Genomic DNA, 576,716 nt, shown 5'->3' with positions numbered 1-576,716 from the left:
CTCTCTGAAGTAATAACGAGTTACTTTTGGCCTACGGAAAGAAACATCTGTTACGAACAACTACACTTAAACCATGTATTGTCAAATGGCAAAATAAACCAGCTTACAAAATGAACAGTTCTCTTGCTAGATGGGTAACTATGTATTCCTTTAATGCACAGCATGTTTGTTCTGCATTTGCTGACAGGTATCGCCCACGACTTTCTCCCAAAAATGTCAATGGAACAGCTCATATTAGCAGTCCTTATGCATCATACTAAGTGCTGCGGTACTAGCATCTATTTAACCCTTGCTGATCATTTTGTCAATTGCACTATTTTCTGTAGGCTACACTAAGAAAATTTATGTCAAATCACTTAACTAAATCACTTAAAAAAAAAAATTAAAAAACCACATGGTATAATATCTGATCTTACCTGCTGTAACTCAATACTCAATAGATCTCCAGTGCTGGAATGCTTTCTGTGACCAGACAAATCTGTAACTATGAATCTGTCCCTTTAAGAGATAGAAGGCAAAACTAGGAATTAAGAACAAGTTCTCTAAATCAAAGGCCGCATAACCTTCATTAGTCTATTAATGTTAGATTTTTGGATAGAAACTATGTGTCCAAGTTAATGTGCTCTTCATCGGGGCTCACAAACTATCCCCAGGCATCATATGAAGAAAACATCCTTATTTTACATATGGGTAAGATGTAGCACAAAACTTGAAAATACTCAAGATGGCAGATTTTGACATGACAGCTTGGCAGTACATGACTCCAATTATTTGATCAGGTCTCTCAAGGGGTACGTTGCTAGTAATTGGGTATTATTAGCTGCATTAAGTATTAAAGACTACACAAATTTTAACCTAGTTTTTCCTAGGCTTTATGCTGAATAGGAAAAAAAACAACTTTAAATTTAAGAACGTCTATTAATAGTTCTAGATTCCCCCCCACCCCACACTCAGGATTTTGAAGAACAAAAAACCCCACACCTTTCTGTATAACGTGCTGATGTAGTAGAATCTGAGCCATAGGCGCTCCATCTTGAGTCAACAGCATTGACATAAGGGACATAATCTGTAACAAATTAAGATACCATTCATTATCTTCTCTGTTCTTAAAGTGGGATATACAGGTATTTTAGCTCTTTGCACCTTCATTGCTGTAGTAAGTATGCCAGGATGAAGTGCTCATGATGTACGCTATATCGCCTTACAAAGCCTGTACTTGTACCTGATACACTGATGGGCTTCGTAGCACTTCCTTGGGAAGCAGTGGCCTGAATAGGATCTGTTGTGTGATAACCCGTGCGGGATGACCTGGAGATTGCACCCCACTTGGAGATGATCGGTCCATCGCTAAACGGGATTATAGGATCTTCTTCCTTTGCCCTTCTCTGAGTTTCAAATAAATGCACTCTTCTTTTAACGTCCCCGCTGTCCAAATCCTACATAGTTAGGAGACAGAAGATACATGGACTCATTTGAGGTTATTCAGATTCTTCAGCTGGCCAGTAACTTTCTGATTATTGTTGCTGAATACAATGCTGAAAGTCTGTCCAACTAGAAAGCCAAGATGGGCCTCAATGATTTCACTATTGCCCTTTAATGGCAAACTGACCGTGAGAAAGCTATTGCCAGTGCTAAAAGAAATAATTTTGCTTTTCCAAGCTTGTGTTTCCAGGCAGAAAAAGTTCCAGTATGCTTTAAGGTCCTTCAGTGCCCTTTCCTGTTCTTGAAGGAGGCAGTATCAAAGCAGGCTTGGGATGAGTTTTGGTTACACCTGTTTAAAGGTAGTCTGCTGCACTACATACAGAAAGTCTCCAAAAAGCATGAGCGCTTACGCCTCCAGAGGTAAGCTGTATTCCATGATTCATACTGCACATTTTTGGTTCCCTAAAGTCTTTCGGTTAGCTTTTTTTTTTCCTCTCATGGAAACTGAGTGATAAATAAACAAGTTGTAATTTATTTTCACAGATTTGTTGGCATTAAACTGTTTATCAGAGGAGAATGTGCCTTCCAACCAAGGAAGAGGTGTAGTCTAGGAAAATAGTTCATGTGGGTAAAAAACAGACAAGATTAAATTAATGCTGATTATTCTGGGTCCACAGTATTTCAACTTTACTCTGTGCGTGTATATTGCTCTTGAGATTAACTTCAAAGTAAAGATATTCTGAAACAATGAAAACGTAACAAATCTTAGAATCATGAAGAGGTCAGTGATTAATTCATACAGGACGGACTACTGCGCTAAGCCAAACAGGAAATGTGTTTCTGCGATGGAAACACCTGCTCTGAACCAGTTACAGTGACCCTGTATTAACCAGTCAAGCCTGCCACTGCAACGTATTCTGAGACTATTTTTGATGCCTCAGAAATGGTAAGGATGTATGTGTACACATACATATTTCTAAAAAGAACTCTGAAGAAAGATAAACAAATAGTCAAGAATTTTTATCCCATTCTAATAATCAGAGAACACATTTAAAATTAATGAATTCTTATCAGTTTACAGAGCATCTACTCAAAATATTTTGGCTACAAGTTTGAGTTACAGAGATCTGTTACCAAAATAGTTGTTTCAGACATCTGAGAATTTTATTCACGGCACTACATTCTGTCACTGAAGTAAATACATTGTTTACAAAACTGGGAAAAGATATTCCAAGCAACTTCAAATGGGCAGAACTACTTTAAAATACTAAGAATAGAAGCTATCAACTTTAAAAAAAGGCTTGTTTAACCAAACAGAAGACACTTCAGCACGTAAGTATCATTACACTAACGAGATAACATGCAGAAAAGCCCTACCATTAACACAGCATTTGAATTGGCAATCACATCCTTGGGCTCTGAGTCGATAGCATTTATACAAGAGCCAATAGTGCCACAAGACCAGGGTGAATAGTGAGAGAGATGGTCTTCCTCAAATTTAGTTCCACTCAAATCACTGACACTCTCCGAGAACTACAGAAAAGGGAATAAATACGCAGTGAATAATAAAATCAGGGAATTCAGTCTTAAAATAAGAAAAGACATTTACTGCTATTTAATTAAATTATGTCAAAAGTCAATCAAGGAGTTCTAGCTGTATTCAAGACTCGACCTGGGGACAACATAACCTGTTCTGTCAAATTTTAAACCAGTGCTGCTGACAGCTGTTTTGCCACTACAAATAACTGCCTGGTCTGCCAAGGCGAGAGACTGAAATCAGTGTCACTATGTTAGCGGCAGGTTTCTTCAGGCAAATACCTACAGTAATTAAATTGAGAGGAAGCCATGCATTTTCCTTTAACATATAAGCCAGTGGCAGAAAAAGGTATGACTTAGAACCCTCCAACCTGGATGAAAAGGAATAAATTCTCATCTACCTTCAATGTACCCATAACAGACTTCAGATACACCTACCTTACAAGACCTTTTCTGAATAATCAGAGTCTAACATCTCAAATATCATAAATGAAACTGTCAAATCACAGCAAAGAGCGCTTGCCACAGTGGTTCTCAAACTAGTTTCTTTGAAAGCATTTAATTTACACATATAGAAAATAAATATAACATTTTTTTTCTATTCAAAAGCACACTATTCCTATTTGTTGTGTATTTCCATTCTTGTTTACAGCCTTATCACATATGTACACAATGTTCTACTGATGTCTTTTGCCTGCTTTAAGAGATATATTTTCTCTGGCACTCAACAAGCATTTGCAGCTTGATTCAGTCTACTCATCACGTCATAATACCATTTGGAGTATAAGAGGGAAGGTCCTTCTTAATGGCAAACAACTGTTGTTCCCTACACAAAAACCTGGAGGTTCACAAAGCCAGTTCAATAACATCACATTTCCTTTAGCGATGGTAAACTGGATCACTTCACTTCTTGATCGTTTTTCAGCAATCACGTTAGCATCACCTTGTAATCAAACTGAATGTATTCATTGTTAGGTATTACTTTCCTTCTGCTAGAAGATTAATTTTATGAACAATAAATGGTGGGTAGAAAATCTTTACTAGAACTATTAAATGGCACCTTACAGGAACAGGAAGGGAAAATAAAGAATTTCTTTGGCTTCCCACCTCTGTGCTGAAATCTACACTGAAGAGAGGAGAAGGTGGTGTTGGAGATGGTGTTGCCATAGGAAGGGCTGACGATACCAGAGGAGTTTTCTGCGTGTGGTACTGTGCCCATTGCTCTGGCTTCCGTCTTAATTGCTCATCATAACCAGTCTTCAAATGACCACAAGGCTCCTAGCAATAATAAATGTAAGACTGTGTATCCTCTCATATTCTAATCAGAAGGTAAATACTTGCAGGGGACACACTTGGACCCCGGATTCCCTTGGGGTCTGTGACCTTCCAGGGGGAGAACCTGGCCCATGTATGGTAACTCAAATCTTAAATACATAATTAATTCAAGCAACGTGCATGGGAATTAAAGAGGCAGAGGGGCTCTGGTCCTAATCCAGATTAGAGTGGTCTATTTTATGAGTCCATTTGATTAAGGTTAAAAACAAAACAAGAACTTTGTCCAGGTTGCATGTCTTGATCACTGTAACCCCAAACAAACAGAAGAGGTCTATGCTAATTATTTACCAGCTTTTCAGTAATGACCTTCAGAACCAAGACTACATCCTTCCCTTTCTGGCTCTCACTTACCCTTGGTAAAGGCACAGTCCTCTGCTCGTTCGGAGGTTGACAAGCCACAGAGTAATACCCATCCAAAGAGCTGTATCTCTCACGTAATGATGTCTGATAGACAGATGAGTGCATCACATCCATGGGAGGTAAAGAATTGCTCCTAATAATATCATCTCGTGGGTACATCTGTGGGCGCCAGATGCGCCTGCTGTCATAAACTGGAGCATACATTCCAGAAGGGACAGGAGGAACTGGTCCATACGGCTGCGGAGGAGGAGGTTGGTAAGGAGAATTCAGTCGATCTCGAGGGGGAAATGTACTGTAATGATCGGCATATGGCACGGAAGCAGGTGGGAGGGAGGATTCTGGAACGTTATTGGACCTCACAAAGCGAGGAACACAAGGAGGCACACCAGCTGGTACTGTTGGAGGTGGTGGATAATATCCTTAAAAATTGGAAAAAGGCATATTTAATGTAACCACAAATGACCCAGAACTTTACACCTAAAACAATAAACAGTGTTGATAAATACCTTTAGAGACTGAGGAGTCACACCTTACAAACCTGTTACTGACCCTGTCAAATTTCTGTGCAATACAATTTCACATATGACAACCATATTTGCAGATGCAGTGCTGACCTTTTACTACCTTGACTAATTTGAAAAATGGAGTTTCCCCGAAATCGCTCCTATGAACTAGGTATAACTATGTCACGGAAAAGAGCATCTTAAGCACTTCTTTATCTAGGAAGTTAAAATAGTTCTCTCTAAAATAAAAAGTTATACTGCTAAAAAAAAGAGTAATTCCAAAGGTCCATAAATAACCATTTCACACTTGGCTTATTCTTCTTTCTTTGGAGAGGATTATCTGAACACCTCTACCTTTTGTTCTGAGAGCTTGTGAATGACCTGATGCTGTAACACCTAATGTTTGCTTGAATATAAACATGTACACTGCAACCTAAAAAGATGACTGAAACCTTTCAAAAACGTTTGAGCAAGCACAAAGAAGTCTCACAGTAGAAGCACACTATGCCTCTGGGTCTGAATCCTGCCTATGGATACCCTCATGGATAGGGCATGAGGTGAGCAAGCCTAAATAAATGCAAGTAAACCCTAACAAAGGCAAAAGTAGATGAGAGACCTTGAGGTTCAAGTTCTTCTGGATGCTGAGGTATAAGCTGCATAACATACAGCACACAAACACAAGAACCACCAACACAGGGAGGAATCTACAGGTCCCTCCCATACTCAGCAATGAATCAAATTAGTATTCCATTAAGTTACAATTAAGCTGATATTAAAAAAAAAAGTATATATATCCACAAAACTGAAAGAAGAGTTATTTTGCAGCATTCAGGCTTAACTAGAGAAAAGTTTAGAGCCATTTTTGATTCAGCGCTCATCTCACTCACCTGTCTGCGGGTACTGTGGAACTTCATATGACAGCTGAGTCCTGGGATCTTGGAAATATTGAACATTATCAGAGTGTGGAGGGTAGACGGGTACTCTGGGAACAAATGGGCTGGATTTTGGAGGCACAGAATTAACTTCTGTTCCAATATTAGGAGGACCAGCTGAGGTAGCTGCTGCCTGGCTTACAGGAGTCTTGGGTGGAGAACCAATTTTACTGAAAAGGATTACCAAGAAATCATTAAGCAGATCTTTACTTAGTTCATTTAGCCATCTCTTTGTGTACACTCCCATGTAACGTGGAAATCTGGGTCTCTATGTAATTTCCTCTGGATTTTTCTTTTTCATACCCCAAACTGATGCTATTATGACATCTCAAGCTTCCTCCTAAGAGGACTCAAAAGTGGATATAAATGTTTTGGTATGTACCCAGAAGCTTACATACCACTTGTAAGTGTATTCTGGTAAAGACAAAGGCTTTGAAAAGTTGTTTAGGGGCACAGTGCTTCCCAGAGAAATATCTAAAAATTTTTAAGGGAAAGCTTCAAAACTAGTTTTCCAGGATTATTAAGGGACTATGCACTACGTGCACCGTTCTTCAGGAAACTACAATTTCTGAGTACAAGTTTTTTTTTTTTATTTTTATGTAATAACCCAACAGTAAGAAAGATATCAGGCTGAAAACAACTGAATAAAAGATAAAGGGAGAGATTTACTATTTTATCTATTTTACATGGGAGCATTCAACAGCTGAAACAACCAATGATGGCAGTCTCTGACAACTTGAATCCATGGACTTTGTGCAACGATAGCTGTACTGCGGTGCAAGATCTTACACAACTCTGCAGTCAGTGAGCAGCAGCAACCACTGCAAGCCAGGACCAGAATTCAGTATCTATTGTTTGTCATCCACAAACTCCATGACAATCTAAAAGCAAAATGTTGTGCTTAGTTATCTTTATGAAAAAAAAAGTTACTTACTTTTCAGGTAGTGATTCTGTAGGGGATCCAGAAACATTCTGGCCATTGGCTCCAGTCTTCCCTCCCTTCTTGGTGTTCTCCAAAGCTCTCAAGGAGGTGTCCGCACAGCGAGGGATCAATTGGGGAACACCACTTTCTAGATTAGCTATTCCATTAGTACTTGGCACCATCTTCCCTGCTGCTTCAGGGCTTCCTATGACAGAAATTACGTTTCCTGTTGTGGTTGAGACGGTGCTATTTACGCCAACTTTATTTAGAAGGGGGAATGTTCTCACTGTTGCACTGATTTTTTTGTTCCTCAAGCGGTATCTATAACAAACACACATTCAAATACACAACAGGGAGATTATTTAAAAAGTGGTTATTGTGCAGTTTAATATATTTGTAAAACTAGCAAAACAAAGGGATTGAGAGGAACGTGCTACCCAAAAATTACAGGACTTTGAACTGGTGCCTATTTTAAACAATCTGTAAATAGAACATCAGTGTCTTCCTTGTAACCAAAGATCATATCTCCTCTCAGAAATACACTTCTGTGGTTCTTTGAAAATGGATTTGGGTGAAAACAGCTTCAAGAATGCATAGGTTACATACTATTAAATAACTCCCTTTATTACTTAATCAAAATGTAATTAACATTCTGTCTCTCTGTAGGAGATACAACCGACCCCTGACAGGCACTGATCCCAGACTCAGTTTCAGGAAAGGAAATTTTACTTCATATAGGTTAAAATAAAAAATAAAACTGGAACTAGTTTACAAATATTGCTTTATACTACCTTCAATCTCATATAAAGAGTTATCACTTCAAGAGATTCACAAATCCTTCCAAATGGATAACTGTACAGAATAAACTGTTTTCAAAATTCTATGGAGATTGCATGGACTTAAATTGAAAAGATTAAAAAAAAAAAAGTCTCCCACACTCACTTTTCAAGCTCTTCCTGAGAATGAGCAAATGTACAGTTTGTTCCTCTTGGACATCCCCCTTGCTGTCGAAGGTCTCGGCACATACTTGTTTTATATTTGCTATTTGGTTGTGGCTTAAAAGAAAACAACCACAAAACATTCCACTTAAAATCTAATACACGTCTACATAGAAATAGGCTTAAAATACACACACACACACACATCCATGATATGCTTTTACATTTTGCATCTTTAATCAGAAAACTAAGGAAATTTCTCGTTGATAGGCTAAGTATTATGCCATTGTATGGATGTCACTACAGCAAGCTCTGCTGCATTCCATATTCAGAAATATTAAGTTCTCAAAACCTGAATCCAGTAAATAACAGTACCACCAGTTATTCCACAGAAAAGGTCATAAATATTTCAAATCAATAGTAATTTTTCAAAGTCACATCATTCAGTAAATGTACGTTAAGATATATAATGCAAGAATTGAATATAGTTACCTGAGGAGTTTCATGGCCTTTTCTACTGTAGTTCTGAATGAAATCCACCAGCCCATGTACAACAGTCTTTACAGCGACCATTGCATTTTCCAGCTGCTCCCACGTTGGAGATGCTGCATCTAAAATTATCAAAAGCAAGCTTGTCATTTTGTCAATAATTCAAGTAGTACCATAAACAAGAGGCATCTCTTCTAGGACTTCAAACACCAAGTACTAGGACAGAGCTCAGAGAGCCCTGACGAGTTGATGATATACCACGGTAATTGATAGGAATTTTGAAACCAGGAATGGAGGTTATTGCCTTAACAATTCACTTTGCTAGATACGAAAAATACCAGGAAATGTTTTAAAAGCTTGATTTACCTACCTGGATTTGGATCTATGTTTGCCAGCAGCTCTAAGTGAGGCCTCAGCCTGTTTAAGTTTGCAGGATCCCCTGTGCGCTGCAAGACAATTGTCAATTCTTGCACACTCTTTGCAAAAGATTCTGGAGATTGGAGCTGAAAACAAAGTGAGCATTAGTGTGCTTCATCTTACAACTGTAAACTACTAATCTTAAAAAGATTTCCATTAAAGTGGTTCCTAAACGCAATGCACAGTGTCTTCAGATGGCATATAGACAGTATCAGTGAAGAGAAATTTAATTTCTCAGCTCAGAATCTGCCCTATGAAGCTTCATCATAAGACACACAAAAGGGAGTTAGACTTAAAACTACTGGAAAATAAAATGTCTTCATATGAAGAACACACTACAGCAGTAAGAAAACCTTCATTCCAGTTTTACATAGTATTTAAAATTTAAATTTAGTATAACTAAAGACAAAGAGTTAACTCAAGTGGTTCTTAGACTTTTATTATAACATTTAATAGTCAAATCTAATCCTACAAAGATACCAAAATCATCCCTTTGACAAACCTTGTCAATAATGGATTGCATGTGTGATTTATGTGCCAAGTCACCATAAAGAAGGGAAGACCATTGTTCTGGTGATATTCGAAGTCCTGCTTCCATGGCAATGTGAACAATTTGGGCATCATGTTCTCTCCGCAAAGCCTCATAACTGCGAAACTCTTCTTTAAGTTGCATCAGAGAAGAATCTTCATCCCTTTTAGTGACCTAATAAATAGTAACAGTTAAATACTCCTCCTTTAACAAAAAAAAATTCCAAGTCAATCAGAAAAAGACAGTTACACAGCACAAATCACAGAAGTATTGCTTTTCTATATTTAGCATATACTTAATTTCGTTCCATGTATTGATCCACTTCGCTAGCTGTGCACAGGCAGAACAGCCAGCTCTTCGGGTTTTTTTTTTACAGGATCACAAACTATACCAACTCCGCTACTTCCAACTAGGAAAGTAATCAGTTTTGCTTAAGACGCAGAAAATGTAGTTAGATATTTAATAGTTCTACTAGGAGTTTTTGCTACCCAATATTAAAGGATGACTTAAAGAAACAGTAAAATGTCTAGAAGTGACTTAAATAACAAAGGGGGAAAAATTTAAGATACTGACATTTAAAGAACATAATATTTAATGAGAGTCCGTTATAAATGCTAAGTAAAACTCTTAGGCTACATAAGACATTTGTCTTAAAGGAGAGTAAGAGGTCTCACTATTTCTATGTTTTGTTTAGTGATATTGTGATAATCACATGTGTCCCCCTCTCATGCCCAGTGTTGGAGCTAGGGAAGTTCTCAGGACTACAGTATTCCAAAATTTTTCTTTAGAATGCTGGAATTGGATTCTAGTCTTGGAGAGCACCCAGGCCAGCCTAGCACATCTGGCCATGGCCTACTCTCATGAATCTAAGTAAAGTCAAAAGGGATTTTATTAAAACATTTCACTTCTTCCTGAAGCAGGCTAGGAGCGCCTACAGAGTCAGGTTTCATGCCTGTTTCCGGGGAGATAATTTCCAGATGACGGGCAGCAGTTAATAATGAGGACAGCAATTTTGGAATCTATTCTGGCTAATTCTACATGTGACCATTTGTTCCTTTTCCAGGGAATTTTAAATATCAAGCAACTACTTCGTGCCAGTTCTAGATAAAAATCTTAGAGTCTACATTATTTAAATGTGTAGAAACTGAATTTATATAACATTTTACAGGTGAAATATACTAATCCTAGGTCGAGTTCTCTGGAGCTGCACTAGTTCACAGTAAGAAACTTCAAACATTGGTATTTTACCTTAAAGCATGATGCTCTATACAGTAGCTGCACAACATGACCAATGCTTGTTTTAGAGGCCTGAGGAAATCTTGGTTCTAGCCTTTGTACAACAAAAAGTACCAGAACTTTTCTTGAGAGTGCAGAGCCATCTTCCAGTGCCAGTAACACAAGTTTCAGTGCCTCCTCTTGCATAGCTTTAACATACAAAAATAAAAGATAGGAAGTGAAATATATTGCCAGAAAACAGCAAGGCTATAATATAATAACAGCATAAGTAGGAGCACCTGAATCATCTTGAACATAGTTCCTTATTACTTTTTATTTCATTAATCGTAGGAAGAATCTTGCTAAACAGTTTAGAAGTAGTATTTAGAAGCACTCTAAGCATAGCAAACTTAAAGAGCTAAGACTAATTTTCAGTAATAAACACATCAGTAGTGCAGTTTTTATACGCTTCTCCACTGTAGAGTCTTCTAGCCTTTGTCATTTTGGATATCTCATCAACATTAGACTGCAAAACTGTATAAAATAAATACGGGAACAGTACAGCAATGCTGTTATCAATTACTGGAATCAAGAGGGGGCTACTTCCAGTTTAAACATGATTTTCTTCTAACTTCTGTGCTTGCTTTAGCAACATTCTTAACTGAGAATTTGCTGTTTCTATCAAAGATATAAACAGGATCATTACTAGTTTTTAAACTGAAGTATGCTGCAGATGAAATTATGCTGATTGTATTTACAGCTGAAGTACGAACAAGACAGCATTTGCAGTTTCCTGTCTAACCCTAATCACAGGCAGCAGTACAACCAGCCCGTGTTAGTTACGCTGCATTACAAACTGTGCGGAAAGCATGCTTGTTTACTCTTCTTTGCCAGGACTTTTGAAATACTTCCTCACAATTTTGAAAACCAGTTAATAAGAGGGAAAAAGAAAGACCAAACCTCTAGAACAGTAGATTTTAGTTACTTGTCATCTATTTTTTTTCTACACCTTTCTTTCTGGCAAGGAGTTGAAAACCATAAGTAATTACATCTTCAGTCAAACAGAAGAGATTTCCAAAGAATGTTTTTGTGTCCAGAAAAAGTACGGCTAAGCATACTCTGTTGCAGATTCTACAGGTACTTTACCTGGTCCTAGAAACTGGCATCCTCGTGCCCTGACAGCAGCCCAAAGATTGGCAGAAAGCTGCTGAGGATTTTGGTGCTGCAAGATCAGTTCAGTAACGGTTCTCTCTCCCAGTGATCGAGCTGCTCTCATAGCTCTAACTCGACCCTCTTCCTCCACCAGCTGACAATTCACCAGCGTCACGAGCTTCCTTTGCATTGGACGGCTCAGCGCACTCTGATTCAAGCTTGCAACACCTTCAAAGAGAATGAGAAGAGGCAAACTATTGCTTCTAATCAGAAAAATTTACCTGAATAAGATAAACAAAAATGTCAAATAGCATCTGTCTTACTCTAGGACCTGGATACTCGTCACAGGTATCTTCCCTTTTTTTCAGCAACTCTGTGTAATTCATTATCAAAAAGAATTCTAAAGTCTTAAATTGATATCAAGTCCATCCTTTGAGGAAAGTTCAGCTTTAGTTCAAAGGTAGCCCCAAGGAAATATTATTAAACAAAAAAGAATATTTTGTCAACTTAAAATTAAAAAAAAAAAATCAAGTGTCACAGATGTGAATAAGCTTTTAAAGACATAAGGGAAAGTTTATAACAAAAATTAGAGGATTGTCCCATTGATGCCTCAAATCAGTGCTGAAACTCAATGCCATTAAAAGTAAGCTACCTCAAAATTCCACCATTCAGTAGAGACTCACCTTTTCCTCCACTTAATGGCTTTAAGTAGAGTGCCAAATCCTCAACACATTTCTTTGCTACTTCATAATGCTTGTTCTCTCCTACATTACTCAACTTTACAGTCTGATGATCAGGTACCTAAGAAAATGCAAGGGGGAGGAAGGGGGAGAAGAATTACACACACCCGGCTGACCGATCCGACATGCCTACGACGGCACCAACATCACTACTACTAATTACATAACACTGCAGATGTACACTGCTTTTTAGAGAAGCAAAAGACAGGACCCACCCAAGGGATGTAGAATGTAATAAGGAATAACAAAAACGACTCAAGATGAGGATCAGGGTGATGAAAGATTATATTTTTGTTAGTACTCAACACATTAAGAAGAAAAGTAGGATAGAAAACAATAGCCAAGGTCTAATGAGAAGGTACTTAAAAGATGAATGAAGAACACAAGATTTGGGAGGATGATTAGTGTACAAGATCAGCATGATTTACTACAGAGACAGGGAAAGTTATAAGACAAAATTAACTGGCAAGAAAATAAGAAAAAAATCAAATGCAAAGTAAAAAAATAATTTAAGCATAATTTGGGCGTGCGGAAATCTTCAAAGGGAAGAACTAGTGAACAACTTGGTGGAAAAAAAACTCAAAAGCAGAATAACAAGGTCAAACAAAATAGAGGGTGTATTAGTCACAATACATCCAATTGTTTGAAAGACACTTCAAGAAGTTAGAGACCAGGAAAAAGGATGTCATAGGATCAAGGCAGTGATTTGACAAAAATAAAAAAAAAACCAGGAAGGAACACGTGAATTTGAGAAACAAAACCACTTTGACACAGATAATGTCATTACCAATAGCTGTGTCAAGGCCTGTGATATGACATTAAAAAACAAAGTAAAAAGTATCATCTCACTGCATCACCCAGGTGTCACAGTGAGGGTAATACCAAAAAGCACACGAATCAGCATAAGGTGAACAGACTTATTTAGTCTCCATAAAGCGCAATACTGATTATATAATCGCTGTTTTGCCATCGCTACGAGACAGCACAGGGAACATTCCTGGCCCGGCTACCAGTGCCTGACAACGCAACTGAAAAGCCATCATCATGCATATTTTAAAAAATTTATACACACATACTTGGTGTGAAACTTGGTTAAACAGCTAGCATTTTGAACATGTGACATGTAGAAATAAGATTCTTTGCAAACATAAAATGAATGAGTGCAATCTGCAGGTTCACTCTTCTAATGAGAATTCTGACAGATAATTGTCTGTTTCTTAATTGGTCTTTTTTCTCCACTCACAGTTCAAGAGCCTTTTTAAACCAGAATTCAGTTTACAACTAGAATATGTTTTTATTTTATGACAAGAGGACGGTCCTGAAAATGGTGTGGTTGCTTTTAGAGTATGCATGTACTTCTAAATATTACAAAGTTAAAGCCTTACTATTTTTTAGACTAAAACGAGGGGAAAAGATCAGCACATGTATTGCAACTGGCATGTAAATGGTAATAACACAAAGTGGCAAAACACAGAGCTTCTTAAATCATACCTGGGCTCCAACTAACTGGAGGAGTGCAAAGTTTACAGGAAGCACATCGATGTCTGTATTGATGGCAGTCTGGTCGAAAGGACATGCCTTGCGATGAAGCTTGTTCAGGCAGGTCTTACAGACAGTGTGAGAGCAACCTAAGCTGATGGGTTTGTGCACATTCTCATCAAACTCGTTGTAGCAGATTGGGCAGGACAGAAATTCTGTCCACTGAGCTGCCTGCACAGGCATTGTGGAAGCTGGACACTTGTTTAGCAGGCTAGCAGACCATTATTTCACTGTACTATGTTTTGGCAGCTGTAAGTGAATAACAGAGTATTTAAAACATGCTTTCTGTAATTTAGAACTATTTTTAATTAAAAACCCCCACCATTTCAATATTTTACAGAATAAAATCAAATCCTTATTGTGAAGTACTCAAAAACCCCAACTTTGTGTTAGTCTAGTAATTGTACCAAAAAAGGCTCATGAACTGAATTAAGGCAGGCTACCATAAGTTGAAGTAAAATCTATTCACAAAAACTGCCATTAAATTTCTTCTCACAGGATTAAATACACCTTTAGCGTAGGAAGAGGAAAACATTCACTGGCACAGAGAATGTAAAGGCATGAATCACAGTAACCATCTTTCACACCATCTCATCTAACCTCAAGTTCTCAAAACCCTGAAAGCACTCCCTGGTTGGAGAACAAGCCTGAAGTGGGGAGAAGACAGGTTTATTTTTCCTTTTTTTTTTTCTTTTTTTTTTCCAAAGGGGGAGTTAAAATATTCTTTCCATTTGAACTGAAGTAGAACAATGCCTTCCTTCTGCAGACCTTATTCAGACTTAATGACACACCAAACTAAACAACTTTGCTTTTTTTTTTTAAAGACTCATTTTCTTTCTGTAAAAGACAATCAATTAACCAGTCAATTAATAAAAGTTAAGAATCATAAGAAAACATTAAAAGAATGAGAGATTACTTTTTAGTTTTATGATTTTCTTGTGTTACTTCCCCTGTTTCTCCCAAAAACCCATCGGAGCACTCAAGGGCAGAGATTGCTATACTCAATTTTGCTTTTCAGATCTCTACCTTACACAAAAACGCAACTCCACTTCCATGAACTCACATCAAGATGATCTCTGATGTGCTGAAAATCCAGGTATTTAGGACAAAACTTATGATAAGGCAAGCAATAACTTCTGTTGGCTTGCTATTAAGTCTTCTCTCTCGGAAAACCTCACTCTGTGCAGGAGTACCACGCAAATTGTTTACATAAATGTATTCCAAAGAAAAGACGGATTTACAGAAATTGTTCTGAAAGACATTCCATCTTATATAATTAATGTTATTGAAAAAGATAACAGGCCTAAGAAGTTCATCGAAACTGTTTACACTGACGCTTTCGTCACGAAGATTTAAATCCACAGCTTCACCTAAGAGCTGAACAGCCTCACCCTTTGCTGCAATGTGCAACGATGTTGACTTTCAATGCAACCCAGATACCAGTTAGTGCACTTCAGGGCTACAAACAAGCTTCTCCTAGCAGCTTGTTAGAAATGCAAATACACAAATGTTTTAATTACATCTTAACATTATTTTTTTTTTCTTCCTCTGATGACGGAAAAAAAGGTAATTGTTTTGAGGAAGCCGAGATCTCCCCTCCGCGTTTGAATTCAGTAAGTCTTTATTGCAGTTCCATTGTTGGCTGTGTTACAACTTAATTAATGCTAAAGTATCGCACCATTGAAATAATTACGAGAACACCAAATAGACTCTATCTGTGGATGTATTTTATGTTAATTATGACCATCTGTTTAGAAATTCTATTTAGTACTATGAACATTCAGTGCCCTTTAAGTAACAGGATACTTGTACAAGATGTCCTTATTTCAGGGAGCTTTTCAATATTAGGCAGCGATTCTTCCCCCAGATGAATTCCCATAGTAAGCGTAAAATACAACAAAGTGAAAGTTGAACCTGTCCCTTCGAAACCAAACTGCTGAGGTAAGAGTTTCAACATAAGCCAAAATATTCACATGCATTGGACAAAACAGATTTTCATCCCACTTCTAGGAAAGCACAATCAAAGCTCCTGCAAGAATGAAAAAATTTGCAATCTTCTTTAATCTACTAATGCTACGTACACTTTTTAACCAAGGAAATTCAAAAGCAAAACCAGACAATGAGCCAACATGCCTAGAAAGACTTTTAATGCCTCTATAAAGAATCCCACCATTTCCTTAGCACCTCTCCTTCAGCTTGCCTATCAAAACAGCAGGACAGGAGATGCTCAGAATGGGAGTGCCAAGCCTCGCAGTAAACACTTTCCCTAAAGTTCTTGCCGGCATTACCAGAAATGTGAAGCTACCAACACCAACACTACTGCTGACCTAGGAACGCTCTGGGTGTTTTTTCGCTTGTCTGAACACACGACACAGGTAACAGCACGAACGAGACGGCTCTGGGAAGTGTACTACTATCATGACTCACACAGGGAAAAGTTTAAGGAAAGGCTAGCACACACACTAATACGCTGTTGGTCACTGACAATCTCCTAATAAACGGTCTCTATTTCCACACTGCTCATTAATTACCTCAACCGCAACCTCTGCTCTGAGACAGTACCCACATTCAGTTTCCACAGATACTTCAGAGACTTGCAAGAAACAGCCACCTCTCTGTTTACAAGCTGTTAAAATATACTTGTTTGCTTTCCTGACCAGCACAGAAATAAAACACAATAGATTCTCAAAGCGTGCACCATCGATTTTTAAAGATCTATCTCTGCATATTTAACCATCATAAATGACAGATTCTATTAAGCATGTGTTGACCTTCAGATTTCTTGACAGGAAAAAGTCTAATTAAATCAGCAAACAGCTGGGGAAAGCTCTCAACTCCTAAAACTTCAAGCAGCCATACACAGAGGAAGCCTCCATACCCTATTAAGCATGCCAGCTATCCTGCCATTCTTGCACTCCAGTGTGTTAAGAAAACAATCTCACATCTCCTAATTATCATGTCAACTTCTACAAAAAGCATAAGCCAAATGCTTAATAGATTCTTGCTCCTTGTCAGAAACAATGTATTTCAAGGATGTCCTCTTGAAGAACAAATTGCTCCAGCGCTCTAAACTGAGCAAACACAAGGATAAGAGCATTAAAAAAGGCAGCAAACTAGGAATCAGCTTGGGTTTGTTTTTAACAGACAGTATACTCCGCTAGTACAACTACCCTTGGTCTATCTGCTCGTTCTGGCAGACATGCTATCTATCTCTACACACACAGGGCTTCTCTTCCCCACCAAAGTGGAAGCACACTGCAAATAAAAGAAAATCCCAAAGAAATGGCTGATACAGACACCGGCCAAATATACAAGGTAAAGAGTTTGAAAAGACACGGTAGTTTTTACTTAAAAGATGCTTACGTAGTATAGTTACAATACATTTCATAGTATTACTATTAGAAGCAATACTTCAGATGACAAACTGAAAAACGCACAAGCCTAAATTCAGAAATTACGTCATAAAAAACTACTGCAGTTGAGTTAATTTTCTGTTTCTAATACAGTAACATTTTCCTACTGCACTAATGGTTGCAACGGAGCGGAGTAACAATGATAAATGACTGATTTTCTCATGCTAATTTTAGCCCAGAATATTTGATGAGATTGGAAGGGGTGGCGGGTGAGGCTGAAGCCCCCGATGCTTTTTCAAACAGCTATACCATATACAAACGATGGAAGTTGTAAAATTTAGATGTTCTTAATTTTACATTAATTTATAGCTACCTAATCCCATGACATTCTTTACAACTAATCCAAGTCATTGTACTTGCCCAACAATCTTTGGACATGATAAATATCACTTAATCCTGATTTCCTAAAGAAACCAAGCTTAGATGATTATGCTTTCTCTGTTAGTCTGTTCCTCTCCCAAACTAACCTCAGGATCCCTGGACCTTTTTTGAGTAAACCTGACAGAGATGCGTCACGTCTGAAACGCATATACATTGCATGAATACTGGTATCTGCAAAAAGGTCCAAATCTGCATGCTTCTCAGGAAAGGCTACAGCACCAGGCTCAGCAGTTTACCCGTCTGTTCTGCCGACTTTTCTGATCTATTAGCATCTACGCACCAGCCAACCAGAAGCCAGCCCAAAAATATCACATTTTGTTCAGATATAATAAAAGGCTACTTGGAAGGCAGGGACGTGCTACAAATCTGCAGGAATTCCAACAAACCTTTAAAGACAGAGGGCTTGATCTCTGAAGAGTAACGTTGAACATGTGGTGCTTGGCCTGCCAAGTTCAGTACCAGTACTCGTTAAGCGAGGCAAGGAGAGGTTTCAGAACCCCACGGCAGGATACTGAGCCAGCACGTTGAGCTGAACGCTTCCTGGACTAGCTAATCAGAAATTCTGATGACAATGCTTTATCTTAAAGTCTACCTTTATCCAGGGCTTAGAAGCCTAACACCAGAAGGAGATAGCAACTTCTCCACACCAGAAGTTAATGTCCTCAGGAGTCCACCAACTTAACATAAAAATAGAGAAAGGGATATTCTTTAGCTAGTGGTGCTGGTCCTGCCTTGCATTTTAATTCAGTGACTAGATTTCTCACACTAAGACACGCAAATTCAATTACTTTTAACCCATGTTTTCATCTTACAAAGAAGCATCCAAACACAGACATTTAGAGATGGGGCAATTTCAGTCCCTTCCCTTAAAGCTACTCCTCCTCACACATAAAAGACCTGAATATTCATCAAAGACAACCGCAGCCTCATCTTCAGTTGTCTGAGTAGATGACTTAGATTTTGCTTCATTTTTAAAGATCATTTGTGCATTTTTACTAATCAGCCATTGGATCAAATCTAGGTGTAGTTCTTTGAGCAAGAAACAAAAAAATTCAGTGTCTCCTCGCCAGCTACATGCCCCAATTCCTAGGCAGCATGGTGAGCATGGATGTCAACCTAAGAAAACTTTTTTATCTTCAAAGTCAAACAGGTTCAACATGAGGTAGGAAGCAATCCCCTTCAAAGCTGCACATTGCCCGGAGTCAGACCATTTACCAAAATGAGAGATAATCAAGTCTCATCCCTTTTCAAAGGCAGGTTTGAAGGCTTGAACTCGGTTCCTCCATAGCCTAGGCAAATGCCTAGGACGAAAAGAGAAGCAGCCGTATCACCAACAGCAACATTTCTGAAGAGAAGTGGCAGTCTTGCAGCTCCACGTTAGGTCTGCTCCACTCAGGCCTACTTGATCAGGTCCCTTGTGGGACTGGGGCAAAGGAAAGGCTAATAAGCACAGCTTGTGCGAGAATGTGACATGGAATAATTCTGTCAGTGCTGAATAAAGGAAAGCCTTCTCTACAGATGAAGGAAAATCCTGAAAAACTTGGGGGATTATATGGCATTTTCATAATTTAAGGTAGTCCAATTACCATTCCACTGAGGATTTAAGTCTAAATGTTAGAATTCAACTGATTTTTTAATCACTAAATTAAAGAGTCCTTCATATTGACTTGCTCTTAATATTGACTGCAGAGATCATGGTATTTTCTAAGCAATCTCTATTATAATTTCCCACTTACACAGATTAATCGTCTGTTTGCACTACAAGGAGGTAGCTTTTCCCAGTCCTTCTTCCTAAGTTCCTATGTAGTTCTGAAAGCATCCTGACTGGGTCAAAAACTTAGTGCCCACGTAATCAAATTATCAGTATTAAGTTATCCTCTGAAGGGGCTAGAATCTTTTATTCATTTCTCTTCAACAGCCATCATCTACAGATCTAAAAAACTAGCTTCATTAAAGGCTTAGAAAAGGGCCATCCCCATAAGAGCTTTGCATCATTCAGCTATGACGGCTTGAAATTAAAATAAATCCTCTTTACAGGGCAGACTTGCTTATTCTCTTTATATCACAGGCAAATTCTATATATAAAGCAGAGTTTCTTAATGACCGTTAAAGACAGTATTTCAATGCAGTTCTTTCACTGAACGTTAATGCTACTGGGAGTATCCACAAGAGTATTTAAATTCCAGAAAAGTTATCATCAAGAGAAAACTTGGTGACACACTAGAACATATATCTCTGTCCAGACTAGGTTTTGCCAAAGCACCCATGGGATGCTTCACTCTTAAAAAAATTAAAGTTAGATCCTCTCTCCCTCCCTAAAACATGTGGCTGAAGAGTAATTCCCTGCGAACAGTGCTGCAATTCACTAACACATATTTACGCTCATGGTCGCGCACTGACTGCCAAAGCTCTCTCAGTTCAGAGGTAAATCCCCCCGCAAGCCACCCCAGAGTCAGTGTACCCTCAACACTTCACACCTGCTCTTTCCTGTTTAAGCACTGCTAGCAGAAATTCTGTTACCAGACTTTAAAAGTTTCCTATATACTTATGTAATACCGCTGTGGGGTTTTTTTGTTTCGTAGGTGTCACTGAAAGGAGAGTTTGTCCTTGCCACAAGCTTGATACCAATTCAGTTCCTGTAACAGTATTGACTTCTCAGGACTAACTGAAGGGCAAATAAATGAAAAAATTTCTTTGCCACCAAAATCAGCTGAACTTGAACTGAATGCAGAGAAAGGAAATCTATTTCTGAGCAGATCTATTTTGACACAATTACTTGAGGAAGAGATATACTGAAGAGTTCCTTACTCTTCATTAATATTTTCAGAGAAAAAGGACTTTCATGTATGGCTTAACTCCCTATGCCTTTTTGTGTTTTGGTTTGGTGTTTTTTTGTGTGGTTTTTTTTTTTTTTTAAAAAAAAACATCTCCACGCTTCAACTATGCATTTTACAAAAGATAAATTCCGTATTCTAACATTTTAAAAATAATTTTAATGAACCACCAATTCCATTCTGAGACATAGGCGAGAAAACAGATGGTTCCACTGGTGTTGGAAAGCCTTTTTAAAGTTTGTACAGAATAGCTTAACATGCCTACGGATATAGGTTTTTTTCCTTTTCTCAGGATTGTCCAGTTAGTAAGGAGAGAGCACTTCTATTCATCCCATTAAAGGGTATACAAAATCTTACCAAACAAAACGTACTGTACGCCTAAAAAAATGCTACTAGCTATCACCCGCTGCATACTGTGAATTTTCTACCTATTGGATATTAACAAAGCCTTAAATAAAAGGGATCAATACTAAAGACTAGGACTTAAGTTTGAGACATCTCAAGCACTGACACTCAAATTGCTGGAATTTAATATTTTTGAGAGAAATGGCCATGACCTCAAACAAGACAGGAACCCAAGTTAATAAGAAACCTTTTTTTTTGTGGAAAGCTTTGCTTACGTTGCAGAAATGAGAAAAAGTTCACTAATAAGGCACACAGGTCTCAGGAAATCGATTAACTACAACACTTAAGAAATCGGTGCTTCATAGAATAGTAGTTGCACTAGCTGCAGAATCTTCAATTTCTAGAATTTCCACAGATATTTAGCACAGACCAAAGGTCAAACAGCAGCAACTTGGTTCAGAAGATTTACAATTGTACTTGTTGGTTCTCATTCAAAACGAGAAAGTATTTTCCGGCACAGCTACAAATTCACGCCTTTGTAATCAGAAGGGCTGTTTTTAATTTTGGTTTCAACGTTATGGTATAGCTATAGTGGGCATGAAAAAAAACTATCACAAGCGTAACTTCAGGAATTACAGTTAAACTCAACCAAAATCCCAGGTTTGCACTTCGAGTAAACAGACCTACATTAGAAATTTCCCCAGACGCCGGCCTAAACCCTGTCATTATTTTTTCTCATTAAAGATACATGCCGTTCCACTTTGAACCCTGGCCGTAACCGAACACTCACCGCTCTCCAATCACACTGCTGCCCTCTCCTACGCTTTGTGCTGACTTCTACGCTCAGCTTAAAATCCTCAGCACACCTCGAGCATCAGCAGAACCAAGACCCGCTTTTCCTGCTCAGTTGTTTTGGTTTTTTTTTTTTGCTTAAGACACTTGAAACGTGACACAATGGGTGCAGTTCTGGGGCCTATTTTTCCACCATGACCCTTCTCCACCACCACCCTACAGCACAGCTCCCCGGGAGCGGGGACACTCATGGTACCGGTGCAATTCTCGTCCGTACGCAGGACACCGCGGAACGGGCTGCTCGCTGCCCGGCCCTCCCGAAGGGGCTGCCGGCGCGGTAACCGGCGGCCTCACCGCCTTTCGCCCGCCGGTGCCAGCGCGGAGCAGCCCCGGCCGCTCCCCCGGGCCGCTGTCAGCAGCCGCCGGCCCCGCCGCGCACCTGTGCCCCGGCCCCGGCTCTCGCCGTCATTCCGGAGCCGCCGCCAAATGGCTGCCCCACCTTCCCCCGGCCGGCCCAGCGGCCTAGCGGCGAGGGGGGGGCGCCGGCAGCCCCCTCCCCCGCGCCGCGGCGGCGGCCGGTGCCCAGCGGTGCGGGGGCGCTGACAGGCCGCGGCTCGGCGGGCGAGGCCCAGCCCCGCTCCCTGCCCGGATTCCGCAGCGCCGGGACCCCGGGAGGCGGGGTGGTGGTGGGGGCGGGGGGGGGGGGGGGGCCGGGCGGAGCCCCGCCGGGTCACCGCGTCCCCCGCGCCGGCCGCTCGCCGCCCAGCCCGCTCCTACCTGCGAGGCGGGGGCGGCGGGGCCGGGAGCAGGCGGCGGCCCCGACCTCTCACACGCCATGGGGCGGGCAGCGCGGCGCGGCCCGGCGGAGGCAGCGGCGGGGGCCTCGGCGGCGCCTCCTCATCGCGCTGACAGCCGGGAGCGCCGCCCCGCCCCCTCTCGCGAGACCCGCCCGCCGCCGCGCGAGAGCCCAGCGGCCGCGCCGCGCCCGCCACCGCCCCGCACGTGACCACCGCGGGGCATCGCGGGACCCGGCTTGGGGAGCCACCATCGAGACGGCGGCCCAGACGCGCCGCCGCCGAGGGGAGGCGGCACAGCCATAGAGACGGCGTGGCAGAGCGGCAGGCGCCGCCGCCGGCGCCCCCTGGCGGCCCCTGGCCACTCAGCGCCTGGTCTTCAAACCTGGTGTTGATTCTTTATCTATCTTCCTTCTACATGTTAACGAATAACCCTATCACTGCTGTCGCTCAGAAGGATGAGGGGATTGGAGGCCGTCTCTGGCGCATGTCGCTTGTTGCGGTGCTGCCCGCCGTGGCCTCCCAGGCTGTGTGAGGCCTAGCCGCCACACGGAGGCCGTAGGCCCGGCCAGGCCGCGTCGGCCGGCGTGGGGAGCGTCCGGGGTCCCGCTTCGCCGCAGGCCACCCCTGAGAAAAGCCCGGGAGCAACATCTCATTTCTCTGGTCGCTCACAAAGATCAAAATGGTTTTATTAACCAAGGCTGAGACAGTGTAGAGTTGATAATTCGGAGGAGAAAGCATTCCTCTGAGGAGTAGGTGCTGCTGAAAAACCCTTCTGAAGGACAGAGAAAACGTGTTACTAAACGACTGCCACTTCAACACCGTATCTTGTTTACAGCCACTCACCACAGCAAGCCAAAATACTAAACACTAAGGTACGCGCGGATTTATTTAACTGTCATTAGAAGAAAGCATATCTATTTCTGAACCAAGGTCTTGTTTGCATTTCATTTATTGTGTTAATGACAGGGCAAGCGGTTACATGTATGGACAGGGAAGAGGAAACACCTTTAATGTGAACATGTGCACAAAATCAGGTTTTGTTCACAAAGCTTACCAAGACACTCGAGCCGCAGAACAGAACACGCTGTTGGCCTGTCACACCACACGACTCCCTCTCACGTTTACAAGCAGCACAACAGCAAACCAAAACAACTCGCAATCCTGCTCCCACCGAAGATGCACTTCATAAGATCAGCTTGTTTCCCCTTTGACACACAGGGAAATACCCATGCATACACCTATAAAAATGTCAAACCAAAAACAAGGAATGACCTCTTGAAGTGTTATCGATGATAATCATACACCTGCCAAAAATGCATATTAACTGAACAAATTTAACCACAGCTGAACCAAATCTGTCCCAGAAATGCACAAAACATTTATTTACTGAACTACAGTAACAGCAGCCCAATGTCAAAAGGATGGGGGAAGAGCAGTAAACTTTTTCCTAGTTTTATGACCCCTTCCAAGGATGAATTAGTTTATTTTAAGTAACCAAGTCTGTAGACACAAATGAAAAGCTACATACAAACCTGTACATATACCCAAGTTAACATCTGTAAATACGGCAAGGGCAAGTTCAGGTATTAGCACGCTTTTGAAAAATCAGACTTCAGTTTTATGCAACTAAGAATCCAAGATTAGTGGTGTTTTGTGAAAAACAGGCAAACAATACAAATCACAAGGTTGGGAAGACTGTAAACAGTGACAGACGAATGAATGCAAACACAAGACAACGCTATAAAATGCCTTTTTTTTTTTTCCAAAACGTCAGGCAGTTGCACCAAAAATGACTCCCAAACCTTGTAACTAGAGTAATTGTCATGACAATTACTACAGTTTAAAATCACCAAAATAAGGCAAATTATCAACTTTTCATATGAACTAATAGCAGAGACTGTGAAAGGTTGGGCCTTACGGTTAAAGTACCGGACAAACCAGGTGATTTTAATCTACAGCTACACTAGCTGCTCACTCGGGGGCTGTCATCCCATCGTTATTCACAGGGACACCCTGGTATGCAGACGTGGCACACGCGCTCTCCCAATGATCCTTCACAAGTCAGCTGTCTATGGAAAGTGAGGCATTTTTATGAATTTTTGGAGGAATACTGCACGAGGGGCACGCTTAGCTTCAGAACCCGCTACCTGCGTGTTTAGACTGCAGGGTTTGTGAGAAAGACATAGACAATAAGGCCAAGCATGAACTGGGACGTACAAATATTGCTGCAATCCAACTAAGACATACTTTAAGTGGTAATAATATCAGACGGAGAGCTTAAAAATCTCCTCATGAAACTTCAACTGAAGTTTCCAAGAGATGAAGACAGTAATAATGCTGGCACAGCTGACGGTGCCTATGGCAGATAACAGCAGGGAACTGCACGGTAGATACTGTACACACCTAACCCCTCACATCGCCGATAAAAAAAACGCCAAGCAATGGCTGGTGCACTCACAGACGCAGGGAAGGGAAGCAAGTGAAACCTGTTAACCGGATTTTAAAAACACGCAGGTCACGGAGCGCACGGGCCAGACTTCCGGACTCAGAGCAAGAACTTTGTAACAGCACTTCTGAAACCTGAAGGAACGTGTACCGTCGTGATACAGACAAGATAAAGAACTACTGCTCTTTGCTACCTGAAGAGAATCTAATGTAAGTACCATTACCTCGTGTTAACCACTGAATTGACTCTTTATTCATGTCATCGTTAAGTGGAAGAAACAGATACCAGTCCAGGACAGGTACAGGATAAAGATTCTGCGTTTGATGCTTGTGATGAAACTGAAACGACCTTTGACAAAGTACAAACACACCTATCCAAACACACACAGTTACTGTTTTACCCTATCACAGAATTAGAGTATGAGAAGACCTCTACGTCTAAGCCGCTCCTAGTAAGATATAAAGGATTGTTTTTCCAAATTAACGTAAAAACTGCTATTCCCTAACAGCACACAGCTTAGTTTTTCATATTAGTGTACACGTCTAAGACTCCTGAAAAATGAAGGCAAATGTTACAACTCAACAAATGGGACCAACTGAACTGGAATTGGTCAAATTCGGGTGCAAAACACTGGTGTGACGGAAAACGACGATGAGAAGAAAGAAGTTTAGAAAAATTCATAACTCATTCATAAAACTGAACGCAAGTCCTTCTAATGAGACTATCCAGTTAAAAATTAACTGCAAGGCAATACTGTTTGTTTCTCTCTCTTTTACCAATTCTCTAATTCCAAGAAGCAATCTGAAAGCTTCCTTGATATTTTTTGTTGTGTGTTCCTTCTTAAATATCATAGAGTTTAATATGAACACATGCCTTCTTTCTGTTGAAAGACCTAGCAAAGTCTGGGCAAGTAAGGAGATGATTTCGCCATAAATGGTACCTGAACTCGGTGGGAATGACTGACCTGCTGAATAAATACAAACGTCCCCTTGTCACTACAGATCAGGAACGTCACGGCTCAGGCTTCAGCTTATTGCAATATCAGTAACAGTCTGAAAATCAGCAGCGCCTGCCCTTGAAACAGGGGAGTGCAAAAATAATTGGCAGGGGGAAAAAAAAAAAATCAGAATGCGTTTGGGATGGCAGGAGAGAAGCATGAAATTCTTTCCTGATTTTGCGGTCTTCTTTCAACTAATAAACACCTTTTTTGCACTTACAGCAACAGTAACCTTAATGCAGCAGGCAAGTTTGCTGCTGGCAAGGCCTGTCTTTGATCACTAGTCACATCTTTGTGCTTCTCTCCATTACGTGGGGCTGTATCTAGAATTTCACTAGGCAGGAGCTTTTTTGTGGAGCCTGGCTCCACACCCACCCATCTGTTAATCATAGTCTATTTTAACTTTTGTAATAGTGTTCGGGTTTGGTTTTTCGCTGCTACTCCTCCCATGAACAGAAGTTAAATGCTTTTTAAGAGCAGACTTGTGTTTGAAGTCCATGTCGCAGCAATGACACTTGTAGGGCCTGTCGCCGCTGTGTATGTTCAGGTGATCCTGGAGCGTACTTTTGGCAGTGAAGGTCTTCAGGCACACCATGCACTGGAAGGGACGGATGCCCATGTGCCCCCGGATGTGTCTGTTGAGGTTCTTTTTTTGCGTAAATGTTTTGCCACATTGCAAACACAAGAAGAGTTTGTGCATTTTCAGATGTCTGAGATAGTTCTCAAGATGCAGAAATCCCCTCGGACATTTTGGGCACTGGTGCCGCCATGAACTGCCAGAATCGTCCAGGCTCTGGAACCCATTCATCAGACCAGAAGTTCCTTCTAGATTGTCACTGATAAAAGCCTGAAAGTGATTTCCTGACATTTCGGTATTTCTGCTTTCAACTGTAGAATTTATCAAGGAGTGCTGGGTTTCCGGAAAATACAAGTTTGTTTTGGAGGATGTGCAAGGCTGAGGAAAATGATCATTTTCTACATTCGCTACGCTCATAGAATCCATTCTGAAGATACAGATTTCATCATCCTTGTATCCGATTTCAACTGTTGATATTTCTGGGCTTTTTGCCTCCTTTCTTTCCGAGACCAAGCTCTGCACTGCAGGCTGCGAGACGTCCCCCTTCTCCTGTTTCACCGGGTACTCTACGTTCACTGGGCTGTCTTCAGAGATCTCGATTATTTCACAATCTTTATCCAAAACCTCATCCCTGTTTCTCAGTTCAGCGTCTGAGGAATGGCACCTCTCTGCAGCCTGATTCCTGTTCTCCATGGAAGCGTCGATTTCCAAGTATTTCGACAAAGCTTCGGTGCACTTCTCCACAATGTGAACCATCTGGAGATAACTCGCGGCAGTGAGGTATTTCAGCAGCTCCTTCTTTTTCACTTCCAGAGCCCCCGTGTAGCACGACAGCAGCAGCTTCCTGCCCACCTCGGCGCTCTGCAGGATGGTGATCCGCACCTGCCTGGACTGGTTGAGCAGAAACTGATCCCTCATGAAGGTGGAGCAGGCGGCGAAGATCACCTTGTGCCCCTGGAACTCCGTGTCGTTGATGTAAATGGAGACGTCGCAGAAGAGGTTCTGCTGCCGCAGGAGGTTCATCTTCTGCAGCACGGCATCCCCTTGCTGCTCGAACTGGAAGTGCAGCACCTCCGAGTCCGCAGCCATGGCGTCGCTCCTGCGGGACCGGCACCGGCGGAGAGAGTCACGCCGAGCCCAGCCCACCCCCGCCGGCAGGGCCCAGCCGCGGCCTCGCCCCTCGCCCCCCCCCCCACCCCCCCGCGCCCGCGGAGCCGCCCTCCCTCCGCCCCACTCACCGGCCGCGGCCCACCCGGTCCCCGCAGCCGGTGCGCGCTCCGCCGCCGGTGCCGCAACGCCCCGGAAGCGCTTCCCCCGCCGCCCCGCCCTTCTCCGGCAGCGGCGCCGGAAGCGACCCCAGCGCGACCGGCCCCTTCCCGCCCCCGCCCCGTCCCCGGGCGCCGTTACCGCGGCAGGAAATGAGAGGCGGCGGCAGGCAGAGTTAGCAGCACGTTTATTAGAAGAGTCGGCACCGCCGCAGCGGCTGCCGCCGGGGGACCGCCGCGCCGAGCGTCCGGTAGAGGTAGCAACGTCTCGGCCCGGGGCCGCCGCCCGCATAAGGCATCTCCGGGAGCGGCTGCCCGGGGGGGGGGCTCCTCCCGGCCCCGCCGCCACCAGCGGGAGCGCGCCGGGCTCCCCCTGGCCCCTAACGCCGCCGGCCCGGCCCCAGCGCGGCGGGGAGGCGGCCCCGCCAGCCGCTGCCCCGCCTGCTTTGGTAATAACACGTAGGATTAGAGTTCCGCCCGGTCACTGAAGAGGTAGCTAATGCTCAGCCCGCCGGCTGTGGGATCGCGAAGGAAAAACGTCCATTCTGCCTTCTCAACCCTCACCCAGTCAGGAGGGACGACTATGTTCCTGTGTTTTTAAAAATCAAGATTTAACGTGACTTTAGAACGCTCTAGACGGTTTGCATCACGTTTTGATTCTCCCTCCTCGCCTTTACTCCTCCCAATGACTCCAGAACCAAAATCAGCCCCACACAATTAAGTTATTTCAACAAAAGTTCAGCGGCAGCTATCTAAGTTTTGCCAAAAAGCTAGGGGAGAAAAAGGCTGACACTTCAATTTTATCAGTTACTAACTTGCAAAACATGTCTTCTAAAAGAAAAAATAAATTAAGGAAAGACTCATCCCTGATCTATACAGGAGGCTGCGCAGCTGCACCATACGCTGCAGAAACACATGCTACGCAAGCTACCACTGCTCAGCAAAGTGGTGAGCCTAAACCTCTGGTAAACCTAAGAACTCTAACATTTTCTTCTCCTATATATAAAAAAAAAATAAATAAAATGCCAACATAAAAAAAAAATTCCTAATATATTCAAGGAGTTATTAAAATATTTTTGTAATAGACTTCAGTTATTTTTAGGATATGCAGGAAGTTGTACAGCACATTAAGTTGTCAGAGTATCCACCTACCAGCAAATAGTATTCTACACATTAACACACAGATTACGATAACTGCCATCGTCCTCATCTGAATATGCAGCATCAGTAGCAACAACCAATGGATTTAGTCTTTCACTAAACGGAACAATGAAGACAACATTTTACATACATGGACAATTAAGTTCCTCTTATTCTATAATCGAGCTGCCTCTGTGTATTCCATTTACAATAATTCTCGCTCCATATTCAGAGAAGAAACATTAGCCAGACTTCTCTTTTCTAATACCTCTTCTATACTCTTCACTTGTCTGTTCCATACAGGGGCAAATCTCAGATGAGCTCTACCACCAGTGCACTTTGCACCACGCCATCAGAATATTGCCCTCTTAGATCCCCAGTGTTTCTGGAGTTACGCAGCCGTCTCCTGCAAAAATCTTTTGGTCTGCACCCTTTTGCCAGGCTAAAAGCACAGACATAGGAAGAAGTCACTTTTCATCCAACAGATGTGTCCATTTTCGTTGAAGAACTGGTCTTCTGCATTTCTGCTTTTTCCTATTTATGTCTGCCATGGTCTCACCAAATGACCACAAGCAGCCTTTTACCTGAACGGCCAGCAGTCACAGCCTTCTCAGATGTTGACATCACAGCACAGAGTGGACTGAAAACCTAAATATCTTGACCAAATCATTTTTTTTGTTTCTTAGGAAACCCCTTGTCTCTTTATACCAGCTTCAGGTCACCCATGGCTACTCCAACAAGCTGTATTCTCTTTGCAGTAACATTACAGCTTCGTAATTCCACAAAAAGAAAATCAAAAACCTTCCCAGACAGACAAAGCCTTCGATACTGTCCATTTTGCTGCCACTTTTTCTAGCATTTGTATAGTTTTATGCCTTTCTCTGGCAGAAGACCATTTCCTTTATCGTGTCCATATTCACATCTGGTTAGACTGTTCACTCGTCCCTTACAGCACGTTGACCTGGCTCTGCAAGCTGTTATTCTCCATGTCTATCTTCATTTTGACGTTAGCACTATTTCCATATAGTGAACAATGTATTCTCAAAATGTTTGAACAATACAGAAGATTCTGCCTGAAGAAAGAATGCAAGAGTCAGATGCAACTGTCAGAATCTGTTTTAGCTCAAAACAATTCTGAAAGCGGGTGGCTTTAAGAGGAAACAGAGTTTTTCTTCCCGTGCAAACCTATTTTCTGCCCGAGGAACCTGAACAATAATTTTCAAAAGTTCCAAATAGTTAAGATTTTAGGCCTATAAATATTTGCTACAACTTGAAAGATGTAATGCCCTGACTCCACTTCCATTGCTTACTTCATAGCTGTCCATGCAATAGTTCATGTCACAGTCAAGTACAGCAGTTTAAGAACTCAATTGCAAAAACTGATTCACAGAATCACCTTGCTTTTCTACTTGAAAGTACGTGGACTTCTGAAAACGTTCTGTAACATTAACGCTTTTTATCATCCATCAGTGTAATGTCTGTATAAGGAAATCCTGGCTTCTAGACACACATATCAAGAACAACTTTTGATAATTACATACAAAACATTTTTTTTCCTCTAACACACCTTTGGTCATACCTGTTTAGCATTTTTAACCATACAATAGCAGCCTTTCACCCCCACTCCCTCATCCAAACACAAAAACAGTACTGCTTTTAGGTAGGAAGCATAATCTCAGCCTCACGGCAAACCTTGTGGAAAAGAGCTGCATCGGAAGAAATACTTATTCCAAACACAAACAGCAGTTCTCTACCGAGGATCAGCCATTTGATTATTAGTCTATGCTACACTTCAACGTAATAAGAGTGCTGTTCTACTGGGAATGGTGTTCCTCGCATAAATTAGTTTCTTTCAGCCTGATTGGGATGCGGATAATTCCATGGCACTTTGAGAAGCAACACACTGTAATCCCAGAATCCCAATTAACATGCCATTCCCGCTACATTTGATGTTTAAGGCGGTATACAAGAGGTATTGCTGAGTACAGTCAACAGCTGATATATTAACCTATGAAAATTGTGCTACCTGTACCTCATCCTAGGCTCTGCAAAACACTAATGGTCATGAACTATGCAGGTCACTTAAAAAAAAAAAAAAAAAAGTATTCTTTGAATGTCCAAGAAATCAAAAAACTGTATGTTGTTAATGTTCTTATGGCAGGTGTTTTTGTTTCTTTTTTCAAGTTAAGTGACACGTGGCCCTTATTAAATATCAAGAAGAGATACACAAGAACTAAGGAGGAAAAAAAAAAAGCATGGAGCTGTTACACATTGCAGCTTTTAAAACAGGTTATTTTCACAGTGTCAAAAACTATTTCTTCACTCCAGCCTTTGCTCTAAAACCAACTATTGTGGCTTATGTGACACAAAATTTGTGGAAGATGGATGGTAATTTTTAGGTTTGAAGTGTTTAGCTTGTCTCAGTACACACACTGGTAAGTGCCCTTTAAAAATCCTAGGTATGACAGCATAAGAAATAGGTCATACTTGCACTCCAGGCACCGGCCTCTCACATTCCAGAGCTGCAATTTATTCTTATTTTGAACAGTTCTACGCAATGATCAGCTAACCCTGCCAAATTATTTAGGGTTTTATCTTTTCATAATGCATGTCGAGGTCAAAAACCCTGAGAGCTTTTAAGATAGCGTTGATTGGCAGAAGTTTCTTGAAATAGTTTAGAAAGGGAAAAAAAGTGACACATAAATACTTCATTTCAACTGTCAGGGTCTAGGGGTAAGACCAGAGAAAGAGAATTTTAAGAGGTAAGTTTAAATTTAACTATATGGAGTGCTGTCAGTTATCCAGTGCTTAAAAAAAAAAAAAAAAAAAAATCGGGTTATCTCACAGACTTGTCCTCTTTGCTCTTTCCTCCATCTGCCCAGACACAGAGAGGCCTCTAACTGTACAGCAGATGGTTACTTGCAGCCCACAGCAACAGTCTTTCAAAAGGTGTTAGTCTTGAGTCTCCTAATCAGAGAGAAATGAAACAATTAACCCCATGATCCACAGTAGAGACACAGACAGAAACCTGAAGGAAGATTGCTATTCACAGAAAATATCAAGTAAGATTAAGAACGATGGCTGAAGACCTGCCAGGTTTTGCCATCCAACCTGCCATCCATCCGTAGCCTTTCTGGGCACACCACTAGTTTAGGTAAGAGCCCAAACCAACTGCTTGCTCCTCTCAGTCACGATCCCTGCAAAGGGCCGGTTTTAATTGCTTAATTGACGCAAGTACTATCATTTCTTAAACTGAGCACAGCCTGAGGCAGCTTCCCTGCGTCCAGTACCTGGCTCGCATCAGCTTGCTGACAGACCTTACTGTCTGTAGCAGCGCTACATGTGAATGAATCGAAGTCCACTGTTATGTCTTGAACGTTTCTTTCATTGGCATTGTCAAAGCTATTTTTACCATGTAGCTGTTTAAGATGTTTCCTCAGAACGGGTTTATGCGCAAAAACCATGTCACAGTAGTTACACTTATGGGGCTTGTCCCCACTGTGCAGGTTGAGATGGTCCTGTAAGGAACATTTCTGAGAGAATGTTTTCCCACAGATCTTACATTGGAACGGTTTGATGCCTGCGTGCACTCTCATGTGCCGGTGGAGATTGCCCTTCTGAGTGAACGTCTTGCCACAGAGTAGACACATAAACAGTTTATGCATCTTTAAGTGATTAGCATAGTTTTCCAGATGCCGAAATACTCTTGTGCACTTTGGACACTGATGGTGCCACTGCAGGCCTTTGTCTATACCTCGGTTGTTAGGCCCAAACATATCTTTAGAGGCCAGAATGATGTTATCACTGCCAGCATATGAAAGGGCATAGTTGTGGAGGTGGTTTTGCTCTATTTCACTTGCTCTGTTTTCAACAGTGGAGTTGATAAGAAAGTGTTGAGGCTCTGAGGAATGCAGTGCACTTTGTTCAGAAGAAATAAACTGGTTCTGATCCTTCTTGTTCCTAACGTCTGTTACCTCCCCAATGGACTCCACCTTGATGATCTGAATATCACTATCCTCCATGTCCATACTGTCTTCTGAAGGCTCAATACAAGGTGAATCTTGCTGGAGAGAGTCGTCGTCTCCTTGATGTTCCTTCAGCTCAGAGGAGTCACTTTGCTGTTCGCACTCCTTACTCTCCAACGGCTGCTTCGGTTTTATAAACTTCCAGAGGGCCTGCGTACATCGCTCAACGATGTGGCTCATCTGCAGAAAGCTTGCGGCAGTCAAGTAGTTTACCAGTTCCATTTCAGGAAACTCCAGAATGCCACTGTAACAGGACAGAAGCAGCTGCCTCCCCACTTCCGAACTCTGCAGTATAGAGATTTTTACATCTCTGGAGTCATTTAGTAGGAACTGATCTCTTAAAAAGGGAGAGCCAGCAGCAAAGACAATTTTGTGCCCATGAACTTCAACATCATCTATATGGACCACGACGTCACAAAATTTGTTTTCTTCCCTCAGTTTGTTCATTTTCTGCAACATCGAATCCCCATAGTTGTCAAACTTGAAGTGAAGAATATCTGATCTTTCTGACATTTTGGCACACCTAAGGAAAAGCAGCAAGACAAAAAAAAAAACAAGTGAGAACCTTTTTGTTTTCTAAAATGCAAGTCAGTAGGGTCTAAAGTAATAATATAAAGTGTGTGTTTAATCAGATGTTATATTTTATTGTAGATAAATACTAAAGTCCATTACAGGTTAAAAGTAAAAACCAATCAAGTTTGCACCTTGCCTTACAATATCTTTTAGCTTTTTTTTTTTAATTTAATGCAGCTTGAATATGAAGTAAAGCTGATAGAACAGAAATTCTCCTGAAGCAGCATCCTAAAGAGTTAAGATGTTTTCCACACTACTCATCTGGAATTTAAAGGGAAATCATGGAAGTATTTTTAGCAGCCTTAGCTCTTGTTAAGCTTTGCTTCCACATTAAACCTCCACAGAGATTTTGTCTTTACCAAATAACAATTATATTCCTTTAGCTTTTGGTTCTTGATTTCCTTTAATGTCTAAACAGCTTTCGTAACAACTGAATTCAAGGCGAGACAGAACCTGGCACTTGCCAGACCTCCAAACATCCCTCTTAACCTTCTGCATCTCTCACATACTGCTCAGAAGAGTTACAGTCCAAGAACAATGGCCACAGTTCCGCTAGGACACCCCACAATTTGCAGGACTATTGACATAGGACACGTTGTCTCATTAGCAGTAACTAATTTTGACAAGCTGGTCTTTTAGCAGAAAGGACTACGCAAGGTTTGCAACATCTGCAGCACTGGGTTTAACGCATCGTTTTTAATTGTCTTTTAAGGTTTTTTTTTGGCGGTGGTTGGTCTGCTGTATATTTTTGTTTGTTTGTTTTTAAAAAAACAAACACAGAAAAAAAATCTTCTGAATGGCACATCATTACATAAATCATGCCTTCAAGGCTCCCTGGGAACATAGGAAGTCTTGTTTCTTCTTGTCTTCTTTGGAAAAATCACTCCTCTAGGACATCTGGTCTTGTCTGATAATATTTGGAATGAAGAACAGTGGATCTTCCATAAAACAAGGATCAATCTTTAGTCTTTCAACAGTTCTTGTAAGAATTTATAAGACTACACTGATTCTTGATGAAACACTGCTCATGCAATCCTGCCAGAGAACTGGGATTGCAGGAAGTGAAGAAATCACAGGAGACTAAATGATGCAAGATTTGGTGAGATAAAAATAACAAAACAAAGCAAATCTTACAACTCACAACGATTACAAATACCACATAAAGCTTGGAAGGAAGCTTTGAAGTTTACAGATAAAAGCAGATACTGCTCTCCTGGGGCAGGAAATATCAGCTGAGCATACACAACGGGAGCGGAGTCGTGCCTAGTGTAAATGAATGAATACGCCAGGACAAGGGTTCAGAGAAGAACATGTTTAGAAGTGTCTGCTGATAATCAGAGTTGTTTCAGTTTGCAGATCAGACAACATTCAGAGATGTGACCTCCTCACTACTCTAGCCCATCAACCGTATCTTCCATTGTATGGCATGCGAAAATTACAGAAGTAATTCAAAAGCCTTCAGAAACAAGGGACCACAAGGTTCAGAAAGGGAGGAAGCATCATTCTGCAGTCCAGCCAGTTCTGTTGAATGTACAGAAAGCAGAGCTGCCAGTCTCCTAGCCATCCTGCCTTCAGTGCTGCCCGACTCATCCCAATTTCTAGGGCAAAAAGTTTCATTTCATGAGGCAATAGCCTTCGGCAAATACAAACAGCAACAGACCATCAGGAAGTATCTTCAGTGAATTTCAGGCATTATCAAACTGTTTCTTTTTGTGTTTTCTCTTGGAAGTGATGAAGGAAGTCAACTTGCGAGCCTGCTTTTTCCACCTTGGGATATTACAATCTAAAGGCAGCTAAAATGCCCGAGCCAAGGGAACACAACTATTGCAGCCACTCAGCGTTCCTCTGGCAGATTACAAGAATCATATCATGAGAGACTGAAAACACAAAAGAAAGCCATCAGATGAACCTCCAGCCCTCTTTCTCGGGAGGGTGGCAGACCAAACCCAGCTTCTGGCCAGCCACGACCCTCCGGGCCAAGCGAGGAGGGCAGGGCTCTTCCCTCTGGAAGCAGCTGCTTCCTCGGTTTCTACCGACTGCAGACGGCCACCGGCTCCTGCACCGGGAAAATGACGTTCCGGGATGGCTCAGCCGAGACCCTGCGCTGCTTTCAAAACAATGCCCAAGCGCGAAGCCCTTTGCCGAAGCGGGGGAGGCCGCCTTCGGCTCCCGCCCCGGCCCCGCCGCCCCGCTCCCCGCCCGCGGAAGGGAGGGAAGGCGCAGGTACCTGTACCGCCGGGCCGCGTCCCCCCGCTGCCACCCGCGGCCGCTCCCACCGCGGCCTCCGGCTACGGACCTAGAGAGGGGAGGAGAGCCGCCGTCAGCCGCCGCCCGGGCCTGCGGCCGCGCCGCCCCAGCGCTGGGCCGGGCCCGGCCTCCAGCCGCGCCCCCCGGGCGGCCCCGCGCCCCGCCGCGCCCCCGGCCGGGCCGAGCCGCCCGCCGAACACGGCCCGTGGTGGCGGCGGCGGGGTGGGCGGGAGCGGGAGCCACGGCCCGCTCGGAACCCCGCTCCGGGGCCGCCGCCCGCGCCCCGCCAGCCCGCCGGGACCTACAGCCGCCGCCGCAGCCGCCCAGGACGGCGACTCGGAACCGCATTGTTCGGCCGCCGGAAGCGCTCGCGCGCCCTCCGCCCCGCACCCGGAAGCGCCCGGAGGGGCGCCCGCCCCCTCCGCCCGGTCACGTGGTTGGGCGGCAGCGGCGGCCCAGGCCCGGCACCGGGAGGCGGCGGCGGCGGCGGCCGGGGTAGGTGGGGCTCGCGCTGCCGGCGGGGTCTCGTCCGCCCCGTCCCTCCGCCCTCTGGCCGCCCTGGGCCGCTCCTGCGGAGTCTGTTCGGTGCGTGCGGGCGCTGCTCCCGCTCCGCTGCCGCTCCGGGGCTTCACCGGTGCTCCCCGCCCCTGACCGGCGAGAGGCGTGCGGGAGCTGCGGGCCCCCACGCGCCCCGTTACCGGCATCCCCCGCCCCCTGCGCCCCCGGGCCGTGTCTGCCTCCCGGTGCGGTGCCCTCCCAGCCCCTCTCCCCTCCGTCCCGCGGGGCCGCGGCCTCGGCGCGGAGCCGGCCGGCAGCAGGCGCAGGTGGCGGCGGAGCGGGGCCGTGAGGCCGCCCTGCCTCGCACAGGGCCGGGCGCTGCCGCGTCCCCGGGCCGAGTCCCGGGGCAGGGGGAGGCCGCCTGGCTGGGCCCGTCCTCGGCAGCCCCGCTGGCTCCGGGTGGGGGGCCGAGGTGGACCCGCCTGGCTTCTCGAGCCCTTTGCGGTCTCGAAACCGGTCGGTGTTCGCGGGGCCCCCCGAGCGCGGAGCGCAGCCGCCGGGTTCCGCTCCCGCGGCGGGGCCGCCCTGCCCCGGGCTGCGCGGGGCTCCCTGGGGACCGACGCTGATTTACCGGCCGCTTTCCCTCGCCGTGGCCGGGCTGTGGGGGTTGTTGCCTGTTGCTTCCAGGTGGATCCTAAAATGTGGCACTTCATCGCGCCAGACATCGTTCTTTGGTTTGTGTACCATAACCTCAGCGTTTCTCTGTGGTGTTTTTTTTTTTTTTCCCATCCTGTTGGCAAAGACATGTTTGTTTCATTTAAAACATCCCCAAGAGACAATTTTTAGGGGCTGATTGTGTCAGTTAGAGAGGAAAATTAAGTATTAACAAACAGGCTGTGCTGAGTTGGTTTAAAAGCACACATCAGCAAAAATTAAGTGAAAATTGAACTGATAGAAGTAGACTTTGCGGTTTTTGTCTGTGTAGTTTTGCCTGTTCAAGATATTTTGGGAGAGAGTAGGAGAAGGAGAAGAATGCTCAGAAAGGGTTTGGAGAGAGGGAGAAGGTCATGTTCATTTCTTACATACAGGCTGGAGATCAAGCACTGCTTACCCGTGTTGTTACACGGCTACGGCTTGATCTCTGTTCCCGGTTTTCTGCTTACAGGTTTTGTTACAGCTTCATGGGATTTCTGAGCTTTTTGGCTACTTTATTGGAAAATGCTTGACTACATGGACTTCCCCATTGCTGATTAAATTACAGAAACACTGTATTCTTTTTTGAAGGCCTCTACTTAACGTTAAAAGGTCAAGGACCTGAGCAAACTCCGTTTTGTGTACACAGCAAACAAATTAACAAATGGAGCTGGCGTAGGGATTTCCTTTTGTTTTCCAAATCCAAGTGCAGGCAGCTTTTAGTAGCATGCACTGAATGGAACTCTTCGGTTCTTTCACAGCATATTTTTGAAGTGCTGTGTTTGTCTGGTAAGCGTAACTGTTTGAATCCTAATGAGAGAGGAACCCCAGAAGTATATAGAGCATCCTCTTCAGAGCTTGCTTAGCCTCTGGCTGCACCACCTGTATCCCAGCCTCCAGCCTGTCTTGTGTCCTGCGTGTTCGGCTCTCCTGCGCGGGCAGCGCATAAATGTGCCTGATGCTGGTGGTGCGTCAGCCGCTGAGCGTGGATGAGCCACCCGTTCGTAGTTAATTCATTCCAACGACATTCTTGTGATGGGCTAGCTAAGGCAGTGTCAGCATTTCTTTTATAGACCATGGTTTCCCAGGACCTGCTGCGTGTTTCTGGGCTTGGAGAATTTGCTTATTACAAGAGCCTAAAATTAGAGTTTTGTCCTCTGAGCAGGTAGTGCAAATTAAGATTAAAAGCAAAATTATGTTGGCGATAACTATGAATCTGTTAAGGATTGTTAACAAAGACTGCATTAGCTTAACTCTTGTGTTTTGTCTGATTCCTGATTTTGCACACAATGTCTAATGGTTCACTCAGCTTCCTGAGGTCTGCGCTCCTCAGCTCTTGAGAAGAGGAGGAGGGGTGAAATCTGAGGCAGCATTATCTCCAGATAATGATATCTTTTTTCCTGTCTGGCTCTTGAGGTTAGTGGGAACATCTGTGCGTATCAGTGTGTTTTAAAATGAACAGAAAAGTTAGTGTTGTAGTTGCTAGTTTTTATTAATTACTCTCTTTAGTCATCCTATATCTTTATTTCCACAGACTTTCCTGCTTAATTTTGAGTGCAAAATACTTCTCGTTGCATTGGAGAGTGTGTTGCACAGGGAAGGTGGGTAGAGATCAAACATGATACATGAGATCAAACGTGATACATGAGAAGAAAAAGATTGCTAGTGATTGATCTTTCTTGTGTGTTGGGTTTGTTTTTTCCCCAAACCTGCGGTAAAATACAGGCGGTGTGTATGTGCTCAGAGTGAAACCGCAGTTCCTTTCCCACGTGCCTGTCATGCGACATCCCTTCTGCTCTTACATTTCTTGTGCTGCCCAGACTGAAACACCTGGCGTGACTGCCTGTAGTGACAGCATTGTGCTGTAGCATTTTCCAGGCTTTCTTTAGGACTCGCTGTGTATTTGTGAAATAATAAGTGTATGCTGTGTGAATTGTGAAGGTAAAAAAACATCACAGATGCCAAAGACTGTAAAGAGCCGAGAGTCCTAAAGGATGCTGGCTTATTTGTCATAGCACAGCTTTGCAAAGTACACTGTAGAGCTTTGAGCTCTGCTACAAATTCCATTTTTCACCCACACTAAGATGCTAATGATGAAAACTAGGAAAGTAGAACTTTGTATGATTAAATTGAACTGTACTGGATGTTATTGTTAAGGTGTGCATAAAGCCAGAGGAGTAGAAACAGAAAATACGTTATTTTCAGTAAATCAGTTTGCGTTGAATCAGTCCTCTCAGTGTCTTGGCTGCGTGCTACCTGCTTGTTTTTCAGGCTTGTTAACATTATACTTAGTGTTTTTATATTTCAGGGGATAGATTATATAAGTTTATTTTACATGCCAAGCTTTCTGACTTTGCTGTTCAAGGTAGCTTCTTGAATTATACTACTCTTCAGTATTTTAGTTGGTATTGCTGTATTGTTCTCTACCTGGTGCATTCTTTGTCAGATATACAGTGACTTTGTGGAATCGCAGTAGGAACTGCAGCTGAAGTACAAAAGCTGAGAAAGGTATGAATGGGGGGAAAAAAAAAATCTCTTTTCTTCTCTAGTTTGCACACCTGTTCTCATGCTTAATCGCTTTTCTGCTCTGAAAACCCCAAACTTAAGTATATTTTGTATTGTATTCCCCTCTAAATTCAGTGCTAAGGGTGCTACATCTGCTGTTGGCTTAAAAGTAGCTGCTGTTTTAAAAAGTTCAAGGAGTTCACAGCTGAAACATTGATTTTTCTGCTCATCCTCTTGCTTTTTGTGTGGCTGTGGATGTTCTAAACGCTGGGAAATGGGCGCCCCTTGGAAATGGGGTGAGAACAGTTGTAGGTATGAGTACCTTGCCTCACTTGTTGCACGTCTCAAGGTGGCATTCAAGCCGCAGCCTCTTACAGTAACGTGAAATGGAATGTTTTCTTTTTTTATATACTGTTTGCTTTACGCTCTTTTAAATTCATTCTGGCAGTACTTACAAGGAAATTTTGATCAGAAGTTGCAGGTGGGGTGCCAGATACTTGGGAGAGGATAGGAAAGTAAAGGATAAATATTTTATAAAGCTATATAACTAGTCTTGAACTTTGATAGGTTTGTTTTCCAGTTGTTTGAGATTTTAGCATGGTGAGCGGTGTCTTTGCTGTTCCTTTGCACATTCTTTTCATTAGAGAGTAAGGTAGGTGGCTACTGGTGTTTGATTGCTTTGAAGATGAAGTAGAACATTTTTAAAAAAGATAGTTTGATTCTTGGGCTCGCATTGTAGCATTATATAACAACAGCATTGAAGGTGAATTGCATTGAGAATTATGATTTTAAATAAAGTTGAAAGTAGTGACTGAAGAGCCAGCCCTGGTGATTTTCCCATTTTGCAGCTTTTTCTAATGGTCTTTTTTGTGAGCAGAGGCCAGGATACCCATTTAATTACACAAGTGAGCAAAGAAATAAGTTGGTAACAATTTACCTCTTAATATGCGATTTACCTAGACACTCCACCTCCTGTAAAGGCGCAAAGACCCCTTCAGGCAAGGCCTACGTTATTGTGGTGTAGTTTTGTGTCAGGAACTAACCTGTGCTGAATTCAAAAGCTTATATTTCATTTATGTTGAAACAAACCAAAGTCTCTTTCCTTCTAAGTTATGAGATGTTGGCTGCTTCTGAGAAACGTTAAAACTTGAGATCTGTGCTTGGCTGAGCTCTTTTCTCCTATCTCTCTGAAGTGTGAGAAGAGAAAGCTCCAGTTCTTAGACAAGTTGCAGGTATTGCTAAAGAGCACTGTCACCGCTCTTTGTTGTTCTTGCTTTTTGATTCCAGAGGAGTCATAAGCCGGCTGTACTTAATTGCTCTGCTGGTCTTTGATGTGTGCCCTTCTAGGCTGGCCCATATTTTAATGAGCTCATAGGCTTTCTGTTGTTGATTCTGCTGTTGTGAGTTTTCTGATTCAGGTAAAATGATCCGTGCCGTAATCTGCATGGAACAAAATGATAGCAAGGAAGAGAAAATAAAATGCATACAAAGCAAAGTATGGGAATGTGGAAATCTTGGTTAACTTTGGGCAATATTTTAGCATTTTTAGTATTTTAAGACTGTGCTGCTATTTGAGCATTAATTGGATGAACCGCTGTGGCCGTTTGCAGCACAGCTGGGCAATTAAGCCTTGCTTGCTGATAGATCGCTAGTAAATGAAAGCTTCTTACAGTAGTCTGCTACACTATCCACTTTTCTGTGCTCTCTTATCTTGTGCAATTTCAGTAAGACTTCTGCTCAATGTAAAGTTGTCAAAGTTGGGCTAATCGTGACCTCCTGCGGTTGCGGTTCTGGATTGTGAAACTGCTGTAGGGTCACGCTAAGCCAGCTGTGCTCCGGGATCAAGTGTGTGTCTGTTTACACCACAACACTAAAAAAAGGAATACGCATAAGCACAGCTTACTTTTTCTTTGATCGAAGTTAATATTGGTGAAAAGTGTCATAGCATCACAGAAGGGTTTGAGTGGGAAGGTGCCATTAAAGCCCCCCCAGTCCAACCCCCCTGCCAGGAGCAGGGACATCTCCAACCAGATCAGGTCGCTCACAGCCCCGGCCAACCTGGCCTGGGATGTTTCCAGGGATGGGGCATCCACCGCTTCTCTGGGCAGCCTGGGCCAGTGCTCCACCAGCCTCAGCGTAAAAAATTCTGTGTTTCAATATATTTGATTTAGTAATTTTCAGATGGTCTGTGTATTATGTAGATGGTGCAATAAGGAACTTCTGTAGAAATATTTTAATATGAATTATTTAAACACAAGCATTTTTAAAGCAGAGAACTACCTACCTTTAAGGTACCTGCGAGTAGTACCAGATAGACGCATACAGTGGGTAAAGCTTTTGAAGAATCTAAATTTCTCAGCCAGTAATTCTCATTGCAAGTCAGTGGATCTTACAGTGTTTGTGAAAAGGATATCTAAATACCTTACATGCTTTTGAAAACAAACCCCAGTAATCGTAGACGTGTTGTTATTCCTAAACATCCCACATCTATTCTTCCTCTTACGTGCTGCTTCAGTTGTCCAGTGAAACATGTTTCAGGACCATGAAGCGACTCGGTTGGGAAAGTAATCAGGTTAAAAATAACCCAGAGGAAGTAAAATTTGTTGTCCTCCTGGCAGATTTTCAAGTCATACTGGTGGCTGTGGAGAGAAGGGTATTGATAGAAATAAAAGCAGGCTTTGCTATTTGCAGTGCGTTGTTCTTGTTTCAGAGAAGAATGCGATGAGCTGAGCTCGTGGATATGCCAGGCTTCACTGTTGTTCGGCTGTTCTGTTGGAGGCCAGGTTGGGACAGCGCTCCACCAAATGGAAGGCAGAAGTGAAGGCTGAAAAAGCGCTTGGGTTTGGTCATGCTTGGCAGTATGTAAAGACCCAAGCCGTTGTGATAAGGGTATATTTGGGTTTCTGGGAAATTTAATCACCCATTTTTATCACAGCAGCCTGTTTTGAGCCACAGATTCTGAGAATCTGTGCTGTAAAGTTCAAGGTGTGCAGCTGAACTTCACCTTTTGTTCCTTTCTTCAAATGCTTCTCGGTGCCAGTTCCATCTTTTTAAAATCCTCTGTTGGCTCTGTTTCTCAGTACTGATCCAGCCTACACTGTTCTTCCTGCTTCTTGGAAGTCTTGTCTTTTATTGTTCCTTACAGTACAGAAGATTCAGCATAGATTCTTAAAATGCTCTGTGTCCCAAGGTTTTAGAGCGTCTTTACCGCAAAATACCAAGAGTAAGATCTAACTCTTGTTCTGGGGGGAAGAGTATGTGGCAGCAGCATACAGTGAGCTCTAATAGCTACAAAAGTATTTTTTGTGTGAATATAGGTGAAGGCAGACGTTATCTGAAGAAAGTAAGTGGATTATAGTTCTGCCCTTAGGAGTCCTTTGTCAGCAGGCGCAGTGTGTGTTCCAAGGGCCTGTTTTGTGCTGTGTGTAGAAAACTATGTCTCACATAATCATGAAATACTGCAGAAAGATTTATTAACTTTGCTTTTGTGAGCTGTGGAAACCAACGCTGTAATAGGAGCGCGCTTCTTAGCAAAATCAAAGCAGGACCATGGGTGTACGCTGACAGAAGAGCTGTAACTTGGTTATACTGTCAGATGGGTTACTTTTTATAACTAGTCAGCAGGTTTCTGAAAAGAAACATTTAAGCATTTTAGCATGAAGTTTTATGTAAGTTTTTATGATTTTTGTTTTTCAGGAGTTTATAAAATATTTAATCTCATTCATGAATCGAACTTCCTTTTTAAGTCATGGATGACAAGGCTTCTGTTGGAAAAATCAGTGTCTCCTCAGACTCGGTATCCACTCTTAACAGTGAAGATTTTGTCTTGGTTTCCAGGCAAGGGGATGAAACACCATCTACAAATAATGGTAGTGATGATGAAAAAACAGGACTGAAGGTAAGAATCAATAACCTGAGTTTGTTCCCTGTTCTTCTAAACCACACTAACCATAGAGAGCTTAAAGAGGGACTTCTTTATTGTGGAAAACTTGACAGAAGGGAGAACTTAATCAAGGAGCAATTTTGCCAGTAATTTCTGCATTACTTTTGCTGATGTTAGAGGTGATAATTAGGTTCTGAGTAAGAGCTCTCTCCATCACTACCTGTGGGTTTTTTTCCCACTTTGCAGAATCTTTCATGAAGCGCTTAGGATGAAACAGACTGACTGTCAAGAACTTGGAACTGTGATTTTATCACAGCTTTCAGATGGAAAGTGATATTAACGTACACCTGATTTGGCCATACCTGTTAATTCAAACATATATTAAAGTTTTCCCCAATGCGAAATGTTCTCTTTAAGAAATGTCGAAGTGTAGTTATAACTAACAACTTGGCATGGATCTGAGAATACAAGCCTGCGTGATAGGCTTGTGTGAATGGGAAGGGCGTTGACATCTTCTCACTTTTAAAAGTGCTGTTCTGAAAAGAGACCATTGTCACTCTCTCTCTCTCTTCTTTTTTTTTTTTTTTTTTTTTTTTTAATAGTTAAAGAAAATCTTTCCTCCCAGTTTGTGTTTCAGCAGTCTTTAAGCAATGTGACATAAATGAGGTGGTCACTCCAAATTCTGTTATTTTAATATGTTGAAAACCGCATCTTTCCTAGAGTGAGTTAAATTATTGTGTTCTCTGGGGAGATGGAAAGATATCTCACCATCATGAGGGACTGGAGTCTACAGTCACATCTGTGTCTTCAGAATGTCTTTAAAGGTCATAAGAAATTGCATGTTCTGCCTATTGGACTGGATGTTCCTCTTTTCCTTAGCAGCAGTTGTAACAAAAGCTTTATTGAAAGTTTCTTGATACTCTTGCTCATCTTGCTTTTACCTCCCAACTGATTTGGTTGTTTTTCTTGCATTCCTTTTAGTCCTGGACAAGACATTAGTCCTGGACAACAGGTATTTTAGTGGCTATTTTCTTTTACATAGGACTTCAAGCTAATTCTGTTAGTTAAGAGTCTCAGGATCTTACTTCTGCTTAATCCGGCAAAAACGGTCACTTATATTTTATTGCTATTGCAGAAGATTGCCACTTCACATCACAGGATAGTCTAAAAAAACCTGAAATTTTCTTCAACAATTAGCCTGGCGATCTGTGAAACCTGCTGAAAGACTAACCTCACGCTTGTCTTTCTAGATGCTGTAAATACTAGCAGCTCTAAGTACTTCAGAATTCAGAATAGTCTCCGTAGTGGTGCTTACCTGGAGAATGCTTGTGTGGCAGTGTATGTCATTAGCTCCCAAAGTTGCAATGCCTCATTTGAGACCCCAGTAGACAGACATGGTCAACCAGATTTTGAATTCCATCCTCTTACTACCAAAGAAAGCTTGGAACATGAAATGCTGTAGTCCACAACACTTCTTGCTCTGCATGGGAGCTGTTTGTATTGCTGGTCCAACGATTGCCTTGTTGTGGCCGTGCCGCAGTGTTTGTATGACATGCTATGCCTTGTTTAGTACAGTCAAAGAAATTGCAGAGGCTGGTATGTAAAGTCTTCTCCATAAAGCTTGCACTTATTTCAGAGAAGAATATCCATAATAAATTTCAAACGGACTCCTGAAATTTAATTCTTAACTTTTCCTCGTATGTTTACTTCCAAAGTGGTTTGTAACACGCTGGTACATGTATGCTGTTTCTCTCGATGAGGAAAGAACAACGTTAATGCTGCTGCCTCCTGATAATCAGCAATTGTAAAATAAAGTTATGCTGTTCCCTGATTTGGCACTGAATGCCACCGAGCTTTGCAGGTCTTAAAGATAAGCTTCTTTATGAATTTGGTGCCAAGACTGAGCACAATCCTTGAACACAGTGATTCACCTTGAGCCTTTCAGTATTCCGGCGTTTGAGAGTGTGCAGTTTGGTTACTGGCTGCAATCTGAATGATTAATGGAAGCAATTATACCTTAGATAAGCAGTCAGTGTGCGGTCTAAATTCTCCCATGCAGGGATCATTAACCTCCTTCCTTCTGCTTAGGGAGGTGAAAACTTTTAACAGAGGAAATGGGAAGGCTTTTTAGCTGTTCTTAGGGACAGAAATTGTCTTTTGGTGGTGTTCTTCAAGAAAAGAGAGCTACTAGCGTAGAATATGGCTTTGTTCTTGGTACCTTTATTTATTCAGCTTGCAAATACTCATACGGTATCCAGTTTTATTGTGTTATTAAACTGTTTATCTGTGTGCGTGGATAAGTGGGGCTGTGAAGGTTGTTGGAGATATCTTACAAGTACTGTCACAGTGATATCTGAAAGTGTTTAAGCAGTATATGGAAAAATAACAGTTCAGTGCAAGAACTGAGGTTTTGTATTTCACAGAAACACATGAGATGAGTTTTTTCAGGGAGAAGCAATTGCTTTGCTGTTCATAGCGGAGTTACTTCGTTTGTGTATGTCAAAAGCCATTTGCTTTGATGTGCCCACAAAGAAAAGCAGAAAATCAGTTTGGGTTCGTATTTGAGCAGATGCCTTTTTCTGATGTTCTGTTTAGGAATTTGAGGATCTTACATTTGCTAAGCACGGTCTGAGGATGGTGCTGGAAGTTCAGGCTGGTGTTTGCCGAGTGTGATAGGCTGTGAAATTTGTACATCAGCCGAAGGCTCTTACTTCAAAGTTGCTGTGCTATAGTTTTAAGTAATAGCACTGTGGATTTTATTAATGCGCATTTTTCTTTTTGTTCTTTCTCAAGTCCAGACAGATAAATATTTCTTCTGAATACCATCAGGAACCATATTTTTCTTCAGTTGGTCATAATTCATAAACGCATTTTTGCTTTTTGTCTATGCTGAAGTAAATGGTTCAAACAATTTAAAAGGGGGTTGTCAGTGATTGTTTTCCAGCAATATAATTTGCTGGCTGTCTCTGCTTTCCAGTATTGTTTCTATGTCTGCTTTTGCCCACTGCCAGTGGGACTGAGCTGGATTTACGAAAGCCTTCCTTCTGGAGCACGCTGTAGAACAGGAGTTCTTGAACTACACGGTGTAACAAGACCTCTCGCAGCAGAGGCCAGCAGCACATGCGTCAGCAGAAGGGAGTAAACTGCAGTTCTAATAAATCCCTCGTGTTGCTGTAAAGGAAGTTTTAAAGGAGGCTACATCCTATTTAAAGGTTAAGTAAAATTAGCTTCCAGTTTTGTGAGAAATGAAGAAAACAATCACTAGGGTAAATGGTTTCTTTCCCCTATCTCAAGCAAACCTACATGAAGCATTTATTAGGTCTGCCTTCTTTATTCCCTTCTGCCCGTAGTTGTGCTGCACTCTGTCACGCTGCCTCTTTCTGGGTTTTTTGGGGTTATTTGGTTTTTGTTTTTTTTTTTCTGAGTTGCAGCAAAGTTTCAAACATGCTTACATCTTAGTCTGCACCGTGCCCACTATGTGGTGAATTTTTATGGTTGCACAGGAGACGTTGGTTGACATGAAGTTAGTCTTAGTTTGTGTTTTAACTTCAAACTTTAACTTCAAGTTTCATGGAAGAGAAGTCCTGTAAACTAGTTACTTTAGGTTTTTTAGTATATAAGCTTTAGTGGGGCTGGCAGGACATCGTAATTGATTTTTTTTGTAGCAAAACATATAAACCGCATACCGTACAGTAACATGGTGCATCTTCCGTCATCATCATCATCTTTCTGACGAACGTCTGCAAAGACCTGAGTAATAAACTTGATACTTACGGGAATGATGGCTTTGATGACCACATGCTTGTGCAAGATTTTTCATTGCTTCCATGATGGATCATGCAAATGAATACTGAAATTATTGGGAGGAAAATGCAAATCTGTGGACTGCTGTGACTACTTACAGGTTACTTCTGTGGATGTAAAGCTGAGAAAGGCAGTTACTCTGTCCTACTCCTGGTGAATGATCCCAAATAGCACATGGGTGTATTTTACTCCATACTAAAAATTACTTTCTGTTTGAAGATGAGTTTCGAGAGCATAAACATCTCACAGATTTTTTTTTTTTGGTTGTTTTTTATATTCTGTAGCAAAACAACCACTAGGTTAGTACTTCTTTTATGTCTCTTCTGCCACTAGGATTTTGCGTGCTTGCTATTTATTTTATTACCTGTGAATTTTACCTTTTGCCTACTTTCTTCTGAAGAACAGGGATCTGGGACTTTTCTTCTCTTAAACTAATTGTATTCTGCTCTCTTCCAGGTCTGAAGTTTCTGTTCTTTGTTAATATTCTTATTAAATAGTTATTTTTCACCAGTATATTTCTGTAGTAGTGTATTTCACAGTAGTATATTAAATAGTTATTTTTCTCCAGAAAACTAATATGCAGTTTACATCTTTAATGCAAGATAAATAGAGGCTGCAGATACAGATCATTATTTGGAGGGTGTGGGTCTGACTGTGAAAGAGAAGACAGTAAATAAACTTCACGTCTTCCTTTTCCCTCTGAAATGAGAAGTCTGTCCTGGGCGATGCAATGGAAGTGACCATATGTCAGAGTTCTGACTTGTCCGAGAAACCTCTAATTTCACTGTAATTATTCCTGAGACACGCTCGGTGGAAATGCACGAACAAATATTTAAGTGACATCTGATTGATGTTTTGCTCATAGTATATTTAATTCCTCTTCCTTGTGCATGGAGGTGTTCTTTTATCTGTTCCAGTGTTGTTTCAGCAATCTTAACCAGACTTCAGGTTTGGTTATTTACTGTTAAAATGGGAGAACCTTAGCATTGTTTCAAGTATTTTCAAGATAATTTAGTTTTCTACTATGAGATGCTAGTTTTGAGGCAGATGGAATTTTCTTCAGTACTGAGATTGTGTTATGGGCAGATTTCTGTCTGCTCTGTATTCTTCCACCTGTTTTTAACCAATTTCTTTCTTTAGTATCTTATTTGAAAGATTTTTTTAAAAAGAAAATGTTCTTTAATAAGATTTCATTTACACTCTTTTTAAGAACTTGGAGTAGTTGCATAATTTGGATTTTATTAGCTTGCATGTAGCATCTTAAGTCAGTAAACTTACAGAGCCACAAGGATATAGAAATGCGTATCTGCTCACAGGGTTGAGTTTTGGTGCAACAATAATAACCAGCAGCAGCTGAAGTGTTAAAATCAGATACCTTTCTCTGACTACTGTCTGGTAAAATACTTCCATAAACTCAATTTCTGTGCTTAATTTTTAAACTGTGTAAAGCATCAGTCACTTCCCTGGACAAAGAGTTTCCTTAGATACAGTATGTGAGAGCTTCCTGAAATTCATGTCTTCAGTCTCTTTCTAACTTAGGACCTAATTTTGCACAGTTTAGGTTGCTTCATGCTTTCATGTTGACTTCAATGAGTGCAAAGTCAGACTGTAGATGAGTGTTAGGAAATAAAACAACACTACCTCTTCTCAGCATGATGGCATAATCCTGTTCCAGATTCTTCTCTTCCTGTGGAACCTTGCTATCTTACCCATGAACCACTGATCATATTTGGTTATATTTGATCCTTTCTGGTACTCTTTTGAGAATTATTATAAACCACTGTACTGTGGACATCTGTAAGTTTCTTCTGCAATAAGCTAGTCTTTGTAGCTGGTGATTAAAGACTAGTTTTAGAGTAATCTCCTCACGTTTTCCAGTACTAGAAAATTCCTGCTTTGAGCTCCTTTTGTTGGTTTGTTAAAGCAGGGAGGATAAAATCTGTACTGGTGAGCATTTGCACATTGCAGTTTGTGTTTACGATTGTAACTAGGTTAAATTTATTAACTGGGACTTTGATTGACAGAAAAAGCCATATGAATGACCCTAGGGTTTTTTTTTTTTCTTGTGTTCCAACTCTGTTTGTGGCTCTTAGATTGTGGGGAATGGAAGCGAACAGCAGCTGCAGAGGGAACTTGAAGACGTGCTGATGGACCCACCCATGGAAGATCAGTCAAGTGACCGGGACCATGGAGAAGAAGTTAGGACTGATGGAGATGGGGAAGAACCTGTTGTCCTTGAAGCTTCAGCATCCTCTACCATTAATCCAGTGTCGGTGGCAGGACTCCAGAAACCAGGAATGAGTTTGCCAGTGAAACCATCCCAGGGAGGTTAGAAAAAAAAAAAAAGGAATTCCTGGTGGTATCTTATGAACTAGCTTTATGTGGGGAAAGGAAAAATCTAGGTACAGGTGTGTCCACCTACCTGTCCCCATTTCTCCCATTAGAATAACCTAGTACAGTAAATGCCAGGTTACATGATGCCAGTTAGCATATGCTCAACTATCCTCTGTTCTGCAAACACTTGCTGTACTAGCCTTGAGATGTGTGCAGAAATATTACGCTTACTTGCCTGGCTGTACAAAATATTAGTCTATTGAACTTGCCTATGCATCTTATTGCTGTAGTGAAAATCGGTGCACTCTTAAATTGAAAATAAGCCCTCTGAGTGAACTAGTTGTAGAGCTGAGATCGCTGAGTTGCTCTCTGCCATCAGTAACTCCTTCAGGCAGGATTTTCCTACAGTATTTTGGCCTGACCTGACTTTCTGTAATGTGTTTCTTGGCCGCATTTGTCGTTAAGTTAGTGATGAGTCAATCTCTGATAGTTTACTTACATAACCCTTGTCTTGCTTCTTACGTTCAACTTTGTGTCTCACCCTAGACTGTGAGGATTTGAGCCCTTTTACGCCAATCACAGATGAGGACAGCGTGGTGTTTAGCAAGCTCACCTACTTAGGCTGTGCCTCTGTGAATGCTCCCCGGAGTGAAGTGGAAGCCCTCAGAATGATGTCCATCTTACGAAGCCAGTGCCAGATTTCTTTAGATGTGACTCTGTCAGTGCCTAATGTCTCTGAAGGAACAGTGAGGTATGAAGCTCACTCAGGTGTACTCTGTGGCTTTGTGTGTTTAATCATATTTCCTTTTAGCAGAGGAAACAAGCTGCCAGTTTACGTGGCAGGAGACATGAGCAACTTGGGATTTAAAACTTGGCTTCTAAAGAGATCTGAGAAAAGTCATGCTTTTAATTTGTTTACCAAAGACATTTTATGTCCAAAGCTCAGTATGAAATATTATGAAGATCCAAGGTGTCTTGAAAGCCATAGTGGGAGTGATTATTGATGAAAACTTTGGAAATAGCATGGAAAGTATTTAGTTTGTAGGGCTGGAAAAGGGCTGATGCACAAGGCTTAACAGGGGTGAGGCTTACCGGCTGCTGTGTATTAGTGTAGCTTTCTGAAGGTTATGAAAGCTGTGCGGAGATTGTTGGTGGAAATGTCTGTTGCATTGTACTTTTTAATGCTGTTCAATTTAAATGTAGTTATTCTGGTCAAGCTTTGTAATAAATGACAGTCAGGAGCTGGTTTCTTTGTGATGTAGTTTCTCCAGTAGCTATGAAATTGTTAAAGCTTGCAAGTTAATATCTGTCTGAAATAATTCTTCTAAAGCTGCAAGCTTTGTTGTTTTGGTTTTTTTTTCTTCTCTCTCTTTTAACAGACTCTTAGATCCTCAGACAAACACAGAAATAGCAAATTATCCAATCTATAAAATCCTTTTCTGTGTACGAGGACATGATGGAACCCCTGAAAGTGATTGCTTTGCTTTCACTGAAAGCCACTACAATGCAGAACTTTTCAGGATTCATGTCTTCCGATGTGAAATCCAAGAGGCTGTAAGTTGAATCTTTTTGTCAAATGATAATTATGTACATCTAAACATTAGTACTGATGTGGAATTGAAGTATTTCCGGTATCCCTGGAAACATTCAAGGTCAGGTTGGACAGGGCTCTGACCAACCTGATCTGCTTGGAGATGTCCCTGGTCCTTGCAGGGGGCTTGGACTCAGTGGCCTTTAAAGGTCACTTCCAGCCCAAACCATTCTATAATTCTATAATTGTATTTCAGGCACTTTAGAAACAATATAATTCATTTTTTTTCTACCTGAAGCTAATTATAGAAACCTCAGATATGAAATAAGAATGCATCTTTTATAGTTTATTCTTTTAAGAAGTGTAAAAAACCAGTTAATTAGGTGCTAAAACAGAATTATTTTTATACAGTTACTTCTCATTCTGTTATTTAGTGAAAATTCAGGTAGATTTCAACTGCTTCATTCTGTATGTCTGTAGCTTTCTGATGTTTCTTTGGTGCCATCTAAATGCAGGTGAGCCGAATACTGTACAGCTTTGCCACTGCCTTCCGTCGTTCTGCCAAACAAACTCCACTCTCAGCCATTGCCACCCCACAGACGCCAGACAGTGATATTTTCACCTTCTCTGTGTCACTGGAAATCAAAGAAGATGATGGGAAAGGTTATTTCAGGTACAGATTCTTCATTCCTGTGCATACAGTATCTAGTTCTGTTGTCGGAAAGTGAGCGCCTAGGGAGTGGCGGTCTGAGCTGGTTAGCTGGTTACTCAGTTAGCTTTTTGAAAGTTTCCTATTCTAGTTTAAATGAGTCCCAAACAGAAGCATTTTTGAGAGCTAAAACAGTGATGACCCTCTGGACTATTTAATCTTGATTGTTGAACTGAACCTGGTGCTACCTGTGAAGTGCTTTTTTTATTTTGCATTTTTCTGTGTAATTGGTTTTCAGTTGTGTTCAGCTGAATTGCTGCTGAAGCTGAAAATGCATCACTGTGACTGTGCTCTAATATCTAGGGTTGTGCATGGTTTTGGCCAGATTTTCACAGGTGCTGAGGCTGTGTGAATACTGCAGGAGGCATAAGGGTGCATATTTTTAATAAAGTCTCATGAAAGAAGGCAGAGATAATGAGAAACTCTGAAAAATTCAATTTTTGCAATCATTTTGCTGATCCCAAAAGATAAGTTACTCTCCAGAGAAGTATTCAGCCAAATGTATTTGTCGCAGGACAGATTTACTTTTAGTATCTAGTACAGGACTATTACTGCTTCATCAGCTGAGAGCTTGATGATCAGTATCTCAGACTTTGCTATCACATTGCTATTCCGGAAGTAAATAAAGGTGTAATTGTCCATAATGTGGTTTTTGTCTCCAGAGACCTGGCTCCATACACAACCTGGTGTCAGAAAACAAGCATGCAATAATGAATTTGTGATCAGCAAGTGTCTAGAATTTAATGCAATAACGTTATCTAAAAGCTTTTCTTAAATAGTTGTTTATGTAAAGTCATAGGAAAGATGTTTGTGTAGAGGCAGAAGGTTCAAATATATAGAAACATAAAGACCACTTTGCATTTTAACTTAGGTCATTAGGTTTGCTTTTGCTCCATAAATGGGATAAATTCAATTCAATCTTTCTTAAATATGTTGAACAGAGACAATTCTCTAGGGAAGTTTGAGAGCAGAATCTAATAGAACAAATCATATATGCTGGACTTTTTTCTCTTTACGTGATAGTGCTTTGGTAGTTACTGGAGTTGCATAATTCAAGCTGAAATCTTCCAGTGCTGGCCAGGAAAGGTGAATTTCTTGAATGACATTGCCTATGTAGACATGCTGTTATTTTTATCCTAGTAAAAACTCAACTTTCCTTTTTACGCCCTTCTGATTGTGACTGCTAGTTACATCATGCATTTTAAGAATACAAAGGATAAATCCTTCATCTGTACCCATTTTGCTGTGTTTTCTTAGGACTGATCTCTATATTAGTTATTGAAAGCAGAAAAGAAGGCAGAATTCAAATTTGTTATCAGAGATCAATATTACTTCTCTTTGGTTTTGCTATTGTCTGTTTCATTAAATACCCACCTGTTCTGATCTGTAAAGTGGTGTTTCTTTCTCAGTATCGAAAAAGCTTTGTGAACAAAGCTTACCAGTTTCTAACTGGTTCTGTTTTCTGAGTTCTCAAAATGTAATTTAATTTTTCTGGTGGTTTTTTTTTGTTTTGTTTTTTTTTTTCTCCCCTGAACCTGGTGTTACTAGGATGTGGTAGTGTAGGGTGAGAGTACTGGAGCAGCTTTTCACATTGTATTGGCTAATGCTGTTTTCATGTTAAGTCTGATGGTGAACAGTTTTGATTTCTAGAAAGACCTCTTTTAGTTTATGCTGAAGTTTTGGGTTTGTTTTTTTTTTTTTTCCTGCTTAGCCTATACACAGTGCCCTTAGATGTTATATGTAACCATTTATAGTGTTCTGTAGTTGCTGAAGTGTCTTTGTTTCAGTAAAGCGTGTCTGCCAAATACTCTGACTTGTAGAGCACCTTGGCTCCTAGCCACAGCTTCAGAGATGTTTCTCTTCTTGGATTTACATCCAGCTCAAGTTTTATTTATTAAATAAATAAATCAATCCCATTTAATAATCCAGTATTTATTCAGCACTCCAAAGGACTGCTCAAGTGTTGAAACTGAAAAAGGATTTAGCTCAGGGCTTGAGCCTGAAAAGTGCTGATTATTTTTGGGCTTGGATGCAGCAGCCACTGCGGTGCACGGCAGGTGGAAGCATGGCTGAGGCGCATGTGCTGGCTGTAAGTAGGTAAATCCACCGTCCTGGCCCCGGAGGCAGAACTCCTGCTGACAGTTAAAGGCAGTCTGCCATTCCCTGGCCTGAGTAAGCACCTGCTGTCAGAAAATAAACCCAAATTTTATTGGAGGCGTTAAACTATGGGCAATACTCCACAGTGCGTTTTGGAACTCCTTTCACCTCCCCGTGAAAGAAAGCAATAACACAATTTCTTATAAGTAATTGCTTAACAGATAATACTCGTGTGCTATATGGGGAATCAGTATTTAGAAACTTTCCTGAAATGCTGCTGGAAGTCTCACAACACTAAACTGCACAGTTTTCAAAATAAAAATTGTGTTTTTATACTAAGTGTCCTTGTTTTTCACCTAATGATGATGAAATAACACCTAATTATGTTGCCGTTTCTGTCATGTTACTGGTTGCACAGTGTGCAAGGAAGAAAGGTCTTGAGTGCTTTTGTGTGAGAAGCTGGCTTCACCAACTCTCTCATGATGTTTTTGATACATGCAAGGAATATAGATAAATAACGCTCTGGGTTTGTTTGGTTTTTTTTTTTTCCTTTCCTGGTAAATAACAGTGCAGTTCCCAAAGACAAGGACAGGCAATGCTTCAAACTCCGCCAAGGAATTGATAAGAAGATAGTGATTTACGTCCAGCAGACAACTAATAAAGAACTTGCTATTGAGAGGTAATTTCATCAACTTAAAAAAATCTCTTCATCTCTTTGATGTTTTGTGTTCTTTCCTCTGGGGCAGCAGATTAGTAGATGTTCTATGAATACTCTGTTGATGTAATTTAACACCGCACCTCTCCCAAGTGGGATTGTGCAGAAAATCAGATTGGTTTGTTCAGCGCCTGTGTGGCAGGGGGCAGTGGAATCTTTCACAGATCTGGTTGTGGAATCAGTGGTTGCATCTCCTCTAAATACTGATTTCAATAACTTGTTTTAAGAACATGCTACTTTTATTTTAAGCAGCCAGTTTGTGTTAAATGCTGAGGCTGTAATCAGTCACTGCGTTATTTCAACTATTTGATTTCTTTTAATCTCTGGTACATCTGAGAGTATTGTTGTATGTATGCTTTGAATCTGCCACAGCCTGGAATTCTAGAATACGACGCATCTGTGTAGGGAAGAGGAGAGAGTTCAGACTTTAAATCTTTCCCTGCTTAGGAATAAATAGCAATTTTTGACTACTGACAGAGTTTAGCACTGCTTATACTGCGCAGAGAAGACAGCTTCTGCCAGCCTTTGCAGGCTGAAATAAAATGCAGGGTAGTGTGGTAAACCAGAGGATGAAGTGGAATATACCTGTGTGGGCCAAAAGTCTTTGCAAAATGAAACAATAAAAGACGAGTCTTTGCACTTCATCTGGAATTTCCTGATTCTTGTCTGTATCAAAGGGTAAATTCTATGCAAATATGTCTCAAAAAAAAAAAAAAAGGGAAGAAGAATGCAGGCCGAGCTGTCTTGCGGAATAGAGAAGCCTTGTTAGCAGTGTCTGTTTTACACTGTTCTTGCAAACAAAGATAATTGAACAACTTTCCAGGCTACTGTAGGCAGGGTAAAATCACGTTGTAAATATGCTTATGAAATCGTACTCGACATTTTTAATACCAGCTTGACATTGTTTTGCTTGACAGGCTTGATGCTGCTTTCAAATGTCAAGGTTTGTTGACATTTGTTGTTGGATTCATGGGCTGCTTGTGATGTATGACGGGGAATATTTAGATAAGGAATGTTAATGGTTTGTTTATGAATAAGTCTAATTTTTGCAGTTTAATTTTTTGCCTGGCTTTGCAGATGTTTTGGCCTTCTCCTTAGCCGTGGGAAAGATGTTCGGAGTGGTGACATGCACCTTTTAGATCTGGTAAGGATCTTTTATTAACAAAATTCAGTAATCATTTTTATTGTGATTGTGTGTGGTCTCAGGATAGAAAAGATTTAGATGCTTACGCACACTTGATGGGCATTGATGCTGTAGCTTCTGCTAGTGAGGGTGAGGCTCTGGGCAGCGGGGTTGGATCCCTGTCTCTGGTGCAGAGCTAGAATATGACACCGTGCTTGGTCAGGGGAGTTGCCCTGTTTTGCAGTCATGGCTGTTCTCGTTTAGGGGCCTGGAAGAAGAAACATGGAACCTTATTTTTGGCAGTCCTGAATACTAAAGAGCTGTGCTGTGAACATCAGAAGTTACTTAGCACTGTAAAAATCGAGGCTGAAGCAGTTTCAAATCTAACACTGAGAATTAGTGGGCACTTTATTTTTATGACTCACTTTTCCATCTAAAATGATGATAGAGATCATCTGACTTCACAAGTGTGTTATGAAAACAAACTTGTTAGTGCTTATAAAGTACATACTTGTTATAGTAGTGAGTGCCCAAAATGGTACAATACTACGTGAATAATTTTGCTTTTTACCAGGCTTTGGATTGCCCAGAAAATAGGTTTGGTGGGAAGACAGACACACTGAAAACTACAGCTAAAATATTGACTTGGTTCCTAATAGCTGAATAACATGTAATTTTTATGCTGAATGAAGATGGATCTCAAGATGTTTTAGAGCAAAATCTATTTTATAAAATAGCTACTTAAGACAAAATAAAACACTACCGGTGTATTAAAACATCACAGTGAAGCAGACGATAAGTTTACGTGAAACATCTGCCAAGTTTACAAGATCAGCGGCTTGTAAGAGAGTGTTCTGATTTAATTTGCTTTCTTGTATTAGAGGCAATGAACTACATCCCCTCAGTTCATGATTAAAGTCTTATATGTTTAAAAGCTTTACCCCTCAGGCAGCTGTCACTCAGAGACTGAATGTTGCAAATGAGGCTGTAATGACTGGATTGCCTTGGATTTTCCAGAATGACTTAAAAGAAGTTTGAAAAAGTGTTTCTTTTTGTTTGTTTGTTTGTTTTTTCCCTGGATTTTTAAGGTTTTTTCTTTTTTTTTTTTTCTTTTTGTGTTTTTTTTTTGGTTGTTTGTTTCAAACAGCAGCAACAACAAAAAAAAGCAAAGCCTTTGCAACTTGGAGTCCTGTCTTTCCAAGTAACTTGGCTACGATCTCACCTGCGCTTGTGTGAGCTGAAAGCTGCTGTCAAATGGCCACCGCCAAAATGAGCTATTGGTCTTCAGATCTCACTGGACAGATGTTCATACCACATACATATATAACGATTAGAATTAATTGGCCTTTATGTGTTACCAGCAAGGAGACCAAAGACTGCATGGGAACTCAACTCTGTTCTTCAGAGATGATCTCTCTTGCAGGACTGTCACATGAACTTCAGATGCTTGCCCTTGTCTTGCCAGTGCAGTAGCTGTTTTATGGGGCTGATGCTGCATAATACAGATATTTATTTAATTTAAATAAAAATACATAAACTTACCTTGTTTCCAGGAGTCCATGGGTAAAAGTTCTGATGGGAAATCATATGTGATCACTGGGAGCTGGAATCAAAAATCTCCACACTTCCAATTTGTAAATGAAGAAACACCCAAAGGTATGAAAATGTTGCCAGATGTTATCCCTAGCCAGGGCAAATTACTTACATAGTGAGCATCGGATCACTTCTCTTTTGTTTAAGATGAATCCTGCAAAAATACTTTCTTCTTAGTGTGGGATAAATTCTCGGAAATTAGGATGACATAAAAATCTAAACAAACTAGAAGGCTAGAAAAAATCTCTGGTGTTCAGTGATAATACCTTGTAAGAAGAGCTATTGCAGTAGGAGGCTGCATAGGTGTAGGGATGGGAAGCAGATGCTTTGCGCACCATTAGAGCTTCTTAAGTATCCCCTTGAGAACTGAGCTTCTTAAGAATCCTCTTGAGAGCTACACTAAATGACTAATGCAGGTTTCGTCTTTGCTTAGTTTCTGTGGTCAGTGCAGATTTTCCTGAATCCCAAGTTTTTAATTAAGAAAGAAAAAGCATTCCTGTACCTATGAGAATGAAAATAAAACACCCCAACTGTGATCTGAAAATAGCTAATGCTGCATTGCTCTTCTGAGTCCTGAAACAGATCTGTCATTACTTCTTTTAAGATGTCAGCTGAATTACCATTTTTTCAATCTGTTGTCACAGTTGCATGCCAAAGGTTGGGGAAGTTAATGGAAATTGACTGGGCAAAGTCATAAAAGTCAGCTGCTGGGTACAGCTGGGTACAATCTGCTGCTAGATTGAATGCCATCCTACCTAAAGGACACAATTTATCATTCCGTACAGGAAGAGATCTCATAGGTCACTGAGTCCCGTTGCCTCCTTTCGGAGCATCATACTGTATAGTCAATTTTCTGAAACTCGCAGCTGAGATCTTAAATGCTGTCTTTAGTATGGTGGGACATAAGTCTTGCCTAAGTAACTTCTAAAAACAAAAAACAACTAAAATGTAATTAGGCCAGATGGCAAGAGATCTGTACTGTGGAGTTAAGTATACGGATCTTTTATGATGTTTAATGAAGATCTTTGATACATTTCAGTGGGATTTGCAAAAGAAAATGTTTTATTCTCTTTAACAAGATAATTTTCTTGGCTTAAAGACTTAAATTTCCTTACTCTCTAGTGAATAGTGCACAGTCATCTTATTTTCCTGTTTTGAAATTTCTATGGTTTTGAGATGTTAAATTAGGGGGAAAATTGAATTATGCAAAAAAGTTTCTTTGTTCTTCTTACTAGGAAAGAGGCTGTGGAATATTTTGTTTGAAATACTTCTTTTAATACTGCCACTTTGTTTTTTTCTCTCTAGATAAAGTATTGTTCATGACTACTGCTGTGGATTTGGTGATAACTGAGGTTCAGGAGCCTGTTCGATTCATTCTGGAGACTAAAGTCAGAGTTTGCTCACCTAATGAGAGATTGTTCTGGCCCTTCAGCAAACGTAGCTCTACTGAAAATTTTTTCCTAAAATTGAAACAGGTAATACTTAAAAAATTAAATAAATAAATTCTACAGCTAATTTGGGATTTGACAAGGTTGTTTTTCAAATGTAATTGTGGTAGGGTCAATTATATTGTTTCGAGACTTGAGAGTTAAGTTTATGGTATAATGCTGAATAAATACACGTTTATTGGAGGTAAAGATGAATTCTAGTTATTAGTGCCTGTTGGCAGATCAGAATTTCACTATGGCTGTTTCTCCCTATGGTTCGTACAACCTTTACTAATAGACTGTTCCTATTTCAACATTTTATTCCTGAATCAAAGAGGTACAATAAATGCTCTTCAGTTTTCAAAAGCTATCCTTCATTATGCTAATTGTTGCTGGCTATCTAAAGTTCCCATAAAAAGCTGAATGTCCTCGTTTCAAAGCAAATTTTCATAGCTTTGATGAGGCTGAGAAGTTACATAGAGGCTTATGGATTTTCCAGCCAAACTACAGAAATAAAAGGAACAGAGGATTTATCTGCAAACTGGGGCTGCGCTGAGAGTTGCTTGCGTAAGGGTACAGTAGGGTAAGTATGTCAAATTAAGGGTTAAGAGAAAAAAAGGCTTTAATGTAATCCTGGTGATGTGTGATCTGATAGATCTCTAAATTGATTTTATCATACAAATCCAACACTTTGGGTTTTTTCAGATGAGCAAACATCTAGCTGAAATTAGAAAATAAATTATTTTTTGAGAGAAACCATTTTCCGCCTTGTACGTGGTTGGAAGCAGAGGTATCACACACACACCAAGTTTCCCCTGGGGGAAAAAAAATCCAAGCAACCACAAAAAAATCCCTGGAACTTGTTAAAAACTTTTACTGTTTTTTCCAACTTACATTTTTACCGTATCTACTAAAAAGGAAAGGATTATTTCTGTCCAGGATATTCATAATTACAGTACAAGGCAGTAACTTTGTCTGAAAATAAGGCTGGAAAGTTGAAGGTCCAAGTTGCTAACGAGATGATGTACTCAAAGTAGCTGCCATTCTCCTGCTTTAGAAATTATTGTTCTGAAATACAAGTCCTGTTAAAAGAAATGGAAATAATATGGAAGCAAATAACATTGTGGATGTGAGTGCTTTCTCAAGGTTTAATAATTCTGGGCGCAGCCCAAAAAAGCGAGGTTGGAGTCCTGATTTCTTGATAAGTGTTCTTTTTTATGGAGAGATTTTGAATTAAGAGGCTTTTCTTATAGATTTTGGGGTTTTGTTTTTTTTTTTTTTTTACTTGTCTTAAAGTGCTAGCAAATAATGGCATCTTAGTAGTAACAAAGATGAGGTTCACTAAGGATTCTTTTTTTTTGTGTTATGTCCTATTTTTTATATAAAACATGAATAAACATTTTGGAAAATTGCCTTCAAAATTTCCTTCAGGATTCAAGGTGAAAAAATTCTTCATGGATGACATCAGTCTTTTTATTTACAATATTTTTGAGGTGGAGCATGGAAATGTTGAACAGTTAAGGCTGTTGGGCTATAAATACTCTACAGCCTCCAAAAGGTGCCTTTTCTGTTTGGCAGCGTAAAGGAAGCTTATCTTACTTAGCTAATTCTGTATCTTTTGTCTTACCAAATTCACAAGCATTGTGACTTATCTTAGCTAACTCTCTTTTTTTCCATAGGCACTGTCAGGTTATCCAGCTTCCAGTGTTTACTAATAGAAGATTATCAAAATTCATAGTGGAAGCAACAAATATAGAATGCACTGCCTGATAAGCCTGGAAGGGAAACCTGTTTCTATGGAGTCGTGATTAGTCTATTAAAAATACAGCTGTGTGGAGTTGGCTTATCTTACTTTGGCAGTGTTTCTTTATTCGGAAATGGTGAAAGCAGAGAGATTTTATTTGCTCAGATTACATTTAGTGATTTAGTCATTTTTAGTTTTGATGCATTTCTCTTCCTTTTTAATACTCCAAAGGATAAAATTGAGTACTGGGAGCTTAGTGTAGAGTATAATTATAAATCTTATTTCCCTTTTTTCTTCACCTTTCATTTTCTACTGTCTATTTTTATTCTTCTATTAAAAAAGGTTCTAAATCCTTAGACTGTATTAAAATTTTAGAACCACTTCACAAAGAAAAGTCTTAGTTTAAAGGGAAGGAAGTTATCAAAGAATTGAAAATTAAGGAGAAAACAGGGCTACATAATAGACTTTGGGACTCAGCAACTTGTGTTCCCGCAGCAATGTATACACAGACATAGGGCTTGGAAGCATCGCTGAAGACAGTTGCCACGGTGGGAAAATAAATATGAACAATTTTAATTAAAACTCTCCTTTTGCCACCATCAGTATCCCCAGAAAGTTAAAGAAATTAGACATAATTTTAAAGGGTTTGCTTTGAATTTTCCAGTAATCTTTAAATAAAGGCAGAGTTGGTTCATATTAAGGAGCCTTCCTCTCTTAGACCTTGTGTTGGGCAGGTGCATTTACAGCTTTGAAAATCTATGCGCTTGTGTCCAGCCTGTTTGTGGCTGGAAAGCTGAGCTACCTGTGCGTGGCAGAGCCAAATGACCCCTCAGCTCTCTCTGTAGCAGACGTTCCTGCCTGTTCAGTGCAGTATGCTGATGGCTTTTCTAGGGCATTTGGGATAAAAACACTTGCAGGCCTGCACGAGGCGTTAAGTGTGCTTCAAGGATTGAATGCTCCTCACTGTAGAATGCGATGAAAATGGTTTCTCAGCTCTTCTATTCCAGAAGGAGAAGGCAGAGCTTTATGAAGTAATCTGGGTATTTCTATAGCTTTTCTCAGTAAAATGAAACTTCTTGTTTCCTAGATAAAGCAAAAGGACAGAAAGAATAACTCGGACACGCTATATGAAGTTGTGTGCCTCGAAAGTGAATCAGAAAGGGAGAGAAGAAAAACTACAGCTAGCCCCTCTCTTCGTCTGCCCCAGTCTGGGTCACAGGGCTCGATGATTCCTTCTCCTCCAGAGGATGATGAAGAGGAAGGTACGAAGTGGATTGTGTGTTTTGTATACTTCGAAAGAAAGGGCAGTCGGAGAATAACATAGTTATGAAACATGTCAAATCCTTTCCTGTCAGAATCTGGCCTGCTGCTGTTTGTTTTCTTGATTTAATGCTGTGAGTATTTGATAACCAGTACCCCTGCATTCCTGGCTCAGCCTCTCCCTTGTGTGAGACTTGTGTCTGTGCTTTTCTCAGCCCAGGCCTCATGAAGCCTCCAGTGAGATATATTTGGAACAATGTGAAAGGAGGTTACTAAAAATTTGGGATTATCATGTAGCTTCTGCCCCTCCCCGAGCAGCTGCGAACAGATTTGAGAGTAAAAATGAGAAGCTGATATTATTTGGAAATATAAGCAAGCAGCATGTTTTAGTGAAGAGATGAGTACAGACATCTGTGATACATAAAACTGTACCAGGACCTGCCTGGCTTGAAACTGAATGCATTTTCAAGATCTTTTTTTCTGCTTTTTAAAAATTCTCCTAAACCAAAATACGGACTAGTTCTGACTATATAAACATCTGGTCCTACAGCTCTGTGCTGAAATGTAGATGATTGAGTTTCTGCTTTTTCACTTTTTCTGCTGGCCTTCTGTGTGGTCTTGGGTGAATTGTTTCACTTTTGTGCTTTAATTTCCCTTTTAGGGGCAGGGCAAGGAGGGAAAGGTTGGTTTGAAAATCAACTCCTTTGCAAAGTGTTTTTTATTAGCAATCTGTAACAGCTACACTGAACCACAGCAGTGTTCTTTTCTAGACCAGGAACACGTATTTATTTTGTTTACAATTGATATGATGGCAGCATTGCAAGAGTTTGCTGACAAGTTCAAGTGTCAATTGAGAAAGCATAAATTTAATGAAAAAGAATGTATTTCCCTAATAATGCAAAACCAGTGTTGACTACTGTATCAATGAAATGCCGTTTTTGTATATAATACTTGCTGTGAGTGTTTAAAAGTATCTGGGAGTACATCAGTCAGTATTGGTTTCAAAAAGTTACTGTGATTATACTAATCCTTGCCCTCCACCACATTTTTTTAATGCATTTCATTCAAAAAGCTGTTTAATTTAAGCCAAGCAAGTTATCAAAAAGTACTAGCTTTCAAAGTGAAAGTACAAAATGGTTAAAGTAAAATACCTCGTGGACTTTCATGGATCTGTGACAACATGGCAAGTCTGCAGCTGCTCAGTGGAACCGAATTGATTTTATTGTCTTTTATATATTTTATATTGCAGCTTTTCACATATGGAAAGTTGTGCTGTTTGAGAATTTCTGTAGTCTTCCAAAAGTTTCAGGTAGAATAATGGAACTACTGATGTGAGAAGGGACCTCCCACTCAGTGTGATTCCAGCCAGATAGATTGAAGGTCTGGTCCTGTTGTGTTTTAACCATCTCCAATGACAAAGTTTCTGTACCGTCTCTGGGCCCTTTTATCAGTTTGCCCATGCTCATGGTCAAATTTTTTTCCTGATTTTTAACCAGAATTTCACGTGTTGTTGCTTGTCTTCTGTCTCTTGTCACATCACTGTGTACCTACGAGAAGAGTCTAATTCTGCCTTCTTTGTGTTGAGCAAGCACTGCATCCACAGATGAAGAGTAGTTCTTGCCGCACGCTAGTACATTAGGAGAGCAACATTTATCTCTGTAGAGGTATAGTAATGGCGGTTGATCTCATAGCATCTCCTCTGTTCTCTTGGCAGACAATGATGAACCACTCTTAAGTGGTTCTGGAGATGTTTCCAAAGAGTGTGCAGAAAAAATTCTTGAGACGTGGGGAGAGCTGCTGTCCAAATGGTAAGTGGCAAAATCACATTCTGAATATTCTCAATCTGTTTGCTCCTTCTGCTCAGAGTTTGTTATTTCCAGAAGCCAGTTGACATGAGTAGTATGGATTTACTCCTCTTTTCATCCCCACAGCACCCCTTATTCTCTGGCTTTGTATTTTCTAATTTCTTCAGAAGGTGTTTTAAGTATTTTCATTTTCAAGTGCATGCTTAAATACTGTACAGAAATTCACTTACGCTTATTTTTAGGTGGTTCTCTCTTAAAAGAAATATTGTACTTATCTGTGAGTTTCACTGGGATTTTGTTAAAGAAAACCCTAAACTAAGTAATATAAAGAAAATGCAGCTCTTCCTTTGTCTTTATTTTGCATAGATTACTTCCATTCCTCTTGGTAATTCTGATGTAGCTCACAGCCAATTTTTCTGCAGCTGTCATATGTTAGTAACTGTAGCTTAAGAATATGAGAGATTTGTACTTGGATAGCGAAGATGCTTTTCTTCCCTTATCTAAAGGAAGATGGCTCCAGAGCCTGCCAAGAAGGAAGTACATGAGCTCTTCTGTTTTTTTCCTAGAAAATGCCAATTTACAAGAAGAGTGTTTCTTGACAGTGAAGCTGCTAATGCAACACCTGTCCTCCTTTCATGAAGGATCTTTTATTCGTCTTGAAGTAGCCTGAGCGCTTCTAAGAAAGTGATGCTGATTATTGTGAAAGTCAGGTTGTTTTTTTTGTTGGGTTCCCCCCCCCACACAAAGGGAGATGACAGGCACAACATCAGATTGAGCTCAGATCTGCTACATTTTGACTCTGGCTTTAGTTGTTGCCTTCTGCTTCCTAGTGTACTGAGGAGCAGGGCAAAGATCTGAATAGAAGACGTAGATCTAAGGAGCAGGACAGCAGAGATTAGAATAAGTCAGGCGCTTTAGATGATGTGTGACCTCTTAGCCAGGACTCTCTTTAAATAGAGAGAGTTATAGCAATTTAGCATTATTTCTTAGTTTCTGCAATTACTTCATACTTATTTGAAGAAGTACTTCCAGGTTGGTTTTGCACTAATACATTGTGCCAATTTGGTAGGAAAGCAGACATCAGAAGTGGACACGTTCTTAAGAACGGGAAGGCTGTGGTAAAATGATATATGATCCCCTTTCCCTCCCTCTCCTAGACGTGTAGAAACATCTTTAACAGATGAGCTCAGTGCATCTGCTGCTGTGAGAAAGTTTCTTTCAACTTGAGTTTTTTGTAATTCTTCCAAGGGCTCAAGGATAATTAAGCCACCTGACTCCCATTGAAAATGTTTTGGCAGCTCTAAGAGGATATGAAGTGCTTCTGTGCTAATGCTGGCAACGACTTTAATATGTGTTAAAGGGCTTTCCTTCTTAACTAAAAACGAGTATTTGGAAGTAATGATCCTTGAGCTTTTAACGTAAGAGGATTCAAAATTATAAAAATCAAGAGTTCAGGTAGTTTCATGCTAGTTTTTTAGACTCCTGTAATTAGATTTGTATAGTAATTAAATGTGCATTGCTATTTTTTGCTTTCTAAATAATATTTGGCTCATATTTCATAACTGCTGACTCACACAATTTTCTCATTTTGAAATAGTTTGGAAGAATCTAGTAGTGTGTGGCCTTTAGTCTACAGCCTTACAGTTCATGGCTGTGTTCATTGGAATTACTGTTGTGCTTACTCTGATCCGAGGTTAAGGCAAAGTAGTTTTATCGGCCTTTAGAAAGAATTTGAATATTTTATATATAATAAGTATTTTATATGAATATTTTTATATATTTATTATAAAGATATAATATTCTATAAATAAAAATATGGTATATAACTGTAGCTATGAACATATATAAACATAAAGGTAACTATTATATAAATATTATTTTTCTTATAGTTGATTTTGTTCAGAGAAAGCAAAGTGCAGGAGGACGTTACGGTACTAGGTTCTGCGCAGTATGTACTGATTTCAGTGTCCAGCATGGCTCATCTCCAGATTACTGTGTTTCTCCACTGTAGACTGGAGAAAAACAACAAGGAGTCCCAGTCTGTGTGAAATTGCCATCCCCGTATCTGTTAGACTGCAACAAACATTAAATACCAGTTTATTGTTAAGACGATAATGCGATCGATATGACCCAAGTTCAGGTTTTTCCCTGGCTTTGTCTGTCAGTTCTCTTAATCATTTTACCTAGAACTTTGAGTTTTAGTAACTGCAGAAAAACTGCAATTTCTTTGATTTCAGGCTTCTATCTTTTGGAGATTTTATGTATAAGCTACGAATGGACTGTTCAGCCAAACTTTCTGTAACTGCATAAATTACATGTGGGTTTAGTTTTTACAACTTGCAGTGCTATAATTTATGAGCTGTCACCAGTCTCACTTGAAAAAAACATTTAGATGGGACTAGCTTTTTCAGTGGAAGCTGCTTCGATGCATGGATGTAGTTAGATAACGATGTGAGATTTTTTTTTTTAATGGCTCTATTTGCCTGCCTTCTCTCCCTCCCTTACCTAGAAAGTGACCTGCCTGCGCGGGCGTAGAAGTCTAGAGCGCAGTGTATGCTTCAGCAGACTGGTTCTTGTTCTGATGTACTTCAAGCTTGGAATCTTACGCAGTGTGGTATCTGTCCTCCTAGTCTGGCTTTTGCTGGAGTATTTTGATTTAGTGAGTTTTTAATATCTTTATATTAAATTTAATGGGAATCAAGGAAACAGTTTAGAAAGTGCTGTTCCAAATTCACTCACTCTGGCAATATATGGACTGTCCTGAAGTTCCCGTCATTTGACATGTGTGATGTTACACAGCAGTTGTTGCTTATGCACTCCTTTATTTGTGTTTGGATGATAGTAACAATGCCTTCACCCACACCCAGGCACCTCAATTTGAGCGTGAGGCCAAAGACGCTGTCAGCGCTGGTGAGAAGTGGTGTCCCTGAGGCCCTGAGAGGAGAAGTGTGGCAGCTGCTGGCAGGGTGTCATAACAACGATCACCTGGTGGAGAAGTACCGAATTCTCATCACAAAGGTAGAATGCTTTTTTTCATCTTTTTTCACCCCCATATCTTAAGGAATTGAAATACAGAGACTTCCAAACGTGTACCCGCTTGCTTGAAGGTTCGTGAGTGTATCTGAATATAGTGTATCAATTTGTGAGTATAAGTCAATCCTCCCCCCAGCAAAAAACCCCAACATGCAGTGCTAGTTGTGGCGTTATCTCTCCTTACAGTGCTCTCTTTTTAATAGTCCTGCTTCTGTTTCACTCCAATGACTTCTGAGTTAGTTTGTCAAAAATTAGTATTCTATTAATTGCTTTCATAATTGACAGAAATTCAGGGAGCTCATTTCCTTTGCTTGTTTGGCTTTCTTGAATGAAAGCTGAATTTTGCTCTATTGTCTTAACATTTAGGCTAAAAACCCAACGCTAGTTGAAATAGCAGCCTTTTTTTTGAAAGAAAATCCAGAACACTTTGGACATTTTTGCGCTAGACAGCAGTTTTTTAACTTCTCATCTTGAATGCTGATCTCCGTAGCATAGGAAAAGAAAATAAGAGTTGTATATACAGGCATCATTTGGTGTTACTCAAAGTTCTAGAGTAACAAATGGGTCACAATATGAAGTGTCACTTCCTTACGCAGAAAACCGATGCGTTAATTTGGATTTGACCATTGTCTGCACAGATACACTGTATTGTACTGCTTTCATCAAACATGCAAGTCTAGAAGGACTGTATCAGGAATTATTAATGCTGCAACTTTAGTACAAATATAACAAATTAATTATTCACCAGTTAAAAAAGCAAAACAACTGAATCAGCTTTTGCGTATCTCTGTTCTGATGGTACAGATTCACAAGGAGCAATTAAAGACCTTATTCTGAGGGCAAGAGGGCTTCTGAAATTAAACTGAGTTTCTGCTGGAATCATACAGGAAGGATCCTACGTGATTTGAATGAATCACGTATAGATTAGCTAAAAATGTTCTGCCTTAAGTACTTTCACACACTTATTGAACGTAGAAGTAACTTGATCTGAATTCCTTAATATTGGTACATGCATTGTAGAGCTATAACTTGGATTTTATGGTGAATAAATCATACAAATAATGTGGCGGTTGAGTGCTCTGGCAAGGAGTCTATCACAGTTACTCCTGTTGTGTTATTTTAATTGCCTAGTGAGTAGTTGACAGTGCCTCTGTTTCGATGTTTTGGTATCAGAATGGAAAAGATGATCTCTTTGTGGCACAGTTGGTGACACGAACTGCTACTATCTTTGTGAGCTAGAAAGGAATAGTGTGACATTTCATTTTTAAATCTGTGAAACCTTTCCACTCATTTACATTTGGCAGAGACAAAGGAAATAACCTGGATCTAATGTGTTGGAAGCATCCCTAGCGTCCAAGTAAAAGGGAGAGTAGGCTGATCCAGCATGGTGTTCTGCAGCAGAAGGGCTGGCTGGGCCTGCACTGGTCATTCAGCATGGAAACTAATTAAGGAATTAAATGGTGAAAGAAAATGAGAACTGAATGCCCGTTTTCAGGCTCTGCTGTAGTCCTGTGAGGTCTGTGGTGTACTACCAGCATGCTACAATCACCAGCTCAAGCAAATGAAAATGAAGTCTCTTTAATGCGGAAGTGCCATATTAGACCACTGAGGCTGTTTGCCTTGTTGTGGCTTACGTGAAAATTGCATGAGAATGGGCCTGACTGTGTCTGTAGAGGGGACAAAGGTTGGTGCTCTGAGAGCAAAAGTGTCTGTTGGTTCACAGTGGAACTGTGATTTCTTCAACCTGCAGGCAGTGGAAGAAGCGTAAGATTTCAAAAAAGGTTATCGGTGGCTGTGTGGAACTACTAAAGATGAGAATAGGCAAAGAATGCAAAGAATCTTTGGGAGGCTGATGGGAACGTGAATTCAAGACGCAAGAAGATAACGCGTGCAGGCCCGTCACATGTAGTATGTGCTAACATAATGCTGGGTTGCGCTTTGGCTTTCATTTTTATTTTCATGCCTTTCATAGATTATTTGACAATTTTGTAGTTCTAAAGTGACTAATTCTTACTGGTCTGAAAATAGCAGCTCAGTTGCAGTCAATATGCAGCAGTAAATGTGTCTGGGGAAAAAAAATAATTATGTGAAGGCAAGGGTCCCTCATAATATATTGCTTTACCATCCTCGTAATGCTTTGCCGTGTTTTGCGTGTCACTAATACAAATTCTTCTCTGGCAAGCGTGCAATTATTTGCATCACCATGCATTGGAAACGGTTTATCAGAGAATAACTGCTGTGGCGTGGTGCAGAAGCAGGAGGAGTTGATGTAAAACCTTTGCTCTTCAGTGCAAGTAGGAGATGCACTAAGCCTGTCTGAGTACTCCTGATCCGGTGCCCCTTCTCTCTTAATGCTGACCTCTGTTCCTGTAGCTGCATTTGATTTCTGTCAGGCTTTTCATGACCGCGTGCGGCAGCACAGTCCCAAATTAATAAGGATCTGTGTTGACAGCTGCTTCAAAAGCTTCTGGCCTCTTTCAGGGTTGTTTGTTTTTTGGTTTTTTTTGTTTTTTTTTTTCCCTCTTGTGCACAAGGTGTTGGATGCAGGCGCCCCAGTGTTTCTTTTGGTATTTGCTTTCCTGTGCAGTTCTGTCCCCTGGTGCTCAACGGATCTGTGGTTTTTGCTTTCTTTTGCAAACCAACTGCTGCAAGGATAGTTTCTTCCTGGTGATGTGTGGCTACTGAATGGTTGAAAAGGAAATGTCTTGTGTCCTACCACTGAAGGCTGTGTCCCAAAGTGTCTTCTTGACTCTGACTTGTGCATTAAAGGTGGCACTGAAACCATGCCTCAAGGTGTGCGCCTTGCGTTCTAGTCACGATGACAGTATTTAATTTGCTCCTTATTTCTTTGATAAACATTAGCTGAGATTTTGTACTCTGCGCTTTGTTATTGCAGTAGCATCTAAGTTTCACCATTGTGGTGCTTCCACAAATTCCTTTTGAGAATTTGCACACCATCTGTGTGCAATAATAAAGCTTTTAGCAGCTCCAGATTGCTGTGCTTGTGGTGGGGAGCGTGGATGAAAGCCAGCCCAATGAATTAAGGTCATGTCTCTACTGGGGACAGAAAGAGAACTCTAGGTAAAACGATCTAGACAATCCCTTTGAGAGGCATCTGTTCCTGGTAGGACTTTGGCAATCATGGTTACGGCTGTTAATCTTCAGGCTTCCCGCCACTGAAAGGCAGGAGAAGAGACATGGGGACTTGCTCCAGGTATTAATGGACAACTGCAGGAAAAATACTTCATGTTTTTGAGAGTCATAGGTGGATGGGAAGTATTGTTGAGTAGAAACTGGTAAAGCAAGTCACACAGGTTAAAAAAAAAAACCAAAACACCAACCAAAAAACCCAAACCAAACAAACAAAAAACCCACATGACGGAAAGCAAAATAGAGAGGAGCCACTTTTCAGAAAGGTTTTTAAACAGGATTAATACAGCTACTGAATCTCAGATCAGTAGCAATCTCTCAGTGGAGAAGTACTTCACAATACTAAAATTTTAAGAACCTGACATTTACAATATTGAGGAGAAAATAAAAGCTTTTGGATATAGGTCTGTGTGGGAGGAAATAATGTCGAAAGGAAAAAAACATGAGCTGTTGCACCAGATAAATACGCTATATTAAGGAAATTACGACATGAGAGGGACATCTTGTGGCACAAATAAATAAATAAATAATCCAGTGGCAGGAGGAGTACCCTGGAATGTTACTCTGGGGTCACCCTTTCTGGTAGAAATTCTAGGCCTGGTAAGAGATGAACTCATTACAGTTTTTCTTATAGCAAGACTCTTCCTACCCACTTTCTCATCTTCCCACTTTTTTTGTTTTCGTGAGCAGAGGATTGCAGTACGCAGAAGTTCTGCCTAATATACTCCTCTGTCTTGTGCAAATGATACTAGTTTTAGTGAAGAAATAGATTAAAATGTCACTACCATTATTTGACTGAATGTCTTGCCTCATCAGTGGCATGCAGTGTAACAGTACTGAAGCTGTGGGTGGTTAACACTTACTTTCCACTTGCATCACAACCAAATTTCCATATGTTCTTATAAATGAAGGAGAATACATTTAATTTTCAGAGTACAAAGGGTCATCATTGTGTATGATCAACTGAAATGAAACCCAACATACATCTGTGAATCACGGCATAAGAAGTGTGATGTAGCCTTGCTGTCAGTGTGCCTGAACCTCTAGATCCCTTGTTTGATTACTTTTGATCACGTGGTGGTGATAAAAGTTTAATTATCTTTTATAAGCAGTACTTTTCCCAAGAGTTCTCTTTGTAACTTTGAACGATTTCTTTAATACCTTTCAGTAGCCTTAGATGAGGTCGTGTTGTATCACTGAATAGAGTGGCAGAAGTCTCTACAACACACAAATATTTTCAGTCTCTCACAGACTTCAGCCACCTGAACCACACGGTTTTATGTCTTCTCGAAGTGGTTCTTCTTGGTAGGCTGGTTGTGCGCTTGACCGGAGAACTGTGGTAGCAGGCGGGTGGATCTCCAGCCCAGTTATCTTCCAGTTGCAGTTTACACCCTTTGGCCACTTTGGTCTGGCTTCTGGTGAGATATTGCTGGTTTGGGCCGGGGTGTTTTAACTAAGCAGGATAAGCTGGTGTGAACTTTGAAGAGAGTTACTGCTCTGAGCTTTGGAGAAACAATAGAATGTCAGTTAAAGGAAAAAACCAGATCTCTCTCCTACAGAAACACCTCTCAGCTGTATAGGCGTTCAGCTTGTGCTTGTAATAAAAATCTAAACATTGAGGACTTTTTGGTGGTACATCGTTTGTTTTGAAATTTCAGCGACCAGATGTTGTTTTGTCAGTCTCATGATTTCCAATACTACCTTGTTTTTATATATCTGAGATATATTTAAAGTTCAGTGTATGTTATTTTCTTAAGGATGTTTATAATGTGTCTATTCATGCCTAAGGATCCAGAAATACTATTTGAATCGATTGGTATGTAAATAATTCTCTGCTTTGGAAAGATAGGAGATCATTTCTCCAGCAGTAATTCAATCATGGCTTGTTTTTTGTATAACCACAATACCCTTACCTAAATTGAATTCAAAGTTTATGTCTCCTAGCTACAGTTCTAGTACTTCAGTTGGCACGAGTCAAAACACCGTAAATGTTTCGACAACAACAAAAATGAAGGACAATAGTAAAGGGATCTTTTGGGGCGTAAAGACAGGATAGAAAATCCAAGTTGTTGTTTTCAGGATTTTGCACAAGACTAAGTAAAAATCTGCCAAGTCATGCTGTTGTCCAGCACAGATTTTTGACAAAAAAAAAGAATTGTAAAATATGCATCGCAAAATGTTTTTTTTTCTACTTACAGGTCACCTAAAATCCCAAGCATTGCAGTATGATTGCTTTGAGATCTATCCCTTTGGCTGCAATTCATTTTCCATTAGGTATTCCACAGAATGACAAGCATTTAGCTTGAGTTAACCAAAACCTTGGGTTTGTCGGTAAGAGTTGAATTCAGTGTGTGGACTTACACTCCTATGGATGCCAGTTGCATGCTTTCAATTTTGACAAAAAGACTTTAAGAGCCTCACTCCAGTCTCTTACTGGTTTGATCGGTTCAAAGACGAATTCCCACAGTGATAGACCTGTCCTAAGCTGTGGCAGTGGAGCAGTCTGGTATCTGGGTTGGAGAATGAGCTTCCACCTACCATGGGAACGTGTTTTCCAGCATGTCACGCAAGTAGAATGCACTTGACAGACAAGAAGATTTGAGTATCCTGTGGTGACATCTTAACCTTGTACACATCAAAGAGGTTTTTCTGGTTAAATATGCGTGATGGTATTAGATTATGGTGTGAATACAAGCTGAAGTGCTGTGTTGTGAATTGCTTGCGTGTTTTGCTCTCTGGGATGTCACTGAGTCTTCTAGTTTGTCTGGTTTGGTGTAGGTTGTCTCGGGGAGGGTCAGGGGCAGTGATGCCTTTGGGGTTTGTGTATGCAGGAGGTGTTTACCTCCCTGGAGCAACATTTGGGTTATTGGTGGCAGTTCTCAGCTGTGCCCTTGGTTTCAGGTATCTCCTAAGCAATACAACCAACATTGAGCAAAGACACGCTTATTCCAGAGCAAGCATTTCCCCAAAAGGGCTCGGATGGAAAAGCCTTGAATTACGACTGAACGATTGAGTTCACGTCCTTGCTTTGGACCGTTGTCGTTTGCCGTGCTGAGAGGTGGAGCAGGGGGGTGCGGTGGGTGTGCGTCTGTCTGCAGGACCAGGGCGTGGGTGTCCGTCTGTCTGCAGGACCAGGGCGTGGGTGTCCGTCTGCAGGACCAGGGCGTGGGTGTCCGTCTGCAGGACCAGGGCGTGGGTGTCCGTCTGCAGGACCAGGGCGTGGGTGTCCGTCTGCAGGACCAAGGCGTGGGTGTCCGTCTGCAGGACCAAGGCGTGGGTGTCCGTCTGCAGGACCAAGGCGTGGGTGTCCGTCTGCAGGACCAAGGCGTGGGTGTCCGTCTGCAGGACCAAGGCGTGGGTGTCCGTCTGCAGGACCAAGGCGTGGGTGTCCGTCTGCAGGACCAAGGCGTGGGTGTCCGTCTGCAGGACCAAGGCGTGGGTGTCCGTCTGCAGGACCAAGGCGTGGGTGTCCGTCTGCAGGACCAAGGCGTGGGTGTCCGTCTGCAGGACCAAGGCGTGGGTGTCCGTCTGCAGGACCAAGGCGTGGGTGTCCGTCTGCAGGACCAAGGCGTGGGTGTCCGTCTGCAGGACCAAGGCGTGGGTGTCCGTCTGCAGGATCAAGGCGTGGGTGTCCGTCTGTAGGACCAAGGCGTGGGTGTCTGTCTGCAGGACCAAGGCGTGGGTGTCTGTCTGTAGGACCAAGGCGTGGGTGTCTGTCTGCAGGACCAAGGCGTGGGTGTCCGTCTGCAGGACCAAGGCGTGGGTGTCTGTCTGCAGGACCAAGGCGTGGGTGTCCGTCTGCAGGACCAAGGCGTGGGTGTCCGTCTGCAGGACCAAGGCGTGGGTGTCTGTCTGCAGGACCAAGGCGTGGGTGTCTGTCTGTAGGACCAAGGTGTGGGTGTCTGTCTGCAGGAGCAAGGTGTGGGTGTCTGTCTGCAGGAGCAAGGTGTGGGTGTCCGTCTGCAGGACCGGGGCGTGCGAGGGAAGCGCCTCCCGCCGCCGCTGTCCAGTGCGGAGCGCGGGGAGGCTGCGGGGTCGCGCCGGGTGAGGCACCGCCCGCCACCGGCCACTCGCGAAATGGCCTTGCCGAGCGCCTTTTGAGTGGAAACCCGCATTCCCCAGCGGAAACCCGCATTCTCGACGCTCCTTGTCCCCCCTCTACCCCAGGGGCCGGGGGGCTGCGGCCCCGGGTCCCCGCCGGCGCCGCGCCCTCCTCCGCGCTCCTGCCCGCCTCCCTCCCCTTCCTCCCCGCCGTCCCCTCCCCCCGGCTCCGCATCGCCGCGGCCGGAGCACACGCCGCCCGTACCGGCGCTCGGCCCCAGGATGCTCCCGGGCTTTTGTTCCCCCTGCGGCAGGTAGGAGCCGGGGCGGCCGGGCAGGGCTGCGGGCCGGGCGGGGGGCGGCGGCGGCGGCGGGGACCGGGGCGGCGCGGGCCGGGAAAGGCGGCGAACAAAAGCGTCGTGCAAAATGGAGCCAGGAGAGAAGGGCTGGACCCCTTCCCCGCCGCGCGTCCCTTCGCCTTGGATGGTCGGCGGCTGGAATTTCGGGGAGGCTGCTTGCGCCCGGAAAGCCTTCCCCCTCCTCCCCCGCTGCCCTCCGGCCGGAGCCCCGCGCCCCTCGGGCCGAGGGCGTGGGGAAGGCACCGGGCGGGGGGGCAGGAGGCGAAGCCGAGCCTGGCAGGGAGCGGGGGCAGGCGGCGGGGAAGCGCGCTAGCGGGGCGTGGGGAGGCAGCGGCGGTGATGGAGGCGGCGGGGAGCGCGGGGGCAGCGGCGGCTCTGTAAAACACTTTCCCCTTCTCTTCTGTCAGCCTCCGGGAGGACTCCCGTCCTGGCTCGGCGGAGGTTCCTTCTCCCTCTTCCCCCAGCCCCTCATCCCTCCCCGGCGAGGCAGCCCACCCGGGAGGGTTTTAATATCAGCCCTCTCCCGTGTGCGTGCGTGAAGTTGCTGACATGACTGCTGCTGGGTCCCGGTGCACCGGTAGCGGCGGGGAGCCGGATTTAAAGGGGAATTGTGCTGCAGACAATGCACAGCGGCAGCATCTGGAGCAGCCCCGGGGACTGGAGCTCCGGTTTTGACATTGCTACACGCACCGCACCAGCCGCAATGGCAGCAGCTGCTCGGAGTGGCTGCAGGCAGCAGGCAGGAGCATGAAGTAGCGAGATCACTGCAGTGCTCAAGATGAACTCCTCTTTGGTTGGCAACCAGAGTGGCCGGCCGTTCTGTCTCCTGGCCATCAGCTATTTGGAGACCATCAATTTTTGCCTCCTGGAAGTGGTCATTATTGTGTTCCTCATGGTGCTGATTATTTCGGGCAACATTATTGTGATATTTGTCTTTCACTGTGCACCTCTGCTGAACCACCACACCACCAGCTACTTCATCCAGACTATGGCGTATGCTGACCTCCTGGTGGGCGTGAGCTGTCTGGTGCCTTCTTTGTCTCTGCTGCACTACCCTATTGTTTTAAGTGAGTCCCTGGTCTGCCAAATCTTTGGTTACGTGGTGTCAGTGCTGAAGAGCGTCTCCATGGCCTCTTTGGCATGCATTAGTATTGACAGATATATTGCCATCACGAAGCCGCTGACTTATAACACGCTGGTTACCCCGTGGAGACTGCGAATCTGCATCCTGATCATTTGGCTGTACTCCTGCCTGGTCTTCTTACCCTCCTTTCACTGGGGAAAACCTGGATATCACGGGGATGTGTTTCAGTGGTGTGCCAATTCCTGGGACACCGATCCCTATTTTACCCTCTTCATTGTGGTGATGCTCTATGCCCCGGCTGCTTTCATCGTCTGCTTCACTTACTTCAACATCTTCCGCATCTGCCAGCAGCACACCAAGGAGATCAACGAGAGGCGAGTGCGCTTCAGCTCTCAGGATGGGGAGGCTGGGGAGGCACAGCCCTGCCCGGACAAGCGCTACGCCATGGTTCTTTTCCGCATCACCAGTGTCTTCTACATCCTCTGGTTGCCCTACATAATCTATTTTCTGCTGGAGAGCTCCAATGTCTATAGTAACCGCATTGCATCCTTCTTGACCACTTGGCTTGCCATTAGTAACAGTTTCTGCAACTGTGTCATTTACAGTCTCTCCAACAGTGTCTTTCAGAAGGGACTTAAGCGTCTCTCGGGGGCTATTTGTACCTCTTGCACTAGACAGAGGGTAGCTAAGGACTCCTCTACCTCTAGGAGCAAAAGATCTTCCAATGGATGTCATGTCTGAGACGCCTGTCAGATGGACTGGGAAGTGCAGGGACAATTCTGTAAATTGCAAAATAAGTTAAATACGATTTTAAGATATGTCCAGATTTGCAAAAAGGTTTCTGAGAAATGCTGCTGACATAGAAGAATCAGGAGCACGTATCATTGTGATTTCACTTTAAAAAATTACTGCTGTGGAGGAGGCTGTGGAGTTTCACCTCCGTATTCGTTTTTAAGAATAAAGCTGTATCTTGACACTTACCTCTCCAGCTGGTGTGACTGAATGGAGTGGGTGTCTGAGAGCTTTGGCAAAATGTAGTCTTTCTTACAGCTTTACTAGGTTCTTTCGAGATTCGTGCTTCACATGTAAATGATAGATCTGAAGTGGAAATGTCACAGTATATGGTATATTACAGGGATTTTTTAATATATGCCAAAGTATATTGACACAGTGTTCCAGCGTCATAACAGAAGGGGCCAAACAATTTGTTTTTTCAGTGCTACCTAGACAGGACTTCTAGAACGGTAGTGAACATTTCAGTGTGACCTTAAACTCTTAGTGAGCCATGAGTGCAGCGACGTGATCTGAACAGTCGTGCGCTTAGGAAGACTGATCTGGCTTCCATGCCCGCTTTCTCTGGTAGGATGCATGTGTGCGATCGGAGTATGGCATCTGCATTTTCCTGTTTGTTGTGAAGTAAGAAGAAAAACTTGGATCAGACAGAATTTAGCAGTTAAATAAAATGTATTTTGATAAGCTAAGAGAAAATACATGTCGCTTTATGGTACCAGAGTTGTGGCAGCCACTCGAAGATGATGCCAACATGTGAAAATTATTCTCCAAACAGCAGGGAAATGCCACGGTTTTCTATGTGGAAATTTTCTCAAGAACAACTTTAAAAATAACATGTCCCTTTTTTTTTTTTAATCTAAATTCTTTTGATATTTTACATACTAGAACTTAAGGGGAAAGGAAAGAAAACAATTGTCTTCTAAACAGCTACGGGAACTATGTTGTAAATTTAACTGTAGTATTTGAGTTATTCATAAGTGCACAGAGCTAAATCAGAGACATTTTTCTTTAGCCTTCCTGGGATTAAAGATGGTTCTAATATAGCAGGAGCTAAATCCTGTTGGCAAACGCATATCTAACTGGTCAAACAAAGTCAGTGTCTGAGAAACAAAATCTCATTGACCACAGCTTTTTCAAGCTAGCTTAGATGAGATATTTTTGAGTACTGCAGTGCTGTTAAGAAGGCAGTACGCCCCTCAAATTGATTCGTTTTCCTAAAGAATATCTTTATGGTTTTGCTGATGCCATACTGGAAAATGAAAGTGAACCAAGTATTTCTGTACTAATGGATTGCAGTCTGCATCGTCTTTTCTCGCCCTATCCTGGTGCAGGGGTGTCCCCCCGCCACACCTCTGGTCTGAGAGCAGGTTACATACCGTGACCTTCCGCAGGTCCCTTCCTTTGTTGTGCTTCCAGTCGATGCACTGGACCGCTGTGAGCCTGCGGGATTCTGTGAGCTTCCGAGTCACGGTTGGTGTGTACTGTTAGTCATAGTGGGAATGAAAAAATATTAGGGAAAAGTAATTTGATTTTTTTTAGAATTGGGTAATTCTCTTGGCCAAAGGGAAGATGGTATTTTTGTTAAATGGCTTCAGGTCTACTGTTGTTATAGGTCAAGATAATCCTCTTCTTAGTCCTGTATCATCTGTCCCGCAAGCATACGCATACCCTCCTCTCTGGTCTGCTGCGAGCCCCCGCCTCTCATCTTCCGTGCTTTGCCCTGGAGGGTGACGGTTTGCGTCTTGGTCCTGTCACATAAACGACTGCTACAGACCATCCCACTTGCTGCCCATCCACATTTACTCCAGAACAGTCTTGTGAGGCTGCCAGTGAGGAAACGCCGAAGAAGAGTGAGAGCAGCAAGATGACGCAGTGCTGGCATGGCTTGCGCTTGTCAGCGCTCATTACTGATAGACGCGAGTTCCTCTTACGCATGTGTGCGTGTACCTGTTCCTGGGGAGGATGAGGCAGAACCCCCTACTATTGCTGACGAGTTTTGGGTTGACAGCCCCGTTGCAAAGAGCGTTTATGTCCTATCTTGGTCTGCTTTCAGCATATTTCATCTCTAGTCCAAACCTCTCAAGATAAACTTCCTCCTTAGTTCATCTGAAATTTTAAGAGCAAAGGTGGTCTAAGCCCTGGTGCCTTCACGACAGCTTTTGTTGTTCTCTCGCAGTCAGACGGTGTCCAGGGCCAGGGCTTGGGCTGAGATCCTCGCGCGGGCACAGCGGAGGTGGTTTGTTCTGCAGAGCTCTTGCAGGCTGAATTTTGGTTAGAGACACAGCCAGCCACGGGGGCAGCGGCGTGTGAGGGTGTGAGTCATTTATAAATGGTATAATAAGCTCACAGCACATCAGCTGGCTAATTGTTCTCCAGCGTTTTGTAGGTATTATGGCAAAGGTGGGCTTTGGGGAACAATTTAAGGGCTTTAGTCACTAATATCAAAGCGTGTGTATGTGGTATTTTTGGAACAGCCTCTCAGGTAAACTCCCGATAGCTTTTCTCTGACTCTTCACCTTCTCTAACATTTCCAAGTCTTTGAAGTGATGCAATCTATCATTGAAATACCATTTTATTAAATTTAATAGAAGAAAAGAATATGCTAGCGCCTAAAACCCTAAAAATGGCAGTTTCAGGTTTAAGTAGAAGCTAGAGAGCAAAGACTGTTGCTTTTTTTTTTTTTTTTTTTTTCCCATGGCCTGAATAGAGGGTTTAAATAGCAGCACTGTATGCTAGTTTTTGAGAATATGGAACATTTTTAAAAGTGGTAAGGGGTCTAAATGGTGGCATAGAGATCTAACTGAGGATGGAGCAGTTGCCGCTTCAGCTGCGAGCCTGGAGTTGTACTCGGTGTGGTTGCTGTTACAGATGCAGATGCACGCCTGCAGCTGTTGCTGCGTTGCAGCTGAGGTTCAGATATTACATTCCCAACAGCCAGGCTCCTGGTCAGTTGCCTTACTCCTGTCAAAGTCTCCATCAGCTCCGATGGTTTCCGGGAGAGGTAGAAGTCGGAATCTGGAAGTCTCCAAGAGATGAGGATGGAGAGGAATTGGAGCCAGTGGATGCATTCAGGTTTCATCCAGTGCTTTACAGACACGTCTAAATGTTGCCTCAGTAACTTAGTTTTAGTGTCAAATACTTCTGGTTTTGTCTGTGTTAATTTATTGTTTTTTTAAAAAAAAAATTACTTTTTTTTTTTTCTCTAAGTTAATTTAATGTTGATCTAGGTCTGTGATTAGATGTTTTAAATATTCATAACGTTTGAGTCTGTTGTCTTCAGTGAAATTGCGTGGGGGTGAATCTTGTTCACTGTGCCAACTGTGGAAGAAATAATTTTAAAATACATTATCTTGTTTGCTCAGCAGTCCACTTAACAACCTTTGTCATACAGTTAGCATGAGGCACAGCAGCCCTTTCCTCGCAGTCTGTGCTATGAATTGTTAGGCAGCAGACTTTCCCGTTGGATCACTTACACCGCTGTACATATGAAACTAATCCTTTCCTGGCTATATTTGTATCCGCGTGCGCCTGGTGCTTCAGAAATTGGTATCAAGAGCATTACACGGATAAACGCCACGCTGAGGAGAATACAGACATCAAATTACATCTTCATAGAAATTGTATGTTGTGATATGATTGAATGAACTAATTTTGAAGTTCCATCTCAGACTATAAATTAATTTTTTTTTTTATTAGGGTTTTCTGCCTCACTTTTACATTAAGCTACGAGAAGGTTCAATTTGCAGGATGCAATTCAGTGGCATTTTTTTTACTACCATGGGAAGGATTTCTATATGCACAGTTTCTCGGAAGGTGATAATTTGCTTTATCTAGAACTCTTGATTTTTTTTTTTTTTTTTTAAGTTTACTGGAAGTTCAAGTTGTGATTATATTGTCATTTTCCATATAGACTGGGAGAATATCTGTGAAATATTTTTTTTTTATACTCTCCAATCAAATAACAATGTTTTTTAACTCAACGGGTATCTTTTGTTTGAAACAAAAGTTTTTATGTTATCTGCTGTTAGGTTTGGGTTTTTTTAATTAAATGTTACTAGTTTCTACAGGCTTTGTTTGCTGTTAGGAGTTTTGTACTTGTTTTTAAACTTCTCATCGCTCAGAATTTTGTTTCTACTGGTTGGAATTCTGACATGCCTCAGTGTCAGAGTGCCAAGGGGCAATCTTGAATATTTGTCACCAATCTTTGACAGGAAGGAAGCGGTACAGAGTACCGAGGCACAGAGTATCTCGAGTAGCACGAGGTTGCACAAAGAGTCTGTCGTAGGGTAGAATCAAATGAGAATTTCCAAATTTCGGTCTCACGATGCTTCTCTACGGCATGGTTCCTTTTCTCTCGTGTAAAGGTTTTACCTGTAAGAAGTCCTAAATTTCAGCAGTTTGTTCTGAACAAGACACTTCCAAGGCATTTGTGTGGTGGGAGATGGAAACATTCAGTATGCAAATTTGATAAGCAGATTTTTTTTCCATTGTGGTGTTACTAGCTTGCTGTGCTGGTAGCAGGTGTATTGAACCTTCATGAGTCAGGAAGCCTGAAACGTGTCAGTCTGATCCCAGTCCACATCAGAGTTTGAAGTTGACAGAGCTTCTAGTTCAGGTCGGTGCTTTAAAAACCTTATTTCTTAGGAACGAGCGTATAGGCATAGAAGTCTGCCTTTCGACATTACAAACAAAAGGCCCATTTAAAATTTTTCCAATTACTTGATTAATCTATTGTAGGTAATCCTAATTTAATAAGAGGAGGTGGAGGTTTTTGGAGGACTTCTGTTGTACTTTAAATACATTTTTAGTTTTGGCTATTTGGAGCACCTGTTCTAACATATGCCTGACCTGGCCCTTATTTTGTTGTTTCGTTTAGAAACCTTTTTCTTCCCTTCTATGACTTTACAGGATACAACGACACATCCTTCCTGTGGTTTCATTCAAGATAAACTTGAATTTTACCTCACTACCAGGTAAAGTTGAAGTTGGCAAGGCACATGTTCGTAACTGCTGAGATGCAATCCGTGGGTTTTATGCTGAGATGAACGAAGAGAAGCTGTCTTCCCTTCTGCAACTCAAAGGGATGGACACTTTGCCAGTGCTGGGGTGTTCTGTTGAGGCTTCCAGGAGGGGAGAGGCTGGGGCGTAACGGTGGTGGAGAAATGCCCAGGCCAGGTCCATTTGCTCTCCTGGTGATGCTCTGCATCCCACCCCCCCCCGTCTCAGCCTGCCTGTTTCTTTCACTCTGATTTCAGCTCTTCTCTTTCCATTCCTGTTGCTGGAATTCAGAGCTACAGAGAGCATGGTTAGCATAGGGCTTTTTTTATATTTTGTATTCTTTATACTGTGAATATTGTTGTTTGTCTGTGGCTGTGATCTCAGTCACTACATGAGATCTGTCACTTCGGGACCCCTAAGACTTCATAATTGTACGGGCTTCAGATCCCTTTGGCTGAGGTCACGTTAGACCTTGGGATAAGTTGCAGCTGGGCCATCAGGTTTTACAGACTGTTTCCAACAAAGTAAACAGCCCCTCCTTTTTAGGATGATGGGAGAATCCCCCCTCATGAAAACAACCCATTTTGCACTAGAAAACAAATGTTCTCCTGACTTCTAGAGGCCGATGTCTTAAAGCTTCTCAGCTGTTACTTCCCTTACTGCCTGTGTTGCAGAGGTGCCACTTGGAAAGACGTTTTCTGCAGATAAGCAAAAGCAGACAATTAAATACTAAAATTATGTATGTAAAATGTATTTGGAAGAGGAGAGCTCTTCAAAATTAAAATTTAGTACGTGTAAAACTGGATGCAGTTGTATTTGGAGAAAGAAACAGAAAGTTGCGGCCAGTGGAAACAAAAGAAAGGAGACCCGCTGGCCAGCGGTGCCTGCGCTGGTGGTAGGATGTGAACTGCAGTCCTGTCAAAAACGGAGTGTTTAATTTGGGTCATATCCTTTCCAATACTTTTTTTTTTTTTTTAAAGATGGAGTTTAACCGTCTTGTTTTTGCATTGCTGCACTCCAAAGGCAACTCGTGTGAGCCTCGGGGCTCAGCACCCGCAGCAAATGGGTTCCCTTCAGACCTGGAGTGGTGATCCAGCCGCTCCAGTTCCGTTCAGGTAAAACGGGATGATACCAGTCTGTGTCGTGGTTGACCGTCCGATGTGTTCCAGCAATAGGGAAATAACCCGATGCGATATAGTTTGTTTAGTCAGGGTTTTTTTTTCCTCAAACAAATTTTTCTAGACGGGTGAAAAGTTTTGCTTGCGCAGGCAGCTTTGCTGATGGCTCTCCACTCAGTATTGACTGCTGTCACCTTTCAGTTTTTATTCCCATTGCGGAGTTTGAAACAAGCCGCAGTCTGTTCTGCTCTACATTTAGTGTTGGTTGCAAACTGAAGTGTTTGCAGGTTCCACCCTTATCATATTTGCATCTCTTGAGCTTTAGCACTTAATGAAAATGTTAACGTGCGTTATGTTCCCGTGTCCTGACCCAGGCTGCTTGTTTACAGCCTCTGGTGGACTTCAGCGATCTGTCCAGTCAAAACTGATTCTCTAGCTAGTGAATTTGCGGTTACTTAAATTGAGAAACAGAAGTTGTTAAAGTCAGCTTTAACGTGCGTGTTTGGGCGTGAAGATGTTGGGGGGTTGTGTTGCGGTCCCTGAGCTGATCGAAGGAGGTGCCGGCTCTGATCTGGGGAAGAGACCAGGAGGGGGTGGCACTGTGGGACTGTTACCTGTACGCAGGCTGATAACCAGCAGCTTTATTTGCTGAGACGTTTTTAGAAATGCTGAGGGGATGCACATTGCATTAGGTTATATTCAGAGTCTGGATTTATATAGACAAACGCGTTTTGAAGTTAGCAGTTGTCCGTCGTGCGGAGGAGTGCTGCTCCTGGCAGCTCCTTTGCGTGCGGGGTGCCAGAGGTGCACCCGGAGGGAGCCCTTGGGTGGCTGGGGAGAGGGGAGGGAGTCCCAGCGTCTGTTCAACTCCTTTCTCTGTATGAATTTGTAAGATGAGGATAGTAATTCTGTAATTCAAAGCTTTGGCTTTTCTCTGATGGTCATTAGTGGAGATCCTTTAATGAAAAAGTTAAATAAATTCAAGTAACTCCTTGTGAAGATGAACTCAAATCTTGCTGTGCATATGCGAATCCTTCTTACATGTTACAAAGATCACGCGATAGGAGCGATCAAATGCTTAATAAACCAAGTCATTACTTTTATGGTAAATTGAAAAAAGTTCTTCTGGGATTTCAACTGTAAATGAATCCTCGAAAATCAATAATTAGATTAGTAAAGGATGACGTTTTAATATGCTGGCAGGAATATAGAGGGATTTGTCAGGGGAAGCAAAAACAGACTTTGCACTAAAGTGGCTTAGATGTATTTATAGTGCTAGTGGTTGTGTGTGTGTGTGAAATCTTTGGACTATTTTAATATAATGTAAGGCTTTGAGCTTTAGCTAACTGAAGTTGCTCGTTTTACGAAGTTACATTAGTACCACACTGTGAAGTATTTTTAAATATTAGCGTTACTGAGTATTAAAAGTATTTCATAAGAACATTTTTTAAAAACATTTTCTGTAGATACTGTCAAAAGAATTGCTGTTTAGTGTACAAAGAAATCAAACCCTGAGGGCTGTAAGGTACCTGTAGGTTTCTGATCACCTCTGTTTTTGAGGGGTTAGGTATTTCTTGAGGATAAATTGTTGTCATTAAAACCTACTAAAAATAATGGTGCAGTTAATCCTTTCAGATGGCAGGAAGCAGCATTACCTCCAGCCATGCTTTTGAACTGTCTGAAAGGATTTGCAATCACGTATATTGTCTTCAGACTTGTGTCTTTAGAGATGCTGTACAGCACAGTGTTTTGCCAGTTCCTATGCCGATGAATTTCTCTCCCTGTGTAACCTTTGAAATCTCGTTTCGGTTGTAATTCTCGCATGTAAACACGACATTCAATTTTGTATTTCTCTACTGAATGCGACAGGATGGAAATGAGTTTGCAGTTGCTAATGATGAGCTTTTTTACTGTTCTTAATCCTCGTGGGTATGTCTTTTCTTCAGGGATTTCAAAATTGTATTAGTACCTTTTTTAATTGTTTTATTTTTCACATACTGTTTACAATTAAACTGCAAGCATGGGAGGCTGTGCGTGCATGTGCTTCTAGGTTGCTTTGCTGAATGAAATACAGTGGAGCAACCTTATTTTGAAGGAGGCTCGCTTTTCCTTGTGTCCCACATGTCTCCTCGCGCCTTCACCGTGACTGACTGGCACAGCAGAAGCCACTGGTGAGGTTATTTCAGTGCGTTCTGGGGAGATGTGACATTTGTCAGAGGGTTTGGTTTGGGAGAGTCCGGCTCCTTACCCAACCAGTGTTACAGCTGGTAGTTTTTTCTTGTGTTGGTGAAACGGCCAAGAATAGGCCAGATAACACGTGAAGGGGGGGGTGTGTGTGTGCGTGTGTGTAAGAACTCCGTGCACCGGCCAATGCTGGAAATTGTTTCATGTTAAAAGATGAGAAAGAGGAGTGAGTGTGAAACGCCTGCTATGGAGAACTGGGGGAAAAAACCCACGGCAGCAGATTAGCAAAGCAAACAGGTGAGTTAGAGCAGCCCGACCCCTAAGACTCCAACGCTGCGTTTAATTCTGAGCCGGCGGCGAGCGGCAGGGCGTCGGCGTGGGCTCCTCGCCGCTCCTCCTCTCTGCCTGGGTTTGCTCTGCTCCGTGCTCTGCTGGGGAGGGGGAGATGCTGACGGTGGGGTGCGATATGCAAGGCAGCTGAGGAAGAGTTATTGTGGCTCCAGAATCACAGATTTTGTGCCAACTCAGAATTTTTATTAAAATACAGGGGAGAGGTGTACTTCTGCCCCGTGGTTTTAATAGACATTTCTGTAGCTGATTTTTCAACTAGGACTAATCATAAGAAAAACTACAGTTGAGCCAAAAATGACAAATGTTACTGATTTAAAGTAATACTTGCATATTTTAAATATTAAATGGAACTAGGTAAATCGGAAGCATGTAAATATCTGATTCTAAATCTTTGCATAATTATTTCCAAGAGGTAATTTTGCTATGAGCTATTAAAACTCAAAGAAATGTGTTATTCCCTTTGAGATTATCTGTACCCCAGCTGTGTCACGCATCTCTTGGCTTGTTTCCTTTTTGCTGTAGATGTACATGCATATATCTCTCTATATGTGTGCTGCATGACTGCGCAATTGCTGCCACGTTAAATCAGTTGTTTTAAAAGACAGATATATGTATTTTACGTATATATGTGTGTATGTCTATATATGTATTTTAAAACAAGCAGTTGAACGTGGCAGTAATTGCGCAGTCGCACAGTTTAGGGCTTTGTAAAATATGTAATTTTAAGAATGTCGGTGTGGTTCTTAGCAAATTTTATAAACACTTTTTTGAATCTTATCAGCACTTCCCATCCTAAGAGAAACTGCACATTTTTCAGTGATTGTTCCACTGGTTACATTTTTGTCTGCCATTTGTTCTGGATTGATGTAATCTTGATACTTCTAAAATTTCAAGGGCTGTTGACGCATTTCACATAAGCGTAGGATTGCCTGCTCTCCAAATATATGGATCACGCATCAACAGTACTACGTAGCCTTACTGTTTTGCCTGAAAGCCTAGCTAATTTATTTAATATTCTCTCTTTAAAGAGAGGTCTCTGGAAGGGGTAGCATATTTTAGGATGCTCCTTCTCTTTAAAGGGAAACTCCTAATTGAATAGCAGTACTTGTTGATCAGTGATATTATTGTAGCCAAAGGATGCATGGGTGGTTTAATAGGAAGTTTTTGCTTCAAGTTTCTTGATGAAATGTAGTGTTCTACAGAGCTGTGTGAAGAGTGTAGTTTTTTATTCTGAAATGCACTTGTACACTTTATTTGAAAGGTCTGAATGGATCATAAATACATTTAAGAAATAAATGATACGTCACATGTTTTCACGGCTTGGATGACTTTGTGTAACTGTGCTGATAAAGGTGTGTTCGTTTGGGAGCGGGTGGGGTTTTTCCCCTCTTATCTTGGTTACTGTAAATAGTCTGGATTGTACGCAATCGCCGAGAGCCGGAAAAACCTCCAGTGTGCGTTTTGTGTTTATGCTCTATCCATACATGATGTAGGGCACTGTAGGCAAACTCCTCTCTATAATTTTCCTGTGGGAAACTTGAGCCCTAAAAGGAAACAAACACAGCAAAAGGGCTGGATATCACAAGGGATTCACTTTTATTTTTAGAATTGCACTATATTGCCATATTTGGACTGAAAGTATGCTGTATCAATGCACTATTGTATCAAATTGCAACTGTCGAACCATTCCGAATTTGTCTACATTATTCACGTTTTTTCCACAAACACTTTGTTTGTGAATGTTCTCGGTAAGAGCTGACTCCAGGTAACACTTACATTCTGTGGGCAGCGTTCCTTGTGAGAAGTTAGCGAGTACATTGCTTCGAAAGCGGGGTTTGCAAGGTTTCCTTAAGGTCTCAGTAACAGGTGTAATTCTTACCAAAACCTTCTCGCAGTGATTTGGTCGAAGACAAATGCAGGAAATGCGCTCTGTGTCGAAATAGCTGTAAATACTTCTTATTAAAAGTAATCTGGGCAATGCCATCAACCTGCAAAACGGACCTGGTGACGTGGTATCCTACTGACATTGAAAATATCTATCGAGACACCTTTTAATATTTTCAGATGTACTTAAAATGTACAGATCTGCTCAAAATAACCTCTCCCCATTGTGTACTATTACTTTTGTTGCTGCCCCTGAAAGTTGCAGAGAGCTTTGCCTTTTTCTGCTTGTTGCAACTGCTGAAAGCTGTCAGCTGGCGTCGTGCTCTCGAATGGCTTGTGTGTGCCCTGCAGCAACGCGCCGTGTGCTGGTCTGACCCTGGGCACAACAGGTAAAATTCCTCTGATCACCTGAGTCTCTAGTCCCTTCTCGCAGTCATCTCTGACGGTGTGACAGAATCCTTGCGAAGTCAGTGGGGCTTTCCTAAGAAATAACTGCAAGGTGAGAATCGATCCCATTGCGGCCAGAGCGGGAATCCAGCTGAGTTGGGTTTTTGTGGAGGGTGTGTCGGATAACTCGCCCCAGTGAGCAACCTTCCATATTTTGAATCATTCTGGGAGTGGGAGCAGGGGGGAATCTCAAGTTTGGACCTCCCCATTGTTCCATTTTTACGTTGGTTTTGAAGTCAACCTAGGTGAAGGTTTTGTTTCATGCCCCAGTCAGATTTCTCCAGCAGCCTGGTGCGACAGGAGTTGATCTCTGGGTGCTAAGTCATTTGCAGCAGGCAACTTCCTCTGCTTCTCTGGAGATTTCTTATTCCAGGTTTTGTTTTTTTTTTTCATCACAGATCTGGTCCCTTCAGCAATTCTTTGCTGCTGCTTGTTCATCCTCTTGGGTTTATGTAGGGGATTAGAAAGAATAAACTTGAGCTGCTGAAAACCACAAGCAGATCAGCTCTATGAAGAGGTGCTAGGAACTCCATCTCTTCCATGTCTTAATTGTGGCTTAAGCTACAGAAAAAGCTTCTAAAGTAACACAGGCTCAGTCTGGAGACGTTGATGGAGGTTGTAACTGCATGATAGGGTTTGCAGATCCTGGGATGGGCCCCGGAAGATCACAAAAGTACAAGGAAAATGTCGTTTAACTATGTCCCATTCAGGAGGCGTAAACCACTCTGCTTTTATAGACAAGTTGATGCAATAGATGAGATTTTATTTGCTGGACTTCATCCTGGTTTCCATAATTACTCACATAGTTTCTTTTTAAGTCAACTGTAGAGGAAGGTTTCAGGATAGCTCCCCTAATATTTTAAGGTGCATAAAGGAGGGGGAGGAAGGGTATGTTCTTAGTCTGAGCACCTACATTTTCCTGCTTCCCTTCGGAGCAGTGAACTGTTGTGAGAATTTTAATCTCCACTACAGTTGCCTGAGTTCTCATGGCTGTTTTCCATTCTGTTTTCTTTATTACTTTCTTTTTCTTCCTGTCATTCTTAGCTTTCTATTTTTCAATCCCAGTTTGTGAAGGGTGTGGGTTCAGAAGGGTTTCCTTCAGTTCCCAGTCCCCTGAAAGCATGAGAAATTGCCCATTGAGCCAATTCTCACAGCAAGGTATAAAAATAGGAGTAAAGAAAAGGTTACACAATGCTTGGATTGCAGCAGTTTGTACTAATGGGGAGATTTCAAAGCCCATTTTTTAAACATTTTTTAAACCTTATCATTTCCGTTAATTTTTCTCTCCCCGAGCTATGTTTCAGCTGCAGGAACTAGCGTTACAGATTGCTTGAAGAATTGTCCTGAAACATAGGAGTCAAGTGCTGAACGAGTCACGCAAAGCCAGAGGGAGACCACTAATTAGCTCCCTTTAGCCATAAGGAGTGATTTGTTTGAGAAGCCTATCCTAAGAGTTTCCAACCAGATGCTTTGGTCTCTGCTATTAAATAAGTGGATTACAAGGCCAGTGGATGTCAGGTTATGTGGCCACTGCAGCAGAACGCAGGTAACGCTCAGGAAACCCACTTGTTCAGTACCACACGTGGCTGTTAGCAGTGAACAGTACCTGTGCTCCTGCGAAGCAGAGTATTCCACTGTAATTCCGTCTTGCAAACTTTAAAGAAACTGGAAGTTATCGCTAAGACTGTATCCACATGCTTTGAAGCTTTCAGAATTCTTTCTGAGCGTTGTCTTTCTCTACTTGCAAACCTAGCTGAAGCTAACAGCCACCACGTGTCTTTGTGGATTTAGAAGGCTTATATGAAATTTATTTAACATTGGATTTTGTTTGTTTCTGATTTCCTTATAATGAGGCAGACCTCTCTGGCATGTTAATTATTATCAAATTGAAATGCTGAACTGTACTTTTGATTTAATTTCAAAAACAATCCAGTAACTTGATGCTAAAAGCAGCATAATGCTTTCCCAATGAAATGTCTGTATTAAGCTGCAGAGAGGAACATTAACCTTGGATTAAAATCAGGAGAGAAAATCAAGCACATTGTGGTAATTTTGTTCTTGTTGTTTGCAAAGTTGTTTTGTGAAGGAAAAGACCAACTAAAAGCTGTATTTAATGATCTTCACACTGGTTACATGTATTTTTTTGCTATCTATTTTACTTTTAACCTTTTTTCCATTTGTCTAACAGAAACATGGGTGATTTGGATATAGTAAAACTTTTTAAAAATACAGCCTCTCTTCTGTTTTGCTTCCACAGAGCATCTCGTATGTTTGCAGTGTTAACCTGGGCACTGCTACATGGCAACCTCACACGTGAAGAGGACTGGCTTTTCCACTTGTGTGTTCGGTTCCCAGGGAAGCTACCTAAGAGGGGAACATTTGACTCTTTCATTAGCAGTGGTTGCTTAATGGTTATTGTGGCGTCTTTTCAGATGGTTCCCACTACCAGGGAGCTCCTGCTCTCATTAGCTGCCCAGGAAAGTCATCTTCTAAATAGCAGAAAGAGGGACCAATCGTAGGCAGAAAGAAACACCTGCAGACAAAGAGAGGGCTTTTGTTTCTGTTTGATTTTGGCAATGTTGGCAACAGCAATGATTGCAGCAGTCAGCTAGGTAACAGCTGGTCATCACTGCCTCAGAAGGTCAAGACATTATGGTGAAGCATCTCCATACAAAATCTGAAATCTGATTAATCAGAAATCACAAAATAGGGCATAAAATTGTAGAAATAGTTCTGAAATTGTAGAGGTCAGTTCAGATGTTTTAATTCAACATGGTGAGCACAATTTCTGATTCAAAAGGCACACTGAAATTGCCTGCCACATGGTGGGTAACTTAAGTTTTAAAGAGCGCTGGAGTGAGTGGTTTCTGTTGTATGCCACTCATGGAATAACTTGGCTTGGAAGGGACTTCTGGAGCTCGTCTGGTCCAACCCTCTGCTCAAAGCAGGTCTGAGTAGATCACGTTGCTCACAGCTCTGCTGAGTTGATTCTTGAACATCTGTGATGATGGAGACTTTACAGCCTCTTCCGACAACCCTTTTCCATCCGCATGGAGGAAGCTGCTTAATCTTCCAATTAACTTAAACGTTCCTTGCAAAGTAAAGCTTTTGGGAACTGCATCAAATCTTCTATTTTATGATTGCCCGGTTAGTAGGTTTTTTTTCAGTTGTGTCACTGTTTGGTGTGTGTTTTTAAAATATATCTTTCTTATTTTAGTTTTTGGTATTAAAGGAGTATGTAGGAAAGGTATGAGCAGTTTCCATTGCCTTCCCCAATAAGCAAATTTCTTAATTTGCTAATGGGAAGGGGTAGTTCTTTCTGTTTTCAGAGGACACTTTTCCTTGCAGTGCTATGAGCTCTGGCTTAAATGACTACACTAGAAATAGTTTCAAACTGAACTGAGTGAGATGTTCTGACCCATCTCACTCAGTGACACATCTAATATTGGCAGAGACCTGAGAAGACCTCAGTGTGGGAATGGCACTTGCTTTTTTTTCCCATTCGGAACGTGAATCTGTTGCAGGGGGCAAATTAAGTTAAGCTGGACACTGTTCATAAATGCTTCTCCTTTCTGTGATTATGCGTTTCTCATGATGTGCCTGACACAAACATCTTCCTTCCATATTCTGGAAACCTTTTTTCAGGATACTTCTCCAAGGTAGGACCAGGATTCCTTCTAAGCCATCCTCAGCAATACTGACATCGAATGGGATATTTGAGACCCGTATTGCCAGCTCATTTCGTGGAGATCGTCTGGTGTTCAAATCACTGGGATAAAAGTTGAGAGGAAAAGGCCCTAAGTTTCCCTTTTACTGTTTACTGTATTCAATTGTTAGGCTTTGTCAAATTCCTTTCATCTCTGCCGGGAGTTTTCACTGCCTTTTGTGTAGGACTCGCCCTTGATGCAGACTTGCTTGGTGTTTCTTCCAATTGGTCTTTGCAGGCCATTGTTCACATTTACTGGCTTTCTTAATTGTATGTTATTTGTTATTGTCCAGCTTTCCAAATGTCTAAGGCATCTGAAACTGATTGCATCACAGCAATGCAGAGAACAAAGTTCTCTCCGTTTTCCTCATGCTGAAGTGCCCAGCTCGTACAGGCAACTGCCCCTGCGTTACGTTATGCTTTACTATTCAACGCTGTCTGTCCTGGGCTCGTATGCAGTTTTCTACTCTTCTATTGTCTGGTTCTGTGGAGGGGATGAGGAGTGGTTTCTCCAGCCGAAACTGAGGGACAGAATTTTGGACAGCAGCATGCAGCTGCTTACAATTGACTGTTACTCTCCGGTTGTGAGATGGAAGAAATGTGACTGGGCAGTATTTGCGTTCAGAAGTCTCCAAGGGAAGGCTGCTGTTGGCATTGCAATGTCCTGGAACGCTTTTGTGTGTGTTTTTTTTCTGCCACTCACTGACTGTTCCCAGATGTGCTTAGGTAACCAAGTCTATCAAGATTGTGATCTGGAGCTGCCAGCCTGCAGGCAGCCTGTTCTGGTTGAGTAGACTGTGTTTTGTTATATTTAGAACAGTGTGCAGAACACAATGCCAATCTCCTAACTCTCAGTCCTAGCATATTGTCATTTATATTCTTCTGATGTGGTTTAATTTACCTTTTATTTTTTTTTTTCCCGAATAGGAGTCTCCACAAGACAGTGCTATCACCCGAGACATCAATCGAACGTTCCCTGCTCATGATTATTTTAAAGATACTGGGGGAGATGGCCAAGACTCCCTGTACAAAATATGCAAGGTATTCTTCAAATTCTTCTTGACTGGTTTTGGTAACTTGTTTTTAGTAACATTAACAGATGTAGCTTATCTGAGAAGAATGTGTGTGTGTCACAGGTAACCGTGTCATGGAGACAGGCTCTGGCACTAGACTCAGTCTGACTCTTCGTTGTAGACGTTTAGCTGGTTATCGTGCCATTCAGATAGGAAACCTACAGTAATAAGCCCTTCTAGATTCCTGAACACTAAGGAGTTTGGTAGAGCAACTTTGCATGATTCCAGACATGTCAGCCTGCATCAAGCTGGACAGAATATGCTGTGATGGAGATGAGGGCTAATTCCATACTGCCCGAGAACACCTGTCAATATTGTCTGCGGTGTGCTGGCAAAGTTAGGGACAAATGCCGGAAATCATGCTGATGCTGCTTCTTGAAAAGAAACGTTCTGCTGTTGGGTGTGCCCTTTTCTGTGTAATGTACACCATCCATGGTTGTTGTCGTACATAGCTGTCTTGAAAACTGGAGATAACTATGTACCTCCCATAAATGTTGAAGCCAGAGGCATGCACTAAAGGAGCTTATTAGAAGGAAGAAATTAGCAAAAATGGACAACTACTTGTTGTATTCAATTATTTCAACTGAAGTGTTTGAGGCTTCCAGCAGATTTTATTTTGTGTTCCTCCTGTTTCTCCCTCTTCCTAAAGTCCCCGTAGCACCCGTTCAGAGGTAAAAGCACTCCGATAAGTGGTTTAATAGGCTGCCGCAGTCTTGGTGCATCACTGTAACTGGCCACTGCCACGGTGTGTCACAGTCTGATTTTCATACTGGTTATCCCCTCATCGGAGTGGCAACTGATGCAGCCCGTGAAAATTTGATGGAGTGATCTCTTTTCAATGCAGTGTTTTGTTCTCTTTGTGTTTGTAGCTCAAGACAGATACGCTGTAAAGCCTTGATTCTTTTTTTAGGCCTACTCTGTCTATGATGAAGAGATTGGCTACTGCCAAGGCCAGTCGTTTCTTGCTGCTGTGCTGCTTCTACATGTAAGTGGTGATTTTTTTCCTCCCATGTGTTTTAAGCTTAAGAAGAAATATTGCCCCACTTGCTTAGAACAAACTCCTGAGCTAGTAGGGCTGCAGGCCACATACCCACTTAAATGTTGGTCAGTAATGTGATTTTAGACAGAGAAGAGTACACTGGTTAAAACTTACGGTGGTATTTGTAACAACTCTTTGTCTACAGTCTGCGTTCATTTTGCTGTATTTTTGTTAAGACAACACAGTAAATGTTTCTGTTAAAGGGTTCTGAGGTCAGATTTAAGCTTTTTAGAAGACACTTCTATTGGAATCAGTCAGAAATGTGGATGGTGATTGCCGTATGTCACACAGAAGTGTGTTTATGACATGGATGGCATGGCAGTTCATTAGGTCTCAGTGCTTTGAACAATGTGGGCTGTTGCGTTGTAGGCCTTTGTGCTTCTTGGTTAGAGAGGTTAGTGAAGGATACAATGATATTTTAATTTTTTAAAAGGTACTGAATTATGCCTTTTTAAACTTAATTGTTGTTGGTAGAAGTGATCTCATCAGAGCAGTGTCATTTAATTGCTTGTGTGTTCGGCAGCTAGAGAGATCTATCATTATTGTATATCAAAGGCAAGAGTTTTAGATTCACCCACACTTGGGAAATAAGAGAGGATTGGAAATCTGTACAAACTATTTATAGACTGTTCTTTTTTAAAGTAATGTCTGCTTTTTATCAGTGTTTCTATTGCAAGCATGCGTAGTTGAAATTGAACAGAGTTCCTAAGCCCAGTAGTGTTTTGAGATTTCTTTTCCCCAGCTGCTTTTTAGTGATTGTTGCCACCAGAGAGAACCAAGTATGAAGACTTCTCTCAGTTTTCAGTGAAGGAGGAAGTCTGCTCTTCAGGGGAGTACTTTCCCTAATGTTGTAAAGTCAGTGGAGGATATGGAAGAGATTGTGAACTCCATTCTTTTGTAACAAAAGCCAAATGACTAATGATAGCAACCTTTTATTTCTTTGTAATCTGAAATATTTACTTGATGAGCAATGAATTCTTTATTACTACATTGAATCAGATCAAGAAGGGTGATACTTTCTGATAGAACTAAATGCTTTTATGGAAACGTGATGTCTTTTAGCTTTTTCACTTCCGTATGCCCATTTTTTAAAAAATACCCATTGCATTAGAGAGACTCACTATCAAGAATGAGCCCTGCGTTATTCCAGAGTTCTCTCTTTAACAATAGCTGTTGCTTCTGGGAATAACGCATGCGTTTTAAAAAGCTAAATTTCACATAAGTTTCTTTTTATTTGATTTTCTTTGAAGTCATCCTTTGGAGTGTGGCTGCTAGGAAAAATAAATATTAAAAAGAAATGTGGCAGAAAAGGAAATTAAGTTTCTGTGGGTCCTTCACTACCAGTTTGGAATATCTCAGCAAAGTTTCCAGTTTTAACAAACTCCATCTGCAGGTTAATATTAGAATACTTGAGATGGATGTTCTGTCCTCTACAGGAACAAGTGATTGACCTGAAGTCAGACTTTACTGTGGAAATATGAAGACTGAATTTTGATGTCAGGGAACAGTTTGAACGCTGATAAGCCATGATGAGTGTTTCTTCAGGTTTTGGCAGGAAAGGGATATTGAACTTTCCAAAAAAAATCCTGAGTTGTGATACGTGGAACTGTTGTTAGCAGTTACTGGTCTCTCTCATCCATGCCATTTAATAAATAGACATCAAATGTAACAATATCATTTAAAAAGATACATATACTGTTAAGAAAAAGGGAAATATATCCTGTTTAACATCCTTTATTAACACTGCTTCTGTCTTAGTTACGTAGGAGATAAGGGGTTAGGCTGTTCAGAATCTGTAGGATTCTGCTTCTGACAAGATTTGGAACAAAGACACCAAGAAACTGCTTTGGTCTTGAGGTCTGAAAGACGTATTTTTTAGTCAAGCGATTGAGAGGTGGTTTATTCCACAGAATAAGAATGAAATGCCATTTGCAACACTAGGCCTCATTTTGTGTGGTAATATTCCTGTTTACTTTTAAACTGCATAGGGGCAGATGAAAAAGCAGTGACAACTTGGCCTTTGTAAGGGGCAGGAGAAGGGAGATAAGGGCAAACGGAACCAACATGAAAGGTTTAAATGCTCTGTGATAAATACACTTTCCTCTCTCACAGATGCCTGAGGAGCAAGCTTTCAGTGTTCTGGTCAAAATCATGTTTGATTATGGACTCAGGGAACTTTTCAAACAAAACTTTGAAGATTTGCACTGCAAGTTCTATCAGCTGGAGCGCCTCATGCAGGTAGGCGTTCAGACTTCGTGAAGTGAATGGATGAGAGCCTGCAATTCAAAACTAGCCGTTTACCTTCCATGTGAATAGTGTTTGTGACCTCTTAGTAAGGATGAAGAGTGAGGACTATCCATACTGGAGGTTATTTAAGAACAGAGAATGTTGACTCGAGACCAGTCTGATGCCTCTGGCAGCATGCAGTAAGGTTGAGGGCAGACGGTTGGAGTGGCTCTCGCGTGGCCTGGAATACCAGCGGCTGCAGAGCTCACTGCAGGCACACCGCAGAGGGGCTTTGCAGTGTCAGCACATCTGCTGGTTGGGTTTCTTGCGAAGGCGAGAGCTTGGAGATTGCACTCATTGTGCATGTGATACAGTATCCTTCTGAGCATCCGTGCCCTGGCAAGCCTTCGGCACCCTTAGAAGGTCCTTTAGCGTGGCAGGCGTGGGTGGATGCAGCAGCCTGCCTTGCTGCACAGATTGTCACCCTACCCTTCTTATTTCTGTTACTCTGCGATTCGAGCTACAGTTCCAAAAGAGTATAAATTAACTTCCAGTATGTACGTGCTTTTTTTTCTTATTCTTAGGAATACATTCCGGATCTGTATAACCACTTTCTGGACATTAGCCTTGAAGCGCACATGTATGCTTCCCAGTGGTTCCTTACTCTGTTCACTGCAAAATTCCCTCTCTACATGGTCTTCCATATTATTGACTTACTCTTATGTGAGGTAGGTGTTACAACGGGGCACTTGTACTGCTACCAGTACAGATTCTGACAGTTTCTCACTGGCTTGATTCCTGTCCTTGTTACTCTCTGTTCTTTCAGAGCTAGGCATGTGATAATTATTTTTATGTAGAAGTGTTATGTTTCTGCAATGAAATAGAGTTCTCAGCTTTTAAAAAATATAAATTAGGAGTCAACATCTATATAAAAGAATATAATCTGTGATTTCTTATAACTGTTGAATTGATGTGAGATTCTGTACAGTGCTCATGAGATGAGAGTTAATTTACAAATATGCGGATGCATCTGTTGTTAAATTCTATTATATGCAATAACTTTTTTTTTTTCTAAAATATTATTGCACAAAAGCCATTGTGTATAAAATTGCCCGGCTTACTCTCGTGCTGGTAATCTAACAAGCCTGGAGTTCTTTCTCCTGGAAACTTGAAGTCTCTTTATACTTCACAACGTATATTTAGAGAGCAAAATTCTTTACATTGAGATTTTGTACGTAATGATGTTTAGAACAGTGTATTTGGTAGTATGCTGGTAAGTAGTGTAGTTTGAGTCAGCGCTTATTAACGTAAGTAAACAAATCACATTTGTACTGAAGCATGCTTATGTTATTTAATGATTTGCTTTTTCACTCGCTGGTTGACGTTATGCATCCATTCTTCATTGGATCCTCCGTTGTTACTGTGATGCGGCACTTTGTCTGCATTTCCTTTACTGGTTACTGAAGGTTTCAGCATTCAGAAATCTCCTGGTCACTGTTCTTACCCTTTTTCTGCATCTGTCTGCTGCTTGCTTTGTCCATGTGCCAGTGTAATAGAAAGCAACAGATGGTGTCGAGAAAATCAGTTTAATTTGTTTAGAAACACATTTTCAATTCATAAATAGTAAATGTGTTCATAGTGAAGTTTTGAGGGTTTTTTAGCATTTTAAAGTAACAGTGAAAGAACAATTCAGTGGGAAAAAGAAAGACAGACCCTTGAAATAAGATGAGCAATATGTCTTGATTATCAAAGGTACCCCTTAAGGTGTATGCTACTACTGCCTATAGAGACTGTATTTAATTGGGCAGTATCAATAAAACTCTTCTAACAGTAGTGGCAAAATAGATGATGTGGGACTCCGTCCTTAAGTGAGTCACTTTCTTTTTCATTACATGAATTATCCCAATTTTTTAATACCAGAACTTAATATACTGATGTATATATTACTGCATTTCAATCCAGTGTTTTCAGAAGTTGCTATATGAAAATTAAATTATCTTGAGCTCACCCACTATTCATTAAAAAAATAAAATAAAGTACACAACAGTGCCTTCATCATTTCAGAGTTTGAAACAACTAAGGAGATAGCAAAAAAAAATGTTTCAACACAGGTTTTACTATCTATGCTGGCTGTCCAGTGAAGATACTTCCCAAATTGTTTGCAAAGTCATTCTCTGGGCCTTTGAGTTAATATAGCACCTGGCTACACTTACATCCTGTTCTTCTTTTCACAGAAACTAGACAAACAACAAAACCCACCAAATAAATTAATATCCAGGCTTGTAAATACTGAGAAATTAATTTATTTTCTCATTATTTTTCTCTCCAGGGAATAAGTGTTATCTTTAATGTTGCACTGGGATTATTAAAAGTGAGTATCCAACATTGCTTTGTGTTTTATGCATTGTCATGCACAATATAAAAATTAAGATGCCTGTTACAAAAACATTATGGATTTTTTTTTAAAAGCTAACAACTTTGTGTATTGCGTGTGCTGTTGTCTGGCATGGCAGCACAGCACAGGGCTTTTGAGGGTGGGGTGGTGGGAAAATAGAAGGTTGCAGAAATAGAAGCAAACGCCATTTACAGAAGGTTAAAAAGTAGTTATGTTCTTGGTGCTTTTCAAAACTGTTGGTTGCACTATTATGTCTGGGAGTTCAGTAATTGTACAAAATCTGCTTTGCAGTTACCGGGTTTTCTTTCCTTGTCTCTAGACTACCAAGGATGATTTGTTACTGACCGACTTTGAAGGGGCTTTAAAATTCTTCCGTGTACAGCTGCCCAAGAGATACCGTTCAGAAGAAAATGCAAAAAAGCTGATGGAATTGGCATGCAATATGAAGGTAAAGATGTGGTGATAGCAACTGCAAGCATATCTTTAAGGAGTACAATTTCTGTCTCCATGTGTAACTTTGCAGCTCGCTCGTCCAAATGCAAATACATTGCAGATGCTTTGCAGTGAAACTCAGTAAAGCCCCAGGATTCTCAGAGGGATACGGGCCCACCTGGAGAACTCAAAACCAGAGTGGCTTTCAGAAAGCAATATTCAGTGCTACTAAAAATCAGATTACTTAAAAAAAAAAAAAAAAAAAAAAAGCCTCATGACACTAATATACTAATATAAAATAATTCCAGACATCTCTCCAGTTCTTTGATGAAATCTTGTTGTAGTAGTAGCTGCGAACAGGATAGTACCTTTCCTCGAAAGGTAGCGGGGAGGTTTCATTTAAAACAGACTAAATAATGCAGAAACAGAAAGTCATCTTTCAGACAGAATATGGCTATTTTTAATTGTGGGTGCCTGTGATGTTTATGTACTGTAGTAGGGAGCTTATTGAAAATGCATTGACTGATTTACAGATCTTCCAGGGCGATGAAGGAATATGGTTTGGCATTTTAAATTTTTTACAAGTCAAGTTAGGGAAATGAACTTGAGTTTTATGTGTTCCCTGTGTGAGGTTTTGATTTGTCACTTGGGGGATGTATGTCGCTTTTTCAGTTAATTTAAGTTAATTTCCCGTTCAAGACTATTTCACTTGTACTCTAGGTAGCTGACAATAACAGATTAACCTCTTCTGAGCTTTGCAGTCTAAAGAGGATCTACTTTATATGAAATTAAACAAAGTGCTGACTGAGTTGTATGTTGTCTAGTGCTGCTGCAGTTAGCTGAAGTTTTTTAATAATGCCAAAAAGCACTATTTTTCATGAGCAGCCCACGTGGGAGGTTTACAGTATTGGCTTCCTCCTTGGCTTTTCCTTTGGGTACTGGAAACGAGTGCTAAGACACTCTGGAAGTAGAGCTCTGACATGTACTGTACGCTGTTTGGTGTGCAGATGTTTCTGAACATGAATCCTTCCTAAGTACCTACTGCTTTCTGCGAGAGTGTTTTGAGGCCAGCAAGCTAAGCTAGACTGGCTTTTTAACGTGGTCATCGCAGCTGTTTGACTTCTCCCAGAAATCATTGATCAACTGTTCATACAGTTGATGTTTAGGAAATATTGATGATAATTAGATTTCTGACTTATATAACAGAAACCACACATCACAGTAAAACGTCATCTCTGAGCCTTATAGGAGCCTTCTTTTGAACAGAATAGAAACATAGAAAGTAGAGTTCGGTGTGTACTGTGGACTGGGGAGATGCTGTCTCATAAATCAATCTCAGTAATTCCTGTTTTATTAACAGAATTTATCCAGAGAGCTCTGTGAGCTCTCCTGTATGTTTGAACTACTGAGGTAAACAGTGGAGGGGTTTTTTTTTCACTTGATTCTGGGTGGTTTGTTTTGGTTTGTTTTTTGGGGTTTTTTTTTGTTTTGTTTTGTTTTTTGTTTTATTTCAATAGCCCACTAGGCTCTATTTCTTAAATGTAACTATATTAAATAAAAGATCTAGCCTTTGACATTAGCCTTCAGTTATATATAGCAAAATTGCGTTACCTGACAGCTGAAAGTCAATTGCTTTTCTAATCAGTAAATACTGTAACTAAAGCTTTATATGGTGCTTGGCAATAAGCCCTTAAAGTGAAAAAAGAAAAAAAAAGACATTACTGTTAGGAAGTTACTGACTCCTCTTCCCAGCTAGAATGATTGAGTTCTAAAATGGAATTTTGATAATTTATTTAGTGTATTTTGTGATTGATTCTTTACAGTGTCACGTAGATTAATTTTTGGTGAAATACACTGGCATGGTTCAAAGTATCCTTTTTCCTTAAGATTCACTAGAGGAATTCTTTGTAGCATCAGTGCGTAAGTACACAACACCCCTAGTACATCAGCATTCAAGGCATCCTGTACTGCTGTACTGGCAGCAGTAGACATAGCAGTATTCTGCATAGAGTTCAAGCATATCTTATATGAAATTAGTGTAAAAATTATTGAATTGGCAACAATCAAGTAAGCTATTTTGGCTCTCCAATCGTTTAACATTAGCCACAGATCAAACGTTGCACGTGCATCTGGTTAAGAACCCGTGTGATGGGCGCGTTTGCTTTTCATGTTTCCAAGTAACAATTTGTTCCTCTTCCCACTCTGCCGAAATTGCCTGCGTGCCCAGCGCTGTGTGAAGTAGTTAAAGCAAACAGCCTGCTCTGGTACACGGCAAGGTTGTCCTCTGCTTCCTTGAGTGCTGTGTATTTTCGGGGGGATTAAATGGAAGTTATGGAGAAAGTACAGACTGCACCACTGGGCTCTGCACAGATGCTGAACACTTCTGAATCACGTCCCTGTGTGTTGCCCCTGATGGAAGTGTTGCACATAATTGCTTTCTTTGACCTAAAATGTAAGTCCTTTGCTGTCAGTAGAAATTTTCTGCTCTGTATCTGGAAGTGTGTTTGAGCAGAAAAGGGCCTGATGTCAAAATAAATCATTTATAGGAAGGGAGAAGTAGCCTGACTAAGGCATTGTGATTGCAACAGCATTCTGCTGGAAAGGAGGTCAGTAAATGATCAACTTGAGACAACAGCGGAGTCTTAAAGTCACTCTTCAATATTGCAGTCAAAATAGAGTTGCTGCTGCTTCCTGTGCCCCTGAAAAACTGTGATGGGATTTCAGTGTTTGTTTCTGCCTTCTGTCACCATGCAAACCCAAAGGCCTTGCTGACTTCCCTAGGGCACGGTTTTCCCTTTGGCTCCCTTGTCCAGAATGGGTGACAATAGCAAATCTTCTCAGGATCGCCCCATTATTGGTATCTAGAGGCAAAACTGGTGTAATGCACTTGGAAAAGCAGAAGATGAAGATACAGTGGTGTGACTTCTTTCCTTTCCTCCCTCATGGCTGGATGCCTCACTTCTCAAGATCTAACTTTTCCATAGCTTGAGATTGGGTTTCTGAAACGCAGCCACTTGGGCAGTGTTTCAGCAGGGCCCGAGCGGTGAAATCATCAACTGAAGTTACTGGCTTCGTTGTCAGGGAAGGGTTAATACTCTGCGTGTTTGTCTGGAGCGCTTGGTAAGAATAACTTCTGCAGTGTGATGTGGCTGGACTGGCTCCAGTTAAATGGACTGGCATCTCCAAAAACCTGTCAGCTGAAGCACAGGGAAACGTTTCTGTGCAGCCCTCACTAGAGGGAGCCTGGCCACCGGTTTTCTACAGTTCGTGTCGAGTAAGGTTGTTAATGATAGAACCGAAGATAAGAGAAACTAAACCTGTTTTCCATTCTGCCTGTCATTTATGCATGTAAAATGTGTTTAAGGTGTTTTTCAGACAAGGCTTTTTTAAAGAGGAAAACATAGCCATAGCTTTATAATTTATTTGGTTTATTGAAATAACAATAAAGGTTCAGCAGCAACTTTTGATACTGGAGATTTACTTTAGATGCATGCTAACTTGCATGTGAAACGCTCACAGTGGTCTTGGCATGGTCTGTGTTGCTAAACCATCGTAGCGTATGGCACAGCGAAGGGGTGACACTGGGAAAGATGCTGGTCCGGATCTGTTACGGGTTCTTTCATGTCCTCTGTCCCTGTGGGACTGGAACACTCTGCCCAAAGTACTGAATTCAACACCACCTTTCTCTCCCTTCTCACAGAAGGAGAAACTGGGACCCTGAGAGAGTCACTTTCCTAGTGTTGTGTGTCTGTCAGAGCCGAGTTCAGAATTCCAGCCTTCCGAATCCTGGAGCAGCAGGGGACAGAGCATACATGCTTCTGGGTTGTTGCTGCTTGCTGAGACACCCAGGCAGCTCTGGGACTGGGCTGTTTCCTACTGAGCTTGAGTGACACTAGCAGAAATGTCAGCTGAGCCTGTGCTTGCCCTTTCAGCATTTGCAGTCTCATGTAAAGTAAACCAAATACTCCTGCATGATGGTAAATGTTACAGCTGAAAAAGCGGCTAAAGAAACCTCAGCATCATGCTAGTTCAAAAATCAAACACATCTTGTGGGTTGTGGGGCAATCTGTTATGCTAAGCCACTGTAGCATTTGGAGCATCAAATAGCTACGCAGCACCAAGGAGAACTCAGGCAGGATGCTCCTGTGGATGCCTTTCAAAAACTTCGATGTTCTACAAAAACATAAGAGGAAGGGGTGCTTCTGTTATTGTATTGAATGGAATAGATTTTTTTACCATCTCAAAGAGTTTGATAATCAAAACTGAGTGAAGATATTAACTGTGTTTTGTAGAAGGCAGGAGTTGCCTAAAGCTTGTACCATAACCCTTTGTGTTCTTTTATTGATGTTCTGGGCAGGAACTAATGGGCTGCTTTAATTTAGATTAGCCAGAAGAAGCTGAAGAAATATGAAAAGGAATATCACACCATGAGAGAGCAGCAGGCTCAACAGGAGGATCCTATAGAAAGATTTGAGGTAACACTTACCTGCTCCAGTCTGATTAACGCGCAGTACCGGCAGGAATCCCTACTTTGACTCCTTCTTCTTTGAGCTGTTTTCTTTATTTTGTGACCAGGTGGGATGCAACAGGGGAATTGGCTACATGAACATGAAGTAAATCTCTATATATTGGCTGTGTTAATCAGGATGGGGTTGTTGTGAGCCCTCCTTCACAATGAGAGAAAGAATAGTATGAGTTGATATTTGGGCTTACACAGCTGTTTCCCTAGAGCCTGTTTCTAGCACTTGTGTAACAGGCTGATTGCACCAAAAGCCATGAACAGAATGAGCATGCCTAATTGGTTATAACTCTGCCTTCCATTTATTATAATCCTGCCTTCACTTCTCTCCCTAATTTCAAATTATGTATGTTACAGTAAGTATGTAATTTTAGAAAGACTTTATCAAATAAATATTATACAGGACTAAATTTTATGTGTAAAATTATGTATGCTTATATGTAACAGAATAACAGATGCACACATACAGATGCATACATAAATTTATGCATTTTAAGCTGAAGAAATTTATGTAAACTTTTAAAAAATATCTGTCTGGGAGTTGTAACAGGAGGGAGAAAATAGAGTGGTTTTCCCAGGATCCTCCTGTCTCATCTGTTTCAGCATGCAAATTCTATTTTGAGCCAAGAAAATCAGTACTTGTAGGAACCTCCTGACAAGGTATTGATGGCAGAACGATACCCCTGCTATTGCAGTCCTCAAAAACATTTCTATAGCTCAACAAGTGATGGCTGAGCAGAGTTACTTATACATGGTTTCTTCTCAAGGCTAATCTTTCATTTATTTTATATTTACAGTATTGCTAGCCATTTTTGTCCTCATTGAATTTCATGCAGGTAGAGTTGTCTTTGCATGCTTAAGGTGTAAAGTAGGCATTTGTGCTGAGGCACAGTAAGCATTGTGTTTACAGATAAACACCTGGGGACACCTTTGTCTTGATTTCTTTTGTTTTGTTTCCCACAGCGTGAGAACCGGCGCCTACAGGAAGCAAATATGAGGCTTGAGCAAGAAAATGATGATCTTGCACACGAACTGGTGACCAGCAAGATTGCTCTACGAAAAGATTTAGACAATGTAAGACACATATTTGTGCTTTCTCATGGAGACAAGGTGCTAGGGCTAATTCCTCATTACTCCTTTCATGGCAGAGGAGACACACAGAGTATTTTTTATTTGGGTGGGATAGGATGCTTTCCTCCGTGTCGTTACTGCAGAGTGATGATATGTAGGCCTTTGTCAGAGGTCCACGGGAAAAAGGGCTACTGGTGACTGAAATACTAATTACTCTGAAAAGCATTTAGAGTAATTTGAGGGAGAGGAGAGGTTCTGAGCCTGTACTTGAGTAGTTGCTTTCTTCTCTACGCAAGTCTTTGAATTGCCACAGACATAATAACATGGGTGCTGTATTCTGTTTTCCTTCCACTGGTGTTCTTATGAATAAGATTTCACAGCAGACAGGCTTTTGCAAAGTGCCTAAAGAACTTGAAAGTCTGAGTCTGTCTGGCTCTCGGTGGAATCAGATTCTCAGGTACCTTAGGCAACTCTGAAAATGTTCTTGTGGTTTCCGTTTGGCTTGTTGAAATCTGCCCATGTGCACCCATCATGCTGGCTTGTTTCTGCATCAGTAGAGTTCTCAGGAGGAAACTTTGGGTTTGCTTTGTGTTATGGGATTATTTTTTTTTAAGCTTACTGTCCCATTCCCTTACATACTCATGGGGGTTTTGTACGTTTTTTTTTGTTTTGTTTTTTTTTTTTTTACAGAACATGCAGAGGCAGAAAGACGCTGGTGTTTGTAGTGCATGTGGTAGGCTAGAATGCATTTAGTTTGTTCGGGGAGATGAGGGGAAGAGTTCACGTGCTCATGTTTTGCCATTCCTGTTCTGTCCCAAGATAAGTGCATTTCTGAAATCTCAAAGGAAAATTACTTTTGAAAATTGTACAGTGCAGGAGTTGACAGGCTTTAAAATGTTTCAGCATATCTGCTTCAGAGAATTTAAGGTTTCCCACGGTCTCCTGGAAAATTGCTGTTGGAAAAATATTCATAGTAAATGTTGATGCTAATGGGTGAATGTTGCTCTTAATGAGGTTTGGTTTATGACTTTCAGGTTTATTACATCTACTGCTCTTTAGTGTTAAAATCTGTGAATGATAGAAGTACATTCTAGAAACCGAGTTTTCAAAGCGCGTTGGCATGTTCACTTCCTGTTACCTGTGCCGTTCCCTTCATTAAAGATCGCTCACAGAAGGCTGTGCAGGCTGCCCAGCAGCTGCGCTCAGGGGGTGGACTTCAGCAAAAAACGGACTGAGGCAGCTTTTTGTATCGGCTATTAACTGTTGTTTGTGGCTTTCTGAGCCTGTGTGAGACAGTTATGCTCTTACACTGATTCATTTAAACGGAGAGCTGGGAGAGGAACAAAATTAAGCAAAATCTTTGAGCTACCTCAGTGGATATATACCAGTCCTGCCTTCAAAGATGGTAAATGATGTTGGCAGCATTTGGGTTATCCCCCAGGAGGAGACAGCTAGGTTTGATCCTACTTTAGGACCCTGATTAATTCTTCTAATTGGGTCCTGAAATTATAAGTTTCATTCTACTAGCCAGATGCCCTGAAAGAAAGCACCAAAGGACACGGTGAACACACCTTTTCTTATGCCTTCATGGCATGTCTGACATCTTGCAGCCCCCAAGATCAAAGCGAAGCATTTGGAAATACAATAATTTCCTTAATATCCTTTGCACTAGACCTGAAAATAGAATTCATTTTTCTACTGTTGCTGGACTCCCACATCCCAGTTTTCTTTAACTTTAAACCAGCTTAAAAACCGTGTAAAATGAAAAGATGTTCTCTTTGCCTTTGCCATCTGTTTTAAAGGATCAGCAGGACTTTGAGGGACTAAAATTCACTTTTTGATTTTCTTCCTTTGAAGAGAATTGGTAGAGCTACTTTCTGAAGATTTTACATATCAGTTGAGTTATTGATCTATTTTTATGTAGAATTCATACACCTATTGGGAAGTACTGTGTTGCTGTGTATAAGACCGGAAAAGGTGTCTTAACTTTGCAGAGAGAGGTTTTTAGTGGTTTATAAAGAGCCTGAGATTTTTTAGTGATACATCTTTATTCTTAAAAAACTGCAGTAAAAAAGGATAGCATGTTTCTGGTGGGACATCTTTCTTTAAGGAGGAAAGGAGAGAGAGGTCTGACCCTTATGTTTGCTTTGGCAGCTGAGTTTTTTCTTGCAGTATTTTCTGGGTGACATAATAAAGATGATATCACATCCATTGATAGGTGTCACAAAATTCTGGGGTTTTTAAAAATGTTCTAGAGGCGTTTTTCATTAATTCTGTTTTCATTGCAAGGTTCAATGTCTGCAAACTGAACTTAGGTCTAAGCTCGTTATAGTTTTCATTGATCTTGCACATTGTGAGCTGTTCTGTGCCTTTTGTCTTCAAAATGTATTGGTCAACTTCCAGTCTGGATGAGAAAACAAAACTCATTCCAGTCTTTGGAGCAATCCCTACTCCAGTTTTGCTAAAACGAGTCACTGAATTCAAGGAGTTTTGGAGTGATGTAATGCTATACTTCGTTAATTTTGATCTGTTGCTGCCTTGCCATTTTAATTTTTATTAAAATGATTTTCAGAATAAAGTTTTATTGTTATTAATAACAGTGAACAGACCCTTATTAACCGGAGTGAAAAGACTGCTACCTTGGCTGTGCTCTGCTGGAGCCTGTGCCCGTGGCTGCCCAGCAGCAGCGGCACAGCAAGCAAGCTGCTCTTCAGTGCTCTGCTCCACTCTGTGTTTCAGGCGGAGGAAAAGGCAGATGCTTTGAATAAGGAACTGCTAATGACCAAGCAGAAGCTGATTGATGCAGAAGAAGAAAAGAGGCGCCTAGAAGAAGAATCAGCTCAGGTTAGGAGCATTTCTGTCATTTTCGCATTTCTGTGTGGTACAGAAATATGGGAGGGGGGAAAAGTGACAAGTGTGGGAAGGGCTTAATGTTCTAAGTCATGTTTGTCCCTCTTCTGTAGTGTGAAGGATGTCAGCAAAGCAGAATTCATCGCTTTCCTGCCAGGTGCTTTATAGGGTAGTGAATTTTTAACTTGAGATCACGAAGGCACAGACTGTGCCAGAGTTTGCTGCACAGAAAGGCAGTATAGGACTTCAGCTGTCAGCACTTTTTTTTAATACTGTCTTCTCTTAGCTAGTCAATTTTTGTAACAACGATGGCCACCAAAGTCCCAGCTTTTCCTTGGATGGAGTCTGCATGGAGCTGAGCTCAACCATTGTTCCCTGTTGTGGTGTGTACATATACGTATACCTGTGTGAAAGCAGTGAGGTTAAGGAGAAGGAGGAAATACCACCTGTTTATTTTTCAGACTGTATAAATATATAAACCCTTTACTTTTTTTTTTTTCCTCCTCTACAGCTGAAGGAAATGTGTCGTAGGGAACTAGATAAGGCAGAGTCAGAGATCAAAAAGAACAGCTCTATTATTGGTGACTACAAACAGGTAAGTACAACTTGATGATGTGGTTTACTATCAAAATGCAAGACTTTCTCAGGTGTTTCAGGAGATTTATGGAAATAAGTGTCATCTGTGCCATATATTTGAGGAGATATTTTGGCTATTTTAAATGAGAAGCTTGTGGTTGGTTTTGCATTTTCTTTTGCTGAGATCCTGATGCTTGGTGGTCAGTTCTTTTTGCCCCCGATGTAGGCATTTGTAGGTCATCAGTCACCACAGCCTCAGTTACGGCCTAACGTTCAGATGAGCTCTTGTGTATCAAAGGTTCGTCTCATTCCAAAAAAAATGTTCTCTCCCAGCTTCCCTTCTTCGGGCAAATGGTAACTGCACTTAAGAAATAAGAGATGCCTTTTTCCTTTTAAAGATTTTGCTTTGGAATTCAAGCCCCTGATCATAAGGTATCAAGGGAACACATTCATGTATCTTTTCAGTGGGCCCCTAACCTTCAAAACATTCTTAACTCTGCATCACACAGGTCGCGAGGAATGAACTGGTTTGGTTTTTTTTTGGTTTTGTGTTTGGTTTGGTGTTTTTGTTTTGTTTTGTTTTGTTTTTGTTGGTTTTTTTGTTGTGGGTTTTTTTTTTTTTTTTCACTACTCTGTCTGTCTTGCCTGGTTCTTTTCTCCCAAAGGCAACAAAAAGTGCCACACTATTCCTAACCTTTTCTGGCTCCTTTAGCAAGGCCAAACGGCTCATAATTTATGCTGAAACTGCACCTTTTCCTTTGGGCATAGAAGAATATGTAGAGAACGAGAATATGTTCAATGAGACAACTTAATTGTAGCATCCCAGTTTTCCTGGCTTTCTCGGAGCCCTCAGACTATTCATGTTAATATTCCTGTAGCATATATTTGTGCCTTAGCATTCATTTGGGAGGAAATTTACATTTGTAACTGGTCTGGTAACATAATTTTGCTTGTCAGATTTGTTCCCAGCTGAGTGAGCGACTGGAGAAGCAACAAACAGCAAATAAAGCTGAAATTGAGAAAATACGGGTAAGAGTCCAGATAGATCTAGAGTCTACAATGTTTAAATCATAAGAGAAAGCACACAATTTATTCATTACTGAAATAGTGCTGAAAGAGAGTTCCTTAGTGACTTACAGTTTTGGAAAGAAGATTGTAACGGGGAGATCTTGGAGAAGAGACGAATAACTGTCACCTCTCTCCTGTGCTGTATGGTTACATACTAATGTTGATGCTGGGCAATAATAACTGTTAATTTTTTGAGGGATATTTTTTTCTGTAGGCAGTTTCTCTGACTGTCTTTTACAGTAAAGTAACATGTAGACAGTACGTAACCCATTATTGTGGCAATATCATTTTATGAAAAATACAGCAGTGTTTTCCAGAGCCCGTAAATCTGGGGGTGGTCGGGGTTCCTGCTTGGCTGTGCTTCTCTAGAAGTTCCTGAGTTTGCAAGTCATTAGTGGTCCCTCTCGTGTTGTGCTGCTCTTCTAGAGCAGAGGCAGGAAAGGGCTTTGATCATATCAGCAGCACTTCAGTGCAAGCATTCACAATCAAGTATTTACTTTAGCAAAAAGTGGATGACTGTGAGCATTGCCGGGAGTTCTTCAATAAAGAAGGCCGTGTGAAGGTTGCTAGCTCTGCCAAGGACGGTTCAGATGAGGACACAGATGAGGAGAAGGAAACACTGAAAAACCAGCTGAGGGAAATGGAGCTTGAGCTGGCCCAGACCAAGCTGCAGCTTGTGGAGGCGGAATGTAAAATACAGGTAATGCTCTGGAGGTTCATTTTGTAGTCTATATGGTGTGTCTGCATTCCTAGAAAAATGTGTGTTGTGGAGGGATTGGAACAGATCCTATTGGTTGAAACTGTAACCTGCTATTTCCTGCACGGGTTATTTAACCAAACATTGGGTCTGAAACTTAGTGTCTGCAGACAAAATAATTGAAATTGCATGAATGGTATTTACCAGCTACTACAACTTCCAGACATCTGCCTGGCCGCAGCGCAGTACTTGCTGGCTGATCTTCTGCAACTTCTTGGAAGAAATCCAAGCTCTGACAAAGTACTGAATCATGCATTTCTTTATCGCACAATCAATGTTAAATTGAGAAGTAACATGTGACAAATGTTAGACATGTTTCTTAAAATATGATTGGAACGCACTCCAGGTATTTGAGGTATTTGTGTAAAATATGACAACATTGTTCTTTTAGCCTAAAACTGGTATGTCAGTTCACAGAAACGTAAAAATTAGTTTGTAGAAAGTCCACTTCCTGTGGGAGTAGCTCCTTCTCAGATGGGAAAGAATTAAAGGCTTTGGATGTACTAAAGAAAGCTGAATGTTTCACTAAGGGCAATGACACAAGTCTTGTTTTGCTTTTCAAAGCTTTTTTTTTTTCTTCATCAGCTTGTTGTGCTACTTTTAGTTTATGTAAGACTTGTTTAACTTCTAAAGCGGCCAAGAGACTGTAGATGTCCTAGAGCCTTTTAAGTTTAACTCCTACAACCTTGTGCAGTGGCTACATAACAAATTAGTGAAATTACTCTTCTGTTTGCAGGATTTGGAGCACCATTTGGGTCTGGCATTGAATGAAGTACAAGCTGCAAAGAAAACATGGTTCAACAGAACAATAAGCTCTATAAAAACAGTGACTGGAGTCCAAGGAAAAGAGACTTGTTGAAAAGCAGTTCTGTCAAACACACCTTCTTAACACAACACCTTTTGTTGCCTTCCTTGGCCAGATGTTTAATTCTGTGACATGAGAGGACCAGAATGTAAATAAAATAGAAACACAGCATGTCAGGATTTCAATAGGTCAGTGACAAAGAGGATGGAAATGCAAGAAAGGTTTTATTGCTAGACGTGGGCTCTTCATACTACTGATATTTAACAGGTGATGTAGCTAGATTGAAGCTCTTCAGAGAAACACTCCATTCTGCGGTCTGGCTGGAGGCTTTTCACAGAGTAGGTACGAGAACTTACCAAACCCTAATTGTTAAGTTTACATATGATAGGTTTTTTTACAGTTATAACCTTTTTTAATATTTTATTTGAAAGGAAAAGTGTCACTAACAAAGTTAAAAAAAAAAGATAAAAATAAGTAAAAAAGGAAAAAAAAAAAAGAAAAAACAAACAACAAAAAAGGCAACTTTAGCAAGAACTACATCAGTGCCAGAAAGCAGTCCCCAGAGGTAGGATATGGAGAGTAGGAGGTGACATGTTTTGCTTTATGAATGGGGATGATTTCAGCATTCCTGTCGAGCAACCCCACTTTGTTTTAGTAGCTGCAGCATCCATCTCTCTGTGTTTGGCATTTCTTTCTGTTACTAATCAATTCTATGCAACTCTGGGCTTTTTTGGCATGGGCTGCCAAACAAATTCACAACCTGAGGCTGGGAGTCTTGTCTAAGTGCTAGACAAGAATAATCAGAATTCTTGGCAAATTTCCGTTTCACTTCTGTGTCATATTGTTTGATCCACATATCAACAGCGTTAAAATCCCCAACACCAGGACTGCTGATAAGTGCTAATTATGTGGATTGTCTGACATTTGAGTCTGTCTGTTCGTTTTTTGGTCAGGTTTTTGTTTTGGTTTTGTTTGTTTGTTTTTACCCGGCTGTAGCAGGCCTTCTGTGAAGCTCTGAGAAAGCTTCCAGGATTTAGTTTTGCACATAGGTATGAATGGGACGAAGAAACAATAAACTGAGATATATACAAGGCAAAAATCACTGCGTGAGTGTAGCTGCGAGCATCTTTAGCTATCCAGCTGGCTTCCCTGGTAACGCGTTCAGAGGTGGTGTAGGCCATTTTTCACGCTCGATGCAGTTGCACTAATAGGTGCTAAACGTGCTTGGGTTTCTTATTCATTGGATTGTCTTGAGTTCTCACCAGAAAGCTGTAGAATGGAGTTTTGCACCTTGTAATTTTTTTTTAATTTATAATGGTTTGTGTTATGCTGAAGTATCTATTGCATCAGTGGATAAATTTTGTGTGCAGTGTGAGTATAAGCTGGTAACAATAAGAGGCACTGGTTTGTATATAAAGATATTTGGTTTATTTTGTATTTCTACCTTTTTCTTGTTTACTGTACTAATGCTAGCTAATGTACTCTGTAACTACGGAATAGAACATGCTATGTCCAAGCTTTTTTCCTTAACTGCATACATTATCTCTATTGTTTAATACCAAAAAAACCCCTGTAACTCCATCAATATTAGATGCGTGGACATTGTGGTAGCATAGTTGCAGTGTGTATACTTTATGAATTGAAATATAAACTAGTAAAATTGTATATCTATTTTGTTGTTTCATTTCATTTGAACAGGAAACTAATTAAATATTTTGCAATATAAAACTAATTCTTCTCTTGAAGTAGAAGCGGTAGCATATGCAAGCTTCTCTAAGACCAAAACCATAGTCATGTTGCAAAGAGCTTTGCTAAAAAAGACTGCATATTCTGAGTGTTGCCAACACTGCTTTATGTAATAAAATCTGGGGTTTGCTTTGAAAAAAAAGAAACTGCAAAAATGACCTTCTGCAGCTCGAGGCTTGTGACTCAGTACTTCTCAAACATGTCAAATTTAGAACATTTTTTTTCCATGGCCTTCCAAATTCTGCTTGGATCTGCAAAAGAAATGTAGCTAGCTCTGCTTATCATCATCAGTAACAAATTCTGTGGGGTCAAGTGTTGTTCATGTCATCTTCACTTGGATTTTCCAGTTGTAGCTGAACATAGGGTTTAGCTGTGCAACTGGATGACTGCACTAATTGGGTCACAGCGCAGCGCGGGCTCCCCTAGCTGTGTGTGTTCTGCAGAGATAACAAGGAGAAAAAATGTATTTTTGTCACCAAAATGACTAAAGGTGACTCTGAAAGCAGCCCTGCTCTAGGAGGCCGTTATCACGCTGTCACTTTTCTAACCATACTTTTGCTGTAAGAGAATGGCGTTATAAGGTTGTGCATAGTCTTTGCTGCTTTGTCTTTCACAGAGGTGCGTCCCTTGGTAACTTCAGCTCTGCAGTTTCTCAATAATTACAACTTTTGGAGAAAGTTTGAATGTAAATATGTGAAGGGGGAGCAGGGAGGAAGAAGAAACAACTCAACTCCAAAGCATTTCATCCACTTATCTTCCCCAGAGGGACTGGGAAATAGTGTAGCTTGCTCTTCCCTCCAAAAATTAAATATATAAACGAAAGGGGAAAATGGCTTTATTGTTCAGATCTCTTCCACCGTCTAAATAAACGTTACTTTAAAATTACATGCAGCATATACTCCCTGTTTTAGTATGGACATGTAACATGCATAATAAGAAACTAATTTCTTCACAGCGTTTTATAAGAAACATTTTATAGCCACTTTCCAGTCACTATGGATTATTCTAAATATCTACCCGAAGGATTTTGATGCTCGAAAATAAATATTACCAATGTATTTCACATCTGACTCCATTTAAAATATCTACAGCTAATTAAGAAAAATGGATCCTGTGCTGAGACGCGTATCTTCCGAAGCGCACTTACTTTGGATACGCAAGGAAGCAGGTCATTTTTAAGATGAGGAAGATGAATTTGCAGATGTTCAAGACTGAATAAGCAAGGTGAAAAAAAAAAAAAAAAAGACATTGAGTCAGAGCTGCTATAAGCACAAGTATTTTACAGACCTGTAAGTAAAAAGGAATGAGTGTATTTGGTAGCATTCTTGGCACTAATAAGATGGTTATTTGCTGGTTGTCAATCACCTTTCCATTCACGTACACCTCTTGGCTGGTTTTCTGCACTGAACTCGAGGTAAGTGCCGCTCTGCTGATGCAGGGTTTTAGGTCCTGCGTGCTCCAGGCTCCAGTTTCCTAATTGCGTGTTTGTGCTGCATCATTAAGTTCCCATGGTCTCGTGGTATGGTAGCTCTAGTGTTACGATCTCATTTTTGTTGCAGAACTTCTTGGCTGCTCAGGGTCTGCAGCTGGAAGTGGATATTCAAGATCTATCAGAAAGTTTTACCTTTAAGCATTGCTGGTAAGCCTTCTTGAAATTTATATAACCATCTCCCTGACTTTTTTTAGCTGCCCTTCTTATCCGTGGCAGTAATATAAAGTTCCTGTTATCAAGAGGAGGATTTCACTCCATCTGTTCAACAGCTTGGCTTGCGTTCATCCAGCCTAACTTTAGACACTTCAGAGGTGCCTAACGTAAGAGCTTAATCTGGCGAGGTTTTTCAGCCCTCAGCGGGACAGGGGACGGTGCTGTGGGGTGAGCGGCTTGCCCCAGCCATGTGCCCGGTGCCCTGATTGAACAAGGAAGCTGACGTGAGCCAACTAAGTAAACAAGTCCCTAAATTAAAAAAGAAAAAAAAAAAAAAAAAAAGAAAATGTGGCATCTGCATGCATTGCTTTCTGCTTTAAATTTTCCTCTTTTTTTTCCCCCACACTTTTTTTCAATTGTGTGGTATTATTGCTTCTGTATTACCAAAGACAATCAAGAACTCTGCATACAAAAGCTTCAAAATTTTGCTAGAATTTAACTGCTGCACGTCATAGTGACTTTGAGGAATAAGGATTTATTTTACTGCATTTTCTGCTAATGAAATAGGACAAAGTGTAATCCTGTACTGAAGGCTTTTTCTTAGGATAATCTGGCCACACAGCTGCAGTCCAGTGACAGGGATGGCAGGAGAGCGTGGCCTGTGAGCAACGCGTGATGGCCCCGTTAAGAAGCCATGTTTGTTTTCTGATGCATGTGTAACAGTGAAAGTCAAGCATGTGCTCACGAGAGGAGTGGAACTGAGGTGACTTTGAAGTTTAAGAGGAGGGCCAGTGCGGAGCACCCCCAATTCCTCAGGCCCCTGTTTGTACGGCTGCAAAGAGCAGAACCCCGCCGAGCGCGCTCCCCCTACCCAGGCAAACCGGGCCTGGCGCTCATGGCGCCCTTCTTCCTGAAGAGCGGCGGGCAGCGCCCCCGGGCCCCTGAGCGAGCTCTGATAGGCTGGCGCGCTGATTGGCAGCAGGAGCAGCCCTTGAGAGACGGCGGCTCGTGGGAGAGCTCGTGGGGGAGCTCGAGGCGTCGGACGTCAGCCACGGCGGGCGCTCTGGGGCGCCATCTTGTTGCTGGAAGCTTCGGAGGAGGTGAGGCACCGCGCCACACCGCTGGACGCTGCGCCGAGGGAAAGGGGCCGTGGAGCAGGGCAGCGGAGAGAGGAAAGGCCAGGTCTGCAGGGGCAAGAAGGAGAAACTGAGTCTGGGCACGCTGTGCCCGAGCAGCGTGCCCAGAGCTGCTGAGCCACCCCTGATCCTGAGGCCTTGAGGGGAGCAGAGACCTTTCAGCAAGGTGGTTCTCTCCTTCCCCACACTGCGCTTGTAGTGTCTGTGGGGGATCCTCTCTGAGGGCTACTCTCCTTGAGCTTTCCCCAGCATCGGCACTGCCGTGTGCTGGTGTTTGGAGAGCACTAGGGCAGGTGAAGACAGCCGAGGTTTGGAAGACAATGGTAATCGCTGGAGATTGATAATACTTTGGGGACACCTGTGCTGAACTGGGTAGTGCATTAATTGTAGTTGTGGAGAAAGTGTTACGTTTTATCTTAATCTGCATGGGATTTAAGTTGCCTTGTTGGGGTGGTTTTTTTTTTTTTTGCCCTCTGCAGACAATGCTATAGACCCCTCTGAAGAAGGAGGGTAGGTTATCTTTTGGTGTAGCATCAGCACCTGCTATTCTTGGGTGGTAATTTTCACACCAGCTTGTCACAGTCATAGGTTTGTTCCTTTCTTTCACCAACTCTTCTGAGAGGTGAATTGAGCTGTGCTGAAGTGGAAAGCTTTGAAATAGGATGTGAGAAGTAATAAAGTACTGTGCGCTTGAGCCATTTGATCTATAATACGATGAGTGGCTGCCTTGTACTGTTTTCCCCATGGAAACCCTGTGCAACAAGAAGCCAATCAAATCACTAAACTGCTGAGCAGGTTAAGGCAGTTCCTGGTTTCCTCCTCCCTGTTACAGGCTCTGCTGAACGTTGGTTGTATTCTGTTGCTAGAAGTACGGAAAGCTCTAATAAGGAAAAAAAATACTTTTGTAAATCCTAGAACCACTGAGGTAATGGCTTGTGTAGATGTGTAAAAGGAAACTTTCTGTGCAGTACTAATGTGTGTAGAAAAAAAATGATAGTTACATACATATACATTTACACACGTAATGCATACGAATGTATAGGGCAAAAACTATTGTAAATAGAACTTTTCTGATTTCTATTTCTGAAGTAATGGAAAGAGAACATGATTTCTTTGATCTCTCTCTCAGGACTGCAGAAGCAGTTTGCTAAACAGTTCTGTGAAATATCTTTTATTTTTAATTGATTAATTATATTACAGGGTTTGGCCGAAGTTGGCATAGATTATATTGCCACAGATGGCACTGTAAAAGTCCTGGACCCTGCAAGACTTCCAAAGAGCAATGTTAAACAGCAAGGTTCTCAACATAAGTCCTCTTTGAATGATCTTTTAATGTTAAATTAAATATTCTCCATACTTTTAGGGAGATAAAATCTATTTTGATAAAATTCAGCAATTAAGTAGTTCAAGCAATAAACTAGTAAAGACAGAATCTGTCAGGATGCCAAACAGCCAGAGGTGCAGATTTCGGGATATTTCTTGTTGTACTATCTTATCCTTACCACATGTATTATTGAGTCTGCTTGGTATGTCTCATTAATTCTGCATATGGCAGAGAAGGGGTAAAGAAAGAAAACACTTGCAGGTGCTTTCTTGCAGGTGCATTTCTCATGCTGTACTTTTCGTTTATTTGGTTTTTTTTTTTTTGCTTTAGGTCGTTCATATCTGTGCTGAGTTTCTGCTTGTCTAATGATTAACTCTACAAGTTCTGAAGTTTCAATTTTCCTAGAAAGCACACTCTCTGACAAATATTTGCATCTTACAGTGTGGTAGAACTGATAGAATGGTGAGACTGCAGTCCTTCTCTCCCATCTGCACATTCCTTCTGGCTTCCTGGTGGCAACTCACCCAGGCGTAGTGCAGGCGTGAGAGAGGAGGCAGAACTACAGCCAGCCTGGTGGCCATTTGCTGTGGAGTCAGATCCTCTGTTCGCAGCAGCAGGGACAGAGCAGTTACGTTTAAATGGACGCTTAGGCTCTTCTCAATCCAGTGGGGTTAACTCCAGCATCTTAGAATGATTCTGCAGTAAAGGCATGCTGTAGCACTATCCTTATGACTCCTCTGTTTGCTATGGGTGACTCTGCTGTTTTAATGCTGCTTTTCACTTTTTGTGGTAACTGTACTTGATGTTCTGTAGGTAGGTGGTGTAAGAAAGATGATAGCAACCGTTCTTTCGGAGATACGCTTGCTGATTGAGCTTTTTTTTTTAAGAGAAGGGTGTGCCATGGGCTCTGACCTAGAAGGTACGCTGAACTAGATGGAGATGACACATAATGCACCACTCTGAACCAAATGTGTGCTCCAGATATGCTTGCAGTTTATTTAGTGTTTACAATTTTCCCTTGCTTCGAGATGGAAGAAAGAGGCATGTATTCGAGCGTTCTGGATAGATGCCGTCTTCCAGGTGCAGTGCCGACATCAGAGGTGTTTGCCCTCGGATGCCAGCTGCTGCGGTTACGCTGGTTTTCCAGCAAAGCAGTTGTTAGAGTTTTATAATTTTCTTCTTACAAAATGAGCACTGATTAGTTCAGACCAGCAACAAAACTGCTTAAACCGACCCAGCTGATTTTGCCTGGTACAGGCTGGGAGTGCTGTCAGAAACAGCACAGCTACGAAGTCCGTGGCCGTGATTGTGGCTGGGAGGACGACAGTGACACAGCTGCCAGAGGCAGGGGCCTGTTGCTTTGTCACAGTTGGATCTGGGAGACACATTTATTAAGAGCTTTCAGCATGCTGATCCGTGTCACTAAACTTTATAGACTGTTGCTTATTTGAATTAATTTGAGAGAACTATTCAAATCATTAAGCCTGGAGTTTTCCAAGAAATCTAATGGTATTAGGTGACCAGCATTAGCAAAAACCTCAGTGTGAACCCTCATTTCCTTCTAGGAAATAAAAAATCTACAATCTGAGCCTGGCATAGTTACAGGACTATAACATTCCGTATTATTCTTTCATGAGTCTGTTCTGACAGTTGTGTTACGTCCTTGTACGAAAAGGATTTGCTAGGAGGAAGTGTAGTAAAATTGAAGTGTGCTGGAAGTAAGTCTGTGTGATATATTTCTAATACATCTTGAACTTGGCTTAGAGTACTGGTCAGTCTGTTTTTTCTCTTGCTTTACTAATATCAGTTGAGATATGAGGTGTAGCAAACTTTATAGCAAAAGTTTATTACATAACAGTGAAAGGTTTTAAGAATATGAAAAACTTTAAATTCACCTTAATTAAAGTGTTAGGGCAAAAGTATCTTTTAATTGGCTTTAGTGACTTGAATTGCAGCTGGAGGTGATGTGACCTTAGTTGTTCACTTGCTACATCATGATCTCCTTACAGGCCTTTGGTGTGCAGCTTGACTCTGTACATGACTGTCTCTGGAGGTGATAACTGTTCAGAGTACAGGTTGTTTTATAGAAGTGAGCACAGCGTGGTGTTGCAGAGGTTCGCCTTGTATGGAAAAATAATGATTTTTAGGAAGGTTCTGCAGCATTTCAGATGGAGTCACAGCCACTCTGGCCTCTCAGACTCCAGAAGGTGCAGAAGTGATGAGACTCGCAGGCTGCCAGATCCGAGCAGAAGCCCTCGTCATGCAGAGTGTACAGTTAATGTATACGATAAATACATCAAAGCTGCGTGTTTAAGCTCCCTGCTGTGAGCATCTGTTAATGCTTAGAGTTGTCTGTGTGATCCAGGGTAAAGGGTAGCCGTAGAGCCACATTTGTAAATGAATTTTCAGAGGTGACACTAGAATGACTCCTGATGGGGTTTTCTAATCTGGCCAGTTTATTGCAGGCAGGGAAAAGAAAACTGCTGTGCAGATTTCATTCAGTTTCTGTGCCTGAGAAAAACTAGCAGAATACTTGCTGAGATGAGACTAGGAGCTGTGCCCCTATCAGCTTTCATGATGTGAGAAGGGTTTTTATCAGTTCTTTTAAGAATACTGTAGAAAACCAGTGTGGTTTTGGCTGACAAGAAAAGAGGGAAGTGACTTAATGTCTTCTGTGCCCTGAAGGCTTGTGCTAGTTTAAAGAAGTGGTTTCATGGTAATTTAATACTGGTGCATCAGAGTGAATGGATGGGAAAGAGGAGGAGGATGAAGGGTTGTTGCTTACAGAGTTGTGTATATCTGAGCTCTCCACCTACTCAGAGCATGGTAGGACTGCTGCATAATCCTACTGAGATTCACTTGTGGAACAAGATCTCACCTAGCATGGAGGGGAAAGGATAGTGTTTCTACGAGATGATGACTCTGCTTCTCCCTGAGGTGTGTTTTGCATGGTACAGTGTAAACCCCAGTGTGCTGGAGAGGCTATAGAAGCCGCTGCCAGACTTCTGTGAATTATGGATGAGATGTCTGCTGCTAGCACAGACATGAACAGCAAACTGTAGAGCTCCTGGGTGCCTTCAGTCTCAGCATTACAGTAACAGACTTTTTAGAACCCACTAGCAGCTCAGCAGCCTGCCCTGATCTCTTAATGTCTGTAGAAGTTACAAGTGCTGCCCATTTCCATGGTTAGGACGGAGTGAGGAGGCTAGTAATAAATTGTATAACTAATTGGAAAGTTCTAAATTTTGTCCAAGTCTTCATTCACTTGTTCTCAGTGAGAATAATGTAATGTACTTTAGTTTATTCGTCATCTTTCACGTGAACACTGTTGCATTTTTCTAATCTGGGTATGTACTAGCCTGGCCTTAGTGATTTGTTTGGGTTTTTTTTTTAATTTTGTTATTTTTGCTGCAAGGGAAGGTGTTGTCTTTTGCTTCAGCTGTGTAGTTTTTAATTTGTTCCAGTATTAAAAAATAAGCCAGTTCATTGTCCCAAACAACCTTGAATAGTCTGTGTGCCCTTTGTACATAGCGAGCAAGGTGAGAGATGGAGTATAAAAATATCCTGAGATAGCTGCTCAGACAGGCAGCCCAGTCTTGGTGGACCAGTTCTGTAGGGCTTCTATCAGATGCTGTAAACAGATAGCTCCTTTAAGGAGCTCTGTGTTTTTTACCCTCAGCTGTATGCAGAACAAAATTTGCAGAACAAAGGATTGGAATAATGACAAAGAATCCATGATACTGCCCTTGCTGCACCTACAAGCCAGAACTGTGAGGGACAAACGCTTTTTCGTAACTGTGGCGTCACTGGAATGGTTTCTTGATTCTGTGCCTTCCACCTCCAAGTACAAAGCTGCTGGGTAGGAACAATCAGACCCCTCAGCCAGGCAGGGTGCAGGCAGGGCTTCTGCCTTCACTATTGCCAGGGTGAAATGCAGTTGACAGGAATGAGGTCTGCCAGTTGAGGTTGAGGCTTGCAAACTGGCTCTTGGCTTTCTCTACAAGAGCACCTTTCTTCTCAGACTGCATAGAATTGGAGCCCTCAAAGTCAGTTTGGAGCAGTTTCTTGGCTTAATTTTCTGGGGATTTAAGCCTTTAATCTTAGCCAGCGTGAGGAAGATTTTTGGATAACTGTATTAGTAGAAGATGGTGAAAGTTCTCATTACCCTTCCTCCAGTCACTGGAATTTGGTCTCATCTTCATCTTTCAGGTTTGTTTATTCACAGCCTAAACTGAGGCACCCACAGATCTCTGCAGTTCCCAAGCTGCAGACACAAATTACATGTCTTCAGGATGTAACAGCATCTTTCTCAAAACCACTTTCATTAAAACCAAGATAACTGACCTGTAATGTGCAACTCAAACCCCTGTCCACGTGCTTGCTTTGTGCTCTATGCAAAAATCCTGTTATCTCAAGACCTGCACTGTCGGTCATATAGGAGTTCGTGTGCAACTGCTTTGCAGGGCAACAGAATTTGATATACTGTGCTATAGTTTGTCATCTTGCCCTGTTTCCACCTTCCCTCTTCTGCTGGGAGGTGAAATCTCTGTGAGTAAATGATAACCAGCAGAGGGCTGAGTCTGCTTTTATTGCAAGCAGGAAGTCCCATCCTTGGTGTATGTCAGCACCTAAGCAAAGGGTACTGGAGGGAAGTGTTATTTGTGCTAGGGTATGTGACCGTTTTTTGAGATCAAAAGGCCTTTTTAGGTTTTTGCCCCATGTTCATGCCTGGAGCAGAAAAGAGTCCTTTTGTATTACTGTACAGGCTTTTTACAGCTTTATAAATAAGTGTGCTGGAATATATAGCCCAGACTGAAGATCGTTTCAAGGCCCTGAAAGCATTAGTAACTCCAGTTTCTTTTCAGTTGAGTGTACCAAAGATTGGGCTGACAAAAGTGAAGTATAATTTGCAGCTTAGCAAATAGGAAAGAGAAGAACTCTTTCTAGCTGACTTGCTGGAACTCAGTCCTGTAGCAACCAAAGTCAGAATTATGTTGTGAGCAGAAAGAAGGGTGCTGTTCATGAAGAGCTAGTCCTCTCTTTTTTGGGGCCAGGTTTATAGATGCAGCAGTTCTTTGCACATGGAAGTGACAGGCTGCATGGACATCAGTCAATAATTTTTTCCTGGTTCCTCTGTAGTCAAATACACTTTTTCAAGGTGATGTTGATTACAGCAAGATAGACTGGGTGTCCTGCTTGTTAAAGGTCCCTTCTGCTTGGATCCTTCGGTGCTGTGCCAGCAAGGGATGGGTTAGAGCAGTCAAGAAACATTGGGGAGGGCCTGAAAATTATGAAGGAGCTTTCTGTTGCAGATTTCACTGCATGCATTCATCTGCAGGTTGATAGTGAGAGACATTGCAGTATGCTGAGAAAAAGTAGACAGACTTGGGTATTGTTTGTGGTTTGGAGGGGAGGGGGGGTAAAAGTAATGAGCGCAAGGGGCCACAAATGGCAGCTTCCCTGTTCTCCCAGGCAAGACACTGCGTAACTGCCTGGGCAAGCTTAAGTGAGCTACAGCAGAACAGGAATAAAACTAAGTAGGATATGTCAGGCAGTTTCAGAGGGAAGAAAGAAGGACCTTTATCAAGCTCCTTTATCAGCCTAGACTCAGTATTGTCATACTCCTCGCATGCACCACTCCCTTACCTACCCCTTGGTTCGTTCCTGGGAAGCCACAGAATGTCAGCCAGCTCCTGGAGTGGGCCCAGCTCACTTCACAGCTGTCACTGACCAGCGATTGCCAGGCTGCTGCTGAAGATGGTAATCCTGAGGGAGCTTGCTGAATGATCTCTTAATAAGCTAGCTAACATTAAGCATGTTCATAGGTATGGTATGCAGATATAGAGGGGGAACCTGACCTCAGTTTCAGCCAGGTGTTAATGATGTTTTCTTAACTGACTCTGTTCAGTTCTTTAGGGCTCTTACTTGCTAAATATTTCATGTAGCTCTGAATTTTAAGTAAGTAAGTGATGCGTGGTTTAGTTGGTTTTGGTACAGGGGTCCCTCAATAGCTCTTATGTGCATAACTGACTTGTTTGCCACACAACAGCACTCGCTGGCTGCGCGCTGTTTTGCTGAGTGCAAAAGTCTTGCATCAGGTCTTAGTCCAGTTGTCATAAATGCTAAGCTGTGAGGTTCAATAAGTCTCATTTTATTAAGAGTAATCTCAAATTCCGTCAGCTCACAACAGTGTTTAATCCTTCCTTAAGGTTGATCTTCTCTGAATTTGATTAATGACCTCTGGACTTACTTGAAATGGACTTACTCTTGAAATGCTGAATTAGAGACCAGAACAAACACTTCTAAGAAAAGGTAAGAGCATATGATAAAATGACTTCTCTGTCTTCCCTCCTAGAGTAAAACTGTGTTCTGTACCTCTAGGCAAGCAGACATACTTGTACATTCCAGTGAGTCTTACCATGAGTTGCAGCCTCAAGCAAACAACAACAGCCACAGAATTCTCATGGTATCCTCAGCTCCTGCCCTCAATGGCTCTGGCCAAGGAAATTGCTTGGATTTGTTTCAGACCTCAGAGGACAAACTGGGACCACAGGAATTTAATGTTTAGGAAATACAGTGAAATGAGAGGGGTGGCAGAGAAGAAAAGTTTTGTGTGAACCTTACTTGTTCTTATATATGTAATTTATCTTTTGAGCAAATAGGAATCTAGTTCTCCTAATCAGCTAAATACTAGGAAACGCCCAGTTTTCATTCTGAAGGAAAACTTGCCTTCCTGGCTAGTCTCATCACAGCCTTCCCTGGGCTTTTCTGTGACTGCTTCCATTGGCTTACCCCTAATGGTATTTATTTGTGTGCAGCAGCCCTTGCACAATTTCAGTTCTGTATGCTCTATTCACTGCCACTTTTGTGAAGGAGTGCATTCTGCTTGTTGCAGCATAGATGTGGTTTTTGTTTACACGTGAAAGTCACGACTGTGCTAATAATCATCTCTGATAAAAATTGCAGCCTTAAGAAGTGCTGTCTCCCCTTTCTGCTGAGGCTATGGCCTGACTAAAGTAGAACGGACTTCTGTGGTTTGTCTTCCCAGGCTTCAAAAAACCTTGAAGTCAGCTGCCTCACTGTAAACAAAAAAAAAAAACCAAACCTCAAACCAATCATAAGGCCATAATTCCTGTTGACAGAGATAAGCCTTTATTGTGTGCTATTGGAAGCAAATGGGACATGGTTATGGTTTTATGTACAGAGAAGTCTGTAGCACTGGTTTACAATCAGTGGCAGATGAACCAAGATTACAGTGCAGATCCAAGTGTTGTGTACAGTTAGTAACAGTGGCTGGCATACAAACCACAACACAGAAGCCAAATGAAGCCGAGTGTACAGGGTACAGCATCATGTGAGGAAGCACCTTAATGTACAAAGAGCATTCCATTTACTTTACATTTGCAGGCTTTTTTGGCTAGTGAGTAGATACAGCTCAATTTAAAATTCAGTGTGCAGTTATTTTTCTTCCCACTCAACTGCTACCAAATTAAGACAATTTGTATGTTCAGATTACATTTTAATGCTATAAATAGCTAAGGTTGTTGCCAAATTACTTTATTTGAAGTTGCTTTATTTACAGTATAGTCAGGAATAGTTTAATCATCATTGTTCTCTGCAGATTACCAACTGAGAGAAATCTTAAATATTTTGAAAATAGTCTAATTAGACCACAATAATCTCTTATACTTCACTTGGAAGTTTAATTCTGGGTAACTTCTTTTGAGAGAGAGGTTTATTGGGAAGAAAGATGGACTTGTCCACCATATTATGCATTTGTGGAATTTGTTCATCGTATTTAAGGTTCAGATAGTTCAAAGGTCATATTTCTTTTTATTCAATGCCATATCCAGTCGTAGTGTAAAAATAAACACTGTGTCCTCTGTGGATAAATAAATCCATCTGTTGGCTGCAGGTCAGACCCCTAGTGGTGAAAGAGATTTAGAAAAATAGACTTTTTCTTTAATGTTTACTGTGCTGACCCACAAAGGAAAAGTGAAATTCATTCAAGTCTAGAAACAGAAGTACAGTACAAGTGATTTATAGAATTGCATTCCGTCCCTCTACAAACTTGCTGAGCATGAAACACTGCCCCAAAGCACTGCCTGTCTTTTCTTTCTCTTGTAGAAGTAATTGTCATCAGAAAAGTCACACACTGCACTGCCAGATTTCCTGTCTGCCTTCTAGTGTGCAGACTCTCATCAGGGTTCTGCCTCCTGAGGATTCTTTGCCTAAGAATTCTTTAGATGGATGGGTGATGGTAGTTTGGGTTATACAAGGGCAACGTTTTAGCCCAAATTAGCAGCAATAGTTTTAATTGATTTGTCTGATGGTGATTTTTGGTGAGTGGAAACACAACCATTTAAGAAAAACCCCCAAAACTTGGAAACACCAGCCATTCCTCAAAATCTCCACTTCCGAGACTGCTTCCCATAGATGTCCTTCTCATTAAGGGGCTGGTACATTTGACAGGACAGGTTTCATGCTCAACTTTGTCACTAAGAACTGGACAGGATTTTAAAAAGCATACAGCCCACTGGGATTTGTTCTGCTGTAGTAGTCCAGTGCTTTTGACAGTCCTCCACAGCAGTGTTGCTCTCTTAGAAGTGCACGTCCCAGAACGGCTCTGGGATAGCTGGAGGACGGGTGACATTCTGGAGTGGAAGTAGTAGTTAAGCACCAGTTGCCGGCCCCTGCAGAGGCTTGAGAGAACAGAATTGCTTCGTAGAGAGCTTGGCAACCTAAAAAGCTTAGTCAGTTTGACCAATAAATATTGACTTAGGGTTAGGATCAGAAATAAGACACTACACTTTGGAACTGGAAGACAGAGTCAACTTCCTCCCCTTTTCTGTCCAAAAGGAGACTAGCTTTAAAACATCTGTCCTTAAGGACCTTAGTGATGTCTGATGTGTAGCTCACTAAGCGTGTATGAATGTATTTCCCTTTTTCAGGGAAGAATAAATATATGACTGGACAACAAAGCTTTGAGGCTTTTTTCAGTGGTGGTTTTTGTTTGTTGTTTTTTTTTTTTTTTTTTTTTTAAACATCTCTTCTGTGTCGTGTTGTCCCTGAAGGCGTATTTACCCACTCTTAAATTATGCAGCATTGCCCAGAGAATGGCTCTGTAGTTGAATATGCTCTCTGCAGTACAGCCTCCATTTTCTTCCTGTACATGTGTATTTCCAGGCAATAGATGTTATTAGAAAACTACACTTGACTTTATCCTGTTATTTTAAGCAGGTAAGCAGTGATACTAGTTTGAAAACACAAAAAATAATCTGTACAGCAAATTAGAATTTTCATAATTAAATTCATATAATCACTAACTTTTCAAAAGCTGTACTGCTCTGAATGCTGTTCTTCAGCCCACCATTATTCTGCTTTGAGCAGTATCACTTTGTGTCTGCTTATAAACAGTTCTGTGTGGAAATCATGAAAGAAGAATACTCTCTCTCCTACACTGACTACATTTTACTTTGTTAGATAACATGATGCCCTTACAGAACTACAAGTTCTGTTGGGAGTGCACCAATACACACATTTCCATATGCATAGATCATTAAATTGTAACAGTGCCAGTAGTAAAGCAAAACCTGCCAGGATGTTCTGTTCATCTTAATTAAGCTTGATTTATATGTGGCTGTTGACTTAAGATGCAGTTAGTGTCCACTGCTGAGATGACACAGTACCCTGAGTAACTTTTGTATTGATTACGCTTACACAAGCTTGTGCTTTTCTAACACCACAGAAATGAGCACAAAGAAAATAAGTACATGAGGTTGTTTCCATGGACCACTCTTAATCAGCTTACTCGTGGCAGCTTTGAAGTATGAACTTAAAACTTACCTTCTGCTCTACATCCTTTAAAACAGATGAGTGCTATAATTAACGCCCCTCTAGCTTAAAAAAAAAACAGAAGTGGATAGAATGTCAAAATAGGCTTTTTTGGTAAGATGAACCTATTTTGTCATGACCAATACACCAGTATTGGTTACCTCAAATATGTACATCAAACATGTAGTCGTGGAAGCAGTATCTGCTTTCCCTTGTTGCCATGCTGTTCTGTGTAAAAACAAGTTGTCTTAGAATACTGTGGGCACTGTAGAAATAAGTTACCAGCATTCCTTTAGGGGAAATTGCTGTCATTCCTTTCCCTGCGAAAATTCGGTTGCATGCTATATACAGTGCCTGGAGCAGTCTCCCTATTTTGGATAGGGCTGCATCAGGAAACAGAATTTGTTCACTGGATTTCTCCTGTTCCTCCTCTGGAAAACCTTCCATTGTACTTGTTTACTGAACTGAAAAAAAAAAAAATTCATCTGTAGCAATGTCACTAGCCACTTTTAGCCTGCTATATGGATAGCTAAAACCTCAATCTAATTTCTTATATTATATTTCTTATATTATAATTATTGAAAAAATAATACCGTCTCCCCCTGCTCTTAGTATACTAAGGCTGCTGGTTTACCACAGTAGACATAAACCTCCTGGTTTTGCCACAGGCTCTATTAATAGACTTGGAAAAGACAATGCAACTTTCCCTCCAACATCCTATCGATGATGCTCAACCTTTAAGACTGGAGAAGGGCATTCTAGCTTCATTTTTTTTTCTTTTCTCTCTCTCTCCTGCCTCAGTCCATTCTACCAGGACAAGATGCATTCAGCAAGCGTACGTTCAAGTAGAAGCTGCACTACACCTGGCAAACTGCAAAGCAGCATAAGGCACCTGGAGCTTCTAGGTAAGAGGCAGGAATGAGGCTTAAGTCCATGTGCTATTTTGGAACTAAAAATTACCTGCAACTCTTACTCATTCTAGCTCCCCTGTACCAATGAATGAAGGATAGCCAATTACATTCCATTAATGCCTTTTAGAAGTAGTGTAATTTGTTCTAGTAGAGATAACAGTCCAGAGGTTTTCCCAAACATGCGCTTCTGGCAACAGTTTCTGTAGACTAGGCTTGATGGGTTCTTTTAAAGTACACTTACCTGTTAAACTACCTGTGGTACAGTATATAAGACCTTATATTGTACAGAGTTAAGGCACCAAATTCAAGATAAAACTAATCCAAGATAAGAAATTTGCTTTAGAACTGCACATCTCTACATACCACTTTTGGACATTCAGCTCCTCTTAAACATCAAGATAAACATGTTGTCTTATTGTTGCACGCAGCCTCAGGAACTGGAGAAAAAAACACTTCACTGAATTTAAATCTTATACTATGCTGCACTTTTATCTTACAAAACTTGCACAGCTACTTTTAGTAAGGCATTGCATTGCCTATATAGTATCAGGCAGGCCTAGCAGAAAAAGCACCCTTTCTCCTAGAAGACTCTGGACTAGAGGAACAAGCATGTGTGTCCTATTCATGCTTTGTGTCATCTTAAACATGAGTTACAAACAAACAACTGAATCGGCCCCATTCCTGTAAGCAGAATGGCACAAGGGAAGATGTTTCAGGAGCACTAGAAAACCTGGACATAAATAGGTATGGATTTAGATGACATAAATAAAGCTAAGGAGACATAACTTCTGGGGCTAAGTAATAAAACAGCTTTGTGACGACAATTCTCTTAAAGTCAAATGCTTAATTACTAGCTTAAGTGGTTAACGCTCAGAAGAAGGGTGAAATCTGCTGCCACAATCCACAGGCATAGGAGTTCAGTGTCAAGTTTCTCCAGTGAACTGTTCTAAAATTACTATAACAGAATTTCCACTTTACAGTAAGGATCAGATTCACAGCAAACTAGATATGGTAAAACAGAAGAATGAAACCCATCAGTTGTTAGACAAGCTGTCTATATATATACTATAGATAGCTGATGCAACTACACTATCCCTTTGCTTTGCTTTAAACAAGTCAATAAAGTGTCTCATTTGTCAATAGATTTATTCAGCAGGAAGCCCGAGAGGATTGGTGTCCTGAACACTCAAGCCAGCATTTAAGACAGTACAGCCGTTCTTAGCAGAACTCCTCAGTGAGCCCAGCAGAGAGCTCATTTTCATTCTTTTGATGCCAGAGAGGAGAGGTCTTAGCTGCACAACTGAAAACAACAATCTGAACTTCATATTTACATATAGCATCATGTATCCAAAAGAATCCACTGCAGCAGTTCTTGTGCTGTTTGCCAGAGCCACCGGAAATAGTAGCTGTTTTTGTAAGCTGCTTCTGTGACTTGAAACTCATCTGAAGCTGGGACATATTTTTCCCTTGATTAAGTAACAAGCAACTGTCTACAGAGAATTTAGCTAAAGGCAAGAAGTTTTAATACCAAATGATCGTATCTTAGCCTACAAAGCAAAAGAGGCAGAGGGAAACTTGCAATTTTGTCTGCGTAAATGAAATACTATATTGTCTGCTTGCTCTTCATTTATACAGTTCTGGAAAGACCTTCAGGAATCCCGCCTGTAGACTGTGATGATCTACGGGCTCTCAGAAGTACAGATACAGAATTACAAATGAAGCAAGGGACACTGTTTCTTTCAGGGGGTTGGTGACTGAAAAGACAGGGACTGCCAGCCTCGTTGTCCAAGGATATTGCTGGGACTGGATCAGGAATGGTACGTTAAAGCTGCTCACATTTATTGCTATCTTGGAGTTTTAGAATAAGTGCCAAGAGATTGATGTCTCCTAGTTTAACAGCGAACAAACAGGATCTTCTTTTCCTAGAGCACTTGAAAAATCATCATGCTACTCTTCCTTCATTTTCTACTTCCCAGTAACACAAGGAACTTGTGGTCAGGGAAATTTTTCTCAATAGTTCAATGAAAGCAAAAAGCCTAAAATAATTTTAGATTTGTGCACTTCTTCCCAATTAAGTTCTTTTGGTGGCTAGAGGGCATAGTCTTTTATTGAGTAAGACACTGTAAATCGTTTTTTCTGACCAGAAGGCAAATGTTCTCAAAGAAAAAATCTTAGTCTCCAGAGATACTAGAGTAGTTTTCACAGATCTTTGTAAATGAGTAGAAATAGTCCCCTGGCACACAAATAAGTTGAAATATTTTTAGGAAAACCTGTTTCTCTGAAGTTCTTCATAAGCTGATTAAAAGTTTTTAAGAGTCTAGAAACTTCTCTGTAGCAATTCCATAATTTGCAATAATAAGTTACTTACTGGGATGCCAGAAGGTGATCAGAAAAGGCAGGGAAGGAGGACAGAATTCACAGAAGCAAAGGTGTTTAACTGCAGTGACAGTCACAGCAGCAGGGTTTATAGCACATTAAGCAGGAGCCATGACAATTGCTGAATCATCTAATTAACTCACATTGGCTACATGACAGCAAATTAGATAGATTAGGAACCAGCTACCCAGGCACTAAATTGCCTTTGTGAGGGTTGGATTGTGCACTGTGTCCAACAGAAATTGCTTGGGCAAGAGAGGCGGCGTGTTACACATTCCCTTCATGAGGACAGGCTGGCCTCCCTCCGTCCAAGTGGCACGATGCCTGGGAATAAGGTCACCATGTTCCAGCTCCTGAACGTGTGCTTAAGGGAGACGGGGAGCACTGGCAGAGAGAGGACGTGATGGCAGGGAGCATCACGTACCATGCTTTCAGCTAGCCAAGCCCTCCAAACCAATCCGGTTGTCTTAAAACCTTCGCTAGATAGAACATGCCTGGAGAAATCTCTTACGACTGGCAAAGTAGGATTGAAGCCCTACTTTATTAAATACCTTACATCTTCAGAATTCACAGTTGCATATCTGGGAAAACATTCCAGTTGCCACTCACCCATCAGGAGGGGAGACGCTGAGGTATGGGTAGCAGTACACCGTACTTGGGGGTTTCCACCTGTAAAGGCTGCTGTTTAAAACTCAAGTTCTTTGACCATTGCAGCTGGTGAAATGGAGGTGCCAGCTCCTTGCAGGGCTTTGCACTTTTGGAGAGGAGCTACCCACCGATTTATACCATATGTATGATAACACCAGGTCTCCTGAAGTCACTTGCTGACAAGATTTGTAAACAACTTCTATCTAGCTTTCAGCTGTTTCAAAACAAAGGGAAACACTGCTTCTAGAATCATGTATGAGCTCAAAGCAAGGTCGTATCAATGCTGCTCTTACACCAGTGCTACAGCTGTGCAAGAAGTCAACTGGGATTAAATTCTCTGAAGGGGAGAGGGGCCAGAGAGAACCGCTGTCCTGCACAGGCACTTCAGATACCAGTCAGACAATGCTGTCTGTATAACCAGGCTGGGTATCCATACATTTCTCCCTCACGTGGTCCCATGAAACTGAAACCAGTAGAAAGGGTGAGTACCTGCCTGATTATGGGTCTGTATGCAAGAGCAGATGAAGAGAAACAAATGCTGTTGTAACATTGGAACAATCTGTGTTTTTGTCCCCATTCTGTAAATAGCTTCACTTTCCTTGGTGTTAACTGAGCAGACCACTGAAGCTCACAGTTGTTCTTCCAAAGTCAGTGGTAATGCCAGCCACATCCAATACAAGGGTAATACATTAAACAGATCTATTCTTTATCGTAAAGCTCTAGCTTTTTTTAATTCTTTAAGTGCCAGACACCATCTCCCACAATACACACACTATCTTCTGGTTAGCTAAAACTAGAGTTAAGGTGGGTAGTGTACAGGCACAGAGTTTCCCTGGTATCCTATTTATATATGTACTAATTGCAAGGAACTTGTTCAGTATTCTCTTCCACGAACCAGAAAGTCAAACTGTAAAATAACATTTCTGCTTCACTGAAAAGGTACTACAATAGAGCCAATAATAGTAGCAGCTGCACAAGGCATATGGAACCAGGTTTACATATTTGGCTGTGGCTGTATCAGAAATATAAAGCTCAGTAGCCATAAAAGACCTCTGATCTCACAGAAAAAGCACTTTAGACCATGCTCCTGTGAGGATGCTTTTAAAAGGAAACCTGCAAGTATCTGCAAAAGAAAGGAGTTTCTAGTTCTGCCTTAGCAAAACAGTGCTTGTTGCAACATTGATCAAGCAGATGCTACCTAAATTACTAATCAGATAATAGTCTGGTATTTCAGTTAGGTTAAAACCTACTGTTAGAATTTAACTGCTCGCTCAAATACCCATGCATGAAGCACTTAAGGAGCCTACAACTGTGACACTTCAATACACAGGAATGTTTTGTGCAAGTTCCACTGTCAGTGAGACAGGTTCCTAGGCAATCTTGCACCTTTGGATCTTACCACTGATTCCAAGTGGCTGCAAACCCCAGATTTAGGAGTCTTAAGTACACCATGTATTTCACACGTCAGCAAATGGTGTCTCTTCTACTGAGAAGGGGTGCAGCAAAGGCAAGGGGACAAATTCCAGACACAAGTACTTCTATTACGAAGCACAACGTATTAGAGAAATTTAGTGTCTTTTCAGTGAAAAAGAGAAGATCCAACAAAGTGAGAATTTTTAAAAAAGCAGAAGAGTGGAATGCTTAGGATTGTAAGAGTTAAAAGGGCAATGACAGAAAAATATGGAAATTCAGTCAAAGCAGTTCTGATGGAAACCGATACAAATGGATTAAGCTGCCAAGTACAGGCCACAAAGAAACAGATCAAATAAGAGCCAGCAAGACATTATTAATCAGTCCTTGAACTGGACAGTGCTTGTCAGACTGACATCAGTTAAGCCTAGGAAAGGAATACTCAGGAGAACTTCATTATAATGCACCTTAACGTTGCCTTGACGCATATAAAATACTGTCTTCCGAAGGAAACAGAGCAGCCTGCTGCTCCGCTGTCAGGACTGCTTAGCCTGACAGGCTGAAAGATTGAATTGAATTTTAAGTGAGCTTCAGACCAAGCCCCAGGTTTGCACCTTGAAGATAACAGCAGATGAAAATCTGCACCACCGAATGGGAAGGACATTCTGATGGCTCATCAATTGCACCTGCAAATGTAATCAAATGGTTATGTGCTTTCACGGGCAAGTCACTGGTACAGTTCCTTACGTTCTTTTCCCCAGGTGCAAATATATAGGCCACTTGCAAGATTGGGTTTCTGCCAACAGTAGCAAAGCTAACAATACTGAACAGCTATTTTTCTATATCAGCCTATGAATTCTATCCAGACATACCCTGAGTTATGGATAACCTACACATGCAGTTATTTACTGAATTTGATGTTTTCAATATTGAAATGAAACATATTTTATTTTTGCTGTTATATTTTGATGCAAAACAACAAGCTTTGGACTTGATGATACTACTACATATTCCATACCAAGTGTTTCCCTGTTTAGCATCAGTATAAACTGTGTTCAGTCAGAGGATTTTAATGCTTTTATCTCTGAATTGAGAGCCTAAAATGTACATCAACTCCCCCCTCTTTTTTTTTTAAACCATTTTTATATAAAAAAAGAGTTGTTTCCAGCAACTTCAAGTACTGCAGTTGTGCAGTACTGTACTGTGCAACTTTGCATAACGCAAGGTTGTATAAAGGCAAATTAAAAAAAATCCTAGTATTTTAAAATTACACATATCATGTGCACCATATAGGTAATAATTCAAAATTATTTTAATCCAAGTAAAATGTTTGTTAAAACATATACTACAGAACTGAAAATAATTATTTATGGATGGCTGTATCCTAATTTCTAGCTTTAGAAAACCACAGCTAAGCAAATTATTCATGCAGAGTTAAATCACTGCCTGCCTGCCTTCCTCTCCTCCTACTGCACCCGCAAGAGGAAAGCAAACCTGGCTGCCTCATGAATTAATTTGGCCTAATGTAATTTGATCTCTGCAGATTTTAACTGTAATACCATCAAAGTCTTTAATTCTTCACTTGGAGTTTAGCTTTAATAGTTTAGGGAAGTAATTTCTCTCTGTATTAGTTAGATAAGATCACACATTTCACGTCTCATTTTTATTCCACGCACCTATAACCATGGCACAGCTTTCAGTGCAGGCCATGGCCGTGGCTTTGGTACCTATTCAAATGTTTTCTACGGGTGTGCAAGGAATGTGGTGCCTGACACACAGCAGTCAATACTGCTTTTTATGCTACGCAAGAGAAAAGTGTTTGAAGGAGAACAGTCTGTGATAAACCCAAACAATTTCTTAAAGTGTTAAGTAATTATTTTTTTTTAACTGAAAGTGTAGTATTTGAAGTGGCCTTGAAAAATACAAAGTCGGAATTCAGACCTATATATTACCTGTTTAAACATTTAGTTAAACAAGACATAATAAAAACGTGCCATATACAAGATTGTCACAGGTATACGAGATTTAGAAAAAAAGCAATAAAAAATATTCTTTAAGCTGAAAATAAAATCTCTTACCTTTTATATCACGATCTCAGCTTACAGTCACTACATTTCTGCTTATTTTATACAAGTGCATATGGCTATGAAGGTCCGGAGAGAATGAGAATAAAGTGGTATTAACCTGCTGAAAACGGCTTAAAAGTCTTAAGCTGCAACACATAGATGTTCCAATACCATTTAAAAAAACATTCACCTTTCAGTTATTGCTGATTCACAATCTCAAAATATCAATGTACAGATATTTAAGAGGAAAAAAACTCGGTAAATTTAGAGCAGCAAAGTTTTTTGAACTGGATGTTTACCAAATACTATGTTTTCCTCTCATTTGGTGATGATTTTAAGAGACACAAAAGCAATCCATTTGAAAGTCAAGTTCAGGCCTACCCTTTTTGTGCCTCATATTAATGATGTGGGGAAGAGACAGAGAGAGAGAGAGAGAATATATAATTTAGTTAGATTTTGGTAAAAATATATATTCAATGTTTTTTTTCTGCCTTTTTGCTACATTTCATGTCTGCTGACATGTACAATGGTACAAAGCACTACTGCTTCAAGAGTGACCACTGCAAGTCTTTGTAGCAGTTCTTATAGGAAACATGCAAATACAGTCCCTGTATTAAAATTCTGAAATACTTAAATAGTGAAAGTAAACACAGTATTCGCTGCTTAAAGCAGGCATTCTGCTAGGTTTTGTTTCTTGTTTTGGTGTTTGGTTTCCCCCCTCCCGACACATCACTCTTTTCCCTTCTAGTTAAAGAAATAACAAGACGTATATACACATCTATTGCTATGTACCCAAAGAAAGGACTGTGGCTTGGAGTAAGTATTGCTTTTCATTAAATGGAACAAAGTTCAAGAAGTGAGAGAAGCACTTAAAAAAAAAAAAAAAAAGGAAAAAAGCTCAGATTCCATGTCTGAAGTTGAGAAACCTCAAAACGAGCCATGTTTGTTCTTGCTTTTAAGACATGTACAAAATGCCATTTCGAGCCACACAACCTGATGGTTCTAGAAGTCAGAGAAGAAATCTTGAGGGCCCAAGTGAATAATAAAAGGTGCGATGCTGAGAGGCTGGCAATAGGGACTTTCAATGAAAAAACCACCTACAGTGGGAAAAGAGCAGAGAAGCAAAAACTTCATGTTAATTTCAGAGAGACTGGCTGAAGCTAAAGCTCCATTTAAATTTCTCTGCTCTTTCAGCTGCAAGTGGAATTTTCATTGTAAAACGGGCACTTCTAATTCTTTGAAGGTATTGAAACATCTAACACTTCCAAGGTTACCACTTTCTAAACAAAGAACTGACAGCTCATTCATATTTTCAGTAAAGCAGAGAAATGTAAAATATGCAGCAAGGGGGCAGGTTTACAATGTGGTTAGTAACTCCCAACAAATGACAAAAAATAAAAAATGACTTCTATAAATCATCTGAAATGACTGCCATCATGTTGGAAAAGAGCATAGCGCCCTCCTTGTTTTTGAAATAAGAACAAGTTATTTGGCTTATGAATGTTCGTTGTATAGAATTGGTTCAGAGAATATTTTTTTTGAAGTTTTACAAAGCTGGGGGTTAAAAAGAAAAAACAAAACCACAAAACTACAAACGGTTGCCAATCAGGGGAACTCCAAAGGAGGGAGGGGGAGAAATAAAGTGTGTGGAGGAAAGATTCCTTTCATGAATATTTGATTAACAAAAATGGGCTCTTATCAGCCATGCTTTTTCTGCTCCGTGATGGCTTCCTTTCATCCATAGGCCAGCAAAATACATCAGTGATTTACAAGCACCACTCAATTTGACTACATCCCCAAGACCCTGCTCTTTATTTCAACACTAACACATGGATGACGGGACCAGGCTCACCACTACTTGTCCATACAGTGTCTACATTTTTTTATTAAAGTACCACCAACACCAAACAAAAGCAAGAGCTACGGCAGAAGAAAAACCATTTAAGATATAAACGCATTCCTAAGCACAAATCCTTAGCTTAAGAATAACAGCTGCGGTTAATTCCAAGAAAAGCAGCTTGTTACATAAGCCACCCCTTATTACGCTTTTCTAATACTTCTTTCCCTATAATGGGGGGCCCAGGGGAGGAGGAACTTCACATTGCTTTAAACGCTGTTCTTACACCCTCTTCATTTATAAAGCTCCCCCTGCCTCAGCAGCGGTCTGCTGGAGAACAGAGCATATCAAGGCAATCTTTAAAAGAGCATGAACTAAAGCAAACCTACTGAAAAGCAACGGGTGATGTCTGAGTAGAGAAGTGCAACCAACAATGCTGCTTATTTTGTGGGGTGATACCTTAATAAAGACTACTTGAATCCCTCTTTAGAGCCCACAGCAGTTTTTATGCAGAAGTCTACAACACATGGAGACAGCGTGGAGCTGGGGCCTGTCCTGGAATTTCAGACAGGTGCATACCCTCTGGATTGGAAAGAGGATTCTTTCGGTTTGAGCACCAACTCTTAGAACTAAAAGTACTGGCCTATGGCTGAAGTGTGTCACTGTTCACAGCAGCACTCAACAAGAACTGGGACAATTAAATAGCAAGTTTTCATGGGGACCTTGTTGCTGCTTTAGATTCTCAGAAATGTAAGGGGGAAAAGGAGAACCCTTTGTTTTAATATAAAATTGACAACTAAAATTATTTCTATAGAAATGGTGGATGGAAAATCAAGGGTGGGCAGACAATCTGAAAAGTGAAGAAGGCCACAAGAACAAGTGCATTTTTTTTTCTTTAGCTTTTTTTTTTCCTTTGTAAAAACAGAAAAAGGAAAACAAGCAGCTTTTGAGCTCTAAAGAACCTGACTGTAACATTACTGTCGTCCTTTCTCTGGGCAATACGGACTTAACTGTGTATCCCTGCCATTACATAAGAAGAGTCCTTCTGTGGGCTCTTCCTTTGTTTCATACTTATTTCACAGAATGTAACCTAATACAGAGACAGTCTAAGACTAATTTCCCTTTGTTCTGTTTGTTTTTCAGTGTTTTGTGTACAAGTGAAAAGCCTTCTTGTATAATTAAGACTGTGTCTAAAATCACAGTTACAGTGTGCTGATCTGAAAGATTATAAGGAAACTCAGGTACTGATGCTTAACTATAAAAAATAAGATAAAACAATATTTTAACCCATATTTTACTAAGTTTATTACACACCATAATATTTACAAAGTTAAATGTTAACTGTAAAGTTTCTACTGTGTGGGTTTGGTTTTTTTAAAAAATTTTTAATTTTTATTTTCTAAAGAACTATGCCCTGCATTTAATAACCCTACAACAAGTACAGGTCATTAACTGAATCTGTGTGACTGCATTAGGAAACAGGCAGTACTCTTGTGTTACAACAAAACAGTTTATTTGTGATCAGTGTTTTATATTCTATACATCCTTCACAAATTTAATTTTACATAATCGGATACTTCATTTAAAACATAAGATTTAAGCTTCTAGTTCTTCCCTATAACAGAAGGCTGGTATAAGTTATTTGAAAATGAGGTAACATTTCACAGAACATTTTTTTCAAGTTTTAGAGAACTAAATTTGCATTTTGTTAAAATCAAAAAGTAGGAAAAAGATGTTTCTTTACAAATGACTTTGCTCAAGTATGTGTTCAAAGAAAACAGGATAAAAAGGCTTTTTTTCTTCTAACATTCTGTACTGTACTGTGTTGTTCGATCAATAGGGTATAGCTTCTGCCATTTGCTAAAAGAATGAGTAGTGGGGAACAGGATAAGTTGGGAATTTCATAACTGGTAACAGAACCATTCTCTTGGGTAAACCTACAGAGAGAAGAAAGGGAGAGGACTCCAAATAAGTTCAGTGATCCAAGAAAGTCAGATAAGAGCTTACAGTAGTGTTCTCATTAACCTTTTCCAGATCGGTCAGTCAATGTGATTTTAGGGTGCAGAGTCCCATAAACAGTAAGACTTCAACACTTTGCAGTATTTCATACAGAGGTTTAGCTTAAAGTTTACTTTTATTTTTGTCCTGGTGTGTGGTTTCTCAAAAGCAGAGTGTGTATTTGGACTTGAAGCTCTACTTCATAGTCTTTATGATGATTAATCTCTACTGTCTCATTCTATATTCTGAGTTAATTTCATAGGCCAGTTACAATTGCAAATATTCTAGTCAGGCACTGCTGTACATAAAAGACAACGCACAGGGAAACTGTTCAGCAGTTTTGATGAGCATCCAGGTAGGTCAGCCAAAAATCAAGCACCTACAGTAAATTCTGCATCTGCTTCATTATTCTGCATTTCCTCTCCTGTACTGAAGTGGCAAATCTGGAACGATTAATAACTGCCTGATTTCATGATTATTGTAGAGTTCTTGTGGCCTCGCAGACTTATGCACAATTAAATGTTTGTTTGTTTTTTTAATCTTGCCTATTTAAATTCTAGTATTTAACCTATGTATCCATTCAGAAATCACAAAGCAGCAACAGCAGGTATTCCAGAGCACCAGATGATCAAAGTGAAGTTTCCCAACATGCAACAGCTTACAAAGGCAAAGAGACATGTTTACCTTACAGCCAAAAAGCATTATCCCAGTACTTGGCATCACAATCAGAAGACATTAAAAACAGAAACTCTTTATGTGAAAAATGGGGGCATTCAATTCCACAATGCTTTGAAGTCAGTGATATGTCACATATACACAACTAAGTGCTTAAAATCCAGCTCCCAAAATAGGCATCATGAGAAAAAACACGAAACAGAAGGAACGAATGAAAAAAGCAAGAAAAGCTGCAAGGAAAGTTAGTAACAATTGTATTATTTTCTTCAGCAGGGAAAGGATTCCTCTTACGTCACTTTGTGTCCCTGCTTGCAACAACACATACCTGCAGATACCGCTCATCCTAGTAATAGTCTGTGACTATTGCTTGGAAAGAACCTTAAAAATCCATACCATGAAGTAAGCCCTAAGCTAAACTTCCTTTCATTTTCCCTTGAGAAAACTTGTAGCTGTTCCTTGTGTAATGCAACACAAACGACAGCGCACAGAGCACAGTCAACAGGACAGCACTGCTGTCAGCTGCCGGTCTGTCAAAGCACTTGGCCAGGCAATAGGGCCGGAGTTCTAAAACTAGGGAGGTTTGTTTCCATTCTGAAGGGAAAATTCCACAGTGCAAATGCAGCCCATGGCCCATTCTCCTTCCCCTTTCCACTGCAGGAGTACAGAATAGGACCAGCTGGACTTAGTCAAGCAAAGTGAACATTTTTAATAACGCAGCAGCATTCTTCCACTGTTTATAACTCATACCCCTAAAAGAAAGTAATGAAATCAACGTTTCAAAATATTTTTCTTTTGTAATGCTATCGGGGAGTTGGTATTGCCCAAGCTATACGAATTTGAAGGAACAAGTATTACAAGTGCCACAAAAGCTGGAAAACTAATAGCAAATTGCAGGCTTAGTTTCCCATATGAAAAACTCCAGGTCTTAAAACATACTCAGCTTGTCATTTGAGTAGCAGGCTTTCTTTCACTCAGTCCCTGTGACAGGAGGGACAGTGGGACTGGTTCTGGTGGGCTTGCTTTTTGTGTGCCAGGACATATCACTGACTCCAGACTGCTTTGCTCCCACTGCCACATAAACCTCATTCAAAGTAACCAAAAGGGCCAGTTAGAAGTATGCATTGTTAGTCTGGCATAAAAAAAAGCTGGTGGGTAGGGAGAAGCTGAGTTAAGAAAAACCCTTCTATCATAGCACTCTGATTATTAGTTTATTTTACGATCTAAATGAAACCAGTGCTTTGCCAGCCTAATACCACTCTCTGTTTTTTAGTAAAAAGCATTGCGGCAAATGAGCATGTCCTAGCTTCCTTGCAATCGGGTTGCTAACAGTATAAGCTACACAAAAACCCTTCTGCTTGTCCCAAGCAGCAGCGTTTCAGCCTGCAGGGGGTTGGGGGCAGTGGGTGTATATGCACAGACTGTACTGGAGATTTCATACGGTTGACAGCGTTAAGGGAGCTTTGTCCACAAGCGACTTACACTTGGGGACAGACATTTTGCCAATGTTACTGTAATGCTATTTAGATAAATATTGGTCAGAGATGCTGAAATAGGCCCTTCGGTAGTCTTTGAATGGAGCACAGATTGGCTGTAAAAAGTAAGAAAACTACTTCAACTCGGTTTCGGTATGAAAGGGAACAGGCAATTAGAACAAGCAGTTCTTCCACAAATCAGGCAAAGCATAGGCAAAAAAGCTACTCCAACCAAAAAAGAACCACAAGGTTATGGCATAAAAGTGTTCTTGTTGTCATGGTTTAAGAGCTTTAATCTCTTTTAATTTCTCCTTGGACTGCCACATTTGGACTGCCACAACAGTTTCTATATAATTTCTAATTTGTTAATTATTGGGCTGTACATACCGTAAGCTGGCGCAGCTGTACTGTACCCATACGGTGCTCCATAGCCTGCAATATAAACAGATAAGGGATGGGTTTCATTTCCTGCAGTATCTGAAGACAGTCAGTGTTTGCACATCAACACACAGGGAGAGACCCTTGCTGGTACATGAAGCAAGACCACAGAAAAAACAAACTCACACTAATAGAGACAAATATTGCTGAAAACATTAAAATTCTTCTACATGGTGGCCTGAAGAACAAGCAGCCCAATGACTTTCTCAAGCCTCAGCAGCAGAGTTAAATTCTGTATTTCATTTCCTTAGCATTTTCTTTCAGCTGAAGCCCTCAAGTCTGTACTGTCAGAGCATGGAGTCGGCATGATCCAGACATCTCATATTTGCTTATGTTCTTCCTAAAATACAAATACAGTCTGATGCAGAAAACAGTCTCTTTCCTCAACTTCCATTATAAAGAGGGGAGTGCTAGATGCCTGTGGCAGACACCACATCACCATCAGTAAAGCTCCTGGGAATTCTGCTTTCTCTGACACTTCTAACAGAGAAAAGAAAGTTCCACAAAGGAAACATGAACACCTAGAGGCAAACAAGAGAACAGTATTTTTTTTCCAGAGAGCTAAACATGACTCTGGAGTAAGACAAAAAGCAATATGGTAACACCGGTCTTGGTTACTACATCTCACTGGTTCAGAGGGCTTTACAGGTTTGTGGTTTGTTTGTTTGTTTTTTTTCTGGTGAGATGGCATGTGTCCATCACAAAAAGCAAGAGGTTTCTGAGAAGAATAGGGGACGAAGAGAAATAATCTGTGAAAGCCAAGGCCAGTAAAAGCTTAACAACTACAGCGGCGGGGAAATTAAACCTATTTCTGGAGTAATTCCATGCTGGCAAGAAGCATGCCCCTGGCAGGTTAAAGTGTCTCATAAATGAATTCTCAGGCAGAAAGATAGTTCCAAAACCAATGTTAACAGCCATTAAAAATGAATTACTACTTTGTAATATTTATAGTTACATCAACATACAGGAACAATGAAGACGACATGCTGTCGACTGTGCCAGGAAGCAAGACTACCAAACAACAGGGCTGTGCTACTAGCGTGAGTGAACTGCTGGAGGGTGCAGTTAGAGCTCATACTGTAATCTGAAAACCAGAGTATGAGGTACATCAGTTTCATTTTTTGGAAGCTATTGGATTTGCTTTGACTAAGGAATCTCCAGCACCCCTTTCTTAGGAATTTGTGATTCTTATTCCAAGTAAAAACGATGTCTAGATTCCCTTCACATGTCACCTGCAAGACTCAGACGTGTTGCAGAGAGTCACAAAGAATAATGCACTTTGAAAAGTAAGGGGAATGAGAAACAAACATTTTGGTATAATTTTCCTGCATTTACATATTAACACCTTATACTCTATGTGCCTGTCGTATTAAAAATAGAACAACACAACAAAAAAACCCTACACTATTTTGTACCAGCCAGTAGTAGCCGAGCACTTCAGTCCTTCAAGCTGGAACAGTTTTGCCTCTGATGGTTGCAAATCTGCCCTAAGGAATCAGCAGTGAGATATCCTGACTAGTAACTTACCTGCCCTGTGGAGTGAGTACCAAGGATAAACGTGAACCAGAAGGCCCTTGGATTTCAAAAAATGTTTCTGCTAATCAGAACAATGCAGCAGGGACGATGAATTAACACCAGCCACAGTATGAACAGAAATTATTTTACTTTTGTTTTTTGGCCACCACAGAAGCTACTAACAGATGCTGTGCTCACATGTGTAATTCATGTGAAAAGCTTCTGGGAGCAGAGTGACGCCCGAGCCTCCCAATTTAATCTCCACAAGAGTTTCTTGGGAAAGCCACTCCTAATGCTAAAGGACACATGATCCAGGAGGTTCTTAGGCAGGAAGAGAGTTTTGGGAATGGTGCCACAGCAGTGCACTACGAAGATGACGTATAATAAAATAATAAAGCCAGGAAAGCCATTATGCCCATAACTGAGTGCTCTGTGCATGTCAAGCTTCAAGTTGTACACTCATAAAGGACAGGTACTGCCAGTTTTTCAGCTCTTTGATTTAAAGTCCCATAATTTCTCCCTTCTTTGTCATCTCAGATGGTTAAAGTTGAAAAAATCACTTGCGTAGGTGATTGACACATGGAAAAGAACACCCCAGCAGACAAAAATTAAATTATTAGTGTTAGCGTTGTGCATTACCTGGTGTTATGTATCCAGTAGCAGCAGCCGCCCCAACAAATGCCCCTCGCGTTAAAGCACCTCGTCCTCTGCCTCGAACAGCCTGGACTGCTGCAGTGACAGCTGTATTGACAACCCCTTTAGTCTGCCCAGAGTAATAAAAAATAGCAATTCAGAAAGTGAAAGTATTGCTGGAAATACAAGGCCTTCTGCATTAAATCACCACCTTTTAAAAATCTCTTTAAACATGTTTGAGGCTCTAGTCTTGCGAAAGGCGGAATACAGAATGGAGAAGTACTGTCCTAACGAATCTGACTGACAGAAACCAGGTGGGTCTCTCGCCAGGTCACTGACTGCAGTGCACAGCAGTGCGCACAAGTCCAGCACGTTCACTTCACTCAAGCCTGCAGTCAGCGTGGTCAGACTGTGATTCACCTGTTCTGGTCATGTGGGCACAAATGGACCCTGGTGGCTTCTGACGCTTTCTCTGCTGTGCCTTGTTGCTGTCTTTCCCACCTCATTACAAGCTTCCTCTCCCCAGTCTTTGTTTCTACCATTCTGAACCCACATCACTTCAGCAGGGCCAGGATTTCACCCCAAAGACAAGTAACCACCTCATGACAACACTCGAGTGCTTTAACCTAACCTTACTAGAATGCCACCTTCTTTTTCCCACTGTCACCACCTACAAGCAAAAGAACAGCACGGAGTTACAGAAGCTGGTGTTGCTCACTGCATCAGAGCACAGCTTTGCTGTACTATATGCCTTGACTGCCCCCTGAAAACAATAAAATCATGCAAATCCAAGTATTTCAAAGACAAGTCTTGCAGTTACTGGCATCACTGACCTGTTGCCCAAATCAGAGGTCATTTTCGTATCTTAACTGCATGTGGAGCATTATCTTGTGAGGTGGTGTTTTTCTCATTTACTAGACTTTCAACACAGTAATGGAAATTGAAATGCTCCGAAATGCCCTAAAGGGCACTAAAGGGCTTAGTGAAATGGAGAGGACTTACTAGTCACAGAACAAAAGCAAAAATAAGAGTTGGCTGTTGTCTTTTGTAAGTGTATTTAATGATACATTCTGCTCCAGCGTGAAATGACAGGAAAATCCTAATGCTAATGTATCTGCACAAAAGAGACAAATTTTAATCCTTAGAATTTAGTTCAGACTGTAGTCCTTCTGGAGGAAGAACACTGTTAATCAGTTTCTGCTCTGCTCAACCTTTATCTTAATAGATTTGAGAGATCATTGTGGCTGTTAAACCTAACGGACAAGACCAAGGTTTTTATTATACAAGTCTTCCTCACCAAACAAAATGGCTCATCTAAAAAGTTGAAAAGGTGCAAAAAAGGTGCAAAAATCTCAGCTTACTCCAGAACCCAGAGGTAAGGCCTTTACCTGGCTACGAATGACTTATCCCCTAAGTCTACGCCTCTTACATCCTGAAGGAGCACGCTATGGCTCTGGCCGGAAACACAAGAGACTTCCACATCATTGCTGCTTGAACCACTGACCTTACTGTATCCCCTCCAGGTAATCAGCACCTCTCTTTCTTTGTGCCTCCTTTTCTACTGTATTCCCCACAATATGATCCCAACTATCAGATTATATTGTTATACTACAATAATTATAGAAGAATAAAAACAGAAACCTTACATGTGTGCATAAAACAAAAGACTGAAATCACGTGCTTTCTGCAGAAGTTCCTGTATCGTAAACCAACCCAGAGCTGTGATAACAGAGCATTCCGAAAAGCAAATAACTATTCTTACCTGAGGAAGAATCTTCTTTTTCTTGTTGTTTGCTGCGTTAGGCCCAGAAAACAGTTTTTCAAGTGCTGCTAATGCAGCACTTGCTTTTGCTACTTTCTTATTTGGGCCTGCACCTCTGAACTTCTGCCCATCTACTTCTACCTGAAAACGGAGACATGAGTTTATGCCTGGTATTTATCCTTAGGAATACCATGCTGCACCGCTGGTCAGTGACGTGCATCCATAATGAATCATAGAATCATAGAATCACATGGTTGGATGGGACCTATAGGATCATCTAGTCCAACCGTCTTCCCACTACCATTGCTGCCACAGCTACTAAACCATATCCTGTAGCTTCTCATCAAGCCGCCTCTTGAACACTGCCAGGGACGGAGACTCCACCACCTCCCTGGGCAGGCCGTTCCAGTGCCTTACCACTCTTTGAGAGAAAAAGTTTTTCCTCAAGTCCAATCTAAACCTCCTCTGGTACAACTTGTGGCCATTTCCTCGGGTCCTGCTTGTTGCCTGGAAGAAGAGGCCAAACCCCTGTTCATCACAACCTGCCTTCATGAAGCAAAGTATTTTTTAAAAATCCTCATTTTTATGTGACTAATTTCTATTGTTTCTAGATGATGAAGCTGATAATGAATCCCTAAGTGATCCTCTGAACCATTATATCGCAGGTATTAGGAATCTGGAAACTGTAAGTGCAATTCAAAGAGGACCAGTATACCTGTTTGATACTGAATTTAGCCAATATGCTTGAGCTTCTCAACACATGAATGATACCACTAAGAAACAGGGGGGTTAAGATCATTTGAGGCTCCCCTCATCGTTATCAATGCCTTATATACCAACATCGTTGCAGGGGTGTTGGACCAGATGACCTTTGAAGGTCCCTTCCAACCCTGACCATTCTATGATTCTATGATCTTTGCCTATGCTGTCTACCTCATACCACTTCAGAGCCCAGGGCTACTTCAGAGATAGCACAAGCAGATGAAGAAGAGAAATCAAATGAGTTTACCCTCTGCTACAGTGATTCCAAACTCCCCTGGTAAGCTGGCAATAGGAGATTCAAATCAGGTCACTGACATACGGTTACCAAGTATGTTTGCAAAATTTGCAAACTAGGTATTTTTGTCAAACTCTGGATCTTCTACTTCCCTCCTCATGTCAAGACATGATGTAGTTTGGGGCTGTCAGAATCCATTTTTAATTCTCACTGTACTTTCCTAAAGCACAAGACATTCCTTTCGCCAGTCTAATCACCTCAACGGCAATAAGTGATACAAAAACCTGAAAACATCACCACCATGATGTGCATTGCAAAAAGGAAAATAGAAAAAAATCTGAACTGTATCAGCAAGCAACTCCAAAAACTAAAGCACTGTTAATAAAACTACCTACCAACTCTGTAACTTTGCTTCACTCACCTCCATCACAAAGCGCTTGTCGTGGCTTCCACCTGTCTCGGAGATGAGCTCATACTTCAGACCTCTTCTTTTTTCATTGAGCTCCATCACTGGGTTTTTGCCACTTGCAGTGAGTATAGGACCCTGAGTTCTTACCTAGAGAGACATTTATAGTGTTGCTTTAGAGCCTTTATCTCTTCAAAAGGCAGATAAATATCTACAGCATTGTGGCTTACAGTGCCACATGGCCACTGAGAGAATGCCAGCGTTATCACTGTGTGCAGCCTCTGCAATAGCTTGTCCTTCCCAACATGTACACCTCGGTGGGCTTTCCAGGAGCAGACCTCTATCAAAGGTGACACTACCTTGGCTTCAGTAGAGCATGCTACGGAAGGGCACGGGGACAAACAATCCTGTAAAATAAGTTACACCTTTTTTGTTTCCATTGGTAAGAGCTACTGGTCTGGTGTCTACACAATACCGAACATTACACCGGGTGCACCTGGAATTTCAGCCCTGAGGGTATCCAAAGCTGAAGCTGAGGGCATGGTGTCAAGTTCCTTGAAATCGAAGGCTTTATCACTGAAAGGAGAGAGTATCCTTCCCAACCTCGCACTCTCGATCTAATTACGTCCTGGCACTACTGAGCTCTGACTGAAAAAGTCTCATATCCCTGGTCACATGTTTCCGCAGAAATATCTGTGACTTTTTGGGAAGCAAGGATGGTAGAGCTGAGATCTCAGTGCACCAGCAAATCAGCCTGCATTACAGTGCACTCAGCTACAGACACAAATGACTACTCACTAATGAAGAAAAACATGATTAAGAGATCAAAGTAAAGTTTTCAAAAACAACTTCTTATTTAGGATAAAGATTAAGGGTCCTAGTACCAGGATCTGCCCTTTGAAAGTAAAGTGTCTCAAAGTGTAAACACTGAAAGCCAAAGTCATGCAGCTCGGGATGTATCTTGGTTGTCTTAAAATATTGCCTGCTTTTGTGATAAAATATAATAAATCTTTATTCTAAAGCCAAATTAACAGTTCAGTTTGTTGAGTATAAAATACTCCCACATTTTATTTCCCTAGAAATGTCTCAGTGGACTAAATACATATGTGAATTGGGTTGTCTGTGATTATGCGCTGTCTGGAAATAAAGTGGCTTCCAACTGAAGAAATTAGTCTTTTAACTTCTTGACAAATATTCAAAGAACAGAACAGTTACTTATATTTACAGCATAAGCCCCCCGTAGTCCTGGAAAAAAAGCATTATAACAAAAAAAATAAAGTAGGGATCTACAATGGTTTATCAGTACAACCGCCAGAGAGCTTGCCAGAGTGATCAGGTACACGAATATACAAATCAGAGCTGTTACTCAGTCTTTACGTAGGATGCTTCTCGTGGCAATTGCGAACACTGGTCAAGGAAATCAGGAATGATATTTTAAGCATGAGTTTAACATCTCCTGGTTTCTCAATGGTGAAAAGAAACAAATACCAGAAATACTTTAAGAAAATATCCAATTAATGTACTGCAGACCCATCACAGCTTCATTCCTGGGGACATTCAGCGAAAGTTACTACCGCTACTGGAATTTTGTCCTTTGAGGAAGACTGTTTCCTACAACTTCCATGAGAAAACAAGCACAGCATGCTCCTTGTAGCACCTGACTTCAGCTACAAGTGCCAAAGTTAATTACATTGAAACTGGAGCATTTTCAATGCAGTGTTTTCTAGCTCATTCAATATGCGTAGAGCTATTAGGTTTTACATTTCTTAACATCTCCTAATGCATTTTTACATTTCATTGGTCTTCATGTGTATCAGTTTAAAATATTACGTGAGTATACTTTTTTGACAAACCAACTGTTACAAAACAGAAATTGTAAAATTTGCATTACTAGAGGCCAAAGGCACCAGACAAGATAAAGCTGTCCCAATCATAAGACCGTACATAAGCTCGCTAGAAGAGACAACACGTGCCTCAGTTTATGGTTTTACGAGGACACAATGGCTATGCACCACCTTAAACCTGAGGAAAGGACGCACAAAGATCAGTTATTTGTCCACAGTGGTACAAAGTCAGTGGCAGATTTGAGACTGGAAACACCTCATTCCTCATCCACCACCCTAACTAAAATGCCATCCTCTTCTGGGAGAAGAGGAAAAAAAAAAAAAAAAAAACCCAAACCCAAAAAACCAAACCCCACACCCCTCCCATCACCTTGTACTTTTTAATGCAATACTCGCCTCTAGGGTAGCGGAGGTGTCAGCTGTCGAATTTCCAGTATTATTGCTTGAGATTGAAGACACTGTTTCATTTTTACCTTCAGTATCTGATTTCTCGTCAGAACTGATACACTCCACATCTGCATCAAAGCCAGTTGGATATCCCATAGCTTGTAAAACCTACCACAGAACCACATGAAGTGAACTGTAAAATAGGTAGCAGTAGAGAAACAAAACAAAGCTGATCACAGCACAAAACATTCACCATATACTTAAGAAAGGCAGATTGCTTAGAATTATGTTTTCTCCTGTGTTGAAATGGAGAAAAATACAATAGCAATGGGGAAAATTGTTCCAGGTTTTCAAAAGTGGAATCAACACACACTGAAGTTTTAGCATCAAAGATAGCAATTACTCCTGAGCATCACTCATCATCTCAAGAATTCCTTGCAAAATAACAGATTAAAATTCTGAAGTGCGTCCACTGCATGACACTGCCTAACGGCATGATAAGGAGATTGTTTTGCACACCATTTTCCCCCTCTCTTTCTGTATATGGACAGACCACGAGATTGACTGTGAGGCAAACACGTCAAACAGTCTTATGAGAATTAAAGCATTATATTTCTGAAAGACAGTACTTCTGGATTTTCCTAGGAAACTGCTGGCAACAGCCACTAGGTACCCAAGTGGTACACAAAACATATCCCTGAAGCTAAGGGGTGATACCACCTCCCTGGCTTGCGCCTTTCAGCAGCACCAGAGGGTGGATGCTTCCAGAGCAGGTGTACAGGGAGCAAACTCCTGAACCGAAATCAAGGTGAAGGACTGCCCAGCCAGCAGAGTAACAACCTGTCTGTCTGCAGTAAGCCTACCTCTTAGCAAACCAGGTCACAACCTCCAAGCTTTCTCCGTGCTGCTTACAACCAGCAGCCCTATAGCAAATGAAATTGTACTGATGAAGGTACTACTCATCAGTTCCTCCAAAAACATCCTCCACTAGCAAGGCCAGCCTCTCCATTACCCAGCTACCTAACCTAGTTGCATGGAGGTACCAAACACAGGCCCAAAATCTGCAAAGAACCTGAAGCTCCCCTGAAAATTTAGTCCCAAGAACAAAGTTTGCAAAAATCACTGAGTTCTAACATGCAATTGAGAACTGCATTGGTAACTCCAGGCTCTGCTCCCATACAGTCGTGGTACTTCTGGCTGCATTTTCAGGGCTTCTTAAGTTTTAAAAAGGACAGATCTAGAAACTGAAATGGTCACATTATTCCCTCTGGGAAAGCAAGGCCCAGATCTGCTAGGAAAAAAAAAGAAAGAAAGAAAGAAAAAAAAATCTAGTCTCTACCACACCACCCATTTCCTCTTGGCTTGAATCAGGGATGTTTTGAAGTGTAGCCCAGGATTTGTATATGTATAAATTTAGAAAAAACAGAGCTGGGTAGGCACCAGCACAGATCTGGCTGACGCAGAGAGTTTCAAGGGCAGAGAAGTCACAGCTTTTCCGGGCAAGTTTTGTATTTAAAAAAAAAATAATATATCAACTGCAGAGAGGGAGGCAAAATAAAAGAATGAGGCAGAAGGTCTGGGAGGACACACATGCAGAGAGCTGCTGCTTTTCCTGGAGGAACAACACATTCCCTCAGATACTTTTGGACACTTTGAACTTGAAAGCACATGGGACAATGGGATTTTCAAAACTGAAATCAAAGGAAAGCAGAAAGTTGCCAGATGAAGCTTCTAAAAAGGAAATTCTTGTTCAAAACCAAATGAAGCACAGAATGACAGATGGGCTTGTTCCTATCATAAGTGCAGTTCTGTTAAAGGAGGTTCTCTTTCACATGAATTGTCTGTAGGAAACTTTCATTTATTCCCAGAAACCCAGCAGGCCAGGGCTGCTTTACCAGTCTGAACTGTCCTCGTGCTGACGTTGGGCCTTCCAGTCTATCACTGCTTTACAGACCTAAGCTCTGCCGTGTGGGGCACCTAGAGGAAGCAGCAGCAGGCTGACTAGTCCCTGAATGATGCTGGTCTCTTACTGAAAAACTGACTGGAGCCCAATCATTTACATACACTGTTTATCTCAGTGTGCAAAGATACACTTCAGACACTGAAGAAAGGAAACAACTCCATGTTTCCAGGAGCTCACAACCCAGGAATGGACACAGAGAAGGAATGGGAGGAAGAGGGAGTCACCAACGCACCGTTTTCAAACCAAGAGGAGGAAGGACCAGAGCAGAACAAAATTAAACCATCCAGTCCAGAACTTAAACACCACATTCAGTCCATTGCCACATGAGCTGACCTGCAGAGCCCTGGGAAGTTCTCCCTCCCCTCCGCTAGTATAAAACCAGTGATGCTCCTTGAACCATGCCCAGCTGTGTTTAGAGTACATAGGTAGTGGCTCAGTTTCATCCAATTTTTTTTAAATTTTGAGGTTGCATATTACTCAGTCTAACCGCATTTCATACTTGCTGTTCCAAGATCTGCAGTTAGCAGATTACTTCAGGCTGCCTTACCTTCACTGCCACGTGGAGCTTGGCTGTTTTCTTAGAAGGTCCTGATGCTTCATATGTCGTACCATCAACATCTACAGACATTGTGAAGACTGGGGCATGGACTGGGCCAGACTGTGACAGCAGCTTATACTGAAGCCCTGGCCTGATTTGGTTCAGCCTCATCAGAGCATTCATGAGATCTATTGCTTTACTATCTAGAACTAGCACAAGATAGTAGAAGGGGGTGGTAGAGGAGGGGGGGAAAGAAAATAGGGGAGATGAACAAAACAAGATGAACAAAAAAATTAAACAGTTTGCATTTCAGTGCCTTCTGTATGTGTAAAGGAGCAAAACAACCCCTCAGCGTCTCAGGTTGAGGATAGCCATACAGCTGTTAAGTCCTTAATAAGCCTTCCTACTTTCAGGTAAAAACTTTAATTACTCATTTTAAAAATATTGTTAATGTAACTCTTTTGCAGCTAGCTATGTTATTCCTGGCTGCTATAAAAGGAGTAACAAGTTTTATAGGTAGTAAGGAACCAGATCCAGAACTGGCACCAAAGCAGCACAATGAAAATAGTCCCCAGCACTGAGTGGATCGCAGCTATGCTGAGAGACTTCTAGGCTGTGCATATGTGCAATGTCAGTGTTTTGTAGATAAAGCATTTTATTTTTCTTGTGGGAGGTCTTGAGAGACCAATAACTAGCTCCAGAAGAGGAAAAATGCAAAGAGGCAAATCTTCACACATTATCAATAAAATAGCTCAGCTGCTTAGGCAACTTAAATTGTACTGTAACTGAACAGGTAACACCATTTAAAAATGCAACTCCTTCAGTTAGTGAAACATGCCAGGGGAAATTCAGATGCACAGTAAGAGACGTGTTTGACATTCTGAATGCGGGGTGATAGCGACAACATTTTTTGTTCCAAAGACTTTTTCACATGCTATTCCACACCAGCACAGAGCAGCCTTTGAGCCAGCTCCCACTGTACAACAGATCTTTGAAAACAGAATGGAGAAGCACTGCACTTACTTTTCCTCAGATTACGCTTCATCTTTTTATTTGGATCTTTATCATCCCCAACACTATCTTCAAATGGTCTCTTTAGAGCAGATGAGCCTGTACCTAGGGTATAAATTTCCTTGTAATATGGATATGCTAGTAGAAAAACAAAATTCCACAGCAGGAATCTGATTAGTCCCATACTGTTCCTTGCATGTTTACAATGAAAAGAACTCAGCCATCAGTCAAAGCTTTCTTAGTGTTACACGTAAGCCAATATCAGCTTATTACTCGCTGTACCGTGCCACGCAAGATGTCTGTTTCCAATATCATCTGTGATATCAGTAGTGTAATTCTGCAGTGGTGGTTTCTACAGTTAGTCTGAGGCAAGAACTCTAGTAGTATTGTTTTTACAAAAATACACAAGGAAATTCATTTTTAATGTAGGTATATTATTTCCTAGGAAGAATTATTGAGCAATTCTTATTATGAACAGTTGTTACATGCTTTTTGACCAGTCTACAGTCTCTCCTTCCCCAGTATAAGAATCATAAATACTACTTTTACTCTTCAGACCACAAAGGACTTTGTGCTTAAAGGAAGCTGCACTGCTGCTCCTCTGTTGGTACTTCTAAGGAACATAACTTCCAGATTTTCTCCTAATAATGAAATATTTTTTTAAAAAATCCAAAACATTTAACACAAAGAAAAGCCTTTACCTTGCATTCACAGCATATAATTCAGGAATTTCACCCATTCTAAAGTAACCCCTAGTTTACTGCCCAATTAGTGATTTTTGGAGCAAACAATACCTACCTTCTTTGTCAGTTACTGACCAGGAATATTTCTGAAATGACTTATTTGATGGGAGGGGATCCATTTCCAAAACCTTATAGATTTGACCAAAGGCTGATAATCTGAGGGCGTGCTACAAGGTGACAGTAGAAATGTAAGTTACATCACAGCACTACTTTACCTCGGTGGTCTAAGTTTCTACTTAAGTTTGTAGACACGAAACCACTTATTCTATGAGAAGGTAGCTTCCACAGCTAACTCCTATGATAGCTGTAGAAAACACTCATGTCTAAAGATTTTAAACTCATTAATTGCTGTAAGACAAAGTGCAGGGCGCACTGACAGGGAGCCTACTCAAGGGCTCTGTGCCATAAGCACTTGAGGTGGGATGCAAGTGGTGCACAGACATCAGACTGCCTTTTGCAAGGATCAGATTTCATACACGTTTAACTTCTGCACTCACAAACTATCATTTCATCTTTCCAGGGTAGTGCACTGGAAGAACTGTCAGGACTGCCATTAAAATAAGCTATTCTGGCAGAGAATTAATTGTATTATTGAGCTGAAATTTCCACTGTCATAGTATCTAGCTCCTCAGAAGTAAGAGTTTTCTACCTGAGCGCTGTGCGTAATGGCTTCTTTTTGCTGAACTGTCATATAAGACAATGCATCTGTTGGCTCCCGTTCACAGGGGTCATGCAGACCAGGGCCTCCTAGGAGGGAAAGAGGCAATGCAGATCATCGAGAGTAAACGAGAAGCGATATGAAAATGGGGACTGACAGATAGTCTAGTCTGTCTTCAGCAGAGTGGGAAGGGCACCTTTTCCAGTAAGGGATCCAAACATCATACGAAACAAGCTAACCCCAAGATTTTACTCCCTTGCAGCAGTGCCCACAGAACTTACCAGGGTTAACACCACGCATGTATAACAGCATGTATACTACTAAAGTATACAGTAGGTTTAAAAAAACAAATTATTTGGACAGATATGTAGATTTAGATGAATCTATTGAAAGCAGACGGTTGTTTGCAATCCCTTAATGAGACAGGAGTTAGTTTATAAACAAACCTAACATTCCCCATTAACTTCTGCTGCATCAGAAGTACTCGCTTAAAGAGTTATAACCCTGCAACTTCCTCCTTTTTATTTTTCTTTTATTTTTAAATAAAAATCCATTCAATTAGCACTGCCACAGGTTAGGAGTTCAAGGCAGGCATTTTTCATCCAATCATACAGCAACAGCAAAATGTTAAGGCTGCCTAATCAACCTTTTGCGTTCCTGAGATTCATTTGGCCCCTTACCGGGAAGCAGAATTCCAGATGCCAAACACTCCATCACTCGTCGCAATGCCTCCCCAGCGCCCAGAGGTCTATTACAAGTACCTATAGATTTTTCACATATAAGCTCGAGTGGCTAGAAGACATTAAATTACGATTAGTATGGACACAAGGGTAACTGGAACTGCAGTTAAATATGGAGAGGTAGAGGGGAAAAAAATATTCACAGCAGCTAGCTTCATTTTTAATCCACTACAGATCTGACAGAGAGCAACCCAGGCCATCCCAGAGGACAGTTCATGGCACAGGTATTTGTTCCCTGCTCTGAGTCAACTTGTGAGGAAACTAGCTGCTCTCCATTAACTGCCCAGGAAGTCTAGGAGGAGCCTCCTAAAGCCAAATCACTTGAATATTCTCCTCTCAAAGGCTTATCGCTTCTATGTGAGAGAAAACTGCCTCCACTGACCTACAAAGTGTTCCTCTCTGAATATGCAGAGCATTTGGCCCTCCCCAAACCTGCTAACGTGAAATGGTATCCTCTGGTAGGAGCAGCACTGTTATGGCAGCAGGATACTTTTGAAAAGCTAAACTTGGAGGCAACAAGTGGAATTCTATTGCGCAAGGATGCGCAAGGCCCTACAACATTATGTCTCTTTCCGTGGTATCTGTACATCTTACAGACTGGACAAATACTCGCCTTCTCTTTCCTTTCCATAAGCACTTTTCTACACAGGGACAGTTAATGGGGAGTAAAAGGAAGGGAGGCTTAAGGAGGAGATTCATACAATGCACTGTTTGCTGCAATCCAGACACTGCTACATTCTCAGGAGATCTCAGACCTGACCGTGCGGCCTTCACCTCCTTCTGTACTTACCCATCCTTTCAGGGGTGCCCATGTGGGGACTCTGTTGCACAAATCTCGCAGAATACGAAGGACAATTACACATGATTTTAGTCCATTTGCCCTGGCCTAAAACAAACAAAATGATTCCAATACACCTGCAAGAACCTGGCCTTCAATTTTGCTTTTCTTTTTAAAATGCACAGAGTCCTGGGACAGGTATTTTAATTATTATTACTTAATACTTAATCAGCTTCATGCAGAATAAACAGTTATATAAAGGTAAAGTGCTTCAACTTAGAGAGACATATAAAAAGGAAGCAAAATGTCAAGATCGCTTCTGTAGCCTCATGACAACTCTAGACCAGCTGGCTGTCTACCTGTCACGTCTGCCCTCGTACAGAACAGCACTGAATTCGGAATTCTAGACCTTCGCTCTATTAGGGACTAGTCAGAAATTAAAGAGGCATTAAAATTAAAACTGTCTCAAATTAAACCTCGTAAGGCTACAATAACAACAAGGTAAGAACAAATAGCCAACCTGAAACCATTTGGCGTGCCGCAGAGACGCCAAGGCCTCCAGGCATTTCTGCCTGTCCAATAAGTCCGGAGGATCTTTCATCGCAACATTATCTACTGGTAAAAATGGGATAAAAAGAGACAGATACAATTTGACCAAGGGGTTTCTGTCACAATACAAAAAGAGCGGCAGCATCTCAATGAGATAATAAGACTCCCAGAATTTAAGTGCACTGTGTTATTTTAATTTAAACAAGCCATAAAAAGTAGTAAATGTGCACGTGTGCAACAGAAGCAAAGGCATTCACTCCTTGTAAAATAACAGTAATAATAAAGATGGGCACTGCTACAAACAATCTGGGATCTTATTAAAAATGTAGACACATTTCAGGGCAGAAAATAGCTATATAGCACTTTTTTTTTGGTTGGGTTGCATTGTGCTTTTTTTTTTTCCTCTTCTTTCCCGACTTTGTGACTTTTATTCCACAAAAGTGGCACAGAATTTCAAAGAGACAAGCTTCTTTTGACAAGAGGAAGACATCCTTGGAGGGGTATATAAAAAAATTGTCCATGCAATTGTTGAGAATTCCAAAGAAAAACATTGAATATATTTGAAATATTATTGCATGAACAGTGCTAGCCAATATAATTCAATTAAAGAAATACATAAGAAGTGCTAGTATGAAATTTTAGAGTTCGATTAGTCTTTCATATAACCAGAACATATGAAAGAAGTAAGTTTGGTAACTTCCAGATTATTAGAGACACAGTTCTCTCTTGTAGAAATCTCTCTTCCCAACAGCAACTGAAACCAACAGAGGAAATTCAGAGAAGGATTTGAGAGACAAGACACTGATATCTTCTGTGCAGGCTTACACATTTTCCTTTTTTTTCTTTTTCTCTTTTTTTTTTTTATCCAGCATGCAACAAACTGCTTTTAGTAGTCACGTTCGATTCTGTATTGAGGGACATTACGCATCAGTCCTTTCTTCCCTGATTTTTTTTTTTCTTTTTTTTATCCTAAGGTGTTATTAGCATCCAGATTCTCTGGAAACTCTGTACAAATGACTGATTTTGCATATCTGTGAAATCAGATTAAAAAGATTTTAGTTTTCAGCTGACAGAAGAACATATTGGAAGAACTGAATTAATCATGGCTCTAAAACCTTGACTATGTTATTTTCCTATGAATACATAATTACTCTTTATTTCACAATAATTGATTTGGAAATACAGTCTTTTCATTATTCAGACTGGTCAATTCTCCAGGTCTTGAGACCTATGCAGGTCTGAATGACATACAATATCCATTCCAAACTGAAGACTACGCTAGATAAGCAAAATCCAGCACGGCATTTAAAATATGAGGACAAGTTTGCAGTACAATTTATTAGTACATCTCAAGGTGCATTGCCATAGGTTACTTTGGATAGTATTGCACGCGCAGTTGCATCTTTAATGTTAAAGGTGCTTCACCTCCTCTGCCATTCAATGGGAAGGCTACTCTGGTAAAAGCACATTATGTTATGATGGATAAAAGAGCCCAAAGCCAAAAAAAACCCCAGTGTAAAGCTGAACAGAACCAGGTATCTTGTCTGACAGTTCGCACCTGCTCGCTCTGCTGTCAGCAGAAGGCTGAAGTGCTATAAGCTTATTTTCTACCCCAGTGAACTTCGCAGCAGATATTTGCATTGTTTCTCATTGCCCTCATCAACAGTATTACTATACTGGGATTTATCTCTCCTCTTGCCTGTTTTCCAAATAAAAGCTGCAAAGTCTCAAAGCGCTGGATTTCTATGAGCATTAAGGTCCTTTTGGAACACAAGATTTGCTTCTCAATTTCCTTTGCAGTTTCATTGTTTTCAGGAGTAACGTTTTGTGGCACAAGATTACTACATGTAGTCTCTGTGGTTCTGTAAGAAAACTTTGTTGTGGACAATATAAACATCTGCTTAAAGCTCATATATTGTATAAAACAACTACTGTCAATGAATGATCAGAATCTTATTTTAAAACGTTAGAAATGGCAAAGGTGACTGATTGCAAAATCATTAATTTTTGGCAATGAAGTGGATCTTTAAATGCCTAGGGACTTTTACTTAGGCTTTGTTGAAGTGTGTTGCAGCCATTGACAAAGTAAATGAATTTTTCCTTTAAACTACAAAACACAAAACCAGAATATATGTCATCCGTCATTCAGGTGAATGAAAAGGCTTTTCTATTCTTTTAAGATTTAATTTGTTTTCAACAAGTTAGAATCTTACTTTTTCCTACAGAATTAAGGCTGTTTCCAAAGGTGTAAGTTCCAAGTATCTTGGAGAATTTTGCCAATTGCCAATTCAGGACAGTGTCCTGAGCACCTTTTGCAGATGTTGCAGTCAGCCAACTTTTGGGTGCAAGATTCTATTAAACGGAAAGATGAAGAGAACAGGCAGTGAGAGGGCGAGCGGCTTGCAGCAGGCTCCCTTTCCACACCCTCAGGAGAATGGCATGTTTCTTCATGCTCTGCCAGTCAGGAAAGTGAGACCAAATCAAAGTTTTCAAATGTAATTGCAAAGCTTTACTTTTTTCCTTGTGGTTTTAACAAGGGCAGTGATACAAGGAGTTTAACAAACAGTTAATAAGAAAGCCCTGACATTAGCTCACTTTACGCAACACAGATCCAATCCTTCAGCAGTTCTCTCCCCCCTTGCTGTGTGTATTCTCTTCACACAGTAGCTGCCGACCTCACCTGCAGCCAGCCACACCAGGGGCACTGTCTTCTCTGGAGAGGCCAGGTAAATCTGTGGCTCGCTGCCCCTCCAAAGGCACTTGGCACCTTTGGAGCATCGCTGGCTGCGTCTGCCCAGCAAGGGCGGCAGGGGCAGACTGTTAGGCAGTAGCTGCTCAAGGAGCAAGGTTGATTTCAGCCCCACTTTGGTAAATTAACTTGTTCGTTATTACATAGGCTTGTTGTTACTGTATGCTCAGTAACAACAACTGATTTGCAAGCCACAATTTTCTGGTCTGGAAAGCCCAGTTTATATTTGATGCTATGACTAAAAATTCCATTTCTTAAGAAGTTTAAAATTTCAGCTGATGCAAAATGCAGGAATTTTAGATGCTTGACTTCTCAACTCAACATGAGAAAGCAGAGCTTTATGGATAGCCATTTGTGAGAAACACCAAAATGCACACACACACTGGTCCACTATTTATTTTTGCTAACAAGCAGCAAAAACAAATAGGACAAACACCACATCTTAAACATGAACACTTTTCCAAAGAGGTGGGAACTGAAGAGAAATCCAGGAATGTTTTTCGATACATTCTGACATCAGGGCATGAAGGCACACACAGCATTCCTACAGAACAGATGGGAGCACTGGCAGCGCGGCCGGTTGCGCCGAACCCCGCCGGTTGGTTAGAGGGCAGATTAGTGCCAATCCCACCGAACCCGAAACCTTGGTCAGTTTCGCGCCACGGGCACGGCCCCGGGGCAGCGGCTCCCGGCACAGGGCAGCGCCCAGCCCAGCGGCCTCTCTTACATGGAAGATGAAAGGCAAGTTGACACGCGTACTGAGCTCCTCCATTCCAAAGAAAGCATGGAATAGACTCAAACCAGTTTTTAAAACTGCATAGAAAGTGTATTTACATTTCATTGGCATTGTTGAGGAGCATTGACAAAAAATGGCAGTACTTTCTTTGGGGATTTTCACCAGATAGTTTCTCTGAGTATTTTCCCTTGATACTGGATATGAATGAAGCCTTTTTGGTCTGAATCTAAGTGAAAGTGACCTAAATATGGTTGGCAACATTATGGAAAAAAACTATCCCTCATGCCTTTCAATTTACCTACTGACATCTGCATAGTATTTCACATACCTCTGAAAAGGAACACGATAAATCTCTGTTCACTTGTGATGAATCAGTGTCAAAGGACCTGGGCTTTAAAACAAGCTCCATTACCCTATTAACTGTCCTCATCAGCTGCTCAGAGTGACAGCATAACGCCGCTCTAAGAGAGGTAGTTGAACCAATTTTTAAAATGTACTGAATTTTGAAAATATTTTAAGATATTGAAAATAAAACAAAACACCTACATTTTAAATATAGGAAAGCATAAAAATTCAAATCCTCATTCAGTTTGAGATGAACTCAGGGGTCCGTACAGTTTACTGCCCTTTTTGCCAGGGAATACTTGAAGCCTTTGTGCCAAACTGTATCTATTCCCTTATGAGAATCTTACAAATCTTTAACCATTAAAATTTGTTCTCCACTTTGTGCTTTCTCACAAACATGTATCGGCTGCAACGACAGCAGGGCTGATCTCAGCATCTTATGGGAAACTGAAGGACCACTGCAGTAATACGCAATTTATTTTTAATGGTCTTGCAAAAGAGTACGGTTACTAATTTGAGAATACACTGACATTGCAATTAGGAAATCTTTGCCATTCATCTGTTTTGTAAGATTTTTTCTGCATCCAACTGCTGCCAAAGTGGTACATTTCATTTGAAAAGGGATCCTTCCTGCCATTGCCTCAAACAAAAATGAGGAGAAACTGACCAACATTTCTCATTGTGTCGGTTTTCATGTGGGAGAAGGGAGGAAGCAAAGGACTTGTGGCAAGTCTAGAAATGGGAAGAGAGCGACAGGGAGTTCCCTAGCCCACATGGGCCCAGCTGCCTCAGTTGTCATGACAGAGAGTGGCCAGTTGGTCAAAGGTCTGACATCATCCAGTGGCAAAGTTTCTAGGGATAGGTTTGGGAAGTGGAAGCAGAAATTACTGACAAGATTTTTAAAATAAAACAAAGTACGGCTATGTTTGCTCTTCTCTGTTTCTCTTGGTTTGTTTCCAACCTCATTGATACCACCAGTCAACATTCCTTGACAAGGGGCGTATGGCTATATTGGACAGCACATAGTTAGGGAGAAGGAACAGAAAGAAACTAAGTTACAGTTCTCTATATCTATTTTGCTCTAAGGACATGAGGTACAATGTTCAATTCAGAAGCAAAAGTACTGTATTACAGCACTGCAACTTCAACTGTATCCCATTTAGGAAATTCTTAAAGCCAGAGACATGCACATATGTACCATTAATTAATAAAAATTGAGGGCCAGGACGACACAGTTGCGAGCTTTGCAGGAGAATTTTTTTTAAATATAAAAAAGAGAAACAATTTTACGAGTTTTCAGGATACTACGACCAATCCCACTTGACTGACTTAATTTGAAAACAAGACTGTGCAGCGCTGGGATGCCCAAGAATTAACTAGCAAGTCTGAAAGAAAGGAGGACCGAGATCTAATTGTATGTCAAACTTAACACAGTAGCAATATTGCTTGCAAATGAAAACTATGCGTATTGACAGGAAAATTAAGTGACTGTTGTCTTTTTAAGGCACAAATAATGTAACCTATTGGGGCAATAGCCAGTCTAGTTAGTATACGATGCACAATTAAAAACTTCCCAATAAACCCTGTGCTGCACAGTCAAGGCATTTAGATAGAACAGGCTTAAAAACAAGTTAAAACGCTCTGTGTACCTCCTTCCTTCTTCTCTGCTTCATCTCGAATGAGAGGGGATGTGAGTATCACCTTCAAAGTTAGCCTGGGCTCCTTGGTGTTACGAATAATAATAGCTGCCTCATTTACATGCTCCTCCACGAGATACTTCTCTTCTGTAAGTTTCTGAAAGTCACCAAGAAAGATTTCAAGAATCTCGCAATCAACTGAAAAACCACAGAATCTCTGTATGTGCATATGCCTCAACTAATGAGAAGCCTACAAGACATTGTAATAACAAATAAGGCCTTGCTTCCCTCATTAAAAATAAACAGAAAAACCCCAGTAACATGCTTAAGAAAAAAGGTCTGCAGCAAATTTAATGAGAATACTAAGTAGTCCCACTCTGACTTTCATAGCTGCTAGTGTGCGCAATACCACCAGCAACTTTTGTCCTTAGCAAGTACACACTTCCCCGGAAACACTGCCTCTAAATGTAAAACCTCTCCTGTGACCAACGGAGTCACTGGAGTGCAAACGGACGACAGATTCCAGCGCAGGAGCCGCACCAGCTTGCCCCGTCCATGTACCTGCCATGCAGTATGACCAAACGTACCTTGGCTGTCTCTTACCGACCGTAAGACGTTCTTCAGATGCCCTAGCAACAGAATTTCACCATCCCTCCAAATGGTCTGTTCCGATTCTTAGCCACAAATAGAATTTAGATGACCTGGAACAAACTGCCCCCTGCTGCAGTTCCAATTATTTCCCATCCTACCTTTGGTAGCCACGTGAGATACTGAGTTACTGTCCCTTTATAAATAACCATGAATGTCTTAAAACTTAACACCTGCATTCCATCTTGACTTTCGCCAAACCAGATCATTTTGATTAGGTGGTTCTCTAGGTGCTTATTCTCACTCATCTGATTTTCTCCAACTTGTCTGTCCATCTCTCACTCCCTTTCCACACAGCACCTGAAACTGGACACGAGACCCCACTGCCACCAGCTCCATTCATTAATACCAGCCCCAGGAGAGACCCCTGACAATGCCTGGAAAACCTGACCTTCCTCTCTTGACAGCACGCCAATAAATCATGTTTTTTAAATAGTTTTTGATAAACTTTTTCTTTCTTGCTTAGATTTCTTTTCTAGATAATACTACAAACTGCCTTATAACTTGTTCCATTAACGTGCATTGTGTCAGAGCTATCTCAAGTGATCTGTACCTGCAGGTCTTTCAGTAGGGCTTTGGGACCTCTCTCAGCCTCCAGAAGTGCAAAGATAACCACAGACGGGCAGAGCCCTAACGCTATTCCTTGCGGCTGCGAGTTTCTTTCAGTGGGACCATACGGTTAGAACGTATCTCACGTATATTCTAACTTCTTTCCTTGTTCCATCTGCACTCCTCCAGGATGAAAGTGTTTCAGCATCTGCTCACTACTGGCCTTCAAAGAAGCAAAGCAGAAGCTGTTAACATCTCTGCACCTCATTTGCTCTTTTTGTCCACTAATGGGCCTACACCTTCACCTTCCTTCTCCCTCCTGTACCTGATGTGTCTGCAGAACCTCTCGTTGTCTTTTATGCCCATTACAGCTACAGCTCGTTTCGTGAGTCAGGTTCCTCTTACCTCACGTTTTCCCATAATGCTTCCCCTCTCAATCTTCCCCACAGGATCTTACCTACTTGTTCCTTTAATTTATTGCAGTCTTCACATCTTTTAATCACGTCTGTTCTGCTGTTCTCACTTTTTTTGAAGCATATGCTAACTTTTTTTTACCACTTTCAATCCTCCTCATCTCATGCCTCACTACAAACAAGTAAAATTTACTCTTTACTACTCAATAGTTCCTTAGCATTTTCAGCTACAGACAGGGCCACAACTGCAGGCAGATTAGCTCATTAAAACAAGCCCTTTATGCGAACAAACAGCGGCCCAAAATGGTAAAACACACACTGTCTGTGTGGAAATAGACACAAGGCAGAAAAGCAGAGCAGGAGCAAAGCAGCTCAAGTTTGGAGAGAGGCACTTGCAGTGGAATACTTCAGGGCACGGTTTCTCGGCAACACTGTCTGTCAGTCTGGGAGCTCGACTGATTATTCAGACTCAGAACTCTGCCAAAAAGGTGTTATCCCTCGTTGCTTTAAAGAGACCAATGTTAGCCGTAAGTGCTGTCTACTGGATGCCAACATCAGAATTAAATAGCCGTAAATAAAAAGAATTAGGAGCTCATGATTAACACGAGCTAAAATGAGTGACCACCTAAAGTGACATGTCCTCGCGTCACAAGTACAGAGGCGTTTATCTTGGAACAGCCCAAGCGAAGCAAAGCAGCTGCAATGTAGAACTTAAGGTTCAGGCACAGGGACAGGGGACCACAACACAGATCAACTCACATGCTGGAGCAGGGAAGATTTCTGGGGCTGCAATTTAGCTCACGTTAGTGGTTGGACCCGAGAACAAAAATCAGCTGGGTTAGTTACCAGAAAGAAAGGTTAGCTGCCATCATAGCAAAACTGACATCACAGGTAGGGATTAGGCAACCACAGGAATAAGATGTTAAATTTTTTTAACAGCTACTTCATGTCACACACCCTAGAGGTCATCCTAGATCAAAAGTATATTTTTTTAACCTCTATCACTTGTCTTTTTCCCTGGAACAAGTTCCAGCCTTTACCAAAGGACCCCCTGCGGTGCTGTCAGCCATTGGTAGAGGGCTACCCTAAATCCACTCACCTGAATTTGAGCTGGGAGATTGTCTTTAACTATACATAACAAGGTCTTTGTGGGCTTTTCTTTGCACATGAGAACCAGCTCCAGATCCATATCATCTTTTATCAGCAAGCCCTTTGCAACCAAGCCAATTCTCATAACACCACACAACGTCCGACCACCTTGATCCCTGGAAATGAAACAATTTAGAGTAATTAAAGTAGCATTTTCTCACATTCAGAACACTCCTATTATCCTATCACAGTGAGGAGATAAATGGATGGAACCGATGACTGTGCTGAAGTGGTGCATCACTGATCAGAAAATGAAAAGCATAGGTTCCTTTTATGCAAGTAGCTCTTAGGAAAAAATGAAGTACTGATTCACACAAACGCAGAAGTTGCCTAGCTCAAGTCAAAGCTTCACAAAGTTCAAAAAAGCCCAAATTCACTATCTGCGGATTCCTTAATATTCCATGCATCATCGGAAAGGAAACGAAAGAGTCCTTTAACTGCGTCTCCACTGCAGGCTATGCCACAGATGTAACCAGATTAAGCCCCAAGAAGTTCAGTGGAGAAGCAGTATATCACAGGAACAGCAGAGAACTGGAAATGTTTTTTTTCAAGTCATGACAAATTGGCTGTTGGCCTCCTGGTGCTTCATTTCCTCGTCTGTAACCTGGACAGATTTTCCAGAAAGCACCGAAGAGCCAGAACTGCCCAAGTGAAAAAGTTTTACACTAAGAAACTTTAAAAATAGAGACAGTTGTTCCCGCTTCTTCCTCTGCTACTGGAGTTACGCTAGAACAACAAAACTTGGCGCCATGTCAGGAAGTAGACTGAGACATACAGCAAACAGATGCTTCACTCAGTAGAGAACTACATACTTGTACTGCTTTTGGCTGGGATAGAGTTAAATTCCTTCACAGTAACTTGTATGGGACTATGTTTTGGATTTGTGCTGAAAACACTGTTGATAACACAGAGATGTTTTCATTATTGCTGAGCAGCGCTTACACAGAGTCAAGGCCTTTTCTGCCTCTCCCACCACACCAGCAAGAAGGCCGGGGGAGCACAAGGAGCAGGGAGGGGACACAGCCAGGGCTGTCCCATACCATATGGCATCATGCTCAGCAATAGAAGTTGAGAAGAAGGAGAAGGAATGGGTGGACATTTGGAGTTAGGGCGTTTGTCTTCCTAAGTCACTGTTACGTGCGGTGGAGTCCCACTGTCCTGGAGACGGCTGAACACCTGCCTGCCGATGGGAAGGAGTGAACGAATGCCTTGTTTTGCTTTGCTTGCACGCATGGTTTTCGCTTTGTATCAAACTGTCTTTATCTCAATCAATGAGTTTTCTCACATTTACTCCTCCAGTTCTCTCCCACATCCCACTGGCACAGGGAGTGAGTGAGCAGCTGCGTGGTGCTTAGCTACCTAATGCAGTTAAACTGCAATACTAGAATGGATCCTTAGAAAAGCTAGTTTGCTGGATAAGCAAAAGTTTATAATTTTTTTTTTTTACGAGTGTTAAGCTGAAAGAGCCCCTAAGTAACATGGGTGTGGATTTGCATTCGTGTGTTACAGGGACATAAATTCACTTGTAATTGCTGAAAAGTCTGCCTGCTAAATGCAACTTCACAACATCACAGTAAAATAAATAATGAAATAAGAGAGCAATGCTGCCCAACACTGGGCTTATTACTATTCCCTGCACTCACCCTACATACTCCCACCTCAAAAAGTCCAAATATATCCACTTCCTCCTATGAACATTTGTACGCAACGGAGTCAAGTAACACTACGACTCTTATTTAGAGGGAAAGGAACCCATTCAGGGCAGCACAGTAACACATTATGAGGCTCAACTCACTCACTTGGCATTGCTTTCTGCAGCTTCCTCCTTTGCTTCCACATCACCCTCGCATTTCGTAGACTTGTTCTTTTCATCCATCCAGTCAGAGACATGTTTAAGGGCACATTCTACTGTTGATACCATGTTCTGGACAGCTTCAAGTTCCTCTGGAGATGGATAAATGGTTGAATGTTTCACCATAACATGGCGGTCATCATTAGCAAAAGATCGGATAGATCTCTGTTATGAAGTGGGAAACAGGGGGGGAAAAAAGAACAAAGTTACTGGATTATCAACAGAAGGATACTGCCCTGACTGGGAGTCCTCCCTGACAGACGTAGGGAAGTGTTTTATGATGACCATTGCTTATAATCACACAGGAGTGATTGCTCATCTTTATTTAAATAATTTTAAGAAAAAAGAAAAACCAAATACCAGTGCAAAATCAGCATTAAGCTGGTATGAAATAAGACCTTGGGTGGCTTTTATGGCACCTAATATTTGATGCCTAAATTCAACTCTATTGGCTAGCAGGAGGAACGGGCACATGTGGAGTGCAGTTCATGTTTATGTGTGCCAGGCACATCTGGAGCACAGTTTATGTTTATGTCTACTTTAGGATGAGATAAATTGTGTTTTAGAGGTACATTCCCCCCTCACCCACAAGTGACAACAGAAGTCTAGATAATGATATCAGATTAGCTGCTACAGACATCTGAAAATTAAGCAAGCTGAATCTCATCTTTTGTCTGATGTCCGCCGTAAGTGGAAGTTGTGCCACTGTGTGCGTTAGTCGCAGATCAGGAAAAGGGCGAACTCAGGGCTAGGGCTAGACAAGCCTCCGTACTCCCATACACAGCTATGGGGGGTACAAAATAAGGGCAAGACCTGTAGTGTGCATTACTTTGTTTGCAGTGGCTAGAAATGGAGTTTCTACATCTTCTCCTTTCATGACTTCCCCCTCTCATTTTCTTTTTTCTTATTTTTATTTTTTTTCCTCACTTCTCCCTGCCCTCCCCCTCAAGCTTGTCTTTAAGGAGAGGGCGGGGTCTGGCTGGCTAAGTATTAGGTTAGAGCACTGAAGCAGCGGATCAAAAAAACCCAAGTTTCATTCCCAGCTTTGCGACAGACAATCTAGGATTTTGGGCAACTCCTTTCACTACTGTGTGTCTGACTTCCCTCATCCTTTGACTACCTTGTTTATTTAGATGAAGCTTTCAAAGTCAGTGAGAAATCACTTAGGCACTGACCTTGCCGGAAGCACCTACATCTCACGGAGATACAAGCTGTGAGCAAGAGCACTGAAAGAAAGAGGGGCTTCCCTACCCTGGAATACTTGCAGGAGTTAAGGAGTTCCTGAATTTCAGCGATCTCTGTTGGCCTGTGTCAATCTTCAGCAGCTGGAGAGCTCAGAGCAAAGGGAAAAGCCGAGGCCCTTATCCCAAAAGGGACCTCATTTCAAGGCAGGGAAGTTTAGAGCCTAAGTATTGCAGGGTGAGAGCAGATGGAGTCGAGCATGCAGAAAGGAGGGCAGACAAGGAGAACAAGGAGAAGATTCCTGTTTTGTAAAAGGCATTTATATTCTCCAAACACAACTTTGCATATTCTGGAAGTGCTGAGTGCAGCCGTTTTTCCTCAGTTTATGCTGGAGACAATGGCAATGCACCTTGGAACAAGAAAATTAAACGGCCGTTCCCTTATGGTTTTGTTACGGCTGCAGATGAAGTCATAGGCAATACATATTGCTGTGAGAGGCTGAGCAAACAGCACAGGAATTCACAAAGGCATGAATGAAGATAAGGATAAAGATAAATTGCTACAAAAAGACCAAAATAATTTCTTAAAAAATTGAAAGAACAGGAAGATATTAGAGTGCTAATTAAAAGAGCCTGCAGTGAAATTCGAAGTCCTGAGTGGTATTGTTGAGGAAGGCAATCTTAAGTAGTTGGGTAACTTGTGCTAGGAAGCTTACAGTTTGCCGCACACCATCCAGATGAGACTTACTTGATCTAAACAGTGACCTGGACCAGCTGCGATCACAGCACAGACCTCTGGCAAGAGCAGCTCTAAGTCTTGCTCTCTACGGACACATCAATCACTGCTGAAAGCCTCCCAGAACTTGGAATCATCAACTGAAAAATCTTTGTTCCTCCTACATATTAAATACCTTATGAAGGTTTCATTGTCACCCCCACTTCATGGGTTTGTAATAGTACGCGCGCTCAGGGATAAAAGGGCCTTTGCGGGATCTCAAAGGCCTCCGGGTTGAATCCTTGTTCAGAACTGGTCACGATTTCCTAGCTCATGGCATTCACTAGCTCCGTCCAGCAAAGGCTGATGCGACATCATTCCTTTCCTAACTTCTGTGCTCCTACCCAGATGGACACTTTAGTCAAAGACACTCATCCGTCGGGGCCGGCGTCAGCCCCAGTGCTTTCACAGGTCGCAAAGCGCTCCCAGGAGGTCCTGCAGGAAAGGAGCTGCAGTTCAGCAGTGAAAACTGACAAGCTGGGTTTATTAATTCACCCCCACCATGTCTTCTCTGCTGAAATATCAATTAGGAAAAACCCTCAAAATGGAACAAATTAGTAACTCCTAAATTAGAAGACATTTGCTTTCTCTTCTAATGAAGGGGGGTTGACAAGATCAATTCTTTATTACAATTTAGGCCAAAAATAATAGCGAAATGGGACACTTCTAAATGCGGTTTCCTAACATCTGTGTAGCTGGCTGCTGCTGCTAGGCTGCGTTTATGTTTATATTACAAAAAAAGACCTAAGACAAGACTTTCACCTGTTACAGAGCACCAAGGGAGGAAGAACACTTGACAAAGTAGACTTGTCAATAAATTATATTTTAAAGGTATTACATTTATTTTCATTTCCATTCTCTCAGTAATAACCTTAGAGGACTGAAAAATATACAAATATGCTTAAACTGCTCTCCACATATATTTTTCAGGACATGAGGTTTACTGCCTTTTTGTGAACACATCTTTGGAATCTTACCATCACAATACTTCATACTTGCACAGCGTTACAAACTCAACATCTCAGGCATTCCCAATTTACAACCAGTACTAGGCAAATCAGAAATGACTCCTCACTTAATCCACACATACACCCAGCATATTTGACTGCACACATTTCACCTACACTATTTACAGAGTGTGCACAGACCCACAATCAATCATCTTTTCAGACTCATGCACGTAAGTATGAATAATCAACACTTGCTTTTGTGAGGGAGAGGTGGAAGGGAGTATCAGTGTTTGGTTACGCAATCTGCAAGTTCAAGGTCACATGCTGTTTGCTACAGCTTGCTAATGCCAGTTTTATTAGAAAACCTTAGGAGCATCCCCTTCGTTCATATTTAATAATTCATGTAATGCAGGCCCACAAGACAACTCTCTGGTTTTAGGAGGCTGACGATATATCAGACCTCATTTGCTTTGCTCAAAGCATTCAGCACTATCTCTAGTGCAAGGTCAGAAAATCCCCTTGCTCTGCTTTGATCGGGCACCACGCAAAACTGCAGCAGAGAATATTTTTAATACAGCCCTGTGAAAGATGACAAATACCTACCATGGTTTGTTAGTGTTTCAGCTCTCTCTCCCTCCCTTTTTCCTTTTCCCTCCTCCTTGGTGTCTTTGCTAAGCACTGTTTTGCCTGACAGAACCTCTTCATAAGCCTCTCAGTCCCTTGACAGCTCAAGAATTCATACAGCCAAGATGCTCAGAGAGTCACTTTCTGTAATTCACCTGCAAAAAGAGAAACAACTTGAAACAGAAGAAACGGCTTGTTAATTCCAATACGTGTTCAGTGCAGCACATTAAGTCAAACGCTGATTAAAGCAAGCGGGCTTCAAGATGGGGAAGCAGTCACTGAACCATTTATTCCTGAACAACAAGCAGATGTCACTGTGGAAAGCAACTTTTTGTGATGTACCCACACATATGTAACGACTTTCCCATGCCAGTTAGAGCTTATCTCAGTGTGGCTTCTCAGCCACCTGGCAATCTAAGCTTCTGCTCCGAGGAAGATGGGAAATCCAACAGCTCAAATATGCTCTATGTGAAACCAGCTCAAGAAGTCTCAATTTTTATGTCGCATGCACATTAGGAATCAAACACACTATATTTAATTATCAGGTAATTATCTGTTGAAATCCCCAGCGCAGCCCTCGATCCTGAACATGTCAGATGCTGTCCAACAAGAACTGACTTCAGGTGGCAATAACTCCACGTTGTACTTTTTTTTTTTTTAATAACAAGTGCATGATAACAAACTGATGATGTAAGACTTGTGAGAATGTTCAGCTGCAATAATCCACGCTGCCTTTTCTGCCCTTGCATCGCTTTTCACAGCACACAACACTTAGAAGGTCCTGCAAGAGCAGCCCTCTCATACTACACCAGGCAAACACCAGCCCTGGCAGCATAAGGAACTGCAAATAAACGCTAAGACAAGAGCGGAGTCGAATAACAGAGCAGGTAATGTGAGAGAGGAAAGCACAGGCTCATTGCATAGCAAGACACTCTAGTCCTTGCAGAAAATTCCTGTTTTCCTTTCACTGCACATATTGCTGCATCAGCTTTTCCATAATATTTTCAAGCAACTGAAAACCCAGTCAGTAAATTTCTGCAGACTGACACACACACTCAATGTTTTCCTTTTCTCCTATACGTTGATCATCCTTCTCTAGCAATACGTTGCGTATTATCTGTCAGAGAATCCTGACATTGTTAGAGATTAAAAGCATGTTTGGCAACAGCAGAGGGATAGGCGAGATGACTTGAAAGCCGAGTAGATGCTTAAACCTCAGGGGTGTGACAGGGAATAATTAAAATGTTGCATCCCATAGAGATTTGAACACGTCAGAGGAACGGCAACACAAATCCTGCTTCGCTATTTTCCTAGTTAAGAAGAAATGAAGCAGGTTTACAGGACCAATAGCTTTGGCAGCAAGTGCCCAATAGTCGTTTGCATCTCTCATCACTGAAGTTAGGATGTAGAACTGGGTGAAACAAAAAGCAGCCAGACAAGAGCACTGTGCAGGGGCCGTCTGCCCCAGCAGCTCAAGACTGCCACGGAAGAAACCCCACGAGAGTTAAACGCAGTCGTACTAAAAATACTTGGGAAAAGCAAGCTAATAAAAACCCCGCAGGACCTTACTTCTTATCACAAAGCCTATACACCCTACCAAGGTGTATTAACTCTGCCAAACCGCTTCCCAGAAGTGAACGAGGAGGGGATGTTCTTTCATAGGACTAGAACCTTCTCTTAAGGGATCCTGAAAGCCAAGCAGGGGCAGATGTGGGGAAAAATAAGCAAAGATTACTGCTTTGGCACTATTTACTCTGTGAGCTAGTCATAAGCTCTTCCACACTTAATGGCCTTTCACCATCTCCAGAAGCAACCAGACTCTTTACATGGCTTTTTTGTTTTGCTTTTCTACAATAATAATATGCTTTTTGAGTCAGCAGACGGCAAGCTAGAGAGACTTTTAAGAGACACGGTTCCAGATCATCTATTTCAAATTCGTTCTCTCTTCAAACTAAATTCTAGCTATCTTCACATACTCTTCTTCCTTGTGACTCCTACACGTCACATTTTCAGTTTGCTATCTTCTCTGGTAACTGTAACTTGGCAATTCCCGGCAGGGAGAAGGGCACTGGAAGGTGTTGCTGACTTCAGCATGTGCCCAGTACAGTATCTCCAGGCTCCGAGCAACGCTCCAGCCCGGGCTCCCTCCAAAGACTACTGCAAGCTGTTGCTTACCAGCCCGTACAGTGCATGGAAAGCAGATGGACAAAGCTCGCCGAGCAAATTCTGGTGCTTCAGAAAACTGCTGAGCAGAGTGTTGTCTAGAGGGCAAGTCTGCAAACTACCTCACCAGCTCCAGGCAGAGGCAAACCTCAGGATGCAGTCCTGAGTGTGCCAAGTGCTTTTCAGTGTTCTTTGAAAATCTGAAACAGACCAAAAATAAACGTTTCACAGCTACAACGGGGGTCAGTCATCTACTGGACAGATGAAGCAAAACCACCAACACCTCTCAATGCTCTGCCTTAAGCAGAGTAGTAACCATCTTGTTTTCAAGACAGGTTCAAGTCTCAGTGACAAGTAAAAGTTGTTGGACACAGGTATTTACACGCTTGATACCTGCCCTTTTTCTCAGCTGTGAGCGGCTGAGGTCAGGGCATATACAGCTGAATTACAAAGGAATCTTTATTATAAAACTCACAAAGCTGGAAAAAAAAAAAAACAAACCCAAAACCAAACCTCCTGCAAGTTGAGCTGAAGCTGATAAATGATGTCTTTCAAGACATTAACATCCTAAGAACATTTCACAGAAAAGTGCACAGGAGTGAAAACCTAATATAGTTCAGACTTTGAGAGAAAATTTTCAATAAAAGCACTAAAGAGGAGGGAGTTTACTATAAAAGCGCAGACACAATATACGGAACAAAGTACATTTGACAGCATGGGGAATTAAATTAAGGAATACTAAAATCAAATCTGCTCCAACCATATGGACTAAGGCAGCAGAACATAGCTCAGCACCAAACATATCAGAAAGCATTATGTGAAGTGAGCAGCAATTCCATAAATCCAGCAGCCTCGTTTCACTACCAGGCTATAGCAGGATATTTGTCCCTGCATCCTCAGGGAAGTAACAGCTGACGCCAGACTAAAAAGCACAATATTAAAATGCATCGTTGTCTTAGCCAGGAGCTGCCACCAACACTTGCAAGAAAATTTCCGGGAAAAGCTACTAGCAATACGGAGACCTTAGTGACCTTGAGAAAGTCACTTTACCTCTGCATCATGAGGCCCTAAAGTGTAAAACAAGAGTAAATACTTGCTGTCTCCAAAGCAGGCCACAGAGGAGCCAAGCAGAGCCTGCAATGTGGTTTAAAGTCACTGTGGACTCGACATGTTGGAAATGTTATTAAAGTACCATGACAGTCTAACAATGTTTCCATTAAACATCCCATCCTTCACAGAGGAAGTTTATGCTTTGGCACAAGACAAACAAGGAAAAGAATTTCAGAGGAGGCCTTTGTAGTGGGGCATATTCCTGCATCTGGAGTTGTGTTCCCAAGAGACGGACATTTAAACAGCCAGGAGTGACGAACGCGCTCAGCTCCCTTTGAGTGCCTGTGAACAGAAGAGTAAAACAGCAGCAGAAACAGGTACTTGCACTCCACGAAGACTCAAGTGTAACATCAGAATCAAGGAGCCATAAGCTTCCAGAAATGAGATGTGAACTACGTTTGGTGTCCAGCTGTCCCCCGGCAGCGCAAAGCGGTACCCTGCACCCAAGTGTTACTGGTGCTACAAAGAGGCGGCCAGGGTCGCTGGACTCCAGTCCTCCAAAGCCTCACTTGACTGAGCTGCTGTTCAGGCACGTGGCCAGGCCAAGTAGAATGCCATGAAAATTGGTTTTAAATGCAACATCAAGGCCGCACATGCCAACGATATTCCACTGAAGCACTAAAAACACCCTCCACCCTCCTAATCTGCCCTCACCCCAGTATCTGCCCAGGACAGCTACCGCTTACAGCATGCACCACCCTGAGACCGCTCAGCGTTCGTGTTAACAAAGCAGCAAGGACAACTAAGGTTGCTAATAACAAAGCAGTGAGTATCTTACACAGACTGAGGTGTATCAGAAACAGTAATAGACAAGAACTGGAATTTATATCCTCTCTTGTTACTTTTAGAAGTCAGAATAAGCAGCGTGCAACTTTAAACTGCAAGTTTATTTTAACTTCTGCTTTGCATTGAGGAGACAGGTAATTTATCGTCACACCGTACAAAACGCTGCTGAAAATATGTTGTGTTTTTCTGCAGGATAATTTTATTGCTGGCCTTCTGCCAAGAGCCTTTCTGGCAGCATCTCCCACAGTTGGAAACTGTGTATCTGGGTCAGAAAAGACAAGCCGCTTTTCAGAACAGCTCAATACATTTGGCAGAGATGCTGATATTATAATTGAACTCTTTCAGCAACTCTTTTCATGATGTACCCAGACACTAAACAAAACAAGATCCGCAGTGTTGATTAATGTCAAAATAACTGACAGAGAAATATCAAAATAGTTTTCCCTCATGTTAAAAGTATCAACAAACCAAGGGAACAGATAAGAAATAAAATTCATGAGGATTCAATGAGGAGCGTGGCACAGAGAAATCTGCAGAGGATGACTGACCTTCTACTTGCGCAGATATTTGGTATTTTACATCTGAACTCCCTGTATGCTGCACAGAACTGTATCTTCATTCCTCACCACCACATGAGGAGAAATCCCTGCCACTCACAACCACGTACGCGTTCTGTACAGGAGTGCACCTGTAACACCGGGATACATAGTTAATGGGACTCAGCCTGCTTCCAACAACATGCTCAGTGTTCCGTTTCACCTGCAGACTGTATATTCATAGGAATTTTATTATTTTCCAAGTAACGCAATTCCTGGCAAAGCTGCATCTGGGTTAGCCTCTAGGAGACTGGAATTTTCCAGCCAAATGAATAATTACAAAGCAACACAACAGATAAAAGCCAGAAAGGTACTTCCCTTGGTAAAATCTTACATTTCACCCTACAAATACCTGACTCCAGTATTACTCCTGCCCGTTCAGTTCTCACAACATCTTGAGAAAAGGCTCCTGTGCTCAGAAATCTCCTAGGAGTGGCCTCCGTCAGGTAGTGCAAAAAAAAGAATTAAAAACTGGCTGTTGAAACTTAAATAACACATTGACACATGAACATTAGTATAGTTTAATGTATTTCCTGCTCAACCAGTCAGAATTATCCAAAACAGAATTGCCTGTAAAACTGAGCACTACAGAAAACATCTCAAAAGGAGAACTTCAGGTTACCTCAAACAAAATAAAATTAAGAAAAATCACAGATTAGATAGTACCTAAATAATTAATAGCCAAGTATTCATTTGAGACAAGACAAACCACCACTGGGTTCTCAACGTCTGTGAAGTGTTAAACTGATTTCTGACTTCCAGCACCCTGAGGTAGGCATTCCTGCTCTTCTGGCTGAACTGGACAATGGAAATCTGATGCTACTTTGCAGTACACACCTATTTGTGAAGCAGTCATAATGGGACATCCACAGTAAAAATCATCTGAAATTCGAAACACAGACTACATTCATTTACAGTTGAAGAATCAACTAAATTAATAAAAAGGATTACATTTCACTGAAATGACACTCGCCATCTGCAATGTCATTTTTCCAGAGACAGAGCTGGTTTAAGCAAAATTCTGGATGTAAGCCTGAAATTACATCACATTCTCCAAAGGAGAATCACAGTTCTACCTCCCCCACCACACAGTGCAGTTTAGTGCCGTGCTGGGCTCCTCACCGCCCAAGCCTTGTCCTGCACTCGCCTCCCAGCACTGAAGCTTTATAGACCTTCAAAATCCCAGATACCTTCCACGTCCACATCACTCGTGTCCACTTCCTTACCTGTGAGGCTTGCTTTGCTCCAGAACCATGGTGGGACGCAACCACAATGTTTAAGAGATTAAGAACAGGGATATTCCTTCTGTAGCACCCTTGAGCTCAAGTGCAATAGCTGCAGTGCCCCAGTTTCTTTCCCGCTGTGACTCATATCCCATAGACGGCAGGTCGACCTCGCTGCAGCCTCCCAGCTAACTACGTTTGACACGCACACCAGGACGGGGAAAAGGCCCCCAAGGCCCCTTCCACCAAGGAGAATGTGTCTTCTACAGAACGGTGAAGTCAAAGGCATACACATGGAAAAGGCTAGAAATTATGGCATTCCCTCCCCATGTTGGTAATAAATACAATTAAATAAAAATAAAAAATTTAAAAAAAAAAAAAAAGAGAGAGAGACTGGAGAACAAACTGTCCTACAGTAGCCCCAGATCTGCTTGTACTGGTGGTTTGCACTTTTCAGAAATTCCATGAAGTAACAGTCAGCCACATTTGCTCTCCCAGCTGTTCCCTGTTCTGCACCTCAAGCTAATACAAACCTTGGTTATTAGTAAGGTGAAAGGAAAGCAACATGAAACCTAAACCTGTGTTGTAAATAAAACAAATTTAGTAATTCTTTCTTACAAGTAATACGATGTAAATGCTGTATTTGATATTCACATTTTTCCAATGTTTAACATAAATCCTCAATATCAAAGTATTACGAAGTTTTTAAAGAATAAATCCTATCCTTCTGACCAGAATTCCAGCAACCCTTAATGGCGAAATTTACGGAACAGTTTCTCCCCTAGACTTTCTTCCCCCATGGCAACATGTACAGAAAGCTGGCACTTGCAGTACTGCAGATCCACGCTGGCTACTGGCACATCTGCCTTTCGGCCAGCTTAAACATTCATGACTCTCCACTTAAACGCATTTTCTAGTATATCAGTCTTGCTGCCTCAGTGACTTTTTTTTTTTAATTAAAGAGAGAATATTTAAAAGGATTTGGAAGAGAAGACCACTAGACTCTGCAAGCATTGTGCAAAGCGCTCTCGTGCTCTCCGCCAACAAGCACCCTCCATCAGACTTGTACCATGGTTTAGTTCCACTACGACTGCCCAACAAGCCCAGGTTAATTTTTTACTTTCTCTAATTGGCTATTTTGTCAGAAAACATCTTGTCAAAGATTCTCCATTACTAAAAGCTTCTTTAAGGGTTTTTCCTTGCCATCTCTCATTCACCCACCCAACCCTGTTATTTTCAGTTTCTCTCTCTCATTCTCCTGTGTCTTAGATCGTTATTTCCAGGGAAGTCTGAAGCTCGCTGTCACAACATGTAATGCTACAGAAGCACCTGACACTAAACCTGTAACTATGATCTTAGGCTGCTTTGGAAACAGAAGCCTCCTCTTTTGAAACACTCCTCCTTCACAGTGCTACAGATACGGCCCGTACGTCCCACCAGCCCCGGCGCAGCATCCCGGCTGCTGCACCGCTCGGTCTTCAGTCCCACCTGCAAGGGCTCCCCGGGGCAGGCACAGGACCCTCAGCTCCAACAAAACCAAACCTGCAGTCTAATTAATTAATTTCTTCCACATGACTGACTTGGAATGGATTTTGTAAGTCACTCACATAAAAAAAGGGATTTTTAGTAGCATTGTTTCTGAAAGGTATACGTTCCAAAAAAATCCGTATTCAACGCCAGTGAATCAGTGTTCGTAATAGAAACGTTTGGAGCGAGAAGAACGGCAGAAATCCTATCTGCCAGGCAGGAGCTACCAAATTTGATTCAGCATGTAGTGCAAGTATCCCTGCAACAGAAAGCAATGGGGATGTCTCTGCAGGGAAGAGTACCCTGGCTGCCATTGATTTTTCAGCCTCAGAACACAATTATTTAATTCAACTGCACAATAGCCCTACCAAAAGATTTGAATTAGTTTATTCAGGCAGGAAAGCTAGCTACATAATGAAACACCACACCAATGCGTTAGAGGGCAGAGAAAGGACCCTCAGTCTGACACTACTGACTTGAGTCCACTATTTATGTCTTGACCAAGATTTTGTAGTAGGAAGACCTAGCTTGGCTAAGAGGAAGAAAAAAGGCACAAACATATTTAGAGATTTACAAAACAAATATTAAAAAAAAATCATATTTCCTTGGAAAACCACGAGTCTAAAAAATATTCTCAGTTGGCTTATGCAGCATCTTCTTGCCTCAGCAGATCTACACTGCATGCATGTGCTGTCAGATCCACCAACCTCAGCTGTGAAACTCATATATTATTCTTCTCTCAGCACAGCTATGTAAAAGACAGCGCCAGCAGGGACCATCGGTGGCAGTGACTATGCTCAGTTTGAAGGCCACAAGCTAGGCTACAAAACTAATTTCTCAGTATCTCTGTCAGTCTCATCCTTAGGAATTCCCTTCCTGAGATGAGTAATGAATTCCACAGCCTTTTTTTTTGTTTATTTTTAATACAATATTGAAATTAAAAAGTTAGCAAAATTACGTTTAAGTGTCTGTAGCACTAAATTCTCCAACGTCTTTGGAGAACACAACTGTGTAAGTAACTGGTCTTGTACTTGAGAAGTTACATTCAATCTTTTTTTTCATCTTTTGAATTTAAAACAAAATCTGGGAGGAAAAGAAACTATTGATAGAAATCTGCCAGTCTCACCTGAATGTCATTTTTAAGAACACGGACACAACTTTGTTGGTTTGGTCTCTTTTCTTTAAATTTCACATAGGGCTACAAATTAGTTTCATCTCTCTACACAGACGGTGACGTTATCTCTCATGTGCCGCTTTACTCACACTTCATTTGTTGACAGAAGGTTCCTCAGTCTTTGCCATTCACCACTGTTTTGTTTAGATCACATAATCATCATCACACCTTGTTCTCCCTGCCAACATTAAGCAACAACGCCTCTGAACAGCAAAATATGAGCTTATGAGCAACATCAGGGTCTCGGAGGCAACGTGCTTGCCACAAACCGCAGGAACCCGCCTTTTGGTGAGGTTGTGGAGATGAATAACGTGACATCCAGGTTAGGATACGGGAGTACGTGACAGCAAGCTGCTGCAATTCCAGTGTAAGAGAGGGTGCATACCTGCTCTTCTCTGAGGGACGCAAACAGACTGTGGAATCAATAGCAGCATTCAGAATGCTCTCAGCTTTGCAGGGAGATCAATTTACAACAACAAAAATCTCACTTTCTCCCCAAAGCTCCCTTCATACGCTACAGTTGCTAAAAGTAACACTTGCAATGACTATCAGGGGAAAGACTAGAGAAAAACAATCTAAGTTTGTTTATTTTGGGCCATTAACTGCATTCCGTGTCTAGCCACTTCAGTTCCCCCGATAACAGGAAACCTGCTGTTCCTAAAAGCAACATTGATGGGATTTATTTTATTTTATTTTTTCAAAAGAAGGAGCACTTGGAAAGGCACAACGTGTCAGGGTAGGAGAATGCACAGTTCAAGATGTGGATGGCAGGGTCAAAACTAGAATTAAACAACAGCTACGATATAAATCGGCAGTACTCTCCTCACCTTTCACCTCTCAGTGAGAAGTTATGAGTAAGCTAGATTAGAGTCTTAATGTTTTTATTGCCTGCTTAGCCACCGATGCAAATCTGTGTCCATGTCACAGCACCACGATTATTACAGGATACCGCAGCAAGGAGAACAAGAACCAAAGGGACACGAACATTGAACTCTGCGCTGGTCAGCACAAAAAACCTGCTTGCTTTATACAGTTTAAAACTATACTTTCAGTGGTAAAAGAATGTCAGATTATAATGCCATCAATCTATCTCATTCCACTGTTCAAACAAAATTCAGCTCTAAAAATTGAAACTACTGTGTTAGTGAGAAAAATCTTTACTTTAAAAAAAACCAAAACAAAACAGATGCATTGCTTTATGCACTGAAAGAACACTTTCTTCTGCCCTTGTACAAGTTCTTCCATTCACTCTGCACGGCCCCTCTCTTGCGGAAACAAAAGTCTCTGTATCAGGGGCTCCTCAGCGATACTTGGGAACTCCTACACTTACTGCAACTGAGCGTTCAGAGGCCAGCAAGAACCACCGGTAACCGTTAATTCACCATTAATTATCTGCAGAAATACATTAAAGAAAACGATAACAAGGTGAAAGAACATTCTTCCAAAGGCTTTTTGCTTATTTTGAGAGAAACAAAAAGGAAGTCATTAAACCTAGCTTACACTTCTTCATGTAGCATTTTGCTCTCAATCATTTAGAATCCACGCGCTGCAGGACCAGGAGAATGCCAGAACTACCAGTGCAGAACTCTCAACGCAAGAAAAGGCTGCCCCTGAAATTTAGTGGACAAATACTACCAGACAGTTTCATGCTTTTCTGAAACAAAATCCACAAGTTAAATTTAGAATGATGATTTCTGCAGACGCTCAGATGTTTCTGTTCTAAGTTTTCTAGAAATTGCAAATTAGAACTTGGCAGACTTCAAACTGACCCAGCATGTGTCTTCTGTAATCCAAATCATATTCTGCCCTATTACTCTGCAAAACATAGGGAAAAAAAATCACGCCTTTCAACACATGGTTTCAGACAAGTGACAGAGACATTCCATTTAACTTTTGTTCTTAGCACAGAGATAAGTTGTGGTTTTTTCCCTCTTGGAGTACTGCCATGAAAATTAAAAGCTAATAGAGGAATCAAAGTTATCTCCATTGCAAAATAAGCAGCTTGCTGAATAACACTACTTACACAACTGTATTAATTCAAGGTGTTTGTGGCATTTTTTCCCCATTTACCATGGGGAGAAGGTATGACATTTCTAGACTCTCTGATCTCGTTCTTAAATACTGCACCTAGATACTCACCCAAGCACGCAGGTGTCACCAGGCTGCTTTGTGGAAGCCAGTGGCGATCCTCCAAGTTCACTAGCACAGCCTCCACAGCCAACCAAGAGATTAAGGGTTTGCAACACCAGAACAATGGTGTTGAAACACCATTGACTGAAACAGCTCAGAGGTTACAAACAAAAGAAATCTGGGAAATTGCTTCTCCATCTCCCGGTAACCAGACAGTAGTACCCAACGTTCCATCGCCAACCTGTGGGCGATGGCAATCTTCAGGCTGGGCTTCACAGCAGACTAAAAAACATTACCCAGCCTCTTCAATTTTGATTGCAGTATCAAGCTCCAATGTGCTTTTATTAGTCGGGGGGAAACAGATCTCAGCTACACACACAAGAATTTCACAACACTTCATAAACATCACTGGGCCACTTGCTGTAGCAGGTGTAAATGTTACGCCGTTTGCACGTCGAAGAGACCCCACAGCCCAACGACTTAAGCGACTTGGCCAATGCCACAGTGAATCAGTGGTAGGACTTGGAAAAGCAGTTAGTTTTTCATTGAACATACGCACCAAGCATGGAGCGTGCTCTCTCCCCTCCTTTCTGGCTTTCCACCCTTTCCTTAGGCTTCTTTAGCTCAATCTGAACAGACACTGAACTGCTGGCTGCTTTTGCTATTCAACCTCTCCCTCCCAGGACCACTGCCATCCTTCACAGGACAGCTTGGCAAACGCTCACAGTAAATGCCTGACAACAATTACCTGTAGATTCATGAGATTCAAATTAGCAATTCAATATCCGAATACGGTGTGATTAAACTCAGGAATCTAATTCACAATGTGTCCTATTTTCAGACATCACATTTTTTGAGCACACCACTCTTGAAAGTCGAGTTGGCATGGACTCGGGAACCTTATGAGTCTTTTTCAAAAGAGGACAATGGAGTCTCTCTTTTGTTAGGCAGCAGGACACACTTAGTCTGTTCTCAGGAAGAACAGGAGCCAGAAAAATAAGAACATTTCAGGACACCAGCAAGGGACCTGAGCCATTCTGCAAGATAAGGGGAAGTTTTGCAGCCCCACTCTATAAAGTAGCTGCTCCTCAGCGTCAAGCATCTCACTCTGGACACCAAATTCTACATATCATGTGGTTTTGAAGAAAAAAACCAAAGGCAGTTGTCTTTACCACTTGGCATTTCTCTATGTGGCAGAGGAACAGGCTATGGAGGATAAGGTAGTTAATTCCTCTCTCTCTCTTAAACAAACAAAAAAATAAACCAAACAAAAACCCCAGCCTTCACACTAAATATTAAGTAGCCATCTAAAGGACCCAAAAATAAACAAAAAGGATGAAGGGTCTGACAGCATCTCTCTTACAAATCAGAGAATAAATTGGCAACTCTGGGATGACCCGAAGTGCCTATGTCATCACCTCCCCTGCCTGTTCCCAGATCACACACCTCAAACAGTGTCCCTCCAATCTTCTGCACGCTAAGCTCCGGCCATCTCACACTAGTTCATTTCTGTGAGTTCGCTCAGGATGGCTACTTTGATCCTAGATCTGTTGACAAGGAGACTACAGAGCGTGTACTTCGATATGATGATCTCTACAATGAGCCCAACTGCCAAAAGGCCACTTTTCATCCCTACTGATGCTACATTTTCCTCCTTCTAAGCCCATCTTCTCTTAGGTTCCTAAGAAACAAACAAAAGAAAAGCAAACACACGTATGTTACAAACATGTACTGCTTCCCTTGGCTTCACACATTCTGGGAGTTTGGATCGCTGGGCAAGCAAGTTTGTCTCCTGTACAGCAAATACAGAGAGGTCCAAAAGCTACCAGCTCTTCTCCTTCCCCCCGTGCCAGTCTTAACAGCTACCCGGTTGAATCCCCTCTGTGCTGGAATACCTGCAAGCTGTTCTGGTGCTGCAGCACTCAACCGCTACAGAGACCGGCCAGGGGAAAGCCAGGTTTGCGCTGCTGCAGACTGGAAACGCTGCAATGTGGACAGGCAGCACACAAGGCCCCGTCAGCCAGCCCTGCGGGAGTTTTGTCTGCTCTCCCCCAACCTCCCTGTTCTTTACATATGAGGAAGAGAACAGCAAGGTTTTGCAATTTCATGACAAACTTATTTTTCTTTCTCAACCTGAGCAACCAAAAAGCATTTTTCAATCTTTTCCACACCAACAACCTTCTCTCTGCACACTTCCATGAAGGAACACTACAGAATCCTCTTGCCGCATGAAGGCTTCTGATCTGTTCCAACATTCTGAAATATGAAGAAAACTTAAGACTGTATTTTGTGCACGTGTATTATCGAGCTACTATGCATTCCATCAACACAAATGCTACTCATGCACACAAAAAGTCTTCTCAGGAGATATTCCAAACTTTGTTAGAATAGAATGTTTTCACTTGGAAGGGATCTACAATGATCATCTAGTCCAACTGCAACACAAGAGGAGCACAAATAATGGAAACAGAGCAAGGAAAAGGAAGGAGAGGGGAAGTACAGCAAATCCCTGTACTCCTCAGCCAAAATTCAGTCTTCTGTGTACTGTGCAGGACGCTTGCTACTGTACTGTGTGAGGAGGGTGAAGAGAACTCACTGAGACGAGGTGCACCGGGCAGTAAAACCCATCGACTACTGCAAATCAGGAGCGCCCCGTGCAAACAGGAAGCAAGGCTTTGTTCTTCTGGCACAAGAGAACTCCTTCATTGCAAGTACCACATGCAGATCAAACATTTACAAGCAAAAGAAAAGAAGCTAGCCAAGGGATTTATATTAAAATAAAGATTACAGATGGCAGTGTGAAAGAAAACAATAAACGTATCACTGAGTCCCATGCCCAGACAAGCTCCTCAAGCAGCTCTTCCTCTGAAGGAGAACTGCAAGGAGACAGCCTGAGCCAACAGTTTCTACAGCAACTGCAGAAGCACCAGTAAAATGATATTACAGAAGCATCAGCAAATGGATACTCCAAATACTGAAGGACCATCTGACAGTTTCACCTGGACTCTTGCCTCACTGGGCAACTCATTGATCCCAACCAGCTTAGCTCAACTCTGCATTTGCCTGTTTCTCTGCAAACTCTTCTGAATCCTCTTTACCCTTCATATTCTTTCAGTACACTTGTTCCCCTCCAGAATTTCATGGAACTTGACACAGGCATCACAGAAAGTTTTGTAGATGTGGTACTGGAAGGATGACCAGCATCATCCTGTGAGGGAGAGACCAACCGCATCTTTGTGTGGTGCTGCTGCAACTTCTCACCGAGGTGGAATGCTGTTATGACAATGACACTACGCTTATGTTGCATTACTAAAAGCACACTTGGAAGCATCTCAAAGGGAACCAAAACAGAGGTACGTTACTACCCAACTACACAGAAGAAGCACGTCCATTTGTAACACACGGTTATTTTAACACCGATGCAGAATCCATATTAAGGATTAACACAAAACATTGCACCTATGCCCTTGGAAAGTTCTGCAGCTAAGAACTGCAATTCACTGAAGAATGTTTAAGGCCGGCCATTTCTCATTGCTGTTTCAAGAATCCGCTTTAATAAGTCTCAGCGCCTCAACGGTCACGGCTTCATCAGCAGTTCCATACAAGCACTTTTGCAAGAGTTTTTTCTTAGCTCTGCAGCCTTACTTTGTTTCACACTGAAACTTGGCACGAAGCTCAGGCTCCTGACCCACAGCAAGAAGTTAAACAACATTGCTCATTTGTTTTTAAAAGGGTCAGAAGTCTCCAGTTTCAGCTTCTTCAGTGTTCGGAGTGGAGGGGAGCAACACATACAGTCACAATTCAGAACTTTCAGTATTCTACCCGTCTGCAAAGAACGGGGGTTAATCAGAGAACTGTCAAAGATACACTTTGTAAATCGCTCTCATTATTGGTTTATCACATCAGGCCTCGTTCACAAAAACAGACATTTGGTCAAGAGCTCGCTACTCACATAACGCTGACTCCCAGCTACCTGCGCTAAACACCAGCCTTTATCTCATGGGCTAACAAACAGAAAAAGACAGATAAAGCAGATTGCATGGAAATAATCAACCTGCAAAAGACAATCTTATTGCTACACTAATGCTGGTAGAAAAGAAACATAAAGATTAAAATATTTTGTTTTTCTTTTTGTGCCTTTTATCATGATTCACTATTTAGGCAGTGACAGTTGTTTTTTCTAAAATGTGAAGTACTATGAAATCTAAAGTGGAAAAGTATCTTATAACTCGTTAAAGCATAAGCATGCAATGAAGACTTCCAGATCAAATTTATTCCTTAGCAAGCTAGTTCTGAAGGAATAAAGAGCACAGTCCCAGCCAACCATCTTTTAATACAAGGTAATATAAAAATATAACTTATTTAGCAGCTACAAACACTCTCATGTTTCACATAATTTGCTAAGACTGAAAATTCAACCAAATTTTTGAAATTGTTGAAAATATCCCAGTTACAGGAGGTTCTTGTTTGCCTCCAAGGTGGGAGTCATGATTCTTTTCTCTTACACAAATTTAGACAACTGTGTTCTCTCTTCAGCCTCCCGGCCATCTGTAGAGATGAGGAGGTGTATACAGATGTGGGCTCAGAGCAGAACAAGCTCCTTCTCCAAGCTCATATTTTTGGCAGTCACCAATTTCACCCTCACCCACCAGAAGCAAAGAAGTTATCAGCTTTGTCTCCCCCCCACCTTCCCAGCATTTGCCTTTCTAGAACACTTGTCACTGTATTTACCAGAGTACATTTATTACTGGTTTTAAAATAACAGTTTTTGTAACAGAGGGGAACATTTCAGGTCTTTATCGAGGAACTTCAGACGCGAAGAAATGAAATTGTGCAGTAAATCAGTGGCAGGACCTGAAAAGGGGCCAAACGCTCCCCTAATCCATACTTCCAGTTTAACCACCAGACCTTCCTCCCTGGATTGTGTTGCTCTGTGCCTAGTGCTGAAGAGTTTACTCACTGGGCTTTTTACCAGTTTCTAGTTTTAAAAGGAATGCTCACAATTACTCTGGGCTTGACTGTGACGCACAACGTCCCCGGTTACCATGCGTAAGAAACGCGACATTTCAGGCCTACAGAGGCCCACCGATGCACTCGCTCCTCTCTAAGGTCATCCAAATGGCATAGCTGATTACTTTGAAGAAACAAATTAAGTCTCTGTATGATTAAAGACTTGGACGGCATGAAGGGGTAACCAAAGAAGCCCTAATCTATTTGTTAAGTCCAATTATCTAGACATCAAATCAAGAGATCATGGAGCATTAGGATGTTGAATAGCTGGTTACTAAACGCTTTTAGGTCTCTGAAAATATGACAATCACTAAGAACCTATGACATGGAAAGGGTGTTCTTGAAAGCAGAGGTGGGGAGAAACCCGTTCTTGGGCATTTATGTTTCCCTCTCATCTTCCGTAGAGCTAAACTGGCTATCAGAGTAAGGGGAAAGAGATTAGGATGGGAAGTGGAAGAGGAGTACAAATCCAAATGTTCTCAGTCTCTGTACCATGTGCATTTACAAAATAATTCCAGCAGATATCTGAGATTACATCTGAGATCTCATTTCTCAGTCTAGCAATGTCGCCAGCCTTTCTGAGGCAAGTAAGACGAGTCCAAGCTCCCTCACTTCAGTTAGAGTCCAGCCAGCAGCTCCAATAGGTTCTCAGGCAGGATTTCAGTCTAGTTTACTTAAGAAAAGAAAAAAAAACCTCCAGTTCTCACTGCACTTATTGTTCAGGAAAGGAATTGCAGAAGCCAAGAACTGAGGCCGTACAGATTTTTCTTTATCTTTTTTCAGGGTGAGGAGTTACATAACTAACACTCATCTAAAGCAGTGCTAAATTACATTAACGGAAGACCCCACCTAGGCACACCTTTTTTTTTTTTCTCCTTTATATATAGTGACATAAAAGTCAGCCAGTCAGGTTTCTAGAATCCATCTCCATGGTAAATACAACCCAACCTGAAATTTCTCTTCCTAATCTTCTGTAAAGCCAGTCCAAGCTTGGCTCTGGGCTGCACAACTACCACAACATATGGTATTACGGGGCTAAACCCAGATTTTGATGGGTACCTTCCAGTTCTCAGTTTTCTCTACAAGCACTTTATAGACTTCTATATTGTTCTTTACGGATTCCTCACAACCCTTCCTTTCAGCTGTCTTACACGGAGCTCATGCTCTCGACTCGTCCCATCATACCCAGCTCTCCAGTGACTGCACATATTTGCCGGTACTTCACTCCCTGGAGACACATGCTGTACACCTACAGCTCCCCCTCCTCTTCCAGGGTCATTTCTGTTAAAGCAAATATCCAAGAATTGCCAAATTACACACACAGAAACCAAGTACTAATCCCGCAGAGGGTCGGTCAGAGAGCAAACTACAGCACCCCATAACCAGAGAAAAGGAGCCGGTTTCCACATGCAAAGAGCTGTCCCTTCAGCACAGAAATATTACGAAACAGGAATAAATGACTATTTTTTCTTCTTATCTTCATACTGGAAAAATCGGTGTCTTCGCTCGCTCCAGCATCAGTTACACACCTCCCAGAACAGCAGGCAGCTGCTCAGAGCAGAGCTGGAAAAACCAGCCGCGCAGGTTGTGCCGACACACAGCTGCAGAAGCCCCATCCCGCCCGCGCTTCCCACCAGCCCCTTGCCATGCCCGGGCCGGGTGATCACCACCACAGAAACAGTCGTTCTTTAAATGCAACTCCAAAATTGATTAAATGTTAACACTTTAATCGGCACTCCCAGATCCACTGATAACACGGTTAACTAAAACACCCGCAACCCAACCCCGTCCATCTTATCTCCGTGAGGTTACACCGTTGCACCCCTTACGATCACGCTACATGCTGTAACAGAAACAGTCCAGCTTTGCTCCTGACGGCTGGCTCCCATGGGACAGAACTCAAATACCTTTTTTTTTTTTTTTAATTCTTCCTAATACAAGCTGTAATCTGTTTTTTCAAATGGGCTGAGCTGTACTACCTTAACTGTAGGCTTTCACTCAGTCTCCAGGTGATCTGTTTAGCACAACCATTCAAGGTCTTGCTAAGCAGGCTGTAAAAAGACCATTTCAGTAAAGTACCTTCTTTATTCCAGTATATACCAGCTAGCAATTTCAAGGTCATCACCTATTTCAACAATCACAACTAAATTCAGTGGGGTGCAGCGTGCCGGCTTGTTTCCTTGCTGAATGTTATACATTCTTTCTAAAGAGCAAATACGAGGACATTCAAGAGAGGTATCACATTTATGGAAAGGGTTAAAGAGGCTCATGGCAACAATGCTTTGGCTGCTACACCATAACAAACAGAGCCACCCAATGCCCTGCAACAAGCACTGAAATTTCTTATGCCTCCTCTAAGATTAACCATGACTTAACATAAGCAACTGTTACAGGACCCACCCCCTTTAAAATACAGAATAAAAAAGGTATATCAGTGTCAGCAGCACTGGCACCAGGATAAACCATTTTGTGGCAAAACCTCCCTGGAGGAAATCAGCTGTGTTGTGTGCTCAAGAGGCCCCTGCTCGCCAGGCTCCTCAGCCCAAACAGGGACTGTTTTGCACAGCTCGTGTCTAGAAACACGCAATACTTGTTCCCAGAGCTTGTGCCTCTGGGCTTGGCGCACACCTGTGCGTTCACGCTTTTCCAGGAAGGCAGGCACTGCCAGCTAAGAACCAGCGTGAGGGGAAGATTTTCTTCAGGGTCACAATCAACTCCACCTAAAGCTTGGGAGAAACATCTCCACATGTAACACCATACTCGTGTCTCGGAGAATACTAAGGACACTTTAGGGACCAGTACGTAAAACACTACACTAACACTCAAATTTGCTGTACTACATGTCAAACAAGGAATGCATTTCATGAAAGCGTCTCCCCCTCAAGAATCAAAGGCAACAGAGAAGTAAAGGCCTCTAAAATGAGCTTGCCTCTTCTGCTGCTGCTATGGGGCGATTTCCAAGAGGCAACATCAGGTTCTCACCATCGAGTCCCTTTACTGCCAAGCCAAATGCCGACTTCTGCTTCAATCATTGTTTCCCTTCTTCAGCACTAACTAAAAGTTTAAGGTCTAAAACCCCAACTGATTATGGTTTCTAAGATTTCTCCAAGTTCTGTGACATCCCACTAGTAACAGCGTTCTTCCCAACCACATACTCAAGCACTCAATTTTTCAATAAAGTCAATTTAAAGTAAAGGCACAAAAAGAACAAGATGCAGCAAAATTTAATTTACTGTGATAACCAGACACACCCCAATTTGATTTTATTTTTAAGCACACAATTAGGGGCAATTTCATTCCCCTGTGTTGATATTACATGAAAGAGAAACATTACTGTAATAAGAGCTTGTACTATTGGTAGACAAACCTTACGACAGATAAATGAGAGCCTAGTAAAAGAGCGTGTAATTTACATTTTGTTATGTCAATCACAAGTAGCATCTTGAGGCACTTAAATAGTATGCCAAACCACAACAAAAGGGAACTAATTTAAATCAACCCATGCGGCAGGATCACTGAGTTCCCCTAAAATGAGTTAGCAAGTGGATTTCATAGGATTATGCCTCTTCAACGTCCATTTACACCTCTAATTTACCAGCAAGTTATGAAAATATTTTACTAAAGAGTTACAGAGTTTTGCATAGTTATAGAAAAATCAATGAAGTAGAACAACAAGGCCATGGGTTTTAATAATCCACCACCTTTACTGCTCGAGAACCCAACCAGCAAACATGCAGGTGGCCCCGTAACACAGCCGCGTGGAAAATCCACCCATCGGATTAGTCTGAGTTCTTGGGTTCAGCCAGCAGAGAAGGAGCGACAGAGCAGCCCAGAACCGTGCTTTACATACCTTTCAGTAACAGCAGAACAAATGACATACCCCGAATTGTTCCTTACGTTTCTTCTATAACCAGCACCTTGTCTACATTCCTGTATCGCACAGGAAATTAACAGAAAGGTCAGTATACACATCGCAGAGTGAAAGTATGAACACAAGGAAACAGACCGTGGCGTAGGGTCCAAGAGTTCTCTCAGTCCTCTTCCATCCGTGATGTTTAGAGGAAGGGGACCAGAAACATAGGGTAATTCAGCTACAAAATAAAGTCCAAAAACCCAGAGTGCAAGAAGTTTATCTTAACTGACTCGTATCATTTGTAAGAATTTCTGTAAATGCATTTTCTTAAAGGAACACGAATTAAGGTTTTCAGAAAAGTTAAACAGAAACACTATCCCTCTGTGCCACTGTCTATGTTTTCCATCATCCCTGCTCAGTGGAAGACCCGCACATAAGAAGGAAAATCTACACAAGTGCCAAGAAATGCAGACGTATCACTGAGAAAATACCGTCTCTGGTCTTGTAGTTTGTATTAATCATGGCTTTAATAAAAATACAAACAAATATTTTCAGGTAGGATGGCTTAAACTTCTGTTTCCTTAAATATGAAGTTTCTGTTTGTCAAATCATGCTGCAAGTACAACAAACTTAGTCAAACTATGATTTCTACAGAAATGTTTGAGTTGCATTTTTCTGCTATTTAAATCCGTAACTGTAATTTTCATGTTGCTTTAAACAGGAATTTTCCCTTTAATTTAATCATTGCAACACATACAGCAGTAAAGTAACCTTTCCTTGCCAATACTGCTCGGTTTATAGCAAATCCAGGACACTGCATCAGCCAAGCGCTCCTCATGTGCGTGTTGTTAGAAGAGAAAAGCCCTCCCTCCCCCAACCTCCATGCAAAGTAAGTTCAGAAACCAAAACCCTAGGCTGGAGTGCTCAGTTGGCATGATCAGACTTAATACGAACCCCAGCTCACCCAGAGCCGAGCGAGCCCGGCGAGGTGCAGCCTGAACCCCTGCTCTCACTCGCCTGGCATCGCCCTCAGATCACCAACACGCTCCCGGGTACCTTCCCTCGGCTGCCGCAAGTACTCCCCCTCACTTGGCCCAGTCTATAGAAAATACACACGCTGCCACCTTTTTACTGTTTTACATTTACACTTAGACACATTGGCTGCTTCTAGGTGTGCCTGCATCACCACAACCAAGGGCAAGGCTCTGCAAACCTCGATGTTTTAACAGATGCTTCTCCAAGCACGTGCACTGTGCCTTTTCACACACTCAAGATCTTGTTAACTGGCCAGGGCATTTCCCTCTCCTCCCTTTCCAGCCACGAACCTGCTCTTCAAAGAGCTCTGTTTACATGGCAAGTTACAAAGTTCAGCTGCTTCCAAAACAACGTGGAAAAAGCGTGGCGTTTATCATTCTACAGTGAGGTTTTTCACAACATGAAGTAGCTTCCTAGACTACTGGGGTATCTCCGTCCACCCACAGGCCTTTGAGGAACATTCACTGATGGGCTTCAGAAGAAGAGAGCTCTGCAACCTTAAGCATCATGTTACTGAACGAACACTTGTGGAAAAAACTGCTTACAAGTCAGAAAGAAGGGTCTTTGAAATCTGCGTATCCGGAGTTTAAACTGCCTCTCTAATGCTTAGGCACAGCATGTCTTTTGCCATCTTCTGTTATATCTTTCTGTTTGCTTCCGAGCCTTTGGTATGAAATCAGTTGTGTCTGAAATCTCTTCTTCTAGGACAAACCACGAGGCTGGAGTCGGTCACTTCTTCAGCAACATTCGTACCAGTTATCACCTGGGGCTCCCCCCAAACCCCAACACACACGTATTTCAAGATAGAATCTTCCTCCACTTCCCCAAGAAATTAAATCCTAGATTTCTGCCTTGCCTGTCAACCACCTGGAGCAAGAACTGGCGGCACCTTTGTGGAGAGATGACAATATTGTCAACAGTTCAATAATAACGATTAGTTTGGATGAACAACCAATGCAAATAAAATCCCTTTATTAAAAGAGGAATAAGAAAAACAGCAAGACTAAAAACTAAAACTAAAGATTCTACTAGAAATGCCAGAGCAGCACGAGACTTGAACTGTCAATGACAAGATTCTGAGAAACAGAAAAACCGAAAACATGAAAACCTTACTATTGGCAATCCTTACCCACTCATTTCCCCATCGCTCCCTTCGTTCTACACCAACATGAAGCAGAGGAAAATGACTGGAAAGTTATGGAGAGAAGAAAGTGACACATGCCAAAAACTTCCAGAGGCAAGTCCAACCTCCTAAAAATGACCAGGAATTTAGTAGAAGCTACAGCCAGCCGCAGTCTGCCGACATGGATTTCTTCTTCCTCTCTATGCTGGAAGGAAATAACTACAACTCAGCTTTCACAAATTTTTTATGGCCCATCTAAGAGGTGGACTATTTAAACTCTTGGAAAACACTCTTGCTTTCCAGAAATGAGCGACACCCTTGTGCAAATAAAGGAATACAGCAACACAACCCCTACAGAGACGCCGTCAGGCCTTCCCCCCTTCCCATTCCCAAAGTTTTGTTCTTAAGGCCTCCCCTCCGAGCCCGGCCAGCACTGCTCCATCCTTCTTCCTTCCTTCCTGCAACCACGAGGCCCTCTCCGCCTCCACAGTTGCTTCCTTTGGGTCTCTCAAAAATGGTTAGCACATCTTTAAAAATAAAAGACCACCAAGTTTTGCAAACAGCCCTTCCTTCTCCATTCCTTCCAAGGATGTTAAACTACTCTGCATGAATGAAGGAAATTATTTTAATTTTCTGTCTTTACCCTAGAAGGTCAGGTTTCAAATGCTCACTAGAACACACAGCTATTTTAATTTAAGTTAAGCAGCTCAGCTATTTTAATTTAAGTTAAAATTGTGCAAACGTTTTTTGGAACTGGGGATTTGAAACACATTGTGTTCCTGACAACAATGGCCACGTACGTCTTCTACTCCAACTACACTTAGAATTTCTAAGTTTTCAGGACTAAGTATGTTAAATTGTTTTTAAAAATGTTAACAAACTACAGTACATAGCTAAAGAAAAGACATAATTCAGACATACCCAGGACACCCCATTTTATAAATTTTTGGTACTGCCGAATTCTGTGCCCGAGCTATTTGGAACGCGCGCTCTCTGGAGCGGGACATGTTCTTCTCGCTTTCTGTAAATCACACGGCACCATTTGCAGAGCCACGTAAATAAATAATAAGACATTTAGCTAGATAATGCATATTTCTATTTTGATTCGAAACCAGAATTTCGCTCTACTCGGTAGCCGCCGTGTGACTCCCCAGTCATCCCTCTTAAGTCCTCACTTCCAGGAAAACCGGTGGGTTGATGATTAACAAAATCCGGCGCAAGGCGAAGCCACAACGAGAGGGGAAAAGAAAAACAAAACCGCGAAGCAGACCCCGACGACGTTTCCCTCGGAAGCAGGAAGCCTGTGCAGGTACCGAGCGACGCGCTCGCCCGGGCTCGGCGGGCTCCTCCGCGGGGTCGGAGGAGCGGACACGGCGCTGCAGCCCCCGGGCTCCGGAAAACTTTTCGGGGTGAAGCCGCGGCCCCCGCGCAGCCCGCCCGCTCCGCCCCCCCGCCCCGCACCTGGCCGCGGGGGGGCCACGGCCGCCCTTCAGGGACGGGACCACCGCGCACAGCGGGCGAGTTCCGCCCCGCTCCTGCCGGGCTCCGGCTCGCCCGCCCTCCGGCGCCTTGCGCGCCCGCGGACAGGTACGCGCCGCGCAGCCCGTGGAAGGGCGGGCGCGCAGCGCGGCGCCGAGCCCCCTCCTCCCCGCCCCCGCCCGCGGGCTGGCGGCCCCTCAGGGCGTTCAGGACCCCCCCCCTCCAACGGCTCCAACGGCCGCCGCGCCCCCCCGCGCGCACAGCAGCGCCCCCCCCTCCCCGCACCGCCTCCCATCCCCCCGCGCCGCCCCCCGCGCCGTGTCCTGCCCTTGCCTCCTGCCCGCAGTGCCCGGTGCAGTGGGAGGAGCGGTGCCCGGCGTCCGCCTCCCCTCAGGGGCGCGCAGGGAAGGGCTGTCCGCCGCCCCGAGCCCTCCCCCGCCGCTCGCCCGCCTCACCCCGCTCGCCGCCGGCCCCGCCGCAGCCCCCCCGGGCCCCGTCCCGGCTCCGCGGCCCCGTCCGGCTCCTCCGGCTCCGCAGCGGCGAGCGGGGCTCCGGCACGTGACAGCGCCCGGCGCCCCCATAGGCTGGGGCTGCCGGGCAACGTGAGCCCGCCCCCTCCCTGCACCTGAGAGGGAGCCTTACGCCAATTGCGTAGGGGGGGATGCCGGGCCGCCGCGCCAATTCCGTAGCGGCGCGGAACCAGCCTTTTCCTCCCTCCTCGCGGTAGGCCAGCGCAGCCTTACGGAATTGACGTAAAGCTTCTCGGCTTGGCCCGTCCGGTTCCCTACCTGGGGCCGCTACTCCCTGCGTAAACTGCGTAATCCCACCCGCCTCCCGGGGAGCGGGTTCCCTGCGGTTCGGAGAGCTCCTGCAGCTGCGCGGGGTAGGAGCGGCCAAGCCTGCACCTAGGAACGTCACTTACGTAAAGCCCCTCAAAGAGGTTAGTGTTCCTTACGAATTCTCCGTAATGTCGTCAACGCGGCCGCTGCACCTGAGAGGGTTCCCGTTGCGCAAATGCCGTAGGTGCTAGCGTGCCGGGCGCAGAGTGCGTAAGCGGCGCGGGAGGGTCCTCCCCATCGCCGGCCGCGGGGCGGCCGGGCCCGCCGGCGGGGCGGAGGCAGGTGTGTGCGTGCGGGGAGGGTCCTCCCTGCCCCATCTCCGCTCCGGGCGGGGGAGGAGCTGCCGCCCCCGGGCGCCGGGCCACCTCGGCGTGTGGTTTCACTGTCACTCGGCCCCGCTCGCAGCGGCCCAGGGCCGTGCGTGCAAATGGTCCCCGCGGGCAGCGGCGGCTGAGGGCGCAGGGAGGGGCTCCGCTGGCGGGCGCGGCCGGGGCCTGGCCGCTGGGCCCGGGATGGGGCACGGCTGAGAGGAGCGGGCGAAGGCCGGAGTGAGGTGTGAGGCAGGGCCCTGGCACTCCTTCCCCGGGCAGCGCACCTCCTTGGTGGGCTTTATATCCCGCTGCACAGTCCAAAGCAGTGCACAAAGAGAGCAGCTTCCTCAACGGAGCTGTGTTTCCACGTGAGTAGTTGTTCTCCGTGTGGAATCCTCAGTGGTTGTCGGAGGACGTTAAGGCAGCTTTGTGGTGCGTTTAGGCAGGTCAGGCTTCACAAGGAATACAGTGTTCAGACCTCTCCGTCTTTCTCTTCTAGAAATCAAGACAAATGGGCCCAAGTTAGCTTTCAGCTGCCCTGCGATCATTCTTCCTGATCCCGGCCACCCGACTGTTCTAGAGCAGATGGGCGCTACGGTGAAGTTAGAGACCTCGAGTACTGTTGTTCATCAGACTCTTCGGAGAAGTGCTAGCATGCCAAAACCTTTAGGTACGAGCAGGGAGGGTTGAGTCTGGTGGTTTTTTCCTTTGGATGTGCATTCCATAGAACCTTTATGGTTTTCCTTCAACATTCAAATGGCCGACATCTTTACACAAGTGCTTCAAAATTTCTGACAGGTTTTCTAGATTAAGAGCCTTTTCAAACCGAGCTTTCAGCATAAAAGTCCATGGCAATCATATATAATGTAACTTTTTACACTTTTCAGAACTAATTTTATATAGGCTGTAAAGATGAAAGATGGTTGACTGGGGAGCTGTATGCCAAAATAATCAGTACACAACATGCTGTGCTGAAGCGGCCTATGAGGGAGCTTTGGCAAAAGGCAGTAGGATCAGGAGATTTGCAGTGCTGAAGTGAAACAGTAACTTTCATTCAAAAGAGCAATTTGCAGCATTAGAGTGTAAGTGGAAAACACGTGTGCGTGACTAACTTTACATGTAGTGAGAGGTCCAGCTTGTTCAGATTAAACTTGCATTATGTATACTTCTCTGCAAGCCTGTGGCTAAAGCGTCTATTTCTGAACAGTCAGACATACCTCTACTTTTGTAACAAACTTGTATCTCATGATGTTTAAGGCTTGAAAGGAGAAACAAATCTGAGGAACCTCAATGACTGCTTTCAAGTCTACAATCAAGAGGTTTCAAAGCAATGAATGAGTTTAGCTAAATGTCCTGTGTGGCCTTAAAATATTAGTGTAGGCCTTGAGAAGGGACGAGAGGATAGCAGCTAGAAGATCAAGGACTGGTCCAAGGACTTAATATGAGAACACTTTTATTTGAAATTGATTGCAGCGAACAGAGGCACAGTACAAAGATAGCCCAGATGAAGGCTGATGGAGGAGATAGTGGAATGGGAAGGGGCAGCTGTGAAAATGTGGTGGCTGTGCAGTGAAGCTGGAAGTGTAGTAAGGACAGAAAAATCTGCAAGAGATGGCATCTCAGATAGTGAAACTATTGCAGGGGCAGAAGAAAGATATTTTCAGTTGTGGTCTGAGTGAAATCTTTAATTTTTCTGTTGAGTTCTCCCTTGGGCTAATGATTTGCCAAGGGCAAAAACACAGAGGAAAGGGGATTGATGGATTAATTTAGAGTACAGGGGATTGGAAGAGCTTTGGCACTGCAGTACAAGGATATAAATTTAACAAGGAAAAGAACATCTGAGGTTTGGAGAAAAAGTTAGTATCGGTCTTTAGGCATCATGGAATAAAAAGGAAGAAAATTGAATTTATAGCTGTAAGTATACTCAGTAAGAGATGGAGACTTGAACCCAGTGCCAAAAAGCACTTGAACAAAGTACCAAAAGCAATCTGGAATTAGAGTTATCTTGATGAAAGCTAAAGTAATTATCAGTAATTATGCTCTTTCTTGGGACAAAATACTGACATAGAAAGATATTTTATTAAAAAAAAACCCACTATAACTATGATGGAAATAATGTACGTTTTCTGCTGATCTTTCCACAGAAATATTTAAGTCATTGTCATGTGTTCTTGAATGTTACCAGCATCCCCTAAACAACTGAGGGAATCACAAAGGCTGTAGAAGTGCAGAGACTAAGTTAGGTGAAGCGCTTTGCCGGAGGTCACGCACACAACAAGTAGCGTAGTCTGGATTAGAATTCCAAGCCTTATGCTCGTTCCAGTAGGCTGTCCTCACAGTGCTGAGCAGAAGCAAATCTGAAGGGTGTTATGGTATTTGAAAATACAAAGTATATGTCATGGGTGTGAAACTTGGATTTGATTTGATTTGATTTGATTTGATTTATTTTATTCTGAAAGAGGTTGATGATCTAAATGGTTCTGGGAAATCTAAAATTTCTAGGAAAAGTGAGTGTGGAAAGGGAACTCATTGTTAACTTCTGAGTACTGCATAATGGCTTATCCTGCCTCTGTGTTTCTCCCGCCTGGCCAGAGTAGGTTAGGATGGTCTGATTTTAAGTACTGGTGTGGGTTTTGTGCTGTAACAAGTGTATATAATGGAATAAAACCAATCATGAGAACAGTTTACAGATCTGAGATGTTAATGCAGAGAACAGTCATGGTGACGGAAATCTTCTAAGACTATTTTTCACTGATGTTTACTGACACAATAAATGTATGTTCTGGTTTTGTAGAATTAGTTTGTGAAAAACTAGCTAGTATATATGACCAGTGTGTGAAAACAGTTTCCCTGACGACTAAAGAGCCCCAGAAAGCCAGAGGGACCCTTTACAAAAAGTTGTTCATAGCTACTGGTTTTAAGCTTGGAGTGAACCAGGCACAGAAATCTGCAGTCGGGCACCCGCGGGACGGTGTACGTGGATGATCTGGCGTCGGCTACAAGTGCTGCATTAAGAACTAAATGGCTATTGGCTGTAGGAAAGGGAAAAATCCTAAGTGAGCATGGATGAAATGTAACCCACCATATTTCAAGTGTTTGGTATTGTTTACAGACAAATGGGAATGTTCACGTAGTGCCTAAGGGAAGAGGTATTTTTCTCTTGTTAGAACTCGGAAAATAAATCTCTGAGACTTGCCATTGTCCAGTGACCCACTTCTTTACAGGTTTCAAATTCTGCCTTGAGACATGAACTAAAGTTAATGGGATCTGTGCAAAGATATCCAAGCACAGACTTTGAATTGCAAAAAAAGAAGACCTCTGTACAAGGCATGTTTTTTAAAAGTCTTCATAGATAAAGCTATCTTTACATGTGAAATTAGTCTCATAGCTTCACAAGAGCTTAAAAATAACAAAAAAAAATGGAGAATTTGAAAAGGAACTTGTGTGACTTTACGTTTTGTTAATCTATAAAACCAAATAATTACATGTGCTTAACTTGAATTTTGGTGGCACTATCACACATTTCCTGTGGCTGTTCGCATGCTTTGAAGTTTGGCAGTGTTTGAGTACCTTCCACGCAGGAGGCTTGGATTTAGAAAGGTGATAAGCTAAGAAGATGATTTGCAAATGTGTTTTGAAGAAAATCTTGGAGTTTGAAAAAGTAACTCGTCTTTAATGATGAGAATGAAGTTGGAAACAATTCCATACAACATGAAGCAGTGTCCAGAGCCACTCTTCTTGTTTTTGCTTGTGTGGAGAGAAGTAATGAGAAAAGAAGGGAAGTGGAATGCCAAAGGATGCAGAAAACAAAGTAGAAAGTCGTGATGTCATCGGGCTGCTACAGAAAAAAACTCATCAAGAGAGCAGAAGGCAAAAGTTAAAGGCGTAAAGAAGCATTAAAGTGTATTTTGAGTGGATTAAAGCTGCATTCAGAAAGGGTAAACACTATTTTTTAAAAAATCCCCTCTCTTTCCAGGGCAACTGTGTGAGTATTAAAACCCAGAATCAATAAAAATATTTCTGCAAATCTGCATTAAAATCAAAGGCTAAATATCAGAATAGCCAATTGCTAGGAGTGGTCGTGGGGTGCAGGAAGGGAAATCAACAGTGAAAACTTGTCAGATTTTAATGGAATCTGTTTCTCTGCAGGATGTGGGCAGAAAATTCACAGTGGAGGGGAAAGAAACGTGATGCGATATCAGTACTAGAATAGTCTGTGCTGGGGCAGATAAGCGTTGCTTGTGGTAGGTGTAACTGTGTGTGGGTATCGATCTTCTGAAAGCACATCCAAGGCTTAACCAAGCAACTGTCCTTGCACGCGGTTTGTGCTGGGACTGGCGTGACTTAAGCTGGGATTCTCACCGCATCGCTGGAGTGCGGCACTGCTGAGTTTTACCTTAACATGGGCTCTGTGTCTGTTTCCTGGTGAGAGCCCTGCAAAAGTTGATTAACTGAGTTCATGTTTGACAGTTCCCAAATGCCATCTCGCTGTTCCTCGAGCATCCCACGTTGTTTCTTGGTGTCAGAATTTACCTTGTTTTGTGTGTACGTGATCCTAGCTTTTATTGTTTTGTTTCATTCCATTCTGCCTTCATTTTTGTTTGGCCCATAGCTACTAGATGGTTAATCTGTGGCATGCTGCAGCAAAGAGTTTTATTCTGAAAAATGCTTACAAGGTCTGTATTCATTTTTTTAGAAAGTATATCTCTGGCATAAAAGGGAGAGAATCAAGCAGATGACTATCCAGTGTAGAGAGTACTTTAAAATCTAGAATCTGTGCTGCAAAGCAAAAGATGACAAGGATAAATCTGGCAGTTCTTTGTGTACCTAACTCATTACTAAGAGTTTTACAGAGTACTTGCTAGTATCTGGTGCAATCCTGGTGATAGTTGTTTGACTCCAGACTGGAGCAAAGGAGATAAAAATGGTACTGGAGAAAAATTAGACACTGAAAGAGGAGGAATTACACCATGAGATGTACCACAGTGCTCCTCAAGGCCCAGAGCAGGCTCTGTGGGGTAACAGTTCAGAGATCTTTTTAGTGATAGGGATGAGGATCGGCTTGAAAAGCAAGCAAAACTGGAACCAAGTAAGTGGGAAATACTTTCAGGCTATGACTAATGCAATTATTAGAGAGGCTACTGCGTGCGCTGTGGTGGATTTAGCTTCAAATAAGAACAGAATTTATGCCGTACGTGATTGATTCCAGGTTGGGTTACAATTTAGAAGTGCAATTAGTGAGTCATTTGCTACTTTATATCAATTATTAAAAACAACAAAGGTCTAGGTTAAAAAAAAAAAAAAAGAGTATGTATCTCAATATGTGCTGCTCTACTTGCTAATAGTCTGATTGCACGTTTTTTTCATGTGTGTTAGCTTTGCTGAGGGTTGAGGTACAGTGTTCCTTGTGGTAGGAAGGGAACTGCTGCACGCTGCATTGCCGTCCCTTCGGTGTGACCCTGTCACCTCATCCCTGACTTTGTCTGGCCAGAGCCAGCCCAGGTGAAGTTGTCTACAGCGCACCTGCAAATCGGCAGCTTCCTGAACCGTTTGGAAACAGGAGGGCTTTAATCTTATTTTGTAGGTGCTTTAGGGCACGGTGCAGCACGGCTCGCCTCAGCCACCCGAACATCTGAACTGTTTGGCAGACTGGGCTGTCTTCAGCCTGCGGGTTGTGTTCTCATCGCCGTCGGGTGACTGCTGAGTGTACAATTGAATGTGTGATTTGCCTCTGGTGGCCGTGGCAGAGCTCATGGCGGTAAGCAGGCTTCTTGAAAATGTGAGTGTGCCTGTGCAGGCGTATTTTCTGCTGAGATTGTTTCATTGTGATGTGTGTCCCAGGAGTGTTTCCTGAGAAATGAAGACTTTATAGTTAATTTAATGTTTGTTTTTTTCAAAATCTGGATGGCATTGCCCAAATGGAAAGAGAACGAACTCTTTCAAAGGACTGCGGTCATATTGCTTATCACTGACAGGGTATGTGACCACTCATGTCCATGGTAAGAGGAAAAAAAAGTTATTTTAATTCCTGTCTCAAAGTGTTTCTGCAGGTTGGTGCAATCTAACAAACTGTTGATGGTACAATGTCAGTCCCTACAGAAGGGGAAGTGAGATGAAGCCGTAGTTACTGACCTCACACCCTCTGACATCACTAATACAACAAGTGCGGACCCCGGGGAAACCAGAGAGAGCAGACCACGGGAGGTGACCAGGCTCACGGGCTTCTCAAGGTGGTGTCTCCTGTTGCTGCTTTCAGAGACACGATACCAGGCTGCGCAGGAGCCTTGAGCTGGCCCAGTAGAGCATTTCTCATGCAGTAGGAAGGCCTGGAAACAAATAATATTGCCAGCCTTCAATGACCATTTAATTAAAACTTCTAGGACAGATGGAGCCCTAAATGAACATCTGAAACCTCCTGATACTTAACATCTCTCCTTTGGGAAGGGGAGTGTTGACGTATGACCTGGCCTTTAACATTTTTATTTTCTTGTGAATGGAAGTGCTTTTACCTCTTGTGCACGTGGCAATGAGGGGCGGCAGCTGGTCACAGGGCATCTCTGCTGCATGGTCTGTGCAAGGAGAGGCGGCAGAACGAGGGTTCTTCTGTCATGTGGTAGCTGAGCACGCGGGGTTGGCAGTGTCGTAAGCAGCGTGTTTCTCGTTGCAATTTGATGGCGTAAAGTTCCAAAGATTGTCCATCAATCCGCAATTGTCCTCCCTAGAGAAGCCTGAACTGCATGAACAGACATCCAAAGTAGGACTGATCTTCACGGAGGTGTCCACAGTTTTCAGTCTTTATAACACACACTTGAGATTTGCTCGTGTGGTCGCTTAGCCCTCACAGTGGTTGTCGCTGGTGTGATTGCGTGTTACTGGGATTGTAGGGATGATGAACCGATCTGGAAATCAGCCGGTTTTTGCATTGTGTGGGTAGGGTGTGCTGCATGTTTATCTCCTATCAATAGGAGATACGTGTTTTCACATATATCAGTGCAAGCAGATAAATATTTGGGGAATATTTATGTCCTGTCTAGAAAACCGATGATGGAGTTGTAAAGGTTATTGTTTTAGGGAAGAGTGTGATCGGGCCGGATAAGGGAACACAGGAGTTTAGTGCAGGTCCTCACATAGATATATTAGGGTTTTTTTTTCCTTTTTCTTTGAAGTTTAGGATTGAAAACCTGCCATCATTCCAAAGCAGAAACAACTTGGGTGGCCTTTTATCACTAATGGGCAGAGTGACGAGGCAGGACTGTGACTGCACTGAAGGAGGCTCTGTCATACCAGAGGTTTTCCAGGTCACGATTAAAAGCAAAATATCTCTCATCACACGGGCCTTTGTACTGCACCCATATTTTCTAAATGCTTTTGGCTTATTTTTAATGTTTATGCTGCTATCAAAAATAAACCCAGCTTCCATCTCTGCGGGTGTTGTATTTAACATCAACAGTGAATAGGCTTTTTCATTCCTAAATGCTAATTTTCTTTCTGTTTTCAATCTGTTTCTGGTACAAAAAGTTTTTGTTTTCAGTGGTGGGGTTTTTTTTTCTCTTTGGTTTTTTAGCTGCGTGCTGTCTCCTGTATTTTTTTTTTTCATGGAAGCAATAGCTGAGTGTCTATGGATGACCCTGAAGCCTAGAACTTGAATCAGAGTTTGTCTGAGTGCGGCTGGCAGTACGGTCATAATAATTTTTAAAAAGCTTTACCAAGATTCGTTTTCATCTATAGAAAGTGGAGAACTCTTAGGAATAACAGTAATTGTTAAATAGAAATAAAATGCTTTGAACTGTGGTCAGAAATCTGGTCTAAAAATCTTGCTATAATGAGAATTTTAGTTATAATAAAGTCATTTCATAACTTCATTAAGAATTTTGTGAGACTACAGACAGAATTCAATGGCATTTAGGAAATGTTCACAAGCTGTACCCTTGGGATAAAATACTGACCTTGTTGAAGCTGCTGTGAGTGTTTCCTGAAGGTACTGGTACCAAACCCAGTATTGTAACATGGGATCAGAGCAGTTTGTAATTCTGTGTCTGTTCGTCTCCAAGTAGCTGAAGTTCTCGAGCACAGAGATACGGCCTAAATGTGGACCACACTACATACCAGATATTATTTTTATCCTATTTTGCTTTCCTATTATAGATACTATTCAGCAATTCTGCCTTTTATGCTTTGGTGTGCAGCCTTTCTATCATTTAACTCAGCAAATAAATGTAAAAATCCTATTACATGCGAGTGTTCACAGAGCTATGACTTTTTATTTATCCCACTTGCTATTTGATGACCTAAATGATTTCAGCTCTTCTAATTACTTATTTAAGGACTATTGATCTCTCGGGTTTCTTCTGGGAGGCCTTACAGAATAGTATATCACACAAATAGCATTACGTTTGCCTGCAAATTAAGGCAAGCAGACGGGCTGTTGTAACGTTGTAGTAACCAAGCAGGTGACTTATTTTAAGCTAAGTTCTGTGTGAAATATTTATGTTCTGATTTAAATACTACAGAGCTGGAGTTCACGCAGTAGGAGGATACAGCTCTGTGTTGGGCAGCAGTTGAATCTTCCCAGTGGAAAGCCCTGTAACTACATCCTAAAGGCATTCAGCAGTCAGGGCTCTGCTAGGAGCCGCAGAGGTCTGAGTCACGGTCCTTGGCTTTCCGTTCCTGGAGAGCTAGGGTAGCACGGGAGAAAGATAGCAAGAAGGCTGTGAAATTCAGTATGTACACAAGTGTTGCAGTATTGAGAATTAACATGGGATCATCAACATTCATTGTGTTTCCTGATACCTTTTTCAGGATAGTATTTAAAATGCTCATATTTAAAATTGTTAAAATATTTTTCAAGGAGAGTTTCCCATGGGGCGCTTCGGTAGGAAGAGCACTAACGAACATTCGCAATTTATATGTTTGATGGTGTATACACAATACCATGGTGTATTTGTCGTAGATATCATTTAGTGTAAGGTTTCCTTGTGTGCAAAATTAAAGGGTTTTTTTTTCTTAATTATTGGAAAAATTCAAATGTGGAAGTCAAAAGAAAAAGGAGGTTTTCTTTTTTCCTTTCAATTCTGCTGCACTGTGCATCGTGCAGTTAGTAACCAACCTGCGTGCCAGCACTCCCACCGGATAACAATCTTCCAGGCTTACGCTGCTCGTACCCTGAAGCACAGCTGCTCTTCCCAAGGGACAGGCAGAATGCAGTCAGCGCTGCTTTCTGTTCTGCACTCACTAATTGATCTCTGGCTTGGTGACTTCCAACAAGGTCAGAGAATTTGCAGCTACAAAAACAGTGTTCTGGGGAGAATTTAAAGGGGAAGAGTAGAAGTATCTAGCATGGGATGTTTTATTTTTTTTTTAATTCATAAATATTTTTATTTGTCAGATCTTCAGTTTTACTTCTGCAGAAGTCTGAAACTTGGAAAGGACTGGTACCAGCATCTGTCCATCGTGGCCTGTTCCTTCAGCTTGTGAGTAATGCCCTATCCTGAAAATTGTTTTGCTCTCTCTTTGTAATTCTACTTCTGACTCTATTCTAACGGAGCATCAGCATTCTCATTATAGTTCAGATCCTGTAAAGGCAAAATGATTTCTAAGCAAGTGTAGTGTGATCTTCTCAAATTTCTTTCTTTGCAGAAGAGTTGTCACGCTGGCCTTGGAAGGCATCTCTGTGTGTTTTTTGCTAAATGGCTTGAAACCATATGCTGCTTTCTCAGAACTGATTCTCTGATTAATTCAGGCACTTTATTATTTGAAAAGTGATGGAAATTTGGAGTTAAAAAAACCCAACACCAAACAGACCTGAACTGTCATTCCCCAAATGCCACGGTCTGTGTTGCTCGTTAAACCCTGTGCAAGTAGGGCTCGCTGCCTTTGTCATTGTTGCAGTAATGCCCTTTTATAACGCTCTGAATGCTGGCGGCTGTGCTCAGCAGGTAGCGTTACAATGAGCATGGCCTCTGTTCCAGGGCCACATGCTGTCTGCTACGCTGTTTGAGTTGAGCCATTCTATGGATACTTACTTTTTTTTAAAGCTATGTAGCATGCTGCATGTGTCTAGTCAACAAAAACATGTGAGAACTGCAAGTAAAAAGATAGATTAGCAAAGTTTAAGTGCTTAAATACTTGAAAAGCAGAAGAGTCTGCAGGGTTTGAATCAAGGAAATGGTCCCAACGGCACGATTGCAAGACTGGAATACTGAGGGCAGAATTAACCTGTACTGCACTATAAGGCTTTCGTGAGTGATGTGGTAGAGAAAGGAAAAGGGGTTTGGTTGACCTGGTGAAGCTTGTGTGATCTAAAAAATAAAGGAATCTTACCAAAATTTTGTGACGATATAGATCTGTTATAGGAAGAAGCTGAAGCAACTGATACAGAAAGATTGACAGATGTCCAGATTTTCTGGATCTCTGGATGGATGCAGAGGTCAAAGCTGTTGTCCTCATTACTTTGGAGCCTGGATACTCTGATGCTAAAAGTAAAAATAGTTAAGAAACATTATAAAACATTTGCTTCCTATGAAATCCTGCATGCAAATTTTTATTCTTACCTGAACTTTTCCAAAAGAAGGATTTGCAGTAATTTGGCAAATTCCAGGTTTGTCATATTAAATTTCTGCATTCATATTTTTCTGAGCTTCGTGCCCAATAATGAAGCAAAAGAAAGGTGTGCTTTCCAACTAACTCTGCAGCACTTGTGGCCCCAGGTATGCAGTACACAATTCTAGAACTAGACACGTTTCAGGAACTAGAGGAGTACATGTATGGGATGGGAAACTCAAAGATAAATAGGTCTAGGTAAAGTAGAGGGGTACCAGTTGTGGTCAGTCCCCTCTCGTGCTGAAATCAGAGGCAAATGGAGATTTCTCAGCTCTAACGGCTGTGACTTGGGTATGGAGATATTAATGTAATGTAATATAATGAAATTATAATATTCCAAGTGACAGAGTTCTGAATTAGTGGAAATTTGGTAGATAGACTAATTCTCTTGAGAATTTGTAAATTATGTTAAGTAATCGCTTTCTCTCTTACACAGGTACTACCTGCTCTGATTATAACCCAGATTTGTTTCTTCATGTAAAGTTAGCAAATCTTCAGTAGCAGTAATAATTATTCTAGTTCCTGAAAGGTACCACTGCTGAAACATCTTGGTGAGTTTAAGCCTAGTCTCGGTGTTCATTTAGAGTGTCAGAAGTGGTCCATGATATTTGGATAAATGCATGCTTTGTAAATAGAACACTGCTATCTGATGAAGTGCAGCTGGTGCACATAGAGCCAGCTTGGCTAACCTGGTAAATTGGCAAGATTAATTTAAGTTAATTGAAGTTTTATGAAATGGTTTATACTAAGATGATCTTTAATTATGTCAGTGTTTCTAGATTAGAGCTTTCTTGTGTGGACAAAACAAACAGTTATTATTAGGTGAAATTATCATTAACAGGAGAGTTTGTGATATTTATTTCTGAGGTTAAATGCCTGTAGTTTGTAAACTCTGTCCTGAACTTCAACTTTGTTCAAAACTCTGTCTAAAGTTTGCTGACAGAAAAAAACAGTTGATAAAAGTTACTTGTCCTTAAAGAGCCTTTTTCCTAATCCTGCTTTACTAACTATTGCATAATTGAAAGCATTCTGGCTCGGAGTGTGTCAGCAGTGATACTCTGCAGTTTTGTGTGTAACTAACTCTGAATGGCATTATGGAGTTGGAGACTGGGGTAGAGAGGAGTAAAGACTGGGGATCAAGTTCGTAGGGAGCAGGAATAGTCCGTATGCCCAAGGTGAGGCATAAACTTAGCTCACAGTGTTCAGCTCAGTTCTTCAGTAAAAGCCCTGCAAATGTCAGTTCCCTTTATTTACAGATGAAAAGAATAGTTGTTACTGTATGTATTTATGAGGGTCACAGTGTCACAAAAGTTTTTAAAAGACTGTGAAACAAAAAGTGGAGAGCATAGATGCAGAAAGGGGAACATTATGTGAATTTGCATAGATCCTCTTGGCTCGACTTCAAAGATTTTTCTTGTGGCTACACCTTGCGTCTTGTTCCTGTGCTGGGGAAAGCTGCTGCAGTCGTGGGGGCCTCTCTCATGGGATGGGGGTTGTGGCCATAGAATCAGAGCTGCTGCAGCATCTTTAAGGAATAAAGTGTGCAACTTCCTCATAAGTGGAATGGTAAGCAGGGTCTCATGAAGCAGACGTTGGAAAGCGTCTGTAGAATATTGTTTATTCCCGGTGTGAACCAAATGGCAGTAAGTAACATATACTGTATTTATAGTTGCTCTCAATAAGCCAGCAATTGAATTACCAGCTAAAGACTTAAAGATTAGACATTATGTCTTTGGAAGAGGGGTGTAGAAGCAAGCCTAATTTGATTATTGCAGCAAATCCATTTCTGTTCATTGTGTGTTGAAGCAAATAGTTTAATGATTCAGAACTTCTTAAGCTCTTTGTATTTCAAAGATAGCTGCTGGTGTTGGATGTTTTAACTCTTGTGTGAGACATGATACCACAGAGAGAAAACAGAAAATGAACATGTTAAATTGTCAGGAGCCCCAGAGCTAATAGATGTATTTAATACTGTTTATTCTACTAGAACTCAAAGTGATTAATTGAATAAATGTTTACATTTGAATCATTAATTTATCTATAAATATTTATAGTAATCAATGGGGAGGCAAGAAATAATCTCAAGAGTCACCTTGGGTAGAGAATGAGCATGCATGATGCATTCTTGGGAACCAGAATGTAATTACGGCACCTAACCTCTGCCACCACGCGGCAGGGACATCTCACTGTGACCACTGGCCCGGCCGGAGGAGGTCTGCCTGCAGAGCTGTGCTGCGCACCAGCAGGCCAGCACTGGTCACTGTGCCTAAGGGAAAGACAAAAGCACAAATATTCTTTATGCAAAATTAGACCTGGAGTTTCAGAAGTTTCCCAGTGCAAAACAAACACGCGTGTGTGGCTGTGTCTGAGGCTGACAGCTGCTGGTTTCTGCTTGGAAGCTGGCTTTGGGGAGCAGTGTTCAGTATTTTGCCCAGCGCAAGGTACAGACCCAGTCTAAAGAGATGGCGGGATGGAGGTGGAAGAATGTGTCCCATTGAAGTCTGACTGATGAAATGGATAAGGACAGACCAACCTGTAAAGCTGTCTCAGAAGATTAATCATTTCTCTCTTACCACTGCACTAAAATGTCTTTATTTGTTTATGTATAATCCACAACTGTGTTTCAAATGAAGATCATAAAGCAGAAAACAAAAGCAAATGGAAATAAGAGAATGTAATTAAGGCTATAACACAGGAGTCGTTATACTAATGGATCATTTGTATGTGTATACGTCTATTATAGATCCACTATAGGTAGCAGTGGCAGAACTGGATATAGTGATTAGTGTAGGCGTTGTCACCACTGTGTGCATAGTCCTAGCGTGATAACACTAACCAACACCGGCAAGATTGACTTTTGTTTCTGAATGACGTTACGGCTAGATTATATGACATTATAAGAGCTGATTCATTTCTGTCCATCACAAAAATGGTGGAGGCGTAAATATTGAATTAGACTAGCAAAACTAGTCACACTTTTCAACAGAACAGTAAAATGACTGATTAGGTGAAGTCCAAGAATAATCTGAAAAATTCTGGGACTTTCCATGTATTACAAAACCACTGACTAATATGAAAGACATTATGTATATTCTGTACTTAAATGCTTCCTATTAAATCAGTTAGGTCTTACAGGCTTATAGGTGTAAAGTACTGATGTACTGTGTTCTTCTTGAACAGTATTTGGGATAAATAAGAGTGCAGGAGGATATAAGAGAAAGCTTTTGCTCACCAGCCGAGTAACCACGTTCTTCTGAGGGGGCTACAGGGAATTTCTTAGGCACAGGGGACAGCTTCTTGCAGTGAGAATACGTGTGTGGATTCTCTGGGAATTACAAGATTCCATTAAACTGGAATGAACCTGTTGTAGGGCACATTCATGTTTTATCCTGAGTGAGGAAATACTATTGCACAATGCTGCTTCTTTCCACCAGAATTCCTGTATGCCCTCTGTTCCATACATACAGCAATACATAATTAAAGGTCTATAAAGCCACACTTAACTTTCATATATTTAAATTACTTGGTGAGCCAGAGGTGGTGGTTGTCTTGTCTGTGCTTTTGCTTTGCCTTTTTCTATAGATTGTTGAAACAGTGGGGACCACAGCCTGATTAGTCAGGAGCTATGGAGAACCACTGCCAAAATGGTACTCAGCACTACCTGATTGTCAGGATTAGTATTATGTTAGAAAAAAGTATAACTCTATAACAAAGTCTAATTAATTTGCAGTTGATACTAGAAAATATCAGTGTGTGCTGCAGGTATTCCCTTCCTCTGTTAGCAACTTATGTTGAGCATCAGGTAGAAATCAATATCTGAAACATCCTTCAAAAACAGAATACAAAACTAACCTCCTTTTACAGCGCGTGGCCGACCTCCCAGTAACGACAAAACCTCTGCCTTGAATTGTCTAGACTGGCACACTTGCTAGGAATGGTATCTGTGTAGCAAATGAGTGTGTGTAACATTTGTTTTCTCTACAACAACTACTGGCTTGGACATGGAATAAAAACCAATAAAAGCTTAGTCTTGCATCTTGAACTTTCTCACTGTTCCTTTCTGTCCTGGATTTCTTTTCTTTAGAGTAATAGTTCGTAACTGGATCACATGATAGTATTTCCAGTCCTTCCAGTGCTATAATGTGCTCTGTTTCCCAGGTGCCCTGGACCTTTTTGTTTCAAACATTTCACATGTAACTTTTTATACATTTAATCGCCATCAGGCAGAGTGTTTGGATACAGGCTGTTCAGAGCGACTGTGTGTGCTATCACAGCCCACTCAGGGCCTGAGGGAGACCTTTGGACAGAAAGGAGTCTCAGATTTCTTTGAGCAATTCAGTATTGCCAAATACTTTGGTTTGTTATTGCTGCTGGGTTATGGGATGGAGAAGTGTTGGGAAGATCTGTTCAGAGCGTGTTGTGTTAAAAAAGATCTGTTTAGAGATTTCAGGGAAGTATTCAGGAAAATGCTGCTTCTTTCTGCTCTGAGCACCAGAACTGTGAAGAAAATATAACTGACGTTGAGCATGAGGTAGAAATCAATACGTGAAACATCCTTCAAAAACAGAATTGAAAACTAACCTTCTTTTACAGCTCGTGGCAGAAAGAGCCTCTTCTGTAGCTGAATGTTACCATTTACAGCAGTCATAGGATCATAGAATCGTTAGGGTTGGAAGGGACTTTAAAAGCAATGTTAGTAAAGGACCTCCTGTCAAAAAGACTGAAATGTAGCATCTCCAAACCTTTTTATAGATAAAACAGTGTGTCCCTCAAAATCCGTCCTGCTCAGTTAAACCTTGCTGGCATGTTTCGTGATGGGGTTACATAGTCTTTGATAGTCCATGTTCAGCCTTTTCCATCATGTCTTGATAATATTTAGTTCCTTCTGCTTACAGGATGTTTTCTCTTCTGTACTTTCCACCTCTCCTCCCCACCCCTTGCAGGTGGCAACAACCAACCAAAAGCATTACTCTGTCACTTGAAGCCTCTCAGGAGCTCCACTACTCAGAATTTGCATGAATGCTCCTGTACACAGTATCACGCTAGGGTTGATGACCACACCAAGCCACCGGTCTGGTGTACAGGCTGCTGTTGTACTGCCTGCAGCCACCGGCCTGCCCGCTTCTCTGGCCTGCCTTGCTTTATGGTGTGGGTCACCAGTCCCCACCTTGGGGGGGACCTTGGGTCCTTGGGGACCTTGTGTCTCTGAGGTTAAGAACCTGTGCTCATCCCACTGCTTATCCCAACCTGTAGTAACTGAGGCATTTTTCTGACAGGTCATTACAAACAGGATTTCACAGCATGATAGTCTCCAGCAGAGAGACTCTCACTTTTTTCTTTTTTTCCTTTTTCACACTTTGCTTATGACACCTCCATCTGTTTGCTGCTCTGTGCTTGTATCGTTCTGTGAAAAAATAAAATGCAACCACATCTTTTCTTCTCTCTAAAGACAGAACAGATGACATGAAAGTTCCCTCAAAGCTTGCATTATCTAGTGTTTTTAACTCATTGGACAGATGTTATTCAGGGCTCACTCCCTCTCTCCCTCATTTTTCTGACCTGTGGCAATCTCACAGTCATCACAATCTGCTGAAATGTGGAAGGACTGAGCTTTCTGGCAGCATGCTCTCTGTGGGCCCGAACCACAGCCTGCTGTAATTGCTAGCTGTTGTTAATTACCTCACTGGGTTTTGAGTCAGAGGGTAAGTGTAGAAGACACATAGTAACGAGAAATCTCTCTGGCCCTTTGACTTTTACCTGTTGTCCCTTGAATACCTCAAAATCTCTTTGTCACTTTTCTTTTCATCTTTGCATTTTAATATCTCTGCTTTACTTTCCACAAGCTAAAACTGCAGAAACCTCTTTGATGTGATTTCTGTCTGGGCTTGGAACTTCACAGGCTCACTTCTGGGTGCTGAAATTACAGGTTTGTACACTCTGAACAGAAGAACTGGCTTGGCCTCCTCACACACACACAAAATAAATAGGTACGGTATCGAAGTATATGGAGTCCCAAACCTGCTTTTGACTAATTTATTTTTCCTTCATCCTCACTTCTTTCTTTCCTTTTCCCTTTCCCTACTGGGAGACCAAATTGTAGTCTTTATCCTGATACTGCATTAGGGAGCTAGGGAAGAAGAGTGCCACGCTTCTGTAGTTAATCTTTAGTGACTGAAGATTGGGGACGGCTCTAAGTACTTCTTTCCTCTTTTATTTTGTCCTGTAAATGGTAACTGCTGTGGTATTGCTTTTCAGGCAGGGAAGCCACTATTGCCCAGCCCATACCTTCAGCCCCTACCTCTGCTTTGGGAACAATTGTCCTGCAGAGAAACAAGCTGGGTACCACTGAGAAAGTGCACGAGCTGAGTTTTTCTCTTCTATCAGCAGGTTATTTTTCTCTTAAATGTATGTTTTACTGTTCATGTTTGTTTTAAGTAAGATCCCTGGCAGATGAAAGGTACATTGTTCAGAAACTGAGAGACTGAAGGATGTATAGAAGCAGCCCTTTCTATATGCATGAATTTGTATTGCCTTTCCCCGTGTCTCAATCCTTCAGCAGCAGGGACTAATCCTAATGATTCTGCACTGATGGAGAATTTTGAGTATGTGCTCTGTTTTCCGAAGAGGATCCTTAAAGAGTGTGATGTGGATTGTGGAATGTTTTGCTTTTCATGTGGCTGCGTGTAATTGTTCTTGAGCTGCCTTTTACCTAAGCAATTCACATTAGTTTAAGCATTTGCAATTGCTGAGTTAATATTCCTGATCATGTTAACAACATCTGTTTTGGGAGTTACTGCATTTGCAGTTACGCATGCAGAGCAGAGGGGGAGTACTCTCTTGTGGAACTGGCTGAGGAGTACTCGGGTAGCAGCAGTGACCTCTTAACCCTGTGGAAGTGCAGCCACAACAGCATACCTAATCCTGTACCCATCGAAGGGAGTCTGGGTGATGTGAATGGGGGCTTTGTGGTGACGGACAGGCATTTCTGTTATGTTTAGCACAAGGGAGTCTACATCCTCCTCCTCAATACTTTAGTTTGCAAAAAATGGTAGGTTTTTCTTGTCGTAAGTGCTTTGTGCCTTATTAAGGATGATTCTCCATGCCAGTATACACAATGACTGTTCTCTGGTGTGCTCAACATTATCGGTGTTTTGGGTTGGTTTTCAGGATATGAATATATTTTGTTTTCCATATGATGCTGGTACAGTGAGCCACAAAGGGGAGGGGTCATCTAGGGCTGAGTCAGTACATCTTTTTACATAAATTGTTACCCGGTTGCATATGCTACAGCTGCTCTCTCACAGGCTAGTCCTGAAGCAGGGCCTTCTGGAAAGGCGTTGTTAGGAAAGGAGGTGCCATGTTTTCCATCTGCTTTACCTTGACAGGGGTACGTCGCTGTGACGTTGCTATAGAGCAGCGTAATTGGGAGCAGTATATGAGAAGCGTAATGGTCAGAGGAGACACAATAACAGCTCCATCAAATATTGATAGTGGGATTATTAATTAGAGCAGGGGTGTAGGATTAAAATGTCCCTTGAGTTTCATTCCCCATTTGATGCGAGAGTGCGGTTTTGCGGTCAGAGAGTGGGAAGCTCAGGACAACGGGAATCTTTTCTCTTCTCTCCAATGTGTTTGCTTAATGTCCTTAGCGGTTCAGTGGATATATAGTACTATTGACCAGAGTCCGTAGAGTTATGGTATGCTCCTATAGTGGCACTGCTGAGAGTGAACTTTACAACGATCTTTCTGTTAGCGTAGCTTACTCTGAGTGAAAAAGAAAAACACCTCTGAACAAGCTGGTGATTTGCAGTCCTGTTGTCCTGAAGTCTCGCCCACTTTCAAAGAGCTACATGCTGTTGTGAGAAGGTGAGACAGTGGATCAGTACCGTGGAACAGAGCGTGTGTGCCACTGGACTGCTTGACCCTCTGCTGCAGAGTGGAGAATAACATTTTGTGTTTGATGGTGTGTGTAGTGCTGAACTAAACATATCAAAAGAGAATGAACTGATTTTCCCAGTTACACAGCCCTTGTTTAAAAAGGAACTTTCAAATGTCTCACACTTTAAAAAGACATTGCAGGTTAGGAATGAGATTTCCTTTTAGAACAAAGCCCTGATCTGCATTACTAATAACAGCTGAGGTCATAAAAACAGAATTTCCCTTTGAATTTCTTTTGAACAGTATCTGCATTCTCTGCCTCACTGGCGTTACCTTTTCTCTTCCCACAGTTTTGATCCCCCAGGACAGTGCAGTAAAGGTTTTTTTTCCTCTTTAGGTTCTTCCTGGTTCTAATATTCTACCTAGAAGAAGTGGTTTAGATCTGTTATGATCATCCAAGTTCTGTAAATTCACTTCTTCCATCCCTAAGCACAAAGTGCACGTTCTTGGCATCCCTCAGCATGTGTCTGTATGCGCAGCAGCATTTTAACATTCCCTGTGTGCCCCAAGGCTTTTTTAACTGATAAAACTCTCCAACCTATAGCATCTTCTCTTTTTCTTTTCTTTTCTTTTTTTTTTTTCCCTTTTTGAGTGTTTCCCTGCTCTCTAGAGCCATTAGATGTTCTGATTATGCACTTCAGGAGATCAATATGCTTTTGGTATTCAGAGGCATTATTATTCTGAGACTGTATGACTAGTATGTGTTCATCCTATTAACATCTGCTCAAAATTCCCAACATGCCACCACAGCTCGCAGAGAATGACCGTTTTGTCCTTGGCCAGGCTCTGTGGATCGGCTGCTTGACACCTGGCTTGTTGTCGGACAGATTCCATTTCACTCCTTACTTTCTTTTGACCTTATTTCACCCCTGGAAGCCCAGTTTTGGCTGAAGATGAATGAACGAATTGGGAAGCATTGTGTCTATTCCTGCCGTGGCAATTCTTGTGTGTTACTGCCCAAATAAGTACTTTGGTTCCTAAATTGTAGGAACCTGTTCTGACCTAACAGTGGGATTCTACCAGCCCACAAGGATGTGCTCATAATTGAAGTACCATTTCTGGAAAGCAATAGAAAAAGACAAGAGATCAAGTCCTCTGCTGGGCAGAATCAGCAAATCACTGTCTTTACTGGCTAATTTAATGGGGGATTATGAGCTTTGAAGTTGTGGAAAGAGGATGAACTGTGGCTTTGACTGGAATGTTAACTCCAGTGAATATTTGGGAACGCAGGGAATACAAAGTGTCAGCTTTATGATTGTAACAGAAATTGCCAATAGCGTTAAGTTACTGAGGGGAAATAAACAGGGAATTGGAGTTAAGGGTGCATCAGTGTTGAGGTTAATAGCCAGGAGCAGATTAATTATTTAAAAATCATATCCAAAGGATATAATCTCTTACTGAATGGGAAGAAACTGTTTCAGGGTAGAAAAACACTGTGTTGACATTCCTGGCTTTCTCCCATGCATTTTGGTTGCTTTGGTTTCCTCCTTCGTGTTCTCCTGGAAGCTGGTTGCTGTCAGAGGGGCTGGATCATTCATCTCTAGTCTGCACTCTGAAGTCTGCTGAGGGTTAACCCTGACTAACAAAGACAAATACAAAGTAATCGTTAGCTCATTCAAGATTCCAGGGAAATGGCTATATGATTCCTCACATTGTAAGAGGAAATGTTCTAACAGCCCAAACAATTGACAGTATTGCAAGCTGACTTTTTACCTTTCTAAGTGAAGTGAAGCTGTGAAATCTCTGAAATACTGAGTGCTGTGTCGTGTTTCACCTCCATGTTACATTGCCTGGCCTGAATCAAAGCAAATGCAGAAGCAAAGGGAACCTACGTTTTAACAAGCTTTACAGAGAGGTAGAAATGGAATTTAAGAAATTTTCTTTTAGTCTTATCTAATACAAGTGACAGTGGTTTGTGATTTTCTCAGAACAGACACATCTAAAGAGATTTTCTCCTTGCTTCTTGGACTCTGTTTCTCCAGAGTGGTTGCCCTGCTGACCATCTGGGAAGTGAGACAGCAGAAGTGTGCAAAGTCCCTTGGTTCAGCGTCATGCATTAAAAAGGCTTTAGGATCAAATAGAGTTTAAATCTTCAGCCAAAGATTTTTTTTGAAGAGCACTGATAGGCCGCCATGAAACATCTCTGACTCGCTGAATGTACAGGTTAGCAAAGCGAGAGATCCAGAGATCGATTCAGACACCAGGAAGTGAAATTAAATTTCTGGAACTGTTTTACTATTATGGGAAGCTCAGCCATCCATACTTTAGCTTGCCTTCTGGTCACAGATACAGGAAAGGAACTTTTTCTGAAGTCATGTCCTGTAATAGAGGAGGATCTAAAGCTGAGCTGGAAGCAGAAAGATTCATAATTTGCCCAGACAGTATAGCTAGGCTGGCATATGCAGTCAGTCCCAAAGCAAATGAGAATTAAATTGTCAGGTTTGTGACTTCTGTCTCATAAAGCATTCAAGCATAATAAATGATGCAGACAAACTGGCCTTGGCATGGAGAACTTCTTTAAAAATACAAGATGCTGCTTCTTAGTGGGATATATATATAAAGGGGTGACTGTCGTAGTTCGGCCCCAACGGGGACCAGACTACGCAGTCTCTCTCTCACTCCCCCCACTCTCTGAGAGAATAGGAGGAGATTTGACAAACAAAAGAAAACCAGGAAAAAAAAAAACCCAAACACGCGGGTTGAGATTGAACAAAAAGTAAATTTAACAGTAATGACAGAAGAAAACAATAGAGTGATGGAACACAAATACAGTATAATAGCTCACAACAGATCTCTACATCCAGTCTCTTCCAACTAGGAGGGCCTCCCTTCAGCACCCTCCTCACTTATATACTGAGCATGATGTCAGATGGGATGGAATAGCCCTTTGGCTAATTTGGGTAAATTAACCCCAGCTGTTAGCTAATTAGTTAACTATCCCAGCCATAGGGGCTACCAGCTTCAGTTCTCCACCCAGCTCAGGTAAATATTAACTCTATCCTGGCCAGAACCAGGACAGTGACTTAGTTGCAATTAAGTTTCTCACAGATAAAATGGAGAGTGTTCCAATAAGCTGTCAATTATCATGTTTCTTTCCAGAAATTATACATATAATTGGTAAAGGACAAGGCTGGATTGGTATTACCCATCGAATTTGAAGTGTTAGAATTCTTTCCGTGTTTCTTCCTGTAGTTCTTGGGAAGTTTCTAGATCCATCCACTTGAATATTTTTTATATAACCTCATAAGAAGCCTTACATGTCTCTCATTAGAGAGGGATGCTTTGGTGCTCCTTCTTGCTCTTACTGAAACAATCATAATCCTGATGAAGCCGCCACTGTGCTTTTACCAGGATTTGCCAGTGTTCTGTTCCTCTGGTTGTCTTCATAAGTAGGTTGGAAAAGTTTAAAACAGTTCTCCACGTGTTTGCCTCCATCTGCTGAGGTCACTTTCTACTGTTACTTTTTGAGTGCTCATGTGAATATGGACTGCCCTGCTCCAGACTCTGCTGCTGCTTCCTCTTCCCACGCCTGAGGCCTTTGGCAGTGCAGTCACAGCACTGATTGCTCTTCAATTCCAGCATCAGCAACCAAGGCCCTCGGCTTGAAAATGTTCCATATAGTAAGGTGCTCAGTCAGACACCTGGAACTGCACCGTTCCCACTGATTCAGTGCGCCGTCGTCACAGCTGATGTAACGCCCAGCCAGACTCGGATATCGCGTCTCCTTTTGCCCACTGTAGCAAGAAAGCTGTACTGACCTTGTGCAATGCAAAGTGTTGTGTGGATGAAAGTTGATTATATCAGAGTTGGACTTCTTGATTACAAATCAGGATTATAGACTGTGCTTTAATTCAGCATGGTATAAGAGCTTAATTTTTCTTTTTTTTTTTCAGATGCCATCGAGCAGATTTTGTTTCAGATGTATTGCTGCACTCCCGTGCACATTCAGCACACCAGTTAGGAGAACTAAAGATTCGAACGCTTGTGTTGCAGGTTGATGTCACCTTTCGCAGAAGCTCAGCAGGAGCTTGGTTTGCCTACTGTTGCAAGACATGAAGTAGAAAATGTGCATAAACCATGCTCCCTAAGCCGTACAAACTAGAGCTTCCCTCAGGGCAGACAGAAGTGCTGCAGCCCTAAAAACCTCAGCCTATCCTTGTCTCTGGTCCAGTTACGCAGTTAGAGCTTTGTGTATTGGTACAGTTCACCTGTTATATTTATCATAACAGTCTTTGGCAAGGAATGTATATTTCTGTAGCATCTAATTGTATGGGTCCCTAGTCCTTGATTGCAGATATGCAGCAGTACTAACAGAGAATGAGAGCATTAACTAACTGTGGGATTGTCTCTCAGCTCAGATTGTTCCGATCTGACATTACTGCTGCCAAAGTAGTAGTAATGTAGTTGGTCATTGTCAAAACACTTCTGTGCCAGGAGACAGTCAAGAGTACAAGTATATATGCTTAGTAAGTGAAATTTGCTGACTTACATGGTATTTTCTTTTCTCAAAGAGATGTCTATGCATACAAAGCAGATCTGGAAGAACTGTTGCCAATGTGGTGACAAGTTAATTATTCAAGTCCTGATTACAAAACAAATTCAGTGTTATTGATGCTGGGATGAAGCACCATTTGAAGACCATGAGAACAAGCTTGAATGCTGTTAACAATTATGTAACGATCTGTATTTGTCATTCTTAAAGGTTTGTTAATCAATCTGACAAATGGATGGCGATGGAAACACCAGGATTTGGCATCTCAGCTAAATGAAATGTCTGCCCGCATGCCAGTGCATGCTGCAGTAATCCTTGCAAGGCTGCCAGACCCTCTCATCCAAGTGACAGCAGATCCAGCAACTTTTGCACACCCAGTTTAGGTAAGGCCATTATTCCGGGGCATCTGTGAAGAAGAAACAATTGACTCACATGGGAAGTTCAGTCTGTGAAATACTCTTAGAACAGAAGTTAACTGAAGAGATGTTTAGTGCTCTGTCACTGTGGCACAGTCAGTGGTTAGAAATTCTGGAGTGAAAGTAGCTGGACAGTATCCCGAGCTGGTGAGTCAGAAAATTGAACGTGGGGCTATTTCTGCAAAGTTGTCCCTTGTCGTCATATTGGCAAATGTGTCTGTTCAGTTACCTGGATTAGATTTGGAGGTAATAAGAGTATTTCTTGAATGGAGTGTTCATTAAGGTGCAAATGCACAAAAGCCAGTGTCGCATCTTTGGCTTCTTGGAGAAAATTACTCATTCCTCAACATTTGGCACATCTTTAGTCGGCACCCATTTAACTTCCTGCCACCTACTGTGGTAAGAATGTCCAGTTTTTCCCAAGAGCCTCATTACAGAGCAGACTGTGCACATGAAGACTGTGAGAGACTACAGAGATTACATCTGGAAGGAAAATGAGGCTGAGCTTGCTGATTTATGCAGTAATTGAAGGTGTCATTTCCATGGCAGAGAGAGATGTCGTGTACAGGACTTTGAGGCTAGGCTCCACTTCAGAGCACACAGCTCACATTGCAGCTAGATGTGTTTGTTTTTCAGGTCCAGCTAGGAGCTTTTCCAAAATCCCCTTTTCCCCACCTCCGTGTTTGGCCTTCACAGAGCCCAGCCTTTTGCATTACAAGGTTCCTTTCACCCAGGCTCTGCTGCAGGGCATAGCTCCCTTCCTTTGGCTCTGATTGTAGGTGCCTGTGGTTCTGGCTGAGCATTTAGCTTTTCCCCTGCAGCCTGCTAAGCGCCCTAGGCACCAGCATGACTCCAGGGTTGCCAGCAATGCAGACTTCTGCAACAAACATATGCTAATTCAGAAGGTTGCCTTTCAAAGCTGTTTTTAGGCTGGTCGATCAGCAAGCTGCCCAGCACTGCCCTCCAGTGGCCCGAGAGGCTTGCTCTGAGCAGTGATAGTCGTAGTGAAAAGGGACATTTACGAGCATGTTGGATCATTTTGACAAAAACAGCAGCAGAAAGGCCTCTCAATAGTCAGCACAACTTCAAAACAGTCTTAGATCCAGGCAATGTATTGGACACACCCTTCCTGCTGTAACATTTTATTGCAGAAAGTCTTGCCTGAGACTTTTTTTACATTGTTAGCCACTTCCTGTTAACTGATCAACATTCTCATCCTCCCATCTGCCAAAAGAGGCCCCTTGGACGGGATTCACCTCCACCGTGGCAGCTGTAAGCAGTGGAAGAGGATCAAAGGGGCTTAAAGTTGACCTGCAGCACTCCGGCAGGGTCTCACGTAGATCAAAGGGTACGTACGCGGTCAGAGCCTGACTTCTGTTACTCCCCTCAGAGATAACTTGGCAGAAGTATGGCCCCATCTTTCCTATGGCCTAGTCTGCGTGTCTTGTGATGGGGCTTGTACGCTGAAGAGGAAGCTATAGGTAATATGCATGCACTGGATGTCCTTCTTATGGTTCTTAGGATTTGTTGTTTTTGGAGTGAGGCACGTAATAAAGATCTCTGCTCAAGCTGCCGTATTGCAAGGCAAAGTAGGTGATCTCAGATTTCAGGCAAATCTGCTTCGATTTTATCCCCTCAAATCCTAACCCTGGACCTCCTGTAGTCTGCAGACAAATACAGGAACCTTCTGAGAAACTGCTGGTGATACTGATTAGAAAAAGTTCTGCCTAAGATGTCATTTGTCTGTAGAAGTTAATTCTTTCAAGAGGAGCTGATGTTGTCCCAGTTTCGCAGTTACGACAGGATTTCGCTGACGTTTTGTTTGCTGTTTGTAGCTGTGTGGCTGACATAAACCACGCGTTTGTGGCTGGTCGCTGGTGGCTCACGAGAGTGGGAGTCCATTGCCACAGGATGGCGCCTGATGGCCAGGCTTTCAGGGCTGCGCGGAGGGGAATACAGGCCCCAGGCCTATGCCTGTGGGATGTGTGTGCTCCATTCAGTCTTAACCCAGAGATATTTCCCATGAAATTCTCGTAAATAAATGTTCATTCTGCCTCTGTCCAACGGGACTGCCAACTCTCTTCTTCCTCAACACTACAATTTTATCTGAAATTTATTATTGTGCTCTAGGAAAGTGAGACTGGGTCAGAACTCTGACCATCCATCACGTTGCTCTAAGGAGTTACTACCCAGCAAGAAATAGCAGCCTTTCTGCAGTTCCTTGTCGTGCCAGTTGTTTCATTGCCGTTACCTAGGACTGACCAGTCTCGTGTGCCCAGTACTCTTACCAGGCAGCATGATCTCCTTGCCACCAGTTCCAGTTAGCAATGATAGGAAACTATTGTGTCTAAAAAGTGCAATTAGGATGTCCTAAGACTTTGTGTGATTTTTGCCAAGTTTTCATAGGAACTTTAAAGTTTTGACTCACAAGCAAAACTCTTCCTTGGCTCTTCTGCTGTGTGGATGTTGCAGTAGGTGTCACAGTGTCCAGGGTGCTGCCCGGCGCAGTCCTGCAGCATTTCAGGATGTGGCCGGGTGCACTGGTTTGGCAGCGCGGGAGGTACATGAATTTCTGTTCAGCTCTTGTCTCACACAAGGGCCTTCGCTTGAGTTCGTGCGGTGCAGAAGGGACATCTGGTGGGCAGACGGAAAAGTGGTGACAGTGACTGTTAAGGGCCGTAAGGTTGATGATTACAGGAAAGAGTGAATTTCGAGTTAGGGACTGGACCTCGGAGAGCCCTCAAGCATTACATCATGAAACTGTGTTTGAACTTTTCAGTGTATAGAATTGGCCTGTGGTCTGTAGGCTTGAAATTCCAAATCCTTGAGCTTTTAAAAAATATATCTGGCACTTTTCAGCAGTGATTGAGAGTGGAAGAGCGCACTGAAGCAGTTATTTTTTTGCACACTGTTTTTCAGTGGAATTGGAAGGTTGTTTCTTAACTAGCTCAGCTTCCCAAGTCCACAGGCACTGTTAGTATGGACTCCTTTGTTTATGGTTGTGCCAAATAACACTCAGAGGATGAAGCTGGGGGAAAAAAAATCAGAAGATTTTGATGCTGTTAGCTTACATTGTTCAATTCAGAAAAGTAGATTTATATTCAGTGGAGAGGTTCCAGAACTGTAAGGAGGGAAGGTGAGGCTCTCTCCCCTGAGGCAGCTACAACATGTACGTATGACAGGAGGTAGGAATGGCTTTATCCTTACCAGCTTCTGTCTGTGATATTGGCTGTCGGATCACATGTCTAAGCTCCAGTGTCCAGTCTGTAATATTAGGATTATTTTAAGCACTGCGTGAGGAAAGATTTTGAAATTCATGCAAGTGTACATTGTTCTTCGAATGGAAAGTGCAGGCTGTTTTTCTTAGCTACTTTGCTGCACAGCTCATTCTGAACTATTTGTAGAAAAAAGTATAGGATTGTTTTGTGAAAAGTGTACCAAAAAGTCCGGAATAAGGGGACAGAAAGGCTCTGCTGATTACCCCACACTACTCTCTCCCTTTTCTCTTAATCCAGCTTGCCTACTGCTGCCCCATTTTCATGGCATGCGTTTCCGGCTTGCGAAGTTCCCTGCCTACTGCCTGAGAATAGAAGCCTTGCTGTTATGCTGCCCTTAAGTCTCTTGTAATGAGTGTTACACAGGCGAAAGCAGCTGTGTCCTTTGGCTCTAGTTTTAATACTATGTTAAAGAGCAGATTATACCGACGTTGGACTGCAGCGATGCAGAGGTAGCACAGAGTACGGCCAGTTTAGGGAAGGCTTTAGCAAGGATGACTAAGGACTCGGAGCTTATGCTTTAGATAACAAATCCACCCAATTGTGCTCCTTCTTTGAAAATGTAGTCAAGCCTAACAAATCGGGGCCTCAACAGAGTTGCATTAGGGTCCTTTAATTGGACTAAGCTGGTTAATACCCACATTGGTTTTTCTATGCCCAAGGGTCCAGCACAGAAATGGTCTGCCATTTATGCTGGCAAAATCTCATAACATTGCGGCTATGAACATTGAAAAAAATAAATTCTGATACCCTCACAGGCAGACACTAGATTAAGGTATTTCGGTTACTGTAAGGAAGTCAGATATCTTAACCTATGTGGGCTTCGTTAGCTTGGGTTTTGAGTGACACTAAATGAGCCTTACGTCCTGGCAGACCACTTGGATGTGCTAGCAGTTAACAGTAGTCATAGAGAACAAACGAACACTTGTTTCAAGAGGATCATCCCTTGTAATCTGCCCCAACCCCAGAACTCACAAAACGTGTGTCCTGGCAGCAATACAGGCATGAGAGTCTCACCTCTGGAAGATTTTGGCTGAGAACCATACACTACTGCCACTTCCAAGGTTGCTCAAGTCCAAACCCTGCTGTGACAAATGCATGCAATGGTACCTTCAGAAAGGTACCAGTCACAGCGTTCCTGCCTGTGTGACGGTATTGACTGGCCAGGTTAGCAGTTCTGATCGAACCCATCAACATAACTTGGCAGAAAGACCAAATGCAGACTCCAGAATAAAACTCAGTGCCTAGCACAAAAAGCTACTGCTTGAGACATTGTCTCAAATGTGCTGAGAGACACCAAAAATGTTCCTCTCTGGAGCTTTTTAATTATTCAGCCTCTACTAAACCGTTCTGCTCTTTTTGAGTCTGGCTAGTGCATAACAAGTCTTCCGTAGCTAATGGCTCTGTCAGGGGCACGAGGTGCCGCAGGCCACACAGCACAGCAGTACCAGCAGAGCTGCACGAGACCTGAGCCTCTGTGGGACAACCTCCGCCTTATGTCTGGAGATTTGTTACACTAATTCTGTTTTGTGGAAGCTGAGCATGTCTTTCAGGTAGACATATGAGCCATAAATTACTATGGATATTTTTATTTCCCAGTTGTTGTGAACTGTTGCACTAGTCAACTCACAGAAGGGGCTGTATTCAGGAGAGGAAGAGGAGCGGTTTCTTGCGGTGTTAATTGTGCAATGGATTCATGTGTATTTCCTTTGATTTGGAAAAGGTGAGTTATTAGGAGCATAATTCACACAGGTGAGGCAAACAATTTCTGAGCAGAAAGGTTCTGCACATGTCAGCTCTTGGTGAAGTCCCCTGGCAGCAAAATGAGAATCTAAAGAGAGAGAAATGAGTTCCAGATGGTGGTGGTAACTGCAAGAAACTAATACTGAGGCTGATCCTGAGAAAACAGGCTGGAGACACCAGAGATGAAAGTGGGGGCAGGGTGGTCCAGATAAGGTTGATAACACATGATATATCATCTCTGGAGCACTCCAAGGCAGGAGAGTGAGATGAACCATTTGTTCCTGAATTGCAGTGTTTTGGTGGTGAAAATGCTTTTGCTGTGACTGTTCTGCTTTCTGCACTGAAGGTAAAAACAGCGCAGTAAATATTCCATTTACCTGCACGTGGCCCGTCGGCCTCTGTCCGCTGAGATAATATAAATTACTCACTGTGGGATTGCTGTTTTCATCGTGTGCAGCCCAGGCCTGTCTGCACCAATTCCTTGCTATCTTTCATATTTCTTGTTTAAACTAGGAATCTGTATGGCATCTTACCTGCCTTCTATTTTTAGTTGTCAGTGGAAGGGTGAGGCAATGTAATTCTCATTACAGTTCATTTAATCCAATTGTGATGTGGATTTACAGGTACTTAGTAGGTCACAACTGAGTGTGGGCTCTGTCTTTTTCCAGTTACTCTGGTAAAACAATAGACACTGATAATGTTTTTTCACTTCTGAAACTAAACACATGCATCTAAAGGGGGTGATGTGATTAGGTGTCTGTGTTATGCAGATACTTCTCTTGATCTCTGTAACTTTTCCTTAATTGGGAAAAGGGGGTTCATGTACATTTTGTGGGTTCGTATGTCTTGTGGGTTCACGCATCTTATGTTGTGTGAGAGACAGCAGTAAAGACTAATGTGGACTGCCTCTTCGGGATTAACAGTGTGCTTTTTGTGATTTTTGTCTTATTTTCTCTTTGAACAGAGCAGCCTCTATCAGAAAATTGTGATTGACCCTCATCTGGAATTTGTTTGTACACACAAACTGACACAGAAGCCTGCGTCCTATAAATGACCCCTGGCCACCTCAGTCCCCGAGCCAGTTCTGAGTTCCTGACACAGCTATGGAGGAGGCACCAGGTTTGTTTTCTTCATTATAGTGGGGGAGTTCGAAAACCAGAAAGCAAAAAAAGCCACCCAGTGTCCTTTTTCCTTTCTGCCTGGTACTGTGAGTTTCCCAGTTCCTCACTGCCCTTGACAGCCTAGACGCGGGCCTGCAAGCCCTCCAGCCGCAGTTCCTGTAAATCCAGCTTGCTTTGCCCTGGGCAGTTCAATCCGCGTGATCCAGGCAGCGTTTTCTCCTCGTTCCGGGCACACGGGAAGCGTTCGCGAGTGGCCGGGGACTCTGTCCAGCGCCTTAGTGCTGGTCCCGGCGCGGCTGGCATGGGGCGAGCGCCGGCCGTTCGCCGGGGTCCGTGATGTGCGGAGGGCTGGTGTCTGCCGGCTTCCAGCTGCTGCTTCTCCCCCGAGGTTTTTAGAGCAGCCACTCTTAGACTTGTCATGGAATTAAAGAAAACTCCGTCCAGGGCGTACAGTGCTGCTATCCTGCTGCCACTTTTCCTCTTACTTTGGGGTAAGTTTTTGTCTTCTGTGCCTGATTCTTACTCGGCTACTATGCCGTAACTTTGGATCCAATCTGTGATCTGCCCTTGTATTGCAAAGGTAACTGAACAAAATGCCACTCTCACAGCTAGATCTGAAGCCTGAAAACTTATTGTCTGGAGGGTAAACAGGCATTTCATTCTAGGTACGTTCATCCTTCTATTTATTTCTTGTCTTCTTTTGTCTTTCTCCCTGTGCACATGTATGTATGCTGTTGTTCACAAGAGCTAAATGTGTGTGCACTTTCATGTAATTAAGCGTTCAGCTATTATAGTAACCATTTTCTCCATTGGAAAGTTCTGAATGTTGTGGTTGTGCCCATACAGACGAAATGCAGAGCTTGATTTCCGTTCTATATGCCTTAGAAATGTATCTAGGCAACAAAGGAGTGTACCTAGGGGAACATACTAATACGCTGAAGTGCCAGGTACCTCCGGTACAAAGTTTGGAGGAAGAAGACAGTGCATGAGTATTCTTTTGAAGAAAGCAAATCCATCCTGAAAGTGCAAGAAGTGATGAGGTAACAAAAGAGTCTATTACAGTGATGGGAGTTTTTGGTTTGGTTTGGTTTTTCCACACTGAAAACTTATTTTATAGCCAAAGAATATACTTGAATATACTGGGACTCTTCAAGTTCACATAAATGTGTCTTTGGGCTCCAGAAGTCACCCTTGCATACAATTTCTTATGCTCCCAGGTAAATAATTTCTCTGTTTCTTCTGGAATGGGTGCCTGAAGATCTGCTGGGCCTAGACATCTGTTTTAGTCGTCTAGGGATTATAAGGTCACGTCAGGAACATGTCCAACCTTTTACTGGAAGGTATGTTTGGGACTGAACCAGCCTCCTTATCCTCTCCTCGGCACTGCCAGGGCAGTATCTGTATGTAAAAGTCCTGTTTGGTTTCCACTGAGCTAGGACAGGAATGATCAATGACATGAAGTAGTGGAGGTAAAATATGGAGAACATGCAGAAAATACAGTAGAAGTGGCTTTTCTCTGCTACTATCTGCTGAACGCTGTATTTGGCATTTTCTCGCATTGGTGGGTGATGTTTGTAGAGTTGGAAAAAGTTTTCGGCTTTTCCTTTGATTCTCCAACAGTCTTTTTTTTTTTTTTTTCCCCCATCTGAAGCCTCCCTAAATTTCCTTTGCTCTGATCACCTCGGACTATAAATATGAAAGTCAAAATATGTTTTGTTTTGTTTTTTTTTTCTCTTCATTGTACCAGCTTCTTTGTCTGGTGCATTTGCTCCAAGTGCCTGGAATTCCTCTGGCCACAGGGAAGCAGCAGGACTGTCTTTTGTATCTAGTAACCATAGCTACTGGTTTGGAGTGTGGAGCAATTATGGTGGCTTTGTGCTGAGCAGAAGGCAGGCCCATTGCGTATACCCTATTGCTCAGTGCGTGGCTGCCAGAGAGCTGGCTTGTTTCTGGGGATTTGTTCTGTTTGGCCGTTGCACTGATAGCTTTTAGCTCTTGGGTAAAGCCCTTTTTTGGAACAGTGATTTACTGAGAACGTTGTTTTCTTTTGGAGTGCAGGTGGATGGCACATCTTGATCTAGCCAGCAAAGCTCAAGGGAAGCGGTAATTTCCATAGTCTTTCCACCTGCTCGTATTTTGCAAGGGGAATTTTGCCAGATGTCAACTGGATTCAATGGTGGTGTTTATGTAGCACTTGTAGAATTTTAAGGCCAGAAGGAAATACCTTTTCTTGCCCTTGTGAGGCATATGACTACTTTTATTTTATTTCTAATTGACTGAGTCTCAATGTCACTGAAGCACAGAGTGGCTAAGTTACTTGTTCAAAATTTTTTAGAGAACTCTGATTATCCAGATGGGCTGTTGCAAGCTGTAACCATAAGAGCATCCTGCAGCCAGATCCACACTGTCTCCAGTTGTTTAAAATAAACTCCAGAGGGACAGTGGTACAGACTCTGCTGGTGACTCCAGTTTTGCTGCTGCTCTCTGTAATGGGCAGAATAGCTCTCAGCTTAACTTGTGTTCTAAAGGAGATTTTGGAGGGCAGAATGAGTGTCTACTCATTTCTGTTCCCACAACTCTAGCCAGCAGTGAGCACAGTAATTCACATACCTTTGGCCTGGAAAATGCTTTGGACGCCTGTTGAGAGAGAACATGTGCAGCCAAACCTTTTTTCTGGCAGTTTGCTATCTGCTCTAATGCAAGCTCTTGAGATTAGCTCGGACACACGGACAGCTTAAACCTTACTCACTTCAAAACATGGAAACAAAGAAATACAATCTTTTCAGCTGTTTTGTTGCTTGTCAGTATATTTAAATACGAATTGGAAATTAAAGCGTGTGACTCAATCTGATTAACTGAATACACAGGAAACCCCCTTCACAGCGTTTGATCTGTGGAAATGGCTGGGAGATCAGAGAATGTGTAAACCATGAAGGTCAGCGCGGAGGAGTGTTTATTAAGGGAGAATACTGGGGTGTCATAAGCACAGAAGATCAAAGAGTTACTGTGCAATATATGCACTGCTATCATAAAACATGGATTTACAGCACCTGCCTTTCTCCAGGTTCCAGAAGCATGATAATAGAAGTTACATCTTCAAACCTGCATTAAAGCAGTGAACAGATAATGAAAACAAGCTAGCTGGCTACTTGTTCTGTGTTAAGAAAAAGTTTAATTCCCTGAAGTGGTATTTCTGATAAATGCCTCTGGCCATAATATGGGCACTGCTCAGCCCTGTAGATAGCTGCCCACCGTTCGGCACCATTCAGCAATTCACTGGGCAAGGAGAGAGCCAGGAGTCAGCATTCTGTTTCCTTGAGGGGGTAAATATTCTGCATATTTCACAAGGGGAAACTGAGTCACGTCTTCTTATACCTGTGTTAATGAAAGTCCAGTGGTCTAGGCCTTTGTAAATTCCTTATAAATATTTTACACCAGTATACTGTGTATATGTCTCTGGAATTAAAAAGCTCTGGGACACCAAAAACCTAGCGTGCAAATGTTGATCTCCAGTGACAAAGAAAAACAATGTAAGAGGCTGAGAAGTGGTGAATGCACGATATCCATCTAAACCTGTGAACAGGTAAACCTGCAATCTGAACGGTGTGCAGGAACTTCACTAGAGGTTTTTAAATTAGTATCCAAACTGGTAGTTGGCTAAGTTACTGGGCTTGTGTGCTTAATCTACCAAAAATCTACAAGATATATCAAAGCCATGAATAGTAAAGGCGCTTTTTAAATGTCTCTTCTAAAAGATGCTATGGGCATTGCTAGGATCCCTGGCATCTTGCTGGGCCATTTATTCAGTATTAGTCTTAGAAGTACCTGCTAATTGCCAACATTGCTTTTTGATAATCTAATCTTTATTTTGAGGGGTTTTTTTTTGTCATAGTGTTATGTCTTCCTTCACAGAGGTTGTCAGGTCTGATAAGCTGTTAACCTGCGATGATAATGGTGATGTTTAGATTCAGATAGCAGATAGTATCTCAGCCTGCATTATCACTGCAGTTTTATTTTTTCTTTTTACACTATTTGTGCAACAACAACAAAAAATAATTAAACAGTTACTATGGAAAAATGGAGAGGAAGAACTTGACTCTGGACACCAGCGTCTTGAGGGGAATTGAATATACCTGGTCCTAATGGTGACATCACCTGAGCGTGAGACCAGAAACTTCAAACAAAAACTGCTGGGAAGTGGCTGGGGAGAGAGGGAGCAGCTGGTAGATGGGAGCAAGCTTCTTCAACAGAGCGTCTCCTGATAGCTAGCTGCTGCAGCTCAGGGGCTTAGTAGTTGTGGTCAAATATTGGTATTTTGGAAAGTTTCCCATGCCCACATCTCATTTTTTTTATGTTGAACAGAAAACCCCACTGTTAAAGCAGCTGTCAAATGATGCCCACTACAGTGTTAAACAGGACAAGGAATACAAGTTATGGAATATTTTAGGCTAGGTGAAGAATCTTTGCCAATTATTAGCATGTCATGAGCTTGTCAGTAATCTCAGAGAACTTCAGGGCCTTGTTTTCTGATGCTAGTGTTATTAGGAGCAGTTGCTTTGCTCAGGTCTGGGAAGAAAGGGTTTAATCTCTCTGTGTCAAGAAGGAAATGGGGCTTGTCAAGCCCTAGGATGTGTAAAGCCACCTGAAAAGGCCTTATGTGCTCCCTGGACAAGTACACTGAAGGTGCTTCCTGAAGAAGGATTTGATTTTATTCAGCCATTACTTTCCATAGCAGATATGCTGTCCTTCCAAAGTTAGCGAGGGCGGGGGAGAGAGGGTGAACAGCATGAAAGCCCCTTTTCAGGCCTGTCCAGTCTTCCTTCGGTGTGTGGATGCTGGGAACAGGCCATGGTGCGTACCCTTTCACTAATCCCTTACACTGACCAGGATAGGGAAAGATCAGCAGAGGTCAGCAGGGATTTACTAATATAAGCACACGCCTCCCTGTTGTCATGGAGACATAACTCTTTCCATTCCTCTCTTCAGAGTTTATTTAGTAGTTGTGTTACTCTGATTCTTGAGGTGGAGGGGTTCCCTTTCCACCCTTGGCCTCGGTATCTTTCTCTACTGGGAGGTGTGCTGGGGTGATCAGCAGGAGCAAGCCTGATTGGTAAGAGTTGCATCAAGCTGGGGTTTTGAGCATTCATGGTTTCGGCACTTTTGAGATTCCTCTGGCTCTATCATTGCATTGCAGTTGGAGGCTGCTGCTGGGAAGCCTGCTGTGCTCACCCCCTGGTTGTAAATTGTCTTTGTTCTAGCTGTTGTAGTGAGTAGGGCAGGGGAAACACACCTGAAGGAAGCCTCTTTCTCCACAAGCCTGCGGTGCCTTTTTGTAACAGATGATAGTCATAGGGAGTAAGATTTAAACCAGCATGGAAGTCAAGGACCTCAACAGCAAATCCATGCACAAAAGGTGCTTAATACATCATAACGGGGGCATAATTTTAGAAACATAAATAAATACTTTATCAGCATGAAACAGTTTTTTTTTTCCTAAAGTATGTCACTAGAACAAGAGGAGAATATGCCAGAGTACTGGCCATTGCAACTTGTTTAACAGAAAACAAAGGTGCTACGCTAGGAGATGTGGTGTGTAAACTCTCTTCTCCTGTGTTTGGGAATCCTTTGCAGTAACGGGTTCTTGAGGAGAAGAGCGCACATCCCTTTACTCTGCTCAGTTCGTGTCATGGGGAAACGCTGTTTGGCGTGTGTGTAACCTGGTTACCCCTTAAAAGCATTGCAGTGTCAGCCTGGTATTTTACATCCTCTGTTTTTCTGTCTGTTTTTTAAAACTGGACTGTGGGTAATGTGAATTGTACTGATTTTCTGGGAGAAAGAAGCTGAAGGAATGAGAAGAGCTGGACATACGCAGCCTTGATTCTCATCCTTTTGTCATCTTCTTGTCTCAGAAGGCCCCACTTGTGACTGACCCAAAGACAGGAAAGACACAATTCCTTTTATCATTGATGTTCCCATAGTTGGTCTGGGTCACATGCCCAGTCTGACATCCTGTACCATTTAGAGCCTGCCTTCTCCTGCTAGGTATTCTCTGCCTCCTGAGATGATTCAGGCATCTAGGAATGATCAAAGCCACAGCTGGAAGGTGTAAAACTGGGCAAGTTTTCAGAGCCTAGAACTTGGGGAAATATATTTCATGTTGTCGATGGGAATCCAGAAATAAAATGTACCCTTTTCTTTGATTGTCTTTCCTTTTGCCAGACAGTTGTAGTATTTATATAATGTGCTGAAATAAAGCACCTTCAGGTTATAGAGACTGGAAAAAATCTAACTTTCTAATTCTGTAATAAAGTATTACAGGTTTCAGATAATTTCATCTTACAGGACACTTGTGAAAATATGTACTTGTAGCTATTTTTTAAGTTGGACAAACTGATACACAAAGTGGAACTGGCTTGCCTAATCTCACATTAAGTTTTTGCCAAGCCAGGAAATAATATTATGGCATCCTGACTCTTCTGGCCTTTGTGTCTGTGATTGTGAGCATTTTGCTGAGAGATTGTACACAGGAGATAGTGAAAAGATGAAAATGTGTTCAGAATCCAGTGCACATGCATGAACAGAGATGGATATTTTCAGTAAGTACCACAGAGTCTGATTACAATTTTTTTAGTGCTTGTGAAGATTATATCATTCCATTGGAATAACACATTAAGCATAATATTTAAAAAATAATCATTTGTCAAAGTTGTCCTTCAGTATGAAGGAAACCAGGTAATCTCTGAGCTGATAAGGCCAATCCCTGCAGTTCCCTGTTGGAATTTTAAGTGAGCATTGAGAGCACCTTTTTAAGGTAGTTATCAGTGAAGCTGTGTGAGGAGTTAGAAACTTCAGGTACCTGTGCATAGATAGGGTGGCAATTAAGGAGACTTTGGGAATCAACAACTTAAGCTGCTGAAATTTAAGTGAGAGAGGTTCGTGAAGATGTGGCACTGACCATATTCCATCAGGTCAAGTGTATCCCCAGCTTGAGGGCATCCATCCTTTATCGTCATTTCCCAAGACTTTGGAAAAACAAACTTGTGAAAAGCAAAACCAAAAAATAGAAGCCAGTGAGTAAGGCTGAAGCGACATCTCACAGGCAGTGAAGTATTAAAATGACTGAAGCTCCTTGTCCTGTGTATTGTCTTAGCAACTCATAATTCGTCTCTAATAAAATCTCCTGCCAGCAGTGCTAAGATAATGTCGGGATGGAGAGGGGAGGCTGTGAAAGAAGTTACTTGAACGCAACTCATGTTGTGGGGGAAATTACCGCTGAGATTTCACAACATGTGTGAGATAGCGGAGAGCAGGCAAGGTTGAGGGGTTTTATTTGTCTGTTAAAGAAAAGGTCAGAAACCTTGCTACAGCTCTTTGAGAACCTCCTCCTCCTGCACTGCCTTTATCAGTTCCCACAACTCTGCCAGTGCCACGCAACAGCATCTTGTCCTGCTTTACTGGAGTAAGAGATTCCTCAGGGCTCGCGGGGAGAGAGACACTGAGCTACTGCCGAGGGGATCTCAGATTGCCCAGCATCTCACTAACTTCTGATTTCTCTTTTATGGCTAGAAAATTTGCTGTTGCAACTGCCCTTTGACAAGATCGTTTAGTAAAGATATAAAGTATGAGATTATTAAAGCCAGTTACTAAAATAAAACCTGGTAATGCAGCTTGTTTGCCTTGCAGTGATACGAAAGGTCACAAACCTCATCTTTTAGGGAAAATCTTTGTCAGCTACCTTTAAAGTGTAAAACCAGACCTGTCCTGGCAGAGCTCAGTGAGTGCTTTATATGGGACTCTGTTAGCCTTTGAAGTTCCTCCTAATCCACTCCTAAATGCCTGGAACGTATTCTTCAAAGAAACTGTGGTCTTCTCCCGTTTCATTTCAGGGTAGGGTTGCACGATGATATGACTAATCTATTTTTTACTGGTTTTTTTTTTTCACTTACAAACATCACCGATTCATATTCTTCCTGTGAAAAATAAAGGAAAAATCCTGAATGTCATTGTTAATCCAGCAACAACAACCACTTTTGTGGAAAACTGTAAACTCTTGTCATTCAACAACTTCTTTGACCTGATTTTCACCATTTTAATGAAACAGCATAGTCTGAATTACATGTTTTTGTGGTTGGTATATTGTGCAGCAGGAAAAGCAAATTTATTCATTGTGCTTATTAGCATTTGGTGCATATTCATATGCTATTCACATTCATATAATAATCTATTCCAAAATTGAGAGGAATTATTGTGTGCCGTAGGACTGATGGATGAAAATAACAGAACCAGAGCTAAAAAAGTCATGTGTCCTTTCTCAAGCTAGGTGGTAGTCTGTGTCTTCGATACTCGTGTCGTACACTGATTGAGTACACTGGTTTCTTGCAGACTCTGCATTTAACTTCCTGGCCATGACACAAGTGCTGTACTCACTTCTCACTGCTGAAATGCCCCTTTCTGATGTCCCTCTGTAACAAATTCTGTTTCAAATTAGTGTCTCACCTGTGGGATTATTTAGCACTGCCACTGGATGAACATTAGGGTTATACTCTGTTCACACAGGGGCGTGTTTTGTCCTTGACAGATGTTTTGCCCAGTGTTAGTATAGGCACGCTGTATACAGGGGAGTATATGATGTCATTTTGGAGTTAGTGTTGTTAATACGCATGTAACCTCTACTGATCTGGGAAAACACATGGGCAATTTTCTGCAAGCTGCAGTTCACAGAATAATTTGAAGTTATTTAGGTATTGTTTCATTTCTTGTGATTTACACTGCAGTCTCAGCCTGCCCCATGCATGCCTTATGGGCAATGCTGTGTTACTGCAGGATATTTGTTCCAAAAAATGAACATTTTCCTCCAGACTGAGGTCCTGCAGAAGTCATTTGCAAGGAGGATTTAGACTGTCTGCTTGTAGAAGCAGCAGAAAACAATGCACGTAGCCTTTGAGGTGACTTCAGCCTATCTACACTGGAGTGCTTGGTGATTCTGTTGAAATGTGAGTTTCTTTGCAGGTGGAGTCTGTTGCAAATCAGAGAAATCGTTCTGAACATGCAGTGGACTTGATCTCCTGTTTTTTAAATCACAAACCGTGCTCCTGGCCTGTGGAAAGTGCAGGCTGGGACGGGTTATTCATTAAGCGTACAAAGGCTGGTATCTCCTGCCCAGTAAAACTCCTGCCCAGTGAAACTCTTTGGCAAATAGTTTCCTGGGCTCCCACTCTAATTGCTACAGGGATTCCAGGCAGATTCCGTCATCCTTGTTTTCTGCCTGACTGGGAATCTGAGAATAAAAGGGTTGATGGCAGAATAATGAGATTGCTGGACAGTGCAATGCTCAGCAACTCTCCCCAGCATCACATGAGAGAGGAACGGAGGGCTGGGCTAGAGATGATGCTGGGAAGAGAAAGGGCCGTCTAAATCCCTGGGCACCCTCCCTCCCCCATCAACACTGCCTCTTAAAAGAAGACTTGGAAACACTGCAGTCTCTTGATGGGAGGAATCTGGGGGAGGTCAGGGCAGGGGCAGGCTATTGTCAACCGAAGTCTCCTATAAAATCCTGAAGCCGGATGCCTCCACCTTCGGGTACAAAGGGACTGAGGAGCTGATGGGGCAGTGAGTGGACAGAAAACCAGTGACACAGATTAACTACCGGGTGTGCAGAAGGTGCACCAGAGCAAGGCAAACATGCCCAAAAATGGGCTGGAATAGCAATGGCATGAAGGAGAGAATGTGTAAGGTCAGCTGAGCAGCAATGCTGTGGTGTGTGATCCTGGCAAATCCTTAGCATGAAGTGCGGCACGTTAAACAATGTCTCTCAACGAGCAGTAACGCGGTGAGGGCCAAGAGTGGTGAGCTGTGGGTCCTGTCAGAGCTGGACAGGCCTCTGGCCGTTTGAGTAACTGCCCACTCTCCACTGCCGTTGTGGAGTTTCCCAGAGACTGATTCCTGTCACTGGTTGGCCCACAGTTACGTACTTACGGCAGCAAAAAGGGCAAAGAGCTGTTTACACAACGGCGTCTAAAAGCAAGGTTGAAGGCTAGTGATTGCTTGACTTCCAGTGCTGGCAAAGTCAGGATTGTCCCACCAGCAGTAGTAGCTGTTTCTCAGATACCATTTGCTATTTCATGAGCTGTACCGCTGCTTTGTGGTTGTTTTTCACAGGCATTTCCAAAACATCTTCTGTATAGTTGTTTGCGGAGTTTGGATGTTTCATGACGCTTACACCAGAAGCAGTCTGGGGTGTCTCTACCCCATAGCTTCTCTCTCATGGGTCCTGGAACGGAGCAGAACAAAAACTCAGAGTTCAGAAAGCCGCAGTGGGATGAAGGGTTAATGAGTGCTGCTTTTGTGAAGGGAGAAGTTCTCTGTTTGTATTGCCTTTGTCCCTTTACACTTTTTTTTTCTGTTTCCCTTTGGAAAGTGTATAATTGTGTCATTGAGTCCAGGGCATATATCCTAATTCTAGTACCAAGGCAACTATCTCCCATCCCTGGAGCTCTTCTACCTTTTGACCAGTCAGATTACTTCCCACAGTGAATTTGAAATTTCTTTTGGAAAAGAAATGAGGACTCCTCCTTTTCTTCTGTTCTGCTCCATTGACAAGTATCTAAATTGAGCAGTTTTTGTTTTTATATCACACATATGCCCTGTGTAATCTCGTTTACATGAATTAGATTTGCAGTCCCTTGGGCGTGTCCCATCACATTTCTGGATGGTGGAATTGCATAATGGGGCAAGAGCCTTGCAAACTGCCATTTTTGGGACAGCAAGGCGTTGTGGGTGTGTGTGAATAAACCGATCACATCCAAATGCTCCCAGATCAGGTCTCAGCTGGTGTGTTGGCTCTGCAGATACTAAGAGTCTGGATCTGAAATACCATCAGTACAGTGAATCTCATCAGTCTCTGCTCTTTGCTGTTCTCATAACACCTAAAAATTTCCTGCTCTGTAAATATACGTGTCTAAGCTGTGGGGAGAGGGTGTCCGGCCAGTGGTTATCAAGCTTGGAGCTGCTCAGGGTAATCAGAGCCTGTGTGCAGTGTGCCAGGTTGGAGTTTGTGTTGGGTTCTTTATGGCAGCGTCTTCAGATCACTAGTGGATTAGCTGAGGAAAAATTGTGTCCCCAGAAGGAGCAGCTGGGACATGAAGAGCCGCAGCCAATATCTTAAAACATACAGCGTGCCTCTGCGGATTGTATCCTGCCAGTAAAAGGGGTCGTTAATTTGTCACAAAGTTAATCTGGTGAATGAATTTAAGGTGATATGTTTCACTGCTCTCAAAGTGACTCAGGGATCAATAAGCACAAGTCAAACGGTTGGTTTGTGAGTGCCTCCGAAAAAGCAGGCATCTAGACACCTAACTTGGCAAGAAATTCCTGATTGCCATCTTAGGGAGGCGTGTTGTGTTGTCTTTTTAGTAAAGTTTACTAAGTAAGTGTTTGATTCTCCAGTGTCCTTCTCAGCTAATGGCTAGAACAGCCCCTCGCAGTGGGGAATTCAGGTGGGCAATCTCTGAGCTGTACGTGGCAATCAGCAGAAGAACTTTGTCTTTAGTGCTACAGATTATGACTAACCAACAGTCTCTTTTCTCAACAGGGACTTCATACTCTGAAAATGATAGCAGCTGTTCCTCATCCCCCTGTGAAAATGGGGGGATCTGTAAGGATCTGGACGTGGGTTACCAGTGCACCTGCCCCGTGGAGCCGGTGGCCTACACGGGCGCGAACTGCGAGCTCCTCTATGATGCATGCAGTAAGCATGAGTGTCCTGCCCGCAGGATTTGCAGTGGGACTCCGGGACTCCTGAAGTACGAATGCATCTGTATGCCTGGCTTCACAGGTATTGACTGTGACGTTGATATTAATGAGTGTGAGAGCAACCCTTGTAAAGATCCTCGATTTGAGTGTGTAGATAGTGTCAATGGATACACCTGTAAATGCCAAACCGGACTGAATGGAGAAGGCTGCCAAACAGAAAGCTCTGTGTGCTCTAGCCACCCCTGCCTAAATAACGGGACGTGTGTCGAGGGTCCTGGGCACTATACCTGCATCTGCCAGCCCGGCTTCACTGGGGCCAACTGCAGAGACAACATTGACGAGTGCGCCTCCGAGCCCTGCCAGAACGGAGCCATCTGCCGAGACAGGGTGAATGAGTATAGCTGTTTCTGTGTGCCGGGCTTCCAGGGGTACAACTGCGAAATAGACATCAACGAGTGCGCGTCCCGGCCCTGTAAAAACAACGGCACCTGCCTGAATGAGATGGATCACTATTTGTGCACGTGTGTTCCCGGCTACACAGGTACCTCTCACGCTCATGTACTAGCCGGGTGGTTGGGTTGTCTCTCACTGTTCACGTGGTTCCATACTTTGCCTGCTGCTGACGTGTCTGGTAGTGGTAGTAGCTGGCCTGAGAAGCTGTTCTTTTACAGCAGTGAGACCAAATCTCTGTGGCATAACTCATGTTTCTGCAGTGTTTGGTACTGTGTGTGAATAACGATGCAGGGCTTGTTGTTGTGGCTTCTGGACAATAGTTGAGGCTTTGGTTTTCATGGATGGTGTGGATGTTGAGAGACGTGGATCTAAGAGGGAAAGTGGTGGGACTGTCTGAGACTTGAAGCCTAGATATAAAGTAGATGTGATTAGCTCTCAGTATGAAATTAAGGGAAATTAAAACAGATTAGTGATGATCAGGAAATGTATACTTAGTGTTTCTGGGTATAACTTCTCTCTGCCTGTCTACGCGAGTTCTTTGTTCTGTCCTGCAGGATTTCTCTGAGGGAAGTAGTCTTTTTGGAATAAAGTGGCTTTTAGTTGGAGATTTCTTGTCCAATTCTTCCATGCCGAGTGAATGTTTTTTGGCATGTGACATAAGTACCTCTTTTTTTTTGTGCATCTGTGCTAATGGTGACTCAGAGAGTAATCTACACCTGTGAGTTATCTGTGAGGGAGGCATCTGGGGGTCTCCGTTCTCCAGTCCTGCTTATCAGAGAGGAATGCATTTGTACTGCGCCCATGTCTGCCTGGTACCACCTAGCACATGAACTTTCTCAGCCTTCCTCATCATAGACTGAAGTGTTTAAAGAGTTAGGTTGCTGTGAAGGAATGCTGCTGATTACCAGTGGAATGAGGAGACGTTACAACATCAGGAATGCAGTCCCTGATGCTGACTCACTCTCTGATAAAAATTAACAGAGATGAAGGAGAAAAAAAGCAGAATTGCTGTGTAGGCCTGAAGATTACTACTGTTTTTGAATATCAAGTGTAATTCTGTCTTTGCAAATCAGTTTCTTTTTTTATCTTTATGCTGAATCCTCAATTCAGGGTTGTGGGATTCCCCTGCCAAGGAAGTGATCAAATGACACAGGCAGCTGTAGGAGCTTGTTGTGCTCTGAGTTATTCTCATGTCAAAGATGAAACTTTGCCTTACGATCTATTGCTTCATCCTGAGGTTCCAGCACCGTTGGCCAGCAAGGTTGGGTTGTTTCCTGGTGCTTGCAGCTGGAATTTGGGTGAAGGAAGTTTTGCGTGGGTATTGACGGGTTTGAACCAGCAGCTTAGGGGGCCCGCATTCCGCCAGGATTAGGATGGCCCTGTCCACTGTGTGGTGAGGCTTTGCCAGGAAGGGGAGATTAGGTAGATTGGCAGGTGCCACTGTAATGAGTAAGGCTGGGAGGTGACACCAGGCCACAGACAGCTCAGAGGTGTGATATAGGATGGTAAGGTAGTTGGACAGAAGTTGCACAGGACGTCTTATTCTGTCAGGGGGAGTTGAGACTTTGGACCAAAAATGTGTGGCTTGCTTTTATTGTTGACTAGGAGTATTTGAGCTAACGCCTAACTTTTAGTTAGTGTTTCCTAATAAAATTACTTACTAATATCTAGTATCACTGTAATTAGCGTTCTGCACTGCTTTAACGCTTTTTTTCCTAGGTATCTCAAAGCAAGTTACAAATATTATTTAAACAGATGGAACAATGTTTTGGAGATGCAGGTAGAGATCACTTTTCCCATACCCAAACTGCAGCTGCCTCTGATGTAGAACACTGGATCTGATTAATAGCAACGCAACACAAATGAAGAGTACCATGTCTAGCTGAAACTGTAAGAGCTGTATTGTATATAGAGGTTTAAATAACACTGACTAGCAGTGTGAGTCTTCTCTTCCCTGTCCTCCCTGCCCTCAAAGGATCCCAAACCGAAAAAGCTATCACTAAGTTTTTAAGAGCTGTATGTAAGATCAAGATCGTATGGCTTACTTAGAAAATGGATGTTATTTGTGAAGTGCTGATGAATTGGCTACTTCAGCAAACCTGAATGAAAGAGACTAAAGCTCCACAAATACGGGAAACTATTTTTAGTTTTGATAGAAGACTAAAATCCAAAAGTCTAGACAAATTAATTTTGTTTGCAAATAAAAATTAAAGGTCCTTAATTTGTAGGAATCACATACTGTTCATAAGCTCCCAATATGCTTATAGCAAAACTGGTATAGTAGCCAGTTTGGGTTGATAACATGGCTTTTGTGATTCCAGCTCGGAAGTTCAGGTAGCACAGGTATACTTTTCTGGATTTTTAACACAGATATTTCTGTTTTGTGACAAAGGTATGAACTGTGATGCTGAAATAGATGAATGTGATTCAGACCCTTGCCAGAATGGGGCCCTGTGCAATGATCACGTTGGGTTCTACACCTGTACCTGTGCACCAGGGTACCAAGGAATCCAGTGTGAGGTGGATATCAATGAGTGTGTGAGCCAGCCCTGCCAGCACAACGGGACGTGTCATGACCTCATTAACAGGTGAGAAGTCAGTGGTGTTTGGGCAATTCCATAGCAGGACTGAACCCGAAGGTCTGCTTAGTGTAATGTGTGAAAATTGGAGTAGAAATCTGGGGGGGGGATTGGATTTGGTGTTTTGGACATCCCAGTGGTCCCAGCAGCAGTAACAGAGTGATTTATGGCAATGTGAGAGGGTCTCTCCTAGCGCTAGAACTCCTAGGATGCTTAAAGGAAGGTAGGAAAAGATTCCTCTTACTGCTTCCAGCTAACCTATCAGACACAAAGGGAGCTGATCTGCAGAGCATGAACAGCAAAGGCAACTGCTGAGAACATACCTGTGTCTGAATTTGCCTTTTCATAGGTAAGGTGTGAACTCAGAGGCTGCTGAGGGTTGTCTGCCCTGTCATTAGTGTGGCCTGTCTGTGCAGATGGAACTGCCTTTTTCCTCTGCCCCACAAGTGGGTATGAGGACTGACGGCTTAGCTCCATCTGCTCTTTCCTCATACTGGGCTTTACAGTCAAATTAAGAGCTTATACGTTGTTCTGTTTTGCTGCCCCACAGCTACCGTTGTGACTGCAGTGACACAGGCTTCGAGGGGGAGCACTGCGAGTTGGATATCCTGGAGTGTGCCTCTGAGCCCTGTCTGAACAGTGCCACGTGTGTGGAGGGAGTCAAAAACTACAGCTGTGCCTGCTGGCCAGGTGGGTTAGAAACCTGTGTGCATGTAGGCACACTGCAGTGAGAGCACACGCTAAATTGCCATGTTGAAGAAGTAAAGAATTAATGATCATACTGCATCACACTCCCAGTGTGATTTTTCATTGTCTGAAACAGCAAGGCTGCCACTGCTGCCCTATAACAGCCATCCCAAAATCTAGCTGACCTCATGGCTGGGAAATGCACCCTGATTCTCAAACATAAAGTTTTCTTTTTCTTTTCTGCCTTTTTCCATCATGAGTTAATAATCCTTTCCTGCAAATTGATTATTTGGCTCCTGGGTTTGACAGAGTGGAGAAAGTGGAGGGCCCTGGGACCGCCTGCTAGATGAGCCGCAGTGTCTTCTAGGTCTTACTATCGCCTTCAAGGCAGCCACGATATTTGGGAGCCTAGTTCAGTGAAGTTGTGCATGACACTGACACTGATGTCTCCTGGCAGGTTACACCGGGCAGCACTGTGAAGACGATGTGGATGAGTGTGCGGCAGATCCCTGTCACAACGGAGGAGTATGCTTTGAGCGATCCAACCAAGCCTATTACGGAACACGACCTGACTTCCCCAGTAATTTCAGCTACAGCCAAGCAGCTGGTTTCCTCTGTCAGTGCCAGCCAGGCTTTGCAGGTGAGCTGTGCAGTAAATGTTCATCCTGTCTGCACCTGAAAGATGCTGCGTCGTTTGAGTAGGTAGAAATGGAGCAATGTTATCTGTGCGATGAAAATCGCTTAACAACTGGTACTTCACAGGGAGTGGCAGCCTGATGCATCAGAAATATGCTTCTGTTCACATCCTGTATGAATATATTGCAGACAGCTGTGTGAATGTCATTCTCTGGCCAGCAAGCCTGTCTCAAGGCTGAGGCAACAGCCTATGCGCTTTCCAGGTGCTTTGATGAATGCCCTCTGGCTGTACAGGTGCCAAGGTGGTTTCTCTTTGTCAGTCTCTCATGCATATGGCAGAATTCATCCCTAAAGGAAGTCTGTGAAACTCCTCATCAGAGGAAGCTAATTCCCTGGAGTCCCAGCTAACTATTCTAGGTGTTTCCTCGATGAGACTACTCTCATGACAGCAACTGTATAATCAGAGTGGGTAGGAGAAGAGGGGGTTCTTGATGTCTTACTCTTGGAGCTAGAAGCTCTGAGGGTTTAGCTGAAATATCACCCTTTCCCTAGTTTATATATCTAAAAGGCTGGATTTAACAGGTGGGGAAATTCCCTGGTAGGAGGGACTAAACAATAACACTTTATTCTTTCTTGAGAGAAAAATGAGAGTTTGGTCTATTGCACAGTTGGGAATGGTTCAGGAGTTCTGATTCTGCCACTGCTCCCTTTCGTGACACTGGAAAATCATTTGACCTTTCTGTACTTCATTTTCCCTAATTGTTTGGGTGATCGTATCTATTTGCCAGTGTGTCTGGAGAGACATACTGTAGTTCAAGAAATGATATTGCATTTTTAGATCATAGAAAAGAAGTGCAAAAAATTATGAATGCAGTTGTCATTCAGATTCTTTCCTTCACTGATGCATGTGTGTGCTTAAGATGCTTGTTTGTGTTTTCACTTCAAAGGGGAGACCTGCTTTACTAACATCGATGAGTGCGAGTCCCAGCCCTGTCAGAATGGAGGGGTTTGTGTGGACCTTATTGATGGCTTCCTTTGCCATTGCCTACCGGGTTATTCAGGTAATGCTGGTGAAGGGGGGTGGCTGGAATCAGGTCCTTCTGGTTAGCCAAGGTTGAGCTGCTGCATTACTGCCGGCCGCAGGACTGGATTCCAGCGCTGGGTAGCCCAGGCTGCTGAGCAGGACTGGGATGAGCAGTAGCGGCGCAGCAGGATGTCTGCAGGCCAGGGCTCAAATGCCATGCGAAAGCTATGTGATTTTGGTCGAGTAAGTTGATAGGCTGTGAACTAGATTTTGAGACACAAGATCAACTGTGTAGAAAAGTCTCAGATCAGAATATCTAGGGGATCTGTATCCTGGAGTGAAAGCTCACTGGGAGAACTGCGAGGTATTTGTATATGCACACTGTGAAGGTGAACAAAACCAGCCTTCACATAAAAAAGGGGTGCTTACCATTCTAGTTGTCACAATCTACTGAGTGTAGCAGACTGGATCACCAGCACGTAAAACATCTGTAAAACATCTCCATTCCCTAACACCCCTGGATGATAAGAGTCAGCCATTTTTGGCTGAAGGCAGTAATCTGGTGTGTTAGGAGGTCAAAAGGTCTTTGTGATGTGAGCAAATGAAGCCTTCTCTGTTTACAAGAGAATGGAGAGTCTGGATTCTTACACAAATGCCCTGCCTGACCCTAATGGGTCTCAGTTTTCTAGCTGAGAAGCTAGGGGATAGTGAATATAGCACATCAGTTCTGTCGGGAAAGTACACTGCTAACTGATACTAAACATCATCTTCATTTAAAATATTCGTTCCCAGTTTTCTGCATCTTTAAATTCCGTGTGTACTCTCTATTTTGAGCAATTTAACACCAAAAAGTAGTTTGTATGAAAGGTGGTCCCCGGCACAATCTTGTGGTTTTGAGGCGGATGTAATCTTTCCGCAGTGTTCCTAGGCTGCCATCTCGTGGGAAAAACTTGAAGCCAGAAGAAAATCTTGTCCCTTTAACTTCTCGGAACAGCAGGTAGCAGCATTCCAGAGACTCTCTTAGGCCTTTATTGCATGGGAAAGTTTTCTCTTTTCCTTCTGTGGTCATAGTGATTGAGCTATGTTGGCATAACTCCATCTGGGTCTTTCCTGGGAAGACCCATTACACAGGTTCTTTCACTCCCAAAATCTCAAAGCACCTCCTAGTTAACACCTTCTATAACTAGGCTGAATTATTTGTGGGGTTTTCTGGCCTATCTAGTTTGCTTTGGATTCCTAATTTAGGGTAGGCCAAGAAAAAAATTGCTTTTATAGATGAGGTCTTCAAAAGTAGGCTTCTATCTAAGCTCTTCACTGCTACTTTCTTGGGTAGTGACAATGCTGGACTCATGAACTGAGATCTTGTCCAAAGAGATGGTTTAAAGTTTATCCTGCTTGTCAGATTTCCAGCTCACATATGTGCCCTGTTCCCTTTTCCTCCTTCAGTGCCCCAGCACCCTCAGAGAGTTCAGAATTTCATTGTGCTTTGCCAAATTGCAGGTCTGTTTAATCCTTTCCAATTCTTAGCGTGCTCATGGGCAGAAAAGCTGACAGGAACACAGGATGATGGGCGAAGGAGTGCTAGAGTTCATTCTGTTGCATCAAATTTGCGTTCATTAGTACTTGAAGGGGATTAGAAACAGGTTGCTCTTCTGGATATTGCCTTTGGTAAAGGACTTTGTCTCAGCTGAGGTAGCTCTGACACGTTAATGCAGTGAAAGGCTGGGAGCAGTCTGTGAGATCAGTGAGTGCCTGTGGCGGACTGAAGCTGACAGGGAAATAATAGCAATTAATCTCCCCTCCTTTGTCAATTAATCCCAGTACAGTCATGCTGGGTAAACAGCTTATTACTTCATATTAGGATCACAGAACAACTTTGTGAAGCTTCCCATAATGTTTCTGTTCAAAACACATTTCTGTGGCAGCTTAGATCTGCCATGAACTTGGGTTTAAGCTGCCTCCGCTGATTAAAGTGAACTTGCTACTCTGATGAAGAATCCTGTCTTGGGGCGGCAGGGGGTTCTTTCTGTATTTTTTTTTTCTTCAGTCTGAGGAATTTGAGGAGTGTTGGGATAACAATGTGAGTCAGGAGAAATTCTTTCTTTGCAGATTAACTGCCTCAGTGCTGTCTCGGGCTACGGCAGGGCAGGGAGATGAGCCAGCTCTCTCTGAAGTGTAGTTGTTGCAAAAGCGGTGCCTCATTCCTGAGAGAACTGCATAATATGTCCTGAAGAGTCTGTTCAGTGCGTCAGTTTGTGCTTTACTAGAGGATCTACCCTGAGAGGGTATAAGAAGCATGAATCAAAGATTACACGGGTACTAAATGAAGTGAGAAGGAGAATGAATCTTGCATGGTCTTTGAAATGATGTCAACCGTGGTCAAGAGAAAAAGCATATTAGGAGAAGCCTGTCTTTCAGGAAAAAAATACAAAGTGAATTCTTTACTCATATGAATGCTTTCAGCCCATCATGTATGTAGTAGACAATAGTGTAGGCCAGGACATGAAAAAGACCAGTACCTCCATTTGGAATGGAAACTGATTTTTAACCTGCAAGAATGCAATAACTTAATGGCTCATTCATTCTTTAAAAACTTCTAAATGGCCTGAGCGCTTCCACTCATATTTCTACTCCTGCTAAAGTTGTCTTTAGAAAGGCAGTGCCTTAAAAAACTGTGCTGAATGAGAGGGAAGAGCCCTGCCATTTGGATGGCAGACATGCCTTGGCAGCGGCACCTTGCGATTGTGGTAGAATTCTGAGCTTTTTTGCATATGGCTGAGGAATGCTTCTACTCTCATGAGAAATCAGAAGGTGATGTGATGGTAAATTTGGGAGGAATTGTGACTGGAAATGTGTCTCAATATAACTGGAGTGCTTATTAACCATTCTACTTTGTTCAGCCATAATGTCTTTGTCAATTTTCGTTAAAGAAGCGGGATCCCTTCTGTGTAGCTAGCCATAAGTGGTTACTCTATAAAGAGTGCCAGCCCAGATCAAATGGGCTTGAATTCCTGAGTTGGGGGTCGTGAAATAAACGGGAGATGCTTCTGCCTTCCAGCCACCTTGGACAGATTTAATTTTTTTTGTGACGGTATTTCCTGATGTCAGGTTTGTTTTAGAGATGCAGCCTCCGCAGAAAGGCCAGCTAAAAGGTTAAGAGAGTAAAGAGATTAGAGGACCGTTAACCCTTCCACAGAATCCCCTTGGTAAATACAGGCAAAGGAAGCTAGGGAGCACTTTGTGAGAACCCCCCCTGCTTCCCTTCCGTTCCACATTGCATCTCCCTCTGGATCATAGCTCGTGGTTAATCAGACCTCTTGACTTCCCTGTCATCCGATCAGAAAGCTGCAGGAGCATACGCTTTAGTTTGGGTCCTGCTTGTGTCTAGGTGTCAGGTGAGTTTAGATCAAAAGTGTCCTCTGGGATTCTGATGTTTGTGGCTGCACAATCTGTTTTGAACTAGCCCTTCACATAGATTTTTCTGACTATGGACAGCCTGAGATATGCCAGCTGACCATGGTTAAAGACTTTTGAGAGGATTATTAGTGGTGGAGGAACTCTGAAGAATTAAATTTGACTTCCTTACTAACGAAAATGGGTGAAGCCCAGCTTAATGTCATCTTTAGAATCAGGACAGGCAAGTCCTTAGGCAGAGCAGTGTCCCAGACAGAGGAATTCTCCTGTCTGTAGGTGTGGCAAGGTGGTTGTCTTCTAATGGTGGCTACCACGAGAGATGAATTCAGGATGTCAGATATTACACTAGATTCAGTATGTTGATTTTCCCATAAAATGCTTATCAGCGATGTTTATTATTTTGAATGGTAATGGAATTGCTTGCCAGGAGGCCACTGCTTGCAGTGTGTGACTGCCACGTACACTTCAGGCAGACCAAACTTTCCTCTTTCCTCTTCTCTAGCTCTTGAGACTAGGATGGGTGTCTCTGAAGCCTGGAAAGAAATTCCTACATTTCTGGGACTCATTTACCAACACAGTGAGGAAGTTGCTAATCTCTATCTAAAAAACATGTGAAATTTGGACATTTCTATCCAAAGGTCACTCTCCATTTTGTGACATTTTTCTGCTAAGAACCCTCTGGCATATTTAGTGTTCTTTATCTTGACCTCCTCCAAGAAGTTTTACAAATGATTAGGAACAAAATAATTCTCTGAATTTAAGCCCCATGACTGAATCTTGTAACTTGCATGATTGCCACTGTGTCAGAATGAGGAATTAAACCCTCTAGAAAATGAATCATCTGATCCTTTTAATTTATTTAGAGTCCTCCAGTTGCAAAGAACCTAAGCAGTCCCTCCTCAGTGGTGTGTAGTTTGAAACAGATGTTCAGTGATCCACCGTTTTGGCTTATAAGAGGTCTTATTTAAGTATTTCATCTTGCATATATATGTACTGTTTGGATTTGTTACAGCTGTGTGTCTCTCTAAGAGAACCCTAGTCTGTAAATATCCTTACACTGATCCTGGGAGAAGAAACAATCACAGTTTCTAATTAGCAATATTTCATGTAATGAGTTTGAAAAGATGTAGTGACTAGTAGGGGATCAGAATCTGTGCTGGCTTATGCTATGTGGGTTTGGGTACGATGTATTTCCAGTCAGCCGTATACAGAGTCTCTGTATGTGTATTTAAATGAATGTGTGTGTGTATAAATCAAAATATGGATCTTCTTAAGGGATTTACTGCTCTCCAGTCCTCACAGCTATTACACTTTGTTGTTGCAGCAGGCGGTTGCATGGGCACAAGCTACCCACTTGTGCTGTCCTGGGCGCTAACAGCGGGCTCATGCTCGCTGATGCAGACAGTATTTACCACCCGTGCTGGGATCGGTCTGTGCTTGCGCGGGATGCAGATGGGACCATCTGAGAACTTTTTACTCCAAACAAACACTCGCTATATCCCTCCCACTTAAAATATCTGTAAAATTGACTGGCGTGTTTGGATTGAGTGAAGTGAAGAAGGTGAAATAGCTACAAGAGTTGTTGGAATGCTTTCTTTTAATATCTCATAGCGATACTGCTGATGCAGATTCCAGGCTCTGACACGTGGGAGTTTTTGTTTGCTTGGACCTGACATTGATACTAACAGAGACCTCAGGTTTGGGGTAAAGCTCCCAGATAACATTTCTTCACAGAAATAACAACCTTCTCTGGGTTCCTTACAGCATGAAAGTACAATTCTGCCTCTGGGAACTTTACAATATGAAAGTTAACTACATCTTTTCAAAAATAAAAAACAAACCCAGAGAAAAGAATGAGATTGCAACAGCTATCTTCTCATTAGCAACAACAGCTAATTTTATAATGTTGCTAATAAGGAAAGAGAGAGTTTTGATTCTGCGGTCCCGTGTTTCAGCCGGTGTACAGTCGGCATAATGCAGGGAATTTCCTTCCGTTCCATTTCACTTCAGAGACACAGATCATGGTAGTTAAAACTCGAGAGTTTTCTTTGCGACTACTGCAGCGTGGAAGTGCTTGTCCTCACAAAAGCACGGAACGGGGCACAGGGAGCACAAAGGGCTGATCCCTGCTTGGGTCAGTACGGAACGTAGGGCAGGGCCCAGGTTGCACTCTGCGTTTGGAACTCTCCTCATTGGTATGGTTTGGATCTTACGCAGCGGGGGATATGCAGCTTTGTGGCTTAAGCCTATAAAAAGAAAAATCCATATTTTGGCCTTATTGGTGGAATTGGGCAGATTCACCTGGGAGGCGGCAAAGGCAGGAGATTGTCTCTTGGCTTTTTGCCGTTGGGGCTAACGCTGTGGGTGCCGCAGGGAATTAGTGTCGCGCTCTGAGCGAGGAGGCTCTGCGAGCACGCATTCTTCGTGTCAGCACTGACAGAGGCCAGCTGGGGAGGGTCAGAGCAGGGCTGGATTAGATCTGCAGCGCAGGTCTCTTCTATATTGGCTCGTTTCATCTCCAATCCCTTCTGTCTGACTGGCATCAGGGAGCGCTTGCACACATTCTGCCGTTCCAGTCCAGCCTTTTTCGTCATTCCTCCCCCCATTCACCCCCTTTTTTTTTTCCCTTTACTATCACAAATGTCCACAAGGAGTCGGCCATGAAACCTGTGCTGATTGGCGTGATCCTGAAGGGAGTTTTTCTGCTGGCAGGTAATGAGATCTATACAGTAATTGCAGTGTGTCCGGAATGTTTGTGTGCCTGCCCAGGGCAAGGAGCTGGCTGTGCGATTAGTGGTGGCTGGAGGCATGAGAAGGAACAGGAATTGACTGGAAAGGAATCATGTTTTTATTTTGAAGACACCTGAAGTTTTGTTTTGGAAACTTCAGGGCAAGGAGTTTCCTTGTTGTCGCAAGATGAATGCGGAGCCGTCAGCACGCTTCGTGTGCGTCTTTGCCACGTTTCTGCCTTGCTCTGTAGCAGTCAGCTCGGGGTGCTCCAGGGCACGGGTCCGTGCGTCGTGCTCAGATGTAAGCACGCAGCTGTCTCCCTGTGAGTTCTGTGAAACGTCGGTTTTGCTTTTTACAGACATTTTTGCAATTTTCCTTGTTCCTTTAGTGATTTAAAACTCCTTTATTGAGAAGTAGTTTTGTTTTAACTCGGAGGACAAACCTTTTGCTGGCCCATGCACTTCTCCGTCTCCTCCCCCACCATCTCCTCGAGCAGTAGTGCACGGTGGGAGAGAGGTCACAGCAGCGTGTTGCCGTGGAAATGGCAGTAATTGTGCAAATATAATTGTGTCGGGGTCCGTTAGTTGCAGCTAATTCTCTCTCTCCCCCCTTTCTCCCTCCCCTCCTTTTTTCTTTTGATAATAATAATCCAAACCCTAATTAGGATGCAGCAGGGAAGGGTTGCTAGGAGTTCAGCTGTCTTACCGGAGAGGGCTGGCCGGGAAGCCCCACTGAACTGCATGTTTCAAGACTGGGCCCATGAATAGACTTCGTCTTTCAAGTTTTTTTGGTGTATGAAGCTAAATTAGAATATCTCTCTTTATGTGTGCTCATTCTTTTATCATATTACATGTCTGTTGAAGTTCGTGATTCTCACACTGCGTACAATGAATCTTTGCTTATTGATAGCAGTCAGTAAATCATTGCCGTCGTTCAGGGAGTGGCGAGCTGTATGGATTTTGATAACACTTGCATCTATGAAACAAGACCGTTCTCACCACATCGGTAACACTTTGGAATCTAGTGAATAGATCTGTGTTTGAAAATCCTGCCGGCTGTCAGCGCTTGGCAACTTCTGGGTGTCAGTTCCGACGCAGCCCCTGGGAGGTTAGCCTGGGACTGTTACCTTAAACACTGCTCGGGTACCTGCAGTGTTTCAAAATGCTTGTCTCATCACAGCCTTTTAAATAACACTTGTCTGATTTTCAGATAACAAGTCCCACTGATTTGTGTTTGTTAGTCTTTCACTAGATAAGAAACTCATTAAACGTTTTCTCCTAATGCTACAGTGAATCAGGTTGGCAGCATTGCTCTTACTGTCGATAGTTCAAATAATAGTAAACGTTTGAGCTAAGAAATTTAGAGGGAACAGAGAAGACTATGTAAGAGTAACTTGGTTTTGTCAAACGGAGTCATCCTCCCCTTTTATTTTTTTTTTAATATTCCTGAAAAGGGATGCCTAAGCTTCTCTTAGAGAAACAAGTTAGTTTTGAACTTCTTTATATCTACTTTCCAGTGGATTTGCAAAGACACAGCTGTCTTGGAGAAGGCTGGAATAATGGGTATCCAGGAAATTATCTGTACTTCTGGATACTATAATGGCCTGTGGCAAAAATCTGTTTTTTTTTTCTGAAATAGGGAAAGTTCCTTTATTTTTCTGGCATCCCTTTCTTCATTTACACTCTGTGATCCGCAGCCAAAACCTCAAATTACAGACCCCTGTGCTGCACTGAAATGAGCATCTAGGAAGCAATATGCAACAGAAATCTCCTTCTTCTGCCTTGTTTTGGTGTAGCTGAAGAATTTGAGATATTCAAACACGTCTGACAAAAATCATTGATGATGACGGAGGAGGAGAGAGGGCAGGACAGCTGGCTGATATGGGTATGGGCACTGTAAGGCATGTAAGGAGTTGGAGATGTAGCACTGGGTAACTGTTCAGCAGGGGACATTGGCTTCCAGGGAAAAAATGTTGTTAGCCAGATTTTTAGAATTCTTGCACAGTCTCCTCTGTTATCAGTTTGTTTTAAAACTGCTTCGGATTCAAATCTGGCTCTGCACCGGATTCTAGGAGGGCACGAACACATTAGATGTTTTGGAGGCCCTTTCCTTCTCCTGCTTCGGTCCTGTGAAGGCTGGCTGCTCGCTAGCAGAAACAATGGCAGCAGCAAGGATGTTGCCTGTGTTTTGGTTCCTCTAGGAAGAGCTGCCGTCCTCTCTTTCTGCGGCCAAACGTTTCCTTTGCCTGTTTGCAAGCTGTGAGGTTAGACAGCACTGTGTAAAGTCCTGAAGTGTCAGCTTCTTCTTTTCACCCATTTCAAACAAATCCTCTAAGAAATCAAACCAGCTGCGTCCCACGGGAAAGCCTGGTGTTTAATTAGCCACCAGCCTGGGGCTGTGCGCTCGCCTGGGGACTCATTTGCCCCCTGAGGTGGAGCACTCACCCCGCAGGTGTCAGCCGGGAGCAGCCAGGGCAGGTGCTCCTGCCGCTGCTCAGTGGAGAGCACTGCGCGGAGGAGGCGGCTGGGGGGCTAGGAATGCGAAACGGGAAAATGGGGCTCAGCCCTGCCTCCCAGCCTTCTCAGAAATGCAAAAATTCATGGCATCTCTCCTTTTGTTATCCAGACCAGTGCTATCTTCTCCCCAGGCCCTGGCAAATATCAACAGCTCTGATCTGAAATGAGCAGCATCTCAAGGATTTGGGATTCTACCAAACCCACTTTCTAATCTCACTGCAAACTTGCCTGGTGCGGTTTTGAGAGCCCTCCAAGCCACTGATAACTCAGAAAACCCACTCCACATAGTTCTACTGCTCTTCTGATTTTTCTTAATTCCTGTTGAAGTCTTTCTGGGATTCTCCAGGCCCAGAGATGTCCATTATACTCTATTTATTCCAACACGTTTCCTTCAAGTGTGGCCATAGCTTTGTGCTGAAATCTTAATTCTATCCTTGCTGCTTCCTTTACATGGAAGATCACACCCCAGGTCTGTGTGCCACACAAGCCGGACATCTCCAAGGCTGACATTATTGGCCAAATTCAGTACTTTTCCACAGGCAGAGTGGTTCTCTTCTAGTTTACGTCAGTAGAGAGCTACGTACTAGAGGAATCTGAGGTGACGTTGCCTAGAGAGCAGCTCTAGCGTAGCTGGAAAGTGCAGAATTACCAGAGCCTTCACTTCTCTTTCAGTGCTTCTCAGAGCTCCACACATGTTATGTCCCTGCCCTGACACAAACCGACATTTTGGAGCTGGAAGCTGGTGTTGCGTCCTCGTCCATCTGCAGAGCCAGCCCTGGTAAAAGCCACTAAACACCGGGTCTGGGCAGAGTGAAGCAGCTTGGTTGTGCAAGACTGCCTGTGAGGCTTTGCTGGGGCATGAGGGGGGACAAACCATCCACACGTGTATTCGAGAAGCCTGTATCACATCTAAGTTGTTTTTTTTTTTTATCACACATCAAGTCCAGCTCCAGTGCTCCCAATGCCCCATCTCCCCGCATCTCCTTCCCTCAGGCAACACTCTAATCTCTTTGACAGGCACTTTCTGTCTAGTGGCTTTTCTTTACAAATGTCTTTTGTGCTTTGATTCCTCTCCTTTGTGTGTGAATTCCTTCTTTTTCTTCCTGCTGTCCCCGTTGTGCTTGCTAGCTAGGTTCGGCTGTAATGCTATTAGATTGGGATAATCCATGCTTGGTTTATCTGTGTGACTGTCTCTGAAGATTAGTGAAAACCAGTGTTATGGGCTGGATGGGTGAACTGGTTCAGAGGGACTCTTCTGTCAGTCTGCAGATGCTCAGGAAAAGGACAGCAGATTTTCATTAACCAGATTTGAGTGTAATGTCTTGTAATTTACTTGACCCCCGTTGGGATGCATGTGCCTGGAGGAGGCAGGGGAGCCGCAGTGCGGTGCTTTTTACCCAGTTCACTTCTGCAGGATTGGACAGAACTGAAATCAGCTTAGATCAAGCACGGCAAAGTGCCCATGGAGCATGTTTTGTTTGTTGTTTGATAATGAATTGAGTTTTGTGAGTGTTTTGCAACTGGAGGGCCGTCTAGGAATTTGAATTTTCTTAACTGAGGCTTTCCAGTAACTTCCCATTTTAATTCTGTCTGTGATAATGGTGCCTGAAACGTGCTCCAGTCAGATCTATAGACTTAATTTGAGTTTCAACATACCAAATCTGTTATGAAAGAAATAGAAAATCCTTGTCTGTACTGTTTTGTCCCTTTAATGTCCTCTGCATGTTGCTTACCTGTGATGGTTGAGATTGGGAGAGGACAGGAGTCTGTTGGATGACGCAGGCGGACTGGCCGAAACTCTAAATAGTGCCTTCTTTGCAGCACAGAAGTGTGTTTTTCTTGCTCTTACAGCAGTGGTAGGCCACTCTGTAGTGAGCGTGGGGCTTCTTGCTGGCAGCTCTTGGTCTTCTGGTGGTTTCCTGAAGAGAAGGGCTTAGAGAGCGGCAGTGCTGGGGAGGGCGGTCTGTGCCTGGCAGGCTGCTCTGGGGAAGGGAGTCCCGGTCCCCCGCAGTGAGATCCGCTCTCTACATCTCTTTCGCAGGTGTGGAATGTGCTGTTAACATCAATGAGTGTGAGGAGGGTCCCTGCAAGAATGGAGCTGTCTGTGAGGATGGCATTGCTGACTATACCTGCCACTGTGCCCCTAGCCAGGATGGCATTGTCTGGGGAGGGAAGAACTGCTCGGTCAAGCTCACTGGGTGCCAGACGCACGACTGCCAAAATGAGGCCTTGTGCATCCCAACCTACCAAGCTGAGAGCCATGGCCACCTGTGCCAGTGCCAGCCTGGTTTCTATGATGCCACATGCTCAACACCAACAACGTTTTCCTTTGCTTCCAGAGGGTATCTCCTCATTGAGCTGCCCATGAACAATCAGAGCAGGAGGGACGTAGCAGGAGATCAGCTTGCCAGCGTCTCCCTCCGGTTCCGAACCACCTTGCCCAGCGCTATCCTTTTTTACCGAGGCGATGAAGCTGAATACTTGTTCCTGGAGCTCTTTGATGGCATTCTGCATGCAGGACTGAAGAAGGAGGATGTCGCGTACCCACTGCTCCTGAAGGGGCTAAGAGTTGATGATGGCCAGTGGCATAAAGTTGAAGTTGTTCTGCATAGCACTGTGCAGCTAAAGCTCTGGCATGACTCTTGTGATGCAGGTATCTGCCTGCAGAGCTTTCCTGTTCCACACAGTACTGCTTTGGTTCCGCACGCCTTCCTGAACATGTACGTTGGAGGTGCTGGGGATCCAATGGCCAACAACACACAGAGCCAGCAAGGCTTTGTTGGCTGCCTGGAAGACGTTCAGGTGGATGCTGAAGCTGTGCTCCCAGTGGATCTGCCGGTGGGTGAGTCCTCCCCAGTGAAGTGGGGCTGTGACCGGACGGAGTGGTGCCTCTCCCAGCCCTGCTCTCACGGCGGGCTGTGTGTGGACCTTTGGGCAACCTTCAGGTGCGACTGTTCTAGGCCATACGGAGGCCCGTCTTGCTCATACGGTAAGTGCCACGTGATTTACATCTGCCAGCCCCTCTCCGAGTTGGTGCTTCAGAGATGCTAGATAAGCACTGATGCAGCTCTGGAAGCAGTATTTTCTACCTGACTAGTGAGAAAGCTAAAGCAAAACCCTCTGTAAATAAAATTCTCACTGATCCCTTTTCTGTCATTTGCTCCTGCAGGAACGATTGTCAGCTTTGTGGTGCAGACATTATTCCTTGTGGAACCAGAGGCTCTGACTTAATCTTTATGTCAAGAGGGCAGGGAAGTTGTTTTACTGTGAAAAAGTTGATCTTGAGCTTCTGAGTTAAGGATAAATAGGAATGTATTGCTTTATTGGTAAAACACAAAGTGTTAAAAGAAGCTCTTTGATAATTTTGAGTTAAAATCATATCTATTAGCATGTTTTGGTTCTTGCAAGACTTATATTAGTATTCTTCCAGTTTTTTGCTTCACTCCTGAGCCGTAAACATGGGAAGTACAAAGTTGTTCTGCTGTTATCACCAAATTCACAAATTTTAAAAGCAATTTTTTAGCTTAAAAGTCCTTGAGTAAATCTGCAAGCTGGCAAGGACTTTGTTAGACCTGTTTTTCCCTCTTCTGCTACTTGGGTGCTTGAATTCACGCCCTCCAGAAAAAGCAAAGACACATTCACCTACTTCTTCATTTCACAGACCTGTGTGGGGAGGGAGTGTAATTACCCTGATGCATGTTGAAAACGTTGGGAAGAAAGGTCTTGCCTCATTCGTAAGGAGTTGCAGCTTAGAATATTCCTGTGCCAGCGGCACGTCCCTTGTTCTTGAGCTGATGTGTGTTTCTTTTCTCTTCCAGAGCGCCCAGCAGCAACATTTGGCCTAGAGAATTCCACCAGCTTTGCCTCTTTCACCCTTTCTGATAACCTTGGTGCAAACTTCAACATCTCCTTTTTAATTCGTAGCCGGAAACCCGACGGTTTGCTATTGCAAATCAGCAACGAAACTGAGCCCTGCCTCACCATATACTTGAAGAACGGCAAGCTGAAGATAGAGACGTTATCTACAGATACTGTGACATTTCCAGAAAATTTAGTTGATGGGAGAAGACATTTGGTAGCTCTGTCTTTCCAAGAAGGAATTGTTGGTGCTCACCGATCAGACACATACCTAGAGCTGGGACAGCTCACAGCAAGACCTCTTTTAGCTGGCTATGAAGTGTATGTTGGTGGACACCCTAACCCAGAGAGCGCTGGTGTGTGGGGAGGCTATTTTAAAGGCTGTTTGCAAGACATTCAGCTGAACAGCCACCAAATACAGTTTTTTCAGGTTGAGAACTACAGTCTGCCACAGGAACCCAATGGGACTCAAAATGGTAATCTTGTGAGTGGTTGCATCTCAGATAACACCTGCAAGGTAGGATGCCTCTCCTTCGTCTCCATGTGTGTGCAGTTGTTTATTTTAGTCCTGTGATTATAGAGCAGTTTGACTCTTGCCAATATCAGGAAGATGAGAAGTTTTCTAAGTACTAAAGGACACGTGGTCCCATCTGCTCCTCCTTCAGTCGATACACTACGTACAATTTAAGCGCCACGTTTTCTCTAGCTCTCCTCTAGTTTTGTACTTTGTATAATTTGGGCAGTCCTGCTCTTGTGCTGCCCACCTCTGTTTTGCCAGGCCACACGTGCTTTCCAGACTCCACCCTCTAACCAGTAACCGTTCCAGCTCCTCCCTTTGTCCTCTTTCAACTGCACAACAACCTCTTCTCCCAGGAATTTGTTGCTTCAGCAGCCACAGTTCTGAACTGTCTCCATGGTGCCCTTAGGTCAGAAACTCTCTCTCCTTTACGCCATAAGTGAAGATGGGGAGGCTGTACTCCCTAATGTTGCCCTTTTTGCTCATCGTGCTACAAAGCATTGTCACACCTCTGCTATTAGGTGTGTCCTAGTGACAGAACTTTGTGAGGTTTGCAGGAGCACTGCGGCTTGTTTCATCTGTTTCTCACCTTTGCTTTTGTGCTTTGTTCTTTTCCAAATTGGTGGAGCTCTGCCTAGGGAGTTTCCGTTGATCAGCGCTGCGTACAGGGAAAAGCACAATCTCAGGAATTGCGTGTACAGAGACCCTTGTGCTTCCTTCACTGCTCTTGAGTCACTATTTTAACTGCCCTTCTTTCTTGATTCAAGTGCTGCTTGTAGCAATCTTTGTTGTCACATTTCCTTCTAACAAATTTAGATCCAAAGATGAATTACGCTGCTCCTAAATTTGGCTATTTTGTTTTCCAGTCTGAGCCATGTCAGAATGGTGGCAGATGCATTGTCACTTGGAATGATTTCCATTGCAGCTGTCCAGCAAATTTCACTGGGAAATTTTGTGAAGAGAGAGTCTGGTGTGAAAGTGACCCGTGTCCTGACGCTACCACCTGTGTGGATGTTGTAGCAGGCTATGTGTGTAAGTACTGCTCTGCTTACGTGTTGGTAAAATCCTCACTGTTCACTGTCTGTAATCAATATTCCTAGTTTGTACTCTTGCAATAAATACAAACACAGGCTGCAAAAAGGAAAGGGAGTGATGCCCAGGTACATACTGCTGCGCGCAGCGTGCACTTTATGGATTTGCCAGCGGGTTGTGATAGAGCAGACGTACTCAATGATGTTTTCTTCTGTTACTTTGACTTGATCAGGGAGGAACCTCTCCACTTCTGTGGAGTGATTGGCTGCCTTATCGTTGCAGCAGGACCCCCTGCTCTCTGTAATGTTCAGCCATTTCTAGACTCTCGGGTTATTTCACCAAGCAGGACCCAATTAACTATTGCAAATGCGTCTCAGCTTTCTCCTGAGACAAAACCATGGGGAATGAGGAAAGCTAGTTAGCTACCGATGCCCTGATGTGGAGGGAGCGTTGTCCAGTGGCTAGAAAGTGTGCTGGGACTCGGGCTGTTGGGCTGTTCCAGCTCTGCCACTGGCTGCCTCAGCAGCTTTGGGTGGATTATGGTCCTGACTGACATTCTAGTTTTTCTAGCGGTAAAAGGGGAATAGTTGTATCTTTGTGCAGTGCTGTGAGGAAAATTGCCGCATAAGAGCTGGATATTATTATTAGAGGTGCAAATGTAAACAGGAAGAGCTTTAGGGATGCCAGCAGCTAGGCCTGTAATCCTACTCACACTAAGCTTACTTGATTCTTAAGGGAGAGAACCTACCAGGAGTTTGCCATTGGTCTGTCGCAAACATGACACCGTCTTTCAGATCCCTTATGCTCTACCCCTTTATTTATAGGTCTGGCTAACGCAACATTTAATAGTTATGCTGCCGTTGAATTTACCGCCAATACATCAGTGACCAGGACTCTGAGCAGCCTCCACGTGGATTTCAGAACCAGGGATGAAGATGCTGTTTTGCTTCGGGCTGTGGAAGAAGTGGATTCCCTCCAGATAGCCATTAAGAACTCCTCCCTGCTCGTTGACATCAGGAGTGGGAACAGCATCGAAGGTGTCAGCTTCCTGAGTCAGAAGTCGGTCACGGACGGTGCCTGGCACACCGTCTCTGTGTCTATGGAAGAGCCATCGGCGCTTTCTTCCCGATGGCTGGTTCGTTTGGATGCGTCTGTTAACGTGACCCTGCAGGGAAGCGCTGGGAACCTGGACTTCCTCAAGAACAACGCTCTGATTGTTCTAGCTGAAAATTTCACTGGCTGCCTCGGACAAGTGAAGATAGGGGGCATCTACCTGCCGTTCCCTGCCCACCTCTCGTACCCCCAGCCAGAACAGTTCCAGCGGTCCGGCAGAGGGGCCATCCAGCTGGGCTGCACGGGGGCTGACGTCTGCGCGTCCAGCCCTTGCCTCAACGCTGGCACCTGTGAGGACCTCTTCAACTCCTTCCGCTGTGCCTGCAGAGCTGGCTGGGGGGGGCTGCTGTGCGAGTCTGACATTGATGAGTGCCAGTCAGGCCCATGTGTTCACGGGGACTGTGTCGACGCAGTCGCAGATTTTCGGTGTGAATGCTTCCGGGGATTCATTGGGAAGAGGTGTGACATCAACGTCGATGACTGCGTGCGGCACCAGTGCCTAAATGGAGCGACCTGCATTGATGGGGTTTATGGCTACTCCTGCAAGTGCCCCCCTCGGTACTCAGGACCTCGATGCGAGTAAGTGCCTTGGTTGGTTTGATGCAGGGGCCAGAGGAGCCCCAGATAACCTGGAGTTTTACTTTGGGAAAATTTTTCAGTGCAAGTATCTGGTAGGTAAGCACCTGAATGCTGCTGTGAATTGGAAGATGCTGTCCAGGTCCAAGGTGCTCAGCCTCGAACAGGATAAGGATCCTTCTTTTTCACGCAGGTTATCCCCACGCTACATTTCAGAGCTGTTTAAAGTGCAAGTACTGTAGCCTGTTGTCAGTTCCCTCTTGCATTCCCCAAGAAATCCATCTTGTCCCAGATTTCACTCCCCTCTGGCATATTCCTGTATTTATTTAAACCAAAACGAAACAGAACAAACAGAAAAAAAAATGGTTAAAAAAAAGGTCTGTTTGAATATCCTACTCCTTATCAAATTCATATTGGGAGAAAAAAGTTTCTTTAGCTGTCACCTCACTGCCTGAACTGCTTACCAGTGCACATTTCATGATCCCTCCATGGAGCTCATGTAAAATTGGTGGGAAATCAGTATGGAGCCAGGAGGAGAGCTGGAGTTTTTTTTTCTAAGATCTATAGTTATAGCATTTGTATTAGTTTGGAAAAAAGCCAGCGTATTTTAGTCACAAAGGTATGTCTGGTATCGGTAACGCAAGTGGGAATCAACATGTCACTTAGACTTCCACCCACTTGTGCCTGTTCAAACTGAACATTGAGATAACTGAAGCTGAGCCACGTAAGTGTTTATCTAGCCTACCCAGGCTGAGTTCCTGTTGTTTGCACTTCATTCTGGTGTAGGCAGCTATCTAGCATTTGCATGGTCCTTTCTGTGGCCCAGCTGTGCCACAGGCTGGTGTTCCAGCAGTGTCCTGTCCCTGTTTATGTTTTCATCAGCAAGAACAGACAACGATGTGAGAGAAGTCCTGGTACTGATGCAGCCCCTCCATATCCTCTGGGCACGCTCCGAGCAATACTCTGATATTATGGATGATTTCTGAGACTATTTCCTTCTCCACTTGTGTCAAACTCCTTCCCAGAAATACCAGTGACTGTGCTCACGGCCCTCGCCAGCCCAGTCTCTGCTGAGTACGCTTTTCCCTTCCCCGAAACTCGATGCTTTAAAGGCTGTCTCTTGCTTTTCCCAGATGGCCGTTCCCACCTGAGCAGTGTGGTAAGAACTTCACCTGTCTGAATGGTGGCAAGTGCGTCAGCGAGACCTGGGGAGCCAACTGCACCTGCAAGCCGGGTTTCACTGGGAGGAAGTAAGTGCTGTTTTTCTGGTGCCTGCAGAGGAGCTGGGGCTCTGATTCTTAAATCAGTGGGATAACCGAGCAGGTTCAAACGCCTCATCCTCCATTCAAACAACTGCTCCAAACCTGTAAACTGGCTGTTATTTTTAGAAGAGACAGGCTTGATGTGATCCTGCTGACAATACCAATTTTTGCAGCATGAACTGCGTCCACGTAGTTCTTGTGCCCCATCAGAATCCGTTAACCGCACTGGAGACCCATGCTGGCCGCGGTCAGACAGAAATGGCAAAAGGAGGGGTGGCATGAATGGGGGAAAATTCCGTGCTGTTGGACCCTGGATAAAGCATCTGGAAAGGATGCAACAGGAACTTTTCATAAAAATAAGGATTTGTAGGCTGACTGTTATGTGGCACAAGAACATATGTGAGAAACTTCATTTAATGCTAATACACTTTTCCTTTCCAGTTGTCAAATTAACATAAATGAATGTGATCCGAACCCTTGTCAGAACGGAGGTACGTGTCAGGACTCCGAGAACAAATACGAGTGTGTGTGCAGTGCCAGCTACACCGGAGAGCGCTGTGACGTTAACGTAAGCACTTCTCTTTGCTCGTGGGAGCTCCTGTCTGTTCTTCCAGACTGTGCGTTGCGAGGAGCCTAGCAGAGTCCTGGGGTACCGGGGCGTTAGTGGGACAGCCCGCGCGTGGCGTCGTCCCCTGCGTGTGTCCTGGCTAACGCACACTGGTAAGCACGCTTAGGAAATCGGCTGGTACCAGCAAACCTGAAGTGTGAAATTGTTTTTTCCTTTGCAGTGCTGTTGCATGCTAGTCTCCAGCGTATAAGCAACAGCAGCAAATACTTTTCAGTATCTGCATGGGCTGCGCTGTAGTTTTCAGGGCTGTTTCTGCAACTTTCCTTGGCTTTTATGACTCCTTGGACATAATCAAACTACCGCAGTTGGCGTGTGGAAAGGAGATATTACTTATATCTCCCCCCAGTTTCCTGGAGAATGGAATTCCAGCTGGCATTTTATCTGGGATGAGATACTTACAGAGCACCTTCCCTCTCCAAAGATCACCTGGGTAGAAAGGGATGTGTTTGGAGAGGGAAGTCAGTTGAAGTTAAGCTAAAAGTGATTCAAGTACAAGTGAAAAAGTAGCATCTTTCATCTGCTGAGTCTGCTTCTGGCCGATGGGCCTGGCGGAGGGGCAGCCTCAGCGATGCTTTTCCTTTCCCGCGTAAGCAAAGCGTGGCTGTTTGCAGGTGAACTCCTTCCTGCGTGGAACTTGTTAAGTCACACACTTGCTTTTCCTGTGTAAAGCTCTTGCATGGACAGGCAGCTTGTCTGGTAACCTGGGAATGTGCTAACCCATCCTGCATGACAGGCTCTGCGCCAGGGTGGGGTTTGCTGCTGCTGCTGCTGCTGAGGGTTCTGTGCTGCATGCGCCGCGAGGCCACGCCAGACATCTCCAGTTTGCATGCATGGACTCCTTCGGGCAGCTCTGTCTCCTCTGTCCCAGGACACTTCTTGTAGATTCCTTGCATTCATTTTCATCCTCCTCATGACTTTTGGCAGAACTGTCTGTCTGTCCCTCTTAAAAGGCCAGGGCCTGAGGTGGGGGCAGGGAGCAGGGCAGGCCTGGCGCTTGGCTGCACTTTGGTGCTCTTTCTCCCTCTCACTACAGCAGCGACTAAAGAGCGTGGAAGGGGCAGCGGGGGAGCTGCCAAAAGCTCCTGTGGTGCCGTGCTGCGTGACTAACCTGCATGCTGCGCTCGCCCAGAACTAACTCCTAGCACATCGCCCGAGGCCTGGCAGGCTCAGAGCTCAGCTTGAACTTCAGTCATTCAACAGTGGCCGAGGGACGCGCAGGTACCTGGGAAAGTTCCCTCTGTGCTGTATCGCTTTGTGGCGTTGGCACAGACTGTGTGGCGTGCAAAAGCTGCAAGTAATCAAGCTTGAATTCTTTTGGTTTTAGCTGTAAGGTAGCAGATACCATTTCTAGCAATAAGAAATATTTCTTGGTTTTAGGCTTATTTTCATTTTCAAGCTTTCTTTAATGACAAATTGCCACAATTTTTAAAATTCTTTGTTGTTACGTTCCCTGCCATCCTTAATTCCACCAGATTCTAAAGAATACTCATTCAGCTGCATTTCTCTCCTCAGTACTTGGGCCTTTCGTCGTCTCCATCTCCCCCGTGTACTGACCTTTGTAACACGCTCCCCTTCCTGCTGCAAGTTGTCTTCCAGTCTGTTCCAGGGCATTTTTATGTAGTGTGGACACCGAAGTGTGTGCCTTAGTAATTTGTTTTGAGTTATGAAATCAATGGATCTCGTACTTGCCACTCACTATTTAAATGATTTTAGCCTTTTGTGCTAGGATTTCATAAAGCTCCTGCAAGGTATGTCAGTTCTTGGCTTTGTGTCCTAGTCTTTCCTCTGGCTTTCAGATTTGTTAACTTGTTAAGCCTGGAACTTAGTACACCTCCCTGTCCCAAGATCTTCCAGGAGGTGCTAAATCACAAGTCTGCACATAATGTTGTTGCAGTGGACAGTTGAATAGCTAAATAAATTCCCTGCCTTGCTGTCAGAGGCATCATTGAACTTTTTTTTTTTTAGTATCTTTCCCCTGCTTGGGTAAATTTTCTGTTCTTACTGAAAATTCAAATTCTCATTAACTTGATAATTAATTTTTTTTCTCAGCATTGGTTAGCTGTTTCCCAGTGACACCTATGTATTTTAGTCTAATATCGGTAAGGAGACCCCTTGAAAGATTTCCACCACGGATGCCGAACGTACTGGCATGTAAATCGTAAGGGGCTGTCCTGCTGTGAAAAGCCGTAAGCACAGAGGAGGACATGGAGCGTGTGATGATATTTGCACCATTTCACCTCATCTCACAGTGTCTGAAGTGTTGCTCAGACTCTTACCCACTGCTGTCCTCACGGTAACAAACGGCCCAGCGTGATCTTCAGCAGTGAGTGGCGTGCGAGGCCCAGCTTGCTGTGCAGCAGTTCTGTAGCTCCAGACTGGTCCCATACGTTGTCTGCGGTTAGTTTTGCTGTCTGCGCGCCGGGCAGCTGCCCAGCTCAGTAAATCCTCTCTTTTCTGCCTGGTGGTGATGCTGTCCGTGTGCCCTGCGTGAGTTATTGTAACGGCATTAACTGTTCCGTCGGTAACTCTGTTCCTAACTCTGCCCTGTTGAGACCAGCTTGGCCGCAGCTGCCAGTTAAGGAATGCCATTGATGAGCATCACCAGTTTTGAATTGGAAAGAAAAATTCAGGATGTGTCACTGTTCTGTGTATTAAAAATAGTCCATTTAAAAAATTGTGTTTTGCTGAGAGACTAAAGAATGAACATGAGCATTCTTCGTGCAGGGGTCCTCAGGCCCTGTGCTTGTTCCTTGCTTGTCCTTTTCCATTTGGGTACAGATCTGCTTTTTTTTTTTTTTCTTTTTAAAATTTTTTTTCCCTCTAATCTGACCGTTTTGGGTTCTTCAACTTAAGTTACTGTAACCATGGAGTTTCATTGTTTCTCCATTAATTTCTCTTACAGAAAGGGACGCCAGGTGCTCTCTTCCCCTCCCCAGTAATTGAAGTAGCTGTCCCTGTAGCCTGTGGCTCTTTGCTGCTGCTCAGTATTGGTCTCATATTCATGATTCTCACTGCGAGGAAGAGGCGCCAGTCAGAGGGAACCTACAGTCCCAGCCAGCAAGAAGTGGCAGGAGCTCGGCTGGAGATGGACAGTGTCCTAAAGGTGCCACCCGAAGAGCGGTTGATATAGGCGCTGCCATGCCAAGGAGATGCGCCCACAAGGTCTGCTTTGACCTTGGTCTTTTCCAGCGCTTACAGCAGCAGACCCACCCCATCTCGGTTTCCGTAAGGCATGGCAATGAAGATGTGGACGTAGACGTACAAGGCAGACTGTGTATGCAGTGGCGTTCCAGCTGCTTTCAGCTACTGGAGTCCATTGCGCACCGCTGGCTCAAAGTGAGCCCCCTTACACCCCTCCTTCCTGCCCCACGGCGTCGCCGCAGCCGGAGCGGTTGAGGGGCACCTGCTTTGAAGTCGCTCCGTTCTGCCTGTCAGGCAGCAGCGGCATAGTTCAATCTGCTTGAAAAGGCAGGGTTAAATTAGGCACTAATTTACAGATGAAGATCCATACAGACTTTGAGGAGCGTTGTATAGAGGGTATTTATGACTGGGTTGTATTTACTGCTCTGGTTTTGTCCAGCTGAAACGCACTCAGAGCTTTCTCAGCTCAGGTGTGCGAGGTTCTCACCAGCAGCAGCAGCCGCGAACTCCGCCCCTGTGACAGCCACGGGGTTACCGGGAATTGTCAGGAATTACTGAAATCATTGTACAGAGCAGTGTTGTGTGAAGTGGTGGCTGTTAGACATTCCCAGGGTACCGCACAGAAAGGTGCCGTCAGGCCGTTGTTGGGGGGCTGTGGGCTGGTGCTGGAACTCTCAGCAGTGGCTGTTGCCAAATACTGAACTTGGGGCTTGCACGGGGGGTGAGGGGGGAAGGGGTGAGCAGGAAGAGTCCCCGGGCTGCTGCTGTATTCCCCAGACTGGTGTGATGGGGAGGGGACTGCGGCACAGGGACGGGGGAGCTCTGTCTCGCACTGCTGTCAGCACAGAGCAGCTGAGAGGCGCTGGGGCCGGGGCTGAGGGGTGTGAAATGCAGCACTGTCCCCGCGGAAGCTCTGAGTAACTCCCTGTTCCACCGCAGCAGCCAGTGTGGGCGCATCTTAGCAACTCCTCCGTTGTGGGCGCAGTGGGGGCTGCAGGGGCGGCCCTGCTCCTTGCCGTTGTTGCAGCCACGGCGATTGCCATGAAGAGGAGGAGAGCAACTCAGGGAACGTACAGCCCAAGCCGCCAAGAAAAAGATGGGGCTCGAGTGGAAATGTGGAACGTCATCAAGATGCCACCAACCGAGAGGCTGATCTAAGAACTGGGTGCTGTGTCATCCTTTAACAGCCGTGGAACTGCTGGGGCGGCGCTGTCTGCCGTCGCGAGCTGTGTGTTTGTAGGCCAGGCCTGTAGTGCTTCAAGCTACTTCACAGACAACTGCCTGCTGTTACCTGGCGGGCAGATTCAGCTGCTTGAATGAGCTTGGTTATTGCGGCTCATCCCATACAAGATTTGTCTCAAACTGGTCTGCCAGCAACAGCGGTAAAGTCTGGGAGGGAGGAAAAAAAAAAAAAAAAAAAAAAAGAGTTCTGGAGGGGCCAGCGGAGGAGAGGACGCAAGCAGTGGCTGTGGCAGCAGCGGGAGGATGCACAGAACCACTAATGGTGCCGGGCTGGGTGGCAGCAGCAAGAGACTGCGGGGCTGTCTGGGCACGGCTCAGCCCCGCGGCTGCGGCCCCCCTCAGTCCCACGGGGGCTCAGGGCCGTAGGGGCTGTCACTGCCGGGCTGTCAACATAAAAGGCACCGGGCAAATCAGTGAGGCAGACCTAATTAATGGGGATTAAACCACTGGATTAAAAAATAATGTGACTAATGTGGTTCCAAAAACCATGTGCCCGTGCCTCCTCTGCACCACTAGCACAGGTGACCGATGGATGGGCGAGATTTCCGAGAGCTGCCGCCATCCTTCCGGCACTCGGCCAGAGTCAGTGGGTACCAGTAAGCCAGACAGTAAGTACCGCTGGGCTGTGTTAGCCACGTCTGCTAAAGCTTTTCCTAGCACTAGACTAAACCACAGGAATATTTTAAGTGCCTTTCCGTGACTGCGGTGCTGGTTACAGTACTCGCGTCCCTGAGAGGAGGAGGGTTACGTGTACTGGCGGCTTGCTCTGCCCAGACTCGGGCAGAGGGTTGGGACGAGCAGGCTGGCCCGTGTCCCCGGCTGGCCCGTGTCCCCGGCTGTTCGGAGCTGAGGCTGCTGCCCTCACAGCGCTGGCTGCCTCAGGGCGGGAGCTGCATCCCCACAGCACGGCCCTTGGCGAGAGAGGCGGCGGCGGAACGGCAAGTGGCCCTTGCTGGTGTGGGGCGCGGAGGAGCTCTTGGCACAGACAGGTTTGGGCTTGTCACTACAGAGGCGTGGGATTTAGCTAACTAACAGCAAAATCTGTGCTGTAGTGAGAGCAGCATTCGTTCCCACATTGCCCTAAAAACAATATTTATTTTTGTGGCTTTACTGCTCCTCTGCTACTGGTTTAGCTGTTGTGTGTGCACAACATAGCAGAGCCTGTGGAAAGCATGCAGCAGAGCAGGCCAAATAAGGCCCAAAACTATTAACATTTCAGGATAATTACTGCAATTATCAATGAGAAATATTTTAGAGAGCAGTGTCTGCTTTTTCATCTCCAAAATACTATTGATAAGCAGGGTGTGAATCTGCCCACCATAGCTGATTGCCATTGGAAAAATTGCTATTCGGTTTTGCTATTAGATTTTTTTTTTTTTTTTTAACCTGTAGCTGTAAATTTTTCTGTAATTCTAAGCAAAGGGAAGAGTACAAAACTACTGATCAGGTCTGTCTGCTTAAGAAGAGGTCTTCTGCATGCATGCAACTGCTGACGTAAGATGGAGAAAGAATGAAAATTTTGGTTAACAGAAAAAAAAAAAACCACCAAGCTATTGGGATACAAGACAATTAATATTTTCTGTGTAAGGTCACTTTCCCTCTAACACTGCGGAAAAGGTGAAAGAGCGAGTGGTGATCCTACCTGGTCCATGGTCTGGAAAGGAGTTGGCCGTAGCACTGCTAAAGAAAGAACCTAACAGCAGTGCAGGGAGCTTGCTAGCGCTTTTATTTATTAACACCCCCACTGCTGTTACTTCTGGGATGACTGATGTGCTCTGTGTATTGGCCGCCTGCTGCTTGGGAAGGCCTAGCGCCCTTTCAGAGTAGAGTTACACCGCCCTGTCACCTTGCTGCAGCAGCGCGCGTTGTCCCGCACCCCTTCCGAAAAAGGTGCGTGCAGGTTTGCTCAGCAGCGCGTGTGCAACAGGAACACGAACAAACGAAGCGGGCAGCGCTTTACTGGGAGAGCAGGTCTGAAGGGGCAGGGTCCGGTGGCTCTGGAGAAATAAAACTTCACCCTTGGTCTGCGTCTGCCCCTGCCCTCAGGCTGGGGTGGGGTTGTCTCCCGTGGGACCGGACGCACGGCCCGGGGCGACAGCAGGGGGCTTCTCCGGAAGCCTGGGCGCTGCAGCGTGGCCTTCACGTCAAGGCACAGGTACAAGCGGTTTTCTTCATCCCGCGGTGACTTGCAACAAACCTCAAACAAGCTCAGAATCTGCTCAGGCCTGAGTAACCCCCAGGTCGTTGCCGGGAGAGGCGCGTACGTCTGCCTGCCCGCTCCGCTCCATTCTTGTGTCTAGTGTAGGGAAATGAAGGCAGCACCAAGAGCCGCATCACTCCAGCCTGTATTTGAGACCACCAGAACTGTGGTAAAAGAACTATTACCAAGGCACTGAAATTCCCTGAAAGGTAACAAGCAGCTGCAAACCCCCCCCAGTAAAGATCTGAAGCCCAGCAAATCGCAAGCACCGAGCCCGCAGCCCCCGCGGCTCCCGGCAGTCAGCAGGACGCCGGCTCCGTCGCTTTCCAGGCTTCGCAGGGCGGGTGTGTTTGTTTCAAGCACCCAAAGCCAGTACCAGCAAAAGTGTTGAAATACTTTGTCAGTGTCTTGAGCATTTCTGCAAAATAATTTATGAAAGAGATTGTTTTTTTCAATAATGAACTTAACTTTCTTTTGATATTTAATTTTTGAATATATTTTTTCACAAAACTAGATTTGCTGTAGTTAATGATCATGATCCTGATTTCTTTTGTAATTGTAAATTTTGTAATTTGTAAAAAATAAATTAGAATGTCCTTCAAAAGAACTTTACAATAAAATTTGGTTAAAAATAGCCCTAGTTACCTTGACTTGTGACTGGGTTTTTCCTGAAGAATAATCTGATGGCTAGATGGCCGATTTTGGTCTCTAACACACAGTTTGCACACCTGCAGACCTCAGTGCCTCCTCTACAGTTAAAGTTTTATTAATTTCTGATTATTTTTATTTGTCACACGCTAGAGCTCCACGGACGGACCCAAACGGAGCAGATCCGCGCCACGGCCAGCACCGAGCTGTTGTAGAACCGTGGCGGGGGCTGCCAACCTGCTGCGTTTGCCGTTCTCCCGTAGGGAAGCCTTTTGCCGTTCCCGAAGGACGGGGGGAGCGTGGCAGCTCGTGTCTTCACTGGTTCACTTTTAAACTACGCAAAGCTGTTAACCTCCAGCAGTTAGCCACACAGTAAAATCAAGAGTTTTCCAAACCTGGATGTTATCGGAAGCAGCAACAAGCAAGCTTCTGGTTCCCTACTGACCAGTGTCATCTGCTGATGCTGGAAAAAATCCCCTTGATCGCAAAGCCTGTATGGTAGGTGTGCAAGGAGCAAAATACATTTAAAAAAAACCAAACCAAACAAAAACCCTACAAGTCGACTAGAATGAAGGCCACAGGGCAAACGGCAGAGCTGAAGGAGCAGTTAGCCATCACTTACGCTCTTGTGAAGATGGTGCGTGAAACGTTCCTGGTTCAGAACAGAAATGTTACTGCGCACAATTCCTTCATCCAGCGACCCTGAACCAGTTTCCTATGGGTGGTTGAAGGAATATTCATTCCCCTGGAATATTGCCGTAGTCTGTCACTGACGGCGTCGGTAACCAGCTCCTCACCAGGAAGAGAACTGGGCAGATGTCGGTCTCCTGCTTGTGCTTTCCCCACCCGTAAAAAGGCCAGGGAGGGAGGGAGGGAGGCAGGGCGGGCTCAGCAGCTCAGCGTAGGCGCTCGCTGCAGGCCAGGAAAAAGGCCCCAGTACGCGCACAGACATCACCGGCCTCTCGTCCTTAACGCGTGTGTGTACGGTAACGAGAGGAAGGGCTTCCGCAACAACGCTCCTGTGCGTCCTGGCAGCTTCCAACTCCAGTGTCGAAAACGCGTCTAACCTAACGAATGAGCAACGTAGAAAAATGGTTTCACCACCTGTACGGCGTCAAACGCGTCAGGAACTTTAAAGGTCGGGGGACGGGGGTTTGTTGTGGTTTGGTTTGTTTTTTTTTGTTTTTGTTTTTTTTTTTTTTTATAAAAGTTATTTCTAAAGGAAGAAAGCATCTGTAAATAAGCAAAGCACTCCCAAACAAGCAAAGACAGTGAGTACAGGAAAATGTACAAAGCTGAATATACAGAAGTCATTGATGGACATCAGGACCACTTTTACACGAGATCAGTAAAAACATCAAAAATATTCTCCATCAGAAAAAAGAAATGTTTTCCACCCGAGCGCGCTCTCCCAGACAAGCACACCTTGTTTAGATCTGGCACCGCTGGGAATGAATCACGTTGGGCATTTGTGAGTTTAAACAAGACAAAAAAACCCCACCTAACTACTGCCCTAGGGAGAGTTTGATTCCTTCATTGTGAGAAGCAGTAAAGCAGTCCCCTGCTTGCACATTCTGCTCCCGAAGTGAGGAAGGTCACCGCCTCCGGCAGCCTGCTGCCTCCTGCTCCTGGATCTCAGCCGTGCGGCCACCCGCCCTTGAGAGCCGCGCGAAGGGTGGTTAATGCCATTGTTGCTAAGTGTTAATACAGCTCAGTGCCTCAAAACGGACCTCAGAATAATCCAAGAGTGCTTTTTGTGTAAAAATCACCTCATCACACAGTCCATAACGCGGGCAGAGTTAAATAACCGGCGATGGCGATGATCTGCAGTGCAACAGAACTACCCGAGTGATTTTCCATTCAGTTACGCGTGTGTAATGGGCCTACTCAGGATCTAATCGGTGAGCGGCATTAAATTTTTTTTTAAAAAAAGAGTATGTGAAAGGCAAATGGCACGGCACACGCAGAACGTTCTGGGGCCTGTACACGTCCACCCGAACTGAGGGAGTTTTATCACCTGGCTCATAGCAAAGGAGATCTGACATTCCAGACTGAATTCATGTGTAACGTTCATACTCCAAACTGTATAAAACAAAATGGAACTATTATTTTACACTTTAAATATTTTACTATGCAATGCTAAAAACCATCTGTCTTCCAACACAAAAAGAAAATACAAATCCAACTGAGTGGCTTGCCAGAGCAACAGTACGTTACAGAAACAATATTAATGTAATACTATGGTCTTTCCCAAACTGTTGGCATTTCAGATATTAAGAGTATTTTTCTTTTGTATTGCACAGACTCAAACGCACAGCCAGCCAGCTTCATACGCCGGAGTAAGAAAACTTCCAGGATTATGTGAATAAAATAGATACGCTGGAAATCAGATAAAGCTTTACAAGAATCTCCCCACGTGTCCAAAATGATTTCCTTTATCAAAGGCTTAATGGTGATGCGATTGCCTCTTCCAGAGGAACGTTTTACACCAGATTGTGCCGAGATACAAACAAAACAGAAAAGCACCACTGAAGTAAAACAAAAATGATCACTGCAAGGACAGCAGGTGTTACATGGGATGCTAAGATTATGATGCCGTTTCTTGAGAATACCATTGCCACAGAGAAGTGTCTCGGAAACCCGAAGGCGCGTACCCTTTAACCTCCTCGCGGCATTTCAGCACGTCACGCCCTCACGGGCCATTTCAAGGTCCAGTTAACATCTCGTTCTACCAGCAAACGCTTCCCACCACCAGCAGGATGAAGATGGAGGTTTTTCAGAGTGAAGGAGCCGAGCGCCTTGCAGACCAGAATGAAATCCCAGTTGCTTCCAGGCAGCACTTAGCACTTCTGGGGTCCAGCAGTGACGGCAGCTGCCGGGCGCCAGCCTCCCAGCTCTGCTGCGCTTGCTCCGCTCAGCCTGGAGCCTGGGTGCTGCTGCTCAGACCAGCACTGTGCCTGCGCTCAGGCCACGCCGGCATTTAACCCAAACTCAGGCGCTGGGAACTTTCATATCCCAATTTTTTTCTCTCTCTTGTTTGTTTGTAATAATCAAGTAAGAGTTTGTTACATCCCATTCATATCCTGTCATTTATAATATTTATATATAATACTAACATACACATATATAAGAACTAGGATACTCTTTATGGCCTCTATTTTCTGATGTATTTAACAAAAACAATCAAATCAACAAAAACCCAAAAAAGAAAAACAATTGCTGGTGTTTCCAGTTTCCCAACGGAGATGCAGGACCAAACCCCGAGCAACTGCTCTGTGCTATGGTTTTGCTGCAATGAGGAATGACGACAATTCTGCACCAGAGATCCCTGTCACCTCTCGGTGTCAGTGTGCTGCGGGAGGGAAATAAAAATCTGCAACAAGAGCTCATCCAAGGCTGTACTAAACCAAAGGGATCCTGTGTCTCAAGACAGGACGGACTCAGCCCAATGGATTAGCTCAGTGCAGTCCGCACGCCTGGGTTTGGTTGCTGCACTTTACGGGTGAAAGCAGAACGCGCTGGCTGTACGTGTAACGCGGGAAAAACTGCACACCATTCAGCCAGGCAGGAAAACCCCACTACGATGTGCCGTGTCGCGCTGCCGGCCGTGCTAAGGACTGAACATACAAGGGGAGGAGTAACTTCTGCATCAGTAGTATTGTCTGAAAAGCTACGTGTGGAAAACCAAACCCAACCCAACCCAACCCCAACCACGCCCGTGCCTGGGTCCATGCACGAGTCATGGGGGCTTTCGGTGGCAGAGAGTGAGGAAGCGGTTGCAGGGACCAGGACAATGGGGGACTCTGAACTCTGGGCACAAAGCGCTTGTCTGTGAATTGCAGCACGGTGATGGTCCTGCAGCTATCCTGGCTCAGCCTTCCATAACAGAGATGCGTGGTTTTATGCTGGCTCAAAAAACAAAAAAACCCTCTGTCAGTTCCAAAGGGACACCCAAAGGCCATTCAGAGAGTTACTCAAAGGTCTCCCATCGCTTTCTGAGCTGTTCCACCTTACCTGGTGTGGATGACACATCTTGCTTTGTCTTTTTTAACAAATCTTCAAATGGATCTTTTGTCTCCTCAGATTTTGAGGACAGTAACGCTGACTCTAAGCCCTTAGCTGGCCTGGAAGGGACCAAAGGGGGCTCACTGGACAGGAGAGCTACTGCTTGTTTGGAATCTACCTTTGAGCTGGGCTGGCCCACCTGTAACGTTCGGGTTTTAGAAGGACCACTCAAACACGCAGGCTGTAGAGAGCTCGTTGGAGAAGGGCTGTGGCCCTGCAGCACTAAGGAGCCAGCTGCTGGCACAGCTGGAGCCTGGCTGAACAAGTTTGGCATGGACAGTGTTGAAATGTTCGGCTGAGGTCTTTGTGGGGGGTAGAAGCTAGAATTAGGCGCTATGAAGCTAGAGCTATAAGCATGACCTAAAGAGGGGGTGAAGGAGCCCCTTGGGGGTCTAACTAGAGACACTGACAGGGCTCCTGGCACTGTTTGCGTAAACGGGTTAGGAGATGGCTGTAGAAAAGGTGGCGGTGCTGGGGAAGGATAACCGAGCGGCTGGACGAACGGCGCAGCCGGCGGAGGCACAAAGTCACTCGCCCCCGAGACAAAGCTGGCTGCAGAAGGTGGAGCGGCTGAGCTTTGCAGGCTGTGGGGACCTTGCTGTGGGCCACTGCTTTGCCAGCTGGCTGTTTTTAATGGATCCAGGAGATCAAGAAGGTAGTCGCTTTCATTACCTGCAGTATCTGTCTTCACTTTGACAGGCTGGAGCATCTCAGCAGTGCTGGCAGCACCAGACAAAAGCTGAGATGGACGAGAGGAAAAATTTACCGACTGCTGGATATCAGAGTCTAAGGACACACTACCAACTCCAAAAGGCTCTGGGATAAGATCTGAAACCAAATAGCTACGTCCTGCAGCGTAGGGGGTGAGAATTTCTGTTGGCCCAGCTGGAGTCTGATGCTTGGAAGCCCTGGGTGCTGGTGGCGGTGGCACTATCCCCAGCTCAGGAGTCTTTCTCCCCTGTGGCCTAGGAATGGTGATGTTCCCTTGAACGGCAGGATTTGAGTCATCCTTTTCTGCAGGAGCCAGAATGCTGTCCCTGCTCCGGGGCCTCCTTGCGATTGGCGGCATGTTACCCAGTGCAGCCAAGGGCCTTTCCGGCGAGCTTTGGGAGTACTTGGTGGGAATAGCCATATCGTCATGACCCATACTCCACAGCTTGTTGTACGGGTGAGACAGCTTCATGGTTGGCACAATCCTGTTCCTCTCAGACACACCAAGATCCATCCTCTGGAAGAAAGCAGAAAAAAAAAAAAATTACTTTTACTGATCTCCCCAGTGCTGAGCATCAGCTTCAAACACAAGTCTGTGTGACAGCCAGCGGACAAAACAGATTCTGAGAAACAAAGCAAACATCTCCTCCTTTAGAAGCAAAGGCTGCACTTCAGTGGGAAAAGTTATTGTCTTATAACTGAGTCCCATTCATTTCTTAATTCAGAAATGAACTTTGAAGTGCATGAACAAATGGCTGGAAAACGGATGCACCCCCCAGCAGTATGGAAATGTTCCTCAGAGGGTAACGGAAGGCAGCCAGCCCTAGTTCTGGGCAAAGCCCCCCAGCACACAGAAACCCTGTCCAAACCTGGTAATCAAACGTGCACCGCTGATCTCCCTCTTCTTTGGGAGTCCGCAGGTCTTCTAGGCTCTTAGCTTGGCTGAGAGGCTGGGCCTGTGTTTCTACTTCTAAGCTAGGGAAAATGTCTTCAAGGAGGTTCACTTCTGTGGCCTTGCTTGAGAGCAGAGGGCTTGGAGCCACAGGCTCTTTGGATTTTTCTGGACTGACCACCTCTTCCCCGTCAGCACTATCAGATTCTTTCAGGGCCCGGTACGGCTGAGGCCTAGGAGAGAAACAAAAATCATCTTGCAAATTACTGTCTTTCTAATTTTTGTTTTAAACAAGTATTTACTAGGGAGCTGGATGGCTTTACAGAAAGCTTTTGAGTAGCAAAGTACAGCTTACATCATGTCGTGAACGGCAGTGTGCGAGCAGTGACCAAGGGCAGAAGGACATACAAGGGTGACGTGGCACTCGCGGGGTTTTTGGAAAGAAAGAAGACGTCGGTGGGAAGCACTCAGAGGAGAGCTGTGCTCATGCAGTTGCAGGCAGGCCGATGAGGGAGCCCTCGGAGCAGAGTAACGGGACGCTGGCTCTCCATTTCGACAGCCTGGCCCTCCCGCTGCTGCTGGGCCCCGTCCGTTTACACAGAAGTCCGAGCACGAGCACCGCAAGTACCCTGTGTTTGCAGGCACTCACGTTCTCTTGCTTCAAGCTAACTCAGCACAGAGCATCATTCAGTGTTTTCCTGCAATAATTGGGAACACTGCGCAGAGTTCCAATGATTACACTGGTGTCATCTTATCAAGAAACACCACAATCCATTATGGAGACAGCTAGTTTACATTTACAGCCCAGGCTGCGTTAGCAGGATGCTTTTCTTGCACATACCTCAGCAAAAAAAATGAACACCAGCAGATCTGCATATTGGTGCTGTGCAGAGAACAGCAGCACAATGCGCATCCCATTAACAACGAGAAGCGCCGTACGTATCTGTGGTGATTGGCGTCTGACTGGCAGCCAGTTTTACTGTGGCATTTAAACAAGGTTTCAATTAAAAGAAAATATTTGTGAGACCTGCAAAAACAGATACTATGGAAGAGCCCTCCTCCTCTTTCTGTATTTTATTACAACATGTCTATATCATGCAAATTTCTGAACAGGCCATCTTACCTCATTCATCACACATAAACAGCAGGCATTCAGCTAGCAACACAAGGAGGTAATAATGCAAGTACAGGACAGACAGCTGACGGTACACGTCCTTAGGAAGGGGGTGGTCTTGCAATTCTTGGGCGTATCTTTAGCCTCTCACATAATACGTGCTCATCTGCTAAGCAGTAGCTCACACTGCAAAAATCTGAGGGGTATTCTGCAGACAAACCATTTTAATGGCCTGGCCTCCCCCCGCACAAACACAAGACATTTTTCTGGCCCTTTGCTACTGAAGCTGGATGTCTGTCTCTCCACGGCCAGCCGCCCGCAGTCAGGTCCCTTCCCGTCACTCTCCGAATCTGCCCCCTGCATCACTCATGAATATCAGCCACTGGAGACTCTGCCAGCAGACTGGCAGCCTCCTTCTCCAGCCTAGCCTAACACAACTGCACCTGGCCACAGCCAACAGAGTCAACCCAACAAACTGCTCCCTGCTCCTTGCACAGTTTTAGCTCCGATTGCACTGAAAACCCTTGGAGGACACCGGCGTGGTGACCCCAGAGTCAGTGGGGGTGCGGTACCTGACAGAACAGAGAGGCTGGGATCAAGCAAGAGGAACTAGAACAAGCTGGTAACTGCACTGCAGTAAGGCTCCCAGGACAACCCGAAAGCACGGCCTGCGCTGCCCAGGGATGGATGGCAGAAGGGCTGGACAGGAACACAAGCAGCACGTTGGAACAAAGGGCAAGTGAAGGGCTGCGTCCCATGGAGCTGGAGGGGATGTAAAACCATCAGCTGCAGAGCATTTCATGCAGGAGTGTGTTTGACATGCCACTAAATATCAAAACAAACAAGCAGGAGAAATGCTGAACATTCATCGAGTGCCGTACAGACTGCAGGAGCATTGCCAAAATCCCACGTATAGGAGCAGGCGCCCTGACCAACACAAAAACCATTGTTCAAAGACAGAATCAACACAATGAAAGAATAAAGGAGAGACCATTCAAAAGGAGCTGAGAAGAAAAAGTTTTCAGAGAAGCCAGAGACAGGATCCTCTTCCTGCTGAAATTCATCATCAGAAGAGTCCTCAGAGAGGAAGACGGTATAGTGTCGCATAGGCTTTACGAGGCTGGGGGAACAGGAAGAGAAAAGGCAGTTACCAAGCTGTCACATTCAAAGCTCCAGAGGAGAGAGAAACCAAGCGATTCAGAGACTCTAAATCATTTCCGAACATGACTGACTGCCACCGCAAAGGGCTCTGCAGGTAGATGTTGAGCTCGACTTTGCAGACGAAGATACAACTCTTCTAAAAACGTCGAGGGTGCCACCCGGTCGGGAAGGGTGCTCAGACCGGCAGTCACGCCCACATTGCAAAAGAAGCCGAGACAGAAACCCACTTTTCCCCACTACATTTTCTAGAGAGTTGGGTGTCTTTTTGTTCTTCTGAAATACATCTTTGCTCCTCAGGTTCTCTGAGCTCCGGCTATGAGCAAACAAACACCAGAGCTACCTCTTTGCTTTACGGACACCATGACTGACAGGCTGACCTGTGAGGCGGGGTACTTGAGGGTAACAATTCCGACTTGTGTCTGGGTTTGAGATCTGAAATTGCTTCACAGTAGCACAAAACCAAAACTGCCCACGGATTTGTATGAAAGGCAGTTTGTCAGGTAAGGTGTTAACCTCAGTGGTTAACCACTTGCAAAGCCTGGCAGAAAAGGGACTCAAGCAAATTCAACCAGTCTAAAAAATCAGGTCGGAAAAGGAGAAGCTGGACACTGCAACCAACAGCTCAAGAGGGCCCGAGCTGCCACTGTGAACAAATGATTATTCACAATCAGGTCAGAGCTAATTAATAAAAAGTCTAAAATAGGGGTGGCGGCGGATGCAGCTGAGAGTGTTAATCCAATCCGTGGCACTCCAATTAAAGCTGTTGCACGGCTGTTCTTTTCCTCTCTTCCTCTATAATAGGCATCCAGGGAAAGTGAGGTGTGCCACAGCAGTAGGAAAAATTTGCTGTAACTTTTTATTAAACTTTTTTTCACCTTTTTTTTTTTTTTAAGAAAGTGACTATAATTCAATTTACAGTAACAAAACCCTCCACCTAAAATAAATCAGAAATCAAAGATACTTTAAAAATATTTCTCTTTTGAACTTACATACACATGTCTTTATCTTAGGAGAGTAAATTACCATTTAACACGATTCTAGAAAATCCAAAATTATTTCCCGAAATCAGGAGCGACAGAATCCCCACACACCGTGCTGATGCGGTTTGGTAAGTGCACAGCACAGATGTACCAGCGCAGTTGCCCGCAAAGCACTGCCTGCGCTGCCTTTTGTTTGCCTCGGACTAGGCTAAATTCAATGCACGGTGTCTGTGTGCACACAGTAAATACATCTGGAACAAACAAAGAAACCAGATAGGATCTTGTTGGCTCGGGCATCAATTGCACTTCTGTGCACGACGCGCAAATGTGATTAAACCTGCAGCAAGCTGATGGGCACCGGTTTCACTGCTGATGCAAGACTCCTTAAACGACAGTGGGATCTCCTAATTAGAAAAAAAGAAGCACTTAACTTTCACTGTTGGTGTGCTCTACAAGAGATTTTGGTCCAAGATAAGGGATTAGCAATCTAAAATAGTCCAGGTTTAAATTTTTTATTAGCTCGAGGCAGCAGAATCCCAAAAAGTGCCTATTCCCTCATTAACCCAATTGGGCACCTCTCCCGCAGGCTGCCACCCACCACTTGCTCGCGTTCCCTGCACAAAGCGCTGTCTCTGAAAAGGCAGGTCGCAGCCAGCCCGCGCCGCGGCGGGCGCTGCCGCAGCCTGAGAGGGAAGAAAGGATGTGTCCGTCACAGCTCCAGCCCTCATCATCTCCACATGACTGCGCCGGCTCCTGCCTACCTAATCTCCCAGCCCAGTTCCCATGCAGATGACTTGCTGATCTCTTTCTAATGTTTAGTTTAACACGTCTGCCGTTAGCACCAGCATATGACAGTACTGACAGCCGTGGCTGTTCCTTTTTAAATATCATGTCAGAAACACGGCGCAATAAAGCCGGGGATGCGCTCCATGGCTCCGCGCACCATTATGATAGTGTGGGTTTCCTTTTTAATGAGGAAGATCTGCATCTCGGGAGCTTTTTTCATGTGTCAGGATGCACGGACAAATCAGCAGCACATCACACTGGCCAAAAATGAAATGCTGACAAATGTAGATATTTCAAATTTAATTGACACCTAAATGTACTTGAGATAGAAAAAATACGTACAGAAAATGTGAGTACAGGACCTGGGAATTAATAAGGAGAATTCTGTAATAATTTTAAAAGATATTTTGGTTATGAGAAAATTAAATTTGTGCATTTTATTAACTGTGTTTGTGTTGCTGATGATAGAGACTATGGTACAAAGGGGTAGTGCAGACTTGTCATTATTCTCCTAAAAAGGGCTTGCCAAATTTGAGAGAGGATTTTTTTTTTTAATTCATATATTTTTTTTTAAAGAACAGCTACACAGCGGCTCTGGGGAATTAAGGAATTTGTCCCTCTTAGACAGTAAAATGAAGAGAATGAGGGATTTGGATGCATGGGCTTTTTCTTGCCAGTATGAAATAGCAGACCTGGGACTGAGGGGATTACCCAGTAACTATTCAATCCGAACAAAGCACGGACCTGTCACTGGAATCCCTGGTCACCAGGTCACCCAAGTGTAAGCTCAGAAAAACATTAAAATATCTATTTGATTTTTAAAGTGTCACTTCGTATACTGTGAATGTTCATAGGAGCAAAATATTTCCAGAAAAACAAAAATATTAGCATAAGGGATATTTTAGAATAAAACAACAAAAAAATTAACATCACAAGTCGTCCAACCAGATGACAAAACCAACAGCTTGTGATCGCTACACCCAGTAAAGGCAGGTAACTAATTGTTCTATACTTTTAATGAACTTTCTACAAATTTTCTACAGACCTGGAAATATTAACAAAGAATTTAAAGTGGGAACACGCTGGATGACACCTCTGCCTGCTCTGACAGATCTAGGTGCAAGATTTGACAAAGCCATTTCACATTTTTGTCCAAATGTGACAAAAATGTGAAACGACTTAGTTCCTCAGAACTAAGGATCTATTCCCCAGTTTCCCCCGCAGGTATCCTGTCTCGTTACGAAGGCAAGCCGCACACATTCCGTAGGCTCACCCCAAAGCAGACAGCAGAAATAGGCCCTAAAATTAAAGTGTCTTGTAACCCATCAAACCAGAAAGGTGGGAGACCCAGCAGGGCCCGGGGTTCCCGAGGGGCAGCCCTGCCTGGTTCTCGTTAGGCTCGGTCTGCAGCTCAACCCCACCGCTCTCTGCACGTTCCCTCTCCATTTGCCGTCCCTTTGCTGGGCGCCTTTCCCGTGGCACCCCCATCACTGCGCCCGGCTTCCTCCGTACCAGTTTCCCCACGGCAGAGGAACCGAAGGGTACCAAGCGAGTCTTGTCTGCTATAGCGCAGTATTTTCTTTCCGACTCTAGCCACCCTTGTTCAAACAGGCACTTGGTGGCTTCGCTTGCTTCCAAGCAGAGATCCTTGCAGCGATCCCATGGAAAAACTTTACCTGCACACATTCTGCGTGGCCGAGCTCCAAGAGCCTGGTTACAGCTGGAATGTAACGTGCTTCGTGAGCCGGCATCATTTAACGCGGCCAGCACGCGGGACTCAGACTGAACTCGGTGTAACAACCGCTACCGCGCTGCAGCCCCTTTTCATCCGTACGATAGAAGGGAAAGCCATTAGCTTCTCCGCCACGTCCTGCGCGGCTCCTGGAAAGCTGTAATGACCGGCCGCGGCACCGCCACGGGTTCAGCCAGCCCCAGAGCCTTCTGATGCGCTGTTAATTGTGAGCCTGGCTCTCTGATTTTCTGTTTTAATTTCCTCCCACTCTGTGTGCCTGGGAAGCCAGCTTGTTGCTGCTCACAGGAGACCGATCCTAGAGCACTCTGGAAGTCTATTCCACATTTAATAGGAAGACTTGCTGTGGTGTAAAAGAGAGCTCAAAAACCTACCTATCTGTTCAAAATGCAACATCTGATTTCTGTGAACAACTAATTTGTGTTGAAGCAGGCATGTCCCACGTGTCTAGGATTGCCCCGGGTGGTAACCCAGCATTTTCTGAGCTCTCATCCACAAATTCTTCCTGTTACCTTAGAACTAAAAAAGTTGTGTTTTTTTTTTTCAATTATACATTTTCGATTTAATCACAAATTTTTAAGACCCATAAACATCACAAACCTTGCACTATTGATAAAATTATTAAAAAAAAAACTGTCTACTGGAATAGAAAAAAATTTCGCTGAAAATTTTGATGGAGGAAACAATAGTTTTCCACCAGCTCTTCTAAATATGATGGCCATTAGCAACAACCAGACATTAGCAATAATCTTGGGTGTTCTTCGAAGCTACTGTTCCCGCCCTCCTGTGCTTCAGTTGAAGATGGATCAAAAAACGAGCACGTATACAGCCAAAACAATGGTTTTGCTTTATACACATTAAAAAAAAAAATAACTAATGAAACTGAAGATACGGATTTCCTAATATCATAAGAAATGCATTAATAAACGTAACACCTGAGAGGATGCCTACGTAGCGGTTTGTTTTCAGACGGCACGCAGCACTACAGACGGCAAAGAGCCTGCCGGTGAAAGTGAGACGCCGTGGCCGGGTGTGGCGCGAGGCGGGCGCGGTGGCCAGCAGCACACCGCCCTGGGGGGCCCGGCTCCACCAGCGGAAGGAGGACGCGAACGCCGCAGTCTGAGCTGAGGAATCACATGTCCTGGGAAATGTCTCTGAAGCCTTCACGTAACTGCTCAAGACCAGAAAGTTAGTGTTAGATTTAAATATAGAAAAAAAACTTCTGATTGAACAGAAGCTCCTCCGCACAAACACACCCCACACACGAACACCTGAAAGAAGGACCTGGCTAATAATCAGCTTTAGAACCAGTGCAATTACGCAAAATATTTTGGTTTAGTTTAAGAAAAGCACCCTCTAAGCACTGCTGCTGCTTTCATGGAATTTCCTCTGATACGCACTCAGAATACTGCAAAGCTGGCAAGTAACACGAGTGAAAATATTCATTGCGGTGCTTTCATTAATTTCAGTATTAGCCGAGAGAGAAAAGAGTGAGAATTTTTTAAAAGAGACAACACTTGGCTTTATGCTTTCATTTCAGAACAAGATAGGAAGATTACTTCTCTCAGGGACAGAAAAAAGAAAGTTTGTGAAAAATGTCACGAAAATCCTGTCTCTAATTACTATGGAAATACGTCAGTTCCTGCTGTGACACTGCATTTGAATGGGATAAAATGTGAAACATCAGGAAGAGACCACAACTGGTACCACACACCGAGTGTCAGTTGTATTAGTGACATGACTTGGTTTTCTTCCACATTTAAAAGATGGAAAAATGTATCCGTAAAATGCTCATGAAGAAAAAATAGGCCAGTTTACAGTTACAAAGCATCTTCATTATCTTTAATGGATTATTGTCAATCACTTTCACAAAAAAAAATTTCATACTCCACCCTGTGAAAGTAGCTGAACTGTAAAGACTCACTAAAACTAACAGCAATAAACTAAAACTAAGTAAAATAATAATTGTAATTCAATCTATTACCAGCATTAGTATAAATATTATGCTTATCATTCATGTTTACATTTATTTCTGTTCTGATACTGACAGGAACTGAAAATCCATGTTAGCAGTAAGCCACATGGGAATGTCAGGCAGCTTTTGGATCCAAACATGCAGAATCCTTCATGTGAAATGCACATAATGGTTCCATTGACTCAATCGTCCTCCACCTACATGCAGGGAGACTTCATATGAAATATTAAGAAAAATCTTCTATTTTAAAAATTCCTAGAATCTTTGTGCAGGGACAGCTACCACCCTGTAAAAGCACAGGCCCTCCTGGAGGATTTGCAATCTACTCCACAAGAGGGCAACCAAATTCCACTATAACATGGATAAATAATTCAGTAGAATTGAAAAGTGACCACTGATTTCAGCTAAAAGCCATCCAGAGGGACCTTGACAGGCTGGAGAGGTGGGACCCTGCGAACCTCATGGAGTTCAACCAGGCCAAGTGCAAGGTCCTGCATGTGGGTCGGGGCAATCCCAGGCACAAACACAGGAGAATGGATGGGGAGCAGCCCTGAGGAGAAGGGCTTGGTGGTACTGGTGGACAAGAAGCTCAACACCAGCCAGCAGTGTGTGCTTGCAGCCCAGAAAGCCAACCCCATCCTGGGCTGCATCCCCAGCAGCGTGGGCAGCAGGTTGAGGGAGGGGATTCTGCCCCCCTGCTCCGCTCTGGTGAGACCCCACCTGCAGCACTGCGTCCGGCTTTGAAGCCCCCAGCATTAGGACGTGGACTGTTGGAGTGAGTCCAGAGGAGGCCATGAAGATGATCAGAGGGCTGGAGTGTGTGCGCTTGCAGTCTGTGAGCAGATCCAGTGTGACTTCCTTCGATAAGGCTGCACTGCCGCAACACTGGCCATTTGGAAAATGCTACTCCAAGGACAGCTGTTCAAGGACAGCATCAGAGATGCTTCACGTGCAGGGAATACCAGTTGAATCTCACCACATGACTTGGAAAACGTATACTGGCTCTGTCACCTGCTCTGCTGTTTGTTCCGGAGTGCCAAGCAGGTCTGTCCCTACTCTAACCACATTTCTCACACCACCTTCTTCTAAGATCAACCAGGCAAAATGCACAGTTCTTAAGATTCTCAAATTCTGAACTGGGAGGACGCTTATTCCGACCTTTAAGAAGTACAGCTAATGCCAGTCTCCGCACCCAATCAGAACTTCGGGCTGATGAATCTTTTGTACTTCTGAACAGTTGAAACAGCTACACTCCAAAGAATCCAAATAATTTTAAATCTGAAATGCGTACTGCTGCAGCCTACACGTATGTCTGTCACACACAATAGGGTCTTCTGGGCTATGCTGGGGTGGTTCAATATATCCATTCTCTTTTTGGGGTTTCACTTCATGGCCTATTGTTTAACTCAACTAAGGCAACGTGTTGAGAATATCTGCAACAATGCACAGTGTTGTCTGCTTTGTAAAAAGCACTTTAATATGTGACATTCAGGAAACTGTCTGGAAAAAATCCCTCCAAGGTAATAGAATATACTTTTCATATGAACAAGAGAGGTGTTGGAATTGTATGCGCTAGCAGTAAGCCACAGCAGTACGACTTATTTAGAATACTGCACCTGCCTTCTTCACAGTCAAATCTAAAGAGATTATAAATTTGCTCGTGCTATGCAAGACAGTTAAGCTCTACAAGCCTTCACTATAGAGCTCGTTACAGACCTTCTGTTAATGGGACTCCAACAAGCACCACACAATCCTTACTGCCATCGCAGTAAAACAAACAACGCTGTATCTTCCAGGTAAAGCCCGGCAAGAACCGTGGATTTGCAGGGACACGGCTAACAATGTCATTTAAATATCTCCCCATTCATTTCATTCATAGTTCAAAACAAAACAACAAAAACCCAACAAACCTCCAAACCCGACACCTTTTACTAAACAGGCCGATCAGAGTACGTCTAACTTGGCAAACCAGAATTTTCCAATAACTAAACTTTGGTTTCTTGCCTTTTCACACTTACTCTAAAACACCGCAAAAACTAAAACCCAAAATTTTTGTTAGTTAAAAAATTACTTTGATCCGTATTATTTTTTAATTTTTCCTTTGGCTAGTTCCAGAATGTACCGTCTGCTGATGTAACTAGAGAGACGCAAAGCACTTACTGTTCTGGACTAGAAACTGAAGTCCTTCGTCCTTCCACTGCAATGTTGCTCTTGGGTCTCTTCACAACATGAGGCCTTGGCGGGCGAACCTATTACACACACACAGACGACACCTCATCAAATACTTCAAATTGACCAAACAACAGACAGAAATAACAAAATATGCATAACCACCATTATCTTAAAGGTATCTTCCACTCAGAATTGCTTTTAAATTCCTTTATTTTTTGTGCCACAATAATGTTTAAGGACAAAAAACTCCACGTTTTTGAATGGCAAATGAAACAATTAAGTCACAAACTTTCTCACCAGGAAAAAGTCACCAAATTCTGTGTAGTGTTCCTGCACTACAAAACAGTATGCAGAAGATAGTAGCAGGATTATTGTATTGAATTTTCATTTCAAAGGAAATGGTGTACAGCAGATATGATGAAGAAATCCAGAGATGCATTGCCACTGTTTCTTAGGAAAAAGGGCTTATGAAAAGGTCAGATGTTAAGGTCTTGAAGATCAGTCCCCACACAGGGCTGCTCCTCTCTACAATAAAGACGGCTTAAGAATGTGAATTTGCGGCAGGAATGGAAGGATTAAGTTTGTGGCAACTTCAACTGAACTTGCAACGTGGTGAAACATGGGGAAAAGAACAACAGAGCTAATTAGACGAGCTGAGCTGTCAGAGTGCGGCTGAATGGCTCGGTGCCAACAAACAAAAGGAATGGGCTGGCAATCAGCAGGATCGATGAAGAATACTGCTTCATTAGGGTTGATAAAACAGGGAGCGAGTGAGCAAGAGAGCGAGTGCATGCAAGAGAGGGGGGAGAGAAGCAAGAGAAATTGGAGGGAGAAGAGAGCGAGAAGGAGAAAGAAAAAGAGAGGAAGAAAGAAATCTGTTTAATTAAATCTGAGCTGGAAGATGATGTGTAAAGCTGGCTTGTCATCATGCTGCGAACACTTTCACCTTTTGGGTGGTACCCTGGGGGAGTGCTGGTGATGAGGGAGATGGGAGTTTCAGGTGGCTCTGGGGGCCACCAGACCAGTGAAGTGCAGGGTGACATGCTAAGCAGGATTTAGAGCATTGTTCATGGGAGACTGCAGGGAAAAGCCAGCAATCAAGCCAATTCCTCGCTGGATTTTGAGCCTTATGTATTCAAATAGGCAAGGTTAAATGCTTATCAAATGCAAAAGTATGAAAGAAATCCAATTACACGAGCACACATCCAGAAGAATAAAGGTAAACATCCAGTACAGAAGGGTTAAACGTGCTTATTACTGTCCCCATCAACTTCACGCATAATTATTATATTTTAACTTTTTCCAATTGAATTAAGTTTCCAAACAGCCACTATTAATCCAAACTGATCTCTCTTAATTATAAGCAACAACCCTCTCTCTTTCATAATACCACCACAACTCATTTCCAAAACAGCAGAATGTAAAGAACATCTCTGGTCTGCCTCCTTAACCTTTCCTTGGTCTGTGTTTTTGTTTTTATTACCAGCAATGACTCATATTGCAAGGACCAGTGCCCATGGACTCCTCCTCATAACAGCGGTATACTGCAAACAGTAAGTATTTCTCAGGAATTCTGGTATTATGTGGACTTGGTCGGAAGAGCAGAGACCCGGTCTCCTCATCCAGCGCTTGCTGCAAAAGGCCAGGATAAACTACTTGCTGATGCCCACCTCTGTGGTACGTTCCAGGACCCAGCGAGGGAAAGAGCAGCCTGCACAAAGTACTATTTATGCACACAAAAATGTGTTTCAGCTATTAAAAGCCAAATAACAGTTCTGAACAACAACAAATTTATGTATATTTGGTACAAGCATATTTTTGGGAGTGATTATTATAATAATTTACATTTATCTTGGATTTCCTCTTGATGAATGAAGCATTTCTGTTCCACTTACTGACACAGCTAGATGAATGCAACAGGAGCTTTCATTATTCCATTTCCAACCTTTTATCAATCACATTGGGAGCAAAGGAAGTTGACACAAACACATATTAATGCACTGCAACTGGGAGACTGAAGAGTCTTAGCAAGACTTTGGTGTAATGAATCAGCTAATCTGCACAGCACCGTTCAGCAGCCCGCGTTCAGCGGAACGGCGCTGTGCCCTCGCGCACCTGCCTCACAGAACAAGGGGGTCTGAGGCTCTACGGGACCCCAGAGCAGCACGGCAAGCGTGCTCCCAGTGCAATGCATCCGAAGGGTCTCCCACATCAGTTATGTTTAAGAGAACACACGCCAGCACAGTCAGTGCTACATTTTAAACACAGAAAACAGAACTCTTCAGAGCACGAATCCATAACATTGACTCTGTTAAGCTAAACACCCAGAGTGAAAGAGAGGGAGGAAAAGCAACACATGCTATTGAAACGTAACACAGGAACATGCACCAAAGATCAACAGTTAACACACACCCAAGTGCACTTGTTAACCAGTTGCCTGCGCATCCGAAATACATGTTTAACAAGTTTTAGCGAGATTAGATTTGAAAACTTGCATCTCTCTCTTATGCGCTTACACGTATGTATAAGGAAGCAAGGAGTAAGACGTATTTGCCTTTTGGGGGAACTATATTCGTAAAGTAGAAGTCCTGAATAGAAATAAATATCTTCCAAGGTTGTTGCAAAAAACAACACTGGTACCACTTTCCTGTACTACTGCGACAGCAGAGCCTCCAGGTGTAAAGCCACCAGGCACAGTTAATACATAACACTTGTTCTACAGCTATAGGCTTGGAATGACAAGTTGCTGAGATGAGGTATCCCTGCCTAACACAGCGCAGGTATTGGACTGAGAATAATTTCTGTGAAGTTCTTCTGCGGAAGTGTAACTTCCTCTGGCCCACATGCTGTGCCTACATTTTTTATACTGTTATTACACGGAGTCCCAGCCCACATTTTAAATGACCAAAAAGTATCGATGTATATCACCCATAATGCGGTACTAACGTTCCAGTGCCCAAATACAGACTTCACTTTCTTCATGTCTACTCACTCATGTATTCCATGGAGAAAAATTAACCATCCCAAATTAATTTAAAGCATAGCTTGCAGATAATAAATACTTTCTCTTCAGACTTCTGCTTCCTTTCACATTTGAGTATAGTGCAAGTCTTCAAAAGCTCACTGGCTAAAAACTTAAGCCAGCCTAGCAAGACTTTTTGTTTAAGAAATCACCGCAAATATCGCACCAGCAGCATCAGTTACCTGCAGAATTGACTGAAAGTTGCAGAACTCATCAAAGAAAAGCAGAATAAATGCAGGTCCCAGGGCTGTGCCGCAGCAGAGAAGAAGGGAGTTTAGGAGCATAATTCACACATTGCTTGTTTGCAAAGTTTGACAATCCACACTACTGAGGTTTAGTAATGCTACCAAGAGCATAATTCAGGCAGTGTTAAGCTGTGGCAGTGAAACAAAACCACCAACTACTCACGGGCCTAGACGAACGCTGTATCTTTGGAGGCGGTGGCCGAGGCGGACGGAGTCTTTGCTGCTGTATCAAAGTGGAAACTAAATTAAACAGTCACCTACACGAAAACACCTCTGATTTTGTGGCAAAAGCAGTATGAGTGGATGACAACACGTGATTCACCTTAACATCATACTCACCTGACAAAATGAAATTTTTCTTTTTTTTCTCCCCCCAAAACAGTGACAAACTTTATGACCTACGAAGTGCCACAAGAGGAAAGGCAGTTATATCTGCCTCTTGACACAGGCTAAACATAGCTTATGTTAAACCAAACCTAGCACAACGAGCACTCCAGACAAGATCATCCAAAATTTACTGACATAACAAAGATGCTCACTGCAGATTCTTGGCCCTTTAGGTCCAAGGTTTCTAGACAACATTTATGTAAATGGAAAGAATCCTGCAAAGCAGGATGTTCAAAAAGCTTTCACTTAAAAATCTCAAGAGTGATCTTAGTGCTTGCACAAACTTATGGTAAAGGCTTCAAACCAGCAAAGACATTTGAGAGCATGGCGAGAAAACCCTAGAGTCAACGAAACTTCTCATACATTTAAAGAGCAGCACATGTTTAGACACTGTACTGGATCAAGGATTAAATGCACTGCCTAGAGCAAAGTGTGTACTGTCATTGTAAAGGAAACTAAAAGTCCCATCACCAACACTTCTAATGAAGACAGAGCAGTGTATTAAGACGCCTACTTTTGTCTCTCATTTTTTAAATTAGCGGTTGGCCAGCTCATTGCTTTGTAACAGCACTGGAGCTATTCCAATCCAGTTGCCTGTGCCCGAGCCAGCAGCATGGCTCTCCTCACGCAGATGGCATCTTAAGTATAGTCTGTCGGACAAGGAAGCCACTGACAATTAACGAGATTCTAAGTAAAACCATCCTGAAGTACAACTTCGATATTGAGAACAAGATGAAAGTTACGTCCTTTCCGTGGCAGCCCGCGTACACGTATCAGCGCTTCAAGAGAGAAGCGGGGCCCTCGGCGAGGAGCACGTGGGAACAGCTCTGGACACCCGCTGACCAGGCGATAACTGTCGCTGCCCCCCGCCCACGGTGCCCACAGACAAAAAGCCGGACACAGAAGGATGAGGAACTGGCAGTGGGAGTCAGCTTCTTTCGACAGAAAAAGAAAGCTTACACAGATTACTGTATTTCTTTCCCAAAAAGATTCTAGCTCCATATCTCCCATATCTCAGCAGTTCTTAGCTTCTTCCTAGCACAGTCTGTATTCCCGACTGACAGACATTCTCTCTCAGCTACCCTCGCACTGTGTAACACTACAACTCCAGCCTACCCCTTTTCACACCATTTTCACTCTCTTCTGGCATCTCTTCAGACTTTTCTTTCAAATTCCCATTGCATTATAGTTTTGCCTCCATCGGTTCATTTCTCCTTACTGGTGTTGTCAGTGAAGGACTGCCAGACTGCACACATGTACTTGGCTCAGCTTTTTGGGGTGGGTGATGGAAAAAAAGAAAAGAACACTTGGGATGGAGAGCGGAGGCCAGAATTATTCCATGTGATAGCTTCCCTCTGTATTTTCTGAGAAAGCAAGTATGAAAACAAAGAGAACAAAGAGAGAAATGAGGAGGTGGCGAGCTGCGGTGGCTGCCGTTAGCCCTCCTGAACCGCTTCTCCGCTGTACCGTACGTTACCCACTCCAGTCAGTTACGCTGCTGTGCATCTTCCCTCCTTATCCGCTCAGGCTGAGAGCACAATCCTAAAACGTATTTAACTTCTGTTCTGTGACACAGCATACTTATTTGCCATTACGTTTCAGAAGCATAATGGAACAGTTGAAAAATCTGAAATTTGCACTTTTGTAGTTAATTACAGGACATTCACTTACTACCTAGCAACTTTGGCAAAGTATTTGATGATGCAGAAAAAAAAAAGATGTAATTATTATTCATTTATTTTTTCATTATTTTTATGCCTCCTGTGTATATACTTCCTTTTGTCATTTTTTTTCTCTTTTAGTTACCTAGAAATTGTGAACATTTCTACATTAGAAAATTCTCAAGTAGGCTATTTAGGTGGGAAATTTAAGTATTTTCGTAAAGCCATGGCTAGCAGTGTCTTGAGCACTATTTACTCCTCATTACTATTCCAGTTCTGGACAAACGTGTCTCTATTGATGTAAGGATTACCAGGTGTTACTTTACGCGTTGATGTTATTCAGCATTAGTTCATATCGCTGGATGTGGGGGTTTTTTGTTTCAAACACCATACTACAGCCCACGAAGCTGCTTTTATTTGGGAATCAGATTTCCTTTCGATACCAAAAGCCAGGATAATTTTTGAGGGAACACTGCAAAGCTGTAGCATCAGCAGATGACCTAACGGCAGTGTTATCAAAGCCTCTGAGCAAAGCGTGCCAAAGGCAGGCCACGCGGCGGGCGGGACAGACGGACAGCAGAGCAGCCGAGGACTGCCTCCCAGCGAGACCGTCAGTACATTGATTACAGTCGTTGCAGGGACACGTACAACTGAACTGTACTTACCCACCCACGTCCTCGCTGGAGGAAAAACATTTTTCTGACAAACTGTGTGACAAGATTTGTTAATTATCTGCCACATCGGTGTTTGATTAGACAGTGGCATTAAAATAAAGTTTTAAATATTTAGGGGTATGAAAACTATGCTTAGTGTCAAAAGAATCACCAACACTGGTACCCTTTCAGCTGAATTGCGGATATGAACTGAAGAATATCACACACGAGCCAGAGAGGACACAAAAGAGTAAGAGAGCTAGATACTGCAGTACAACGTGGAGGAGTTTAACAGGACCACCATCGCATTGCATACTCCTTGCCTGTACCCAAACCACATGCAGCACTAATATTTTACTCCTACTCCTAACTGACCAACAATTACAAGTCAGACCTTAAAACATCATGACATTGGCCTAGAACTCCAAACTAGACATACACTTTATTTTTCCTTTTGGCCTCTGAGGGATAAGCCTAAGCCCATGCTGTTTTCAATTCTTCTCTCATTTCATGGGGGTCAAAATCTCTCTTCTTCAATATGAGCTGTGATGTCAATTAATTACTCAACTTCAGGACCAAGGACTTGTGAAGACAAGACTTCTCAAGGTTTATGATACATGCATGAGTTATCTACGCTTACTCAGGTGACCTCAGCTTCCATTTTATTTGGGGATTGTGAAGTAACATAAATTTTTTTTTAAAAATATATTTCTTTACTTAATTATTTATGATTCAGATAGACTTTTTTTTTAACACAATCTAAACCCATAAGATGAAGTGTGATGTCATACGCACAGCCATCTCTTCCCAGCATTTTCCTCCTTTTTACTAAGCTTTCTATTGGTATCAGGATTGATTAATCCTGCTGCTCTTCCAAATTTACCTTCTCGTTGACTAACTCTCCTCCGTCTCTTACTGAAGTTACTGCATGACAAATCAATGCCACACCGACCAACATCTTGAATTCCAGGCGGAATTCAGTCCAGCCACAATTTATTGATAAATCCAGAGCTTTCAAGAGTCATAATCTAAACTCCTTATGGATCTACCCAAGAAAACCCCACCACCATTCAAACTCATGCCCTTGGTACAAGATTTGCCAGTGAAAGAAAGCTGCTTTTTCACTGTCATCTGTTGTATCAGCATCCTGAGCAGCTTTCCTCAGATAGCAGTCAAAATTCTGCATTTATCTACTGAAAAGTTTCCTGTTTCTCCTCCAGAAGAGCTGGCACTTTTCTCTGCAAGGGGCAAGATAACCGAACCAGACACACAGTACACAGGGCGAATCTATACCAGAAGCCGCGTTGACACACTCCAGCAGAAGTTTCAGCTGGGTCACTTTTGGTCAAGGTTCCGTAATGCAGAATTCAGTTAGATGGAAAACGCAGGAAGGAAAGGGAAGAAGGTTTTTTCTTTCTCTAGATCTAAATCATTCTATGTCTTTCCACAATAAAGACACGCACAAATGCTGCTCTGGGAAAAGATTAAAGGTGTAGAAACATTTGTGTCTGTTGGACTTCTAAACAGGCATCGTGTCAACTCTCAGAACTGTGACCTCAGCACTTGTAACAGCACAGTCAAATCCAACACTCAGATGCAAATCCATCTCATCCACTGAAGCGTTACCAGAAATAAAGTTCATCTTGACGTCTTGCATGTATTGCATCACACACTGCATTTCTGAATCCTGAAGAGATCTGAATAGAATGAAAAGACACATTCTCTCTATTAAATACGGACAGGGGAGTAGCATGGCTTAAATCAGCAGTGTGAGCCATAGCAAAGGGTACGCAAAGGGCAGCGAGGAGTAACTGACTTGGAGGCCCACCAGGAGATAACAGTCACTTGCCCTTCATTGCTAGTGTTGATGTTCATGTCTGCACCAGAACGGGATAAGCAAGTCTGTTCAAACTATGTGAAGACCATATTTACTGGAAAAGCTGCTGATCTGAAGTTAATTTGTTAATGCTGCAAAACACGTCGTTTCTAAAAGGTCAGTGGGGGAAGCTGTGTTGGAATATCAACTTAATTACCTGTGCTGTAAGGATGAATGGGTACAGACCAGCACACAGCTGCATCGCTAAAAGCTGCTAAACGGCTATTCTAGGTGTGTTTCTCAACGCATTTACTATAGCTTTTTCTATGAAGGGGAGAAATGTCTAAATTAGCCCTTTCTTACCTATAGCTGTTTACCAGCATACCTTTTTACTCTAGATATCTTCCTAATTGTCTTCTTTTAAATAATTCTGAAGCAACAAGACAGAAAATTTGCAGAATGCCAATTTTACAACTGCAGATCTGGCACTGTTTTACTAATTATCAGAGAAGCGATTTTAAGCTATTAGATGCTGCAGGAAGAAAAATCTTACATTCACTTTTACATTGTAAAAATACTATTTAAAAATTAAAGTCCCATATCTCAAAGTAGCTCGCATCCAAGGAACTTCCACAATATATCAATTTAGGTTTTTTATACTAAAGAAAACATTACAAAAAGATAATTTTTGTTCTGCAAGGTAACGGCTCGTGAGCAGAATATTAGCTCAAATTAATTGTGGATGTCTATCCAGATTTTTTTTTAAGTGGTGTTCAAAATAGAGCCCTTATGAGTAAATTAGAGGTGTTATTTCATAGGCAGCAACAAGTGCAACTAGAAAAAATGCATAAAGGAAACACAGCTAGATGAAAACTGGTTTGTCCGTACACATAGAAGGAAGTGTTTCCAATTAGTAGTGAGGAGTGTTTCTAATTATTTCCCAAGTAAAGCTTTCCTACATTAACATCTTATTTCCTTCAGAAATTCAGGACTGGTTAAAAACTGCTCATATGTTTAAAGATAATCAGACACGGGAGAGAGATGCACGGTCCTGAACGTACCCGTGCTCAAACACATCGTGCTCAAAACGTCTGAAGTGCTGACTTTGGAAGAACATGCTGGACCTCAGCTGAACACTCAAGTTAAAAAAAAAAAAAGGAGAAAATAACAATACTGAAAAATGTACAGTACCTAAAAAGATTCAGTACAGAAAGCAAACGGAATCTGTGAGGCAGCTGTTTTATTATCCATCCAGATCCCCACGCAGTGTGCGCACTACTTTTTACATACTCCCATATGCACAGCTCACAAACTAGGATGACAAGAACAGTGAGTGCTCCACAGCACATATTTTTAATTTACACTCTGAAACACTTCGACAGCAATCTGCTGGGTCCTGTGATAAAAATAACCTCCATGTTTTAAGGGATGCCTCATTCTTCAAGCCATACTTGTAGAACGGGAAGGTAGAATGAATCTGGCAAAAATGTAGCAATGCCTATAGCTCTGCCAAGAATTTAGGAAAGGGGCAGGCTGTCACAATTAAACCCTCTGATTATTTTCATGACAAAAACAAGGACTATCTCCTTACCTCTCTAGGCAGGAATCTTCCGTTATGTAACAGAGAAGTAGACAGTAAGAGAAGGAAATGAAAGGTAGGTGCCCGTAAGCTCCTGTTTTCCCCAATTCTGAAGAAGGATCTTTATTTCAGGTGTCTGAAACACATCTGGTGTCATGGGATACACCAAAGACGCACAGGTCCATCCCAAAGCCACTAAGAGGAAACTCACTCTTTACTAACGGGAAAGAAAGGTGTTTTCTTTGCTTCCCCTCTCTCCCGGCTGGGACAAACTCTGTCCTTCCTAATCAAGGGCAAAAGAGGTCTTTTTATAGTGCATCTAGATACAGAGCACTGACAACTCATCCTCATTTGGCAGTGTTGATAAAGTCCACCCATTAATCTCATACTGCGCAAACAATCCCAGAACAGCTAACTTTTAAAAATAGTAAATATTAGAACATACATACCACAGTTTGTTTTAAATCTAGGACTTGCATGGTACTAACCAGATGTAGATTTCTCCTAAAACCAAGAATGAAAGCAGGAGCATGATGTCAGAATCATGTATGTCTTGTCAGGCTAAACGGCTCCACCAGGATGAAGCAAACAGGCCTCTCAGCTACGTCTCATAATCTCCTCGTAATGGAGGAGTGCCAGGGACAGAAAACCCTAAAACCACAGGTTACTGTGTTACAATTATTATTGTTTATAACCAATGCTATTCTAAAAAACACATGGCTGAAATTATAAACTCCTTGGCTGTAGAATTCAATGGTATTTTCTTTCTTTTGTCAGCTGGAAGACCCCTGTAAGTTAAGCTATACGTAGCTGGGATCTCTTCTCACAGGAAACAGATGCCTACAGAACACAAAATATTTAATTCAATCTAGAGTCGGTCTGGTTCAAAAAGGCCTCACACATTTTGTTTCCCATTTTTTCAACAAGTAGCGAGGCCTTAGACGACCCTCAGAACCACACTGCAGACAGCTAAACACATAAACCAGGAGCGGGCCAGCATCCTTCCAATTCAGTTTCTCACCGCTCTGGTCAGCTTCCGCGGTGCTTTGACGTGAGCGTTCCTTGCTGAGCCTTCTTTGGTAATTTGCTTCAGCAATCGGCGCCGTTTGGGTAAGGGGGTAATTTGCAACGATTCACTAGCTTAAATGCATATGTCGGGGTTTTTTTTTGTGCTGAGAAGGTATCAGAGAAAAAGCAAAGAGATTTCTACTTACAGAGCAGAATGGTCTCCCAAGTACATTTATTTGAGATACCCACTTGTACACAAACCACTACAGCCCATTTTCCCTGCTCTCCTTGTCCCTTAGGGCAACCGCTGGTGACTTAGTACCCTTTTTTGTTATTTCTTTGGTATTTTGTCACCTCCTTTGCACCAGATTTTTTTTCTGGACGCTGCAATAGCAGCAGAACCCTGCATTGACCATAGCCACGCCTCAGCTGGGTAACGCGGTGAACACACAGGTGTGCTCATGGTGCTAAGGCACACCTGACACCCGGAAAACAGCAAATCCCACGGGCCCTGCATTGCGTGACACGCCTTAGCCTGAAAGCTGCGTAACTTTCATTTGTACAGAAAGGGAATAAAATAATAATCGTCTGTTACATTACTGCATGATGAAAGGAGCATGAAAGAAATCTCCCTTAACTCATGGAACCGTGCCCCTTCTGGACTACCAGCAAAACAGCAAGGAGGGTTTTTTTCCAGAACTATTCACAGAGATAAAACAGGGAAGGGTTTGAGACAGAATCTCATTGAGATGATGTTCAAATTTCCAAAGGAGTTACACCAAAATGAGGAATATTGCAGTGGTTTGCTTTCATTCTATTAGTTTCTCAGCGTACATGGATGGAGAGACAAAAAATCCCAGACCCTAGGAATATATTTATCCCCATGTGTTCAAGTCTATCCATCTACTATCTCAGCAGAGTTTAAAATCACAGCTAATAGGTTAACAACTGTTTTTCTTCTGCTTCAAATGAAGAATATCAGAAAGCTGGGGGAATATTCGGCTTCCCAATTTGTACTGACTGCTCACTGCTACCTGCAATGTCTGTTTGACAGGACTGACATTTTGTACCGCTGTGAGATGGGAAAACGTGTGACATTTTTATTCATGGTGGCGTACGCCCTTGTAATGATCAGCCCTGGTCGATGTGCTTACTGCAGCAGCCCCGAGCCCTCGGAGAACAAACAAGAACCGAAGGTGCCAGCAGTTCGGCTGCCTTATTAAACATCACCAGGATTCTAACGAAGAGCAACTGCTGGAAAATCTCACTGTCAAATCCTCAAGGACATTGTCAACATGGAACTAACTACATATATTTTTCATTTAAAATACTGGAAAATTCAGCAATGTAATATTAAATATAAAGAAAAAAGCTGCACTATTTTGTGTGTGTTTTCTTTTTTAACTGGTCATTTTGTCAGCTTTACACTGGGCTTTCTGTGGGCCTGATACTGGAATTCAAATCAAGGGGATCACGCAACCCACATGATTTAAAATGCTGGAAAATGGGCATATCCCTTGTTATCTTTTAACAGCTATTCCTCTCTAGCAAGCAGAATACTTGTACAGAAAAGAAGAAAAAAAGAAAAAAAAAAAGAGAGATGGTCTCTCATTTAAGGAGTTCTATCAACAGCAATGACTATCTGCTTCGCTCAGCTTCATCATTCACCGAGGAAGTCTGCATAATTAGGGGGCTCCCCCTCCACACAAACCCACAAAAGTACAGGGCTCCGTACCTGCAGCGTGGCACTCCATCACATTTCACTGTTATTAATCAGTCCGGTTCTGAAGGGCAAATCCAAAAAACGCCTGGCCAAACAAGCAATCACAGTGGGGTTAGCAGTTAGAAGACTCATGTTTCACACACTCTCTCTCTTTAATCTTCTAGTTTAATCCAGGGGCCCAGGGGTCAATTCAGACAGTTCTGGCCTAACTGCACGTATCAGCTTCATAAGTAATACATAAGAAGCTTCTGGATGCTGATCTACACTGATAGACTAAGCAAGTCATCCATGAGACCCTCTGAGCTTTTCTCAAGTTGTCAATCCAGGTGATTTGGTTAGCCTTGCATGTACCGATGTATTTATTTTATATGTATGTATTATTTATAAAGTGCAATTCTTCTTCCACATGCCAGCAGTGATGGACCAAGATACTCTCTACAAAGTATTTCTGGGTTCCTCAACATAACAGGACTAACAAGGAAATTCTGCAGACATGTTGCAGCCGCTATTGCTTGTCACAGAGCCCTAGGAGGTCAGCTCAACCACAGTATTTTCTCCGTATATCCAGGCGCTATGGCATCTGACTTGCATGTACCCAGGGCAGTAAATTTATTCTGAACATCCCTGTTTAAGGAGTGCTCGAAATGCCAAGACAGCTGGAAACCCTAAAAGCCACAGTCTGGACTGTGCTTTTTCCTGGATGAACGCATCTGCTGGATGCAGGACTGCAGCTACGTAACCTTACTGCAAAGCATGAATTCCTACGTAGCGCGAGCTACACACATACTACATGGCTGTAGCAGTGAAGAGGACGTAGCTGTCTGGTTGCTCATTAGAAAACACCGGCAAGTGAGTGCATGCGGGGTAGTAACCTTTGGGTATACTCTGCAGGTGCTGTACATTTTCCTAAAGAGAGCGCCAGGTCTCACTTGTCAAATACTTACACGCATGACAAGAGTGCAAGCCTTTCGGTTAGATAACTCCTATCCCACAGATTGCTATTTCTGCAAATTTTGCACACCACAAAGCTGAATTTCAATCAAATGAATTATTTTCTTGTCCATTGACACTCTTTTTACATATCTGACTAAGAGCACTGTCCCCTAAGAACCTGATGACAATTCAGTAGTCTCAAGCAGACATTAGATGGACAAGTGCTTCTGGGCCAACACATTTGCCCCTCTTGCAAGGTGACTTTTACTGAGCAACAGTGAATTCTTTTCTGAAAGAAACAGTCAAAGAAAAAAAATGAGAAGAAATGAGGTAGAAAATATGCTTTCCGAAGGTAAAATAATTTTAAAGGACTAGGCTTCTACTTCGCTACATCCACAAAGGATCAAACAGAGAGAGGCAGGAAACTCCACGTGGCTGAGCAGAAAGGACCAGGGAGACCATATTGCTCGTCAGTGGGGAAGAGAGGAACGGAAGCCCGTTTCCTTAATGAAGGTATCTATTGTCAGAACAGTTCAGAGTGGCAAGAACAGGAGGCTGGCTCTGCAAACACAGCATAGAGTTGCATGACTATTAGAAAATGAACTTGTTTTCCCCCTTCCCCTTTGGTTTCTACCTCAGTGCCACACAACACCTGCTGTGGCCCAGGGGAATCTGCTATTGTTCCAACACAGCTGGGTGTGAAGGGAGTCACAGGGACGGCAAAGAAGCCTTCCTCCCTTCCCCACCTCATCTCTTTTACCTGGAGACAATCCTTCCCTCTGCTGCCTCTGGCCTCAGTGATCCAGTTTCACGTTTCTGGAATTTAGCTGGCTGGCTTTCTCCCCATCTTCCCCCTGACCTCTTAATGCCGTTTAATCTTCTTGAAGAAGAAGCTTGCCCTGCAAAGCAGAGGCGTTTGTTCTGCATGTCTAAGTGCAGACCATGAACAGGAAAAATGAACGTGTTCGTTTACAGGAAATGATCACAACAGCAAATAAGCTGGCAACTTTCATTTTCTGGCCCACAAAAGTTTAACAGCAGTAAGAATCAGCTGGGAAGAGAAGCTGGACAAGTCTTCCGACAGTCAGACAAGCTGCTGCAGTACACGGATGGATTTTCCATTTGTTCCAGAGTTATTTACATTAACTCCTGGAATACTAGTTCTCTCTAGTTCGTATCCAGAATGGAGTATGATCAAATCTCTTCAGTAACGACAGACTTGGAAGAGTCTTTTGCATTTTATTAAGCTTTACCTTTTGGTACATAATGGAATAAATTATTCTGTTTGCTAGCAAATAAAAATAAGCCACATAAACACACCTAAGCTGACAAAAGGCAATCTGACTGTAACTGAAACGGAGAGCTGAACAAAGCTGCCAGTATAACTTGCTGCTAATGAAATGATACCCTTTCCCAGCAAATGATGTTTCTGGCAGCTTACAATTTGTTGTTTTAATTGTACTAGATCAGTTGTGCTACTGACTGTGTAAAAGTTCCAGAAAAAGAACCTTCCTAAGTATACATTCGTTTTTAAAGGAACTAGGCTCACCCTGTCTGTGCTTACCCCACCTCTCAGAGCCCGCTGGGGACGCTGGGCATAGGCAACGCTCCTGTACCAACAAGGAGGCTCTTGTGGAAGCAGCCAGTGCAACGTTTCAGAGGAACAGCGTGAAGGCTTCGTTAGGGGTGGAGAGGTGGAAGCAGTGTGGATAGAAGTAGAAGCTTCATTAGGAGAAAGACATGTTAAAAACAAGTGTATTTTTGGAAAATAAAGTGCTTCCTTTCCTCCCCAGGAAGAGGCCTGCAACCCTGCCAAACACAAAGTGCTCCGTTTGACCACGTGACGCCCACGATCTCCGAGTGTGCAAGGTACAGGATCGAACAGAGCGGTATGAACACAACCCAGGACGCACAATTGCAGTAGTTAAAGGGACCTGTGAATGTGTCCAAGCATCTAAGCAAGGTCTCAAAAATCTAAAAGTTATCCAACATTTCTTCTGGCTGTGGTACGCAGACCCTGTAGGTGTTTATCGTAGCCACAGCTCGTGTACTAGTGGCCTAATAGTTCAGCAGTGTCTTCTGGAGGGAAAAGGCTTCTAAAATACCAGATTCAGATATTAATCTACCTTTCTCCCTTAGCAAAATAATAAATTTATACGTTATAAAGGGGTTTTGTTTCATTTCTTTTGCTTTAGCTAATGCAAAAATAAATACATATAAGAGAACTGAGAAAGCCCGCTGCTCATTAAAACCTCAGCTAGATATTTTGGAGAGCTGCTTGCGCTGCTTCAAACAGCTATACAATCACAGTCGTTAGGGAGATGCCTGCACTTCCCAGACTCTGCTTTTTGGCTATACCATACGTAACGTATAAACGTATCACTTACCCAAGTACTTGAAAGAGATAATTGTCTCCAAAAACTTAATATACCCAAAATACCTTATCAGGATAGTTCAGTCTTGCAAAAAGAAAAGGAAAATGCCTTGGTTTTGGTTTGGGTGGTTGGTTTTTTTTTTTGTATGTGTGTGTGTGTGTGTGTGTGGCATAAAAGCAACTTATAAATTGTTGTTCCCCAAAACAGAAAGTACTATTCAGTACTACATACTACTTATTTGAATACTTTTTTGGCTTGAAAACTGTTCCCTCCTTGGTTGCATGTAGTTGTATTGCCTTAGAGTCCAAGATGATAGTTCCTTATATTTGGTTGATCTGAGGGTCAATATCAAAGGTAAACCAAAAACAAATGAAAAAAGCATGCAAAGTCAAACTGGACAAAAAGTTGTGGTCATGCCCTTAGTAGGTCTCCTCATGTAGTCTTATTACGAGTACTTTGTTTAAACCTTTATTGCATTGCCCTCGGCTATCTGGCTAAAATCCTTCTTCTCACGATGAAGGAGAGCTTTTCCAATGTCTTAACATTACAGAAACCACTGGTAAAACAATTCCATAATAAACAACCCTCTCCAACAATGCTGATAACCAGTCGCCGAGACGAGCTACAACACTGTGGCATCTCACACAGTCAGATAACTGCTGCTAAATTTTTGAGAACAATCAGCTGAGGTGCTATAGATTCGAAGGCATTTCAAGATATTTTACTGATATTTTTTGTAGCCTAACAACTGCAGATACACAACTGTGTTTGGAAAAGCTAGAAACTACCTCACTATAGGCTGAGAGATAATGAGTTAAAATTAAAGGTTGCTGCTGGCTTGCTGGCCCATCCCCCTTTAGCTAATCTGTCATGTAATGAAGAGAAGCACCTAGCATAGGACAGCTAGCTGCCGGCTCACTTACAGCGAGCTGATTAAGAATGTTCAACCAACAGCAGACTGCAGACCTTTCCAAGGAAAATAAATAGACTGTATGCAAATGTGTTTGTCACTTTGACAGCATGTCTCAATTAAAGCACGGCGCTGCGGCGGGTAGGCGCTCTCGCTGCAGCGCTACGGACGAGCCGCACTGCATTACTGATACGCGGGGCTTGACCCTAATCCACATGCATGCATTTTAAAAAAGTCTGCCTTTGCCGTATACACTAGCATAATAGTAGCAGACATGGAAAGCAAGTGACAATGAGAAAAAAGCCTCTTTCATCCTCTTCAGTTTGTAAGAATTGTGAATGCACAAACAGCCCTTATTTCAGAGTTCTCGTGGCTTTTTAATTGTTCCCACCTACTGTATTCCAGACAGAGTTAAAAGTGACACTAAAATCTCTCCCTTTAATCACCACTTAGAAGCCATCTCCCATTTAAACAGTAAACGTTGCTGCTTTTTTCCTCCCCAAAGCCTTAATTTATATTTCATAAACCTGAACATCTTTTCCTTTTGAATGAAAGTAAGACTTAATTTTCATTTGGGCATTGGGCTACCAGGAAAAAAGGACCCGCGAAAGGACAAAGGCTCTAAGTGAGATAGCCCTACAAATGCTAAGTTAAATCATTTTTTGGAAGCCGACGTTTGTAACGTAATGACAGTAATAAGTATTTAGCAAGCGAGCCCTTCGCCATAGCTGGTGGTTCAGTAAAGCTGATGAGTGTTTCTTTTGACACAGAGAAAGTGATCATTAAAAAATTTGAAAGTGACTGTTAAAAAACCCCATGAATTTAAATTTCCACTTTCCACTTGATTATATATTTCATTAATATACCAAAATGTTCGAACCATCCACCCTTCATAAAAATCTAAAGGAAAAAATTGCAAGTAGCTTATAGTCCTATCTGGATTTCTGACTGGTTTAAGCGCGATGCGACATTTTCCTGCTGGAGCTAGATGGCTACAGTAGCCCCAGCTCCTCCCAACTGTACTGGCACAGAAAGTAAGTGAAAAATAAGTCACTACTGCAAATATTTAATTGGAAGAGAATACGTTTTAAAAAAAATGTCTCCAAGAACTTACATTTAGCACAGTGGTGAAAGTTGTGGAAGAAACAAATTTAATTCTAAAATGATACAGACAACATTGCTCTGAGCAATGATTATATCTCGTGTAGCCCTACCCAATACCCAAAACGTCAGCGCAGCTACGCTGACTGGCTTCTATTAATAGATACTTATCTAAAAGTCTAGTTTGCTTCACATTTTATAATTCTCATTTATTTTACAATAGTGCTAAAATTACACTATATTTCCTTAGAAGAAATCAGATATTTACTCCTGTTTTCTGACCATAATACTGTAAAAAATAGATACAGAGGAAGAAAAGAGAACTGTGAAAACAAATAATGTTATTTCTTTTTGAGTCAGGTTACACTTAATAGGGGAACACCAGCAAACTGATAGTAAATACTGTCATTTTTCCATGAAAAATCACAGCAACTACAATGTTTTCTAAATAATTAGCTCTTAAAAAAACCACACAACCAAACTCACTCTTTTGCAGACATATCAAAAGAAACATTATAAGAGTAACTAATGTGTACAGCTCAGTTGTCAATACTGAAATACCAAGTACACTAATAAGCTATTAATTGATTTTTCCATCTTAGTTCATTGCATTTAATTTTCAGAGAATGTTAAAACGCTTTAATAGCTGACACTAACGAACTGGCTAGATAACAGAGAACATTTTAAATTATACATCCTCAATCCTGAGGGCTATAGCACTTTGTATGCTAAAAGAACAGCAAAATAGTTTACAAAATATCTAATTATGCTTCCACCTGTGCACTTAGAATTTATTTCCCTCGAAATCATCCTATAAACAAGCGGAATCAGCAAACCCCAGAAAGGCAGGTCTTTAGAACCCCACTTAAACAGACACAACAGAAAAAAATCTATGACAACACAATTCAATTACAAAACTTAATGAAACAATTGGCATATTTGTTATTGTGACTCTGAACTATTTTTGCTGAGTCACACAATTTGAAGAAACCTAACACTAAGACGTACCTGACCAAAATGTACTGTGATTGGTCTTCTGTCCTCTCTGAATTTCGGGTCCTTCTTCTCAACCAATGGAGAAGGCGCTGTCCTCGGCAGAGACTCCTCGGGCGCTGCAGAACACCCATTCTCAGCAACGTCCTGTGCGGCAGGAAAAGGTAAATAGCACGGCCAGGAACATTCTTGATTAAGGGTAAGGGGCACAAAGGAGACAGTAGAGGATAACGCTGACTAACAATTTTGATGTTAGGGGAAAAAAAACAAAGTACAGAAAAGAAAATATCATTAGAATAAAACATTTTGTTGCATTTTGTCAATCAGAGCTTGTACACAACCACCCTCTCCTCCCAATACCAATGTTCCACGCAGACACATTTAATAAAATGTCTGACTTAAACATGCAAAAGCCAGGAAATATATGGGGAGAAAAAAGCCCCAACCAACACAGCTCAAAATTTCTATTCTAGGAACAAATTCAACACAAACCTAGGAACAGAGCTATTCTGCTTTTTGCATATCTAAATGAAAACAGGAATTCTATTTTCGTACTCCACAGAATTATCTGTAGCAGAACAACTACTTGTGGAAGTGGCAAGGAGAGATGACACTCACAGCTTAGTTAGCTTTGTGTTTCATCTTTGAGTTTGTGTACAGTGAATATGCCCTTGGGAGATTGTATAAAACAAACTGCTGCCCAGCAGGATGCTTTTCTGTCTCGCTTTGCTTTTGCTTTTGACATTAGTCCTCATCTTCAGAAGTCAAGTGACCCATCAACCCAGGTTAGGAGACTTGGCAAGTGTACGTACGGTATATGTAACATAGGTTTTGAAAAAGACAAAGGCACGCAGACATAAGGAATCAGACAAGGAGAAAAGAGTTTGAAAGTCAGTTGAGAAATAGTCTGTAACGCAGTGGGCCCCAAACCTTACATCTCTTTGCAACAATGTCAAGGAAATAATGCTTGGTAAATATAGAGAGAAACCTGCACACACTGTAGCTCTGCAAGACTGACCTGAGGTTGGCTGCTGACACAGGCATGGCTTTGATTCAGCGACCTTTGACATGCCCCCTCAAGTCTCCGTCTTGCTAAGGTACAATAATGAGACATGTAAGCTGATGGCCAATTAGAAATGGTTCTTTTGGACACAGGCTGACCTAATGTGTTTAGGTCAAATGAAACAAAAAGCTGGATGGACTTTCTAAGGGGCTTTGTCTGCTCCACAGAGAAGCTGAGAGACCTTTTTAGATCCAGCTGGTAGAGCAATGGTTCACCAATATGGGCATAAGGATCGTGGGGAAATTAACAACTTGTTAAGGTCAAACTAGAGAGAAAAACTTTTTCTCCCCCCACCCTCCAGCTGCACAATGCTACCTTGTCTTAAAAAAAATTCAACAAAGTACACTGAATTAGTAACAAAGAGCCCCCAAACAACTCAACAACAAGAAACGTAAGCTTCTGTCAAACTTAGACTTCAGCTCCAGAACAGCAAACCACCGAGGGATCTGGTCAGTCTTGGAACCACAAACTATATGGCAGCGATGTGTACTGCTTTGAAAAGTAACAACATTAAATACAAACTTTATTTACATATTTCTATACAAGTGCAGCCATATTAAACGTGTGCCAAGCTTCAGACCTGTTTTGTGTATGCCATGAAGGTGCGCAGCACACCCCAAGCCAGCTGACCTGCACTGGACAGCGGACGTTCCCAGCGCTCTCAGAGCAGCCACCTAGAGCAGTGGCTCCGGCCAAGGCAACAGCCAGCTGAAAATCAACGGAAAGCAAAGCATCTCCCAGTCCAGGCAAGGTGTCCAGAAAAATGTACAACGGACGCAGAAGTTTGGACATCAGGGGCAGGAGAGGAGACAGAAGATACAGACAGATCAAGCCATTAAGCAAAACACCCTGAGATGTATAATGATCACTGCAAATGCTTGCAGCTTTTACTGCTATAGGTTTGCTTTAGGTTTGCTATAGGTTTGCTTTACTTCTCTGATGATACCATTGTGCACAAAAGACAACATGTTCCTAAAGCGTATTTCCACTGTGCTTGGTGTGCAGACTTCCAAAGAAACTGCAGCAGATTTCAGTAATTTTTTTTTAAATTACTTAAAGAACTATGAGAATTAAATTATTTGATACCTCGCTATTTTTTCGAAAATCTCAAAAGGCAAACAAATCAACAACACCGCTTCAGTCACCAAAGCAAAATTTGCTTCACTAAAGTTCGTTGTCTACCTTCCATGAAAACACATTTTAGCTAAATAGAGAAACTTGATTGTAAATGCCCCAAAAAAGGGCTCCAAGTAGCTTTAAAGTTATTGAATGTCAGTGTTTGGCAATTCTATAATTGGAAAGCAGACAACAGTCCCTCAAAGCAGTCTGAGACATACCTTCAGTCTAGGAACAGACTGTGAAAACAGTTATTCAGAAGTCAATGGGGAGTACGAAACAGGGAGAGAGATAAAACCACAAATAAGAAAATAGGACTCTCCAATTTTGAACTTCAGCTTCAGGAAGGTACCAGGGCTCACAAAATGGCTACTGATAAAAGCAGCTCTTCAGCTTGAGAACTACAAGTGACCAAAGAACTGCAGTAGATCATAGTGCTGGCAGGCCTTGAAAAAGCAGTGCCCATTCCTGATACTGAAAGAAAAGCCAGGGAGACCTGTGCTGCTTTGGAGACCAGTGCCAGTACCCCCAGCTGAAGCTGTGCTGTGTAAGCGTACCACCTGGCTGGTGCTCAGGAGCAGGTCTTTGTACGGCCGAGCATCATACTGCATAGATGCGTCCTGGGTCTGACTTCTCAGTTCTGACATGTCCCCAGACAAGGGAATTGGTATAAGCCAGCAAGACATTCCTGAAGTACCATAAGTCATATATATCATTCAGGATAACAATAAAAACTATGTAGACCTATCTCGCCCCAAAAATGGAAAAATATGGAAGGTGATAAGTTACTCATTACTGGAATAAATTCTTAAGAAATGCAAAAACCTAGCAATGTTTCAGTGATTTTTTAATGAAAAGAAAGTATAACTTAAAGATATTATTAAAAACAAAAACTGCTTTTGCCTGAGGAAAAAATACACTTTATAGATTACTGGGAGAATGACAATGATCTATCACTGTCCATAATTATCTCATATATCTGAACAGTACTCTCCTAACAACTGTCTGTTCCAATAAAATCTTTACTACCTATTTATTTTAAAGGAAGAACTTCAGAGAATGAGTGAGATAGATATTTACAGATATGTAAAGTTTATCCTGTAAACTGAGTAAGGTTTTCTTCTGTTTAAATATGCATTACTGATTTTTCTAGGGACCTTTTCTAATGGACTACAAATACTGTCTATTAGAAGAGCAAAAAACACATGCTGAAATGTCTAGACGGATTCTTCAGATTATTTTATAAACCTCTAAACGAGTTGTTTCTAGCTGTACTGATAATAAAGCACTGACAACAGTCCACTGACAACAGACATTAACTAGAGCCACACAGGGCTCCAGTCAGTAAAATAATGTTGAATACATTAATGCCAAGTGCCCAACCATTTATATAAATTGTCTTATCCAGAAGCTTTCAGTAAGTTACATTCTCCTTACTGAAAGTTGAGGATGGTACCATTCATATTCCTTCTTCTTCCTAATTCTATGTAGTTAAGCTTCAAACGAGCCAATGACTTGACCACCATGGTCCATTTGTGAAACGGAAAAAGCACCCTTTACCAAACAAAAAAAAAAAAAAAAAAAAAGGGAAGAAAAAAAGAAAAAAAAAAAGAAAGAAAAGAAAGAAAAAGTAAAAAAGAAAAAAAGTACTGTATCAGATATAAAATAAAGCTACCTTGCTGTATCTATTAACAATTATTTGCTATCACTCACAAGAATCCTCTGAAAACTATTTCTTTCGCTTTGAAATACTGTACCACAAATGAACAAGGGATGGAAATAGAGCCCCATTCAATCTCTACTATCATATTAAAGAAGGACCTTACACACACCACAGTGACCTCTCAACAGGTCAATCCTGCATTTCCCATTTGCAATTCAAACCCGAGACTGGAGCAGACCAAGGGCAAAATGGGCTCTTGATTATATTTAAGAGGTCACCATTGCTATGCAGAGTTGTAGGAAGCAGACCTCTAGCTTTATTGCATTTTTAAATTCTATCTTGTAGAGAAGCTGCTCGTATTTGGCAGAGAAAACTGGAAAAGGGATGTTTATATTTGACTTTTCCTTACCACTGGCCTGCAGACTTTTTGTATTAATAATGGAAAATAATATGTTAAAATGCAGTGGACAGTAAGTTCAGTGTAAAAATAATCGTAGGTTATCCTTAGAAGATGAAAGACTAGCATTGCAAATTTGGCAAAAATTAAGTATTTAATGATGCCAGAATTTCAAACAGTTAACACTTGCACATACTAATAAGTAAATACAGGAAAAATATAACGTTCTCACATGAAAATTGGTGAGGATGCACTAATAGACTTGTCAGAGCAGCACAGGCATTTAGATTAAAAATAATATCAGGGTGGCTAAAACAATTTTTGCTATTTTTATCACTTCAGAATAATACCTCTTTTTAGAGTTATATTCCTATTTTGCATTCAAAATGGTGAACAAGACAGGATGAAAAGACAGGATAGAGAAGAACAGACTTAATGAAGAACGGAGAGGTAGAGAAGTGTGTGTTAGGTACTCAGAGAAGTCTTAAGCTCCTGTGAAAGTGTATGTTGAACAACTGTTTAACCGTCTTACTTACAGAAATGCCCCATAATAAGGAAGGTGAAACGAAATTGGGCCGTTTATTTGTAAATGTTATGTGTGTTTTTTAAAAAGAATGCTTGCTGCTTGAAGGACCAGGAAGACAACTATAATAATAAACCAAAGCAATGAATGAATGAGATGTTTCTCAGCCTTTTACACAAATGCTACAGAATAGCATAAAATTATATTAGCTTTTAAAATACAGGAAAACAATCTGGTCATTTTACACAGCTCCAGCTGCTTTAGAAATGCACATGAGAAGGCCAAATATTTTATTATTCATGAAGGTTATGTCCAGAAGTGAAACACATGGAATTACATTAAAAATTCCATGTGCAAGAAAATTGCTTCATGTTTCCAATATTTTTATATTGTATCTAAAGTGGTCACATATAAAGTAGTAAGTGTAATAAAATAAAATAGCATTAACAGCATCTGAAGCAACTTTATCTTCCTCAAAAGTCTCTAGCAATCTGCTGGAGTACTTAGAGAACAAACAGCATTTGGATTGTACATACAATTAATTTCATCACTTCACAATCTGGCAGCAGAATAATTCTTCTGTATTAACACTTTGTTAAGGTACAATCTACATGCTCAGGTAGATTTCTGTGTGTGCCATAGGAACACATTTGAAGCGCTATCTTAAGATGATGGTTTATAAATTTACAGAAGAAATTTACTGAGATAGCAGAGATTTAACCCCCCCCCCCCCCAAACTATTATGCAACAAATTGAATAAAAATTCCTGGCAAGAACTTCAGTTTATTAGCAAGTTAGCTATCCCGTTTTCCCAAAAGACTAATAGCCCTGCTTCACAAAATAAACGGAATATCTGCAACAAAGCTCAGGCAGAGCTAACCACTCATTCACAAGGCAGGTATCAATACGACCACGCTTCTGGCTTAAAAGGAGCATTTAGTATTGGATAACACATTCTTCAAACACAATTGAGCGTTCTTGGAATGTTACTGTTTATAAAAAAAACAAAGTCAGACTTGGAAAACAACAAGTTTGAGTTATTTTTTTCCTGCAATAATTCAAATTTGAAATGAACGTCAACTCTAATTTAGTTCCTTTATGCCTAAACTTTGCAGCAGACACTCATGAAACACGTATCATTTTCCCAATGACCAGCACTGTACTATTTTCCCTGAGAGATTACTGTAGAAATAACAACAATTTACCCTTCCTGTAGAAAAGATCTCCCAGTTCACATAAAGTCTCCTTCCACAATGCCCCAGCACAAAGGGCAGGAGAGGGACCACTCCAAACAGAACTCTCAGTTTTCTGGCTTTTGTGGGTTTAAGTCAGAGCCTTAATGTATTTGAAGACAGGTTTTTTTTTTTTGTCTGTGAATATTTATAACAGTGTGAAAAATCCAGGACAGCTGGTAATGCATTTTGAAGTGTGCTAACAACACGGTATCAAACAGCTTCCTATTGATCACATAATGGTTTTTGTGGCTAAGTATTTCATACATAGTGCTTATACATTTTGAATACAAACTTCAAGTACCTTTTGCTTCAAGCGGTTTTTCACTTCTTTTATTCCCATTTTTGCATGATCTTTTGCCTGCATGAAAAATTAATTTAAGTTAAAATCCCCTTCTATTTCCAGCAGTTACTACACTTGATTTCAATGCATCAAGATTCATCTTCTCTAGTTACTAAAAATGGCAACAAAAAATTGTAACGGGATGCTGAAAACATACTACAACAAATAAAAAGCTTAAAAGCCCCAAAACAAACAAAACCCACCACCACTCCCCCCACATACACACTTGTTGCAAGAATTTTGTTTTCTCTGTTCGGATGCCATAGACATCTTTCATCCTTTTGCATTCTGCACCCACAGTCTTCCCCTCTGAGTATTTATCTTTGTAAGTTAACGATCACCAGCAGCAGTAAGCCTGTAAACTCTCCCCTTTGCAGGACTCTGGATGCCAGGTCAATTTAGTAGAGCTAATTTCAGCCTACTCATCTCTCTCAGGCTGGAGAAAGGCAGGAGAAAATAAAAGTTTGAATAGTTATCTCAATGCTTTTTATAGCATTATTTCCTACAACTGAGCTTATAAGAAATCCTTGCTTGTCTCTGTTATTTTACCTTGCACAGTGAAACTGGCAGCTGTACATGATAACATAGTAACACACTAGCTGTTAACAGAACTGAAAACGTTTCCATCTAAAGAATAACTCAGTAAGTTGGGCTCTAAATAAGCAGGTATAAGAAATCTTGAGGGAAAATTAATTGACGTTTAGAAAAGATGGAAACAATTTGGAAAATGAGAGGATTCCCTTATTTCGATGAAGCTGCAAGCAGAGAAACCTGAGGTAACAATGATTTCCAACAGAGTAATGATGAGATGGTAGAGCTGCTTAGTACAGCGTACAGGCACTATTTCCCAGAAATTGTTTTATGTAATAAATAGAATTTATCATCTACACTTTCAAAAGAAATCACAAGTTCCCTTTCTCCTTTGCATTTCAATTACGTTGAAACTTCAAAATGACTTTTCCATCTAAATTTGAAATTTAGATGAATGGGTATTTGAAGTAATTTTCTGAGTCCAATAAAAATGAATTTAAGCCTTGAGTTTCATTTGAAAGGTTAAAACAGAATTATAATTAGACTCTTATCTCAGTTGTAAGCCAGTACTCGATACTTACAAACTTATAGACAGTCTTCATGGCAGGGTTAGCCTTGGTCTTTACTGTATTTAAAATGGCTCCACTTCCTTTCTGTAATTACAGTAACAATAGAATGAATTTTATTAAAGCTCTTTAAAGCTAACAGCAACCTAAAATCCACCATTCTTAACTTAAAATAACAAAGCATCAACTATGCATGTTAGCAGAGTTGAGAATTAAAATAGTAAATTTAAAGAAAAAGAGCACAAGTGAAAAACACATTGAATGTTTCTCTCTGGCTTTCGAGACAAATTCCAATTCTGTTTAGTAAAGCAGTTTTCAAATGAAAAATGTCAGCGTCTCCTAATAGCAAGAGCCCTTGTCTTACGGGTATCTCACAAAATACTGCTCTATGCCAGCTCGACTCGCCCGCACGGGTGTCCTGGACACAGCACTGAAATCCTAAACAAGTTTAAGACAAAAGTATCCTACCAAATACTCAATGTTTGGGGCAGAAAATTCAGTTTCAGGGAAGCCTGTACGTTAAAGCTGAAGTAGTAAGATTTTTTTTATTTTCCTTTTCATAATCCCACAATATTACTTATCAAAAGTATGCTGCCTTTTTAAGATCTAAGTAGTGAATAAAGGGATAAATTGAGGGAAAATGAAATCTAACTACAGTCATAAACATTAATTCTAGAAAAGCTGAATTGCATGGGGTGAACATAATAAAAGTCATAAGACAGTGATCTGTCAGACAGAATAATCTGTTAGTCTAGTCGGTGTTTTATACATCTTCCACGCATCACTGACTATTGCTGTACGGTATCTTATTTGATAATACAGGAGATGGGTAAAATCCAAGGAATAAAATCTTGGATAATTTTATATTTTCTCATTTCAGTGCAAAATTATACTTCCAGAGATCAAATCCAATCAGATGCAAATAGATTTAAGATTTACTACTTCTGTTACTATATGACAATTGATCTTCAACAAAAATTATAAACTGTTGAATTTAATTGCATGTATTTTTATATACAGTCAGCCATTCCCCTTTTTTATAATTTTAAAATGACTTGTCACCCTATATATTTATAAATATTTACATATATATATTTAGCTACCTAACTATATGATGGGATTTTTTTGCATTACTGTTACACAACCTGTTTAATTCAAAACTATCAAGATAATATTGAGCCCAGCATTTTCTGTAAGAACATAGCTTCGTTCATAACTGGGACAAGAGACAAATGGAACGCTGCAAGACTCACTTCTGTCAGACTCAATCTTTCGTACCGATTTGCACCCACAAACCAAAAAATATTTTATTTTTCAAGACATCACATTTTATACATCACAAGACTTTAAAATCAGCTATAATGACATATTCTCACAAAGTATTTACATTTTTTATTTTAGAGCACTAAACCAAAGAGATCCACAACCATCCCAAACAGTGCTGTCCCCATTCAGCACTTCACGTCGTTTAGCTTTACGAAGGGTTTTTGGTGTGGCAATATTCTTTTTGTTTCCTTTTCTATTAAAAGGAAAGAAAAAACACACTATGTTCTAAAATGACAATAACTTATTTCCAGCTGTCTCCAAAACATTAAAAGTGGGATTCAAAAACTTGAGAATTCCTATGGTGATTTTTTTTTTTTTTTAAGTGTTTGTCTGTACTTCGTCTGAAGAGCGCGTTAGTTTCTCACAACTAAACTCAAGCTGCTCACAGCCAGATGCTGCAGGAAACAGGTTAGTCATGTTCACGAGGACAGAGGTGAACAGCCATACAGAACTGTACAATGGCCCAGTAAGAATTACAATGTCTGCTGGAAAAATATTGTATTCTTACCCTTACTGTAGAGAGCCACTGGTGGTACAATTTGTCACTACCTAGAGAGAATGACAAAAACAAACAAACTGTAACTCTCTACCAAATAGAAAACAAGTTAGAAACGTGAACTGCTAGCACTCAGTGGTCCTAGGAGCACGAACAGCACAGAAAGAGAACAGGACAACAATCCTTTTCTTGTTAACGGAAACACAACAACAAAAAATTAACACGATATCTATCATTTTTCTTTTACTTGCTAAGAGGCATTTCTGTTTATCTGAGGTGTCTTTCAGACATTTCAGAACACTGACATTTTTAAGATTGCTAAAAGAAATTGGAGCTGGTTCTGGGTAAAGCCAAGGTTTTTCAGTATCCTCCATTGCAAGAACTCTTTTAGTTGTACTTTGACCAACTGGTAAAGCTGAGGTTTTCTAAGACTGAACAGACTTTATTCAGACTACAATACATTACTCAAAGTTCTTGACAGAGGAAAGAACAAAAATTTAAGACAATTCAACCTACAGGGATCACTGCAGCCTCAGTTATTTAGGTAACTACAACGACCCATTACATTTTGATAGCCCACAAACAGTAAGTCAAGGACAGTGTATGAGTTTACTTTTAAATACTGTATTTCTTACCTGCATATTCTCCCATGTTTATCTCTTCTTCAAAAACATCACTGAAGCCCTCTCCAGAGTTAAGAAGATCTAGACGGCCATCAATGAACTACAATAATGTCGAAGGAAAGTGTAAACAAACGAACCACCCCATCCTTTATCTTTTCAGAAAGATTTCATTCTGCATTTGCGAGAATAATCCCAATGTTCCTATCGGGAAGGGACTCTAACCAATGCAAAAAGCTAGGCTGCCTCACTGAAAAGATGGCATTCATGTGTTTGTCTACATATACATGTTTTCAGCTTCCCTGAAGCGGTAATATCATGTTTAACAGCAATATGCTTTCTGTACACAGTTTAGAGCAGATACATTGGATCTAGGTATGCTCAGATCAAAACTGAGCACAGACACCTTTAGGGGAAAAAACCACACACCTTAAAAAATAGAAAGCCTTACCACCTGAATGTGAGAAAAGCCAGCAAGCAGGAATTAAGAGGCCGCCAGCTACAGAAATCTTCCTCATTATGGGGCTTTCAGATCAAGGAATATAGGAACAGCCCTCGAAAAAAACAGTTTATTGTTAAAGAATCTGCTTCTACATTAGAGCAATTAAGCCAGTACCTGCTTAAAGAGCTGGAGCTGAATGGCATTCTGAAGAAATTGCCTCATGACAGCAGAACGATGGGACACAAACGTTTCTTCACAAAAAGTGATGGGTTCACCCTGTAGAGTTCAGAGCATTAAACACTGAAAAAGCTTTGTCCGAATCCATTTGAATCCACTGTCTCCATTTTATCTACTTCCTTTCCAAAATAAACATATAAATAAAGTAGGCCTTACATAACATTAAATAAACTGTAGCTTATTTCCAGGCTTCAATCATGTGACTGAGAAAGAGGCTGGAAACTGGCAAATTGCGTACCATCAGAATAAAACGCATTTGCTTTACGCACATTTTGCTAATGCTAGTGAAGGAACTTTCATCATCCAAGAAGGTTACTTTACTTAACATCCCCGAAACATGACACACTGTCATCTGAATTTTGTATATTCTGCTTCTCTGCCTCAGTAGACCCAGCCACGTAACCTGCACAAACAAGTCAGCAATGTCTGCTCTGTTCTCTCCACAGTTCTGGAAGACTTCCGTATACTGAATGAGTGAAATTTCCCTTTTTCACAACCTTTTGGCAAAAGACAGAAATTGTTTTGCAGTTCTACTTTTATCTTATTTTAATGAGTTATGTTAATGCTGAAGTCTGCAGTGCCTCTGCCATAAGGGCACAAACTTCCTCCACACTTAAATCTACAAATACTCAATGCAGCAAGTAAATATATTTATTAAATTAGAACCAAGAAAGTTTCAAAGACTGATAAAATTATACTGATGTATAATTAATATGGAGGCTTTTTCATAATCATATTAAAACATATCTCTTACTCTTGCGTGCTTAAAATCAACATTAGATAGCAAAAATCCTTAAAGCACTCCCTTTGAAAGGGCGGTGTCATTCCATTTCTGAGAGCTTTTTGTATTAGCAATCTCATTTACCATTGGCTGTGTAAAGTCAGGATAACAGAGCCACTAAAATGACCGTGCTCAAAAAATCCCCGTGCCACAGCATTGCCTCAGCACGCTGGTTTTGCCCACCAATTTATGTTGGAAGCCACCGTGTGGCCCCAGGACTTCTAACACCTAACCTACACCAAAGGGATACTAAATCCTTAAAAGTATATTGGGTAAACTGTGATGAGACTCACATTTCTCAAAATGCATAGGTATTCACCTTTTCCCTGAGTTCACAACCGATCAAGTTCCCCAGGCAACCTCTGACCAGTACGAAAAAGGCTTTAAGGCTTTCCCATCAAATTCAGCTACCAGAATGTAACAAAGGATGCCTGAAAAGTATTTCTGTCCAACGTAGATACATATCATAGAATAGTTTGGCTTGGAGGGGACCTTTAAAGAGTATGAACATAGTGGAAAGAACTACACCCTGCCAAACGGGCGCGCCCTCTACTCCACCACACATCTGACAACCGAGCTATACGCCACTCCTATAAACACCCATACTGCAGCCGCGGAGCCCAGGATCATTATAGCGTTAACACACTTCCTTCCCCAAAGTACTAATGACTGAGTTTGTTCATTAGGTTGATTAGACCTTTTGACTTCTTAAGAGTCAATTCAGGCTCAACTGCTGCTAGATGATAGGAAAAACTTTAATCACCAAGGTCAAGCGTGAGCTTTTCAGCTTAGAATGCATTAGTACCTCCCATCCTCCCTGACCTCCAGAAGGGTGAGCACGCTATTGCTAACCCCCATCCCCAGCTTCATTACAAAAAGACAAGATGGACAATAAGACCATTCTCTTGACAGATTTAGTTAACTGTAAATTATAAAGCTAATCAGCTCTGCTTTTACTGACAGATGACATTATACATGAGGGGACAGGCTAAGAACTGCAGGTATTTTGTCCAATGAATGGTCTTGCTCACATGTAAAACAATTAAAATGACTCGTCCTCATAAACCCATCAACTCCTAAACTTGCTGCTTCCAATAATTTGAATTTAGGCCTCCATTTGTTAAGACCTTAAATAACCATTATTCCCCTCTCCAACCATAAATGCCTAACAGAAGCTAAGATACGGCATTGCAAATGCTCTAAATGCGCGCACAATGCAACCCCATGAAGAATCTGATTCGATCTGTAATATTAGATAACTCACATATATTTCAAGATTGGATCACGAAATTATTTTTAATACAAATATTTACACATTTCAAAGACATTTAATCTGCAATCTCAACACAAAAGAAGTAACTTTCAAACAAAAGACTAAGATTTAAGACTTTGAAAAAAGTTGAAAAAATAGGTGCCTTTTCTTTATGCCTTTGCAAATCTCCCTTTATATGAATATTTTATATTCATGTGGCACAATGAAGTTCATCAGGGCAGTGCTGCTATCTCATGACCCCTTAAAAAGCTGAAAAGTTTCAGCCCACATCTGATCTGCTGCCAATTCTATTTTTAAATTAAAATTCTGTTACATTCTGAAATAATGTTTAAAACTACTTAAGGTAGCAAGTGAAGAACGAAAGGAGAGTTTAGGAGTTACTTCAGAGTGTTTAGAGTTTCATGAAATCTGCTGTTAGAATACAGGATCTCGTGCAGATAGTTACTGGCAGTGAGAGAAATGGTTACCACACTGGCAGCCAGGCCAGCTAGCCGGTCATGGCAACAACTTTCACAGTGAATATAAAGGACTGAAAACATGCAGGACTGAAGACAGCAAGGATTACGGAAGGACTTGGAGGAAGGGACAGGCAAAATCAAATTATTCTTCTGGAAAGTCACACAGGTGCTAAGATAACTCATGGAAGTGTAACTATTCCCAGTCACAAGAGATGAGACTCCCAGTTGTGCATCTGGATAGCGGGGTCTTGAAGCCAGCACTTCTGGACTGCTGGAGAAAACACTGAGATAGTAAACACAGGGTTCAAATGAGGTCAACAGGGAGAGTCTCTTGCACAAACAAAGATTTCACAAAAGTTGATTCTAAAGGGGGAAAAAAAAAAAAAAAAAAACAACCACCAAAACCAACCCAAACCTGAAAAATTTGTTTAGACAACCCTAAAAGCTGTGCCATGGAAGACACGTGTAATCTCTTCTGCATTATCATGGTCAGCATGTGGCGCAAGGTAATGAATTTTGTGCTGCAGTATGCATGCCTTTAAACCATGTAGGTGCTCTTTCAAAGCCTCTCTAATAAATACACAAGCCATTAGAGCCGCTCGGTAAGCGAGCCATAAAATGAAAAAATGTGGGCGGAATTTAAAGGTGCAGAACAAGACGACAACCCGACAGTCTACCAGCTGTAAGTCCAGCGTCAGTATACTACGCAGCAAAGCCCCAAACATACAGCAAGAACAACGATATGCAAGAGATTCATACATCACTATTTTGTTACTACCTAGGTGTTGCAAATAACCACATCCTTTACTAAAATTGGTTATGTTGCAAATGATAAAGTAAAGCCTGTAGGGATATTCTAGGAGTCATCATCGTTAACACCATCCAGAATTATAACGAAACTAAGATAAGAGAATGATCTTACTGATCTGGATATATATGTCAATGTCAGACACAACAGCAACCAAAGGCAAGCGACTGCTCTGCAGACCTTTCAGGAATCGCGATTACAGTGTCAAGGAAAGATTAGCTCATCACAGCTGAAGAAGGATCATCAGTCAGCCAGCAGGATTCCATAAAGAAAATCTGAAATTGGTGACAGACACCTGATAGGACATGGGCTCATTCAGCCTGCAATTGCAACGACAAATAACCTCCCCATAACCAGTACATACGTTCAGCACGGGAAAGCATCTGCCTCAGTCATAACGGAATCAAGAAAGCACAGATCAAATACTCTGCATTAAGCAAATGATACCATAGCTTTATTAGCATTTCAAGATGCTGCTCAGGAATAAAGAAATCATGTGCTCCGAGATTTGACCACACATCTTCTGAAGAAAACTAAATTAAGACTCTGTTCAAAACGAGCCTGCCAGTTCTGATAAACTAGTATTGCTAACTGTAATCTTGAAAAGCACTTAAAAAAATCTGTATTTACCAACACAGACTGTACTGTCCAAACACTTACTGTCTTATATAAATGCCCATTTCCATTACCAGTACAACTTCAGACTTTTTTTTCATGTTCCTCACTGGGGTATATAACCTCTGGTAGACATACATCACGAGTGAATATCCCTACTACTTTTTTTTTTTTTAAACAGATTTACAGTGTCTATACTTTTTATAGATAATTTTAATAACATTTACAGTATCTAAAAATGCAGCATTTCTGTAAATTCTCAACCCTCGCAATCGCTGGTGAATTGGAATTTCTGACAGCTGCCATTCCTCTGCACGTGGTCTGATACCTCCTGCAATAAGTTGTAATAAGATCACTGAAGGAAAAATAAAAGGGGAGATAGGTGATTTCAAGTCAGTCAAATCACTGACACCAATCATAACACTTAATCACATCAACACTCCCTTCAAATGTCACATGTCCAAACGCCGTGGATCACGGGCACGTGCACACCCAGCAAGCCGCGTGCAGCTACGCAGGCATTACCCTTACAAGAGCCTAGGAGCTTTTTTACCAAACATTCCTTGACAGATAAATCACATGAGGCAGACAGACATGTTCTACAGCACATTCAATAAATTAGAACAACATGCCTAACTTGGACATGGCTACAGAGTGACAGAAGTGGTTTTTCTGATTATACTATGAAGAAGTGGAAAACACCTCGCGCTGACAAAGAAATTAGGAAAAGTTTGCAAAAATGTAGTTGGTTGTGGTTACTGGCCATAACCTAGTTTTCTCATGTAGATATTGGAACCTAATAAATTTCAAAATTTTACTTTGTAAGCATTCTCAAAATTCTTACACAATCCCCTTTACAAAACTAGATACCAACTGGAGACTGCAGGAAAAACAGCAGACTCCTGTCAATAAATTCAATAAATGTGTTCTTGACCAAAACCCAAATAAAAGTAAAGCATCCTCAGAAAGGACATATCCGTTTCCTACAACCTCTGAAGGTATCACTAACACTTGCCAGCAGGCTGCCAACTAGGATGAAGCAATTTAAGCACATAACTCAACTTGAAATGTGAAATTATAGTATGCAGATATTCAGACTTCATAAAAATCTTTAACACTGTAATTATAACTCTGTGGCCTATGCTTCTTTCAGAACCCTAGTATTACATGTATTATTATAATGCAATGCATTATTAAGCTGTAATAGCTTCTAAAAGATCCAGTACGCTTTCAGATTAAAAAAAAAAACAAACTTAGGTGTATTAAAATTACTATGAAATTTGTGTAGAAAAAATACAGAATAAGATTTATTTGCATTAAAACAATGAAAGAAAACCAGCTCAGATACTGGTAGATTCAGTGAAAGTTCAACAACCCCCTTTACACATTATTTCAGATGGTAATATCCCACACCACTCAGGATCTGACAAACTTCACACAAACCCAGCCTCAAATAAAAATGAAACTAATGAAAAAACGTGTTACTGGAAAAAATTTACATCACATAGCAATGTTTTTGCTTCTCCTTTCAAAGCCGTTTAGTTTATTAGGATACCTGGCCTTTTCATGTTAGGCCAAGTAAAACGGCACATACTCATATTCACAAATAACGGAAAGACTTTACTGCAATAGAGCACGGCACCTTTCAAAGTGTTTATACGGCTCATTCAAGCCATCGCCTGCCTTGATTTCTAAATCACCTACACCGGCGAGCCGTTTTCTATCCCTAAGCAACTGACACAGCCTCGTGTCTCTAGAACTCGAGCAACAAACCTGGAAGATAAAGTGCAAAGAAGCCAGCAAGAAAGCATTTAGGGTTTGGGGGGGGAGGGGGGGCGGCAGGGAGAAAAAAAGAAAAAAAAAAAAAAATCACCATTTCACAGATCAAGAATACAGGCATGAAAATAATAAGTAACTTGTACACGGTCACAAAAGTCTCTGGCAGAGCCTGGGAAAAGAACCGATATTTCTTCAATCCCTGTTCAGTACCTTAAATACAAGGCTATTCTTCCTCTTCCTACTTGATATCGTGTCAATGCATGAGTGTAGGTGTTGAAAGACTAACAAAAGAAAAGTAATAGTATGGTATTATGAGCTGAGAAACCTAATCTTTATCAGATACAGCAAATCTCTATGATGCTGCCTGCACCAGGAACTCTCTCTTTGTCCTGAATATGCTTTAAATTACTGGTATAATGTGTACCGTATATTGTTCCACTCTTATATTTATTCCACAAAAACCCCTGTGGCCTGCATGCGATTTTATCATTAGCAGGCAAGGTAATTTCAGGGCCTAGTTCTGCAATCATTCCATGAGCAACACTCCATCGAAGCCGGTACGTTCTGCATGCAAAGCAGCTAACAATTCAGGTTCCCTATAATAAAAGGGCCCTTTTCTATTTTAACTATTGTGGAACATTAGTGACAATACAAAAATGGAGAAAAATTACAGTGCAATTCTTTATTGGAAACACAATCTACACAAAGTATTTCCTAGGAGATAAATTACAAGCTTTTTTTTTGTTTCATTTATTAAAACTCAATAGAATAGAAAATATGTTGTCAAACTAGGAAAAAAATCTCTACAGAAACAATAAATGATTGGTCAAGATTCAGAAGTGACCAATATCCCTAGAGGTCACATATGTTAATATTTTGCTTTCTTTTGATTTCTCAGATACATGTAAAAGCCAGAACTCTTCCAAACCAACGAAGCTTCCAGGATTCACCCACGTAAATGTGTTGAAAAGATGTTTCTGTGCGAGATGTATACAACCCCTTTGTATCACGATCCCCAAAACTACATGGAATAAACCAGCTAATTTCAAGGTGGAAAAACTTTAATGTAATATTTAGATGCTAATACAGATGCAGAAGGAGAATAAACTGGTTTTAACTTCACTAAAGCAACATGAGAGAAACATTAATCACAAGGTAGGTCATACAATCCCACTCTCTTAGCTAAGTAACAAAAATCCCGTCTCTATAAATAAAATGGATATAATGGAACTGAACTTTAATTTTTCCCTGAGTTAGAGACATCTAGTCTCTGGCAGATACACTAATGCACAAGATAACACGGTAAGCAATGCCACCTCCTTCATATAACGTCTGCAAAGTAAATGCTATTACTATAATAGAACCCACTGAGGATTTGTTATCATGTTATGCCACTTGATAATTCGGTGTGGAAGCCTCAACTATTGCCACGAAAAAACAGCTAGAAAAGAAGTCACTTTAGAGAAGGAATTTATCGTGTCCCCTGAGAGAGGTAATCAAAGGGACTGGATTGGGAACACTGGGAAAAGGTTTCATTCCTTTCTGTTTGACTCATGTAATGGTCTCTGGGGAAACCAAATTGGTCAATGATGAATACATAAATGCACAGGCACATACGCTTGCTATGGTTATTTATCATGTGTGTGGGATTATAAATCAGTAACTTATGTCACTAGACTCTTAAAGACGCAACAGCACCCATTCCTGGGAACAACTGGAACCTGCCACACCAGACACTTGCCTCTATACTGCTCGTTACGGAGCATCAGTATATTCTATGTCTGCTCAAACAACTGCTGGGAAAGAACTAAGAAACCAAGCCCACAGCCGCTCAAGATGCTTCTCCTCACAGGTGGAAAAAAGCAAAGTAAAGTATTTCCTTTTTAAAATAAATGAGCACTCTTCATTCTCCCCTTACCATTTATTCATTGTGTTTGTCAGAAACAGCCTCACATTTTACCACATGAGAAAGCAAGACAGAGAAGCCAACTTAATAGAACCACAAAAACTGTGCTACTTTTCAATTACTTTTAACAGAGCTCCTCAATCATTGGTACTAAATGAAGCCCTTTCCCCCATCTCACAATAGGCTGAAGATCCTGCCATATTAGAAAATACCGTTTTTTATAAGTTAGGTTTGATCTTATTTTCCTAGACTTTCTTCTACAACACCTCACTTCTCAGTTTTCATTCAAAGCCTTAAATTAAAAAAAAAAAAAAAAAAAAAAAAAGAGAAAAAAGAAAACCTGTCTCTGAAAGACTGAGAACCCTGTGTCTTGCAAGCATTTATTGTAAGATATGTAATCTGTCTCAGTCTCCCTGATATAGTCATAAAGAGAAAGTTGCAACCAGTGTGAGGATGAAAAAAAAAAAAAAAAAAAAAAAGCAGGTTTTTCCTTTCACCACTTCCCCCACAGGTTTTGCTCAATCCACGACGAAGCAACCAAAGGGAATTTGTTCTGCACTCCTGCAAACCTGCAGCTCACGCCCAGCAAAGCCGAGCTTTGTAGCAAGTGTAATTATTCAGTGTTTGGCCGCCTGGCTCCTCCCAGCTCCCATTATATCAGCTACACATTTCTGACACGGAAACCATGCAACATTTCTGAACTCTTTTGTGAGGGGGGAGAAATGCCATCTAATTAGACAACATGTGCAGAGAAGCATCTGGCTCGGAGCACAGCAGTTTACGCAGTTCCTTGAGTTGTCGTGGCGACAAGCACACGACCCGCTCCGAGCTGGAACTCTGGGGCACGGATCCAGATGCACTTCTAACATATTCTGACAGAGAGCAGATGGGCAGATATTTGCCGGGCCAAAAATGCCAGCTCTGCTCCCCTCCAGACCCACATGCCCTCAATGATAATTTTTATCTTGTAAAAGTCCTCCTCATCTGCCCTGGAACCTCAGGCTTCCTCACCTAGGAAACAGAACTAAAGCCGTCAAGATTTCAATCTGAAAACTCCACAAACTTCAATCTCATTTATGTAATAGTTATAAGGAGCACTAATAATTGACAAAACATGATCCAAATATTTGAAAAATCACTAATTTTGATACTTTATTTTGGCATTCAATTCAAATTGTCTTAATGGAAAAATGCACATGAAATTCTGTGATTCACATGGTGCATCATTACATCTTGGCTGGTGAGGACTGATGCTGTTTTAATTAAGGTAAAACAAACTTTGCTGTATACATTAGTAAGAACTGTTAATAATTATGTCTATTATTACAGTGACCTCACAGCTCTGAGACTCTATTTTCAGCTTCTTAATATTCTTTCAACTGTACGGTAGAATACATGTTTTCTGTTCCAAAGTCCTTTTAACTTTAATGCTTTAGTTCGAAGTAGCTCAGTATTCTGCTAAGAACATCTTCAAGGGAAACAAAGTTGACTATAATGTAAGAATCCCACAACTTTGGTTGAAAAACCCTATCACTCCACACAGGCACTGTAACATACTTTGCAGGAGGCACATGATCTTCAATTTATTTTAGGAGATTAATTTCCAGGAAAAATAAATTCCTTGGCTCAAACTCCCACAGAGAGAACCACAACTTGTGATTAGAGTTGCCTGCAGACTCTGAGCATCCTATAGCCCAATATTTTCTCTGTGATTGCTTCACCTGATGCAATGATGGGTCAGAAGCCAAGAAAGCCAGGTGAATAAGCATGAAACAACAGTAAAAGCAAGTACTCGCCACCTGCCCGCTCCATCTTCAAGGAGGTTGACTACTCCATAGGACTGGATTACACGCTTTCTGCAGAGTGCCTACATCAGGGATGCTGGATATTTTCACAGCAGGCATTTCCTGCTGAAAATTCAAGAAAGCTGGCTACTGTGGAAAAAGTCACTAAATAACCAATGAAGTATCTGCACTGAGAAATTAGCATTTTGAACTTTCCCTATTAAAAACTAGCATCAGCACTGCCTTGAGCTGCCTTTGGAGCTAATTTGACAAATGTACGTACACATTTGCTCTACATGGGCTTAATCGCTTTGACCCAAACGCACATGCAAAAATGTTACATAGCTATTTTAACATTAAAACAAATAAACAATAAAACAAACACAATGTTATCAAATTTAAAGAAATTTAAACAGTAGAATGTAGTAGATGTTTACCAATAATTGCTACAGCTAAGAACCACACCAGAACACTTCATCAGCTTAGTTATTGTCTGTTACATTGATTACTACATGCATATTTTTCTGAATTTTAATTTTAGTAGTACAAAATTACATTGCTCCAGACACAGAACTTGCTCCTTTAAAGAATGAAACTTGCCTAACAGTATTCTTAGTTCTGGTAGTGCTGTATTTGACATTCAACAGCAATTTAAACTGATTTTGCAGGGTTAAACAAAATGCTCAGAAACTTTTAAAAACATTTTGTCACATACAAAAAACCTCATACCCAGCATACCCAACTTCATTAACTGTAAAATTTTTTGAATGCTTATGTTTATACCCTATATAAATACTTTCAAAGCTTACAAACAATTCCTAAGGTACTAAAGAGTTAACAGTTTGTACTGTGGTCACTGTAAATAAGCACAATTTCAGCTCAGCAATATTGCTGTCAGAGACACAAGGCTTTGCAGGTGTGGGCAATAATTAAAGGTTTCAGCACATCTACCTGGGTGAAGTATTTTTGCCTCCTATTCCAAGGAGGAAGCCCTCTCTGCGAGAGCAGAAGAGCTCATTAATGAGGCTAATTAGGTGTAAAGGGGGTAGAGTCTGGCATCAGCTGCAGCTTATAGTAGCTAATCATTAAGCTCTGTAATCTCTACCCCAGAACAGCAGATGATCATGTTCCTAGGTGACTGATGTTGCTAAGAAAATTTCCAGCACCTGAGTACCTGACCAAATACTTTTTGGTGAGGCTAAAGATTCCCTTAACCCTCCGCATGCCGGACAGCAGACTTAACATAATTTCTTCACTTACCAATTTCCTAACAATGGATATCCAAAGAGATCTGAACTTGATGTGAGGTCTATGATGTGATTTATTTCAGAATTAAAAAAAAAAAACAAAAAAAAAATCAATGCCATCATCAGTGTACGGAAAGGAAGCCCAGTAAATAACGGCTAGTGAAGCAACACGCAAGACGATGACAGATATGAGCAACAATGCTTGAAAAAGAGTGATCATCTATACCTCCTAAAGGCTTGCGAGTTCTCCTTGTAATTTCTTTGCATAAAGTAGTGAGGACAGTTACAATACCACAGGGATGAAAGCCTTGTTAATAAATATGTAAAATAAGGATTTCATTGTACTCACCTAATTTGAAATGAGAAAAAGGACATAATTTCCATGGAGAGAGAATGCATGAAAGGAGAGCTCAGTCTGGAACTTCTTTTGTAAAATGAATTGCAAGGATGGCAAAATATTCCCGCACCTCAACATGAATTTTTGAGTTGATCAGGCAGAAGAGACCATTTACTGGCAATCTGCCACTGTCCTTCTTTTCCCCAACTGAAGCAGCAGATTTGAATAAAAAAAAACATTTAGATTCCATTCAAATTCAACAAGAAATAGAATATCTTTCTACTGCAATGATTTTAATGCCTGATGGTATGGCTTGTGGTAGATCCTTGAATTACTCATAAATTAACATTAAAGCAAAATCTCTTAAGCGAGTAAGAACTCTGGAGTTATCATTAAAAGTGGTACATTTTAAAAGGTGCAGTTTCATACTGACCAAGAAACTAAACTGCAATTTTGTATAGGTCACCAGATTGCTGGTTAAATCAGCATATTTAGCTGATCCTTATTGTCACTGGAATTAAAAAAAAACAAAAAACCAAACACCTCAGTTTCCTCTGTTTCTGTTTACTAACTGAAATGTTTAAGGATTAAAAAGAAAAATGCCTTGCCAAACCAAAAAGATGAATAAGTACCACTGAGGTACTAAAGGCTCAAGTGTTTTAATACAAACTCCCCTGTCTCCATGCTACCTGTGGACTTGGAGACGCACAGATTAAACAACGCGAGCTGCTCAGAGTGGCGCTGGCTCTCATTATAATCAGGGATATGGATGCACACATCAAGATAAACTACTCTGGTAATCCAAGACTCCTTTTAACACCAAAAGAAAAAATTCTCCAACAATAACTAGCACCTTCTCTTACAACGATACAGAAGTCAGTTGAATTGGATGATAAAAATGCTTTGTAGTCAGCACCATACTATTTTTAATAATTGCAGATACACCATAAAGACAAAACCGCACTGGGTAATACAGGTTTTTACAAAAGCCTTGAGATAAGCCCCCTTCCCCAGTACTGAACACACTGTACCTTTAGCTTCTACTCTAGCATAACATGTGCACAAGAAGTTTTCAGATGGGCATAGAAAGCACTCAACACCGAAGGTGTCGCACAATTTCTTAAAGAGAAACATCATCTCTTCTGCAAGACAACTGTTACCAAAATACCTCAAAATGCCTGAAATGGAGATGAGATGGGAGAGCTTTGTCCACTCAGCACCTGAAACAAGTTACTGCTTTTTCTTTCTTACTTTACAACAAGTTACGGAATTCTCTAGCAACATCTCATTCCCAGTGGTTGATACCCAAATACAGGATAAAGAAAAAAAATAAATTTCAAGAGAATAGTTGAAAACCACAGTTTTAGAAAATACAGGCCATAACTGATCACACGAAAAGTCCATCTGCCTGGTGTTCTGTCTCCAACGTAGTCATAACCAGATGTTCAGGAAAGATCAGGAAGGTAGAAAGCCTGAATAAGACTCCCATCAGACTCTATCAGGTCGAGATCTCATCTCAAGACGTTTTCTGAGTCTGTGGTTGCTTGTGTATTAAACAAACCCAAACAGTGGCCTCTCCCAAGTACCTCTCCAATCTCCTCCCAAACCAAGGAGAAACTGCCTCCGTATCATCCGGTAAAGTGCTTGGCAGGATAACTACCTATTCTACAAAGAAAAGCTCCTTCTCATTCATTTCGAACCTTTGCTGCTACAAACTTCACTTCACTGCTCCTGTTTTGTTTTTTTTTTGTTTTTTTTTTTTTTTTTTCTACTGGAAGATGCAACAAGAAGTCACTCCCTATCTCCTACTTCAAATTGCTGGGGAGATCTTTTCCTGTAAATAATGCTACAAAATTGCCTGACATGCACAGCCTCTCCAGTATTCAAATAACCAGATTAGACATTTTACAGGGGAAAACGTGCAAAAATGATGACTGTAAGCAAGAAGGGTAAGTCCATACAAGTGTCTGAATCAAACAGAGGAAAGGTCAAAACAGAACTATATTGCATTTTAGTCAACAGTTTCTGACTCACCACCACAATCATATATATGCCAAGGTTGGTCTGCAGAGAGAAGAAAAGCTGTTCAGAGGAGTGATTCTAGGATTTGGCACTATTTCTGCATTGTTTTAATGTTCCTGACAAGTGCTCCATTGTTTCTTAGCCATGTACACACTTCATTTCCGTAATTAGCTGTCAGAGTGGGCCCAACAGCAACTTAGTATTGTCTGCTCAAATCATATTAATGAAATGCAATCCACTCAGATGTCCTGAATGCAGATCTGTAATTGCGTTAAATGGAGAGGCTGGGGACATCAGCAAACTTCAGCTTCTGATCAGGGTGCTATGATCAGGCACGTTAGTCCATTATTTCTTAGGGATTTGACAACCAATTAATATTACAGGGCTTCCTACACAGCAATAAGGACTGATGATCCAACATGACTTTAAATTTTTTTTTTTTCCCAGCATAAAAAGTGACTTTTCAGACTCTGCGACATCAAAGAAAAAGCTGTGCGTAACATTTGTGCATACAATGCTCTTAAAGTCAGAAAAGCAGGAACTGCAGGTTGCAGCATTGCAAAAGTAGTTTTTGTATTTTCAGATTCAGCATCTGTATGTTGAAACCTAAGTGTAGAATACTCAGTGTATATATACACCAAGCGTAAGTAAAATTAAATAAAATCCTTATGAAATGTATCAGTTTTTAAGACTTATATGACTATTAGAATCAAGTTTCCCAAAGAATACAAAATGCAACTGATTACTTCTGGTTCTAAACTGATACTTGTCAGTCAAGTCACTACACCTTTTTCTCCATTTTCTGTTTCATGCTCTCCAAAGGACAGAATTTGGACAAGATGAAAAACAAGAAACAAGAAAAACATGTAAGGGAAATATCCTGTGGGTATAATAGTCTTTGGAAAACTTTCATGTCAGTTATGACTGTAAAATTGCTATTAAAATTTAATTAAAAATGAGTACAATAAGCTTTGACAAGATAATGGATGGGAAATGTAGCTTAAGGGCAGAGCGAGGATATCTAGAACTCTGGCTAGATGTGATGCTTAACTTTTGGTTATGTTTGGCAACTACTCTTGAGATTTCAGCAGCACATCTTAATTGTAATGATCCAAAAATATCCACAGAAAAGAACAGCACTGCGTTTCAGTTATCCCAAGACCTGTAACATATGCCAAGTAAGAAAGAAATTTTTAGGGCTCCAGTGCCATCTTGGTCTTTAGTTTATTCATGTTCGCGCCCACATCAAAGAATACTCTTTGTCAACTAAAAGGCCCCTGCAAGCCCCTCCCAAATAATTAAGTATTTTGTGACTTATCTGTAAATAATTTATTTCCTCACACAGGTAGAAGTTCTTAGACTATCATTTACATCCACAGTTGAAGGTAACAATCAAATCTGTCATCACACAGACCTGAAGCAAAAGTAGTCAAAAGCCTTGGGAATTACTTCGACTCAGGGAAACTGGTAGCCCTTTATGGGAGACAGCTTCTTTGCTCACCCTGGAAACTCATTTTAAGAGAGCTGGAATGCAAGGAGCATGCATGATTAAGCGACATTTGGAAGAGAACACATATTACAAACATGAGCTTAAAATCCCCAAATGTGGGGATGCAACATATGTATGTTTCTAAAACTTTGATCAAGAAGTCCTCCCTATTAATTGGAAAGCCACTGCTCCAAACCAATATGTATTTATAGTTTCATAGGTATGTTTAGGGCATATATTTACATACCTGTTACAACTAAAATTATTTACCTTAAGCATAAGCTTCCTTGACTAGATTCAGCTTCTGTAACAAGACATTTAAAAGAACCCACCATTTTCTGAATAATACCGGTTAGGTGCTTTTAATTACAGTTACTACATTGACAAAGTATAAACAACACAGCCAAACAACAGTATCAACTACAATTCAACAGCGAATAACTCATCTGACATGATTTTATTGCCAGAGACACAGTAGCCATTTAACATTTTTTAAATTTTAGGCAAGAAACTAAGATAAGTGACAGCATTCCCATCCCTTGAGTGCCTTCAAGTGTTAAGTATAAATGTTCTTGTAAGTAAGAAGAACACATCTTTAAATAAAAATATTCTTTATTTTCCATATATTCTTTGTGGAGAATATGTAATAAATTCTTAGTTGACAACTGGAGGATGAACTTTACCTATACAAGTACAGAGGGATCCTCAAGAAAGGCAAACTAATCACATTTCTAATCCCTACAAATTGCTTTCATTTTCACCGTTAATCCTCTCTAAGAAAAAATGTTCTAGAGATACAGATTTGAACTGCTGCTTGGAGAGCTTCACCAAAAATAAACTCTTTGATATATCTTTCTTTTCATTGAACACCAGGAGTAAGGAACGTACATAGATCATCCACAGCTCTTAAAGTGCATTCAGAGCAAAACCTCGCCACCTTCACTTCCACGTTACTTTTAAGAACCCAGTATAAGTTACTATCGCTCAGTAACACTTAGTGCCAAGTAGGATGCTTGAAGAGAGTAACACCAATAACAAGTTTTACACTTTTAGAATCAACGTTTATGTATGTATAAATAAAACAGGCATATAGTTACACGAGATCTGCTATAAAAATTCTTATTATATACATCACAAAACTAAATACTGCATCAGAAATTATTAAAAAAGAGAGCTACACTTGGACACAAAAGTAACCTTTAAGGAGTTAAAACGTCCTCAACTACAAGTCAAGTTGAAACTTATTTAATTAGGTTCTGTATTTGAAAAAATGAAATAAATTCTTTCATTAACTAAACCAAACTCCCTTAAAGGCAACAATATGTTCCCTCTCTGTCAGGACAGAGCGCAATGAAATCTTTATTTTAATTGGGGTTAGCTAAGGGGCCATTTGGCTTCAGATGCTTTGTTTATCAGCCCTAAGCTTTACAGCTTAGCCAGTACTTGAAATATTTTATTACAGAATGATTTCATTAAAAAAAAAAAAATACACTCTTCCAAGTAGTTTTATATAGAAATAATTTTAAATGTGCATTGTGAAAACTGGAAATCCAAGTCAAAGGTATCTCAAAAGAAAACACCGATTTCCTTTTGCATTCCTACGATACAGGTCTCCTTTGCAAACGGCCCGTTCGAATGGTTTCTGCATCATGCCCTTCCCTAAGCAACCCAGCAAGGATGCAGCTGGAGAACAATGGCTCTCCATGGTGATGGCTACGGTGAAGCAACCAAACACACCTCATTTTTGTATTTTGTCACAACCAAACTTCCTTTGTTGGGGACGTTTCAGAACCCTTCACACGGTGTGGATTTCCACTTCATAACTGTTTGGTGCTGCAGGAAACAAGGAAGACTCTCTGCAATGCATGAGAGCTCAGAGACAAACCTTTCGTAAGAATAAAAATCACGCTTTACATAAAATTCATTCAAGGGCACAGCTTACTTTCAATTTTTTTTTTTCTAAACAGCTCTTAACTTTCATATGAAAACCTTGGAGTCTTGAACGTGAAAAGCCTGGAGCTGATCAATTCAATTTTAAAATAAAGAAAACTAATTCCTGTTCAGTAATGACACCTTTCTCCTGTAATAAACTAATTTACAAATATCAGAGATCTTCAGTAATGAAATATTACTGAAAATATTATGGAAAAAAGCTATCACAGGAATGGACAGTGAACAGGAACACAGCCTCAGATAACTCCAAACTACAGCTAAAATTAATGAAATTATCCAGAATAATTTCCTGCTTTATCATTAGGATCAAGCTTAAACTGGGTTTTGGATTTATTCTTTATTAAACCTCCAAGCTTTAGGAGTGTTCCTAAAACTAAAATAAAATAGAAAAAAAAAAACAAAAAAAACCTACAAACCTGATTTCCACAAATTAGATATAGTATTATTATATTTTCATATTCTTTTCTCCTGTTGTATGAGTAAAATGTGATCTGTCAAAGAGATTTTCTTTTTTTTTCCAAAATTATAAAAACTATTTCAAGATAATTTCTAGTTGTCTTCTGGAGAATATTGGTGTTATGTTGCTAATAGTTATATATACGTTACATAAATAATGCATGGAATGTGTTGGGTTAAGAGATAAAAACTATGCCAATGGTATTTTATTAAGTCCAGTTTAAGAATTTGGTTTTATTTTAAAAACAAACTTACTGTCTGTTTTTTGTTTTCAGAAATAAAAGCATTGCTGCTGAATCTGACAGAATAAAGCTTAATTCAAACAAATAATTTAGTTCATGTTTATGCTACCTTAAAGAAAATATAACAATTTCAAATTAAATGTATTATTCATATTATTTTTAAAAATTTCTCTAGATAGCTGTTTGCATATCTTCTCTGTACTGTTCCCTTGTGAGAACGACAACAAAATGCGCTGCCCCTGCACCTTCTCAGCAGGTATTTTGATTTGAGAGTAATCACATTTTTCTCTACAATCTTTATGCAATTTGTCCTGATCATCTAACAAATAAGTAAAAGACTTAAATTGACATAAATGTGTATACTTTTCTCTAACAATGCAAACTAATTGTATATCTCTAAACGAGAAAAATGTTTATTTAAAAAAAAAAAAAAAAAATCTAGTGAGTACACCAACTATGGAGTTCAAAGCAAAGACATCACATGTGTCTAAATAATATCAAGGAAGTGTCAGAGGTAAATGAGGAGAGACCAGGTGAAGTGTGTATGATGTGTTAATTGTATTCATAAAAAAAATAATAGAGCAAGACAGAGAAGCTGAACTTCCAATTATCATAACGGTATCTACTTCACAACACATTTTCAAACTTGAAAGAGACATTTTAAACCATAGGAATTCTGCGCAGAATACCTCCAGCTGTGTTCCGCATAAATCTTGCACGCTGTACATACACAGTTTATTTAAATACCAAGTAAAGTTGTGACTTACAAAATGCATATTTCAGTCACAATAGAATATCTGTCATTGCCAAAAGCTGCTCCTCAGTGAATGAAAGGAACAGAAAACAATGAATTAAATTAGAAAAAGACAAGAAAAGACAGAATCTTTTCATTTGATGTTTTACTAGACTGAAGTAGTGTGTTTTTTCAGGAACAATGAATTTATCAGCCCTCTGCAGAGTTCACATTTTTGTGACCCTGAAAATAGAAGAAAGAACAAAAAGGTGGTCCTCAGTGCTAAATTAATTTTTGCCTGGCTAAATTTTGGTTGTGAGTCAGAATTTATCTTCCACTAATCCTCTGTCCATACCAAAAATCAACATATTTGTGAAAAAAAGTTGCCCAGTTCTCTGATGATACGCAAGAGCCAAACCAGACAAGGGGCTCAGCCCCCTCCAGAAGCCTCAAGCCAGTAACAAGGACAAGCTGAACACCCCGGCGAGCAGCACCGGCCCTCCCCAGGACCGCCGTATCAGGCTGACAGCAAGCACGCTGCTGAAGCTACATCCACATGTGATTTTGCTAAGCCCCAGGGCAGTATCAGAATCTCTCAGTGCGATTCTGAAGAAAAGCACAACTCTGAACGATAGCAGGTCTCTACGCTGTCTGCCATGGAAAGCAATCAAACTGAGCTGTCAATTATGTCATGCATACAAATGTCTCATTCTGTCTTTAAGCCTATAGCATTTTAGACTTTCGTTATATGAGCTCTATCAGCTATCTGTGCAAATCATTACAAATAATTTCGATATACGGCCTTTCACTTTACTCTTTTTGTACTGTAAGAGTGCCAATTGTATGCTCCACTTCACACACTATCTGTAACGTGCACGGTGAAAGACCAGAGCAACGTGATTCTCTACTATGAAGCTTTATTAGGTTGTTCCTAACCTGGTTAGATATTCTAATTTTTATCATTATTTCATCAAGTCCGCTTGCTGACGAAATCCAAATACCAAAATCTGTTCTACCATCTTCTTTCAAGGGAAGTAATACTTTCTGTTCGACTGCACAGCTGCTCATACTGGCAAGAAAGTAAAACTCACTCTTTCCTTATCTGCCTGAATGGTCTTTTGGGGTGGTTTTTTTTTAGCATGGTTTTTAGTTTGTTCGTTTTGCGTTTGTTTTTTGTGGGGCTTTTTTTTTTTGGAGGGAGGGACATGTGTGTGTGGTTTTTTGCCTAATACCAAATACAACTTATTCACAGCTCATTTAAAAAACACACAGTCACTGAGTGCCTTACACAGAAGCTGAATTCAATGGCCATGTTATTTTATGCTTGGTGTTTGTTTACTTGCTTCATTGTTCTACTCTAAGTCCCCTGCGCTTTATTAGTTCAGGAAATATCTTCAACTTTTCCTGCATGGCGGCATTTGCACACTGCCTCATTGCTTGCTGAGGCTGTGCACTCTCAATTATAGGTAAAGTACCAAAAGAAAACACAATAAAAACACAAGCAAAAGTCAGTCTAAAACACACAAACAAAGGCTTGAAACAAATTGAGAAGAAAAAAACCCAAGCATATAAAATAGCACAAAACCCAGAGAATCAGGTGTGAAAGGCACAGATGAGTAATTTATCAGTTGAATGTACAAGTCCTTCCACAGTAAAGCTGAAGTATCGCAGAGCTGCTCCTCACTGTACAAGCTTCCCTGGTAATAGGAAGATTTAGAGGCTTTTGAACAAAGCTGCTTTTATTTCTGCAGCCCCAACGCAGAAGAGACGCAAGAGTGACCCTGTCCCGTCTGATGGCTGAACGCACCACGTCTATGGAGGCTGCAGGGTTACTTACACCATCACACACAGACACCTCTCTTCAGCTTGCTCACAGGTTCCAACAAACTAAGATACCACAAGAAATTAAACATCAGCATGAAACAGCTAAATATTAAAAATCTCAAGAGTAGTCCTGTGAACATCAGCATTCTGAAAACCACACTCAAAGGAATGTATCATTTCATCTGTCACTGCTGGTAGCGCGTTACAAGATGCAGAGCACACAACCCCTTACTTTGGGCAATGTTTCTACAACCATTCCCGTGCTGCTTTAGGGGTTGAGGGGAAGCTTTGGTTGGTTGGTTTGGGTTGGGTTTTTTTTGCTGTTGTTGCTTTTTGGCTTTAACACATAAGATAGACGGAAAGTCTGACTGCATCTTTTACGGCAGAGATGCCATATTCAGCAGAAGGTCATGCTAACTTTCTCAAATTTTATTTTTTTATTACCTTTCCTTCAGCATCTTAGTTTTCTGCCCCTAGCATAGCATACAGAATTACACAACACAGTATCTTACAACAGTTTGTAAATTACAAAACAGTTCTATTTACTGCAAAACAGATTGCTTTAAGAGATTATAGAGAACGTCTTTTCAGTTTCATTAACATATGTATATCTCAACAGACTTAGATGTAGAATATTAAATACATTCTGAAGAACAGTAAATGTTTGTTGGAAAAAGAGCCATTTTTACACTTTAAAACAACAAAAGCTCAGAGTTGTCTATAGCAACAGTAACACTCAGAGATAAAACACAGCAATAGGATTGAAATGAAAACAAAAACAACACAGAAAACAAACAAAACTGTCTTGCCCCAGTAGATCTTTATCAGTCGGGGACTTCGAATTTTGGGTAGTATGTCTTCTAGAACATTTCCCATAAATGGTAAAACATAACAATAGGTAGGTAGCTTCTAAGTGAGATTGCCGAAAACTAGGATCTTCAAAATGCTACAGAACACAAAATCTTCACTCTAGGAAAAAAAGTCTTAAGTTTCAGTTCCAGAACATACAGAAATTCAATTTATCTCCATTTTTGCCATACAAACCTCAGGTTTTAAACACTGTCATAATTAATGTCACTGTTATTGTCTACTTCCATCTGTTAGTAAAGTCACTAGGATGAGATTCAGAAATTACCATCATTTAGGCACTACTAGACTCTCTGCACAGGCGTAGATTTGAGAGTGAACAGCACCTGCACAGTAAAGATGGGTGGGAGAAAATTCCTGTTAAATATACATGGGCACAAACTGCAAAAGGACCACAACAAAATGGAAAATGAAACAGAAAGCTCCAGTTTATACGCTTCTGCTCACTCTTTCCCCTAGAGTTTTGAGGGGGTTTTAATCAAGTTTGTACACATGTAATACAAGAATTCGTGATCTTCCTTCTTCATTTTTTCTATATATGGACAATCACTCTTAAAACCCTGACCTATCAAGACAGCTCTGGTGAAAAGGAAGGATCTACTCTGTATACAATGTATACCTTTAAAATATACACATGGAAAAAAAAAAAAAGCTATGCTAAAGATGGCTATGTAGAGGAAGTAACTGGGATGTGGCAATTACTGGGAGTTGGAAATAACTATTTACTCTTTCATTGAATAACTTAGAAAAATAATTCACCATGGCAACAATCATACTTCATAGCGGATAAAGCACTGAATGCTACAAAGCCTTTTCAAAATGAATTATGCACCAGTACGTAATGTGCACTTTTTTATGCTACTACACATATTCCAACAAAATTTCCTTTTGGACTCATCTGGCGCTTGCTTTTTTTTTTCACTCTGCACCACACACCATCTACTTTTCTTTTCTGACTTCTGTCCCACTCAGATTTCATGGATCTGGAATTGTTAAAGGAATTCATAGTGTCAATCTGGGCAAGGGAATGATTATAAAATAATTAATACAGTGGCCTTATGTCATGCCATCACTCTTCTGCTTTAGTGTCTTCCTGAGAAACATATCAGTTTGTGTTACTGGTATCACGGTATTATTTAAGGAATCTGTAAAGCAAAAATCCTTAGTGGTATAAAACCTAAAATGGGTAAGTAAACTGTTCTCTTAAAACAATGAAACTCCCACTGTTGTAGAAGACCTAAATATCTCTGGGACTAATCATAAACTTACTTTCCTTGGCCATGAATTTAAACAGAGGTAAAGAACAACAGCTTTTTTATAAAGCGCATACAGTTCTTGGCCAGCAAATACACGGTGCCAGAGCAACATCAATACTTTAGTTCATTACAGTTAGCTACAGTACCCTGGATAACAGGAACCCATTCAGAGCTCACATGAGGAACAACTCTACCAAGATTGATGAGATGTTAGACACACTGTCCTGGGATAGTAGGAAACTGCAGCTGTGCAAGTGGTTTTGTAAAAAAATATTTACTTTTGTAAAAATAAGAGAGCAATTCAATGGCTGGACCAATGTATTGATACCAAGAACAGTAACAGTTGTTAAGGCAGATTCTCTAGTAAGAGGTTACAAGAAATACAGGAAACTACAACATCCATTTTTAATGGATGCTTGTCAAGCTGTGTCCTGTCCAGAACACAGGTGCACGCCTTTTAAAAATGCCTTTGAACTGCTAAGTTGCACCTCACCTCCTAAAAATTCTGAGGAACTTTTACATCTCATTTGAAAATGATCCCATGACCCAAGCTTTAAATCCAGAATAAATTCATTGAGAAACATTAAGGTTTCTAGAGTTCAGTTATGCAGTATCTCAGCAGCATAGCATGATCAAGCGTATGGAAATATCCATACCATGATATTGATAATACAGCAGCCCAGATTCAGATGAAAAAATTCATAACAGGCATGAAATAAAAAATATTATCTGCTAACTATATGTATGGCAGCAACACATCTTAAGCATATTGCATTGCAGGATCTTTACATCAATACGATGTCAGAAAAAAGAACTGGAGAGCATCCTCATGCTTCCTTCTTTCAGACTGCGTGTGTGCTGCAGTTGGTACCTGACGGAAGCGGGACCAGGTGGGCTGCGTTCCCTGCAGACGCTGAAGGACTCCATGGCCAGCTAACCCCAAAGGCGAGTGCAGTGGTCAGTACCAGTGTCCCCAGAAGGTATGGATACGCAGCAACCACAAACTGAAAAGGCTTTTTACACTATTTTCTTATGTTGAATTGAATGTTACGTTGAAAAGCAAAACTTAACCTTTTCTTTTGTCCTATTCATAATGGCTTTTTTCCTCCATTGTTGCTCAAATTACATCATATTAACAGAAACTTTTTATTACAGTTGTAATAAAAATGGTAGTATGCTGTCTTCTTTATTTAGAACACAAATATAAACTAGCAGGCTTTAACAGAACAACAGAACTAAGGCAGGGACACATACATAAAACCATATAGACATACATCTGGGGCAGTTCAGCTAAAGAAGCTGAAAACTGGAATATAAAATACATGTATGAGTTGCAATAAGTACTTTCATATTAAGATTAGAAAATGTTTTGTAATGTCTTAAACACATTGTTGTCCACTTCATAAATTAGCTTACTTTATTAGGTAAATAAAGTAACTCCACCAATGAAAGCACACAAAAAATGTGGAAGTAGAAAAGTACATTGACTCTGCCTCCAGGATGTTCTGTTTACTCTTAAATGGATGCATATAAATAATATTTAGGTTAAATTTAAAGCACATCAATTCAGAACAATTAAAGTTAATCAGAAATTATCCAGTTATACAACTAACGGTTGTTCAGGCTAAAAAACCTGAATAAGATTGAATAACTAACCATGAAGACATAAAATAAATTAATTGATGCTTCGTTGAAGAGATTCATTTATTACCAGTAATTCCCAACGCATTCAAGTCACACGATCCTAGGTCAATCTGAAAGATGTAGGTTATGTAGAAACTTTTACAAGATGATAATGGTACATAATACAAGTTTACTAGAAGTACCGTGCACTGTCAGAATCTCTGCAGTACCAGTAGTTACTTAAAATGGTTATGTTTCATTATTAGCTTCTCAAAGCCTCAGTAAGCTCCCAGCTACCATTCCATATGTTCTAAATGTAATTGTAAAACAGGATGTTTTAAACTACAATGTATTTCCTCAAGTTTGAGATGGAGGCAGACAGTTTCGTTCTCGTGGGAGACATCACAAAACAGAACAACACTATTTTCAAAGAATCTGCAAACAGTGGCCATGCCTTTTCAGAGCTGAAAGCAAATTTAAATTAAAAATAAAATTAAAAATCACTCAAAGTATGGAGCAATAATAAGATGCTAAAAATAAAGTAATATCTTTCTGTATTTTTTTCATTTTTACATATATTTCATAATGTCTTCACAAACAATTTAATTACACTTTCAATACCATCACAGCTCCCTTTGTCCTCTTCCTCCGCACTATTTTGAGCCTTACTTTCGTTAGAAACAGTGCAAAATTTGGTATCAGCAATACTCCCTTACCACTGGACAGATCACAGCACTGTTATTACTTCATTCCAATTCCTTCACAGACACAGAGAAGGGCCTCTCAAGGAGAAAAAGGCAATGAAAGATTTTTGCTGGGCAGACCTCAAGAAGACAGTATGACCCAAGTAACAAGGAATATGGTTCCCGCTACAAGTAATGAAACTGTATTAATCGTTTTGCCTCCTCAGGAAATACTTAAAGGTGTTGCAGCTGTATAAATCCAGTATAAAATATGGAAATTATTAATATCTAGCATACCAAAATCAGATTTATGTGGATTTTATAAATGAGAGAAAGGTCTAGATTTAGACAATACGACAATACACAGAAACCATTTCACAAAGAATACAGAATGCATCACCCTAACAACTCCATTAGTAACTCCGTAACGAGTGAATCAGCCTTTTAAAAGCAAACAAGGACATCTTGATTCAAATTCAAACACTGGAATCTGATGCACAGATATGTCTCTTCAGCGGTGCCTCAGAAATCAAACAGGCTACTTCAGCTCACGCTGCATTGCAGATACCTCTCACCTCAGTATACAGCGTTGTGAAAGAGACACCAAATTTTACAGTGCCAGCATAAGAAGTCATCAGTGCAAAAGAGTAAAGTTAAACAGAAAACTACCTGCAGGTGCACTTGCATAGTGATATCTATTTGGGTTATGAATGTTAAAATTACTTCCCTTAATTATCCATACAAACAGCAGCAGCACTGCAAAAGCAAAATAAGTGCAAAAATTTTCACCATACGGTGTATTTACAGCAACGACATACAGACAAAAGGAACCAAGACATGGAAACAGAAATAGTTTTTAAGAATATACAGATTTTAAAGCAAAGTGCAAGTAAACAAGCTCTTCAAATCTGTCCAGCTAGAAAATGTTGGATTAAGCATACACAACTCCCTTTGCAAAGCTCACTGGAGTAACCACATATCCAGTGAACAGACTGAAAGCTTGTCGTTTGAGAAGACTGTACGTCAAACTTGGAGCCTGCTGCTGAACCATCATACCCAAGGAGGGTGAAAAAGCATCCAGATGGCTTAGGCCAGTCGTACTGGCATCCCAAACCTAACCCCGACACATCGTGTGCTATCACACCCTACATGCTACTGCTTTCAGTCAGCCTACGCTGTAAGCTTACCTTTATTCACAGATGTTAGGATGTTTGTTTCTTAACAAAGATTCTGAAAGAAAACGACTCGCATGTTGTCTGTAACCACTAGGTGTCAGCAGAAGAAAGTGCACGGCCAACATCTTTGCTGCAGAAATGTGTCTCCTCTCCCCCTCCATCAGCAAGATACACACAACTGTTAAGTACTCCAAACCACCACTACACACACATAGTAATTGTACAGCTGTTTCTGTTGAAGATGACCTCTGAATTAAATATTTAGAAGATAATAAAAGCATTCCCTCTGCAAACAGCAAAAAAAATCAGGAATGTGGAATAAAGTAATTCAAGTGAACAAAATGCTCACATTGGTGCCCCTGTTAGAAAATTAAGTAATGTTCATAAAGACAACAATCTGCCCCAGTGCGGTCTGGCAAATGCACTGCTTCCAATGTGTTTTCTCTGTAGCAACAGAGGTTTGTGGAGACTGTAAGAACACCACATGTAACAATTCTTCAATACTTAACATCTGGCTTAACACAACTACAGAAAACATATACACAGTAGGAAACATAACTCCATCAGTTATTTTGCTACATAAATCTGATGATCAGATTTGCCGATTGTACTAGCTGGGTATGATTTTTTCATGCAGAAGTTGTAGTTACTGAAGGCCTCAGAAAGTTTACAGCAACAGTAACTCATTCATTGTCCACGTACCGCTTCATATATACATTATATAACCTCGTATCTTTAGAGTGAAAGCTTCTGAACAGAGTAAGAGCTCTTATGTACAATGTGAATTTAAAGCCTGCTCTGTGACACATACTGTGCCCACACAGAATAATGATAAATAGCTTCACACCATTTATCCCAAAAAGTCAACTCACACCAGATGAGATGGTCTATTGAAATTAAATTGTCTTACGAGACAAGAACTATGAAAGGAGGCAAAACTACTCCTTCTTTGAATTTATTTCCTAATTATAAAGGATTTCAAACGAACAGTCAGATTTCTTGAGTTGTGACACATCAAATGCACCGTGTTCAGTATGGCTTATGCCCAATATTTACAACGACATATGAAGATGACAAAAGAAAAAACCACAATGGAAGTATATGAAAATATGTTATTTTCCTAGAAGTTATTTCATCCATTTGCTTTTTATTTGCAACTGTTACGCCAGTAACAGTTTCAAAGTATTTTTTTCCAAACAGACATTAAAATTGTAAAGCAAATTATGACATCCACTGTGGTCTTTGTGGATTCTGATACAGCAATAGAGAGCAGTGAAAGAGTTGCTGCACATACTTCAATATTCTTCCAGTATTCAACAAGAAACTCCCATTATTCTGTATTTACACGAGAAGATGTGCATCATGACCATTTTGAACATCTTTTACTACATAATCCACAAACTCAGTAAACTGAGCTCATCATCTGACAGGAAATTACAATGAACATAATTGGTGTGCGGAAGATGGAATTAAGTGAGAGCAACGAAAACTATTTCAAGTGTAGCATTCAAAGTACAGCACAACACACAAAGGCAGGGCTTTAAACTGCAAGATGCCTTACTAATTGCCAGTTACTATGCTCTGTTATTAAATTACAATACCATTTTATTTTGTGAACTTAGCAAGTACATTTCCTAATTGTTTTACTCATGACACACTACTGTTTGGAGTTTTGTTGCATCTTCTTAAGATCAGGTTTGCCAAGGCTTTTGAACTAATTTTTAAGTTCTATGTTCCTAACAGTAACAAGAGTCTCTCAGTAATTGTGGTTACTGTTGGCATATTCTAAAATGAAGTGAAATATAAAGTAGTTGTGTGACCTGTCAGCACATGAAACACTTATAAATTTTCTTTATCTAAATCTTCATACAATTTCTGCCACTTCCTTAGGTTAGCTGTCCCTCGAAATTGCACTTTCTAGGGGTATGCCATTTTCAACTGATTTCAAATGTTCATCTTTAACATTCAGCCTTCAAAATACCAGATGGTATTTCCAGAAATGCAATTTAAATTTTTATTTTTCTTCATAAATCCCTTAACTAGTTAATCTCACACACACATCCAGGCAAAGATTATACTAATATTCCCAGAGTTGCCTGGCAACTACTGTGAGGAACATCGGAGAACAAGGAAGCCTGCATGGATGGAGGGAAGTCAGTGTCTCCCTGACATGGATAAAGGAGGCTTACAGCCAGAGTGCCTTGCTGGTTTCATTTTTGTTATTTATATGGACAACATCTTAAATACCTCCCACTATTTCACCTTAGATGCTTTAAAGGCCCAATACTTACACCTACATATACACAAATGTCATGGTTTTATTAGTAAGGGGGGGCCTAACTACGACAACAAGTCAATACCATTTTTTTTTCCACACTCACAATACATGTAAAATGTGGAAGGACTCATGCTGAACTTCAAAAGTCCTTTTCTGAACCCTGAATATAAATTGTTGGAATAATACTTATTTGATGGCGATAACTGGACTGTTTAAAATTCAGACTGAGCTACTTTTCCCTTATGGCTTTAAAAATAACAAGTAAGACAAACTATAGTACTGAAGAGACTTTAGTTAAGGCAACATCCTCAGCCTCAAGAAACACTAGGCCCGTAACCCAACTCCTGGTCTTTAACATCATGATCAAAGTTAGATGTATTACTTGTCTGCATGCCAGCTCACTTCATTAATCTTCACAGAGCAGGAGAATGCAAAATACACCTTTTCTCAAGCAGTAAGCCTGCCTTCTCACTCCATTCATTTAGCCTACCAACTTACACTCGGAACTCAGCTTAGCATCTCCCAGTGGTATTCAAGCTCTCCATCACTACCATCAATTTTCTGTTCCGCCTCCAAACGCTTGCAGATGAGAGATGAAGGTATTAAGACAAAAGTACATTTTGTCCTCTACAGAGATCATCTTGTTAAGCAGCTATAGTCTAAACAACAGTAGCTCAAATGAGCTTGTGAACACCACATTGAAATTTATCACTGCATTTTACTTGCACATGTGTTAGTTTGCACTGCTTCAGAAACAGGAGCATGGAATATTTGGAAATATTCTGTTGCAGTTAGTACTTTTCATCCCCCATATTTCTGGGACATACATTATCTTTTGCTACCTTTAAAAATAATACAATGAATATCCAGGTTTTGTAGTGAGACCAAACGGTCAATGTGGCACTAGTCTCCTATGATCATTAATTCACACTTTTTAATAATCTCTCTTCTAACTTAACTGTCTTCAAAAACAAGCAATACCCATACCTTTCCATAAGAAGTTTTCTCCCTGTGCGACTGCTCATGCTAGTTGCAGCTCTTCCTTTTTTGGAGACTGGAACAGTTTTCAGTACTAGTCAGCCAAAAAGCCACAATGCTGACCTTAGTAAAACCAGATTATACCACACTTCGAATTCTTGTTAGCTTTCTTCCCCACCGCAGCTGCAGATTTACATCTTATGCCTACTAATTTCTTACTTACAGGTTCAATTTTCAGGGCGTTTCTGTAGCTCCCGAAGAAAGATGCTTGTGCTTTTAGAAACGCTCTTGCAACACCATCTCCAGTGGTTGTAGAGACTTTCTTCAATCTGTTCTTCAGTGTAGAAAACTGAAACCACACAACAGGTCTAGATCACTCTCTTACCACAACCAAAGCTTAATACATTGGGGCACAACTACATGAAAGATGCACAAATCACAGCAGCAGTTATAACAAAAAGTGATATTCTGAATTCAGAGTTGAATTTTCCAGTTCTAAAAGCATTACTTTTCAAGTTGGTTTGCTTCTCTAAGACATGACTGAATTTTATTCAGAAACCAATAGGACAATAAAAGCTTCCATTTCAACCTTCCCTCCTACTTAAAATCCACTGCTAAGATGCTGTTGAGTACTCTTTTAAAAGTAGTCCATGAAGTCTGTGTTATTCTTGGTTAGAATCCACGAAAGAGTTGCAGCTAAATTAATTTAAACATCAGACTAATAGAAAAACTGTTCTGCATAATCAGACTATGCATAACCACCAAGGCTAAGAACAAATTCTGTAGGTCTGAAAAATTACTTTGCACTAATATGTTTGTTTTTTTTTTTTCTTTTAAGTGTATATTACTCTGTATTTCAGAGACTTAATGTAAAATTAAAAAAATGAGAGAGTTTTATTTATGCACATGGCGGGTTCCCTTGGCCGGCTCCCAGACACCCACCCAGCCGCTCTCCCCCTCTTCAGCAGGATCGAGGGAGAAAACACGAAGAAAAGGCTCGTGGGCCGAGATAAAGACAGGGAGATCACTTACCAATTAGCATTGTGGGCAAAATAGATTTGACGTAGGAAAATAAATTTAATTTATTGCCAATTAAAATGGAGTTGGATGGTGAGAAACTGAGGCAGAAGCTAAAGCACCTTCCTGCCTGCTGCCTCCCAGCTCAAGCTCCCCCCTGCATTCCCGGCTCCCTGGCCTCCGATGGGCGATGGCAACGGGGGTCAGCTCAGTCCGGAGCGGCTCCCGTCCGGCGCTCCGTCCTCCCCACGCTCTCACTCACGCCTCACGCCGCCATGTTCCGTACATGCGCGTTCAGCTCTGCTGCCGGGCCCGGCTGTGCCCAGGCCGGGTCTGCCGCGGGGCGCCTGGGACCGGCTGGAGCCGGCTGCCACCTGCACCGCCCAGCCCGGCCTCTGCTCGCTGAGGCCCTGCAGCCGCCCTGCCGAGGCCCTGCCACAGACACAGAGTGTTTTAACCAGAAAACAAAACCTGCAGCTTTTTTTAAAAGGCTGGAATTAACAACAACATTCTGTCCTTCAAAACGGTCAGTATCTACTGAAGGTTTTTTTCTTCCTGTTTCTCAAGCGATCTAAACCACCTGTGTGCGGGACGGCTCTTCTCTTAACCCCCATTGCCCTTTCCCTTCCACCGTGCAGGTCTTTAATTACCTCGGGATTCACAGAGCAGCACGTTAGGCCAACAGGGCCCTAACGGTCTCATTACCACTTACACAGAGACACTTACCCATCACAACCGCAAATACCAACTGAACGCATTCCGATGCGGGCAGAGTTAAACTACTGTGATCCAGGTTACCTGAATATTCGGCATTTTCTGTGCACACCAAGGGTTAAAGTTTAGACTATTATCTGTTACTGTCCTCCATGCTTCAGAATTTCTCACACACGGGAAGGTTGTGACTTAGTTTGATGTCTCTTTTCGTGCTTAGAGCTCAGTACCTACTAGAGTTAGGTTGTGTATCTATATATTATTGTTAGTGACAGCGTTTTTCTTTCCCAAACACAAGCTGGGAAAGGAGATAAAAAAAACCTTTCAAAGATGAACATCAAGCTTGTTGTGCCTGTGCTCCAACGGTTATAGGTTATGTTAAATCATTAAAAATAGTTATGTCAGTAGCCATTTTTTTGGTTTTGCAATCAGAATCAGGACGTGGTAAGTTTTTGAGATAGATCTCACAGAACACGCTGCAATACAAAAACAACGGTCTGGGCACTGATTCTTGAAAGAAATTTAACTAGTGCTTTTAGAGGATGCGGTTATGTCCCATGTAAAATCCGAGTTGGATGAGATACCTTATGCAGAAGACAGGAAGGAGCCACAATTTCAGAAAGATAGCAGAAAGCCAGCAAATCTCAACTCATCGTGATTTGCAGTAGAATGTGACTCCATAAATATCTATATTATGAATTTAAAAGAAAAAATTCTATCAATAACTAGCAAATCTTCCTTTTCCAAATGTTATTCTGAAAAACCCCATTGGGGTAGCTCTATATACTTCACACTACGCAAGACACGTTGTAGGAATATTATTTACAGAGTAAGCAGATTCTGTTGTAGTGAATATAACTGTGTTTTCTGAGAGTATGAATAATACCTCACAAAATATAAGCTGATGGTTCAAATGTTCAAATTAACTTTCAAGGCCTTCCCCCCTCCATCCTCCAGCTCATAACAAAAGCTTATTCTGGCCTCATGCACATCTCCAAAATCCTACCAGATAAGTCGACTTTTTTCTGCCTCAGGGTTTTGCTAGCAGCCTGCCTTAGTAGCAAACGGCAGGCTAATTTTACTGAACAACTGTTCTTGAGTGCTCCAGTTCTATTCCTCCGGTAAGCACATCCCTCACGTCCTCCTACAGTACTCTTAGATTTGGGGAAGGCAGGAAAGCGACTCCTCATTTTGCTATGTAGGTGTCAAACATATGATCCATATTGTGCACTACTTTTTCTTCTTTGAAAACTAGATGTTATATTTGCATTTGTGTTTACCAAAACAGTTGCAAAGATATTTACTTTTCAATTTCTGCAGATTCTGTTGTAGAAGGAATTTCATTACAGTTAGTCAGTATAACAGACGTAAGCAAGAGCACGCCCAGCATTGTTTATAAATGGAATGCGGTGGTTTGTGCCAATGATCCACGTATTAATGAGCCCACAGGCACATATTAACATAATACATAACAGATTTAGTCTATCACGCCCATAAAATAAGCTCACTCCTGTTCCTGAGATAATGTCTCTCAAGGAGGTTTGTTATTCTCAAAATGTAAAAGCTTCATCAGACTTTCAAACCCAAACAGCACACTGCTCCATGTTTGAAGGAGTCTGATGTTGTACGCATGAAGCAGGCATTTATTTCCTGTTTTAACTTATGTCAACCGTTTAAAGGTAGTTCTTAAAAATACATAAAACATCCACAGCTCTAAGTAACTTCCAAATCCATCTCTAACTTTTTTATAAGTGGTTTTGTTAAACATGCATGTGAAGATAAAGAACTTGCCATCTCTATGAAAGGAAAAGGCTCCATGCTTCATTTTCCAACAAACAAAGTTCAGAAGGCTAGTCACAGCCTTTCTGTGTTTCAGCTTCCCCATTTAGTAGAGAAACAGGACACTGAGATGTATTTTGCTAATTCCTTAAGCTTTCAGATCACTTGCTGTCTTCTAAAACTAAATCAAATACTGTAGCATGTCTATTTTGTATATGCACAATTTTACTCTTTCAATCAGGATTATTGCAATGGATATGTCATAGGTTTTTAAAAAAGAAAATGTTAACAACAACATATTTAAAGAGACTAACAAGAAAGAAAAAAATTCATGTTTACTCAGGAATAAGTTAGTACTTAAGACAAAGGAGATCATACAAGCAGAACTATTATTGTTTCCTGCCTAAACAGGCAGTAATACTTAAAAAAAAAAAAAAATTGTGACCACTCAATATGAAGATTATTTCTAGCCAAACAGACACATATACATGCAGTCTGCCCTAAGAGTGTTTTTAAAGAAGATTTTTATACTTCTGGCAGTTCAGGTTTAAAGGTCAGATTTAAACTATCACCATGTTTCAAAATGCAATCTGTGCAATGCAGCATAATGAAATGGTTCAGTAAAGGTGCTAGTGGAAATTCTTTTAATTAGGTCCAAGGCTTTTCAGTTGTCAACATGAATAAAGCAAGAAACAGTCTATTGCAAACACAGTGTAAGAAATAAAAATGGATTCACCTTTAAGAAAGTGGTTCTGCTATAGAGTCGTAGTTTGGTACTTCTTGCTGTCCTGAAAGCAGCTAATTTCCCACTAAGTGAAAAACAGTAACACGGGCTTCCTACTTGTGGTAACTTGTTAACGAATGGACAACAGCAGCATGCACACCAAATTACTGACAGCCTAAGATATTCCTAGGCTTGTGCAAATTTACAGTACTCACAACCGTCAGATAGGCAAGATCTCCTTGGCGCAGTACACTGCATTGCATCAGGGCTTCATTTAATAAAAACTACAAGTTGACAGCGCGAGCTTATGCTTTATTCCTTGTAATATGAAGCTCTGACTACAACTAAGACTAGAAGATGACACTTATTTGGAAATACATGAAAAATCCATAAGGGTTGCATAAAAAAAAATTACTACCCCCTCTTTGCTATTCCTTGCAACACAGACGGTGGTGTAGGAGACTTGTCAGCAGCAGATGCACTTATTGTAATCACAGTCCTTAATAAATCTCTTTTTTTAATATTGACTATTTTAAAACGAAAGTTACTTCCCAGGGCGTTCTCATGGTGCCAGATTTTCAGCAACATACGAGAAGCAGAAAGTGAAGGAGGGACAGTTTTTCACATTTTGAATAGTTAATCAGTAACACAGTAGTACACACCTTGATTTTCAGGGATCTGACCTGAAGAGTTCGGGAAGCCTGACCGCTAGCAGGTACTGCTGAGGTAAACCAGGGCACAGAAATGACTTAACCTGGTTCTGCTGGAACTGTCTCAGTGCTATCCAGCTCCTGGGACACAAATGTTAACTGGAAAGACATTTCACTATAGCCTGTGTTCGTTTAGATCCCAGGAGTAAAAGATTAACGAATAATTCGTTCTAGATTCCTGAGAATCAACAGTTTAGGTAGCAACATCACTATCATGAAACAAGCACAACTCCCTACTTGAAGCTCTAAAATAATCACAGGACTTCATGCATTGTTTTACTTGATTTAAAAAGCTGTTCGAGGACAGTGAGTGGAATAAACACTTTTAAAATTTTCCACTGGATTAATTACCTGATGGCAAATTCATCACACAGAAGATGCTTTTCATCACTGTTGAATACAGATAGATTTAATTTAGCGAAGTAAATTTTGTTTCTCTTCAGCAGCACACGAATTGCTCAGTGTTCACATTAAGCCACAAAACTGGCAGAACAGTTTGACATAACAGCCATTTATGATCATGAAACTGTTGAAGATATTTTTAGTTTCTCAGATCATAAATGCATCTATTTAGACTGAGACCAGTGGGGAGAGACACTCCCAGAATCTCCCCATCCTCCCAGGGAAGCAAAACAAAAAACAACAACCAAACCTAGAAAAAGGAAAAAAAAAAAAAAGTATAATGGATTTGCTTTAGAGTCTCCCTGCTGAGATGAACAACTTGATCCACTTACAGTTCCAAACACATGATGCATGAAAGAACTGACAGAAATTCAATTCTTGCAAAGAAGAGCAGCTGCTCTCTAGTGGTCAAAGCCAAATATTAAGCAGTGTAAAGGAAAGGAAAAGACCTAGAGGAGAATACTTCATTATCTAGGTAACTAAAATAATGAAACAAAGCTAAATAAGACATAAACACTGATCCCAAACATTAATTACACAACGCAACACAATTCAAGTTAAGGCTTTGTTGCGACAAATATTAATCCCAGCTGTATTTATATAGCAGTTGTGAAAAAAAAAAAAATACACCGTGCACGCTATTTGTGAGCCATGCCAGTTAATTGAATTTGCTGGCAGCACTTCCTCTGCTACGCTCCAAACATCCTCCAAGATAAAATGTAGCTCTTAAATAGACCTGTGGAAAACTGAATCAAGAAATTTGAACTAATAAAACAACTCTCTACTGTTATAAAAGTGAAGTAAAAGTAAATAATGAAAGGAAGGAAGTCTCTTAAAATTTATTACATTCCAAAGCTTGAAGTTCTGTGTTTATTGGTGAAGTCTCTTCTGATGTTCTACAGTGCGCCTACAACAGCTCCTTTAATGAAGTCTCATAAAATCTAATATAATACTTGATTGTTGACAAATCATATCCATGTTTGAGGCCCCGCACTCACTGTATCCAGACATTTCTTACGTAATTTCATTAAATTTACAAGTCTGTCATTCCCTGGGCTGTGGATAATGGCACGAGCGATGACCAGCTGGTGGATTTGGATGCTGGGAGTGAAATCAAAATGAAAAACTATACAACGCCAGAAAAAAATCATGGAAGTAACTTTTACAGACTAAATGCTTGACTAAAGCCAAAATGTTCACAATCAAGATGGACCTTTCATCCAGAGCTCACTGTTTTCGAAGAATGGATCACACCACAGATCACAGAGAAATGACGGGATGTCACAGTAGGAGGCACTGGGTATTCACCATCACTTGAGGTTTTCCTCAAACAGACCAGCTTATATTGAGCTCCCTGCATATCAATTTTATTTCTCAACTAAACATAAAAAGGTATAGATCTGTCAGCACAATATTTTGAACTAGTGAAAGAAATCCAGATTTTCCCCTGCCATTTCCTCCTAAACAGTCACTCTCCGACTTAAAAATAGCTTCTTACACTCTTCCTGGCTTTATTGCTCTTCCCTCTCAGCTTCTATAGTGAAGATGATTACAGCAGCAAGTAGCAAGCTAGATGTATTTTTGTCCCATTAAAGGGAAAGATCAAGTATTTATAAATTTCTATCAAGTTATTAAAAAATAAATAAATTACCAATAAAAAATTTGAATGAGAAAGAGAATAAGTTCTGAATTACATGCCCTGAGCACTGCTAGAAGTGGATATGAAGTAGTCCATTTGATATCTCACTCAGGATATAAAACGCACGCAGTTCATTAAAGCTCCTCTGGAAGAAGTCACAGGAAAAAAACCACACAATTTCATTTGGAAACAAAAGTTATCTAAAAATGCAGGACTTCTGTCTTCCTAATGGAATGGATAAAGACGGTTTCAAATATTAGTGCTTTTTCCCTGCCATGAAGAAAGAAGTTTGAATCTTTGTTTCCCGTTCAGAAGCACTGCGTGTTTGTCTCTTTTATCCACAAAAGACTCACTCTTCAGAGGACATGAAACTTGATCATGCCATTCAAAAAGTGAAACTGGGTTGCTACAGTACATCTAGTTTATGTGAGCATTAGATAATTTTCATTAGGAGGCTTAAAAATACGCCTGCAAATGTTCAAACAAACATTGCTTAACACTTCAAAACAGGAAAGAACTGAGATAAAGCAGTTTACTTCGAATAACGAGAGTAACACAGTGAGACACCTCAGTCACAAACCAAACAGGTCAAAAGGATTTACACTTTTAAGTAACGGAACAGTTGAATAAATCATTTCATACGTACCACGTCATTAGGAAGGCTCTGCAGGTCATCAAAAGGGGTTTCCAGTGTGTTGGTGTCCACATTAAGAATCACTACGTCCTCCAGGGCCATGTTTCTTACTTTCTAAATATGAGTAAATTCAAGAAAAGAGGAAGTTAAATCTTTGCATAAAGGACACAAGCGATGGTATAACATCATGGCATTACAAAACTTTGAGCATTTTAAAAATTACCAACTTTCCTGCCTTTCTGTCATCACTTGTTTCATTTATTTGCATTTTACAGTGCTGAAAAATCAAGCTTCCATTCGCAGAGGGAAGTTCTTAACATTATGCACGCTCAAATTTTTGAAACCAGAGAGACACTGTTTGAGATTATCCAAGGGAAGACTTATTTCAAGCACCTCTACGAATGTTTGTCTTCATTCTGGTATCCTGTTTGCACATTTAGCAGTTTCTAGTTGAGTCAAGATTTCAAGTATATCTTTTTATATTTAGAAATCTATTTAAATAAAAATAAATAGTGGCTTTTCTGGAGTTAAGAGGTGCAGTAAGTCAAGGATGGGAACTAGTTTCCAAATTCCAGGTTGAATTTTGCAACTCCGAAAAACACAGTTGTAAACTTGCCTGTAAGTAAAATGAGCACTACCAGAGGTTAATAAATAAATAATTAAAATGGAAAAAAAAAAAAAACACCACCACCCTAAGAGAAAAATACTTCCACCATAGCCTAATCTCTTAATGTTCAGCGAGTCTAAACTTTTTTATTCCGTTCCCATGAACTGAGAGAAGGAAAGTGTCTCTAATCCAGTGTAAGTGCTTACATCAATCTGTAACAGGACATGGACATTCAAAAGAAAACCATCATCTGTTTCTCAAAAGAATGATCATTAGTGCCTTCGACTTTAAGTGTCTAAAGGTATTGGTGATCTAAGCAAATCTGAACATTGTCAGATTTTATATTCTTGCTTAAACAACAGTAAATGTATGAAACAGAGCAGTATTTAAATATTTAACACTTTATCCACTAACAGGAGAATTGATTACTTTTCTTTTTTTTTCTGACTGACTAATCATACATATTTAAGCTGTCTTCAAATACAGCTTTAAAAATTCAAAATCAGAAAATAGTGGAACTACAGAATACGGTAAGTAAGGAAATTTCCCAGTGACACTGTAAACAAACATTTAAGTACCTACATACCTACGCATAGGACCAAATGCAAGTTACTGAGGAGGAAAATGAAGAAAAACATACTCAATTTTTAATTAAGGTTTTGTGGGGTGGGAGGAATTGTTTCCTTTAAAAGAAAGGAACTGAAGCTCTAAAACAATGGCAAAGTTGAGCCTTAGGCATCTAAATAATTACCTTCAGTTTTCAAGGCTCAGTCCTCTGTCTATAAAGAAAACTGCAGTGTACTTAGGGGGGAAAAAAAAGCCAACAACTATAAAAAACACTTTGTAGACATTTAAGTTTAGGTCTTCCATGAGAAATTTCTTTAACTTAAATGGAAGAATATAACATTTAATGCTTTCCATATATAAAAGCACAAACGCCACATGACAAACCAGGTACTTTCCCCTGCATTGCAGGAACCAAAGGTCACTCTGTTGGCTGCATCTGATAAACTCTAAAGCAATCCAGGAGTCTTGCTCCTTCTAGGAGTCCGGAAGCACCAGACAAACTGATTTGCTCCTTCCTGTTTCAGAAAATTAAAAATCTCACTTATACTCAGAGGAGTCTAAAAAGCTCCAACAAAAAGGCCTTGCAACGTGCTTAACCAAAGCCAGAAGCTTGTCAAAACCGAGTGCGAGTAGGACAAGACAGAAGGAATTAAAACCTTCTCCTGATTCCTGACGAAGAAGCAACAAACATGCGCTTGAACTTGTCAGTGAGTGTTTTTGTAACTTTGGTGAGGAATCTGCACTTTGGTGAGGAATCAGCAAAACGCTGGGGTTTGCTGTAGCAAATAACAGGTGTGTGAGACGCGGGGATCTGCCAAGGAAAACAGTACAAAAGCGTGTTGCTTGTGTTGCAAGGAATATAAATGCTGATCAATGTAATCATCTCCACACACGGCCCAGAAAGAATCGTATCTGAAGGAAGGCTAACATTAAACTCTGCTGTGCTATACCTCTGCACTGTGAAGAGCACAACCTTACGTTAAATCTGCTCAATATTTCTATTAAGACAGTGGACTTCCCTGGAGACGAACCCTCAAATTTAATATTTAACAGCATTTACTCTCTTGTTGGAATTTTAGGAAAAATTCCCAGCATCCAACTGCATTTCTCACATTACATCCCACTGGACTCCATGAATCGCAACTACACGTAGGTAATTTTCACAGGCACAGTTTGCGTGTTGTCATTTTCTCAGACCACGAAGGGACAGCCACTAAGCCATACACTGTCACATTCCATGTTTCACAACTTCCTGATTACCTAAAAAAACCCTTTACAAATCAAGTGATACCTGTTGAACAGAACGGACTATATTCAATATGTTCGTATTCTGCTGAAAAAAATGTGGAGAAGCAAAGAACAAGAGGAAATAGGAACAGTACAGGTTCCTTCTCTAAGGTTACTGCAGACTAGGGATCTGCTGAGTCAAAAGTGATTCGGTGAAAATGTGCATCACATATTACTACTGCAAAGCTTTCATAACCATCCTTACCGAATTACTTGTAGCCATAATTAATCATCTAAAAAACATCAAATCCAACTAACATCTACACCTGCCTTTTATTTTAAATGTCTCTTTTTAAAAGAGTGGAGAGGTATGGAAAGCTGGTTTAACAAGCACAGTGAACCCATTGTTTATGGCCTCTATAAACATGGCTTAGTAAGAATTACTGACTTAATCAGAGAGAACTTATCTCCTGGTGAAAAGAGCACTTTAAATTTCAGAAATGGCACCTTTACTGTGAAAATCTCTTAACTTTTCAAACAAACTCCAGGGGGCCTTAAACACCAGGTCCGTAAATAAGCAGCAGTTAGTGCGTCTGTCCTGCTCGCAAGCAGCCAAACACTTGAAGTAATTTAAATGTTTTATGTGAAAGTTCGCAAAAACATGGAGAAACTATATTCTAATAGAAATATGAAAGGATGCTCCTCTGTCTCACTCAGATCACACACCAGAAGCTATATTCATCAATAACACACCAGTTTATAGTACACGTTACATGTCTAGCATTGGCAGTTTTGCATTTCCTGCCATAAAAAACCCAAACTTAAGTTAAACTTCTTTCAGATGAACAATTTTATTGAATAGTTCATTTTAAAAGAAAAGAAACAGACACACATCACTCTCCTCCCCTCCCTGAAAAACAAGTTTGCATAAATTCATGGCTAAATTAGTGCCAAAACATAAACCAAGTTGATCATAGGTTTCATAATCAGATACAAATGCGATCAACATATTAAAAAATGGTGTAACAGAAAAAATAAAATGTACCTTCCACTAATTCTTTCAGAAAGGTAAAACTCTTAACATAAACTAACATTTTTAGTAGCTAGTTTGTACATTATATTTGAGATTATGATGAAAGTATGATTCACAACAAGTCTAAAATCCATTTGCTTAATGGCTTGTCTCTACTTAGTTAATAGTTTCCATTTATTTTCTTAAGAAAAACACCACAACACTGCAGACAACAATGTGTCAATCTGGCTGCCAGAAGCAGGAAAGGCAACGGATATAAAATTTTATTATTTCATGCCCCAACAGCAGCCAGAAGGACTTAATGAAATCACCCTTAGATTTACAATCTGAAATAGCTATTCAACAGACAAATCTGGTTAAGCTGGATGTGCCCCCTGACCTCGCAGCCCTTTGATCTGGGCACAGCAGGTGGGCTGCCGCCCCCTCCCGCGCATCTCCCGCTCTTCCGCCCATCTCCCAACTTGACGTGCAGCCCCTGATCCTGTACAGGTGATTCTCCAGATCCTTATCACAGGCAGCTGCTGCCAGCCGAGTGACAACATCTCTGCTGCTGGGCTCACACTACTGTACCACAGAAGACAAACCTATGCTGACTGGTAAGTCTAGTTGGTACTGCAGGATTTGTCTTAAAACTTACCCCTCAAATATCCCCACACAGAGAGTCTCTTCTTAAATTACGGTTATTATTTTTATTTTTCCAGTAATTGGATAAAAGACAATTCAGTTTGTCACATTTTAAAATGCATTTTCATCAATACTCATGAAAGCATGTACAGCCATATTATTAATATTTGTGAGGGACTAAATTACATTTAGGTTTTTTAAGATCTGGATTTAAGTACATATATATAACCCCTTCATTTAAACCCTGTAAAAAGGCTGCACTTCTTCAGTTACAGCTAGAAAAGGCAGTGATTTACTAAGTATGAATGGATAGAAAAAGCTAAATATTACTCCTCACCTCAATCAAAAAACAGAATTAACAATTAACACCACCACTGGAAGGGGCCAGCAGTCAATGAATTCTCGGGCTGTCTTCTGCAGCGAGGGGAAGCCACGTGGCACTGTCAGGACCAAGCCCAAGCTGATGTAACCCGCTTTGGAGTTCGCTAGCTCAGACCCTGGGCATGCTAACTGGCATGTTATCAGACTGGCTCACAAACAGAGCATCCTCACGCCTACCTGAAAAAGATCACTAAATATGCAAAAAAAGTGCTTCCAGAGGATGTGCATGGGGTTCAGAGCACTGGGCACACAGCTTTCCAGTCACCTGTCTGCTTAAGGAAGAGGCCATCGACATTACACGAGATCAGCTGCCGTCTCCTACCATGTTAAACACACTACGAATTTCAGTGAGCCTTCTTTTCCTAACGTGAACATATTTCGTTACAACAGGTTAAAATAAAACAAAAATCTACTCATACGCACAATTGTCCTTTATGCTTCGGAAAAAATGTTAGAAAAATCATTCTGAGAAATGCAATGTGAAGTTTCACACACAAATTCATTCTAGATAAACTTGCAAGAATTAAAATTCTGAGGTCCCAGAAAAAGTCCTTGAGTGACTGAAATATTAGAAAGAAAAAAAGTATAAGCAGTATTTTCTAACCATTAACTTTACCTCCAAAGGGTGGCTTTGTGCCCAGAATCAAGCATGACTAGGGTGGGCATTATTGTTACCGGAATGACTGGAAGCCTGGCACAGAAGAGCGTACTGCCCGCAGCTCAGTAGCTGACGGCTGAACAGAGCTATCCCCAGTGGTTAACCCAAACCACATGTGCCTGATTCCAGGAGGCAGTCTGCTGGGTCAAGGGCATTCCTCTTCCATCAGCGCCATCACACTAACAACCTTTGCTGCAGAAGCAGTCGCTGAAACAATCGTTTCCTATGACAAAACATAAGGCTGCCAGCTAAGTCTGACACCACTTCCAACACCAAGGTCAATTTAACATAATTTGAACACTGCAATCACATACAGTACGTAGGTAGAAAACAAAACAAGATTATGAAAGGCAAGTGTTCATTTGATAGAGTTTAATTTTCCTATCTCATTGTTTATCAGTACTAAGTACTTATCTTCATCTAATATGAATTCAATTAGTTCTGTAAGCATGTTCCATTATTCATGTGATAGCTCCAGCCTTGCTTACCCAACAGCTTATAAACTTTTAGCCTTCTTTGAAGTCACTTTATGGATTGCTAAATGGAAATCTTATAAAGAATGACTAACTAGCTGATGATAGAAAAGCTGAAAAATAAGAGCACAAAACACAGCTCTATTTTCTACCAAGATTTTCACTCATAAATCAGTTGGAGCCCTCTGACCTATAACAGGAGATTATCTTATCTCACTGGAGAACATTTCAGTCACAGCAAATTAGATTTAACAGTCAATGGATATGCTTGATATTTTAATCATAAGAAAAATTTGTCATTTTCCATTAAAATAACTGCTCCTTCTACAGAGACCCCCGTGTAACATGGGAAACTGCAAACTAACTTTAAAATACACAATCATTTGGAATAAAAAAAAAATTTTAAAAAGTATTTCGAGGTGAGAGAGAGGGTGTATTTTGTTTTAAAGCATTAATATTTTTGCTGTATTTCTTCAAGAGGATCCATTCCAAGATAGAAACAGCAAAAAGCCACAGAAACAACACTAAAGCTAGAAAATTATTTTTTCCCTGCACTCCAAATTCACCCTCCCCTTGATACCACAACATTCTCTGTGCAAGTTCAGGCTTCCACAAACATTTACGCAACAACGACAAATTCTGCACTGGGAGCTGCTGGAGCAGAACCGTGAGCATCTATCTAACTGCAATTACTCCCATGGGCTCTACGGGAGATAAAGAGTCCACCTGGCTTAACCTGAATAGAGGAGTGGGGAATTAATCCCTTATCCTGAAACCAGAACATGTGGATTAACAAAACACTTCTGAAGATCTATTTGCTGAAGTTTCAGCATTTAATGAAAAATGAATACTGAATAATGAGAGTAGTTTTTACTTACAGTTCATAAAATTATTCTGATATGGAAAAATCAATCCATTGTGTTTTTAAAATACACAACTGCTAAATAACAACGAAAAAATGCTGTTGCTACGTTGTTATTCTAACAAATAAAACATACAATTTTGTACCTACATATGAAGAAAAGTACAAAGATAGTAAGCTTTCAGCGTCAAAAATGGGCAACGAGGTAAACTAGGAATTGTCTAGCTCGCTTGCCAAGCGTCACCTTTCCTTTGCCCAAGGCAAAGGGAAAGCAGGCAGTACTTGCCAACAGACAGATACAATAGCCCACTCTGTGATTTGATTTTATTTTTCAGTGGAAAAAGTTAGCTGGAAGACACATTTCTGTCTGGAAGTATTCAATTTATGCTTAAGAGCAGAGGGAGGAGAGAAGACAGTTTGGTTTATTTATTTCATTTATTTCATACGGCACTTGGAATGACTGTACTTTGCCAAAGTCTGTGTTCCAGAATCTCTGGCTATTCAAAAGCCATACTGGATTTAGTACTAAACAGATTTTTTCACAAGTTACTAAAATGGATGAAAATTGGCTTCTCCAAGAACAACTCCTTTTTCTGAGTTTTTACAGATGGAGTTTGGAAGGGCTACAGAGCCCTGCAAGCTGAGAAACTGAGACAAAGGGAGAGGTACTGGGTTTACGTAGCAAGGTAGCAGTGAGACATCACGCAAAGCAACTCCAAGGTGTAATTCTTAATTTTTTTTTTTCTATACCCATTGCCAGGCTAACCACATAGCTCTTTGTGAGAAAAAATCTTTGTGAAAGCTGGCAAGTATTGTTTTGAGATATTATCCCATGCTCTACCAAGTCTCTTCCTTCTTTTTCAAACTGATGAGATGCCATAGTAAGCACGGCAATGATTACCTGGTACAGATACGGGGCAGAACATGTCTTGATCAATATGAAAAATACATGCTAGACTATTTCTTCCTAGATATTACTTCAGTCCTGTCTATGCAGTATTCAAGGAGAACTATCAGAAACCCCTCTAACATAAGCATATGATCTGCACACAAACGTACATGTTGACTTTTAAAATAATTGCTTATTCACTAACACATTGTGCTGCAATTCTGTACTTTATTTAGCAATATAAAGGGCATTAAAAAATCATCTGTACCCAGAATGGTAAGGAAAAGAAAGGAAAAAAGGTCGTGCATATTCCATCTAGCTTCTCACAAAAAAAAAAAAAAAAAAGTGACTTCTAAAATTACTTCAGATGAACACGGGAAAAAGGCAGAAGTTGCACAGCACACTAGTGTAAGTTTTAACACACAGAGAGGATCGTTACTACACACGCAGGCCCTGGTGAAAGGATATCCTTGATCCACGTTTCCAGAGAAATTACCCATTTTTATGGCCAATATAAGAACAAATACTCTGGTAATACACATTACTTTACGTGATGTACAACTCAGCTTTGTCAATGGTTATGTGTTCCCCACACTAAGCCCAAGTTTCCACATGCAGGTACCCAAATCAGAGACACAAGCCAATTAACTTCCCAGGGCAGTTCCAACTCCCACCCGTGCACGCTGCCTGCTCATTTAGGAGCCGACAGAGAGGCCGTGCTCTCCGGGCAGGAACACCCTTCCTCACGGAGCTCACACGCTGGTCGGGCTTCCTGTGTTCCGGGGCACAGCTCGTAAGGACTGGGATTTTCACAGGGATCTAAATTAATAGCTTATGTTGTCCTCCAGATACTTTGAGGAAATTCATCAACTGTTCACCAGTACTGGAAGCAAAAGCAAATGTGCCACTTCCACTTTTAGAGTTTTTAAAAGTCACAGGAATTACTCTGAATTGTTTATACGTGCAGCTTTCTGCGAGGGCTGGTTTTCTGCCAGCTTTGTGTTAACATTAACAGCAAGTTCCTTCTTTTCAGATCTTTTGAACATTAAAAAAATTACAATCTGTCTGCAAAAGCCTAAAAGAGAACTGTAACTGTCAACGTTTTGGTTTAATATCGGCTCTGCCGTTGTGAATGCAGAGTCAAACCGAGGCAGTAAACGGATGAAATGAAGCAGGAGGACGGCGAGAGGACACAACGCGAGCCCGTCACTGACGGCTGGGCTGCAAACAGAAAGCGTGCCGAGAGAGCAAGGCACCGCACACGGCTCCCCTAGGGTTTAACACGATCGTGTGTGCTTAGCTTCAGTTCTCTCAGCACTCCCGAATTAACAGCATTATTTCATTTTTAAGCATATGAATGGACGTGTAATTGCTTGCAGAATTTGGCTCGTAAAACCATATATAGTTTCAGAAACGGTGAGAAAGACTTACCTCCATCAAACTCAAATGTATTCCGATGAGGTAGGGCATTGGGGCACTGCAAAGAGGAAAGAAAACTGGCTTTACATTCTCATAACGCTGGATTAACACATGTGACTTATAAAATTAGCTACAGGAAAATACCAGGATACTGGATTAGATTTTGCTTAAAAAAAATAATGATATATGAACAAACCACATGTGAACAAAATTTTACTCTGTATTTGAAAGACTTTTTTATTATGCAATATCCTTTCACTGCTCTAAGACTTCAATTTTTCTTGACATCAGAATTTCTCCCTGACAAGCTTAAGACAGGAACACACAGACAGCTATTAAATATATCCATAACATTGGGGACTTTATTAAAAAAAAAAAACAAAAAAAATGTGCTATTACAATTTAAAAAAAAATACCTAGACTTTTTCTAAGCGTATTCTTTAGAAAAATTGATCCTGTTATAGTGTTAAGTGGTTAATTTATATTAAATGTATCACCCAGTACTGCAAGTTTCAAATCTTTAGAATATGGGTCCAGACACATTTTAAATAATTTATTTTTAACTGTAAATCTTGAAATGTTTACATTTATAAAAGAAAAATATAAAAATTACTTTTCAGAGGATTATGATTAACTCCAGAGTTACTGGGATACCTGCCGATACCATTATTCCCTTTGGAACACGGAACTTTAATACACCAAGAGGCTCTTAGGCCAGATTTGTAGCCTCAAACATGGGTGTGACACTTCTGTTATCAAACAGAATGCTACCATTTAAGAGAAAGATGTATCTTTTCCGTCTCCTCTTCACGACGTGAGCAAACACCAACATGGACTATGTAACGCAAGAAGAATGCTGAATGACAGTTGCCTGTTTGGGTGCACAGTATTTCTAATATTAAGCTTAGTACAGGACTCCCACTCAGCTAAGCAGAGCAAGCTTCTATTTGCGCTGCTTATTAGAACACATCCAAGAGGATGCCAAAGCTGCTAATTGCAAATATGGCATACACTGCCTGTTAAATGGAAAGCACGCAGACAGACACAACTTTTAAAATAGAGCCTTCATTTCATTTTGGATACAGAAGCTCAAAGAGCTCATTTTCAATTTCAGAAGAAAAAATGAGAGAAATGTCACTGTACTGCCTTGGATTAAAATATCTTCCACGCTGATTTTATAAAGCGGGCCTACTGCTCAGTAAGAGAAGTACAGTGCTGAAAAAACTACTGCAAGACATCAGACAGCAAAAATCATTCTGCTTCTCATGTTCATGATAAATACCTTTATAAAATATATTTACTGATATGCATATTAATATATATTGATATAGCCCCTCAAACCGCTACTCTGTTGGATGCTGTACGAAGATGGAAACAACCTCTCTATTAGACATTCTACATGAAAACACTTTTTTTCTTTCTGAAGACATTAAACACATATAACTTCAAAAATCTTCCAAGTTCACTGGTAGAATACCAAAGTGCCATGCATCCCACTGCGTTCCAGTTTTCCGAACTGCCTCGCCTGGCGAGAACAGCCCTGCCAGGCTTTCCCCAGCACGGCACCCAAGGGCAGACAGCCCAGAGGGACCGTACAATCCGAAACTAACTTGGTCCAAATCCTGAACGCTCTGCTTCCTTGGGAATTCCACAGATGAGAACCAGAACCAGCATGCAAGTTCCTGGATAGGCATTTTACCATACAACGTGATACACACTTATTACATATGGATTGCTGCTCAACTGAGGAGTGTTTTTATTTGTCATTTTGCATGTTTTATTTGCAACAAACGCTATCTCTTTCACCCACATCTCTTCATTTCCAATGGCCACATTCCAGGAACAAGAAAATACCCAGTGATTTTATATTCAAAGTATAAACCATTGGTTTAGCTGCCAGCTGCACAAATGCTCAGCTTCCCTGCGCGCCTGGCTGTGCCGCTCACGACTCCTCCCGTACGCGCTGAAATGAGTGTGTTTCTAATTAAGTAGTTTCATGAACACGACAGCTTCAATCTCAAAAATACAAAGTCTGAACCTCGGCAGGAAGCCTTACGACTGCAAATGTCTCATCTAGTGGAACCCTGGCTAACGTAATGAAAGGAAGCAGGAAGAGTGCGGTATTCCAGAAAGCCAGCCATTTATTAACGTGTCCAAAAGTGGGGTCTGTCACCAAGCACAGGAAAATTTGAACCTCTACAAGTTAATTAAATGTATCATGTTCATCTTTGAATGCTCCAGTTTGTCAACAAGAGAATAAGAATGCCCAAGCCCTTAAACTCATGCACCCCAGTAGGATTTTAAGGAATTACAGGAAAGATATGGCTTAAGATATATGGATCAGCTTTGGGTTTTGACGGTGCATTTGTGTGAAATTTGTTTATTCAAAACTCCTTTCAAATAACCATTACTGTTCATCACCCAAACGTGGACCTTAAAGTGTTTCCTTCATGGACAACAAAAATCAAAATTACCTGAATACCTATTTTATCAAAATTCATTTTGTTGGTCAGAACTGACACTGTAGTTCAATGACACATGAACAGCAAAGCAAAAGCAAAGACATTTTAAGGATAATTCACCATAACAGCTCCTTATATTCCCAAAAGTTTAACCAAGCAAACATCATAAATAACCTCAATAAAAATATAATTCTAGTAAAGAGCATAAATATTTCCCATAAAGTCTACCAGAGATATTTTATTCTTCTGTCATCACACACCAATCTGACTGAAAAGGAAACACATCTAAAAGTAAATGCTGAGGTTCATGTCAGGCTTCGTCAGTTGCTTTTATCAGCGTTTTTCTGTATCATGTGTTAACCACACGCCGTTACTTAAACACCCAGTAACACCACACACTACCAGCCTGTGCAGCCGAACGCTGCGTGCCCCCTCTGCCCCACTCAGAGCATGCTGTACCAGTTCTTCCTAACTGCTACCCAGGCCCTGAGACGCGAAACGCTCCAGCAGTTTTTATATTTGGTCAGGTTAGATGTGCATTTCCAAGACCTTCAAGTGAACTTCAGGAAGACACATCGCTGGTATAAACAGGAGGCACACTCTGCACAACTTTTAATCATTCTGGGATCCATGACAGGTTACAGACTGCCCTTCGACTAGTCTTTACCTGCTGCTTGGCACTTCATCAGTCCTGGGCTTCTTACAACCACAGCTACAATTACTCAGAGTTGTTTGATGGCAGCCAATATCCATTACGTGCGAAATTAAGAAATATCCATGTCTACTGCGCATATTTACTGCTTAGACAAAATGCCTGCCTGAGTCTTTTGGAACAAAGAGAAAAGTTATTCCTCCTCTTGTACTACACTGGTTCCCAATGCAATCAGTGTTTTTTATAATCAAATGAGTTCTACAGGTAAATAGGACATCATTAAACTAGCAATGCATAAGCAGGAATATGGGTATTGTGGACTTAATGCCTATATATTGCCTATATACAACTGCATTTTTACAATTTCTTTAATTCTTTTCCTTAAGCTAACTAGAGATCTCTTAATTGTGCTGCCAAAAAGTGGGCAACTATTAATGGAAGAGAAGCATGTGAAACAGAGGGACATTTCCTCTCAAGTGAAAAAACCCCACCCTAAAAGATACTGCAATTCATCAGAAAAAGTAACACAAACCCCAAGGATCTCAGAAAGGTTCATCATTTGCAGTCGCACAGGACTTGCACCATTTTGCTTCATTGTTCCAGGAAAACTGATTAGGTTTACTAAGTTCATGTCCTGATATACAGATACTGAGCTAATCTGTGGCTCTGTCACACCAGTAGTACTTCACTCTCCACGGCAGTCTCCTGATTTCTCTTCAGATTACTCATTGAAATGCAACAGAATTCAATCCGAAATTTATTGGGGTAATTGATGCAAATTAGAAACTTGACTGCATAAATTGGAATGATGCAGAAAACACACAGCTAGGAAAACCAGAAGAGCAGCTACAAGAGCTTTGAGTGAGTACCCAGATGTAGCAGGGTAAATGAAAATGCCTACCGAGGGGCTCGCGGGGAAGGAATCATTGTTTGCCGAGCAGCAGGAGTACTCGCCCTCCAGTTACCCCTTCCACCTACTTAGGGGAGCACATTGAACTATATGCAGATTTGGAAAACAGGAGAAAGGGAGTGAAAAAGGGAAAACTGCACCAATAGCAACGTTTGTTCGGCAGCTGTGCCCGGGTGCTCTAAGACGGTGGCTCTCAGAATATATTAATGCTGGCCGCTAAGCAGTCTATCTGAGATAAAAGACTGTTTTAATCACCCTGGAAAATATACTGTTGCTTCTGGTAAAAGCCCACAGAATAACCCCAGCGACAATGCTCCGGGACTCGGAGAGCATACTAGGCTGTGTTAGCAGGTCAAAGACAGGCTTTTCTTCCAGGCTAATTTTAAACACAGACACAGAGAGCAAAAAGGAAGAAAACAGACACAGTGGGAAGGTTTTTATGGCACGTGAAAAACAAACTGGAAGTAGCAGTGAGGAAAATTAACAGACTGTTTCTTTTACATCAAGAAATGTTTAAATTCCCAACAACAAAATAGATGGACAAGATCTGGCCAACATTAAGTAGTTGTATGTTGGCTACTGATGCTTGTGGCAGTATCTCATTAACCAGCACTTTTGGCACCTGCTGGCACATACTTAAAAAAAAAAAAAACCAAAAAAAAAAAACCAGCAGCGCTTCATATATTTCCTCTGTTGTTCTGTATTCAAAGCAACAAGCAATTGCACATTAAGGTGTGAAATCTAATGGTAAGATTCCAACCGATTCCTAGTCTCCTCTACCCAAAATAGTTCTCTGGGCTGAAAATATATCACTCGTACCTAACTAAAAAATAAAAGTAAAGGACAGCACTCTTCCCCTTGCTTGCCCTCCCGCCCACCCCGCCCTCAATTAATCTGAATGACAGGGATCAGAGGACTGCAGTCACTCCAGATGTACACGTACACCACCACCAGTTCTGGCCCAGCATCCCCCGTACAAAGAGCAAGCGTATTGAGAACAAACATTTGGAAGATTTTGAAGTTTTCTTTATATGAAAAGTTTCCACTGCAACTTAAACGATTAAAAGCAAATAATCACAGGTGGAATATACTATTTTCAAAAACTTTCAAAGATCGGGAGTAGCACACTCTATCTACCCTTCTGTGACTTTCAAGAGAGTAAAAGACTCAAAAGCATCATACAGCACAGTCAGTACATGGCCAGCCAACTGAATGAACGTGGTATTTTGTGTTCCTAAGAACTGAAGAATTCTCATTACTATAAATTTGGTTTCTATTTCAGCTCTTTAAAATCCTTTTGTCAGATTTGCAACAGAAATAACCAGGTAATAATTAAAATTAAACTTTTCTATTTTAAATAATTTCAGGTCATTTCCCTTAGGAGGCAGCCACTAACAAGCAATAATACTGCCTTAAAGCAGAGAGCACGGGGCTGATTTCTAAGTCTTCCTAGGGAAAACCGATGTCTCTAAGTTCACATGGCTACAAAACAGGTGGACTCTATTTTAAGAAATATATTTATGGCCCATAAATTGTTGCTAAACTGACTTATTCAAACAATTACAGTGTGCGTAGCTGCCTCTCCAATTAAAGTTCATCTCTGGCTATGGTAATCAGTTGTTGTATTCGTGAGCATGCAATTACAATCTGCCTAATAATTACACATCTTTGAATTATACTTTTCACACACTAGCTGGCTCATTCGTTATATGGACAGGGTGTTACACCATGAAAGAATTCATTCAGTAGAGCTCAATGACTTGTGTCTTTATTTCCTCGGCTACACTGCCCAAGTGTTTGCTTTCTGCACACCTCTGCTCCCAGCCGCGGGATCCGGGCTCAGCCCCTTTTACCACGTCTTTGTCAGAAAGTCGATGAATACCTAATCTTCAACCCCAGCGTAAAAGGCTCTTGCGGTCCACAGGGTTGTCCTGAGAACTCCTAGTAGCGCGTACCTGCAGGAAAAGCCGGCAGCAGCAGCCTCCACGTGTTAATTACCCGCGCGCAGGGCTTTGTGCAGCCAAAGGGCACCCGCTGGCAGTGCAAATGACTGGAGCCTGCCCTTCCTGGGAGCCAGTAAATGGAAGGTTCATTGCTACAGGAGATAATAGTTTTTAGATTCCCTTCTGTGTATCCTTGACAGAGCCACATACTTAACATTTAAATCATCTGCAGAGGAACAAGCTTCCTTTAAAATTACACGTTTCAGTTCCTAGCACCTCACTTAAAAATGCTAGTTATCCCTGCTGGCTCCCTACTCTTGCCTAAATGCAGAGGAAAGTCACTCAGAACACTGTTACTCTTAAAAACCAGCCAACCTCCATGCTAAGAGCCACACTTAAGATACGGTATTGTACGACATGGTAAGTTTAAGTTTGTTTTTTTCTGAAAACGACTTTTTAAAATGCTAGGGGGCAGAGGGAGGCTGTTCATGTTTTCAGCCGTGCCCAAAAGTGCATTAAGCACCACACTCCCACAAACATTTCCGCTGCTCTGGGAGCCCAGAAGGCCAGCCAGCAGAGCTCAACAGTAAAGACAAAGGCATGGAGCCCCGCAGCCCTTTCTGTGTCTGAGCAGCAGCAGGCCCACCTTTTCCTCGTGCTCTCCTTTCACTTCCAAGCCTGGAGCAGCCTCTCGCCAGCCTTTACATCCCTCAGTTTAACTCCAGCCAAGCTTTGGCCTGCCTAATTCCAGTCCTGCGTGCCCAGGCAACAATTCCATTAACTCTCTAACAGGGCTTGAAAGTTCAACTTCTCTAGGAAGCCTCAGGCAAGGCCACTCTTCCCGGGCAAACCTCATTTCCCTGCTACGTACACAGAGGGAAGAACAAAAAATGGGCACGTCACACACATGAAGCGTAGGAAGCAGCAACTAACAGCTGAGCAACTAAAGCAGCAGCATCTTAAACTTCCTCTGTTAATGACTCAGAATGCTCGTCCACTGTCCCTGTGCACAGCAAACGGGAGAGACGACGTTACGGCTGACTAGGCTCAACTTTTTGACTTTGCACTAGAAAAGAAAGTAAAAACTGGGAGAGTGCTTGAGGGGCACTGTAGACAGGCTCTGCATTATTAGCCAGAGTCCAGACATACGCTGACTGACGCACCAGCCTGGGGACTCGCACAGGGAACGAGCAGGCCACCTGGAGAGCGCGGAATCACAGCGCAGGTGGGCAGGAGCCTCAGGAAGGCAGCTGCTCCGAGCTCCTGGTCAAAACAGGGCCAGCTTTGACATTATATAAGGTTGCTCATGGGCTGTACCAACATTTGTCACATCATGATAGTGAATAAGTTTTTTAAACATTTGTATTCATTCCCCTAAAGAAGGTAAATACCATGTTCTAAACACACGCTGACAGAAAAAGACCACAACAGGAAAATTAATAGCTTTCCTCCCAACCCCCAGTAGAAGTCCAGGAAAGCAGAAAAATGAGAGTAGCTTCTCCACTGCATCCTCTACTTAATTCCAATTTTAACATTTAACACAGACCTGCTGGAAACAGATTTTAATTACAAAATATCTAAGCTGCAGCATTGCACAGTAACCACTTATATTTGGAGTACTTCAGCATACGGACAGAAAACTCTATCTTGCCATGAAAATTATTTTTTTATTTACTTACAAGGTTGGTTGTTTCCTTAATATGTCTATGTATTTTTAGAGTAACAATTGCATCATAGAAGACTTAAGACTTACTATATGTGAAAACTGTTGTGAATCTAAGTGACATACACAATACACACACACAGAGATAGCCTTACCAACAGTAGTCCAGGAGATGTGGGGGCAGAACAGGAATGTAAACGTGCTGCCAGAACATCGGGTAGAGCATCGCTGCAGACCCATGAATGCAGGCAGTTAACTGAAAAAGACAGGAAAACAGGATCATAAATAAGACACAAACCGAGCTTAGAAAGGTAAGGTTAGAAGGAAAAAAGCGAAGAATCAATTCTGCTTCCATATCCACGTGCTTTATTGCAAAATACACAGTGCTCTTGTTAAAACAGGGGTACTGGTGGGTGAGGTACAACTGGTGTATGCTGGTTGTCTTCTGACCGGCTTTGTAAACAGCTGAGAACATGACGCATACAACAACCAAACCCTGAAAAGAACACCCAGTGTTCTACAAAACAATGGAAACATGGAAATGAAAACACAAAGGGAACTAAAAAAGAGTAAAGGCAAATCCCCCAACCCAATGCGTATATCCATTAAATACCATAAACCCCATTGAAATCATAGCACAAACTGACAAAAGATCCGAGCTCAGGAAGGTACAACGTGAGTGGCATAAGATTCTTAAGAATGTATCACACTAAACTCAGTGATTTAATTTTTATTATTTAAAAGGGATTTTTATCTAATTGCCCTGCACCGAATTGTTTGATTCATTGAATTTCTCAGTTCTATTTTTTAAAACTCATTCAGAATAGTTTTGATGTTGGCAGATACTGAACGAAAAAGATCACATAGAGCAAATACAAATGCCAGTCAAGCCGTGGGGAGAATCCTCACAGAGCTTTGGAGGAAATTACGTCTCTCAATCCCATTTCAAACAATAATTAATAATTTGGAAAAGAAGATAAGCAGGATTCACTAAGGATATTAAAATGGCGAAGGCGGTAATCCTCAATAAGGAAATCTCAGCCAAAGCTAGAGTCAAAATACCCTAAGAGGAGGCTATGAACACACACACACAACTTGGGAAAAGAGAAAATAAATAAAGAAGTCAACACTCATACAGACAGACACATACAAGGAAAAGACTGAGAGGTGCCAGGCAATCACACCCACCCTGACAGTGCTGCGCAGTTTAGTGTCTTGTAATCCCAAATGGGACCCCGTGAGCGCACCACAACGCGCTTCACTTGTGAGACACTTTGAAACCAATACCAACAAACGCCTGCCAGTTATTCGAAGGTACGATGAAATCTAGCGTACAATGCTTGTCTGGACAACAGCAAGGAGGGAGAACACCGCTTCCAAATACCAAAAAGACAAATTCTAAGGACTTGTGGTAGCCTAAAGTTGTGTGAGACGAAACTAAGCAAAGACAAATCATGACATTAATCCTAATTCAGTTAGACATGGTGTAACCTTAAAAAAAAAAAGTAGATGACCCTCATTATTATTAATTTCCATTAAGACAGACTACTGAATTATATACCACTTCATAGGGAGCCCACGGCTGGTAAAGAACATGGTCTGCATGGGCTAACCCAGCCTCTGAAGGCTCCGTGCCAGGGCGAATCTGCTACAACTCTTCATGTAATTCCAACGCAATTTCTGTAAATAATAGAACTTGGGTTTTGGATTAAAATGCAGGTCCCCAGGCAAAAAGATTGCAGACACATATTTTACGTGTCAGTTTTAAGCCTCTGAACAAATCTTGGTGGGTGGATTTTTTCGGGGAATTACTGTGGTTCTCTGCAGTGTGGCTCAGAGAAGAACCACGGTGAGGTATCAGCTTCATGAGCAGGTGTTTTTCAAAAGCAGAAAAGTGACTATTAAGATGAATCAAAATATACTTAGCAATTACCCTCAAGAGGATCAGGCTCTCCTATGCTATGACAACTTCTTTAATAGCTTTGAAGAATTCAACATTGTTCAATCTTCCCTAGATTTTAAAAGATTTTTAAGATCTGAGGCATGATTTTTTTTTTTGCAAACGTCATATTGAAAAAAAATGAAAGCTATACAGTCAGTCCTCACCTCAGCACTGCTTGATTTGGCAGGTGTCAGAACAAGAGGCTCCACAAAGCTCAAAAGCATTCAGGTGCGGATAACGTGATTCCGTAAGTGAGAATATGCAAGAATTTAAACTAGATTTGAACCTCTGTCCTAAAGAAATCATGCCTTTGGAAGGAGACAAGGTACAGCAAGTATCTGAACAAGTACCCGGTCAGTCTCTCTCAATAAAAAAGCTCCTTATTAGCAGGGGGACATTATTTTACGGTCCATACAGGATGGAAATGTTAGATGTTGGGACACTAATTAAAGAAACAGTTAGAAACTACAAAATCTTCAATTTTTTCTGTATTTATCACTCATGAAGCACTATCCCATTATATTTCAACTTATCTTTCTATTATCACTACTGGAGAAGAGGCTCCTCTCTCATAGATTAGATGAAAGTATCGTGTAGTTCCAAAATACGCAGCAGAAAAAAAAGGGCATGCTTTCCCACTGTAGCTTTCCCTCTATATTCCTAAATCCTTTATGTTTTCTGTTTCTGTTCTCCAAATCAAAAAGATATCTGGAAAAAATAGTTTAAAAATTTAATTCTTACTTTAAAATGGCTTCTATGAGTATCAAACGGATTATTTCCTGGCCTTATTATATAACATGGTTGCCAGCGTACAGGAGTGAGCTTGGGAATCCAAGGAGGGCCCTTCCAAGCCCCCCTCCCATTGGTTTTAAAACTCAGCAAGAAAAGATTAAACAGCCATAATGCTCAACACTGCAGACATCTGAGCAGAACCTGTCACTTATTTTTGAGATGTACTCCCACCTTGCTATCTGGCATGAATTGAAATAACGTACTACCACGGGTAAGCACCAGCACCGTCCTTCAGCTCTGCTGAGAGAAGGGCTCATCAAACAGAAACAGCATATTTGCTGGAGACCTCACCTGATTAGCGACTGCCATACGGAAAACAAACACTTAATAATAAGGCAGCCGGAGAAATGCCCAACTGTCAAAACTCCAGGAATCCAGCATTTTGAAATAAGCTTAGTTCCGCTACCCCAGCTTGCTGCAGCTGGCTAGAGAATGCAAAAATATAGCGATGTAAGAAAGACACAGATCCACTAATTCACTTTTTGCAGTTTATATTTAATATTCTAAAAGTCTTATTTGAGTAAATTAGATCAATGGGACTGTGTCACACATATAAAAGTTACAAATGATGCTGAACTACCATAGGCCATTTTCCTCTCTCTCTACCGACGCATACGCACTGCAGTGTCGGAGATGCAGAACACGGCTCCAAAAGGGCAGCATATAGGAAAAACCGACCCCTTTTGAGTGTTTGTAAGATCACTTTTCTGCGTTACTCACGGCTAAAAACACAGTAGAAGGCCTAAGAGCGAGCTCCATCAGAATTCAGTGGTGAAAGCAGGGCTGTTGCAAAGGCTGCGCGTGAAGGCCCAGACCGCACCGGCAGGGTGTAGGACCGCAGCAGAGCCCTTGGGAAGGGAGAGCTGGCACATTTAAAACAGCAGTTGTAAGACTGCTGCAGAGCAAGAACCGTGCAAGCTCTCAGCTGTGTTCCATCACCAGGCTTGGTGAATGGCATTAGTCATATGCTGTATTTTCCTAAGGCCTGCCATTTCCTAACCCTCAGAGCCCTCAGGCACGTCAGAAACCAGCCGGGGAACTGGAGGCTGCGTATCAGAGCCTTCATTGACACAGAATAAGTGACACGGCAAGCTCTCAACTGCCAGGAACCAACGAGTATCCATTTCAGAATGGTATTTTTTGCTTTATACTAACACTCAAAAAAATAACAGAAAAATCACAAAGAAATTCACCGCAGTACGATGGACCCAAAGAGAAACATGACAGGAAGAAAGTCTTTGAAGAGTTATCGGGCTTTGCGTAAGCCACCCTTCTGTAACGAGAGACAACCTGCGGCTGCCCTTATCACAAAGGGTTAACACGCCTTGTTGCAGCAGGGTTGCATGGCTCCTTGTGATGCAAGAGAGAACACCGGAGCAAGGAAAGCTCCTGGTTCATTTTTGCAACAGCATGCTCCCACCAGCAGGCGGTCTTGTGCCAAGCACAGTTTTTAATGCATTTTCATTTGTAATTGGCTTTTCATGAGTAGTTAGATCACAGAATATGTAAAGAAATTTAACATGAATAATTGCTTTAACATTTTGAGATATTGAGTTTCCTTTTGTAGGAAAAAAAAAAGAAAAAAAATCCAAGAAAACAGCAATAACTCTTCCATAGGCTGAGCACATCCGGTTTATGAAATAGCTAATAAACACAGCCTCACCCAGTTACCTCTAAATGTTATTCAACTTAACTGTATTGAGGATTATTCAAATTAAAATTTGATTTTGAGGTGATGTATCACAGCACAGAATTCATTCCACCATAAAAGACTTTCTGTCCAGGACTGTTTAATTTTCTCTCTCTTACCTGATATTAAATTCAAGCCTTAAGTATGAACTGTGCCACATCTCTCGAAGTTAAAAGACATTAACCTCAAATAGGTCCCTTCCACTTTTTTGTTAAAAAACTAAAAAATAAAAACAAAGAAACCAATCCCCCTCCCCATCACACCACCCTCACTTTACTTTGAGAATTCTCAGCTTGGTACGTTTCCAGTTACGAGGTCTTGGCTTCCGCTGAGCACAGTTTGAAATAAAATAATGCAGCTTGTTCCTACTGCTGGAACACGCAGAGCCGAGCGCGCAGGCAAGGCAGCGCTGGCTCCGGCCCAACGCTTCAAACCTGTCTTACACTGTCACTCCAGCCTTGGAGCAGTTTATAGATAAAGTTGTAAGATAAGAACACACAGTATGAATGCCCCTCCCTACCGAAGAACCAGACACGCTTTTATCTTGGACAGAGGCAAAAGGAAGAAAATAGCAGAAAGATAGGAAAGAAAACACAGCCCTACTTGTGAAACGGCTCATTAAGGGAGGCAAAGTGACAGGTAAGTAATTCTTCTTCCCAGGCTCTGTCACAAAGGGAGAGATTAAACCAAGCACCCACACTAATTTTGAAATGCTTTGGGTAGCCATCCTCCTCTTGCCTCCTCTCTGGTAACTTACTGCTCTTTTCATTATTTATGTTTCCGAAATAAACACCTGTTTCATTGTATTCAATTACCTGGCCTGGATGTATTTTGCTTATTTTAGTAGGGAACACGTAGAACACTTGGCAGATACAAATTTAAGATTTTACAACTTTTCTACAATATTAAACTTTTAATACCTGAATTCTTTTGGATAAATGCGGGCTTGATTGTAAACATTTAATAATTATTAACAGGTCCCAGAGATAGTTATTCTAACTGTCCTAGTTTCACTTACCTTTCTAAAGGACACTGTAATAGTTAATCTGAGATTGGGTATGAAGTCTTACTCTCTTTCTGCCCTGTATCAACAGACCATTCTTACATTATTTTATGTACGTATTTCAGCCTTCCATAGTCTTTACAAATCGATGAAGCAGTTTTAATCTCAAACACAATTAGGTCAGGGTCATACAGTCAGAGACGAGGTAATACCATACGAAATGGAAATGGAAGCTTGTATTTTAGAAAGGCCCGCTCAAGTACTCGGTCCATAGCACTAGAAAGCAAAATTAGTTAAACCATCTTATGCTCGTCATTCATAAAGGCAAGCAATCAATACCCATCTACAGAGCAAACAGAACGAAAACTTAACATTTTCTTTTATAAAGAAAATCACAATCTTATTGACTGATAAACCCTGAGATGCATAACAGAATACTTTGAACTCAATCAAGCTGTGTGCTTGTTTTGATGTCCAGCCATTTTTAGAAGCGAGTACTCTGGAGTATTCAGTAGCTTTCATCTCTCAGACCCTTGATGGAGCCTAAGCAGCATTAAGACTAGACCTTATCAAACATAACTGCAAAAATGTGGACTGTCAGTGTGTTTTAGTCCACTCCTTTGGTCCATCCAGAGAAGGTCACTGGAACATCCACCTGACAGCATCGCTTATCTTTTTTTTTTTTTCCTGCCAAGTAAATAATGAAAAAGGGACTTCACTACAGCATAAACGTTTGTATATTTATGTACCAAACAACCCCAAGAGTTCCTGTATTCAAAAAATCCATTTTCATTTGAACATCAGAGGCCAACAGAAGTTCAGTAAAATCATCACGCAGAACGACAGAATTGAGTTGAGGTTGGAAGGGGGACCTGGAGATCATCAGATCATTTCCTATATATGACTGTTATTTCTAAAAAAGTACTGTGAATAGAAGAGATTATTCTGCATTTTACTTACAGTGCTCAGCTTACTACAACAAATGAGGATGCGACGTTCGTACAGCATACTGGCATAGAGATGCAGCATGTTGTTGACATCAACTGCTACAAAATACTCTGTCAGATTTCTCTGGGAAGAGAGAAAATAATTTTTGATTCATGATATTATAAAAACAAGTGTCCTTAACAAAAAAAACCCAACAAGATTTCATGCTCCTATTATGCTACATCCAGTACGTGGCTTAACGAAAGCAAGCCGTATGTCATCTTACGTCAGAGTAACTTTTTAATTGCAGTATCTTTCCCCTAACTTCTGGGGAGCTAGGTCTTCAAATAATAAAATTGAGGATGTTTCACATACAGCTTCTTAAATACAAGATACTTCTCAGAGAAAAAAAAAAAATGTTTTGTCACTTTTATGGAAACTTCAAAGCTGCCTGATAAAGTACCAAAAAAGTCTCACAACCCAGCAATAAACCCAGCTCTCTTCAAGGAAAACTCTAATACGACAAATTCAAATGTAAGCTCAGCCTATGCTAGACCAATTCTGATAACTGGAAATACACCTGGGCATTTAAAACACACGTGCTAAAACCAGTTATAGAGGTTGTCTGACCTCCTCACTTTGGGCGCTCAGACACACGTTTCCCCTCGGCAGAAGTCAAAGCGTTTTCCTTGGAGGGCTGGGCGACTGAGGAAGGAGCATGAGAATTCTTGCAATGAACATTTCAGTGGATGCCCATCACTAATGAAGAGGCAGGATTCAAACACCCGATTTTACTTCAAGTGATCAGTATCATATCATACTGTATCATAGTATAAAGAAAATTAATTGCAGTAGGAGAATATTGTAAGCAGAGCACATTTGCAATCTGCCTTTAAAGTATGGACAGAAAGACCAAGACACAAGCAAGTCATTGCCAAAACTTTACATATCCACGTGCTAGGCAACACAGCTTTCTTCCGTGCTTTTGCTGCTCAGAATATTAAAAAGTACCTATGTAAAAATTATTGTAAATCACTGAAATTCAAAAAAGAAAACAGAGCAAGCTGCACAAGAGGCTATGGCCACTTCAGCCCATCAGCCAGCAACGTTATCCAGTCATCGTTACCAGTGCCACTGCCTGTGCACGTGCTGAGGTGGCATGAGTCGTGTCATTTAAGGAATATTTAAGATGTCTCCTAACAAGCAGCAAAATGTGATCCTAAGATCTTTACTATCAAAACTAGAAGGCCACCACAGAGGTAACTTGATCAAAACGTATGACGTTATGAGGAGCTTTTACAGTGCAAGGCAAACAAAAAAGGATTTTTGCCTGTTCACTCCTAAAACATAGAAATTAAAAAAAAAAAAAAAAAAAAGGGGTGGTGGAGGGAAAGGTAATACACCCAAAAATGCTGAATTAGGGAATTTGTTTCCAAACAGCTTCTTACAGACAGGAAAGGGTTGCTATATGATAAAGGCAGCCTGATACAGAAAGCACATGTGAGAGCAAAATTAGATTAGTCATGAATTCAAGGGCAATCATAATCACCGTTAAATAAAAAAGCACAGAAAAGCAAAAAGCAAATATGATTTAGAAACTTAAAGAAGCTCAACAAAGCCTATTAGCACTTTTGACAGATCCAAAGATAACTCTAAACCCACCAATACTTGGCCTGAGAAGTCTGCCAAGACGTTTCATACTGTGCAAAAATATGTTCCACAGCTTGCCATCCAAACACAAAGAACTAAAGAAAAATTAACCATTGTATTTGGAAGACTTTTGCACCAGTATCTAGATAGATAAAAACGAAGCTCGTTATGGTTAGCTTCAAACATGTTAATGTAAAACAATCATTCAGGTCTTTGTTACAGAAAAGCTACAGCCACAGACAGGTATATTCAAAGGGGGGAAAAAAAAGCCAACATATTTTGCCAAAAACCTATTAAACTATCATGTACTTTTTCTGTATTTCTCATCCCATCTGTGCTGATTAGCATGATATTTTTGTCTAAACATAAGCTGTCTTCTCTACGGCTCTTCTTTCCCCTCTCACCCATCTTTCCACGACGCCAAAACACAGTGCATGACGACACAATCACTGCAAACAGCATGAATTAAAAGAATTTTTAAGTCCCACTGAACTGCCTTTGATGCCACCCAGACCGGGGGCACGGCAAAAGGAGCGCAGCCCCCCTGCTCTGCCCGGAGACGCGGCTGTGCCTGCGTGCGGATGCGGTTGTAGGGCAGAGGCAGCCACCAGTGAGAGGAGAAGAGACAGGGACTTGATTTGCAATTATTCTTTCAAGTTTATTGTAGTGAAATAGTGGCTCTGACACGCAAATGTACCTGCAGATGGGAAGATCTGTAAGGTTTTTGTCTTCTCTGCTCTCAGAAATTTGCCAGTAACACCTGCGAAGCATGTGGGCTGTATGGTAATGTATTGATACTACGGAAATTCACGTGCTAGCTCTAAGTTTTATTTATAAGAAAGCTGTCATCTTTGAAGATGAAATTGGGACTTACACATGTATTTTGAAAGACATGTCTCATAAGTGACAAAACCATGAATGAGTTAAATAAATACAAATGAAAGCGTTCCAATTTGCAGTATAATTGTTGTGTATTTTGTTTCCTGGGATTTAAACCTTTCTGCGGAGAGTAAGAAGTGGGATTTTCAAAACCAAACGTGGAAATAGGTATCACTGCTCCTCTCAAAACTCACTAAGAGTGCTACAAAATTCCCTCATGCTCCTTTGAGAGTGCTGTCTAATATCAGTAAATGCACATGCACATTGACTTCTGAGATTAAAAAAAAAAACAACAAAAACAAAAAAACATTCATGTACTTCTCTTCCTCCATCATTTCTCACTGTAGGAACAAAGCAAGGAGCTCTCTCCTCCGCAAAGAGCGAAGCTCAAACATAGTAACATGGATTAGACTTCACTTATTTTAATCTGAGGACTTCAATAAATTTCCTGTTGGAACAGGTCAGTAGAATTGAGTCACGTCTCCTCCTCCATCCTCCTGCTGGAAATCCCTCATCTTATTTAGAAATATTTTCGAAATATAGGACTCAGTGATACAAAAATAGACCAGAATGTGATCACCAAGAAAATGTCATCATTTCAGCCTGCTAATTTACCTGGTATTTCCGAAACACAACCCTCACTAGTAAGGGATTTACAGTCTGGGGTTGCATTTCCTGCAGTAAATCAGGTTTATTTTTGAAGTCACAATGCATTTACAAACCTTTCATATAGCTTAAATCTTTCAAAAAAGTGAATGCTTAGTTGTTACATGAAAGCGTCCATGCTAAATGTTTTTGTGACTCATTAAACATATTGATCTGACACCAAGGCAGATAATTCCAAGAACTCTGTTACCGTTCCAGATAGAGTTCTGTGCAGCTCTCCATTAATCATTACATACAACTTCAAAGTTTGGCACTACTAAAACTTTTGCTAATATGGGTTTTAAAATGTAATTACTGATATGTAGAGTTTTGAATAAATCAGGCCAATTGATTAAAATCCGTTAAGATTTATGCTCATTTAATGTCCTTGTATCGTTCCCTAATATGCTTCAATTCGACATGAAAGTTGCACTAACAGACAGATAAAATCCTCATAAGAAATTACACAATACTCATTAGAAAAAAAAAAAAAAACAAATGAAATGCCTGAGAGATAAAAGACAGTTAACTGCAACAACAGTTAGACCAATGGGGTTGATTTGTTATATTTTTCTTTCTTACAATGAGCCCTAGCTTTTTAAATTTGGAGGGGGGGGTGTGGTGTGGAAAAGTGTGTGAGTGTGTACATATATATAAATATATATAAATATACATAAAATGCCATTCATATCTGTTAACTGAATGTTCTTCCACTTCTGTTCCCAGAGGTACCCTGGTTCACCCCAGACACGGGAAAGGGTCCATCCTTCACCGTGACATCAGTGCCCAGGGTACCGACACGGAAACAGTCCCGTTCCCTCTGAGGCACATCAGCACCACTCAATGATTCAAAGCAGATGCTTTTTACCATCACATGGCACTCCCTCCCAGGAAGGCTGAGCCTCCAGCTTTCAAAGGGTTTCCAACTCCTCTGGCCCAAGGCCTCTGCTTTTGTAAGAGCCTTTGATTCACGAGCATTCATCATGTCTCCTGCTCAAACGTTGGGGGAAGCTGACTCATCCCTTTGAATATAAAGCGAACATCACCAGCAGACACAGCCAACAGAGCAGAAATACAGCTACACTTCCCGAAGCCTTTGCTATGTGGTGTGTTGTTAAGCTGTTCCGTATCAGTTAAAGCGGGCCCAAGGCAGCTGATCTACTTTTAATCCCTGCCACTGGTTTCTTACCATTACTAGCTCATTTCGCTCTGCCCTCCAATCTGCCAGCCTGTAAAATGGAAATAAACTTCCTTCCCTGCTCTCCAGGTGATGTGAGGCTTAGCAAACAAAAATCGTTAAAGTTTGAGATCACTAGCTTAAAAGAGATCAATGTAAAATATAAATGCTATAGACAAGTAACTTCAAATCCAGATTAGGACAGAAGACATTCCAGATTGGTAGCTAGTTTAGATTCAGGAACTGACTCTTGAATTACTCCTAATGTATCATATTTCTACAAAAATTAAGCACTTCAGAAGAAAAAGCACATCCATTAAATTTACCAACAGGATACGTGTCAGTGTGAAAAGCCTACAGCACAGAAAAGCTAGCAACAATGTTTAAAACAGAAACAAAAAGCCCCAAATGTTATCTGCTACACAAATCATCCACAAATCAGATTAAATGTCTTGATGATTCCCTTTTCTTTCTTTCATGCCATAAATTGAGGTATATGGTGCTAAGGCAGACCACAAAATGTTCAAGAAAGAAGCTGAGATGCCAGGCACAGAAATTTGGCGAAGAGACACAGCAGGAGTATATTAAGAGTATTTAAGAGAAGCAAATGCCAGCATTGTCTTCCCACAGCCCTGTCATCTGGCTGGAAGTCTGAGGCATGCTGAAACACATCCAAGACAACTTCAGGAGGACTGAAAAGTCTCTGAAAAAGTGGCCCTGCAGAGACCAGGTGTATTTGACGTTTTCAGAAAGCCACCTCACAAGCGGGTCATTTTTACTGGTCTCTTGGGTCATCCTTTCAGAGGGGTCTTGCTGTACGGGTAGCAGATCTGCTCTTTTCTACCCATAGCCATCTGTCCATTAGCGCTTTATCCTTAGCTGTTGTGCAAATATGATGCAGAAAGGAGATGTTATCACAAAGAAAGGAATGACCTCCTGATTAACTACAGATAATAATATCTCTATAAAGCAGAGAGCCTCAATGTTCATCTGAATGAATACAAAATGATCTGGTTGGAGATGTGTCTGCTTCTCACAGAGGGGTTGGACTGGACGGGCTCTAACGGTCCCTTCCAACTCAAACCCTTCTGTGATTCTGTGAAAATGTTTTAAATAAGGATATATGATATCTGAATTCTGACTGCATCTTAAAGAACAAGGTCAGTTAACACCAAAGTAGTACGGATGCAATATGGATGTTTGAAACAGCGAACTCGTCCACTGAGGATACTGAGTATCAAGATTTTATCCTTGGCTTGACTAATAAGTAGCCATAACACTTCAATAAATAAAGCAAAAGAATTCATTTTAAACCAGTATGCCACCTCTCCAGCAGGACCCAACAATTACTTACCAAGCTTAGTTTTCAGTTTCATGCTGTACGCATCAAGAAAACCAACAAAACTACGGAAACAGTGCGAGGTCAGCAAGGGGAGAACGAAATGCCAATTTGGATGCAGAAGAAAAAAAAAATTGCTTCTTTGGTTGTGAAATTATCTATTTTTAAAAAATACCTTGACTTACAGCTGAAGATAATTATGCTATCAATTTCCTGTTCATTTGGTATCTCTTCTTAATTAAAATGGCAAACATTAAATTCCACTGTTATGATGTACTTCACAAGGCCTGTTACATACTTCTGGAGTTTGAAACACAATGTTTTCTGCCCACTACTTATTATAAATTAACCACTTAAAGTTTACTTCAACATCTAGCAGTCCAATCTGCTACTGTCTATTACTAGGCCTAACAGAGGCAACAATTATGATCTATTTTGCTGCTGACATTAAACAGAAATGGTAAAGTGCATGATCCTCTAGAGTACTCACATTTTCAGGTATACTAGGAAGCTCTCTGATGTCAGGCACAGTAAAGTAAGAGTGCTAAAAAAAGAGCAAATAATGGATTATTGCAATATTGTCAAAAGTAATCTAAATTCATTGCTTGGTATTAGTAACGGCAGGAACAGCAGTTGCTCAGCTAAGTAAAAATGGCAGAACACTGGTTACCAACTACCAGTACGACTTCTTTGTTGTGGTTTTCAAAAGCTGGATTCTCAGATCACACACGCAATATGAAATGCATTAAGAGAGTATCAAATCCTCCTGAAAAGTTACATTACATTTTTTTTTGTTCTTCAGAGACACTGATACAGACTCACACAATGCACGAGACGTGCCAAGGAAGCTCGGAGGCAGTCGTAACTGAAGCCATCTCTCCACAGCCCCCTGCATGTTGCTGATGGGCTGCAGGAAACAGCAGCGAGCAGGTCCTCTTCCGACGTACAGCATCAGTAAGTTTCATTCAAGACAGCGGTGAAGTTATGGAAATTTACTGAGAAATACCTCCTGAAGTTTTATGCCTACTTACCTGAAAAATATTACTCAAGTTCTAGCTCGCTTTTATACACCTTAAAAAACACATTTTGAAAAAATATACTGGTCTCGCAACTTCATAATCCATTATATCGTTACATTCTTCTAATTGTCTGCATTGCAAGAGAGCAGGTTCACTCTAGTTCCCAGTCTTGACCACCTATGACCTGCATGGCTCTTCATTAGGGCTTTGGGAAAGGCAAGGAGACAATGCAACTAAACTGCTTTTGTAGATGGACGTTGTGTAAAATTTGTATCATTTTTAAGATTTTCACAATTTGTCTTAGGGGTACTTATTAATTACTTGCTGAAGCTGTAAGGGCTGCGAAATTCTTGGCATAGTTCCACAATTGGCACAACTTTCTTCTATATACATCTCAGACATTTCAGTGCTTCATGAACAGTCTATAACCCGAAATAGCAAGCAGGTGTTACAGCTACACTGAATATAGACACTAAATGTATAAACAGGAATTTTCCCGTTTGGGTATATCACTGTTTTAGTGATGCAATGCAAAGATACAGGAATAGCATACGCAACTATAGGAACCTCACCCCAACCCCAAAATAGGTTTGCAAACAGCCAAAATAAAACGCGTAAAGACACCGCAGCTAACAGTCCCTTGGCTGCTTTCTTATATTCTTTCCTGCTTCATCGCCCGTGAAATGTCTGAGACAAGGGGAGACCGGCACCATTCCTTGAAACCACTGGTATGAAAAAACTGAACTATCCCAACCGATCATCGCCTTTCAAGGCAGCTCGTCCCCTTAGACAGAAACACTGTCTGTACCAGAGCTAGCCAGGACATCGCTGCTGCCGGGGTCACCTCGCAGGGCCAGACAACTGTCACCTGTTGACTGACATTACAGGGTGAGGTGATGAGAGTAAGCTGCTCGTTGCCAAAAAGTCCTTTAGGAGGAGTAAAGGAAACGAGAGGGAGAAGAGAACGGTGGCTGCACATGCCACCAGCTTTCATGTGAACTCTAAATGACTAATTGGCAACTGCAGCAATGTGCATCTGAAGTGTTTTTTCACTACAGCCTGGAACACAAGGGTGTTCTACAAAAATTAACTTGAAGACAGAAACCCCAAAAGACTAAATTCAAAATACAATCCCATCAATAAAATCCCACATCTATTCTTTCAGTGTTCTTTGACTAATTTTATCACAAGATATAAAAATGAAATAAATTATTTTTGTGTGAGTCTTCCTTGGGGGGAGGAATCAGAAAATGTGATAAACAGATAATACTCAAAACACTGCTATGACAGGTACGTGACTGCTTCCCAGACCTGTCCCCCGGCACACTTGCAAGGCCCAAGAGTTCTGCAGAAGTGTGGACAATCAATGTCATGTGGCTGCTCTGTGACCTCTGGCAGGTCACAGATGATATGGCAAGAAATTTCCATGGGGAATACACACAACCTTCCTCCAACCTAAGAACAGCATTTCAAAGACATTTGAGATTAAGGGAAGGGAAACAGAGGGCCCCAAATGTGAAAAGGGGAATTTCATCGCTCTGTGTCCTCACAGGAAAACAACATCTGCGTACTGAGTCCCAAACAGGAGAATTGCTTTTGACATTCCTCCATTACGACATGTAACAACAACCGAACACCTCCCTTCCCATCCCTCCCCCTGCACTTACCACTCCAAGATGAACAGAGGTTCCTGGCTCAGGGATGGAAAGTTTATGAAGTGTTTCTAGGAGCTCACTCCTTTGACTGTCCTGAAATAAGAAGGAGGGAGAAGAAAAAAAAAAAAAAGGAATACTAAGTTGGCATTGCTATAACAAGCTAAACTCCAAGACAGAAGGGAGATGTTTGTGGAATTGGGGGCTTAGAGAATTTGTAAGTGCAAAGAAAAATATGAAAATAGACTTATATATTAGACTATGAACAGACATGAATGTAGTTTCCTCTGACAGCTGGGTTTTATAACATTATTTTTTTAGAATATCTTTTTTTCATAGGTATTTCTACATATTTCTGCAACCTACTGAGTCACCAACCTATGCGCTACACAGGTACTCAGCTCAGAGCAAGCCAGCTCTCACTGCAAGTTCTCTGTAACAACTCACCAGCGTAGGGCAAAGCCAAATGTATTTGACTTGTGTAGATGAAGATGTGATCCTGAGTGCTTCCACCTCAAACGTGAATGATTCTGACAAATGCAAAATTCTATTACTGCCACAAAATGGCAATAAATCAAAGCAGCAACCTAACTGGGTAGATTATATTTGTAATATTTTAAATATCTGAAACTAGGCTTGGTGTTGCAATTACATATGCGATTTCTCTGTATCATGAATTGTCATTTATGAACCTAGAACCAAATTTCTATGGCTTAGTTGACATTTTTCCAGTCTCAAGACTGAATTTTACTTTGTTTCGCTTTTAAAGCGGAACAGCACCTGAAGGGCTCAGACTAGATGATGCTACGTGGGTAAGCATTTGGTATCAGTAAGCTCAGCTCCACGCTTACTTTCCATGAAAAGTAAAACTTGGATCACACATCTGTCACAGATTCACAAAACACTGCAATACAGGAGTTGCATGGATGCATGGCTTACAGTTCAGATAATCAAAAAGTCTGCACAGTATGGGTGACTGCAGGGAAACCATTAACCTGTGTTGGATCCACAGCCACATTCTTGGGCTTTATCTTCCCCCCAAAATAATTTAAAAGCATGTTTATTTTTCAAAGATACTTGCCAAGCTTTCAGCTTGGCTGAATATAATCTTATATATTATTTCATCACACAGATTAACGATTCACGTGGTCATCCCTGACATAAGCGCCTCCTGAACCGCCTGTTCTCATCTGCTCTCCCTCATTCGATATTGGGGCAGGGAAAAGAAAGGTTAGTACTGTAGAATAATACCTGTCCTTTTGCTGAATAATCTGCCAAGACATTGAGCAGCTTATAAAAGACTTCAAACCATGGGAGGTAACTAAAAAAAAAAAAAGAAAGAAAAAGCATACATTTAACTTGCTAAATCTCAGTTAATAAATCCAAGATTGCTGGCCTCTGCTATACAGATGCATCCTAACCATGGCCTGCACTGGATGTGACACTCAACAGGTATCTGTGTGGAAAGCCACCTCGGACCTTCCCTTTGAAGGAGAACGCCGCCAGAAGGGTGAAGCATCCCTCCCTTGGAGCACTGAGCTGCAGTATTTACTCTTCCCCAGCGTTTCCAGTCGCCCGTGGGCACTAGCCACCAAACAGCACCAGTGGTGAACAGAGGCGGGTATCGGGCTGGCCGTGCTGGGAGCTCACCTTCCCGCTCGCCCTGTAGGTAACAACCGCACCCCAAGGGAAGGCTTTAGCCTGTCAGGTAAACGTACGCTCCTGTATCTCTGTTCATGAACATTTTTAACCAGAATTCTTTCCCAAAGTGTATGCTGAATAACTAGTCTTCTGTGCAGCAGCCGAGGGTCCTGGTAAACTGCAGTTGCTTTGGTTTTGAATCCTGGTACAACTGGATTTTTTAAATTGCATAACCATATCTCAGCTTTTAACCGCTGTCAAATCTTATCCCACATCCTGTATCACAGTATTCAGCCCACGTCTTAGTTAGGTCAAATAGAAACTTTACCTTAAGTCAATTTACACTCAACTTACAAATAGAATAAAGAAACAAAATGAAAAGACAAACATGCGGAAAAATCAGATCTTTTTAATTTGCAATACCTTTCCATTCTATAAACAAGACAGCTAAGATGTTACTTTTCACCACAGTGTGATTTTTCTACCCTATTTTCATGGCACAGTTCTTTATTTCAATTATTTTTTAAATACCGGCAAGGAATCTCCCCTCAGCTGCAGCGAATAGGAAAGCAAGTTCATGTGACGCACAAAGCAATTCTTCTTTTAATCACAGATGCTTTCTGAAGCAAATGGATTCTATTTTGATATAGTCGGACAGGATTTAAAGTTTTTATAAAATATGACTACATCCTTGACAGCTCTGAAGAATTGAGTGCCCCGTGGCTCCTCACTGTACAGCTTCAGTAACAAATGAAGTGAGAAGCTATATATGGGGCAGATAAAGTGAACGGCACTCCATCATTAACATTTGTTTGAAGCCTGCAAATGCTACTGTAAAATGTAAGTAGCTTATCAAAATATACTGATAAGCAACTTAACTCTTCATGTTATTTGACAGCATTATCATTTAAATTAATATGCTCTAAGCATCTTTACAAACTATGTATTAGAATAGAGGAGAAAGACAATTACCACTTTAAACAGCGTTTAAGTTTGGCATTATACTGTAAACAATCAAGAAGGATTAGTTAGGAGATAAGTTTCTTTCTTTCTGTTTAGTTAAATAAACTTCAGCAGAGTTAAAAGCCATTACAAGAGTAACAAGAAATCCTCTCAAAACATATCTGCTAAGTAGAGATTAAGAACCTGGTAAACAAATCCTCGCGAGGCATCTATCAAGAGAGTTTGAGAAGTCGGGGAACCAAGAAGGCAGAAGGCTCCCTGAGAGAATGAACCCAGCTTCTTTCAGGAAGGCACATTCTGCTTCATTGCTAAGGGACTTGCTGGAAAAATACGTTTACAGAAATAGAATTAGAATCTTTTAAAATATTTCTGTGTTTATAAGGTGTGTGTCAGTACAAAAGCACGAAACAAAAGCAAGCGACCTCAGCTTTGTGTTTGCCAGAGCTGGGCCGTACTGGGAGCCCCAGGCCTGCGGCGAGGGCAGAGCAGGCTCCCAGCACCGGCCACCACTCGGGGTCCGTGTCCCCAACAGGGACAACGCTGCGCTCCGAAACCAAGGTCAGGCTGTGCCCTGCCTTCAGAGATTTCCTGCTTCGTCCCGTCGGGGGCGTTTGCCTCTCCCCTTCCTCTTCCCTCTGTGTTTGCCTCTTCCCAGCAAAACCTCACCTCGCCACAGGCCAAAGGAGTTTGCGTTATTACCGCAACACACCAAACACGACAAATCTGCAGGTTCTACCCATGAGAACAGTCCATCCAAATTCAATTTTAATTCTTTTGCTCAGCACCTAGAAAACAGCTTCTGTGATTCCAATAAAACCAGCCCAGATCAAGCACCATACTCACGCAACGTCGAAACGCCAGCAAGCCCTGCACACAACCACAGGGAAGGCAGGGCCCTGTTTCTGTGGTGTGCTCACTCTGCTGGCTTTCCCTTTGCTCTTGACCGGTATCTTATAACAAACTTCTTCATTGTCTGCTGTTTAACACAAACTCTTTGCTATTTTAACCCGTGTTTACCAAATAATGGTTTAAAATCTCAGCAAAGCCACTTCTTTTTCTTGTTTTAAAACGAACTCTCCCTTCTGAGGAGAGAAGCTTCACAGTTTTGAAGCTGAGGAAATCAGCTGGTATTTGAAACAACCTCAACACAACACAATACACGAGGATTGTGTAGCTCTTGCTCAAGAGAGGTACAAGACAAGATAAAACAAACAAATCCACCACAAAATTGCATAAATTATGTGGACAAGCTCACTTCAATTTTCACCTCCCTCCTTTGTCACTGCAGAACTCAGGATCTCTCTCATCCTGAAAGCTTTGGATACGTTAGAAAACTAATTTATCCTGCCATCTTTAATACTTTTACTTCATCACTTATTCCGTGTGTTTACTACTGAAGAGTGAAACAGTTCTGCTTTTATTAGACAAAATAAAATAAATAAATAAATAAGAAATATCATTATCTGAATTTGCTCCTAGATCCCTGCCAGAATGGCAAAAAAAAAAAAAAAAAAAAAAAGAGATGTGGATTTTTTTCTTACAAAAAGCAAATCCTCAAGGCAGCCTCTAAACACTCCCTCCAAAGAAAGGGAGGTTGAATTTATAACGAAAACTTTCTGTACCACATGCAACTTAAGTAGCACAACTGGTAGCAATACGGAAGATTTATGGCTTATGACTTGCTCATATTTAATTTGTAACCAAACACTTCCCCTTCCTCTTAGCTACCTTAGAACTTCTGATTAACTCTTGTTTTCACAGGTCATAGGTTAAACAAAGGAAGGGAAGCGCCCGGGAGTGAGACTGCCCAGAGCACCACAGCACAGGGCGCGTGCACCCGCGCACACACACGCACGCATCCCCCTTCAAACAGCATCCAAAAAGCGATGGGCTGGAGATTCCCCAAGGGAGCTGAAGTTCAAAAACTCCAATAAAGATAAATCAGACTGTGACTGAAGAGTAAACAAAAATAAAAGGGTAACATGAATTTTTTTTTTTTTACATTTTGCACCCATTTTCAGTTTCCTGACACACAGATAATGACAAATCACAACGACCAAATTCGGCTTCCTCAAGCTGAGATTGGGTTTAGCACTCTGTTCTTCTCCCTCTGAACCTTCAGTGTGCGATGCAGACTTGGTGCTGGAGACAGGCCAGCCCAACGGGAAACAAACAGGGGCACAGGAAAACTGCTTGTTGTGCCACACCAGGTCTGCAGAAACTCCACGGCACAAGTCGCACAGAGCCTTATTCAGTAACTCGTATGTCATCACCTTTTTAGTGCGCTCCTCAAAAGCGCAGAACATCATTATTTACATGTGTCACAGCAATTAGGGTCGCTCCAAGCGCCAGGACAGCAGTGCTGTACTGCAGCTTGTAAATACAAACGTTTCCAAAGCACGGCGTTTAAAGAACAGTGGTGCAAAAGCAACAACTGCCAAGGTGGGTCGAGACAACAGGAAAGACGTAAAAAGCAGCAGACTGGCGTGACATCCAACGCCAGCAATCCCGGCGGGCAGGGCAGCGCAGCTGGGATGAGGCTCGCCTTCGCCCTCTGACTCCCCGGCGCAGGGGAGCGGCAGGCGGGAGGACGTGGGTGAGGGGGCAGCGCCAGCGCAGAGGGTACATCTCGCCAGCCAGCACTGCTCTCAGAACGCCGACCTGTGCTTCAAAAGTTACGCTGAACAGAAAATGTCATCACCCAACATGAGCTGCTACACAGATGAAAACGCTGCACTGCAGTCAATTCAGCTTTCAATTTTTCAACATATTAATCCACTCGTGTGCTTTAATGTATGAAAGGAAAAAACTACTCCATCACAGCAGCACACACGAGGTCACATTTTCTGACCTTCAGAAAGGACCGCGACCAAAACTGGAGAATATTCAGCTAGCCCTTTTGAAATAAAGCAACTGTGTCTATATGCACGCATGCACACACACAGACACACGAACCATGCGTGTGCGCACACATACATGTGCATACTGTCATTCCACAGCACGGAGGATGCAGTAAGGGATGGCCCAACAGAACTTCCTTTACTGATATTCAGTTGCCAACAGCAATGAAATTAGGCAGATAAGTGGATTTCCTGCATCCTCCGACTCTCATTAAACACTTAATACAAAAGATTTTAAAAACAAACCTAAACAATTATTAGCATTGTTTATAATCAACTTTCTAAAATTATTTTTAAATAATTAACAAGAAATCCCCCCTCCAGGTGACTCACACTAGGGAACATTAATTGAAACCAACACTTTAAATTTAGCCAGGTCAAGCCATACCTACGGATAAAGAGCAGAGAGGCCACACACAATAGCACACAAAAAATGATGCCCCCTTTTCATCTATTACAAGTCCAAGCCCTCCTCTAGCTTGTTTGACGCGGGCAATTTTGGAAATAAGACTTCAGTCTCTACAGCTGCAAATGTAAGCTTGCCTACAGCCAAAACTACCCACGGCAGCACTGCAGCCGGCACCGCACTGCTCCTGCGTCCCGTCCCCACGCAATTACCCCGTGTGGGATTTTAAATGGGGGTAAACTTTCCCCATTAGAAACGCCTCAGCTTACTGGAGGATTTAAGGATCATGCTTCCTCACGTCAGTACAGGGCTTTGGCTACTGGCCCACGTAAAACGAAGGGCTCACCAATAGTAAGTGATGGGACTCTGGGTTGCACAAACGCATGAGAGCTACTGTTTCCGTCAGGATATAATGATTGCCTGCCAGCAAATAGCCAAGAAAGTACACACAAACCCAAGACAATAGCTCTATTGTAGCGATTGTCTGTCTGTAAAGACACGCAGCTGATTTGGTCAAATGGAACTGTCCAACAGCAAATAAGAAAATGCAGCGTCTCTAAGAACAGCAAAGGGAAACTGTAACCAGCATACCTACACTGGCGTCCAGTTGATTTCCTTATCAAGCAAAGGGTGCCTTCTTCAGGAAACACAGCTGTTTCTTATCCAGTTCTGAAGCCTTACTAATGAATAGAGGTTTTGGTAATAAATATACTTTCTTTGAAATGTGAAAATTTCACCATTATCATTGCTTTTGATATTTTTGGGGCACTCATTAGAAGGAAGGCAAGTCATAAGTCATAGCATGTACCGCTCTAAATCACCACAGCTATCTCACGAAGGCCAGGTACACCCAAGGTCAAGTGCAGAGAGAGGCTGAGCAAACAGGCAAGCACGGTACGGAACCAGGAATTTTACTTACTGTTAGAAAGGTAAATCTCCAATGAGGTCAACTTAAAAAGGGAGAGATTCTCCAGTATAACAGACAACCATGAAGGAGGAAACGATAGCAAGATAACCAAAGTGTGCAAGGGCATTGTGAAAGCTGAACTCATCAAAATAAACTCCCTTGGAGCGCTAACGAGTTTAAAAATGTACTGAGAACTTCAGCAGCAAAAACGCTACATGGTCCAGCGTGGCAGCATCAAACCCTGGTGGCAAGGGGTACTTTTAAAATGGTTTATGAGTATTTGCTAATTACCACAGCAACTCTTTATAAAACTAATTTTTATCATTGACAGCTCCAGCATTCAGTTTTACTGGTGTGCTAACACCACTGAAGAGCAGTGCAAACACTTGTGGAAAGGTACCTGCAGTACCTTTGGTCCCTCTGAACCCTACAAAAGACAGGTACCACCTTGGGTCACACAGTTTCCACAGAGTTCCAGAACAACTTCCAGCCCGCAGATAGGCAGAACTACATTTTTGCATATGTATCTCTGTCATTTGAAATTAATGAGTCTGAGCAACTAGTTTAACATCAACATATTTAACGCAGCATCTCCTAACAGACTGAGCGCACAACTTTTCTTCCTTCCGTTCACACAGATCAGAAGTGCCAAACAGAACAGCCCACTTTACAGGCGGGCATACTTCTCTGTAGTGACCAGCTTACACGATCGGTCTGTGTTAGCCAGGATCGGAGCCGAGGAGTTCCTGAATCTTGACCTTTTGCTCAGTACAGTGGCCTAGAATACTTAATTCTGTCAATAATGAGCTTGGCTCTTATATAAACCACAGCATGCATCACCAATAACTTCACTGGAAGTACTCCTGATTCACAAAAGTGTAAGCAAGAGCAAATTCAGGCCAAGTATTTCTTCTGCATGTATCAGTGAAACACACTGGTGTTTCAGTTCTCAGACTCTGAATAATTAACTCAAAATACAGATGACTCGGTACTCAGTTGTGGCAGTGAAGTCACCACGAAGCCCAGGAGGTTCTTACGTGTCACAGCGTTGATCTGAATGAAACACCTTTTCTTGCACGGTCACACTCGTATGATGCGAGTGACTTGTATCAGCAGGTGTACGTACGCCTCATTCTCCAGGTCCACTCCAAGCAACATCGCTGTTCCAATCCTGAAATCCTTCCAGGAGTAATGTGCAAGATCAAAATATCAAAGATTCAGCAAATTGAAAAAAGATGTGAATTACAAATATGAACTTCCCTTTTAAATTATTTTTAAATGCCACCTTAATTTTAAACAGCTAAGACTAAGTTAAATGACTTAACTACATACTTTTAAAAATAATCCTTTCTCCTCCCCTCGAGAGAGTGCTGACTCTTCATATGCCTATTATTTTCCTTGCAGTAATACACTTAATTTTTTTCTCCACCTTCCTTTCCTTCCCCAACCCAATGTTTCCAGCATTTTTACAAAATGCATTTGAAAGAACCAAGACACCTCTGGGCTCATTTGGGAATTTCTGTAGGCTAAATTCCCAGTTCAGCCATTATGTGTTCCAGTGCCTTCCCCTACACCTTACGCAGCTCAGTACATCATTATTCTCTCTTCTAGACTCAGCCTATTGACACATTCTCACACTTGTAAGCTTAAACACATACACACATACCCCCAAATCTCCATAGCAACATCTGTGCATGTTGATGAGACGCAGGCTTACCTTCCGCAGGATCAACCAACAGCCTTTTTTGAACATTAGCTTTTTTTTTTTCCTTATTTCAAAGTTTTGTCTCTGCATTAGACCTCAATCCATTGTAAGTGCCTCTACCATTGCAGATAGCCCTCCAAATCTCTGCCTTTTCTTGCTCTCAGAGAATTTATTTCCTTTTTGCATTTCGTCCAGTTTTTTTTTCTAAATTTCTCTTTGATTATTACCCATGAGTGATATTACATGATTCCATGAGATTCAGCTAAAATTCCTGCAGCTCAGGCGTGTGACCCATGTAGGCACTTCAGGAGCACCCAACACCCCAGCACTGGCTCACACAGCACCCGTGCGTCTCGTCTCCTGGAGCATCTCAGTACCCTATCATTGTCAATAGGAAGCTCTCACTTTGGTGACTTGCCACCGTTTATTAATAATAAAAGTCAATTAAAACAGTCCCTTTCCTGTTTTTCCACCCAGCGTGACCGAGCGTAAGCAGTTAGAGCAAGCCTCCCATGCACAGAGCCCCCAGGTCCGCTCGATGCCGCGCTGAAGGCGGCCGCTCCCCAAACAGCTACGCGGCCCTTGAACCGCACAGCAGCGCCTCTCACAAAAGAGAGCTCACAGGAGCTGAATGCGCCCCGTCAACAACGCAAAGCCAGAACACTGTCACAAAGAGATTTGTGATGTAACAATTCTACGTTTTAGTCAAGCTAAGAAGTGCAAGGGCAGCTCGAGATAACCATTCCAAGGGCCTTTTGTTGCGTGCTAACATTTAATTGGGACGTTGCAAATGGAACTGGAGTCTGAGTTTGACAAAGCTGTCACCCTTTCTCAAATTCTTTGTGGTCACTCTAAAATCTTGGAGGGAAAAAAAAAAAAAAAAAAAAAAAAGTCCAGTGCAGCTGCACTGTGGAATTTATGTAAATAAAAGGAATTCAGAAGAACTTGAGCATTACAGTACGCAACACCACGAAGCATCTACGAACCCAGCACACAGTAATCTCCCTGCTTCTCTCAGGAGCCCTCTGAGAAGGAAGAAAACAACAGAATTCCACAGCCTGAAAAAGAAACAGCTTTTCCATGAAAACCATGCCTTGAACTTTCACTGAAAAACATTTTATTCAAAAAGAATCTGTGTCTTAAGAACCAAGAGCATTACGCTTCAGACTGGAAAACAGGCATGCCGCACCCTTTGGCTCACAGGTCCATAACATCCTACAAAGAAACTGCACATTCACCGACACACAAACACAGCCATAATTTACAACGCACAAAACTCTAAGTATCTGCAAGTCAAACTTTTCTCTTGTGAATTATCTATCACTGCAAAATTTAAGAAAGTTTACTAAATTTTATGATAGGTTATTTTGTGGTTTATTCATTTCAGAAGTATCTTTAAGGTCTGCTCTGTTGTTGGGGACTTTCTGTTTTCCCTCTGGTAGATAGCTCTTTTATAAAAGTGAAAGAATTTTAATTTCTAACACACAAGTTATTCATACCACTGGGAAAACACGCCAAGTGATATTCCTCCCATGAGCCCACATGGAGCAAAGAGAAAGGAATTCGGTTAAGAGACAGAACCTAGGGTCTGCTGAAACAAAATGCAAAACTGTGTGCAACAAGATAGCCTCGGAGTTAAAAAGATAACAATTACGTTCCACTTAAGGCCAACAGGAATATACTGAACAATGCTTTTAGTTGGCCAGCGTTCAGTAAAATGCTCTAATTAACAAATAAGAAGAGGGCAGACACTGGTCTTAAACTGAGAAAAATTACTGATGATACTGGCACTTAACTTCCTGGACGTTAAAAAACACTGGTCATGAAGCAGTCAGTGCAGGCACACGAGTTTAACAAAGCAGGATGCGTTAGCAGAGAGCCTGAAGATGACCACTGCCGTGACAATATGGAGAAAGGATCGCAAAGGCTTGGCTTGTCAAGGAATCCCTTTTCTCAAACCGGATTTAAAAGCACACATGAAAGTGCTGGAAGAGAGAATTCTAGATGTGGCAGACAATCAGAGATCCCACTAGGTTTGAGACATCTGGCATCAGTTGAAATCCATCACATTTCATTTGGGGATCAAAGAACACTGGTAAGCCTATCACAGGTTGAAACAGTAGATCCTGAACAGCCTTTTCATCCCAATGCAAATTAACCCTTTTCCTTGACCAGAGAAACAGCTCCTTTTCATTACAGACTCCAATCACACGTGCTTGTTGAGCTATGTACTAAGTTTCAGCCGAAATTTCAGTAGAATTTGGAACTTTTTATTATAAATCCAAAGTGCTCCCTACCAGCAAAGTGCACAACACGCTACAGCACACTGCTGCAGCCAGCTCTGAAAGCCAGGGACCTTGACGTACTTTGTATCACAGTCTGTAATGCCAAGAAATTCCTAAGGGGAAAAAAAATTTACACAGCTCTGTGTTCAAGAGCCACACTGAAAGGCTGGTAAGGACTTCTGCTCCGCTACCAAAGAAACTCACTACATATTTAAAAGTTGAGAACGAGCAGCAAGTGTGCTTTCTATAATCACCGTTTCTCCCAGGGCCTCTTATCCTTGAACCAGAGGGGTTTTTTCTACTCATATATTTTGGATTAGTCATTCGCCACCAACCTATGTCAAAGGCTAAGCAGAAAAAAAAAGCCCGAGTCTCAAAAACGCTGAGTTAAGAAACTCTGAGTGCAATACATGGAGCTCAAACCACTTACACCAGGACTGGAACAGGTTCAGGGGATCAGCGGCTCCTGACCGGTCAACGCGTTCCACCTCTGGAGCGCCCAGCCTCGTGTACGGCCAGCGCCCACCTCTGGGAAGGCACAACTCGCTAGGACACAGAGTTATTATACGGAGAGCAGAATGAGCAGAACTATCAGATCAGTATTTATGGAAGGTAAGTTATCAATTAGCTAAATCATAGGAGGAAGACCAAAGATTTCACTGGCTGATCACAATGTCACATGAGAGAGAAAATAAATTGGCTCCTGAGCCACGGAAAGGAATATCTACTTAACAAAAGCACGCCATGGTAAATATCTCTGTCTCATCAATCAGCACCACAAGCTAATTCAGGAAAAGCTTGCAGAATCGTACCAATAAATACAAGTAAAGTTTTAGTAAGAGGCAAACTCTTTAGGATCAAGATGGCAAATATCCCATTTTTTAACATACTGGGGAGATGTACACCGCAAAAAAAAAAAAAAAAAAAAAACAATGAGTCCAGATTGTTGGGGTTTTTATTTATCAGACAGCACTCTATCATTCCAACGCCAAAGCAGCAAAGCTGGATAATGCAGCTTCATGCCAGTGTACGCATGCTCACAAGACACTGTTCTAGGATACTAGGTTGATTCTTTACATTTTTGGAAAATTAACTACAGAGAAACTGGGGTAGGGAACGAGAATATTTCAATAACAAAGAGAGAAGAAATGAATGATATATATCCCTCTTCTGGAATATTCTCCAAACCACTTTTGTTTCCTACCTGGCAAGAAATAAACTTAACTGCAGCAAGGTCTTGTACAGTTCCCCTGCACACCGAGGGAACCTCATTACTGTGAAGAAATATTCACATGTTCATTGGTCGTACACACGCCTCCTAACAATAAGCAAAGTTTGGTCCCCAAGTCAGTTGGTAGCAAGTCATAAAAGTTAAAAACTCAAACCCATCACAGCTGAAAGAGCCAAGCGAGAAATGCATTATTATTTCAGTGCTGTAGTGGTACTTGGAATTTGTAATTTGGGAATGCGAGAAACGGGGCTAGTCACCTAAGAATCGCTTTCCTTACAGCAAATGAGGGTTTGTAATACAAGATGTGAACGCAGCCCTCGAAGACCATAAAGATCAGGTCAGAGAGCCTGGTATTTCATTGCAGGTTGGCTATGACTACAGCGCACAATGTTTTAGGATTCACAGCCCACATCTAGATGTAAAAATAAGCACGTGAAGTGATAGTACTTGACTCCTCACCTGCAGAAACAGCACTGATGAACATGGTAACAGACCTCCTGAAAATGTGGCACGTGAATTAACAGAAAAAACTCTGGCCGTGGCTAGAGGGCCCAGTTTTTATTCATGAGACTTCTTGTCTAACCATCAGTTTAAGTAAATCATTAAAATAGGAGATCGCTCACAATCACTTGATTCTCTGAATACTCCAGTTGGTAGACGAACACTAATTAATTCTAAATCATACTGAGGTAAGTTAATGCTAGATAACTAATCCTTGTATTGCACAGTTTGGAGGAAGATCTGTCCCTTATCAAGCGTGTTGATAAACAGCCAGCGTTACAAATTAACGATCACGCACAATCCAGATAACACTGCCTCTACGAAGCCACATAAAGCCTTTCTCCTGTCATTACAGCGTGGCTGAATCACATTTTCTATCGAAACAATATGCAGAAGGCAACCCATGCAGCTTTTCGCAGCAGTCCTACCTCTCAGCACAGCCCCTGCCTCTCCAATTACCAGTGCATAACCTGAGGGCTCCTGCCACCTCTTGATTTCTGACGGAAGAAGGTGCCATGTAATCTCGTTGTGGAACACCGTACACATCTGTCAGCAAGGGCAGGATGGTCTCACTCCTGACAGACGCGTTTTGTAAGCCTTCAGACAGCAGCCCAAAAGTGATCTGTTTGTGGAAGAGAAGATCTATCCGGCTTGGACTTTAACTACTTCCTCTCTACTTTATTTGCCGCCAGGGAACCGGGTTTTCCCCAAGGTGATGCGCTAATTCATTTTGTATTAGCACTAAAATGGAAGTTTCCAAGGCAGTCAGCCAGGCCAAAGGTAATAAAAAGTGACATGATTTAATTACTTCTGTTACAGTTGTTCAGCAACTAAAGAAGGTGTGACATGAAGCCCTAATTAATTAAGTAAAATTGCTTTCCGGTCAGTAGGCAAGACCAGTGAAATAGCTGGACTAGAAAGCAGTACTCTTCGCTTTTTCCAGTTCCACCAGTACAATACATTAGCATCATTATCACTTGGCATTTTTTGTTGTGATCCTTCCCATTGACACTTTACAGAATTATTTTGACTTGAAGTCAAGAATAAAGTTTTGGCAAAATCTGCAATGAACTTCCTTTGACACACCCTCACTATTCTTTAAATTCACTAAAAGTCAGTTAAATCAGCATTGCCCCAGATTGGTAATGCAGAGGGAAGAGGGGAAGGAAGGGAGGGGGCTGTTTGTTTAAGGGATCCTGGGTCTCTGAGAGGGATTGCGTTGAGAGAGATCAAACAGTTACAAGTCATAAGTCACTTTATATCATGTTTTTATGTACCCCATTTTCACAAGTTCTGTCCAGAAACTCCAGCGATGCAAGGTAACGTCAATAAATTGCAGGTCAGAACTCTGTGTTACCTACAGGCACACCAAACAACAAAGACAAAAAAACCTGCAAGACAACAGCATAGAACCGATACTGTCACTGTATCAGTACCATAATTTTTGCTCCAAGGGGGAATACTCAGAATGAACGGAACATATCACTGCTATAAAAATTACCTGGCATTTGTTCAGTTAATCAATTGACAGCTCCAGTCCAGGACTGCCACATGACAGCAACTGCTACACCTGAAATCTAATCTCTGGTCTTAAACAATAGGATTTTTTTTCCTTTTTTTTTCTTTTTTTTTTTTTTTTAAGTTTTTTATTTTGGCAAGAATTAACAAGGGGGATTAAGGTGGGGAAAAAAAGACCAAAAATCATGCATGGAATATTATAAGTGACAGCTCAAATCCTAACTGGTCGACCTTTCTTCTTCAACCCATGAATCAATGACGCATCTTTTACCTGCCCACCCTTACCTCTAGCTCTTTCCTAAAACCATGAGGAGGGATTAATTTCTCCCTTCTGTACATATTCATCATACTATTCATTTTACCCTTTACTTTTACTATTAAAAATAATAATAAAAACAATGAATTAATAACGAGAAGTTTCCAACAGGAATGCTCTGTTATACTATAGCAGTGCTCTGCAGTCAACATCCTCGTGCCTCTGACCGCACTTTCATGAATGCGACATCCATGAACTCCGATCCCCAATTTTACTGCTGCTATGATTAAAAGCAGCAGGCAGCAGCCCAGGATGAAACCAGAACAAAGGCCTGTCAGCAGAGAAGCCACTCTCAGTAAGAGCCCTGCATTAGTTTATACGGTCAACAGCTTCAGGAAATGTCCGGAGCAACTCAAAGCTGTGGTAAGCTCAGTCTGGGACAGCAGAGGTTTCTTTCCCTCACCCCTGCGCATCTCGTTATGGTTTTCAGAGTCAGCAAGTGAAAATTTCTATTAAAAGGAAAAATAAAAAAACCACAAGACAGCACCCCTTTCCCCCAAGGGAACTATTTAGAGTTCTAAGTTCTAATGTCTGACGCTTGGTATTGTTGCAATAATGCTTCATTAATTAATTGTCAAGTGTTTAAATATACAGCACAGACTACTTGTGCCTTGGACTCCACAGGCGAGACAGTAACACCTTTAACTTAGAACAACTGCCTAGGTTGCAAGCAGGTTTCCTTATAGCTAACGAAGTGAAACACACCTTCAGGGGATTCATCCAGCCTCTCGGGCTCGTAGTCGGGGCGAATGTGAATCACACTCTGGAGCCTTCTTCTACTGCAATCAGTTTCTAATCTTCCTGTAAATAGTACGACCAACATGATCTGTGAAAGTCTGTGTGTGACTTGTTGTCACCTTTGGAAAAAATCATGACTCTTCTACATTCCCACGCATTCGTAGATGAAGGTGTAAACTCTGCACATTGAAAGGCTTGCAACTGCTACAACTTGTGGAGCTGTACAAGCCAGTTCAGAATTTTTCTTTAAGGATATAAACTTTACAAGTTTTTAGGATAATTGTAATCAGAGCAAGAATTCTGCTTTGACCAGAATTGAGAGCTGACAAACAGCCCAGACGTGGAAGCAGCTCATTCTGGAAAGCATTAGCCTGTGCCCGCAGGTCTGAGAGCCTGGGACCCATCACCTCCCCACTAACGTCAGCAGAACGCAAGTTCCCCAAATCCGTTGGTACACGCCGTAAAGCGTTTCCATACTCCCCGTCCTCTCCCTGTCCTCCCTATCACCGCTCTGTGGTCCCTTGCTCTCGCGCGGCTCCTGCCACCGCAGTGTGGCTGCGCCCTGGCAGTACGCACGTGCAAGAGATGTGCGCGAGGAAGCCCACACTGAGAGCTTCCGTTCCTGCTCAGCACCAATAGAAAGCAAGAAGTAGCAAGAAGGGAAACACGTTAAGAGTTTAACTGAAATGCACATTCCTCTATTGCGTAACTTTGCACTTGAGAACTACAGTGCTTTTTCATCACCGCACTGTTGCAGCAGTGCTTTAGAACAAACGTCCTCCAGCTACCCAGCGGCAGCGACCATGGGCGCAGGTTCTAGAGTGCGATTTGGAAGCATTTTACTATTACGCTCCTCATAACTCAAACTCTGTTTTGTGTCTGTCTTTATAGGTCATTGTTGGCCAGATGGAAAATATTAAGGAAAAAGGATTGCAACTAAATCAATTGGCTGTAGTCTGCTGCCAAAAGGCCCCAGGCTAACGACAAGCAGATTTGCGAGCAGGCTCTGCTCCGGCACAATTGCAGCTCTGGCACATCCTTTGCCCTGCTGAACAGCAGGAGGGCACGGGGCCAGCTGAGAGCGGCTACTGTGCCAAACAGACTGTGCAGGTCTTACTGCTTGAATGCTTCCACAGAAAAGGAGAATCGATGGGACTCTTTTGTAAACAACTCCCTGTACTTTCGGGCTGCTACTCACTTCAGAAGTGGTATAACTTCATCCCACTGCAAAATTAATGCAAGTACACAGCTCAGACTTGCTACCAAAATCAACATGTAGAGAAACAAATATCAGTGTGAAAGGGTAACACCTAAACTTTCAACTAAGAACAATGATGTATATACACACATATATAGCAAAAATCAAAATCAAAACATCTTTTCGCTAATGCCAAGCACCGTCTAGGAACAATTAAAAAATGACCAAACAGTAGTCAAACACAGTATTCATATTAACAATTTTCCGCAACTTTTTACAAGCAAAAAGATACTTAAATTTATTGAAAACCTGACTTTTAATGTTTTTTTTTTCTAATATATATTACCCAGGAGATACCCTTTTTATCGTACAGCTCACATATGCAGTTACCATTCAGCAGGTCCAGTTTACCTAGGAAGTTCAGTGGGAAAAAGGTGTTTTGGTAACATTAACCAACCAACCTCCTAGGCATTCAGCAGTTTATTCCAGACACCCCGGTGTGCTGTACCTGCCCTCACCGGATCAGATCAGGTACGGCTGAACTGATTTTCCTATGGCACGTTATCCACAGCTGGGGGGAGGGAGAGGAGCAGGCTGCTTGGAGCTAACACTTAGAGCATTTAATAATAGTAGGATTTATTTTTCTTTTTGCATTCAACACCAAACTACATAAATAATTTCTGTTTCCAGTGAATAGTAGCAGAAAAAACGATGGAAACAGAAGGGAACCTCTGTTTCCAACACCATCACCAGCTGATCACGTACAGTAAAGCACCTGCAGCAAAGACGTCACATCCCCTCTCCATCCATAAGGCACGTGTCACAGCAAACAGCAAACTCGAACGGAGGGATGCATGACAATGCAGAATAACAGCCAAGAATGGAAATACTGGATCTCTCAATTCATTTAAAAGCAATGTAACCAGAGTCCTTCCGTTGCCCAGAAAGAAGTTTTTCTCTTTCAGAGCATTTGTCATCCCAGAAAAATCCAGAGTTCAGAACTTGTAATGTCTTCTGCCTTCCCTACATCTTCTTCCTATTGTATTTCATATTCACTTTTTAATTCACTTACATTGACAACATCAGACAATTTGCAGCTATGACTCCAGGACCCAGCACAAATCAGTAACATTTTGGAAATGTACGTAAAAGTGGGGGGGGAAAGGGGGAGGGGAAGACTGGAAAAAGGAAAAACAATACCTTTTTATGGATTTATTCTGCTACTATGAAGAAGTACATAGATAGACTTTAAGCATGCTATAGTATACTTAAGAACACCGCAGCCTAGAAACAGAACCCTTACCGCAGCCCCGTCCGTTTCTCTGAGCCACGCCTGCAGCCTGCCACTGCTGTGTCTGTGGTTATGAGGTGTGCGGATTAGCAAGGTTCTACCGTATTTAAGTTTCAATAAAAATATTTAAACCAATTCAACCATGCTTTAAAACTTCAAGCTCAGCTAGCAAAGCCTTTACCTAACCTACTGACACCACGACGAAAACTCCAAAGCTTTTCACTCAGTGTCATTTAATATATTCCCTCTTGACTTGGTATTTATCAACTACATCTAGCTGAAAATAAGAATTCATTATTTATGAGTTCAGTGGAATCGACTCCTTTCCATGTCGGTCTTAAAACTCAAAACCTCACAACCTATTTCTATAGCTAAAAATATGATGTTGCATACAATTTCAAAGAAAAACACAATGATGAGGAAATACTGTGCACACTTTCACATATTAATAAACAGAAAATACAAGCCTCATATAGAATCAGCTGGATTCTTTAAGACTTGGGTTTGTGACATTGCTCCTTAGACAGACATTTATATATGAAAATATGTAAAAACTCTTGTAGTTTTGCACACCTACACACAGATGAATGCACATTCTTACAAAACACATACACAGGACATTGATCATGAATGAGCACAACTATTATTAATGATGTAAATAAGAGGGCCAAGGAAAACTAGGAATAAACTTCAATGGAAGCTTTCTAGTGATGAGACAGAAAGATGTATTATCATATGCTTTTAATTTTTCAAGACTATTTTAAAAATTGTATTTTATTCAGTGTTGCAGAGAATATAGTTTCAGAAAGCTAATATAACTTGACAGACACTTCAAAATTTATTTAAAGATACTTGAGCAACATCAGATACCAAGACAACCTTACAGGCTTTCTGAAATAAGTTTCTAGAGTCTAAAAAAATTTTAATGGCAGCGATTAAAACAGAAGACAAACAAGCAGATGTAATACAAGATTTTATCCCTCTTTTCCTGGAAGGGTATTTTAAAATAGCTCATCTCTGTCTTGTAAAACTTGTAAGGACAATGAAGAAAAACCACAGGAAGTTTGGAAAAATGATACTGGAAACAGTGTATCAGAAAGAAGAAACAGAAAGCAGATAGCTAAATTTAATTGATGTCAAGCTCTCTTGTCACTAGGTTCATCACTTTTCCATATATATTCTGACAAGCAACCGAAAATAAAAGCCAGTGTCTGTTTAAGCAAATCAGCAGGGGTAAAAACCCTAAACTTTTAAGATGTAAACTGTTTTATAAACATGTCAAGTTAGAGCAAAATGCCTGCAACAACAGGAGACCCCTTCCACCCCTGCACACCACGCTCACGGCTCCTCACATTTTCTAAGCCACTTCAGATCCATTTCCTGCTGTACGCAGAGAAGGAAGTTGAACTGGTTTGCTACAGTCAAGGCCTGTAAGAAACTACAGTAAATCCTCATAAAATATAGTCTGGACTTTTTTCTTATTTAATTAGACAGAAATATTTTTCTGTGTCCACTCAGAAGTCTAACAGCAAAAAGGCGAAATGGAAGAAATCAGGCTAAAGAGATAGAGAGATAAAAAGGGTTGGTTTTTTTGTTTTTTAAAGGATCTCTCTGCTCTGGGGTTATGTATAGTCATTGCTTACAGGCTAGACTTATAATTACAATTTAAATTAGCAAGAGATATTGTTCCTCTGTTGCAGGCAAGTCTAGTTTCATTATCAGTTTTCTTCTTTCAAAAAAGCAGATTATATGTAAACTTTTTTAAAAAAGCTATTATAAAATGACATCAATGGATAAACTATTAATCTCAGGCAGTCTACAACGAACTAAGTGCAACCTAACCTTACCAAGAAAAAGCACCAAAGCCTCTTTGACTCAGCTTGCCGGAAGAGAAGCGCTGAAGGGAACGGCCAGGAGACTGCGCGATCATTGCACCCGGCCCAAAGGAGAGCTGGCGCAGAACTCTGCCGTGCTGGTACCACGCTGCTCTCTGCGCTGGTTCCCTTCTCCGTCCTCCAGTTCCCTCCAAGATGTTAAAATTAACGTTTCAGTTGTCTGCTTACATCAATGGTAAGACTGGGAAGGGGCGAGGGGGACACGACACAAACAAACAAACACCCACCACTCAGTAATCGGTCTGCTTTGAATCAATGCCTGTGAGCAGCAACCAGGCAAAAATAAAAAAAAAAGCCCACGTACAGCCCACAGGTGGGAAATGGCAAAAGCTTAAACCAGAGTTCAGAGTTGCCTCTCCCTCAAACCAGCACGCAGCCAGACAGAGGGCACTTTTTAAAATGTGCAGTAACTTTAAATCAAAGTAGTCCAACTACTTTCTTACTAGGCTCCAAACAGACTTGCTATTAATTCACGTTTATGTCTACAAAGCAAAAACACAAAGCATGAAGAAACTAAGTCAGGTAAGAATTTTTAGTTACCAAGAACTCTAAGGCTCAGCCTTCCCAAATATCAGACTACTACCAAATACATTAAATAATTTGCCATTATGTGGTAGTCTGTATACCCTACAGAAGAAAATTGCTATTAACACTAGTTCAAAGCATGCATTACAAATCTGCACTTTTTTAATGTTCTGCACTTTCATCCAGAAATGAGATGTCCTTCCTTATTCATCTGCAAATACTCCTTCACAATAGCTACAGAACAGTTTAGAACAACAGCAACAAAAAAAAAAAAAAACAGATCAATCATTTTAATTAAAGTATTTAATAATTCCCATAGGTTATTAAATATTTTCTATAGGCTTAAGCTTTTATTGAGCTGAATTACTCCAACCCAACCCACCAACATGAACAAAATGCTCTCCACTATACGCAGGAAGGCCAAGACAATTCTGGAAAAGAGAGTGGAATACAGTGAAACTCAAATTATTCAGTTGACGAGGAACTAGTTCAGCAGGAAATCCAACTCTCTGAGGCTACAAAAACCACACAACTCTAAGAGGATGCCAAGGCTAAGAAAAGGGCAAGAACCTTATGCCTTCAATGGAAAAGGATGGCTACAGGGGGGAAGCAGCTTCCAATTTCTTCCATTGGCCCTCCCCTCCATCCCTAGAAAACATCATCATTACTGGTTAACGTGGCACTGTCCTTGGGAGAAGCAGGGTCAATTCACTCCCGTGCATCTCCTGTTTTCTTCTTTAAAAAAAATCCCATGGAAGATATTTCAAAAGATGTATCAGCCTTACATAGCATGCACTTTTACAAAATCAAGCCCTTAAGCAATACCTGAACCAAAACCGTAATATTTGAGCGTTTTACCAGGGCAGTTTGTTCAAAGGATATTGGCTCAATGGGACTTTACCTCGCAGTAAAGAAACAGCATCAAGTTTCACTGTAAATCAATTAAGGATATCTCATCTGCTCAATGATTCTTCATGACAATTACTTTGTTTTACACAGTTCTTTTCCACTTAAAAATCAATCAACATTTGTATCCTGCTTCCCGCATCCCATTTTGTACCTCCTATCATCACCAGATCCACGCAGCAGTAACATAGCGTACTGATGTGGCGGTACACACACCTTGCGTCAGAAGTACGGCTTAAGTCACGCGAGCCTTCGTGCGCGCCAGATAAAGAACCACAGAATCAGCTGAAGATACACAAACACTACTAAGTGGAAAAAAACTTCTAAAGAAGTGAGTGCACAAGAAGGAGGTTTTGTAAATTTAATCCTTTTATAGTGGAATAATCAGATTTTTAAGTATGATAGAGCCACATTAAAAAAAAAAGTCAAAATTCTAAAATCAGAATGTCTCCTCTCCCCCCCCCCCCCCCAAGCGTAAATATTTTTCTGGGCCTTTTGCTCAAATCCATGAAAAGGGAAAATTCTAGAAGACAACAGGACAATTATTTTAAAACAAAAACCACAAGAAATATTTAATTTTCTCCGCCCAGATGACTGAAGGATTTGTGGAACTAGAAGCGGTGCTCAAGGACTGGGATTTTCTGCTGTCCATCGGAAGGTATCACCGCAGCCGCGTTCCGCCCCGGCGGCACGCACACAAGCAGCGGCGCGCAGGCCCGCAGAGCTGTTTGTCCCCTACGCACCAGTGCCCTGCCAGTTGGCAAGCCCGAGCCAGGAAGCTGTCCATTCCAATCAAGCTTCGGCGATGCAGTCCTATTAAAGAAGTCTTGCTGGTTAAGGGGCGTCCACTGTTTCCAAAGCATGGGAAAAAAAAAAAAGGGGGGAAGAAAAAAAAAAAAGAAAAAAAAAAGGGCTCTGCTTTCCTTAGATTTGAGCTGGCAACTTTCACTGACTAGAGTTTTCAAGGAGCCATGAATGAGCTGAACAAAGGAGTTCTGTGGCTAGTTTCTGGCTGAAATCCATGTCAACAGTTTTGGAGGTCACAGGTCACACTAACTAACATTTATTCCCAGCAGACCCTGCTCTAAACACAAGCTGTAAGTAGTACAAATTTGGAATTTTTCTGTAATCCCTTGAGATATTCCTGATCCTTCCACATGTTTCTGCTCAATTAAAAACAATTCTCACTTTGCACCACAAGAGAGGCCCCTGCTCAGAAATCTTATTCTGTCCTCAGAATAAATGGACAAAGACTGCAATCAAAGGAAGGGAAGGGGGGAGGAGAGGAACTCACAACAAATCACACCAAAAACCTCAAATAACTCCATACAGAATCACATTCAGTTAGTTACATTTTCTGCCATCTGTCACAAACTATTATAGATTCATTTCTTTTTATCTCGGAGAAAGAGCGGTGCGGAGCTTAGCTATTTTGGCTGAAAGGGATTTCCACACAAATGTTTCTGCATTTCACTTCAGAAGAATGATTTTCATTTTGGGCACAAAAGCTGAATACCCACTGAAAACTTCAAATTAAGTAAAATTGAAATCAGAGTTGCACATGTTATAGCACCTTCTTAAATCGGTAACTTTGCCCAATAAGTTTGTGAACCAAAGCACTACTACATGACGTTTTACCTTTTTTTTTTTTTTTAACTTTAACAAAACTTGGAGCAAGGCAAGAACCTTTTACTTATTACTGCTCCTTCAAGCAGTTTGAAATAGGTGCTATAGCTCATAGCTTAACAGATAAAACAGAAATTGTACGAGTCAGTATTTTTAAAAAAAAAAAATGCAAGGTACCTATTGCACGGTTACAGGAATGAGAGAGCTCTTGCCCGCCAAGCCCAGTTACTTCAGCAGACTCCGGACAGGGACATCCCAGGCCTCCGGGGCAACACACGCTGCCCAGTCCCACACAGCTCTCCAGTGCGGCCACAGCAGCGCAGTCACCACCGGCATCACACGCATGCACCAATGACCACGATCTCTTCTCAGGAGGTTTGTACCATTATTGCTGGAGCCCTTTTCGATAGGAATGGGAAAACCAGCACACAGGTCACCTCTGAGGGGTAAACCGTTGTGTATGGGCTGGTAACATTTACCTAGCATCTCACCAAGTTGTTCTTATAATAGCTGGGAAAAATAAATTTTACTCATTAATTACAGCATTAAATTCACCAAAATCACATTTCTGGAGAAACGGCGGTTAACAAGGCAACATATTTATCTGCATAGACAGATCTACTTAAAAGGAAAGTTCAGTTAAATCGATACAAAAATATTACTTCTCAGTTAAACTATTAAATTTATTTTTTAAACTCAAATATGCATTGCCATAAGAGAAGTACACTTCTAATACTCAGGTCAATTTGGTGAGCATGATCTTATCTGTACAAAAAAAAATAGCACTACTCAGGTCACCATTTTGTTATGTTAGGCAGCCTGAAATCATTACACTGACTTACACATTTAAACCAGTTCATGCATTTAAATAGGTTCCCATACACTCAACATTGCCATTATTTTTCATTTAAAAGCACTGTGTTTCATAAACATACAACTTATTTTCAATTTTAAATAGTCAGAGTACAAAACAAACAGACATTCGAAGAAATTACCAGATCCTGTCAGTTTATAACCTGAAGAATTTTTCAAGCATCAGTAACTGGGTCCTTACATTGAATTCTGGAAATATTTCAGAAGACAAAAGATAAAAATATTTTTTAAAAATACACTTGTTAGTTTTATTATACAAACATTCTGCAATAACGTTATCAAAACAAGCATTCGGACTGAGTTAACAACATTTTTTACATTCCTAAAGCAGAACTTTTTCTTCCTTCGTTATTTTAGAGAAAGATAAAGTTGTCAGGCATTTAAAACTCTACAACATATAAAAGTCAGAAAGACAAAAAACCCAGCTACAATGAAAACTGATATGGACTTAAATAATGTCTTCATACAAGATCTTTATCTCTCTCTCTGATGGGAGAAAGGAAAAAAAAAAAAGAGGATTTAATGTTTCAATGTCTCTGTAGAATTCAGAATTTTGTATTTCAGCAGCCCCTTCGTAGGTTTAGGTACCTGTCTTCACCTATCCTCAGACCATTAGAAAGAGCACAAGTGGAAGCACCACGCTTACACTAACTGCAGCAGCGCGCTTTAACTCTGTCCCCCCACGAGCAGACCGCACACAAGTGTTCACCCACTTCAGCTCTGAGAAACCAGACTGGAAAATAAAATACTCCTTTCAGTATACACTTACTGACACTAACACAAACTGGTTTACGCATTACTTTCCCATTAGAGTGCTGAAACCCATCCCTGCGCCTCTGAGGAGCTCTAGACTGCAGCAATGAGCCGAAGAGGCGAACACAGCCGAGCCACCAACAGCTCCACAGCCTAACCAGCAGACTGGCTGCTGGAGGACTTGGTACAGCCAGAGCTGGTAGCAATCTGAAAAGATCAGTAAGCTAGGAAGGAGATCCAACACCAGCATAATGAGGAAATTAAAATCAAGAGCCTCAGCATGGAAAATTCTTCAGAATCAGAAAGCATCTCTATGCTTTAAGAATACACAAAAGCAGAAAGATAAACCCATAGTGTTATTTTATTTCTTATCACTGAGATCGTATCAGTAGATCAGTATGTTTACACCATCTCTCAGTACACTGTAATTAGCAAGAAATAGCAATCAAGAACAAATTCTGAACCTCTTCGGCATCTTCCAGACTCTTTTGCCCTAATGAAAGGGCATTACCTCTCTACATACATAGAAGACTTAGAAAAGATGAGAAACAAGAGTCTAGAGAACCAGAACAAAACGAGGGGACACGCCTGATCAAGTTGAAGATGATGTCTCAGAAGAGTGAGCAACAGCAGTTTGGGAATGTCTCCACACCTTTTAAATTATTTTATTTTTTTTTAAATAGAAGACTACAGCTCTTCAGTAAATTCAGATCTATATTGTTCACCCTCAAAAGACCACACCAAATCTGATGCAAAGTTAGATTAAAGCAAACCTCTAGAAACAGAAAAAAGATTCATCACCTTAATGCATATCCAATAGGATTTATTTTATTTCAGTCAAAATCCTGAAGTCCTTAAATGAAGTCTTAGAAAAAAAATACCTTTAAGTATGGAAATTTTTCTAGCATATTAAAATTACCAAATCAGAATTTGATGACTTGGACATCAGGTCTCAACTTACTATGCATTCATCATTCGAAAAAGAAGAATTATAAAATGTATTTTAACTTTTGTAACATATTGCATTGAAAAAGGTAGTCCAGAATTCCAAGTTACCCAGAGGATTTTGATGTGTGGTATGTAAGCTTGTGGGGTTTTTAAACTCGCGTCACTGTTAGAACCTCCAAGACCCCACCAGACCATCTGGGACACTTGTTCTGTGCTTTTGTCCGCCCTCTGCTGTCTGAAATGCAGAAAGTCACCGGTGCCACAGAGCCCTCTACACCTCTGTGGTACATACAGTATTTGACCAGTGTAGTTTCACTATTAGCTAGAAATCAAGAAAAGAAAAAAGGAAACAGGATAAGAGAGACAGACTCAGTGATTCTACATTAAAAGAAAGTCACAGAACACTTAGAAGATGCAGTTTTTAAACTTCATAATAATTTCCATAAATCTGTGGGACACTATCCACCACAGAAACGAACTACGAAAGCTTTCTTGAAGGTAGATTTCTAAGTAGCACTGGTTAAAATAACCAAAAGAGTTACTCTGTAAAAACAAATTGCCTTTCTGCTGGCCACAGGAGCTACATCCATGTGGACAACTTTCCTGCTGTTGAACTCCAAGAACTGCCTTACTGCACTTTGCATCCACATGAAAAAGTCTCTGTGTCACTTTAATACTCAAACTCCAGACCTTGACTTCTGGCCTTCCGAGTACCTTCTCAGCTGTAAACTCTCCTTCCAGACCTCTGCAGAAATGTTTTAAAGCACCAGCTGAGTGAAAAGAATTTCCTTTTTCTCCTGTTCATCTTCAATAGAGTAACTAAACATGTGATGATTTTCCACCTCCAAACCTTTTTATCATGGTCAGACCCATAAAATCTCTGACTGATAAGCAGGTGAATGTCATCTCTATAAACAATATCACTTAGTTCTTATACCGTCATTGAGTGTACCAAGGAATACTTGAAGATTACTACCATCCAGCCTGTAATTTAAAAACAAACAAACATTCTTTCCATCCCCCTTTGCTTTTTTGTATCACTCTCACATTCTCCAGCATGTTTTAATCCATCCGATTACCACGCAGCATCCTTTAATTCATAGAGGACACTGAGCAGATTTGCATCGGCAATGAATGGGTGCTGCAGTCCTGGGAACAGAGCGAGTAAATCTGTGCAATGTTCTTTATTATCCTCTAAAACTTACATTCACTCATATTAATGATGAGCTTCCATTTTCTCATTAGTCTACAGGAGAAAGAAGCAATAGGAATGAAGCTAAGAATCCCAATTCATCCAGTGCTGTAACTGCACTGAAATTCTTTTTTTTTTTTTTTTTTTTTGGTTGTGAGTTGAAGCAGAAGGCATTTAACTACAACATAACTCCTCCATTTCTTCTTGGCATTCGCTCAACATAAGGGAGCTGACAGCAAAGAACTCTTATCCAGGAGAGATCAAGAAGGGACTCATACTACTCCTCATTCAGATTTTCTTTTTAAACTGTGTTTCCCCTTTAATTCGTCAATAATCAGGACAAGCTACCTTATGTAACCAGACACTTCCCACATGAGAGTGAATCGGCATCCCAGCTACGCAGGGCAGCAGCTACAGGGAAACAGCCAGGGTAACACCTCCCTGACCTCAGGACATGGTCCGTTCTGCTGGATCGCCAGAGCTAACGGCTGAAATTTCTACTAGAGAAAAGAAAGAATGATGGAAGATACTAAGAAAACACCTGTCGCCCTGCCTCCCACACAATCAATTAGTAATTTTGGTAGATTTCACAATAATTTCTCAAAATAGTAAGCTTCTTCAATGAAGGCCTAGTTAGCAGGTAACTGCCCTCAGTATAATGCTGAAGTACAAGGTGACAAACATCGGGAACCTTCCGGGAACCTTCACCAGCCTAGTGCCAGCACAAATGGCACAGACAATCATTTTAAATGCATCCATCCGAAATCTACTCTATGGCATTGCTGTACACAACCCAACGAAGTGAGAAGTGTCCTTGCACTTGACGGGTGCTCTTGTATTTTGCAACCTTGTCCCTGAAATTCTCCAGAGAGGTCACATCAAACAACATATATATATACAGTGTCCCACTCTGTCACGTGCACCACACAGTACTCATAGGATGAAGACAAGTTCTTCTTGTTCTTCCCTGTATTTACTTACACGGAAAGCAAGCCAGAGACAACTGAGACAGATGTCTCCATCTGCTCACAGAGGAAACTGTCCTCACTTGTGATTGCTTGAGCAATCCTTCAGTCACCTAGGCTGCTCACACAGTTAACTCTGCACTACCTTTACCTGGGCCATTGCTCCAAAACTTCCAATCTCCCATGAACATGGAAAAAGCAGAAAGCAGAAGAGAGACCATTGTTAAATTTGTTTAAAACAAGACAGGCTGGATCTCATGTGTAAATCTTCAGTCCACAGAAGTTCTTAATGGAACTAATATATTAGTAGATATTAAAACTGAGTTTACTTGCATAATTTCTTGCTGCAAACGTAAACAGAAAACTACACACCGTATTCCAACACGTTTGTGGGAAGTCATCAAAAACTACTCAGAGTCTCTTTGCCCATTTTGCATGAAACACATCGTTTCCAACTTCCACCAACAGTCTTTATTATGACAAACTTCACAAAACCCTGAGCAGGACTGAGTAAAGCTCATACATACAAGCTTTTAGGATGTGGAAAGCATCAGTTACATTCTCTCAGTTACCAACAGCTGCTTTGTTAATAAAACTTGCATATACAAATGTCCACAAAACGTCTTAACAGGATCAGTTGTGACAGCTAAAGATAACAGCTGCCATCGTGCTATGTCATATCAAATTACTGCAAAGAGACTTTTTTTTTTCCCACATTGTTAACACAAGAACATTAACTACAAACAAACACAGTTATCTGCAGAGGAACTCAAAGTGCAAGACACTGTGCATCACTTCTGCAGAAGAGCAGTGACTTTGAGGACCAGATAGGAAAATAATTTTGAACAGCTGGAAACTATAATTGCAGTGTAACACAGCAGAGTCAAGCACTGCTTCCTAGAGTCAGCCAAAAGCCAAGCCACAGACCTACCTTAAGATACAGAAGCAGCTCTTGGCTCCAGAAGATAAGCGACAGAATCCAAACCTCTGTTTGCTGTCAATGTCTGTAAGCACAAACGTAAAGTTCTGCCCGACTTGGTTAACTGCATGGCTGAAAATAAAGAGAGTAAAAGGAAAAAATTAATGGTGAGCTAACTCTGTGTCAAAAGCATGCAGTCTAAGTCATTGAACCTGTAACAGTTTCTCTTTCAACAGGAGTTTTTTTGAGAAATTAACTTTGAGAGTACACACTCTCTAGAAACTTAGATATGACAGTTGCTTGGTGAGGGAGGAGGAGTTTGAGTTTGGGGTTTTTTTTCCATTTTTTAAGTGTGGAAGTATAATAAAAATGCATGTATCTGTAAACGAAAATGGTTGTGACTATCAACCCTCTTCAATGGAGTACACACTGTACCCACCACCCCACGTTCTCCCAGATAATCCAAAATATTTGTTACTCTTCATTTGAGAACTGGTTTACTCCAAGAGCAAGACAATGGTTAATAGCACTCTAAGCTTCTTCAGCACTTGGATACTGGCTTGTAGAAGCTTTATTATCAATCTGTCAATTCAGAAGTACACTGTGGTAAAGCCAGACATGACTATAAAAATAATTTTGTAGGACTTTTATATTATTTTTCAAAATTAAGAGTCATTTGCTTCATCTGTAAGATCTTAACAACTCTTCAAGAACAGCACCAGTGAACTAATAACATTCTTAGATGTTGGCTCCCACTCACACCACACTGGAAAGTATCACTGTAGGAAAATATGCGCACATTGGAAAAACCGAGTTTTGGAAAACAAAACAAAGCACCACAGCAAACAACCACCACCAAACAAAAAAAACCAAACCCACAAACAACACAAAAAACCAAGAACCAAACCACGCAAACAAACAAAATCCCCCAAACCGCCAGCATTTAAAAATTCATGTATTTAAAAATACTATAATTCACATTCATATCTTACCACCAATAGGTGATGCTCAGAACAGTAAGGTAAGATCAAAATGAGATGCTTTACATTTAAAGCATGGCACTTTCTGAATGCTGTTTATTAACAAAATGAAAGACATTCTTGAGTTATTACATTTGTCTGAAGTTAATTATTGTTTGTGTGCAGTGGTGGCAGATTCCACATGAACCAAGTCCAATTCACCTCCCAGTTTGCAGCGATGTAGTTTTACATTTCATGGTGAACACAATTATTAGAGGACTTTTAATTCCAATTTTAGATCTATTTGAGACCTCACAATGATATGAAATTAGCACTCAGTTCAGGTTATGTTCTAGTTGATTTTACGTTTACTGAGAACTGAGAAAACTGACCAGCGTTTACGTGTGTATCTGCTCTAGGCAGTCCTACCAACAGCAACAAAAAAGCCCTTTAAATTCAAGGCCATTTAACCAACAGTCACAAGCCTTAAAAGTGAGCGAATATTCTCTTCTATGACGCCATAACAAGGCAATAAACAATTTATTTGGGAGATTATACAGTGTCTGGAGGAAAAAAAAAAAAAAAAAAGAAAAACAGACTTGCAGAAATAAAAGTTGGATCTGGATGGGAAAGATGTCACTGTCCAGCTTAGAGAGAAGAATCCTTCGGTGGATTCCTAACAGGGAAGGAAAAACACGCAGCGATGAAGTGCTCCAAACTCACAAATGAACAAAAAGACAGATCTTTAAAAGCATTTCAGTAGTCTGAGAATTAGACAGCTTAAGTACTATCATCCTACAGTTCTAAATGTCAGCAGAGCAACCATCTCCACAAACCATACTGAGCTGCTAGGGGGTACCCAGGCGTCCCGCACTGGTGACATGTTCTATCTGTAAAGCTCGGATGCAATGTTACTATGGTGATTTCAGTATAGTGTTTTAAAAGGGGATTATATGCTTAATTTTAACAAAGTTGAGAGCAGAGCATGTGTGAGAAATAGCATTCTAGCTGACAATTAAAATTATGGAACAGGGGGAAAAAATATGCTGCGTTTACAGCATGGAGAGGCTTGTTTATAAAACAATTGTGACAAGTTGGTAAGTTCCTCCAAAGCAAACCTAAAGATTCTTGTATTTATGTGATCTGCAGAAACTAAATATGTCTGATAGGTCTTGCTCAAGTTTCAGTTGTCAGCTCCTCACATGGAAGGATAAACTTCCCAACATAAAAAGTGCTCTTCCTAAGATCTTAATATCAATACTCACAATTTGTGAGTATTTTCAAATGGGAAGAAGGTCTATTTAGAGCCTGACGGGATGGAAGCACCATCCCTGTCACTAGCTGTATCTGACTAACACAAATTAACCGTGAAAGATGATCAGCAAAAGGTGATTCCAAAGTATGTGACCGAGGTGGTGCTGTTCACTCCAGCAGTTCTCAAACAGATTCTCTTGATCCTGCAGCCATAAGAGTAGAAAACTCATGGTCCACTGCCTAAAGGAAGGGACAACGAGTGTCTGGTGATTTTTGACCAGTGGCAACAATATATATAAAAAGAATCAATACAAAAGTAATTAAGAGTCTGTGTCAATGAGTGCCAAAACCTTCAGCACAGAAAACAAATCAGATATGCAGAAGATCTTGATTTGCCTCAAAATCTTGTTGTCCTGTCATCAAGTTGTGATCTGGCAGAGGCAATAATACACAGTCAGCTTTTGCCACCTGTTTCATAAAACACAGCTTTAGGTAGGTGAAGATCTAGGTCCTTTCTCAGCATTTGTTAAAGAAATATCACTGTTTAACATCAAAGTCAGACGAGCAAGGCTCAACCCACATCCCACTGAGTGCACTTCCTACCATCAAGATGTTTCCACTGAAAGCCTGGCATAACACTCACGTAAAACAGAACCCGACTACGTAAATTAAATTTCCCCAAGTAAAAGTCCTCACAAAGAGGGTATATATTGGGGATATGATTTGAAAACCTAAGTTCTGTGACTGATAATGCTACTTTAGGCTCTGACTTGGTGAAATGAAGAGTAGTGTCCATTCTTTAGTGACTATGCATGTCTGATCATTCATATCATTCGTACCAGTGTCTCTTCATCGTAATTCAAACTGATCATTTTTCCGCAGGTCCTGAAGAGACATCCTATGTAGAGTATTATTCCAACAGAAGGTATTATCTCATTTTCCTAAGTTATCTAAACAATGAGCCAGTATCTCCACTGGTAAAATTAAAACTAATAATTTTGAAACCTCTCAACATTGCAGAGAGAATCTAATACTAAAATTGGCATGGCTAACAACAAGGCAATCTAGTTAACTGGGAACAGTACCTAAGTATTTGAAAGGCCTTTACTGAAACTACTTCAGTGTTTCTCTCTCTTTTTGTTCAGAATGAACAAAAACATACATCAAAAATCATTCTGAGAACTAAGACTTACAGTAGCTGGAGATCTAATCCACCACACCACTTTTCAGGCCCATACAGGGGGATAAAATCCCACTAGAGAGTGCTAGTCAACTCTGTAAGACACGACTGTAAGGACCTTTCCGATACGTAACAGAAGACAGTTTCTTCTAGAAGCAATTTCCTTAGATCTCAAAGCGGAGAAGGGGTTTACTGGGAAGACTGATGGGAATATTAAAGCACAGTCTGAACCAATTTCATTACGAGGCCACCTGCGCACTGCTTTAAATAACTGCTTGAAATGCAATTTAAGAAATGTATAAATAAATACTCAGTAGTTGGTTAACAGTAAAGAGGGAAAGATCAACTAGTCTTCACCACTTGTTGAGTTCCAGAAATAGCCTCTAAGAACAGGTAATTCCATCAGTTCTACACTTGGAAGTAGCCAGGAGATGAAGAACACTTTGCACTTAAGATGCACTGAATTTTCTCTTTATCATGCTCACATTAAATTCATTTGCGTTCAGAGATACAAGACTGCTTACCTTCTTGCTGTAACTGGCAGGTTAATTCCCACACATAGTTCAAAGCTAAGTCAAATTTACATCAGAGAGGACCTCAACTATTTATTTTTGTATATATCCATGTATACACCTATGTACGAGTGCCTGCGTGTGTGTATTTTTGCATCAAGAAGAGAAGTAGCACGCACATCGCTTTTGGCTGCTGTATCCTTAACTCGGGACGCTCTCTACCTTTTGGAGTACCGAAAGTCCATTCTTGCTTCTAGATTATTAAGTATGCTATGGGTTACAGTCTCTCTTTTATGTTAAAAGTGGTTGGCTTACAGTCTTGTCACTGACAGTCTGTAATACTCGGTCAAAGAAGCGAATCCAGAAATGGGAATCGCTTTTCATTATGTTTTCATTTGCATCCCATATGGGTTTTCAGTATTCGTATCTTTGTAAATGTTATATTGCTGGGGAAAAATCAAGAAACAACAAAACAAACAAAATCCCTAGGTACAATAAACATACACATAGTAAGCATAAATATTTCTAGTAGGAACATACACATACGAAAAATACATATACGTACTTCCCACTCCCATCAGGAAAGGAAAAAGATGATCAGCAAAAGGTGATTCCAAATTTTAAGAAGTATTTGTGGCTTTTAAAGGTCACCTGAGTCAACAAGCACTGGTTAAGGAGCTCATGTTGACAGCCCAGGATATTCAAATTCTCTTTTTATGTACAAATGGGGTACAGCAGAGGCACTGGTAAGAATAGCTGTCTCCAGCAGCGCCTCACCAACGTCTCTCAGCTCTGATCTGCAGGAACCACCTGGAGGGTTGAAAGAACGCATTGTCTGCACGATCCAGTCAAGCTTCAGCTTCCTCCAGCCCCAGATTACTACTTCGGAGGAGAAAGCGTAGCAGTGGGTCTATTGCACAGAGTCTAACTCCAGAGAAGCACAGCGAGATTTCTCCTCCATTCACACAAAACAGGGAACAGTATCTCAAGATAACAAAGAAATACCAGCTGGTTTATGGGTGGGGGAAAAAATGAAAAAATTTAAAAATTGAACAATGGCTCAAACAAGAAGTGATCTTAGAAACGAACATTGATTTATAAAGAAAATCAATTTCCACTGTAAATATCACAGATTTCACTGAAATGATAAAAAGATTCCTAGCAGTTTAATCACAGCTAAGGTCAGTTTCATCGATCAAAACCATCAGTGTGTTAGCTGGCCTAAGAGAAGTGATCCTAACCAATTAATGCTCGTAGATGGTATGAACAGTGGTGCAACCTTTCAAAATTTCAATGCTTGTTCTTTTCTTGAAACCATCAAAATTAACTCACAGTAAAAGCAAAACTAAAAAAACAAAAAAAAGTTCTGGTGTTTACTAAATTACAATAATTAAATATTCTCAGTTTCTGCCAAATTGACTGTAATTTACTTTACATTTTTCCCCTCAAAATTAGAAACCACATTAAGTAGCCACCAAGTAAAGCACCAGCATTCCAGCAAGATCAAGAAGCCTTTAAATGTAAAGCACTTAATTCATTATTCTGCCCAAATTTTGCCAATTAAGAAATAAAATATACACACACACAAAGCTTTGATATTCATACACATATTTGACGATTGCTACCCAAGCGTTTTCACATCCAAGCATTATGTAGAAGTAAAGCAAAATGCACCCTTACTGCTGCCACTGAACAGCTCAAACTTTTAAAACTTTTTTTTTTGATGGTGCCCATAAAAACCCCAGGAAAAAGTGATTCTAAGACTATAATTTGCACTTGGGTGCTTTAAATCACAGTCAAGCAGACAGAGCATTAAGAATGGTATGGTTTTTATTTTCTACAGTGGTTTTATTGACAAGCTTATTTTCTTGTAAAGTTTGAAAAGCTAACACTACCTGTCCACATAGAAGGGGAAACAAAACTTGGTCAAAGTCTGTAGAACTTCCTGTGGAGAGAAAAAGAGATAATTTATACATCTATCGGGACCAATAAATCTAATATTAACCACATCACACAATTTCACAACTTTGCCCTGAAGAAATAAGAGACAGATGAAGAAATATGGGCTTTATCAATTACATGGAAGGAGTACCAGGCAGTCAATCATGTGAAATAATAAACATGATCAAACTTCATTAAAAATGAAAAATTAATCAAGATTCACACATGGGCAGGCAGCAGGAGCCATCCAGCAAGTCTCCAAAGAGTAGCAGGAGGTTGGGTTGTTGAGTGTTAACACCTCTCTAGGGACACTCTCTACCCTGACCATATGGATCAGAGTGAATAACACCAAACCACATGGGCCTGGCCTGGCAGGACCACTTCTGCTGGCACAGCTTTCGCTGTTACCTAGGAACAGAGGGCTGGGGGATTAGAGAGCACTTCCTAACATCAGCAAGATAAATAACAAAAGATAAAGCCAATAGGTCTCATAGCAGGAATGTTTAACGTTGCCTACTGCTACCAGAAAGAAAACGTGAGTCTTTAAAGACTGATTAAATAACGTGTATTAAAATTAATACAAATTGTTTAACCTACAATTTCCTAAATGTTGTAAAGCAGCACCAGAGATAAAGTTTTAATTACAGACTTTGCATGATCTCAAATAAAAAGCATATGAAAACTTAAAACATGATCAGCAGAGAAATGAATAATTTTCGACTTCACAACTTTAAACAAATACAGTCATTAAAGAGGCAAAACCAGAAAAATGCTAGTCCCAAAATAGTTATGTTCATAGACAAAAGCAATCCATTAACATCATATTGTTCTATAATATTCAAAACTTGGATTTTATAATCCACAAGCCACCACAAAGCTCTGCTCAGTCGGCAGACCTTCACTCCCAGCCAATTCATTGCTCGTTCTCCTTCACCCTTAAATATTTCAGGACCTGAAATGTAAACTATATTTCTCCTTTCAGCTAAAACAAGATGACCCGGAGTAAATGACACCACCTCTGACAAATTCAACGCTTTTCTGACCAATAGTAATAAATTATCATCAATAACTACATTGATGCTTCCCGCTTCATTTATTTCTAAAACCAACGCCATCACTTAACAAATAAACGACATCAATCTAATAACCTGGCCAATGAAGCAGAAAGCATATTGACTCCCCCACCAGAACACGTTCCTCCTACATAATTCAAATACGCCCATCTCCTTCTTAGCAATGGTTTCGGGCTCAACTGCTCAGACTCTTTTTGGAGGTTTCTTGACAACTAAAATGTGGCAAGTTCTTAAGATTTCAAGCAGAAATAGATAAGGAAACTTCGACTTCTTGACAGTTTATTGACACATTACTTAACAACCCCCTGTTTTTAAAGAACAAACAGGGAGCTATTGAAGAATGCCACGTAAAGCAAAGAAGTATCCTCCCTTCAATTTCTGCAGGAAAGGAGCTGCATCGGCTTCAGAGTAAACTCGGCAGAAATACGTAATTCGATACAAAATTATTCTTTGATAGTAAAGGCCTCATTAATGTGACTGGGTTCACCCTTGTGCAGAGCCTCCCGGACTTCCACCAGGACTGGCCGTCTGCTGAACCGCTCCGATTGCTTACGCACAAAACCTGCATCCTGACAAATGGGAACTAGTACACAGTTGTCTTTACCCGCAACAAAATCTCAATACATAAAATGTAAAAAAGCCAAAGCAAAACAAATAACAGAAACCCTCAAAAAAAAAAAAAAAAATCAACCACAACAGAATCTTAAAAGAATCAAATTTACAATCACAGGAGAGTAAAGTATCCATATTTTCATTGGCCTTATCAATACATATCACACTCAAAATAACAACTGTACATCTATTTTTCAGAAACAAAGCCATGTAGCTGCTACACAGAATTCTCAAATAAAAGTGTTAAAAGATAACAAGTCATCAGTCACCTCAAAATGGCAGAATATATTCTCTCCACTATTTCAATTATTGAAATAATTACTGTAACTGCAAGTAAAAACACTCACATAACAAACCACTGCAGCGTCTCACCAGCCCTGTGTTATCGTAGGGTAACAGTGTATTACTCAGAACTTACTTTGCACTTGATATCTATATATAGATATTTATATTTCTTGATATTTATAGCTTCCTAAACACAGAAAATCATATTTTCACTTGAAGAGGCAATGTATTGAACCTCTACCACTATATGTGGATTTTACAGTGATATTATCATGTGGCTTTTATACTGCTACTGGACATAATTTGCCACTTATTATACACCAATACTTATCTGCTTCGACTTACAACTAAAAAACTGAGACTAGTACAGGTTGACCATAGATTAATTTTTACATTTTAACTATTAAAAAAAAAAAAAAAAAAAGACATACAGAATTATCTTTTAGTTAGCAAAAACCGCTGATCTTTTGCATGCAAGAAATACAATTACTGGAGTACTATCCAATTTTTGCTCAATTTGCAAGCTTGTTACTATAAATGTAATGCTTTGCTTTTTTTTTTTCCCCCCCTTCCTTTAAATATGGCTCAGTTTGAAAGATTAGCAACGCCTACATAACACACAACTTCCTACAAGACCTTTTTAGGCGGTTGGTTACTTATGCCCTAGAAAAATCACCACTTCTTTACAATTTCAAACCAAAACCATAACAAAACCAAACCTAGCCTCCCTCCATGTCAGCACCTTATTGTCCCTTTCATGTTTTTACCTGACACAAAACATAGCAGCAGTATCAATAGCCTGTTTTCTTAGTTTATTCTCCCATGCCTGTTTTCTTAAACAAAAACCTACATAAATGCTTCTAAAGCAAAACACCCTAAAAAGAAGAAAAGGAAACCCCACCCCACAAACGCAAGCCCTCCAGGACACACAGCTGATAAGCGCAGGCGACGCGGTGGCTGAAGCCGGTGTCTCCAGGGTACCACATGCCGGTTTGCTGGATCAATCCCCAAGTTTATACTTGCACAAATCTTTCTACTTGCAGTTTGATTTTTAACATTTTAATGAGCAAAAAGTGCATCTATAGCAGCCAGTCACCACCGTTAAAGTGCAGGGCATGAACCGCGTCCCTCGAGGGGCCGGGCCCAGGCGCGTCACCGGTGGCTTTAGGACATCCACCACCTGGCTCCCCGTCCCAGGGCTCCGGCGCTTCTCATAATCAAAACACTGCTGACATTATAAACCCCACATGGGCTTTCTAAAATCCTTCCCAATCAATAAAGCCAGTACATAACTTATCGGAGACAACACAGAGCTCATTGATTAAGTTTGGTTTCAGTAGCAAAGTTTTCAAAATAAATGAGGCAGGAATACGGCGTTCAGCCCCTTTGTGTCACGGTGCGATTTATGAAGGTGAGGCAGCCTCTAAAAGGGTTTCCACCACGCACACACACTCCAGACGCTTGAAAAGCGTATGCCAAGTAAGGTCGTTAAATACACACAATACACACCGGGCTTACATCCCGAATTATCTATCTATTGAGATGAAATCATAAAGCAAGCTCAACATTGCTGAAAACTTTTGCATATTCACTTGTGAATTTAATATGCAAGCTGTATCCTAACTCAAGTCTTCTTTATTTTTAAACCTTTCACCGTATGCTCCCACTTCCAAGTTAATGGGAAAACATCAGAGCCTCTTAAATACACAGAATCACTTTATTTCTCTTGTTCAAATGAACATCGGTAACAAATATCCCATGCTGCAGCTACAGTTAAATAAAACTGCCCCAATAAAATGACACAGAAATCAATGGTCTCATGCAAGACTAGCCAACTGTTGGAAACAATCTGCTCTTAGAAAGACGCACAACGCAACAGATATTGAAAGTGGAACAAGTACTCCAAGTAGAAGTTGGAGAGAAAATAAATTAAAATACAGGCAGAGGTCTGTGACAAATGCTGAATGATTAAGGCAAGATATCCAAATATTAACGAGACAGAAGATCAACAGCACACCACAAAACCCAACGGCTGGGGGCCTGCATTGGAAGCCTACCGGGAAACCTGAGGCAAAACAAGATGGCGTTGGAAAGACTACCCAGAGTGCGGACACACCTATAGTTGTGGGTCACCAAGGGGCGGGGGGGGGCAAAAACCAACCCAAAAACCCCACAGCCATACTTCAGAGAGTACAAACATTTTCCAGGAGCATAATTCAAATATTACAAGAGAACGGAGCACTGCAAATAAGATTAGTCTTCCACGGAGAGAGGAGATGACTCGGTGATGAAAAAGATGGACGCTGTTTTATTTTCTTGACTTAAACCAGCGGTGAAGTGTAGGTGAGGTTGCTTTAAGTGAAATGCTAAACAGAGAGGGGGCAAATACAACCAGTTTTCATCTTATCCAGCTTGAAATACCATCTGAATCCATGAAACAAGTGTGAAATCCATCCTCTTCACGTGGAAGGACAGCAAGAGAGTTTCAAGAACTCATTAGCAGACTGGTGGAGGGAGGAGCTACTGGAGAGCGAGGAGGGTGAAGAGGAGAACAGTGGCAGCCAGCCTTACGGGATCCCGGGAAGAAAGAGCAGGTAACAGGATTCTGACTCGGCCAGCAAGCAACTACAGATGATTTTATTTCTGCTCAGAAACAATATCAAATTTAAACATGGCAAAAACGTTAATACAGCATAAAAGAGTGCTAAGACATTAAATGAAGCAAGATATTATCCAATTATTTCAAAATCTGGCTTGTATATTAATCTATCTTATAGCCACAAAACTGTAAGCTGCTGTTACATTTAATTCATCTATTTAAATAATTTTAAACTAACAATTAATTAAATAATCCACTGCAATGGAACAACAGGTTTAAGGACCCAAAATAGTTGCCAGTGCACCCAAATAACCAACTTCAACCTGACAACAACTCCGTTTAAAACCCAAAGGGTGGTGAAAGAAAAAGTACAGAACAATCCAAAACACTGTAAATTGTCAGCTGTGCCAAGTTGGTCAGAAATCAGTGTACATTTCCTAGGAACGGGAACACGTTTCTGCACAATAATAAGTGGCTCAGTAACAAGTTTTGCCATCTACTTTAAACATTTTAAACTACATAAAATGGACGGGAAAAGGTAGTAATGTTTCAAAATGTTATTTAAAGTCTATAATGTAATAAAGCAATGCCAGCACAAAAAATTCAGTCACTAACTCGAACACAGCTACGAGGAACAAACAGGGATCAGTACAACTTGCCTTTTGGAAATTTAAACTTTAATTTGTATTTATTATTAGTGCCAGCTTACATTATCTTACATCAATTATTCTCACCAATTAACAAACGCAATGTCATTATGTAGTTAAAAAAATCAGGAGAAGCATTTCAATTCAAGCAGCTTATAAAAACTAATTCTCAAATTAGAAAGGAAGCATCCTGCATGTAGAGGCCGGTGTGACACAGTCACACAAAAAGCTGACATTTTGGAAGACGACAAAGCAGAGAAAGCAAAGACCAAGAAACTTAGAAGTAAGATGTCTCTAGGTTTTAAAGATTTCTCTAGTTTTCAAAAAATTGATACAATACAGAGTCTTTTTTTTTAAAAAAAAAAAATCATTCTTCACTTAAAATATTTATGTCAAATTTCATCTTGCATTGATTTTATCAGAAAATCTTTTTACATCTTACAGCAGCACTGAACACTACTGATTTTTATAATGGTCAAATTATTTTTAGAATTCATTTTAATCAGTGCTTTAAAAGAAGATTCTCCCCCCAAAAAACCCAGGAGCATAATTTGCTCTGTAGCATTAATTTAAGTTATCTTAATTTAGTTTTATCACTAATTTTTTTAATTTCTACTAGTATTCCAATACAACTTTATAGCACTAGTTCATCCATTTGCTTCGTGTTCTAAAAATCCATTAGCTCTTTTTGAGCAAGTACAAAGCTTGAATTAGGGAAGGGTTTTTCTTCTACAACAGCGACTCCTTCCTGTACGAGCGTCAGGAGGAGACTGGTACCCAGTATGAAATAATATCATTTCACTGAAGGCAACCAATTGTTCTCTGGGAAATGCTATTCTTTCTAAAACAAACAAAACCCCCAACACGTATATACACAATCCGAGTAAGAGGAAGAGCGTGAGATAAGTAACGTTTCCTAAGCATATTGAGGCCTGCTATCATTTAAATATTTTAAACGTACAAAATCTGTGCACAGATGGGCAACTTTTCTACTTGCATTACTAAAAACATATTTCAAGATAAAGCTCAAAATCCCTGAATTTTTTAAACCTAATTGTGACTCTGTTTGTTAGAATTCACACCCCAAGGCCAAAGCTTCCCTGCCACCAGTCCTTCACATCTGATTTGGCCATCGCACGGGAGGAGGCCCCAAGCCTCCCCGAGGTCCCGCTCCCCTACAACACAGGCAGAACCAGCAGCTAATGGGCCTACGCTGAATTCACCGCTCGGCACAGCTCCTCCTGGGACACGGGCCTAGCAGATGCGATGAAAACTGTCTCAGAGAAGTAGCTAGTTTTTGCCTTAATGACAACTTCAACCTCTCAACTAATAGAACAAAGAACAGAAACTACTATTGCTTTTTTTCCAGTAGAAAAAAAAATTGGAAAGTAAAGCTGAATTAAATATTTAAGCATTTTTTTCAAAGATATCTCCTCAATAAATGCCTTTTAAATACCTTCAAAAAAATTAAGATTTTTTTCTTATTAGACTAATGACTAATTAGACTTATTTTAGCTAAATGCTAAAAAAATAAAAATCTACAGCTGGTGTAGCAAGAATAATTGTTCCAGTCTTAAATCACAAATAACTGAAAAATTATACAAACAAGCATAAAAAAAAAATCAGGTCCAGTTACGTGCATAAACATGACCAATTGGTAAAGATAAGAAGTGTCAATATCAGAAAGCTAGAATACTAGTTTAACTAAATATATTTTAAACATTTAGTGACTAAAAAAGAGGACATTTAGACTTCCACATTCAGGAAAAACTAGGTGAGAACTATTAGCTGTGAAAAGATAATCACATACTTCTCACACCATGAGGCAATTGCACAGGTATATTGCATCAAAACCAAAGCTTTAAATATATACTTCGGTTAACATTTGTTAAATATTATAATTCTGGCTTAAGACTGGCCCTTTTAGACTCGTCTCAAACGCTCTATTCAGCCACAACTGCATACCCACTTAATCAGCAATCATTGTTCTCTGAGGCAGGACTTTGTTGTCAAGACAAGCACTGAAACCTTTAAAAAATTTCAGAACTGGCATAAGAAAAAAAAGTGATCTTTGTCAAACAAGGACAAATTTATGCAAATCTTTTATAAACATTCACAAACATTTATTTAGCTTTTGAAACGTTGGCCTCATTTGAGAGCATGAAAATGAGGGGGAAGTGGGAAGATGCAAAGGACAGCTTAGAGGCTGGCACACTACATAAATATTCAGAAGGAAGATTATAGGATTCATGTTAGGCTGTCTTAGGTTTCTCCAAAGTCCACATAGAATACCAAAGAACAAAACTAACGAGAAGTAGAGCAGATGTTAGACAATGCAGCAGCCCTCTTTTCCACACTCACTTGGCTATACTTCGATGCTTTCATTTTTTCTTTCAATATGGTTAGGTCATTCAAGGATTCTCCTATAGACTCTGTATTGTGGCTACAGAGCTGTAAGCTGGACCTCTGTCAGCTTTCCAAAAGTTTCCAATGAAAAGGCATTATGCAAATTCTACCTCTCTTACTCTCTTTCAGGAAAAAAAAAAAGCCTCCAGTATGCAGTCATTGGAGTATTGGAAGTCCCAGCCTTCATTTCTGTATTGGTTGTGTTTGCCTTAGGGCCATGCTGCTTGTTTTGACAGTGGATCCCCCTAGATAGTTGGGATTAGTCGAGCTTGTTTAGATAAACTTGATATCAAGGCCTTCTCTAGGTAGACAGCTAGATGTAGCTACTGAGTTTCCAGCTGCCTTCTTCTTTCATCCCAAAACAACTGCAGATTCACAGCAGAGATCACAGCCACAGGCTATGTCACATACATAAGTACAAAATTAAAGGCTGCTAAAAGAAGCCTTTGTAAGTCTTAGTGCTAAAATAAGGAATCTGTACTGCATAGTTTAAACAAATTATTCAAGAAGCACCAATAAAGGTCTGCAACCGACAGTTAACAAGACATGTACACAAAAGAAATACCGTGTTTACATAAATGGGCAAAGATCATGCTTTGTTAATCACTTCTGCACCATCCACTGTCCAACATTTTAAAAAATATATGCAAGTAAATACTCTCAAACAGTATCTGCTAGAATATCTGCAACTGAGCTCTGTTTATCAAACACAAACTTTATGATCACAGGAGACTATTACGATGGCACTATTCCAATTAGATTTTCAGTCAGATTCACAACAAGATTGCGCCAGATTTGATCTTTACTATAATCAGATAATGCAAGCCACAGGAATATAATACATTAAAAGAGAAGGACCAGAGCTCCAAACCTAAATTTAAACCTGAAATCAAATTCCACTCCTGTAACTATGTTACACCTTTATAAATCTGCATTGTAGTTCAGCCCCAATAGAAGATTTATTTTTCAGGGAGCAGGAAAAAACAAACAAACAAACAAAAAAACCACACAAAACCCAAAACCAAACAAAAAAACCCAAACAAACAAAAAACCCAAACAAACAAACAAACCCCACACAACCAATTTTGGCTTTTAAAGATTATCTCTTCTAGCTGGGCGCAAATTTTCATATACACTTCTGCAGCATTCAGGCACAACAGACAGGAAACTAAAATAAAGGAAAAGTTAATTACCAGGATGTTGTAAATAACCAGTTAAAAACTCCAAAAGAAACAAACATACAAAACCAAAAAACTTAGTTCAATGAATAGTAAATATCATTAAAAATCAACCCCTGTCCTTTCCTCAAGAAAAAGGATGTGAAGAAACTTGCAATGTTGAAAACACTTTAGATAAACACAACATCAGAATTTTATGGTTAAGAAGCAAAGGTAAGAATTTACCACCACCACCTTCTCTGCCTTTGTGCACAGGAGGACTTCAGGATCACTTTGCTGCCATTTCCATATTTCAGAAATTCTACTACCTCTCAGTGTAAAATTAAGTCACTTCATTGACAAGACCTTTTCTAGAAATTTGAAGCATTAAAAAGTGTGAAAGCACAACACTGAACTCCAATTTCTTCCTGCGCTGGTTACCGAAGAGAATATCAGAGCGCATACTGAACTCACTTAGTCATTCTGTATCATAAATTCTCCACTAGTGACATCCTTAGCAGGAAACAAGCTACAGGCTGGGAATCCTAACCAACAACTGAGCAAAACGTAATCCCTGAAAGTAATGAGAAAAACCGTTTCATCATGCTATTGTGCTTTAAAGAACACAGAAGAACACTTTTAGAATTGTTACCTAAAAATTAAATACGACTGCTAAGAAAAATACCATGGATACACCTAGCATAGTGTTATCAAATATCAGAAACGGGCAGAATTAATGGATTTGCTTTCTCACAAACATCTTCTAATTGCTATGACCAACATCCTCCTTACTACTGGAAAGAACACGGACCTGTAGAAGAGCTTTAAAGCTAGTCACTAATTAAGTTACTTAACAACTCCCTTTCACAAGTATTATCTACTTTTTGCAGTTGAAGAGACATAAAAACTGAGGAACTACCCCAAAGGGGGCAACAGCTGACCAGCTTTTAACGTTCAGGAGTACCTGTTTCTTGGCCTTGCCGTCACATCATACCTATTGGAAAATTGTCTAAAGAGGGAAGAAAATGATGATATACGATGAGGACACTAGTGCCCCCAGGGAAAGAACTTTTCTGACATTAAACTTTGCAGAGATGAGATGGAGTCAGTGATCACCTTAGATGACTGAAGGTAATAAGAGGACACAGCTTTTCAAATGTATCACTATTTTCTCAACTTTTAGATTTCAGAACAGAAGAATATGCTAGAGAGAATAGCAATCAAAAACCTGAAAGCTATGAAAACATTAATTAGCTGGGGAAAGCAGTTTTTATTGGAAGAAAATATAGCTGATACGTACAAAGATGACTGAACTTAGAAACTTAAGTTTTCCAAGTATAAAGCTAAGAATTTTGGACTTCCCTGGGTTAACACAGAGTAACTTCCAGTTTTTCTCTAGAATACACTCCCAGTTCTGCACTGCTGCCCAGACATGTGAAAATCTGAATATAAGACCATTAATTAACCTCATCTATCAATCACCAACAAACCCGTTCTTTCAGGCTACTTTCCAATCATTCCTTTTAAAAACTAATTTTAGAAAGAACAAAGAATAATGCACGCAAAATAAACTGGGAAATTCAATTAAGGCATCATGCAATCTAAATGCTTTGCACTATACATTTATGATATTATTCAAACGTTAAACTAAAACCAATAGCAAATATGCCAACACAGACCTCATGATGGCGGGTATGGGAAAACACAGTACCAGGAAATTAAAATATGTAAAAATCTTGAAATTCCATTTATACACACTCTTACAGACTAGTTGTTTTCTTTCATAACCAAGGTATTAAAGTATTAAAAAATATATACCTTCCAGAACATCCATTCTACTATCTCACTATGTTATAGTAACTTGGAATTGAGTCCCCTGCCACTCAGCACCCAGACGTTCACTGGCACTCCCGCAAAGGTCTTCGCTGCTGTGTGTTCTGCAGGGCACTCCACCCCTGCGGTCCCCAACCGACAGGGGGCACAGGGCTTTGGTAACCACGCAGATGACTACAGCTGAGTACTTGTTATTACTGAAGTAACAAATAACCATCTGACTTCACTGAGAAGCAACATTTTAATACAAAATTCCTGCTCCTGAAAAGCATGGGCAGATTATGTGATCTGACAGTTCATCACCTGGGGGAGTGAGGTCTGGAGCAAATCAAAGGTCATGCCTGCTTTAAAGTAAGCATCACACATCGCAAGACTCTAGTTAGGAAAACCAAAGAAAGTTGGATTTCCATCCACACTGCCCCAAACTCAAACTCTAGGAAGTCCCTTTGCTGTAAAGAGTAAGTTATGGAAATCTCCTGCCACCTTGGAAATGAACACAATGGGACAGCAATCTTCTAGAACTCTCCCCCATACCCCTTACATGTGCCAGCACCCAGCTACAAGAACTCGGGGTTATTCATTTAGAGAACAAAGCACAAACTGTTTTGTCTGGTATGATGCTCTTTTACATGCTACAGGATGCACTGCAAATATTAAAAAAAAAAAACAAACAACTTTTATTTCCCACTTGCTTTTTGTCTTTACAGCACCTTCAGTGAAGCTTTGCTCCTTTATCACATTTTTTTAATGCATTTATACACGGCGATACAGGCAGACGAGTTGCAAGAGCAGGAATCCAAAGAACTGTGTCCTCCTCCACACGCTCAGGAAACTTTGAAGCATCAATGACTACTTTAGGAGCTACAAAAAAATGTTCTCCTTACTTTGTTAAAATAGTACAGCTACGCTAAAGAAGCAATAGAAAACGTATTAAGGGGGGGGAAAAAGCTGCAACACAGTATTATCAATGCCCATTTAGTAGTAGGGTTTCAAAAATAGTCTCAGTCATCAGCAATTCAGATTTTAAAGCTAGATAACTAAGTCATCCCACTAAACCCTTGATTTTAAAGTGATCTCTAATCAACCGAGAAATTGTTTAACTACTCTATGACTGTTAATGTAAAGATTGAGACTAATTCGTAACTCTAACCTTGATGACACCACTTACCTGCTGATACTTATTTTAATCATGTTTTAACATAAATCCTACTGTTTGCAAAGGTCGGTACTTCCCAGTATGCCTGTCCGTGCAAACCTGCGCACAGGCTGTCATAGCAAGGAGGACCGTTACGTGCACCGAGATGCACAGATAATGTTAATATGCCTATATCCACCATACTGTTAGACACTTGAATTTTATTTTATTTTTAAACAAAACAAAGATACTTTCTACATATTACAAGTTTTTAAACAATATTTTTAAGTTGTTTATAAATTGATTTATAGCACCAGTACAGAATTTAATGGCTCAGGATAGTGAAACAAGGGGACTTTCTAAACTATTTTCATAATGACTGGCTTAACAAACCAAAGTAGAATATTATTGCAGAAGCATCTACCATTTTAAAGAAACGCATCTTTACTTGAAGTGAATATTTTATAGTTTTATCAATAAATTTAAACGTAAGTGATAATCATTACTCACTTTAGGCCTGATCCCACAACCTTTACTCACACGAGTAGTCCCATAGGATTTTAATGTGACTACCTCAACAGATAAGGGTTGGCAGGACAGGTTTTAAATTATTCATTTATTCACAGATTTTTAAGGCCAGAAGGGACCATTATGATCATCTAGTCTGACCCCTTGTATAACAAAGGCCATACCACTGTATCCAGTAATATTTGCATTCAGCTGAAAAAAAAAGTGATTAAATTAAATTGTTTATTGAACTTCCAATATTGATTCGGATTTTACATTAAAGAAATTGAAATTGTTTATAAAGTGGCTTGAACTACATTTCCCCACACTTGAACCCAATTATTCTGCTATTTCTATTCCGAATTTTTCTAACTTCTGGACACTGGCTTTTGACACAGCTTTCACACACAAACTTCAGAGTCCAACAGTATCTCAGGTAGTGTCGGGTCAAAACCAAGTCATCTCCTGGGCTCCTTTAAAAGCTTAATTGACAGGCAATTACTATGTTTTCTGCACTTTTACCACTCCTGCCCTGCACCATGATTCCTGCAATACAGATATCATACTTGGAAAAAACATTTGACTGATGTTATCAACGATAAAACAGAGAGGGAAAACCGCATCTCCCTCTCAGCTCTTTCACAGACAGGAACAAACGGAGCAGCTGCTTACGTTACTAGCTTGAGGAGACTCACTAATTTTTTTCATGGATACTTACAAAGACTGACTCACTATCTTACTCCGCACAAATCCACTGCAATGATTTTTGCAGCCAATCACCAAGTAGTAGCAAAATAGAACCACAAAATAATAAAGAAACCTAGGATGCTATGACACGCTATGACACTGTACAGATCTGATGGGTTACTAGAACCAGCTACTCTGTTAGGCTGCTCAGGATGAATTCTCTCCTCACAGAAGTACTGAACTACCATAATCCTTGCATTGGCTAACTTCAATTCTAAAGCAGAACCTGAACAAACAGATTACGTCAAAGCTTCTGTTAAGATGCAAGTCACCTTTGCCACGTATTTCCCAAGGTTTGCAATTCTATCTAGCACAGATGCCCAGTAATACACTTGGAACAAGGACAGTATACCCTCCTGCATACACATGACATTAGATTTGAGGAGGTTCTACATTTTTTATACTAATTAAATGATACTAGAGAAACACATAAAAGGCAAAAATAGAAATACGTAAGAAAAATTGGCCTCTCACCTACTTGGTCTAGAGAAAAGGTAATGAAAAAACAACTTGTAACATATGACAAGGATGATAGAATAAGACAGAGCAAACGAGGAATATGTATTTTCTTCACTTTCTTATATTAAAGGATATACATCTGGTCTAGAAAAATACTCTGAATTCTGAAAATACCATTCTGTAGTCAAGGCCATGGTTTACTCCTGTCCACTGTCTCTCAGGACTCGAACCAAAGAACCCAGCCGTGTCCTCTCAGGGTAAGTCATCTCCAGAAGGCTGCAGTGAAACAGCAGCTCTACTATCTGCACGTCAGGTACCAGGTGAGCTCCGTACCCATGCCCCAGATGCTTGCCTGCCCCATACAAAGGTTTCCATTCACGCTGCTATTTTACTGCTACCTAATCAACAGGGGTCACTGTTCAAGGAAAACGTTTATAGGTTTTATTAGGCTTTCACTTAAAAAGACTCCCTGTATGAATGCAGTACGATAGCCCTCCACAAGCCGAGAGTATCAAATACTTCAGAAGTGATTATCAAATACTTCATATATTTGTTATTTACACTGCCTTGGTTTTACAACAAGTGGCTTTCAGAACACTATAACCACTTTTCTAGATTTTCTAAACGACTGAGTACTCAACCTTTCCAATCCAACTTCTTCACCTACTTTTGAAAGGATAGCTATTGTTTTAAGTAACTCTTAAGACAAGTTTTATTGTGCAGTGTATGCAACCTGAAAAGGCAAAAACTTTATATTAAGAATATTCTGTGCAATTCAAAAACACAGAATTGGATTATAATCACCCCTGTTGAAGCAACTAATAGCACACACAGATTCTGCCAGATAGAGGGGGTTTATGCTCCATTTATGGCCAGCACTAAGTAAATACTCTCCAGTCACCTAACTCATACAATGACACAAAGAAAGGGGGCTTTTTATTTTTTCCTGTGTGCAATGCTTTTCTACAATACTCACAGGCTTTGTACAAGAAAGACCATTAGTTTCTATATAAAGACTGCCGTAAAAGTTTTATGGTTTCTATAAATGTATAAAGATTGTTGGTTTCAATGCCAGTAGAAAGAAAAACTACCAGCAGAACAGAAGCAGCAATCTGCATAAGTACCAGCTTGCAAGCACGCATACCTCAGCCATTCTTGTAGTAATTAACTGATACATACAATAGTTCATCAAACCATAAACAAGTTTATGAAGCAGCTCACAAGTGGGAATTATCATTACATAATTTTTTCTTTCCCTTCCACATGAACTATAAAAATTTAAAAAGTAAGGAACCAAAGGATGCACTACTCAGAAAAGTAATTTTAAAAATATATCGCATTTCACAAAATTGTGTAATCCCTGCTACACCTTCCACTGATTGACTATTTTCTATTTTTATATATTTGTACATCAACTATTTGCTAAAACATTCTTTCTGATAGAAATTCATATCTTCGCAACAAATCTCCTTGTATTAAAATTAATTAGCCCAGGATAGCTATTAATCTTGGGATTAACCTTCAAAAGAGTGGAGAGCCAAAATTCATATGGTGATAAGCGTAAAGCGACCTAGCCACTGTTTGACAATTATAATACTCCAATAGCACAGCATTTCACCTACAAAAAATGAACTTCATTACCACAGCTTTATTAGGAATCCAAACCAGAAAATGCAGTAATACATAAGTATTTTTCTACTAGACCCTTGACTTTTTTAAAAGGATACTTCTACCTATAGTGACTGTATTTTATACAGAATAACTAAGAGTTCTCATCTGTTTTAAATTCTAAGAGGACTGCTAAAAAGCTAGCACTGGAAAACTGTTGCTTATAATGCCAACAATTACTGTATTTCATCTTATATACAACCACGTATACATAAATACACATTTTATTCTTAAAAGCTATTATAAGACACCCTAACAAGTTAATATGCTCCTATATTTAAAAATGTATCTCAAGATTACTTCACCCCCCTCCTGCCATTCAAAAAAAGCCCCCTAGTTTTAACCATTTGAAGTGGCCTGGAGCAATCATTAGCATTTTCTTTCCTTAGTAAAGCTCCTAAGATACCTTGGCTATGACATTTGCTATAAAATATTCCGTTACACAGTTATTTAACAGATTTAAACCATAGATGTCATTGTGGTCCGAACGTGACAAAGACAACTTGAGGGAAAAAAATCAGGACACGCAGAATTCACTTTGTCAGTAATTACAATCAAAATTCCTACAATGTGGCTAGACTGCTCATTACTTCCTTACTTTGTATCAACCCCTTATTTACATTTCAGATTACATTTTTCATGAAACAGTAAGATCTATCAGAGCTGAGAGGACTGAAATAATGAGGGAGAAATATTTTAATAAACGCGTTGGGTCTGCATTACTTCCGTGTCAGAAAGAAAGGTTTCTTCTGTGGCGATGGATCATTTATTCTGTCTCTAAATGAGAAGCAAAAGATGAAACTGATGAACTTTTACTGCCCATTTGTCTTTAGCAGACAATTAAGACAGAAGATCAAAATGGATTATCATACCACGCAGACAACTGGCCCAACAGTAATACATCTCCGGGACCACAGATTTGTAACTCTCTTTTATCCCTCCCCTTTCTTCTTACTCCTTTTTCCTCTCTAAAGGCAATGCTAGCTTTGTGGCTCAAGGGGAGCCAAAAGGCTGGTCATCATTATTCAGTCACAGATGTCAATCTAACCTCCCTTTTTTCTCAGTTTCTAAAGCAGTGAGGCACAATAATTTGTGACAGATTCTTTTACTGTAAGGTACAAAGAACACACAGAATAAAACATCTAGCAGCAGCGAGGGTCTCTGATCAGATGTGCTGGTACATGGGAAATACAGTGTATGTAAAAACAAGCACTGATAGTTTAGATGAATAAAAAAAAAAACTTGAGGTGTTTTTTTTTTTTTCCCTTTTTTTTTTCTTACTAATAAGTACTTTACCTTGTGTTGATTTAACTCAAATATTCCTTCTGGATTATATCATAAATGTTTGATTGCTAGAAACAATTTTTGCCTGCACTAACACGCATATCATCTCTCTCTTTTGCATACAGATATACGCAGAAAAATCGAGGGTTTCGTAAGGTGTATTTATCTTCAGTGACTTACCACTTCTACAATTTTTTTTATTCCACAAAACCACTAAACCAGAAGTTTTAAGAAATAAACCTATGGCTGATTTGCAGCCCATACATTTCTCAAAGCTCCAGATTAATCAGGAAAAACATCGATGTAGCTCTCCCCTTCTATGGTTTTTCTTTCCTTCCTCCAGCTTACTTGAATATTCAAAGTAAATACTCGTTCAACCTAAATCTCGCAGCTCTAGACATGCTCTCTTCTTAAAGAATGTATAGCTACTACTAACACTGAAAATATTCTTTCTATGCATCAAGAGATAAAACGTTTTTAAAATGTACCCTGAATTTGAGGAGTTCAGCCTCCTCTCTTTTGCTCTCCCCTCTAAGTTTGTATGTGCAACATATTTCATGATATAAAAATCCATCCCATCCCACAAACACAGATGTGGAGTCTGACATCAGAGATCAGAAATTCTGACTATAACTGGGTGAACATCTTAAGAATTATATATGAGCTTGTGGCTCCTTTGAGTTTGATTCAGTCTTGCATATTCATAGCGATATTATACAAGTCTAATTATTTGCAGGAGAAGGAAGAGGACTGTTAAGAATTTTATAAAGTAAATTTTATGTACAAGACTCTCCTGTAATACCATAGTCGGGGACACAATTGACTGTACCAGCTCTGAAGGACCATCAGTTCACATATGACTCACCTGATACACTACAATGTCCTGAAAAGCAGTTAGTTTATCCTGTAAATACAAACTTAAGAGATCTATTTATTCACAAATTACAGACCCACGGTGGCAATAAGGATGTAGTCCCCCCCAGAAGTTTAGTTTCACGCTATACTTCCTGTGTAAAGGAAGTCCTAACAATAAACTACAGTGAAAAGCAGTCAGGTTGAATAGCTGCTTTGAAAAAAAGAAAAAAAAAAAAAAAAAAAAAGAGAACCACCAAAATTACTACTACTACAAAAGCAGCCAGAAGCCCTGGTCAAGGTCCCATTGCATAGAGTGATTACAATCAAATATAAATACATTTTTTCTGGCCCTGATGAGCAATCACATCTAACAATTTGTTAAATGCTTTAGTCTAAATGCCACAAAAAAAAATATAGCATGCAAACGTTGTTAGAGGGAAAGCATCTGAAATAAAATAGCTCTGCTGACTCTAACTCAATATCAGAGACTCATTGAGGGAAAATTTATTGTTATATTAAACAGTTATACAATGCCATAACTTCAGCACTTCCCAGAAATAAAGGTGCAAGAAATCAGCTTGCACTCACAACCCAGATGCAGTAGTTTCCCTAAACACTGACAAACAATAACGGTGCATTAACTCCAGGAGTACTTATAGACACCACAGCAATAATCCCGCTCCCTAACCTCTGACCCCTGCCCCAATCCACTTCTAATGAGACACAGTAAAACACAAGGTAACTCCGAGTCGTTAATTTCAAAGTCAGCTAGAGATCCTGTGAAAAATTCCACATTCAATCTGTGTATGAACTAAATTATAAATACCTGTGTGTCCTACCTGCATTCATGTTTTACACCATCTTTCTGAACCAGACTAGGGACTGCACGATCAGGCAAGAATTTAAAAAATGTACTGTAGTGCCAGGTGCCCAGTTAAATATAGCTATAAACCTTTCAGACAATGAAGTGAGGACTGCCAAATGAACTGCAGGCTGTGGCACCTAAAGGCAAAAAGTGAAATTTATTAATCAATTTTCCTTCCTGCTCTCATGTTCGCTTGTAAAAACTAGATTGTAAAATAATCTTATGAGATCCAAAATTCTGCCATTTTCTACTTTAAATGTGAAAATGTTTTTATCCTTCTGCTCCTAATTACAGCTTCTTTGTCTTTCTAAGAATGTATTTCTCTCTTTCACTAAAAAGAGCAGCAATAATATGTTGAACAACCCTGAAATAAGTTTTGTCATGTAAAAAATTAATTACGCATTCCAAACCTGGTCACTGTAGTCCTCTGGGAATTGCCTCCGCACCTCAGGATCTGTAAATAATTGACAGATAATATTAATTGGCTTTGGATTAGTGAGCAAGCAGAGAATCACACATTAATATTTGATCAGAAGATGATAGCAACCCTGGCAGGGGATCCAAGGAGGGCAGCTGAGGCTGCTATGTTGATAAGAGCAGGGAAGGACTTTGCAAGGCTCTCCCTTTACCCTCCCCCAGAAAGACAAAAACTGCATACAAAACACACAGAGAACACATGAAACCACAAATACCTGTGTGTACATACACATGCATACACACACACATCCACATACATACACCTGTATGCAAATATATATTTATATAAAAATTATCTTATAAGAGATGCCCTGGTGCTACACTGAACTTCAGGCTGCTCCCTTGTGCAGCACCTTTCTGGCTGCAATTTGCCAGCTACACTTGTCACCAGACAGTGCTTACCAAGTGGACTCAGATTTTGGTTTTAATCAGATAATTAGTTTTGCCAGCTACAGACATCATGCTGATGAACCTCCACAGATAGTTTTCAGTGATACCAGATGACAAATCTCTCAAAATTACTTTATCTAATGTTAAGGTATGCTCCCTAGAAAACAAAAATATGTATCTGGAATTTGAAAGAGGCAACTAATATAGCCCTGGAACCTCTGCCATCAGGAAAACTCTTAAATGCTTCAGATTAGCAAGCATTCGAGACGGATGTAACGTCCTTATTCCTTTGGCTCGTCAGAATAAATAACACGGTAGTATTCCCTGAGAAGTTATCTTAAACTTAATTAGAGATGTTAATAAAATAATAAAATATCATTATTTAAATTATTTATATGACACCCTGTTTAAACAGAACTCTTCAGAGCCATCCATTTTTCAAAGGAATATGGCCAAGAAGGCCAAATTCCATTCTACAAGGAATTGTCTTAATTACAAAAAAACAAAACACAAACCATACAACAATCACACAGGAGTTCAGAATAAAGTGTGAGGCACAGAAACATCAACTGGCATGCTATGCAGGTTCCACCCTTCGTGCAATCGGATGGGTCCGGCTATACGAGGCTTGGCTTGGCTCACTGGACACACCATTACCAGATTCTTGCCTCTCCACAGACTGTTACCACAAATTTTGATTATTATTTAGGGAGCGACATACACTATCTCTACTGTTGAATTATTGCTATACCACATTGTAGCTAAGGCTTGAGGGGAAGAGAGTCATTTTTACGACACGCACACCATACACTGTTATTTCAGAACAGTCCCACTCTAGGTTTCTCATCGGTAAAGTTTACTTTAGTAATAAATTAGTTGATTGGTGATTCAATTGCTAGCAAACAAACTTCTTATAGATGTATTCTTTTTGCACTAGAAATACAATAAGAGTGTACACTAATAAACTTTCTAGCTGAACTTTCTCCAGACAATCAGATGTTTAGCTTTAACATTTCACCATTACACACACAATTACATACACAACATACCAAATTTTACATACGCATATGAGCAAATCCTTTTACTTTAACACAACAAAGTAGAAATAGAAAGCAAGGGATCACCTTTTAAAGCCTTAGTTTGAAAATTCTTAAGTCTATACGCAGGTAAGCCTACTCAGCCAAGTGTCCAAACATGCAAACAAAATACGAACACTGAAGTCGCACAAGCAGTTCTTTACACACAAGTAACAATTAATAGGACAATACCGTTTCGTATTTCACCAAAGTAAGCACAGTATCAGTGGCAAGATGAAACTACGCAATATGATGCATATTCTGGGGAGTTTCTAAACTTTTCCACATAGTAGCTTATTGACTGCAATATAATCTTTACTTTGCTATTACACAGAACTTTCTATATCTCTTAACTGGTACCATTCCACTTTTACTTGCCTATTGATCTGTATCCTAAAGGATAAATTATTTCTACCTCTTCAAAATGAGACAGTAAAATATACACACTGGAAGGCTCAAGAAGACGACAGGAGGAAATTTGTTGGATGCTTGCTGTGCTGTGCAGACTTCAAGCTACTGAAGTAGTTATGGTTGTTTTCAAGACTAAGCAACTGAGAACATCTCAGTCTGGGCTTTGGTGAACAGAATGATCATGTAGACAGATTAAACATTACCGCGCCGCAATTTAGAAAAAATGTGACTGTGATTAGAGTCCCTACCTGAGTCAGTTTCTGTAGATTCAACATGAACATGTTCTCAAAGCACGCAGTCTACAAGTATATTTTCATTTAAAAAATTGATCTCTCAGTGCTATGATACATTCATAAGCTGTTATCTTTAATATAAATAAAAGTTTCACATATCAATCAACTGTACACATTAAAAGAAATTTAATTTCTTCCACGATGCATGAAATGCATAAAATTAACTTAATTTCTCATCCACCAATCTCAATGGAAAAACCTGCTGAATGTCCTCAGCTGGATGAGCCAACCACGTTATGGAACTGCACTGGGGGTCACAGGCCTGTTAAGACAGCGGGATATATGGTTTGATGCAGTCTGCTTTTGATGACGCAGCTCATAACAGCATCACAATGGCCAATCCCTATAACCTGCAACCCTACAGCTAAGAAAGCCACCCACAGGCTTGCAGGTCCCTGTGTTTTTACAATTACTTTATGTTTAACACTGCATCAGCTTCATCACTTCAGCTTTTAAATGGTCTGGGAATGTTTACTGAACTTTCAATATCTTTATTTGGAAAACACTACAAAATGGAAAAAGAAACCACATCACATCTTATAATAGTTTTCATCACTTTGTCCATTCTTCCTTGTTAAACTAATGTTCATTCAAAAGGTGTTTGCAACTATGCTTACCTACACATACATACACAATAAAGTTGATTTAAATACGAAGTTCTGTGAAGCTGGAGCACCCTCACTAAACCAACATAAATACGTACATTCAGATAGTGGCCATCAAGACACCTGACTTGATGAAATATAGACATCTACAAAACAAACATTACTACTGCTCAGTACGGCCACGCTCTCCATTGAAAGGATAAGAACAAGGTGTGTAGTAAGCACCATGGACACAATATCAAATTATTCTGAACAGGGGAAAACAGTCATACCAATGGAGGAACACAGAGGGTAGCTCAAACAAGCATTCAGGATTCAGCTTTAATCAGCACCACCAGTATCACTCAAATATGCTTCAGCATTTATGTGAAACACTTGGTAAAGACAGGAACATAACTGACTGTCAGCTCTGCCTATAAAACTGAAGTAACTTGAAAACTTCAAACACTTTTACTAGGGGTAATTTGTTTCGCACACTGCCTGCAAAGAGAATGAGATGTAGCTCCATGGTACCTCCAGACAGTAAAAAACCCCTCTGCAACTCAAAACACAGTGAACACTCTTATTCTAGGTACTTAACAGGCTTTCTAATTAAATGATGCTAAAATATTTTTCTACTTTAATACTCCATAGGCAAAGTAAACACATGTAAAATATTTTTTTCAAGTTCAGGAGAGTGGAATCTATTTGCTAACATCAGAAAGAGAGAAGAGACAGACTGAAATCCTAACCAAACTCTTAAATAGGTACAGCAAAGTAGAGAGCTTGAAGATTTCCAGTGCACCAGTCATCTACAAAGTTATAAAGTATTAAAAGCTCAGCTGAGGTCAGCAGAAGGAGACGTTGCAAAACAATGAACAAAGTGAAAATCAATAACAGAAAGGAAAAAAAAAAGTCACATGAATTATGGAGCTGCTTCTCAAACTAAACTTCTCCTAAACCCCAACACATGACTCGAGTTGTGCTACAGGTTGAACTTGTATGTTGATGGTAACTTACTATCTCCTGTTTATCTTTCATTATAGCTGATTTTGTAGTTTCAGCTCACAAAAGATGACAAGATCCGCACAGTTTCTGCCTAAAGTAAGCTGACAAACTTCTCTGGAAAATAACCATATATTAATATTGATAGTATGCTGAAACATAGCACTGAAAATTCTAAGTTACAAGTGCAAGCAGAAAGCATACAAACAATGCCATTTCAAAATAGAGCTAAAATACACCATGGTATCTGCAACCTCCCATTCTTGTGTGGGTGCAAGAGCAATGAAAAACATAAGGCACAAATTTAAACTAAAACTGTTGGCTTAACTAAGAAAAAAAATCAATTCAATTTTATTCCTAATGTTTACGCTCTGGTTCAAAAAGCTTTTAAACCAACGGCATGTCACGTGAATTTCCGAATCATAGAATCATAGAACGGTTAGTGTTGGAAGGGACCGACTCACGAGCGACTCCCCTGAAGCCTGAGTGGGCTCCCTCACCAACCTGCTGCACATCATCGCAAGCCCTCTTCCCAGCGGACATGGCTCCACGCAAAGCAGCGGCTGCCCAGGAATCCAGGCTGGCCAAAGGCCTGGAGATCCACTGGTCGTTATTACCCACAACGGACACCCTGTTCCAGGGAGGTTCAGTTAGGAAAAACACATATGAGTTAGATCACAGGGTTATTTTTGAAGCAGTTTCCTTTGCAACTATTTTAAGAGGTGCTTTGGAGGCAAACTACTAATCAGTTCTCATATGAACAATATGTGACATTTTTGTAACTGAATGTATTTTTTTGAAAAGGGGTAAGAAAAGAAAGTGCTGTTTCTCAGTCACAGAAGAGTAAAACTTGCCATGCATTTATAGAGTACCAACAAACAGATAACACAAACCAGCGATTCCACACTAGGTGAATGCAGTTTTCATTGCTAACACATTTAGTTTTTCCCTCTAGCAGCAGAGATTCTACCTCACATCTACGCACATTATGTAGAGCATTGCACTGATCACTCAACCACATTCAAGCTATTATTGTTAGTATTTTAGTAAATACCGGAATGTTTCCAAGTTCTAAAACATACTACTGCCTCTCCCTACGGAATTTTGTTCAACAAAAAGCCAAATACAGAAGAATATTGAAATTAGCTGTGAAGTGTATAATCCCATTGTTCAATTTCATGGCATTTAAGACACTACCTTCCCCTCCTCACAAGTGTAGATGTTAATCCACGCTGTAACCTGATTTAATTTTCCAGATGACAGGATGGGAACATGCTACAATGGCATAGTAGTGTAACTATATTGCTCTTTTACTCTCAACTTTTCTTACACCATAAAGTGAAGAGTTTTGCTTTTAAAACACGCATGCTTAATCACTCCTTAAAATAGTGCAACTCAAACTGGTCTATATTTGAAGCGCATTGAAATTACAAAAACAGAGAAGTTCTTAAAAAAAAAACTATCAGAAAATACTTGCCAGAGTTAACCACACAAAACCAATACATTCTAATCTGCTGCTTCTGATAAAAGTCAGCCAATTTAATCCAAAATCTGGCTACAATCATTTAGATATACTAATCCCAAATTGAAAAACCACTTCATTTTTCCTCCCTAACTAAATGATTTAACTCATTCACTTCTCTAAGGTCTTTATAGGTGCAATCCCTCTAAAATGAAATGGAATTCCATTCAGAGTAACTTTAATTTCAACACCCACTACACATTATAGTACTGCAGCACAACTAAAAAGTAACAGAAACTTCTTTCCAAACCTCTGCAAACTCCTTGATGTCCTGTATCCAGTACAGCTGAACACTTCTCCTTGCCCCTAAACCGCTGCGGACTTAGCATGCAGAAAACATCTCAGAGTGGGGAAAGAGGGGGAGGAGGGAAAAAGGCGGCGGGGGGGGGGGGGCCGTAGGGGGGAAGTTGAAGAAAACACGGGAGAGAAAAATCCTACGGACACACGAGGACAGATAAGAAACCTCAGAACAAGTTACAGAAAAAAAATACATATGTAATTAAAATTCCGTTTTTCTGGATGTGAAGCTTTAAGACTTCAATCTTTTATTCTTAAAGTACTGCTTATCCTACAAGTGTAGAAGTCAGAAAACAACCAAGATTTAAAAGATAATTCTATAAGAATGTGTTACGAACTATATTTAAAAAACCCACAAAAACCAACCTGCCAGCACCACAATGCATGCAATCGAAGTTGCCCTAAAATACCAATACGTGTAGTAAGCACACAGAGCAAGTTCAATCTTCAAAAACACAACCCACATGAGAATAACACGCAATGAAACCATCCACCTAGCAGATCACATTTCAAACAAATAAAACAAATTTTCCATTTGTAGGATATAGTCTGCATCTTTGTGACAAGTTAGGCATAAGTAAGTGGACCCTGACCTCCTGTTCTCAGCTACTGAAGTTTCTGTGAATGATGTCCCATCACCAGTCGAGTCAACCAGCAAATACTTTATACATCAGCTGCTACTCAAATAAGTCCATCGACACTGACGCCATTAAAAACAGACTTGCAAGTTCGCCTCTCCTCCTAATAGAACATTCGGAAGTCTGCCCTGCAAGTGCCCAAAAACCTCCCTGGTAACGTGAAAATGCTTTTCACAACAGTTTAAGCTAGGAACAGAATATAAGGCTTGCAACTCACACACAAAATGCTGTTCAGAGTTCAGTAAAATGATCCAAAAGTGGGAAAGACTGAGAGCAAAGGCAACATAAAATATACATCACAGGAAACAGGAAGAAAGACAGAAAAACAGAACAGATTAAGCAAATCACTATGATTTCCATAATTGTTTTTATAATATTAACACATCAAGAGCCAGAGGGGCAGTGAGGAGCAAAACTTTCCTAGGCAGTGTTCAGCAATATCTTACATATATATATTTTTTTAAATCCTTCCAAGATAAAGCAGGTTAAGCTACGACTTCCTCACAGATTTTTACTTAAGTCTATAAGTTCTGCAGAATAAAGAATGATTCTGCACCATATGGAGAGATAATAGCCCTAACAATAGAGGAACTGGCAGAACTTTTCACAGTTGCCCTTATGTTTCAGTACACCTGAGGTGCCCGGGTTCCGAACGGATCTCCCCACATCAGTTTTCCAGGGCACACGTTAGTCCATCAGCAGCTTTATGACCCATTCAGAGCAAACCTTAAATAGGAGACCTTCACCGCTTCTAGCGCCCAAACCAGCTGCCCACCTATGCAGGCTCTGGTTAAATTCATTTTACAACTCTGTTAAAAAACTAAAATACAATAGGTGCAAAATAGAAACAACTCACTTACTGGATAAAAAGACAAGGAAAACATTCATTATCTTTTACAGAAAGAAGAGGCTACTTCAGTTAAATCAGTCATTCGGTATCATGTCAAGTTGTTGAACTGTCCAGCTTCTCATTTAAAAGGCATCTAGCATCACATGGACATTCCACTACAGAAAAGTAGTAGAGTCAAGGATGGTATTTTCAGTTTACTCTGGCACAGTTACAACTTTGAAAGAATCTGTTCTTTTGTTTCAATACTATTTGAAGAACTATAGTATCATGAAACAAAGAGATGCTGGAGAGCTAAAAAAAAAAAAAAAAAAAAAAAAACCAAACACAACCCCAAAACCAAACCACAACCACTGATGTTAGCTCTGATCTAAATGTTGATGTGAACATAACCACAAAAATGGAAGAGTCCATTCCATTTATATTTTATTTCAAATCTCTTCTGTAGTATGAAGTGGGGCATTTCTCTCCCAACGAACAAGATCAGCTCTTCCCTTCCACAGCATTAAGTTGTAATAGGAGCAGTTCAAGAAGCAATTGATTAAAGAAAATGCATGTGTCAGAGTCAAGACCTGACAAATGATAAGCAAAAGGATATTGGAAGGGTATGCATGGGACCAGTTAGACCCTTACGTAAGGTAACATGTTCCTTATTCAACTGCTATTATTAACTCTCTTGGATTCAAATATGGAACAGTGCCATGTGTAATTAAAACTTCAGAAATTCTTTTAATGGAAGTTGTGAAACAGTTGTGTCGCAAGCATAGTGTTCAATATATGAAAAAGACTGGGGAATTACCTCTATATTAAATCCTTAACTTCTTTTGTTTCATTCACACTAAGAAATCAGTTTAAGAAAAAAAAATCAGCTGTCCAACAGTACAGATTAAATTCTCTTCTACTAATATTCTAACCTGTAAGAATAAGGAGAAATTAGAAGGCATAAGACGTCTTCAGTGATCAGAAAATTCAGAGTTACGTCTTTACAAGAAGAACAGAAAACTTCCAGTCTAGACTAACTTTTAAACTGATGATACTGATACAACTAAAGCTAGAACTATTAAAAGGGGATGCATAGGATAGAACTAAAGCTAAAATAACAGAGAGAAAAAACGGAAGACAAAATGTACGTATTTCAAGTTTTGTTTGTTACATGTTTCTCCCACCTTCATTTGAGGTCTTCAGATCTTTTATATGCTTTGATTAATTACTCTGGTGATACCTCAAGTCCACATTAAAGCATGGTTGATGAATCTTTTGAGTTTGCTTTACTATGCACTTGAGGGGATATTTCACTTCATAACCATCTGTTCTTCAACCAACCCAGAAATTTAGTATTACTGGAAATCTAAGCCAAACTCCAGGAGCTCTGCAAGGAGCAAATTTTAAATGGATTATGTTTTTAATTCTTTTTTTCCTCCTGTAATTTTAGTCAGCAAATTATACAGCAGCTAAAAACTTGCAAAAAATACAATTAGGTAAGATCCTACTTCAGTGTTCAAGAAATCCACAAAGCCTGGCTTACAGAATTAAACACAAAGTGTTTTGAAACATTTTACAAGTTGCCTGTAATAATTATACAAACAAGTTTAAATGCAGAAGTTGAATAGGAACAGCTACTTTTAAGTAGTTGGGCTGGTTTTTTTTTTTTTAAAAAAAAAAAGTTTATTTGTATTTGATCAGTTATTTTTTTTTCTCATAACCTTTTCACAACTCTATAAATTTTATAGAGATATGTTTCAAGTGCTCAGGCCATGAATATTGAATTCGTTTCTCTCCTGCCTCTTTGTATTTTTATTCAGAGACAGCAGAGTTGCCTGGTGACAGCCTCTTTGCTTCAATAGCAGCTGGCAAGCCCTCCTTGTCCTGAAAATATGAAAGAAACAGTTAACTAATATTTCATGCTACGATTCAAATGTGACAATCTGGAAGTGCCAATACCACACAGGGTAGGATTTACAAGATAAGATTTTTCTTAAGTCTCAGAAGTAATAAAGGAAGAAAAATAAACAGACCTTTATCACACGTAGCCAGCATGCAGCAAAAATTAATCCAGAGTTTAAATGCATCATCTATAGTTTTAACAATACTAGACACAAGCAGTGACTGTGCAAATCTGCCAATTTAACTTATACTTCCAGAATGCCAATTCTCAAGTTATGCAAGATAAGATCAGAGCAACCAGAGTTTTGACATTTTCACAAGAAACAGTCACCCTCTTTAATATTTACAAGACATGTATTTCAAATTGCTTATGTATGCCTATCTGCTTTCCCAAGACTACTGCTTCTGCTGATGTTTCAAGCATATGTAGCCCTAAACAATTTATTTATGCTAGCTTTTTTTCAGCAAAGAGACTTACATTTGATAAAATGAGAGTTTATAGCCAACTTAATTTATACCTAACGCTGGCATGTTAATAAGCAGCTTCATTCAAAAAAAAATTCCTTATTCAATTAATTTTAAGATAATGTTTTTCATAATGTCACATTTTCTACTTTCCTGTGTCAACTAGGCAATTTTTAATCCTTTTTGTTCTTTTGAAGAAAGCCAGGAATTACATTTTAATGTCATGCTGCTTTTTAGAAACACTGTATTACAAGGAACTCAAGGAAATCCACAACGTGGCCATGGCAATCAATCAAGTACATCACAAAACCTAAAGGAATTGCTCATGAAAACAAATAGTATGTTTTCCAACATACTGCCAGGCTTTTCATTACAAGAAAATACTTAAGAGTTTTACAGGCATTTTCCAAACTGCTTTATTTTCACCATTTTTTGTTTTAGTTTTAATGATATTATAGCCATTTCTATTTGCTAACAACTTATATTTTCCACATATTATACATAACACTTTACAGCTATCTAAATTTTTTGTATCTCTTCCCAAAATTCACCAACCAATTTTTATAGTAAATTCAGAGAAACATATTATTACACAAATATGTACAAGTACTGCAGAAATACACTCATTGTTATATGGACCATCACATTTCAAGTTTAACCTGAACTGACTCAAAAAGCACTTGGGAAAAAAAGTGTTTTAGTCAACCATAAGTTCTTGAAGCATTGTACTAAAAAAGAAAAAAAAAAAAAAAACCAAACAAACAAAAAAAACCCAACACAAAACAACCCTACTCTTCAGCAATTGTACAATTGCCTAAACTACACAGAGAATATCCTCTCTGTTAAACATGCACCAGCAACTACTGATTTCTAAGCCTCAAGCTATGTAATTTTATGATGTTTAAAACTCCGACCTTACTTTCATAGTTTCAAAATTGGTAGTCTCAGACTGTCTTCAGTTTCAAAGTTATCGTGTACCACCAGCTCTCAGTGACACTGCTCTGCGTTATTAATCTGCACAAACATTATCTCCTGTGGGAAACTCCCTGTACAGCAATACAAGATTTTATAGAACACAAACTGTTCAGAACCATTTTGGGTTTTGATGGCTTCAAAATTTCTATTACCACATATCTCTTTATTTCAGGAAGCTTCAGTTATTCAAATAGCATTGAAACAAAAAAAAAAAAAATTATTCTATCAAAAATGAAACCGTGACACAGAAAACTGAAAATCCCATTCTTAACTCTATCGCTTTCTTTAGTGGAAACGTTTACTTAAATACTTTTTGGAATGTATAGTAAAATACATCATAGAATCATAGAATGGTTTGGGTTGGAAGGGACCTTAAAGATCATCCAGTTCCACTCCCCCTGCCCCGGGCAGGGACCCCTTCCACCAGCCCAGGTCACAGCCCCGTCCAGCCCGGCCTCGGGCACTGCCAGGGACGGGGCACCCACAGCTCCTCTGGGCAAGCGGGACCAGCGCCCCACCGCCCTCGCAGGGAAGAATTTCTTCCTCACATCTGATCTAAACCGGCCCTCTGCCAGGTTACAGCCATTACCCGTCATCCTAGCACCACAGGCCCTTGTCAAAAGTCCCTCCCCACCTTTCCTGCAGCCCCCTCCAGGCACTGGGAGCTGCTCTAAGGTCTCCCCGGAGCCTCCTCTTCTCCAGGCTGAGCAGCCCCAGCTCTCTCAGAAGAGGTGCTCCAGCCCTCTCATCATCTTTGTGGCCTCCTCTGGACCTGCTTCAACTGGTACACATCCTGCTGATGTTGGGGGCTCCAGAGCTGGACACAGCGCTGCAGCTGGGGTCTCACCAGAGCGGAGCAGAGGGGCAGAATCCCCTCTCTCGGCCTGCTGGCCACGCTGCTTTTGATGCAGCCCAGGCTTTCTGGGCTGCAAGCACACATTGCCAGCTCATGTTGAGCTTCTCGTCCACCAATGCTCCCAAGTCCTTCTCCTCAGAGCTGCTCACAATCCATTCTCCGCCCAGCCTGTGTTTGTGCCTGGGATTGTAATGAAAATTCATCCAGGCCAATAAGCTGGAAGCAAGTTGGAAAAAAAAAAAAATAAAATCATAGATTGGTCACAGTGAGCCTCAACTAAGGCTGCAGCATCACTGAGGTCTTGTGAAAGCCTACAAACCGAAGCATCAAATGAGAGGAAAGTTCATAAAAAGCAGGGGAGTATTCAATATACTCTCCTGCAAAAAAAGTTTCTGTGGAGCCAGATGTGCTGATGACAGAAGTTGAAATTCTTGAACAGTATTCAAAACTTAGTGGGAGTAGGGGGAAAGAGGTCCTAACGTGGAAAAATACACCTCATCTAGCTAACGACCGTGAGATGAAAGAAAATCACTGAGTGTTCAGCTACTCAGAATGACTTCTCTCTTTTGGAGTAATGTTCATGCACTGGACAGCATCAAGCACCGCAGGAGAATTTTGGGTATATTTACACTTGCAGTATTGACCTACTTCACATCTGCAATGCTTTCAGCTACCAGTAACAAAGCTCACTTTATGCCATGTGTGATGCTATCATAAAAAGAAGGTCTCTGAGAAAGTAAGTTTAGCACATTTAAAGCACAACTATCAGCGTGAAGAATAATTTGTTTTATATGAAGAGGAGGTTGCTGATATTCAAGAACAACTAGACAGGAAATCTATCATCTCACTAAAAAATTTTAAAACATTTTTGCTACTGTAGCAAAGACAAGGGTATAAAAAGGATTTTAAACTGCAAAATAGAAATGCACTAGGAACACTTTAAGGTATTTGATACTTCAAAGATGATAGCACACATCCAGCTGTCAAGATGCTCCCGAGATAGTGGACTAGTCTAGTTCTGAACAGAGTATTTCATAATCATGTTATAGTTGTTTAATAAGCAGCCCTGGTAATCAAGTGTATAAAAAACTAGCAATTTCATTACTTTCCTTTCTCTTTTCCTTGCCCAGCTTTATTACACAATAAACTCCCAACTACGCCTTCGAACTTTTTCAAGAGCTCTGCCAGTTCTTTTCAATCTGTCCACCCTTGGCAGTAGATTTGCTGAAAACAATTTTCTCCTTCACCACCAACTCCAAAGGTAATCTAAAAATGCAACTTTAATCCAGTTGCACAATTTGTCTCCACAGACTGATCCCCAAGGTGCTGCAGTGCACTGCAGTCACTGACTCCCATTGTGCTGACACATAGATCTACTGAGGATGGCTAAGGAAACTAAGAGCGTAACTTGTTACGGCCAGTTGGCCGCACAACTGTAGGCTCCAATATCTGCACATCATCACTGATTTGCGAGAACATCTAGTATTACACAGAACAGGATGGAAAGCTGTGTCCTATAGACAGTAAGTCCTCAGAAGCAACTTCTCAAAATAACTGGGAAAGCTGATGCAGTAGAACATTCCGAGACATGTTTTTCCCATAGCGCTTGGTAGAAACATCACTGATAGCTAGAGGTACACGTGCGCTATTGCACACAATCATGCTTAGCACTGATAAGCAGTGTGATGAGGGGAAGCGGTTTTCAACAAATCTTAAGAACTAGAAGGAAGCTCAAGAGCTGTAGCTGCTTTTGTCACAGACAAGCACACCTTGAGGAGTGTAAACTCTTTTCTCGTTATCTCATGCCACGTCTAATTGAGCTTCTAAGCGCTCTGCTCCCTAGCTGCTCTATCCAATTCTGAATTCATACCGCCTTTAAAGTCTCTTGATTAGAGTACAAAGTATCAACAGGCCATTTCTGAAAACTCTCTTTCCCAGTAAACTCTTATTTGCCATATATTCAACCACCCACTTTGGAATATAGAAACAAAGAACATTTACAGTAATTTCCTTGTTGAAAAAGAAACAAACATATATGACTAGTTGTAATATCATAACACTAATACTTCATGCCATAATTGTTCCATAGAGGCTCTATTGCCTTTTCTTAAATGATCAAAGTAATGGCAAAGTTCTCTCCATCTTTTTATACAAGCATATACGTTTGATTCTTAAACATGAAAGATTAATTTAAAGTTACACACACAAACAGAACTCCTTTTTAAAAGGCTCAAAACACTGTATTTACATCTGCAAGTACTCACTTTATTACTACAACCTTTACAACAGAGCTTAGGTTTGCTTCAGACAAAACAGGGTTCTCAGTGATAGAAGCACAAGAAAAAGCCCTGCATACAGTTAGTCTACAAAGAATTAACTGGATTAATTAGCAAGGGATTTGAGAAGCAGCTTGGAGTTAGAAAACCAAAACACTAAATTGTTTAAATACTTTGGCAACGGATCAAGGTTTCTAGGCAGCCCTATGTTCCATTCTCTCCTTTTTTTTTTTTTCCTTTTTGCTCGGTGTTTTAACACATTTAACCTGACGAGGTACTTTTTCATGAGATATGAATGACACTGTCAAAATACCAAAAAAGAAGATGTAAATTAAAAAATGCCACAAGCTGTTAGCAATTCTGCCAACATATATGAGCTCAGGCAACATTAATTAAAAATCAATAGCTTGGGACATAAATAGCTCTCATCCCTGTTATAGTGTATCTCTAATATAACTCTTTAATAAAGAAAAGAAAAGAAAAAAAAAAGCCAGTATCTTTGCTATTATACTGACTGAACTGACCACAACAAAGCAAAAGAAATAAAGCAAAAACACTGAGCAAAGAAACACATATGAGAAAGGGCGGAGAGGCATATGAATGATTGGAATGTCTCAGCCTTGCACTAGCATTAACACATAGCGGGCTGGAAATAGCCACGCTGCAAATACTTGCAGAATAAGTTACCAGGAAGAACACTTCAGGTTTCTAGTGCTAATGTGACTCTGTAGAAAACCTTGCATGCCAAGGAAGTAAGAATAACATACACAGCTTTCTGTCACCTAGAGCTTATTAATCACTATTTTTATTATCCATCTCAACTAAAGATTAAGTCACCGTAAATTCTCTGATAATTGTAAAATCAAGGTGAGAAAGCGCCAGGAAATGGCACTCAACTTTTTCTTCTTTGGTGATATGATTATCAAACTAAAGTTACATTAGAAGGCATCAAAGGTAAAAGATTTAAGCTAAACTTAAGCTAAACCACCACTTTTGAAAATTATTTTCAAGCTTACAGAGTGACAAACATTTGAAAGACTTAAATGCATCTTCTAACAAGAAATCACCTAAGGCACATCAAACTGGATGAGCAGCTTGGGTCTGTCATAGCTCCTAGTTAATCATGACAATTTAGATTTCTGAACAGCTTCTACAGAAAATTTATTAATATAAAAAAGAACAGGTAAGAATCATACTGAAGTGGAAAGGTTAAGTTCAGTTTTCTTTTTGTCTAATGACTCTTGCATTATTCGATTATTTATTAATGATGGACATATCAAATGCTTCCATCAAGACACAGCAGTCTAAATTAAGGATGAAGAAGTCAACTAGACACTACGTAGCAAAAATGTATTTATTCAAGTTCAAAATAAAAGGCAAATTTTCATTTATGCAAAAGCTATGTGTACACATATGCCAAGACACTAAAACACTAAAATTTCAGTGAAAGAGCAGATCATAAAATTTTAGCACCCTTAAGGAGGAATCCTCAGGACAAAAAGGATTATTTTGACAGTTGGGATTACAAACTGGAGCCCTCAGGAACAGTGCAGTTCCACTCAACTACAAAACACAGACTTGCGGACGAACAGCAACCACAGTGGACAGCCAATCACTCAGGAATTACGACTCTGGAACATATGAGGAGATTGAATTTACTTAAAATAAGTACTGAACATTGTTTCCATTACAAAGAATTTTTTTCAGAAATACCAGTCTGAAAAACTGAAAATACAGATGCAGGACGTTGGATTCATAAAATCACATGCCAAGCAGAGCCATATCTATAGGAATAATCAGAGATTAATTAGTAAATAACTTCTATTAGGGCAATGTAGTCATGAAGTACTAACCTTTAAGATCTTAAATGATAATATTTCACTATATCAATTGGATTTTGAGTCCTACCTCGTAGCTGAACTTTGGGACATTGCTACTTCTTCCTCTTCCCACCCCCTTGCCATAATCCCACCTCCCAAACATTTAGTTTATTGATTAGAGTGCAGTGCAAGAAAATCAAAGGTTCTGTTCATAAAACACAGACATCAAGCGTCAGGACAGGTAAACAGAAGATCGCACTTTTCACAAGACCTTTGGTCTAACTTCTCACTGAGCTGCAGTCAGAAGTGACATACCCTTCCATGGGGCAAAGGTGTGAGGAGGAAGAAGGGGAGCAGAAAAAAAAAATGTTAATGTAAAATTTCCATGATTTTGGGGGGAGTGGGTGCAATTTTTTTTTAAATATGTTTTCGTCTTGTAATATTATCTTGAACTATCTCAACTGCTCAACTTCCATTCAAACTATTGCCCATTTCAGTTAACCTTTTTTAAGGTGTACCAAATACAAGTTCTTGTTGCTGCATTTGATATAAAAAGATTCTTCATCTAAAAATTATGCAATCTTCACTTTTAGTAGGAGAGGTACATTACAACACAGAACTGCTGCTAACTGTTCCCCTAAATAGAATAAATTGAAATTCCACAGAGTTCCCCCAATAATGGTTTTTTATGTCATTGTAAAACCGCAAACTATCACTTTATTAACACTTCACTCACCTTCTCCATTAAAGGTTCAAGAAAATAAAACAATTCAGAGGCTTTGTTACATCATCTGTCTCCATTTTATTTTATCATTATAAATTAAATTGATTATAAGATGTAGAAGTAACTTGTAAACTCTTTCAAAGGACATGATTCACATTTTTCTTCTATAAAGATGAAGATACCCCCCAACATGCTGCATTTGTGTTAAATATTAAATAATGATGCTTATCATACATATATGGGAAAAATGTAAAGTATTTCTGATACGCTTTGGGGTTACTTTTAGCATTCTAACACTGTTTATAATACTGGTGCAAATACTGCCACCAATAAAGAAACAAACATTAAAAAGGTGTCCTCTAAGCTTCCCTTTAAGGCATCTAGCATAACTGTATAATTTGCTCTGGACATCATTAAAATGTAAAGTTAATGAGGATTCAGCTGAAAACAGAAGAAATGTAACCTATTTTCAGGCAAAACTTCTAACACTGCAATCAGAGGGAAAACCTCTTTGATGTCTCTTTGTCTCTTCTCATTAATTTTCTTTTGGTTTAAAAAAAACACAAAGGCTGTTTAAACTAAAAAATGCATAGAAGTTTAAACATAGTAATTATAGTCAAGCCGCAATGAGGTCATTAGGTTTTTAAAACTTTGAGATAAACAAAATTGAGATGTATGACTGTTTTTAAAACATGTCAATACTCAATTTTAATTGTCCATGTGATACCCACTGTATTCTAAGGATTTAGTCTAGATACAAAATTGCTTCAAGATGATTTAGTGAAGGACCTAATCCCATATCCAGGGTAAAGCAAAGCAATCAAGAAATACATCAAAATGAAAAGCACTGTAATTACTGTATCACTGGGTACCACATTTGGTATTTATAAGTGCAACAAAGCATTACTTTTGCAATCTCCATGCAAGACAAATAGCAAATGGTGAGATTCTGCTTTTTACCTCTACAGGTCATTAAAGAATAAAATATTGAACAAGTTAAATAATACTCCTGAATCACTACATCTATTTTTGTTTATGAATACCGCCAAGGTACACACAAAGCTATACACTTCTGTTTTAACGTGCTAATTCTTTCCAGTAGAAAATATCTTTAAGAATAGTACTGACAGAATCTATGATACACTGAAGTGGTCCATATATTTAGGGAATAATTTACAAATAAGTTTTCTCAAATTATAATCAAAACAATTTTTAACACTACTGTGTACAAAAGAAGATGACAGATCATGACAAACACAAGTAAGGTATTTAAGCCATTAAGTAAAAGCAACAATCATACAGGACAAGCATAACATTACCTTTAGTGCAGAAGGACATTAATCACAACGAAGGAAAACAAACATATCTATAGCACGTTTCCATGTGCAAATATCACCTCCAGATAAAATTGGGATGAGATCAATATATTAGTCTGTGGTAACTGTAAGTATGAATTTTAACGCATTTGTGGACACAGCTTATAGCTTTAATAGAGAATTATTTACCCTGTTGAATCTTTTTAACATGTTTTACAAACTGCTCTTCACATTAAACTGAGTGAATGATCAACAGGCAATATCAGACAAAATCAGATATTACTTTAGGGGCAAGTCAAGAGCAACTTTAGAAGAAAGTCTCGTACTCAATGCAAAGGAATGTTTGGGGCTTTACGTTTTGTTTTGGTTGCGGGGGTGACTTTTCGTTTTTGTTTTTTTTCCCCACTCTGCCATATTTTATTACTATTTGATCCTGCCTTTCATCACAGGCCAGTTCTGTTCTACTATCTCTTCAAGTGCCTACTGCAGAGAGAGCATAAGCTAATGTCTGTTCTGAGCTGCTTTTCATATCCTGGCACCCTTCCCTACTTGCTTGCGCTGTCCTAGTGTCACATTCACAAAAAGCACAAAAAGATAAAGCACATGATTTAAATAACATTAAGTCAAATCTGAAGCTCAGAAATACGAAAAGTCAAAAGTCTGATTCTACTGTCTACCTACACTGCGATATTTAATCAGGTATTTTGTCTTCACATTTTAGCATTTGATTTGAGTCTGCATTCATTATTTTTGATAGATGTTTCTCCACAGAGTGATGATCTGGTTTTAGAATCTTTGAAACAGAAGGTCTCAAGGATCTCAAAAGTATCTTACAGGTCAACTAAACATAAATGAAGAGTAATTATTTACTTAAGAGATAAAATGATGTAGGAAGCAACACAAAAAAGGTAATGTTACCACTATTTATATTCATAACTACGTAGTTTCAACATAACTAACTCTTCAAATGAAGTAAAGATGGGATTCAGTTAATCCTAGTAGAATGCAATGGGAGCTGTGAGTGTAATTCCCTTCACCACCGCTTAAAATCCTAGCACAAATTCTAAGTGTGGAAATTATCTGGCTACAGTATCGAAGATAGTGCTTTAAAAGTACTCACTGAAAGTTCTTCTCCCCCACTCCCCATCCCATTCCCTCCCTAGGTGTATGTACTGCAATAGCTGATGAAGTCCAGAGCAAACTCCATGTTTTTGGCATAGTAAATAGGACCCTTCCTCCTGCTCCTCATCTTTTAACTGTGGCACTTTCCACCCAGATTATGATGTTCTACAAGGTATTTCTACATAGTCTTCTATATTTGACTATCTATAGTATAGAATGATACAATATCTCAAGTTGGAAAGGACCCATAAGGAGCACTGACTCCAGCTCCCTGCTCCTCATAGGGCTAAAAACTAAATCATATGACCCAGAACATCGTCCAGATGCTACTTTTGTTTGTACTAGTTAGTTCATCACATTAGAAAACTACTCTCCAAATAGCCAGTCACGGAAGAGTTCAGGAAAAAAAAAAAAAAAAAAAAAAAAAAAAATCACAACCAACTTAAATATTGGGGGGCTTAAGGGTTTTGTTGTTTGGGTTTTTTTAAAAAAAAAAAAAAAATCCCTGGGGAAGTACAAACAAATGAACTCTCCATACTATAACCCATTCCAGATAATAGATTAGCATTATCAATTGTTTGTTCCCACCGCTCCATCCAAGGCTATCATCCTTAATACTGCAGTTCAATTTCCTCGGTTTCTATCCCACTTTTCCACAAAATAAGTCATTTTTTAAAGTATATCAAAAGCTGTTTCCATCTAAAAAAAGATGTAACAATCATCTTCCTAAGAGCCAATAATCTGTTAGCATCTGGAATTTTGACAAATGGTTTACCAAAACTTGGTAGCCCCACTAGGGCCAAACAAGTCCCTACTCATCAGTTGGGAAGCAGCATTCCCTTAGCATTCTCTCTCCCCTCTCTAATGATGGAATTCAGTTCACAGATAATGAGTATGTTAGGATATTAACAGAACATAATACAGTTCTTTATATTTAAAATGTGTCTTACCACCGTTATTTACAAACACTGCCACAGGGAAGTGTGCCACACACTGATGCTTCACTGTGAACCAGCACGCGAGGTGAGAGCATTTCATGTAGAATACTGCAGGATCAGCCCTGTCTCTGGTAGCACAAAAGGTGGGGTTTGGGATTGGTTTTGGTTTTTTACAACCATTGTAAAAGAGTAGTCTTTAATTAATTTTACACATTAATAAATTAATAAATAAAAAATTTGATAATAATTTAACCTCAAACTATCTTTCTTTCTAACTCTATTTAATTCTAAAAAAAAGAAAAAAAAACACAAAACACTCCAAAACAAGGCCAACAACAGAAAAAAAAAACCCACAAGAAAACCTAACAATGTCTCTTTTTGTTCCCAAGAAAAAATATCACACCAAAGAGAAGCAGACCAATACTGCCTCAGGCACTCCGATAGGCCTCTTTTTGAATTAGGCTTTACATTCTCTTCTTGCAAGGAACTACCTATTACAAAATGAACCAGTAATAAAAATAGATCTAGTTCATCTCTTGCTTTACCGAATTTGCTTTGCTTGCATGTGAAAGTTAAAGTAGTGCTCTGGGTAGGATTACTGACCTACGTGTGGACACAATTTCTAAACTCCAGTATTTCTATTGAAGACACTCATAGCGTAGCACCCACAGTACAACTGGGGATGGACCAAGTGTCGGACATTTCTCAGATGGTGCTCACAATATTAGGAAAAAAAAAAAAACAAATCGCCTCTCTTAATCGACAGGGAGTCTACTTTAATGTCATTACTTCTTTGTTTCTTTTTCATCCGAATGACACTCTAATTAAAAGTTCTTTACAGAAACGTCTCTATCTAGATTAACAGCTGATTGCAGATGCATTAAGCTTTAAACAAAAGGTAACACTCATTAATGAGATTACCTGTTGTGATTAAATAAGGACAAACAAAAACAAACCACCTTGGAAATTTTTGTGACCCAGAACGAGCCAAAGTTAAAATTACTCCCATAAATAAAGTCACACACACACACACTCCCTTTAACAACAACTTTTGGACTCTATTCAGCACAATCTCTTCGCAGTTATTGGGATAACAGCCTTGCTCTTTAAGGAGCACATTAACAGAGTTAATTGCAACAAGTGCTTCATGAAATTCTTAAATGCTTGAAATGCTGAAATATTAAATGTTTCAGTAGTATTTGGTATCTAAATTGAATCTCTCAAGAACTCTTTAAAAAGAACAATCACTCAAACTCCTCTACAAATCCAAGGAAAACTGTAAGTACAGCTAGTGAATGAAAATAATTTGTTAAAAATCACTAAAAAAAAAGCCTCTCTAAAAAAGTTTCAGTTTAGCAGTTAATTTCAACCTGCAGTTAAAAAGGCACTAGCTGTCAGTCAGTTTTCTCACCCAACTCTATCATGAAAAGAAAAACTGACAGATCACAGGAGCTTGCCTTTGTAAACCAATTCGGGAACTTTCATGCTTCTTATTTGTTAGGTTAAAGGTTAAATTGCTGACCTCTGCCCTCCTGCTTAGCAGCCTTTCCCTTTTTCTGTAAAGCTTTATTTTGGGGCTGTATTTACATGGATTAGTCTCTTTTCACGCTAAGAAGGAATCTGTTCACAGCCAAAGCCTTAGTTCTGGTTGTACAAAAAGCAGTCACAATTATTCAGCAGCAGACAATGACCATATTGTGGATTTACAAAAAAAAACACCTCAGCCATGGCAAGTTCTGTCCTTGCTGCACAAAACAATAGAAGAAAAATCTTATCAAGCATTCAAGAGAAAGCAAACAAAGCAGGCCCACTGTGAACTTGATGAAGATGTCAAGCTCCTTTAAAAAAATAAATCAACAAAAGAGTTTAAAGTCTTGTGAGCAAGACTTTCTGTGCTGAACCTTTCTGTCTAGTTAAACAGTGCCAGCAGTAGCAACATAGTGCAGACTAGTAAATACTTCTGAAATAGAAAAGACTGCAGACAGAAGTAGTTAAAGCATGAAGCAAAAAGGACAAACGACAGATCTCTTCCCACAAAACAACTTACAGAAACAGCAGAACATTCAGTTATACTCGATATTAACATTTTGGGGTTTTATTAAATCTAGTATCATCAGCTAAGAACACATCTAGATAAAATTTATGACAATTTGCAATATGACAGGTTCTAGTATTTTTTTCCATAAAGTGAGTTCTCTTCAAATTAAGTTATGTATTCCATTTATATTGTAAAAGCCAAACTGAACTGTCTTCAAACATAACAGTTCAGACAGAGCTACTTACTTGGTCTGGACACTGCAGTCCTAGTAAGTTCTTTGTGAAAGTCTTCCACCTTGTTTGTACTTCGAAGAAAAGCAATCAAATGGAAACAGAAAAACAAAGCAGCAGCTTAGGAGAATTAGAATTCCCAAATATTATCTACTTAGATTTGATTACTTTTCCAATCCTGCTTTAGGAAGTTAGGTGTAGCAACAGAATACCCTAAAGATGGGATAGGAAAACTTGTGATGCCTGAATTACAGCACACGTTCAACAGAAAGCTTTTATTTAATGGAGAGAATTTTGCACTTCCTTTGTTACTCCTAAACCTTCAGTATGTTATTTATTGCTCAATACAGAACAGGCAGATTTCAACCAACAAAATGTTTTCACCTTTAAAAAAAAAAAAAAAAAAAAAAGTTGCTCTCAGAGGTGCACGGGGAAAGGTTTACAAGCTTCTGAATGACCAACTCTGAACTTAATCCTACTCCAGTAACTTTGCTTAGGTTCAAGAAAATACTTCACCTATATGTGCGGCACTGCGCTATTATCTAAAATTACAACACATGACAAAAAGATAATGATAAGCAGTAGCAATATGTCTATTTCGCAGAGACAGAAACCTGCTAGTTCTCTCTACCTGTGAAAGTCCTACCATGGAAACCATAGTGACAACTGTAGAATAATTTTAGGGCCCAAGCACATCCTGACTTCTCCCGGTAGAGATAAGGACTTAGATTAGTTTAAGTTATAACATTTGTGATCTACTGGCAGGGGGAGGAGGGAGGGAAAGAGCTAGTACAACACAAGGCTAGAACATGAAAAGTAAAGAAGGAAGTACTTAAACTACTCACAAGCTTCTAGTAGGAACAAGATTAGTAGTACATGCTACTCTCAGAGCCAATTCAAATGCAAATTTCATCCTTTCTCTCAAACAATGATAAACTCCCTCAGAGTTAATAGTTTCCTTCTAAGATTCATCTCCCTTTTCAACTTAGTGGTATGTTTTGGAGAAAAGAAAGAAGCACATGGCGAGCCTTACAGCAAGACCTTTTAAATTCTATCATAAAAGAAGTAGTATAAACTGCATTTCCTATACTAATCCAGTGAGCATTTGTTAAATTCTAATGCACTTACACTTTGTCCATGCTATTGCATTTAGGCTTCTAACTTACCATGGGTTTCTCTCTTTAAAAAAAAAAAAAAAAAAGAAAAGAAAAAATCCTTTAGCTGTACTAAACCATTTTAGCTTTTTCCTTGAACACACAGCAAGAATTTATGCTATACTCACAAAAAGATGAAAGATGAGGTCCTTGGAGAGAAAGGCCTTTTGGCACACTACATGGTAAAGCTACAGATTTGACATACTTTTATAGTGTCTGCTTTGGCGAGAACACAAAAACCCCATACAAAAGCACGCTACGTCTTCCCAGACAGGGGTGTAGGAGGGGTGTCTTACTCTTGTGAGCATTTACTTTCAAATGTTCATACTTTAGAGACTATTTTGATCGGTTACTTTAGACTAACAAATTCTCTTTCTACATGAACAGTTTGATAGACTACAGTTCTCCTCACAGCCCCATCTAACACGAGAGGATCTTTGGCTGAGGTCCAGCAAGATCCTTAAATTTGTCACATTGTATTTCTTGAATGATCTGAAGTAGTTTTAAGATCATAAAGTGCTTTGAAAAATTAAAAGAAATATTTATTCAGCAGTTAGTATGTTTTCCACTTTCTTTATGTAGGTATTTAAACTAAAATTGCTAGTAGATTTTTTTCTACTTCTGCATGTAAAGAAACCCAAAACAGGCTTTTAACTGAGGTTTTAAAAAAAGAAAATGCAGTTCTAATGCACTTTACTTGCAAGCATACAATGGCAATAGTATAGAACTGAATTTCTAGAAGTGCTTAAGCTAAGTTAAGCAGTTATAATTTGTAAAAGAAACAGTACAAGTTCTTTGTAATTTACTACCTTAATTTCTCTGTAGTTTTACTATTATGAGATGCCACGACAAATACACAAGGCCTCCATTAGAAGGACTCCACAATCTCATAAAATGCATTTTCCCTTCCTTTACATGAAGTTTAAAAATGGGAAAAGAAACCCAGTAAAATAGTAGTATTTCACACAAAGTGTCTATTTTGCTCCCAAATTATCCACTGCATGTAACAATTCCAATGAATGAGAAAAGCTCTCACACCAAAGACACAGACTTATCATCAAAACTTATAAAAATAAGTTAAAATAGTAATCTGTAGCTTCAGATTAGAACATCCAACGTTATTTGCTTAGGAGTGTGCTATTTTGTGGAACACACACTGCCTTAACACCAGAGAACTTAGCATTTCCAGGTAAGATTTAAATGAGCATCCTTTTAGCTTCTTGAATTTGAGAAGCACCAGCTACACCAGTGATGAAATAAACAGCACAGACATCCTCTGCTGCAAAGATTTTGGTATCATTGGGTATCAAAAGCACTGAAAACAAAGTTTGGTTTTAAACATTTTTCTTAAACTCAGGTGAACAGTAAAACATAACATACCACAAAGCAGTATGCTAACAAAAGCAATGGTAGACCTTAAACCTTGCATATGGTGTTCAGAAGTGCTATAATAATTATTTTACTGTCAACTAAAACATACATCTACTCATTTCTCCCAAGTCATACTTAATTATTTAAACATCACAGCAAAAAGGCAAAACTGATGCAATTATAGATGATGTTCAGAATATATTACTGGTATCTGCTGGGCAATAAGCTATACTGTCATTCCCCTCTATCTATGATTTTTGAGGCTCTATTTTATTTAATTCCTGAAGCAAAGTTAACTCCTTTCAGTGAAGTCTCTAAAATAACCACAATGAATCTAAAAATATTTCGTTTAGTTGCATTTTTTAAAAAAGCGAAACACTTAGATTTCGCAAGGCAGATGGCTTCCTTATATCTAAGTGACAAGGAAAGTCAGAAATTCTCCTGCTGTCAGAACTACAGAGCACTAAAATGCATAAAGGCAAAAGACACAAACTCCACACATAGGTTACAGAATACTAAAGCCTTACATATGAGCTGGAATTTATCTTAGTCATCAAATTTTTTTGAAGTCCTAACAATCTCTCTATTCACCTAGAATGGCTGAAAGCCAAAGTTACCAGCCACAGGTGTCGAAGAGTTGACTTTGTTGTGCCCATCTTTACAGTATTAGCATCTTACTCCATCCCAACGACACCGCTGCACAAAAGGTACCTGTTAAGATGATTTAACCTGTTAGCCTATTAGCCTGGCTTCTGTATCAGCCTTGGAACTGCAACTTTTTCTCTGAGTCTGTCATTACCCGGTACTTAACCTGATACAACAAAGGAAATAATCTAAGTATCAACACTATAAGTTTCAGTCAATATTTTCCCTATAATAATATTCCATTTTTTTAATAAAACCATGCCTATTTTTTCCTCTCTTCCTGAAAGTAAGTGTGTGGGAGCTGATGAGAAGCACTAGATTTGCTAAGTTCCTATGCTTGACATACTTACACTTGACACACACAACACAGATTTCTCACTAGATAACTTCCATATACTGTGACTGTAAAGATGCAGGCTCCATTCTTTGTATTCTATTTTGCTGCCCTACGCTTTTGGCGAAAACGCATCAAAATTTTATCAGAAGAGAACATGGACAAGAGAACAGTGCTATTTGATGAAACTGAAAAGCAGAACATGAATGAATGCATCATTGAAGTATTAATGAAGTGCTGAAGTACTGAGTGAAGAAATTCTGAATTCCAGACAGCCCAAAAAAAAAACTCCCAAAAAATCTGAACAAAGTTAAGATAAAAGCAGTTTCATATTTTCATTCAATTTTAGGAATTCAAATGTTATTTAAAAAATGACAAAAAACAAACCACACACACTAACTTAGATTCAATTAGATAAGGGGAATTCCCAGCTTCCACGGAAACCACCATCAAAAGGCAAAAAACCGGTTTTGTAATTGCCTTCTCTTAAGAAAACATCTTCTTAATAACAAATATTCATCTGAATGTTGCTACTCACAGTTGCAGCTATCTTGCCTCACCGTTCTCAAAACAAAGATATCACATTTATATAGTGACCCAGTAAGAAATATCCATTAAGTCCCCAAATAAGATCTATGAATATAACAAAGAAAAGCACAAACACAGCTTTTAGATACAACTGAATGCTGGAATTGTATGACATACCAAAGACTTCATGTACCAGAAATATACAAATCACCAATGCTGAGCACACATTATCATTATTTCTCAACAATCGAGAAGGGAAAGGACAAAGAAACCACAGCTGAGCTGATCCAGTCATCATTTCCTTTCTCAGTTCACACATTTCATTGTGGTTTGGCAGAGTTCTGCTTGGGTTGGAATAAAAAAGCGTTTGCTTTTTCAACTTCTTTGGTTTCAATGAAATTTTCTCTTCATACCCTATTAAGAGTACAAAACACCCCTCAGATGTTCCTGAAGCTTACATTACCAGGAATCAAATCTTAGGATCATAGGGTAATTCAGGCTGGAAGGGACCTCAGGAGGTCTCTAGTCCAACCTCCTGCTCAAAGAAGGATCAGGTGTGAGGTCAGACCAGGTTGCTCAGGCTGTGATCCAGTTGGGTCTTGAAAACCTCCAAGGATGCACAACCTCTCTGAGCAACCTTGTCCAATACTTGGCTGCCCTCAATATCCGTTCTGGTTATTCTGCTAGAACGCTTCTTGATTCAGTCTATGTCATTGCCTCTTGTCCTCCTGCCATGCACCACTGTGAAGGGCCTGGACATCTCAACTTGATGAACTCCTCACAAGTATGGAAGGCTGCTGTTCAAGTTCCCTGAAGTCTTCTCCAAGTTGAAGAAGCCCAGCACTCTCAACCTCCCCTCACAATGCAAGTGCTCTAGCTCGCTCACCGTCTTGGTGGCCCTCCATTGAACTTGTTCCAATTTACTGATGTCTTTCTTGGAGCCCAGAACAGATGTTTTCTTCTGCAGTCAACTGTCCTGGTAACTAAGAGGGAGCCTTCTATATAATAGACAATGGATAATGCTGTTTTCATTCATTTCAAAAGTAACTAACCAAATAAACATTTAATGCAAGATTGTTGACAATTACATAAGCAGTAAAGGTACACGAATGTACAATTGTCTGTTAGTAGTTAACAGCACAAGTCAGTGTCTCCCATTTCAGCAAGATGTACGTGAACTATGAAATACATTAAAGCTTTTAATTACAGTTGATATTTAACAGTCACATGGAAAATATCCTGTGCTACACAAACTTTTGCATAAAACAAAAGAGGCATGTTTTACTGTCCCACAATCCAAACAATCTCCCACATTAGCACTGTTATAGCTTTGGAGCAATTCATTCTCCTCAAGACGATGTCAGAAGATTGATAAGAATTAAGAGCATTGTAAGTGATCAATACCACTATTACACTAGACATGAACTTCAGAAACTGTTGTCTTAGTTAACTTTAGAATCCATTACACAGGAAGAAATAGTTTTTTAAACATGCCTGATAATTTGCTCCTTATACACCTTTTACACATTCTGCTTTTCTTAACAGTAACTGCTCCTTGCCATTTTAACATACATTCTCTGACTGAAAAAAAAAAAAGTTGATGTATATTCTCGGTCTTCTGGCATAGAACAGCTAGCCAAGAAGCAGAAAAGACTACATGGAGGTCTTCAGGTCTGTATTTCTAGAATGGTGATTTGTCTGGGTTACAGCATAGCTGTCAAATACAGTTGATACCACAGAGAACCAAACCATTCATTTAGAGCAGAAGGACACAATATTTGAGGATACACAAATCTAAGACTTCTGAGAAAAAAAAAAAAAAGGGTACCTCTTAAATATAAAAAATTGGTTGCAAAAAAAATCTTGCAAAAGATTATTCAGAGAGAATTAATAACTTCAGACTATATGAGTTGTGAAAACAATTATTAAAACACTTCGCTTTACTCACTAAAAACAATTTCTGAAGATTTTGCACCTACAAGTACATACAACAAACCTAAAAACACAACTAAGTGAAACTCCCACAGAATCAGTTGGTTTATAGAACAAAATGTATACTAAATTCTCCAATTAAAAACCTGTAAAGTAGTTTCCGTGCTTTTTAACCCACCTTCCCACAGCAGGGAATTAATCCCTCCAGGGGGATGCAAACTAACTTCAAAGAGAAGATTATACCCAGACACTAGTACTGTACAATGTAATGTTTATGGTCAAATTTGTTCAGATTTTCTGGCACTAGAATCCAGGTCAGATGTGCAGAAACAAAGACTAGTTATTAAAAGGGCTCCTGTAGTTACATCAAATAGTCGTGATGGCACAGAGCAGTAGGACCGGCCAAAACTGTATTCCAGTTACAACTGCTATGGAGGCTTCAGCAGTAAAGAGTTGCAGCTATTTGATTTCTGCTGATTGTAACAAACATATATAGATATGAAAGGAGATAAGTGGCTTTCCAGTCAATAAAATGTAAAAATCCTTTCTATTGGTTCATTATACCATATATACAATACATACATGATCATTTCTTAAAAGTTTAAAGGGATATTACTTCAGTATATGTTGATTAATCATAATTATTTCATTTCGACATCCCTCCTTTTTGTAACATTCTAGAGACCGACTTCACAAAACAATATCTTGAACTAAACTGTGCGATTATGAATTTCAGACTTCACTTTTCCTGCTTATTTGATCAAGTTCATCAACTTCAGAAAAAAGCGCAATCAGGAATTCACAAATATATTTACATGTTGATTTCAGCAGTTAAGGATTTCTCTAGCGTAAACATAGGAATACTTGTCAGAAATAATATTATAGAAAAATATTTGTATAATTATTACTTGATAACAATGTTTGGTAAAAATAGTTAACCAAATCATGAGCTGCTTTCCTGCCTTATTTCTAAATACATTAATTGATCAAAGGAAGAATTCTGGGAACAGACAAAAATAGTTCTGTAGACAGCTAAGAAAGAGGAAGTAAAAATAAATTCCACACAAGAAGTTTCAGAGGTTTTTTTGTTGTTTTAAAACTACCCATTCCTTATATGAACAGCAAATACAAACCTGAAAATGCATTTACTTTTTCAACCTAATGAAGTAAGAGTTATTTCTATTTTAGAAGACAAAAGAGGCAAAACAGCCAAAGAAATCAGAAAACTGCCCACAATCAGAGAGAGGCAATAACTCCTCATCGTTAGTCCTAACTGTAAAAGACTCCACTGAACTAGTGATTAAGATACCTTTCGAAGTTATAACAGCGTAATATTAAATATACTCCATTATCTCACAATGCATGGTTCTTAAGAATAGTTTTAGCCCACAAAGAGGTAGATTAAAAGTGAAAAACACTACCTTTCCCAATGCAACCAATTCCTGAATAGGTTACTTCTGCATACACTTCAAAGGTAGTTTCCGGATTTTGTCTGAAATAAAAAGAGACAGTATTCAGCACATTGCAAATTTTTTTCAAGTGTGCTTTCAATTACTCAGTCAAAAAGGGTTCTAAGAATGTATACATTACAACAATATCTTGATAAACTAGATTCCTTGTTTTACAGTCTGTGATGACTTCACATCAGATCTTTCTGCCTTACTAGAGTGTAACAAGATGTGACTGAAGCTCAGACGAGTCAGTATGAACAGGATGTCTAACAAACTTCTACAGAGAAAAAAAATTAATCAAACCGATAGAAATCAAGCACACAGAACCTTTAAGTCAATTCAATTGTTGTGACTAGTCTGCATTCCTAGATACTAAAATATCACAGGCCTATCATTCAGAACATTACCAGAAAAAGAAAACCATGGCTTTTACATCACTTTTCAGAATGCTACTCAGAGAAACAACAGTTATTTCAGTTCTTGGGCACAATAGTAATTTTGATTACATGTGCAACTTGCAAAAACAAGTTCTTTTTTATTCTTTACTTTCAAATGAGAAAGTCACTTATGTGCTAAATACAGGGATTTTTTTCAGGAAAAAAAAAATTAATCCTGAATACTCTTTTCTCTTCACCAAACTGAAAACAGAGTCACACTGTCCAACACAGGACAAACAACTTAGATCCACATTTTCATTACCGTGACCCTTGAGTTCTACTTCACAACACCTATTTATTCAGGGGGGAAAAAGAAAAAAAAAAAAAAAAAAAAAAAGAAGTTGCAGTCAAGAGAATGCAAAGTCATTTTATGTATGCATTATTTGAAAACTTAAGAGGCTGTATTTAGGACAAAAACCGCTCCCCTCTTTAATACCTGTCAAAATATTTCTACCTCTTTGTCAAAAAAAGACCACGTTGAAGAGCATTACAAGCGTAAAAGGTTTCACCTCACGAGACTCCAGAGTCTTAAATTCAGAAAGCTGCCAGAGCACGTAAAATAAGGAAATAGGCGCAACAGTCAAAAATTATACCCAATTTAGCTACAAAATGTAACTGAAACTTGAGGAAAGAGACTTATTCTGCTCTAGAGTTATAAATATACCAGTAATAAAAGTAAAAAATTAATGATATATGACTTAAGAAAAACAAAACAAAACATTTAGTATACATTTTCACTTCTTACTAATATAACTCCATAAGTGAAGCTCTGGAATTCCGTTTCATACGGAGCATGTAAAGGCAGTGGGTGATTCCATAAGAAAGTATATTTTGACTTAAATTTCTGACTCTAACAATTTTAACTACTTCAAAAATTTTTATGCGATTAAAGAGACTCACTCAGTAGACTGTAATTGTTCAGTTACTGAAATAAATTTTGTAAGTCTGAACGTGTAACATTTTATTCTTAGACTTTCTGGTTAAAACCAAGCATCAAAACTGCATAATTACTGTTCTAATTCATGGCTGCTTGTATAGTGATAATGCTACGTGTTAATGCAAACTATCTAACATTGGAAAAAATATAGATACTAGAATTCCTACCTGAATAATAATTTACAAAACGAAACTCATCTTACCCAGCATCTCAAACCAACATATAAACATCTCCAGGAGTTCAGTCTACTCTTCAGAGAATTTCTATTATTTTTAATCCTTCTTTAACACCCAAAGGGATTAAACAAAACATTTCTAACCATGCCACAAGTCCACTTAGTGTAACTCAAGTGGCTCTAAGCCAAACACCACACCTATTTAAATCCACAGAAAGGCTACCATTGGTTTCAGTAGCATAGGATCACTCTCTACAGTTTTACAGAGCACCTCTCAGAAGCAACAATGGTTCACAACTCAATTAATGTTAATTTAATTTGTCACCAATTCCCAAATGATTTGCCTTAAGTAGCCATTTTTCAGAAAACTACATTCATAAGGTACAAGAAATCTAAAATCAACAAAACAACTCTTACTTTGCAGTATAAAACAAACTTGCATAATTCTCTCTGTGCTGGAGTTGCTGCATATAATCTGCTTCAAATACAGATTCTTAAATAGAGGTATGTTCTACAGTCGTCGGACAGGATGAGGATGAAACGATATCCACAAAACACTAGAAACGTGTTTTTCTTTTCTCATGTATTGCCATGCAGCCTTATCTTACCCTCCTTGTTTACGTCTTTATTTTTAGCACCCAGTTTCCTTAATTAAAAGTTTATAAATTGTATAATATTTTTATAACTAATGGATAAAACAACAAACACCTTTTTAGTATTATGTTAGAATCAGTGTTCAAATTCTTCAGTGAAAACACTGTATAACGCAGCTGGCAAGAACGCATACTATATACCAAAACTTTCAGACAAAAAGACATTAAATTTTGTATTTTAATATTCCATGACAAACGTCCATTTGTTTCTATGAACAGTGAAATTAAAGTAGCTTTGCCAAGTCAGAAACTTAGTATTAAAGGCTGCATTCAACAAGGTAACACCTCAGTATGAGAATGAAGTCATTGTTGAATTCTGAATATTTTATAACTTTTCAGTGGAATTAAGGAAGCAAGTTACTACGAGGCTTGATACAGTTTCCAAATGTAGCATAAGCACGCGTCAGAACATGTAGATTTGGCAGTCCATTTTTATTACTATTAAACTACCCTGCAGACATCTAATGCCACCTATGCATTGTATTACAACCTCAACCCACTGAAATCATCCGCAGGATTATGAACTTACACACACACAAAGTTTTCTTTCCTCCCAATATCCTCCAAATAATCACTTAATGACCCATGGTCAGTTACCAAGGGAACATACAGATGCAATAAAAGAAAGCACTTAGGACATGCATGTACAAAAATACACAGTACTCCATTTATTTGATAACTGGATCATTTCAGAAGGAAATTACATACTTTTGTGTAAATAGAAATTTAGGAAGCAGCTCTGAGAAGAGAATGCTTTTGTGATAAATGCTAGTTGTATGAATTACTTAAAACCTGTCTGACGTAGAAATAGCTTTAGTATCCACAAGAAATTCCATTTTAGATCAAAGTAATATAATATTTAAAATAAGATATTTACGTACTTTTTACAATCAAAAATACTAGTTTTTAGCAAATTGCAAGTGATTTGTGCAGAATAAAATTTTTAAAAGTTCTTCTCCAAAACTATATGTATGGAAGTAGATACCTCACATATCTAAAGCCACTACTCGAATTCTATTAGGAGCATTTTTTTTCTACACTAGCAAATGTAATAGCACTTATGACAGAAAGTATCCTTCTACTTAAAAATTGAGGGATAAGAGAAGAGCCTGACACTGTTTGATAATTAGCTGTCTTGAAAGAAGACCAAGTCGCTCATCTCTTGCAGAAAAACATTCTTAGCAGAAATCTGTAACTGTTAATTCAATTCAGAAATGGCACCTCAAACTCTGATTAATTTCTATATATATAACTTTCTGCCTGGTATTCCCTAGGTAGATAATATTACTTTTCAGCAAACTTTATGTCAAATATCTGAAAGCATTCCCAGATTAATATCAGGGATCTCTTCTGTCATCACTGAAATACAGCCAGCTCTGGAAAGGAACATGCCAAATGTTTTTACAGTGCAATGCAATTCTGTTGAACAAATTGATATTGACACATCATTTAAAAATAAATAAATAAATAAATTACTTTCTCTTTTGTGATGTCTTGAGTACTGAGAGCTACCAAGGAGTGACAGCAGCCAGGATAACTAGATTTCTATTTTACACTACCTCGCTGGCACAGAGTGCCTTGCATGTACAGTATGACATGCTCCAACACAAAGCTTAACCCAACAGCGTAACCCAATACTCAGTTTACCTTTTTTTGCCTGCAGGTATACACAAGCCAAAAGCTTGCAGAATTGCTGACAACTTTTGATTTCTTTCACTTCAGTCTGATGCAGCTACTGATAATTTCCTCTACGCAATCTTTCACTCAAATGACTCATTACTATACATCCACCAGAAATATAACCGACATATGCCCGGGTTTCATGCAGAGTATATCACAGTGTATGCAAGTGATCACGTGCCAAGGAGTTTAGCCAAGGAGTTTAATATCCCCTGTATTTATCCATCTATAGCAAGAAGCAAGAGATCTGACTAGTAGATTTTTGCTAGGGCTCCAACACATATTGGTGACACCAGTAAAGGAGGCATGCCTCAGGATACCCATTATAAATAGACTTCTCATTCACGCCTCCATCTGCCCCAAGAAGGGAGCTACTTATCAACCAGAAAACCTTTGCTGGACTAAACATCCAGATCAGACTCAGAAACGCGCTCTCATTCTTTATGTATTTCAAGGCTGTTTTAAAATTTTTTCCTTACTCTACTTGAGCACAGTATTCTGTTCAAAGTGGAAAAAAAAAATAATTTATTAATTGTTGCTCAAGGCAAAGTTGCTTAATCACACAACAGACAAAATGCTTTCTCACAAAGTCCAAGAGAAATAAAACGTAACCCTTACATGGGGTTATCACCTATGTTTTGCTCTTGACAGAAAGATATAGGCTTTGTCTGTAACCACATCCACACCGAAACAGAATTTGCACAGAAAAAGTCCTGAAGTCCATTGGCTGCAATAAATACTTCTAACTGCTACATCTCCTTAACAATACTGGTGAGGTTGCCAGTTGATGCATCTCATCTGAGCGATCATTCACATTCAGCAAAGCCATTAAGGTCAAGTTAGCAATCAAAAACCCAAAGATCATAAACACAGCTTATGGATTCAGTACGTACACAAAAGAAACTATATTTTACGTGAATATCAGCCTTTTAATATTTTAATAGATTTAAGATAAGTCATTTCAGATCATAGTCTTGAAGTGACCCCAGCAAGGGTGACAGCTTCAACATCCGAAGGTGTAAGTTCACAGATGCAACCTCCTTTGCTGTCAGTATAGTAACAATTTTAGATTCCACCTCTACTGGAATGTAAGCTAAAAGTCTAACTAATTTCTCAGACCTTGATTTTTTTTGTAGCGCCAGTTGAGAACCCATATGCCAAAGAAGTGCAAAAACTATCCCCACTTTATCTCCTGAAGAAGGAAGGTTGCTTTCCAAAACCAACCAATCACCTCAGTACTATCATTACAAGCACTCATTATCCACTTACATTTTCCTAAAACACCTGGCTGCACAGACACATATTTATGTCTATCCAGCCTACGGGCTTGGGAACATGAAGATGTGTCATCACACTAAGACACTGTAAGCTATGTCTCCTGCAGTCTCATATTCAACTCAAACAAAAGAGGTGAAAAGTTAAAGCCCTATGTAATCTTGAAGAACACTGTGTTCGAGAAGGAAAAGCAATTGCTCAACAGCACCTACTGAAACTGCTCAATAAAATACAAGCTAACTGGATGGCTCCACTCCATCACACCTTTCATGCACAAAGATGTCAGCACTCCCTGCTTGGTGATAGCCTTACTACACCTCTACCTGCCTCAGAGAAACTGAATTTGTCTAGAACAGCATATGAATGAACTGAGGTCTTTAACATGACAATACCAAACATATCAACAGGGCTTGCCAACAAATCAGCTTCCAGTTTTATGAAAATTAAAAAATACCAAGAGCATGGAGCTGCAGGTCCAACATATTAATAACTTGCTCTGCTCTTCTTCCCCCAAATCCCCTTGCTAATGCACTTTCAAGATATCATAGCTAGACTATCCATCTTTCCTTTAGCACACTCTAACCTAGGCAAGAGGCTTTGAACTCGGCCCCCTCACACCCCCAAAACAGACGTGCTAGCAATGGAGCCTTTCCCATTCCAGCAGCCCCCACCCTCCGCAAGGCCTGGACCGATAACATTCAAACTGCCTGGCCCTATGCACTACCACAGGGAGAGCTGAGAACGGGGAGAAGAGCAGACACCAGGCCAGGTCTGGGTTTCAGGGCGGGAAACGACGCTCTCCTCCTCTCCTCAGGGCAGGGGGGACGGGGGAGCCCCCCGCCCCGGGGTCGGGCCGCAGAGCTGGGGTTTGGCGGCACCGGGCCCTCCGCCCTGCCGCCTCCTCCCTCCCCGGCCCCCGAGCTGGCCCGGGGGCGTGGGACGCACACTTCCCCCTTCTTCCTGCCCCTCTCTCTCGCCCTACCCCGCGGCCTGGAGGCTCGGCCGGAGTCTCGCCCGCGCGGCCTCACACGGAGCGGGAAGGAGGGCGGGGAAGTCCCCTTCTCGCTCTGCAGAGCCCTCCCGCTGTCCTGAGGGCCTGCGAGAGGGGCAGGGGAGCTCCGGGGGGCACTCACTTGATCCTGGATCCCATGGTCTCTGGGGGGCCGCATAGGCCCGGGCCAGGGAGGGTGAAAGGGGAGAAGGGGCCGGGGCTCAGTGGGCTGCGCTCTCTCCGCCGCTCGCCCCCTCACTCCATCCCGGCCAGCGCCGCCGTCGCCCCAGCCGAGTCACGGCGCGGCGCGAAGGCTGCCGGGAGCTGTAGTGCGGCGGGGCCGCGGGGGCGCGGGCGGGGGCGGGGCCACGGCCGGCCGGCACCAGGGAGCCCGCCGCGCGCCCCGCCGTGTTGGCATGGCAACGCACGCTGCGCGCGAACAGTCCCGCCTCGCCCCTCTCCGCGCTCGCGCGCGCGAACAATCCCGCTTCGCGCCCTCCGCGCGGCGGGTGGGTGCTCGCGCTCCGCGCAGGGCGCCTCAGGAGGGTGTCCCGCGGCCCAAAACCGGCCAAAAAGCGGCCAAGAGGCACACGGAGCGGCAGCGCCGGGAAGGCGGCAGGGCGGGACACTCGTGTCCAGCAGCCGGCCGTGGAGGAGAGCTGCCTCCCCGCCCGCCACGGCGCCTGACGCCCCCTCAGCGGGGCCTCAATCGCCAGGCGCCCCCTGAAGAGGGCCAAAACGCGCCACGAGCGTGGGCCAGAGCCCGCAGCAACCCACTGGGGACTGATATCCAGGCCGGGTGAGGAGCAGGGCTGTCCGTCCTGGAGAGCCCTGTTAAAGCGGGGAGCCGTCCCCGCTGGGACAGTGGCTGGCGTGGCAAGAGGGAGAGCGGAGTCCCGGGCAGAAGTAAGGGGCCGATGGCCCGGGACTACGGAAGAAGTCAAAGGAAAAAAGACAGAGAGAGGGGCTGTGAGCAGGTAGTCTTGCCGAGCTGTGATAGAACATGTTGCGCTGTTGGTCACAGAAACCAAAGCTGCTGAAAAGGCAATAAGGGCTGGCTAGAAGGAATTACGACCCCAAGTAAGGTCATAAAGGGGACTGGAGACTTCTCAAGAAGCAGCAAAGGAGAAATGAAATGCAGTCTGCTGAAAACAAAGCTTGCATTGACTCAAAACTTGTAGTATGACAGATTTTGAAACGTGCCTTATTGGAGTTGGCAAGCAGGATCAAACAGGTACACAACAATTTTCTTAAACATGTTTTACAGGAAGTTATCAGGAAGATTTGGACAATTTCTAGCTTAATTTAACAAATTCTAACTTTTTGGAGTTGGAGATGATCTGCAGTGAGGAATTTAAAAATTGGAAATTTGGCTTAAAGAGACCTCTAAACTGCAGATCCCTGTGGAAGCCGACTACTAGGCTGAAGAATCTGGTCAGCTAGAAAGACAGGAAAGAGAGAGTACATACTATACTTTTATATCGAGTTTGCTCCCCAGAGAGGCTGGGTGAGAGAAATTATACCATCCTCATTCAAGTAATACATACAAAATATGGTAAGCATTTATGCAAAAAGTCCTGGAAGATTTATTTACAGTTATAGTGATCAATGAAATGTTTAGGTAGATGAGAAGGAGTACTAATTTGAGTAGCTGAGGTGTTTCCACCACAGGCTTCCACCCACACCCTCCACAGGAGCCATATGTAAGCTCAGGCCTCAGCATTCACTTGTGGCTTGAGCTGTGGTCTAGATGTACCTGAACCCAGCCCTTATCCTGAATTATTGTTTGGATTTCCTGGAGTGACCTTAAAGCTGTTACCTTGGTTTTGTCTGATGGCCACTGGACTGTCGCTAGTCTCAGCACCTGACTAGCCTTCCTTAGGGAGCGGGTAGCCTTTGGTGCTCCCTGATGTGCATTATATAACGATGATCTATATTGGTGTTCCCTGTCTCATACAGAAATACTGATATAAAGTACCTTTTTAACCAAAATTAATGTGTTCAGACCAGGGTTATTCTTCCCTTTTAAATAAACCACTACACTAAAGGTTATATGTATAACTGTAAAATGAAGGTAAGTTGAAGGTTTGTAGAAGTATTGCTGAAATCGGTTACAAAAGCAAAAAACCTCGTAGTCAGTAATGAGGAAAAAAATAAGGAAGCTGGTAAATACAATGCTGCTGCAGTGTAAAATGATGGTATGGGGATAAAAATAATTTTAAGAGTGGCTAACACAGTTTCTGAAATTTCATCACCCTTTTTTGGAAAATGGATTTACATTAAACTTAAGAGGTAGAGCTGGAGACTCACAGTTTTAGTTCTGTTCTGTTTAGGGTGCTGTTTAAAATTCAGTAAACCTATTAATATGAACAGATCTAGTAAATATTTAATGGTGACACTGTAGTATGCAAAAATAGTAGACTGGTTTACATTTGATAGTTGACCAGACATACTAAAGGAATAGAATGTTAGGTGATTCAAATGAGCAATTTAAATACCCTCACAGAGTAAATGAATGATTAGTAAGTATGCATTCACCACAATCTGGAGAAAGTAAAGAACTAGACTGAGAGAACTGTGTAGCTGAGTTGGTGGATATAGAATGCATGTACACTTCATCTTGTATATATCAAGCAAGCAAAGTCAAGTATATTCCAGAATTCAGTGCATGGATACAGAACACAACTTGTACCCTCCAAATGGGGGTAATAATATAGGATAATTCATTCAAAATTTCAACTAACTATAGACTGAATATTTAAATATTTATTCTAATAGTGAAAACTGTGTTTTCTCTCTGAAAGTGCTAAAAGACAATGGGAAAACAAAAATGTTAAACAGGATGTAGATATACCTTTCAAGTGCAGGAAGTTTTTCTCTCTGTCTGCTTCATATTAATTTGTGTTCCAAGCTGTAGAATGTTTTTGTCTCCCCCCAACTTTACCTAGTGTGTTTATGTAAACAAGCTGCTCATTAGGTAACCCAGATTACGTTTTCTGCAATTCTGTTGATGGTACTAATGTCTGCAGCTGGCCCAATGGTGTGGTGGTAATTGTGTAACAGTTACAGGGCGGCAGAGACGGTGAAGCCCCTAAGGAAAGAGAAGGGTTTAACCACACAAGAGTTACAGCAATGCCTGCTGGCCTCGCCATAGAGCAATGGTTTTGAATGTCTCAGAATAGATGAGCTGATTAACTGTGAATCCCCCTCCCAGAAGAGATGAAGCATTAATAGAAAACAAAAGGGAAACAGAAGGGAAACTTCAGGGAGAAGAAAATAATCCAGGAATTAAAAGATTGGTGAAAGCCTTAGGATACTTCCAGATTGACCAGAAAGTCTCAGTTCAACACCATAGAAATCGAGGTCTTATAATGTGCGCTCTAGGGTGAATTTGGGTGAATGTGGCTGAACCTGTATTTTAATACGTAATGCACCCACAGCAACAAACGTACATGAAAACGTTTTTAACTGGTTATTCTCTGTCAGTGACAACCCTTCTGAAGCATGCTGTAATCTGAATTTACTTGGGAAATTCTCTCTGCTACATCTCAGCCAATGGGAATGGCAATAAAAAAAATGCTGACTTTATAGATCAACAGTTAAGCTTCATCTGAAAGATTATGCCTTGAAACAGAATCTGCTACTACCTGAATAATATTGATTATAAAGTTCATGTATGTTTTTCCAAATTTCTCAGTGGGTGAAGATTAGGAAAGTCTCTGCCAATGTATTTAAACTGATAGAAAGCTTATTAAAGATATTTTTTAGATGTGAAGCAAAAGTTATTTTATCAACCTCCAGCTTGTAATTCTTGTAATTATCAAACAATATGGCTCATGACTTATGGATCAGGTCATTGGCCCATCTTACATGCAAACAGCCTCCAGAAGTGCTCACATATGTTGCTTCAGAAAAAAGCCTGTGATTCATCAGGCATTGTTAGGATAGCTGGTTAGCCTTCAGAGACATTAGTTTATGCCCTGAAACAAGAGAGATGTTTAAATCAGCATATGCACCTACTTGTATGAATTGAAATGGGTTACATGCACTTATTTTCCATTACAAGTTAAGAAAAAATAATGTGTAACTGCACAGAGTGCAACAGATCTTTGGAAAATATGGAAGAAAACATAGAAACTGATAAAAAAAAAACCCGTCGTAAGAACATAATCAATGAGTTACATCAAAGGCATTCTGTCTCTGAAAGTGGACACTGGCAGATGTTTAAGGAGGAGTGTAAGAACATGGAAGCATGTAGAATCCTCTCCCAGACTCTAATAAATTAATGTATTTTCTCAGCCACAGGTGCTGCTTCTATATAATAGCTTTTGGGGGATTTTTCTTCCATTCATTTTTTTTCAGTTGCTTTTAAATCTATGTGTAATTTAGAATCTGCTGCCTTTTATCACATGGAGTTTCCATGGCTTAATCACATGCCAGGTGGGAAAAAACTCTCCTTTTGTTTGTGTTGAACCTGTCACAGTAATTTCATTTGAGTCCTCACCAAATATTGTATTGGAAGCGTCAGGGAAGGGCTGTTTCTTATTTACCTTCTTCATGTTTTCCATTATTTCATAAACCTTATGATTTTATGGTCAAAATAAGAAATGCAGATGTATCTCAAGTTTTCTCATAAAATAAAAAAGGCTCTTTCTTTCAATTTCTGCTTAGCAGTGTGGCAACATTATGCATACTTTCTATATAGTACATAAAAAGCTAAGTAAGCAGTAAAATACCTTTCCTTTTAAGTATTTGAAGTACCATACACTGAATGACCTTTTCATTCTCCATTCACAAAGAAATAAGAAATAACTATTCTTATTCCTGAAACCTGTGATTATACCAATAGCTATAACTCAGGCCCATGAAATCCTTTAACATAAAGAGCCATGCTGGAGACTCATTCCCCTAAAGAAAAGAGCCCAGGATGATTGACCTGAAATGACCTCTTCATTTTTTAGTGAAAGGAGATCTAAATATGGCAAACATTTCCTTGTGCTACTGTCTCTCAATAGACTACATTTTCCCCCATCAGAATCTCTTATGATTAACAAAAATTGGTTATTTAATTTTAGGAGGAAACTACCAAAATGTCTACCAAAACTATCTTTTCCTTGTCTTTTAACTGTGCAGTGACTTTTCTGTCAGAAAATGTTTGTTTCTCTTTGATTATTTCCATTGTTTGCATCACTTACAGTAGTGAGCACATTTTCTGTTCTGGGGTCTTTATGCTGGCTTTTATATTGTTGTCCTAAAGAATTAAAGATTCACAAGTCTGCCACCATAAAAAATGGTGTTAAAATGACTAAAAATTAATTATTATTTTAAAAGAAACAAAGATCCAATACATTTTTTATATTTTTTTATTTTCCTTTTTTCCTCTCCTTTTGGGGAGGGAACTAATCCAAATGTCCAGACTAATATCAGAGGATGGTTATTAAATAAAAGTTCCTGTACTCTGTAGGCTTCATTTTGGGATACTGAAAAAAATCAGTACTCCCTCTCACATCATTCAATACCTGTAACTAGTGATAAAGCTCAGGTCAAAGAATTTTCAATCTGATTAGCGTGTATATCTCTTTTGAAAGCAGAGTATAGATAACAAACGGCTGGTTCAACCTGAAGCCAAGTTGAGGAACTGCAGGAACAAGGAAGCACAGAGCTCTCTAAAGAACTTTGGCTTTATGGGAGATCACGTGGTGCTTCAGTTCATAGCCATGGAATTCTTTCAGATTCTTTGCATTGCAAAAATTGCCACTTACATCTGTGAATGATCAGAACGAGACACCTTATCCTAGGGGCTGCAGACCAGTGTTCATGTGCTGATCTCTAGGTTTGTCTGCCACAGTTGCTGGAATCCGTCAATTAAGTCCTATGTCCAAAAATCAGACATGTTTATGCTTCTCAGTAAAGAGTACACCAATTGAACTAAAAGTCCACTTGAGGCTCTACAATTTGTCATTCAAAGGTCTCTTGTGGAGTAGCAGAAGATACCTATAGTAGGAGCTGGACTTTAACAGCTGTGATATTCACTGTCGGACTGGTGAAAATGATGTGGATCTTGCGCTTTCAGAATTAAATGAAAAACTCCTGTCTTTAGTTTTGTTTTTCTTTGACTAAGTTCTTACCCTAAAAAGCCTGAACTTTTCTTGTTATAGACATTTTTTAAAGCCTCAAGACTTAAATTTTATGTGATGGCTCAATTCAGCGTTAAGAAGTTGGTGCTTAGAAAAGTATTACGGTAGGAGAGTCAGCACCCTTTGTTGGCTGTTACACACATGTGGCAGTAGACACTGTTTTTATACTGTCTCCTGTCAGCATCTTCCCCACATTCACTTTTGTTCTCACTTTTATTTAATCTCTGTGCCTTTATCATGTAACGCAGCTCTTATCTCATTTGAGAAAATTCTTTTCTTTATACATTTCTTAAGCTTACCTTTACCTTCACCTCAGAACAGTCTTCAGCCAGAAACAGCAGTTTTTGTCTTTAAGACCAGTATTTCTGTATCAGCTTCAGCTTGGCAACTTCAACTTTTCTTCATAAAGAGACAATTACCTACCAAAGTAAAATTGAAGGAGAACTGTATGGCAATGCTTTTTTGGAACTGTACTTTTAAATTGAAGATATTTTCTTTATCAATACTTTGTCTGATATTTTCTTAGTTTACACTCTAAGTTTTTAAGCTTTTTTTGTAGGTTGTCAAGTTATTTTCTTACAATTATTATACTATATCTGAAAATGTTTCTTACACGCATTGTAGCAGAAATGCATCCCTATTTATAGAGACGCACGTTTTTCTTACGTATTTTACATGTCTCCAAGTATCAACGTCTATCATTATTCAACTAAGACCACTAGAAAAGAACAGATTTTTATGAATGAGTGATTACTAGCAATACCCAAAACCATAAACAAGAATGTTGGTAAACAACTAGTGACTGCTTCTACATGTTCTTGGAAACAATCTGCAACTAGCTTTAAAGGAATCATAGTTTGGTACCATGTTTTTCCATAAATCGTAGGTGATTTTGAGGTGTCAGAATCTTACATAGGCCACATTCTTCACAAGTTAACTTTAGTTTGCTGAAGATTATTCAAATCTTCTCAGTTTGAAGTCAGAAGCACTCTCTAGAGCTTTCTATGTGAATTGCAAAACGGAGTGACTAAAACACCCACATGTCAAGCTGGACCAAGAACATACGTGTGTGTATCTTACCAGAGATATGAGAGATGAACTAAAGAAAAAAGTTAGAGAAGCAGGTAAGGAAAGCTATAATGACTAACAGTAATTTTATTAAGTATTATATAAAAAGCATGATGCTATGTATTAAATAAATAATAGTCCTAAACCCAGCATTTCCAACAGAGGAGAGGCCTGGGGAGGGCTCTGCATTGGCCTTCTGCAGGCTGCGCCCTGTGCGGGTTGCGGTGGGCAGCTTTGCTCCCATCGGTCTGTGGCTCACATTTCCCTCCTTGCATCTAGCAAAAAACCTCTTGCTACGGCTTCTCAGAATGGCACTGCTTCATAGTGAAAACACACTGCCTAGCTGGTTCTTGCTCTGAAGCTGTTGAAGACGCTATTTCATCTGCCAATAATAAAGAAGCTACTGACCTAAGTTACTCTTCTCTATTCACCTTGCTGTGATGGCAGAGTGCTGACTGTACCATTATTGCTCTATAAAGCAAAGTCAGATTTATGAGGCAAAATCTATGATGGTGTGATTCCAGCTAGACAAAAAAAAAGCCCAGTATGAAAATAGTTATTCATATCTGTGATAGCCTTTGTCACAGAAAAGATAACCCTCCTGTGCTGAAAGGAGTAAGATCACTGATGTAAATCAGACTGCTACATTCAAGTCTCTCTAAGTTACTAATGAGACTGGAAGAACAAGGATACTTAGGAGAAATCCAGAACAGCAAGACATAAGTTGTCGGAGCAGAGGGAAGTACTTACTTCATATGATACTAAACTCTTGTGCAGTAGACTGCCCAGCTTAAGCTGGTGAACTCAGATAGCATGAAAGAGAGAGAAGGAAAAAGAAAGAGAGAAAAAAAGGAGGAAGGGAGCAGTGAATGAACAAATGAATCAATGAATAAAGGAATTCATAAAATACAATGTTTCTAACTCAATAATGTATATTATTTAAAACATGGTTTTATATTTTGTTGCACTCATTCTAGAAATTAAAATAATAAAATCTTGGTATGAAGTATTGCTGTAAGCTCTATGATTTTCCTCAGTTTTTCCCATCTCACACAGTTGATGGGACCCTAATTTTGTTTCACGCTTATCCATCTTGAGTTTTCAGTAGCAATTACCACAACTTTTTAATATAAAAATAAAACATGTTTTGAGCCAGGCTTCAAATATAATCACTACAATCATCATAAACCAACAGACCACTAGCAGTGTCAGCTTCACTGACCTTCTAAGGGGGAATCTCTTTATCCTTTCTGCCATAGGATGGGGTAACATGATAACTATTGATGTCCCAGTACTTATTAAGATGCCATCAGACAACATGTTGTCATAAGCTATTATTTTTACGTTGCTATTAAGAAAACATCAAATAGCACTTCTGTGATGTAAGCTGGTTGTTTTAACAATGGGAAAGTATGGTTTTTGTATCAAAATGGAACTACATAATGTTAAAATAAAGATTTAATCCATATTGCTATGTCAAAAACGGATCAAATATTCAAATTACTACAATCTTCAACAGTGTAACAGTGATTAAATAGTACGGGCCTGAGTCTTACGTAATTTATACTCATTTTATATTAGTGTAATTCCATATGATCGCTGAAGCATGACATTCTAACTTACCTTTCTGGCAACAGCTAGTGCTAGACAGCCAGTAGCTGTTCTGAACTTGCATATATCAAATGGAGTTGATGGCCCACATGTTTCTTTTACTGATTTTCCTGCACTGATATTCAGAAGGCATCAGTAATGTTATCCTTGATTGACACAAAGGTAAGTAAGTTCCAGATCTGCCCGTTCTTGTTTGTACTCCCCTTTTGTCCAAGAAGTTCAAATAAGATGTGCCTCATGTCCTGTACCTGGTTGGGGAAGAAGCCTACTCATTTTATTAAGAGTTTAGGGGTTTCCTGGCTAACCTGGGTATTGTCTGCTTATTGTAATTGATTAGTGTCTGTTGTTTACTTAATTTTTATAACATGTAGCATTATTTGTGACAGACTGCAGGTTCATGGTAAAGGAGAGCTTTCTTCCCAAACTGTAGCTATTATTTAAGAAAAATAAGAGTGCTAGTTTATTTCTAGGTGTTACTTTGATTAGTTCTCTGATGCTAATAATTCCACTCCATATTGGGAAAAAGATTAAAAAAAAACCAAAACCACAAACCAAAGTGCACTTCTCTAAACGTCATCACTCATTTTATTCTTCATTAAAAGTCAATTTTATTTATGTAATTACTGCAGCTATACAACATCAAGATATAATGCAGTAGTACAATGAGCTAGGAAGTACCAACCTCTTCCGTATTTAGTGGAGGAACTTTAAATAGTAAACTACAGCAGACAGTATTGCAAGCCAGCATGTTCCCTTTCTCTAAGACGAGGATAACTGCCTGCTGAAATGCTCTTTTGAATCTAGTTCTGACTCTTGTGGTATTATTTAAAATTACATGGTGGAGATATCGGTATGTTCCTATACTTCTGCCTCTAAATGGAGCCATCATTAATTGATCTGATTTGTTCTAGTCTTACGGTTAATGAAGGCTACATGGCGTTTCACCAGTGTTAGAGTAATGCTCTTGGTCCTTCTTATTAATTCCCCTGTAAGTACATGCCTTTTTCTAGACTTGCCAGTTAGTTTTGTTAGGATGTTAAAAAAATGTTTTGATATATATGTTAGCTGTTTTAATCTTAGGGCTATGAAGAACTAACTCAAGAAAAGGGTCTCTTAAGTAATACACAGGAGTTTGTTTATAAAGTAAGTAAAGTTGGACCACTAAGTAATAGTGACCACAATATAATTAACTTTAACATCCTCAGGGGACAGATCGTACAAAAAATGAGGAAGCTAGTTAAAAAGACCCTAAAGTCAAAAGTGAGGAAATTAAAATCCTTAGACTCAGCATGGAGGCTACTTGAGCAACCATAACAGTGTAACAGAAGGCATGCATAATCCCGAGGAAAAAAGGAAGCTGACAAGCAAAAATAAGCAATAGGGCTACAGGAAGGTTCAAGAAGTTAGTATAGTCAAACATGTATTTTTCTGAAGGTAGAATTTTAACTTGTGAAGTCAATAGGGATAAAATACAGTGGGTAAGATACACAGCGGAGATTAGAAGGATGACAGAGGATTTGAGGAGCAGATAGCCTGACATGAAAACAAGATTTTTTTCAAGTATTAAGAAGCAACAAGGCTGCAAGAGATTTTATAAGTCCAGTGGGCTATTTGGTAGAAAAGTAAGAAAGCTAATGAGAATATAGAGACACTGAAATGGAGGTAAATTATTTTGTTGCATTAGTATTTCTGCATAGAATTTTGGGAAAATAGATATACCAAATTTCCTCCTGTTAGATAACATAGCGGAGATTTTGTCAAATACTGGAATTAAAATATGTGCTGGAACAAATTCAGAAATTAAATAAAAACAGGCTTCTAGGACTGGAGAGTAAATCAGTAAATTCTAAGGGGATTGAAGAAAGAAATTTCTGAACTACCAACAAGAATATGCAATCTGATTAAAATCAGTATGTATACTAAAGTAGGGAGTACTTATCCTCTAAAAGGTGTAAAGGGTAGTTCTGGAAATGTTGACACGGAGATCCATGTATGTCAGTAATAAGAAACAGTTAAAATAAAATTGCACATCACTTAGATTAGGATGATATGATCAGAATTAAGAAACATATCCTTCTGAAAGAACATGCTCCTGCAGCCCCTCGAATACTGGCTTCCAATATATCTACAACACTATTTGACTATTTGTCCTGATTTCAGCTGGGATAGAGTTAATTTTATTCCTAGTAGCTGGTATGGTGCTGTGGTTTGGGTTTAGTATGAGAATAGTGCTCATAACACACTGGTGTTTTAGTTGTTGCTAGGTAGTGCTTACTAAGTCAAGGACTTTTCAGCTTCTTATGCCCTGCCAGCGCAAAGGTGGAGGTACACAGAAGGCGGGGAGGGGACACAGCCAGGACAGCTGGCCCCAACTGGCTAAAGGGCTGTCCCATACCATATGGGACATGCTCAGCATGTAAACTGGAGGGACCTGGCTGGGGGGGACTGCTGCTCGGGGATGGGCTGGGCATCGCTCAGCAGGTGGTGAGCAATTGCCTTGTGCATCACTTGTTTTGTATATTTTTCTATTATTCGTCATCATCATCATCATCATGTCTTCCTTTTCTGCCCTATTAACTTGTCTTTCTCTCAACACACGAGTTTTACCTTTTTTTTTCCCAATTCTCTTCCCCATCACACTGAGGGAGGGAGGAGTGGGTGAGCAGCTGTGTGGTGCTTAGTTGCTGGATGGGGTGAAAATATGACAATGTTTAAAAATTTGCTCTGTTTCCAACTAAAAACTGACTCACAGTAAGCGAGTAGTAGAAGAAAAAACAATTTATGTGAACAAGGAGTTATATATCACAAGAAATTCAGTATAGAAATTCAGGCAAAAGATCTGAGTGTATGCCTAAGAAAACAATACCTACCCTGAGTTTGCAGTAGTCAGCCAAACTGTATTAAATTTTGAAATAGCCACAAACATTACATTAAATATGATTTTTAAAAAATGTACAGTGTCTTCTCTAATATTGGACTCAGTTCTCACCCTCCCAGTCTAGAAAAGATGCAATGGGTGTAAATATTCTCACAGATATTCCAGAGACACAATTAATCAATCTATTAAACCTGTAATTTCAGTTGAGAGATATGTAAGGTTTAGATTCATTCACAGAAAACTTACGAAGCCGATGTGGTAGAGCTATGTAACCTAATAAAGAAACAGACACCACAAGGCAGCTGCTTCTCTTCCTAACGCAAAGGCAATGGGTTGCCCAGTCCAAATGGAAGCAAGTAATTGAGAATTGTTTCCAGTTCTTTTTTTTAGTACAACTTATGAGTAGCCCATCAATTCTCTGCCACAAATCTCATGAGCTCCAGAAGTTTATAAAAAAAAAAATTAAAAAATATCTAGACATGTATATTCATAATTAGAATATATCTGATTATGTTGCTTGGTGTGAACAATTTAAAGGATGCACACACCAGTAGGATTGTGTGTAGGATTGATCCCACCTGACTGTAGGTGTGCAGTAGCAGAGCCAGAGCAGTCTAGGCTAGCCGGCTAGACTTTCTGTAAGAGCAGAAAGAAACAGACAACTCCGCATTGCCTGTGGTCCTACCCTAAAATGCATGGGATTAATCCCTCTCTGAAAGTGCCTTTTTCTCTCCATTGGATTGAGTGCTTAGACAATGGTTTAGTTTTAGGATACTAACTGCTACCCATGTGAGGAGAAATGAGCCACGTCCCAGCTACCTGGAGTTAAGAAGAGTGTTCCCGTGGAGAACATTCTGGGGACTCTGACAGGCTCATCATTTATGGGGACAGGCCACAGGATTGGTGGGCTGCTGATACAGTGTGGCATTTTCTGTTTTCCTGTGTAGCTGTAGACGTTAGTGTGTTTCACAACTAAGAAGATTCCAGTTTAAACATTAGTCAAATGTTGCCCTTCCAGCATGAAATGTTTTACAGAATCAGCAAAGTAACCAGCAAAATTGTGTGGTTTGTAAAGTGAAACTTCGAGACAGATGATTTTACATGAACTCAGTGATCTACAAGAGAAAAGAAAACTGTTGGAAAGAAACCTAAGGATGGCATAAGGTGACCTGTAAAGACAGGATTTTCCCACAGTTGGGTTCTGTACTTCATGATACTCTGTTAAGTTCCTAAAGGACTTCAGGATCCTTGGTTTTAATCTGAGGGGAAGACTTGCTATTTTGCAGTGTTGAAACTTCTTGACATTGCTAGTTTAATTTTATTTCTTTGTGCAAAGTGACATAATCAGATAGAGTATTGACCTCTTCTAAATGGAAATTTAATAACCTATGGATCTTTTTTAAAATTGTAAAATGGAAAAAAAACCAGCAGTAAATCCAGTAACTTATTAAAATAAAACATACCAAACATTTGGTCAAAGGGAACCTGCAGTGTTTCTTGGGAAAGCACATGTTACTCTAGTTTGCATAATTTTGAAATTTTCCATAACTGAGACGTCCTAGCATTCAGATTAATTCTATTCCTTTATTATAATCTGTTATATTGTTATGCTCAAAATTGCATTCTGATACAGTTGAATATGTTTCTATTTCTAAAGAATCTCTTCTGTTTTACTTCCTTTACTACCTTCTGTCAGAGTTTAAGTAATAGCTGTTGTGCTTCTATATTAAAACACTTGTTAGCCATCAAATTGGTGTGCCTGCATACATGCATAAAAAAAAAGAAGAAAGGGTGTCTATCTGTGAGGGTTTTTAAAATATATTTATGATGATTAATTATTTTTACGTACATAGACACAAACTATCACTAGAGTAGCTGAATACCTAAGAGTTAGTCTGATCTATATACAGCATAGACTTCTTCTGTGTTAAAGCTGAGAACTGCTATTCCAATTTCACCCTCCTTTACATTTCATCATTCAGACTTGTTGACTGAATTCTAGTTTTTGACATCCTGTCCTTCTTGATTTCCCTGACCGTGTCCTTTCATGGTTTTTCTGTTGCATCTCTAATAATTTCTTCACATATCCTTCATCCTGACATCACATTGCCAATTTTCTGAAGGTATTTAGCAGAGCTATATTCTTACTGGTTTCTCCCCCTTCCAACCAAATCTTACTTTGATGTAATCTCATTGTCAAACACTGATTCAACTATCATCCCTATGTTGCCAACTGTCAAATCTACTTATTCATTCCAAACCTGTCTCCTCCTATTCAAACTGAAATCTCACCTTGTCTTCTTGAAACCTTTTCATGGATACCTAACCATCAACTGTAGTTCAGAATGGGGCTAAAGAGAATTCATTCAATCTCTCCTCTTCTGCAGGCTGTCCACACTCTTTCCTTAATCACAATGTACATACTGCATGTCATCCAGGTTCATAACCAGGTGTGATCAGTGCTTCTGTTTTGAAAATATTTTTTGCTTGAACAAAGTCCAAAACATTTTGCATTTAAAAAAAAAAAAAAGAAGAAAAAGAAATCCCAAAAGGTGTTCAGAATATAGAGCAAGCAGAAAGTGATACATTGAGAAGCCTGAATATTGAAGTGTTCTGGCTACAGAAAAGATACAGCACAAGTAAAGGAAAAGCAACCTTCTTCTCCATTGATCCCCTGGAGTGCTGTAGCTGTGACCTCCAGGAGCCATGTCTGGATAGGAGAGGGAGTTCAGTTTCCAAGGCCCATTCAGTGGTAGGCTCCTCTGCGAAGTCTCCCAATATGGGGTCCAATTAGTGCCACTTGCATTGGTGAATTTTTTTAGAGACCCGATGAAAGCAACTGGGGTAAGATTCTCAGATTAACTTTACAAAGGCCACTATACAGCTCCAGAGCCCTGTATCGTTTTCATTCAAGTTAGATTTTGACTGAAATCAGGAGTTTTTGACTAAGTAATGAAGGATCAGGTCCATCCTTTTGTTACTTTTTTATCATTACCTGGTTCCTATCCTGCTAGCCACTTTTCAGTCTGTATTTTTACTACCTTTTTATAAATTAGAAATAGTAATATTTACTACTTCTGTTAAGTGCTTATAGTTCTATCAGTAAAAAACGTGTAATATTTAATTTCTAGAATTACCCACCTGCCACTGAACTAGCAAAGCCCGTATAAATCATTCTAAATGAGTGCCTTGAGAGATGCTGAATCCCAAGTTAAGCATTATAAATGCTGGAAAGATGCAGAATAGAAACTAAATATAAAGTCCATCAGCTAGATTTTTTTTATTATAAAAAAGGTTAGTTATTAACAGAAATGAAATCACACTAGCATGAGAAAAACAGAGGGGAAAAAACTTGCTTAGTAGTCATCCAACTCTGAATTCAGGCTATGAAACCTTGTTGTCCTGTGATCATTTTCTTTTGGTATGACCCAAATATGAACTACAGACAGAGAAGGAGAAAGAAAGAAGAAAACTGAGCTGAAATTAGCCTCCTGCTCAGAGGGTACTGGGTTATCTCGCCCGTTTCTTATCCATAGATAATAAAAAGTAAACTAAAAAATATGTGTAGTTCTCTGATACGCCTGAGCTAGAGCATATTAACTGTTAAACTATTCACTATATCATTTGGACTGACCACTGTTTAAAGTACAGTAGAAAGCTTAGCATTGTAAAATGTTGATTGGTTATGTTATGATTCCAAGAGCAAGGCAGATATCCCTTGTGCTGATCAACATTTTAAGCTGAATTATATTGTTTAGTAAATGGTTAAAACAAAGGACAGTAAAATGTGTAAATAAGTAGAATAATTGATATACCATGGGGGGGGGAATATAAAAATGTAAAACATTATCTTCAGTTTAGAAACTGATAATGCTGTTCAAGAAAATAATGGCGTAGTTCAGTCTAACTAAACCTAACTAAGGAGCACAGAATCGGGTCCATTGCTTGTATTTTATATCTGTGCTCAGCTGCTGTCTCAGACAAAAAGACAGCATGCAAAACTAGTTTAAGAAAAATTGCTCCTTGCCATGTAAATTCATGCTCACCAATGACTACTCACAAATTCTCCATTAGAAAAACTGATATAATTAAGTAAATAATTTAAAAGCTGAAGTAGAAAGTGTTGATTGCTCTAGCTCGGCTCACCAGGCTGCTGAGTTACAGGACTCCTTGCCAGCATAACAACGTATTTGGAAATAACTGGAGTTCCCATTTTGTTCCCTGTAATAAGCTAGTGATGTTGGAAGCGGTAAATGGTGGAAAGACAATGAGGATACGAACAGCTTCTATTACTAATCCAAGCATTGTCTCTACTCTCTGGGTATAGCAGAAGACTAACAGATCAGTCTCTTGTGCTAGTGCAAAACATATTGTTTAACATATATTACTTAACACAACATTAACTTCATTGATCTGCTATGAAACTAATATTTCCAATAACTTTTAAAACCAAGTGCTCTGTATCTCTGCATTTCTGGGTTTTTTTTTTCCCTTTCCCCCCTTTTTCTAATCTCTGACTTGCTGGTTACTGAATAAAACAAAGTGTCTTTCACTGTTCCTGGCACAGTGTTTACAGAGTTACGGTATACCTGTGGCATTTGCATCTTCACTTAATCAAACTGCAATATATAGATACATTCAGCCCTGAAAATGGTGTACAATTTCCTCTTTCTCCCTCACTCTCCCCTAATGGCAGGGAGGCACTGGAGGGTTGCGCAGGGATGTGTGTTCCAGGCTGCCTGCAGGACCCAAGCGGACTAGGCTGTATTTAATGAGCGCGTCTTCACTGACAGATTCATTATTTGTGTTCGGTCGCTTCAAGTCAAAACTGATTAGTTACACTTACTGCAGCAAAGATTTAATGATTTTATTGTTTATCTTCAATTTATTTTGATTAACATCTCCGTTCTTTTCATTGCAAGTGCAATTAGGTGTAATATAACAGCGACTCCTTTAATTTTGCTGAAATTAAGATGAATAAGTGACGGATTATGGCACTTTGTTTAACAAATATATCATAGTTAAGAGGACTGTATTAGTAATAAATGAAAAAACCAGACAATCTAATTAAAATTCATGGAGCTGATAGTTCAAGTTTCTAGAAATGTAATGAATTCTCATTTTAGAAATCAACTAGATTTAGGTGTACTACCTATTTATTGACAATAAGATGACAGAAAGGCACATTATTTTGTAAATCATCTTAATTTCTTATATTGTGTCAGAAGAAAGTACAAGCAATGAAATGGAGGTGCACATTTAAATTTTCTTTAGGAGCTAGGATTATTTTGTCAGGAAACACTGCAATTAAGGTATGGCTAAAAAAGAGACTGAGGGACTGCAATGAGGAAAAAACTCATTAGATCAATTCTCACATGTTCAGACTTCAGCATTTTCTGCAACAGATGAATATTCTCCAAGTCCCAGCCACAATTTTCCTTTAAGTTCGTAAGATTCATAAGATTCAATTCACTGCCATACAGCAAAAGCCTCAAGACACGTCAGATGGAAGAAAGAACTAACATGAAGAAAACTGAACTCAACAAACAATGAGCGAATCAAGATCGCTCTATACAAGCATCCCCAAACCATGGGGCAAGTAGCAGGGCAGCAATCCTGGAGCCAGCTTACTGTGGGGGTCGTATGGGCTTAACTTCTGATTGAGGAAAACGAACCCTTCAGAATCAGAAACTTTATCCCTCTGATGTTTAAAAGACCTTGTATTTGACAGGACAGCTTTGAAGATAAAGACCGAAGCACTCTCCAGCTACAGGCTGTTCAACACCCCACACTGCTATCTGCAATGCACTTCACTTGAGTTTCGCAGAGTTCAGTCATATTAGAAAGGAGATAGGGGAGACATTTTTTAGTATGTTGTGCTATATTTTTGATGATGCTGTGCCTTGCCCAAGCTCACTTTACAGAACCTGGAAGAGCTCAGTTCTGTTCTACACATCTCCTTCATCATTCCTTCCCACTGCACCGTGTCAAACTGGCCAATTGCTGTCAGCTGGCCGACATGTAAATTTGTTAATAAAAATGTACACTGACATCCTTGACTACACAGACGAGATATCTCTAAACTAAGAGGTTGGCACTGAAGATGAGAGAGGACAAGGAGGGGCTTCTCCCTTTTTCTTAATGTGCAATATTCATTTTTTTTTTGTCTGTAGGAGGATTTTATTCCAGGGATTAAGGTTAGAGGGGACTAAGAGAGAGTAATATATGCTCTGCTAAAACCTTATTTTGACTTTTTTTACCTCTTTGTACTAGGGATTGGGAGGGGGCAAGGAGAGAAGAGAGGAAGAAACAGAGAATGCAATCCCTAAGAGCACAAAACCAGACAGCACTTTGTTCTTCCTGAACTTTCAAGTGCACTTCTTATATTACTGTTTCTCTCTTTAGCTGTTTTCAGATATTCAGATGAAAACCATTATTGAAATAAGTATTTATTATGATTTAGTGGCAATTTGGGGTTTTTTTTCCTATCTTAGTTATGACTTCATCACTATGCGCTCCCTGAAACACAAGAATTTCAGTGGCAATGCAAATTTGTTACAGCTAAGGATCCACCTCATAGCTTTAAAAGGGACTTATATGCATATTTTAACATGTCTGTAAAAAAAAGGATAATTGAAAAATAATTCCTGTCCTATGGGTGCAGTGGAAAAAAACTACTGAAGCCAGTTTCACTAGTGTAAAATAAATAAAAAGAAGGAGGAGGTGGAGTAAGAAGCTTCTAAGGCCTACTTTCTTTGTCCCCGATTATATTGATCAGATCTACTAATTATATTAAAACAGATAGATCTTCCTAAGTGTATAAAATCAAACAAATAAATAAATCTGGATGCTTTTAAGGAGGCAGCATATGAACTTATTTACAAGTGTTTCTGTGTGTCACAATCCCTCTTCTGATATTAGTTTTCAATATTTAATAAATAAATAGATGGTAGGTAAAGACAGAGCAAGAGGGAGACAGAGAAGAAATGATGCTAATGACCAAATGAACCTGTAAAAAGCAGCCCTGCTCTGACTGGAGCCCCAGTCATCAGCTGAGTGTCATGCAGGAGAGCCAGGGAGAGCTGGGGGAGGTTGTGGAGGGGTTGGCGAGCCAGAGACTGGCAGCATCATTGGTTTGAACGGGCCGTGATTGATTTGTCACCAGAGGCCCATTTGACTGGGCGAAAAGCCCTTCTGATCTCAATCTCTCTCTGCCTCCTTACCTCTGCTGTCCCTTTTTCCTTCTCTGCATTTTGACGCTGGCACAGCAGCTGGGCAAGGGGGCTCGAGTTGAGGCTGACACAGAGCAAAAGGGTTGAAGGTCATTGCTGCTGAAACTCTGTAACGACTGACAAGGGAGATCCAGCTCGTCATACTTTTCACTTTCCGTCTTGCCTTTAGAACTCCAGAGGTTTGCAAAGCCCCAGATACACCTCCACACAAATACACCAACACACCATTCCCCAAACAGAGACACACAAGCGAAGGCTCTCTCTCCGCTCTCCTTTCCTCTGTCTCTCTCTCGCACACACTCACGCAACACACACACACACGCACTCTCTCTCCCCACCCCTTCCACCTTCCTGTTATCTGTGGCTGGGAGAAACCTCTAGATCTACAAATATTAATTACAAAGGACAACGAAAGGTAAGAAGGCGTCAATTATCCAAAGGTGTCGTGATGTTATTTCAAGTCAATTGCAAATGTGTGAGGGGGAAGATTTCGCCCCAGTGATTCCTGTCTGCTTGGCTGATGGGGACCGGAGCCGATTCCCTCCCAGAACTGCTGCAGCTATGCCTTAAACCACACACTTTCCAGCAGGAGCCATCAGCATGGGCCTTTCTGAATTCTCTCTTTATTTCATTCATTAAGGGCATTAGGCAAGTTGGAATTTGTATGAAAAGGATCCTATGGGAATACTGTCTCCAGGGTAGGTATTTTCATGACTTTCCACATCCTGGGGCTCTCTCTATATCTCTTCCCTTTCTCTCTCTCTTGTGTTAGATGGAGCTTTAAAGGAGGCTGCCCTCATCTTCCAACTAATCTGGGGAAATGAAATATTCTGAGCTGCATATATTGAGTGAAAAAATATTTTATTTCCTTTATAAAGTGGCAGTTACTAAGAAATTGTGAGACCTTTCCTGCTGAATTTTGTTAATGGGCTTTGTTGTTATCATTATTATTCCTAGCTGTTTTCAGGTTTTTCTCACACAAGAGTTCTTAATGACAATTGCCTTCGTTATCCAAAAAGAAAGAGATAGCAGACTGGACAACAGCGAAATAATATTAATCAAACAAAGGCAGACTTTAAATTAAATGGGCTGTTGTGTTCCCATAAAAGCAGGACAATCTCAATGCTCTAGCTCATTTCACTTGGCAAAAGAACATGGCATCAGTTTTTTAACTTTAAAATAGTTTAATGAACACGAATGGAGAAATAATTTTTCTGTGTATTTAGCAGTCTATAAAGAAGAGAGAATGCTTTAACTTTGATCGCCACAATTAGTTCCCTGGGTATCTAGAGGGGAACAGGGCAGCCCTGGGAGCCTCAGTTCTTTAGATACAAAAGCATTTAGATCGCTTTAGAGCAGTTAATCCTGAGACTGGCTAGGGTCCCTTTTGTTTTCTAACTCCATTGTGGGTTTTGTTCAGTTTTTTCTATTCGCATGATTGACTGCCCAATGGATGCTAATTATCCAAATGTCGCTTCTGTCCTTTGAGTGACTTTCTATGTATTATGGGCAACTGTCATGCATTCTGTCATTCTATATCATATTACACGTATTATCATATGAAAATGGTACTCTGCATAAAGGAAGGTGTCTGAACCAGCAGATGCTGCAGATATTTAGAGGACTTGCCTAATTTATATGGATTTTCTATAGAAAAATTGGTCAGAAAGCATACAGGGGAAAGTCAGAATTTGAAAGTTTATCAGGTAATTATTTTTGTCCTTTTGCTGTTTACGTGATAATGTACAAAGCATTAACTGTCTCTGCTTCTGAAATCTGCAGCCACCTTCCTCCTCCCGAACCAGGCAACCCGTCTGTATTTATTAGAGTATGACAGCTTAAGCTAATTAAACTGATATCTGTCTAAAATAATAAGCCCAGAAAGTTAGAATAAACATTATGATTATAAGCAGAAAAGGCAGCTATACAAATGTAGCATCAATGTTATATTTTAATGATAATCTGAAATTCCTGTGTGAAAAACATCAGATGTGGAATTACAAACAATAATAAAGTTCTGCAAAGACATTTTTCACTGTAAATATTTTTTACTTAGATCTTTATCTCTTCCCATGATATTAATACGGCTGAGGGCTAACACAGCTGTGAACTTGCATTTTTTTCATTTTATACATATGTGAACATATATTTAAAAGGATATCAAGGGAAAGTTTTTTTACTGCAATTTCTCCACTAAAATAACCTTAACACACCTCAGTGCAATGTGCATGCCAACACTTAACGGGAATGCAAGATTTATAATGATAGGACTTTTTAGATCTGCACTCTGGGGTCCACTGAATCCATAGGCACATCCAGAGGTTCCCCTCCTCAAATGTTAGGATAGTGTTTTATATTTGCCATTGATATGAGATACTGTGGATATATAATGCTGAAATTCATGATCTTGAGCGTCGTCAAATATATGTGCAATATGTTTCCATTAATGGTAAAGCTAAATCATGGGAAATATGTACTTTATGAGACAACAAAAAGATACCATAGAAAGACTTGCTCTGCTGTACCAAGATGCTTTGAAATTTTACAATGATCAAATATACATGATCAAGCTGTGCTTGTTAGAATACGAGGGGCTCAAAACAGTCAATGATTATTGATCAGACTATTAAGTATTTGTTCACGATTCTTTATATCCCAAAAGATTCAGGGAAATGAACAGTGAAAAATTGCATCAGAGCCCACCTTTGTTTGAGATTGATGTATCAAAATAGAGTATTCATTTGCCAAATCTATTGGAAAAATGTGTAGTAAATTATGACATAAGAACTCCAAGTACAGAGATTAATAATTCTTTTTTAAAAATTATCTTTGTAAAATTATAAATGTTAATTAAAAAAGTAAAGACAGAGTCTTTGTAGAACATGAATTGTGAATTATTGATAAGAGCAGATTTACACAGCAAAACCAGAGATACAATCATACCTTATCAGGTGACCTTTACATTTTACCTTACATTTTGCTCATGCCAGAATTTTTTAACTGAAGTTGCAATAACGGTGATGTAAGAGAATCCATGAGGTGAAAATTGAAATTCCTGTTACTCTTACAAAATAGGAAATCTGACTGAGGTACAGTTACTGTCTTTTGGTAATTGAATAAATATTACTCCTCATGAGTAGTTACAATTAAATGTTTATTATTATTACTATTATATCATCTGGTAAAAGTCCCAAATTATTTGAATAATAATTCTTTCTTGGTTTTTGAGATTTCTACAGCATGTATTTCTACAAGTCCACCATATGTATTATTTATTACTTTAAAATTATCTATAAAGTTTGTTCCATAATTCAAAATATTACACACTGAAAGAGAGTGCTAATGTATAATTCTTGCAAAATCATGAGGCATACTTTATTTGATTTCATTATGCCGTACATTCCATAAATTCACAAGATCTTTCCTGAACACAGAAATCTCTTAAGATAAACTTACTACACATTAAAGAAAACTACTGAACACAAAGAATTATTTCTGCAGATATTTGCCTCTAACATATGTCTGTGTCTGAATCTACAAATAGATAGATGGATACACACACATATGTTCCTTCACGCACACATAGCCTCATATAGTCATGTATCTTATACATATTTATATAAACAAATTTACATACTGCATCTTTCGTAAATCTTAAAACCAGCAATAAGTATTTTGTGTCTCATTTTCAGAGGTTAATTCCCTAAAAATTACTTAATAATTTTCCAAATGAGAATTACATGGAAATTAATCAGCCACACTTATAGTTACATAAAAAGTTTGCAAAGTATAAAATTGGCAGAATGTCACTGATTGGTTGGAAATGCCCTTTCCCCTTATTGTGTCTGACCTGCCACTTAATTAATCTGTTCTTGTCTGGGAGCAGACAGTGTTAAAGATAAGCAGCACAGTGAGCAAAGTCTACAGCACTTTGAAAGTTGAAAATACATTCAGCTTTTTTTTATAGTTAAGCAAAAATAATTTTACTTAACTATATTTATACAAGTTCATCATTACTATTTAAATTTGCATCTTATCTGATTTCTTCTTGTTGAAAATATTTGCATAGAAGATGCCCTGCATCTGCTTCTCCGTGTCTAGCTTTATCAATTCTAATTACCGAGGCTAAGACCGCAAAGTTTGCATCTGGTTTCCATACCTGCTTGCTGTGTTTTGAAATCATTTTCCAGAGACATGCGGTGGGCATTCAGGTAGTCCAGATAAGGGTTTATAGTGACAAAATATTGACTGGGTTTGGTATTCACTTATGAAGGATGACGTGAGTGCCACAAAAATCCCTGTGATGTACAGGGAATAGTTAATTAATTAAAGGACCTGCTAATTGCTACTTGAGGTACTGTGCAGAGATGATGAAGAGTGCTTGGTACAAGGTTAGGTTCTCAGTTTTGAGTGAACATTTTCATTTAAAAGATTTCTTTAAAGTACATCCTAATTTTTTTAATGTTTTTTCAGGTTACTGTATCTAGTTCAGACTCAAGTGTTCAATTGAGCTTCAATTAATTATAATATATAGTCAGGGTTCTTTAGCTGGGATAGATTGATGGAGAAGCTTTATTTCATTTGGTGCAGGTGGCACTATTTAATAAGCACAGGAGAGAGTGAATAATGTAGTGTTTGCAAAGAGAAATAAATGCAAAATAGAGAGGGGCAATTAGATCAGCTCCGAGAAATAAAGGGTAAATATTAAATGGTCAGGTATCTTGCAAATATCAAATCAAACAGTAATAAGTATCTCATTGAAAACTGCCATTTTAATTTATGAATCTCTAAAAGCACTGCTTTAAAATAAATCTAGTGAGCAAGTCTTCTGCCTTCATTAGGCACGCACATTTCAATATCTGGGAAAACACCAGACTTTTAATTTTCAAACTCTCTGTATTATTTTTCTTATACTGAAGTATAAATAGGATTCCAAATTTAAAGTGTAAATACAAGGACTTAAAAAATGAATTTCTAAATTGTATTATAAAATACCTTAACCTTTGGCATTCTTTTATTTAATTGAAGCTATGTTACATTGGAGAAAAATTACACTATGGAAAATTAATCTGCGAAAACTTGTAGATCATTATCAATAATTTACTAGCAAATCAGGGGCTGTATGCTTCACATGCATGTACTAAAGATAAAATAAAGTTGCAGATTACTGAAAAGAACAACGGAATTGTAGACGAAAAAGTAAAGCCCTTGAGAATGAAAATCTTCTTCTAATTGCACACAAAAATTAAAAACAAGTCTATACTCCTGAAAATAACAAATAAGAAAAAAAAGGAGAAATGTTACTTGGCTTCCAAAAAAAAAAAAAAAAAAAAAAGTATCTGGTGGCTAAGAGGATAGTCCTGTAAGCTACTTAACAAAAGAATGTGAATGTATTAGACATTTCAGCAACACTTCTGCATCTAAAACATTCAGCTGTAGACAGACTTTCCACAGACGATTCCCCCCTACTGCTAACCTCTTAAATATACCTATAAAATACAAAATGTTCCCAATCACCTCCAATAAAGGAAGCTTCCTTACATTAAATGCATCTAATATTTGTGTTAGAAATCTGAAGTGCTTTCTGATGTGGTTAAATTCACAAAGAAATGTGGTTGTGGAACAGAAAGGAACGTATTGAGCACATCACTGAATATTTGCAGATGGACACAGAGCTGTGGAAGCTTACTTATAAAATATGGAATTAATCATATTCTTTGCCTCTGATTATTCAAAGGAGGCAGTACTATTGGACTCTTTCTCTACAAACCTTATTTTTGTTGTGCAGCCGTGTTTACCAAATCCATGCTATACCCAATCAGGGCAGCCTCCCGAACCTCCAGGATTGGTTGATACTGAACTTGTAAAATGTTTATGAGTGAGTGTTTGCCTGGTAATGTAGCCCTGGGTGCCCTGCTGTCAGCATGGAATTACTGATACTATTACACACAGAAGGGCTTTGGAAGTAAGAGGGAAGGGGAGCTGGGTAGCCATAGGGAACTTGCTTATCTGAACTATTAACGTGCATTTAGAAAAAATAGTTTTCATCACGAAAATACCTTCCTCGCTTTCTTTAAAAAAAAAAAAGTGTCCATTTACACTAAAAAAGTGTTCCTACAAAGAATCTTATTACCATTATTTGAAGTCTAACTGTAGAGGAAAAAGATTAGTCTACAGTAAACAGATTTTTTTAAATATTAAGAAGCAGCTACACTACTAGATACAAAAATATATATTTTTGCAATCTTTGCCATTCTATGCATGAAATCTGGTGAATTAGTAGTGACTACTGCTTCATATTTTCTAAAAATTACTCTATTTCTGTTATGTACTGTTGTAGATGCTCAAGTCAGTCCATCAGATCTAAACACAGCACCAAAAATCTATGTTCCTCAAAATAAAACTCTAGGCTATCTTAAATATACAGCCACTGACCTTCAGAATCGTATTTTCTTTACCAATTCACTGTAATAAAAATGAACATTTTGTCATCACTTTAGGAAACTGTGCCAAACACCTTAAAACACATGTCACATGCCAACTTTACTTCATTTTTCTCCTCAGGGAATAGATACATCTGGAATCATAATCACAGATAAAAACCTTGACAAAATTGCACATGAGCCCAGCCCTTCTCTCCAACACCTACCTTTTCATAACATTTAATACAATATTAATATCGGTTACTAAAAAGGCTTCCAACCTTTACATTTCTGACATAACATGTTCAAACCCATATTTCACACTTCTTGTTCTGTTTTAAGTTCAGTGGATTTAACAGGACTCTGGAGAGAAGATCATGTGGTTGGAGATTTCCCTCCCTCTTTGACACCCGTAGAGGCAGTTTTGGAATTGTTTAAATAGCTGTGGCTATACAAACTGAAATGTGTAAGATCAGGGGCATCTCTCACATCTATAGATACATGCTTGTATTTTTATCTGAAATCTAATGCTTATACCAGTGACAAACAATTGCAACACAACATCTGGGCAAAACATTCTGAATATTTTCCTTTTAAACTCTATTATTTATCTTTCCTGCATATTCCCGGTTTACCAGGCAAACACAATTAGCTAATATTATATAATAATATTATTTGGTCTTTTTTATCTATGATTGACAGTTTTTCAAATCAAAATAAAACACATTCTTAGTCGATCATCTTCTTGAAAGTGTGCTACTGTTTTAAGCTCGGTTTGCTTCTGAGACAGCTAGAGATCTTATTCAGTCAGGGGTAAATGGTGAAATTACAGATCCAGCAGATTCCATGCTCTCCCTAAAATGCTTGGCTTAGGTAATATTTAATAGCTGATTCCTGGACTGATATTTTTACTGCATGCTTTTATAAAACATTCATCAGCTGGCATTGCAAAGAAATTGAATTTGAGAACTTTGCAAATTTTCATTTATTATTGTGTTTGTAATTAATACCATGCTGGAAGTACCGCAGGCAGCTCACTGTATGGCTTTGTTCATGTCAGAATGGTGATAGCAACCTCTTTTCGTTACATATTTAACAGCTTTGAAAGACATTTTTTTAAACAGCAAATGTACTAGACAGCTTTAAAGCAAAGGACATTAAATAGGTTGCCAATTATTCATTCAGCAGCTCTATGTGCGTCAAAAAAATGCATACCACCAAATTTTCCTGAGACAAACCACTTAAATTTCCTGTGACTCATACACCACTTTTGCACTAACTGGATAAGGATAGCAATCATTTAGAAAAAGAAACAGATATAAAATGTTTCTTGCCCTGGAATACTGAAAAAAAAAATATTTTAAAATATGTTCATTTACAGTTAGGGGACAGCATTTGTGACAAGAAGCACCCTATTTTTAACCTGAATAGTGTTTTTTAATTAGATTATTTCATTACTCCATTACTATGGAGTAATAATTTCCCTGAATCGTTTCAAGTCAGTCTATAGAGCAACTGAATCAGAAGCATGCTAGTCTGTCTCCGGCAACTCAGGGAGATGAAGAGCTGAGCTGAGCTCCACTTGCTGACAAGAAGCAAACTGTCTCACATTTTAGGAGAACAACATCATTGCCTATAAAAATGAAGAAGAGAAAAAATAAATAAAACCAGTTAATGTTGTAGTTAACTTGCAAATCAAGTAAATCTGTTGGTACAGTATTTTAGAAATAAATGATAACAGCATCACACCAAACACACATTTCTGAACATATAAGCGTTCTGATTTTGATTTAATGGTATATCAGCGTCAACTATTGCTTCCTTTGCTGGTACACACTTCCTGATGCCTACTGTGAAGGGTGCCCATATTTACAACTGAGTAAGATGATTAATTACACCTTGTCAATCACGGTGCATGAAGACATAACACCACAGCAGACAATGAAGAAGATGCCTGAAGCTACAATTACATTTTAATTCATAGTTTATTGTATGTTCCCATATATTGCAGTCTAATAACCGTAGGGGCATCAAAAACATATGAGATATCAATCACTCTGCCCCCTGGTCTTTCATGTTTATATTATTCCACAGCCTTTAAATTACCATAAGTAGTTACTTATTTTCTAAGCTTTCTTCTCTTCTCTCTTACCTTTTGCTTCCATTTATCTTTTATTCTTAGTACCTTTATCCAACAGCTATAAGTATTTGATGGAAGTTTGTAGCTCACTTAAAATCTGTAACAGACAACCTGAAACCCAGCAATTAGCAAAGACAGCTTAGACTTGTGTTCCTTTGTTGAAGGAGGCGTTGAATCTTTTGTTCTGATTTAGTCACGGTAGCTGGGTGGAAGCTGGTACCTCATTATGTGGTTGGTCTGTTTGTCTGGTAGGTAGCAGATGGTACTGGAGATGACGTTACCAAGAGAGGCAGGGTAGAGAAACTCAAGACCTGTGATTTGTTCACCTGTCACCTATAACAGAATACAGGTTAAAAGACTTTATTATTAGCTGCACCTTTTTTTTTAATGAAAAAAAATTTCAAATGACTCTGCGTTTGATTCTACAGAGTATTTTGCTATAGCAATTTTTCTGTGGCTCATTATTCAAGAATACCCTGGATTTTATTCTGAACAATGTAAATGTCATTCATGTGTCAGTGTGTACATTAGCAGCTTTGTGTTTACATTCTGTTACTCTCCTTGTGTTTTGGTAGCAAGGGTTGGATGTCTTCTTGTGTTTGTATATCCACTAAGAAGATAATCAGAGATAGCCTGTGAACTGGAGGTCATGCCATACCTTTTTAACGTGCTATTGGCATTATTGGTTCCAACCACTTAGGCAATACTCTTACATAAAGTATTTTATTTAAATTATGTTAAATATAAAAAATCTTTTTGATACTTAGCAATGCCAAACAGAGAGTACGAATCCATGGCCTTTCTTAACTGCAAAATGTATGTAATCAGTTACGTGGTAGGGAATTAAACTGGTATTAAAACATCTATGGACAGTACGGCGTGCAGCTGTAGATAAGGATATATACAGCAAATTGCTTACGTACAACACAACGGTGTTCCACACCGGTGTACGTGATGTCCAGTGAGCAATATGGCACATCTCTGTTACTGGAGACAAATCTCCCATCACAGACGGTACTTGCAATGTCTTGCAACTTCACGGAGGAAGGGAAAGATTATTTTATCAAGATAAATGCCATGCAGCTCCACTAATTCTATTGCAGAATCCTAGCCTGAATTAAAACATGAACTTCCATTGTTTCCAAGGCCTGATTTTAGGACAGTCTTTGGATAGTTCTCACAGATGCCAAATTAGCTCGCATTCTGTATGGTTTTTTGAGGGGTCTTGTGGCTGTTTCATATGCATTCCTACAGGAGACACTTTGTTCTCCTCTGTGACATGCAAACGTACTTAACTACTCACAGCAGCCCCAACAGAAAGATGATAAAAAGCCTAGCTTGTTAAAACAAGGGAACACATCACATAAACCCAGCAAACTTTGACTATAAACAGAGTAACTCCAATTTTAGGAAAAATAGTCTGAACTGTACTACACCTGGAAGAGGCAAATCACTATGCCAGAAAACAACACCTACTAGTAATACGCTAAGTGATGCAATAATTTGCAGTCACGGATTAGGCGGCGAGTCTCCTGATCTCAGACGTGCACTCAGATTTACTTTCCGTTGTGCTACCTTTTCTAACATAATTAGAAGTGTGATATTTGACATCTTTAGTACTAATTAGTCCTTCCTTACTACCCGCCTTCTGGATAAATATTTAGACATCACGATCAGTTTTCCTGTGCACTCTTTGTCTTTTCTGGAGACTTCCTGAAGCTTCTCCTCAGGTTCAGAGGAGACCTTCCCGGCCTGGCTTTCCGGCAGTCCGCCTGCGAGCCAGGGAAGCGGGAGGCCGCGCTTGACCGGCAGAACCACTCCGCGCGGACGGGGAATGTTGCTCATAACGGGTGTTGCTGGGCGCACTCCATTAGTAACAGATGCTTGGGTATCACGACCTCGGGGTGTAAACAGACCTTGGACTCCCTCCTACTCCGACGCTGGGGGCATTTTCCCCGACGGCCCCTGTTGCCCCAGGGCGAGCCACGCCGCTGGCCGTCACCAGCCGGCAAAGGCAAACCTCGCAGGGCCCGCGGGTGCGGGTCCCGCTCCGGCCGCCCCAGGCCCTCCCGAGGCCACCGAGCGGCCGCGCTGCGGCGGGGGCACGGGACGGGGCAGCGCTGCCGGTCCCCGGGGCCCCGGCTGGGCCGCGCCGCGCGGCCGCGGTGGCGAGCGGGCCGCGCCGCCAGCCCCGAGCACATGCCGGCGGGCCCGGGCGCGGCGGCAGCCAATGGCGGCGGGGCAGGACATGATGTCAGAGGGGCTGTAGAAAAGGCGCGGAGCCTCGCGCGGCGGCTGGGCTGCAGACGCGCCGCTCGCAGGCACCGCGCCGGGCTCCGGCTCTGCCGCCGCGCTCCCCCCGCCCCCTCACCCCCCCCCCGCGGCAGCCCCGGGCCCCGCCGCTTTAAGGAGAGAGGGGGGCCGCCGAGTGCCCGTCCCATCTGGTGCCCGTCCAACTCTTCCTCCTTCCCCTCAGCTTTTTTTTTCTTTTCCCAATGAGCTCCGGCGGGCTGGGGGAGGAGCGGGGGAAGGAGCAAACTTTGCCCCCGAGCTGCCGCCACCGCCGGCCCTCTGGACTGTGAGTGCGCGCGGTGGGCACCGGCCCCGGCCCCCGTGCCGCGCCAGCCTGCTCTCCGCCGTCTGCCGCCTCCCTCGCCCCTGCTTCCCTTCTCTAAATCTACAGTACCATGTAGGGGGCTTGACGTTACTATTTTTTTAATTTATTTCTCACCGAAGATGGTTTAATTTTTTTTATATTTCTATTATTTATTAATCCCTCCCAACCGTAAACCTGCCCAGCCTTCCGCCAGCTGGGCCAGAGCATAAAGCCTGGGACTGCACCTGGGGCAATGAGCCCTGCACTGAAGAAGCCTTCTAGAGGGATGCTCCGGGGCCGCGCTGCAGACTAGATCCCAGCCCCGAAGCTCACGCCACCAGTTGCCCCTCTCCCTCATCCCCTCCGCCCGCCTTTTCTGCACCCCATCCCCTTGAAACCTCGGATCGGTGCCTGCGCTGCGCTGCGGAGACCTGTACCGGGGTGAGAAGCCCGGAGCCCGAGGAGAGACGGGGCGGCCGTGCTAGATGCATGGGGGAGGGCTCCGGTTAATGCAAGTTCTGGGCTCCTGCAGGGACCCCGACAACTGTCAGCAGCAGCAGCAACTCGGGGCCTCCTCCTCCGCTTCCTCAGCGATGCTTTTCCACAGCCTGTCCGGCTCGGAGATGCACGGGGTCATCGACGAGATGGATCGGAGAACCAAAAGCGAAGCACCGGCCATCAGCTCGGCTATAGACAGGGGAGAGACCGAAACGGTAGGAGGCAAAGGAATGGGGGAGTCGTTCAGCCCCCTAACCGTAACAACCCCTCACAGATACAGCTTTTCCCTTAAAATAACAGGTCGGGGGGAAACGTATGCGAAACGCTTCATCAGAAGAAAATTAAGCATAAAGGTACCCCAAAAGAGTAAAGAAAACCGTGGGGAAAGGCATGAAACTGTTAATTATTAATAATATGCATAGCAATAGTAACGCTTGGGTGAAACGAACGGTACCGCTCTTGCGAGAAAACAGATAGACCAGCCTTTTGGTAGCGTCCAAGAGCTCCTACCCTTCCCCCAGCCTGCCCGGCCTTCCAAAGTTTTTAGGAAGAGGCAAAGTATGCTTTTATACAGATAACGTTTTGGCACAGCGATTTTTTTTTTCTGCAGAATGGAAACACAAACACCAAAGAATCCAATTCTGTGTTATTTTTCAGGTAGGATGTCTACACTGAGGTGTTCTTTATTGCATTTATATTAAAAAAAAAACAAAAACAAAAACAAACTCGAGTGCCTTTAAATTACAATTAAAAAATAATAATATATATGAACACTGAATTTGTGAGCATGGCCAACAGAACTAGAAAATATGTTTCAGGGAGACGGATGGATGCAAATTTTTATAACTTTACCACTTTTTGTCTTGTGTCTGCTGGTGCGTAGTACTTGTACATTAACACATTCAGATAATAAAAATATGCATCCTTCTGACTGGCGTTAAGCTAGCACAGTGGAAGAGATTTCTGCAGTGTGTTAACTGGTTCAACATTTGATGTATACTTTTTTTTTTTGTTAAGAAACGATAATTCTGAAGTCAAATGGTCCCATACTTTGGTTAAATCCTGTCTTGTAAGCTGATACGGGCATATGCAAGAAAGGTATCTGTTCTCGGTTTTAAAAACTTCATCAGTATGTGTTATGTCTCTTAATGCTGTGTAGAAATTTATTTAAAGGTGACAGAGTATTTAATCCTGAAATACTGGCTGAAAAACAACCATTGTACTATAAGGGTGGAACGAGATTTCTAATCTAAACAGTTTTTGTTTTATTTGGAAAAGTTAATATTTCTCCATACAATTAAACAATATAAAATGATCTTTCTTGGAATAAATATTATGGCATGATACCTTTATATATCTATATATAATGTCTGTGCATACACGTGTGCATGTAACAAGTAGTGGGACAGAATACTGGATCCTTAAATACCATTCTGGATCTCGGAATGTTTTTGTTACCGGAAAAGGAAAGCAGAAAAATCGTATTTCATTTAAAGTGGATTTACAAGAAACTACTTCGGTTATAAAGCGGTCCCTAATCAGAGTTCAATTAATGCCTTAAAGAAAGAAACTATCCGTGGAGTTGTGTGGCTGACACAGCAATGTAGTGCCATGATTTTATTTACGTGTAGTTCCGATGGTGGGAATGGTGTAGTGCAAACAGCAGAGCTCGTAGCGACGGGATTTTGTGATCTCTGCAAGTACTGGCTGAAAGTAATCAGTCCAGCATATGCCGAAAAAATAGCTCCAGTTTCCCTCGGTTCCTCCCTATTAGCGGTCTGTTCCTTTTGCTTTGCGCAAGGACTTAAGGCTCTAGAGGAGGTAAAAGTAAACAAACAACTCCCCCCCCCCCCCCAATCAAAACAAACTGCATGTTTGTCACATCTGTGAACAAACGTTCGGGTTCTCTTGCACAAGGACAAACCTGCGGTGCGCGTTTGTGCAAGGCGGGTGCGGTGGGGTTGGAACGCAGCGGGCAGCAGCGCGGTGCGGGGGCTGCGCGAACCCTGCTCCGCTCCCAGCCGCCGCTCCTGCCTGCTGTTTTCAGGTGCCGCCTGGAAGAAATAAGCGTGCTTAAACGGTTTCCGATCTTCTTCTGTCTTTCTTTTTTTGACAGAGGTTGACAGAATATGTATGTATTTGGTTTTTTGCAGGGTTTCGATTGGATTGCGATTTGACACTAAACTATTAAATTATATAGGGGTTACATTTAGTTTTATTGCTTCCAAGTTTATCCCAGCATAATCTAAAGTGCTCTGTTGTTTTTTTTTCCTGGCTTTGTTTCCTACAAGTTTCCCGCTATTTCGTTTTCCTGATAAAACATCCCGCACCCCGGATTTAGTAATGCTCGTATCCTCGGCAGTTTTATTTACTGGTCCCCTCAGCGCTTTGGGTCAGGGCAGAGCAGGATACGCGTTGTTCGGAGCCGGCCTGCAGAGCTGTGTCTGTAGCACCGTGCCTGCTAGGGGGTTTGACCATAATTCACTTGGAATTTTATAGCTAGGAAAATACACACACACAGACACGCTTCACATACACGCACTCACAGAGCATTACCTATGCAGACACTCTCAGTATATCCGTAATAATGAATTTTAAAATTAACTCGCTGCGATTTGCCCTACTCTGATTATTGCGCCTGTTTATTGAACAGCATCTTTTCTTGGTCTGGGACTGGAAAATCCACCAAAAAGAAAAAAAAAAAAAAAAAAAGGGAAAAAAAATCCCGGGCCTGATCCGGACGCCTTCCCTCTGTTGCGGGGTGTTTTCCGCCGGCCTGGCGCTGCTCCCCGCTCCCCCCGGGATGCTGCGGGACCCCGGGGCCCCGTTCCTCTCCCCTCCCCTGCGAGGGCGCGGCGGGGCCCGGGCCGGGCAGGGGGAGGGGGGAGCCCAGCCGCGCTGCAGAGTTTCTCCCCCTCGCTAACGGTCTGTGATTGTGTTCCCCCAGCAGACCATGCCTTCCATCAGCAGTGACCGCGCTGCCCTGTGCGCCGGCTGCGGGGGGAAGATCTCCGACCGCTATTACCTCCTGGCTGTGGATAAGCAGTGGCACATGCGCTGCCTGAAGTGCTGCGAATGTAAACTCAACCTGGAGTCCGAGCTCACCTGCTTCAGCAAGGACGGCAGCATCTACTGCAAGGAGGATTACTACAGGTACGGCCTGCCACCGGCCCGGGAGGGGGGACCTGCTCGCGGCCCCCTGCCATCAAAACCCCGTCCCCGAGAGGCTGCGGAGGGGACCCGTGGGCAGGCGGTCCCCGCGGAGCCGGCAGTGGGCTCCGAAAGCCTCCCGCTGGAGAGGGGGGCTCACGGTGGGGACGGGCCCCGTGTTGTCGGGAGTGGGGGGCACGGTCCGGGCACTGCTCACCCCCACTCCGCTTGCGGGTACTGGGAGCTTCAAGCAGGCGTCCCTCCCCCGGGCTCCTTGGGCCGCGAAACCTTGGGAGCCAAGGGTGTTTCCTGCCCCGGCCACGCGTGGCGCGGCCCGGAGTGGTACCCTCGCCCTGGGAAGGGCCTGTGCCCCTTCGCGGGCCTGGGGCTAGCAGCCAGCCTGGTCCTCGCCCGGTGCCTCCTCCGGCCCCGGGAAAGTTTGCAGGGCGGGGGCCATCGCCTTTTCTCGGTGGGAGCTGCCGGGGCAGGAACTGCGCTGCGCGGTGGGAAGCGGGACGGAGCCTCCCGGCTTCCTCCCGGCCCGCGGGGCCCTCCCGGCTGGCGGGCAGCGCCCGGGAGCGAAGCGGCTCCACGAAGGTCCCGGCTTTGTGCCGCTGTCCCGGGCCCCGCAGCCCCTCTCCCTCTGCCGTCCCCCGGGCGGACCCGACGAAAGGCGGGGTGGGGGGGATGCGCCTCTCACCATCTCCTCTGGCCGTTCTGTTTTGCAGGAGGTTTTCGGTACAGAGATGTGCGAGATGTCACCTGGGGATTTCTGCCTCCGAAATGGTCATGAGGGCCAGGGATTTGGTATATCACTTAAACTGCTTCACTTGCACCACTTGCAACAAGATGCTGACCACCGGCGACCACTTTGGCATGAAGGACAATCTGGTGTACTGCCGCCTCCATTTCGAGACTCTCATCCAGGGGGAGTACCAGGTGCACTTCAATCACTCGGATGTAGCCGCTGGGAAGGGCCCGGCACTGGGAGCGGGCTCTGCCAACACTTTGGGACTGCCTTATTACAACGGCGTGGGGACTGTCCAGAAAGGGAGACCCAGGAAAAGGAAGAGCCCGGGGCCTGGGGCTGATCTGGCAGCCTACAACGCAGGTAAGAGACCCCCGCCTTCCCCCAGAACGGTTCACATGGTTTGTTTCTGTTCACTTCCAAAGGGGGATTTCCGTTTATTTTAGCTTAAACCGTTAATAATAGTTTAGCCGCAGCATAATTATTGAGATCAAGTGCTGTCAAACTGCAATTACAGAAGCTAATATGTTAGCATTTTTCACTTCAGCTGGAAATAAAATGTTTTGAAGCAAGGTCATCTGGTTAAGGAGGGGGAAAAGGGGGAGTGTAGCCTGAAATAAAATCTGGAAACCAGAGATTGTAAGTTAGCACTTCAGAGAGCTGTGAATTTGTCTTTAGTAGCTATACTCAGAGGCTGATGGGTGAATTATTCTGCCCTTGTCCTGAGCTCTTGCACCTCAGAGTTTTGGAAGGAAAGAGAGGGAGGGAGGAAGTCAGAAGGTGGCTGTTTGCGGGGGGCGGCCGGGGGGTGCGGGGCTGGGGGCTGCAGGCAGCAGGTGTCTGTGGGCAGCCCCGAGCCTGCTCGCACCATGGGAGTTCGGCTGGAGTTCTGGTCGTCAGATGTGACTCGGGAAACTCGTAGCACCCCCTTTCTAAACCCTCACCGCCCCGGGGCACAGCCCCTGCCTCTTAACTGAGAGCAGCGGCGAGGAGAAAGGGAGCAAACCGGCAGCAGCCTCACTGCGGTCTCCGCAGAAACTCCCGGGCTCTGCATCGGGCTGCGAACTCTCGGATGTGTTTCTTCCTTTAAGCTCCCCACCAGCACAGCACTGAAATTTTGCAGGCAAGGGAATTGGAGCAGCCTCCTGCCCCCCCATCCCTGCTTCCCCCCTTCCCCTTCGTCCCTGCAAGTGCCCACCAGAACGGCTGTGGTCACTGGGGTTTCCAGCACTGCTCCTTGTAGGCGAGAGGAAACAGTGTTCGGACAAAAGAAAAATCTTAGCTCTTGATTTTACTAGAAGAATTCAAGGCGGAGGTGGGGTTTACTTCAGACCCGAGTTTCCCTAAGCTCTGCGCTCGCCATCCCATCAGACCCTGGAGAGGAAACTCATTTGCCTTGCACTGCTGCGGTGCTGTCTGCGCTTCTCCGCTCTTTCGAGCATGTTTTTCTTTTTCATCTACTAATTTCAGACATGTCCCACAGGGCGTAGATTTGTCTTTACCTTTTTTTTTTTTTTTTTTTTTTTTCCGGAGAGGGCGTCAGGTAAAGGCCAAGTTTTCCGCGGTTTGTTTCGAGCTGCACCTCTGCGCGCCCCGGCCTGGCAGCTCCGCGCTGCGCGGGGGCGGGGAGGGTCCGGGCTGTGGCGGGCACCTTCCCGCACCGAGGGCTCGGGGGCGGGCGAGCGGCCAGCCCGGAGGACGAGGCTGCGGGTGTTTTGCACCTAAAGAGAGAGCGACAACACCGACGAAACGGAGTGGTTTGCGCTGAAAATGGCGGGGAGAGAAGGCGCATCTCTAACCGGCAAACGCACCTCGGGAACAAAATTGCCAGCTATTATTGGTTTAACTAATTACTGAATAATTTGGAAATAGTACAAAAATCGGTAGCAGTCCCAGTGGTGGAGGCTGATGAAAGGTGTGTGTGGCGTTCTCCCGAGTAACAGCTGAGCTTTAAAACATACATAAAATACGCAGCGTGCCCGCTTAAAAAGTCTCCTTTTCGGAGGGATTAGATTTTAATTGTCCTTCCGCTGTCTCCCTGTGCCGGGCAGATGTTCACATTCAAAGGACCTGTAAACCGAACCAGCAGCATCTGTCCTGGACAGGAGCACAGCCTGAGAAACTCTTGCTGCTCCCTGAGTTCCTAAATAAACCGTCTTTAACTCTGTTTTTAAAAATTAGTTTAAAAAATAATTGCCCTCCGATTTTTTTTTTTTTGCCTTTTAATTTTTCTTTAGAGCAACTGAAGCTTAAGAGATCTTCGTTAAGAGGTTCCAAAGAGGAACCTTTGGCTTCTTTGCTTAAACTATTTATCTACTTAACTATTTACTAAACCAGTAATCGATTAATTTATACGCTAATAAGTGCCATTGATCTTGGAAATCAGACTAGGTTGCCCGTTGATGTAAAATCTCACAAAGTAGCAAATTATTGCAAAGCCTTCGGTTTTGTGCCTTTTAAAGGGAAACCGCTTAAAAATATGATAGTTTCTCTTTTTATTTTTAATGGAACTTGTCATTTCCTTCTCAGAAACGCACTAGAAATGCACAATATCATCCTCTGAGGGGATCCGTTGCTGGTAATTTGGGTAGAATACTTTGTGTAAATAAATCTACACCCAGAGGTGGTGGGAAAAGCGGGACTCATAAACTTAGGCAGAGTTGAGACTGGAATTATTTCCCAAACTGCAGCGAATATTCATCTGCAACACGAATTGGACTGACTTTTTTTTTTCTTTTTTTTCCCCTACTTAACCGACACTCCGTTTACACGGGGGTGAGGGGTTTTAGATGTGGATAGAGCCTGACAAGTGGAAAATGGCTTAGAAGGATGCTGAAACTTCAAAAAGATTTTTTTCTTTCTTTCTTCTTTTTTTTTTTTTAAGTGTGTTCCTGTGATCATAATTTCTTCTTTCACTTGTTGGAATGGAGTTTGATGGGTTTTTTTAGGTCAGTAAATCAATGGCTGAAAGCTTGCTGAACACAGAAGCACCTGTAAGGAATTCTGAATGCTCCCGTTGTGAGTTAGAGCCCGCACCTCCCGCAGCCTGCTGTATTTGAGCCAGTTGTCCCGAGTCTGTCTTTAACACTGGAGACACGCAAACATCCCCGAAAGTGAGGGATGTATCGCACAACCTTGGGGCGCACCGCGCTGATAAAACACCCGTCAGCTGCGCAGAGGGCCAAGATGCAAAGAAACGAGCCCTTCCTTTCCCGGGGGGAGAGCCGCGGTGTCGGGGGCACGGCGGAAGGTCCGGGCGAGACCCGCACCCGCGGCTGGGGGAGCTGAGGGGGGCCGGCCCCGGTCTGGAGCTGGCCCTGCGGACGGACTTTGCCAAGAGGTTGTTTGTTTGTTTGCTTGTTTGTTTGTCCTGACAAAAATGGGAAAAGCCTCGGAAGTTTTGAAGAGCGAATTTCTCTTTCTCTCCCCGTTTCCCCTGGGACTAAAAGCCCCGCATAAGCGTTCCTGCCAGTACAGTTGCAGAGCGAGCAAACGGGGACTCGCAGCTTCCAAACAGATGTCTTACAGGGATTTCCTACGAAAAATCAGAGTTCCCCCCACCCCAGCCCGCCCCGCGGCCACCTTTCGGGCTCCCCCGGGCTCCTGGCCCCTCCCCGGGGGCAGGGGCTGGGGTCGGGGCCGGGGCAGGGGCAGGCGGAGGGGCTGGGGTCGGGGCCGGGGCAGGGAGCTGGCACCGCAGGCTCCCCGAAGGGCGAGGGGGGCCCCGGGAGCGCTCCCGTCCCCAGGGAAGCTGCCGCGGCGCGGGGCCGGGGTCCCTCGGGAGGAGCACGGGGAGGGAGCGGAGCCCGGCCCCGCCGCCAGCCCCTTTCCCCGGCCCGGCCGGGGCTGCCCGGGTTAATCGCGGCGCTCAGGGAATTACCGCGCGCTCGCACCGGCTATTCAGCGCCATTCAATTGGCTTAATTGAGGGGAAAAACCCTCCGCGGCCGGCTCCTCCGGCGCGGCCCCTCGCCGGCCCCTTTGTCCGGCCCGGGCCGCGCTGTCCCCGCAGAGGCTCGGCGGCCCCCGGGCAGCCCCGGAGGCAGCGGGACACGCGGCCCTGCCGTGCGAGGGAGGCCGGAGGAAAGAGGGTGTCTGATGCCGACTCTCCTCTCTCGTGGCTTTGTGACGCTCGGCCTGGAAGACAGTCGCTCCCTAAGGCAGGCTTTATCCGCCTCTTCCTAGAAACACCCCGCGAAGTGCCAGGGTTGGGGCAGAGCTTTCTGGGTCTGTTGCTCCGCCGGCTTGGCAGCGGTGCCAGGCGCCTCAGAAGCAGCAAGGGGTACCTCGCCTGCTCCAAGTGCCACAGCTTCAACCCTTCCATCAGTTGTGGTAAGGAGCTCAGGAGTCTGCCTTCTCCAAGTGTCTTCTCCTTCCACCAGGGAGAAAGACTCTATCTCTGTTCCTGTCCCCAGTGCGGCTCAGAGGGCTCCATCTCACTTCTGTTTCCTTCAAGGATGCGGGTACCACAAAGTCCTTTAGACACTCCTGCCAAACAAGTAAGGCTGCACCCCTGCCCAGTCTAGTTAATCACAAGTTCCCTCTCCAGGCAGCAGCAGGTTAAAACACCCCCTTGACTCTCTTATTACAGAAGGAAAGGGGTGTATGTTCCTGAGCCACTGAATATGGAGAGCTGATGCATGTGCCAAATGTGTCTCTTGTTTCATCATTCTTTCAGAATCAGGATTAGTTTGCTTTCTTTTTGGGTAATTTAACATGTCAAACACAAGCTACTAAGAACAAAAGTTTCCCCAAAGGAAATTCTTCTTTCCCGTCTTCTTCATGTGCCATGTACTTAGCAACCTACTGAGCACACGCTTTGTCCCAAATCCCTACACGTAGGGGGATCTGGCGGTCTGAGTGTGAAACAGTGCTCCCAACTTTCCTTCTTCAGTGTTTGTTACAAAGATAACAGCACATCCTGCTTTACACTCATGTCCCTGTTTTGAGAGACAATATTATGCATTATTTTGCAGAGGATATTTTGGTCACCAGTATCAAAATAGAATGTTTTAATCTTATTTTCTAGTGATGCTCTCCATGGACATCACCATCTTGTGGCCAAGTGGACATTCGTGTCGGGGTGCTAATGGAGGGGGCTGTAAGAGCTGGCCACTGGTGAGACCGGCCAAAGGACAGGAGGGCAATGGCCTGGATGTGGGGACTGGGGGAAAGGCATGAGGGCCTTAGAAATGTTCTAGGGTCACAGGAGACTTGGCACCACTTCAGAATTTGTTTTATCACAAGATAGGAATTAAACATTAGTTAATTTAAGACTCCTCTGTTCGACTGGAAGTTTACCAATTGTATTTCTGAACTCCCAGTAGGAGCTGGGACTGCAACTGAATGGAAATCTTACGTACGGATAGTTCAGCAGTTCCTTTGGGAGACACACAGGGACACCAGGAAGGAGCAAGCAAGAAGTGCCTGACAAACAGAGGGTTGCGTGAGGAGCTTGTACAGCATTGGTCTTACACTGTGATGCCTTTTGCAGAAACTCCTCAGCTCTTAAAAATCTCCACGTGCTTACACCCTTGGCCCGTTCTGTATCTCTGTGTCTGCAACACCCATGGACATTTCAGATTCTGTGAGAGATGCATATCATACTAGACCCAATATAATAGACTTTTGAAGATGGCGCCAAGCACCACAACCAAATATGAGAGGGGAATTGGCACTAACTAGGAATATTTACGTCAGATCGGGTGATGCCTGGGGGTACCCAAACCACTTGTGTGAGACGAGGAACAGCAGACACCCTCGTGCACTTTCAAAATCTGTTCTGTAACTTTCTTCCTAGAAAAGGACAATAGTTTGCCGGTCTCAGATGACTACATTTTTACTGTCATTTTAATATTATTTTTATTTAGTAGATGAGGAGGTCAAATTATGAGAAATTCAAAGAGTAAATTGTTCATTGTCCTTTCAGGGCTTGCTGAAAAGCTGATACCCTCATTCCATTCTGGGAGGGTTTAGAATCACTTTGATTTCCTTGGATCCTGGATGTAGCTCATTCTCTATGGAACAGGTTAAAAACAACTATTGCAGCCCTAGGGTTTGTTTTGTTGCATATTAACATGAACAGACCTCAATCCTTCAGACAGATATTTTGATGCCTTTCCTCCTAAGTCTCTGCCTTATTATTTTGGGGTGGGGTGGGGGGGCGTCGAAAACTTTTGATAACACACACAGGTCTTTTCTATTACTAATATCTAAAATCCTGTGAGTACATTTTATGCCCATAGTAGAATGGGCTATGAGCAATATAGTTTCAGTTATTCATCCCAGTAATTGTTGACATCAGGAACAGTAGCTACGGAGGGGACTGGTGCACACGGGATGACCCCCGTTTGGCAACTAGGTCTCAGTTCTTAAACCAGAAAAAAAGATTTTACTCCATTCCGTCCAGCTCCATTCATACTGCAGTTTTACCGTCTCCTTTCAAGGATCTTAGACCTTTTACATTCAGGTGCTTCCAGTCTTTCCACGCCACAGGAAAACAAGCAGAAATGCTTCTTGATGCTAGAATTTGGCACAACATACTCGGGTCTGGAAAAGATTTATACAAATGTAGGCACATGCATGCACACACGCACACACATTTATATACACAGCACAATTTTTTAAGCTGTTTTCTATATTATACAAGTACAGAAAAGTTTGAGGCTTTGGGCACTTTCTATGTATCTATTAAACAAACGTGCTTTTGGCCTCAGAGCTGACTTCTTGCAGGCCTGGCTCTGTATTGTGCCGTATCTTTGTGGAAGTTTTTGAAAAGCTGAAGTCTGCAAAGCAGCTACTGTACATGCTGCAAGCCTGCTGTGTACAGCATCTGTATGCGTTTCTACTTCTGAGTACCTGCATTGTATGTATATTTTTTAGAACTGTTTTTACTGCATGCCTTTCAGAATTTGTATGCTTTCAGTAGGGCTGAAAACCGCTGGTGGCCAGCATGAATTTAAAGTAAGACTATAAAGATACACGTGTCTGTGAGATGTACTCAATCGTAATGAACCAGCAATAGTGGACAACTGGAAACAAATCTCTCTATGTGTTTAAGAAATTCACCAATAATTCACATTGTAAAATACAATTTTTTTTTTCCTCATTTTTTTTGCATGCAACAAAGAACAGAGAGAGTAGTGATTTTTCATTACTTTTAACATAAAACTTTTAGGAAATTAACAGGGAGGTGTAGATACTGGAACGGAAAAAGTAAATTAATGATAGTTTGTCAGAGCTAATTTTCAGTTATATCCTTGATATTTTTAGTGGATTTAAGGTCAGTCCTTGATGTTATTTTAAGAGTTTTTCTATGATTTACTGTATGCACAAATAAATGAGGAACTACTTTTGGTCTATGAGGTTATTTTGCTTGGCATTGCACATTTAATACTACTTGATAATTATTGTAATGTTCCTTGCTAATAGACCTCCTTTACAGGCTTTACGGTGGATTTAGTCAGCCAGTGTCATTCAGTGATTTCAAAAGGGTATAACAGAATTGATCACTCAAACTAGTATTTGCAAATACTTTTTTTAAAAAGGAAAGATAAACATTTAAATAATTAAAAAGATCTTTTTCATTTGGCGTGCCAGTGATACTTTGTATTAACAGCTTTATTTCTTTAGCTAGTCAAATTATAGTCATAATTTGCTGTCTGGTACCCGCAAACTTTATTCCTTTTACAGTGTTTCATTTAATGGTCTCTCTTGTACTCTACAGGGTTTAGTTAGATGGAGGAAATAATTACAATTTTAACTGGTCTGTTCCATCGAGATTTAAGTGGACCGTATTGTACAGCTTGCTTTGTATGTTACAATGCGATTTATAGTGATACGAAGTACATTAAAACGCTTTACAGAGTTGAGGACAGCTACTGTCCTACAAGCAGAAGGTGGAGGAAAGGCTGTGTGGAGATGGAGGGAAGAAAAAAGGAAACAGGCCTGACATTTTAAAAGCCATAAAGAGGCAGGTGAGGGTCCTTGCAGGCTGGTTATTGTAAGGGAAAAATAGAAGATGCAGAAATGGAGGGGAAGGCAAGTAGGATTTGTACCAGCACAATACGTGCCATGGTATGTTATTTTAATTGCTGCACTCAGATGAACTGCAAACAATGCTGGTCACAGAGCAATAGATTTACACGCCTTTTCCTCTTGTTGCCTTAAGCTTTAAGTTGCAACGAAAACGATGGTGACCACCTGGATAGAGACCAGCAATACCCCAGCAATCAAAAAACAAAGCGTATGAGGACATCATTCAAACACCACCAGTTGCGGACAATGAAGTCATACTTTGCTATTAACCACAATCCTGATGCCAAGGACTTGAAACAGCTAGCTCAGAAAACCGGCCTGACCAAAAGAGTTCTTCAGGTAAGAAGAGCAGTCTTTCGTCTTGAAAAGTAAATAAAATATCAGTTTTATATTTGAAATGCTATGGATTTTGCTGATCTTCAAGCTTTTCTTATTTTTTCATACCTTCTGTGAGACTTCAGTTAAGTCCTAGAAAGTGTGACAAAAGGTATTTCTTTTCAGTTTCCCAAAAGCAGATAACTTGAATTCTAATTTTTTTACAGTTGTGAAAGTTTGGGGCCCTGCTGTCTTCCCGTAGTTGGTTAATTCTGGTGCATGTTTTAGCTTCCAATCTGCTGTAAGAAAAAGTGAATTATTTTAGTTAGCGTGTTCAGTGCAAATAGAGAGCTTTAAATGTAGGAGTTACTATGAATGTTTGCCTTTGTAAGAAATTAATCATCAGTTTGGATTTATCAGAAAAAGGAGGATATATTTTCTTTCATAATTGAAGTGGACATAAGATTAATTTTTCAAAGATTTTTTTTAATTAATATTTTAGTAACTTAGAATGAAAGGAAACTGCGTTTTAAAAGTACTTTTTCTCTGAAAGCTGGATTTTTCTTGCTTCGAGGATATACGCTCCATTTGAACTATTATGGGAAGCAAAGGTGAGAATATTAGACGATTCAGCTCCATTTTAATTTATAGTTCTGATTCAAGAAGTCAATTTTAATGGTCACTTACCCAAATAACTATACCTAGAGAGATAATTTTGGGCATGTAGGAGCCCTGGCATTCCAGGGCTGGAAACTGATGACATTTTAAAATGGATCTTAATTATAGAAAAATGGTTTGTGGGCTTCACAGAGACAGGTAGGGCTCAGAGACAAACTCCTGGGAAAGCATTGTGGACAGCTCTCACAAATTCACAGGCAAGTGGAGGGCAGCAGACGAAAAGTGTTGAGGAAAACTGAATTCACTGGAGATATTCTGGACCTTACAGAGTTAACACCTAAGAGAAGAGGGAGTGGAGGTTTTGTAGGCTTCCCAGTAAAAACTACTAACGAAAACCTGTAATTACTTCTCATGACTATGTCCTCCATAGCTGGAGTTTTTTTGTTTTGATTTGCGGTGGTGGAACAAATTCCTCCGATATAATTACTGCACATCCTAACACCCGATGTAATGTCTCTCACAGCAACTCTCCGTTATCCATGCACATGGGCGAAATAACTTACTGCGTTCGTCTGTCCTTATTCATAGAATCATAGGATGGTTTGGGTTGGAAGGGACTGTTAAAGCCCACCCAGTCCAACCCCCCTGCCAGGAGCAGGGACATCTCCAACCAGATCAGGTGGCTCAGAGCCCCTCAGAGTTTAGACACTTCAGTACTGTCTGTTCTGTTCATTACAGTGCACTCACACCCGAATCTCACACAGTGCATTAAGAAATGAGATCACTGTCTATAAAATGTCTTTCTCTTTCTCTCTTTCTGTTCTCTCTCTTCACTCCACACCAATTTTGGCTTCCATCTCTCCCTTCTCTTTTAAAGTAATGTGTCTTTCCTTCCATGTTTTTTTTCCAAGTCATTGTCTCTGTTTCTTCCTTCCTTTTCAGAATGTATTTCCTTGTCTCCAAAATTGGACTCCACGTCTCCATTACACTTCAGTTCCTCTTTCAGTTTCTTCATTGCTTCTATTTCCATCTTAAACATATCACATCCTGCACTTTTAAGGTGCTTAGTGGTTCCTCTTCTTTTGCGGCAGTCCCTTACAATTCCACTAAACTTTTTTCATAGTTTTGGTAATCGGTGTTTCACTTCTTTTACTTTCACAGTTAGATACTCCCTTATGTCTGGGCTCCTTTAGCTGAAGAGTGGTGGAAGGTAATAGTTGGTGGTGAGGATTGCACCCAGAGGATGATGCTGTTGGAGGCAATTCAAGAAAATATCTGAAAGTGATTCTTTGTCTAGTATCACTTGAGTTTTCCTGTCTGTTACAAGCACTCTCTACTCCATAATCTTGGACTTTTTGTTTGAAAATTAATTTGGGCCATGAAAAAACAAACTTTTTTTTTGTTTGATTTTAGAACATTTGTGCCCAATTGGTTTATCTCTAACCTGTGAAAGGCAATTTTTCAAACACGGAAGTTTACCTATATGAGTTCCAGGGTTGCTCTTTACTGGGGAAAACTCTTCATTATGTTGGTTACTGAGATAGTGTCACTTGTTAATTCTTTGGAGCCAGAAAGGCTGGCATTCTGTCTGTGTCATTTATTGAACATGAAGTAATTCACTGACACTATTGATCTAAACAAGCATCGTTAGTCTGTCTTACACACCGAAGGTGCAGGGACTCCCAGATGTACGTGCACACTTGCCGGGAGCAGGAAATCTTCTGCAATCCCTGTGTTTAGGTGTGTTTGTAAGCTGTTGTGTTTTCTGTATGTCCAGATCTCAGTTCAGCTGATGAAGGATTGTGGCTCTTTGTATATCATCGATAGAATATACTTCAATAGAAAATACAAGGCACCAGATCAGGAGAAACAGATTCTCTTGTTCTGAAACCAGTGTACTTCCTAAACACACGTAGCAGAGTTCCTGGTGGTTTAGAAAACAGCCATAGTGCCCTTACTATATAGACAGTCCCTCAAAGACGTAGTCAGGGTACTTTGTTTGCAGATGAGCAGAGAATTTGACCATATTCTGAATGACCTGTGATACCGATTTGGAAGACCTGACTTCTGTCTTTGCTTTATGCACAAGCAGTCATCAGCTACACGTGTCCAGAAGTGGAATGCCATGGAAATGTAACATACTGCTTCGTAAATTCTATTTCCTTCAGTGGCTTTGCAGTGCAGACTATTTTCCATAAGTTGCTACGTTAGAATCACAGTAAGCCTATTTATATTTTAACTCCTATTTTTATTTATTTTCATTCCAATTCAGCTTTATATCTGCAATTTAATTCATGTATCTCTTGTACAGCAGCTGGGGAACACAAGCCTATTACTGTAAGCTATCATTCATAATTAAAGTGACCAGCTAATTGTGAGCTAACTAACTGCATAAATGTTCCTCTTTTGGCAGCTGATCTTTTATTTTTGTGAGTTTAGAAAGGGAAGGTGGAAGTAGATAGCCCTAAGAAGATACAGTTTGGTAGCTGTAGGTACGTACCTCTTCTCTCCCCAGGAGTCTGGAATATGATTATCCATGGCGAAAGCAGTTTAGGAACAAAGCATTATTTTTCAGTGAGTGTCTTGTACACTGTTTATTCTTTCTTGAATCACTCCCCAGTAAAGTTGCTATGAAAACCCTACACAGATTACTGCATGCATTTGGACTTTGTTAATTCAAATTCCAGTAGTCAACAAGCACGAAATTTTTCACAATCGTGCGTGGGTACCCTGCACTATCTTTCGGTGAAGATTTGCTTTAGGCCAGCATACTGCAGACTCTTTACCGAGCCTCCATTCACAAAATATCTCATAGTTCCCCTTTAACTGCGTGTTTACGAATTACAACAGAGTAATCAGAATGTGTGTGCAATGAGTGAATGTAGTTTGCTTTGTGGTGCAACATTATTTATCTTTTTGCTTCTCCACTTACTAGTTAGTAAAATTCAGTAAACCTAAATGTCTCCAGGTAGCTGTGTAAAGGAGCAAAATTGTGTTTAAAAATTTGTTTCTAGCACAAGCTGTTCATACTACTAATATATAGCAGTTGCAACAATTGAGGTGTTACAAACAAGAAAATAAAGCTATCTGAGGTGATTAGATGATCTCATTCACTGCAGTATCCAAATCGTTTACAGTACTTAGTGAATTTATTTTCAATACTTGCCTATCATACAGAGATGTTATTTTATTCCTATTTTACTTGATGGAGACAAAGACTTAGCTGCACAGATCACTGAAGAGACAGTACAGTATTTTCACCACAGTAAATATTATTCTGCCTGGCTGCTGAGTTACCCAGCTACAGGCATCCAGCCCCACTAACCAGAATGCGGTAGCATCAGTGGTGGGTCTCGCAGCGGCTTTTATTTTTCAGTGGGAGTTTTGGTCCATCTCTTCCCTTTTGACTTGAAACAGCTCAGCCTTATAATGATACAGTTGGACAGAAAACCACTAAGTGCTTCCCAGTGATTTTGTTTATCCCTCAGTACTGAAGACCAGATTCCTAATTGTGTAATTGATGTGAGATAAGTCCTTCTGGAACAATTCTTTCAGTTATGTATGTTTGGGTTATTATTTCTTTACGTGACTGTAATACTGTTACAGGTGCAGGGCCTGAACTGCCTGTGTGAGCACACAGCGCTACTGCCATCACGCCTGGCAGCCCTGACTTGCCAGCGCTCACATGCACTCTGCACAGCTCTGAGTAACAACACGGCGCAGCAGAGGAGCAGCCCTACACTCCTGCAACTCACAAAACAATAGTTTTAATTCTTTCACTGCTCTTCAACATGAAGTCTGTGCTGAATACTGTCATACCTTAAGTGCATACCGGAATATCGCTATTGCAATAATCGTTATCCCTTTCTATCATAAGACAAAATATTTTCAGAATTTCAATTTACAAATATTTAGATGTCTTTTCAGTAATAATATAAATATTTATTATTGGATAATTTAAAAGAGCTTTATAACCACTAGCTGATTAGCTTTAACAATATCTTAGTGAGGAAGGAAGTGAAAGTAGTCATATAATCTCTATTTTTGAATAATACTTAGAAGACTATATAATATTTTCTATATCTAACATAAATTACCACTATTAAAGAGAGAATGAAGCATCTTATATGTGCAGCTCCTGAAAGCAGCGTGAATGGTCATTGGCAAGGGCATCTGAGCACAGGTTTTCATATTTAATGGAAGATAAAGGGGAATACATAAACACCAATAATCGTACTCACTTTTCTTTACATATGGCATGGTTCAAACCGCAAACAGAAACAATGCTGCAGAGTCTCTGGACCTGTTAAGGAGCAGCTGGAGTTTAGGAACAATGTAAATAAATAAAATAGTTATGGTGCCTTCTACAGTTTTACATACTTTAAACAAGAAAATTGTTTTGTGACTAGGAATGGAAATGTTACTCATATTTGGGTATTTGGGACTTCTGCATATCTAAGTATGTATATTTTTAGTGAGCGTAAGTGTGAAACCACACAAAGTATGTGTATATGCAACTGGACTGGTGGTTTTGTCTGTTCTAAGACATTACATAACTGTGGTGCACATACATCTCGGCAGTGGCAGTCTAAACTTCCACCTCACCTCCATATGTATTATCCTTTTTACAATTGCTAGGTTTATTTAAAAAAATCAAACCCAAATTACTCTGTGGGACAAATATACATTATTTCTTACTGAAAGGTAAAAACCCCATAAATGTTCAAATTACTGTATTTTACCATTCCCAGCTAGTTGGTGCTTGAGACTTTCCAGCTTGAATGACCAGAGCAAACTGGTTTGTTTCACTTGCATCCCCTGCGCACGAGGCCTCTCGCCTTGCTCAGAACCCCGCACACAGGTTTCCGCATCCACCTTCTTGCATGGCTCTGAATGAACGGTCATAGCAGAGGACGCTGTTGTGAATGCATCAGGCAAAAATACCACATTTGGTTTTGCCTCATTTTGACCACATTGCTGTCCTTTAACAGGTTCACCACTACAATGGACGAGGTTATAAAATCACGAGTATATTTTTACCTGTGCTAGTTTAGGAGAAGATTTTTATTTTCTTGTCATGTATGAAACCAATATATAGCCTTTAAACTAAGTGTTTTAACAAAGGGAATGTCAACATAAACTGTTTTAAAATACTGAGCTTTCAGAAATAAGGATCTGTAGGGATGCGATTTATGCATGGGCCATGAAAGCAGCTCCTATGGCCACTGCTAGAATTTGTGCCTGAGGATTATTTCCTTGTGGCGTTCCCTGGAGAGAGTGCAAGAGAGAGAGTGTGCACCTTAAAACCCTTGTTTAGGGGAGAAGGCTTTCCAGAGAAAAAGTAAGAGTGCTCAATAGGGGGAATTTGGAGCTGGACTACCCATAGATGAGAAGAAAACCAGCCAGAGAAAAAACAGCTGAGATGTTCATCAGTTCTAACTGCGACTGGCAAGCTGAGCAGGCAAAGACAACATCTCACAGGACCGCTCATATTTACATACCGCTCCTCTGTTAGCGGTCTGGCTTAATGCAGAGCCCATGGCAGGGGCCATGCTGTGGCAGAGGCAGAGGCCAGAACTTCTGTACAGAGTGGCGTGGCCTCCTGAGCTCCACACACTCAGGCCACCGAGGAGAAATCTGACGGAGATACTGTATGGCTATGCAGATCCTTTCACTCGCTCAGTTCCTGTCTCCGACAGATACAGAGATGATGAGGCTCGCTGCATCTGGAGTGGAAAGACTCCGTCCTATTCCTTACAGCAGGTTAACGTGAGGACAGTGGGATCAGGACTGAGTCCGTTGTAAAGAATGTAACAATGACAGAAGGCCTCCTGATAAATAGGCACAGTGACATTTCAGCTAGTTTGTAGCAGTAAAATGACCTGATATCAGCATACCTCAGGTTGAACACAGGGTATTTAAGGACGTTTTCAAATTTAGTCAAACTAATAGGCTGTACCTGGGTTTCATGCAAGTTTCACAAATGCGTTTTATTTTATCTAGTTTCAAATAGGTCAGAAAAATATTTCATGTTTAGACAAATCTTGCAGACAGTGGAGAGCATTATTAACTCGGACCTAAACACTGAAATGTAACTGAGAAAGATGAAGACACAGCTTTTTGTCCTTCACTCATAAATAATAATAAAATAATGCAAGAAGTAGCAATCTTGGAAAAATTTCTGTATGTGGATATAATTGCTACCGAAATGTCAGTTTTTAATGCAATGTGAGTCTTTAATACCATTTGAGCCTCATTTCCTGATGTCATTCCAGTACTGAAAACATTTGAACAAGGAGACTGGCATAGGCGAAGGGAGCTGAACATTTGAGAAGGAAGAGTAAGAGAAGAGTAAGAAAGAGGGACAGTCCTTTTAGAAAAGCGAGAGCACTGCTGACACTGAGACATGGGAAGGTTCCTGGGAGAGCGCTTGGGGCGCACAGGAAGGCAGGGATGCTGTGGTCTGTGTCACCTGCTGCTTACGATGCGAGATGGACTTGAGATACGAGGGTGCTGAAACTCATTATTTTATATTTGTCAGATGCTTGATGTCTGCCTCATCCAGACAAATACTTCTGGGATTGAGGGCAATCGAGGATTCACGCAGGCTGCCAAATTTCTACGTATCTTTATAATAGCCTGCATGGGAACACTGCCCTCCTCCATCCTTAGTCCACTCCTGTCCCAAGCAGACTGTTTATACAGGATTGCAGGAGAGGGAAAGAGGAACGCTTTGCAGGCGTGCAGAGGACACTTCTCATGACTGGGGCCACTTTTCTAACATGTTACCAGTAAAAAAATCTTCCACAGTTCAAGCACTGGTGAATTTGTGAGTATGCTTTTGCTTTTTTAAACACTGCAGCTCTTTAAATGCTACCCTGTTATATTAAACTATTTCAGGTTTGGTTTCAAAATGCTCGAGCCAAATTCAGACGGAACCTCTTACGTCAAGAAAACACAGGGGTGGATAAGACTTCAGACTCAACACTCCAAGCAGGGACCCCATCAGGTCCTGCCTCAGAAATATCCAATGCCTCCATGAGTCCATCCAGCACTCCCACTACGTTAACGGACTTGACTAATCCTACTATGCCTACTGTGACATCTGTCTTGACGTCAGTGCCCGGAAGTCTTGAGGTTCATGAATCTCGAAGTCCTTCACAGACAACTCTTACAAATCTTTTCTGATGACTCTTTCTTAATAATTTCTTTTAAAAAAGAAATTATTCTTAGTTGAAATTCCAAGTGTATTTTAATAGAGGCTTTGAGCAACTGACTAACCACAATTAGGATCTCTCCTAAAAAACAGAAGGAAATGTAGTGTTCTGGTATTACTGAAGAATGGAGTATGGACTGAAGAATAACTTGGAAGATCTATTGCAACACAACATTTGTGTAACTGTACAGTTTTGTGGACTGAGCAAGGGAAACAGCAATTAATTTAAGTTGGCTAAAGCTTCTGTATTTTCAAAGACTGCCATGTGCCTTATATACTGTTTTATCTACATATTTTGGATTCCATGTCCACTTTTCTCTTTTTCTCTCTGTATATTTATGACCAGGGCAAAAATGTTAAGAGTTTGTTACTTTGAATAGTCCTAAGCCTTTCATTGGTTGCTTTGTTGTTTTAGAATTTTAAGGTCGAAGTCTGTTCGAATACCAGAATTTGTAAAATCTAACCAGTAATAAAACCACTTATGGAAACTACTTGGAAATGGCTGCAGTTACATTTAACAGTAGTGTCACAATCAAGGTAGGCTGGTTGTACTTAAAAGGATTAGAAAACTGCACTTCAAACACAGTATCTGCCTAGGATAAACTCTAAATGTGATGTACGCATTCCTCCTGTTCCTGAAGTATATATGGGTGAGAAATCCAGCTTGTACAACAGTCTAAGTATCTTCATTGTAGAGAAATAAATAACTGTAGGTTGCAGGTAGACATTATCAGATAATGTTAAAATTCAAACAGAAGAACTATACTTAATTTTACTGTGTGAAAGAAACTTGACTTCAGCTAGCATTTATTAAATCAATCTTGCTTTTGTGCAAGAGATGGCTTGTCCCGTTTCACGGAGGGGGCAAGCAGGGTGTCCGGCAGCTGCGTGGCCACAATCGGTCCGTTACAGAGGTGGACGCTGCGGAATGTTTGCCCTAGGACAAAGCAGAAGTATTTCAGGTTATTTTACAACACTAGTGGGCAAAGTTGAAACAAACTCATGTTTTATGAAGTCACAGCCTTACATTTTTTGTAATGCTTTGAAGGAATAAAAAGCCAAGGAAGACTATGATATTATCAATACTGACACAAGTGGTTATTCCTTTAATGATTATGGACCTTTCCATGCAATTTGAATTCCTTCTCCCCAAAAAAGCTGTGCAGGATATAACTCATATTTTGAGTTTTTTCCTATTGTTTTTAGAGACACTTTTCTGTAATTAAAGAAATACCTCAGCAAAGTTTAAATATGTATAAGAACGAGTATACACGATGCTGTTTGCCCAGTAGTTTTATAGCTTCTGAGTGGTACATGAGATGCAGATGGTTGTTCCTTTTCAAACCTGTCACAGTCAGTTTATTTCAGTCAAACATTAGGTTGTATGTGGCTAGCTCTCTAAACCTAATCCATCATTCCCATTGGATCAAAATTGCTAAAAGATTATTCCAAATAAACAGCAAGAGAGGTGCCAAGATTCATGTTCTTTGCCCTTTTCAGTGCATTGAAGACGATTTAGCAGGCCAGACTCTTTGGTAAGAACGTTCTGGTTTTAAAAGCACTACACTTATTCAGCTTTCTCAGCTGAAAATTTGCCATTCTTGCACAAGCCAAATTCCTATCGAGATCAGTAAGGGATCTCAGAGCATGAGGACCGTGGGATAGAAATGCTGACACAATTAGGTCATTTATTAACCTTTCATACACTTCAGCTTAAAAAAAACAAAACAGGTGAGTAATCTGAAAAGCAAGATAGTCCTAAAAAAATCCTAACTGGCTAAGATCTGTGAAAGGGATTGCGTTCTGGTCACTAAAACCAATAGGCTAGCATAGTTCATTAAGTTTATGCACAACGATGAAACACTAAACAAGATAATCTGGGTTCGCTGAGTAACTGTTACAGGTTTGTCCAAGACATTTCTCCTCCTAACACAAATGTCTAATAAGGAAATTGTGCTGGGTAGTGGACTGTAACACAGTATATACCCACCTCTCAAAGACATTCAGACACAGAGATTCTGCTGTATGTGATGTTTTGTTCATTGTCAATTACCTGGGAGATTTTTTTTTTTTTTGCCATGCTTAGCTGGATCTTTTCTTGATTTAAAAGGCAATGTTGGTCCACTGTTAAATGGATACAGCCCATAATTAAAATCCCTGTGTATTAACCTGCAAACAGTTTTTAAAAACTGAATCCTGAATTCTTAAGTGTTGCGGCAAATGTAGCATATAACAATTCAAATGGTTCTTTAAAATCACAGTGCTATTATTTGTGATCTTGTATTTTAACTACCTGAATCCATGTGGATGGAAATACCTTTCAAATCAATTCTCAATATTGCCTTTTCAGATAACTGACATTTATGAAGGGGAATACTCTCGTGTTAATCTTATCTAAAACCTATCGGAGACAATTAGAGAAATTGTCTGGTTTAATCAAATCAGGGATTTTGCATATAAATAAGAGACAATATTCTGTGTAGGGTCTTTATGTAGTTGCATTAGGATTCACTCACTGGCTCCGATGACCTATGTTGTCCCCATGACTGTTTCAATACTGTGGTATTGTTTGGTTGTTTAGAGCTTGTTGGTTTTGAATGCTGTACATTTTTTTACTACTGCAATCCTACTGTTTCTTCACATACGTGTACAGTTCCGCATTTGATGTATTAGTCTGAAATTCTGTTAAAAACATGAACAAAAATGGAAATGATATTTCTTTGGAAGTGTATTTTTACTGTATATCTAATTTGAGCTAGTTGAACATACTTCTTTACATTTTGCATGATAGGTGTGTAGTTCATTTTTTAAATATGAAAGAGACTTAAGAGTAACTTAGAACGAGAATATAATGAAACCTATACAAATATGGAAAATACATACAATGATTTGCTACTTTTTGACTCAAGAAACTTTTTGAAATACATTTTACCTAGTTTATTTACAATAATGCAGATATTTTGTCTTTAAGTTCACACATACTACAGACTATAAAAGGGGATTACACATTAGCAAAACTTTCGAGTCACCTTAGTACTCGACAGCACACTGGATTGTTCTCGTCAAGCAAAGAGGAAGGGTATCTCATTTTAAGAATGCTGGATAAATATATTTTGATCTACAGTAGAGAGGGATAGCATTACTGTAAGTGATATGTAATCACAACTTACAATTTATTGACACTATTAATAGCTACAGTTCATAAAACTTATTCTTCATTCAAATTATCCAAGTTTGGAAAGAGAAAATTAAGGATCATTATACTAATGAAGAAGCTAACTGCCTGCCCTGGAAGCAAAAGTCAATTTATCAAATATACTGTGGATGGAGAAAGTGCCTCCAGGATATTTTAGTTTCCAAAATATCTTTTCTTCCTAGTTGTTAAAAAATCTCATATTTAGAGCACGTTCATTTAAGTGTTTATTATTTTTTGTCTGTTGGAAGGTAAAGCCTAAAGCTCAAGCACCGTAATAATAACCTTAATCTAAAGGAAAAGGAGAAAAAGAAACAAAAATCAAAATAAGAATCAGGCTTCATACTTAGGCATGATGATAGCAAAGGCATCCAGGCGACTAAAAGAAGTTCCATGCTTTTGGTCTTTGCCGTGATTTAATAATGCTTGGAAGGAGAGATTTTAATTGAAAGTAGGTGAATTATGGTTTTCTGGTTTGGTTTTTTTTTTTCACTTCAAAAAGCCAGGACTTATTACATAACTCTATTACAGCTTTTTAAAATGAAATTTAATATAAGCTCCCGTTAGAAAGGGTCATAACATCAAATATAGTGTGACAAGATTAGCCTAGACATTTTAAGAAGGACTTTTTTTTCCCCTTTTCTTTTCTTTCCATCTTTTTAACCCTGGTTCTACTCTAGGACGCGTCACGAACTGCTGGCAACGGGCGCAGTTTACTTTAATGAAGGGTAGGTCATCTTCTGTCACCCAGTTTGTATCCTCCCGCTCACCTGCATGCCGACACTGGCACACACTTCCCACTTACCTCACACAATCCGACTGCCCGCAGCTCCTACGGTGAGAATCCTCCAACCAGCTGAACACTTCAGCGGAGTTTTTTCCTACCTCTGCAGGAATAAGGAGGATTTAATCCATTCCTGGTAGCAATTAATTTATCCATAGCTAAAATAATGATCTGTAAAATGAATGGCCTATGCATTTCCGAGATTGCTTTGACCTCCATTTGAAAAGGCTACAGGTGAAAAACACGTGCCACAGGAGCAGCCAGGATTCGGATGGGTGTGACATGCCTGTGCACCCGCTGCTTGCACTTACCAGCCATCTGCATTTCTGCTTTCCAAGGTTATAATATTACACCTCCCTTTACAGACTTTCAAGTCCTTGTCTTGTCCTGTGAGTGAGTTGATTGGAACTCTGCTTAATCCCATACTTAAATAATTTTGTCTGAGTCTGCAGTGTCTTTGCTTAAAAAAACTAAGTACAGCAAACCACAATCATCGTTCGCACCCTCCCGTACGTTGCATTTAAGGCTGGCTGGTCTCTGGTACGTCACTACCCATGGATCACGGTCTGTTCCCTTTCCAATTAAAGAGAAGCAAAGGAATAGATACTAGGTTCTTGATCTACAGTGAATAAAAATGTGTTTTAAGAGTATCTTAGGACTGGCAAATCCCTGTAAAGAGGGAATAAAGAGGGAACAAAAAGGGTGTATTTTTGACACACGGGAAGCTGCTGGGGTTGTGAAGACGAGCAGCAAAGCAGCTGGACTGTGAGCACTCGTGTTTTCACCTCCCTCAGTGGAGAGACCGACTTTAGTTCATGGCAGGCTTTAGCCGGGGTGCTTAAAGTGACGCGGAGAGTGAAGAATCAAGTTTGGCTCTGTCATAACATTAGGTGAGTTATCGGTAATTTGTCTGAGAAGTCACTGGGGGAAAGATGTCTGCACCAGATAGCAGAGTGATGCCTTTTGCAGGTGAATATGCTGCTGAAGGGTTTATCCCCTCGCTCTTGGCACAGTGCTGCCGGGAAGTCATCATCACAGCCTCCATGTGCGTGAGGTGGTAAACTCCTGAAAACGTTCAGTAAGCCAGCTGAACTCCCAGGGAACGGCAGAGAAAAGAATCGTGTATATTTGCAATTAACTGTAATAATTTATAATTGTAATCAATCTCCATGTCACATTCTACTAACACTAATTTTGTAAGCGATGTACAAAGTCAGTATTTTAGCATTTAGGGTGTTGCAGAGTCACTTTTAGGTTCTTACACTGAAGCTAGCTTTGGCTTTGTGCCATGAACGAGAGCAAGTATTGAGTTGCACCAGTCATCATACATTGCTCTCCGTAGTTTAAAAAGCCTCAGATGTGAAATAGCAGTTACAGAAAAGCGCAAATCTTCAGCTGGGTTTAGTTGCACTTTTGATTGTTTTATAGGGAGCTTTCACTCCTTACGTGGCGCGACGCGCAGTCAAGAGAAGATTCGCGCTGTCACAGCGTTGTGTCCAGGCTTTGTCACGAGAACCGACTCTGCCCGCACGCAGCGGTAGGCAGACGTGCCAAATGAATTCCTTCCAGCAGGCAAGTTTTCCATGTCAAGGGAGAGAGATCCCAGCCTCAAAAATTATTTACACTAAAGCAGCAAATACTGACAGGCCTAACAGACAGAAATTTATATTATTACCGTTTCTGCTGCAATTGTACTCTCTTCTAACCTCTTACACAAATTAAACGCGTATTTCCCCTCACCATTCAGCCCAGTAAAAATAGATTGTGCTTGTTGGGGCCATGAACAGCATTTATCAATTTGTCAATTTTTTTTTTCAAGGACTAGACAAAAAGATATACTGGGCATTTAATGGATTTCTGATCAGATTGATATCATGTTCTGGCCTAACAATTGGATTTTTGTAGCAGTAAATATTTTGGGATTTTTGTTTTGAGCAAAGCACAGTACTTAAAATATACAACCTGCTGACAGTAAATTCAGACCTAGCAATATCATTTAGCACGCTAATGCATAACACTGTGCAAATTATAATTATTTCCTGAGAATACCACTTCTGTGGAAGTTCTCCTTTTGTTAAAAAAAATCCCTCTAAAAGGCACGGCTCTGCATATATATTTACACAGCTTGTTTACATGGCATTATATCAATCAGACTGTAAAATCCAGCACTTAACAGAAAGTTACATTTTTGCAACAACCTCTAGGAAAAAAAAAAGGAAATAATTAAGCTTTTAATTAAAGAGAGAAACCTATTCTAGCCACTGCATAGTTCAGCCCAGTACCTATGGAAAAAAAAAAATCTGACAGTTACAACAAGAGGGACACAAATATTTGGAAGGTGTTATGCAATTCTCTGGTGACCTGGTTTAATTGGTAAATAGCAGCAGCGACTTTTTCCAGGTGCATACGGATTACCGAGTAATTAGTGTTAGGAAATCACACTGAATTTGCAGCACTGCAAACACAGAAATACCCATACATTTTTTTTTGCAATGACACAGAACTACCCAGGCCATTATCCATCCACTGCACAGTAATTACTGTGTAATTTAAAGTTCCTTCACTACTATTCGAAAGCAGTGAGAAGTTACTCAGGCTTTGGTAATCTGAGGTGTTCCTACGGAAAGGGTTTGATGTTCCATGAGCACATTGGTCCAATGAGGAGTTAACAGTGCTGAGGAGCTCTAAGCCCTGTTATTTGTGCTGGCTGAAACCTTCACTAGACAGCTCGAGATGGTTTCTTCCCTACACAGAGCTAAAAATCCCACCTCTCCCAGCGGCTCTCCATGTACAGATTTGACAGATCTTACTGGCTGTCCTTAGTGACTGAAGGAAGAAATGAGCCCAAGAGGAGTATTTCTGTTCTCACCAGCCCTGCTCTTGGTGACTTTACACGACAAATCTGGCAGCTGTGGTGTTCCCTGCTTGGCCGAACGCCCCTGGCCCAGGCGGGCGCTGTGCCTCTGGAGCCACCTGACAGCTCTGGTAGCTCCACCTTAGCACGTCACACCTTCACAACACTGTTCAGACCAGGTTTTTGCCTAACTAACATCACACACAGAGATACGGCCCATCTGCTTACCGCTGGCACGTGGGCAGTGCAGATGTCACATCAGCGTGGACAGGTTTCAACTGTTTTTTCTGATTACAGCCTCCAGCAACTGCTTTTCCACCAACCATTTCATTTGCCTTCTCACATAATTTCCACATGTTTGGTCACTCACTTTTTGCTGTCCTTGTTCTGGAAATGAAGACTAACAAAAGAGATACCCTGTACCATGGCTTGCAGGCTAGGATTGAGCAAGCATTCTGTGAATGTAGGGAAGAACAATTCCTGAAGGCCAGAAGAGGGTAAATCGATGGCATTGCCCGGATCAAGTCTCCAAAGACATCTCATCTCTTGCACCCAGAGGTTTTGTAACTGGCTGTATGAAAACTTGTGAGGCAGAAGAACATTTTTTTTATCATTGCTTTTGTGATTATCCTCTACAGGCAGTTTCAGCTTTTTCAAACTGTAGATCCTTTGCATGTTTTCTGCTGGAGCTGCAGATCGTTGTCTGGTGGATTTAACCCTGCTGCCCACAGACTTGCCTTTATTAGTTCACATGCACAGATCCCTTAGAAGTAGCTCAAAAGCTTTTGTATCCATTTGTGTTACTGTATGATCTGATCGTTTCTGGAGAAGCCAGCAGAGGAGCGTGAGCTACCCGTGGATTCGGGAGATGAGATGTTTCATACCCATGAGCTTGCACTGCTCTTTGAGAGGAGGCTCTTCCCCTCCAGCGCTGTCTGAATGCTCACTTTCATAGGGGCAGGGTTCGTAAGAGGATTCCTGGAACAGGCTGCTACCCTGGCCAGCTGCTGATGTCTTTTGGAGCTGATACTACGCTTAAGGAAATAAATCATGGATGTTCCTACCATGTCTTTTAGTCAACCCTAATTAATACTGACCCAGAGTTTCTCCATTTCCTATACACTTGGCATTGACTCCTGACACTTCACTCACCATACTAAATGACAGGAGTTACACTGCAGCCAGCGTCATTCGTGTTACAGAAATAAGCCTAACCACACACACTCTGAAAGCCTTTTTTTAACACAACGAAGGCCATTTGTGGCCTTCATTTATCTTTATGTCTTTTCCAGTTCTACCCCTATTGTGCCTACAGAATTCAGGAATCTGGTTTAGACTCATATAAGAGCCATACAATGCTCTTTTCTGTGATTCTTCACTCTGGCTCTCCAAGTGCCGGCAGTTCCTAGCCATGTTTTGTGTTCATGCTCTCTTTTTCTGTCTTTGTTTTGTCCCAGAGGTTATAGCTTGTGCACACCAGCACCCACTGGCACTGACAGGATTCTCCAGAGTCCCTTCTGGCTATTCCAGCACAAAAGAGGAGTCTCAGAAAAGACACTGGAAGCTATTTGTAGAACTGCTTTCTCCCCACAGAACAGCTCCAGCTCCTGGGGGTCAGTGTGGGGAGCGTACCGTGTGCTGCTGCCACTTGCATGCAGATACCATCATCATCAGCTGGCTTAGAAAATACCAAAACCTAGGCTGCTTTTACATTTTACAAGATCCGCATAAAAATATAATCCATTTTAATCCAGAGTTATATTGGAGGTGATGCCAAAAGGAAGAATGTGTTTCTGGCAGGACTCCAGATCTGTTCTGTCTTTTCCTGTCTGTCGGCTGGAGCAGAGACCAAGGCAGGGCTCCTGCCTCCTGCTCCCACCGCAGGCCCTGGTTCACCCTGTAGCCGTCACATGGAGGGTGTCCAGAGGTTACTTAACTTGAGAAAGTGCTTTGAAGTTCATGAGTGAGCAGTGCCAAACTAGAGCAAAATGTGTGTAACTGCAAAGTGGAAGTCATTATATTTCACACGGGAAGCCATGAGAAAATGATGCAGCAGATAAATGTGAGTGTGTGTACCTCTAGTGTCATCTTCTGAGTCCTAACTGCTGCTTGACCAAGCTGTGCTGAAGACGGGAGACCCTGACTTACGTTGTTGTGGAAAACGGAAACCAGAAACTCCTGCATGTCGATTTAGGGATTTGCAAGATACAAGAGAACATAAAAATCAATCACATGCAGCAAACTCAGAGAAATTTATACTGGATTGTGCTGAAGGAAATCTTCCTTTTCCAGGAAGGAGCCACTAGGTCATGTTATTTGGTAACGGCAGAAGAGAAAGCATGGGCCTGTGAAGTGGGGATATGGAAAACAAAACACAGTCAAAACACGTAAGGCTGAGAGCACGAGAAGTCTATCCTTTCTCCTTCCCTGAGGGACAGTAAAAGTCCTAGGAGCTTTACAACTGAAAGAAGGTAAAGACACATTTCTGTATAAAAATCGCTGTAAGAGTGCTTGGGAAGAGCACCGGGCCCAGAGGTCAGGAGCGCAGGATTGCCGGGATAAGGAGAAGTCACGGTGTTAGAGGTGACGACATCCCCGCCACCAGCAAGGCTTCGGTTTGAGGAACGATTTCAGATTAATGCAGTACAGGTCAGGGAGAAAACAATCTGTAGTGTGTGTAACAACACCTAAACATTCAATACTTACCAACTGCTCAGCATCCCAGCCCTTGTTGTTAATAGACGGTAAAAACGGCCAGAGTACGTCGGAGGGCTGAGTGTTTTCCTTGAAACTTCCATGGTATCTGTCAGAAAATTTCAAGGAGACAAACCCAGCCTATTACACATGCTGCCTTTGTACCCAAAACTGCTCTTTGCTGCTGTAAGCTGGCTCTCTTCATTAAATGTATTTACTTAGCAGTAGATCTGTTGTTACGTATGAATAATTAACAAGGAAAGCTGTCACTTACTGCACTAGTGCCGCACGCTTCTGGCCGCCCGAGTTTCCTGTCCTACAAAGCCTGTAACGGAAAACTGTAAGCCCAATCGCTCGTTTTACAGAGTTTGATTTGGGGTATGTTTCTGATCTTGGTGTGTTACCTAACTATTGAAAGTGACAAAAACAGATGCCACAAAATGCAGGAAAAATGCAGCCGGACTGAGCCTCACGTATTAACAAAGCGTGTTCCCTTGATGTACACTAATCTTATACCTTCAAACCAGGAAAGATTCAGTTAAACTCACAATCGTTTTATAGTCTCTGCAGAACCATAGAAGCTTAGGGATCCTTTGTTATTCCTCCATAAAGAGGAAAGTTATAGTGAATGCGCCCTTCTGAAGCTGGGTGTTTTTAAATACTAACGTTTATTGCTCTGCAGTTTCTCTTTAATGTGCGCATAGAGAACAAGAAAACACCTAACTGCACAGGCGTATTTTTAGAAACAATAAAAGTCCTCTGTTTATAACTGGTTACCTCTTTGGCCATTTGCATAGCTGATCATTGTTAATGATCCAGTTACCGGGATTCATGAGGGAGGTCGAAAGCCTTGCCGTGAGGTGGTGTGTGCCCCGAGGCGCTCGGCACTGCAGCGTGTGTGGGGAGCTGTCACATCTCTGGGAAAGCTCCCCTGGTCGGACACACACAGAACGGCCTCATTTGGGTCCCATGTGCCAAGCCCGTCCATCCCTGCATTTCTATTAATTTGCAAAAATGGACTAACGTGCCCCAGCTGCAGCAATTTCTTTGGATTGACACTAACTCTCCAGATTCTCCCCCTTCTGAAGCACAGCCTTCTCGAGAGCTCCAGTTTTGGGCGTACAGTCCTCCTTTCACAGAGGCACCGTACCTGGAAGCAAGCCGATGCTCAGATTTCAGAACAGTTCCCAGGAACATTTGGATACAGTAAGAACAAGAAGTAAATACCTAAATAACATCAGAGCCCCTCTGCTTTATTCTCCTCACTGCTTTTGGACACAGATCAAGACTAAAGGCACTGGTCTGCAACACATAATTCTGGGGTTTTTATTAGGTGACTCGCTGATCAGCCTTGTCGAGTAGCCAAAGCGCATTTCCAGGTGACGGCTGGCCTAGCAGCCCCCGGCCCAGGGCGCGAGCAGCCAGCCAGGCAGGGCTCAGCTTCGTGCGGAGGCAGGTAGAGCCGGCGGGGTACTCCCCGTGCCAGGCATATCCAAAAAGCCTCAGCCGTTTCCTCACCAAACTAAACCAGCAGTTTCCTCACCAAACTAAACCAGACAGGACTAAACCGTCAGTCCCAGGTTCCATCCTGTAGTAAACTCGGTTGCGTGCAGTATCTGTTAAAAAAATGCAGCTTTGCCTGTGTTTTCCATCTCTGGTGTTTGCGAGGGGGCACTAACAAAAAATGAGTTTAATTTTATGTGTTCTTGACATGCCATCTGGATTGTCAAAGCATTACGTTAAGCTGAATAATTAAAAAAAAAAAGAGAAAAGGATTATCAATATATTAGTCACGTTTTTGCAGAGCTCAGCTGTACAACTGTGTGCAGGAAACATGATACTTTGCTTTGCAAGCGGAGCCCTGCGCATCTCACAGGACATTAATGCAAAAGTGGGAGAAATCTAACCTTAATCTTCTAGAGATGAAACACTGATATAACATGTCATGCCCTGCCATCACCTGTTGCTAGGGTTGAGATATTTCTAGTGTCGGAAGGAGACTGTGAATGAGGAGTGCATTTTGATGACTGCAGGGGAGGGGAGATTCTCAGGAACTGTTGAAGATGCTGCTGGTTTATAGTGTGTAAAATAGACCTGACCTGAGGCAGCGATCAGCAGAGGCAGCCTGAGGTTCGTGCACTGAAAACATCTCCTTTTGAGCTGCTGACACAACTAGCAGCTGTCAGTCAAGGAGGAGAGCTGATCCTCTCTTGGGCAGACCTCCTCACAAGCTAGTGTTGCAAAGGCCTAAAACGTGGCTCCTTCAGCTTTCCCTTGTCCCAGATCGAGCACCTCTTTCAGCTTCATGTTCTCCTTACGTTCCTCTTCTCATCTCCTGTGCGCTGTGCCTTGCTTCCACTTGCCACCGCCCCAGTGCCGCCTGCTCGCCTCCCTTCACTGAGTCTCCGTTGTTCTGCTTCCCGTCTCTGCTCCCTGGAGGAAGGCAGCTCCACGAGCACGTTGTCCCAGGCTGCTCCCCCTAAGGCTCACTTACTCAGCTTATTATTGCAATCGCAGCCTTGCCTTGCATCACCGGGACCACTGGCACCCACCACACGCTTCACTGGCAAAAACAAAGCCAGAAACTAAGGGGAGGGCTGAGAAGTGGGGAGCCCCAGCAGGCAGGGTGCCAACACACCGGCAGCGGAAAAGAAGCCGAGACACACGCCGAGGAGGGGACAGTGGGCTTCCAGGACAACCAGGGCCAGAGAGCCGGAGGAGCGCAAGCCTGGAAGCTGGCAGGTCTCTACCCCTACAGAGGAAAACATACAGCAAAGCAGAAGTTAGGGAGATCACAACATTGTTTTTCACAACCAAACGCCCATCTTGCCATTAAATTCCACCGGCGGCTCTGTATTCAGCTGTGAAAGTGGGGCTGAAGGGCTCCTGGAGTGTTTTTGGATGGTGAAGTCTTCTGGATGTTGTACATGCGTGGCACCTGGCACAACGGGGCCCCACTGTGGGACAGAGACTCTCGGTAGCACTACCCTGCAAATTTTTAGTATTTACATTATTTGTATTTCTGTTACTGTTGTTAATGACAGTAGCAACCTAATACACCGTTTTCTGTGCTAGCTGGGAAACAGGGGCTCCATCCCTACGGTTTTTATGCCAGGGACTGAGAATTGCGGTTCCCTTGTGCACAAGGTTCCTGTTCAAGCTGCAATAAACTGCATCGAATCGGGCATTTCAGACCAGACCACCAGTGCAGTGCCAAATGGGGCCCTTCAGTGGGCCTGGCCTGGGGGCTGGGCTGGGTGGGCATGGCGTGTCTTCAGCTACGAAACAAGACCTGACACCAAACTCACACAAGGTCCTCCGAGCACTGCAGTGCTCAGTGCACACTCTCCAAGGAGCCTGCCTGTATAGGCGTAGCACAGGATTGCTGGTACGGCCTCGTATCTCCATCCCTTGTCCCTGAAGGGGTTTTGAGTAGGGCTGAGTCTCTTGGATTTCTCCAGGCACCGGCTGTCCCTCTTCTGTGCTCCCCTTGCTACAGACGGGGAAAAATTCGCACCTCTGACGAATGCAACCTCTGCCACACACACCCTTAGCAAAGAAGCAGCCAGCCGCTGTTCAGAGGAGAGCCCGTTCCTTGGCGCTCGGTTCTCAGGACATGAGGCCGCTCCGGCTTTCCTCTGCCCTGACCCTGGAGCCGGGGGCGGTGATGGAGCCCGGTGGGGTGGGCAGCGGCGGTGGCGGAGGTGGCTCCTGGGCCAGGCTCCATGGATCGGTGCTGCAAGCCCTTGTTGGTCCAGCCCAAAGGCAGCAAACCTGGCTGGGCCTGGGCTTCTGGAGGCTGAAAATTAGTCAGGGGAGAACGGCCCACATGGTGGAAACACTGCGCAGAGGAGGAAGAGTTTCCAAGCTGAAAGATGTGGGAAAGGATCATCACTCCTTCATCCAGGACTAAAGAACAGGGTGCAAGCCCCTCTCTGCTTTGCAGTTGGAGTTGAAAATGCCTGTTTCTCTATAAACAGCTAGGCTGGGCTTTGCCTCTCTCCAAATCACCCGTGCTTTTGCAGCCTTGTTGCGCAAGGCTGTGCGAGATAAACACGAAGGGAAGTTCTGAGTGCGACAAGGCAACAGAGGCACTCTGCAGAGCTCCGGTGTCACACCACCACCCAGCCACAGCCCAGTAACACTGCTGTGTGCTCCGCCACAGCCTGCGAGGTCTCCTGTAAAACCGTACAGGGGCAGACTGCAAACTCACCGCAATATTAAGCTCTGCAAAGGCTCGAAAGACTTTCAAGCCTGCTGATCAATGAAAGGTAGTTAGCAAACATGACGTGCTGTAAAGCAGCATCACACGTGCTTGTGACCAGTTCAGGCAATTTCACCAGTGAGGGCACCAAGGGTGTGGGCTCGTGCTCCGAGGGGACAGGACAGACAGGGCTCCCCGCACGTCTGGTGGCGACGTTGGTGACATCATCTGGCAGCAGGAACGATTGACACAACCAGAAAATTAAATTGCAATGCACCACACTGTCCAGCACACTGTCCAGTTGTCTCTGGTGAATAGCACAGAAACCCTTCTGTTTGAGATTGTTAAAAGGTGGACTTGACCCGTTAGCAGAAGACACATTTCTAGTGGGCAGCTCTGCTCTGCGGCTGCAGCAGCAGGTTTAGGTCTGAGGATTTCCTGAGCTAAGGAAAGGCCAGAGGCACCCCCTCTCCTGCAGCATGCCTTCCCTTGCACAGAGCACGTAAAATCTGTGTACGAGCCGTTTATCCCTGCGCTTCTGGGCAGTGAGCGGAGCCCAGAGGAAGAACCGCACGGCTCTGAGAAGCGGGGCTCAGCCAGTCTCATTTAATTACCGGAGCAGCGCTTGCTCAGCCCAGCCCCACCCACATGCCATTTCACGCCTGATTTCTTCTCTGATTTCTTTGGGGAAAGAGAGGGAATTCGAGTGCATGTAATTTGGGTTAACAAGACACATTATATGCAGCCTCATTCTTGTAAAAACTTTCACAGGGAAATCGCCCAGCCCACGGAGGGAAAAAGTTCTCTCCTTATTGTAATTTTTCCAAGGCTAATCAAACTCTCACCGTTATCCTGTTGATCACAGGGAAGGTTTGATTTTCTACTGGTTGCCTAGTTAAGGTACAGTAGCTGTTGCTTGGCTTACTCCATGCTGTGAGTACAACAGAGATCAACCCTCCATTTCTATGCTCCTTTTTGTCCCTTTCCTAGATCCCTTTTCCTTCAAAGCTCACCTGCCTTCCGCTTTTGTGGTGCTCTACCTGCATTTCGCCTTCTCCTATATCCACTGAGCAACAAAAGGTGAAAAGCTGGGTTTATACAATTAAAATTGTCAGAATAAGAATGGGAAAAAGCAAAAATCCTGAACAGGTTTGAGAACAGGAGACAAAGTTGGATATGAATGTGGCATCCCCCAACAATATGGACAAAAAGGCTCCGTGTCCGGTACCTGTGGGTGTTATTTGCATAAACTCCCTCCAGCTTGGACCAGTAATTATAAGGTGTGAGCTCTCCATGGCAGTGTGTGGCCAGAACCGTTACCGAACACAGGAGAGCTAATCCTGCCATTATTGCCACATGCTTTATAGTCTCCGAAGCCTGTCTTCCTGTGCGAGGAGAAGCATCAGTCTCCATGTCAAGGTGCAGCTCCCGGCCCTCGGGGGACGGCTGCCGTGTGTCCGCGCACAGCAAGGCGGCAGGGAACAGCCGCACAAGAGCAGCGTGCTGGAGAAAGGTGCAGGCTGTGCTTTGCCTTCCCGTGCAAGGGTTTCTTTGGATGTGTTTTGTGTCCCTTCAAGTCACCTGGGAGTTTAGGAGAGCCAGAGAGAATAGCTTTTTCTGTCATTATTTGATAACCAATACAGTTCCCTTTGACCCTCTCCCCTCTTCCCAAAAAAGAAAGACCGGCTCAGCATTGTGTTATTTTTCAAAGCCTTTACAAATTAAGACAGTAACATGGAAATCCTCGTTGGGTTTCAGTTCATACTTCCTCCCATGCTGGGCTGAAACGGGGATTCTTTTGTGATGGCTGTGCTGCTTATTTTTTTTAAACCTCCTGAATTTGGCACACTGCCCTACTTTATTTTCTTTCCATTCTCTAGTGCTGCTCCCATTGGGAGGCTCATTCGCTTCTAATGCATGGTGTTATCTTTTGCAAGTTGAACTCTAAATCCCCGTGTTGTTTTTCCTTGCTTGTTATTCAGGTGCAGGGAATGTTAATGATGTCTCTTTGGCTGGTAGATGCTCTGGCTATGTGGCTTTAATTATTTTTATTAATGTGTTTTATAAAGTAAATTACAGATAAATGTAGATTTTAACTACAGCTTAGAGATGGCACATCTGTGAGACTTCACAGCCTTTCATTTGGGGTGAAATGCACAATAACATCTTCCTTAGCAAGAGGATGTGCACAGGTGTGACTGGGAGAAGCTTTACTGAAGCAAAAGCTCCAAAACTAAAACCTGACACCTGATATGCAGAGGGACAGGGAAGAGGAGAGGGAAAGGAGCAGGAGGTTTGCAAAATAACGTGTATTCAGGGTCAGCGAGTGGTGCTTTTGCTCAGGGACAGCTGCCCATGCCAAGGAGGAAACTTCTATTAGCAGCACTCAACAGTCCCCATGCAGTGTCATTAGGCAATCCCCAAACTGGAGATCCAGAGACCTTATAAAGAAAAGTTCCAAGTTCTCTACTTGTCACAGGTTCAAAATTCCCCGAAAACCTCCCAAACACTTCTCAGCAACTCAGGAAAACCAGAGTATGGTTTTTTTTTTTCACAGTAGGGCTGTGATCTCTGACTGTCCTCCTCTCCTCGGTGCCATTTGTGCGCCTGTGGCTTAAGTCTGCCGGCGCCGGAGGACCTTGTTATGGCTGCGGCAGTAGCTGTTTATGTTGCTCGGTCTCTTGTTCCAGCGCTCTGGCCTCCTGGGGGACCTGGGGTGTTGAGCGGCGTTGGGAAAGTGGTGCAGCCTACAAGAGCCATTAGATGGGGAAACACAGGACTAAGGCTAGGCTAACACGGAGTCAGCAGAAGACAGGGTCATCAGGGCTCCTCTGTGGCCACACGGTCCCTCCCCACGCGGGCCAGGCAGCCAGCTGCCGCCCTGGTCTCCTCGGGAAAGAACCGAATGTGGCCTTATGGGGAGAGGGTGCCTGGCTCTGGCTGGAGGAGCCATGCGTTTCCCACAGCCCCCAGGCCCTCTGTGCTCCCCCCGGCTGGCAGAACTGGGCAATCCCAGCTGGGCAGCGGGGGCAGCTGCCTCTCCGCGGGCACAGGGCAGAGCTGGAACAAGCGGCTCTCTGGAAGGCCCCGCATTTGTGGTAGCACTTTCCAAAGACCCCGTGGGTGCCAGCCATCACTCAGCTTCGGTGCTGAGGCAGATGGGAGAAGGAGAAGGGGACCTGCTGCGGCTGGTGCCAGTGCAGCCCTGCGGCTCCGCGGTCCCCAGTGGTAAATCCCTGCTCAGGGTGGTTGTGCGCGGGCTTGGGGAGCACTGGGCTTGCTGCAAGGAGAGATCTGCCTTCCCCAGAGATGCCTGTGCTGGGGAGGGAGAAAGAGAAACATGCGTTGGCATGGAGAGAGGCTGAATTTCTCTGAGTACTCTGGACTGAACTAGGATTAGAGGATTTAGTAGAGAAAAATACGTACTAGTGTCTGTAGTTTGTCTGTTTTTTATTGAACCAAGAGTCCCATGTGAGCCATGCAGTAAGCAAGCAGTAAAATCATCCAACAATGCCTTGAAAACAGGTCTGTCTCTAAACACTGCACCTCTCGGGCACTGGTTGTGCTCAGAATGACTTTCTTAATCCCAGGGGACCCTGTTACCTTGGACAACAAGCAGCCATTGCAAAAAATAAATAATTAAAGCTGGGTGGCACTTGAGTCATGGATGCAATGAGGGGAGGTGAGGCTGGAAAACAAGCCGAGGGGTTTTACATTGGCAAAATCTCCACGCCGTTCTCCCCCGCCTGAGCACTTGCTCTTCATTTCTGTGCAGGATACATTGTCAGTTTGGGGGATTCTTACCAGGAGCTTGAGAGAGAAATGTTGAAAAGGGATTTTTCCAGGTTGCCTTTTCCGTCTTCCTGCTGCATTAACTGCAGGTGGTGAGGCTGCTGTTTCGGCATTTCTTCTTCAAAAGCTACATCACGTAATATCACTGAGATCACAAGGAGATGAGGAGAAAAATGGCCCTATAGGATTTTTGTTAAAAAAGGATCCATCCATAAAAGATGAAAGGTTAAATTGCTTTTAGAAACACAGCAGCGTTTAAACAGGTGAAGATCCTCGGAAACAGAGTTTGGATTCAATAAAGTAGCCATGCAGAAGGGCAGAAGAAGGCCTTTCTTTGGAGGGAAATGTCACACTTTAGTGTTAATAAAATGTCTAGTGGTATAATAATAATGATAGCAATCAGGAGCCTTTATTTTTCACCTGGCAGGGCTGGTTCATGTGTGTTTTTTCAAAGCTACCTGCAATTCAGGAAAGAACAAAAAAAGAATCAGGCATGCATTGACTGAAAAATATCACAGTGGAAGAGCAGAGCGCCAGACCGGCCCAAGACACCTGAGTGTTACTGGGGAGATAAAGAGTGCTGCTCCCAGGTGGCAGGACATTTTCTTCCTCAGCCTTTTAGATATTGCCTCTTCGCAGCTGTGTTGTAAAGACATCGCAGGAGATTTACGATCCTAAAAGAACATACAATGAAAATGTCAAAAGGAAAAGGCAATTGCAACAATAGTTTTGCTCTGGACTGGCCCCCTCTACACTCTCCTTAGTAGCGATGTATCACAAAGGCAGTGAGCACACAGCGTTAGCTACTCTTGCATCTCTGGTATATTTGTTAGGTTTAACGTGCCAGAACTTGGTGGAACAAAATCTGTTCTCCACCTGTGTAGATGTCACTTAAAACTTACTGTGGAAAGAGAGGGCGAAACATCGGCCTTTTAGGGGCAGATAGTGACACCAGAGAGACCAATATACAACACAGCAAGAGGTCTAATTAGATATTATCTGTGCACACACAAATGTAAAAAAAAACCAACTTCTTGCTCAACCTTTTTCCCCCACTAGTGCTTTCAGTGCGTTACTCACTGTACCTCCGTTGCATCCTGGCTAACTCCTCTGCCTGCATCGTTAGGCTTACCGTCTCTGTCATGGAAATACAATTCACCCCAGAATAAAAGCTCACAAACCTCTCTATCAGAATATGGCTTTGTTTTGGGCTGTGACATGTGTCCCTGGCAGTGCCAGTGCCTGCTAACATTTCAGCTCTCTAATTCCCCGGAGGAGCTTATTTGTTCAGGTTACCACGGAGGGAAGGTGGCAGCCGCACCTCGAGGCTGGAACGCAGCAATCACCATTTGCTCCATGGCCTTTTTCCTTCCGAAAAGCACTCCTCCAGGATATGAAAATGGGAGCTTTGCCAAGCCCATGGCTTCTGTGTGGATAAGAATTAAGTGTAGCATTACCAAAGTTGTAATTTCTTGTTAAATATACAGTGAAAAAAGTTTCATTTCTATGGTTGTAACCTTCAGCTAAGCAACATTTTCTTTATTGAAATCTCTTAACTTGTCTGAAGGTTCTGGTATCCGTCCTGCTAATGCCAGAGATAGAAAATCGCTTACGGTTAGTGGTATGTGCACAGGCTGATACGTACATATGAACCAGGGAGACGAGAGAATCCGTAAGCCCAGCCCAGCAAAGCGGGCTCCCCGTTTGGGCCTGTACTTGGGCTGCACCCCGATCCACGTCTCTGCACAACCCCAGTGCCCAGCAGCGTGCTCCAGCCCTCGCTCGCGGTGAGGAAACTGGGAAAGCAGCGCAGAGGGGAGCTGGTTCCCTTCCACCGCGTCCCTGCCTGCATGACGGGAGGTGGAGCACTCTGTGGAGCACCCCCTGCTTGGTCTCAGTGCAGCCTTAACCATCAGCCTGGGCTTGTGCAAGGGCCCAGGGGCAGAGCTGGGGCTGAGCTCTGGGAGTGTGGCTTCAGAACGCCATTCCTGACAGTGGGAACCCTGGTGTGCGACACTGCTGTTTGCGGTCGTGTCAGGAGCAGCACGGGGCAGTGCGGGATGGGGAGCAGGAGCAGATGCTCCTCAGAACTGTTCCTGACACATGTTTGGCATGTGTAGAGCTTGCCATCTCTCCAGCACTCAGACGCTCCAGAGCTGAATGCCAGAGCGCACATCTGGAAGGACAAGAGTGCTGTCTCGCAGAGAACTAACAGGCTGCAGGGACTGTTCTGCTGTAAGCTCTCCTCTTTGCCTTGTGCAGCAGCTGGCGAGGTAGCTGTAGCATTAATATTTGTAACATTAATATTAACTTTAGCGAGGCTCGCACAGGAGATGATACACTGCAACCCCAGGAGCCAAGCCTTTTGAACAACGCTTGCAAGATACAGCCACAAACACTCACTCCAGGGTTTGCTTTAAGAGATTCCTCGGCTGTGGATCTGCTGCTCATGCTGGCCCAGAGTGCGGATGGGGAAGGTGCCAGCTCTTGTCAGTCACCAGTGTTGTCATGAATTAGCAGGGGCCACCCAGGGTACAGCCATACGTGTCAGCCTTGTGAATGAGCGCTGGAGCAAGATGCAAAAATGTGAGGTCCTGCTAAGACAGAGATCAGAGAGAGAAGGAGCTCCCCTGGCACGGGAGCTTGTGTGTCCTGCTCATCCAGCGTGTCCAAAGCACGAGCAGCCTTCCCTCCTGTCCCCAGCCCAGTTGTTGCGCTGAGCCCCAATGACGGCATTGCTCCTGCGGGAGCTCTGAACATGGAAATGTCAATAACTGATACAGAAAGGATTTATTTAATCCAGGGCCCTGGAGCACTTCAAGCTGCAGGCCTTAACAGCAGCAGGCAGCCAGGCCAGGTCACAGGGGAACGGGAACCGGTGGGATTTTGCACAGGTTTCCCTGGGATCCAGAACCCACTCTGCCATCCTGCCCTTGCACGGGAGCTGAATGAGTTCAGTGCCAGTGAAAAGTGTCAGCTCAAATGCTTTGGAAAGCTGCTACTTGTGATTCTGCGGGCTCTGCTGGAATGGCACCAGTTGCTGTTTCACACTGGCAGCAGCTGGGCATGGTGACACTGGAAACCACTTTTCTAGATACCCAGGGCAGTTGTGATTTTGCCCTAGGCCTTATGACCACAGATAGTTTCCATACAGACAAATCCCATTTTATTAGTCATGCAGTTTAACCAAAATTCTTAATAGCATGTATTTCCTTATTTACTTATAAGGAAAATATCCCAAAGTGGGCATTGCTGGTTTAGGAGCTCACCATAGGCTTGAAGCAGGGTCCATGAGGGTCAGCGTGTTACTTCTCCCCATTGTAGCAGAGTTGAATGAGATCTTAGGTGTCCTCAAACCCAATAATTTGTTCCATGAAACTAATTCGAAACCATTTCTCCCGTGCCTTCGAAACAGAGTTATCATGGCTTCTCTGCAGATAATTGCATAATGGTTATCAAGGTGATGTGGGGCATTTCTGGTGTCAACAAGATTTTCTTCTTTGGTTTTGTGAAAACCAGTGGTTTTGTGTATATTGAGACAAATAAAATAAAATAACTCTGGTCAAAGAGGGTGTCAGGTGCTAGCAGTGAAACTGTTCCTCAAAGAAGTGACACCAGCCATGGCAGCCCATGCTGTACAAAACCTGAGCTGTGCCCTTGCCTTACATCCTAGAAGGGTCACTGTTTATTTTAATTCCGTAAGACAGTTTTTTATGATCAGAAAAGAAACTAGCCAGCAGCTGAGGCAGAGAGAGGAGGGTACGCGGACCAGTGTCTGCAGCAGCTGGGAGCGTGCCTCACCCAGGTTGGGCGACTGGCCTGGGACCATCCCTGCTGACAATGCTTCTCTTCAAGCATGACAGCTGCCATGGGGTGCGCGGCATGGGTCTGGTACGACGGGGTACCTGCTAGTGGCCGTGCATGTTATGTTTTCTCTTTGGAGGAACGACTGGTGCACGAGGTGCAGGGATACAGGGTGGGCTGCTGGTGAGTACGGGTGCGTGGACACTGGGTGAGTGAGCAACGCCATCCCCTGTTCCCCCAGGGCATGGAGCTTTGGGAACTGCTCCCAGGTCCTTTAGGGAATGGGAAGTGGCGGAGAGGAAAATCGTCTCTGTCTGAAGGATGCAGATTTTGGCAGCACAAAGCCATTTGTGGTGAAAGGCTCACAAAGACCTGTTTGCTCTCTCAACTAAAACCCTTTGCTCAGAAAAGTGTTTGTTTGCATGATAGAGCCACGTCTGTCATACAGAGCTGGAGGCTCTTGGGCATATTTTGGCCCGGTGCCCCAGAACACATAGCCCCTATTGAGTTTTACAGCCAGTTAAGCTCTAAATATGTTTCTGTGACAAGCTGACTCACCAGTTTCTTCCACCCCTCCGGCTCTGCTTTTACCAACTTGCATGATTTAGTCACACGCCTTTGGAAAATTACTGGTTTTTCTTAAAGCCCAGCTGCTGGAGTCAAGGCACTATGTGAGGAACTGAAGTTTGAACTTGAGATACCAGGGAAAAAAAAAGATCCCAGCACTTTTTCTCACTTTTAAATTGTTGTTTAGTGCCCTGAGTTACACTTTTGGGTGCTAGTGATTGAAATTACTGCAAATGCATCAGTTTTAAAAGCCTCTATAATAATAAAAAACTCTCAGATATGGTTTGAAGAAGAGCATAGGTAGCACCGTGCCTACAGTAAGTTCACCAGTTTCTTAGAGAGAATACCCAGCTGCCGAACACAGTTCACCTACAGCTTGTGACCAGTGTGGCTGCTGGCTTGGAAGAAGAAAGGGCAAATTGTCATCCTGCCTTTGGGCACTCCTGCGAATTAAGGCTGAGCCTAGCAATGTTAATTTTCTGTGGTCTGCAAAATTATTCTTGCCAAAATATTCTAATAGTTATGTCGAACATTGGTAGCCATCAGCAAGCTCATCTGGGTGCAAGTTGCTTGTACAAGAAATGTAGCCCCAATTAAACCTGTAGTTCGACATCCTGCATACAGACGGTGGAGGTTTGCAGCTCTTGGACACGGGGCAGAGTGTGTCTTTGCAGAGCCCATGTGGGTCCAGCTGGAAGCATAACCTTAAATTCATTCCTTCTCTCTCAGGAAACTGAGTAGGCAAGATTTGTGGTCTTTTATCGGCTACTGAAATCTTTTGGTTGAGCAGGACTGTAGTAGAAGTTGAAAACATCAGGGAAAGTCTAATGAGAAAAAACACACTCTGTAGTAGTACAGTGAACTGATGTGCTAATCATCTCTCAACAATTACGCATATCACGGCATATCTTTACTGCTGCAATTTGTGTAGCAAGAGTACATCATTTATTGCTGTGTACCTAGCGCAGCACTGGGCTGGCTGAGTGCTGTAGCTGTTGATTCATCAGCGGTACACTTGGGAGAGCTCTGGACTTATCTTTTGCCAGGGTAACATGTCTTTTTGACTAATTCTGATCCAGGATTTTCTTGGAAAAGAAAATAACCCTGTATCTGGCCAGATCTGTATCATGCTGCACATATAGCTATTTGTGCATGTGGGTCACAAATTCCTTTGCTTCCCAGTGTCCTCTGCTAGGCACATAGTGAAGTACGTGGAATAAATTGACACCCCAAAATCAGAGGCTAGTTTACTTTTTAGAAGAACACTAGACAATTTTCACTTTAAAACTTATATGGTGTGGAAATAAAAATGAGAAGCAAGTACAAAAGTGTTTATGGTTTCTTAGCAAAACACGGTATTGGTTTGGAATTTTCACTGATGTGCTGAGGCTCTTGCAACCAAATTTCACGACTTTGTTCAACCTGGGATAGCAGACCTCAGCTCACGCTGCAAGGCTTTCGTGTTCTCTTAGGCTTTTGACTGCTTCCCCTTCATCCTATCTGGGGGGATGTCGTGCCTGTGCCATAGGTGGGGTGTTACAGACTGGGCACTCCAAAATTTCCCAGTGTTCAGTTATAGCAGTGTTTAGGGATGGCTGGAAAACTACAGGTGCACTGTAATATAATGAAAAAACGCATGAGAATGGAAAGTGAGCTGCCTAGATACAACTCTGCCAGCAGATGTGAAACACGCTCACCTGCAGAGTGAAGAGGCAGAAAGACAGCGGAATTCTGCAGTATCAGAGGTGCCTCCAGATTGAAAAATGGCACACAGACTTCATATAGAGAAGGAGCCAAAGTTTGTTGTTTTTTAAACAATGCACTTTTGTGGGACTAGGATAATTGTTTTTGAAAAATAAAGGATTACAATGCTAACAGAAAGAATATTTTAACTGTTTTCCTGTCTTCTCACCCATTCTCTGTTTGTTGGCTATTTATGGCATCTCTCACCAGAACGTCTGGCTGGCGTGGGCCCAGGGGCTGTGAGCGGGCCCTGGCAGAGGAAGGACCCTTCCTTCCACTGAGGATGAGCCTCAGGTGCGGTGTGGTCCTGCAGCCTGCACAGGGCCAGGCCGCGGGGCAGCGTCCAAGCTGGGAGGAGAGGCCCGGCCCTCCTGGCTCCCGGAGCCCTCCTTCGGAAAACCTGCTCCTCGCTTCTGGACACGACCAACGCGTCGTGGAGGTGGTCTCTCACAGACAGCGAGGGCACCTTTCCACACCCAGTGCCATGTCTAACTCGGGGTCAGCTAATTTCCAGCATCTTGTTAGTCTTTATAGCCACTGGCAAACCTCCATCCTCATGTCAGTCTGAAGCTGCACTGCATCTTCTCTTCATCGCTTTCACCGGCAGTTTCTTTGGGAACTGGAGAGGCTGAGGCAAATAATAGATACAAATCATGACCAAAGAAGAAATGACTGTCATTGCAAAAATGTATTTATTAATGATCTTCACATAATTCTCTGGGAGTGATATTCTGCAAGACAGAGTTGTGATAGATTTTCACCAAATGGGAATATTTCCCTCCAGAAGTATGTAGCATTAAAGAGAGTGAAGAAGCTGAATGTGTTTCCTCCAGTCAGGAAAATGACGGATCAGGGACAAGAGACAATACATTAGTAAACAATATAAAAAATGTACATTTTGTCATTTTGTATTCCTGAGTTATTCTAAATCTGTGAATAAATCGAGAGCTTAAAGTCTCTGGAGTTGTTTTGAAGTCTCTTGCTTTCTATAAATATTGCATTTGCCTCAAGTAAGAATTTCTGACATGTATTAAAAAAATATACATTAGTAAAGCTTATAAAATAGATATTTGGAATGCTGTTATTGTTATTTTTTATTAAAAATACAGTTTAATGGAACAATTGAGTTCTACTTCAAAGTGTCAGAATTATTTTTCATGCTTTTTCCCCATGTTCTTTGAACTTTATGGTTGAAGCTCTAATTTTCTGCTTTCTGATTTTGTCCTTGTTTGAAGCAGTCATTCCCTTGCACGGATAACGCTCTCTGCTTCCTATTAGTGCTCCAGTGAGATGCGCGTATTAGGGTGTCTTGGCAGCTGACCATGATTAGCTGAGCTTGGAAGGCCAAGTCCAGTGTCGTCTGTGGGACTGGACAGACGGGATCACCTCTCCGGAGCAGACCTGAGGGAGTATCTTACAGCTGCTCTTAGTGTTCTCATGAGGGGTTTTGGGGGAGAATCAATGCCAAACGTGAGTACATGCTGGTACCCATGCTTAACCTAACCCAACGGTGCAAGGAGATCTCCTGCTGTAACAAACTGGCACGTAGCCTGTTTGCAAAGCAAGAGTTCTGGAGTTTGATGGTACCTGAGAAAACAGCTCCAGCTTTCCACGTTTGCGACATGCTTTGTTTTATTGCATGCTGTTCCATGCAGCCTGTGGAGAAGTTGATGGTTATAACGTGTTTGCAACATTTAGTCCAACTAAAGTCCAGATTTTTTTTTTTTAAATTTTTTTTTAAAATTTTTTGGTGATACTACTAGTGTATTGAGCTGCACCACCAGCAGAAAGCTGTGCTGCCAGCTCAGGCCACTGACACTGCGTCCTAATTCAACGTCCCGGAGGGACTTGGCATTAGCAAACAATGCCGGATGACCTGGCACTGAGCGGTGAGAGGAAGCATTACAGTGCGAACTGCTATCACCTTCCCACCATTTCTGTGATAGCTGGGCTGGCAGGTCACCGTGTATTTCAGCACTTGGTGTGTGACTCAGCGAGCCCTCGAGCAGAGGCAGGCTCTGGGAGTACAGGCGGTGTTTCTGAGCTCTGCAGCCGCTTTCCTTGTGGGCATACATTGCCATGTATGGACTCACAAACCCAACTCTGCGCTGAAACAGCCCAGCCGGGGCTGTGAGAGCCTCTGACAAACCTTGGCGAAAGAGGGAACACGCACTGCGACCTGGCTTACACATATTTGCATGCTCTGAGATTCCACCTGTGGACTCACTTGTTTAGGAGAAAAAGACAGGAACCTTTTACAGAAAAAACAATCTTTGACATTTCCCTGTCACCAGTACAGGGCTGGGTTCACAGCTGCAGTTTCGTTAGTTTCCTGGAGAAAGTGGTTACAGCTTTACTTCCAAAGACACACAGACTGCCACAACGTAAAGGAACAAAACACGGGAGGGGAGGGGCTGCAGCCGACACCGGTGGGTTTGTGTGGTGTTGTCTGCGCGACGTGGCAAAAGCGTGAACCACAGCAGTAATATCAAAGAGCTCCTGAACTTATTCATAATTAGCAGTGGGAATGCTGGGGCTTAGTTTTGTGCTCACAAAGGACCAGGGCCTGTGTCGGAGGGAACTGGAACTCTTTAATTAACTCCTTTCTAGAGCTTTTCTTTGTTGAGTTTGCAGGCCCTGTCTTGCTTGACTGATGGAGGAAACCCCGTCCCTTCCTTGGGACTTAGTGCCGGCGTGCTGGGATGGCCGTGTCGGGGTGTCCCTTGGGGAGGCTCCTGCCGCTGTGCAGAACTGTGCTAATGTCTGCCTGGCTTTGGCAGGAGCTCCTGTCCCCTCCTCTGCCTCCCACAGCATCCCTGCAACCTTTCATACTCCATTACAAACAGCCAGCCATCCTCCGTGACTGGCAGTGCCCCTTTCTTCAGAAAACCCCACCAGGCCTCGTGACAGCGGGGGTTCCTCCACGGCCCCTGCCGCCTTCCCCCGGCACAGCCTGGCAGGGCCCCCGCTGTGGCCACCTCTCCCTGATGGAAGGTGCCAGAAGATTCTGGAGCCACAGGGCAAGTTCCTGCTCTGAGAAGTGGCAGCCTCAGTTGGCAGCTGATCTCCCACCACACACCTGGCCATAATGCAGTGGAGCAGGCAGGTGTCTGTAGGAGCCATTTTTGAGGCAAACGCTGGCTTTTTCTCAGGTGGCCACGTTCTGAGAAATGATGTTTCACAGGTGTTTCGGTGCCTCAGTGGCTGCTAGGAGGAAGCAGGGGCACTCCTCAGGTGCAAGGTGCTTTCAGTGTGATCCTATAAAAGGAGTGTTTTATGCTGAAAGGGGGAAGGGAGTCTCAGAGTTTGCTTGAGCAGAGTGGCCCTGCCTCTAGCCAGAGGCCCACTGCTAGAAATGGCGGGAAGCTCTGTGGAGCTGGTCTTTGCTGCTGCCGCCCCCAACATGGATGCCTGTTCTCTGGGAAGGGAAGGGCAGGTGCTGCTGGCGGAGGACTCAGCGGATCAAGGGTGCTCCTGTGGGTGCCATCTGAGGGAACATCACCCGGAAGACAGCACCAGGTAAGGCTGGAGAGGGGACAGGCTGCAGGCCTGGGGTGTTTGGGCCTTGGAGCAGGTGGAGCTGCTGGCCCTGCTCCTCAGGAGGGGTTTGCAGCAGGGTCCCAGCAGTTGAATGATGCCATGCACTATGCTAAGTGAGGGGCCTGGTTCCCTCTGTTATAAACAATGGTGGGTGGCCAGCCTGGGGGCTGTGTCCCTGTGTGGAGCAGGCTGAGGCCGTGGAGGCCTGGGTGCTGCTGGGGGCTCTTGGTGTGGGGTGCCTGGTCTCTTGAAAAATGGGCTGGAAGAGGCATGATCCTTTACAAAGAGTGAGGTTGGGGCTCTGGTGTGTGTCACGTGCGAGTGCCATGGAGATCTGTAGCTGCCAGTGAGACAAATAGCAGTGGGGGGGGGTGGCTTTCACAGGGAGAAAAGTTTAGCTTTACTTCTGTTTGTGCTGATTTAAAACAAAGTTTTGTGGAAGTCTTGTATAGGTGACTGCTCTGTGCTTTGGCTTTCTTCTTTAATGTGGCCCCTTGCTGCAGGCCCCTTGCTCTCCTCCTCCCTCACTGAGGAGGGAGCAAGGCTGCGCGCACAGGCTAGCAGGAAGGAATGGTGAAGAAGCAGAGGATCTCTGTGTCAAAATGGCCAGGCAAAGACACCATACATAAAAAATCTGCATGGAGGTTTTCTTTCTCTCTTTCCTGGTATGGGATGGTCCCAGCAGAGGATCAGGGGGTGCTTAGGTGAGCAGGTTAAAAAAAGAACTGTTAACTTGCCCCTCCCCTGAAATCAGGAGAACTGGACAGCCTGTGAGGAGACTTGATAAATGCAATTTTGTTCAGGGGACTCCAGCGTGCTGGATAGCCACTTATTATCTGATGCTTTGACACACAAATGTGCACCAGAACATTGGCAAGCATGAGGTTAGGTGCAGAGATACTCTCTTCATGCATTTATGTGAATTGCATCATTATATTTCACTTAGTTTTTATCCACTGCACACTTGAGTTAGTGACAAAGGCTTTCAATACTGGGCATGCAAATTAAAGCAAGAGCTGCTATTGTTTTTCCAGATACCTGACAGCTCCTCTTAACCTAACACGGACTGAATTTGAAAGCAGAGGAGCCAGGCCTGGGGTGTTCCTGGCAGAATGATAGCTGACAGGCTCCTTGCAGGCTCCAGAACCAGAGTAATGTCTGACACGGCGGAACACGTGTTGGCAGCCTTGCCTGAGCCGCGTTTCCAGAGCTGTAAAGAAACTGGAGCACTTCCAGGGGATGACAGAAAAGCTGCTGTTTCAGGGAGAGCCAGAGGCCATGTCATTGTCATTCTTCTCTGTTTGGCAGTCTGCACAGACTCCTTGGAAGAGCACCTGAGAGCATTTATGGGGCAGAAGAAGTAATGAAAGTTGAAGTGATGGCCCAGTACTAGCAAGAAACCTATTAATGCACCATTTCTGGCTACAAAGGTGCTCGTGCATGGGCTTGTTGCCATTCTCCTGGAGGCAGAGCAGTGCTGCTGGGGCAGAGTCTGCATGATGAAACACCACAGCGCACAAGGGAAGATAACTTATTTATTTGTTCTTTGAGAATCTGGCTCTGGTGAATACTGGTGTTCCCTCCATGAGGTGCTTGCCATCCTGAGTATACTGTGAGTACATATTGAGTGCTGCCAATGGTACTGTGACAGATTGGAAGATCCCACTTAGCACCAATGATTCACAGTGCTTTTCTTTGCTCAAGATGCATCTGGAAAGCTTCCCAGATTATACATCTGCCCCTTTGACACTGAAGCAGCAGTGCAAGTTGGAGGCCAGAAGGAGCAGAAAACAGATTTAGTCTGGGCTGTTCTTTGGGGCGAGGATTGTCTGTCTCCATGCTTGGACAGCTACACTAGCCCAGAACAATTTCTAGAGCGATTGCAGGAGATCTGGGTGCCAACAAATTGCAAATGTAGTTGGGGTACTGGGAAAAGCGATGGTTTGTTACAAATCTGCATGTTGTACTATGGCAGGTAAATCGAAAGCTGCCTGACTGTGTTCCCAGTGACAGTGCTTGCTATTTGCTTTCTTATCAGCTCCCATCTGAGCTGGAAAATACTGCATATTTTCTAAATAAAATTGATAAGTTGGCTCCATGTGCTATCAAATTGCAGAAAATTCTCTTCCATGAGGTGTGTTTTCTCTTTCCTTGCATAAGGGGGTGGAGATGAGGATATTTTGCATGTTCTTTGGGACACAGACTGCTTTTCAGCTGTGGATTTTCTACAGCATCTACTACAATGGGGAGTGCTCTGGGGCACCCTAATATAAAAAATGATTGTGATGGGAAAGCAGGGTCTTGCCAGAAATTAATATGTGAGGCTCCAAAACAAGGGGACCTAGTTGTTGATTGTTTCATTAGGTTTGTTGTGATACAATTTATATAAAAAGATGCAAATTTATATTCCTAGGTGCGATTCTGCCCATGGATCAGAAGTGCACATCATGCGTTCACAGAATGAGGCAACATGAGTCAGTGCAAGGGCTGCAATTAGAACTGCCTCAAAACAATTTCCATCAATGAATATCAGGGATTTATGGTATTTAAATTCTTCATTTTCCTCCCTACTGGTAGTGCAGTAAATGAAAGCGTTAGGTTTTGAATTTCTTTGTGGCCTAGGAACTTAATAAAAACTGTCATTGGAAGTCGAAGTGGTCTTTGTTCTGATCCGATCTGTCACTTGCCGTGTGTCCTTCTGAACTGTCCTGGAGCCTTCTAAGTGTAGTCAAAGTATTGCATGTGCCTGTCCTTTGTAGACCAGACAGCAGCTTGGCCGTCATGCTGGGCCTTTCCCTTGGGAACCTGACAAACCCTCGACACGAACAATCTCCTCTAAATGTGGCCGTGTGCAGCGGGCCACGTCTGCTCCCTGATGGTTACCTGCTTTGTCAAGGTAGAAGTTCTTGTTGGGATGCACTCTAGCAAGTTTGCAGATGACACCAAAGTGGAAGTGCCACCTGTAGGGTGTTTTCTGGGACACAGAAGGTATGAAGTCATGGTGAGCATCCGTGCTGAGTCTGCCATGCACTTTTGTCCCACTGTAAGCTCCAGAAGACTTTCCAGGTCTAGATTAAAATAAGGAAAAGTAAAGCAACCAAAGCACATCTTAGCCAGCTCTTATTTTGTTTTTAAAGCAAATACAATGCAGGGGTGAGGGCCTTGTCTGAGCCTTGCTTCTTAGGAAGGTGATGTTCCTTATTCTTAATTGTCCAGACTTTTGACACAGAGCAACCTGCCCCATATTAACTTTTGCATTTCTCATCAAGATGCAACATACTTTAAATAGCATCTGCATGACTGGCTCTTTTTTTTCTTTCTATGTGGGCTGGTATACAAAGTACCTCAAGTGGCAGCTGTCACCAGTGAGGTGGCATTTTTCTTCACTGAGGCTGACAGCAGCTGTCCAGGAGAAGTATGAATGGAATGAGAATGACATCATGTTTATTCAGAAATGACATTCCCAGCCATGGATCAGTGTCAGCAATATTTTGATAAGTTTTAGAATGAGAAAACATTTCTTGAAATGTTCCCTGATTTATCCTTTGTAAAATACACAACGCAAAAAATAATTGAAGAGATTGCAGCAGGACAAAGCAGAGCTTGCCTACCATGTGTTTTGACGCACGCTGTTTTATCAGTACTGGAGACAGTCTATAGGCACTGGGACACACAGCATCTTTAACTCTTGCAAGCCCAACAAGCTCGCTCAGCACGCTTTCCCTCTCTTCTGCTTCTCCTTGCCATGGCCTGGTTTATAACTAAACATAGTGGGCTTCATAGCTGTCAAAGACAACAAGTAGCCATAAAGGAAGTCAGCCAGCCAGAGCAAAGTAGATCTGGACTAGCTTTTAGGACACCAGGACAATGTAGGAATAACTTGGCTTGGTTCATACAATGCAACTAATGGGACTGGTTTCTTAAATAGATGTGTATGGTTCAGTCAAGGTTATCATGCGATGACTGGTGAGGCTTTTTGTGGCTGGCTGTCCTGGATGAGATCCGTTCTGCTGCTAGAAGCTGTTCATCCTGAAGCCTGATGAAAAGTTTTAGGGTGCTAAGCACACGGCTCAGTGGATTTGAGCACCTGAGTCCCACAGGCCTGGAGATCTGTTTTTTTTAACATTACTGCACTACTTTTTGTGAACTTTTACCACAATGGTACAACTTTCCTCCCTTACTGCAGTGGTCACACTTTCTGGTCTGTTTATTAATGCCTAGGCTCCTTAATTCTATCTTTGCTCATAGGTACATATTCAGCTGTAGTCCTTTCTCAGATTGTGCCGCCCAGGCCACTTCCCCAACCAGATTTTAAGCACAGCTTGAGAAAAGGCTGGCAGGGCAACCCACAGCAGGAGAGAGCCCAGGATGAGTCCTTGGCCTGAGCTGCAGCACAGGCTGCCGCAGGCTTTGTTGCTGCACGTGACATTAGCTAAGAGAGGTTGTTATTGTTGTCAGTAGACTCCAGAATTACTCCTGAGATACCTGCCTTCTCAGAGGTTCTGACTCCCCTCTCGTGCCTCCGTCAGTCAGGCTCTGCTGTAAGTGCTGACAGGTCAGGGAGACAAATGTTTGTCTGAATTTTCGTTCTGTCTGTAAAATTTGAAGATTTGTGTGTGTCTGTCTAGTAAGAGACATAAAGCAGAAGGACATGCGAGGATGACCTCACTGCAACTACTACTATAGCTGAGCTGAAAAGAAACAAGCCTGTGTGTCCCAGAGTCAGATGTGCAGCCCAGTGTTAACTTTGCTCCTTTAAATGTATTTGTTCAGTTGTGATCTCCTCCTCGTTCCCTCTCTTGCCTCCAGCCTTGCTCCTCTCATGGTATCAGATTCAGCTGAGCTATATTTAATCTGAGTTCAACAGGAGGGCTTATTTAAATATAAACTGTGTGAGCAACAGTGCATTGGCTCAATATGCAAGAAGATGAATATGTGGAAGTGGCTGGTGTCTGGAGAAGGGTGGGAGGAGGTCACAGCCTGCCCTGTGAGCAACCGGCACAAACAGGAGACAGGCACCTTACCCTCGCCGCAGCCTGGGCTCTGAGTCGACGGGTAGCCGCAAAGCCGTAAGCAGAGAGTGGAGAGTGCGTGTAGCCAAGAGACATCACTGCCCTGCTCTGCCCCATACCCAGAGCCTTGTCCTCATGGGCAACCAGTTCCGGTAGTCTACTTGCAGTTTTGTGCTGGTTTGGAGCACAAGTGTAATTCTTCTCTTTGCAGAGCGCTGCAGGAGACCAGCACTGGCTGCAGGGAGGGTATTTTCACATCACACCCAGTGACCTATCTCCCTCCCAGCTCTGGTCCCTGCAGAAGGGCTCTGCTGAAGCATGGCTGCTGCAGCTTGCACTGAGGGGTGCTACCGTTGGGTGGTTTTCTGTGTCCCTGTTAATGCTGCTCAGGCTCTGGACTCCTGGCTAATGCTCCCTAACAGTCTGCTCTCTTGTGTAGCTGCAGCACAGTTTTCAGGGGTCACAATGAGAGGGCGACCATGCTACAGAGACAGATCAGAGCTGCTGCAGTCTCTTGCTGGTCTTTGTAGCAGGAAAACAGAGCCAGCTTAACTCCTTGAATGGAGTGTGCCTGATGTGCCTGTGTCTCTCACCAGCTCACAGGCTCAGCGATGGCAGGGAAAGCTGATGTAGAAGGAAGAAGGGCTTGGCAGCTCCTGTGCTGCCGTGCATTAGTGGGGGTGGGCTGTGATTAGGGCAGCAGGTTATAGTTAGCCCTTGCTCTAGATGATGGAAAATATTACAGTTCAGCCTAGGTTTCACTCAGGTGAGAACTCGTACAGTGCCGCAGTCTGCAGTAGGTCTCCAGAGCAGATCACCTAAACGCTGATGTTGAGCTGGGCCAGTCCGCCCCACAGTCTGAGTGCCTGGGTGCTGTGTTCAGCGATGCGGTGTGACTGGAGCTGGTCACGGCCGCTCCAACAGCCGTGGCTCCTCTCGGGAATTGTGGGGATGGCTCAGTAAGAGATGCATCTGCTTTGAAGCCAGAAGGCTGGAGTATCTCTGAGGAAGCTGGTGCTAGCTGCTTTCTCTTCTTCTGATTCTTTCCAGGGTGTCAGTTGCTGCAGTCAGGCTAGAAAGCAAACCATAAATAACCTAGCAAAGGAGGAAACGTTTCAGGGAAATGTTCCACTGCAGCCTGAACAGGATTATTACCAACTGAGCTGATTTTTGTCTTGTAGTTTATAGATTGTTTCACACTATTTTTAAATATCAGAATTTTTTTCTAAAAGGAAAAATGTCTTCATGCATCTTCATTTGCATTCACATGCAAAATGCCTCTTTCTGATTGGAACTACACTGTTATCATGAACTCACTTTTAGGTTTGACTAAAGGAGGAGTTGAAATGCAGAATACTTTTGTGTCCATGAACTGATGCATAGTATGTCAGAAACTCTTGTGTTACACACACACCTATTCTTTTTCACATAGCAGAAAAAAGAGCTATAAAGAAATACGCACTGTTTATCTAATTTACATTTCTAGATTCAAATTTTTAATTTTCATCCAAGTTCATCTAGGACTTGGCGGATTGATCAGGTATGCTGGAGGATGACTGAGCACTGGAGTACTGGGTGAATGAGGAATGTTCGGTCTAGGACTAGAATAGGAAGACCTGTTAGAAACCAGTGAGTTTACAGGTACCAGACAGTATGGTACCTGTAAGTGTTTGCCTTCCTGTATGCAGAACAGGCAGCCTGATGTCCTTAGCGTGTGTGGGCAGATGAATCTGGAAAGCCATCTCAGTGGTGTAGCCTGGTTCCTGGATATCTCCAAAACTATCCTCCCTGAGAAGGAATAAAAATGCGTATATTTCTATACACAGCTATAACCTTAGAAATTTACAGCAAAAGTGACCATATCCCAAAACAATAATATCAAAGTCTAAGTCTACACTGACCAGTATGTCCAGGAGAGGTCTAGCCTGGTCGTCAGTGGACCTCTTCCGGCCAGAATACGTTGTGCATGCAGGCCTGGTACTGCAGCAGCGGCTCTGGGAGGTGCTGGAAAAGAACAAAAGCAGCAGCTAAAGGCTGTGGCTTTATCGTCACTAGGTTGGCGCAGAGTAAGGAGGTGTTCCTCTGAACGCCGAACCAGTCGTACATTAAATACAGAGGAAGCTACTGTGTGAGCTGTCCTCCTTTGGAGAGCAGATTACTTGGTTGATAGCTTTACAACCACATGCTAAACATTCCGAACAATTTTTGCATTTAAACTATGTTTCTCTCTCTCAAAACTTGCTACTCTGCAATGTTCCACAGATCTTGTTTATAACACATTCATCTAAAATTATCTCGGTGCATACAGCACCCTCCTATAGAACAGATGCTATGTAACCTGCAGTTCTGTTTTGATCTCAAATCAATGTGTTTAAGCTACTTGTGTGAATTATAAATTGAAACTAAACTAAGAAAATGAAATTGCTGTGGTTTTTTTCCATGAACCTTCCAGAGTTCAATACTTCTATTCATTTTAGAGTGCCTTTCTGGTGTGACACTTGCAGTTGCTATTTAAGGTTTAACTGGTTTTGTACTTAAGAATCTTTTGGGTTATCTTAAAAAAAAAATTGCTAAAAGTGAACCTTTTCCAGTAACATTATTGAACTTTTCCTGGGTGTCTTCTCAATTTGTTTTTGTATCACTTCTGAATTTAGATGAGATTTATATACAAGAGACATTTTCCTTTGTAATTAGCCTACTTGTATGCACTTCGTGCATCTTGAAAGGATGGCTGAGTATCTCAGGAGATTAGCACTTCCGTCCTGGGGCCTCTTCATATATAAATCACTGGTTATCATCCTCGGATAATTATTCATATTTATTTACTATTTATATTACTGTAATTCCTAAAGGATCTCCCAGCTTGGGTCCTGGTGTGCTGGGTGCTGTAGGTGCATGAATAAGATACGTGGCTGGAAGAACTCCATCCAGCTCTCTGGATCTGCCTTTTGTAGGGAGACTGCAAAATCCCTCTAATGTAGGCAACCCCTCTAAGCAGAGAGGACAGAGGGTGGATGAACTCTGGAAGCCTGCATCTTTTTTTGCTTCTAGAAAGTGATTTAAGATTTCATATTCTGGGAAAGGCAGACTGGGGCCAGGGATTTTAGATTTTACCCCTGCTGTCTATGCCGTGCTTTTTCTGCTAATGAAAAAATGGACTTCAGGATCCAGAGCTGCCCAGTTTGCTCCTGTGCAAATTCCTGGCTTCACAGACCTGGCAAGGTTGCCTTTTCTCTTTTTAGGGACTCTAGAAAAGCCTTCTTTTGGACTCTTTTGGCATTGTAACTTGATTTTTGAAGTGTCAAAATATTTCCATGTCTTAGGCTCTTGTTTTTCAGTAAGAGGGAGAGAAATTTATTTCCCCTCCCAGAACCTTCTGACTTGCAACAGAGCAGCATCTTTTCACTGCCCCTCTTAAACATTTTTGTCCAAAAGATTTTTTTTCTTTATAAAAACACTTCATGTTTCTTTATAAGAACAAAAAGCTGAAGTCAGGATTGCTTCAAAGCAGAAGCTTCTCACTATGGGAAATTCAGGAGCCACAAACACATAAACCAGGGACAGTAACAAAGAAGCCTTGGACTGAGTTTCCCCAGGGTTGAGGTACTGCAAATTCTTCGCCTCTTTAGGGTGCTGTAGGGTCCCAGAAGTATCTTTTCTTCTCCAGCCTGATACTTCCTTCTCTAGGTTTCTGAGAATCGTGTTTCCTATCTCCTCATCCCTCCTCAATGAGTAGATGTGGCAGCTCCCAGCTGTGATTCTGACATTGCTACGAGCTCATGTATGCAAATCTGTGGGAATGAGAGGGATGAAGGTGAGTTAGAAGGAGAGGGAACACCTGCAATCAATGGGAAAACAAAAGAAAATAATGATGTTGTGGCCAGAACTGCTAGCAAGGTGTAACAAAACCCAAGAACAAGGAGGCACCTAGCAAGAGCCTGCTGCTGGCACATAGCAAACAGATGGTGCAGACAACCTGAATAGCAAGGGTGTCAGCTTCAGCAGGGTGTCCTGGATCAGCTAACGTGTGCTGCAAGGCCACAGAAAATGATGGGGTCATTACTCACTTCCAGAGGTGTACAGCTCTGCCTCCCCAGCATGCCATGGAGAACAGCCCAGCCTTGACCTCGTGGTGGGAGGAGAGTCAGAGTTGGAGAGAAATGATAGATGCAGGCCTTGGCTGTGCTACGGTGAGTTCACTCACAGCCTTGTTCTGAGAAGGCAGAGGGATGTTGTGAAGGAAAGTGTGGCTGGTGCAATGATGCTGAAGAGGCTGTACAGAACACTGCTTTGGGATCCAGCACAGAGAGCTGAAGAAAGGCCATGGCGGGGTGAGCGGGATATGCGTTTTCCTGTTGGCTATTGTTTAATTAGGCTGTTGCTGATGCTGTGTGCATTTTCTTTGCTCTATCTCCTTTCCTTCTTTATTATTTCCTACTTTGGTTTGATGTTGTTGGTATATAAAATTTAAAGAGCTCTAAATTTTTTTAAAGGCCCCTAAAGGGAGCGGTGCTTTTTTGTGTTAAAGTCATTACGTGAACACCTGTGAACTGTTGAGTTTAATTGGGCTACAGCTGTTGGGGAGCGAGTGGGGATTTATTGGTTTGATTGGCTGTCTTCAGATTGTGGTGTGTTGTCATGCCTTCCCTTCTAACTTGTCTCTTTAAACAGGAGCACATGTGTGTATCAGGTAGTTCCAGAGACTGGGATCTGAGGGACGAGGCTGTCACAGCAGAGTGGATCATGTGGCCATGTGAGGATGGAAAGGCAGCCAGCAGAGCACAGGGGAAAGCTGTGGCAGCTGGGGGAGCACCAGCTGGCCGTGGCCAGCCAGCCGGCTCTGCAGCCCTCGCCGGGCACGCAAAGCTCGCAGAGACATTTCTGAGCAGTGACTGATTGTGCCGCGGGGTTCCTGGGCAGTGTTGGAGAGGAAAGAATGCTTCCTAGGGTGAAAGAAGGGTCCTGTCAGGAACATCACATGTCTGCATGGACAGCAGCAGAGGTCACATAAAAACCATCTCTGTTAAAGAAGCAGCCAGTGGGAAAGACAACAATAAAACAGGACACCTCAGGTGAACAGGTCCACTTTCTAAGAAGTTGAATCTCATGTACAGCTAGCTAGTCACTCCAGCTCTGCAGAGCTGAAAGTCTCTGTGTGTGTAGAAGAGACAGGAGGAACAATGAGGAAACCTCCACGCTACCACTGACAGAGCTCCGTTGCCACAGAGTACCACAGAGGCAGCATGTGTTTAGTTCATTCTTCCCTGGGCAGTGAAGAGCCCCTCTCTCCTCTCCCTGAGGGTGTGTGGAGTGGGGTGAGGACGACGACACAGGGCAGCCAGAGCCCTGCTGTGCTCTGCTCTGGATCTCAGAGGAGGCAGCTGCTGGTCTCTTGATGCTGGAGAAGGCTGGGTGGCACCATTGGCCGTGGTATCAGAGAACCTCCTGTCCTCTGGTGGGGCCATGCAGGCCCTTGGTGCCTGTGCCCACTCCCTGTGTGTCTGCGAGTGCTTCCCTTCTCAGGTGAACAGTGCGAGCTGAGAGGATGCTCCTGCGCTCTCTGCAAATCGCCTGTAACTTGCACCTTTGTGCCAGCGTCCAGGCCCTCGGGGGGCTCAGTGGGACCCCAGCTGCCAGTGCATGCCTCTGCTCTATTGTTCTCAGTCGCGTTACAGTACGTGTCTGTGAAGGCTATGGACGGAGGTGCCTCTTTGCTGCGCCTCAGGGTAGGGGGAAGGGTAAGAAAATTCCTTTGATTCCTTTTTTTTTTCCTGTTGTTTTCACACCATTAGGAAATAATTAACCTCCTTAGTGAAAGCATGTCTCCTTTTCACCTGAGTAGGAAAACCTTAAAATATACATACAATATTTTTAACACTAAGCTTAAATTATGCAGTTGCTGCATTTTGATATTTATGCAGATGAGAAGATTTCTGCCTCTTTCATCTTGTGGTTCTAACTCTGTCTAGAAACAGATTGTCGCAGTCACCCTAATTCTGAGAAAAACAGCCTTTTGTGCATTGAAAAGCCAAAACAAGCAAGTCTGATGATCAGATCTTCTCTTCCTAGCTGGCATATGTCTGCCATGCTAGTGAAGGAATCACTTATTACTCATGGTGATGGCAGTTGGTGCCATCAATTCCTGTCAGCTGGGGAAAGGGATGGGAAGCCAAATTTGTACACTGGTGATTAATTCTGGAAGCTCACATGAAGAAAGACACTGTGAATACCACTGGAAAGCCCTGAGATTGCCCGTTCTGCTGCAAGGCAGGTATATTCTATCCAGATGTGATTAGATAATTCTTGTCTTTCTGCATCCTGAGGACAGCCTTGAGTGGGAATGCACTCAGATGGGCTCTGGACTGTAGGTGTCTGGGAGAGGCCAACATAAAATGGGTGGATTGCAGGTGTTGAGGAAGGCTGTAGAACAGCCTCATTCTGCATCTGTGCTTACCTCTTTCCTTCAGTTTTGAAGGTGATAGTTCCACTGGAGGCCACAACTGCTTTGGGCAGTCTGAGGAGCGGGGTGGCCCACTGATCTGTCTGTGGGATGCAGGGCATTTGAGAGATTGTCTGGTGCCCCCACCAGTTCTTCTCCCCCTTGTTCCTCTCTCACTCACATGTATACATGCATACAATCACTTTCTCTCAAAGCGTAATTGCCTGTTGCCCTGGCTGTTGCAAACAGGCTGCCACCCTGACCATTGTGCCCTTTACAGTGTTTGCTGAATGCATGGGGTCAGGAAACAAAGACCCTACGGCAGTCAGGCAAGCCTCTCAGCCACACGGAGACAATACAGCCTTGTGCTTGCCTAGCAATCCAGAGCTTGTGTCTGCCAAGCAGCTCTTGAGCTTTGCTTAAAAATAATGAAAGATGACTCCAGAGTGCATCTCTGCAAGCAGGGGTTGGGAACAAGCTGCTACTGCTTCTGAACATACAATTGTGCCTGCGCTGTCCAAAGTCTGGGTAGCTGGGGTCTTCTTACTTGCTTTCTGAAATAGCCATCGTGAAAAAAATCTACTTTTTCTAAGTTTTGGCTTTCTTCTGACTGCAGCACTTGGAAGGTCACTGCTAGGAAGAGAAGATCTGATCATCAGACTTGCTTGATTTGGCTTTTCGATGCAGAAAAAGCTGTTTTTCTCAGAATTAGGATAACTGCGGCAATCTGTTTTTAGACACAGTTAGAACCACAAAATGCATGTTCCAAAACTCTGGAATTCCGGATCATTACTGAGCATAGCAGTAAATACATGGAAGCAGTTTCTGGTCAGACAGATGCCGTGGGTTTATGCTTTTTAGTCTTTCTGAACTTAATAGCGTCCTTTCTGGTGCTATTAATCACAAGCAAGAACAAGTTGCTATGTTCGTCATCATCCAGTTGCCTTTTCGTGAGCGAACTCTCGTTACTGGCTGTTCTTGGACTGGCCATGCACACCAGTGGTGAGCTGTGAGCTGGAGGCAGCTGGAGGGGTGATGGTAGCAGGAGTGACAGTTGTACCTTCTCTGCAAGATGTTGAGCGCCAGCCGTAGCAGATAATGCCTGCAAGAGCCAAACAATCATCTACATCCTCCTCCTTCCCCATCCAGTAAATTCACTGCGTGTCTCTGACAGATTGTAAATGACACTAGGAAATTTGGCAAAGTGTAATTAACAGTACTGAGCAGATCTGGAGTTTAAGGGTCCTTGCTCCTAACCCCCTTCTTTGACCACTGTGTAGCCCAGTGCATTTCTCTGGACACCGGTCAGATTAGCGCTGAAAACACTGCTTCAAACCCTGCTTTTAATCAGTCAGTTAGTGGGGAAGCTACAAAGTTTGGACATACCAAAATTTACACAGAAGATGGCCTCTGGTGAAAGCTAATTGGCCTTGAATTACCTCTACAGAAAAAAAACCAAACAGTAAACCAGAAGTTTCCGAGTTAGGGGTATTAAATCAAAGAACTGTAAAAAGAAATAACACTGTCTGCAAGGATTGTGAAACTTTGTTCCCAGACAGCGTAACTTCTCGTTTGACCTGTAGATATCCCACAGTCAAACATGAAGGGCTTTGGGCTCTAATACCATCTGTGGGAATGTGATCCCGTGGCTAGTTTGCAGCTGTTCAGCGCTTTCTCAAGATACACTGGGATTCCTGCGTTCCATTGAACTAGGCAGTGAACGTAAGTGTGAAGGGTTTTCATATCGATCTATGAAGATTATAGTGTTCATAGGCAAATAAACACTCTTGCGTTATGTTTTTGTGCACAAAGGGCACAGCATAACATGCTTTTATTTTAGGCTGAGGAAAACAGTAGTGAGAAAGAACAGAAGGCAAGTCCCCATGACAGCACGGTGTGTGTCTGCGCACGCATGTCTGTCAGTCTTCTGCAAATGGTGCAGACACCCTGAAAACAAAGGTAGTTGTTGAGCTCTGCACACGGGAGAGTTCTTGCATTCCTACAGATGGAAAATAACGGGCACTTGTGGCTTGGGCTGCGTAATCCGTATAGACTCACACCTTCAGACATCTAAAAATACATTTTCTGATCTCCTCAGAAGACACCTTCCCCGCCCCCCCCCCCATTTTAGGCTGTTGGGTGACGAGGGTGAGTCAGGCACATGAGGGCTCCCATTCATCCTATTTCATTGTGCTTAAGCAGGCGACAGCACCTGGAACTGTACAGCCCATGTCTGCACTAACTCAACAGCACTGCTTATTTCTCCATCTCTTTTTGAAGCCTGTGCAAAAGTAAACCTGCTGGGGTTGTACAATAGTTTTCTTTTCACTCCATAAGCTGCTCCTTTCCCAAGAAGCCCAGCAACTTGCTGCTGATCAGCTCATATATACAGTAGACTGTAGGAGATGCTGTAGAGAACCTGTCATTAGTTTTTTGTGGTTTTCTAGTATTTTCTTGAGTTCTGTCAGAAGAGCAGTGGGTCCTTGAGGCATCTTTCCTCAGGGGCCTGTGAATAGTAATTCCTCTTCTTAGCACCCGGATCCGGTATCTCCTTTTCTGTATCCTGAGTCCCGCACGTTTAGCACTGATATTTCTGCAGCTGTATCATGTGATCATCAACATTAAAATGGTTGTTCCAGGATTAATAGTTCTTTCTCTACCTTTTGGACTGTAGCTTCCTTTTCCAGGAGGGGCAGGAAATCACGTCCTGTGCTTTACATTCATGGTCTTGGCTCCTTCCCAGAGGAGAGCAGAATTTAGTGCTGCTGGTGCTTGCAGCCTGGTGAGGTTGTTCAGAGAAATGGGAAATGTGCTGTCCCCAGTGGGAGGAGGGGGGAGTCCCTGTGATCACAGGAGTGGCATTTCAATGGAGCTCCCCTGACTTCAGCATAGCAGTGTGTCCTGTCAGGGATGGTGCTTCCTAAACTCCAGTTAGTGCGGAGCACAGCTGGGTGACGGCCAGGGGCATGGCTCTCACATGGCCCCGTCTGGACAGGAATGGATGCACACGTACTGCGCAATGCAGGTGCAGAAGGTGCATTGCTGCCGGTCAAATGTGCTATGCCTCTGCAGTGAGCTTACTGCAGTGACTGTTGGTGCAGGATTTCTGGATGAGTTGAGTTCAGAGTTGAGAAAATCTGCAGATAGTAGGGCTGCCTCTCAGACTGGGTTACGCGTTCCCATTAGCATCCTTCTGACACTAGGCTTGATACATTCATGTCTCAGTGGCCTCCAAAGTTGAAACTCAGACTGAAGAGTCCTCTTGGTATTTGGAGCTCAAGAGATTGTGAATGTTTCTTCACTCTTACTATTACACTTGTCGCGTTAGTGAGGCCCCACAGGGTCCTCCAGTAAAGCATCGAGGACGCAAACTCTCCCCTTCTGAAGCACATGATGTCTCTGTACAGCACAGCCTCTGCCTTTCCAAGTGGCTGCTTCCTAGCTGTAGTTCTCTCTGCTTTTCTCAAAATCTGCTGTTGGCACAAACCTGTATCTCAGTAGTTACGGACGAGCTAGGTTTTCTGTGTTTGTTTGGCAGCCTGATAGCGTGGTACGAGAGAGCTCCTTTGCTGTTGCTGGGATCATCTGAAGTAACGTTACGCTCCGAACCAGGACACTGCTTGCTGTGCACACCCGTAACTGGTCTTGTTGCTACATGCCTTGAGTGATGCAGTGAGGCTCCTGGGGAGGAAGGACAGCACTGCAGGGGGAGCACAGCCTTGCTGGTGCTAGACAGAGAGGCAGAGACAATATTGTCGGGTGAGGAGGGAAGCCATTTAATGGCTCCAACCCTGACAGGAGCCGACATCATGGGCCTGTCTGCACCGCATGCCTCTGTCACGTGGCCCCCAGATAGGAATGGGGAAGAGGTCTCCTTCGCTGAATTCACTGTGGAGCTGCATCCAGTGCCATTTTGGCTGTTCATCATGATGGGTTTTAGAGTGAGCTGTGGATTCTTGAAACCTGGAGTCCTGAACAGGGATCAAAGGGTTGTGTTTTATCCAGCATTTCATTTTTATCAACCCTTCATCTTGTATTTGCTTTTTCTCTTTAGAGGCACCAATGTTCATTTGGTTAATTGTCCCCAGTATTGGGAATGATCCATAGTGGGATGGAGGGGGAGCAGCAGTAGGTAGGAAGCCACGATGAACTCCAGGCTGTCAGCGTGAATGATGAACTCTGCACTGTGCGGTACGTCAGCAGGATAACAACAAGCTAAGCCTTGTTCCCGGTGCTTTGGCCAATGAGTGGCCCTGTCTCCAACCTCAGTGGATGGTTTCAAAATTCTTTGCTGTTTTTCCTTATCTAAATCTCTCTGACTTCTTGATTTTGACCTGAGATAGTCTAGCTGCAGCACCTAGCACTGTCTTTGCTATGGACTGCTTTGAATGTGACACCCCCAGTGCTCTCTGGAGCGGGTTCCGATGCTTACAACAGTGTCCCCTGAGAGAAGAGCTGCAAGGCTGAGAAACTTAAAAATCAGAGAGCTTAGTGAGGGACCACTTAAGGAACTTCACAGAAAGGCTGTGTGCCCTCTGCAAAACAGGGCAGAGCACACAGAACACTGCGAACAGCTGGGCTTTTGGATGGCAGCGTGTGCTTCTAGTTTAACCTGATGAAATGCAACAGGATAGAGAGGAAATGAAAGAGTTTGTATAAACTGTGGGGGCAACATATGGCAGACTGGGGATGGGGAGACCTTGGAGAGCAGTTTGTGGCCACAAAGATACTCAGCCTGTTTTACAGCACAGCTGCTCAGAACAAAAGAGTCTGTCTGGATCGCTCGTGTGTTAGCTAATGCTGGTGACAGGAAGTTTGGAAAATGTCTAAAATATTGCTCATTAAACAGGCAAGTGCAGTGCTCAGGTTCGAAACACACTGATCAAATATGTTGGTCACGCTTATGAGATGTGTCAACAATTTAAAGGAGTGGGTGTGAAAGCAGGGAAACTGCAGAACCAAAATAGCAAAAGGGAGCAATGTGTGATTGCTTAAGGTTGCACCGTAACCTTTCAGGAGAAATTAGTCCAGCTTGTGTAAGTACAGGGAATTGAAAAAGGCAGAGCAGGGAGGGTTCACCAATGCAAGGAGCAGATCGTTATAGTGAGGTTCATGAGCAGGAATCACCCTGACTTTGGGGGTCCACAGATCCAATGGAGTTACTGCAATTCAGAACTGACACTGCAAAATTTATTGATAAGTTGTATGAAAGTGTGATCTGGGAAATAAGTTATTCTGTTGAATGGCTCTGCACGTATAAAACCAGACATCAGTAGGATCCACTACATTTAGACTGAATTTGCTGAGGGGCATGAAACAGTATCATCAGGTAAGGCAAATATTTTCAGTAATGCTTGCAGGATTGTGAATTCATTCTTTCCTGACATTCCTAAAGTAATTGTGGATGAAAGGAATATTTGAGTCTAGGTACACAGCACTTCTGCTACTCTGCAGCAAACAACCCTACTATTGGGGAAAATGATAACGGGAACTGAAATTGGTGTAAAAATGAAAATGGCTTTGATCAGCTCTTTGTTATAGTCATACAAGGGAAGTTAACTGCCTGAGAGTTTGCCTTGCCCGGTACAGTAGCATGGTAAAATCACTGGTGATTTGTACATTCAGACACTTAAAATGTATGTATTTCCTACTGTTCTTAAAGTAAGGGATGTTTCCCCTTGTAGCTAAACGATAACTTCAGAGATTGCTGTAAAATTGCTATCACATTGCTGCCCTTGTATTTTTACAGGTTCTCAGCAATTCTGAACATCCAGTCTCTCTGGATGTGGAGGCAGGCAGCCGGCCTCAGCATCTCTGCTGCAATTTTGGCTCAGTGTGACCCCGCTTTTTTGCAGAATCTGTGCATATAACAGTGCCCATTGCTGTGGCTCCAGCTCCCGGAAAGGACTCCTCCTTAGAAAAATTATCAACGTGTAGTGAGTGAGGACTGCTTTACCCAGGCTGGCTTTGATCTTTGCTCAAGAACTGATTCAGGATAATAACAGGCTGACATAAAATACAAAAGGCCACTTTGCACGACAAAGATGATTGCTTGTGTAGAGCTTTGGCTACCATGCAATTCATTTCTTTTCATAGACATGCAGCTAATATCTAAGAGTCATTTGCAAGAGATTTCTGGCTTACATAGCGGCCCCACCTTTCCTGCAGCCCACACTGAAACAGCTAGATTGGCTAGAGGCTTACCGTGATGATAGCCATGAATAATACATAATCTGCAATCTGGGCTCCTTTAGCCGTGCTATTTGCAGGCTGCAGGTTTTTTCTGGCTTAAGCAATATGGTTTTTAGTGGATGTGTTGGAATTTTGTTTTGTCCCTTCTGCCATAACTGTGCCTGAGGTGTCTGGAGCTGCACGCTAATACCGGGAGGTGGATTATGCAGTTGGCAGCACGCTGTTTGTGGCTCATCTTTGTGCAGGACAGTGATGGGACAGAAATACACACAGAACCGGATCCTGGGGAGGAATCTAGCCGTGTTTGTGTGTGTTGTCCCCCGGTGTCACCTCCCTGCCCCTGCTGGCTTTCAGCATTTGAGGAGTCCGTTACGGTCAGTGCTCCGTTTTGGCTGTGAGTTTGCCATCTAGTGGCTACTGTGTCTGTTAATAAAGTCCGAATATGCCCGGTGTTAAAATTAGCTGTGCTTCAGGTTCTCCTGTTGCTCACGCTGGGCAGGAGACAGCGGCCGTAAAAGCCCACAGACATCTCCCTGCCTTCATCTGCTGCTGCGCCGGGCACAGCTCCCCGCTCCGCTGTCCTTTGCCTTAGCAGCCGTCTGACATTTAAGCTTTGCTTAAACCTGAAGCATGCTGTCAGGCCAGAGGGGTCTCAGGCTGAAGTCTGGAGTTTGGAAGCATTTGCGTCAGGTTCAGCCCTCCAGAAATAGGAGCCAGCTCCATTCGCAGTCCTGCTGTGCAAGGGCTGGAGCTCTCCGGTTTTCTGCCCGATCTCAGCCTGGCTGCGCTTTCCTGAAGCCGAACCAAATTCTCCATTGTTGTATGGGTCCAGCAGGTTATGGTTCAAGTTATTTTTCTCTTTTGACCTGACTTTGTGAATGAGAGTAAAGCAGTTGGGTTGCTGCCACTGCCTAAGTTTCCTGCCCCAAGGAAACGCTTCTAAGGCTGGTGCTTTGGTGTGTGCTTGTGTGTACAGACGAGCGAGGAAGACCCTATCTCTAGTCCCCTCTCACGGGGGAGGTAACATGAACATTCTTTATTTGAAGTAGCCATTGCACTGGAGGTATCATCGCACAGTGTAGTGTGTGTATGTGGGTGGGAACAGGGAGCAGCAAAGAATAGATATTAACTTGGGTAGAAAAAAGAAAAGCACTGGTGTAATCTTCTCTGCCTCTCTCCCAACTGGGTTTTTCCAGGGGTTTCACTTGCTTGTGTTTGCTGTCCCAGGCACCAGGAGAAATGACGCACTCTTGTGTGTGTCTGCTGTGTGCCTGACTTTCTCTCCCGCGATCTCGTGTATGAATCAAAGCTTGCCTACAGGTGGTGATCGAGCCCAAAAGGCTTATCACTTACCAAGCAACTGTCTGCAAGTATTTGTTTGTCCTCTGTAGCCAGCTTAGTTACTTATTGATATCTAATGTTTGTCTCACCATGTTATAATGAAAAGAATAGATAAAAGACCCGTTCTTGCTTGAAGTGCCAAATTAGCTAAGAATGATGACGCTCTGCTACTGTTCTCTAGTGTGCTCAGATAGAAAGGCATAAACCGTTGCTCTTTATAGGCAGGGGTAGCTTGTTATCATGGGACTTTGCTTGAACTGTGAGCCAGGAGCATTTGAAATATTTACTAGACAGTTAAAATACAGGGGATGCTGCCTTGCCATATCAAGCATCACACCAGGAACCAGCATGAAAGAAACATTTCCTCCAGGGTAGCTGCAGTGGAGCCTAAAGCAAGCAGCAAGGCCGAGGGTTTGCTTTCGGGAGACTTGTCCTAAAGCACTTGTAAAATCCCCTGAAAGAACAAATACCCATTGTCGGATCTGAGGCAGCATGGGTTTTGTGGAGTGTGTAGAGAGGCCCAAAAGGCACCTCTGGGCACGGAGATGTCTGTGCCTGCTCTTGCCAGGAGCCTGCACGGTGCGGTGCAGCAGGTGCCATGTGAGGGGGAACTTCATCTCCGCATCTTCTGGGAGGTGGAGGCAGGGACTCCTCCGGGCCGGTCTAAGGCTCTGGACTTTTTAATTAACAGTTGTGCTTTGGAGGATGAGAAAAGAACCTGCCGTGAACTAGTAATTCACCCATGGCACTGGACAGCAGAACGACTGTTCGGGTGCCCTCAAAGCCTCTGTCATGAGATAGCTGCTTTAGAACTCCTCGCGGGTGGGAGGGGGAACTTGCCAGTCTGCAGTCCACAGTGGGACATAGGTTTTTTACTATATAGTTAATGTCTGTTCCTTTTAGTAACAACATTAAGGCAAGTATTCTTGAGATAATAACTTGGGCCATGTGCTTCCCTTTTCCTGCCTTCCCCTGCAGCAAAAAGAAACAGCTGTTGAAATATTTTTAGCTATAATCTGGTGGACATGAAAAACTGCATGTGTCTGCACGCATTTTACTGCAAGGCTGTGTTTGTGCCTACAGCCAGACCACCTAGCGCTGGGAGCCCATCAGAGGGTGGCAGGGCAGGGCTGATGGCTGGCGTGAGTGCTGGAGCGGGAGGCGTCCAAGGCACACTTAGCTCCTCCAGGCAGCAGGGACGGGTGACTCAGGAGGTGGCTGGGCCATCTCTGCTCTGTGCAGCTTCCCAGGACAGCAAGGACAAAGCCCCCGGAAAGCTACGACTGTGAGAGGTGGTGGAGTCTGCGCCCCATTCCAGCGGCACCGCTTTGTCCTGTCTTGTCCAGCCACCAAAGCTCTCACTGCAGAGGTGCCTGCTTGTCCCTGGCAATCTGGTTACACAAGCTTCTAGTTTGAGTCCTGCTGCAACTCAGGGTTGAAAACCCCTGGGGATTTTTGTGTGTGTGCTGTAAAATGATGTCCGCAGACATTCTAAGCAGACCACAGCATTTTGATGGCAGCCAGGGTTTGAATCAAAACCACCTCATTTCCCCCCAAACCCTGTCTCCCCATCAGACTCGTCTGGATCCCATTAGAAATGTGTTAATCACGGAAAAATGACATATGCCTCTACTCTGAGGTACGTATAAACTTAGTGTGACATTGAGAGAGACCCAGTGCTCCATTCTTCAGAAGGCCTGTGCTCCTGCTGTAAATGCAGGGAGACTGGAGATTCTCTTTAATTACCAGGACTCCGGTGATAACCTCCAGCAATAGCTACCGTAGTTTCCTAGCACTGTACCTGTTGCATTAGTGGATGCTGCATTTGTTTTACGTGGCTTTGTTATGTGAAAACAATAATTAATATTTCTGTTAGGAGGGAAAGCTCAACTTGCCTTTCCTCCCCCCCCGCCCCCCCGCGGCAAGAGGAAGAGGGATGTTGGAAAGGAGTTCTCTAAGATCTTCCTCAAGTGTGGTATGGCCATGAACTGAGGACTGTTTCATATAGAAGGCATCACCAGTTTGCACAATTACATGTAATATTTGAAATTAGCAGTATAAGACAACTGTCAGTCTTGAAAAGACGTGCTTCTGTTCTTCAGGCTTTTGGGTCAAGGCAGCAGTGAGAGCAGGAGGAAGGTCTGCTCTCTGACTTTGCCTAATTATTCCTGAGGCAGAACCGTTCTTGGGAACAAGGCGCTCAGATCAGGCTGTGATTACTGGAAGAGGGCTCACTGGTGTCCTGTTGGTAGCGTGACTAAGTCCTGCAGTATTTGACGGGATTTTTAGTTCCAGATGCTGAAATAAGTGGATTTTTGTGCAATTTGAACTCTCATTTTAGAAAAGATATTTCTCATCTTTGTGGTTATGCAAGAACTTCTTAAAACAGGCAATGGATGCAGCCTAATGGATCAGAAACCAGAAAGCAAAGAAAGATAAACCAAAGTGTATCCCTCCTCTTTATCACATGATGGGTTTGGGGAAGAAGAATGAGACATTATTTTTTAGCACATGATATTGGCAACACATGCTGAGATTACCCCTGGTCCAAGCCTGCTTGCATGCACAGATAAAACAAGATGTACTTAGCACTTGCCCCGGCTCTGTGGCACTGCTCTGTCCTCTCTGGGAGCCTGAAGACACTGGCAATTTTGGGGTGAGAGGTGGGAGAAGAGAACGTGGCCAGGAACTGCGCTGGCTGTGGCACTTGTCCCTGGGCCTGGCGTTAGATGGACACTCCCCATCTGTGGAACGGTGCTAATCACCCTGCATCCCCTCCGCGTGCCTGCATGTGCACACACTGAATCCCATGGGCTGCTCGCGCCTATTTAGGAGTAGGTAACTTGGAGGAAATATTAATGTTGGTAATTTAAGACTCAGGTCTCTGATTTTAATTACTCTGTGTTAGTCAAAATTATCTTGCCTTCTGAGACAGATAAAATCAGAACAAAGACAGATCCATGGGAAGAGCAAGCTTTTAAAGTTAGAGCGCAAGTCGTTTGTTCAGTACAAGCTCGCCCTAGAACTGAGAGATGGAAAAATCCTGCTGGGCTGGAAAGCACTGTAGTTCATCAGGATAACTACACAGATGGTGAGGAGACAGAGGTGGAGGCTTCATATCTGCCCTGTTTACAGCCAGGGTTGGCAGCAGAGTGTTTTTCCCTCTCCTTGGGGTCTTGTGCTGTATAAGCTGCATGTACCCCAGTTTCCCAGCGCAGGGCCCTGTTTGTCAAGGCGGCAGGAGTCCTTGGAGGACCCTTTCTTAGACTCAGAGAAAGGTCCCAGCCAGTCCAGAGCTGAAGCAGCATTTTAGGTTATAGTTTCCAGATTGATCAACTTCAGCTTTAATTCTTGGTGCTCACAGTTTTAACTTGTAAAACTATGCCACTTATGATCTCCACCTCTGAGATCCCTCTTATCCCTGTTGTGCAATTACTGTGGATCACAGTTGAATCTATTTTTACTCTCTTGTTTTTCCTTGCGGTTTGAAATGCCTCTGGGAGTGAGTTCTGGGAAGAATCTGCTTTGGTTTTAATCTGTATGGTGCCGCCTCCCCTCCCATTATCACTCTCTGCTTTCAATGGCCCCATTGTGATGTCTGTACTGGCACTTTGCTTGGTTTGAAGTGTGGGTAAGAAGTTGCTCCGTCCCTCTAGTTTTGTTCTGTCACTCACAGCACTGACCTTCTACCCGGGAGCTCTTTGAATGGAGTGGCTACTTCTCCTGCCTTCGTACCGGACAGCGCTCGGAGCGGCAGGTACAACCTGCCGGCAAACCTTCCTGCAGTCCCCAACTCCTGCTCGCACACCGCTGCGCCTGCTTTGCCTTCCTCTAGTGCTTCTTTCTCGGCTGCGAGGAACCCTGGATCCTGCGGATCCTGCGTCTTTAGTGCTCTGGCACGTGAGACTTCTTTCAGGAGTTTTTCCTTGTGAAATTTTGGCTTCTGCCACTGATTGGGAAAGAACATGAAAAAAGAATCTGATGATGCAAAAACGGCTGTAAAGTAGAATTATTTTAATGTAATTACTTTCTGACTGCATTAAACCCTTTCCATTGTACATTTCTCAGGCTTTCTTGAATCCCAGCCAATTTCCTTCAGCTTTGTCTCATTTCCCTTCAAAGTCAGCTTTTCTCAGCTCCGAGATACTCGTGTTGCTGCCCCTTCTGCAGACCCTCATCTGCATTTCAAACCTGGGGAGCGATTACCATCCCTGTATCTTAGGTGTCTCAGGTAGTCCACCTGGCTCACATCCCCCCCTCGGATGTGGAATCGCCTCTGATCTGGCTGACAGTGTAAAGCAGCTGCTCTCCTGTACTATCCCCAGGAGCACAGTCCCTTCCGTAAGTGTCCTGTTGATTCCAAAATAAAGTAAAATCCCCCTAGACCACACTGCTTGCCCTGTTGACAGACCTCCCAAGTCTTTTCCCCGTCCTTTCCTTTTCTTGCCCAGCTATCAATCGTGTTGTTTGGTCCTTTCTGTGGATGCTGCAAATCCCTGCCCACGTGCTAGCTGCAGCCCTGGCTACCCCCGTAAGTCACAGGGCGGTGCGCTGGTGGTGCGCAGTGCGTGCAGCGGGACGGGGCAGAGCTGAATCGCTGGATAATCAGTTGGATGCACCTCGGATGAGTATGTAAGATCCCGATGTGAACACTGGGCTAATGAACTGCAGTTCTAGCATTCACTGCAGAAGCGTCACAAACATAATGGGGACAAAATTTGCTTAAAATTTGTTTTGAACACATATGGCACTTTTCTTAGATTACTCAGTTCTGGTTTTTTTCTGCATGTTATTTTCTTTGGACTGTGAAACCACACTAATTATTTTCACTTTTTTTTTTGTTTTGAATAAATTTCATTTTATTATTCTACAGACAGAATGATACCACAGACTCTTCTCTTTACTTCCTGGAGACACTGTATTATTAATGTTTTCTACAACTCTTACTTTTTATTTGTTTTATTTCTACAAAAGCTTGCACTTGGAGCCTACAGCCTCCGTTCAAAAACGGGATATTAATTGTGACCAATGTGCACCATGAAGAAATTAAAAGTGGGGTGAGATGGGGAGAGTTTTCAGTATACTCCGAGTGCACAAATCCTGCTAAACTTACAGTGCCGCTCTCTTCCTGGATGTCTCCCTGGAAGAATTTCTCTCTGCCTCCCTTGAAGCACTGTTCCTGAGCTGGTCCGGTTTGTGCCCCACATTCAGGCTGTTTGAAATGGCAGCATCCCATCCCCCTGGAGTTCTTATAAAGCTATTCTCAGTCTAGCAGCGTTAGCCCACGTGATGGGTGAATCCAGGTCAGAGAGCATGGTCCCTTCACATCTGCTCCATGCTTGCTGCTGACATTTTCATTCAGCCTGCCTGTACTGGGCAGCGATGGAGGTCTATAAAGGGGGGACAGAAACATCTTTCTGCTGGGGGAGGACAATGGCAGGACCTCCCAGTAACTGCAGCTGTGTCGGGGCTCTGAATACAACGGGCCACTCTTGGCAGTGCTACTGAGGTCTGGCTCTTGGAAAGCAGCGCTGTGATTCAGCTGTCACTCAGCTCCCAGCAAAGGGAGCTTTGAAAAGGCGCCTCTGCTGCTCTCCTGGAGTAGCAAATATTTCCTAGGCCTCTGCTGCTGAATGGGAGAGATGGCCATTGTCCTCCTTCCCCTCTCAGGCTTGCTGGGCTTGCTATAAATGGGCCTTTTGCAAGGGAACAATAAGCCCAACGAAGGGTCCAGGTTGCACATGTCTGAGCAGTGAGAACACTCCAGCATTTTTTCATTGGCTCCTCTGATGTGAAAAGCTGTGCTGCCGACAGGGCAGGTTTATTTTCCAGCCACAGCTGTGGGTTTGTTTTCTCTCTGAGGTTGCGCTGCTCTGGGTGTACATCTGCGTGTTTCAACTCATTTCCTAGAAAATATTTTCACTCCAAGATTTCCTTTGGCCTCAGAAATCTATTTCCTTTAGCAGCTCGAGCTCTGTGATGTGCCTGCAGTGAAACCCACAAGCCAGGTGGGACCAGCCTGCTTTCACATTTCCCTGATGTGATAAACTTTGACTTCGGTTTGGTAGAATATCCCCGATCTTGTATTGCCGTGTGGTTTTGTGGCAAAACCGCGTGCACCTCTCTGATTCAAACCTGGCTGAAAAGCCGTGGCTTGGTCTGAGGCTGACAGATAACTTTGGGGTTAATTCAGCTAGATGTTCCTCAGTATGGAGACAAAAGGTACAATTTTCTGCCTGTACCACCAGGGACCACAGAACCTTTTCTAGTTTTCTTCTGATGACCTCATGAAACTTTCAGTGTCACAGAATTACATGCTGCTTTTTGAACATAACTGGTACTATTCCTGCCCTCTTCCCTCTCCAGCCAAAATAATGATTTTTGTGAGTACGGCATTGATTTGCAGGCACGTGTACGTATTCTGAAGCTTTTATGCATTGGGAAGAAGGACTAGGGTCCTACCAAGGAAGATGTGCGTTTGGTCTCCCATTGGAAAAAGCGTGCTGTGCAGTGGAATAGAATACAGACTCTTAGCACAGAGAGACAAGCGTGAGCATGTCGTGTTACGGTATTCTCTTCTGAAAACCAGAAATGTGGCCATAAAGATCTTTGGTTCACTTAAAAAAATTTTTGTTTTTAAACCCCACCCAGATCCCAAATATAGAATAACATATTCCCTTCCTCCACCTGCAATATCCAGTTTCAGGGGGTCTTATAGCAATGACCCCCTATAAAAATGACATAAGACAAAGGAACAGCGTTCAGCAACTCGCAGCATTCTTATGCTCATAGAGTGCAGCTGACGTTATTTGCTTTGTTTCCTGACGTTGTATGTATCGATGCCTCGAAGAGGAAATAACTTTTCAGTAGATAAAATCTCTGCTTACAAACGCCTATGAATCCATGCTAGCCTTTATTTAAAAATGCTATCAGAAAAAAAATTAATTCTTTGTTCTTTTCCTATATTCTGTGGTCTGATTTTTCTCCTGTGCTGGTCTCACTGTAGTGCAATTTGCAGTGGTGCTTTTCTTGCTTTAGGCCTGTCCAGCTGGAAGGAGAATCAGTGCTGCTCTTGCAAAGTGATCCAGGTTGCAGCCTGGCCACGCTACCCCTCTCATCAAGAAGTCTGCAACATTCAGGTGACCGTACCCTGGCTGCAAGTCCAGGAGTTCTGCGCTGTGGCTTGTCCTCCAAATGCCAGTGAGGAAAATCTCTTTGGAAGTTTCTGCCTTGCTCATCCCATTTACTGAAACGGAATTTCAAGAAGCTAATCGGGCAGAGAGTGCAAAGGATGAAATATTAGAAATCAAATTAATGAAGCTGAATCACCAATTTGTGACCTAGAAGGCTATTAGGAGTGATCAGAATTAATTAACTCTGCTTTGCAGTGCTTCAGAGGAAGCTGGCCAGCTAGGCATGGAGACACAGAGGACATCAATGGGATGTGACTACCTGGGCCACGCGAAGCACGCAGCAAGGCTGTGCTCGGCCCGAGCCTGGGCAGGGGCCATTTGGGGAGCACAATTAGCCGAAGGAGAAGGGAGAGTTGCCATGGTCCCTTCGTGTGTCCTGCTCTCTCGTGCTTATTCAGGGACATACGGATGAAGCCGTGAACACAGTGCCTGGGAAGAGGCAGCAGTCCTGTTATCTGTGACGGAAGTGTAGGGCAGTCTGAGGGATTGAGTTACTGGTGGGATTTCGAGTTTTCTAGGGGAATGACACTGACAATTCACAGGACAGGTCTCACCACAGCTCCTATTCTATTAATTTGTTTCTTTGACTCAAACTCTGTCTGCATTGCTCTGCTTGCTCCTACTTCTAGTGATCAGTATTGAATTTAAAAAATCTCACAGCAGTGCGAATGTTCAGGAAGGAGACAGGAGCCCCTGCTCTTCAGCTGCGCTTGCTTTTCTGACTTGCAGTGGCATAAAGACATTCAGGTGCCTCGTGTCAGGGTGGCCCTGGCGAGCAGGCCCAGAAGGGCCCCCCTGCCTGGCCGAGAGGCAAGAATCTGTACGTATAACGAAATGATTAACAGCTTGATGATGGACTGGTAACTGGCATGTGGTGCTCCCCAACTGCCCATCCCAGCTGGTGAAGACAGAGCCGGGAGCTGTGCAGCTCCCATCGTCCACAGGACATGCGCCTCCTCACCAGGATGTCCCCCTGGAGGCTGCAGAACTGGGCCCCGTCGCTCTGTGCTGCAGCGTGGACTGGTTGCCTTATTTCCATGGTGTCCTGTGATTTTTCGTATCCCGTGTTAGCGCCAGCCCCAGACAAAGGCAGGTCTGAGGTGTCTGATGGAAAGTGGCACTCGCAGCAGAGGCCACCTCACGCTGCACCTCAAAGGCCCATCAGCAATCACCAGAACAGAGAAGCCGTGGCACAGTATCTTGCTGATATTTTGCTGATTTCATCAGAACCAGGATTGAGTCCTAAACACTTCCAGGGAAAGACGATACACGTATCAAATTGCAGCTTCTTTTCTTGTAAAGGTCAGAATTTTAGACAGCTCTGTCTGATATTTGCCAAAGTAAATTGGTCATTTGGGATACTCGGTGATACAAAGTCAACTTACCAATTGATTTGAAGTGAATGTGAAAGGCAATACGTACTTTCAGTAATTCTTGAGAATTTTAAAGAAAACAAGGATTTTCTTCACCATTCTTTTTGGGGAAAATATGGAGAATGAAGATAGAATTATTTTCACTAACCAGAACAGCAGTGTTTCTTCTTGAGTTGGGTAAACTCTTTTGATACACTAAAGAGCCCATGGGAGGAAGAAAGGGGAGGGAAAGCTCGGTGAAGAGATGGCTTCAGTTCCTTGAATAATGCATTGTTTAGCAAATTGACTGTCCGATCAGGAAATAGTCTGCTCTGTGTGATCAACATCGACAGTGCTAGCTGGACAACTTACAAAGAAGCATTTTGGAATTAATTTGATGATTATGAAAATGTCTTGGATCCTTTGCTGAAGGCTAAATAAACACAATTAAAATATTCTTAGTTTTCAATGTGCTTTGTTCAGTTCATTAAGTGTAACTAGAGCTTCCAGTTATCTGCATTTAGTTTTTAAAAAAATTGGAGGGTATTTTTAGAGCAATGTAAAGCTTATTGCTAATTACACCTGGGGGGAAATCTCATTAGATATTCATTTGCTTTCAGAGTTTAAAACAATTCTAATGAGCTGCATTAGTTGTGATAACACTGACTGACTCTCTCGTCTGCTCCCCCTGGCTTGTCAGAAGCAAACAAAGCTGCTTTGAGCCTGTAGCCCAGCAAATGTGACCTTGGCTACCTTTGAGGTGGAGGGGAGTGAGGGTAGCGCAGAGAACAGGCAGTTTGCTGCGTGAGGGCCTGCAGCTGGCTGTGGCAGAGGACTTTGCAGCCAGAACGCTGGACCAGGCGGGACGTGCTGGCCTGTCCCTGGCTGCACCACTGCGGGCCAGCGCGGTGTCGGGCAGTGCCGGGCAGGGCCAGCCTGCCTTTCCCGCGTTTCCTTTCACTTTTGCTGAACTAATGTGTTAAGATCTTGGCAAGGCTGTAAGAGGCAGCCAAGCAAGTATCTGAGAGGCCTGATGTACTTTCTTCCCGTACAGAATGAACCTTCCCATAGGCAATGCCTGGCAGAGTGGGTGCAGCTGGGGCTGGGAAGCCCTCAGACTCGGCGGAATTCAGGAAAACCCAGAGGAGCAGCTGTTTCCTCTTGACCTAGCTGCTGCTTGCAGTAGCCTCCAGTGCAGAGCTTTGTCAGCTGGTACATCCATCTGGGACAATGCTATGAAGAGCTATCAGCTTGGTTTTCAGTCCTCTGCTCCACCAGCTGCCAGGAGAATTGCTGTTTTACCACCATTTATGCAGGAGATGGGAAGGGTTTCTGGTGAGGAACTGTCACTGCCTTGGATGACCTAAAACTGGGACAATGAAACCGCTCCAGCTGAAGTGCCTTACCCACTGTGAAGAACATTGAAGTAGAGCAGACAGAGCGGAACGATTTTTACTTCTCCTTACATTGGTACATTTTGGGTGAAGTGGGCAGCCTGCGAGGAATTCAGTCTTTGCACTGGACACATAAATTATTTAGGGCTGATCTTTTTATCTCTCCTCACTAAGGCCCAACAATGACTCAAAACCAAGAACTTCTTCTGCCCCAAATAAGTTTTGATCTTGTTCCTTTCCATTTCACAGACATAGCACCTTTATCCAGGGCGATGTGAATAGAGAGAGGATAGAAATTACAAGCACTCCACACAACGTACTGTGACTAGCTCGTGCAATCATTTGAATGTGTTTAAGTCAGCTCTTTCTAATCGTGCAAAACATCGTGGCCTGGGAAAATACCTGTTTATGTGGCTATGTAAGCAACATAGGATATTCATCTCTTCATGTGGCATGCAAGGAAGGGAGCTGCTTGTGCACACATGTATCTCTGTAAATGGTGTAGCAGAAAGGTGACTGTGAGCCAAGGCTCCTCTGGAGACCAAAGAGACTCAACGTGGATGTAAAGTGGCACATTGAGACAGGTTTACTGCTGCTTCTAGGCAGAGGCTATGAATTGAGCGGCAAGATAATGGTGTAGGAGTGATCACACACAGAGCAGGATATATGGGATTCTTTGGTAATTGGGGACATTTTGGCATTGGAGCTGAGCAGGGTGAGAACAAGCTGGCAGAGTCTGCATGTCAGCAGGGAGAAAAGGGCTGGCTGCAAAGATGGAAGCTAATTTTGTTTTAATCTATTGATTGTGGAGTAGAGAAGAGGCAAGTAGGAAATATCAGGCTTAGCTACTGGCAGAGAGAATACACCTGAGTCAGAGAGGAGCCGCCTGGACCAAAGTTGTAAGTAGAAAGGTGGAAACCAGACTTTATTCCTCAAAGGAAAAGAGAGCACAGAAAACGAAGCTTTCAGGGAGCCAGAGGGTGTGAAGTGGATGGTTGGTACCAAACCCCCTACTCTATGGCTCTCTTATTAAAGAGGTTAAAGGAACTGTGGGTCTAAATTGGAAAGGTTTTCACAGGCACTTCACAGAGCTGAAGTGTTTTGCAGGAGATTCCTCAAAGGTGGAAGGCGGACAGCCTCCCACCATTATTTAAGGAACGACCCAGATGTGCACCAGGGTCTTGCAGGGAAGTTCGTTTCCCTTCAGGTGAAGACAAGTCTTAGAAAATGTTTTAATAGATGAAAGGTGGCCTGTTGAGAAACGCACAGCTTGACCAAAGATAGCCAGTGTGGTTTCCGGAAAGGACCTTTTCTGCCTCGCTAACTTTTGGAAATTTCTTTTTTTAGAACATACACTCCTGTCGACATAGACAAGAGGCTAAGCAGCAGTCAGGAGAGGCTTGGATCTTCAGACGGTGTTTGACAGGGTCCCACGTCGGAGGTTAATGTCTAAAGGTGGGGAGTTGGAAAGGGGAAGAATTGGCTCACTGATTGAAAATTGGCCAGAGGACAGGAGCAGAGTGGGGAAAGGAGGCATAAATAGAAGCCTTTCAAGATGAAAGACAAGTTAATAAAGGAGCGTGTACTGTAGGAGACTGCACTGGCGGATCCTGGTCTTTCTGATAGTTACAGTGTATGAAAGACTTGGCTGAGGACATAGAAAGCAAGATTTCCTAGTTTGCAGATCACATCAGATTTGGGAGGACTGGTGAATAATGAAGAATTCCAGTACAGGCAAACTGGAGACCACTTCTAGGCTTTGATACGATGGCAAACACAGACCCAGACAGAGCAATACATTTTACGGCAATGTATTTGGTTACTGGTATCTAACTTCTTTATGAACAGTCTGGGATGGTCATTGGTTTTAATACATCCCAGTAGGCATTATTTCTTGCTGAGCTGCTGAAAGACCCTCACAGAGAGTATGCTTATGTACATTGTAAATTTTATTTTCTCTTTTGGTTGAGGGTAGAACACCGGGACATGTTTCAAAGGGCAAAAGCATCTGAATGGAAAAGGGCAGAAAGCAGGAATAAATGAACTGGTTTAGAAGAAATATACAGAGAGCTGGTCCTTTCAGATTCAGTCCAAAGTTCAGAATAGCTCAACTGACCTGGAGAACAAACCAAATCCACCAAACCCACGTTCATAGTAAACCCCATCTGCCTCAAAACTGAAGTGGCATGTCCCATTCCTGCAGTGGTGAACACCACTAGCCAAGATGAAGCCCTTTAGGAGTATGATGGTGATTTCTCAGTCACACTGCACAGCTGGGAAGGTAATTCATGGCCATACATAACCTAAGGGGCCGGGTTGACTGTGAGGGAGCAGATCTGTCAACTGGTCTATCATAGCTCTCTTGGCTTCAAAGGATCGATGACATTTTCCACTGTCTCAGGATGAATACTGTGGTGGTGGAAGGAAGGTATCTGTGCTAGTGCTTAAGTGAAATTTCTCTAAGTCAGCCTCAGGTCTTTGGAATGAACTGTCAAAAGAAGGGGAGTCTTGGAACCCAAGTGCTGTGATGAAAGGCAGCTGTATTCAGACAAGGCTGTGTCACTGGTGCTTTCGCCAAGTCCACGGAAAGCATGATTCCCAAGCCGGAGCTGGATCTTGTTTGGAGGTCTGCTAACATCAACTAGATAAAAGCACTTAGTGATGGAGTTTAACTGCCTGAATATGGCACAGAGGCTGTCCTTGAGATGCTTCTGAGCTTCTCCCAAAATGTCTGTTTTGAAAGTTAAACCGCTGAGTGTTTAACATCAATAGTGAGAATGCCCTCACTGGGGATTTTCCCCAGACCTACTCCTCAGTGATTTATTTCTTGTCCTCCAACTAGGCTTGTGTAAATTCCTTAGGTTATTTTTTGGGCACTAATTAACCGTGCAGTAGAAATTATATTATACAACTGGTAATGAGCAAAATCTCAGATACACTCATACACCAACCAAACCTTGGAAAATTGTAATTAGCTCGGTATTTGATACTTTCTTATTCTGCATTTCATTTTTTTTTCCCGAGGAAAAAAAAAGCCCTACATAATGAGCTCTTTGAACCTAAATCAAACAACATTTTCAGTGGGGATAGGTAATGAAATGTTAGTCAAACCCATTGCAATGGGCAGATCAATCACTGCCTTGTAAGATCTTAAAAGGATCTCTGAGATAATGGTGCAGAACGGCTCTCGCTGCAAATCTTCCGGGCCAAGCCTTTGTGGGTTGCACAGGTACGTGTGGAGACCTCGCTCTTTCAGTCGCAGCACGCGCGGAAAAGCGAGTTGCCACTTTGCTGAAAGCAATGGGATTGAGACAAGAAAAGCTGCTTTCACTTTTGGATCAAGCTAGCAAATTCTCTGTGCCAAGAGGGAACCTGGAATGAGTATTAAGTCTTGCAGGAATGCTGAGGGAACTGAATATGTGTGCAACAACAAGAGAGCATATAAAGCAAACAGTTGTGAGCTACTGAGCTCAGTTGTTCACCAGGGAGATGAATGGTTTGCTGCAGCTCTACTTTCCATATTAGCATCGTACAGCAGCCTCATCTATTAGTGCAGTGTACTCTCATGCCTGAGATGCTGCTGCAGCACTGAATCCCTTCCCAAGACACTAACTTGTTAGTTTCTCAGCAGTAAGGCTTTTTGGAAAACAAAATATTGGTCCCCTAAGAAATGATGGTATTTCAGAATTTGGGAATTTTTTTTGTCCTAAATTGTGATAAAAATCAAAAGGTTGAAATGCTACATTGGACAAAACATCTCAAATATTTCAGTTGGGAAAAAACCTGCAAAATAGCATTATCAAAACCTTACCTTTCTCTAATACTGAAGTATTTCTGTGCAATAATTTCAAAGTGTCAGAGATGATATATAACAATAAAGTATATAGGGATATAGACTTCAGAATGTAGGAACAAATTGTTCAGAAATATTCCTATTTCAAGCTTTGTTGAACTGCCCATGTTCCCAGGGAGCCCTTCGGTTCTCGATGAAACAGCATTTTCTGATTTTTGACATTCGGTCAAAAGCATTCTGAGCATCTCTGCTCAGCACGAGTGGCTGCAGCAAGGATGGGCACAACTCCTGACACCCAATTTATTTAATGTTTGTTTTTCCTTCAGCTGTAACCCTGGAAGTCTCTTACACTTGCTCTACCTCTAGCATTATCTCTCTGTGTTATTACTGCATGATTTGGAAATTGAATCCAGGCTGTGATCTTGTCATGCATGTTGGAGGACTTGCTCCAGATTAGACAACAGCACTGACGGGATCAATAGCCATTTCAGCCAGTGCACGGATTCTCTTTACCGACAGGCGCTTCTCACGTGTCAGCGTGCTACTCCGTCTGCTCCAGGTCCACCAGGACACTGAGCTATCTACCTTGTTTGAAAACCTCTTCTATTGGAGTCTTGAGAGACAAATCTGATGATGTGTTATTGTTTGCTCAGCCACCAGCAGATTTACCCAGTTAATCCCCATCCTGGGAACGTGCCTACCACCACAAGCTTCTCAGCCTGCAGGTAATAGTGACAGAGGTCTCTCATCCCCCAAAGTAGTAAGCGCAGAGCAAGACTTGGGTGGTGTGTTCCTTCCAAAATCTTTCTAGCAAACTCTTTCACTTACAGAGAAGCGTGCCAGCGTGGTCCAAGGCTGTGCTGTACATGCTCCTCAGCTAGGGATTTCTGTACATGCATGGCAGAAATCTCTATTCTATTCAAACTCTGATAGGATTTGAATGGGAAAAGCTAAGATGAAACTGTCACATACAAGTGGCATGAGAATCATCCTAACAGATGCACAAGCTCTTACGAGTGCCTCAAAAGGTCCCTGGGCAGGGCCTCTGGAACAGGGAAGCAGAGGTGCACCAGCCAGCTCTGCCAGCTGGCAGCATTGGCTCCACACGTCCTCTGACAGGACTGCAGAGCATCCGTGCCTGCTGAGCACACAACTGGGGCAACATCATCCATCACCTGCTACCTGCCTGATGAGCCTTTGCTTTGAATTACTTGAAATGCATAAATGTGCTGCTGGTAATTTGCTTTTGCTGAGCATTTCCCTAGGGTTCAGATGATTGCTGCCAAAGGTGCCTGCTCCCTGAGGATGAAAGGATAAGCACCAACCGAAAGCACCCTCTAAGGAGGCGTAATATCTCTGCTCTACCTCCTTTCTTGGTCAGAGATCCTGGCGCAGGTTAATCCTTGAGTTGGGCAGCTTCACCCTTTCTGTTTCATTGCCTGGTACGCGTTTTGCAAGCCAAACTGATAGTGCTCACCAAGGCAAGAGCCCAAGTTGCTTGGCCTCTGCAACAGGCCTTCCCTGACATCCAGACAGCCTCAGGGCCTTTGCTATCTTTCTAAACACTTTCCTTCTCTCCTGTAGAGCTGCCTTATTACAGCAATAAAAATAACAAGGTCCCTGCAGGCCTCTTTATAAAGACCAATTTAGAGCCAGGAGTAAGTGCGAGGATCGGGATGAAAGTAAGCTATCACAGTGCTAATGTGATATACAGGTACAATTCATGTATTATACTGGTGAAAGAAAGTTGTGTCTTGGGAAAGCAGGGACTGGTCGGGGTGACTGACGACAGACAGAAATAGTGGGTTTGATACCCGCTGTATGGGGAGGGTCTGTGACAGGTTTGAAATAGTTCTATTAAGTTTAGTGAACCCAAGCACCAAATATCAAATAAATCTCTCCAAGGACAATATTAATGTTTCGATATGTTAGATTGGAACAATGAGTACAAAATTACACCCCAGATCCCATGCTATCATCTCACTTCTGCAGGCATTTTCAAGTCCTTCTCATGGCCTCCACCAGCAGCAGCTGGGCTGAAGAGAGACGTATGAGACAAAGGCAAAAATGTAAAACCACTCCAGATTTCACCTCCTGCCTCAGATTTTACTGTGTGTCTGCCCCTCTGATCTGTGGTGCTTCGTATCTGAGGAGATCACAGGCACAAAGCAATGGCAAATCATAGAATCACAGAAGGGTTTGGGTTGGAAGGGACTGTTAAAGCCCACCCAGTCCAACCCCCCTGCCAGGAGCAGGGACATCTCCAACCGGATCAGGTTGCTCAGAGCCCCGGCCAACCTGGCCTGGAATGTTTCCGGGGATGGGGCATCCACCACCTCTCTGGGCAACCTGGGACAGTGCTCCACCACCATCACTGTAAAAAATTCAGAACTTTTGGTAGGAGTTAATAATGTCGGAATGGGGAGGGGAAAGAGCGTAAGCTTTAACCTGTACACTGCATCAACTTCTGTCAGGAGGCGAGCGTTTTGAAGGATGGCTTGTGTTACTGGCGTGTGCAAAACACTAATGCATTGTCTTTTTTGTTTGTTTTTCAAAACAAACTGTATGCATTGGGAGACATGAAAGCGCAGCAGCTGCTGACATCGGTGAGGGGAAGCAGATAGAATTATAAAGGTTTACTTATAAAAGGTTGAGGTATTAATCACAGCTGCATGTTTTCCCCTCCTGCTCTACACACGGGGGTTTCTCTCTCTCTCTCTTTTTTTTTTTTTTTTTTTTTCTTTTTGAGGAAGTGATGTTTTCCTCTGGTTACACAGAAATTTTGAGGGCCTGCTGCGCTGCAGCACTGCAGTTTTATTTTCTGACCCTCTCTTCCAGGGTGGTTGCGTTCTCATATCCCTGAGTCCGAAAGGCTGATGCCCAGCCTCAGAGCTGGAGCAGTCAGTGCATCAAGCATGGGAGCCCTGACAAGGGGGCTCTGCTGCTGACTTCCACTGAGGTGTGCTAGATTCCAGTGTTTGCTCTCTGCAACTCAGGAGAGCAAGAACTGTGCTGCTGCAGGAGCCTCAGCTGCCCAGCGGTGTCACTTCCCGTGTGACATCTGCCCTGCTGCTAGTTCTAAATAGAGCAAGATGAAGATCCTAGAAAACCCAGAATGTCTTTACTTGGAAACCTCATTAAATAGAAATGAAAATGGCTTTCGCTCTAACCACACTTTGTGATAACTGTAGCAGGTTGGACTGTTCATTTCCTGTAGCTGCACTGCTATTTGGAGCTGGGCTTAGCTGAAAGGTTTGTAG

General features: G+C 41.8%; 9 protein-coding genes, 1 long non-coding RNA gene and 1 other non-coding gene across 51 annotated transcripts in view; 5 read left to right on the top strand and 6 right to left on the bottom strand.

Moving 5' to 3' along the window:
* RC3H2 (ring finger and CCCH-type domains 2) overlaps positions 1 to 22,682 on the bottom strand; it is a 30,603-nt gene extending 7,921 nt beyond the window's left edge. For 3 of the 7 annotated variants that reach the window (XM_086763556.1, XM_086763554.1, XM_086763559.1), the window contains exons 1-18: positions 22,572 to 22,682; positions 13,982 to 14,278; positions 12,434 to 12,551; positions 11,745 to 11,978; positions 10,632 to 10,807; positions 9,357 to 9,557; positions 8,808 to 8,940; positions 8,441 to 8,559; positions 7,953 to 8,065; positions 7,023 to 7,331; positions 6,044 to 6,258; positions 4,645 to 5,072; positions 4,066 to 4,236; positions 2,800 to 2,955; positions 1,223 to 1,436; positions 982 to 1,066; positions 417 to 498; positions 1 to 31 (exon numbers count right to left, since the gene is read on the bottom strand). The exon at positions 1 to 31 is cut by the window's left edge and continues 104 nt beyond it. In XM_086763556.1, the coding sequence (XP_086619682.1) occupies positions 1 to 31; positions 417 to 498; positions 982 to 1,066; positions 1,223 to 1,436; positions 2,800 to 2,955; positions 4,066 to 4,236; positions 4,645 to 5,072; positions 6,044 to 6,258; positions 7,023 to 7,331; positions 7,953 to 8,065; positions 8,441 to 8,559; positions 8,808 to 8,940; positions 9,357 to 9,557; positions 10,632 to 10,807; positions 11,745 to 11,978; positions 12,434 to 12,551; positions 13,982 to 14,212 (3,016 nt within the window). In that variant the 5' untranslated portion in view covers positions 14,213 to 14,278; positions 22,572 to 22,682. Of the gene's footprint in view, positions 32 to 416; positions 499 to 981; positions 1,067 to 1,222; positions 1,437 to 2,799; positions 2,956 to 4,065; positions 4,237 to 4,644; positions 5,073 to 6,043; positions 6,259 to 7,022; positions 7,332 to 7,952; positions 8,066 to 8,440; positions 8,560 to 8,807; positions 8,941 to 9,356; positions 9,558 to 10,631; positions 10,808 to 11,744; positions 11,979 to 12,433; positions 12,552 to 13,981; positions 14,279 to 22,050; positions 22,179 to 22,571 lie in introns of those variants that run through there. The other 4 variants (XM_086763555.1, XM_086763557.1, XM_086763558.1 and 1 more) reach the window with 4 other exon arrangements.
* On the bottom strand, positions 9,039 to 9,129 carry LOC147598214 (small nucleolar RNA SNORD90). The gene has a single exon (XR_015260782.1). It is a non-coding gene; the product is annotated as a small nucleolar RNA SNORD90 (small nucleolar RNA).
* An 840-nt stretch (positions 22,683 to 23,522) lies between the features above and the next one.
* On the bottom strand, positions 23,523 to 27,880 carry ZBTB6 (zinc finger and BTB domain containing 6). Its single transcript, XM_086764123.1, has 2 exons — positions 27,850 to 27,880; positions 23,523 to 27,710 (listed from the first exon to the last, which is right to left on the bottom strand). Exon 2 carries the CDS (start codon positions 27,698 to 27,700, stop codon positions 26,417 to 26,419), a length of 1,284 nt encoding a protein of 427 aa, XP_086620249.1. The 5' UTR covers positions 27,701 to 27,710; positions 27,850 to 27,880; the 3' UTR covers positions 23,523 to 26,416.
* Positions 27,881 to 28,047: 167 nt separating this feature from the next.
* Positions 28,048 to 36,209, bottom strand: ZBTB26 (zinc finger and BTB domain containing 26). 4 transcript variants are annotated; one of them, XM_086764002.1, is made up of 4 exons: positions 36,167 to 36,209; positions 35,842 to 35,910; positions 32,307 to 33,564; positions 28,048 to 31,983 (listed from the first exon to the last, which is right to left on the bottom strand). In XM_086764002.1, the coding sequence occupies exons 3-4, from the start codon at positions 33,552 to 33,554 to the stop codon at positions 31,969 to 31,971; spliced, it is 1,263 nt and encodes a 420-aa protein (XP_086620128.1). In that variant the 5' UTR covers positions 33,555 to 33,564; positions 35,842 to 35,910; positions 36,167 to 36,209; the 3' UTR covers positions 28,048 to 31,968. The 4 variants fall into 4 exon arrangements, 3 of the variants coding, with proteins under 3 accessions (XP_086620128.1, XP_086620129.1, XP_086620127.1); XR_015260739.1 differs by having other exon boundaries at positions 28,048 to 28,465; positions 29,285 to 33,564; positions 35,842 to 36,209; XM_086764003.1 differs by having other exon boundaries at positions 28,048 to 33,564; positions 36,167 to 36,185.
* Positions 36,210 to 36,283: 74 nt separating this feature from the next.
* RABGAP1 (RAB GTPase activating protein 1) lies at positions 36,284 to 111,205 on the top strand. Its single transcript, XM_086764225.1, has 26 exons — positions 36,284 to 36,356; positions 43,254 to 43,455; positions 49,338 to 49,572; positions 50,125 to 50,329; positions 50,958 to 51,132; positions 51,625 to 51,782; positions 54,484 to 54,594; positions 55,708 to 55,774; positions 57,307 to 57,409; positions 58,652 to 58,821; positions 61,605 to 61,779; positions 63,492 to 63,585; positions 66,450 to 66,600; positions 91,657 to 91,770; positions 92,713 to 92,787; positions 94,954 to 95,079; positions 95,652 to 95,795; positions 97,397 to 97,438; positions 97,782 to 97,910; positions 102,277 to 102,369; positions 103,377 to 103,487; positions 106,224 to 106,328; positions 106,846 to 106,929; positions 107,868 to 107,939; positions 108,481 to 108,678; positions 109,472 to 111,205. Exons 2-26 carry the CDS (start codon positions 43,306 to 43,308, stop codon positions 109,592 to 109,594), a joined length of 3,210 nt encoding a protein of 1,069 aa, XP_086620351.1. The 5' UTR covers positions 36,284 to 36,356; positions 43,254 to 43,305; the 3' UTR covers positions 109,595 to 111,205.
* Positions 73,995 to 76,229, top strand: GPR21 (G protein-coupled receptor 21). Its single transcript, XM_086763884.1, has 2 exons — positions 73,995 to 74,120; positions 74,573 to 76,229. The coding sequence occupies exon 2, from the start codon at positions 74,944 to 74,946 to the stop codon at positions 75,988 to 75,990; it is 1,047 nt and encodes a 348-aa protein (XP_086620010.1). The 5' UTR covers positions 73,995 to 74,120; positions 74,573 to 74,943; the 3' UTR covers positions 75,991 to 76,229.
* A 2,701-nt stretch (positions 111,206 to 113,906) lies between the features above and the next one.
* On the top strand, positions 113,907 to 142,960 carry LOC147598213 (uncharacterized). Of its 11 annotated transcripts, XR_015260778.1 has the most exons (6): positions 113,972 to 114,390; positions 121,601 to 121,703; positions 126,027 to 126,130; positions 127,880 to 127,953; positions 135,617 to 135,714; positions 141,768 to 142,960. It is a non-coding gene; the product is annotated as an uncharacterized LOC147598213 (long non-coding RNA). The 11 variants fall into 11 exon arrangements; XR_015260777.1 differs by lacking the exon at positions 127,880 to 127,953 and having other exon boundaries at positions 141,771 to 142,960; XR_015260775.1 differs by lacking the exon at positions 127,880 to 127,953.
* On the bottom strand, positions 122,509 to 190,944 carry STRBP (spermatid perinuclear RNA binding protein). 15 transcript variants are annotated; one of them, XR_015260767.1, is made up of 20 exons: positions 169,364 to 169,551; positions 167,168 to 167,343; positions 163,606 to 163,823; positions 161,757 to 161,922; positions 159,060 to 159,204; positions 153,552 to 153,646; positions 153,044 to 153,139; positions 152,194 to 152,305; positions 151,505 to 151,602; positions 150,911 to 151,022; positions 150,125 to 150,250; positions 149,111 to 149,310; positions 146,610 to 146,768; positions 144,385 to 144,519; positions 142,967 to 143,107; positions 141,211 to 141,334; positions 139,006 to 139,050; positions 132,649 to 132,713; positions 126,500 to 126,573; positions 122,509 to 124,093 (listed from the first exon to the last, which is right to left on the bottom strand). XR_015260767.1 is itself a non-coding variant. In XM_086764236.1 (19 exons), the coding sequence occupies exons 2-18, from the start codon at positions 167,168 to 167,170 to the stop codon at positions 126,530 to 126,532; spliced, it is 2,019 nt and encodes a 672-aa protein (XP_086620362.1). In that variant the 5' UTR covers positions 167,171 to 167,343; positions 169,364 to 169,551; the 3' UTR covers positions 122,509 to 124,093; positions 126,500 to 126,529. The 15 variants fall into 15 exon arrangements, 14 of the variants coding, with proteins under 14 accessions (XP_086620362.1, XP_086620364.1, XP_086620355.1 ...); XM_086764236.1 differs by lacking the exon at positions 132,649 to 132,713; XM_086764238.1 differs by lacking the exon at positions 122,509 to 124,093 and having other exon boundaries at positions 126,126 to 126,573.
* Positions 190,945 to 221,010: 30,066 nt separating this feature from the next.
* CRB2 (crumbs cell polarity complex component 2) lies at positions 221,011 to 259,745 on the top strand. Of its 2 annotated transcripts, none has more exons than XM_086763940.1 (13): positions 221,011 to 221,129; positions 232,722 to 233,423; positions 235,728 to 235,923; positions 236,465 to 236,604; positions 237,059 to 237,241; positions 238,185 to 238,298; positions 248,963 to 249,910; positions 250,740 to 251,296; positions 252,163 to 252,328; positions 253,153 to 254,020; positions 255,151 to 255,267; positions 255,721 to 255,847; positions 258,810 to 259,745. In XM_086763940.1, the coding sequence occupies exons 1-13, from the start codon at positions 221,114 to 221,116 to the stop codon at positions 259,035 to 259,037; spliced, it is 4,362 nt and encodes a 1,453-aa protein (XP_086620066.1). In that variant the 5' UTR covers positions 221,011 to 221,113; the 3' UTR covers positions 259,038 to 259,745. The 2 variants fall into 2 exon arrangements, with proteins under 2 accessions (XP_086620066.1, XP_086620065.1); XM_086763939.1 differs by lacking the exon at positions 221,011 to 221,129 and adding an exon at positions 221,448 to 221,622.
* Positions 259,746 to 265,243: 5,498 nt separating this feature from the next.
* Positions 265,244 to 463,180, bottom strand: DENND1A (DENN domain containing 1A). 5 transcript variants are annotated; one of them, XM_086763850.1, is made up of 24 exons: positions 463,043 to 463,180; positions 456,723 to 456,793; positions 427,564 to 427,607; positions 408,976 to 409,025; positions 403,188 to 403,307; positions 376,225 to 376,294; positions 374,989 to 375,069; positions 372,793 to 372,846; positions 366,646 to 366,756; positions 360,414 to 360,514; positions 352,641 to 352,686; positions 343,901 to 344,002; positions 336,496 to 336,621; positions 307,643 to 307,744; positions 307,042 to 307,129; positions 306,419 to 306,459; positions 304,600 to 304,671; positions 303,449 to 303,505; positions 297,166 to 297,297; positions 282,175 to 282,234; positions 278,733 to 278,821; positions 270,912 to 271,040; positions 268,784 to 269,039; positions 265,244 to 268,431 (listed from the first exon to the last, which is right to left on the bottom strand). In XM_086763850.1, exons 1-24 carry the CDS (start codon positions 463,057 to 463,059, stop codon positions 267,109 to 267,111), a joined length of 3,342 nt encoding a protein of 1,113 aa, XP_086619976.1. In that variant the 5' UTR covers positions 463,060 to 463,180; the 3' UTR covers positions 265,244 to 267,108. The 5 variants fall into 5 exon arrangements, with proteins under 5 accessions (XP_086619976.1, XP_086619977.1, XP_086619980.1 ...); XM_086763851.1 differs by having other exon boundaries at positions 282,175 to 282,231; XM_086763854.1 differs by lacking the exon at positions 270,912 to 271,040.
* Positions 463,181 to 492,992: 29,812 nt separating this feature from the next.
* Positions 492,993 to 515,337, top strand: LHX2 (LIM homeobox 2). Of its 3 annotated transcripts, none has more exons than XM_086763848.1 (5): positions 492,993 to 493,697; positions 496,433 to 496,635; positions 497,361 to 497,743; positions 505,550 to 505,755; positions 513,250 to 515,337. In XM_086763848.1, the coding sequence occupies exons 1-5, from the start codon at positions 493,470 to 493,472 to the stop codon at positions 513,535 to 513,537; spliced, it is 1,308 nt and encodes a 435-aa protein (XP_086619974.1). In that variant the 5' UTR covers positions 492,993 to 493,469; the 3' UTR covers positions 513,538 to 515,337. The 3 variants fall into 3 exon arrangements, with proteins under 3 accessions (XP_086619974.1, XP_086619973.1, XP_086619975.1); XM_086763847.1 differs by having other exon boundaries at positions 496,430 to 496,635; XM_086763849.1 differs by lacking the exon at positions 492,993 to 493,697 and adding an exon at positions 494,052 to 494,139.
* Positions 515,338 to 576,716: the final 61,379 nt, after the last annotated feature.

The sequence above is a fragment of the Chlamydotis macqueenii genome, chromosome 20 (genome assembly GCF_036417535.1).
Source record: "Chlamydotis macqueenii isolate bChlMac1 chromosome 20, bChlMac1.mat, whole genome shotgun sequence".
Lineage (NCBI taxonomy): Eukaryota > Metazoa > Chordata > Aves > Otidiformes > Otididae > Chlamydotis > Chlamydotis macqueenii.
The sequence above is the reverse complement of the archived record's forward strand: the minus strand, read 5'-3'. Positions and strand labels throughout refer to the sequence as shown.

Bases quoted from the DNA above. Each gene is read 5' to 3' on its own strand.
- ZBTB6 (XM_086764123.1), bottom strand. From the start codon at position 27,700: ATGGCTGCGGACTCGGAGGTGCTGCACTTCCAGTTCGAGCAGCAAGGG.
- ZBTB26 (XM_086764001.1), bottom strand. From the start codon at position 36,209: ATGCGGTTCCGAGTCGCCGTCCTGGGCGGCTGCGGCGGCGGCTGTAGG. The intron at 33,565-35,841 runs GTACCTGCGCCT...GCTTTTCCTTAG, and splicing joins GACGCGGCCCGGCGGTACAG to GTGTGCCAAAATGTCAGAAA.
- RABGAP1 (XM_086764225.1), top strand. From the start codon at position 43,306: ATGGATGACAAGGCTTCTGTTGGAAAAATCAGTGTCTCCTCAGACTCG. The intron at 58,822-61,604 runs GTAATACTTAAA...CTTGTTTCCTAG, and splicing joins TTTTCCTAAAATTGAAACAG to ATAAAGCAAAAGGACAGAAA. The intron at 97,439-97,781 runs GTGAGTATCCAA...CCTTGTCTCTAG, and splicing joins TTGCACTGGGATTATTAAAA to ACTACCAAGGATGATTTGTT.
- GPR21 (XM_086763884.1), top strand. From the start codon at position 74,944: ATGAACTCCTCTTTGGTTGGCAACCAGAGTGGCCGGCCGTTCTGTCTC.
- STRBP (XM_086764229.1), bottom strand. The intron at 149,311-150,124 runs GTAAGTGCAGTG...ATCTTGTGCTAG, and splicing joins GAAGCGTAATCTGAGGAAAA to TTCTAGATAGTAAAGCAATA. The intron at 144,520-146,609 runs GCGAGTATTGCA...ATGTCTCTCTAG, and splicing joins ACACCTCCGCTACCCTAGAG to GTAAGAACTCAGGGTCCTAT.
- CRB2 (XM_086763939.1), top strand. From the start codon at position 221,550: ATGGAATTAAAGAAAACTCCGTCCAGGGCGTACAGTGCTGCTATCCTG. The intron at 249,911-250,739 runs GTAAGTGCCACG...TTTCTCTTCCAG, and splicing joins AGGCCCGTCTTGCTCATACG to AGCGCCCAGCAGCAACATTT. The intron at 252,329-253,152 runs GTAAGTACTGCT...CTTTATTTATAG, and splicing joins TGTTGTAGCAGGCTATGTGT to GTCTGGCTAACGCAACATTT.
- DENND1A (XM_086763850.1), bottom strand. The intron at 336,622-343,900 runs GTACGTATGAAA...GTGTGGTTTCAG, and splicing joins AGAGCCTTCCTAATGACGTG to TTTTCTACACTGAAGAACAG. The intron at 268,432-268,783 runs GTTTGGACAGGG...GCTTTCTTCCAG, and splicing joins GGTGCACGTTTGATTACCAG to AGGATGGATCTTGGTGTGTC.
- LHX2 (XM_086763847.1), top strand. From the start codon at position 493,470: ATGCATGGGGGAGGGCTCCGGTTAATGCAAGTTCTGGGCTCCTGCAGG. The intron at 493,698-496,429 runs GTAGGAGGCAAA...GTGTTCCCCCAG, and splicing joins ACAGGGGAGAGACCGAAACG to CAGACCATGCCTTCCATCAG. The intron at 496,636-497,360 runs GTACGGCCTGCC...TCTGTTTTGCAG, and splicing joins TGCAAGGAGGATTACTACAG to GAGGTTTTCGGTACAGAGAT.